The sequence below is a fragment of the Aedes aegypti genome, chromosome 3, assembly GCF_002204515.2.
Source record: "Aedes aegypti strain LVP_AGWG chromosome 3, AaegL5.0 Primary Assembly, whole genome shotgun sequence".
Taxonomy (NCBI): Eukaryota; Metazoa; Arthropoda; class Insecta; order Diptera; family Culicidae; genus Aedes; species Aedes aegypti.
Window position 1 is genome coordinate 314,728,281 of NC_035109.1, and position 576,716 is coordinate 315,304,996.

The window sequence follows — 576,716 nt, forward strand, 5'->3', positions numbered from 1 at the left end:
GAATAAGGAGTGAAGAGTGAAGAAAGTGGAGTAAGGAATAAATAATACGGAATAAGGAATGAAGAAGGAGGAGTGAGGAGTGAAGAACGAAGAATGAGGGATGAAGAGTGAGATGTGAGGAATGAGGTGTGATGTCTATAGATTGAGGAGCTAGGAATGGGGAGTGAAGAATGAGGAGTGAGGAGTAAGTTATAAAAAATGAGGAAGGAGGAGTGAAGAAAGAGGAATAAGAGGTGAAAAATGACGAGTGAGAAGCAGTGTTGCATTTGAACGCATTCAGTTTGCGTTCCAGTTCAAACCTTTGAACGAGGGATCAAGTAGGCTTGAACATTGAGCAGTTCAAAAATTTGAGCTGCAAATTGAACCTGAAATGGAAAATGTCATCATGGCAGATACACGACATATTTCAATGCGGAAGTTTTCCAAAGATGTTAAGAAACATTTAAAGTTCCATATATGTGTAGGGATATGAATTCAATATGACCTGACTGTAGTAACCGAAACCTAACTGATCGGCCAAACTTGAGCCGAACCAACAAATAAACAAACTATTCCAAACACCGTCCGTTCGCTACATAATTTGTCACCAAACTGATCGAGTTGTTTTCAAAACTGGCTTCTTTCCCGCACAATTCTCGTTTCGCCCGTTTCCTAATCTACTTTTCGTTTATTTTCGCTCGTTGTTTGACATCTCTTGTACACACTTAGCATAATACAAGTAGAATCGAGAACAATTAACTTTATTTTTTTATATTTCAATCTATAACAACTCTATTCGCCACATTCGCCCTCTTCTCCACACTAATGATAATAATGTAGTTAAACTTGATAAATTGGTTTCTTGCATCAAATCCAAATCCAATCCTTTTTTAACCAACATTTGAAACTAATCAAATCAAAATTCAATTTAATTTTCTATTTAAATGTATTCAAAATTTCAAACAAAATTCAATTGAAATTGTATTTAAATCCAAATTCATACAATTCTAAACCAGATGAAATCCAAATTTGATTCCACCTTAAAAAAATCCAATCAAAATGAAATACATTCTAAATCACATTCAAATTTAATCTAATTTGAACGAAAATCCAATCCAAATACAATCCAAATCCAAATCCAATCTACTTTTTACATCGCTCGAAAAGCTCTTTCCGGAAATTTGCATTCGCTTTGGAAAAACTTTTTACCCATTTCGGATCGGAATACTCTCTTCTCGGCAATTCGGATTCATTTTGGAAAACTCTCTCCAGAATCCGGCTCGAAAAAACTCTCTTTCCGGCCTTGGAGAACTCTCTCTCCCTAATCCACTTTTCACATTGCTCGGAAAACTCTCTTCCCAGAAATTTGGATTCATTTTGAGAAACTCTATTTCCAGAATCCGGCTCGAAAACTCTCTTTCCGACCTTGGAAAACTCTCTCTCCCTAATCCTCTTTTAATATTGCTCGGAAAACTCTCTTTCCGGCAATTTGGATTCATTTTGAAAAATTTTATTTCCAAAATCCGGCTCGGAAAACTCTTTCCGATCTTCGAGAACTCTCTCTCCATAATCTACTTTTCACATTGCTCGGAAAACTCTCTTCCCGGTAATTTGGATACATTTTGGAAAACACTCTTTCCAAAATCCGGCTCGGAAAACTCTCTTTCAGGCCCTGGAGAACTCTCTCTTCCTAATCCACTTTTCACATTGCTCGGAAAACTCTCTTCCCGGCAATTTGGATACATTTTGGAAAACACTTTTTCCAGAATCCGGCTCGGAAAACTCTCTTTCCGTCCTTGGAGAACTCTCTCTCCAAAATTATTTTTTTACATTGCTCGGAAAACTCTCTTCCCGGCAATTTGGATTCATATAGGAAGACTCGCATTCCAGAATCCGGCCCGGAAAACTCTCTTTGCTTGCGGCCTTGGACAACTCTCTCTCCATAATTAACTTTTCACATTGCTCGGAAAACTCTCTTCCCGGCAAATGAGATTCATTTTGGAAAACTCTCTTTCCAAAATCCGGCTCAGAAAACTCTCTTTCCGGCCCTGGAGAACTCTCTCTCCATAATCAACATTTAATATTGCTCGGAAAACTCTCTTCCCGGCAATGAAAATACATTGGATGTTTATCTCCTGTAGAGATAAACACAACTTACCATTAACCGATTGCGTCATGTAGTAACCGAAACCTAACTGATCGGCCAAACTTGAGCCGAACCAACAAATAAACAAACTATTCCAAACACCGTCCGTTCGCTACAAAATTTGTCACCAAACTGATCGAGTTGTTTTCAAAACTGGCTTCTTTCCCGCACAGTTCTCGTTTCGCCCGTTTGCTAATCTACTTTTCGTTCATTTTCGCTCGTTGTTTGACATCTCTTGTACACACTTAGCATAATACAAGTAGAATCGAGAACAATTAACATTATTTTTTTATATTTCAATCTATAACAACTCTATTCGCCACACTGACGTAGTTTTTTTTTCGGGTTTTTAAGTTCATTGAGCATTTTAAAGTGAGTAGGTGCAGAATCTTGCACGAGCGTTCAATGCTTAGGGGAAGTGGTGGTAAAATGAACAGGGGTGGTAAAATGAACACCGTGACTTTTACCGAGAAAAAACCATTTTCGATTAATTTTTATCACGCACGGGCGATTTAGAGCATAAATCTGAGTGTTCGAGTTGATACGGAGGTCAATTGAAGTGAAATTATCAACAAAAACTAATATTTTAGAAAACCACGTTTGAAAATTAAAACTGATGTAACTTTTAGCGCGGAAGACTTGAGGTTTTTCAGTGAGGTGAATATCGTTATGATATGATGTCAAATCTGATACCCTTAGAATTCTTTTTGAATGGGTTACAATCATTAATGGATGTATTTTCGGTAGGATAATGAAAATTTTCAGAAATATTTATTTCGCTCACATTTTTTGCGTGGTGTTCATTTTACCACCAACCGCTGTTAATTTTACCCACATAGTGCAGGTAAAATGAACATTTGCATCGCTTTTTGATAGCGATAAAAATACGTGAAAATTTAGATATTTTAGTCTGAATCCATGTCGCTGCTATAGATTACATCCCTATTTTTGATGGTGTGCGATAGAACTGTACAAATTCCTCGTTTTTCTATCAGAAACAAGATGATTTCCTTAAGGTGTTCATTTTACCACCCCTTCCCCTACTCGGTTCTCGAGCAATACTAGTTTGAAATGCATCACTGGTGAGAAGTGAGGAATGAAGAGTGAAGAATGAGGAATAAGAAATGAGGAATGAAAGATGAGGGATGATGAGTGAGGACTGAGGAGTGAAAAATGAGGAATGAAGAGTGAGGTGTGAAGAGTGAGGAATGAGGAATAAGGATTGAAGAATTAGGAATGAGAAGCGAGTTATGTGAATTAAGGAATGATAATGTGGAAGATGATGATGAGGACGTTAAAAAAAATGTTCTAACATTTTTTGAAAATATGTCTATTATCTTTACCATGAAAGAAATCAAGGTAAGCAAGTGATGAATGAAAGATAATATGAATTTATTTGTTCGTTGAAAGATAATAGAAGAAACGATTATTATAAGAGTAAATCAGGAGGAAAATGTAGGGATTGAGAGGAGTACTAGAGAAGATATAAACTAAGCAGAAGGGCATATAGTTTGAGTGACAAGGAAAACCTAAGCAAACAAGAAGAGACGAATGACACGTCAAACTTGTAAAGTGTTTCAAGCGATGAAGTTACGCTGGAATTGCTCCTTTTGCAATTCGGCTGATTGAGCCATTAACTTTGCATATGCCGGTTCCTCCCTCAGGACACTACAATAATCAGCTAAAGTTATTCTTTCGTTCTCATTAGGGAACATACATTTATCTCTTTTTAATGTATTCAAATCCTCTAAGCAGAATCTCAATAGAGAAACTTAGAAGTAGATTGGAATACCTCGTCCATCTACCAGTTCCATTTTTATTTGCGATTCTGTATGAGTTACGATTTTTTTAAGACGATTCAACATTTTATAGCAGAGGTGCACAGGCTAGAATATACTGCGAGAATTTTTACAGGATCCTAGGTCTTTCCCGTTGGCTACTGGTAATTTCCAGTAGATTATTGAGGACACTGCGCAGGATCTGGGAATTCTTAAGTAGACATTAGGGGTTTTCTGTGGGATCTTGAGGATGTATAATTAGTTATTGCGAATGCTTCGTAAATTCTGGTGGTTCCTATCAAACTATAGCGAGTTTCCAGGGCGTCCTATAATTTAATAGCGGGATACTGTGGATTTTGAAATTCTAACAGACTTTAGGTACGTATACTACAAATGTGTCATAAGTATTACATAATCCTTAATGAATATCTTTCATAATTCTAAGTAGAATAGACTTCTTTTCATTCTAGAACAGTATTTTGAAGCAACTGTAGAGTGTTGTTCTGACGAAATCAAAAGGACAATTTTCGCAGAATCGCTACACTTGATTATCCAGGACTTTATTTTAGATGAGATTCTCATAGAATCTTATGAAAATTTCTTATACAATTGCTTTATTTACTAAAATTAAATTTTTCATAAATTTTGTTTCATTTTGCAAAAAAAAAATAAACTTGCTGCAATGAAAATAGTTTCGGCCACCGCATAATATTGTTTCTAAAATTTGGCTTGCTATTCAAAAAGGTTGGGCAAGCCTGAATTAGAGCGATAGAAATGTATAATGGGGCTCTGCACTGTTTTGATTTTGTACAGGATTTTGACGTTTACTGGCCTTGTTGTTTACAAATTTCATGTAAGAGTGAAAGAGAGAGGTAGATTTTGGTGCAGTGACCCATAGGGAATCGAATGTTCATTTCGTTCTCGAACGCTAACAGTTGGCGCCAGCGGTAAAAAGTACAGACAACAACCTTTCGATCATTCAGTTTCTCTCACTGGCCGTCGAGCGACAACACTGATAATTGTATTCCACTCACTGATCAAATTTTTGGATGGATTCTCAAATTTCTCAAACTTTCAACACAAGCGCATGGAAGAATGGTAGTCGAAAACTGTCAAAACGTAATGAAAAACGTATATTACTTGCAATTATGAATCTGGATCAAAAAAGTAGTGATTAGAAATCAAGCGTAATGTGAATACATAACTTTTTGTGTTTAGTTCATTTTCCATGGTGCTTTCTTTGCTTTAGGATTTTGTTTTTACTACCACTGAAAAAGAGCCATATATTGCCTTTTCAGCTTTGAATATCGCCCTGTTACGTTGCACGGGAAAACATTATGTGGTAAAAACTACTATTGGGTCCTAAAATGTTTAATGAATTCTCGTTTTTATTCAATAATACGAAAGAGCATGTTCTTGCAACTGCTTTAGCAAGTTTTCCCGCTCAAATAACGGCTATATCATTTTTTAACTTCAATTTTAAAAATGGTTCCAAATATCAACCTTGACACTTGTGATCTTGTTTGACATTCACTTTTTCGACAAAAATGCCACAGGGCATATAGTTTTAACACTGGGGTTGTTCCTATCTGACATTTCGGAAGGGACACGGAAAACAAAATATACCCAAAATTCGAGTTTAAACCAAGGGGTGTGACAAAATCTCAAAAATCATAAAAAAAAATGTTTTTTGTACTTAAACCAATGAAAATCATTTAAAAATTGAGTAAACATGTGTTTCTGCCCTAAACTTAAGCGTTTGGTAATGAAATTGAGACAGGGCTTTAGGACCCTACGCTGACTACGCCCATTCTTGAAACTACCATGAAATTTCAGAACAAATTACTATGTTTATGGTACATCCCGCCGCATTACTGGTACATTTGACAGAAGTTATTTTCATCAATTCGATTTCGACTACAGACATGGTAAAATCTAGTGATCCTTTATAGAGAGATAAGCGGAAGTAAAATGGAATGATTTGGCAACAGACCAGCAGTGCTGATTTTGCTCGGCGTCGAGAATAATATTGTAACACGGACATGACTTCCTCATTAGTAAAAAGTGTATTTTGTTTCGTTATAGATCTTTGAGCTACAAATCAAAACTAATAAACAGCCGAAAATATCAAAAACTAAAAATCGCATTGACAAAAATTCAAAAAAGTGAAACATATCATTTTTTTGCTTCATGCAAAATTACTTTTACCGAAATAATTTCAAGCGGATTACATTACTCCTCAAGAAAAGTTCAAAACAAACATAACGCATGTTCGTTTGGCTCACACTTTGACAGCTCTCGCTGCTCGATTGGCTCACACTTTGACAGAAATGTCAGCTTCCGCGAATCTCTCTTATAAAGGATTACTGGTAAAATCAAGCGCATTTCTGGTCTGCTGAAAATTGCCGGTGCGAGCGCTTAAGTTAACCCCCTAAAATGGTAGTTTTTACCGCACAATTTTTTCGCGTTTGCTGATAGTAAAATCACAGACAAACACACGTAACACTTAGAACAATTTCCTTAAAAAAACATCACCCATTTGTATACATCATCTGTTGGCCATATTGCACGAAAAACGATTATGTGCAACAAGGCCTACAGATGGCGCAAGTGAGAAGCGTTAAACATGAAGGAAAGCGATATGCGCGCTTATGGTTGTGAGACATGAAACTAGAAATTTGAAATGATCGTTTAAAGCGTGATCGATGGAAATTTCGTCAGTGTTACGTCTGTTTGTCTGTTGTACAATTTTCTGTCAAACGTCATCGTAAAAAGCTCTCAATGTCCCTTTAATTTTTCAAACTCACCATAGCATGACTATGTATGTTTGAGCATTTATGCACCCATGTCCACGCTATGTACAAAAAGGTTACGATCTACGAACCTTGAGAGTGCATTAATATTATTTGCATATCTAATATATGGTATCGTAGCCAAACAAACTATTTATATGTAAAACTGTATTTTCTGAGTGCAAATAATGCACTTTTTATTGACACGTCAAAAAGTTGGAATTAGATTATAACAAATAACGAAGGTTTTCTGCTTGGCATTACGACATCATTGGGACAGAGCCTGCTTCTCAGTTTAGTGTTCAATGAGCATTTCCACAGTTACTAACTGAGAGCTTTCTTGGCATTTTCACATTCATATATCGTGTGACAAATACGATGATACTCTATGCCCAGTGAAGGAAGGTCAAGGAAATTTCCATTACGAAAAGATCCTGGACCGACCGGGAATCGAACCCAGCACCTTCAGCATGGCTTTGCTTTGTAGTCACGGACTCTAACCACTCGGCTAAGGAAGGCCGATTGAAATGCATAAATGATACAAAAAATCAGTAAATACTTCCACAAGACAGACTGAGGGCAACTCAACGGTACAGGGTGACATGTGCCTTTACTGGCAACACTTTCGAATAATCCCCCTGTTCGCTTTCCGCTTATGACATTTCATGCTGTCAAAATTTTGCCAAAACAACACGCACGATTGGTTGTGTTTCTGCTCTGTTCTGTTCTGCTTTGATCAGCCGCAGCAGTCTTGTGTTGGAACGAAAAATGACTACATGAGAGTGAGGAAAATCTCGTTTACACACGGTCCCGATCGGGATTATCATTTGGAATAATTGTTTGGATGTAGATAAAAATCAATATAAACTCGTGATTGCAGTGAACCCGTCGAACTGATAAGAAAAATTTGGCGATTGTCGCGCGTCTAGGCTGTGGATAAGTTCCCTGGGGGTGGACCGATGGTAAGTGGGCCCTCCCGAGCACGGACTGAGAACTGATTGAAAACTAATTTTGATGTTGTGGTATCATCGTGATAAAGTTAATTACGGTACTAATTTTGATCTCATGTTTTTGTATTGTCGCAATGTTACAAATAACAAAAGGATAATTAAATTTGATATAGCATTTTTTAAAATTCTGTTCATTTTTGAACAAAATTGTTGATATCACGTTTTGTTATGATTGTTATTAATTCGATGATAATATTTGTATAGGCAAATCATGTATTTTATTAGATTTGATGAAAAAAATAAAATTTCATTTTATTATTAAAATGATATCAAATTTTGAAGCTAGATTGAGATCTAGAGAACTGGGTAACAAAAACTGTTATCAAACAAAAACTGATATCAGATTCTGCTCGGGTTATAGGGATAGAAAAATTATCGATCATATGGGAGGAAATCAGTTGATGGCAACAGAATAAAATAAAAATGATTAACAGGATGCCAGCAGCAAAGAATCCTCGACCGGAAGCGGTCCGGAGAAGGACCGGGGCAAGAGCAACCTCAATCTGACGGCCGACGAGCTGAAGGACGAGGGCAACAAGTGTGTCAAGGCTGGAAATTTCACGGAAGCGATCCTTCACTACACGCATGCCATCAAGCTGAGCCCAAACGATGCCATCCTGTACAGCAATCGGTCCTTGGCCTTCCTAAAGCAGCAGCAGTACTACTACGCCAACGAGGATGCCGATTCGGCCATAGCGCTCAATCCGACCTGGGCCAAGGGCTACTACCGGAAGGCGGAGGTTCACATGGGCGTGGGCCAATACGATACGGCCCTGCTTTCGTACGGGAAGGCTCTGCAGCTGCAACCGCAGGACATGGGCATCATCCAGGCTGCCCGAAAGGCGGCTGAGTTGAGCAATCGGGACATCGAGCAGGAGAAGCGCACTCCGGTGCTGGGCGCCGGAATCGGATGCATAGTGGGACTGTGCATCGTGTTCGCCGATATGCTCCTGACGGAGACTCCGACGATAAAGGTATTGGAATCACCCTGGTCATGGAATCTGTTAGATTTACACATTCTATTTGCTCTTTTTAGTACACTGCGCTTATGGTTTTGGTGGTGCTGGTTGTAGCCGCAATCGGATTCGGCATAGCTAAAATGATTCGGTATTACACCAAGCTGCAACGCAAAGGACTGCTGGATCCGCCTGTAAATCTACTTGAAGGTGAGTAATTCATGTTTCTTATACATAGATTCAGTTCATTGAGTCTGGTGCACAAAAAAAAAACGCCTTAGAAGGGAGTTGCCGTAGCGATAGTTTCGAAACTTTACGTGGAACAATTTGGTTTGCTCAGAAAGAAGCTGGTGAAACTACTAAAAAGATCAGTGGATTCGATTTAGTGAAAGATGAAGCTCGACTTGGAAGAGCTTCCAAAGTGAAATTTGTAGTCCTGATGATCTCGTGAACGAAAAGATTATCTTAGCCATATCGACAGATTCAATATATTATGTACTGCGGAACGAAGTGTTTTGAAAGTGATTCAAGAAGAAATATATATAATATTTACGTTTCTTTGGCGTTGGGAAAGGAATATAAAATATAAAACTGAACCATTCAGAAGGAACCTGAGAACAATTATCTTCTAGAATAAAACGCTAGTCTCAGAAGAGAAATGAAAGCTCAGTAAAGCAAAGTAAAGCAGATTTGTGTCTTCAAAGTTTTGGTACATTATTGAATTTTGATTCCAACTGGTTTGACCTTAAAAGAAATTATGTCCTGTCATATTAACCGGTTCTTCAACTTCAGCATAATAAACGTACACAGACCTTACTCCGGAAGCACTGCTGCTGATGAAGACGCTTTTACGCGCAGCTCAAACACGAGTACGACAGACTATTGGAAAGTACAGCGCTCGACAGCTGACGAATGAAAACGGCTTACTACTAATTGATTTCACCGCCATCAAGAGTATGGCCATTCGTAACACCTACTTCCAGCACAGCCTTCCATACTGATACACCTGGAGACCACCACAGCAGACATAATCACAAATCGACCACGATCTGATTGATGTACGGCACTTCTCCAACATTATCGACGTCAATACCTATCGACGCTGACCACTATCTGGCGATGGTTAAACTGCGCCCAAAACTCTCCGTTGTTAACGATGTACAGTACCGACGGCCGCCACGGTATGACCAGTAGTGGCTTAAGCAACCGTATGTTGCAACTGCGTACGCGCAGCACCTCGAGGCTGCATTACCGGAAGAGCGTGAACTGGATGAAGCCCCTCTTGAGGATTGCTGGAGAACTGTGAAATCAGCCATAAACAATGCAGCTGAGAGCAACGTTGGGTACGTGGGACGGAGTTGAAGAAACGATTGGTTCGATGAGGAATGTAGGTAGATTCTGGATGAGAAGAATGCCGCGCGGGAGGTCATGCAGCAGCAAGGATTCCGGCAGAACGTGGATCGTTATAGACCAAAACGAAAACAGCAGACTCTTTCGGGAGAAAAAACGCTGCCTAGAGGAGATGGAATGCGAGTAGATGGAATAGCTGTGCCGGTCTCGAGAAATGCGGAAGCTCTATCAAATGCTTAACGCATCCCGCAACGGCTTTGTGCCGCAGAAAACGCAGGCAATGATGGAAGGAACAACGAAGGAAACGCCTTCGTCAGTATTGCGGGCGATGGAAACCAACTAGCCCCCAATTTGAGGGAGATTAAGGATGCCATTCACTAGGATGGTGTCAGAGCTGAACTCATAAAGATGGGCCCGGAGAGGCTGGCCATTTGTCTGCACCAGCTGATAGGCAGAATCTTGGAAACAGAACAGCTACCGGAGGAGTAGAAGGATGTGTTGATATGCTTCATCTACAAGAAAGACGACAAGTTTTATAAGACGTTGATGCTTCCTGTGGACAATTTGCCCTTTGAAGAAAGCACCACAATAGACAACGGACTATCACGCAACGCCCAGGAGCACATTCGAAATACATTCCTGACGAAAAGTGCTCCGGGCTGAAGCGGGTATCGAACCCACACTTATTGACTCGATGCGGCTAAATGCTTGGTAACACTAATCGCACGACCACGAAGCCTACTGATTAGACTGTTAGATTGTGAGAACTTCCGAACAACCACCATCCTAAACGCGGCCTACAAAGTGTTATCCCAGATCATCTTCAGTCGTCTGTCACCTGTATCTGTTATCAGTCAGTTATGTTACAGTCATCAAATAAGACAGTCGCAATAAATAGCTTCTAAATCTGAAACAAATAGTTTAATTCTTCCTGACTGTTAGAACGTAACAGATTTTGGCGACGCACGAAGAGTTCCTGTCATTCCCGGAAGCCACGAAGCCCTATTCCACCACTGAAACCCTCAAGTTACCACGAAATGAGGAATGTCCATCGAAGATCTGAAGCAAGCGAATCTTCGGCTGACCGATCCCATCACGATTTAGCAACAGCAGATTGCAGCTCTCCTGGACGGTAACCTTAATCAAGTTGGAAGCGAGAAAATCATCGAGTCACTCTCCACCGGAATCGAAGAGTTTTGGTACGATTTTCGATTCGTGGTACGCCCGGTACGAAGACGTGTTCAAGGAGGACGGCAGGTAATTGGACGACAAGGCGAAGGTCAGGTTGCTTCTGCAGAAAATCGGAACAAATTTTCACGACTGATACGTGAACAGTGTTCTGCCGAATCTCCCACGTGCTATTCGGACGCCAAAAGTCTCTTTTTAACGTTCGCTACCAGTGTCTTCAATTGTCAAGAACGACGCCGATGAATTTTCCTCGTACGCTGCATCGGTCAAAAAGCACTGTGAAGCGTTCCAGATCGGAAAGCTATCCAGCGACCAATTCAAGACGTTCAGATACGTATACGATCTCCAGCCTCCGCGTGATTCGGACATCCGAACCAGGGTCATCGGGAAGCTGGAAGCTGAAGAAAACGTGCCGCCCGCCGACGGTGCCACCTTGAAGTTTGAAAACCTGGTTGAGGAGTGCAACCGCATTATCACCCTCAAGCAAGATACGTAGATGATCGAGAAATGTTTTGGGGACAAGCCCAATGTCAACGCAATCCCTCGCCATCGTACTTCCATCCGGAAGGAGAACAAGCCTGCTGGTTCTGCGGAGATCTACATCTAGAAGCGATCATCGAAGCAGTTCCTCAAACCGAAACGTATATACGCCGTCAAATCTAAGGGTATCACGGTTAAGCGAGTCGACCTCAAGAAGCAACGGAAATAGGCGAAGATCAAGATCAACGGTTCACCAGCAACGTTGCAGCATGATTGTGCTTCCAACATCAGCATTATCTCGGAGCGCATTTGTAAATCCATTGGTAAGCATGCCATTAGACCAACGGAAATCGTCGCCGTGAGCGCATCTGGTGACACCATCGACATCGTAGGTGAGTTCAACGCCGATATCACTATCCAAGAACTGATAAAAGCAGGTCGCATTTTCGTCACAAACAATCCGGATCTCAACGTTCTCGGAATTGAAACAAACGATCAGTTCGATCTCTGGTCAATTCCATTCAGCTCACTAGTCAACTCCGTCCAGCAAAACTCGAACGCAATGATGCAGAAGCTTCAAGCCAAGTTTCCAGCAGCGTTCCAGTCCTTGCTTGGATGCTGCACCAAAGCGAAGGTAACTCTTTTCCCGAGGCCAGATTCACGCCCAGTGTACAGCCCTGAGCAACCGGTGGCCTACGCCGTCCTCCCGAATGTTGACGCTGTGTTGCAACGACTGTAAGATAAAGGCATCATCTCTCCCCAGTCCAATTCTCGGGTTGGGCTGCACCAATAGCCGTGGTTCGCAAATCCGATGTCTCCGTACGCGTATGTGGTGACAACCCTACGGGTCTCAACGACACACTCGAGTCAGATCGCCATTTAGTACCACACCCGGACGACATCTTCACCAAACTGTCCGGCTGCCGCTTCTTCTCCTGCATGAACCTATCGAATGCCTATCTCCAGGTCGAAGTTGAAGAAGCATCTTGGAAACTACTCACCATCGTCATTCACAAGGGTCTGTTCCAGTACAATCGACTGCCGCCCGGCATCAAATCTGCACCTGGAGCGTTCCAGCGGATCATCGACAGCATGTTTTCCGGCATTCCTGGTGTCGAGCCTTATCTGGACGACATCCTTATCGCTGGAAAAACTCAAGAGGAGCACGATCGCAGACTGAACGCTGTGCTCCAGCTCCAGCGGATTCGTGAGTCTGGTTTCTCTCTTCCCCAAATAAAGTTTCTGTGTCATATAATCGACAAAGATGGTCTCCGCCCAGATTCAGCCAAAACTAAAGCTATCTCCGAGATGTCGTATCTTGGTGCCATCAACTACTACGGTCGGTTTGTTGGCCAGATGAAAGAGCTCCGTGCACCACTCGACCGTCTACTGAAGAAGGATGCTGTTTGGAAATGGACTTCCGATTGTCAAAAGTCGTTCAGCAAGGAGATCATCGTGGCCGGAAACGCTTCTAAAAACGAGTCTAGGCTGGTTCAACGAGGAGCAGAATGATCAATTCAACAGGCGATACGGTGCAGTGAAGAGCAACATCGATCCCGAAGACCTGGTCTAAGTTCAGGTCTACAAACGCAACGCAACAGGCTCCGTAAACTACGCCGTTCTACTCGAAACCGGACGCCTCATCCGAGCGCACAGGCCTGCATCAAAGACAAATTAAAGACCTCCATGTCCCTTGCAATTGCCCAAAATTTTATGGCTCATAAGGTAATATTGAATGCCGTGAAAAGTGTACTGCGATCTGTCAAACTTGGGTACCGTTTGCACTACCGAGGGACCAAATGCAGTACTAGAAGTGGTACCAATCTGAGCCCGAGTGGGACGGACCTGCCTGTATCCTTGACGGTCTATCGACAACGAATCAGATCTTTACTGCACGGCAAATCCTCCAAAAATGTCGTGAATACGCATCACCTCTCTAACTATTTCAAGGTGGCATACGATAATAGATACGATCGCATAGAGCTATGGAAAATCATGGACGAAAACAGCTTTCCCGGGAAGCTTACAAGACTAATAAGAGCAACAATGGAAGGCTTGCAAAATTGTGTGAAGGTTTCAGGCGAACATTCCAGTTCGTCCCACCTACGACAAGGTGATGGACTTTTGTGCCCGTTGTTCAATATCGCGCTAGAAGGTGTTATGCGGAGAGCTGGGTCTTACAACCAGGGTACGATTTTTACGAGACCCAGTCAATTTGTTTGCTTCGTGGATGATATGGACATTGTCGGTCGAACATATGGACCTCGCCTGAAACGCGAGGCAGCAAATGCTGGACCAGTGGGCATGCGTCCAACACAAAGTACATGCTAGCTGGTGAGGCCGAGCACGGCTGGGCTCGCCTAGGTAGCAGTGCTACGATAGACGGGGATACGTTCGAGGTGGTCGACGAATTCGTCTACCTTTCCTTGCTGACGGCTGACAATAACGTTAGCCGTGAAATACAAAGGTTCCATCATCAGTGGAAGTCGGGCCTACTATGACCTCCACAAGAAGCTGCGGTCAAAAAAGATTCACCCCGCACCAAATGTACCATGTACGAAAAGCTCATAAGACCGGTAGGCCTCTACGGGCATGAAACGTGGACAATGTTTGAGAAGGACCTGCAAGCACTTCGAGTCTTCGAACATCGGGTGCTTAGGACGATCTTTGGCGGTGTGCAGGAAAGCGGTGTGTGGCGGCGAAGATGAACCGCGAGCTCACCAAAATCTACGGCAAACCCAGTATCCAGAAGGATACGATGGGCAGGGAATGTTGCAAGAATGCTGGACAGCAACCCCGCAAAGATGGTGTTCGCTTCGGATCCGGTTGGTACAAGAAGGGGGGGGGATCAGCACCGAAAATAGAAAGATGCAGCCACGAACCGAGTGTTGTGGCGTGAAATTGTTGATTCAGTGTTATCTACTTAGATGTTAACTAAATAAATAAAAAAGAATATTTGTTTGGAACTGAAAATCGGTTTGAGTTTCACTCAAATAGATTCGTGTTTAATGTAGATTTCTCTGCGTGGCAAGGTATGATTTTTTTTCGATTCTTCTGATCAGGAATCGAACCTAGACATCTTCAGCATGACTTTGCTTTGTAATCGCGTATTTTACCACTAGGGGCCTGTTCTCAAATTTCATAACGCTGAAGGGGGTGGATGGGTGTCCTCGAAATGTTACAGCTCATACAAAATTTGTAGAATATTCATACAAAAACCGTTTCGAGAGGGTGGGTGGGTGTCGAAAATGGTAATTTTTGGCATTATGAAATTTGTGAATGAACCCTAGGCGAAGGCCCCAATCAATACATTCGAAAGTAAATTGAAAGTTATTTGAACTAGGGTGATCAAAGTATTTTGGACAGACCGTTACGCGTATATAATTTGGCCATTTACGGCAAAATCAAAAGAAAGTGGCCAAGTTATAAACGCGTAATGCTCTGTCCAAAATACATTAAACACCCTATTATACATAGATTCAGATACATATAACATAGATTCTACGGTATTTGTAAATAACAAATGTGGTATTTAAACCACTCAATTCATTCTCTATCATTCCACCCATCCAGATTTCCAATCTACCAAAGAGGCCGACGAGATGGAGAACGGCGGCGTGGGAGGTGGCGAAGCAAAACCACCGCGGAATCGCTACTCCAAGGCCCAGGCCAGGCAGCGGTTCAAAAAAGGCAAAACGTAATTCCATTATTCCACGCGACGAACTTCGACACTATTGTCTGGTGTGCGAGAACGGCTAGTCCATCCCTCGTTTTCGGTTTTTGAGTACCGATGCTACAAAAGGTTGCATCTTAGGACGGTAAAATTTCTAATGTTATTTTCCAGTTTTATATTTTTCTGTTTATTTTGGAATATTTATGAAGACACCATACCTATAAGTAGGTCATTTTGTGTAGCATCAGCAATAGAAGCACGATTACACCACATTACTAGAGGGCACATTTTGTACCGACACACTAAACTGAGTGTAGCATTTTGTAGCTAAAAGAATTACGGATATAGGAAAGTCTACCATTTTATTGCAATTTTGAGTAGGATATTCTTAATTCCCTGTTTTAATTTTTAACGATAATTGATAACATATTCGGTTCCATGTTTTTCCACAACCAATTCGATTGTTAGATGTTTTCTGTGTTTTAGTAGGGCATACATTTACGGCAGCAGTTGTAGGTAATGGACAAATGAACGGCATTTTGAATAAAGTGATTTGTGATATGCATCGCAACTACAGTAATCTTGATTGCATACGAGACAAAAATAAATTAAATTTATCTACATAATTTGTTGAAAGTTTTAATTGATCCGAAAGCTCACTGTTTCAAGTGTATTTATAAGACATACAAAGCACTAGAACTACTACAACAAGCTTCGAAAGCATCCATTGTCGGAGTAGCTGAAAAACTAAATTTTGTCGCATGTTTTCATCATTCCTTTCAACTAGTATGGAGAGTTTTGAAACCAATGTATTTAATCAAAATCCAAAAGAGAACATGGCTGGAGGTTGGTAAAGTATACCCAAGTAACCACGAAGCTATATATGAATACTTTATGTCTGCTCTATAGTATGCTATCAGATTTTGTTTTAAAGTGACATAACCTTTAAGAGCTTTATAAAGCATAATTAAAGTGGGAAAGGGCCCCACAACAACCAAATTAATGCAATACTTAGTAAAGCAGTTTTAATGCACAAGCCCTAATAAAGCATTTATGTTTGTATATTTAGGGTTCATGATGTATATTAGCTTAAAATAATGTATGTTTAGGGCTTGCGTTAAAAATAAACAAAACAATGAATCCATTGACTACCTCCTTTCAATGGTTTTCTTTACCAGCTTAATGATTTTTTTTTTGTTGGAATCAGGATTCGAAGCCACAACTAGGTTGATGGTGTGCTGGATGCCTGGCGCGTTGGTGTCCTGTGCTAAAGCTGCTGATGTAATAAGGTAGGAAAAAAGTTCTTTATAAACGAAGCCACCGTGTGTGTTAACATCACTATTCGCCCAGTTATTACGAATAGAAAGAATTCTCTTCGGCGATTGATTTCCTTTCTTCACCAAATGAAACAATAATTTTATCACCATTCTTTCTCGTAGAGGAAATAACAGAACTTAACCAAAGCCCTAGCGCATTAAACAGATTTCGGGGGAGAGAAATTGATCGACATTTCCTCTCGCTCCTTATGAATAAAAGAGTCTCATAGATAAAATACAACAATTTTGAATGAATTCAAATATCCTTAGATCATGAAATGGGGGTTCGAGATGAAAGAAATTCATTTCATTATTCTTCCATATCCCACAAAACGTAATGAGCAAGTGCGAACGTGCTCGATCGTCTTACTTATTTATTACAGATTCGAGTGCGTTTAATGAGGTTATGTAATCTTGTATGACAGCATAACTGTATATTCACCCTAAACGCTTAGCATAATGCTATATTAAAAGAATCCTACAAAGCATTTACAATGTTCATCAAATGCATCATTGCTTGACAGTTATTGAATAAATGCATGATAACATTATTAATGCAAAAAATGTTGACTTTCGACCAAATTAATGCAATGGTATAATGCTTGTGGTTACTTGGGTATTTGATGGGATAATAACACCAATTTTAACTTTGAATATGGGGCGACCAATAAATACCTAAGGGTTTATGGGGGAGAGGGGGGTCTGAGATTTCTTACTTGCCATACAATTTATATTTCATTTTCATACAAAAAAAATCTTACCATGTGGGGAGGGAGGGTTGAAAAACCCCGAAAAATGTCTTACGTAATTAATGGACAGCCCCTATTGTAGAAGCTAGAGTTGGTGTAGAAAAATATTGATTTCTTTTATATGAGCGTGCATGCTTGATATGAGTGGGTATATTTTACTCAATCGTGTATGTTCCATTTGAGCGTGTCAGAATTGACAGCTAGGGATCTCGAAAAAAAAGCGCGCTGGAGACTTTGGATGCGTGTCGAAGGATAGAATCCTCAGTTTAGTGAATATTGTTGTAGCGGATAGTTGTTGCTGCAAACGGCAGTGCAATTTTCAGCCGTAGGTGAATTCGGCTGATGGCAGAATCGGCCGAAAGCAATGTGGATCTAGCGTGGATACTACACCTATGAGAAATCGACACGTCGAGTTGGCTATGAAATCAAACTTATGATATACTAACATACAACTTTGATAATCGATTCAAAAAAAGTTCCACCGAGTTCCACCCTAAATCACCCACAGACATGTTTTTTAGAGTGCCATGTAAAAGGTCTGAAAGATACAGCTGCAACTCCCTGCAACTCTTCGAGATTTTAGACTATTTTTAGGGGTATTCCTTAACCAGCACAAGTATGAAAATGAGTTGTTTGTGATGGAAAATCCGAAAATCTTGCAACACTATGTGGTCTCGGCTCAACCAGACATTACACCAAAGCAAGTTTATGCTTAAAATAATATATTTCAAATGTAGTTTTAATCAAATTTCATATAAAAAACTGAAAAATTTTAAAAAAAATGCGATTTTTTGCATAAAGGCGTATAAGTCACTTTTGCAGCTACCAGTGATAAGAGACATATTTGCAAATAACTTCTTTTCTTACATCATTATGAGCAATAAAAGTACAAATGGCATGGTTTTTCTTGGAAAAAATATGAATTGGCGCTTGGGACAGTTTTGCGATTATGCGTATATTATATGTCATTTATGCAAATTGTAGCTCTTTTGACCAGAATTAACTTTCCCTTCCATACCAAGGTGCTCAAATGGCTTAATCTTCTAGTTTCGATTTTTGTCCCGCAGCTCCATATATTCAACGCACTGTGAGCCGTTCCGATTACTCTTGGGTCTAAAGAGAGCAACTCTTAGCTCTAAAAAGAGCCATTCTTGTCACTGAAGAGAGCTATTCATGGCTGTCTGTCAAAGTTGACAGGTACTGGCACCATTGTCTTCAAGTTGTGTTGAAGAGCAAAAGAGAGATAATTTCACCGTGAAATGCCTAATTGACTCTGAAGAAAGTAATTCTTGGCTCTGAAGAAGCCATTCTTGGCTCTGAAGAAGCCATTCTTGGCTCTGAAGAGAGCCATTCATGATTTTGAAGAGAGACACTTATGGTTCTGATGAGAGCCATTCTTCCCAAGTAACATTAGTAGCTGAGTAACAGCTTAGTCAACTGAAATGAGTATATTTTAGCTGAATAAACTGTTATTCAGCTAAAAATGTTACTTGGGTTGGTTCTGAAGAGAGCCATTATTGGCTCTGAAGAGAGCCATTATTGGCTCTGAAGAGAGCCATTATTGGCTCTGAAGAGAGCCAATCTTGGCTCTGAGGAAAGCCATTCATGGCTTTCAAAAGAGCCATTCCTGGTTCCATTAGAGAGAAGAGGGCCACACAGAAACCATGTAAATTTCAGCGTAAAATAATGCACATAAAGGGAATGCCAGATTTGTCGCAAATTTACATGACACATCATGTAAAATTACATCAACATGTAAATTTTGCGACACTTCTGGCATTCCCTTCATGTGCATGATTTTACGCTGAAATTTACAAGGATTTTGCTTTCTGTGCATTATTGGCTCTGAAGAGAGCCATTCCTGGTTCTGAAGAGAGCCATTCTTGGCGCTGAAGAGAATGTATTCTTTTAAATTTTGAGCAAATAACACATAACAGTTCTTTTTCATTAATATTAATAATGAAGAAATAAGAATCACAATCCAAACCAAAAAATCGGTTGAATAAGCTAGCCTAATTGTTTATGTTGAATTGATTCAAACCATTTTTTCTAGTTAGAAGCAACCTATTTCCTTATTTGTTCCAAAAATTGTCAAATTCAATAACAAAAATTTTGGTTGTTTCAAACTATGTTGAATGTATATGGAAAATCGTCCAATTCTTGACGTTTCAAAACAAACCGGCCAATATGCCCCTCTTGTAGAAAACGTTCCGCAGCGTTGCAGAAATGCTTCCAAGGAGAATTCCATCACTTGCTAAGCTTAAAACGGTCTATTAGCAGTCGTCTTCCGGTAAAAGTTTTTGTTATAAGTACAATAGTAAAGGATGGGCTTCATTTACAACGAAGCTTGCCCATCGGACCTCAGATTTCTCCATTTTGTCGTGTCGTCTCGTGTGCTTGATTTGACATTGACGTTTCGTCATATCTACAAACACTCAGCGCAGGGGTTTTGAAAGTTGTGGGAAAATCTCCACTTTGTTTACCCACAGGGTTGAAACAACTGTGCCGCACTACTCAAAATGTGGTAAATTCTCGAATTTTCAAAAATTTACAATAAAATCAGGAGTGCATATAAATTAGATCTGAAAGCGTCAATAATCATTAAAAATAATCGTCTTTCGAAGAAAAATATAAAAATAGGGGGTAAGGTCTGACGGAAATGGTCTATTGAAGTTAATCCAACTGCCATCATTGATAAAAATTATTAGATTTAATAAGAATTTGAAAATATGGATAAATTATCATAATTTGTGAAAGTATTGCATTTTCTTATAACAAATGACCAAAACATAATAAGAATTTGGACGTCTAACAATATTTTGACCAAATTTCTGATTCTCAGCCAACATGTCAAACCTTTTGGAGAGTCTTTTAGTATATAAAGAAAAAAAATTATAAAATTTTTGTTACAGTGCTTTACTTGGTTTAAGTTATTTTTATAAGTCGGGGCGAGATGAGCACCCTTTATGGAAATAGGAACATTATTGTGAATTTTCTTGGAAGATGGATTTGAAGGGATATTGCTTCAGCTGGTTTGAAATCAGCGGTAAATGTTAAGGGGCACTCCAATACATTCAGGCGGTATGAATATCCTCTAGGTTAGGATTGTGGCTCGCAGTTACTCACAATTCACATAAAACATCTGTGAATAGACGATTCTAGATATATCCATTACATTGAAGTCCAGTTTCGAACACATTTCTGAATATTTGATTAAAAATTAAGTAATTGAAAACTTTACCAAAATAAATTTTTCCAAATATGCATCAAAACGCCCCTCAAAATATGCTTCCCTCTAGCTCGTAGCATAAGCAACATAAAAAAAAATGTCAAAAGGAATCAAAACAAACTACACAAAAATCGTGATAGTGAAAAGGCAATCTCACGTACGTGTTGCACCAACGGCAACGGTGTACACAAAAATGTCAGAGAATCAGTCGATTTCGAATGCATCTCTCTCTTTCATCGACCGACGATTTGGACGGCGATTTGAGGAACGGCGGTTTAGAACCGCCGTGTCCAATCTGGAAATCTCCGTACAATATTTGGAAATCATTCAAATATACTTAGCAATGCTTGGACTAGTTGCCCTAGCTCTATTACATTTGCTGGTTAGCGTGTATTCATAAAATTGAGTCGTTATATAGTCGTTTCTCATCTTTTGCCTCTATTTCTAGTAAAATAAAACAAGTAATGCATTTATATCTTCTAACTGAGAATGGATTCAACAATTTTCTGCACAAACCAAATTTGAAATGCATAGTTTGATGCAAAATATACGATGCGTATCAATGATAACTTATTGATGTTTAAAAAAATGCAATTCAAGAGAGTGCCCTTCTTGCCCCGCAGGGGTGTTCATCTTGCCCCGCAGTGTATTTAAGCCACCTGAAAAACATCTATTTTGTTTAGTCATTTTATTGATTCAAATTTTCATTTTTTTTTTTGAATCCGTTATGTTTATGGGTGATAGAAAACATGTTTATATAAAATGTTCCATGTCATTTGCAATAAAAAATAATGGCCACATTCAGTAAAATAGGTTTATCCTTAAGGTGCTCATCTTGCCCACCCTACCCTATAACCCCTGTGGCATTTTTGTCGACAAAGCGAACGTCAAACATGATCAAAAGTGTCAAGGTTGATATTAGGAACCATTTTTGAAATTTAATTTGAATATGTTATAGCCATTATTTGAGCAGAAAAAATTGCTAAAGTAGTTACCAGAACACGCTCTTTCGTATTGTCAAATAAAAACTAGAAACAATTTAAAGTTTTAGGACCCAAATTGGGTCAAACTCTAACACCAGTGCGGTAGCGATGTTTGATGATAGATAGTTGCTATATCATTGTGAGTATTCAATTACGTTATGGTTTAAACCTCATCGGGCGAGGAGGATTTCAACCAGTGCGTCAAAATGTGTCCGTTTTACTTGAATTCAACAATTTAACAAGCCCTTTTCAGGGCCAACAAATGTGTACTAAAGAGTAATTTGTTTTATCTTAATTCATCTCGTAGCATCATACAATATCTGATTTATCACGAATAATCGACAATACGGTAATTTGACTTCCGAGGACGCTGTTACAGTGCCGTCGGGATGCGTTCAAAAAATCGTTTCAGCTCCACACCGCTCATTTAATTCAAGATCAGATTCTGATTATCCTCCCAAATTTTTTGCTCATTTGGATAAACACTGAGACTGCACAAGCCCTTCAAAGTTTGTATGGGAATTACTATGTGCAAAGCAAACAATTTATTCAATGTGTCATAGTGGTTGCCCATGTGCTCTTGAGGGTTAAAGCTATGCTGAAACAGTTGGATACATTTGTCAGCTACAACTTTGCCGAAGACCCATTTTGAAATCGGACGGCTCAATAATTAGTTACTGATTTTTGTGTGAGTTGAAAATCTTTGGCTATAATTACTGAGCTGCTCTGCAGGCATCACTGGATATACCGTGCACCCCCGCTAATTTGAACGGTACCTCATGCAAACCATCGGAGTTCATTTTTAATTTGAACATCTAGTCACCCTAGAAACGTGTTTCTGGTTACCTCCTTCACTGTTTTGTTTTAATTCTGCGTTCCGTTCCACAGCGTTCCATCTCACTTCACTCCGTTACATGAGCTAAATGACGTTTGAAACATTTTTAACCTGAACGCTGTGCAAATTAGCGGGGTACAGATTAAAAAATGTTCAGATTATATGTTGTCGAACCAACGGGGGTACCCGGTATGCCTGTTGCCTGTTCAGAAGATAAATGAGCACTGTTGAAGAATTTTCGATTGGATATAAATCCAGAACCAATTACTGAGTCGTCCGATTTGAATAAAGTCATCGGCAAAGTTGTAGCTGACGAATATATCTAACAGTATCAATGCTGCTAAAACTCGTTACTCCTACAGCTCCGTTTGGTACATGTCACTTGAGCCTTCATTAAATGCCTCAACATAGTCTTGAGGATAAACTTCATCAATATTTGGTACAAGAAGAAAAAGAGAACGGTCATCTACAGCAGTATGCTTAGCACATAGTCGCTGAAACATAGTCGCCAAAAACGCTCTATTTATAGGCATAGGGTAACCAATATATTTTGGACCTCTTGGGTCATTTTCCTGCAAATTTCCGAGTTTAAATCGATAGACCAACTCAATTCGCATGTCATTTGGAAAGTTAGGACAATTCTGTACTTGCATCAACAGTTTGTACGTGTTTATTTTATCTGAAATTAAGTGTCACTTTTACTTGCGGAATAATTGAGCGGTACATTTTTCGGCAGTGTAACATGCGATGGACTCCCACCCACCTCCTTCAACGTTATGAAATTTGTGAATGAGCCCTTTGGGCTTGTTCATGTATTTCATAATGCTTAAGTTGGTGGTTTTGGGTACCCACCCACCCCCTCGTAACCAAGGTTTTTATAATGACAGGTTTACTGATCTAAGCAGTCAGTGGGTGCGCGGTGTGGTTAGCTGCGGGGAAGGTGGAAGTGACAGCTGGCGAGCTGGTTAGCTGGCAGGTTTGTGTACTCTGTTCTTCAATCTACCGTTTCTATGGAATTGTTAGGGGTTGTTTACTGCTAGTAACAGCAGTTGAGTGAAAATTTTCTCGCGCGTCCATGAGCCTTCTTGTCGCGGCTTGAACTTCAACCAAAACAAAATCGCCAGCTGTCACTTATTGTTTCAAAATGGCGGAATGAAGAATCTGGCAGATTGGATTACCTCCCTTCTAGATACCTTGCTCGTAACGCTTTTTGTATGGGGCTCTGCACTGTTTTGATTTTTCATAGGATTTTGACATTCACTGGCCTTAAGGCCACAACAATTGTTGTTTACTAATTTAATGGCAGAGTGAAAGAGAGAAGTTGATTTTTGTGCAGCGCCCCATTGATACTCTACAATTTTTGTATGAGCCGTAACAACGTTAGGACACCCACCCACCCCCTAAAGCGTTATGAAATTTGTGAATAGGCCTATTCACATGACGTCTCAAATCAGATGATCGGGAAGCACTTTGACAGTTCTTCTATGAAAATGACAGGCCCATGTTAGCAGCACCGGTCCTCCACCGATGTAAAAAATGCATAGACGGGGCCCTTTCTGAACGAAAGCGAATTAAAATAGAGGGCCAACGGAATTTTCAGTGTGCTCGAGTTTAAAAAACGGCACCACTGGCGGCAAGACAAGCCTCTACTGTTACCTGTCACCTGTCAGTTTGATCGCTCGCGAGAATCAGCTGTCACCCACTGTGCACTCCCCCGTCTGCTCATTCGGCACCCGTTCGGCTCCCATTCGGCACCGTCTTCGGCTTTTTTACCTTCCTTCGGCTGGTGGTAGGTTGGTTGCGAACTTCAACCTTCGGGTTTGCCAAATCAGTCGCAGTGTGTGGAGTGCGGGAAAAGGAACTGTGTGTGACTCGCTGCGCGTGCCAAAACGCAACTCACCTCAAGCAAAAGAAGAAGCAGAAGCAAGAAAAAAAGGATTGTGGAAGAAAAGGGAGCCAGATAGAAAAACCGTTTTCCAAGACGACGAATTTGTAAATCGGGAAAAAAGAAGTATAATTCGTTAATAGTGCTGAAATTCACATGCAACGGTAGTTGAAGAGAAGCAATAATTATTAGTTAAAAGAAAAGTGAATTCTGTTGTAAATTTCGGTTCTGCTGCCTCGATTGGGAAACGTCTCTCCCTCTCACTCTCTCTCTTTTCGGTGGATTCCTTCGCGGGGAGGAAAAATCGCTTATCGTTCTCTTTTCTTCGTTTTGTTCGGATTTTTTAAGTTTTTAAGTTACTTTTATTCGCGGCCAAGGAAGGGTTTTGTTTTTAAGAGTAGATTTTAGCCGGCTGTTAAGGGTTTCATTTCCGGTGGTTCGGAAAAGTTGAGAAATTTGTGCAAAATGTGAGTATTTTTTCCTTGTGGGGTTGAAGGAAGAAGAAGAAGAAGACGGAAGGTGGTGAGGAGGAAGAGCAAAGAAGAAGTCGACACGGTGGATGGCGTGCGTGTATGTGTGTGTGTAAGTGCAAAGAAAAAGAAAAACGAGTCCAAGGCTGGGCCCCTTTCTGGAAGAGAGAGCAGGAGAGCGATATACGAAGTGCGCGCGAGAGCGAGACGGGTGACGAAGTTGGACTGCTCTCTCTCTCTGCTCGGTGGAATTTCCCAACAATATTTTCGTGTTGTTTTGGAATGAAAAAAAAAGTGTTTCGAGGGTTTTCCTCCTAGCAATGGGTTACTTCGATGGAAGAAAGCAAAGGTTTTCGGCTGAAATTTAAAATTGTTAAAAATGAGTTTAGATTCTCAAAATTTTGTCAAAGAAAAGCGAGGAGTCATTGCTAGGAAGATTTTCCGCGGAAGAATAATGACAGATTTTAAGGGTTTCTGCTGTGCGAAATTAGGAAGACACTGAATCTGTGAATTTCCCGTGAACGTGTCGCGATTCGTGTGTCTTTCCGTGTGTTCGTGCCCAAGATTAATCAAGATCCAATCAAGATAGGGAACGTGAAAAGCAACTGTCTGAAAAGGGGTTTGAAGTAAAGCTTAAGATTTTTCGCAGAAATTGAATAATGTCCCCCGAGTCTGATCGAATAGGATGGTAGGAAACCATACCATACGGAACCATCGATTGAGAAGCAGACGACGTGTGCCACCTTGGTAGTAGGCCTTGAGAGCTACGTCGTCTCCATGGAGTTTCTCTCGATGTTCCCATTTTGAAGTTGAGCCTACTTCGACCGTGCCACGAATTCAAATCGAGAGGCGAAGCCTGCTCAGTTTACGGATCAAAGATCGATCCATATGTCCAGAATTTCAAAACACGGACCGGGACAAGGACAATTTTTGCCCCTCAGACAAAAGAACCTACTCTGACAGATTGTCGCGAGGAAAATCAGAGAGCTTTTCCTTCCTCATCAACACTCGTTCGGACAGTAGTTTGGGTAACCACTTGTCACGCATACACTAGCGCCACCAAACGGCGCACACCGTCCTCACCGTATAATCTTCTCCTTCGACGAAGAAAGAAAAAAAAATCCTATATCATTGAAACCCGATTTTCGCACAAAAGAGCGCTCAGGTTAAGAAAAAAAATCGCGAGTGTAATCGCCAAATCGATGAGTTTTTTTTCGTCGTCGTCGTCAAAATCGCGTTCGCAAGTGCGAAAGTGTTTGTGCATAAGATAATTATTGGCCATGTAGTATACAATATTTGCCTATTATTGCCCATCACAGAGCAAAACCACCACCACCAGCACCATTACCATCACCGGAGCGAGAAATAAAAGAAAAAAAGAGTGTGTGCAAAGGCACTCTGCGAGAGCAAAATATAAAAATATTTCATTGAATTTTTACGTGGCAAAAAAGGCGACCGACTGTCCGTCCGACCGTCCGTCGAGAACCAGCACCAACACCACCGTCGTCTGTCTGTAACAGTAGCAGCAGCGCCATCTAACCGATTGCCATTTGGTCGGAAAACACGTCCTCATCGAAAGGGAAGTCCTCTGTTCCTTCGTTGAACATCGAGGAACCTCAACCTCCCCCCTCAACATACAAAAAAGATCATCCCAATCATAGCAAGCCATACTACGTTTCACACCCTCGCCTACTAGGATTCGATCTGTCTGTCCATCTCTCTGATTTGAACAACGAAGACCAAGACGAAGCAGGCGACGTCGACGACGACGACGACGAGTGTGTTGTTGAGTTTGTTGTTGTTGCTGTTGTCTGCCGCCGCCGAAGCAACTAGTTAGTAGCTCTAGCTAGTAGCTTAAGAAGCAGCTCAAGATGGCCGCCCTGTGCGCCGGGAGCTACGGATTGTCCCAGCAGCATCAGCCGCAGCATGCCAACGACCACAGCAACAAGGAACTGATCTTCGTCAAGCTGACCGACTCGGCCCTCAAGGCGATCGAGGAGTTCCAGCGGAATCAGGTGAGTGCCTGCGAGATCCCCTTCCCCCCTTACTTAATGAATGTTGCGATGTTGACCTTTTGTTCTGCTGGTTGTGAATCAGCGATGGGTTTCGATGCATTAATCGGGTTTACCTTGATTGACTTTAATTAAGCTTAGATCCTTGATGGGGAACATTGACTTTGCCTTGACCGATCTTTTTAGGTTTCAGTTTCTTTACCTAAGTATTTATCGAATATTAAGCTCATAAGATTGGTAGTAAGCATCCTTTCAGAAACTTTGTTACTATTTTAATGGAAGATATCTGTAGTGTCTTCTTAAATCAAAATTGTCACTTGTTTCCCTTTTCTTTTTGCAATAAATCTCGAAAAGAAAAGCTTCCGGAATTCTCGTAATTTCTCCAAAGAATCCTTTCACAATACTTTCAGAGATACATCCAGAAGTTTCTCTAGAAACTTCTCCGCCAATTTTCCCAGGTTTTCATCCAGAAATAACTTCAGAATATGACCCAAAAAATTCTTCAGAACTTACCCGGTACAACCGCTAGCAATTTCTACAGGGATTACTTTGAAAATATTTGCAGGGAATATCGCAGTATGTTCCTCATATAAGTTTGCAGTAATTCTTCTACCGATTTCTCCAATTTGTTGGAAGATCTTTCAAAGATCACTTCAAGAGTTTTTCCTAACGAATATCTTCAGGGATAATTCCTAATGTTGAATATTATCAAGGTCATTTCAAACTTGAATTTCTTAGTCTATTTTTAGAATATGAAGCTCACAAGATTTGTTCAGTGGTCATCTAATTGTTTCGATAGTGCAGGGATGGTAGCAGGCCTCTAAACAGTTTATATGTTTTATGAAAGGTTTATAAAGTCTAGGACGGGGTTGGTCTTTGCTAGCATTGAATAAATCGATTTAAGCGTTTATCACAGTGGTATACATACGGTCGAATACCTCATTCATCCCTAACAAAACACACCAAATAAAGTAGCTGTGTGAAATGCAGGAGATTCTCCGGTTTCTAGTAACAACGATTATCTCATTAACATTCCTTCCTCTCTCCGATGGACATAAGGAAGTAGCCGGCACCGTTGTTAATCTAGAACTATTAAGGGTAGTGTTATTGTTGTACATTGAGGATGGTAAAAAGCTAAAACCCAAACTCCATTTGAACGGATCTCTACAACTACAACTACAACTACAACGGGTTCTTCGCTACTACAAAGTGTATATTACATCAGTTCTCGCATAACTTGTGATCTCGCCCTAAAAGCCATTGGTAGCCGAGTGTGTAGCTCATTGTTTCTAAGCAAATTAATGAATCAGGATGAAAACTATCACCACTGGGAGATAGAGAAGTATCTTCTCTTCATCGTAGCATTATTGAATACCGTGTAAATCCATTCGTTTGCTCGGTAACAACAAGCTACACGCTCGGTTACCAATGGCTTTTAGGGCGAGATCACAAATTATGTGAGAGTTAATCGTTTTGACGTGTTTATTGATGGAAGGTTTATAAAGTCTCTTCTGTAACTGTCACTTTATTCCCATTTCTGTGAGCGATAGAAAAAACTACCTGTTGAGCCTGTCGAATAGTCGCGTAAGAATTTCAGGAACCTAGAAATCAGCTCCATTTTAGGTTTCAGAAGTTCTTATGCAACAATTCCACAGCTCCTTCAGATATATCTTCTCAGATTTCTCGAGGAAACGCTTAAGGTGTTTTTCTAGTTGATCCCTTCAGGAATTTCTTCTAGAATACTTTCAGAAGCCCTTTGAGAAATTACTCCATCAATTGTCCCAGGAATCGATCAGTCATTTTTCAAAGAATGCTTGGAAAAATTTCTACAGGAAATTCTTTAGCACTCCAAAGCTATCTCCACTTTCCAATAACTGCCACAGACTTTACTCTGAAATTATTCTCAAGGACTCTGCTAAGATTTGCTTCAGAGTTGTATCCAGTATTTATTTCTCCAATTTCTTCATTAGTTACACACTTAGATTTTTTTTTTTCACGAGCTCGGCTGTGCGAATCTCGGTTTCCCGATTTTAACCGAGACTCAGCTAACAAATTGTCCGGTTGCTTAGCAACGAAGCACGATTTACTGATACTCGGCTTTTATTTTCTGAGATCCCAGGAAATATGTTTGACTACTCGGCTGTGCGGATCTCGGTTAAAATAAGCCGAGATTCGGCATTCTAAATTAAGTGTGTACCTTAGGAAATCTTTCAAAGATTCCTGCAGGAATTCTTTCGAGAAAATCCACAAATGATTTTTTTGATGTTTAAAGGTTAAATCCTACAATAATTCCTCCAGGAATTCCAATGTCCATTTCTCAGATATTTTTTCAGCCATTTTTTATAGGGATTCCTTCGAGAATTGAATTCCTGGTGCAAAGTTCCAGAGACTACAGGGATTCTCACACACTATTCCATAGGTTCGTCAGGTATTTTTTCTTAGATTCGAGGAAAACCTTCAGGAGTTGTCTAGTTGTTTGGTACGGAGATTTCTTCTACCATACTTTCAGGGGTCCCTCGAGAAATTCCTCCTGAGATTCGTCCATCAATTGTACGAGGAATTGATTCAGAAATGCTTGAAAAAATGCTTCAGAAATATGCTTGGAAGAATTTCTTCGGAAGTTGCTCTAGAACAGGCATTCCAGAATTTGTTCTCATTAGATATCGAAACGCGATAAAATAAGCGAAGAAAACCATACTGTCTATGTCGGTCCATGATTGACTGTATTTCGCAAGTTGTAGCAAGTTAGATAAATATCAGCAGTGAACGAGAGCCCCAGAGAGAGAGAGAGAGAGAGAGAGAGAGAGAGAGAGAGAGAGAGAGAGAGAGAGAGAGAGAGAGAGAGAGAGAGAGAGAGAGAGAGAGAGAGAGAGAGAGAGAGAGAGAGAGAGAGAGAGAGAGAGAGAGAGAGAGAGAGAGAGAGAGAGAGAGAGAGAGAGAGAGAGAGAGAGAGAGAGAGAGAGAGAGAGAGAGAGAAGAGAGAGAGAGAGAGAGAGAGAGAGAGAGAGAGAGAGAGAGAAAATGATGAACAGGTTCTCATGATGTGCTGCGGATCATGATGGTTAAAGAGAGCGATAAGTGAGAGATATTCTCAGAATTCAACCCTTGCTTCAGGGAATCCTCCAGCACTCCAACGCAACTACCTCCAGCCATTTCCATAGGGATTTCTCTGAAAATGATTCCAGTGAGTATGCCAGGATTAGCTCAAGAGTTGTTTCTAGTATTCAAAATGTCCATCCATCCGGAAAAAGCGGGTGAATCCGAGTATTTGAACAATATACCGGGAAAAATGTATTTCAAACAAAAGAACCGGTTTGTCCAATTTTAAGACCTTGGGCGAAACAAGAAAACTGGCTGTCAACTCGTAACTTTGTTATTTGTTTTATCATAATCCTTTGAAAAAAAAAAACCGTTGGTTTCCTAGGGAATTGTTTGGGAGATTATTCTAACAATTTTTACCGATTTCTTGTGAAATGCTTTGTACATTTATTGCGGAAAGATATTGAACAAATTCAAAGGATTAGGTAATTTTACAGAACATCAACATTCTTAGAAGGGTACAGTCAAACTAGGTAACTTGCAACAATTTTAAACTTCAAAGCTAAAATTTGAGGATTCAGGTGAGACAAAAACTATCTGGTACCCTAATCGCCATGTAAAGAATACCACGTAGTATTAATTTTTATCAATATTTAGTTTTCTGGGTTCAGGAAAGACGAAAAATATGCATTTTTAATGCTACCCCTGATGTGGGGTTACATGCAACAGTAGAAGCATTAACCTAAGAATGCTAATGTCGCTACTGCTCGTGTTACCAACATCTAGTTTGCCACGCGCTGACAGCTTGAGTACCGGTCCTCATAGTGTCAAATAAATTTTAAAATCATCCACTACAACATGGCATCGAACAAACAATGAAAAAATATAGTTAAAGGTGATAAAAAACTAATTCAGTTTTGTGAGAACAGCGCCATTAGCGTTCTACTTCTAATATTTCTATTCATGCAACACACAGTGTTCCCTAAAGTACACTATTAAAAATATATCCTATATCATGTTATTATGGTCATTTAATAATTTTCTGCAGTAAAAGCATGACAATAACCGAAACCAAGCTAGTCTACTCTTAGAAAACTAATAATTATTGCTTGAATAATGAGTATTAAACCAAATCAATTGAAACCTTCTTTGGCATAGCAAAGGGTGTTCACACGAAGAAATTCTAGCATATCATGAGTCTTGGCAGTTATTGGAATGCCATTAAAACGTTTTAATGCAACTTTTTTACAAATACAATGGTATTTTATGTTTTATTTCACATAACTTATTTTTATACATATTCAAATCAATGCGAGGTACAGTTAACTCTCCCTTACTCGATATTCCGTATCTCGATATCGAGTTAGAGAACCATAGTAAAAGTTGGTTTTCATGGCTAACTCGATGGTCCCTTGGAACGCAGTTGCACTGCTTTCGTATTCTGTAACTCGATACCTCCCTAACTCGATGGTCCCTTCAATATCGAGTAAGGGAGAGATGACTGTATCATATATTGAAATGTATGTCTTCAAATGGTCGCTGTGGGTGTTTTAACGTAACTTTCATCATACTTCATGCAGAAAGTTCCCAATGGCAGATCTGCAAGTTAATTCTTATATAGATTTTTAATTTTTTTCTATCTTTATTAACGAGATTTTTAGCCCTGGGCTAGTTCATCTCGGGACCAACGGTTTTACTTCCCTTCCGAAGGAAGTCGTCACTATGGCCTTTACGTCATAAGTGACTATCTCGGGGATGGGATTCGATCCCAGGTCCTCGGCGTGAGAGGCGTGTGTTCTAACCACTACACCAGGCCCGTTCCCTATACATTTTTTCATTATTCTCATGAAGAAAATAAAACTTAATCTTATAATTATTCGATTTATGTAAATTTTCTAATATATAGTACCAAAAGTGTATTGAATTGATTGAGATACAAACATTTGAATGTTCCTGAACAAATATATGTTAAATTTTGCCTCGTCATGTGTTTTCGAAGACAAACTACAAGGATTATCAAACAATTGAGATCTAAATTGCTGTTGCAAATTACCTCACTAGGGTAATCAAAAACGTTTTTGAATTTTTATAGCGTTTAAGCATCAAATTATCAAAACTTTTATAATGACAATTTGTACACTACTTAATACTGTAACTGATAGAAAATGCCTCGAATGACATGTTTCTACCGCTTGTGTGGTACAAGGAACGTTTTTCAACATTAATTTAATACAATCCAATGTGTAATACGATTTTCACCTTTAGCAAACCAATCAAAAAAGAAAAAATACCCAAACCCTCGCCAAAAGCTTCTGTTGTATATCTAAGGTCAATAAACGGCGGAATAAATTATGATAATTTACCTCAATGATAAAACAAACGTAAATTCGATTATATGTCGAAATGTTGCAAGATACCCCGTTTGACGGTACTTAAGGAATCCAGGCAATGTGCTTGTTGAGATGATCGATAGATTTTCATTTAAATTCATTGCAAATTTTTAATAAGATCTTTGCAGGATTCTCCACAGGAATCGAGGCAAAAATGGGCCAGTTTCTCGCAAATTCTTTGAGAGATCAATAAAAAGGTAATTGGTAGATTGCTTATAAGGTTTTTAGTGGACTCTAGAAAAGAACATCAGCTGTTTTTTTTTAATTCTCAGAAGATTCGTACCGGTTGGCGAAAAGCTGAGATTATTGGCAAAAAACTTGGGAGATCTATTGGAATTTTGGGCAAATTTATTAAGTATTCCGTTTGATGGTTTTTGAAGCTACCGATGATACTGATTCGTGATGAAGTCTTGTCTGTATTACTGGTTCGAATAGTCCTTAATCTATGAATGAGTTGCTATGAGTCCCCCAACAAGATTTTGTATGGATTTCCCCAGATTTACAGTGAATTCTTTCAACCATTCCCGACAGATGGACAAACAGGTAGTGAGGTCCTTTAGGTATTCTTGGGCAGATTTTTGTTGAATTTTTGACGAGATGCGTTTCCAAATGTTTGATATAATGTTTGGAAATTTCTTTTCGAATCTATGTCCAGGGTGTCGACTACCTGGAAAAACCTGGAAAGTCAGGGAATGCCAGGGAATTTATTTTTGACCTGGAAAGTCAGGGAAAATCAGGGAATTTCACTTGAGATCAGGGAAAAAATATCAATACTACAACATCAAACGAGTTTATTGTCTGCAAAGTAATTGATTATGCTAAATCAATACACCTTCAGCATGGCTTTGATTTGCAGCCGTGGACTTTAACCACTCGACTAAGGAACCAAGACCCAGAAAATTCTCCAGAAATTCTGAGGATGATTCTCAAAGTTCCTCGATTATTTTTAGTAATCCAGAAAATCATTGAAAAGCAGAAATTTCAGGAATATCATTTTGAAATAATCTTGATAATCTATGGACCAGTGCTGGGAATGGTAATAGTAGTAGGCTTGAATTTCACGAAAATTACGTGGTACAGTATTTCAAAAACGTGAATCTCATCAAGTAGCCTATGTTGGGTGCATGAATTTTCTAAAACGTTAGTGTCATTGAAGGCTCTTAATGCGGGAAATGCAGCGGAAAATAGAACATTTTTCTACTGTTTTTTTTTTTTTTTATTTTTATTTTTTTTTATTTCTTTATTAGTATCATTCCAAACATTACATTCATTTCTTATATCTAGGTGTTCTGTGATATTAGACAACACTATCATCCTAATTTGGTAAAACAAATTTAAGATTTTATTAACATTTTGTTAACAACATATTACATTTCATTTGCCGTAGCAGTTCAGATTTTTTACAGGTGAGTTGATTTCACCTGCTTATAAGAGGAAAAAAAAAAAGTTTTTAATATACTTAACCTAACTTAACCTAAACATATAACGCATTAATCGTGGCAATAGAAGATTGTAACGATTTTTGCCTGAAATTATTAATGATTGTATTTGACATTTGTTCCAATGTTTCAACATTGGATATTCTATGTAACTCATTGGTACTATACCAGGGAGGAAGCCTCAGAATCATTTTCAAAATTTTATTTTGAATTCTCTGCAGAGCTTTCTTCCTGGTATTACAACAGCTAGTCCATATTGGTACAGCATACAACATGGCTGGCCTGAAAATTTGTTTGAATATCAAAAGCTTGTTCTTAAGACAAAGCTTTGATTTTCTATTAATAAGGGGATAGAGACATTTTACATATTTATTACATTTGGCTTGAATGCCCTCAATGTGATTTTTGAAAGTTAAATTCTTATCTAGCATGAGCCCTAGATACTTAACTTCATCTGACCAATTTATTGGAACCCCTCTCATCGTGACAACATGTCTACTTGAAGGTTTCAAATAAAGAGCTTTTGGTTTATGTGGGAATATTATTAGTTGAGTTTTGGAAGCATTAGGAGAAATCTTCCATTTTTGCAAGTATGAAGAAAAAATATCCAAACTTTTTTGCAATCGACTACAGATGACACGCAGGCTTCGTCCTTTGGCGGAGAGGCCTGTGTCATCCGCAAACAAAGATTTTTGACATCCCTGAGGTAACTCAGGTAAGTCAGATGTGAAAATATTGTATAATATTGGTCCCAAAATGCTGCCTTGGGGACCACCAGCTCTTACAGGAAGTCTTTCAGATCTGGAGTTCTGATAATTAACCTGAAGTGTACGATTTGACAGATAACTTTGAATTATTCTAACAATGTATGTTGGAAAATTAAAGTTTTTCAATTTTACAATCAAACCTTCATGCCAAACACTGTCGAATGCTTTTTCTATGTCTAGAAGAGCAAGACCAGTAGAATAGCCTTCAGATTTGTTGGAACGGATCAAATTTGTTACACGTAAAAGTTGATGAGTGGTCGAATGTCCATGGCGGAATCCGAACTGTTCATTGGCAAAAATTGAATTTTCGTTGATGTGGGCCATCATTCTGTTCAAAATAACCTTTTCAAAAAGTTTACTGATGGAGGATAGCAAACTGATTGGACGATAGCTAGAAGCTTCTGCGGGATTTTTTTCTGGTTTTAAAATTGGAACAACCTTAGCATTTTTCCATTTGTCAGGAAAATATGCTAATTGAAAACATTTGTTAAATATATCAACTAAAAATGATAAGCTACTTTCTGGAAGTTTCTTGATGAGGATGTAGAAAATTCCATCATCACCAGGAGCTTTCATATTTTTGAATTTTTTAATAATAGTTCTCACTTCTTCCAAATCAGTCTCCCAGGCATTTTCGAAAACGTTCTCTTGATTGAGAATATTTTCGAACTCCTGAGTAACTTGATTTTCAATTGGACTAGTAAGTCCTAAATTAAAATTGTGCGCACTTTCAAACTGCATAGCAAGTTTTTGAGCTTTTTCACAATTAGTTAGTAATAATTTGTTTTCGTCTTTCAATGCCGGTATTGGCTTCTGAGGTTTTTTCAAAATTTTAGATAATTTCCAAAAGGGCTTAGAGCCAGGGTCCAATTGAGAAATCTTATTTTCAAGTGGATACGAGTAACTGACACTGAAGAAGACTGCAAGTGGTAGTCGAAATACGCGTATCTGTCAAAGATAAGCATTTAGGAGCGGAATTAAAAGGTACACGGTACTCCATCTACTTTAAAGTTTCTCTGAGTAAGAGTTACCTGTGTCGGTAGGGTTTTTTCCATTTGATTTGAAACAAGTAGAATGGGTACTCATGGAACGAACAGGGGAGGAGTTCAAATTTCCTGCTACGATATCGGCAAAGGATTTACCGTGGGTAGATACATTCGAAATAGAAAGATTCGAACGGCTACCCGACGGATTAAAATTAGTTTGTGAATGAGCATGATTATGATCTTCCCGATGGGTATGATTCATGATCAAGCGATCGTTAACTGAAAAATGAGCATTGTTCGATACTCTACCAGGCAAATTCCGGAAACGACCGTTATCGTAACGGATATTATCTTTCATCTGCCTGGCACGAGCTTCAATGACCCTTTTGCGTGAAGGACAATTCCAAAAATTGGACTTATGGTTAGCCCCGCAATTACAGCATATGAACTTAGTGGTATCTTCCTTCACTGGACAGACGTCCTTGGCGTGAGAAGAACCTCCACAAATCATGCATTTAGCATCCATGCGACAATTTTTTGTACCATGACCCCACTTTTGGCACCGACGGCACTGAGTGGGGTTCTGGTAATTTCCTCCAGGTTTCTGGAAATGTTCCCATGTCACACGGACATCAAACAAAAGTTTTGCTTTTTCTAAAGCTTTAATATTATTTAGTTCTTTTTTGTTAAAGTGAACTAAATAAAATTCTTGAGAAAGCCCTTTCCGACCAATGCCAGATTGGGTTCTCTTTTTCATAATGATTACTTGGACTGGGGAAAATCCAAGTAAATCATTTATTCCATTTTTGATCTCTTCAGGTGATTTATAGTCACTTGAGAGACCTTTCAAGACAACTTTGAACAAACGTTCAGTTTTGTCGTCATAAGTAAAAAATTTGTGCTTCTTCTCTTCAAGATGTTTGAGAAGAAGCTCACGATCTTTAAGAGTTTCCGGCAAAACGCGACAGTCTCCTTTCTTTGCGATTTGGAAGGAAATCTTGATTCCCCTAATGGAGTTCAAGATCTCCTGCCTAAATCCCGCAAATTCGGAACAACTGACCACGATAGGCGGCACTCTTTGCTTCCTCACTTGAATCAAAGAGCCTGGGCTAGAGGCTGCTTCGATTTGGTGTTCGGAAAATTTGTCTAGAGCATCGAACTGATTGCTCATTTCGATACAATTATTCATTTCACCCTTGGAAGAAAGTTCGCATTCCGGGGAAGCGTCCTTTCTTCCATTCTTGCCACGTGTAGTGACAGTTTTAAAACCCACTTTTTTGGAAGGAAGTAGTGAATCCAGAGATTCACTCTTCCTTTTGTTAGTTGTTGATACCATGTTTAGTTAATAAACGAGAAAGACGTGACCTTCGAGAGGTTTTTTCCCTAGACGGTGTCCAAGAAGGATTACCACCGCCAACGGGTCCAACGAAAAATCGAAGGCACGGGTCCAAACAAGGATCGTAAAGGGATCAATAGTAGAAAAAATAGTACTGAAAAGTACTGTTTAAGTAGCACTGAAAAGTACCGGTTTTTAATTTTAGCACTGAAAAGTACTGTTTTATTGATTTAGGTAGTTTTTAAGAAAACTTCCAAGAGCAGAGAGAATTCGTGTACGCACAGCACGAAGGTACGATGCGCACTGATTTTTTTTTTCTACAGTAATTTTGGGTTGCCCTTGGCAATGGGTGTTTTGCAATTTTCAAGCTTTTTGCCTACAGCAGCGATGGACGTGAGTTTCACTGGCTTCGCTGACTGTGATTGGCTTTGTTTGGCTACTGTAGAGTGAATTTCAGAATTTTTTCCCAGCCCTGCTATTGACAATTTGTGATATTACTTAGAGATACTCGTAGATGAGTTCTTAGAAGAGTTCCTCGGAGCATTGCTGAAGGTACGACAAGTACAAGAGAAACATTAAAAACCTTCTAATCAGCGCATTGTTCAAGCCCTGAATGCATTCCGTTAAGAATATTTAGATATTTTTTTCGTGGAGAAAAGCTAGGGGTAATTCATATCGAAATCCTAAAATATTAACTGTAACCAGTGAATCAATTGTCATCCAACACGCAGCAACAAAGACATTGTCAAATCCTATTCTTGTTGCAACAATTTTATTCCGCAACATCAGTTTATCACCACTTGAACAGTATATGACAATTATCGATCACCACGCGCGCAGTGATTTTTTGGACTTCGCAATGCAATTTTCGAGCACTTTCTCTGAGTTGGTAAACATTTTCACATTATCGAGCAGCATCCATAATACAAATTTGGTTTTGTGTTTAAAATAACTGACTAATCGCGAGTTGAAAAGGTTGCAACAATAATGTTGCATCCTGCGATTCTCATGACAATTTTGCTTTAGATTGTATCATAACTCGCAAAAGTTGGGATAAACGGTTGTGAGCGAGCGTGCTTTCTTGTCTGTTTTTCGTCTTCTTTGGTGACAATTTGATTCACTGACTGTAACTAATCATCGTGAAGAATTATCAAAGATATTCTAAATTAAAACAATTTGGAAAAAATATGTTATCCTGAAAAATATTTTTATAAGCATTCCTGGAATATTTCTAGGAAATCAAAATGCTATTTTTAGAAATATTTAAGACAGAAAGACATTGTCTAACAATTTTTAGAGAATCTTGGAGCTGAAGAGCTTCTGGAGGAAATCTTTCAAGAGTTCATTGAGAAGTATTGAAGGAATATCTGGAAAAAAAAAATCTTAAGAATTTCAAGAAGAATTTCTAAGCAATCTATGTGGAATTCCTTGAAGCAATTCTCCAAGAAAGTCAATGGCTAGAATTTTGCCTGGAAGAAGCCAAATTTTTGGATAGTTTTCTTCCACTAAAAAAAGTATGGTGGATGATTGTAATAGTGTTGCCTCTTGTATAAAAAAGGAAGGAGGACCAAAATTTTCGTTCATGCCTAAAATTTTAAATTAGGTCTGAGGTAGTTCACTAGCCGAGAACATCTTTGTTCATACGGATCTTCAAGTTTGAAATGTAAATAGATTCTCAATTGTTCAGTTTTATCATATCAACTTGAATAAACGTTCAAGAATGTCAGCAAAAACCTTTGATCAGTTTTTTCATACGACCTATAACATAACGAATATGTATCTTCTTGTAAAAATCTTACTTATTTCGGTTCAAATTAACCAACTCAGTGGTCTCGAACTTTTCTGGAAAATGACTGGAAGGTCAGGGAAAGTCAGGGAATTTTATTTTCAAAATTGAGTCGACACCCTGTATGTCGAAAATTGTATATAACTTCATAGGGGATATACAATTAGGTATAATGCTTTTTAGCGAGATATCGTTTCTGTTAGAAAGATCGCTCATTGGATCTAACATGAGTTTCACGAAAATAATTTCTTCAGGAGCCAGCCATGTTTTTCCAAAGGCATTCTTAGAAGGTAACGGCAACTTTGCCGTTTTGTGAAAATATATTGTAAATTTTGAAAAAAAAAAAACAACAAAAAGTTGTGTATATCTCCATGATCTCCATGATATTTTTTAGCTATTTCTACAAATAGTTCATTTTTGTTCAAATCTCTTTTGAAATTCAATCCGTTCTGAGCTCACAGTATTTTATAAATTTAACCAAAATAATTTACAAATAAGTTAAAAGAAGTCCTCCAACGGCGTTGATGAAGGGTAAGCCTGCTTTTTGATATCTCTAATGTAAGTTCTAAAATGATTTCTAGCAAATTTAGTAATTACATTTGAAATTCTGGACGAGTTTTTAACAAATTCTTTGGTTGTATTCCAAACCGTCTCGGGCTTATTTTCCAGAGGAGTTTTGATAAGGTTTTTTTTCAGAAAGCAGGTTTAAGATTCATTGTATAGCCGCAGATTACTGCAGCAACTTTACAGCAGGTCTATCATATATTGGTCCTGGCTTTCGCCGAAGTTAATATGTTTATATGTAGCCAGAAAATTCAGCTCAAAGTCGCTTTGTAAGTTTAGCCAGAACATCCTACAAAACTATTCTAAGAAAAAAAATTACATGTTCCGTTGAAAATGTCTATTCACCTGAATTCTTCTAAAAAGTTAGCCAGGAATCTCTATCTCTATCTCTAAGTCTTGTTCATTACATAAAATTACGTTGACCGAGGATCTTTTCTTCTTGATTTCTCAGGGCATAGACTATTTCAGTGCCTGTCTCACGATATGCAAATGCGTAACTGGTTGATTGACTAAGAAAGCTCTTAGTTACTAACTGTGAAATTGTTCAGAGGAGCACTAAGCTAAGAAGCAGCTCCTGTCCCAGCTGAGACGTATACCAGATAGAAGAAGAAGAAGAAGCATCGATATGTAGTTAAAATGTTGAAATACTTTTTTGAAAAAGATTGTTTTGAAATACAACTTTGTCCGAGTATCCAAAATCAAATCATCATGCCTGAAAAAAATATACAAGAATTCTACAGCACACCAAAAATCCAATTAACAATCACTATCCATCAAGTGAACCATTTGTTATCCATCGGTGGGATGAGAAATTGCTTTGGATTTATATTCCACATCGAAAACAGAGGAAAAAATCAAATCAATCAACCGTTTGCATAACAACTAGTTAGATAGGTAGCATGAAACCACCTTCCCACAGTGTTCGTCGTTTGCCTCTTCGATTTCCATTCCATCCATCCGTCCATCCTTGCTCTTTTCTTATTAAATTATGAAACTGCCGTCACGCGTGCCCATTTAAAAACCGTTCCCGGGCGATCCGATGGTGTTTCTTTCGGAATCTCCGTGTCCTGTTTTACCCGGGAGGCCACGGTCTTCTTCCTAATCTTGTACCCTCATTCCAACGCGAAGCGGTCACCAATTCCCCTCTTGATTATCGTGCGCCGCCGTGCGTGTGTGAGGAATAAATAATCAATTTCCTACTTTGGGTGTGCATCGGTGGCTCCTTCATTGGTGAAGTTCGAATTTGAACGATCTCTTCCAAAACCCGTGACAAAAAAAATAATTCGAATTTGTTATACCATTTTTTTACACTGGAGAAGATTCTAAAAGCATAAGCATTTAATCGCACATAACCATTGAAAGTTGCAAGAGATGTAGCTTGGGAGTAGCTATCCATCTTAGTGTACATTGAAGAGTACTCCAAAAATTAAAAAGTTAATAACGACGCCGGCCACGTCCTTACGTTCATCGGGGAAGGGAAGGAATGTTATTGTGACAGACATTGTTACTAGAGACCGAGATCTCCTCTACATCTCCATGGTTGTCATGGGAAGGAGTTTTGTTAGTGATGAAGGATCATATCTGCATGATCTGGATGCACTTTGTACTTCACTGAAGGTCTTTCTTTATAACATGAAAGTTTATTTTAACCTCTAAATCTTAATATTTTTGGCTCAAACTTCGAAATTAATCTTTTAATGTGATTTGAATTGGTTTTGAAAACTTCCCAAGAAAAAGTCGCACTCTAGCCAACGCACACCGATGGCCTCGATCTCTACCTGTGTAACGTGGTAGTAAGGTATCGTCGGGCCGCGCGAGTCTAGCTAGGCGATAACAACCGACCGTGTAGTTCGCGCAGTCAGTGGAATCGGGGGTCGATCGGTGCTCCGAATGCGATGCAATGCGCTCCAGACACAAGACACTCGACACGACCACGACACGACGGCTGTTGCGCTGGCTCAGAGCAGGTTCCACACGCAACGCACACTTGCGCACGGTACAGATGTTCACCTCGCACCAAGGGTTGCACCAATACCAAGCGCGGATTGTCAGCCTGTTGGCGATTTTGTTGGGGGGTATGTGTCGGTATGCGTTGATTTTGTGTGGTAGACGGAAAAGTGCGAAAACGACCACGGCAGTGTGACGATAATAAACACAGAAGCAGTAAAAGTAACAACAACGCAAATACTTGGCAGCAGGTCATACTCTTGCTTTTCTTCTACTTGGGTTGATTGATTAGCAAAAATATGATGGTCATTGGTAGTCGGTATTGATTTCAGAACACAATATTTGTATATAAATCTTATCTTTTTGTATCAAAGTTTTTTTTTTGAATTGGTGCAAAATACAGTAGCTTGAATTGAAATATCTAATGTCGTTTTTGTGGAGTATTACTGCCCCTAATATGATTTACACTCTTTTTTTCATTATCATTTTGATGGTATCCTGAAGTTTTATTCACAATCACAGGTTACCTTACGGAACAAAACAAATAAAATCACCACAAATCTACAAAGTTTGTTAATGCCACAATACGCGGATTGCTATTCTGGTTATTGTGGTCTTCGTTTATACAGTAATACCTCGATATAGCGTAACTCGATTTCTATTTTCGTTACGTTGTATCGAGGTTACGTTATATCGAAGCAAAATATTCCAAATTATTTCAAATTTCGTTCAACTTGTATTGTTTGATGAGAAAATGGATCTTTAATTGATATTATTGACCTAGTCGGTATTTTCAGTCTTTGTTACGTACTTTTTCGATATTTTTCCGTGTTTATTTTTTATCTTTCTTTTTATTTTCATTTCGTTTGCAATAATCCGTAAAGAAATGTATTCATGATTTGTTTTTTGGAGGAATCCTTGTACACTCAGAAACTTTAATGCTGACCTATCCATGAACATATCTAGCAGGCAATTATGGAACTACAAAAAATAACAATTTTGAGGAACTCGTGGTAAAACTCTTAAAATAAATAAATGTAATTTCTTGACAAAATGTCAGTATTAATAAATTTTCCAGGAATTCTTCCAAAAATGTATAAGAGATTCGGTGAAGCAATCACTAGAAAACTCCATTAAAACAAGAATTATTTTTGAGGGATTTTTCCGAGGAAAAGTTGGGATTATCGGCAGTATTTTAGGAGAATTTTCTGGGAGTTCTGGTGATACTTATCAGTTTTTGGACGAATCCCCGAATATATTTTTGTAATACTAAAAACCGTAGAAGAATCTCTATCCAAAATCTCTCCAATGCTTTAAGAATTATTTCAAGAATCTACTAAAACAAATCATAGAGAACTCTCTTAAGAAATGCTGGAATCAATGAAAGATGTAGTTCCACATAGAATCCTTAAAGAAACTTAAGTGGTACATAGAATGGTTCTTGCATATATATTTGGAGAAAAATCTGCAGAAACTCATAATGAAATTGCTGGAAATATTCCAAGAATATTGGTTTTCAGGTTTTTGGATGCTTTTTGGAGGGTTTTTATACCTAATAAGATTTTTTTGAGTAACTTCTAGAGCATTCCAAAAATTATGATTGGATTGTTCTTCAAATCGGCCGCTGGAAGGGAATAATATCTAAACTCCGGAAATAAATCAAGGATCGTTAGCGGAATACTTTAAAGGATTTATAGTTAAATCCACTTTATATCTTGAAAAAATTACTTGGTAAAATTCTTGATCAAAGGTACAGTCGATTTAATAAATATATTTTTTAAGCTATTGGATAAATTCTAAATCCTTAAATTAAAATCCCTAGAAACCACAAACAACAATTCCTTGAAAAAGTTCTTGAACATAGTATTGGGAAATTCCTGGAGGAATATTTTAACCATTTTTTGGTGGCATTGAATGAGATTTTTCTGATGTAATTCCTCAAGAAATCCTTAAGATGGGAATCCGTTAAGTCAATGCTGATCAAATGTTCATAAAAGCTCTTGGAGGAATCCCTGAATTCGTTTTGAAATTTAAAAAAAAAATCTGGTGTAATCATTTTTGAAGAAAATCTCGGAAGTTTTTATACATGAATACAGGGTGGCCACCGAACCGGGAAAAACGGGAAAAGCGGGAAAAAGACGGGAATTTGAATCCACCGGGAAAAAGACGGGAAAAACCGGGAATTTGAGAAGATCACCGGGAAATTTGAACGAACATCTTCAAGCTCCAATCTTCAAACAACCAACCTCCAAAATAAGTTATAGAAAGTAGTTATGTTTAATGATATTGCCATGAGGCATCCGCAATTTTAACAAATATCCTTCAAACATTAATGATTTAATGTTATTATCATATTTCTTAAAAATGTTTCATTCAGTTCATAGCAATGTTTCGATTTTTTTTGAATTTTTGTTCTTCCACTGTCAGGGCTAATATGTTTTGCACTTTTCTCTAATTTGCTCGACGTTTTGAATCAAAATATAATTACTTATTGCAGATTGGTTTAGCACTCTTCTGTAATTGCTGAATACCACAACTAATCTTGAAAACAAACCTTTATTTATAGAAACTTTTAATATGTCTATAGTTATCTAAGCGACAAAGTTTTGAATAAGGGCTCATTTAAGATTTTAGCTTAGAGCTCATATAAAATGTGTAGAATATCTATACAGAAAGCATTACGAGAGGGTGAGTGGATGTCAAAAATGATATTTTTTGTTGTTATTAAAATTGTGAGTGAGCCCTTAGTAAGTGCTTCTAAATGTGTGGCCTTATTTCATCCATATCTTAAACTCATTTGCTTTCGAAAACTTTTTATTTTTACGAAAAAAAATCAAAACATAAAGAATTGAAATAAATTTAATTACGGTAAAGAACTACTTGGGCATCTTAATGATTTCCTTAGGCACCTGGGGCTTTTGTCGGCCAAATTATCTGAAATTCAGCATTAAGATTCACTTAAGATAATTATAAATAAAAGCCAAATCTCTACATTTCAAGAGCAGAGAATCAAACAGAGCTCCGAGCTGAAATTTCGATCGTTTTATCATCACCAGTATGCAACCAATCCATTAAATTTTCAACGTGAACGGTTATCAGGTTCTCTAGATCTTAAAATCTGAACTTGAAAATTTGAAGTTTTTGAAGCCAAACTTGGTTGGTAAATTATTGGTAAATATGGTTCAAATAGCATTCAAATTAAATCCCTGCCATGTCAAGAGTAGGAGCTGTTTTATTAGTACAAATAACCATCTCTTTCCCATAATAGATAGCTCCAGTTCCATTGATTTTCGACTATGCCATAGTTTTCAGAATAAGATTCTAAATAGATTAGAACAATCTAATAGTCAACTCATTGCACCAATAGTGAAGATAAACAATCAAATTACTATGGAAAAACAACTAAAAAATTGAACCGATTTAAAAAAAAAATGTTACAATGCTTTTCAAAGAAACGGTTTTTGATATAGAAAAAATCTACTAAAGTCGTTGGAAAGAATGGATTAAAAACCGGGAAAATTATGTAAAATATACCGGGAAAACCGGGAAAAAAGCGGGAATTTCAATATCGAAATTTGGTGGCCACCCTGTGAATATCAGGAGGGTTAACTAGTACAATTTCTGTGAGATCCCTGCCAGATTTATTTGAAAAATATGTTTTAAGTTTTATATATGAATATCAGGAGGCCTTAAGTTGATCCCATGGAGAAATTATTGAAAGAATCTCTGGAGGCATCCTCGGAATGATTCTAGTTAAAACCCGTGACGATATTTCAGGAGAATATCAAATTATTCGAGAAACCATTTGAAGAATATCTGCAGGAGTTCCTAAAACAATAGTTAAATATTTCTTTAAGCATTTTTATGATGGCGATGGCAGCGTGGCAGCGTGGCCCGACGACACACAAATCTAATCCGAATTCGATCTAGTCTTTTTGAATGTATAGTCTAAATCAAAGTCAAAGTTTTCATAGAAAATTGAATTGAATAGCAGTCTTGATTCCAGTGGGAGCGTAAATGCAACAACAGAAATGATATATACAAATGTACAGCAACGACAAAATGTTCATTTTAATGTTGAGCTTATATCTCACGCGATATCGATTCATGACTGTATTCAGTGACAGTAAACACTTACATTGCTCTGATTTAGTATTTGTTGGTGATTGAATAATGAAGAATTCTTATTGTAGTTTATTATTCATGTTTTTAATAAAAATTGGAAAAATTAATGGGAGCCAAAAAAAGTTACGTTATAGCGAGTTACGTTATAAAGAGGTTACGTTATATCGAGGTATGACTGTATTAGAGTCTTTTAGATGAGAGCACGAAACTTATAGTTACGATCTTGTACATTGCTATTGAATATCCACGAAATCTTGTAACTGGCATATGAGTCTCCAGAAATCTTTCGAAATTTCCCTAAAATCGTTCAATTATTACCAGGAAAGATTTACAGGGGTTTCGTTAATACTAAATACTACTAAAGCTTTCGTTGAAGCTCGCTGCTTCTTTCTTCTGATTGTCAGAGCCAGCTAGATGGCCAGTAGATGGCACATCTTTTTTTCTCAAAAGAATCTATCTGAGAGCATCTCTTGGCTTACTTTCGCTTTCAAGAATGACTAAGTCACAATCACGTTTTCCGCCAAACCTGCTTGAGAACAATAGTGTATTTTGATCAAATTGGAGAAGAGAGAACATGAATTCTCATTGATAGAAGAAAGTTTCTGATATTTTTGCCAGGCATTATTTGCTTTTATCAGCGAGTTGATACGTTTTTTTTCTAGCCTCCAAAAACTACGTAATTCCCCTAAGAAGCACTAGGATTCAACAAACAAAGTTTCAGATTGCTGAAAGGTTTCTCACGATTACTGGATAGTCGTGTAGCCCCAAGTTTCCTGAACTCATCAGCCTGAAATCGTCATTTTAAAATGAACGAACATGCGTCCCGGAGATACCGTTTTGATTCATATTACGGACAGCTTCAAATTCCGGACACCCTACTTTGTATGGGGAACATTTCTCACTAAATTTTTCAATTTTTGCCGTCCTAAGTTCATACTTTCGAGGCTAGTTTTAATAAGCTTTTTACATAAATTTATCTGAAATTTTAAAATGCTCAACCGCCTTAGACGTCATTTTAGTGGTTTGACGATTTCAATTGATGATTTGACTTTTCGATCAAAGATTTCTATGAGCTGTCCGGAATTCGAATCAAAGGGTCCGGAATATGAGGCAAAAGTGAGGAAGCGTCCGGAATAAAAATCATGAAAAGGCCATTTCGATTTAATTAAAATTATTCAAATTGCGAAAGCGTTTTCTTTACCCACCATTCAAAAGTTGAAGGTTATCGACGCTCGATAACGCTGAGGAATCATACAGAATAATTTATGTTGAATGCGTTATGTTGAGTTACACTTCCCTATGAGCATCCGTAATATGAATCAAAACGATAGTTCTGCAATCGTATCGAAGCAGAAACGCGACCATAAGACACATTTTCCTAGAGGATTTTGGTTGATTCCCTGAGATTATTCTGCCGGAATCTAAAAAAGGGGTCCGGTAAGCATCACATGGAAGGTTTTTTAGATTGTCGCAAAAAATTCTTTAATATTCAGGACCAAAAATTCCGTGTAAACTCAGCAATATTTCCGACAAAAAAAAAACTTTAAGATTCTAGAAAGAAATTCTGCAACAATGTCAAAAGATTTTGCTGAAATTCTGGATAAGATTCTGCGAGAAACACCGAAAAGGACTCTATATGAGATTAAAATAAGTCCAGGATAATGCAATAATTTTGAATAAAATTGTATAAAATACCTCAACAATTATAAAAAAAGATTCATCCTGTATTCCGAATATTTTGTCAGCATAAGAAGCTGTGTTAGAATTCGGTCCGAAATGCTTATATTCCTGCAGTTATCCCAAGTAGAGGATTTTGCGAGTATTTCGAGAATTGCTGCGAGAGTTCAGTAAAAACGCAGGTGTGTGTAGAATCAGCATGGTAATGGTGTCAAGCATTTTCAGTGATAATCTCGCATAAGATTTTGACAGCATCTCGCAAATCATATTGGTTGCTTTTCTTATATTATTCTGCCGGAATTTAACTACTGATTCTGTAAGCATCGCGTAGAACAGTATACTGTCAGGATCGTACAGAAAATTCCTCGTAACGGATCGCAAGAATTTTGCAGAAATCTTGAAAAAGATTCGGCAATAACTTTTATTGTGTAAAAATGAGATGACAGAATCTTGAAATGAACTTTGCAATAAATCCTTCAGAGAGTTTTGGAAAAATATCTGGAGAAAACTCTTCTATCATACCGTGATAAATTTTGTCTAAAAATTCCGTGAGAAACTTCTGCAATAAGCCTACAAACGATGAATCCATTTGTTCAGGATTCAAATTCTAGAATCTTAAGGTGAATTCTAAGAACATATCCGATACTATTCCGCATGAGTCCTACAAAGCATTTAGCGAGGATCCGGAGAAATATTGTTGTAACGCACAATGGGGCAGATCGCTGTTTTCGACGGCCAAAACCTCTAGTACTCTATTTATGCACCCTAGAGGTTTGGTGTCTTCGACAAAGTGTTTTGGAACAACTTGTACTATATTTTGACACATTCAGATTTGATTCAGATTTTATCTTTTGATAGGAGCGTCCTAGCAAAAAACTTTCTTCTGCAAAGTTGTTCATTGAGGCATTTTTGACATTTCTTCGGAAGACACTTACACTCTATCACTGACGTGGATTACGATATATGACAATTTAGTAAAAACAGTCAAAAAATCGATTTTGACCATTTTTTTCATACAAAAAAATGTTAAAAAATATTTTGTCATCAAGTATCAGAAGCTTAACTATAACAAAGTAAATTTACATCATTTACTAGCAAAATTTTCAGATTTAATTATGTTTTTGATAAAAACAGTCTAAAAATAGTGTTTTACAAAATCCAGGATAACTCATGAAGTGGCGGATGGCGGCAGCTAATTTTTTGTATACGACTAGTCAAGAACATAAGTTTCATTGTCCCGAAGAAAGAAAAGTGGGGCCACGTGGGGCTTTTTTGTTGTGGTGGTTTGAAAACTTGATGAAAATACGTTAAAAAATGCTTATATTTGAGAAACTTTTCATGGATTTATATTTTTCAAATGTATTTCTAAAACATATTGCATGTTGACGATGTGATTTGAAAAAGTCATCACCAAACTGGTATCGTATAATATGGCTTTTATTAAACACAATACTATTACTCTAATAAAAATCAAAGGATAGATAGATAGGTAGATACACATATGGGACAAATTATCTTGAATTTCGTTCAAAAGTTTATTGCAATACCAGTTTAGAGATGACTTCTTCAAAACACTTCGTTAACATGCAATATGTTTCAGAAATACATTAGAAAAATATAAATTCATGAAAAGTTTCACTTATATTGCATTTTTTAACGTATTTGCATCAAATTTTCAAACCACAACAACAAAATTGCCCCACGTGGCCCCACTTTTCTTTCTTCGCGACAATGAAACTTATGTTCTTGGCTAGTCGTATACAAAAAATTAGCTGCCGCCATCTGCCGCTTCATGAGTTATCCTGGATTTTGTAAAACATTATTTTTAGACTGTTTTTACCAAAAATATAATTAAATCTGAAAATGTTGCTAGTGAATGATGTAAATTTACTTTGTTATTGTTAAGCTTCTAAAACTTGATGACAAAAAAATATTTTAATAATTTTTTATGAAAAAATGGTCAAAATCGATTTTTTGACTGTTTTTACTAAATTGTCATACATCGTAATCCACGTCAGTGATAGTGTGTAAGTGTCTTCCGAAGAAATGTCAAAAATGCCTCAAAGAACAACTTTGCAGAAGAAAGTTTTTTGCTAGGACGCTCCTATCAAAAGATAAAACTGATCTAGATCAGTTTTCACTTATCTAGATCAAATCTGAATGTGTCAAAATATAGCACAAGTTATTCCAAAACACTTTGTCGAAGACACCAAACCTCTAGGGTGCATATCTAGAGTACTAGAGGTTTTGGCCGTCGAAAACAGCGATCTGCCCCAGTGTGTAACGAACATTGAGATATTTTGCACAAATCCTGAAGAAGATTTTGGACGAATCCCAGTTTGAATTTATCAACAACTACGTTTGTAATGCAGCAAGAAGCAAGAGTGATATTGCAGAAAGGTATTCTGCAAGGATTTTGACCATGGTAATGAAATTGCCCTGACAAATTATTTGATAAAGTCCCAAACGAGGATCTGCAATCTTACTACAATCATGTTTTTCGAAAAGAATTGGTCGGTGTTCAGACAGACCGGACTAGATGATTTTTTGGCGTTCTGAAGATACGTTGAGAACTCCATCAATTCTGATTTTTCCGATGCTATTTTGATACAGCTGTATCATCAAATAGTTCAGTTCCATTATTATAGCGAATAATTCATATATTGTAATATTTGGAATGCATGGGGCACCTTTTCCTGGAATTAAAAAACACTTGGTCCAGTATGTCTGAACACCAACCAATTCTGCTAAAACTTTAATGCCAGATCCTGAAATAATCAATTTTGTCTGTTTCGTTACTAAAATTAATAATTTTGTCCAGATTCTTTTAGTTTCCGCTTGTCGGCAGAGTCCTGAAGAAGCTCTAGGTTAACCCGAGTTTCGAGTCTTACAAGAGACTGCGTGACTGATGCTCATCGGAATCTTGAAATTTCATCCTGAGTCACCTCATTGCATCTGCAGAAGTCGTGGGCTCTTGTTCAGTCGTTAGTCGCATAGCTGTACTCACTCTTTACTTTCCGTAAGATTAAGTTTCATAGTTCATACATGACAAAACTCAATTGTTACTTGAAAAATTACTGCCACATTTTCATTTTTTTCATCGTAACCTTCAATATTCTGTGAGGTTTAATTGGAAACTTTCTAAACCCAACTTCAAAAGGTCAATTTCGATTCTTGAATTTCTATTTCTGTGATTATAACTTCTAGTTCTAGTTTATTAAATCATATGTTTTTTGTTTAATTTCAGGTACGTTCCAAAAGAAATAGATAGTTTTATCTACATTGAACTTTTTCGTGAGTATACTCTACATCCCTTACAATTAAATGATTGCATCATATTTCGGGGACTATTTCATGTGTTTTGCATCGTAATTTTACAATCAACTCAGTTTGTCAAATGTTTGCCTGATTTTCGCACTTCAATATGTTTTTTCAAAGCTACATTGACTTCCTGACGTTTTCTAGAAGAGGAAGTCCTTCTGCTTCAGTTTTCCAACAAAGGCAATCATAAATGTTTGCCCTTCTATGTTTTGACCTGAAGCAAATCCAAACAGACACACACAGAACTTCTAATGTCGTTTTTCTTTATTTGCACCGCCTGCACCGTTTTCCCACCGGTGTAGCAAAACTTGCACCCAAACCGTTCTTTTATTCGGCAGGTAGCACACCGTTTTTACACTCGATCGCCACCGGTGCAGAAAATCCTACACCCTGATCGAATCGGGTGTAGCAGGTAATGAACTCTTTTTACCAATACATGTATGGTTTTTAACTGTCAGTGGCGTTCTTGTTTTGATTATTTTGGTAGGTTTTGTTGTTTTCGATTAAGAATAAACAAGATTCTTCATTTTTGCTCATTTCTGCGCGGATAAAATGAATTTATTTTAGAATTGAATCTTTTTATTCAGTAAAAGAAAAAAATGTTCTTTACTTTCAGAAATGAACAAAACTACAAAAAATAAAGATCATATAGGTATAAATGGGGATACTACGACGTCTGAGTATGTTCTATCAGTATGTAAGGGGAACTTTTATGGCTTATGACAGAAAAAGGAACTCTTCACTCAGATGTTTGGATTACAGCAGAAGAGAAAATTTGACTGAAAAACTCGGATGCCAACAAAATAGAATGATTTAAACTCGGATTACAATAATCGATTGCATTTCATTGATGCTGTCTTTTCGTTATTACAAAAAGCTGATTCACTTTTCGAAAATATTTATTGTTATACGATAAAAGATCGCCACATTTTGCATCGTGAGCTCGAAACATTTCGGAAGTATGAATTTTGTAGAAGATATTGCGGAGCTCATTTAGAATCCACATTCAGCGGCGGCAATGTAACACAATTCAAATACAACGTCAAAATTCAAGTATGCGGGGATTTTTTCGTTCTTCAAGGACGCGACTGTTTCAAATTTTCTAAATCTGTATTTGATGATTTTTATTAATGCTTTTGCTAATTACTAGATTGTGCTAAAACATTTCATTGAAACATGTCATTATATTTTCAAAAAAGGATTTATTTCAATCTCAAGTCCTATGTCTTTAATGCTAATTTAGACCTAGAAATATCAATAATTTATATTTTTAAGGTTGTAACAATTAGCATATTTGACTTTATTTGCGATAATATTATTACAACTGATAATAATTAGTGCCATTCGGAATTTGAATCAAGGTGCTCGAAATGAGATAAAATGAACACAGTGTTTGGCATTGGAAGCAAAATGTTGTTCCATACTTTTAGGCATATAGTAACGTTTGCAGCCAGTGATATAAACACCGCGAACAAACTATACAAACCCAAACGAATCTGTGTCTGAGTCCCTTACAGCACATCATCAATAACAGAAACAGCTGTTTTGATTGAAGCCTTCACTAACACCATCATACGCTGTCAAAATATTGCACCGAAACCGTTTTATTTTCCGGTGTCAACTGTTACACTCGCGCGGTGCACCGTCGGGAATAATCGAAAACGACATAAGCTGCCGTGTTTGCTTGCTACCGCCGCTTACTGCAAAAATGCACCATATTCCACACCTTATGTGTCTCGTCTCTTCATTAAATGAGAGAGACAGAGACCCCGAACCGGATTGGCTTTCGGTTGTGGTGGAAAATTTCCACTCACTTTTGTTGATGGAATTTATCGGTCCTTCCTTCCCACCGACCCACGTAACAACAACCGGACCGACCATTCCCTGCACTTCATTCACACAGTTTGCTGAAGAGCATCACCAGTACAGACAGGCAGACCCAGTCATCATAATCGTCCGTCAGGGCCAGGGCGCTACATGAAATGTCAAGTTATGTCGGACGGTTTGACAGATGCACAAACGGGGGCGCAGCGGTGGCTACCTGATGGGAAGAAGGGCGGCAAAAGATACACTCCGGCTGGAAACGTGACAGCTCGGGTAGTTTGTTTGTTTGTGGGTTGAAACCATGTTTGATTATCGATCAGCTGGTAGAAGTGTACAGCAGTATTTTCGTTGAGAATTTTAAGAATGAATTGGGGTAGGTAACTTTTTGCAGGGGATAAACAAGAACATGGATAATTTAAAATCAAGGAGGTGTTCTGAAAATGTTTCAGCAACTCATCTTATATGAAACTTTTAGCATTTTTCCTTAAAAATATTAACCCTGAAAAAGTCGGTTATTGCCTGAAAAGAACCAAATTTGTTTATACTGTAGAAGGCTATTTTTTTGTTGTTTACAAAATAATGTCATTAATACCTGGAGTGAGATCTGTAAACAGTTGGGCAAACCCAGGCACAGATACCTGTTAGTCTGAATAGAACCTTTCTTGGATCTAAGGAGAGTAATTCTTGGTTCTGTAGGAAACTATACTTGGCATAGCAGAGAGTGGTTTTTGGCTCTGCAGACCAACCAATGTATGCTCTACAAAGAGCCATTCTTGAGTCTAGAAAAAGCCATTCTTGGTTCTGGAGAGAGTGATTCTTGGCTCTGGAAACAGCATTAGTTGGCTCTGTAAAGAGTAATTATCGGCTCTGAAAAGGGCCAATATAAACTCTATAATGGGCCATTCTCGAATCTAGAATAAGCCATTCCAGAATGTGTAAAGAATAATTCTTGGGTCTGTTTGTAATTAGCTGTTCTTGACCGTGAAATGAGTCAATAATTGGGTCTGGATAGACCCATTATTAGCTCTGGATTAAGTAATTATTGACTCTGCATCGAACCACTTTTGGCTGTGCAACAAGCTATTCTTAGCTCTGGAAACAGTTATCGTTGGCAATGGGAAGTCTGTCTTGGCTCTGAAAAGAACCATTGTTGGCTCTAGAAATCGGATTGCTGGAACGAGCCATTCTTGTCTCTGGAAAGATCAATCCTTGGCTCTGTAAAGTGCCGTTCTTGACAGTGAAAAAAGTTATGCCGGGATTTTTAGTGGGAGCGAGCGTTTAATATTTAGTTCTATCACAAATTTTATGTAAAAACTATAATCTCCATTTTTGCACACTTTTTTCATGAAAATATGAACGAGGATGAACTCTTAAACCATTCACAGTGAGCAAAGTAGAGTCCAAAACATGCCTTGGTTTAATTTAATTCTTGAGCAACAGGTCCACTAACGGTTATTCTTAGCATTTACGTCCCCCCGTGGACAGAACCTGCTTCTCAGCTTAGTGTTCTTATGAACACTTCCACAGTTATTAACTGCGAACATTCTTTGCCAAAGTTGCCATTTTCGTATTCGTATATCGTGTGGCAGGTACGATGATACTCTATGCCCAAGGAAGTCAAGGAAATTTCTATTACGAAAAGATCCTGGACCGACCAGGAATCGAACCTCTCAGATTTTTATTGCTTGAATTGATCACCGTGAACTTCTATTTAATATTATATATTGGCTTTTCTCGGTGACAACAGTTGTCACCGAGAAAAGCCAATATATAATATTAAATAAAAACTCTCAGATTTTTGTTTTGCATACTTTCTAGAATACTTTCTGAATGAACAACACCACCTACTTCAAGAATCAATAATTACTATAATTCCATACAGAGGTTTATAAAAGAACTTCTCTGCGGATTTTTTAGGAATTTTTATATTTTTTTTTCAGGGGCTATTCTTAGCTTTTTTTCAGCATAAGGTACATCAGAATAAGTTGAAACGGCTGGGTTAATATGAAATGACAAAGTATGATAGTATTACGATGATAATTTTAACTGCATATACATGAAGTTAACAAATGAAACTTTAAGTGGTGAACAAACTGCAAACGAAATTTATTTACATCATGTTCAAAACTTTGCATTTCATTTTTCCCCGGCCATTTTAACTTGCCCCGGTCAGGGTGTCCATCCATCCGGGAAATCCGAGAAAAGCCGGAAAAATCCATAACAAATGACCGGGAAATATCCGGGTTTTAGGAGAACACACCGGGAAACCAATCCTCGAGGGATGTCTGGAAGAATTTTAGGGGGATTTCCGGAACGATTCTCGATGAATTACCGGGAGAATCCTAACGAAATTTATGGACGTATCTCAAAGGGATTTCCGGAAGAATTTTAGAAAAAATTCTGGAAGCAGACGAAAGAGACAAAGAGGGATATAAGGAAGCATCTCAGAAAGATTTTCAGAAGAATCCTTGTAGCAGAGAATCACAGGAGGATTTCTGGAAGAATAATCGAAAAATAACCTGAAGAATTCCAGCAGGATTTCTGGGAGAATACCGGACAAATTCCAGCGGGTTGCCTGATAGAATCCTCGAAAGATATTCCGAAGAATTTCAACAGGGCTTTCGGAAGAATTCGAGAAAATTTACGAAAGAATTGCAGATGCACTGCCGAAAAAATCTCCGAAGGTTTTACAGAAGCTGCCCAAGAGGCTTGAAGGATCCCAGATTTTTTTTTAAGAATCCTCGAAAGACGTCTTGAACATTTCCAGCAGGATTTTCGGAAGAGCTCAAGAGAAAAAGTCCTAGAAGGATATCCAGAACAATCTCAAAAGTAATTCCAGAAGAGCCGCATGAACATTTTCGGAAGATTTTTGTGAAGAGTTCGTAATAAACATTCGAAAGTACTCCAACAGAGTTCGTTAGAAAATCTTAGAAACATTTTCGGAAGAATTCCATGTAAGGATTGAGAGAGGTACTATAGAAGATATAAACTAAGGAGAAGGGCATGTAGTTTTAGTAACAAGGAAAAAGTAAGCAAACGAGAAGAGACGAATGACGTCAGTCTTGTAAAGTGTTTCGAGCGATGAAGTTGTGCTGGAATTGCTCATGTTGCAATTCGACTGACATTTGCCGATTCATTCCTCCAGACGCTACACTCCAGAGGAATTTTCAGTAAGATTCTAGATGAACCTGTTTGTTTCAATTTCCAGCACTATGGGTGAGACTAGAACTTTTTCCACATAGTGTACGACTGCTTGTCACTCGAACTTCCTTAACTTTTGGTGAGTTGGTAGACAGATCGATTAAGCTCTTCGAAATATTACAGGAAGGGTATGTAGGGATTCTTGACAAGGTTATTTGCGAAATTCTTGTTAGATTTCCATTTAGATTCATAACCAATTTTAAAAGAGATCTTTGCTAGAATCCTTGCGGATATCGAATCAGTAATTGATCAATTTCCTGAATGTTGTTTCTGAGAGATTAATGAAAAGGTTATCAGTAGATTACTATTATGGTTTTTAGTGAGTATTAGAACATACCCTTGACTGATATTGCTTGAAATTCTTAGCAGAAAGCTCGACCAAAAAAAAATGTTGGCAAATTTCTAGCCAAATATATATTTTTTTTAAATCTTTCTCAGATTACCTGAAAATTCCGTTAGGAAGATTTCTTTGATTATTGGTTATACTGATTCTTGGTGAAGCCTTATCTCGATTACTAATTGGCAAGTCCTTGATCTATAATAAAGATCTTATGAGGTCTCTGAAGAGATCTTGTATCGATTTCTTCATATTTACAGCGATTTCTTCTTATCATACCCAACAAATTTCTTGAATTATTATTTTATGAATTCATGACAAGCTCGCTGATGGATAAACAAATAGCGCGATTCTTTAGGTATTCTTAGTCAGATGTTTGATCCACGCGATTCTTGAAAGATGCAATTTTAAGTTTATGTCAAAAGTGTTAGTCAACTTCATAGGAGATCAAAAAATGTATTAGGGGATATCATTTTTGTTAATCTCTGCTTGGATTAAACATGAGTTCCACCAGATCAAGAATTTCTCAATGAAGCGCTATGTCTTACCCTTTTTATACATGATTTATATCGACACGGATTCTTAAACTAGAATAGTCTTTTGAGAACTTTTAAAAAATGGTGCAAAAATATGGAGAAACAAAAAAGTTATCAAGATTTGAATATTTTATTGCGATAAAAAAATTAAGCTGCCGGTAGAGGGCAGGGATTGAATCCTGAGAAAATTGAGAGAATCTCTCACGCATCGCTCTCTGTAACTATCATAACATGCTGCACATTATGAGAGACTGTTTATCGTATACTGCTACAACTTTGATCAGATTGGGGGGATAGTAGTGCATGATAAAAACCCCTCTAAACATGCTCCAAGCCTGGGGGACACTATTGCTATTGGAAGTTCGTAGATTGTTTATCGTGCCAGTAAAGAAAAACCCCTATCCCCAACGGTAAACAAGCGAGAAAAATGGATTTTATCATCGCTCTCTCTCTCTTTGGGGCTCTCGCTCGCTGCTTCCATTTATCAGACTTGTTACACCTTGCGATACAATAACGATCGTGGACCGCAACAGATGGGACGTTTTTCTTTGCTTGCTTTGATCGTGCTTCATACTCCAATGAGAGCGAATTCTGCCTGGTAGAGGGGTTAAAGAAGCCCAATGAGCATTCCTGGAGAAATTCCTTATAACATATTATAAAAATGCTCAATTTAAACAACTGGAAAAACTGTGGAGTATAATTCTTATGGAGTCCCTGATTAGTTTCCCATCAAGTTCGTGATTTTCTAGAAGAATTCCAATAGTTTCAATCCAAGACTAATACTTGTAAGAAACTATACAAGCTTTCTAGTATTTTTTTGTTTTGTTTTTGCTGGAATGACTTAAGTAATTTAAAATGCAATTCCCTGTATTTTGTAAAAAAAAAATATCAGCATAAATCCTTGGAGAGACATTCTTTGTGAATATTTGTAGATTACATAGAAATTCTCGATATTGATAAGGACTCCATTGATAAATTCGAGTTACTCCCTGGAACGATTTCTGGAATAACTTATTGGAATGGTTATTGGAGAAATGCATTGGGGAATATTAAGAAAAATATATAATGAACCTTAGGCAATTTCTGGCGTTATCTCTTATCTGGCGATATCTTATGAATGAATTTCAAGATAATTGTACAGATGCTTGGCAAAAACCTTTCGAGTTTCATAATTTACGGACTGTTGATAAGACTGCCGATTTTTTTCTGTAGATAACTTAGATAGAAGTCTGATTTTTAGTTGTACTACAAGAATTATTCTAAAGCTTATTATAATGCAATTCCATATAACCATGAAAGTTAAAGACCATTTTTTTTTAAATTCAAACAGAATATGCACCTTTGTAGCACGGCCCTCTCCTGTCCCCCTCTGGCTACACCCATGGAAAGAGCCATTCTCGGCTCTGGAAAGAGTTCTTTTGGACTCCAAGTTTTAGACTACAGAGAACCATTCTAAGGTCGTTTCTCATGTACCATACAATGCTATTTAACAGCTGGCAATACTGCTCAAGTTAAATGAATGAAGTTTACTATTCCAAATTTGGTGCAAATTTTTCAAATTTGATCTTACGCTATGTTCTAGTAAGCGTTAACATATTGTGTTGGAGAAAATGAAACGAAACGATCACTTTTTCAAATCGACGTAATTCAAAAACTGTTTTAAAATGAATCCCATTTTAACATTTTTCTGTTGTGATTCGTGCTTACGTCGCTTTGTCTTTCCATGTGACAGAGTGGTGAAAGTAGTGGTTAAGTTGCGAAATGTGAAAATCTTGCTTACGTCATTCTGTAATTCTCAAAATTGAACGTTATAAATGTGAACATAAAGTTTAATAATTTAATAAAGAATTTCGTCTGCGAAACACGTAGGATTGATAAACTAAGTTTGTTTACTTTTCCGACTTACGCCTGCTTGAATAAGTTTCGAGAATTGTCATTCACTGCTTCGTGTAGAGTACAATTTTGTTAACTAGCAGCACTGTCAATTTATTATCGAACAAGAATTCTTATCTCAAACCAGCTGTGAGATGTACTAAGGAGTGTATCGAAAAGAAGTCGCAAACTTTCAAAACAGTCTCAAAAATAATGGGTTGAACATACAAACAATGTTTTGATCAGAAATGCTTTACAATGTACAGTGGGATTCCGTTTTTGGCAACAAAGTTGAAATTTTCAATTGCCAAAAACGGAACCATGCCAAAATCGGAACCCATATTTCAAATTTTATTTTTCAAGTATTGGTTTTGAAAACATCATTACAATGTTAATACATCATTTTTATGGAATTATAAGGCGTTGAGACTTCGAAAAGGTTCACTGCGAAGCATTTTCCCGAAGGGTTATACTATGCTATGAATCTATAGCCCCGTAATGTTAAATCTGGCAAACATTTTTCTGGTGGCGTTATTACGCCTTAACGTCTTCAATTATTTTTCAGTAGCTTTATGTATATTTTTTGTATAAGAGGGCCTTGTAAAACCAATAATCGCATAAGTGACTTTTATTGAAGAACTGGACATTTTCTTGAAACTATGAGAGAAAACGAAAACAAAAATGTTTTCTTTTAAAGACGTATTTGTGAATCAAAAGCGCTGGGTATTGCAAAACGTTTATGCCGTTTTTTTTTTCTAATTAAATGACCATTTAAAATCAGTTTAACTTTTGGAGCGTAAAATTTGAAAAATGCGATAAGTTTAGAATTGCTCCTTCAATTTATGTTTCTGACAAAGTAAAGCAATTTATAATGCATGGTTGACTGCATCAAAAGGGCAAACGTAAACATGAGATGATGCATAAATGTGACTTGTAATTTTGTAGAATTTAATTTTTACTTGAAATAATTTTTAATTGAGCTTGATATATGTTTTACACCTACCTTATGAATCAACTGAAATTTACAGGATCCTGTTATGAATCCTCAAGAACCTTATAGGAATCTTCAGGTTCTTATAAGAAATCTACAGAAAAAAAACGCTTGAGCTCTGATGCATCTTGCTAAGCATCCGTAGGATCGCATAGAGTTCTTAGGATCTTGTTAAGGAATTTGCTAGGAGTTAACATCTTGGAATTCCGCTGCGATGTTGCTGAACAAGTCTCTCTCAAGTCTCCGATGAAACATTTAAAAGTTTATTATTATTAGGCTACCACTAGCACACCTCAAATTCCTCTAGGAACCTTTTACAAAATCCCCAAGTTTTCGATGGAAATATTAAAAATACTAATAGAAAATCTCATTATCCCGCTTAAAATTTACAGGACGCCTTAGAGTGTATTAGGAATCACCAGATTTTGGATATAATCCTCAATAACCAATTATACACTCTAAGGATCTGCAGATATCCTCATGAATTCGATAAAATTTCTGAAAAGTCCCACAAGAACCAAGAATCCCTTAAGGATTCTCCTGGTTACAGTTAGGATACTCATAGACTCAGCTCGTAAGGAAAATTTGGATGATAATGAGACCCGTATCCTTGATTAACAATCTTGTACAGAATTCTGGATCGTCTCTTAACAAATCTAACGCCTTACAGAGTCTATAGAAAAGAAGGAACGTAGCTTTAAATTGTTGACGCAGAAAGATCAATATACACACCAATACTACAGACAAAAAGTTAAAACACTCTCAGTCATATTTATCGCACGCTTCAATGATATTATTGAGAATAAATTGTAGTTTGGACTGTATTCGCATTTGTCATGTTATTTAATGAAATTTATTAAAAGTTATGATACACGACATTTTGCTCTACATATTTGTATCTATTATTGCGGTGTGTTTTTACATGCGCAATGTATGTAAATGTATGTAAAACCATAATAATAAAGACAGTAAGCCAAAAAGATGAAACAAAATTTATGATTGTAACTCTGTGTGAGTCTTGGATTTGTTGTTTCTCTTATGTCGGTGCTGGTGCTTTGTTCAAACAAGCTGTTCCAAATCTGAAGAACAGAGTTTTTAATTTTAGCACCTACTGGCAGACTCAAGTGGGCTGGTTACTCAATATGAATGCCTAAGAAAAGAGATTGGTCTTAAGTTGAGATACTGGTAGAGATTGTTGGCCTCATGAAACGTTGCCAATGTATGACCAATGAACATTCTGAAATAAAGAAGCGCGTACGCGAGTCCTTAGTAGTTGGTGAGGTTTGAGGAAATATCGACGAAAATGGAGCTCTGGAATGTAATCGGTGTGGAGTTGACATGCTTTTTAAATGACTAAAGCAACAGACACGATAATATTTACAAAAATTTACAAATTTTAATGGTATTGAAAAAATGTTGCCAAAAACGGATCCATTTTGTTGCCAAAATCGGGGGGTGCCAAAATCGGAGCATGCCAAAAACGGAATCTCACTGTATTTAAAAATGATGATGTGGTGATATTGTTTCAATAAAGTGGCATTTTGCATGATAATTTTGCAAATTACTAACAGATGTCGATGAAAATCTTGCACACCTCTGAAAAAATTGATATGTTAATAAATGTGTTAAATTTTAAGAATAAAATGATTTTTGTTTATGCTAATATATTCTGTGCCACAACTCTCATGACATAGTGTAGAAAATATTTTGGAAAATTCATTAACAAGCATTTAAGAGCAAATACAAAAATCGAAAAAAGTCGATTTTCAAGGACCTCGTTTTTTGATTTTTTCTTTCTACACGTTAATATCGAACGATTGTAATGAATAAAAAAATGTTTTTTGATTGGAAAAGTTTCTTTGCATATTTATGAAGTAACGTTAGCAAAAAATGTTACTCTATATAATTACCGCTGTATATGACAGAGCTTCAAAAGTTGATTAAACAAAAGTGACTTTCTAAAACCACCTTGTTCCAATAATTGAGCTTTTTTAGAGCAATAATTTATTTTTTTTGGATTTCTTTTACGTGCTGTGTGAAGTAAACATATTTTCCGATAGAATAAGCTTTTCATCCTATTTTGTTTGATATACATTTTGTTCAATACAAATCATCGAATTTTCAGAAGACACTTCAAAAATGTAATTTTGTGCAAGATTTTATTTTCCATGCTTTATAAACCTTGTTGTATTTATTTTGTGTGCATATTATTCAATATTTTTTAGCTGCTTCAATTTTTGATGACATGATGAAGATCTGAGATATACCGTTTTGAATGTTTGCGACTACTTTTCGATATACTCCTTATACTATATAGGGTGCAGAACCACTTGGGCACCTCCAAGATTCACTTTGGCATGGGGGGTTTTTCTCGGCTGAATGGTCTGAAACTTTGCAGTAAGAAGCGCTCTATTACGGCGCATATTGTGGCCAAATATGAGCTTATAAGCTTTCCAAAAACCCCACTGCCCAAGTGAATCAAAAGTGCCAAGAATAGGATCCGGCTCATTACTAATTAATTTCACTGAACATCCAAGTTCACAAACTTGGAAGCTATAACAAATTTATGGAGAAATGTTTGAATCTGATTCGACATAGATTTTTCATAAGGGCTTATCTGCATTTATCGATTTCTGTTCTCGTTGCTCTCTTTGCATTATTGCATAAAACTTATTCACTTTTCATAATATGTTTTCGTGCTATAAGATATATGATATTAGATTGAAACGGTGATTTCATAAACAGATTCGTCGTTAAAAGAGCTGTCTTAAGGTGAAACACCTCTGAATCCAAAGATGGCCGTCACAATGCCCGACTTGTTGCCCCTACTCACGTTTTCAAAGACACTAAACTGGAAAAAAAAGTTGGCGAACGTTTCTGGTCTTCTTAATTTAAGCTTTCTGCTGTTGGATGCATTCTTCGCGAGATTAGTGCCTATGAAGTTTCAGTGCAATATTATTGGTTTGATTCCAAACTGTTTCACCTTAAGAAAAGGTTGAAATGTAGGCCACATTTATATACTTCAACAATCATATACATAAAATTACAGAGTTATCTGTCTGTCAGTAACGCTCAGAAGTGTTTAACGTGAAATATTTCATAGCAAAAGAAACACTTCAACAGCAGTTGAAGATCGGGAACACTGCAATAGCAACAATAGACAGGCTGCTAAACTAAGTATAGTTTAAGCGATTTTGCAATATTTAGTTCGATAAAAGTTAAGAGTATTACCAGAATGAAAAAAGGGAAATGGAAGTCATTATAAACCTCTAATGGGTATTTCATATTTTTTAGCCTAAAAGTTTGAATATATTTTTGTTTAAAAACGTATTCTCTCCACGTTATGCAAATCATTGTCGATGTAAAACTACTCCCCTTCCTCAGCTTCGAAACAACAGACTTCCTGTTTCGGTTGTAAATCAACATGCCGGCATCGAGAGACATCGACAACGCGCTTCTGCTGGTGGGCAATAAAGACGTGCAGGATGCGTCGTCGCAGAAGCTGCGTTTTGTCACATTTTCTTGAAACGCCTGGAATAAAGGGGACATGTGCCACACGTTCCACGCGACAAGCCCATGTTGTAACAAAGAAAAGACCAACAAGTCACAATCATAACACAAGTCTCGGCGAGGAAACGCCAAGATTTGTGTGACAGTTGTTTAACTAAATTGAGTTGTCAAACTGAAGAATCAGACAGTTCGGATCAGACTTGTACCGCGAGCAACCACTTAATTCCAGCACCGCGAATCCAGCAACCTTGTCCCGCTGGCAGTGTGCATAATTACACGTTCTGCCATGATGGTTTTTTTGAAACAAAAACATCAACTCCCCTTCCCAACGATACAGTCAATACAGTTTTCGCAAACTCAACTCATCGACCTTCGCGACCGCGCTCCAAAGTGCTTAGTCTAAAAGTACGACCAAGTTCAACGCACCGCACCTTCCGTTCACATTCCGCGTCGACACACGCCGACTCTTGCTCGATCGCCATCGTCGTTTAAGGTGACGATGAAACGAAGCTACGACACGAAGTTTCAAGAGCATCCATCTGGGCTGAAAATTTGATCGATAGTGATTTTCCAATCGCTACAATTTTCAGTGTGAAAGGTTCTCAGGTTCACTCGATTTATGCTCTATAAAATTAGAGATTTGGTTTCGACGTTTCTTCACCTTAAGTCGCGATTGACGATTACTAAAGTGGATGAAGGACCGAGGAGTACATGGAGACGGACGGTGCGTCCTGGGGTTGATGCTCGCGAGAGGCTGCGACTTCGACTTCGACTCCGACGACGACGGTTTGGTCTATAACCGCCAGACTAGACGCCGCAAGGAGTTGATCCCCTCTCTACACCACACCGAAATAAATGTTTTTTTTTGTGTGACTTCGGTTTGAGGTACGACGGCAGGCTGCTGCCACCATTACCACACCGGCCGTCGCAGCCGCATTCTTAGCTTGATTTCGGCTGTTGTTCTAGAGCAGTGGTTCCCTAACTTTTTGGGAAGACGCGGCCCCTTCAGAACACATACCCGATTAAAGTCGATTCTAGTAAACGGCACTGAAGACGTCCTTACAGGTCGAAATACGCGTATCTGTCAAAGAATACAAACTCTGGTGGAATTTAATTGTTTAGTACTAAATTCGGTTTTTCATTTACTCCTAAATTACAATTTTTGAGGATTAAGGAATCATTGGATCGATGTAGAAATTAATAAACGGAAATCATGGACGAAATCCTAGCGAAATCAATGGATACATCTAATCCTGTGAAATACACACCGAAACAATTTTTTCAAGATTCTCGCCAACCAGCCGGCATTGATTTAAGACGAGAACTCTCGCGTAACAATTCTAAAGGGCCAATGATCAAATTGTCAACAAATCGGGTTTTGATACCATTCGATAGCATCTCCCAACACTCAAGACGGGGTTGGTGGTCTGATGGCTACCGCTTCTGCTTCATATGCAGAAGGTCATGGGTTCAATCCCAGGCCCGTCCCTTTCCTCGTACTTTGTAGTTGTATATCTCTCACTTGCTTCTATCTTCCATTCTAAATATATCACACTCAAACTATTCGTTCATAGCAAACGCTAGAACCAGAGACGGACAAGAAACCGTTTCCCCTAACGCTTCCTACTTCCACGCGCACGCCTTTCTTACGCCTGATACATAGGCAGTCTGCTAACCACAAAAGCAAACCTCTCTGCCATGCCTTTCCCCCAATCCATACACTCCCGCATGAACTGGCGTGGATGCAGTGGAATATACGGTCTACGTGGGAGCCAGTTCAATGCATCATCAATTCCTCCCCCTTCCCCTCATTGGTCTGCATTCTGACGTGGCAGGTGCCATTGTTGCCTAAAAAAATAGAAGATCACCAGCACTTATACACTGAGGATGGCTGTTAGTCCCAAGCAGTCATTCGGTTGGTTCCTTGTGTAAGTGCAGCTGATCTGGCGATACTGGAGTGCATCCACGGGCGGCCAACCAAGCTCAAGCTCAAGCTCATTCGATAGCATCTCCCAACATCCAAAAACTATTCAAACATTGTCAACATAATCATAAAACTTACCTTTATAAACTCGATTTTCAAAACGGCCAATAACCCCTTTTTTCCAAATCATTCATTGGCCCCCTGCTTGAAACGGCCAATGATCGGTTCTCGCTCTATCAAGAGGACCTACAATCGGAAAATTTCGCAAACTGTCATTGGCCTTAGCATCGTGAGAGGCCAATGACTCTCTCTTCCTCATTCATTGAGAACCGAAAAGGCCTAGCCTTGGGCCAAGCACGCTAATAAAATTCTATTTTGGCCAATAAAAAGGCCCCTGCCTTGTTAAAAATCGAAACTCATAAATTTTTCCATATTTTTGTCAGTTTTCAGAATAAAATCTATTATTAGCGTGTAGTAATAGTAAATCGTCACTCAACTAGCAAGAAATTACATTGATTGATTTGAATACTGAGAAATAGGAATTGAAAATGTGATGAACAATGTTCAAATCGAATTTTCTCAGAGTCAACGATCTGAGGATTGGCCCTTTTGAATTGTTACGCGAGAATTGTCTATAATTTAACCAAGAATATTCCAAGAATTGTATAAGAACAGCTCCAACAACGATCATGGATTATATTTTGGCCTTTTATTAAAAGGTCCGCCGACCCCCGGTTGGGGAACTCTGTTCTAGGAGAGCTTGGCGTAATCAAACCGATTTTTTGCCGTCACCCCTGTCCTGTATGTCCTGCGATTCCGCCACCAAAACGTGAGTCTCGTTTTCTGAGAAGGTTATTGAACGAAGCGAGAACCCCCCTCGAATGTGTACAACAACGCGAGGTGTCATTCTCAGGAGTCGGTGTTTGTGTTCGTGACTCTCTCTCTAGGATCTGATAATCTTTATGCACACGATGGGACGAAACCGTTTCCCTCGCCTTTTTGAGTTTGCTCCTTGGAACAATAGTGCGCAACAAGAAGAAGGACGACGAGACGATTGGACGCTTTTTCGGTAATTGAATTTTCTTCGATGGAAGTCATCATCCTTTGGGTTTGGTTGGAACATTGGAACTTGCTGGTGAAGGATGAAGGAATACTGTTCGAAGGCGAATCGTAACGACGTAAATGCGGATTTCGTTTTCTTCGTGATACGAACGGTTAGTTGAAGCGGTACAAGGAAAATGCTAGCAGGCGTCTATTGTAGTCTGTAATGGAATTTACCTGCACTGCACTGGTGGCAGATGTAGCGCAGAGAGTGCAGCCCTAAGTTCGCTATACCTTCATAAATTAGGAGCCTAGAACAGAAATTTTTTTGACTTCTCATGACTGAATAACATTTGTACAGAGAATGAAACCTTAGGGTCCTGAACAGGGTTTCTAATCGATAAATTATTGTCATCGCCGATAAATTTAACGTCCGTTAAATGTAATCGTCATTAACGATAAAGACATCAAACGTTAGCGTTAATAACGTCTTCCACGCATTTTCTAAGTTCGATTAGAATTCCTGGGTTTTTGGACTACCAAAGAAGTCGGTAAACTAAGGAAAAATTGAAAAAAGGAAAAATATAGTTTTCACTATGAAACTTCACAGAGATGTTTCTTCCACTGGCGTTTTTGCATGAACTTAGTAAAATTATACCGATCTCAGTAATCTAATCTACGTCTTTACCTGGGGTGTCCACTACTGGGGTAAATCTGGAATAGTTAAAAATAGTTTTCTACACAGCTAAGAGTGGATGCTTTTAGAGCCAAGCATGGCTCTCTGTAGAGCTGAACGCCACGAATGGCACTTTGTACATCGAAGAATGGCTCTCTGTAGATCTAACAATATATACGAAGATCTAACACGATATACGAATGCGAAAATGGAAACTTTGGCAAATAAAGCTCTCAGTTAATAACTGTGAAAGTGCTCACAAGAACACTAAGCTGAGAAGCAGGCTCTGTCCCAGTGAGGACGTAAATGCGAAGAAGAAGCAGAAGAAGTAGATCTAACAATGGCTCTCTTTACAGCTAAGAATATCTCTGTAGAGCCATGAATCTCTGTAAGGCCAAGAATGGCTTTCTGTAGCACCAATTAGAGCTAAAAATATATCCCTGTAGAGCCAAGAATATCTCTGTACAGCCAAGAATGGTTCTCTATAGAGCTAAGAATGGCTCTCAGTAGACCCATAAATGGCTCTCTGTAAAGCCAAGAAGCGCTTTCTGTAGAGCTAAGAATGGCTCTCTGTAGAGCCAAGAATGGCTCACTTCAGAATGGCTTAAGAGCCAATGTTAGGTATCTTCGTAGCCAGTGGAATGTACTCTATTTCAAAGGTAAGAACTGCTGAAGGGATCTCAGCAGGAACTCTTAGAGGTATCCTTCAAAAAAGTATTGGAGAAATTTCTTGAAAAACTACTGAGAGGAATTTGTGGCAGATTGATTTGAGGATTTTCTGAATGAATCGCTCACTGGTACACTAGTTTCTACTGGAGTGGCTGTGAAATCTTTGATGAAATTATCGGGAGGATTTCCGGAGGAATCGCTGGTACACTTTTGAAGATGATTTCTCGAGAAATATCACTTGGAGCATAGATAAAGCATTGTCGTAAAGAACTACCGTTCCATTGTCTTTACAATTATTGATATTAACTATGAGCAATAAACTATGAAGAATCCCGGCAAGATGCTCTGAACGGTTTTCTGTGAAAATTCTTAACGAATTTAAGAAAAGATCATGAAGAAATTTCTTAACGACTATCAAGAAGGATTCTCTACAAAATTCCTGTACGAAATATTGGAAAAATCAACACAGGAATTTCTGGATGAATCTTTATTGAAATTCTTGAAAGAGTATCTTTGGTGTTATCCTTGAGAAAGATCTAGAGGAATTGTCATTCACAGAATTATCAAAAATATTACACTAGATGTTTTTGTTATCAATTCAGTCAATATTAATCTTATTACTGCTGATCCTCTTCTCCTATAAAATCTGTCTTTAGCGGATGAAAACCAATTATTGTATAGATTACGGCTTCAAGGGTTCAATTTAACTATCACAAACAATCGAGTCGAAAACGTCGAACAGGTTTCAATGTCGTTACGCTACACGCATAGCGAAGGCCACCCCCACAGAAAGCTTTCAACCCCCTAATACGAATGACAAAGTCGCTGATGGTCAACAATCAATGAAGACCACCACATCCAAAGGGGGTGTAGAGTAGACAGATCTCCCTCGCTATACAGTAGGAAGAGCCCCAGCAGCAGCAGCGAAGAATTTCGCGTGTGCCGTGGCCTAAATATTTGGCACCGTTAACTTTCTTCTTCGTCGAGTGTCGAGGCGAGAGCCAACCAAGCAATCAGCCAGTGGTCCGCACGGAGGTCCAGGCTTCTAAAAATGGTGGCATAAACTGAACTTTGTTTTTAGTTGAAGAATGAAATCAAACGTTCATCTACAATGTCAGATAGTTACGACGAATACGAAACATTTACATACGAAAATGTCAAAAGACTATTGTTTTACTTCGCCCATATGCCCAAAATGAGATCTGCATTTGTCTTTTTAGCAAGCAAAAGCCTGATTGTAAGACTGTTTGTGTTAACTTACTTCTGGAAGCAGATTCTTTTTCCCCTACGGGTTTCGCGTAAGTGTTTCTGCTTACACGGGTACGCCATTCGTTTTTGGCCCTTGAGACAGGAGTATGATTGAACGTAAAGAGTTATACAGTCTTGAACAAATTGTTATGTTAGAATAGACCACTGGTACTACCGGTGGATACCTTGCTACAACAGATGGCAGTTCATATCATCATAATATGCCCAAAATGAGGTCTGCAACCATAAATCATGTTTCAGAACAAAATCTCGATTACTTTTCTAAATCGACGTAAGTAAGTTATGCACGGTTTGGAGAAAAAAAGTTTTTTTTTCTAAATGTATTCCTAAATAAATCTACATTTTGACATTTTTTGTTCACGTGTATCCTCAAAAATTCACATGCAAGCAGCACGCATCCAAAAATTCTGATTTTGTATCACTTTCCCACAAAAACTTAATGATAAAATAATATACCGTTTTGTTCAATTACTTGACATGTTTTGTACCAGTATAAGATTGACTCAATTAGTGTTTTGCTTTGATTCGTTGTTAACTCATTTTGTCTCTCCATAAAACAGAGAGGTGATATTTGAAAGTTGTGAAAGTTGCAAATCTCACTTACGTCGTTTTGTAATTCCGAAAATTGAACGTTAAAAAAGTGACAATTGAGTTGGTCGTAGTATTGATAAACTAAGTTTGTTTAGTCTTTTGCCTTTCGGCTGTTTAAATAAGTTTTCGAGAAATATTCAGTAAATATTTATCTTATTCAAAATCTAGACCACTACGCGTCGATGGCCGCTGCCGGTCAGTCAGCCTTCCCCCATAAGTCCGTCGGGCGGGGGACCTCGCAAGGTGCCCGCGAGGAGGGAGCGGAGGAAAAGTGTGAGTTTGATGCGCAAGCCGTTTGCGAAGAGAATCACTGCCTGCGCGTTCGAGACTTGGGCCGTTTGCCAGCCAGCTAGCCAGTCAGGCAGCCGAGCCAACAATTCAATTCAATTGAACACCATCAAAGCCGCATAAACGCGATACACAGTCGCAACGAACAACTCTTGTGTAATATTTGGATAGGGCCTATGTGCGAATTGTAAACAAATAAAATCACTTTTTTGCGGGGTTCATACTTTTCGACGCTCATAGTACTTCAAAGATTGACTCTTTTACGAACATTCAAATCAGTTAGGCCCTTCGATTGAACATGATTTCAGTTTGGCTTTTTGATTAAACATGGTTCAGTTAGGCCCTTTGGCAACTGTATTTATTATGTGATTTGCATAATTCTTGAACAATACTAAACGATTATGTGAGAAAAATGCACAAAAGGGCCAATCTGACTAATGTAAATTTCAGGGCGGGTCTCTTTTTAAAGACACTCTCTCTCTCTTCGTTCAATGGAAAATCTTAAGTCATTTTCATAACCAAAATGGTCTAGAAGTGCAATGCCTTCAGTGAACCTGGTACAAAATTCGAAAGGCTCCAGAGAAGCTTTCAGATACTCTTACGCGACTGTTCCACAAGTTCTTCAGAATTTACTTAATGAACCTTTTGTAATTATTCTATTGATTTCTTCATAGATTTCTTCTCGAATACTTTTCGAAGCTACTCCAAGGATCCCTCCGAATACTTCTCCACTAATTCACCCACGAATTCATCTAGAAATTCCTGTAGTGATTTTTCAAGATAAATTTCTCAAGAGATCCTTGAGCACTTCAATGCTCTAGATGATAAATTACTCCAGGAGATCCAAAGATTCCCACAGGAGTGCCCAGAATAGTTACAAATGTTTATTTATGAGTTTTTAAAGATATTCGTTAAATATTTTCTCCAGGAAACCTGAAAAGAATGCCTTCAGGAGTTCCCAGGTTGATTGTTTCACATTTTTTTCCTTCCATATTCATATGAATTACATCGAAAAATCATCCAAGATTTTCCTCAGGAACTGCTTCAGGATATTTTTCAAAGCAAAGCTATCAAGAACTCTTCCGGGAATTTGTCAAGTCCTCACAAAGTTCTTCCTTTTTCATCTAGGAATTACTCCTGCAGTTCTTTAAAACATGCTCAAGTAGAACTATAGAATTTACTCTTAAAATACTGTTTGAATTCTTGGATATCTCCCACTCTGAAATATTGAAGGAAATCCTAAGGAAGTTAGATAAAGTACCACTGGAGATGAATGGATCATTTGGGTTTGAAATATTCAGTTAAGCCCTTTAATATCTAGTTTGGCTCTCTCATGTATCCAATCATTAGATAGGACTTTTTAAAATTTATCTGAAATCACCGTAAAAATAGTTATGCGTGTTTTTGATAATACGTAGAGGTAATTTACGCACATATTGATACGAGTAATCAAAAATCGAGTTTGATTACATTTCGTATTCAGGCCCTTTCCAGAAGTTACGCTAGAACAGGCCTCTTCGCCACCCGGTCCCAAGCCAATTCGTTTTCGCTTGATGTGTGTTTTTTAGAAACCTAATCATATCGCTTTATCGGACTACCAGTGGTGGTGCAAGAGGGGAGAGGAGCAGGAAAAGAAACAAACAGCTGCGAACGGTGGCAGCAAGAGTGTTGTGTAGTGGCGGCGGAAGTTGAGGTCGCCGCGGTTTCAAACTCAATGTGCCTGATTAGGAGAGAAGCGGAGGATGCGTTGGCCAGCAAAGCGCAAGCGAAATGGGCGAACAAACACCGCGAGAGGCGCAGTGCAATTCGGAAGCCAATTATTACGGAGGCCGGCGCGCAGTAAAAATCATAGAGCGAAAAGAAGGTTGAATTGGAGCCATCGCCGCCGCAGATTTGGAGCGATCGGACGAAGGCAACATGTTGCGTTGTACTTATCTGCTATTCTATACCGGCAAGTGGTTTTTGGGCTGCGGTCTTTCGAATCGGAGTGATTTTTGGCGTTTGGACCGTTGATAGATGTGATTTTTTGTCAATTAGGGTGCCGGGTTGTAACGGGAATGATGGAACTGTGCTTCCGAATTGGGCAAGTTGGTTGGATTGGTGATTCAGCGTTCGACTTTCCCTTGGTTATGAATCATCGAGTATTTCGTATCAGTTCGAAAACATACTTTGAATCCATGCTTCAAAAGATTAACAAACAAGATAAGCCAAGATGGTTTGGATCATTCACACTGACTTGGAGTAAGGATCAACGACTGAAATAGTAGCTTTATTGCTTAACAAAGTCTTTTTGAAATTCAACGTACAGTATGAAATAATTGGGCATATTCTAGACTCACGTTTCCCAACTTGGGGTCCGCAAACTCGTTGAAAGCAAGCACAAAAACGCATATATTATAAGCTAGTTTTTTTTTTCAATAGTATTCAAGGCGGGAAAACAGTGCAGGACTCAAGTTTCACTTTTCTATCGCTATTTTAGCATCACTAATTTTCAATGTTCAGAAACACTTCTAAAACTTCTCTAGAAATTCCAAAAAGATTTCTAATTTTACTATCAGATTCAATATTAACTACAAAAATTATTCGAAAATATTACTAAGTGTTCTTTTAGAGCATTCTTCAGAAACATTCTAAAGAATCTATTGTCTCCAGCATTTTATTTTGTAACTCTTTTAAGATATTTTCATAAAAAATCATGATCACACAGATTTTTACAAAATTAATTGTTGGGAAGTCACCTCCATCAATAATTAGTTTCTCGATCTCGAGTCGTCTGCGAGGTAGACATTTCAAGCGACGGTCTTCTTCGTCCCAATGACCGTCGTCGAAGAGTAATTACACGCCCAAGATGACCTCTCTCTTTTTTTTCTGCGATCGATTACGAGGTGCGACGTACAGCTGCCAAGATGCTAGAGAGGAGGCCGCTCCTCTGACATTTGTTGGAATGACGACAGCGTCGAGGAACGAATCACGTTTCAATCAAGTCTGGCTCTGCTGTTGCTCTACTCTTGGCGGACGGTGCGTGCAAATGTTGTTGTTGTTGTTGTTGTTGTTGGAACGGGCACTAAATGGCACTGAATTTGCATAGCTTGGCAATGGGCTTGGATTTGAACGGCCGAAAACCTGTCTCCGGGGTTTGATATTTGTGTCGAGCTCCGCTCACTGGACTTTTTGAGATCGAGACTCGACGAAGCATTGGCGTACCGTCCGTGAATGTGGTTGAAAGCCTGTCATAATTCGATAGATGATTGTAGTTGAATCATTTGATCGTTTTAGAAACATTTTTGAATTATCACTAAAAAAAAGATGAAAAAACTATAAAATCCAGGTAACTATTTTGATGCAAGTCTCTAAAAAGGCACCATTTTCTCATTTGTTCTACATAAAATTGTGTGTAAAGTCACTTCTTCCCTTTTCCTGCTTACAGTGAAACCTGGGGCAAAGTTCTAGAACCTCTAGAGATACGCTTAGAGAATCTTAAGCGACTGTTTCACAGGTTCTTCCGAAATATACTTAAAAAGATTTCTCCAAAAATCTCTATCTCACGAATTCCTCCAGATATTTTTCCATTAATTCTTCCACTGATTGCTCCAGTTGTTATTTTTTATTCTTCCATTACCATATGATTTCGTTCAAGAATTCATCCAAAATTTCTCCCAGGTTTGAATTAAAAAATCTTTCTGGGATTGTTTGAGAAAATATCGAATATTGAATTTCAAATTCACTTTTTGATTAGAATCTTTCGAATGAAGATAGAGGAGTTTTACTTTGAATTAAATGTTCATCATGTTTTCACCACAATTGTGAATTTGGAATAGATTAGCCCTAAAAAGCAAATTTTCGTTGTCTCGGTTTCGTCAGCTTATCTAAAATATTCACAGAAGATTGTCCATTCGACTATGACCTTTTGCATGTTGTCTATGAAACCATTTGTGGGTTAAAATTCTTCTGTTTTTATTCAACAGATTTTTTATTACCTGAAAAAACCTGGAATTATCAAGGAATTTTATTCAACCTGAAAAAAAAAACCTGTAATTCTCTGGGAATTTTGGCTGCACTCAGGGGAAATATTTCCAACCAGTATGATAGAGTATGTCCTTTTTGTAACACAATATCTCAATCAGCAAAATTTTCGGCTGCGCCGCTATTGCAACGTTGTAATTTCTGTCAGTTATTTCTGTTTATTCCGAATAAAACTGGTCTAAACAAGGAGACAGGACTTATGATTGCGAAAATGGTAAAAGCAAGTACGATTCCCAGTTCCAGTGGGATAGCTTTCATGAGCGTATGAAATAATTAATGTTGTAGAAAAAGATTAAGGACATATAGGAAGGAATCCCTGTCATGGTAGTGAAAATGGCTTCCTCACATATACAAACACATATCTGGAAAGTCCACATTATTTCTCAAAATATTTCACTTACCTACACTAAGTTCACACCCAAATTGCTAACAAGACATCAGAAGACTATTACCTTACGATTTCCGAAGTTTTAACACTACTAGCTGGTGGAAATTTCAAAAACCGTGCTAATTTTCAACACGGACGTTTAACTTTGCTACATTGTTTACACTTATCCGCTTGCGAACGTAGAACACTTTTCGCCAAACTTTACCACTTTCGCTAACCGTAGAACCTCCAAAACAGTTTACTTTCACTACTTGTTAATAAAAGAACGATAACTGGTTGATTTCTGATGAAAACAACTTAAAATTTCACCAAATCGTGCTAAAAACAATCACTTGATCACAGCATTTCGCTTTTTTTATTTTTCTAATTTTACGCCTGCTGCTCGCTTGCAGGGCTGTCAGATACGTTGATGGTTTCGTACGACATCAAGCAATCTGATTTAGTCGAAGGGGGAAAGACTAAAATTGAAGTAGCGATTACTGGCAACAACGTCTTATCAATTATAATTTCACTATTACCAACAAATAAGAGAATATTTTTTGTGTACAACTACTTTTATATAGTTATTAGTGGATTCAAAGGAGTTTCACCTTAAATATTACAAACAGGTACGAAAAATGGTATACTTTCAGGTTAGCAGGTCCCTTTTTGAAGGCTTGGTTAATATTTTAAATCATGTCTATAAATAGTGTCTAATATTGGTTAAGGTCTCTAACGAAATTTTATTCAATATGGTCTCTAAAGTAACTTTTTTTTGCCTCAACCCTTTTTTCCCATGGTAGCTCCATAGCTCAATTAATTTACGACGAACTTGAGACAAACCAAACCAGATGAACACTAAATTATGATTCTATACTCATCAGATTGATCCAAAACTAGCTATTTGAATACAGTCGACTCTCCACATCTCGATGTTCTACATCTCGATATCTCTCCGTATGTCGATGATTCCGTCGGTCCTTTCATTCTGCATACATTTTCACTCTCCATATCTCGATATCTCGATATTCTCCTTACCTCGATATCTCCCTATCTCGATGTGATTTTCATTCCCGATTTTCTCTCAATAGGTCGATATGCTCATTATCGAAGGTTACTAGACTAAATTTTAGTGATCCAAAACAATTTTCAAAGACCGCATGACGTCTGTTTGTTTTGGATTTTCCTGGTAACGTAGTGATTTTGATTAAAATTTGGTTCTATGCCGCGATCTCTCCCTATCCGGATGGTCCCTTCGATATCGAGATGTGGAGTCGACTGTAGTAGACTATTGCTAAACAATCAATTTCCTATTGTAAAACAACCAAAAGTGTTTGGACTGGTTTTTCAAAAATAAACATATTTGAATGAAAAATTTTTTGTTCAACTACTTTTTATAAAACGCTTTTTTCTAAAAAAAATAGTCGATCAAAGTCGTGGGAAAGTTAGGGTTAATCTGCTTGCAGTGAGTTCTGGTGCAACATTCCAAAGGCTCCAGATAAACCTCCAGAGACTACTACGTAATTATTTCTCCAGTGATTACTTTTAGAATACTTTCAAAAACTCCAGTCGAGCACTCGACACTGAAGAAGTCTGTAAGTCGCAGACGAAATGGGCCTGTCAAGATAAGCAACATATTACAGTTAAAAGCTATTTGCTCGTCTTACTAGTGATTTTAGTATTTTATTTTTTTTTGCAAAAGTGAAGTGTTAAAGTTTAATTAGTAGTTTTTTTTTCTCTCTCCACCGGGAATGCCATCAGCAATTTTTCAACGGATGCTTAGAGGAATTTCTTCGGAATTTGGTCCAGAATATTCTAGAGCCCTCTTGCGCTATTACCTCCAGTAATTTTCACAGAGATTCACAGAGATTTTTCCAAGTATTATTTCTAGGATTCTTTCCACAGGTCGTACAGAAGTTCTTCCTCAAAAATTTCTTCCAGAGTTTTCGAAAAAAAAACATTAGATTGAGGCATTTTTAAGAGAATTCTTTCAAAAATTGATCCACAATAACTCTCCAAAATTGCTCAAAACTTCTTTAAATCATTATTCGATGAAATCTATTATAAATTTTACCAAGGACTCCTCGATAAATTGCACCTGGGATTCCTATTTAGGTTCCTCTAGAACTTTTTCCAGCATTTCTTCAAAATATGATTGCTGCGGTTCAAACACTTCAATAATATTCAAATACAATTTCCAAATCTCCAGGGATTCTTCCAATCTTCTTTCAAAGTTCTACATCAGGTAATACTCCAGCAATTATTACAGTTATTGCTCCGATCATTTATAGATATATTTTTTCATGGATTCCTTCCGATTTATTTTTAAGAAGCCTTGTAGGACATTATTCAGAGCTACGAATTTTATTTATTATATTAATCTTAGAAAGAAATTCATCAAGAATCCAGGAGTTCTTCCAGGGATCTCAAAAGAATTCTTCATTATAACTCACACAAATTTCATCGGAAATTCTACTAGGATGTTCATTAGGCAACCCAGGATGAATAACTGGAAAAATTCTTTCAATACTTCCTTGGATTTTTTTTTTCTCAAACAAATTTGGAGTGCTAAGGAAAATAATGAAAGAATCATTAGATAATTTTTCGGAGAACTTGGGAAAAATGTTTAAAACAATCTTTGGAGCAGTAATTTCTTCGCCATGATAAAGCACCCACCAATATAATGATCTTTTGAGTTATAACCATTGCTCGTATAAAGAAAACTGTAGAAAACCATCTGTGGAAGATGTAGGAGAGTAGTTTTAATGAAATAGCTTGGCTTTTCTTAAGAAAAAAAAAAACATCGGATTGAATTTTTGAAGGTGTCTAAACGATTCTTCGAAGAATATATAAGAAGTTCGTAAAAATCACAAAACAAAAACTTCGTAGTAATATGTGAAAGAAATTCACAGTAAAACGAGCAGTAGACTTGCCGTAATTTCACGATAAAGTCTTTGAAATATATTGAGGATGATTGTTCAAATGAGGAGTCAAACTCTCACGTTGTGGTTCATGTAAGGTTTATTTTTATATGCATAATTCATAGATGGTTTATTGTTGATTCATGTTTGTTCATTTTTTGGGCAAGAGTTCTCTAAAGTTCTTATTTCTAAGTCTATCAGCCGCTACAAGCTCTGATTTCCCCATGTTATCATTTAGGAAAAAAAAAACAAAACGGCCTCCAGAGAAATACGTCGATGAATGTCCATGAATCTCAATCCCATTTTTAGGTATAGGTTATTTTTTTCTTTAAGATCAAAAAGAATATTTTTTCATATCTCATTTTGATGATTAAAGACAATTTCAGATGATCTTATTCGTGGAAATTAAATAATAAACACTACATTTTCTGTATGTTATTTACGCATTTAGAACAAACAGAACTTTTTTAATTTAATCGAAAACAACTTTAAAATTTATCTCTTTTTTTGTTTAAGTGTTTTGAAGCCTACCTTTGAATCTAAATTTTAAGCCATCTAAATTTAATCATTTCTCAATCATTTATGTAGTTTGGAGAATTTGCTAAACTTGAAAAAAAAACCTGGAAATATCAGGTAATTTCATTTTGAGTAGACGACCTCAAGTAAGTTTTCCTTCAACTTTGGTTTTAGTTTGATTAGTACAGTAATATTTTTTTTGCTCCCTTAAAACTTTCCTGACAGACTTGTGCAATTTTCTCAACTAATGCTTAAATCAGTTTTTCCACAGAATTAAAAAAAATGTTCTTTTGTGTCTAAGCTTTGCAATGTCCTCCTTTCTGAAATATTCTTCTGATATAGGCTTATGTGACATAGTTTGATTGAAATTGTCCGATTTAGTACAGATTTAACCGAAATTTTAAACATGCGTGCACTGTCCATACAAAATTTGTTGTTTCTTTTATATGGACAGATAAATACTTTTCTTAATCATCAAAAAGAAGCTTTTTAGTAACAAAATTATTACTAAATGTGTGATATCGTATTCTTTACCACCTAAAAACTGATTACTGTAGTAAATTAAGCTAGTACATCACAGGACAGGGTGTCCATTCTTCCGGGAAATCCGGGAAAAGCGTGAAAACCCCGGGAATTCCAAATGGCCGGAAGAAATACGAGAAATTAGAGAACATACCGGGAAAATATGTATTTCAAACATAAGAATACCGGTTTGTTTCAATTTTAAGCACTATAGGCGGCACTAGAAAATTGTGGCAGAAAGTGAACCCTGACAACATGGACTTCATATCATGACTAACTTGTGGTGAGTTGCTCAAGAGGTAGTTAACGGTTTCAGTAATGTTTCTGTAGCAAAATTCCCTGAAAAAAAAATCTGTTTTCTGAGGCGAAGTATTTTAAGTATTCTCAGGCAGATTTTTGTTTAATTTTTAACGGGGTTCATAGCTAAATCTTCGAGGTTTCCTGGTAAGATGCATATTTTGGATTGATATAAATTTTCACCAGAACAAGAACTTCTCCAGGATACAGACATGAACAATGTCTAACGCATAACTTCGAAGACATTCTTAGAAAGCTTTTAAACTTATACCTTTTGCAGAAGTATGATCTAAATTTAAATAAATAGAGCAGAATTTGTTTTTCATATAATTCCATTTTTTTCTGATTTTTCTATCAAGTTTAGGGAATGCATTACACCTTTCGTAGTTTCGTCTATTTGACTGAAAATAGATATCCTGGGAAGTTGTCTTCAAGCAAAATATTTTCTTCAACGGATCCGACCGACGGTTATAAGCTAATTTCTTATGAGATTGCTTTGGCATTTTTTTTAAATAACTCCCGGAAATTTTCCTTATAATTTCTTAAATATTTTATTGGCAGACATTCTCTTGCAGAAGCCTGGATAAAATCTTAAAATAATTACTTGGGAGATTTCTCAAATACTTTGTGAAGAAATCTCTGAAGCAGTTTCTGAAGCTACAGAAAATCTTGATTAGAAGTTAAACGAATTCCCTGTATTCTTAGGAGGCATGTATGGAGAATTCTTGAAGATGTCCTATACAAAAATCGTGGAGGAAGTCCTAGGAATATTGAATGAGCTCATGGAGAATAATGAACTTTATCAGGATATTTCTAAAGGAATCTATGGAAGAATCCCTTGTGAAATATTTGGAATAGTTTCTGAGTTTGTCCTTACAAAAACTTCAGGTTGAATTCTGGAAAGTATTTTGAACGAAATTGTTGGAGGGATTCCTTAGGAAATCAGTAAAATAATCTTTAAATAATCCACAAGAGAAATCTTCCAAAGTGTGTCTAAACGAAACTTTGGACGCATACATGAGTAAATTTCTGATGAATTTCTTCTCCTGATAGGTTTCTTTTTTAATTTCTGTCAAGTCTTTTATTGGTTACTGTTTGATATGTTTTTGGTCTCTTTATACAGGCATGAGATTCCTATTTTAGCTTTAAGACATTCTGTGGCTACAAACTCTGCTACGGAGATTTTAACTATGGTAAAGTTGTCACAATAAACCATTCGAAATTTGCTGATGCAAACATTCGTCAAGCCATCGAAAACACAAGTTGATTTTTTTTTTTCACAAATGCATAATCATTACGTCGTCGTTGTTGTTTCTGTCTTCGTTGTCTACCTTCATGCAGCAGCGACAGCACTAGGGTGGTCCATAATTACCAAGCTGCAAATGTCTTTAGCTACACCCCCACATTAAATCATTCGGACTCCCAAAAGCTGCTGTGAAAGCTTCTAGCCAAATAAGGGGCTCAACGAGATTGAAGTTAGTGTGTTTCAATTACATTTTTGAACATTTCGCAAACTGTCATTGACCTTAGCGTAGCGAGAGGCCAATGGCTCTCTCTTGATCGTTCGTTGAAAACTAAAAGGGCCTAGCCTTGGACCAATACACGCTAACAAAATTCAAATTGGCCAATAAAAAAGCCAATGAATGGTTGAAAATCGAGAATGGGCAAAACATTTGAACTAATCATTTTTTTTTTTTTTCACATTTTTGGCAGTTTTTAGAATAAAATCGATTTTCTAACGTGTAGTAATAGGAAATCGTCACTCAACTAGTAAGAAATCACAGTATACAATGTGAAATAGCAATTGAAAATGTGGTGAACAATATTAACATCGAATTTTCAAAAAATCAACGTTCTGAAGATTGGCCCTTTTGAATTGTTGCGCGGGATTAGACTTGATGGAATTCGCTCAATCTTTCTCAGTAGCATTTGTGAGTCCAAATGCAGCACTTTGGAAGATGTAACATAAAATTTTCACATTTCGATAATTTCCATATAAAAATGGGCCACCTTGAGCAGCACCATCGCCAGTAATCCCTGGTTTGCAATTGTAATTAAAATACCACGACAATCGCGACAACAACAACGACCTAACTTCTTCGTCTTCAACCGCACGGAACCACACGTACTTCGGTGGCGTTTTGTTGAATCGAAATGTAAAATAACATACGGTTTGGTGATGTGAGGTGATATTAAGACAAAAACACACGCAAACCACCAATGAATGCAGCATTACGTGTGTGATAGAGCACCTCAGCTCTGGGACCAACACTAGGTAGAGAGCTCTACACCGCAGCAACCTCCATCCATCCAACCTGTGGCGAAGTGTGCGCAAATGAAGGTGATCATTATTGGTGCCCGGTGAACGTATCGGCAAATCGCAGAAAAATCCCCTTTCTGGTTGCTGTTGATTCAATTACTCTGTCCACCGAGGTCGCCACCAAGAACGAAAACGATTCGACTGCAAATCAAGAGATGTGGGCCGCCCGTTTGACACGGAATCCCCTATGCGCGTGATTGGCGCAGCAGCACACGTCAATCTAGAAAGTCTCGATGCGAAGAAAAGTGACAGTGGTTGAGTGGAAAAATCTCCCACGCCTTTGAACGAGATTCAGCGCTATAAACAATCGACACTTCTCGCGACGTTGTTTTTGCTTCCAATGACAGAATGAACATCGCGAGAAACACAAATGAATGTCTTACACGATGACATTTTAATATATCATAAATTTTGCATGGATTTCAGAAATAAACAAAAATAATAGTTCAAACTTCATATTAATATTGAAAGCAGCTCTTAGTACGGGGCCCAGATAGCCGTAGCGGTAAACGCGCAGCTATTCAGCATGACCAAGCTGAGGGTCGTGGGTTCGAATCCCACCGGTCGAGGATCATTTCAGGTTGGAAATTATCTCGACTTCCCAGGGCATAGCGTATTTTCGTAGCTGCCACACGATATACACACATGCAAAAATGGTCATTGGCATAGTAAGTTCTCAGTGAATAACTGTGAAAGTGCTCATAAGAACACTAAGCTGAGAAGCAGGCTTTGCCCCAGTGGGGTTGTAACGCCAGAAAGAAGAAGAAGCTCTTAGTACGATAAAACAAAACCATTTCGTTTTCTGTCGACGCCATCTTGGTTAGCTGCATTCTATTAAAAATCTTGAGAGGATTTCGGAAGTAAGCTTTAAACAATTTCGTTGAAATCTTAACAAGATTTCAAGAGAAATGTTAACAGGATTTCGAGGATAAGCTCAAGAATATTTTGAAAAATTAATGTAATTTGAAATGAAATACTAGGAAGATTTAGAGACAAATCTTAATATAATTTTTAGTGAAATCTTAAAATTATTTTGAAGAAAAAATAAAAATATTTATTTCGAGAAATCTTATGAAAATTTCAAAAGAATTATCAGCAAGATTTTGAAATAAATCACGAGAAATTATAAAAAAGAGTCCAAATAATTTCATAAGAAGGATTTGGACAAATTATTAATAAGATTTTGAAAGAAGTATTAACAAGATTTCGAAAGAAGAATTAAGAAATCTGAAAAAGATGTGTAAATAAATCTTTTGAAGACTTTGAAAGGAAGATCAAGATGGTTTCAAAATAAATTCAAAGAAAATTTGAGAAAATTTTACTAACTAAAATTTATTTTAGAATTGGTGGCTTCAAAAAGAAATTTCTAAGTCAAATTTCTATGGAAATCCATTTCTCTTTCCGCTAAATAAATAGTATTATCGACATTCGCACCCCCGCAACCCATTGGGAATCGCTGCTCAACCACCTGAGCGAACTTACCTTCCCGGTTACCTGTATTGGTACTACCATAGAAGCGAACATGATTCGATTTGCAATTCAAGCCTTCACTTCGCCAACCACGCGAACACCTTTTGGGTGGTGAAGCTGCGACACCGTCACCCGTCGTTGTTATCAAGTTAGGCCTCACTTCTCCTGCATACGTAGCTAATTCTGTCTCTTGAGCAGGGACCTGGCAGCGATCGGGCGCGGTAGTTAACCAACCAACGTGTACCAACTCTCAACACTGGATTGCGGCGGCGGTAGAGGGAAACGTGACTGATTAAAAATTCAACTTTCAACGATACAGAAAAATAAAACACATTTTCGTTTCACAACCAACTGCTGCGACCAAGCCGACGACGACGACAGAGGCGCAACCCCTAGCCTAGCCACAAACCGTGGTGGCAGATCTAGGTCATCAAGGTCGTTTCAAGGGAGCTTAAGCCACCAGTGCAGTGTGCGCGGAACCCTTCATCGATGTGGCAAAGGCATGAATGACGAAGGGGAAGCTGAAGCGCGGAATGGCGGCGTTCCAATCGATTTGAAAGTTTTTTTTTTCCGTCGAAAAAAGAAGGTTGAAAGGCACAGAGTCGGGGCCATAATTGCTGTAGGATTGGTGTATGCGCGAGCCACCTTTCCAGCCGACTTGACTTGAGCCGAACGCAGAAGACCTGAGAGTGTATCGGTGCTGCGAAGAGAGTATTTGGACAATGGCCACGGATAAGCGAAAATCGTTTGAGTCTGCTTTTTTGTATGTAATCAGTGGCAGCAAATGGATCGGATAGCTCGCATTTAGACCAAAACTGCGTAATGGCCAAAAGATGAAAGTTCACGGAAACTTTTGGCTAGACTTTGGGGATAATAGGGCTGGTGAAGCAGGTTTCTTTTTAGAGACTTGGTTTGTATTTTAATGCAAATCTCTTAAAAATGACTTCATTTTTAATTGAAGGTCTTCCAAGTATTTCTTCTTCTTCTTCTTCTTGGCATTATATCCTCACTGGGACAGAGCCTGCTTTCTGTACCAATTGACCATTTTTGCATGTGTATATCGTGTGGCAGGTACGAAGATACTCTATGCCCTGGGAAGTCGAGAAAATTTCCTTTACGAAAAGATCCTCGACCGGTGGGAATCGAACCCACGACCCTCAGCTTGGTCATGCTGAATAGCAGCGCGTTTACCGCTACGGCTATCTGAAATTTTTTGGAGAGATTTCTCGTACCTTTTAAGTTTAAGTTTTTTTTTAATGAAAATTCTACGTTTCTGTGATGGAATAATATAACAAACAAATGTAAGAGGATAGACAAATAATGTTTAGAATGGTTGTAAGACATTTCCCAGAAAGTCAAACTCTAGAACGACATTCCCCAGAATGACGTTCCGCAGAAATCCATTCCCCAGAATGGGACATTCCCCAGAATAGGATATTCCCCAGAATCGTTTTTATACGTTTTTAAAGAGTGGAAAAAATCAATTTGGTTATTTAGATGTTTTTTTTCTCGTTAAAAAATGTACCCTCTGAATTGATTAGAATTTCAAGAAGCTTCGAATTCCGGACACAGAGTTCAATTCAGCCAAAATAAAATTTTGTCAATATAATTATTATGGATCTCCAGCGAATAAAATCGGAATTGAGTTTAAAAAAACCTTCAAAACGGCGAGTGTTTGCTTCCCTTGTCTTAGGCAAACCATCTAAGGGGCCGTCCATAAACCACTTGGTCATCTATGGGAGGGCATGTTTGGTCAAAGACCACGTCCCATACAAATTTTAAAACGTTTATACGGATATAAGATCATGTAGGGGAGGATTGTACGACATTTCCCAGAATGACGTTCCCCAGAACGACATTCCCCAGAACGCCATTCCCCAGAATTGGACATTCCCCAGAAATTCATTCCCCAGAATGGGACATTCCCCAGAAAACCATTCCCCAGAATGGGACATTCCCCAGAAAAAAAATAACAAGAGATCTTTGAGGTGTTGAAATCCAGGAAAATGGTAAATAGTAAATAGTGAATGCATCTAACTGGAAAATTCGAGGAAAACCATAATTTTCATAGGTTAAACATTATCGTATTGTTTTTTTTTTAATTTTTAACGGTAGAACTTTCGGTTTGTTGCAGTCTTTCTTTTATTGAATGGAGAATCTTTAAATCAAAATAATCTTTAAAATTAACCACCTATGGTCGGAAATGTAATTCGAACCATTTGGACGATTTTTATATTTTTTGACGATTTTTTCGTCGAAAAAGTTAAAATTTAGCGTGACATAATATGTGTACCATCCCTAATTATTTAGACAATAAACCTAGGAAGAATAGCATATGTTCAAAAGAAGGGAGAATATGCCATGAAAGCTGAAAAACAAATTCCATTGATTTACTTTGTGACATATTACACTACACCAATCTCCCTTTGAAAGTACAATTAGAAAGAACAGCCAATTTTAAAAGAAGGAAGAATAACTATGAAAACAAAAAAAACAATAGCTTGGATCAAGTTTGATCATAAAACACAGTATGGCATATGTAGGAACAGCTTATGTTAAACGGTTGAGCTACTTTTCCTCGAATGTCGGTTTCCCAAATGTCGTTTCCCCGAATAGCCTAGTTTCCGAAAAGTTTTTTGCTCTTATAATTATCTTAACTTTTGTGTTTTGAGGTGGTAACGAACCGGTCATCTAATATGCACCCTTCTTCAGTTTATTGGCGGTTCTTTCGAGTTTCACCATCATTGGAATTTTTGGCAAGATATATTTAGTCGAGGATGACGTTCAAATCTATATTATCTTCTTCTTTTAATTGCTAATCATTCATTCTAGTTCAGCACCCAGTCCTTAAAGACTATTCTTGCACCTGTTTGAACAGCATCACTATTCGGGGAAACGGGTCATTCGGAGAGGTGGCATTCAGGGAAATGGTATTCAGGGAAACGACAGTAGCACAATTATGAAATTTATTAAGACACAATTAAGAAATTTTTTAAACAGCATTTCCTCCTAAGATTATGGTTGGGTCTGCCGATAAACCACTTAGCCACAAAACCACCTCTTTCCCCCTTCGTGATTTTTTGACCGCACAAACTTTTTGAAATTTGTATACCACCCCCCTTCCATAGAAGACCAAGTGATTTATGGACGGCAGCTTAGATGGTTTGGCTGAGAAAAAGGAAGCAAACACTCGCCGTTCAAAAGATTTTTTAACTCAGTTCCGATTTTATTCGCTTGAGATCCATAACAATGAATTTGACAAAATAATATTTTAGATGAATTGACGTCTGTGTCCAGAATTCGAAGCTTCTGGGAATTCGAATCAATTCAGTAGGTACATTTCTTAACGACAAAAAAACTAAACTACCAATTTTTTTCCACTCTTTACAAACGTATAAAACCCATTCTGGGGAATGTCCTATTCTGGGGAATGGTTTTCTGGGGAATGTCCCATTCTGGGGAATGGATTTCTGGGAAATGTCCCATTCTGGGGAATGGGTTTCTGGGGAACGTCATTCTGGGGAATGTCGTTCTGGGGTTTGACTTTCTGGGAAATGTCCTACAACCGTAGGGGAGAGGAGGTGGTTCTGAAAATCCAAAATAAATGACAACGTGGTTCACCGGTATACCGAACCAAAATCTTAATGGGAAAATGTTGTTTAACAGTTTTACATCAACTTAAAATAATTGTGCTACTGACGTTTCCCTGAATATCATTTCCCTGAATGTCACCTCTCCGAATGACCCGTTTCCCCAAAACACATTTTTCCGAATAACTCGTTTCCCCGAAAAGTGATGCAGTTCAAACAGGTGCAAAAATAGTCTTTAAGGACTGGGTGCTGAACTACATGATAATCAATTAGGCAGCATCCACAAATTACGCAACGCTCTAGGGGGAGGGGAGGGAGTAGGCTTAAGCGTTACGGCCCATACAAAAATATCAAATTTTCCATACAAAAAGCGTTACAGAGGGGGGGAGGAGGTCGAAGATTTCCAATTTTAGCGTTACATAATGAATGGACGCTGCCTTAAAATGAGAAGATAATACAGTCAACTCTCCCTTACTCGATATTGAAGGGACCATCGAGTTAGGGAGGTATCGAGTTACAGAACACAAAACCAGTGTAACTGCGATCCAAGGGACCATCGAGGTAGCCATGAAAACCAACTTTTACTATGGTTCTCTAACTCGATATCGAGATACGGAATATCGAGTAAGGGAGAGTTAGCTGTATATATTATAACATCTTTCCAAAAATGTCGATGATGGTGAAACAAGATAGAATCGCCAATCAAGTGAAGAAGGGTGCATATCAGATGACCGGTTCGTTCACCACTGGGAACACAAATAGATATGACAATTATAAGAGCTAATACTTTTCGGGAACTGGGCTATTCGGGGAAACGGGTTGTTCGGGGTACTGGCATTCTGGGAACTGGCGTTCGGGGAAACGACTTTTAGGGAACCGATTATGATCAACCTTGACCCAAGCTATTGGATTTTTTTTCATAGTTATTCTGCCTTCTTTTAAAATTGGCTGTTCTTTCTAATTGTATTTTCAAAGGGTGATTCATATAGTGTAATATTCCTTATATGTACAAAAGAAATTGATGGACTTTGTTTTTCTGCCTTCATAGCATATTCTCTCTTCTTTTGAACATATGCTGTTCATCCTAAGTTTATTGTCTTCGTAATTATGTAGATTAATGTAACACAATTACACTAGAATTCTTCTGTCTTTGAAAATTTCTTTAAACTTAATAACTACAAAATATCGTAGTCTGTGTGCACTAGGGTGGCTCATAATAGACTGCAATAAAATACTGTAAACATTTGAACAGAATCCATCAACTCTAAGGAGTTTGAAGTTTGTAAGGAGAAAAACGGCAAAATATATGAAAATCATCCAAACGGTTCGAATTACATTTCCGACCATAGATGATGCTGTATTTGATGAATTTCTAGAAATTTTGATTTAAAGATTCTCCAGTCAATAAATGAAAGACTGCAACAAACCGAAAGCTCAGAAGCAGGCTCTGTCCCAGTTGGGACGTAACGCCAGAAAGAAGAAGATAACGCATCGTTTCGAAGAAGAGAAAAGATTATCTTTCAAACTTTGCCCTTTTGTGGAACTATGGGTTGAATACACAAGATACACAAGAGGATTATTTTTCAGTTAGTTCCAAAATCTCTCCGAATTTCCTATTCAATAAGGTGCCCGGCACCAGTGAATAAATTGTCACCCAACACGCGGCAACAAAGACATTGCACATTGGTCCAGGAAGCTAATTTAGGCGGACATGAGGTTTTCGTTAAGATTTATTGATTTTAGAGCCATAGTTTATTCTGAGAATATGTTTAGAATTTTCAGTACTACAAAATGTACGGAACAAAAATTTTTTTACGGTGATCGCAAGAGTGACGCATACGCCAACTTTTTTATTTTAACGAATCGTAAGTTGGTATGTTCAGCAAAGTTGTAGCAAATGATCATAGAAACAACTTTGCCGAACAAACTTTTTCTCGGTTTTGCTTCAAAGCCGAGATAATTAAGTATTTTTAATAAAAAATCGTTTTTTGCTCTTAAGTGTTTTATTTTTTAGTTTTATTGGCCTACTATGTTCTACAAAGTTTTTATACTTATCATTTGCTACAACTTTGCTGAACATACCAAAGTTGTATTTCTTATGGTTTTCATGTTATTTGAGTTTTTCATCTTAAAATTAGCTATTTTGTATGCCTTGTATCTCAACTATGAGCACCTCAAAAAAATATATCTTTCCACCAAATGATTTTGCAGTTTTTCAAGTACCTGTGAGCAAAATTTGGAGACGATGATATTTTTCTATCTCGTTTAAAATCGATTTTACTAATAGACGATATGAGATAAATCCATATTTATTGAATATTCATACATGTTCAACTCACAAAAGTCATGGCTACCTAAGCATATCAAACCAAAAGTAACACGTGTATTTATATAGAAATATAAATTACATCATTTTTCAGTTGTTTTCGATTAACTTGGAAGCTTCTGCAAGAAATTCATCTTCTTTTCCTCTACCTGTATTTAATCTATTCCTAAGCAAGATCACCGGGTTGGAAGTCAACATAAGCCGTATAAAATACACATACAAAATTTACAGTTCGATTGAATTCTGTGGCATGATTTTCCCAGAATCTTCTGATTGATTCCACGTTTCATGTTTTTCTTTGGTAATGCGGCATGCCGGACAACACCACTTCCGTGCAATAGTTGTAGACGTATCAGTAAGTGTGACAGCATTCTAAAGGATCGCCACGAAAAGCCCTCGAAGGAAGGTTAGGGCTGAGACTGTACGAACCTCTTCCAGCTGGTAGGAACTCAAATGGTCGTAACACGGCATGCCGCTTTTTACGGGAAGTAGATATTGTGTATTTCTTTCACTACTGAACTGCAAAGTGCGGCGTCATAAGTCCGAAATTGTGAATAAAAGTGAGGGATTGCATTGAATCCTGTTGGTGTCTTTAAAGAACTTATTCTTCGATTTACGAAGAATAAGTCCCCCGAAGACACCTACCCGATTTGATTCAATTGCGCACTTTTGTTAGCGTTTCCGCACTTGTAATAACTTCTTTTCACGGATCTCAATCATTTTAAAAGTGGTCAACTTTAATCGGAAGATTAACGAGGAGGCATTTGAACAGTTTTTGTCAGAAACGTACTGTTAGTATCGCCAGTTCTACGATTGGTATGTACTCTCTTCAACGGTGCAAAAACTACTTTCGCATGGACTGATGTTGTCCGGCATGCCGCCGAAGAAACATAAAAAATGCGGAATAAATCCATCAGAAGATTCTGGGAAAATCATGCCACAGAATTCAATCGGACTGTAAATTTTGTATAAGTATTTTATACCGCTTATGTTGACTTCCAACCCGGTGATCTTGCTTAGGAATTGATTAAATACAGGTAGAGAAAAATACGATGAATTTCTTGCAGAAGCTTCCAAGTTAATCGAAAACAACTGAAAAACGATGTGCTTTATATTCTTATATAAATACACGTGTTACTTTTGGTTTGATATGCTTAGTTAGCCATGACTTTTGTGAGTTGAACATGTATGAATATTCAATAAATATGGATTTATCTCATATCGTCTATTAGTAAAATCGATTTTAAACGAGATTGAAAAATATCATCGTCTCCAAATTTTGCTCACAGGTACTTGAAAGACTGCAAAATCATTTATATTTTATATTTTATATATTTTATATATTTTTTTGAGGTGCTCATAGTTGAGATACAAGGCATACAAAATAGCTAATTTTAAGATGAAAAACTCAAATAACATGAAAACCATAAGAAATACAACTTTGGTATGTTCAGCAAAGTTGTAACAAATGATAAGTATAAAAATTTTGTAGAACATAGTAGGCCAATAAAACTAAAAAATAAAACACTTAAGAGCAAAAAACGATTTTTTATTAAAAATACTTAATTATCTCGGCTCTGAAGCAAAACTGAGAAAAAGTTTGTTCGGCAAAGTTGTTTCTATGGTCATTTGCTACAACTTTGCTGAACATACCAACTTACGATTCGTTAAAATAAAAAAGTTGGCGTATGCGTCACTCTTGCGATCACCGTAAAAAAAATTTTGTTCCGTACATTTTGTAGTACTGAAAATTCTGAACATATTCTCAGAATAAACTATGGCTCTAAAATCAATAAATCTTGACGAAAACCTCATGTCCGCCTAAATTAGCTTCCTGGACCAGTGTGCATTGTCATCTCCTATTCTTGTTGCAACAATTTTATTCCGCAACATCAGTTTATCATCACTTGAACAGAATATGACAAAGATCGATCACCACGTGCGCAGCGATTTTCTGGGCTTCGCATTGCAATTTTCGAGAACTTTCTCCGTGTTGGTAAACATTGATACATTATCAAACAGCATCGATAAAACAAATTTGGTTTTGTGTTTAAAATTACTGACTATTCGCGAGTTGAAAAGGTTGCAACAATATTGCGCTCTGTCATTGTCATGACAATTCTGCTTTTAATTGTGTCCTTATCCGCAACAGTTGTGACAAACGGTTGTGAGCGAGCTTGCTTTGTTGTTTGTTTTTCGTCTATTTTGATGATAATTTGATTCACTGCCTAAAAATTTCAGTGACGACTTCCTTCGGAAGGGAAGTAAAGCCGTTGGTCCCGAGATGAACTAGCCCAGGGCTAAAAATCTCGTTAATAAAGATAGAAAAAAAAAATGATTCACTGCCCGGCACTGTTAGTTTCGCTAAGTCAGCTGAAAACAAGAACTGGATGGTTATTTTCTTCATGTCAAATAATTTCTTAGACGAATTCGAAAGTTATGAGCTTTTTTTAACAAAAAAGTAAAGGGTTTAACTAAAAAATCGAATATCTGGACTAAATTTAACTTTAGAAAACTTGACAACTTTCAAAAGTTTACTAAAAAAGTTTTGACACATAGAAGTTTGCTAGATCTTAAGCGTTGATCTTTCAGATCAATATCTGTTAGTCTAAAACTTTTTCGAAATACTAAATAACCTAATTTGATGACCATTTTACATGAGAATAAAATTAACTGTTCATTTTATTTATCCTGTATACTTGATTCTTAACATTCAAGAGCTGCATACAAAACCCTGCTGAGAGTTGGTGTTCCAATTCAAACACCTGTTAAATCCTCTAGTTTATTTTAACCAATATTTATGCAAGTTCAATTATAATGCTAATATTCTTCTCTAATAGTTGACAAACTATGGTAATGAAACTAATTGATTTTTGGATGTCGGATAGACTTTTTAAATTATGAAAAAATCCTATATGTTTGAGAAAATAGTGTTTCAAAAACAACTATTCTGAAATGCAGATCAAATAACAACTTAAAAAAAAAACTGGAGAATATTGTATCACAGGAAAATGATGTCAACCGGTTTAAAACTTTTGGCCATCCGGGAATGGGAAAACTGGTTAAAGGCGAAACACAATCTCACTGAATATTAAGGTGGATTCTCACAAACAATGCTGTTAACAATCACGGTGGTCGACACTTTCTCGTTGACATTCGACAGCCTCTGCCTCCAGCGTTCACAACACGAGCGATCAAACGAACGTAGAAAGAAAAATGTCAATTGAGTGCAGCTGACCACGATGATGTCTCCAGAAAACGTTACGGTTTTGTTTGTTTGTATCATTTTTCGTGATAAGAGCTGCTTTCATTGCACGTGTATCAGATTCGACATTACAATCAAGATTACATTATTCTTGTTGTTTATAATCGGACATTTCTGAAAGCTACGAAAAATGTATGATTTTTGAAAATGTAATTGTGTCAGACGACATTCATTCCACAGTTTTTGTGCTTCTCGATGTTCATTGTACGCTCGCTCCGTGTGTGAGAGGTGACAGTAGGGAATGAGTGTAGAGTAATTATTTGACTGCTGATCGTGGAAGCGAAACGAACGTCGCTAAAATGTCGAATGTTTACAACACTGCTCACAGACTATTGAGCGTGAGCATGAAGGTAAATGTAGATGTCAATTAAAAGCTTATATAATTTTAGGCAGAATTCTCACATAACATAATCCTGGAAAAGGTTCTCCAGCAATCTTCAATAAATCTCTTACAATATTTTGAACAAAACAGACTTCTCTAGATTCCAGAACAGGACTTTTAAGTTAGTTTTGGAGGGGTTTTGAGGAAACCTGCTCAGGATTCTCGCGAAATTCGCGTCTTTGTTCTAGAAAAAGCCCGAGCCGGGTTCTCAAATAATACTAGATAATATTGTGACAGAATGCTGAGAGAGATTTTGATAAAATCCTGGGCAACATGCCCACAGGTTTCATGGCAGACTTTTTATAAGAATTTTTGGCTGGATTCTGATGAAATCCTGAAAACGATTCTAACAGAATTTCTGACAAGATTAGCAGAGAAGGAAATACGTATTGTTGATTGTCTTCAAAAGAAATGTATTATCACTTCAATTTGTTCTACCAAAAATGTTGAACATTAGACCCGCGCTGGATAGAGGTTGATCAGGCCTGCTCTAGACATTTCATCTGGAATACCTTCAGGTGGCGGTACAGCAATATCTTCAGAAATTCTTTTGATATTCTTCTATTAATTCTCCCAGAGAAGGTTTCAGTAAATCCTTCAGTACTCCAACGTTACAATCTGAAATATTTGAAGATTACTTTGAAAATGTTTCCAATGACTATCCTAGCATATTCTCCACACTTTTTTTTCCATAAATTCTTCAACTTATTTCTCCAGTTGCTACTCTAGGGCATCTTCGAGCAATTCCTGCAGAAAGTTTCACACAACAGTTTTTAAAGAAATTCGTTTAGGGATCTTATTCTAGAAGACTCGATAAGAATACCTCATGTTGATTCATTCAAAAAAATATTCACGGTTACTCCCAGCAATTGCTTCAAAAAATCTAAGAGAGGTTTTCGAGAACATCTATTAAGAACTTTTCCAATATTCGACCTCGATTCAAATTCGACCTTGGACTCATCATAAACTTCCTTGGCATTTTTTTGTTTCTAGGAATATCAATTCTTCAGCAGTTGATCTAATGATTACTTCCGCAGTTTTGCCAAACACATCTCAAAGGATTTCTTAAAGAAAAATCCCCATGGAATCTTCAAAAGTTTATTCGAAGTTCACACCAGTTGATACTTCAGCAATTTTTCCAGCAATTCCTACACAAATTTGCTTAGGGATTCCGTCTGATGTTTCTTTCAGAAAATCCTGGATGATCTTATCAAGAGATTCGATTAATTATCGTAGCAAATTATCTAGGAAATTCTCTAAAATTTCCTGAAGAGGCTAGGAGTTCCTTCAAAGACTCTAGTTCATTCTTCATGAAGGTTTTTTTTTAGAATTTACATTTTTTTAGTTGCTTCCAGCAATTGCTCTAAAAATTCTTCTCGAGAAAATCTATTAACAACTTTTCCAGAATTAACCTTGGGTTCATCAATGTTCCTTTAGATTATTTTTATGAACTTCTCCTGCGTTTCATCCAATGATTACTCTTGCAGTTTTACCTAACAATTTTCAAGAAATTCCTTCAAAAATCCCCATGGAATCTTCAATTGTATATTTAAGTTTCACACTTAAGCAAATTTTGAAGTAATTCCTACACAAATTTCCCTAGGGATTACGTCTGATGTTTTCAAGGAATTCTTTCAGAAAATCAAATAGCAAATTATCTAAAACTTCCTGACTTCACAGACTCTAGTTCATTCTTCATCAAGTTTTCACCCAAATTTAGGATTTTCTTTAGAAATACCCCTCTCTCACCCTTTTTCAAAAATATATGTTCTGGAAATTTTATTTCCATGGAGACAATATTAGGAAAAATGGTAGGACATTTGAAAGAATGCCTGGATAAAAATCTTTAGGAAATTCCTTGTGAAAAAATTATTGGAAGAATTCTTAAAGGAACCTTTGGGGTATCTTTGGTGTAATTTCTGAAAGTATCCTCAGAGAACTTTTGAAGAAATCCTGAGAGACAATGTTGTGAAGAGAATCCTAAGAAATCCATGGAGGCATCTCTGGAGAGTAACTCCTGGTTGAAGATGTTTCATACGGGAATCTCGGAGAAAGTCATAGGGAAATCGATGGAAGAATTACTGGATATAATCCTAGAGGACTTAGGATTTTCTTGAAAAATTTCTCAATGAAGCTTTAGAGGAATTCCTCATGGAATCCCTGAGGTAATTTCTTTGGTTTTGCTACGAAAAATGGGACCCAGACAACCTTAGTTATAAACTGCGCAGCTTTTCAGCAAGACCAAGCTGAGAGTCGTGGGGTCGATTCTCACCGATTGACGATCTTTTAAGAATCATGGAAATTTAGCGATTTCCCAGGGCTTAAAGTATCTTCGTATCTACTATACGGTATACTTATGTAAAAGTGGTGAATCGGCATGGAAAGTTCTCTGTTAATAATTGTAAAAGTACTCATTTAGCACTATCCTGAGAAGCGTACTTTGTTCCGATTGAGGCATAGCGCCTGAGAGATAAATAAGATTCTTGGACACAATAAAACCAAAAATTTTACTATCTCTGTGTTGCCAATGAATGACGCTTTGTAATTCTGCCTTTATTTAGTTGTAGAATCCTGAACGCAAGTTTTATCGTGGCCCTGAAGATAGTTACAAAACGGTCTTAAAACCTCTTTAGGGTTATAATCCATTTCAAAGCTCGTTTCGGTTCATTTTTTTGACTTCCTCCAGAATTAGATTCAACTTTGGTTGGACATCACAATCGAATCCACAATAAGCCTCCTGTAACTGGACCCCCGGGTCATCCTCGCCGTCGTCTTCCATCGATTCCGTACTAAAATCCCACAAGACAAAGATGTTGTGGAACGGGAGGATAAACTGGTTTTGTGTGTCGTTTTCTGGTGGCTCGTCTATCTGTGTTAAGCCAACCTGGCTCAAAGACATCGCCGTATGGAGCAGCAGCAGCAGCACATAGATCTCTTTCGTTATTCGTTTCGACTTTTTCGTCGGTGGTTTCTTCGAGATTGTGTGGAGATTTATAATGGATTTCCAGTTATAGTCGTTCATTGGCCACAAGGTATTTGCTCTCCTCCAGTCGGTCGGCCCTGCTCCTTGGTGTGGATTATCGAAAAATTGAAGCACATGCATGCAATGTGTAGGCAGAGCCGAGGCACAGCAAACGAATACGTAACCGAGTTGAGTCAAAAGGGAAAACATACACCTACCTATCCTATACCTATAGTGAGCTATTACACACATGAGCTTGTGCTCGGTAAAATGCCCAGCAGGATATTGTCCCTACTTGATGAAACTTGCAGCAGGTAGATATTTATCAATAGAGGAAGACGATGAACTTCTTGATACAGAAGGAATGACTCTCTAGTCTGTTCTCGGAGTTTGAATGTATGTGGCTTCCACTGTTTATTCGCTTCAATTGCAGTGTCTATGTTGAATCTTTGAAAGGTCAAATTTTCTGGAAAATGTAACAATTTGTGCATGAGCATTTTTGTTTTGATCAATTTCACTCGTATATAAATCGCTAATAAATTGTTTCATTTTTCTCTCTTTTTAGGTGAGCTTCAAGTTTCTGTTTTGTCAAGCTATCTATGCAAATAGACTTCTATATGGACTAAAATAAGCAACATCCCGTTCTTTGATCTACTGGCGAAATTAGAGTGCAAAAGAGGCAAACGTCGGATCAGATCCAAAAACAGATACAGTCGATAAAGTTGTAGGTATACAGAATCTATAATACGGGATACGCGTTGACAGCTGTCAATTTGAATTCGTTCTCGTGATGACTGAAAAAAAATAAGATGTAACTTCTCTCACTACGGTTTCTGTTACGAACAAATTCACAAATTCCTTCCAAGCAAGAGAGTTTCCCAACTGTCGCTAACTTAAGATTTTTACAGTGTGATTTTTTTCATATAAAAATCAACCATCATAATCTGCATGATGAAAAACTTCCGTAAAATTCTTATCGACACATCGATAATAAGCATTCAATGCCATTAATTGGACCAACCGAACCGAAGTTACCATCATGCTACCAAAGAGACCTTCTGCAGTCGCATTCAACAACGCGAATTCGTCCTCCTCCTCTTCTGGTACGGAATTATGTCTCGCTGCTTGTTGCTATGCGGCACAACCGGAGAGCCGGTCGTCTTTACCAGCACCAGCAGCTACCCTCTCCTCCTTACTCCTTCCAGTAGCGACGACGACGACGACGACGGTAATGGTAGCCATTGTTCGCTTTCAATGTTGTATGCAGAGTGCAACTGTGGCGAATAAAAAAAAATTAGCTTCGCAAAAAATGTGTAGACCAACTTTTAAAAATAAGACAACCTCTCTGGAGGAAGAGATGGAGGAGGTGCAGGAGACGGGAAAACGAGGACGCAATCGCGCAATTTTCTGCTTCACTTTGGTCCAACCCGTTGTCGCTGCTCTCTTATACTCCCATCATCCATCGTTTTGGTTGCACTGTGTCATGTGCGTTGTGTTGTGTCTAGTGCAGGGTTTCCCAATCAGCGGAGCATTTTCTTAGATACCTGGTCAATGTTTTAATGCAAGTCTCTAAGAAAGTCTATTTTTAATAGAAGGTCTCTCAAGTCTATCCAAAATGATCTCCAAAGTCCCTTTTTGTCTTATTATGCTTGCAAGATTCTCTCCAAAGGTTTAGAAGCTCCGGGGATACCTTCAGAGGCTGTTACTCGACAGTTCCAGAGGTTTGTCACTAATTTATTCGCAGATTGACTCCTTGAAGAAAAAAATCAGGAGTTTTTCTACTGATTTCTCCAGAAACAGCTTTTGTACTTTCAGGGACTCGAGCACAAACATTTTAACTAGGGATTCCTTTCCAATTCTGTCACTTGTATACACTGGACACAGTTTAAATACGACTAAATTTGCTTCAAAAGCATGTACAAAGATTTGGAATCGATTAATTATTCATGAAGTTTTGGTCAAAGAAATGTGATTTTTTTTGTAAGAAGAAGAAAAATTTGAAGAAAACTATTTTAACTAAGACTAGTTTTGATTTTAGTCTAATTTGATGCTCTACAAACTTTTCATAATATTTATTTTAAAGAGAATTATGCTAAAAGCTCTAAAATTGGTTGGCAAATAACAAAGTTATGAAGACTTTACTGATGCCCTTAAAACTAAAAAAAAACACCTTCAAATCGCTTACGCCACCTCAAAATCTCAATATTGTTGTCTCAAATTTTGAGGTTTTAGGTGATTTGAATTCAGAAGAGTATAAAGGGTTTTTTGTTTTTGAGAACTTTTGAAAAATAGGGTGCATTAATTACCTGAGGAGATTTTCTGGTTATATATTTGATAGATATCTCTTCTAAGAATTTATGCTACAATTATTGGAGAATAATTTTTGAGATTTTAGAAGATATTTTACAGAACTCGAGCTTGATACTCCAGAATCCCATGAGCAAGTTGTATTTTAGGCAGATTTCAGAGTGGCATTGTTGTAAATATCTCTGAAAGTTTTTGACGAATTCTTTACAGATTTCTGGTGAAATCCAGTTAAAATGCCTGTGGTTTCCATATCATGTTTATGCGGAGATTTCAAAGGAAAGCTTCATAGAATTAAAAAAAATCTGTTGGATGAGTTGCTTGAAATACCTTTGTTGTGCTAGAAACTCAAGACGTTATTCTACAACATTCTTGTCTCTAGAAAGTCTCTATTTTAATGAATGGTCTCTAAAGACTCTTTTAAAACCAAAATGATTTCATTGGTCTTTTTTCCTTGCTGTGAATTCTGGTGCAACATTCTAAAGGCTCCAGAGAGACTCCAATTACTTTTAGGCAAATTTCTACAAGAAACTATTCTTGAAGAAAAGCTTCGGAAATGTTACTAGTGATTTCTCAACAAATTTACTCTAGCATACTTTCTGGGAGTCTTCCAGGCTTCCATTCAGAAGTTCATCTTGAAATTTCCCACTCTTTTTCTCAGGAATCCGTCAGGAAAATCCTTCATAAATTCCAGTTCAGGAGAATTTATCTAAGAGATTCTAACGTAATTACCTCCAGTGATCTGTACAGGAATTACTCTGATTTTTTTCTGAGTATTCAGAATAGACCTGTTCACTTTTCACCTGTACCGTTTCTCCGTGCCATAAAAAAATTCTAAACTTATTTATCATAAGTTATCTATCCAGAGTGAGAAAAACTCATTTGAGTTTTAGAGATGTATCAAATCAATTGTGTTTTTATTTTGACTTTTCTACCGAAATGTCTACATGGGGCCTCAACATTATTTTGAAAATACCACTAGCCTTTTGCTTAAATAATAATCATCACTTGGGAATTAGGAAGGCATTTTTGTGGAAAAGCTCCAAGAAACACAAAATCGTTTTGATACATGTCTAAAACTATACCAAATTGGCTCATTTTTGGACAGATAACTTGTGTTGATAAATAAATTCGGAGCTTGCTACATAGGGAATGTCAATAAAATGAACAGTTATAATCCAGAAGAATTTTTCACTTAATCTTACACCGACTTTTCCAGTAGTTAACCGAGCTGTTTAAAAAAAAAACTGCTGGAGCTAATAAAAAAATCCTCAAAAGTGCATTTGAGAGTTTTTGAAAAAAAAACATCGTTTAGGGAGATCCTATAAGAATTCCCCCAGGGGCTCTTACGACTACGATTTTCAAGTTATACTTGCAGCCAATTTTATATGGACCGTTGCAATATTTCATCCACCTTTTCTAAAAGTAATTAAAACAAATTCTGCAGGGATAATTCTAGGGATTTATTTTTTGTCAATCTTCCAGAAATTCCTCAACAAATTCAACTATATTGATAATAAATCTTCGAGCTGTTTAGTAGAATACCTATAAGTAGATGAAAAAACCGAATTTAGTACTATACCATTTAATTCCACTAGAGTTTGTATCCTTTGACAGATACGCGTATTTCGACCTCAACTGTAAGGCCGTCTTCAGTGTCGTGTAGTACACGACACTTATGAAATCCCACATATATCTTAAACAAGAAGCACTTTCTTGCTCTTACCGTTTATGGGTACTGGATCTACTGGAGAAAAATCCAGTGAATCATAGATCTACACACACTTCGTTGTTTCCACTTTTGGTGAATTGGGACAAAATTGTCCTTGCTCCAAGTGATCTCACAATTGCTTGTCACTTTCCTTACAGGACATTTACCACACAATTCCCTTCACGGGAAGAGTGGACGTCTGGCTATTTGGAAAGAAGTATATCAAACAATATAGTATGTTACACTGATGGCTCCCTTCTTGAAGGTAGAGCTGGTGCAGGAGTATATTCTCGTGAGCTAAGGCTGAATCAGTTTTACTCACTTGGTAGAAACTGCACCGTTTCAGGCGGAAATATTTGCTCTTATGTGTGGAGTACAATCAGCACTTCAACAGCGCGTAATGGGTAAAGTCATATACTTCTGTTCAGATAGTCAAGCTGCTATAAAAGCTCTCGCTTCGGCCAACTCAAGGTCGAAGCTTGTTATCGCATGTCAAACTCAAATTGAGGAACTGAATTCAGTCAACTCTGTAAACCTTGTATGGGTACCTGGCCATTCTTCCATCGTTAGAAATGAATTGGCTGATTAGCTAGCTCGCGATGGAGCATCGCATGACTTCGTTGGCCCTGAGCCGGCTATTCCAATTTCGAAGTGCTGGGTGAAGCTTCAGATAAATTCTTGGGCGGCAACTCAGCACAAGCAATATTGGAATAGTTTGGAGTCATGTCGTCAAACAAAATTGTACGTTACTGAGCCATCTCCAAGGGTGGCGAAGTATTTAACAAATCTGTCAAAGCAGAATTGCAGTCTCTTGGTCAGAGCGTTGACAGGCCACTGCCGACTCAACTATCACATGGCAAATATTCAGCGTGCTGACTCATTTGTGTGTGATAGTTGTGACTCCGATTATGGAACTTCGTATCACCTGATATGTAACTGTCCAGTTTTTGCGCAAATGCGATTCCAATTACTTGTTAAACACTTATTAAGTGAAACTGAATACAGAAGCCTGAATCTTCAGGACATTCTGTTATTCTTAACCCGCTGTGGTAATGAGCTATAGGCTCCCTTTGCGCTCATGCGTTTTGCAGTGCCCTTTTTAGGGCGCTGTTCGAACCCATTGTGGTATGGAGCTACATGCTCTCATTTCGCTTATGCGATCTTCCCTCTTCAAGGGACCCCACTCCTATTTCCTCCCATCTTTCCCTTCCCTTTCCTCTCCCATCGGGTAGATGATGAAATAGGCTCAAATATGGCGATGGCACAAATCTCCCAACTGGTGGGGAACGTGCCTTTGGAGCCGGCCTTCTGATACCTGATACCTGATATTGTGCAAATCTGGGACTTAGGACGATTTTGAGAAATTGTGAAAGAATCTTTGAAAGAATCCCTGTTGGCTACTCTGGAGTAATTGTTGCAGTGTTCTAATAGCTCTAAGTTCATGCAAGGCTAACTTAAATGAAATTCTTGAAGGAATTTTTGTTAAAAGTCCGTAAAAATCACTTATGAAATCCTGAAAAAATATACTTGGAGGAAACTTTTGGAAGCACCAGAATTAGTTTCTGATAAAATTCCTAAAAAAATATGAAAATTCCATGCATAACAATACATTCGCTGAAAATTCTTATAAAAACTGGTGTATCCTGGTTCCTTTCAAATTATTTTTGCATTGTAGGTTTCAACAACTCTAATTTTTAGAGATTGAGATTTTTGATTATAAAATGATTACACTGCGGAACACACCAAAGCTGAATCCATTGCCGTATTCAAAAATATCATAGCACGTCTAATTTTTGAGATATTGACTGTTGAAAATGCAAATTTTGACTATTTCAGTCAACTTGCATGCAAGTTTGCCTGCTTGTACGGCAATTTATTTTCTTAATTTGCAACAAAATTCAAACTATATGTGTACAACATTCAGGGTAGCCACCGAACCGGGAAAAACGAGAAAAGCGGGAAAAAGGCGGGAATTTGAATCCACCGAGAAAAAGACGGTAAAACCCGGGAATTTGAGAAGATCACCGGGAAAATCGTTTTGAACGAACATCTTCAAGCTGTAATCTACAAATCAAGCTCCAAAATAAGTTATAAAAAGTAGTTACGTTTAATGACATTGCCTTGAGACATCAGCAATTTTGAACAAGTATCTTTCAAACATCAATGATTTAATTTATACTATGCTACACCATATTTCTTAAAAAGGTTTCACTATTTTCTTAGCAATGTTTCGAAATATTTTTTTGAATTTTTGTTCTCGAACTACAAGGGCTAATATTTTTTGAACTTTTCTCTAACTTGTTTTACTCGACGTTTTGAATCAAAGTTTAATTACTTATTGCAGATTGGCTTAGCACTCTTCTGTAATTGCTGAATACCACAACTAATCTTGATAATAAGTCTTTATTTATGAAAGCTTTTAGTATGTCACTAGTTATCTAATCGACGAAGTTTAATAATAATAATGGCTCATTTACGATCTTAATAACGATCAAACCATTACAGCTCATATACAATTTGTAAAATATCCATACAAAAAGCATTACGAGAGTGTGGGTGGATGTCAAAAATGATAATTTTCGGTGTTATTGAAGTTGTGAGCACTTACTTAGCTTCTACGTGTGTGGCCTTGTTTCATCCATACCTTGAACTTTAGGGTGCTTTATGGAATAAAATTCAAAGGATTAATAGGGTGATCAAAGTATTTTGGACAGACCGTTACGCGTATATAATTTGGCTATTTACGGCAAAATCAAATGGAGGTGGCCAAATTATATACGCGTAACGCTCTGTCCAAAATACATAAAACACCCTAATTCAAATAATTTAAATTACGGTTAAGAACTACTTGGGCATCTTGATGATTTACTTAGGCACCTAGAGCTTTTGTTGGCCAAATTATCTGAAATTCAGCTTTAAGATGCATTATAAGATGATTATAAACCAAAGCCAAAACTCGAAATTTCAAGAGCACGAGTCTAGAGAGGCAAACAGAGTTTTGAGCTAAAAATTTTTATCGCTTTATCATCCCCAGAATGCAACCAATCCATCAAATTTTCAACGCGAACGGTTGTCAGGTTCTCTAGATCTTAAAATTTGAACTTGAAATTTCGAAGTTTGGCTTAAAGGGCATATTGTTGGTAAATATGGTTCAGATAGTATTCAAATTAAACCCCTGTCGTGTCAAGAGTAAGATCTGTTTTATTAGCACAATTATTAATCATCTCTTTCCCATGATAGATAGCTCCAGAGCTCCATTGATTCTCGATGAACGCGAGACAAATTTATTCAGGTACTATACTGCCCATACTCGCATAACAGTCCCATTTATATAGGAAATCCCATATAATATGGGACTGTTATGCGAGGCTGTTATGAAGGCATAACTGTCCCATATGGAAAAAGTAGGCATTGGAACGCCCAAAGTTTGAAGTTTGCCATCTCATACAAATCTTTAAAATTTCCCTGGAAATTTTCGCGTGCCATATTCATTTAGCATCAACGCACAGATTACTCATTTTGCTTCTATTGATCAGCAAAAATTGTAAACTTGAACATAAATAAAGTTTTGTAGTTATTATTGAGGTTGAAAGTTCATATAGAGACTGTTATGCCTTTATTTTTCAATATGGAACTACACTAACTTCATATTTTTCCACAACATTTTCAAACAAAGTGTGGTAATTTTTATATGTATAGTAAAGTATATATCAAGAAATGAATGTTACGAGGGAAAAAGGTGTTGGTTCGAAAATCAATATGGGACAGTTATGCTTTTATGGGCAGTATACTAAGCCATAGTTTTCAGAATAAGATTCTATAAAGACTCTAAAAGTCAACATATTTCTTCAATAGTGAAACTATCAAATTACTATGGAAAAACAACTGAAAAAATTAAAAAAAAACATTTGCGGTTTTTTTTTTCATTGAAAAGATTTTTGATATAGAAAAAGTCAATTAAATTTGTTGGAAAGAATGGATTTAAAACCGGGAAAATTATGTAAAATATACCGGGAAACCGGGAAAAAATCGGGAATTTCAAAACCGAAATTTGGTGGCCACCCTGAACATTACTTATCAACAAAGTTCGTAATACTTTCGATGCTCAAAATGTATTTTTAATGGTTTAGAAAAATATTGTATCTTGCCATACGAGAAAATCAAAGATTTATATAAAGACTGCAATCATATTGAAAAATCGATTTGACCTAAATTTAATCGTGCAATTTTAACCAAATTATGTCTGTTATATTATATTGAAGTCCTATTTTGCATGATTGATGGATTAGATCACAAAAAAGTTTGATGAATCATCTTTTATGTAAACATCAATAAAACTAGTGTTTTATACAACTTTGGCGACCTGTAGCTAAAAATTCCGACGTGCTGGAACATTTTTGAGAGCGGCATCATATTCAGCAACCCCAAATCTACTAGAGAATTTGATCCTTGAGACATGCAAAAATGGAATTTTTTTACGCTATGTTATAAGTCGGGAACCACTGATCCACCGCAAAAAAAAAATCCTCCAACCCAAACCGACAAAAAAAAGCTGCATTTGACTGTTATGTGGTGCTCGAGCCCGACAGCAGAGCTCCGTCTCGAGTCGAAACTTGGTCTTGTGAGAGAGTGACTGGAGCTGCACTTACTGCTGTTGGCTGCTGAATCGAGTGCCCGAACTTCATTGTGTGTAGAGCGCAGTTGTAGAGCATAAACCAATCTACCAAACCAATCTCGAAACCCATCCACTCGGCCTATCCCGAATTGAAATTTATATCATAAATTGGGATAGAATTATCTATAGTTGTTTTATTATAGATTTGACAAAATATATTTCAAATGTTACATAACATGATTATATCAGAATATGTTACAATAAATGTTATAACCCATTATGTATCAACAAGTTCTAACTAATCTTGTTACAATTCGATTATATTTGAATGAAAATATAAGCTTCGTTTATCATCACAACAAAATTCTTTTTATAGATTGTTATGATAACAAACGAGCAAGTTTGGCATTTAATTATACCACGAGCTGCTCACCTTTCTAAAAAAAAAAAACTTGACTTTACATGTTTTTCCGCTCAAATGGGTGAGCAGTTTAACGAAAACAAAGTCTATGTTCAGCTGAGCTGAGAAGACATAGAACCAGTTGATCTTATTTCACCTTTCACTACAAGTGTACCATTAGCCTCAATGGCAGGGGCGTCCGGTTGGATCCTGTACATGCCGTGGTTCGAATCCCGATGATATCTCGTTTTTTTAACGATACTGAAACTTTTTTTTAATTTCTATCTTCTTCATCTTCTTAGTGGCATTAACGTCCCCACTGGAATAGAGCCTGCTTCTCAGCTTAGTGTTCTTATGAGCACTTCCACAGTTATTAACTGAGAGCTTTCTTTGCCGAAGTTGTCATTTTCTCATCTTGTGGCACGTACGATTATACTTTATGTCCAGGGAAGTCCAGGGAATTTCCATTACGAAAAAATCCTGGATCGAACGGGAATCGATCCCAGACACCTTCAGCATGGTTTTGCTTTGTTGCTACGGAATATCGTAACTAAACTACCTATCAAGTTATAAATCTATTAGTTCCAACTAGTCGGGACACCCAATACCCACCTGATATTATTCGGGTTTAGTGGAGAGACCGCGACCAAGTGCTAGGGGGAGGGGCTCCAGTGGTGGTTAGTTACGATGATTTTGGTTGCTTTGGGGTCTCTCTCGCTATGGGGGGGTTGGTTGGGCATTATAAAGTGTTATGTAATGAATATTCAATTTAGGTACACCCTCCAAGAAAGGGAGCGAGAAACAGAGGCTACACGGACGTCATCATCGGCGTCGCGGCTGTCGTTTTGTGATGTTGTCGCTTTTGTGAAATGGTTTTAATTTCCTTTTGTCTGAAGCGCGAACGGCGGCGGCGGCGGGTTGTAATTGAATCATTGAATTTTTGAGGCATGTTGTAGCGAAAATTTGTTTGGGAAAACTTTGGACAAAAAAGTTGCGGCTGATTATGCTATTATCGATGTTCTGTTTCCTAGTACCGTTTCTTATGTCTCTGCTTTATGAGTCATTATAATTCTATTTAAATTGAGTTGTTTAGCATTCTGAAATTTGATCTTGTATCTTAAAAAACAGTTTTTTAATAAAAAAAAAGTATTTTACTTACCTAGTTTTTTTTTGTTAATTATAAAAGAATTCCAGCGGGAACTTAAACAGGGATTTTTAGAGGAATTCGATGTAAAAATTGTGTAAGATTTTTTAAAGAAATTTTTACTGTAATTTAGGTGGATATCATTAATAATTCTCCGGTAGAATACTAAAAGCAGAATATTCTCAATCATCCCGAAGAGTAAAATCACTTCAATGCCGAAAGCTTAAAACTTGATCCAAAACAGGTAATTGAAGAAAAAATCTACGTCAAACCGCTCGGAACCGAAAATATCGAAGAAAATCGCCAGCAGCAATCATTGCGCTAATTGGATTAGGGCTTTCGTCCCGTTACTTGCCTTTCAGCTGGTGCCGATCGGCGAAATTTCGCCGAATCATCCATTCTCAAATAACGACTTAAGCCCAACTCCAATCAAATTTTCTCTTTCCATCCCTGCAAAGTCTTCTCTCTATCAGTGAACGGGAAGCTTCTTATCTCCTCTACCGCACATTCATTGGGCGCCACCTTCCATCACCACAGTACCGTTCTACGTCCGAGACAAGGTCGCCCTTGGTCTTCTTCGCCTTCCTTGTGGTCGCGCTGTCTTAGTCTTCGTCTTCGTCGTCTTCACAGTACGCAAAGCAGAAGGATGGAAAAAGGGAATCTTCCTCATTCCTGAAGTTATGCGGCGGAAACCGCTAACCTCGCTCGCAGTCAGTGACAGTGAATGAAAACAGGTACCGTGGAACGGGGTGTCTTTGATAATGCAGGTAGCTTTGATAGTGCGGGTCACATAATTTACTCAATGAAATGACAACATTTTGATTTATCAGTTAGGCAAAATAAGTACAAAACTGGAGAGCAGGGGTTGAATTCTGAGAAAATCGAGAGTATCTCTCACTTATCGCTCTTCGTAACAATCATGATGCGCAAAACATCATGAGAGCCTGTTTGTCGTATACTGCTACAACTCTGATTGTATCGGAGGGTTGCATGATAAAATTCAATTAAACACAAACCCGCAATTATAAATAAGCGAGAAAAATGGGGGTTATCTTCGCTCTCTCTTTGAGGCTCTCTTTCGCAGCTGCTATTTATCAAGCATGTTACAACTTGCGAAACATTGCCGACCATGAACCGATACAGATGCGATCTTTTTTTTTCGTTTGCTTTGATCGTGCTAAGAAATCAATTGAGAACGAATTCTGCAATGCCTGTTCAATGTAGTTAATTCAATACTGTTATATATAAATTCTCTTTTTTTACAATTGAAAAATGGCATGTGCAATCTCCTATGCAAAATAATAGATTAGTTTTCTCAAGTTTTCAGATTATTCCGAAGACTTTCCTAAACTTTTTCTGCGCAAGAACTCGTCGGAGTCCTAGAGAGTAGTGTTTCATCCTTTAATAGCAGCAAACATTTATTATTCGTCGTACGACGCGTTTATCAAGTAACATCGTGAGCCCGATAAGGCGTGATCCCTAAGTGACTCTCACCCGACCAACCAGTTTTCCGATTTCTTTATAGATCTTTGTAAAACGATGGCGATCGCCAACGATTCAAAACGAATCGGTATCGATCGCTATCGAAACTCGATGACTAGTTGACCGGGCAGATTCTTACCTTATGCAACTAACCCAATATTGACGGATTTCACGCCAACTCGACAAAGGGATTGGCAGCACCCCTTCAGAATTCAATGAAACTTTCTGGGTGTGAAGACTATGTGAAACTAAGATACTTTACATACTTTGTTTTTTCAAAATCGATCTAGACTTACATTTGGAAAGGGTCAAAGTTTATTTTTACTTTTTTATAAACCCGTATAACTCGAAAACGGTAAGACCTACAAAAAAGTGTTGTATGGGGGACTATCGTGAAATTTCCTGAAGTTTTAGAAAGAAATATTTACATAATAAAAACACATTTTCTACACTGAAAAAAAAATTATAAAACATATCTTAGTTTTACATATTTTTGACATCCAGAAAGTTTCATTGAATTCTGAAGGGGTGCTGCCAATCGCGTGTCGAGTTGGCGTGAAATCCGTCTATTCTTTCCATTACAACTGTGGAGATGCAGAGGTATATTCGGTCTCTAGCAACAATGATTGTCAGACTAGCAATCCTTCCCTTCCCCGATTAATGTGAGGACGTGGCCGACGCCGTTATTGACTTTTAAATTTTGAGTTCTCGATTTGTACACATTGAGAATGGTAAGCTCACGCGCCCATCCATACAATCTCTGTGCATATTTGATTGTTCTGGTCAATGCAACAGTAAAAGAATAATGCAAATCCGTTGACCCGTTCTCAAGCCAATTCGTGACATACAAACACCATTCCATTTTTATTCAGATAGATGTTAGGTCAATTCAGAATTAGTTGTTGAGCAATATTTTAACTGCAATCGATAAATTAGATAATATTATATGTTTTCAAAATATAAAATGTAAATCTATAAGACAGCGTACGGAAACAAACGGATTTTCTCCCCAATAAATTTCAAAGTTACCACGTTTTACGGTACCGACTAGCCATACCCCGGTCCGGTCAAACGACCGACAGTCGTTATCCACCGACGACGACGAGTGATAAGTAGTACTCTTCATCGTCGCAGTCGGTCCTCTTCAGGTGTCAATTCTCCTATGTAATTTATGCGTGAAAACCATTTTGCGGTTATTCGCGGTTATCGGCTAGTAGTTTTCTCAGCAAGCTAACGGAAAGCCAAACGCAAGAAGAGGCGACACTCGCGCTTTCCTGTTTGTGACCTACGACGACGATGGTGAAGGCGATGGCAACGGCAATTTATTTCAAGTATGTAAACAGGTGACCACTAGGGTGGTTCAAATGACAAAAGAAGATTGATAATCACATCTCTCATATTTTTTTTAAAATATTAATAATGAAAATAAACTTTCGCCAAATTTTCAGCCATTTTAGCAATGATTTATAAATTGCCTAACAACTTTGGAAGGTTTCCTGTTACAAATGTATTCCCTAACCTTAAAACTTCCCCAAATTAACATAGTTTTCGAAATAAGTACAAATTTCAAAATGTAAATAATGTAAAAAGAAAAGATTTCGGCTCTGTTAATTTAAATGATACTTCCAACATTAGTAAACCTTAGTGGACATTATACACTTTGATGCCAAAATACACCAAAAACCTTATTACTCAAGCTATTCGATGAAAATTGATGAACAAACAAGTAAATTTAGAACTAATTTTGATTGGAGTTTTTGTAGAAGTTTACTGAACTGAACCTCCATATGTAGCTATACATAGTGTGTATTACACACTAAGCTCATTTTACCGGAAATCGATGAATTTCACCGTAATCTCAACAGCTGAACAGTTCGGTGAAATAAAACACCGTATTTCGTCGGAATTTAACGGATTACGGTGATTTTTTACCGAATACTGTAAAAATTTACCGTACTCCGTTAATTTATTTCACCGAACTGTTCAGCTATTGAGATTTGACAGGAATCCGTAAAATAATTTAAGTGTGTAAAGTTGCACATAAATCTATGGACATCTCCTATCCATCAGATTGATTGATATTCTTCAGTAACTTTCTTCTCTATCGTTTAATGAAGAAGTTTAGACCAACAGATGATAAGTTTGTACCTAAGTTTTGCCACATTCAGAACTTTATCTATACATTTATCTACCTTTAAATCACCACCGAAAAGACCGAAAATTTTAGAGTTCTGTTTCATTCAAAAATATTGTAAGCAATGACGGATAGAATTTTCAATCTTTTCAGTAATCTGAATCGCCCTAGTGACTACCTCGCCTTACATGTTAGGAAGAGGGAGAAAAGGCCGTAGTCATTTGTGTGTGACAAAAATAGGTTATGGGTTCCTTACGCGAACCGAACCAAACGTTCAAGACGCCCATATTTTCGCTTTGTGTGTTTCACTTTTCTTTTTCTTCAGCACACAAGGCGACGACTATAGAGCAAGGCAAGGTGTTGCTGCCGAGCTAAGGTGGCCTGCTTCGTCTTCTTGATTGAGGTGCTGTCCGTTTGGGGTGGCGCGGTGGTGGTCTACTTGAGGTGATCTAAATTACGTTTGCGCGAAGCTCGGTTGTTTTGTTCGGAATTGCTCGAGGTGCTGTCGCGTGTCTTGGCGGCCGCAAATGGGTCACATCTGACGCATCGAGAATCGAGAAAATTGGGCCTTTGTGTGTGACTCGATGGTCGATTTGGAAGGAAGCTTGAAATGATGAATGCTTGTGGATGATTGGCTCCAAATCAAGAAGTTCTCTTTTAAGACTCCTCAATTTTAAACTAATCAGTCCATGATGACATTTTAGACTTCGAAATGTATTTGCTAAGGAATTCGAAGAATTGTTAAAGGAGCCACAATTTCAGTAATCACCTTTGGACTTGTAGTAACACATCTTCATGACTAAAGAGTGTTCCGTTTGCAAGTTGCGGGACGTAAGCTGGTTAAGTAAACCGTAAAAAGCCGTATTCGCAGCCGTAATTCATCTTTTAATTTCACGGGACACGTCATTGTTACATGTCACAAGTGTTCCAAGATAAACAAAAAACTTCAAACTCATCTCCATTGAAGATAACCTGCACCAACCAAGATGGTGCACCAACACCACGTTTTTGGTAGAATCAATGTCAGCCCTATCCTCGCTGTCTCCCTCTTCAGTGGCACGAAGGCCTCCTCCACTAACCTGCGAACGATTCCAATAAGGTCGATATCGTCGGCAAAGCCAAACGGGGTTGACACCTCGTTTGCAATCAGAACACATGATTTCAAACCATCAAGCGTAGCACGCGTCGGCCTAATTAGTTTCGCTGGAAAACCATGTTCAGACATCATCTGCCACAGCTCATTTCTTTTCACTGAATCCTATGCTGCCATATCAATAAATAGATGGTGAGTCTACAAGTTACACTCCCAGAATTTATCTAAAATCATTCGCTAGGTAAACATATGGTTCGTTGTTGATCGGCCCTCGCGAAAACCAGGTTGGTATTCGCCGACGAAGGACTCCTTGAGGTCTCAGTCTGCCAAACAAGCTGCGTGACAGTATTTTGTTTTCTTGTAGATTGAGCGTCGAGCGACGAAAACTTGTCTACCGGTTGGTTGGATTGCCTCATTCCAACCAACCGGTAGCCATTTTTTTGTCCTCCCATACCTTCAGAAGTACTCGGTAGATCGACTGGTAGAGCTGCTCACTTCCGTACTTGAGAAGCTCGACCGGGATATCGTCCTTCCCAGCAGTCTTACAGTTCTTCAGCTCGCTGACTGCCTTTTAACCTCTCCTATGGTCGGTGGGTCCACAGCTTGACCGTCTTCATCAACATTCATCATGCTTCTCGCTACATTTCCATCTTCGTCGTTCAACTACTGCTGAAAGTGTTCCTTCCACCTGGTAGCCACCACCGTCTATTCTTCAGCTCTTGCTGCCCTCTACCGCTCTCTGCTCTGTCGGGTATCGGCCAAAAGCATACGGCTTCTGGGACATTCTTCACCTCTGTCACTCTCTGGCACTCTTCATCGAACCAGTGGCTTCGTCTTTGTCGTTAACCAGTGCCAATCTCTTCCCGCACCGATGTGGTCACAGCTTCATGGATAGGCTGTTGACATCGTTGATTCTTTCCAATAGCTTGTATAGCTGCTGACGGTACTGTGCAGCTACCCTATCCGTCGACCTCGACAAGTGCTGGATATTGAAGCGCCGCGTTCTGTTATTTCTGGAACCCGTCACGCTGGACACCCGCGCCAGAATTTTAGCAGCGTAACGGAATGACGCCAGCAGTCGCACAACCATGGGTTGACCCAGACGTCGATTACCTCCATTTCGTCCCATCGGGCCAGCAGCTGCGAGTCCAACATACTCAAATTGTTGTTATGCAGATAAAGCTGCTTCACCCGGGGCCACTCCATTCGAACAGGCTCGTCCGCATTGGCCCGGCTGAACGCTTCTCCGTGCAGATGCGTCAGCTCCGGATTGTTGCAAATGTGTATCTAGATACTCTCTATCGGATTCTCATCCAAACTGAGCCACTTCAGGCGGATTGCGTAATCCAACGCCTCCGGAACAGTCGTCAGTACATTTGCCGTCAGGTTCAAATACTCCAGCCCTTGCGGGGAGTAGAAGATCCGTTTCGGAATCTCCAACAGCTCCATGTAGCTCAAATCCAACACTATGTCATAATGTTCCCGATGGCGATTTCCGTCGACTGATCGATGATCTTGAACACATTCTCCTTCAGGCTCAACTCCTCCAGGACGGGTAATAGTTCGATCGGATCCGGATCCAGCGAGTGGAGTTCGTTGTTGTCCAACGGTAACACCCGCAGCTTTTCGGTCGGTAGGTACTCGTCCGGATTGTAGCTTCCCTCGAAGATCTTTAGAATGAGCGCTTTACGGGTTAGCATGTTGTGCGATAGGTCCAGCACCTTCAGATCGTTCTTTAGATAATAGAAGGTCTTCTTGGTTATGACGCTCATGTTGTTGAAGCTAAGATCCAACCTTTTACGTCAAATTTGGGAAACTGAGGTACTTCTGGGATGCCGTTCCGGCTGAGGACCATTGTTTTCGGTTATTGACCACCGTATTTCCTGGGTAGCTGCCACGTGCATGGGGACATTCACGTGCCAATCCGATTGCTTTACTTTTGCCTTTCTTGGTCGGTGAAGAGTATTCGATAGGTCATATAACCCCAAGGCTGCTTCCTCTGTGCTGGCATTGTCCGTTTGTTCTTTACATGATGACCACGGTCATAGCCATCACAAACATCGAACTCTATCAGGGCTTCGAATCTGTAGCTCTGGTTCTCAATAGTTTCAAGTTCTTTCTGTTATGGTGAGCCGTCAAGCGCTAGCTACAAAACAACAAAGCTATCCGTTCCAATCGCAGGCTACTGACTGATATTGCTACCATGTCAGCACCTCTCCTTTATTCAATGCCTGGGTATATATCACAATTTTATACTCTCCCTCTATCTTACAACATGTTAACCTCCATCTCGGCTGTAAGGTGCATTATGTACCTGCTCTCCAACACTACAACAACCTCCGAGCTGCACATATGTCACCGAGTTCTTTCTGTCCTCTGAACTATTTCTGGCACCGAACTCCTCCTAGCTGCCGAGTTCCTTCTGGTCAGCTGCACCATCCTCGTCTGGGTCAACTGCACCTTAATCCAAGCTCCTCCTTGCTATCGAGTTCCTTCAGCTTTTCCGACCTCGTCCTCCGATCAATCCTGTCCAGCCTCGTTCTCAGTATTCTCTCCTTTATTCAATGGCCACCGACTCTTGGTTCTGGTTCCGCCACCTCCCGTCCAGGCTCTACCTCCTCAGCGAGATTCCGCCTCCTCGTCCAGGTGTTTCCTCGTGGTCCCTCGTCGAAGTCGCCTCAGCGTCCTCTGGCGTTCCTGGGCCCATAACCTGTAACTAAAACTACAAGAACAACGTGGCTATTCGTTCCAACCACTAGCTACTGGCTGATAACGCTACCATGTCAGCAACTCTCCTTTATTCAATGGCTGGGTATATTTTACAATTGTATTATCTTACAGTATGTTTAACTCCAGACATCTCCGCTCCAGACATCCTCCGAACCGCACATCTGCCACCTAGCTCTTTCTGTCCTCTGAAATCCTTCTGGCGCCGAGGACCTCCTAGTTGCCGAACTCCTGCTAGCCTCGAGCTGCTCCTGGTCAGATGAACCATCCTCTCCTCGTCTTGATCAACTGCACCTTAATTCAAGCTCCTCCTTGCTATCGAGTTCCTTCAGCTTTTCCGACCTCGTCCTCCGATCAATCAGTATCTTGTCCAGCCTCGTTCTCAGTATCATGGCCTCCGACTTTAGGTTCCGGTTCAGGCACCTCCCGTCCAGGTTCTACCTCCTCAGCGAGATTCTTCCTCCTCGTCCAGGTGCTTCCTCGTGGTTTCTCATCGAAGTCGCCTCAGCGTTCTCAATGTGTTCTTGGGCCCATAACCCATAATGCTTAAAATTAAAACTACAAGAACAACAACGCTATCCGTTCCAACCGCAGGCTACTAACTGATAACGCTACCTTGTTAGCACCTCTCCTTGATTCAATGTCTGGGTATACATTGTGATTTTATTCTCTTACCTCTATCTTACAATATGTTTAACTTCAGACATCACCGCTGCATTATGTGTACTCTACGACCTATACCTATACTAATCATGTTTTGTTTTTTTTTTTCTACTTTCAGGTACGTTTGATGCAGTACGGCTTCACTAGATGTAGCATTTGCAAACCAAGTAAATTATAAAACTTCAAAGCCTTCTATTGATTAGCTATATATCTCGCTAGATACGTAACATCAATATGTGCCGTATGTGCGGTAAAACTTATACATAACAAAAATTCTCGCAATTCTCGAACTTAAAAAAGCCGGATTATGCTTAATTTTTACACAATGAGTTTCACCACAGTGTATTCTGTGCACTGTCATGATCAGAGTCTTTCAATCGATTATAACTCCATTGCTGGAAATGAATTGACTGGATGACTTGCAATGGAACATTGCTTGTCTTGATTGTTTATGGGCCAGCAATTTCTAAAGTTACTACTTTGTTTCAATTGTATAGTAGTACAGTCAACTCTCCCTTAGTCGATATTCCGTATCTCGATATCGAGTTACAGAACCACAGATAAAGTAGGTTTTCATGGCTACCTCGATGCTTCCTTGGACCACAGTTGCACTGGTTTATGTTCTGTAACTTGATGGTCCCTTCAATATCGACTATCGAGTCACGGAGAGTTGACTGTAATTCAAAATTTGATCAAACAATCTAGGGAGCAACTATAAGCCACTTTCAGCAAGATTTTGACAAGACATGTTGAGCAATGAAGGCTCCACGTGTTGCGTTCATCATAACATGTTATTAAAACAACCAATCAATGTTGCATAAGTGTTATTTAAACGTTTTCGAATGATTACGAAAACCGAACATTGAAAGGCTAAATTCACCGCTCAAGGTATGAGATTAAAGTCCTAACTTTCTACAAATCGTTCAATTCAAAGGCAGGATTTTCCATTAGTTGCCAACATTGACTTTATCGCTTACCTTCCTTGTTCGGAATTAGGTTGAATAATGGTGGGTGTTAATGTCACGCAACCGTCAAGGATGTTGACCACCACCTTTCGTGGTGACATATTTAGGCCGTACAAATTTCGATTCATAACTAGGCTAGATTTTATGATTAATTTAACATGGTCGCACTACTTAGCGTGGTTGCGACTTTGTGTCCGAGTGGGACGAAGAGATTAAGATCTACTAATCACACGATCGTGACGCAGTGACACTTTCCATTTTCTGCCTTTCGTCGCGTTGTCCATTGCAGTAGCGGAGCTGGTCAGTACCTATTAGCTAGTTGGATATAGCACGCGTCACTAAAGCTGGAGGTGTGAAGCGAAAGGGAAAGTTATGCAGGTCGTGTAAATTGGGTTGTTGATTTGGAAAATTTGATATCTAAGCGAGATTAGCAATTGATTGATTTGAAATAAGATACGAAACCATGCTCGATGTTACATAAAATTTCAGTTTTGAACAACGATAACTAATTTTGCCCAAAAATTGAGGTTTTATTTCTGAAGTTACGTCCCTACCTACCTTATGCCTAAATGCTGTTGTAGTGTTCTATACTCAGGACTTAAAAAACGTTGTACTGTTTTAAAAGGCTCTTGTAGTGCTACCGAATTCAATTAGCTGTTGTGATGCTTTTTGTCTACAGTGAAATTTCACGTGAAACATTCAAAGCGTTTCTGACAGACTGACAGATTCGAAATCAGGATATAGAATATCGAGTTATGAAATGTTGACTATATTACCATTTATCTTTATTAGAGAGACTTCTGCAAAATTTCACATTTCTCTTCAGAACTTGCAGGTGAACAAAACATGTAACATATGTTTAAACAATCACTTTGACAGAATTGACAGTTGACAGCTAATTAATTTGACAGACATTACTTACCATTCTGTGCTTTCAATATCCGTAGGCATCCTATCTAACATTGACAAATCCTCGCACTGCAAATCCTGGAACATGTTGATTCATGCTGGTGAAAAATCCCGGAACCTGCAAGTCCATATTGCAGGAGGGAAAACCCACATCCTAAAACTTCTGCAGCGCGCACCCGAACGGATTCTCTTCCGGTCGTCGTCTCCCATCTCTGTCCCAATCCTCGCTCTCCATCGTCTCCGAACCCGAACCGCAATCAATCGGTATCCTCCACATGATGCAGGCGATTGGTGCGAGCGATGGCATTGTTATTATTACACTGCAGCATTGCACCGTGTGCACGAATCGGTCCTGTGTGTGGTGCTGCATTCCATACGTTGCTCCTTCCGACACCACCCGATCCGGGCCCATAACCTGTCATCCGCGTCAAACAAAAGAATGAATAAGCAAAAAACAGCGCTCGTAAAACCAGAGTGCACTCTTCGGCAGTGTTGCACACGATGGCAATAACAAAAAAGCAACAAACACACGATTACAGCAAGAACAACAACAACGAGCGGGTACAGAGAGCGCAACACCTTGAAGGAGATCACGGACGATGGCAGCAACGGTGCGGCATAGCGGAGGTTGGAGTCCTGGGGTTGTCGGGTGCGACGCAATGACGGCCGTCGACAACCGAAAACCCAGCTGGTGAAGGCCTCGCGCAACGTTGCATATTATTATCGGTCTCACCAATACCTACAAGGGGACTGGTTGACACCAACACAGTGTTAAACTCGGTGTACGTCATTAGCACTCACACACATGTTTGACCACATCTTCCTACGCACGCAAATCGTGTTTGCTTGTGGTGGTGCAGTGTTGCCAAAAAGCAACACGTGTGATTGCGCCCGTAGTGGTGGAATTCTGCAGTCAGCAGCGATTATTGTCTGTTGCGCACTGGGTTCGTGTGAGTGCCCGTCGTCGTGCCGATATGACTGTCGATTGGATTGGATTTACTGGTGCTGTTGATGTTGCTGTTCTTGTTGTTTGTTATTACCTTTCGGTGCAGCACTGCACAGTGGTTCGGTCTAGGACGAATGTCGGACGGAATCTCAAACTTTCATTGAAAAGAAATTATTGTTGTATTTATGCCTAACTTAAAATAATTTTGGCACATTCAAACAATATGGAATTTTATTTGCAAATGTATTTTGTTTTAAACTGATCATTAGGGTAGTCTCAATCCCTAAATTTGACACGAATGCTTGCTGAAGTTTTCTAAACGATTTATCTAACATTGAAAGCCTCTCTTTGTCCACTTTCCCGTTCATTAATATCTAAGCAGCATTTACGTTTTCCGATCTGCCTCTGTACGAATTGCTATTGTTTTTCGATCTATAATGAAAAATTTATCAAATGCTTTAGTACTGAAATGTCATATTCAAAAGAGATCGAGAGAAGAGAATCTCTCATTGTTGCTTAGGCCGTTCAGAAAAGTTCAGTGAGAATTTTTATTCTATGATAACAGCAATTAGATTTTTACTTCTTAACATACGTTGAAGCACTGACTCATAACCTCACTTTTTACCTGTTCTACGACACTAAAAATTGATATTTTAGCAAATTTAAAATCTAATGGACAGGATAACTGACTGACATCAACTATTTAAACCATTTACAAATCAGTAGATGCACATTTGTTGTGAACAATTATGAACTTTTATTCATAGAACAGGTAGATTTGAGGTTGGGGAATCGCCTCTGCGTTGAAAGTAAAAGTACTAATGATGTCTTTCAAAGTTTTCTCCATAATTCGCTTCAATCCAAGCATCATTCATTTCGTAGGGCTAGTAGCAGGTCTCATTTTAGAGACTCGGTCACTATTTTAATGCAAGATTATTTTGTACGGAAGACCTCTAATGTCTATTTTGAATCCAAATGATCTCAAAAGGCACAATTTTCACAATCAATCTTGGTGTAAAATTCTAGAGGCTTCAAAGAAACCTTCAAAGACCATTGCGCGACGATTCCACATGTTCTTCATAAAGCTCTTTTCAGATTCGAAGAAAAGCTTCATGAATTCTTCCAGAGATTTCTACTGGAAAACTTGAAAAATTCCTCTAGAGATTCTCCCTCCAATTCTCTCCCAGGAATTAGTTCAGAAAGTACTTCTGTGATTTTTCATCGGATATTCAGAGAAATTTCTGTAGCATTTTCTACAGAAAATCCATCAGCATCTCTACACTTCTACCTAAAGCAATTACAGCATTTCTTCATAGATTTTCCAACTGATTCTTCGTTGATTTCTTCAGTTGCTACTCTAGTAGATCTTCCAAAAAATCCTACAAAAGTTCGTCCAAGAAAATCATCAAAGGCTTACATTCCTCAATTTTTTTAAAGAAATTTGTTTGTTTCTTCAGTTGCTACTCTAGCAGATCTTCCAAAAAATCCTACAAAAGTTCGTCCTATAAAATCATCAAAGGCCTACATTCCTCAATTATTTTTGAAGAAATTTGTTTATGGTTTTATTGGGGAAACATATTTTTTTCTTAAGGAGTTCCTACATCGTTTTTAAGTAATTCTTCCAGCCATTTTTCTATGGATTACTCAAGAGTTCATCCACGGTTTATCTCAGGCATTACTTAAACAAATTCTCTAGAGTTTATTTCAGAAAATATGTATAAAACTTTCTCTGGGAATTTTACTGCCGTTATACGCATAATTGTCCCATGTTACTTTTTGTGCATTTTGACTTTTTGTCATCAAACAGTTTATTTTTACGTATAGTTTTAGAAAACACTCTCCAAAAATTAACTTTGTTCGGAAACTCAATGAAAAGCAAGCCTAGTCAATTTGTCCCATTGTTTAATTTCCACGCATAACTGTCCCACTACTGTATTTCTACGCATAACTGTCACACTATACAATTCGCTGCGCTGATCTCGAACAAAATATTCAGTAGGCAGTTTTGAATTAGCTGGTGTTTGGGAAAATCGTTTTGAATATCTTCTTACGTTGGATTTACACCCCGTATGGAACAGAACCTGTTTTTTGTGTTTGTATTATCGGGATGCATTCATCATTCATGCGAGCCTGATGGCAAATTTGATTGAAATTTTCAATATCAAAATATTATTTCCCATCCGTTTTTCAATAAATTTCAGTTGAATTTTCAGGGTTGATCACAAAATTCCTCTAGTTTTTGGAACCACGGTCATCGATTAAAAATTTACCGTTATTTTGGATTCATCACGGGGAGTACTGAAATAATCCCACTTGAAGAATCAGTAATCACTTTAATTTCGAGTCCATGGCTTGCGACAAATCAACTTCATGATTTAGTAAACCAAGTCTAAATAAAAATAGTTTGACCGTTTTTAGATGACTTGGCCACTTGCTGGGTTGTTCCGAATACCGGTTCACTGGCGGCCATTATATTGTCGAATCTGAAACCGGGCTTGCGACATATCAATGTTCATGAATTTGCGAATCAAGTCTAAAGGTGGTTTAAATGTATTTGAATGACTTGTCCACATGTCGGATTGTTCCAAACTCCAGGTTCCCTGAGGGAAATGGCCTCTAAACTGTCGGTCCTGAAACCTAGCTGACAACATCAAACTTCATAAATTCCCAAATCAAGGCTTAAGAGGTTCTTGGATGACCTGATAACACGCCAGGTTGTTTTGAATACCCTGTTTCCCGAAGGAAGTGGCCATTATGTTGGCGGTTCTAAGACCTATCTTGCGCCATATCAAACTTGATGAAGTCAAGAAGAAGTCGAAGTCAAGTCAAAAGAAGAATAGTTCAAGAGGTTTTGGTTGACCTGGCCACATACTGGGTTATTCCGGATAATTAGTTCTTCGGTGCAAGTGATAAATATGTTTATGGTTCTAAAACTTATTTTGCGATGTGTCAAATATAATGATTTTACAAATCAAGTCCAAAGAATAGTCAAATCGTTTGAAGATTTGTGTCGTGAATTTTGAGTTAAATATTTACTCCGCAGAATAACCTTGAATTCGCAGACGAATTTCTGTCAAGCCTGCAGCTGGAAGATTAATCTAATCGAATATGAATTTATTACATCTTATAAACTATCTTACTTATTCATCCACTCTTTCTTTCATTAACTCATACATTTTCTCACTATCACACATACAGAAAGCTTTGCTTTCCATCCCAAACTATAAAATCGTATTTTTTCACTTCCCCACACGTGGCTCCGTTTGGCACATGTCACTTGAGCCTTCATTAGATGTCTTAACATAGTCTTGAGGATATACGTCCTCTACATTCGGTACAATCTTTACGTAAGAACGGTCATCTACAGCAGTATGCTTAGCACATAATTTGTCATTACTATCAGTGGGACTGTTATGCGTAGAAATTTACCAAAAACCACGTATTTCTAGGCATAACAGTCCCACTTTGCATTTCATAGCTAAATTTACTTTTTTCCCAAACTCTTGACTCAAATGAACACGCTATTCTTTATACTATTGTAAAGATTTTAATTTGATTTACCACACACCTGGTCAATACGAGGCCTAAATGTGTTAAAATCTTTAAACGCGTTTTTCTCGATTGCGTATTTTGGAACATGGGACAATTATGCGTATGACGGCAGTTAAGTGACGATTCCTTAACCTCAAATCTACCTGTTGAACGAATAGAAATTCATGAATTTCAGCTTTACCTTTGCCCAGATAGCCGTAGCGGTAAACGCGCAGCTATTCAGCATGACCATGCTGAGGGTCGTGGGTTCGAATCCCACCGGTCGAGGATCTTTTCGTAAAAGGAAATTTTCTCGATTCCCAGGGCATAGAGTATCTTCGTGCCTGCCACACTCATACAAAAATGGCCATTTGACAAAGAAAGCTCTCAGTTAATAACTGTGGAAGTGCTCATAAGAACACTAAGCTGAGAAGCCGGCTCTGTCCCAGTTGGGACGTAATTACAGGAAGAAGAAGAAGCTTTACCTTTGCCTCTAACAAGTAAAAAAAAGTGCTAGAAGTAACGATTCGAATAATTTACAGCATTGCTTTTGGAGGCTGTTTCTTCAGTATTTCATCCAGCGGTTAAACCTGTAGTTATTCCAAACATTTTCCGAGTAATTTTTGAAGTGTGTTCTCCATGAGTTTTAAAGCTTCATTCAGCGATCATTCCTGCACCTGTTTCCGATGTTTTTCAAGCAATTCGTTCAGAACATCTGCGATTATTTCTGAAAAAATTTCTTGGAGAAATCCCTTGAAGAATTCCTGGATTACCACAGAATTGCAAGAAGCATTCCTGAAGAAATCTTAGGAAGAATTTCTGGAGTTATTCGTGAGTGAAATTCTTGGTTGAAATCTTAAACGAAACAATATTGGAGGAAATCCTAAGAAATCAGTGGAGGCATCTGTGGAGAAATTACTGGTTACCTAGAGCAATATCTAAAATAACCTTGGAAAATGGGCAGAGCATATTCTGGAAGGTATCTTAGTCGAATATGTTGGATGAATTCCTGATGACATTGTTTCTCAAACATGGCTTTCGTGACCCCCGGCCTGTCAGCACCTCACTTTGACTGCACTATAGAAAGCGAACTCGCAAAAACAAATCGGGGATCGTAAAAACCATGTTTGGGAAACGATACTACAGGAAGTCCGTAAAACAATCACTAAATGAACTCCCGAAGATTCCGGAGCAATACCTGAAGGAAAGGCAAATACCTAAATAAATTTCCTAAGCTGATGGTGTTTAGAAAAAAAAAACCTGAAGTTCGTAGACACAAGAGTCAATTTGAACGAATTGAGATGTAAAATTGTGAAAAATATGGAATCGTTCTTGTGAGCTTCGATCTCACGATTTCCCAGTACGCTAAACAAGGTTAAGGATTTTTTTTTTTAAGAACATCATGAACAGTACATGTAACAATACAAGCATCAATATTTATCGCTATGTTACGAGAAATTCACAGAAAGCTCTTTGAAATATCCTTAGGGGAATCTCTGGTCGGATTTTTTGATGAATTCTTACAAAATATTTTATCTCTTGATTCCTGTTTGGTTTCTTTTAGTTTTATTGATTCTTATTCGCTCTCTTTTGGGTCCTGTTCGATCTCTTTTTCAGGTCTCACTCTATAGTTCCGATTTTTAAGGCCCTCAGTCGCTACCAGTCATGATTTGGATAGTTTCATCCGCATTATTGTGGTTATGGCTTTAGTCTAAAATTACGAATACGTAGGGGATGATTCTTGCACATTTTCCGTTTCGTTTGAATGCTGTATCCCAAAGAAGAAAATTCCGTTCGGTCTTCTTAATAAATCGACATGGTCCAATAATGTTAATTTATCTAATTCCAATTTTATCTCATTTGACATGTGAAGAACTTAGTAAAGAAACTTTTCTGAATACCCAAAATGCTGCATTAGAACGGTACAAATTGCGAAAAAAAAGTTTGAACATACCATATCTGGTAGAGTTCCGCCAAACTTTCAATAATTTTGGTGGTGTTTTAAAGGTGTTCCAAAAACGGTGTAGATTAATATGGAAATTTCTATGGAGAAATTTAGAAAAATATTCTGAACACGATTGAACTTCTCATAGTCTAAATTTATTCATCAAATAGAGAAGATTTCTGAAGTGAGTAAATCAATCTGACGGATAGGAGAGACATATTCATGAATTTGTGCGCTATTTTTCAGTGCCATCCATTTAACTTCTGTAGAAGCCCCTAATCTATACAAATAAAAATGGAATGGTGTTTTTATGTCACGAGTTGGCTTAAGAACCGGTTATCGGATTTTGAAAAGTACAACTATTCGTTCATAAACATCTCTAGACCGTTTCCCTATGCTTCATTCTGTCATCATTATAGCACGCATTTTTTTACGGCAGTCTGCTAACCAAAAGCTGCCATAAAATTGCATTATCCCTACACCTTCCCGCATAAACTTGGCGTAGATGCAGAGGTAAAATCGATTTACTATGGGTAAATTTGATATGCAACAAGAATACCTCTCCCTTCACCACATTGCATTCTGGCCATTTTCGCCTTAAAATAGTTGTTGTGATAGTTGTTAGTCCCAAGCAGTCATCTAGTTGATTCGTTGTGTAAGGTCTGGCGATACTATAGTAGCAAACGCGGGCTGCCAATCAAGCTCACCCTGACGAATCTCGAATGTATCAGCAGGATGATGAGATTTTTGTGTTAATTATTCTCGACAGATTTCTGAAAAGATTCTCAAGGAATATCTGACAAGATTTTCAAAGAACTCTTTATGATATTTTGAAATACTTCTTACACAAGTGATTAGTTGACTCCTTTCACAAAATATTGAAAACAGCTTGCGGAGACGATGCTTAGTAGATACAAAATCTTTCTTTGGAAAATTTATTAACGAGAACTGAAGGAACTGTGGAGATTTGACGGAATCTTTCACATCTTATTTAAATCTTTTAGGATGCTTATCAAAGAAATTTTCATTGTTCTCCTGAAAACATCTTTGACACAAACGCGGGCTTCTCAACAACCTGATTTTTGTTAAATTTTGGTAACTTCCTTTTTAAAAGTACCTTATCGAGCTCTTGCCAAGATTCTTAATGGATCTGTGGTGATTTACAGACGTAACTTTTGAGTGGAAGAACTTTCAATTTTAAAACCCTCATTTTGGGCGGTCCTCGGAGGAATTCTTATAAAAACTGGATGGTTCCTTTTGGTTGTTATTCCCTATTTTCAGACATGAAGTCTTTAAAGTTCCCATTTTCGAAACCCGCAGTAGTTATCGGCACAGGTTTCGTCAGTTAAGGCCACATTTTAATGTTTATGATTTGAATCTATGACAAAATGTCGAAAGGACAAAAGGTCGAAGAACAAAAAGAAGGGACAAAAGGTCGAGCATATTTTTTTCAAAGAAGGGAAAATTTCCCACCAAGCAAATAATTTTCGACCTTTTGTCCATAAACCTTCGTTTTATTAGTTTGTTATTCCGAAGAAGATATTTACGTTCGGCCACCTCAATAAGCCGAAATGGTTTCTGTTATGGTAGCATATTTATTCAACTAAAACTAAAATTTTACCCGAAGTACTTTTACAAACCACTTCTCTGAAGAAACCGTTACGTTTTGAACTCTTTTTCAAATCATAAATAAGGGAATATACGTATTCTCGGCATACTAAGCCGATTGCGCGTTTCTTTTGTAGTTTTCTCGTAAACAAGCAAACAAATAACGTGTATGTTTCCTTACATTTATGCGCTACCTAGTCCTCTACCGATTCACACCGACAGAGCTGTCAAAAACATTTCGGGAACGTTTTTAAAACGCTTCAAATTTTCCATGTCAGTATGCCTATTATCGGCAGCCCCATTTCCTTCGGCAGTCTTTCCCATCGGAACAGCGGGTTAATTTGTTGTTCTATTATCGGCAACTTGAAATCAACCACGTTTTCAGTCATATTCATTTCAATTATATCACATTGTAACTAACGAAACAAAGAATCATGTGAATATATTCGGAGTTTTTTGACAGAAAAATATGTTGTTTTCTACAGTTATGGCTGCATTCGAACCACTGTGGCACCGAGTCGCACTGAAACGCAGCCGAATAATGTAGCCCGAGCGCATTTGATGTTCATTAACAACGTTCGGTTCGGTTGAGGAAAAAAAATGATAACTGTTGCGTCATAATCTCGGTAATCAGGTTTCTACGAGGGACTGCAGCAGCAGCAGCAGTACAACTTTCAAATGTCTACACGCGCCTCTAGCACTGCCGAGTCGAGTAGTGTCAAACGGCGATGGAAAGCAATTCACGGTGCGTTGATAATCGTGTGACATTCAAACCTAGATCGATGATTGTCCAAAAAATGGCGAATGACTTTCGAAGATATTCGCCGAACTGCAATTCTACAACGTGTACGGTTCAGGGTCAGAAATCCGTCGGTACGTCTGGGTAGACTCGTAGACTGGCGGCGGCGGTGAACCCCCGTTTCCAATATTGACGTTCGATGAGTTAATTGATGGAGGGTTTGTGGATGATGGGTGCCAGAGTGGGGAAAGTGGTTGTTGATTCAATGCCTGCTCTCGGATGAATCCAATGAAACACTTGAACTGATTGCGAAGGTGATCAAGTTAATGGAGCGAGATACGCTACTGGCAGGATTGCTTTTATTTCTTCGATGATTCTCCTTTTGCTGAATGATATATGGTCGGAAGTTCGAAGGCAGTTCGGATGCTGATTTGCATACGGATTTGATGGATTGCTTTTGCAGTCATTTCAATGCCTCCAGGTGTGCTCACAAATTCGTACCTAACTAGTTTTGAGTTTGTGGCAATCTGAATTTCGTAACGCAGACATTCTACATACGAGAAGTGTTCTCGTGTAATCTGATTGTCTGAACCTCATGGATTTCTTCCCCCGATGCTCGAACACAGATGCACCATGATTTATCCTGTAAATTTTGACGGCCTGAAGCCAAGAATTAGACCAGAAATCCTTGAGTACTCCAACACTACTAGTTCCAGTAATAAAGAGATGTTTCCACTGATTATTCCATCGATTTCCTCGAAGGTTGGTAGTCGAATAGCTACCGCTTCTGCTTCATAAGCATAAGGTCATGAGTTCAATCCCAGGCCCGACCCTTTCTCGAAATTTATAGTTGTGTCTTTCACTTGTTTCTATCTACACTCTTAATCTATCACGTCACTGCCCTTGAACAATTACTTATATCCGTTAACCCGTTCTCGATCCATTTTGTGACATACAAACACCATAGGGGCGGTCCATCAATTACGTAAGGGTTTATAGGGGGAGGGGGGTCTGAGATTTCTTACGTGCCATACAAATTATTTTTAATTTTCATACAAAAAATCTTACCATGGAGGGAGGGGGGGTTGAAAAACCCCGAAAAATTTCTTACGTAATAAATGGACAGCCCCATATCAGTTTTAGTAGGCTTAGAAAAACGCCATGAAACGTCCCGTTTAAAATTACAGTTCCGTTCACTCCCGTTTTTCCGATTTTCCCAATCAATCTTCCTGTGCTTTTTATGTAAACAAGCACGTCAGAACACTTAAGTAACATAACTATCAGAGGCGCGTCCACGTTCGAATCCATGGGTAGGACAAACGGTAGCAAATAATTTGTGCACAATGAAGCTAAGTATAATTTCAACTCTGGACTGTAAATTCAAAGTTTCTACACGCTCAAAAAAGAATTCTGAAAAACGTGAACTGTCAAAAATACACCATGAACTACCACAAATGGTCACATAAACATGATCTAGTTCACGGTGTATTTTTGTTGTTGACGAGTTCACGTCTGCTGTTCACGGATTTTTTTCTGTGTATGTTTGAGGAGCTCAAACGCAAGAGGGTGTAAGTGACATTTTGGTCGATTTTGAGTTGAGTTGATGAAATTCTACTGTTACTGTACAAAAAAATTGTTCAAGATCCCACAAGAATTCAATCCTGATTTTCCCAATGAGAACCACAGAAATGGAATTTTCCAACGATTATTTCAGAAATCATATGAAGAGTGTTGTTGAAAGGCTTCAGAAATCATTCCTCCAAAAATTATTTGATAATTTTTTCAAGGAAGTCCCAACTGCTCCAACATTTTAGCTAGTGATTCATCCATAGATTTCTATGGGACATCCTACAAGATTCCTAGTCAAAACATCTTCTAAACTTCAATCAATAACTTCTCCAGAAATTTCTACCAATTTGCTTTAAAGTTGTCTCTTACAATTTTTATAAGACTGCAAGTAGGGATTTCCCTTAAGATACCTTCAGCAATTGTTCCAGATATTCCTTCTTAGATTTCTACAGAAATTCTTCCAGTAATTCTTTGAGTTTTTCTCAAGTAAGTCTTGAACGATTTTTGTCACGAATTCTTCTAGAAATGTCTCCAGGAAAATGCCAAGGAAATTTTCCAAAAATTTAAATCCGTGGGATATTTCTAAATAAAATCCTAGAGTAATCTCTGATAAAACTTGGGTAAGTTTCAAAGTCACCATTAATGAGCAAGGATCATGAAATAACTTCCTAGATAATCTAAAAAAAAAATCAATCGAATCTCGGGATAGTATTCCGCAGGATTTTCTAAAGAAATTTCTTGAAAACCAATGGACAAGAATGTCTTAGAAATTTGTGTAGGAATGATCGAAGGAATAATTGGAAAAATTTTCTGTAGTATAAACTGGTGTGAAAGCTTAAATAATTTTAAAGAGTGCATGAGAATGTTTCGTATTGAAGGAATGTTTGCTAAAACTGCAGGAGTACTACCTTAGATAAAAGCTGGAAAAAATATGTTGGAACCCCTCAAGGAATTACAGATTTCTGGGTGGAAACGTAGATGAAATTTTGAAGGAATCCACATGAATAGACAGAGGAATTCTTGTAGGGTTTCTTTAAAAAACCCTTTTCCTCGGAAGAAATTCTGAAGAAATCTTTGAACGATCTCCTTGAGAATTCGGTAGAAGGATTAGCGAAAAAATATCTTCCCCCAGATAATTCTATAATAGTTTTGGGAAAACAATCAAAGTAATACCTGAGGAAGTTACTGGAGGTACTAGCTTTAGAGTGCTCAAGGATTCCCCAAAGCAAATTCTGAAGAAATTCTTCCAAGCATCCTTTTGACAAACCGCTTGAAGAATTTCTGGTAGAATTGGTAAAGAAAACTCTAGAAAAATTTCTATAGAAATCCCCGTGGGAGACCCTGAAAGTGTTCTAAATTAAATCACTATGATAATTCATGAAGTTTTTCCTCTGGGAATCTGAGACGAAATTCGTCAAGAGCTTGTTGGACCAGTTATAGTCAAGCAGGATAAGTAAATAAGAGACTTTAGAGACCATTTTGGTTACAATATATACTTTAGAGACTTTCCACTAAAAATTGGAAATTGCATTAAAATAGAGAACAAGCCTCCATAAAGAATCCTACTTCCAGTCCTGTCTTTAGGATTCATTGGATCAACTTTCGTTATCCTTCATAATAAAAAATATTTAAATCCCTTTAAATCAATTTTATTAAACAAATTTGACAAAAACAGACCAAACTGCTTTTATTTAACAATTAGTGAGGTTGTTCTAATTTCCTCATCTATTTCCAACATGGATAAACAGCAAATATTCTGTGAATTTGTATAGTTTTTTTTTCTTGGCACAGAAATAACTCGTCTAATCGCAAAAGTATTCAGGAGAAACTAAAGATGTTTGGAAAATGTTTCATCGAGTCATATATTACGCAGGAATTTCTTCAACAATACTCAAAACAAAATTTCAAAAAAATCGTCATAATCTGCTCTAAATATGTTAAGAGCAAAAATAATCAAATCATTTTTCATGAATTTACTACGAACTACTTCCATGAATTTCTATGGAATAAGCCAAGAACTTGTAGAGAGTTAGAAACTGTTATGCCTTCAATTTTTCAATATGGGACTACACTAATTTCATATTTTCTACAACTTTTTCAAACAAGGTGTGGTAATTTTTATGTGCATACCATAAGGACGCCATTCACCGCTCATTTAACAAGATTTCAACATGTTAAAAACTGTAAAAAATCGGATGTTCGATATTTTTCACAACTTTTTGCGCTAGACGCAAGATAAAACATTTGTTTTTGTAGTAAAAATGTTAAAAAGTGAAAAATGTATAATGGTACCGAATAACATGTATGTCAATGATACATGTCTAGGGCGCCTTTCACCGCTCATCATGAGTATGAGGTCCTATATACAGCACTAGTTGGAATTAATTCATTTTGATTAACTGGTTGTTATCTTTGTACTATAGTACGACAACATATTAAACCATGGCAGCTAAGAAGCATTTTTCGAACTGCCATAATAAAATCATTGTTAAACTCATATTTACCGCCTTAAACAGCCTAAACGTATTTTTTTAAATAATATATAAAATGAAATCAGATGAATTTCATTCTAATACAATCCATTTTGGTATACTACTACATGCTGACAACTTTTATTGTGAAATTTTGTTCAGATTTTTCAAAATAATTCAATGAGCGGTGAATGGAGCATGAGCGGTGAATGGCGTCCTTACAGTAGTAAAATATTTATCAAAACATGAATGTTTCAATAAAAAAGAGGTGGCACGAAAATCAATATGGAATAGTTGTACTCTTGTGCTGATCTTGTTTTTTTTGTTGAATCGTGGGTATGACATTCCTTTGACTGTCCTACCCAGACATTTTTGTGCGTAGTACATGTCCTACCTGTCCTACCCACTTCCCGCGCCACTGATAACTATGAAAGAATTTTGAAAATCCCGTACCCTGTTCTCAAGCCATTTCGTGGCATACAAACACCTTTTCATTTTTATTAATATTGATAGATGATAGAAGATGATAAAGGTTTACATTTCGAATTTTAAAGCATTTATATCAAAGCTTTTTTTCGTCTAGTAGAATCTGGACACAACTGATATCACTATTGAGCTTCGTGTCGTAGTTTTGGGCAGTGGCGATTCCCTAACCTCAAATCTACCTGTTCCATGCATAGAAATTTTTGAATTTCAGCAACAAATTTGCATGTAATAAATAGAGATTTGTTAGAAAGGACTATTTCAAAAATTAACTGTTTAATTTATAATCTAATTTTGACGAATTAGTCATTTTTAGGGTTGTAGAACAGGTAGAAAGTGAGGTTACGAGTCGCCACTGGTTTTGGGACTTATAGGACATAAGAACTGAGCTTCGTTATGCGCAGTAGATTACATCCGATTTTTTTGATTGCATGTTCTCGTCGTAACTCGTTATGAGAGGCAGAATGCACTTCAATGACACCAAAAAACATTTCTCAGCATAAATTCTGCACGAACAGCTATGTCCTCTCAAGTCTCGCGATTCCCCCCACCCCCGTATAATCATATAATTACCCAACGATCATCATTGTTTCGGTTTTCTATTTTTATGCAGAATTTCAATTGTTCACGCTTCAAGAAGTCGTTGGCGACTTCCGATGCCCATATTAGTCCGGGCGGGTATGTTCACATTCTTCAACAAATGGCAGTTTCCGTTCCGCAAGGCTGAACCCGCCCCGCCGCGCTAAAGGTTGCTCCAACCGAACAAGACAGTTTCCAAAGAGAGCAGCGCGTTGCATAAATTGTGTTTGCTATTCCTCTAACCGGCCGACGACATATGTGTTTAGTCGAGGGGTTCAGAGCTCGCGGTTGACGACGTTTGTTTTCCTCGGGAACAGGCTTCTGCTCTTTGTTTTTTTTTTTGAAATTCATAGACTTTGGAGAAGAGCCGAAGAAGCGTTCCGAGAGCAATTAAAACATAGATTGCGGTTTGTCGGTTTTTTTTTGCAGTCCAAGTCATTGACAGCTCCATCATTAGTAGCTACGTTTGCTGAAAACTTCTTGTTGGGTGTTCTGGACGTTCTGGTCTGATGCAGATAAATTATTCCGATGGACTCGGGTGCTAATTGCCAAATGCATGGTGAGACCGGAAGATTTGAGTTGTGTAGATGAAAGGCTACTGATGTTTGATAAATAATAAAAAAAAATCGTTTGTGCAAATTGCGGAGGAAACCATAAGTCAAACTTTTGGGATTTCCCTTCACGCAAACGTATTGTGGAGGCTCGTACCAGGCTATAATCTACAAGTATTGTCATTCTTCAATTAACAATTGCTTGATTTACAATCATGCCAATTAACGAGTAATTTTTTATCATGATCATCAACAACCACATTTTATTCCTGCTAGTTAATGCAATGCTCGAATGGGAAGTCAGAAGTGGGATAAGAATAGATGGTGAGAAAACTCTATCAATCACTTATTACATATGTTTTGAAAATATACACACTCAGGTTTCGATCTTCATTGACTGAAATTTCATTTTTTAACTTCAATTTTATTTCTCTGATATTGTTTAAACCTACAATCTACATTCTTCAGAAATCCTCAAGATACTCTTGATATTTCTGAAACCTCACATCCTTGACATTCTTCCTCAACGTTCATCAACGCTCTAGAACACCCCTCACTCAGAGCAGTCCTACAATTCAGCGCAATTGCCCACCAGCAAAACTAATAAATTCCAACCGGCGCGGCTAACCATGATCGCGACAATCAAAACCAGAAAAACTTGCTGGAGATCTCAACATCAGCACCATCACCACTGAGCAGCAAATAATATCCTCTCACATTCACGTATTTCGCATGGGGAGTTCCGTGATCGGCCGAGTTCGATCAAACCGCCAGCAGAACGATCCCCTTTTTAGTAGGAGGGGGCTCGCTCACCCCAAAGGCTAAACCAGTTTCCCCTTCTCTGGAGATTATCGCGTGATTGGGCTGTGGACGACAAGTGATTGATGTCGTGCGAAATAGCCTTTATGTCGGCGAAACTAGATTTCGCAACTGGATTGGGGTTTGGGCGCGACCTTGGCGTTGGATTTTGGGTAGTTTTTGCGAAGTCGTGGAGGACTTTCTGAGATCTAGGCCCAACAGGTTATTCGGGATACAGAAGCGTAAAGTCCCAACGTCGATACGGGAAGTTAGAATTTCGCAAAACGCCGGTTCGCTAGAGAACCAAAGATAATAATGCTGTAGGTAATAAATTTGAAGCTGATGCCATAATAACGTTTCTGGCGACGTTGACCGGGAAACAAGTAGCTAGCGACAACGACTGCTGAAGCCCCCCGTGTGGACTCGAATCTACGAACGGACCCAGACTATAGTGGGTGAATGTACTCCATACAACGAAGCAAAAAGTCAGAAGCAGGAGGTTAATTATTAGCTGCAGGAAATAATGGCAAACAACACACAAAAGCCAAATTGCCGCCGTCCGCCTTCGGCTTCATCTGCACTACGTGTTTACCTGGACAGAGGAGATGCAACCCGGCTGCCTAACAATTCCAGTGAATTGAGCGAAAAATAACCGGGCGTAATCCACCTATTTTACCGAGTCGTTACTGAGGTACTCAGATGACTGTTTTTTGAAGTCATACTAATAGCTAAATGTAAGATTTCTTACTTTAGAATAATACTCACCGAACCAGGAATTCGAGGCGTTGTCTCCCCGAATCAGAACTCCGACGCCTTGCCCACTTCAAACGTCAGCTCTAAAAGTGATTCATATACCTTTCTGTGGGGCCCAGATAGCCGTAGCGGTAAACGCGCAGCTATTCAGCAAGACCAAGCTGAGGGTCGTGGGTTCGAATCCCACCGGTCGAGGATCTTTTCGGGTTGGAAATTTTCTCGACTTCCCAGGGCATAGAGTATCTTCGTACCTGCCACACGATATACGCATGCAAAAATGGTCATTGGCATAGTAAGCTCTCAATTAATAACTGTGGAAGTGCACATAAGAACACTAAGCTGAGAAGCAGGCTCTGTCCCAGTGGGGACGTAACGCCAGAAAGAAGAAGATACCTTTCTAATGACGCAAAGAAACTATCAAATTGGCTAAGCGAACAATGTGCGCACAAATCGATGCCCGTTATTGTTCACGTAAGTTGCGAAGGCCTTCACCGCCTCCACCACTGCCACTTCTTCCAGGTGCATTTGGACTTACGAGACGAAGGCTGATGGATACGCTAAAAGCTCTAATCGCAATCATCTTCGTGTTCTACGGCAGTGGTTCGATTTTACCTCACCTTCCTCTTTGGAGGAAGATTGGTCCGCCACGGCTAACGGAGATCGTGGGCCCCCGATTCATTAGGATTGTGTTTGCCGTTTTCGGATGCTGCTCATTTGCGCGTTAGTTGGGCTGTGCGAATTTTTCGTTAGTTAGCAAAAAGATTGCTGACGGTTTCCCACAGGAAGGAGAAGTATGTTTACAGTTGTCTATTTGGTAACATTTGTGGACCTAGAGTTCTGAACTTCGACTGAATCCTCGAGATTTAAGTGGGTCCCTTCGAAGGGATTCAACTGAATCCCCTAAAACTGAATCCTCTCAAAAAGGTTCAACTGAATTTCCTCAAAGGAAATCAAAGGGATTCAACTGAGTCCCCTAAAAGGGATTAAACTGAATCCCCTTAAAGGGATTCACCTAAAAACCCCCAAAGGTATTTAACTGGGTCCCAAAGGGATTCAATTGAATTCCACTCAAAAGGATTCAACTTAATCCTCCTCAAAGGGATCCAACTGAATCCCATCAAATATCAAAAGGATTCAATTAAACCCCCCTTAAAGGGATTAAAATAAATCTCCTAACAGGGATTCCACTGTGTCCCCTAAAAGAGATTCAACTGAAATCCCCCCAAAGGGATTTAACTGAGTTCCTCAAAAGGAATTCCACTGGATTCCCTCAAAGCGATTCACCTGAATCCCCCCAAAGGGATTCACCTCTCAAAGGGATTCAGCTGCATCCCCCAAAGGGATTCAACAGAATCCCCTCAAAAGGATTCAACGGAATCCCCTCAAAGGGATCCAACTGAATCCCATCAAAGGCATTCAATTAAATCCCACTCAAAGGGATTAAACTGTATCTCCTTAAAGAGATTCACCTGAATTCTCTCAAAGGGATTCACCTGAAATCCCCCCAAAGGGACTGACCTGGATCCCTCAAAAAGGATTCAACTGGATAACCTCGAAAGGGATTTCCCTGAATCATACAAAAGGATTCAACTGAGTCCCCTAAAAGGGATTCACCTGAATTCTCTCGAATGGATTCACCTGAATCCCCCAAAGGGATTTAACTGAGTCACAGGGATCCCCTTAAAGGGATTTAACTGGATCCCTTAAAAGGGATTCAACTGGAACCCCTCAAAGGGATCCACCTGAATTCTCTCGAAGGGTTTCTTCTGAATCCCCCAAACTGAGTTTCCTAAAAGGGGTTCAACTGATTCCCCTCGAAGAGATTCAACTGAATCCCCTTAAAGGAATTCAACTGAATCCCCTAAAATGGATTCAACAGAACCCTCTGAATACCCTCAAGAGATTCAACTGAATACCCTCAAAGAGCTTCAACTGTATACCCTAAAAGGAATTCAACTGATTCCCCTCGAAGAGATTCAACTGAATCCCCTTAAAGGAATTCAACTGAATCTTCTCAAAGGAATTTATTGAAGGTGAAGATGAATCAAAGCCAAATCTAAAATTTTCAAGAGCACAAATTTAGTGAACCAGACATCTATTCCAGCTGAAAACCTAATCGATTGGTCACATGCTTGTGGTGACCAATCGATTATGTTTTCAGCTCAAACCGATGTTCGGTTCTTCAGATTTGTGCTCTTGAACATATGAGTTTTCGCTTCGATACATCTTCACCTTAATTCCCTTCAAAGGGATTTAACTGAATTCCCTCAAAGGGATTACACTAAATCCCCTCGAAGGGATTCAACTGAATGCCCTCGAAGTCGTCTGGATCCCCATCTCAAGACTTGGTTGAACTGAAGTCCGTCTCTGGATCTTACTGAATCCCCTCAGAGGGATTCGACAGAATCCCCGTCTCGAGACTCGATTGAGTCCTCGTATCGAGATTTAACTGAATCCCAAAGGGATTTAACTGAATATCTTCAACGGGCTTTGACTTTCAACAGGCTTCGACTGAATCACCGTATCGAGATTATAATGAATCCGTGTGAAGGGATTCGATTGGATCGTAGTTTCAGGATTTAACTGAATCCCCTCGAAGGAATTCTATATTTTGAGTACCTTTAAAGGGCTTTGTCTGGATCACTGTCTCGAGCTGCGACCGAATTCTCGCCTCGGAATTCAATTAGATCTCTGTCTTGAGATTCAACTCAATCCCAGTCTTGGAATTCTACTGGTTTTTGAACTTAGAAATCTCAAGACTGAACTGAATGGTTTTTGACTGAATCTCCGACTCAAGATGCAACTAAATCCCTTAGAAAAAAATCGACTGGATCGCAGTCTCGAGGTTCGATTGAATCCCCGTCTCGGGAGTTAACAGAACCGCTCAATCCTAAGCTTCTATAGAATCCCTGTCTCGAGATTTGACTGAAAGAGCACTGTCTGGATACACGTTTCGAAATTCTACTGAATCCTGTTCGAAGGCTAGTCTCGGGAATCGACTGAATCTCTATCCTGGGATTCGACTGAATCTACGTCTCGAGATTCAACTGAATCTCCGTCTCGGCTTTCGAGTGGAATTCCGTCTCGGAATTTGACTGAATTTCTGTCTTGGCATTCCACTAAATCTACGTCTCTGGAATCCCCGTCTTGTTGTTTTATTAAAACTCCAGCTCAATATTCGACTGACTGGGCAATTCGCCAGGGCATTCGACTGAATCCTTAAGATTCGACTTATTCCCCGTCTGGGGATTCGACTGAATCTCTGTCCAGGGTTTTCACTGAATTCCCGTTTTATGAGATTCAAAAGAATGTTCGAAGCAACTCCGGATGTTCTTCATAAACGAGGGTGAGTTCTACGATACGGGGTATCACATTTCGAAGTACAGACCAATAACGAGAGAATACGGACCGGAACAATCGGCAAAGACCACAGCGACGAAAATGGACTAGCGATTGGAAACTCGGTACGTGGAACTGCAAATCTATCAACTTCATTGGAAGTACTCGCATACTCTCCGATGTACTGAAGACCCGCGGTTTCGACATCGTAGCGCTGCAGGAGGTGTGCTGGACAGGAGCATTGGTGCGAACGTTTAGAGGTAATCATACCATCTACCAGAGCTGCGGCAACACACGCGAGCTGGGAACAGCTTTCATAGTGATGGGTGATATGCAAAGGCGCGTGATCGGGTGGTGGCCGATCAATGAACGAATGTGCAAGTTAAGAATCAAAGGCCGATTCTTTAACTTCAGCATAATCAACGTGCATAGCCCACACTCCGGAAGCACTGATGATGACAAGGACGCATTTTACGCGCAGCTCGAACGCGAGTACGACCGCTGCCCAAGCCACGACGTCAAGATCATCATAGGAGATTTGAACGCTCAGGTTGGCCAGGAGGAGGAGTTCAGACCGACGATTGGAAAGTTCAGCGCCCACCGGCTGACGAACGAGAACGGCCTACGACTGATAGATTTTGCCGCCTCCAAGAACATGGCCATTCGTAGCACCTATTTCCAGCACAGCCTCCCGTATCGGTACACCTGGAGATCACCTCAGCAGACAGAATCGCAAATCGACCACGTTTTGATCGATGGACGGCACTTCTCCGACATAACCGACGTCAGAACCTATCGTGGCGCCAACATTGACTCCGACCACTACCTGGCGATGGTGAAACTGCGCCCAAAACTATCCGTCATCAACAATGTACGGTACCGACGCCCGCCCCGGTACAATCTCGAGCGGCTGAAACAACCGGATGTCGCCAATGCGTACGCGCAGCATCTTGAGGCAGCGTTGCCGGATGAGGGCGAGCTCGATAGGGCCCCTCTTGAGGACTGCTGGAGGACAGTCAAAGCAGCCATTAACGACGCTGCCGAAAGCGTTGTCGGATATGTGGAACGGAGCTCAAGAAACGATTGGTTCGACGAGGAGTGCCAAGAGGTTTTAGAGGAGAAGAATGCAGCGCGGGCTGCAATGCTGCAGCATGGTACGCGGCAAAACGTGGAACGATACAGACTGAAGCGGAAACAGCAAACCCGCCTATTCCAGGACAAAAAGCGCCGCCTGGAAGAGGTGGAATGCCAAGAGATGGAGTTGCTGTACCGTTCTCGAGAAACGCGGAAGTTCTATCAGAAGCTCAACACATCCCGCAAAGGCTTCGTGCCGCGAGCTGAGATGTGCCGGGATAAGGATGGGAGCATCTTGACGGACGGACGCGAGGTGATCGAAAGGTGGAAGCAGCACTACGATGAACACCTGAATGGCGCAGAGAACACAGGCACAGAAGGTCAGGACAGCGAAGGCGATGGCTACGTCAGCACAGCGGACAGCGGAAATCAACCAGCTCCCACGATGGGGGAAGTTAAGGATGCCATTCAACAGCTCAAGAACAACAAAGCCGCTGGCAAGGATGGTATCGGAGCCGAACTCATCAAGATGGGCCCGGACAGGTTGGCCGCTTGTCTGCATCGGCTGATAGTCAGAATCTGGGAAACGGAACAGCTACCGGAGGAGTGGAAGCAAGGCGTTATATGCCCTATCTACAAAAAGGGAGACAAACCATCCTAAACGCCGCCTATAAAGTGCTATCCCAGATTCTCTTCCGTCGTCTATCACCTATAGCAAACGAGTTCGTGGGAAGTTATCAAGCAGGTTTCATCGACGGCCGCTCGACAACGGACCAGATCTTTTCCGTGCGGCAAATCCTCCAGAAATGCCGTGAGTACCAGGTCCCTACGCACCATTTGTTCATCGATTTCAAGGCGGCATACGATAGTATCGACCGCATAGAGCTATGGAAAATCATGGACGAGAACAGCTTTCCCGGGAAGCTCACAAGATTGATCAGAGCAACGATGGACGGTGTGCAAAACTGCGTGAAGATCTCGGGCGAACACTCCAGTTCGTTCGAGTCTCGGCGGGAACTACGACAGGGCGACGGACTTTCGTGCCTGTTGTTCAATATTGCGCTTGAAGGTGTTATGCGGAGAGCCAGACTTAACAGTCGAGGCACGATTTTCACGAGATCCGGACAATTAGTTTGCTTCGCGGACGACATGGATATTATTGGGAGAAAATTTGAAACGGTGGCAGATTTGTTCACCCGCCTGAAACGCGAAGCAACAAGAGTCGGGCTAATGGTGAATGCGTCGAAAACAAAGTACATGCTGGTTGGCGGAACTGAGCGCGACAGGGCCCGCCTAGGAAGCAGTGTGACGATAGACGGGGATACCTTCGAGGTGGTGGACGAGTTCGTCTACCTCGGATCCTTGTTGACGGCTGACAACAATGTTAGTCGGGAAATACGAAGGCTCATCATCAGCGGAAGTCGTGCCTACTATGGGCTCCAGAAGAAACTGCGTTCAAGAAAGATTCACACCCGCACCAAATGCACGATGTACAAAACGCTCATAAGACCGGTAGTCCTCTATGGGCATGAGGCGTGGACTATGCTCGAGGAGGACTTGCAAGCTCTTGGGGTTTTCGAACGCCGAGTGCTAAGGACGATCTTCGGCGGCGTGCAGGAGAACGGCGTGTGGCGGCGAAGGATGAACCACGAGCTCGCTCAACTCTACGGCGAACCCAGTATCGTGAAGGTAGCTAAAGCTGGAAGGATACGCTGGGCAGGGCATGTTGCAAGAATGCCGGACAACAACCCTGTAAAGATGGTGTTCGCCACGAATCCGGTCGGAACAAGAAGGCGTGGGGCGCAGCGAGCTAGGTGGATTGACCAGGTACACCAGGACCTGGAGAGCGTGGGTCACAGTCGAGGATGGAGAGAAGCGGCCATGAACCGAGGGAATTGGCGAAATATTGTTGGCGAGGCTTTATCAAGATAATTGATGTAAAGCCAAATAAGTAAGTAAGTAACCAATAACGTACCTTTCAAGTCTGCACGAAGTGCTATCGTCGGTAATAGTAAGGAAGGTGCAAGACCATTGCAAAGCCAACAACGTGATGACCGAGGAACAGAAAGGGTGTCGCAGAAACACGCAAGGCTGCAAAGATCAGGTCATTGTAGATACAGTCATTGTAGAACAAGCTACCCAAAAGCAAAGGAACCTGAGTACGGTGTACATCGACTACAAAAAGGCATACGACTCAGTACCGCACTCGTGCCTGCTCAAAGTACTTCAGTTGTATAAGGTAGACATGAACGCCATCAGGCTAATGTAACACGCGATGGGGATGTGTAGCACATCTCTACACATTACCGACGGTACAGCTGTGTTACAGCCCAGGACTCTCAGCATCAGGAGGGGGATTTTTCAAGGCGATACCTCTAGTCCGCTGTGGATTTTCTTGGCCATGAACCCCCTTAGTAAAGCACTTAACCAATGCAACTATGGCAACCAATTGAGCAGTGGGGAAAGGCTTACAAACGTTACCCACACCGTCTATATGGACGACCTGAAGCTATTTGCGGAATCAGTGCAGAGGCTGTATGAGCTGTTGCAGCTAGTTACGACATTCAATAACGACATCCGGATGGAGTTTGGGATTGACAAATGCCGGTCAATTCATCTACGTCGGATCAAGTTATGGAAGCCAGCTATATCCGCGTCAACGAGCAGGAGGAGGTTCGGAATACTGGTGAAGGCGAAACGTATGAATACCTTGGATTCTTGCAACTTAGAAGTATTGGCCGCACGATGATCAAGAAGGAATGTGTCTCCCAGATCCAGCAGCTGAACTGCGACATCAAAACCGTTGATGAGATGATCGCAACGTGGAAGCAGAAGGATGCAATCCCTCCATCAACTGGAGCTCGACCACATCGATAAGGTGGCTTCAAACACGTGGCTGGTGCGGGGTAACCTCTTCTCAGAAACAGAAGGTTACAGCCATCCAGGACCGGGTAATTGCGACGAAAAACTATGGGTACCGCTGTGCAATTCAGTAGGCGAGCATATCGTTGCCAGCTACTTCGATCGTCACAACGAAGTTGCCAAGATTGTGCACAACATGGTGGACCGATTTGTGCCCTACTACAAATACCTGCCTGACCCGGTACTGGAAAATAGTTGCATAAAACTGTACTGGGATCGCGAGATCATAACGGACGTCCACATCCGTGCCAACCGCCCCGACATTATAGTCTACGACAAAACGATGAAACGAGTTACACTCATCTACATCGCTGTACCGCTGGACCACAATGTTCAGTCAACGTTCTCCAAGATAGCGAAGTAAGTACCATGACTTGGCGGAGAAGTTGCTGCAGATGTGGCACCTAGAGGGCGTCCTTATAGTTCCGATAGTCCTCTCAGCGACCGGAATTGACCTGAAATCTCTTCTAACGTCCCTAGACGAGCGAATAACATAGCATCCCTAAGGCGGTGATTCTTGGATCCTATAGTATGGTGAGACGGTTCCTGAATCATCACTTCTCATGGAGCAGACTCTTTAGGAAAATAAAAACTTACGAATGAGATTCACAGAGTCCAATTCCCTTTAGTATACAGATTGCCCGGGGTGAGTGAAAGCTTCTAGCATTTTTTGCTGAGAAGTGCCGAAACTCTAGAATAGTGATGATCCCTCCTAGGGCTTCAATGAAATCCCTCCTGGGGATTCAAAGGAACTCTTTCGGGGAGATTCGTACAAATTCCTTCTGCGATATTCGAAGGAATCACTCCAGGGGATTCAAAGGAGCCCCTCCGTAAGATTTAAAGGAATTCTTACGGGAAGATTCGAATAAATGCTTACGGGGAAATACGAACCAACCCCTTCTGGGAGATTTGAAGGAATTCCTTCAGGGGATTCGAAGGAATCTCTCCGAGGGATTCGAAAGAATCGGAGCAATTCCTCCGATGAATTGGTAGGAATACCTCAGGAGGACTTGAAGGAATTTCTTCCAGGGAATTCGAAGGAATCTCTCCAAGGGATACGAAGGTATCCCTTCAGGGGATTCGAAGAAATCCCTCCAGGGGATTCGAAGGAATCCCTCCAGGGGATTCGAAGAATTCCTCCCAGGGATTCGAAGAATTCGCTCCAGGGGGTTCGAAGGAATCCCTCCAGGGGATTCGGAGCCTTCCCTCCAGGGGATTCGAAGAATTCCTCCCAGGGATTCGAAGAATTCGCTCCAGGGGGTTCGAAGGAATCCCTCCAGGGGATTCGAAGCCTTCGCTCCAGGGGATTCGAAGGAATCCCTCAAGGGGATTCGAAGAAATCCCTCCAAGGGATTCGAAGGAATCCCTCCAAGGGATTCGAAGGAATCCCTCCAGGGGATTCGAAGGAATCCCTCCAGGGGATTCGAAGGAATCCCTCCAGGGGATTCGAAGGAATCCCTCCAGGGGATTCGAAGGAATCCCTCCAGGGGATTCGAAGGAATCCCTCCAGGGGATTCGAAGGAATCCCTCCAGGGGATTCGAAGGAATCCCTCCAGGGGATTCGAAGGAATCCCTCCAGGGGATTCGAAGGAATCCCTCCAGGGGATTCGAAGGAATCCCTCCAGGGGATTCGAAGGAATCCCTCCAGGGGATTCGAAGGAATCCCTCCAGGGGATTCGAAGGAATCCCTCCAGGGGATTCGAAGGAATCCTTCCAGGGGATTCGAAGGAATCCCTCCAGGGGATTCGAAGGAATACCTCCAGGGGATTCGAAGGAATACCTCCAGGGGATTCGAAGGAATCCCTCCAGGGGATTCGGAGGAATCCCTCCAGGGGATTCGGAAGAATCGCTCCAGGGGATTCGAAGAAATCGCTCCAGGGGATTCGAAGGAATCCCTTCTGGGGACTCGAAGGAATCCCTCCAAGGGATATGAAGGAATGCCTCCAAGGTATATGAAGGAATCCCTCCAGGGGATTCTGAGGAATCTTTCCAGGGGATTCAAAGAAATCCTCCGGGGGGATTCGTAGGAATACCATCCTCCGGAAAATTGTAGGAATCTCTCCGGGGGATTCGAAGGAATCTCTCCGGAGGATTCGAAGGAATCTATTCGGAGGATTCGGAGGAATCCCTCCAGGAGATTCAAAGGAATCTCTCCGGGAGAATCGAAGAAATTGCTCTGGGGTATTCGAAGGAATCCTTATAGGGGATGCGAAGGAATCCTCCCTGGGATTCTGAGGAATCTCTCTGGATGATTTGAAGGAATCCCTCCGGGAGAATCTAAGAAATCCCTCTTGGTGTATTCGAAGGAATCCTTAAAGGGGATTCGAAGGACTCTTTGGGGATTTGAAGGAATCTCATCGGGGGATTCGAAGGAATCCCTCTGTAAGATTGGGAGGAATCCCTTTATAAGATTCGAAGCAATCGTTCTGTGGAATTCTAAGGAATTCTGAAGGAATCCTTCCCGAGGTGATTCGAAGGACTCTGGGGGATTTCAAGGAATCCTTGGAGATTCGGTATTCCTCAGGGGGGTTTGAAGGGATTCCTCCGGAGTCTAAATTTCCTCTGGTTTGTACATTAAAAATTGATGTCTTAATTTTATTAGTTAGTTTTTAAAAACGGTAAATTACATCCCAATCCGTCATCGATCCATCATCATTTGACTACCGTCAACTGCAAGCCGCCTAACTGAGAACAATAATTGAGTTAGCCTCTAGTAGGTATCACTCGACCTGCATTCGCGTGGAAAACATTTAATTTGTTTGCCCTTTGACGGATTCACCCATGCAATCAGCTAGCTAGCGCTGGGGGTAATTCAATTAGCACCTTCCCTTGTTCGCGGATTGTTCGGATGCAATTTTGGCATCGAGGCAACTCAACAACCAATGCTCCCCCCTCCCACATCTCTTCATTTGGTTTCATTCTTCGAAAGGATGCGCAATTTCAACGACTAATTTAGCCTAACCTAGTTCACACAACCACCGAATTCGCTGTATTGCACATTGTAGTGTGTAGGCCACAATGTGAAATTCATATGGTGATGAGTAATTCTCGCGTACGTTTTCAAAAGGGCCTATACGACATTTGAAGGCTAACTTTGTTTACTTTCACTTTAATCAATAGCTGAGCCACATTAAACTCAAAAACTTTACTTATTGCACTGTAATAATCCAAAGAAAGCGAGAGCGGACAGAATCTCTGATTGTTACATAGGTCCTTTAGTAAAGTTCAGCGAGAATCGCTACTATCGCACAGCGTTCTCTCGCGGATACAGAGATTTAATTCAATAAAAGGTCTCCCCAATACACATGGCGACAACGCGTCACATGTTATCGCGCAAAACTCACGCTTTCATATGGCGGGGGGCAACTGGTTCCGATTGAGTTACGGCCGGCCTATAAATAGAGTACATCATCGGATTCATTTGTAAGCTATTATAATCACTGACATTGTCAAATCAGGTCCGGATCCAAATTGCTCCGAATTCGACGCACATAATTTCCAATCATTCGACGCTGAACGTGAGCAGTAATTTTCGCTTTTTGTTTCGAGGTTATGTCACTACAGTTCGGCGACGACGACACTTCTCGGACGCGCGGAGTCCAGCCAAACCGGAAGTGAACAGCAAGTGACTTTCAAAATTCGTCTCCGGTGTTCGCGAAAAGCTCATGGAGAAGTCCCCGTCAGTCATTAGTACAGAGTACGGAGAGCGATTTTTTCCGCAAACTTACCCTTTCTCGGTCGCGTAGTATGCTAATTGATTACTCATGTTTTCGCGCAACCGTACGAAAGTACGCCACGATGCCAGGCCAAAGCCGTTGTCGTAGGTTTACTATTTGCTTTCAAAACGCATGGGTTTGCGTGTGTGTGTCCGGAAAGAGACAGGGATGGTGACGAATTATGACGCTTTTTGCCGTGGAACCCTCTCCCTTCGCCTTTTGCCATGAAGTTTTGGTCGGGTGTGTTATGAAATTCCGCCCCGTACCAAACGGTTAATGGAGACATAACCGAGGAGAGTTGATGGAGGCTGTCCGTTGGTGGTTTACCTACTTACGAGTCAACAAAAGTGAAACTTTTTTCCTACGTTGCACGGTGTGTTGGCGATCGTGTACAGGAAGTTTGTTTGATGGGTACAAGGAATTGGCGATTTCGAATGGAACTGGGTCAGATATAACTGAAGCCAGTTACCCTTGAGCTGAACTGTATCGTTCTAGAAGTTAGAGAATATTTAAAGGGATTTCTTGCAAAAAAAACTGATGGGCTTGCAAAATCAGTTCATGTTAAACGTAGTTTATGAACCGACATCTTAGAATGCTTTTAGAATCTTGAAAATTGAGGGAATCTTCTAGAACCTTCCAATGCTTTGGTAAACTCTTATAATTTTCATTGGAATTTTTGTGATTCCGACGGAATAAATTACTTTATAGTTCCTAAAAGGCAATTTCCAAGATCCCTCCAAATAGTTTAGAAAATTGCCTCTTCTTTTCAAGGCGTTTGTAAAGTAATCGCAATCTTTAAGGCAGTCGCGGCAGTCCGCGATTTAGGATGAAACCTTGATGTCCTAGTGGAGCTTAAGATCTAGTTAGTGTTTAAATCCAGCGAATTCGAAAATGCTGCCTACGATTGGCGACACCCTTTACTTCTTCACTTGAATCAAAATGCCAGGGGGCTAAAAGCTGTGCCCGATTTATACATTGAAAGATCTTTTACAAAACTGTTCCTATCTCTGCTCCCGGATCTGGTTAACAAACTACTTAATCATCAAATCAACAACCAATAATAATTACAGTCCACAAAACTAACCAACGCATCCCTGGATCTCTTTCAACCGAACCGGCACTTGAACTAAATGTGGCGCCGCGCTAAACTACTTCAACCGCGACGATTCAGTAACCCCATTCATTTATTGCCCGAACCGCGTGAAACGTGGAGCCGACTACGTTATCGTCGCCCCCAATCAGCGAGCGAGCATCATTATGATAGCATCAATTAACACATTGGTCGAATCAACCGTTTCTTCCTTGAGCCGATTTGTCTGCGGCTGCGGCCCTGATGGGCCAAAGTCAAGATCCCGAAAGGCAACGGTTTCCCTGCATCGGTCCGGAATCCAGCGGACCGGAACGATCTTTTGCGCCGGTTGGTTCCTGCCGCAACTAGATGTATGTGGCGTAACATTTGAAAAGGTCCTAACTGCAAAACTTGGACAAAGGCCCTTTCCGATTAATTAATTTTTATTTATAATTGAGCTGAATCGAAAAAAAAATCTTGTATAATATTTGACGATTATGCAAAAAATAACCGTAAAATATTGAAAAAAAAAGAAAGAATAAAAATCTATAAAAGGGCCAGCCTTGTTGAATGAACATTTTTAGTTGAGCCCTTTCAGGTATTCAAACATCGGATAGGCCTTTATAGAACTTACACGAAATCACCCATACAAATGGGTTTTAGGCGTTTTTGAGAGTATTAAGATATAATTTACGTAGGTAGTATTAAGAATAGTTAGCAATCGATTTTGTTTACATTTTGCAGCTAGGTCCTTTTCAAATGTTGCCCCATAAATCGAGGAACACTTCCGAGGCATCCCATGTGTGCCACAAGTGATCACGTGCATCACGCAACCTGTTCCACCACTCTCCACGTGGGTGTGCGTCCAACGATCACCATATTAACGGCGGTCACTACACAGCTGGGTGCGTGCTCTCAACGTGGTTCAGTATCGGTATTGTTTTTCGGTCAATATTATGTGTTATACGATCGGGTTCCTTTACTCAGTGTGTTTAACGATCCCCAGAAGCAGCGGCACCGAAAACGTGCGAAAGAGATAGTTCTGTTCCTCAACCTAACAACATGCTTATTCAATAGGTGGCAAAACGAAACCCAACAGTCGGTGCACTGAGGGGTAATGGGCGAATCTGGCTGGTCAAAAGTCATTTTAGAAATTCGCTCGGATTTTGAATAGATGTTCTGCATATGACAAATGAGCAGTTGTGGAACATTGCCTCATAATCAGCTCTCGATTACTTTTCAAAATTTAATTTAAAGTAACATCCACACGGTTTGTAGGAAAAAAAAGTTTTCTATCATTTTCCCACAAAAACTTAATGACAAAATTATTCATCTTTTATTTTCAATTACTTACGTCGTCTATTTACTGTGTTTTGTTTTGATCAGTGTTTAAGAGACAAAGTTCTCCATATAACAGAGCGGTAAAAGCAGTGGTTAGGTTGCGTAAGTTGAAAGTCCTACTTATGTTGTTTTGTGATTCTAAAAAATCATAGTTATAAAATGAAAATATAGTTAGTTCAGATTGAAACGTGTCGAATTTTCGTCTGCGAAACCCGCAGGATCGATACATCTGTTTACTCTTCTGACTTACGGCTGTTTGAATAAATCTTCAATTCTATGAAAGAACTGCATCACCTCAAAATCAGGTTACAAATCATTGAGAATTCAAGCTAGTTGTTTTAGGGATCGGGTCTGGAGCGGTGGTTAGAACACATACTTTTCACCATGGGCGTAGCCAGGAATTTCGTCAGAGAGAGGCAAGCGACCTCAAAAGAGCATTTACTTATTTTACGCGACTCATTAAATTACACCTCTGAACCCTTTTTGTATGAAACCTTGAATTACACTGCGGAACACGTTTTTGTCTCAAGCACCAAAATACAGCTATTCACTCAAATAAGGGTTGCTGAATCCATTGCCGTTCAAAAAAAAAAATATCATAGCACATCTGGTTTTTGAGACATTGTGTGTTAAAAGGGCAAAAATTGACTATTTCAGTCAACTTGCATGCAAGTTTACCAGCTTGTAAGGCAATTGATTTGCCTTATTTGTCACAGAATTCAAACTTTATGTGTATAACAATATTTATCGGCAAAGTTTATAATACTTTCGATGCGGAAAAGTTATTTTTTGATGGTTTGAAAAAGTATTGTATTTCAAACATGTCAAAAAAAAACGGTTTAATCTAAATTTAATCGCGCAATTTTAACCAAATTTAATCCAAAATGAAAGTTTAAGTGCAAAATAACATGCTTAGTGCATTAGATCACAAAAAAGTTTGATAAATTATACTTTGAATTTTATGTATACATCAATTAAATCCGTGTTTTATAAAACTTTGGCGACCTGTAGCTAAAAACTGTGACGTGCTGGAACATTTCTGAAAACGGCATCAGATTCAGCAACCCCAAATCTACTCGAGACACATAATTTGATCCTTGAGACACACAAAAATGTCATTTTTGCAGTTTCTCATCGTAATAGGCTGATTTTTATCACGCCAATCTGTCAATCATAATAATAATCGGCCTACTTTCCTGCACTGAAGGATGCAGTGCGGGAATAGTAATAACGCAACTGAAACCAGTGCTGTAATGATTCATTACGCAAAGCTTTCTCATTACGCAACTGTTTTGAGTTGCGTAATGAATCATTACAAAACCATTTTTTTTTTTCAGAAATTGTTGTAAAATGATGGTGAATGCATTCCGATATAATTTCTGATACTCTCGAAATTGCAAAAAAATGTTGTACGTAACTCGTTGCAAAACTCGATTTTTACAGCACTCGTCCTAATTCTAATTAACTACTATTTTGTTACGCTGTGCTATGAAGGACTTTGACGGGGTTGGTGGTCTAATGGCTATCGCTTCTGCTTTGCAAGCAGAAGGTCGTGGGTTCAATCCCAGGCCCGTCCCTTTCACATATTTGTAACACTCTTTCTAATAGCTGTCGTTCTCTATCTCTCTGCGTCATTATGGCGCAAACATCATCAGTTCTATCTATCGCTAGAATTGAATATTTCATATCGAATTAACCGCTTACCACAGTGGTATCCATACGGTCGAATACCTCATCCATCACTAACAAAGCACTCCTACCTCCAAGGTAGCTGTGGGAAATGCAGGAGATTCTCCGGTTTTCTAGTAACAACAGCTAACTAATTAACTTCCTTCCTCTCCCCGGTGGATTGTACATTGAAGATGGAAAAAAGCTAAAACCCAAGCTTCACCCGAGTGGTTCTCTGTGCAATATCACTATCCTGATTGATCACGGAGTAGCAACTACGAAGTGTATGTTCCATCAGTTGATCGTTTTTTGATCGATCGCTGTGTTATGAAGGACTTCCATCCTGCTTTTTGTTTCACTGTGAGCGAATTGGGATCCAAAACGCATTTTGGTTCCATTTGTTCGCTGAGTAACGGGTCCATCTACGAGTAAAGCATTGGAAGATGACAGATTGGATATGAACATTTCATAGAGGATTACTCCAAGAATTCCCTTACAGAGATTCCACTATCATTTCATACAGGAATAACTCACGAATTTCTCCAGGTATTTCGCGATTATTCCTCCAATGACTCGATAAAAGAAAAAGTGGCATGAATGTCCTTCGTAGTTTAATGTTTTAAACTAAAATGTGTTGGAAAGATTTCTCCGGAAACTACTCCAACTATTTATTTAATTCTGGATTCCACTATGAATTTTTCAGATATTACTCCTGATATTTTTTTGTGGAACTCGGTCATAATCTTCTCATGAGTTTCATCAAAGATTTTAGCAAGTTTTTTTTTTTAAGAAATTTCTCTGAGAAAAACTCTGATTATTCTTTAGTATTCCCATTAGAACTTCTTGTTGAAATCTTTTTAAGCATGATTTGAAAAAAATCCTTCAGAAATTCGTCAACTTAATTCTACATGAATTCCCTAAAAAGCTTCAAAAATTTATCCAGATGTTACTAAAAAAAATCTTTCAGAAACGCTTTAAGAAGAACGCCTCTAAGAATTCCTATTTTTTTTTCTTATGTCTTTTATAGAAGCTTGTGAAATCCAAGAAGCAATACGTTAAGGGATATGCTTTGAATTACACACATATTTTTTTAATGTTATCAGAGGTATTCAGCCATTCCATGAAAAACCGATCTAGCGGGTCACCGAATTCCGTGAAAATTTGCTATTTTGTTCCGTATCCGAAATAAGGATACACGTGTTTTTTTAATTTTTAATTAGGTTGGTTGGTTTGACTTTATTAACGAGATTTTTAGCCCTGGGCTAGTTCATCTCGGGACCAACGGCTTTACTTCCCTTCCGAAGGAAGTCGTCACAGATTTTTTTTGTGACTATTTCGGGGATGGGATTCGATCCCATGTAATAAAACATTTTTTGTGAAATTTTATATTTTTCTTGAAAAGTCAAAATCTTTAGCTTTCATTTCGTCCAAGAAAATTGAAAATCGGTCAAGTGGTTCAAAAGGATTTTTTTTTTTAATAAAAATGTGGCAAAGTTGCGATTTTTCTGGTCACATGTATTCTTATTTTGGATAATGAACAAAATAGCAAATTTTCACGGAAAGTAATGTTTTGGGGACAATTTCTTGAGGCATCCCTACCCAAGGTAATGCTTGGAGATGTTACTAGTGGAGTCAGTGATCGAATCTTTGAAAACTTCGTCGAATAATTATTGATGGAATGCTCAGATAATCTTAGCAGTTTGTAGTGGATAAATTTCCCTTGGGAAAATATTTCGATCGGCAGGGAGTGGCCAGGCAACGCCAAATTTTCTGGGAAGATTTTGGGTTCATGTTCGATTGTAAATTGAACTCCACGAATTGTCCAATAAGTTTATCATGGCTATAAAGGTGGTAGGTCATTTGGCATAAAGTCGTTTGGCATAAAGTCGTTTGGCATAAAGCCGTTTGGCATAAAGTCGTTTGGCATAATGGTCATTTGGCATAAAGTCGTTTGCAATAACGGTCGTTTGGTATAATGGTCGTTTGGCATAATAAGTCTGAAACCAAGAATTTCTTAAGATGAGATTCGTTTTTATGTTTCATTTGAATCTTTCTGATGACATTAGGCTTGTTGCGGAGTCAATAATTGACAATAATTGATACAAAATGTCACTTTATTCTACAATCATATGCTCTTGAATAAACTAAAGCATACAGTGATACATCCATGAGTCGATGTTCCATAACTCGATATCGACTCATGGAACCATACTAAAACCAAAATTTCATGGTTACTACGATAGTCCCTTCAAACAGCTTTCCAAAGCATTTGTTTCCACGACTCTATATTTCCATGAGTCGATGGTCCCTTCAGATATCGACTCATGGAGGTTTGACTGTATAAGAAAAGTTATTGTCAATAATATTTTATAATTTATGCAGAAATTACCTTTCTTTAAAATATTAATTTTTCTTTTGAGTTCCGCTATTGGAATATTTTTTTGCACTGAAGATTTTGATAGATTTAGCACTAATTTACCCTTCTTTCAAAAATTGGATTTCTTTTAAATGTGATGTAACCAAATTATAGGCATAAAAACTGTTGATTTGAAATTGAAACAAATTTTACCTTCTTTTATACATAGGCTGTTCTTTTAAGAGCGGGGATGAACTAGCCTCGGGCTGAATTTCCCCTTAATAAAAAGTCAATCAATCTTTAAGATTTCGTTGTTCCCAACTGACAAAATGGCAGCAATTGATAACATTGATCTGCTCAAGTTATCAGCGAAAAGAGAAATCGATTACTGGAGTTACTTTGATGGGTTGTGCTACTTTTCCCGTAATGTCGGTTCCCCGAATGTCGTTACCCTGAACGCCAGTATCCCGAATACCAGTTCCCAGAATATCCCGCTTCACAAAAAGTCCACTTCCCCGAAAAGTTTGTGTCACTCATACTTGTCGTAACTTTAAACATTTCAGGGTGGTGAACGAACGATATGCACCCTTCTTTATTTAATTGGTGGTTCTTTCGAGTTCTACCGTCCTCAATATTTTTGCCAACATGTGTATAGCCAAGAATGACAGAATACCTACTTCTTTTGATTGCTTATCGTTCTTGCTCGTTCACCTTCCAGCCACTAAAGACTATTCAAACCACCTATTCAAACTGCATCACTTTTCGGGGAAACGAGTCATTCTAGGAACTGGCATTCGGGGAACCGACATTCAGAGAAACGACATTGGGGGAAAAGTAGGACAAGAGCTATGATTCTGAACGCAATTTTTGATGTCTTTTCGTTTTATTATGCCGCAATAGTTTTTGGCGTCCAATCTTCTATTGATTTAATCATATATTTTGCCTTCTTCTAAAAATAGACTGTTCTTTATATTTATCCTGTTTTAAATTTTATTATTCAGTCAAGCTAAATGTTTACCATTTATATATTTCGCAATTCTTGAAAGATGTGCTGTTAGAATAATAATTACTTTAAAACCTGTAAATATTCAACATATTTTTTTGCAAACACAAGATCTACTTTCAAGATATGCTGGAAAAATATTGTTTCAATCACACATTTTCCCTCCTTTCGATAATAGCCAGTGTTTTTGATGTACACTTTCAAAATTAAAATTTATATTGAATGTGTTGTTCATTTGAGTTATGTTGTGAGAAGATATTTAGTGTTACAGCCTTAAACATTTTAAACGAAAAAAAAATCTGCTCTTTTATATAGGCTATATTTGCATTATGCTGCAATAATAGATCTCTGGATAAGAGTTTTTAATATTTTGCAAATAAATGTTTCCTTCTTCTACCAAGTAATTTTCATCTAGTATTATGTACAAACTGGAACAGAGCTTGATCTGCAGCAAAATATGTGCATTCCCATTATTAATAACTGCGAACTTTCTTTGCCAATTTACTATTTTCAATTATCTATATCGCAACAATTCAACAATACTTTATGTTCTGGGATGTGAAGAAAATTATTGTTCCGAAAAGATCTTCCACCAGACCCGTCACGAGTTTTATTTAGTTATGCTCTCTAATGTCACTACAATTTATGACATTCATAGCTTGAATTATCTCTGAACGACCACCACGCTCATTGAGAAACTACAAAATAAATTGCTATGGGCTCAGTGGTGTTGATCTCGGTGAAAGATTCGTGAATGCCGATATTCATTCTTACTCAATCATTATGCCAAACGACTATTATGCCAAACGACTTTATGCCAAACGACTTTATGCCAAACGGGGTGCAATCGGCTATAAATATTAATACTGAAAACAATCTTTGGAAATTTCATACAATATTAACGACACCTCCCTGCACCTCCTCTGGTTACACTCATGCCTGTCACGCTAATGACCTGGGATCAAATCCCATTCCCGAGATTGTCACTTTTAATCTGAAGTTTTTAGTGACGACTTCCTTCGGAAGGGAAAAAAAGCCGTTGATTCCAAGCTGAGTATAATTTCAGCTTGAAATGACAAAACATTATGCAGAATATGCAGAGAAACGACTAAACAATTTAATCATTGAACATTTAGTACAATTTTATGTAATGTGATCAAAAATCAACACAAGGAATGATCATTTCAAAAATTGTACACATTATTTATGATATATTTTCCTTATTTATTGATAAAATCGCTATCAATTTTCTAGACATCGCTTAACTACTAGGACAACAAATATTTTATGAAATGGATAGTCCTTACAAACATCAACGGTTTTGAATTGCCAAACAATGTCTGGTTCTGGAGCTGTTTTAAACTTTTGTATTTACTTTAGTCGATTTTTTTGAAAACCTACAAATGCCATTCTTTAGTTTATTGTTTAGTTCGAGTAAACCAATTTGGATTGCGTTTTTTCACTTCCAAAGTCCACATTATTTTGACCAGCTAGATTGTCCAATTATCCCTCAGTGCGCCGCGCTCTCCATCCGCAGTGGTTAGGGTTATACAGTTGTACAGCGCCGAGGAGAGTGTAATTACTTCCGCGTTTGAACGCAGAGAAAAAAAAACGTAATGTAACACGTTATATGTAGGTATGTACCTACCAGGGGGGATCCGATCCGGAGAAAAGGAAAACAACAGAGACAGACGATCGATCGATGGATCGGTGGTCTTTTTCGGAAACCGAAGACGAGTCTGCATCTCTCTAATCGAAAGCGTTTATTGCGGCGATGAGAAACCGGTTCTGCGCCAAGCTGTTCGCGACGCTCGGTAGATGATTATGGGGTTACGACGATGATGGTGACAATGTTGCACAAATGAAATCAAGTTGGAGCAGGTGTTGCGGTGGCTATGCCACGCAGCAGGTTTTTATCAAGGTCTGCTCGGTAAATAGAGTAATGGATAGGATGAAATTGAAATCATAACAGCGATACAATTATTAGAAAAAATGGGGCTTAGATTCGAACTTGTGACCACCGAAGTGTCAAGCGTTACCAACGTAACGTGTCTTGCCAAAATCGACAAACGAATCAATGAAAATCACATCATTCAGACTAGAATCGGTCGAACGTGCGGAAGTACAAGTGTGAACTAGAAAAAACGACCGAAATAAAATCCCGATAATGTGTGCTAAAGCGACAGTTTTTAATTCAAGGTCATTCCGGCACAACTACCGAAACTGTCACAATCAGCGCGACGATGGCGCCCAACGCACACTCACCAACAAACTCTCACAAATTTATCTCCATTTAGTGTGTCTGGCTGGGCCTAGGCCGTTACGTCACATCAAGAATGCTGGCACTGGTTTGCTGTGCCGGCGACAATGTGATGATTTTTACAGCTTTTCGGACCTAATTTTATGCTTGTTGTTATGACGGTCAAATTGCTCTTGATCCAAAGAATATTAATATATTAATATATACGGTTGAATAAATTGTACTTATTTTCAGATTTAGTAGTTTAAGCGACTCTACGAAGTCACTGAGTGGTATTTTGATGAAATATCGAAGTTCAGATACCTGGGTTAATTAGGCTCCTAAAATTTCACACATCTTTTTATAATATGTCAGATGGAATTGCAGTCAATTGCTTCGCTCCTTTTCTTTATTTTAATTCGTTCTTCGAGTACAATCACTTTCTAAACTCTTAGAATAGATATGATTAATTGTTAATATTGTTAATAGTCCGGAATTCGAAGCTGTCAGGAATTTGAATCCGAACGATATCTGATCTTGTTTTATTCTGATTTTGTTGAACAGTTCTTAGGGACTAAAAAACGGTAGTTTTTTTTTTTTTAATTTATCCCGACGTTTCGGTCCGTTTGCTATATTTTTCAAGGGTTCCTTTTTTGAGGAAGGCTTGTGAGATAAAAAAATATTGATGAAGGCTTGTGAGATTAACAAAAACATTACAAAAAGTGATATGAATTCGATACTCAGACGAATCGTTTTTTTTTTTGAAAGATCAGATTTTTTAAAAGGCGATTAACAAAAAGATTTGAGAAGGCATTTCCAAATCTTCTCTATAAATTGGAAGCCTGCAGAAAAAAAAAAGATAAAAATTGAAAAATACTAACCAGATACGTATAACAATTATTAACAAAATTCAAAGTAGAACTAATACTTGAATTCCATTTGAATTTGCACATAGATTCATTGATTCATTAAAATACTGGTTTCTCGGAATCGTTTTTAGTATTTTTACCAACAATACCAACTCTGCTGGTCATCAGAAGTCCGGCAAGAAAAGCGATGGAGGGTCCGATCAAGAAGTTGGTTCCGACGTTGATCCAGTCGAGAAGCAGTTAGAAGAGAAACAACTAGCCAAGGAAAAGGCCTTCGCGAAGCAGATGGCGGCGCAGAAGAAGTTACTCGCTCGGCAGAATGCGTGGAAGGAAGAGCAGTTGAAGCAAGAACGGGAGATGCGTAAGCTAGAACTCCAAATTCAACGCGAGAGTGAGGAGCAGCAGTTACAGCAACTGGCTGCTGAGAGGGATTTTTTGAAGAAGCGTAATGCGACCCGGAAGCAGTTTGCTAGCAGCGTCAGTAGGGTCAACGCTTTGAACGACCAAGAAGGCGCTGTTGGTGGAGCTTCGGCAGACAATCCGAAGCAGAAAGTGTACGATTGGTTGGACGAGCAGGAGAAAGTTGCCAAAATGCCGTCGGCCGTCGACTTCCGTGGAGCTAAATCCGTTGCGAACGGATATAAAGTCAAAGAGAGTTGACAAGCCGAAGAAAGTGCGAGAAGTGGTCGACACCGAGTCGGAATCAAGCGAAGAAGACGAAAGCAGCGATTCGTCGGAGGATCGAGTCCGAGCCGAAGCTTCTCGTAGCGAGGTGGCCATCCGGCCTTGCCATATTTGCAAGTGCACCGAGCATCTGATTCGAAACTGCGAGGAATTCAGGTAAATGAACACCGCAGAGCGGCTACGAGACATCGAGAGGCTGAAAATCTGTGAAGTCTGCCTGAACAAGCACAATGGAAGTCGATGTCTTTCCTTTCCAAAATCCGGTGCGTGATATGGGAACGGTAGATAAAAGAGTACGTATCATCGTTGAACCATAGACAATGGTAACCATGCGCCGGATGTGGCTACCGGGTTACGAGGCCGGGGAATGTTCTGGAAGCCCTGCCGCCCCGGTGAAACGTGAGCGTGAGCGACAGATGACAGCGAGAGGGGAGATGGAAAGAGAAAGAGGAATGATAGGTGTCGTAGAACTGTCATCGGTGAAGATAGATGTAAATAAAAACATAAAAATAGTTAGAAGTAGTGACAGCAAAAAAGGTGCGAAAAATTTTGATTAGAATGATTGAAATTTGTGTGAAATTCATATCAGGAAGACTATTTGAACTTAATAAGTGAATAGATAGATTTCTTAGAGGATTCCTACAATTATTTCAACGGAAAGATTCAATCACACCTTGAGACGTATTTGAGGATTAAAGTTTCGGACGTTAAGAAGACACAACGATAGGAGATAACCTATATATCACGGAACGAACAGTGACAGACAACGGACGCACGATGATTCAGAACCAGAGCTGATTAGCGCAGTTTGACATACCATTGGAAGAATTGAATCAGTGCAAATGAGCTTTTAATCGCTTGGAAGAAAAGGAGAGCCAATAGTAACGAAGGCAAACTACCCTATGTATACCTCATGGACCGCGGGACAAATATGTATAAAGACAATTTACACACAGAGCATTTCTTTTAGCATTCTACTTTTTTATAAAAAAAAATGTGGGAAGTTTTTGGAGAATTCTATCAAACCGAGATACTAAGAGATTTTTCTTCCAAAATAACCATAAAATATTTCAATTAGAATTTTACTAGCATTTCCTACAGAATCTTTATAGTAATTATTAAAATTTTCACAGAAATTCCAACCATAATCGTTGCAACTTTAGAATAATTTCTACCGGGGTCCTACCAAAAGTTTTACTTTTCCTATCATAAAAAAATCTATAATTTCGGGTTTGTACCAGAACTCCTTCCCCCTTAATATCTGAGGGATACATATTCTATTATGAATACTACCAGAATTTCAGAGGCCGTCAATTAATTACATAAGAGGTTATCAAGGAGGAATGCATTCATATTTCTTACACACCATATGATTCATTTTAAAATTCCATACAAAAAATGTTACCATGCGAAGCTCCTCTTAGCTTCTTAAAGCTTTTGAATAGAATTTCCAATGAAATCTCATCCGATTTCTCTTTTAAATTCAGCAAAATTTCCACCCTAAATTTTATCGCAATCAAATTGGTGTGCATTTAGAATTTCCATCAGAGTTATCACCTATAATTTGACCAGAATTTCTTTTCAAGTTACCCCAAATTTGCACTATACTTAATTCTCATCGAATTTTGTAGACACCATGACTGCAAGCTACTAATTACGTAAAAGGTTATGAGGGAAGAGGGGTCTTGCTCTTCTATATACAAAACCTTACCAATGCTCATTTTCCTCTGAAATCAAATGGTAGCAAACTAGAATGGTCTTAGAATTCCCATCAGAATTAATCCTTTCACCAGCATTATTTCCTCCAAAACTTCCACCAGAGTTCTCTCCTAAAACATCATTAACATTCTTATTCAAGTTTCCATAAATCTGCAAAAGCAATCTTTTCTTCCAATTTTGATATTTGATATTTCCATCAGAATCCCCTCATGAATGCTTCGCCTCTCAGTCTTCATTTCATAACTGTTAATAGCAATCGTTAGAACCAACTAACAAGGTACTGTTTAACTCCTCAAGAGTCTTGCGGGTTCCAAGACTTTTAATGGGCGAGTGAATGCAACGTCATTTTGTCCCTATTGCCCTCATTGACCTGCATTCAGACCGGCTCAAGGCGCTATTCTGCCTGAACAGAGAAGACCTCTGTTTGGTCCTTTGTGCGCTTGAAAATTTGATGTTCGACCTCGATGAAGCCGAATGTATCTTGACTTCAGATCAGCGGTTGAATTCTGAGAACATTGAGAATATCTCTCTCTTATCGCTCTCTGTAACAATTATGATCCGGTACACATCATGAGAGTCTGTTTATCGTCTACTGTTACAGCTCTGAATAAATCGGGGGGATAACAGTGGATGATAAAACCCGTCTAAACAAGCTCCAAACCAGGGGGATACTATTAGTATCAGATGTTCGGGGATTGTATATCATGCCTGAAGAGTAAAACAGCTACCCTCAATGGTAAATGAGCGAGAAAAATGGGCTTTATCGTAGCTCTCTCTCTCTTTTGGGCTCTCTTTCGTTGCTGTTATTTATCAAGCTTGTTACAACTTGCCAAACGTTGCCGATCATGGACCACAGATGCGATGTTTTTCTTCGGTTGATTTGATCGTGCTTCGAAATCAATTGAGAACGAATTCTGTTCAGATTCACATCATGTTATTTATTTTTAGGTTTTCATGAGGTCTTGTACGTAAGTCTATGTCCCAAAAAACATGTAGAGTACCAAGATCTGAACTCTATGATTATTCGAAAAACTTTGAGTGATTCACTAGTTCTAAGAAATTAATAGATTTCTTGTTTGTTAACATACATATTAAAGAATGTTCTATTCTTAGTCCTGTCAAGAATCTACGTAGAAATGTAATCCACACCACTTGGACTAATCGCACTTTTTGTTAAAACTCGGTTCTCATCGAATCCAATCAACTCTTATCGACGGCGATATTCTTGTTCCAAGTTCCAAACCAGCAAGTCAACCCAACCGGCAAATCTCATCCATTTCATTCCAATCAAATGAAACGAGATCGGCGCGGTGGTAACCTTTTGCCAACTTGGTTCTTACCATTTTGCACCACCGACGACAACGACACGAGCAGCAACAACTCAACTCTCGCCGACCACCCGCTGACATTTTCAGAACTCGTTCCTCAACCAGATGCGTCTTTCTTCATACAAATAATGTCGGTGTATGCGTGCAGCAGCCTCGTCAACTTCTTGCCATTTTTCTGCACACCGGGCTGCTCTTCGTGCAAAGTGCAAAACTTGCCTCCCGTCGTCTGCTCGTTCTCGCTTCCTGCTCTCGCCTTATTTTTTTGTCCACCCGGCTCGGTTCCCAATAAATATCACAAATGGATGCAAATCAAAAAGGCAAAATAATAATAAAAAACAATCCCTCAAGACCGGCCGTAGTCGTCGTGAGCTTTTGTTCTGGGTTTGCCGGCTGCCGCTGGTGTTTTTTTTTCGTCTCCGTTTCGCACAAACAGCACTCCGAGACCAGAACTGGATCCATTTTTGTTTATTTTTAACTTTGAATCGTAAACCTGCTTGTTGGGGAATCGTTGCCTTGTTATCCTTCTTGGGCGAGTTTTATGCGGGACAATTCCGATTCGGTGATATTTTAAAAAAATGTGTGATTGGTGGTAGTAACTATATCAGATATAGTTGGCAACTGGTTGTATGATTTGATGAATTGTTCAGAACTATATAATTGTCTTACAACGTTATCTCGATAAAACAACAGTAACCATACATAATCATTAAGTTTATCATTAACTCAAATTGATGTTTGGATTGATGATCTTTCTAGTTGTCACGATACACATTATGGTTAACAAATAGTAACGATTCATCATGGGCTATTCAATTGTATTATGCAACAGTAGAAATTATTGCATGTATCGTAACCATGAGTAAGTACCATTACAGTGCTGGTAATGTAAATCATGTGAAGTAGCTCAACTTTGATCGCACAATTTGCTGTATCATAATATCAGAGGTGTCTAAAGTTTTTTTTAAGCAAAATGGTCTCGAAGTTTATTTTTTATACGGTTTCTAAAGTTACCAGTAGACTATTCCTTCGCATATTTCTATTCTCGAGGAAAATCCAGAAGTTCTTCCAATGATTCCAATAGCAGTTCTCCCCGAATTACGTCCTGAAAATTATCCAATAATTACCTACTCAAATTGCTCCAAAAATATACAATCCTAACGACATAGTATTGACCAACTGCAAATTAGCATAACAAGTTCAACCATGTTCGTTCAGACTACTTAGTACTTATCCTCGCATCCTGGTTTCCCTCACACCTTGTGCACGATGAACCATATCCACCTAAATTTGTGATAAAAAAGTGCTGTCATTACGTTATCCGTTATAGTATACTGTTGTGATCAGAAAGCATTCAGCTACCTTGTAGAAACAAAATTTGACTACTTTTGAAAGCATCAAGATATGAATTTTTACAGGAATTACTCCAAAGCTTTCCCAGGATGACCTTCAGCAGTTACTTTAAATTTTCTAAAAGATATTTCTAAAGAATTCATACCTACAAAATCTGCAAAATTTTAAATATCATTCCCACAAAAATCCCTCGAGGTCTACGATCGAATTTTAAGAAAATTGATAGTATCGCTCTCTCTAACAATCATGATCCGCAGCACATCATGAAAGTGGGTTTATCATCTTCTGCTAGCTCTGATTAGACCGTGGGGATAACAGTGCATGATAAAACCCAGCTAATCAAGCTCCAAACCTGCAGGACAGTATCGCTATCGTATGATTCGGATTGTGTATCAGGCTTGTAAAAAACGCGAGAGAAATGGGTTTTATTATCGCTCTCTCCTTCTCTTTGGGCTCTCGTTCGCTGCTACTATTCATCAAGCTGGCTAAAACTAGCGAAACATTGCTGGTGAAGGGCCGATACAGAGGCGTTGTTTTTCTATCTTGCTTCGAAACCAAATAAGAACGTATTCTGTAATGCTTGCTCGAGGATTTCCTTTTGCATAATTCTCCCATCAATTTTCATAGGAATACCTACATGAATTCTCTCAGAGATTGCTCCATGAATTCTACCAGGGTTTATTCCACAAAATCTCAAGGGAACTCTTCCCTTCCCTTAATATCCCAATAATTTACAGCAGATATTTCTCTAGGGATTTCTGCAGAATTTCATCCAGGGATTACTTCTGCATTCATTTTCGAAGATTTCATGAGTAGTTTTCCAAGTAATTTGTCCATAGACTCTTTGAAATTGGAGTTCCAAAATCGCTATACCTAAATACCATCTAAACTAAGACCTCGTCAAAAGTGTTAGGAGACTTACACTCAAATCTCAATCAATGAACTCTCCCGTGAGAGGAAACTCACGAAAGATCGGGTTCGCAAATCCCATGCTTAAGATTTTCATGCAAAATTACTCAATCATCTCATTTGTTCACGTTAGAAAGAATTGCTATGATTCTACCAAACTAACAAGAGATCTGATGCGAGATGCGAGAAAACTTTGGAAGGTGAGCCAACTTGTGAATGAGTTTTTGATTGCTGAATTGCGTGATTGACATCTCACGCATGAAAAATCTCATTCGTGAGTTATGAATATGTGAGTTTTTTCACAACACTCAGTAAAGGGTTTTGTTGAGTCAATCTCGGTAAAAAGCTACGAAAAATGCTTGGATTCGGTGAAAAGTAATAAGATTGTACACTCAAGAAATTATTCATGTAATTTCTCCTATTGTTCTTACTTGAATTTCTTGAAGAGCAGTATTGAGGGTTTTAGGGATTCATTCACGAAATCATTTAGGGTTCAACATTTTCTTACAATGAATATTTTAGCAGTAGTTTATTGTGTACTAACAGTGGTTTCATTGATGTCTACTTTAAGATTTTCTACTGAAAATCCGTACGGATTACGGACCTCCAATAATTTCTAAAAAATTTCATTGAAATCTGGCTGCAAACAAAAATAAATGTTTGGATAAATGAGAACAGTTTTTAAATAAATTTGAAAGAAACGGTTGAAGTGATTCCCAAAGATATTCTTGGATAATTTTCTGGATATATTTCCTAAGGAATCCCTCTAGAACAATCTCCGAAGTAATTTCTGAAGATATCCTTAAACAAATTAATGTTTAAATTTTTGAAGACATCTTAAACGAAAATCTTGGGAAACCCCTAGCATGAATTTCGAACCCGGGAGTTTTTAAGCACCTTATTTCTGAAGAAATCTGTATAGTAGTTTTAGAAGATATCTTTCTCAGGGATACGACTGTGATGATTATGTTGTAGGTTATGGCCTTCAGTCTATTATGCTCAAAAACGGATTTTAAGTTTTCATCCGACGTTTCGGACACATTTATTGTGCCTTAAAATCCGTTTTTGAGCATAATAGACTAAAGGCCATAACCTACAACATTTGAAGATATCTTCAGTATCTATTTGAGTTCTAGAAAGTTTCAACATGAAATTGAGCGAAAATCCTTGGGAAGTGATACTTAGCCAAACGTTACAAAGGAATCCCAAAAAGTTTCTTAGAAATAACCGTCGCATTTTCTGGAGATTCTTTAATAGTTGTAGTCCTACTTCATGGTCCCTGTTTTGTTCTGGCTTCTTGGTTTCTGTTTTCAAACATGGAGTTTCTAATGTTCCTATTTTTTAAACGCTTCGATCGCTAGTGCCTTGTAATATGATACAATAAAACTGTTTCGATTTAAATTATCTTGCAGGCTTTAGTTTTCGAGACTATCATCGAATTTGTCGAAATGTGGAGAGACCGTTCCATTTTTCACTTAATTGTTCTTGATCTCCCGAGAAAGATTCCCTCTACCCTACAAGTGAATCAATCCATAAATGTTCCTTTTTTCTGTGCCATTTTTATGCTTCCAAGCCCACAAAAGAACTGACTTTTCCTGCTTATCAACGCTCTTTAACAGACAAATGAGAGAAAAAAAAAACAAGAAATCCAATGCCCCGAACTCTATTGTTGCGTAACAGGACTGTTGTTTTTGCAATCACAGCCGGAGGGATGGGGAAGCAAGCTTATGAATTGCTTTTTTTTCTACTATTTTCGGTTCGCCATCATACTTCTTAGTTACCTGATTCTCGGAATGCCGATAAAGTCCCTCCGAGCACACGCTCTAGCGATCCAAAAGACGCTAATTAGCGTCATTTGTCCGAGGAGTCGAGGACGATCCGATTTTTGGTGTTTATCAAAGTTATAACAGCTTGAGATATACTATATTTATATATATTTATATTTCGAAGCTTTTTATGACAAAAAATATAATAAAATCTGGTCCACTGATATCACAATTATTGCAGACAGAAACTCCTTTATAGCAAATTTTTAATAAAATGTAATACAACCATTATAGTTTTACAGAGAAATTTTAACAAAATTTGTTATAAATTAGTTTTAAAATATCTAATAACAAACTTTGTTGCTATTTTGATATAAAATGACAAACTGACTGTAATAATTATAACTATTACGCGAGATGTAACAATTCAAAAAGGCCTATCCTCAGATCGTTGATTCTGAGAAAAGTCGATGTGAATATTGTTCACCACCTTTTCAATTCATATTTCTCAGAATTCAAACCAATAAATGGGATTTCTTGCTCGTGGAGTGACGAGTTATTATTACTACACGTCAATAATAGATTTGATTCTGAAAACTGCCAAATTGTGGGCTTTTTCGATTTTCAAGCTGATAGGCCAACTTGAATTTAGTTAGCGTGCATTGGCCCAAGGCTAAGCCCTTTTGGTTTTCAACGAACGGGAGCAAGAGAAAACCACTGGCCTATCACAATGCTAAGGCCAATGACAGTTTGCGAAATTTTCCGATTATAGGCCCTTTTGATGAAGAGAGATCCGATCATTGGTCGTTTTTAGCAGGGGGCCAATGAATGTTTTGGAAAAAAAGCGATTATTGGTCGCTTTTATAACGATAAGTTTCATGATTATGTTTTTGCATAGGGTGCTATCGAATGGTATCAAAACCCAATTTTGATTTGAGCATTGGCCCTTTTGAATTGTTACGCGAGTTTGACGTTTCCAGACACAACTGTGTTATAATTATGTTATGCATTTATGATCGGGAACATCGGAGGAGATGAAGACGGCGACAAAGACCGGGGAACTCATCATCACGTGGCCTTTGCAGGGGAGAAGGATAATTTTATTCCGCGCCGTTCTCCTCGAGCAGAGATCAGCGACAACCACTTAAGATAAAAATAGCCCTATCCACCTATCCATCCGTGTGTTGCTCAAGATAATAATTGCCATGATTGGGTGCTTGTTCCGCCCGGCAGGGCTGGTAGCAGGTCTCTTTCTGAAGACTTGGTCACTATTTTAGTGTAAGTCTCTAAAAACTTTTTTTTTAATGGAAGCTCTCTTAAATATATTTTTTAACCAAATGTTCTCTAATGTCGCTTTTTTCACAGTCAATCCTGATGACTAGAACTTCTAGAAGCTCTGGAGAAACATTAAGACACTCTTACCAGACTATTTCACAGGTCCTCCATAAGTTTTTATCAGATTTCTCAAGGAAAAATATAGAGATTCTTTTAGTTATTTACCCAGAGATTTCTACTGGAATACTTTGAAGTTAATCCTTCAAAAATCCTCAAAAAAATCTTTTAGACATTCAACCAACGATTGTTCGATGAATTTCTGCAGAATTTACTTCAAGGTATGCTTTTTCACATCAACGCTCCAGTAAATTCCCCAGGGATTACATTGAAAATTGCCACTAACTCTTTTATCGATTTATCTAGTCGCTCCTCCAGGAGATCTTCCAAAAATTTCTACGAAACTTCTTCCAAAAATTCTCAAAGGTTTGTTCCACGGTTTTTGAATAAATGTTTCTAGGAAACCATACAAGAACTTCTACACAGGTTTCCCAGTAATTATTTCGAACATCGATATTTTTCAAAAGACTTCTTCAGAAAATCGTGCAGGATGTTATCCTGGTATTGGATTGAATATTTTTTCAATAACTATCTTAGAAATGTATCCGTGAAATCCTTCTTGAGTCCAGGATTTCGTTTAGAAATACTTGCAGGAGTTTATCAGATTCATTGTTTTAGAATTGCCTATATTTTTTTTTTTTTAATTACTCCTATAATTTCTGAAAAATTTATTTGGCAGTTTCTTGGGAAATTTTGCAAGAAGAATTTTCAGAAATATTGAAGAAATCCTGCGCAACAATTTTGAAGAAAAATACTAGGTAATAAGTCGAGGCAAAACACTGCTTAATGTATCTAGTGCTAGATCATCCATAGACTTCCTGATACGTTTCGTTTTCTACACTCAAAGATTAGACATTTTTCTTACCTTTATTATGTTCCGTTTTCCGTCGTATTCTGAGGAGACATCTGTGGAGACTTAGTGGAAAATTCTTCAAAGACCATTTCGGATGCTTCTGTGGCGAGTATTGCGGAGACTCCTGTAATTCTTTAACATTTTTGGAGACCTTTGTGGAGACTTTGATAGAGACTGCTGTAGAGATTTCTATGGAGATTTTTATGAGGACTTTCGTGGAGATTTTATAGTGACTCTTGTGGAGACGTCAAATGAAATCCGCACAAGAGTCTTCACAGTACTACATAGCAGATTCCACATATTTCTGACCACTGTGATGACTTCTGTATGGACTTTGACTGCTGTGGATAGTACTTTTAGCCGTTACTGCAATGTTTCCAAAACTAGAGATGGGTCGAAAATTGGTGCTCTTCCCCTACTTGAAGAAAAATTGCTCGAAATATTTCTGAAGTAGGTAATATTAAAAAGAATTCAATATAATCATCGTCGTTTTCTACTGGAACTGTTCTCCATTGCGTAAAATCGAGATTTTTCAAGATTCCTCAGTTACACTCAAGATATCACTAATTCCGCCCTCCCACCTTAACCCTTTGTTTGTTCTTTGTTCTTTCTCTCATTCTTCTTTGCTCTTTGTTCCATTCTACTAGCATTCCTATGCTCCCAGCTATTCATATGCTTATTCGGGTTTATAGTAATCAGTCAGCGTAGCCTATTCAAGGGCCAAAAATCGCATACATAAATATATTTCGTCAAATATCATCTAAAGGAGCGGAGATATCGCAATTTTGAGGTGAATCACCAAAAAAAAAATCACCAAAACAAGCATACCAACATTTTTCAGAGTTCACTAAAATGAGAAAACTGCACTTACGCCTATTGCGCCACCTCTAAACCTTCACCAAAAATTCTCATTTTTTCAACGTGCTGTGATTTTGTTTTTGGGACCGACGATCATTTTCCACTTTGTAAATCCTGACTACGGATGATTTTTGGAAATAAGCCCCACCCTAATGGTAGAAACTTTAGGAGAGATTTATATAGAAATCATTGCATAGACTGATGTGGAGACTTCAGTGCATTCTACTATTGAAAATTTTATTGATTTTTTTATGCGTACTTTCTTGCGTGTGAGTTCCTTTATTTCTCTACGAGTCATCTGTATAGATCCCATAAGACTCATGTGGAGACTTTTAACTAAAACTCTGAGAAGCCCTTTGTTGAAAACTGTAGTGAGTCCCCAGTAGAAACCTCTTTGAAAACCCCTGTAGTTACATCTGGGCCTTCTTTAATGTGACTCAGTTATTGATTAAAGAGAAAGTAAGAAAGAAAGCATCTCAATGTTAGTCCTTTCGGAAAGTTACACGAGAATTCCTTTCTGAATTTCTGGAGTCATTGCTGGGGTTATCCTTAAAAAAAAATCCAGGTAATTTCTTGAAGTTGATATACATAAATATTTTGGAGTAGTTCTTTAGGATATCCAGAATTATCTTCTGATGAAATCTCCGGAAAAAATCATGAAAAAATACTTATCACGATCAGTAATACTTCTCGCAATGTTACGAGGAGTTAAAAAAAAACTCTTAGCAACTTCCTCAGAAAAATGCGTATTCGGATTATCTGTGGAATTGTTTTACAAACACTCTCTCTTAATTTATTGTTTCTTTTTGTTTCCACAACATTGGTATCTTTGATTCCTTTTGGTTTCCTCTTTTTGTTTCTTTTTGTTTTTTTTTTGTTCCATTTTTGATATCTTTTTTGTTTCTCACTTCTTCGTATCTTATTCCAGTCATAGAGTTCATAGTATTAAAACACTCAACCGCTACCAGTCCCGTGTCTGAGATTCCATAACACTAACGACATTCCGTTTTGCTCTTGTTGTCTCGTTTTAGGTAAGAGTTTGTTCGATGCACATCTGGGGATTCTGAAGTTGCCAACTGAGGGCAGAACTAGACGGGAGGAGAAGGCTACAGAGGAGAAGCATGACGTAAACAACAGGTAACCGTAGTAGTTTTCACAGTTGTTGATTCCATCCGGTCACGTGGGAAGCTCGGATCTCTCTAGCAGCACAACACGCCGCCGTGGTGACGTGAAAGACGTTTAGTGGACGACGGATGTCCGATTGACGCTCAAGGGGTGGGGTGTCGAGCGATTGAGCACACAAATGCAAGGGCATTATTTTGCATAATAATCGCATGAAAGTAGTGACCGGTGCCTTTGTTTCATGACTGAGCTTACCTGCAGACGTTGCAGGTAGGTTGCAGACTGGAAAAGTTGAAGAGCATATAATTTTCGATAAGAATGCATTTTTTTTTGTAATTTTTAGACAAATAAAATGCCATCTAACGATGGAAGTTTAAATTTCTAGACTAACATGCAAAAAGAGTGGAATTACATTCACAAAAAGAGCTTCTTTCGTACACTCTAGAAGCATTATTACTCATACTAGAATACATTAGTCGTTAACAAGTAGTGCAAATATCCCTTTTTGCATTGTCTATTAAAATTTACAGCAATTATTAACGCGTTGAAATGTTTCAACCAGCTCTACGGCGTGCAAATAGAGCACTACAAAAGTTTATTCAAATGCTAGAACATTACAACTGTAGTTTCGAAAGGCTACGATAAATTATAGAATACATTCGGTACAATATTCGTGGATTTTTGGTAACATTCTTCTCTCTAATTCTTAGAATGTCCCAAAACTAGAATGTTTCATATCAGAAGAAACACTACAACAGCATTTAGTCAACGAGCTCAATGGATTTATTGGCGATTTTGCAGTTTTTAGATGCACCATATTTTTTCTCGGGAATTGATTGACAAAGCTAAACATCAAAATTTCCCAGTACTATTGAATTAGAAGATTTGCCCGGTTTGGATAACTAAAAGTTCAGGCACAGAGACATAACCTAATCCAACAAGTTGCACCATCATTCTGCTCCGAAACTCGCTTCCGACGAGCGTTACACACATTCGAGAAACGTCGTCCAAATTTTTCCATTCCTCCAGTGCCTAATTTTCCATTTCGTTTTGGAATTCCATCACCTCGCCATATCAACATCAGTAGCAGGTCGGATTCCGAAGGGAATCACAAATCTCGAACCATCTACCAGAAGAACCGCCATCGGTATCGTTGTGTAACGATCTTTGGGTTCACCATATACCTGCTGATCGAACTCGAACAAAACAACATCGACCCAGACCAAAACACCATCGAACGACAACCTGGCAGAAGTTTTTGTGCTTAGAAGAAGCAAGGATCCGACACCAGCACCGCCGTCACAGACAAACAGACGTAACACTTAGAACGAAAATCGCTGAATTCTCTCATCTTTCGCTCTCTCACGATTATAACAGTGCAATACTAAATCTTTTGCGAAGTTTTTCACTCTAGATCGAAATACAATGTCCTTGGCTAGCGTTTCATACAGAAAATTATAATGTGGCTCAATTGTTGATTAAAGAGATTGTAAACAAAGAGTGCCTCTCAATGTTAGATAGGTCCTTTTGAAACGTCAAACACGCTCTCTCTAGCTGGGAGGTTTGAAACAAAGCGAATTTGATATGTTTATCCAACTACTAGTGATCGATAGAAATTTCGTCAGTGCTACGTCTTTTTGTCCATGCCCCCATCATTAGTCAGAGGTAAATATGCCGAGACAGATGTCCGCATTACTCATCGCTCAGAAGTCTACTGCCGGCCGCCATCCGGCTCTAATGAACCGGTCTCGCTCGGTGTCGGCTGTTAAAATCGTGTTGTTGTTACTTTTTTCTACTACTCCTACTGCAATTCATGAAAACAGCAACTGCGAAAGCCGCCACGATACTACCTCAAATTTCCGATGAGTAATCTGCATCATGCATTTTTTGTTTATTTGCTTGAATGCGGAGGATTTTAAGTCGATTGCAAACAAATAATGTTTGGAAAGGATTAAGTTAGTAGTTGACCTTAGTGAGAACCTTGGGTCTGTTTCGACCCATTTCAAAATTCAAATGAATGTAACTTTTGATTGAAATAAGCTAGCAATTTGAAACTTTCTGACAATTATATTTTTCGACCCATTTCAAAATTCAAATGAATGTAACTTTTGATTGAAATGACTTAGCAATTTGAAACTTTCTGACAATTATATTTTCGAGGAAAATTTTGTTTTTGTGGAAACAAAAGTTTTGAATGACCTTAATGGCTTAATCTTCATGATTTTGAATCCCTGTGACTCTGCTAGTTCAATTATTGATGAATGACCACTTTGGTTCTTCTGGCCTACCGAAATAACCCAGGAATGGCCACCGGAGTATTGTGGGTTACTTCTGTTTTTGTACCAAAACTAGGCATGCGACGGCTCAATCTTCATGATTTTGAATACCTGTGCTAGGTCATTTATTGAAGAATGACCACTTTGGTTCTTCTAAGCCCAACAGAACTAAATTCGATCAACACACTGATTTTTGCGAGCTGTTTGAATTTTCGGGTCGAAAAGGACCCTAAGTCACAATTTGTAACTTTTAGTTAGGGTCTAAGGAAGGTTAATTAATAGACCCTTATTAACCTTCCTTAGACCCTAACACTGGGAAGTGTCATTTAGATTGGATTTATGTATTATCATTGACATGTCCATATCTTTGGCGTAAAGTCGAAAACTCACGTTACATTTCAAATGGTCCAATCTAAATAACGTTCAATTTGAGTAAAATACATGCGAATATTTTTCAGTTTAAGAATTTGGGTTAACCAATATTTAAATCATTCAATCTGATTTCTTCATCGTTGAGCGACGATTTTATGTAACTACTCATTGAGTAATATCCATTGGCCGTTTTTATGAGTCAAAGGTTGGCCCTTTTGTTTGTATCAAAGAAAAGGAGTCACTTAGATATAATCTTACACTCCATGCTTAGACCAACAGTAGTCAAGAAACTGTTAGATTTTAGGCTTTTTTTGAATTGTTACGCGAGTAAACACCCAAAAAAGAAGAACTAAACTATAAAAAGGCTAAAAGGTATTGTCTCTGTTCAACCTTTGCTCTTTTGAACATTTTCCGTTGAGTATCATATCATATCTGCAGTGATCGATTTCTCTTCGTCAATTTTCTTTTGGTTTAGTACACGAAACTTGATAATTTCGGACATTTTACTGTCGCCTATCCAGCTAGTTTGTAAAAAAGGAAATCGACGAAGAGAAATCGATCATTGCAGATACGCAATCATGTTTTTGTGGGAGAATAACAGAAAATTTCTAATTTTTGAACGTGAGCTGATTACATGCAAAATTTAAACGATGTACTCGACAAAAAACAGTTTCAGAAGAAAGGTTTTGATTCTTCTCAATAAATTTTCTCAAAATCGTATGAAAATTACATGCGTCCATTTGAAAAAGTAATCGTGATTTGAGTTTGACTGGGTGTTACCACCATTAGCAGCTTATTCGTTTGTGACCACGTTATGACATTGGATCCGGAGGAAGATCTAATTCTTCGATTCGGCGATTAGAGATCGTGTGGCTGGTATTAGTAGAATAGACTCTCACATAATGAGAACACATGGGGATGACGTGACGACGATCGAAGGACTGTACAGTAGACCGCTCCAAGCAAAAGAGTATCGGTAATAGCAGCAATAGCAAGAATTACGATCGAACGGATAAACAAAAACAAAATGCGTCACCGCTCGGACCGGCGCACGATTGCTGTTTACGTTATATATTCTGTTCTGGTCCGATCAATGTAAATAGACTCTTGAAGTCAATTTGGTAATCACAGGTCTGTGGTGTTCATTCGAGCTTTTACTTATCAAATGGTAATAATCAGTGAGTCACAACTAAGAAAGAGCGGATTTGCTTCGTCAGCTTCGCCACTCGAATTCAATCAATAGAGGTTGAACACGTTTTATCCGTTGCTGGAATTATATTACTTGAAAACTTGATATTGGTTTGATAATTTTGGGGAAAACAATCACAGCATCATTTGCCGAAAACCTTTGAAGGATCTCTAGAAGTTAATTTGAGGCTGCTCGTCATACCGAATTCATGCTAACCATAGGCCAGGGGAAGTGGTTCACCTAGAGTGAATTTCTGTCAAAGAAAAAGTAGATTTTGTATGAGATTTGACAGAAAAATGAATGACAAGTTCATCCACTTCTCCTGGCCTATTGTTTTGAATCCAATTCTCGAAAATGTATTCAAACAGTCGTAAGTCAGAAGAGTAAACAAACTTAGTTTATCGATCCTAAGCGTTTTCAAGACTAAATTCTATACGTTCCACTTTCTACCAACTGGATTTTCCTTTTTTGTAACGTTTAATTTTCGGAATTGTAAAACGACGTACGTTAGATTTTCAACTTTCACAACCTAACCACTATTTTGACCGCTCTGCTATATGGAGAGACGAAGTGGCCAGTGTTGTGAAAAACTCAATTTCTCACAACTCACGCTTGAAATTTCTCATGCGTGAGTTATCAATCATGCAACTCAGCAGTCAAAACATCATGGATGAGCTGGCTCACCTTTTCGACTCATTGTCTCGTATTTCCACAGTTTACTCACATACGGCAATAATTTCTTGTTAGTCTGGTAAAATTATAGTAATCCTTTCTAACGTAAACAACAACATTCGGATTTCACGAGCTTTTGCCTGGTTTTGCGACTGAATCATTTTTTACGGTTTGAGTTGATTGAGTTGATCAAGCGTGAGATTTACGAAGCAGATCTCTAATGAGTTTGCTCTCACGGGAGAGCGTATTGATTGAGATTTTGAGTGTGAGTCTATCAACACTGGAAGTGGCTTAACCACAAATCAAAACAAAACACTTCTTGAGTCAATCTTACACTGGTACAAAAATGTTGTAAATAATAGAACAAAATGGAGTATCATTTTGTCATAAAATTTTTGTGGGAAAATGATAGAAATTCAGAATTTTCGGAGGGATGCTGCTTGCATGTAAAGTTTTGGGGATAAACGCGAAGAAAAAATGTCAAATCGTAGATTCATTTAAATTCTTCTCAACTATTTTTCTCCCTACAGTGTGAAAGTTACTTACCTTGATTTGAAAAAGTAATCGAGAAATCTGTCCCATTCGAAACTTGGATTGAGATAAAATAATTGTATATTACAAAAGGTCGAAAGACAAAACGATGGAAGGACATTAGGTCAATAGATAAAAAAGATAAAGCTGAAAGTTCATAAAAACATCTGTCACACAATATGTGTGTGCAAAAATGGCAACATTGTAACAAAAAACTCTTAGTTAATAACTGTGGAAGTGCTAATATAAAGAAACTCCTTCATTCAAAATCCGTTGAAATCATGTTGGGCGTCACAAGCAGCATTATACTACTCTTGTAAAAGAAGACACGTGCCACTTCGGCGCAAAGCCGAACTATCCGGCCCAACATAAACATGGTGATACACTCTTAGTCTAGTGCTAGAGCTATGAGCATGAACAATCCAAACGAATCGTATATCAATAAATGGCAACCCAATCGCTTTTGTAAAAAGCGAGAGCGTGTTCGATGGGTTTTATCGAATGGTGTCATGTTTCATTGACGTCTTAGTAGCCGGTTTAAGTGGTAGGTTATGTTTGTTTCGTTTAGTTTGACGGCTTTTGACACATTGTGAAAGGTCCGACAAATTAAACGGACTAAATAGTTAATTCTGAAGACAGCTTTGTGAAAAATGCTAGCAGTTGCTCATTCCACTTAAATCATTATAGTTATTCTGTGGATGTTTTACTAGACATTTTGGACATATTCGATGATAATGATGATACATATTATTTGCTTTGTACTGATATTTTACTTGAAATCATTTTCCTTCAACGTAAAACATCCTTGAAATAAAAAAAGATAACCATCAATGGCCGATTGTACCCCCTCTCATAATGTCAAAGGTACTAATCTACAGAATTAACCTCTACAAGCAACTTCATATTCTTACCACGAAAAAATATTCAAATCGCGATAATTTTTTTGTTTATTGATACTTTTGCACCATTTTTTACAACTTCTCAAAAAAATATTCTATTTCCGGAATCTCATCTGATTTTGAAATTATAACAATGTTCCTTAGGGGACCGACAATCCCCATATATTATTTTTTGGTCACTATTTTGTTTTTTATAAGAAAAAAAATAAAATATGGGCTTTAATTCATAAGAAGCTTTCCTGAAAAAAATCATACAAATCGGTTGAGAGGTCTTCAAGAAATTACAATATGATGTATTTTGAAGTTATCAAGATCGAAATACAGCCAGAGTCGTACCACAAACATAAATTCTAATATCTCAAAAACAGTTGCACCACATTGCTTCATTTTTTTACAACCGACTCTACTCAAAGTATTGTTTCGTAGAGCGATTGACCGAACATGAGAAAAAATCTGTAGCCTGAGATATTTACGTAAGTTATGGGTACACGTCGGTCCCCCAAGGAATTTCGCAATACCTTCGGATCCAGATGAACAATGATCAAAATCGACACAGATTCCACAGACAAACAGTCGTTACACTTAGAACAAATCACGATCAAAATATAGTCACGAGGACATAATATATACGCCCAATGCTAAAATCACGGTATTTGGCCGATTGGCCAACAGGGGGCGGTAATGTAGGGGGAGATCCCCCAGTGCCGGACAGCACCCAATACCGGACAAAGTCGAAAAAATGAGAAATCATGGTCCAATCAAGATGGTGTATTAGTAGAAAAGGAAGCTATTATGGAAACTAATGTTTGCGTAGAATAACACATCCTTGAAATTTGCACGCCTTTTCAAAAAAGTTCAAAAGTTTGAAAATTTAAAAAAAATTGACGTATCACCTTAATTTTGAGCCTATTTAGTTATTATTTCGAATATGGAAAAATAATTTGGATCACGCAAGCATGTTCAAACATAATCCTTCTTTGATAGTATGAATGTATTTTGTATCATAATTGAACTAAACATGGACAAATTACAATTTTGGTTGAGCAACTCCTGTCCCCCAGGTTTGGACAGCTTGATTTGTTATATGATATCTTTGTAATTATTGCACCATTGTCTCAAAATACATTCATTTTCATGGATTCCGTCGATCATGGTATCAAACATGCAATAAAATTAAGAAGAATGAACATTCAGAACTACATCGTAAAATGTGCTATTTTTCATCATATATGTTTTCGATGGACATCTTGCAAACTAAGAAAAACTCAAATTGTTCTTGTAAATGTTTCAAATGCATTAAATTGGCAATTGTATACTATTCCTATAGTAACACATTCAATGATGTTCAAATTCACATAATTCGAGGCATTTCCAGATCGTGTCCGGTACTGGGTGTCATCTTTCAAGATCGATCAATTTGGTACTAAAATACATCATCAAAATGCAATGTCAAAACTCATATTTATATTTTCAAATTTATTTTTGTACACCATAAAATGATAATATTGATCATAAATGGGTAACACGAGCACATGAAACTAATATTTTTCGGATTATGAATTTAGTGGCTTAACTGTCCGGTACTGGGGGATCTCCCCCTATAAACGTTAAACACAAACAATAACGATGCGAGCGCTGCGGGTGGTGGATTGGTCACCTACCATATATTTGAATTGGCCGTTAAAAATGTGGTCTATGGACATCGTTGAGAGTGCAACGTCTGTTTGTCTATGCAGATTCTAAAAGTAGAAGGGTTTTTCGAGAACTTGTGAAAAGTAATGCAAAGATATCGGAAAACAAAAAAGTTATCGTGATTTAAATATTTTTTGTTGTGAAAAAATGATGAAGTTAGTAGACGGGTTAAGCCTCATTTTTTTAACTTTCGGCAAGTGAACAAAGCCTACATAAAATTTCTGCTTTTGTCAGATTTGCGCCTCCAAAATATCGTACTACTGTTTTGGATGGTAGTGATTTGTTTTGTTTAGCGTAATCTACTCATACACAGCCCGTTCTTAAAAGAAAAAAACATGGAAAAGGGTGGAATCGACAACTACAACCCAAATTTACAGCCTATCCGTATCATATGACTCAGGCCAGGTCTATTGTGCCGAGATCCTACCCTACCCTATCACTTCATTGGTGCTAACGTCTCTGGTATGGAACTGAGGTACTTCCACCTTTTAGCTGGGTTGATTAGCCTAGGCTTAAGTGACATTACTCGCTCGTCTTTGGAGTGCAGTGTTGCTAAATATGCTGTTTCTGTCTAAGAAAATTGAAAATGAAGCATATTCAATTTCAAACAAATGGTATAGTAGGCTGTCCAAATCAGCTGCGGTGTGTATCTAAAGCATGTAGTGTCGGGAAAATGGCGTGTAAGATGAACATACATGAATCCTACATAGAAGAAATAAACCAAACTGATGTTTACATTGTACACCTGACCACTTTCTTACAATTGTTAAGAGATTGAAGAAATGTGTTCAACGTCTAGTTTATGTCAACAACGAAAGAAGGTCAGCAACTAAAGCGCCTCCTATGACCAAAAATGTAATTGAAACATATATATCTCGCATAACAATTCAAAAGGGCCAATTCCCAGACCGTTGGTTCAGAGAAAATTCAATGTGAATGTTGTACACTCCATTTTCAATTCCTAATTATTAGGATTCAAATCAATTAATGTGATTTAATTGTCGTAGACCTACGATTTACTATAACGAACTATAACGAAAAAATATGAATTTTGCTATGAAATTAAAAGTGAGACTGTTATGCTTAGAGATACAGAGTTTTGGGGGAATTTCGCATAAGAGTCCCACTAACTGTAGCAGACCGATTTTGACCACGCACACTGCTCTTGATAGTAGGTTTGACGTGAATGTTATACCAAAAGTGTAAGATGTGTATTGTAAAGCCTATTCTGAGGGTCCGTACGAAGGCTCATGTGGCATTGAGCAACGTGGAGCCGTATGAGGGTATGTATATGAATTTTACGAGCGGTGCCAAATTCGCTCGAGAGAAAAAAGTCTGAGGCCAAGGTATGTGCATTCTGTGCACTAGTTACAGTGCATGGACTGGTTTTAGTGTGTCGTCCGTGGTGCGGCATCCTCAGCCAGCACACCTGGAACCCACTATAGAATAAAGTGCATGTAATGGTTCTCCAGGAAGCTTCTTCTTGAAGTATGATGCCCGTTTAATATGATTCCGGGTAACATATACATGATTCAATGTTGCCAGTCATGTCCATATTTTCCAGAATCTGTTTTACGTCCGGTAGCCAAGTAATCCACTAAAACTATATAAAATTTGCCATCGAATGCTTTCAGCTACATCCAATTTCATCAATTTTAACCTTTCAGTCGTCGCGCGGTTTGCCACCGTCAGAACCATCACGCTGATGCTGTGTACAAGAGGCGAGGTTTTCTCACCACTGTTGTAGAAAATACAACAGCGCGACGACTGAAGTGTTAAAAAAAGGCAAAATTTTTCCTGACAAAAGTTAGTAACCAAATGCTGTTTTTCCATACAAAATGCCCAAGTTTGTATCTGTATCTCAGCTTCTTGAAGGCCGAATTTGGACGACGAACTTGAAATAACCTGAAGTTTTGTGTATACTGAGCTCATTAAATTTCAATCATTTTCCGAGTTTCAGAGGGTTGATCAAAGAGAAAAGTAAGTACCCGAGAGATTTTTGGATTTAATTAAAAAAACGGTGAGTTGTAAATGGTTGCTGTGTTTTGCAAGTTTGTGTAACTTCCAATAGTGAACAACTTTGCCGAAGAAACCAACCAATCGAAATTTGCCGTTTTTTAATTAAATCGAAACCCTCTGAAATTTCTCGGAAAATGACTGAAACTCAGTAAGCTCAGTATACACAAAACTTAAGGTTATTTGTAGTTCGTCATCCAAATTTCAGCCATTTCGGCCTACGAAATGAATCAGATCCCTAAACTTGGGCATTTTGTATGGAAAAACAGTATTTGGTTACTAATTTTTGTCACAATCAATTTACCTATCTCCTGAACAGTACCATAGTGTTCTTTATGGTTCAAAACAAGTAATGTTCTACATAGGATGTTAAGCCAAAGTACAAAAGTTATATGAAAACAATAGTGCTCAGCATAATAAAACCTCTTCTAAATTAAGCACTTTATTTGAAATTGATGCAGAGGAATACATAGTGGGGCAGATACACTCCCGTGCATAAGTTTGGGTTCATCCCCTAAAAAACATGCAAAAGTATTCTGTCCATATCTCTGTGATTACACGTCCACTTTGTATGTATTTTTCCAAAAACATTTTTTGAACTTTGTATACTAAATTTTTACTTAAAGTTGTGACATTTTTCAAAAAACACACTGAAAAATCATATCTAATTTCCTTAGCATTGGGTCGACCAAAATTTTAAATCTAATTGTCATTAGAATCGTAATCTTATATTCATTGAAGAGACTCCACGAAATTTTTGCGGAAAAATCTGAAAAGTATTCAAAATTAATGAAACATTCAGTCAAGTCATCATGCAAAAGTTTGGGTTCACTCATCAGTATGGTGTATCGTGCAAAAGTTTGGGTTCACTTGAACTTACTTAAATAAAAATTTAGTATACAAAGTTAAAGGATGTTTTTTGGAAAAATACATACGAAGTAAGAATAACTCTTTGCCATTCGAATGCGACTAAGAGAGTTTCAATTGGACGTGTAGTCACAGAGATATGGACAGAACCAGTGAATCAAATTGTCATCAAAATAGACGAAAAACAAACAACAAAGCAAGCTCGCTCACAATCGTTTGTCGCAACTGTTGCGGATAAGGACACAATCAAAAGCAAAATTGTCATGACAATCACAGAGCGCAACATTGTTGCAACCTTTTCAACTCGCGTTTAATCAGTTATTTTAAACACAAAACCAATTTTCTTTTGTGGATGCTGTTTGATAATATGACAATGTTTACCAACACGGAGAAAGTTCTCGAAAATTGCAATGCGACGCCCAGAAAATCGCTGCGCACGAGGTGATCGATCTTTGTCATATTTTGTTCAAATGATGATAAACTTATGTTGCGGAATAAAATTGTTGCAACAAGAATAAGAGGTGACAATGTCTTTGTTGCTGCGTGTTGCGTGACAATTGATTCACTGGACAGAACACTTTTGTATGTTTTTGAGGGGGTGAACCCAAACTTTTGCACGGGAGTGTATGCGTAGAAATTCAGTAGCGACACAGTTATGCGAAATTAAATAATGGGACAAATTGAATTGGTATGCTTTTCATAAGCTGTTCGAATAAAGTATATTTTTTGAAATTGTTTTCTAATAATATAAGTTAAAATAGAATATTTGGCTACAAAAACTTAAAAATGACGAAAAGTAACATGGGACAATTATGCGTATAACGACTGTAGATAATACTATGCGTTTGAATGCTTTAACCATTTAAGATTTTCTACCAGCCATTGACTTTTTTATAGGCCAACTTGATTTTTCTAAGCGTGCATTGGCCCAAAGCTTAGCCCTTCTCAATTTCGAATGAATAAAAGTAAGTCATTGGCCTCTCACCATAGGCTAAGACCAATGACGATTGTAGACCTTCGTGATGGAGGGAGATCCATCCATTGACTGTTTTGAGCAAGGGGGGCTAAGAATGATTTGGAAAAAAGCAATTATTGAGCATTTTGAAAAAAAGGGTTTAAAAACGGTAAGCTTTATGATTATGTTGATAATTTTTGCATAGTTGGTGGGTGTTGGGAGATGCTATCAAATGGTATCAAAAAAATTGTTTGATAATTGGCCCTTTAGAATTGTAATGCGATATTTGGACGATTTTCTCCACACATACTTCAAGCTTGTTAAGCTAAGCCTTTCTCAGACTTGAGCGGAATCCTAACTTTGACTGTAGTTAGAGGGGGTCTCAATGGTCATATGTGAAGGAACAACTAAAGATTCATGCAATAATAACAATTACGGGCAACCCTAATATTCGACTTTATTACATGGGAGTCGGTTTCTAAAATGATCAATTTTAGCGTTATTGATTTGTGAATGAACCCCAATGTTTTGAAGTTAATGGCAAAACACCGAAAGACTATTTTGGATTGACTCGTCAAACTTGTCTACCACAGAGAAAAACTCATATCAATCTACGCTCGTTCAGCACGTTCCGTGTGTGTGACCTTCGCTTTCGCGTGGCGGATTGGTTACACCAAAGAACACAACACTCCATTTGTCTACTTTGGGATGTTTGCTCAAATATGTCATGCAGTCACAAACAGTTTTTTTCAGGACGTGTGCTAAGCCCACACACAAAAACATTACCTAGTGCTATTTGATATAACTTCCAATTTGGTTTCCATTTGCATGGACGCCACCGCCGGAACCGGAATTAGCCTCGATTCAGAGGATTTAATTATAGGACAAAACTCAAACGAAACACCCACTGCATTGCATACAAATGTAGTCCACAACCCGAGAAGCGTAGCGTGTGACACCTTTCAAATTTCGGACCTCCTAAACGAGTTGAGGCGGAAAAAAATCGCACTCCTCGTCAAACCATTGCCATGATTGTCGATTTCGAATCGATAGGAAACGCTAATCACGTGCCCCCGAAGTTGTTGGTGGATTAGTTGAGTGGAGAGCGGAAAAAATAGCACCGGAATCGTATGTAAAGTACGTAAACGCTGACGATGACCGACCGGCTCTTGACTACTACACGGGGTACGGATACATAACTAAAAACTATGCCAGTCCGCAGAAAGTGAAAGCCTGAGCTACCGTAAGCCGCCGTAGACGGTACTTAAAATGATGATCTTTCTCTCCGGCCAGTCAAGCCATATCATCGTCGTCGATGGATCGGATGGACTGACTAATAGGGTGCGGCTTACTTTTCTAAAGTTCTCAAAGTTCGTGTCCTCTTCTAAACTCAAATCACATAAAAAATTGAGCCAAAATTATTTTCAAACTCAATTTTGTACTATAATTATTATTATTATCTTTATTAGAGAGATTTTCAGCCCGGGGCGTACTATAATTCTTAATTTCCAACCAATGTTTATTTTTTTACTTTATTTATAATATGAAGTTTGTCTAAAACTAAAAATAGTAATAGTTATAGTTTTATCCAATTTTTTCCTCATTTCACGAAAAAATAAACTCTTTTTGTCCATAACATCAGAAATATTCTAACAATTTTTAATCTTTTTCTTGCTTTTGAAGAAAATTAAGACTGGGTTGATAGTCTAATGGCTATCGCTTCTGCTTCCCAAGCAGGAGGTCGTGGGTTCAATCTCCGGTCCGTCTCTTTCACATTTTTGTAACTTTCTTCCTAACAGATATTTTTCTCTATCTTTCTGCGTCATTGTTGAAAATGTCATCAAACATCATCAGTTCTATTACGACTAGGAGATTTCAAATCGGTTGAGTATTCATGAAGTTATGGTCAAACAAACTTCTTTTGACTAATTCTAGTTTTAGTTCTAGACAAATTTGATTTTCTGTAAACATTTCATAAATTTAATTTTGAAGAGAATGTTGTTGGTAGATTAAAAATTAATTAAAAAAAAAGATGTAAAATTCATTTAAGTTCATATTTGAAACTTTTCACAAGTTCACCTTCAAGTCGCTTTCGTTATCTGAATCTTAATGTTTTTAACTAAAATTTTGAAGTTAAACTTTTGGAAAATAAGCCGCACCCTATTTCATGTGGCGGCATTCGTTGTTGGAGACAATAATTTGAGGAATCTCAAGTTTCTCACTCATCTTTTTTTTTCTCTATCATGGTGACTGTCCGTTGCGAACTATGCCGTCAGGAATGTGTGTTGGTTGATTGTCACCACACTGACTGTTGGGATTTGCTGCGATCGGTGTGAAGCTCGCCGGCAATGAAAGCTGCTCAGATGACATCGTGTGTGATATGGATACAAATGGGAGATTCAAAAAAGCACGGCGAACGAACACCATAAACTGGTTGTGGCGAGGTGATGTTAATAACTCAGGCGATTAGCAACAAATTATCGGCTATTAGAGAGCGAACAGTTGTCGATTTGAGGTTTGATTCAGTTGTTTTATCTACGATACGGTTTGGTCCTTCTGATAGATGTCAGTCGATGTTTGAAGACGTTTTCATCTATGAAAACATCAGAACTTCCCTTAGGGAATAATTGAATGATGTCTGGAGTATTTCCCGACGAAATCCCTGTAGGACCCCTCTTGGAAGGAGTTCCTGTAGAAATTCGTGAAGGAATTCCTGAAAACAATTCTGGAAGAATTCATGCAAGCATATCTGGGTGAATTCTTGAAGATGTTCCTGGAAGATCTCTGGAAGTAGTTTTGATGTGATTCCTTGAGGAATTCCCGAAGGAATCCTTGGAGTTATTGCTGAAATAATCCTTGAAGCCATTCTTGAAGAAATCCTTGTAGAAATCACTGATTCTTTCTTGCAGGATTTACTGAAATAATCCCTTGAAGAAATCCTGATCCTGAAATCTGCAGATCCTCTGCAGAAATTCCTAAACGAATCGCTAGAGAAATTGCTAGCGGGATCCCTGGAGGTGTTCCTGAAGGTATCGCAGAAGTAATTAATGAAGAAATCACCAGCAAAATTCCTTGAGGAATTTCTAAAGCAAACTTTAGAGGAATATTAGAAAAAATACTGAAAGAATCCCTGGTGGAATACCTGAAGGAATCCCTGGTAAAATTTGCGAGGGGGACCCCTGGAGGAGTTCATGACGAAATCCATGCAAGTATTCTGAAAGAATTTCTGGAAGAATTCCTAAAGGAAACCTTGGAGGATTTCCTGAAGGAATCCTTGGAGGTGTACCTGGAGAAAGTTCTAATGTGATTCCTGGAGGAATTGAAAGAGTTTTTTGCTGAAAGAATCACTTAAAGAAATCCTGACCCTGAAATCTGCAGATCCTCTGCAGAAATTCCAAAAAATCCCTAGAAAAATTTATAGCGGGATCCCAGGAACAGTTTTTGAAGGTATCTCCGGAAGAGTCCCTGAAGGTATCCCAGGAGGAATAAATGAAGGAACCACCAGCAAAATTCCTTAAGGAATTTCTAAAGCAAACTTTGAGCAATATTAGAAAAAATACTCAAAGAATCCCTGGTGGGATACCTGAAGGAATCCCTGGTAAAATTTGCGAGGGGGACCCCTGGTGGAGTTCATGAAGAAATCCATGCAAGTAACCTGAAAGAATTTCTGGAAAAATTCCTAAAGGAAACCTTGGAGGATTTTCTGAAGGAATCCTTGGAGGTGTACCTGGAGAAAGTTCTAATGTGATTCCTGGAGGAATTGAAAGAGTTTTTGCAGGATTTACTGAAGGAATCACTTAAAGAAATCCTGATCCTGAAATCTGCAGATCCTCTGCAGAAATTCCTAAAATATCCCTAGAATAATTTATAGCGGGATCCCAGGAACAGTTTTTGAAGGTATCCCTATAAGAGTCCCTGAAGGTATCCCAGGAGGAATAAATGAAGGAACCACCAGCAAAATTCCTTAATGAATTTCTAAAGCAATCTTTGGAGGAATATTAGAAAGAATAGCGGGAAAAAATCTTGAAGGAATTTCTGGTGGAATATCTGAAGGAATCCCTGGTGGAATTTCTGTAGTTATGAAGAAATCCTTGGAAGAATTTCTGGAGGAATTCGTAAAGGAAACCTTGGAAGATTTTCTGAAGGAATGCTTGGAGGTATCCCTGGAGGAAGTTGTAATGTGATTCCTGGAGGAATTCCCGAAGGAATCTTTGGAGTAACTGCTGAAAGAATTCTTGGAGAAATCACTGAAATAATCTCTTTAAGAAATCCTGATGGATCCTCTGTAGGAATTCTTAAACAAATCTCTAGAGGAATGCATGTAGATCCTTCAGAAGTTAGCATTGCTGTCAATACTGAAAGAATCCTTGGAGCATCACTGGAGTAATTTCTGATGGAATCTTAAAGGAATTCCAGGAAAAAAATAGCTAGAGAAATTCCTCAATATACTCTTGAAGTAATTTATGAACTAAATTGTGTAAGATATCCTGGAAGTGATTCCTGACGGAATTTATGGTGGAAGAAAACATTAGAATCCTTAATATCCTAGATATGTTTGCAAGGAAAGGGTATCGGAATCCTTTGACAAACTTCTAGCAAATAGTAATTTCTGGAAACATCCCAGCAGCAGCTTTTAATGTTTTGAAGCTGATTTTTCGTTTGTGGCTGACACCCTTATTTCCTACTGAATTTCATCTCATTCAACAGGACGATAGCTGAGAAATTGTGGTGGTCGTAAAGTGTGTGGTAGCGTCTCGTGGGAGACCTATTTCTAATCTAGAGGAAGCGTTTCTGCAAAATCAAAAGAATTCTTGAAAAATCTGTGGTGACATTTCATCCAAAACAAGTTATTGAGGCAAAAAACGTCTAAAATAGTTCTCGTTATTCCATTAGAAGAGCATCCAGCTTTAGAAAATGAACCACGATTTCTTCCAAAAACTCTGGCGCTAATACGTTCTGTAACGTGCCAGTCAGTCTTTGAAGAATCCTGAAAATACATCTACGAATTCTGCCAGAATTTTTTAAAGAAACTTCGTTAGAATCTTTACCCTCTGTGCGGTGATCCATAGTTGAAAGTAGTGTTTCGATGAACACCTGAATGGCCCTGAAAACGCAGACAATGAGAGCCGGATGATGTAAGCCAATATCGTTAAAGCTTCAAAGCTTCCACTTTGAGTTAAGGACAGTTCAACAAGTTAAGGACGCTATTCAACTACCCAAGAACAATGAAGCAACTGGTAAAGATGGTATCTGAACTGAACTTAGCAAGATATGCCTGGACAAGCTATCTGCACCGGATTAAAGGCACAAACACTGGGAAACATAACTATCGGAGGAGTGGAAGCGCCTGTTACCTGTACAAGCTCGTGGGATGTTATCAAACCTTCGATGGCGGTCGATCGACAACGGACCCAGATTTTCAGGCAAATCCGTGAATACGATGTCCCAACATATCATCTTTCCATCGATACTACTAGTCGTAGACTCAAATTTGTTTGAATCCCGCCGAGGGCTACGACAAAATGATGGACAAAAATGGCGACTAGATAGAACCGCGAAGCAGGGATAGGGATAAGAGCAACTTGCGGACAAAGTGAGGTGATTGAAAGGTGGAAGCAGCACTTCGTTGAATACCTGAATGATGACAATGGAAACTAACTAGCTCCCACCTTGAGGGAAATTAAAGATGCCATTCCATAGAAAAGTTTTCCAAAAATGTGATCAAAAACGCCTTATCAAAATTGTTTTAAAAATTCTCTAAAATTTCTTAAAGGGGGTTTTAAAAGAAATCCTTTAAAAATCTCTTATGATCTCTGCTAAAAAAATTCCTACTGCTACTGCTCGAAAATTAAGGGGAAAAGTGATAAACACATCAAATAGATATGATTTTGTATCGTTTGAGACATCACCCGAGAACAAGAGTCATCAATATATGTAAGAGACCCAATTCAATTTACTTTTTGCTTCCCGAAAGCTTAGTCTCGTGGGATATATCGTTTTTCCCATCCCACATGAACAATGCAGAACATCGTACGATTCTGGTCACACATTTGGTTCACCACGTCCCACATCTCAAGAACTTCAACCACTCTGTTCACCATTGCCCGAATAACTGTCCATACCAAACACCATCCTTACAGAGTCGATAACCAGTGTCCCCCCAGTAACGAGAAACCCACCCTGCTTGGTATGCGCGAAAGTGGCGGGAACCCACCGGAAGCGGAAAAGCAATTTTCGGAAAGTGCGCACCGACCGAAACAACACAAGAAAACAGTACAAAGAACGCTCCTCGATGTCGCCCACGATGACGACGACGACCACATCTCTGCTCCCACTTAAAGGAAGATGCTTATTCCTAGCAAGGCTTTCGCCGCCGCAGCAGCGAATCGGGGCTCTCTGAGGAGAAAATCAATATTCACGTCTAGCCCGATTAAAAAAGACAAGTCGTAACGACGAACCACGCGAGGGATAGAACAAGTGCAGGGATGGGATCCTTAAAGGGGTGGAGAGCAGGGGAGGTTAGGGTTGAAAAGTTCACAACACCCTCGGCCCACTCGAAACAAGCAGGAGCTACGACACTACAGGGCTGGTAGCAGGTCGCGATTGTTCTCCAGGGTTTTGTTCTCAGATGCATCGAAGAAAATATTCAGGAAGTCTTCTAGTGGTTCCTACAGAGATTTCTTCTGGAATATTTTCAGACTCCTCCAGGCATCCATAAAGAAATTCCACTCGAAATTTCTCACTATTTTTTTCCAGGATTACGTCCAGAAATTCATCTGAAGATTTTTCAAGTGATGTTTCAATTTCTCTAGCATTTTCTCCAGGAAATCCACGTTACTACCTCCAGTAATTTCCACTGGATTTTATCTGAAAATTATCCCAGATCCGGTGAGGCGTGAATATATCATGGATCGCATAACCAACCATCGGTGACTCCCAGATCCTTATCCCACTAACTCAATATGCTTTCCATAACCACTCTGGAGATGCAGAGGTATACTGGATTTCTAGTAACAATGGTTGTCTAACAAACACTCCTATCTAATATATGGAGAGGCTCATTAATAGAATTACTGTGCAACTTCGATTGTTTTTAATTATCAACTATGAATTGTACGATCATCTATGCTCATTCTCAAAAGACATTCTTTAAGGGATTTTCCAGGAAAACCTACAAAAATTGCTCAAAGAGTTCCTACGTCGATTTTTCCTGTTATTCCTCCAAATCTATTTAGAACTCTTTCAGGAGTTAATCAATAATTTCAACCGAATCCCTCATGACATTTTTCAAGGAATTTCTCCAATATTTCATTCAAGAACTACTAAATTTTAGAAGACTTGCTGAAGGAATTTTTTCTCTTTTGAATCCTTAGGCAGGTGTTTCTATCAAAGACTTTGTCACTATTTCAATATAAGTCTCTTAACAGCCTCTATTTTAAAATGTAGGCTTCTCAAGTCTTTTTACAAGAAAAATGGTCTTAAAAGACACTTTTTTTCGTGAGGCTTCGGAGATTCACACAAAACTATTTCAAAGGGTTCTTCATGAATCCCTTCACAGATTTCTCGAGGAAAAAGTTGAGGAGTTCTCCAAGATTTGTTTCTGAATACGTTCAGAGACTTCTACAAATTCCTCTGAAGTTTTCCTCAGCAATTCATCCAGAAATTTGCTCCGCAGATTTATTAACACTTCAGTCGTCGCGCTGTTGTATTTTGTACAACACTGCTGAAAAAACTCGCTTTTTGTTCGCAACAGCAGCGTGGTGGTTCTGACGGTGGCAAAATATAATAATAATAATATATCAATAAATTCATGCAGGGTTTTTTTTTCTCAAAATCTTAGAAACTTTTATAAGAAAATCTACGGATTCGAACAAAGATTTGTTATAAAATGTCTTCTTCAGAGATTTCTCTAGGGATTTCTCAAGCGTTTCATCCAGGAATTACTTCGGCAGTTTCTTCCAAAGATTTCTCGAGTATTCCATTAAATGAACTATTCATTGATTCTTTCAATATTCATTTAGGATTTCTTACAAGAGAATGCGACAGCTTACCAATAATTCCTCACTTTATTCCTTCATCAATTTTTCTAAGGATTATGCTCAAGATTTTTCATGAATTTTGTTGTGAAACACTGTACTGTAGCATATCATCCAAGGTTTCTTTTGGTACTTTTTATCAATTTTTCGGGAGAATGATCCAAAACTTCCTGAAAAGTCTTGAGATCTTTTTAAAGATCGTTGCAGGAGTTCATTCCGGTAAAAGTTAGTCATGTAGGGGGGCTAGGGGCAAGAAAGACACCTTAAGATATATAGGTTCAAATCATGGTTGATTAGCACAATTTTTGAAGATTTTTCCAGTGTAGGGGCAAGCTCATCTCTTGTTCTAAATGATGTTATCAATAGATTTCAAAAATATAAGAAACACATGATGATTTGAAATTTTTGAAATTGTCCCTCCTTATGAGGTTTTTAAACGAGGCACGGGGCAAGAGTGCCACTCGTATGGGGCAAGAAGACCACCAGAGCAAAATGCCACAAATTTTGTATATTATTATATCCCCGCCTAAACGATAAATTCTAGAGTAAGTTAAGATAAAAACTGAGCGATAAAAGTTGACTTATAGTTAAAAAGTAATTTTACGAATTTAATTTAGTTCTCATCTTATTTGACTGTAACAATAATAGTAAAAATTGTCAGAAACCATTTTGAATGTCCAAGATGGATTATTTTGATTTCATTTAGTAGGAAACATTGACTTAATTCAACATTAAACAAGAAAAATAAAATTTTATATGAGAAAATTGCGGTGTCCCTCTTGCCCCATAAGACATACTGTTTTTATATATGTAAAACTAAATGTCAAAAGGACTTTTTCGAAAAAAAAATCCTCACATCTCTATTAAACAATTTAAAATCACCAATACTGTGCGGAAAAATCAATATGTTTTGTATTTATTGGGAATCAAACCTTGTTTTCCAGTCTTACATTCTTATAATATTTCGCATTTTTCGCGTTGGTAAGTTAAAGACATTTTTCTAATTTTTTATACTAAACATTTTTAACTGTAATATTTACACAACCCTCAAGTAGTACTCAGTTTATTCTTATCCTGAGTTAAACATAAAAAAATGATTTGAACTACGTGAAATTAGAGGTGGCACTTTTGCCCCGGGTGTCCTTCTTGCTCCATGTCCCCCTATCTTCTGAAGTTAGGAAAACCCTCCCGGACCGCATCTCAGACTTTACAAATCTTGAATGTGTCCTAAATCATCATAAATTCTTTGAGAAATTTCTGAACAAATTAAATAAAATCTCCAGAGTAATTCTTTAAAAAAAAATCAGGATGGATTTTTTTAAAAGAAATCCTAAGCAATCACCGGAGGAACCTCTGGACTAGTTTCTGATGATATCTTTAGAAAAAAGACATATTATAACAAACAATAACAGTGCCGGCTGCTTCTGAATTTGTCCATCTAATCCAATTGCAAATTATATGTAATGTTTAGCTTTTCGGTAGTTGTTAAACTTCCACTCGGCTGGTTGGCCGTAAACCACGATTCATAATTAAAAACAAGTAAGAAAATGTTGACGTGTTACTTGCTTTAAGGAAGCCGCTGAGTCCTCTGCACTTCCACAAGAAAACACAGAGAGTTTGGATATGGGAAAGGGTTGTTTAAGGGATTTGTTTTGGTAAACGATAAAAATATAATTTGAACAGATGCCGGATTCAATTAATCTAAATTTCGTTGCTCGCCCATAAACAAGCATCCAAGAGATTCAACGGATCAATCACTACTCTTAGAGATTCATTGAATTGATTGAATTCTTGAAGAAGTGCTCATCGAAAGTTTTGGAGGAAATCCTAGGAAAAATTCCGCTTGAGCTGAAAGTTTCCTTAAGAAATTTCTGGAAAATTCATTAGATCAGAGGTTCCCAAACTTTTTATGTTCGTGGCGCCCTTGACAATTTTCTGGGAATGGCGCGGCGCACCAGTATGAAAAAAGCGGAAGTTAAACATTTTAATTATTTATAAATTTAAGCTATTTTGAATTCTTTTTTTTTTTTCTTTATTATTGAGATTTTCAGCCCTGGTTTGAATTCTTTTGAATTTCATTGTTTTAAGTATTATTACAAGAACAACATCACAATAACTTTAAGGTAAGAAGTATCACTGAAAACAGAATTTCTATATGATGGCTAGCTTGCTTTCTCAGGCTGATTTGACAGAATTTGAGTGATATTTTAAATCACAGAACAAATTAAAATTTTAATATTGAGCTTTGAATAATATCTTGATATTAAGCCTAGAATTTAGTCTCACATATAAAGGATAAAATGCAAAAAATATATAAACGTAAAACTTCTGTGTTTTATAGGGGAATATTCCACTTTTAAGGTGAAGATGCATCGAAGTAAAGCTAGAAATTTTCCGGAAAAATCAGACATAAATTGAATTTGAATATTTGATCGATTGGTTCCACCAGCGAGTGATCAATCGAATATGTTTTCAGCTTAAACGGATATATTGATGTCCAGTTTTGTGCTCCTGGAAATTAGAAGTATGGCTTCGATTGATCCTCACTTTAAACATTATTAACAAAATTAAATTTAGTTTGAATTTATGTTTCAATAAACTAAACGTCGTTTTCATACCCACTTTTCATATTTTTTTAAAGAAGAAATCATTTTTATTTATTTTTTGTACAACTTTTTAACATGCAGTTCAATTTTTATTTGGATTATTGAAAATTGAAAAGGTGAAATAACATTTGATTTAACCCTCTAATACCTAAATTTTTATTTTCGATCTAAATATCATTTTTAGTTACCTAAAATCGTTTTAAACACGTTTTGGGCAATGATATATTTTTATTCAAAAATCTATGAATTTTGGGTTTTGATTTTTATCATTTTTATTTTTGAACATCCCTATCCTTTTTCATTTTTTCTTGAAGCCTCTTCTAGTTACTGATTTTCAGCAATAATAAAAATTCAAGTTTTTACGGTACTTTAAAAAATAATAAATTTTTATTTTTTTCTGGCATTTTTTTATTTTCCGTGTAATTAATGAAAAAACAGGTTTGAAATTATTTTAATACGATCGAGTTCTTCTTATGTGATAGTTTTGATTTAAACATTATTAACAACATTAAATTTAGTTTCATTTTTATGTTTCAATAAACTAAACGTCGTTTTCATACCCACATTTCATATTTTTTTAAGAAGAAATCATTTTTTTTTTGTACAACTTTTTAACATGCAGTTCAGTTTTTATTTCCCTGGGCTTGGGATTATATTTTCCAGGGAGCGATGAATTTTGATAATTGATCGCTGTTGTTAGTAGTTTTGATTAGATGTTGGGTGAATTTCAAAGCAATGGCAACCTTTTTATTACAAAATTTAGATTTTATCTTCTGACCTAAAATTCTGGTTAAACTACTGTACTATGCAGTTGGGCTGCACTAGGCTATCACTCATCAAAATTACTTTCACTTCGGGAAAATATAATTTCAAACTGGCGAGAAGATTACGAACTGAGGGTGGGTTAGGAGCACAATTAGACCCTTGAATGTGCAATGTGGGGTAGTAATTGGGAATGCCATTGACGGTTTGTAATCTTCTACGAGGTTTTCGAAAACCAACAGGGCGCGTGCACCGGGTTGCGGATAGGAGCAAAGGGAGATCAATAGCATCTACCTAAAATAATAGAACAAAAAGCCGTTCGATGATTAGGTAATGTTTAGCGATCTTCTATGGTGTTCTAGTACTATAAAATTCTTCACTCACTGGGAATTTTGGCCTTGATAATAACAATAGTGATAAAAACATAAAATAATACCTAATACTTGATAAGTACAATGTAGCTTCAATATAGTAATAAATGAAATAAAATCAATTTTCTATACTTGACAAGGTTTTGAAGACAATCAATGAGTGAAAGAACTACCTATTAGAAAAGCCACATCAGCTAAGGCTATACATATACAAATGTTGGTCATAGGGTCATGGCGAGCATTCGGTATGTACGTCTATGATTGATTCTTATCTAATAGGGGCACTAGAAGACCACGCGGACAATTTCGAAACAAATTATTTTTATACATCGGTCTTACGATCCGAAAGGCTCAGCTATGCTGCAAAGTCATTTTAAAAGCTATTCATTACTACTGTTTAATTGTTTATAATTCTAACAAAACTACATAATTAACTCATTACTAATCACTGTTTCTATATTCTCTTTTTCTCTCCTTCTTATCTGTTGCATGATTATGAGCATCACTAATATAACGCATGAGCATGCACAATAAGAATAATTTCAGGATTGAAAGCAGTACATGGATACCTGGATAGAATAGCTTCGAAAAGGGCGCTCAAAATATAATATTTCTGATCAGGGAAGTATTATTATTAAGGGTATGTATGTTTTTCCATTATTAACACTTAGATCACACAAACAAATGAACTAATAATATCAAATATTTTTAAAATATTTTTATTTGAATCAGTATCGTCAATCAGTGCAAAAACAGATAAAGTTTGTAAAGTTATCACCATCGATTGAATTGCGCTCTGTATAGTAATGTTCAATCAGTATCAAAATCTCCTAAAGCGTCGCATTGTGCCATCAGCAGCCCTCATATTGTTATTATTTTGTTGTTTATAAAATTTCTGGAAAGCGATCAGCATATTCTTTCTTACTTGTACAATGGCCGATCTATTTGGAATTTTAATAAGTCAAATCTAACTTCAAAACTCAAATTTAATTGCTCTCAGCACATTTACATTTTGCAGCATTAATCGCATTACTGTGTCAAGTCTTCTCCATTCCCTATACCCTACCCCAACCCTTCTTATCCTTTCCGATGGTGTTCAAGTGGTCCGCATAGACTATTACGGCCATTACCTATCCCTTCCCCCGGCTTTGGACTGACTTGCGCTCTCATTGCCCCACCAAACGCTGCAAAATGAAATGAAAATGAAACTTTTTAACATGCAGTTCAGTTTTTATTTGTATTATTGAAAATCGAAAAGGTGAAATATCATTTGATTTAACCCTCTAATACCCAAATTTTTGTTTTTGATCTAAATATCATTTTTAGTTACCTAAAATCGTTTTAAACACGTTTTGGGCAATTATTTATTTTTATTCAAAAATCTATGAATTTTGGGTTTTGATTTTTATCATTTTTATTTTTGAACATCCCTATCCTTTTTCAGAGGCTTCAATCTTCTAGTTACTGATTTTCAGCAATAATGAAAATTCAAGTTTTAACGGTACTTTTAAAAATATTATTTTTTTTATTTTTTTCTGGCATTTTTTTTATTATCCGTGTAATTAACGAAAAAACAGTTTTGAAATTATTTCAATACGATCAAGCTTTTCTTCTGTGATAGGTTTGTCGTAGAAAAATAAAAAAGGTACGATTTTTTTATATAACACGTTAAATGCACCTCAGGCATTTATAGGTTACTAGTGGTCCCGGCAAACTTCGTCTTGCCATCAAGTACGCTGTTAAAAAACTTCATGGCACGTCTCATACAAAATGACAATCCCGTCCACTCTCACTGTTTCGACTATCATGGTGAATATCCTGAGCATTTTATACACACAAACACGTCGGAGCACTTCAGGAACATAACTACGGAAGAATTTTTGAAATCCGATAATCCGTTCTCCAGCCAATTCGTGACATACAAACACCATTCCATTTTTATTTATATAGATAGATATACGAAAACAGTTTCAAACAATTTAAAAAAAATACAAAACAGTTTCAAAAGTCATAAAAATCTTTTCTTATATGCGTGTTATGAGTTTAAGGCAAGGTTTAAGCCAAAAATAAAATCATTTTGATTTCCGAGCTACGAAAAAATACACAAAATTTCAAAAAGTACCCCGTCTAAGAGTATCAATCAAAATGATAGACTTTCGTAAGAAAAATATAAAATGTGGTCCTCCGACCTGACGGAAATGCATTGTTCTAGAAACCAACTTGAGGAAGAAAAATAATATGTCGTCGACAATTGTACAATTGTTTTAACAATTTTTGTTATCTAAAATATTGAGCACGTATTAGCTTATGAGCTTATTTCAAGTTTGGTAGGGATCAACTCGCGGCGCCCCTGGAAAAGTTCCACGGCGCACCAGGGCGCCGCGGCGCACAGTTTGGGAAGTACTGCATTAGATGAATTCCTGAAAGAACCTCTGAAGAAATATCTTCAATCTTTTAAGTTTTTTGTAGGTAAAATACTGTTTGAATGCTTAAAATTATCCTGAGCAAAAATCTCGGACCAATCCCGTGAAAGAATCATTAGACTTCTAAAGAATTCAATTTTACTCTGATGAAATGTTAGGAGAAAAATCACGAAAAGTTCCATCAAGTATTTCTTAGCTCGCAGGGAGAGTTTTGGGAAAAGCTAACATAGTTATTTCCGGAAGTTATTAGTTGACCGAGAGTGAAGCTCATCTGCTTTTCTGAAAGCAATTGCTCGTTGTCCGCAAAGACTAGTTGAATAACGGATTAAAGCAACGTTAGACAATCCCATGACAAATACATTTGTTTCTTTTCCCTTTACAAAATTAAATTCAGTATTGAAAAGCACATTGTTTCATCCAGTCGAAATGGGATTTTTTTTTTACAATAAAGGAAGGAAATCAGGCAATTTCAACACAATAAAACAAAATAGTTAATCGATTTGCTTATGGCTTCAATGACGACTGTTTTTCAACTTCATTAAATGGAAATATCTGCAGTAAAATTAAAAAAAGTCTCTAGGCTTGATTTCAACTTGAATATTTTTAACTTTTGACTTCATTGAGAAAAACTCAGTCAAAATACAATCTCATCATCTATTGTTCACAACTTTTCAAGTATTTTATACAGATTTTTTATTTACGTAACATTCATAAAGTAATGAGGGTATAGTCAAATTCGAGTAATATTACATTTTTAGGAGTTTCCGAATATTTTATTTTTATAATACTAAACTTTCATAGTAGGAATCCGGATTTTATTCTCGGCACTTTTGATTCACTTTGGCAGTGTTTTTTTTTAAAGCTATAAAGAGCTCAAATTTGGCTACAACATGCGTCGTACTAAAGCGCTTCTTCTTCCAAAGTGTCAGACAATTCGGTCGCGAAAAAAACCCCTATGCCAAAGTGAATCATGGAAGTGCCCAAGTGGGTCTGCACCCTACTAAACATTCCTATGCTTAGCGTTTCCTGCTTATTTTGTCAAGAGATCTGACCCGGGCCCCCTGAAGCCCAAATCCGGCGCTGGGTAACTAAAGTTCCTATTTTTCAGACAGTTGATAGCTACCTGCTCTGAACTTTGAATCCTGCAAGTTAGTACATATGAGAGAGAATCCTATGAAATCATAGAGGCATCTCTGGATAAATTTCTTCTCGAATTCTAAAAGATGTCCTAAACCGGAATCATGAAAGAAAATGCTGAAAGATGCATAAGATGCACTCTTGAAGGACTTTACTTGATTTACTTGAGAAATTTGTCAAATGGAAGCATTTCTGCCGGAATATCTGAAGTAAGTTCTACGGTTATCCGATTGAATTATTGAAGGGAGGAATTTCTTGAGAAGGCCTTTATATAGAATTAATAAGGAACGAAATTTTTGGCGAATACCTAAATTTGTTTGCTATGAATCAACTGGAAAAAATACTTGTCGTAAACTTGTGAAATTATGGATATCCATAGAGAAACGCCTTGCCGGATTTTTAGACAGTCAGTCGCTACCAGCCCTGGTGACACACAACAAGCTCGTTGCGCTTCTTGGAACGGAGTACACAGAGCGGACGAAGAAGAAGCGTGTGCTCTCATCGCGCGACATCGTCCTGCCATTAGGAAAAGGATACTCACTATAGCTACACATGTTCTGGCATCTTGGGGGCGAATGGCCTCATCATAAAAACATGTAACATGCAGTAACTTGTTTTATGTGCACGAACGTGTTGGTATATGTGTGAGTGTAAGTGTATCTCTCTGCGGACCGGCTTCAAAGGGAAAGGCCATAATCTTGTAATCAGAATCTCTTAGATCTTCGGGGAATCAACCGAACCTCGGTGATGGGATATTGGGAAACGGCGACGGAGCTTCTTGGCGAGACATCAACCGAGAAACGAACGATAAACAGGATATATACACATTATTGCACTACGGTGGATACCTACCAAAGTAAGTACCCCGATTACCGTGCCGTTGATTTAATGTGGGAGATTAGAGGGATGGCTTTTGTGTGCTTGCCGGTTATTTGTGTGGTCTGTCTCGGTGCTCGGTCGTTGGATTGGGAATGTTTTTATGACAATTTGGGCACCGACCGATTACATTCACGCAGAGGTAATTTGCTAAATTGATTTAGAGTTTTCTGTCTATGAACTGAGAAATCCTTCAAAGATAATCTGAAATATCTTATTTTGATATCACAGCTAGAAAGGTTGTTTGAAGTCGAAATTATCTCTTACTGTTTGCGATGTTTAAATTTGAATGAATCTTCTGTAAAGAATTCAATGATTTTGGATGGAATATATTTCAAAAAGTGTAGCGAGTGAGTTTTTATCCGTTCATTACTGTATGAGAACTAGTACTCTTCTTGCACGAACAGTTACGAAGTTCGAGCCATTGAATTAAATTAAATCTCCAGCTTTTAAATTTCTTCCGGCGATTAGTATTGGAATCTCAAGAAGTCACAAAGTTTTTGAGAAAAATTACAGACGAAGAAAAACTGGAAGATTGAGCCATCAGCTATTTTGCTTCCTCTGATGAAGACACCAACTCCGTTACGGGTGGTCTAATGGCTATTGCTTCTGCTTTACAAACAGAAGGTCATGGGTTCAATCCCAGGCCCGTCTCTTTTCTCGTACTTTGTAATTGTATCTATTATCACTCTTCTATCTTTCACTCTTAATCTATTCTAGCAATTGCTAGAACTACATACGGACAAATAAAAAAAATGATCTATAATATTGTAATAAAACCAGATTTGTTGGTAGGAAATGGCATACATTTATTTAAAAATCGTTTCTGGCTTGCAGTTTTATAAAGGGCTCACGAATTTATTTTCTTGGCTCCAACGTTTCGATCCCAATGTGGATCTTCTTCAGGGATACGGAACAGTCGCGAATAATGATTTATCCCTGAAGAAGATCCACATTGGGATCGAAACGTTGGAGCCAAGAAAATAAATTCGTGAGCCCTTTATAAGACTGCAAGTTAGAAACGATTTTCAAAATCATAAAACCAGTCGAATATCATTAAGCATACATTTATTCTTTTTCTACGATACTTTTATCAAGCATCACCGCATTTCATTGAAAGTGTCCTCTCTACCCTGCATAATAACGGCTCCGGTGGATCAAAAATCAATATCTTATCTCGGAAGAAAATCACCGAACCGCACAAAAGTCGCCGAACCGGAAACCCTCTTGTGAACCCCAGAATAACAACGGCGAACGGTCTCAAATTGTGTCCTTTTCCGCCTTCTGCTACGCATTATGTGCTATCACTGCGAAAAAGTCCAAAAGCCATGGTCCTATCGTGCTCCCTTGGGGCGTTTGCCTATCAGACTCTAATAATTGAGCCAATTAAGAAATCCAATAAAGATTTTACTTTTGGGCGTAGCACGCGCCAGTCGAACTCCGCTTTTTGATCGGGGATTTTTCCAGATACTGGGAAGAAAAGTCTAGGTATGCCCGGAAACCGAGAGGACGACAACAGTAAATCGATCAACAATTATTGACGACGATGGCCGGGCTCCTCCTACTCGGGCAAATCGATCCCATTAGCAACAATCGACACCACCACCGGTGGACAAACTGCCGCCGGCAATGATGGTGCGTCGTACACTCACTCACAGTTTTATCAAAAGCCGCCTAGATGGCGCCACCAGCGATTCGATTCCGCAGAATCGAAGTATCGCCGCTCCACAGGCCGTCGTCGGTTTTATGACTCCCGTGCTCCTCAAATTCGAAAGCCCGGTACAATCATGTATTTTGAGGGTAAGCGATATGAAAAACCCTGTTAAAAGGTTATTATGGGCTTCGAAAAGATTACCAAGGGCAAGGGTAGTATACCCGATGATTCCAACAGGATTTAGAAAATTTCTAAGTAATTCCTATAAGTTCTCAAGTATTCTCAATGCAGTAAACTGTCACAGTATTTGAGCACTATTGAACAATAACGTGTACCGGACAAGTCCTTACAGTCAGTTAAGATGTGTCATGTTAGCGCGTAAAGATTGTTGTTTCTGAAGACCGAGAATACCTCTGCATTTCCGCAATCTCCTCGGGAAGGGTGTTTAGTGAGGGATCAGGAAGTCGCCTTTGGTCAGTGATTTCGTCTCATTTAATTCGGTGAAACTCCGAATTGACGAAATCATTCGAATCATCGCATACCCTCAATATATTTATCGTCGACGGGTCTTGCGAAGGGGCCCAGATAGCCGTAGCGGTAAACGCGCAGCTATTCAGCAAGACCAAGCTGAGGGTCGTGGGTTCGAATCCCACTGGTCGAGGATCTTTTCGGGTTGGAAATTTTCTCGACTTCCCAGGGCATAGAATATCTTCGTACCTGCCACACGATATACACATGCAAAAATGGTCATTGGCATAGTAAGCTCTCAGTTAATAACTGTGGAAGTGCTCATAAGAACACTAAGCTGAGAAGCAGGCTCTGTCCCAGTGGGGACGTAACGCCAGAAAGAAGAAGAAGGGTCTTGCGAAGGGTGTGAGTCTGAGGATGATGCCCTTATTCTACATGATGGCGCTCCCCTCCGCATATGTGCCTTCATCGGCACGGCGTTTCCTTTCTTGAACCGTCGCGAACGACGACCGACTTCACACACGTGTAACGCAAGGGGGGTGATCCTGCTCTGGCGTTTATTAGTAGATGGTATCCGAACGGTCGTTTGGCCTTTTATTGTTTTACGAGTGTTAATCAAGCAGTCCTCGTCGATACCCGCGCCGTAAAATGAAGAAGCAAGGCGGCTCCGCTGCCGCAAGCTTTTTTCCCAGAGTCCAGATGTTCAACAGCCGTGACTGAACCCCACCTTCGTGTCGGCAACAGAACGAAAACGTCTGCGGAATAACTGATTAGTATGGAGTAGAACGACGTCCACGCGAGCATGTGTGTCTCTGTGGGTGCAATGCTACTCGCAGCAAAAAATAAACTGTAATATGTTCCAATAAACTGATGTAATGAAGCTAAGTATAAGAATTTAACTTAACATTGAGGGCATTCAAGCAAAATGTAACAAATTTGTAAAATGTCTTTACTGCCCATACTCGCAATACAGTCCCATTAGGAAAATCATCATGTCGAGAAAAACGCAGCTGAACATTATTGCAACAATTTTCACAACGCCGCTGCAGGCAGCAAAAAATTCTAGTGGCACTACTCAACACATCATCACAAGAGTTTAAGAAAATGATCAACTACTGAAATATTGTTAATGCGATTGTTTTTTGTGTACAAATCAATGATACTTGCAGGTGGGACTCGTTATCCGAGTACTTTTCTCATCACATTTAAATATACTCGCATACCAGTCCCATTACTTGGGACTCGCTTACTTTGTTATTGCGCACCATGACACATTAGTTGCCAAGTTTTCTATAGATTCCAAAGCACTTTTCCTTTTCCTATTAGTGCTTTCATCTATATAATAATAATATAATAAAATACTACTTATAAAATATAAAACAATATGGTGGTGATAGTGACAGCCCTGAGGACATACCTAGGTTCGATGGAAGCGTTGCGGCTGGTCAATAGGAAAAGTACTTTGGATTCAACTGCAGCACGTTTGTGTTGGATCTGAAACACATGTACTCAGGCTGGTAAGTTGTGGTTAGTTTCGGCAAAGCTGTTGGACATTTCTTAGATATCTATAATGTTGCCTTCTTATTTCTCAGCATTTGAAGATACCAGTGAAGGTTTGCCTTTTCTCATGTTGGCCCAAAAACTTACCTCTCCATGTCTTTGGAAGCTAAACCTACCGGAGTTTTAATTTGAAATTGGCCAGAAGTCGAAACTTATGACAGTTATATGTTTGACTTGGAGGGGAGCTGTTTACATTATTTTAAATTTAGACTCTTATAAGGATTAGACATGTTTCTACCATTTTTCTCACCAGAAGCATTGTGAAAAAAAAATCAAGTTATGTCAAGCAGAACATATTTTTTTTATGAAATAAAAATGGTTTAAAACATTGTAATTTGTAGTATTTTCTTTTCTTATGGGATGAACACTACGATGCAAGATTAAATAAATCATAACAGGAATAGGTTTGCTTTAATTTCGTTGTAATCTTCTGGTGGGACTCTTATGCGAGTACTTTCAATATGGGACGCACATGATTTGGTATTTTTTTCGCATTTTGTCCATACAAAGATACAACTTTAAGTGTGATACCATGAAGTACACTAATAATAAACATGATTCATGAAGAAAACTCAAAAGTGATGAAAATTCAAATGGGACTGTTTTGCGAGTATGGGCAGTTTACTGCCCATACTCGCATAACAGTCCCATTTGTGATATAACTCAGGATTCGAAATAAGGTTTCGAAAATGATTCTGAAGCTCCCTCCCTGGTATAGTACTAATTTGAAACATTGGAACAAATGTCGAGTAAAATTATTGATAATTTTGAACAAAATCGTTGCAATCTTTTATTGCCACATTGAATGATTTATATATTTAGGTTAAGTTCATTGAAAAGCGAACTCAATTCACCTGTGAAAATTTTGAACTGCTACAGCAAATGAAATGTAATATGTTGTTAACAAAATGTTAGTAAACGCTTAATTTAGTTTTAACCAAATTAGGATGATAGTGTTGTCTAACACAGAATACCTAGACGTTCGAGACCACGTTCGATTATATTTTTTACTGTGCTTCCGTCATTTCGCCCATCCAATGCTTCTGCCTTTGCTTTTTTTTATCTATCTACCGTCGACCGCCAACTGACTGGCTGCCACTTAATTACATGATAATTAATTCTCCGCTTTCTTTGCTTTCATTCTAGGTAAGCGAATTGCGCCAGGGAAAGAGTCCTCCAATTCTGCCCCTCTCTACGCTTGTTAGCGGAGATACCTACTTGACGATATCGAAAAAGGTTGGTTTACCTCTACATATGGACTACACCATCGAAGGGTTTTGAATCAATTAAGATTCAGAACGTTCCGTATTGACCCCCCATCGTAGAAGTGGGCTCTGGTGGTGCGATACCATCATGCGAGGAAACCTCTACTCGGCGGAGTCCTACGCACAGGAAGTATTTGACACTAATTGAACCCAGGGCGGAGGGGAACTGGAAATAGTTTTGTTTGTTCTTTCGCGATGATAGTTTACCATCTGGATCTGATGTGGAAAACTTGTTTTACGATTTGTCCCTCACTTAGATGTTGAGGTTAGGGCTTAAACCTCAAATTTGCTTTAGTTTGGTGTTACAAATCCTAAATACTTATGTACAAATTGATAATCTTGCTTTTGCGATTTCACGGAAACTCCAACACTATGATTAAAACAGTTTCATAGATGACTCAAAGTGAATTATAGATGCCCAGAGGTTAGTAATGTGCCATAACCATGAAAAGAAAAAAACAAGATTGAAGCACCAACGATGGCAGAATTCAATTTACCACTCAGGAAGCAAACTTGTGTTAAATCCCAAATTACATTAGACTCAACATCCTTGGATGAATTTTGCGTTGGTTGGGACATGTTTCAGGGCATGCTTCACAGAACATCTATGTAGTATTCTTTTGGAGGTTCAACGAGGCTTCCATGAATTGAATCAAAAATTCACTAAAGTCACTATTTTCGTGATCTGATGGTCATTCAATTGGGTTGAGTCAGCTTTCAAAATAAAAAAGAGACAGTTGTTTCTTATAAACACAAATATAGTGTGATTTTGGAAACCACAGTGTCAAGAAAGATAGGGAACCCTGGCTAACTTTCAGGAAGGATTCAGGTGAATATTCTTAGACATTCCAATGAAACGTGTAAAAAATGCTTGGAAATGTTTTGGAGAAGATTCCGACAAAATTTAGGAAGCGACTTTCGGCTGAATTTTCTGGTCGAGATATTTGGATTTATTTTGCTGAAAACCAGGATCAATATCTGACAGACCTACTAGTGAACTATCTGCAGTAATCTACGGCTATGTAAGGAATCGTAAACCTACCTTCTGAAAGAACCTCATCAAAACTCCTCCGGAAAATATAAAAAAATGTAAAATTCAAAGAGTAGGTCAGACCCTCGTCTAGTACTTCAAAAGTGAATACAAATTTTGTTAGAAATCGTTTCAGAAATTGCATTAAAGTTTCCAGCAAATGAGCTACACATTTTTCCATTAACCCTTGGTACTGTTTTTTTACGGCTTAAATCAACTAGGGTGCCGGTGCCACTAGTGGACTACCTAAAACTCATAACATAATAACGAAAGTCTTAACAGAGATCTTTTGGCGTCAACAGAAAGATTTCAACCTTTTCTGTATGGGAAAAATATAAAAAAATGATAAAATTATGTTTTGAGCATAAAACCGCTTGAGCCACTATTGGTACACGTGTTCCAGTATTTGAGCTATTGCTTCACTAGTACACGTTCGAGAATGATACAGGGAATTTTGAACAAAATTGATGATTTTTACATAGATTTAATATTTTTCCCTCGCTGCAGCAATTTAAATCTTTCGAATGAAGCATAAAGATTATCTATGGGATATTTCTTAATTTTAGTATATCTATTTAAAAAAACTGATTCCGTCTGTTGATCTACTACTGGAACACGACGGCAACTACTGGTGCAAGGAAGCAATTTTTATGCGTAAACTTAATTATTTATATAACTTTTTGATAAAATAAGCAGCTAAAATTAGGCAAATCGATCAAACTTGAGGCGATCTATCCACCAAAAATAGCGCAGGTCGTTTTTATCGAAAAATGTACGTTTTATTCCATAGTCTAATCTACTGATACATTACAACCATTGGTATCGGCACCCTACTTCATAACAAAACATGTTTCTATAATGAAAGCTTGAACATTGTTGGACAATAAAATTTAATCAATGGTGATATCAGTTGTCCCTTACGCCAACTGTTCATGAACTTCATCAGCAACCAATATGCATCTTAAAAATTACGATTTTAACCGTTTACTGTTTGCTTTACAATCTAAGTACCTATGCACAATTATCGTAAATCTCAAATTTTGATAAAAATGACAAAATTTTAAAGTAAAAATAATTTTTAAGGACATTATAAAGCAAAGCCAAATATGGCGCCTGATATGGCACCTACCGCACTTCTTCCCACTTTCACCCCCTTTGCCATGCAACTGGCTCGGGCGATCGAATGCAAACATAGTATGCGAATTAAATTCCCCTTACCTGCCTGGTTGAGGCATAAAATTACTATAGCTGGTTCGTGCATACATATGTTGTATCTGCTGAAGCTCCGTTTCTCACTTTATTTCATTAGAAATGCTAAATTCGTGCATTTTTATCACTTTCCTAAAATATGTTTCTTCCAACTTCTGGTTTTATTCTTCTTTGCCTCACTAACGTAACATATTTTTATACGGCAATTCTACACCTCATAACGAAAGATTCACCGGTAAAAATATAATCACTCGACTCGGTAATTTATTCATTCTCCATAACTACAGTTAAACTCAATGTTTAAAGCTTAAAATCGTGAGGAAGTGCTTAAACATTTTCACTTTCAATTTCACTCTTGCAAAATGTAAACATTCACGACGTCGACGTGTTGTTGTGTTATCACTGTTTGAAAAAAGTGGTTGCTTAACAGATATATATGCAGTACTCTATATGGCTTCCTTTTATAATGTCCTTAAATGAAAATATTTAGAGCAATATGTCCTTCTGCAAAAATGTACAATTTGATAAGACACATAAATTTGCAGAACATCATTTTTCGGTAAAACTGATTGTTTTCAAAATATTTTCAAAATTAAATTTTGCAAATTTAGAGATTTTCAATAATTTAAAAGATTGTGTTTCAAATGCAGTGATATTTTAATCAATTGGAACACTAAAAGCTGAGATGCAGATCTCCAAACTTGACCATTTTGTATGGGAAAACGGCCAATACGTACTTTATTCTGTCCAGTACTGTAACTGCTGATATTCAACCGCTTTGTGATAATCGGAAACAAAAAATGAGGTTCATTCGAACCAGCTTGACTTTTTTACATTCCGCTTCAGGAAGTTGTAATTTTCGCACGATGCACACTTAAGATACATCAATATAATCGATTCCATGCATCATGTTTATTTCCTGTATCACAGCATTTTTTTTTAATTAATATGAACCTCAATTTTCTAAAACTAACACTCTTCTTCTTCTGATGATCAAAAACACCAACGACAATCGGGCATCGTTGTTTGTTTTCTTCATCTACTTTTGTGCCGTCTTCATTGGTACAATCATATTAGTGGTGGTGCGATTACTTTTATGGTGGCATGAATGTCAGTGAATTGAGTATAGTGAGCATGATTTTTTCGTGCCTGGCTAAAGTCACTATTATTTTGTTGTCTGACCGCTACCAGCCCTGCTGATATATTCGAATATTCGAAATCCGGAAACTAGAGCGCATTTTAAAGTACCTTTTCACCTAACCCTGAACTCAGCAGCTCAAACGAGCATATGCACGACACCCTCTATGCATTTTTTTTGAAATTCTTACAACAATCCTTTCAAGAATTTCACCTGGAAGCACTCCAGGGATTCGTCCAGGAATTTTTCCAGCCATCCTCATATATATATATATATATATATATATATATATATATATATATATATATATATATATATATATATATATATATATGTGTGTGTGTGTATATACTTATAGAAATATCTTCTAAAATTCTTTCAAAAATTCTCCTATATATATATATATATATATATATATATATATATATATATATATATATATATATATATATATATATATATATATATATATATATATATATATATATATGTATATATATATATATATATATATATATATATATATATATATATATATATATATATATATATATATATATATATATATATATATATATATATGTGTATATATATATTTATATATATATATGTATATACTTATAGAAATATCTTCTAAAATTCTTTCAAAAATTCTCCTAGGGTTTTCTCTAACAGCACATCCAGAAATTTCTGAAATAGTTGGTTCACAAATTTATAAGTGTATTCCAGCAAATTTAAAACAATTCCTTCGGGATTATTACTTGTTTAGGGATTCTTTCAGAAATTGTTCCGTGAATCTTAAAGGGCTTCTCAGAAAATTCAACCATAAATTAATATAGAGATACTTCTATAGTGTTCTCATGAAAATTCTCGAACGGCTCCTTTCTTGGCTTCCTCCAGTAATTGAACTGGCAATTAATCTAGAGTTTTGAGGATTTCGCTAGTAAATCAAGTATTTGCTTTGAAGTACCATGGATTATTTCCATAATTTCCAGGAGTTGTAGGAATTCTGCTAAGGGCAGGGCAGGTTTTTAAAGAAGGTGTTACATGGATTTTTCGCAAGAATTCCTCAAAAGAATTTGAAAGCGAATACTATTCCCAGCACCTTCGATTCACTTCGCCTTCGAGGTTTTTCAAAAGTTATTGGACACATATTTGGCTACAAAAGGCATCAATAATTCGATTAAGCAACACCCCCATGCCAAAATGGATCATAGAGGTGATCAAGTAGTCCTTTACCCTACCTTCTTGTAATGCACCAGGAACGACTTGTAATGCACCATTAATCCTTCGCGAGTTTATCCACTGATTTCTGCAAGAACATTTTAGATGATTCTCCAATTAAATGCACCCAGGAATTTCACCAGGACTGCTTCAAGGGCTGGTAGTCTCAAGAATAACCAGGAATTCTGCTAAGGTCAGACTAGGTTTCTGAAGCAGATGTTACATAGATTTCGTCAAAGAGAAGAATGTCTCTTGGAGCATCCCCAGGAAATCCTCTAGGGACTTCTCCAATTTGAAAATGGATTCTATTCCCAGCACTTTTAATTCAATTCGTTTTTGAGATTTTTCAAAAGTTATTGGGTACATTTTTGGCTACAAGGTGCATTAACAATTCCCTTAAGCATGAGAACTCAACTATGTATTCTAGGAACTATTCATTTAGCAATTCTCAATTAATTCTAATATAAAAGGACTTCTCCGTTAATTTGTAAGGGCTTCTCAAGTGCTTCTATCAGAATTATTTCTAAGAACCAGAACTCATCTTAAATTGATTATTTTAGAGATTTCTCCAGAAAACAAGTTTTGAATTTGTCCAGGAAGTTCTTCAGGACACCTGCATTTTTTTCAATTCAGTCAGGAATGTTGTAATATACTGCTAATTTCTTCCAAAAAAAATTGTTTAAAAGTTCGTTGACATGTTATTTTAGTGTTCTCTCCACAAATGGGATCCCTTAGTAGTTCCTTCTAGGAATTCTCCAAGAACATTCCGAAAATTTCTTTCAGAATATACTCTAGGGATTTTTCCCGATTTCCTTTAAACATCAAAAATTCATAGAGATCTCTCATTGGAAAGGGGAATGTTCTCAGAAATTTTCCAAATATTCTCCTCATAATTCTTATTAAGAAACTATTCAGGATCCCATGCTGAAATGTCTTCAGAAAACCCTTCTTTCGCACCTCTAGAAGTTACAATCGGATCTACATCAGGAGTATATCGAATCTTGAAGTTATGTGAGATATTCAATCATGAACCACGCTATTTATTTTCCCAGTAATCCTTGAAATATTCCACAAAAATGCATTCAGAGATTTCTCCTACTCTCAAAATAATTTGCTTCAAGAATTTCTTCAAGTGTCCTTCTGAAATACTGACAGTGATTGCCCACGAATACCACATAGCATTACTTCAAGGATAACTTTGTGGATTGTTACGAAAGTATCTCTAGAATTCTGCATGAACTTTTCTAATGATTTCTCAAATGATTTATCCAGAAACGTCTTAAGAAAAAAAATATGAACTCTTAAAAAAACGTATTACAGACCATCTCCAAGAAATTCTTCTGAAAATTCTGATTTCTGGAATTATGTTTGTTTAAATTATTTTTCAAATTATTAGGTAAACTCAAAAGATATTTTTTCAAGCGTTTTCGTATTTAGCCAAGAATTATCAGGCACTATTCCGGGGAATTCCTCAGAGACTTCTATATGATACCAATTGCTGTTAGAATTCATGTATGTCCTATAAACCATATGGAGAGCATTTCCGATTAACTGACGATTTCTCCTAGCTCCGCCTGAACCATTTTTCTCTCCTCATCCATTAGGAAACATTCCCATAGCCACGAAATATTTTCATTGTTTTAACCATTCGATTTTTTTTGGCACAAACACCGGACATTTCAGAGCGATCCAATCCTCTTTCGCTGTGAAGCGTGTGCTGAGATCGACTCCCACGCCAAAATTTTTCACGGAAGAATTCCAACGACTGACAGATTATTCAACTTGGGAAGAACACCTATCACTGCACTCGGTGGGCCTTCGGCCAACAAGCACCCGATGATTCTCTATTCAAATTCAAATTCGAAAATACCTGGTGGGAACGCTTTCCCACCTACTATTTGAAATGATGATCCACATATGCTCGCTGCACCCGCTGCTGTTTGCGCGGATGACAATAAATTCTAAACTTGACTTTTTGTGCGAAATTGGGACGCCACCGCTGGTTCTCCTCCTTCCATTCTCTGCCTCTTTTCAAAGTTCAGTTTGGGTAGCTGTGCCAGTATTCGCCACCCTAAGGAAAAATATGTTATATAAATTAATCCAACGACTTTAGAATCCATGTAAAATGGCGAACATGTTTGTTGCACCGAAACAAATACAAAACAAAACAAAATGCTCGCGAGCATCAGACTGCTGATATACTCGCATCTGTCGTGCTCGCGAGTAAACGAAACTATAATTACTCGTGGCGTGTGCTGAGAAAAACTCTGTTTCCTCTCAGAGATTTCTGATTTTCGGGATTTTGACTACAAACTGGTAGTTTATTGTCAATTTAATGTATATACAAATGAGTTGTCTGTCAAAACCTTAATAAGTCACGCCTTGTTCGATTACTCGCGAATAAATGTTCGCGAACTTATTGCTGTTTCTTTTGGTATGTTCTCCCGAGCAAGCGAAAGCGAACGTACTCACACCAAGCTACTATTACTACTGCTACTATAGATACTATGACGAAAACCGGTACATCTACCCTAGTTCAGCTTGATTCAATCGAACACTGCACGTGCTCTCTTTAGCAGCGAGAAGAACGTTCGATACATTGTTGCAATAAAACTTCGAGCATCGCGCCATCCATCGCCTCGCCGGGCAATGAGTGAACTTTGAATTTATAGTCTTATTGTGAGTGAGCTCGATCACGGCTTATGGCAACGTCGACGACGACGTCCGCCCGAGGAAGGTGCTTATCTGTGTGAAGTGATCAACGTTTTTGCTTTTACTTGGTTTTACATGGAGTATAGTATGACGACGACGAGTAAACAGCAGCACAATCTGGTTCTGGTTTTAATTTTTGCATCATTACTACACCACCTACTAGCTGGCTGTACGCCACACTAATAGCAAGGAACGAGCATCCATCAGGTAAAACGTTTTGGCTTGGGCTTTAGGGTGACCAGATTATGATAGCTTAATTTAGCTTCCGTGTACCAAATTTGCCTACTGCAAGATAAATTATTATTATTATTATTGTCGTTATTAAAGAGGTTTTTAGCCCTTGGATGGCTCGTCTCTGAAAGCAATAAAAATTCGAGAACATAGTGTAAGAAGGCTTACGAACTTCTAATAAGAATTCTGTAAGAAATTGAAGCAGAAGCAGATCTTGGATGCTCAATGCGACGTAACCTCAACAAAGGAAACATGGCCTTAACAACAAAAGCAATCGATGAAGAGAAACAGAATTCGACATTTGCATGATCTAGCCCTATGCAAAAATCGATCTGTCTATGATTCAGGCAAGATTGGAAACCGCCTCTTTGGGCTAATGCTTTTCTAGATTCATCCACTAACTGTATGAATGGCCAAAAAGGATGGGCGAATTCCAAAATCTGGAATATGAAAGATAATTTTATTCGGAAATAAAAATCTCATTAACAAGTGGACATTCGCCTCCATGTTTGTAAAAAAATCTTCAGAATTTAACTCGAATCCCGTTATCGCTTATAACCTCCACACCTCTGGTAACCCTCTCGCAAGGCTATAAACCCTTTCATCCGTGATCATTGACTCACAACTGGCTGGCAGGTTCGAACAAATCTGGTGTGCGCGTGCGAACGCCGCCATACATTTCGCTCGTCGTCGCCTGGTAACGGTAGGTGTGACTTAGTTGAGCTCCACCTAAATACGAATGGAATTCCTTGGGCAGGCTCCTGTATTAATTGCTGCTGACGGTGACGTTGTCGACTGTGAATCCACATTCTAGCCGTTGTTCAGTACTGATGGTTGTGGATTGGATACAAATTAGAAAAAAAAACTTTCAATCTTCTCAGCTTGGTGTCCATGCCCAAAGTACTGCTTCTACATTAAAGTCAGGGTTTATAATGCCCAGCGAATTCATATAGGTTTTAAATGTTTTCGATAAATCTATAATTTATAAATTCTCATTCACAATCATGTTTGAAAAACAAATATCATCCACTAATCCCGGAATTCAACTTTCCCTTTAATCCCTTAACGAATCGTTTCATAAATTACTTTATGAATTTGTTCTATAACTCTTCCTCGAATTCATACCCAAAAAAAAACCCAAGAGCTACTCCAGTATTGCTGAAATCACAACCTTTGTCCTATATTCAAAAACAAATTCACTTCAAAGCATCCTTACGATAGGTCTAGTTACGCCCTTATATAAATAACGATAGGTCTAGTTACGCCCTTATATGTTTCATTTTCATTTCGCGTCATACAATGGAAGTTGCACCGAAAATTACAATTTTCGGGTCAAAAAACAACACATCAGTGATAGAAAGTATCGGAATAAAAACAAAACCAAATGCTCGCGAGCATCACAGTGCCGATTTAATCGCATCTGTCGTGCTTGCGAGTAAACGAGCTTAAAGTGATTCGTGAACGTGTTCGCAGGTGTTCAGAGTCAGTCGTTCTTGGGAAGAAAATTATGTCTCCTTCGAGATTTTTGATTTTCAAATGTTTTTGACCACAAAATGGTAGTTTACTGACGATTTGTTGTGTATACAATTGACTTGTCTGTCAAAACCGTAACGAATCACATCTTTTTTTATTACTCGCGAGTAGATTTTTGCGAACATTTTGCTTTTTCTCTTGGTATTTTCTCACGAGCGGACGGGTGTGAACTTACTCACATCAAGCCTGTTCGCGAGTCTGTCATGTTTGTTTTGCGTTGGTCTACACACGTGAGGTGCTCCGTGATGCGAATATTTCCACCACTGCAACACATAGCCATTACTTTTCCAAATCGCAATTGAATTCTTTATTTTTTTGGAGTGAAAGTTGTTTGCCTGAATAGTATTTGAACCACAATGACGTTGATAACCGCTGTTAGTTACCCATCCGAACTTACAGTTCATTAGAATTATCAGCCATTTTCGGCCTAATTACCCTTTGAGCCTAACGGCATTCGGCCTAACGGGGTAGAACCATTTATAAAATTTGTTTCGAACTGAGCTAGAAACTTCTTAAGGAACTTCTGCCAAACCTTACTCTAATGTTTTTCCTCTATAAGACGTATGTTCATTTTTAGATTCTCTCCTCTCTCGCTCTCTATCAATTATAAAAGTACAATACTAATATTTTTGGGAAGTTTTTCACTATAGCTTGAAAGACAATGTCCTTGTCTAGCTAGGAAGAGAAAGTAAACAAAGAGAGCCTCTCAATGTTAGATAGGTCCATTTGAAAAGTCACGCGAGAATCCGCCTCTGCGCTTAGAACTGCCCTAAGCTGTAGTTTACCGGGAAGCTATTAAACTTAAGTGTTGCATTTCTCGTTGAACTGAGAGCAACACCCAACTCTAGATCACTGTGCAAGCTGCCTCAATACCTCTGCCCCTGGAGGTTAATGCATGCGGATTTGCGTCTAGCATCGGTCGAACTAGACAGAGAGAGAGAGAGGTAACCTTTCAACAAGCACACGATTCGTTGGGCAACTCCGGCGCCGCCGCCGCCGCCTGTTGCTTCACTAGCTACCCGAAGAAACGATATGCTGCGGTAACAGGTCTCCTGGAAATGGAAAGTCTCACCGCTATAACAAGATCGACCCGGCATTGCCATTTTCGTTGCAGAGAAGCATTGCATAACCGGGGTCTCCACGTCGCGGTCGGGAACATTCCCAAGAACTCGCTCCAAACGCGGATCTGGATTGATATTATCGGAGCGTCGTCGTTGCCGGTTCACGTTTAGTCTCAGTCATTATTTAACCTGGCGCGTAGAGGCACTGTTTTATCACACATGTTGAAAAGCGCTGTAGCTAGTCTCCCAAGTCCCAACCGACAACGAACGACATCATCAGTCAAGGCGTGCGCTGCCCGCTATCGCTGCTAATCACCTTGACGTGGGTGTAACTGTTTTCAATTTGCTACTATCGCACACGAGACATCTCTCAGAGTCAGACCTACAGTGGGACGGATCTAGAAATAGATGGTTAAAACCTTTTAGGGGCATTTTTGTTTATAAGTGTCTACATGACAGTTTTTGAAATAGTATCCGTAGTAATAAAAATACAAATAAAAAAAAACAGGTTAAATTAAACAAAACACCGGAGAGAAAAATCCTTTCTGAGGGTTGATTTTCCTTCTATTGTGATTTTTTAATTTAGCTGATATGGGGTAACATTGATCACCCATGTAAACGACGTACGGGTATATTGAAACTGTCGTTACTTACTTAAATCATGGCCCCTAAAGCCGAATATAAAAACCAAAATCTTACAAGTCATTTACTTTTTAGTTATTTCAAAAATAAAACACCTCGAACCGCGGAATACGCCTAAAGGTAGGCAATTTCCTAAGGAAATTCTACATTCCTAACAGTAATTCGTTAATGTTGCCTAATTGAACATTTTTATGAATATTTTGACAACGGAATCGTTTTTAGCGATGCCATTTTCAGTAAGAATCACATTTTCCTTGCTCATATCGCTTGCACAACTTATGTGAGACATGAATCTTCGATAGTGTCATCATTAACCAATTAAATCGTTGTTTCAAAAAGTTGTTTAATTTACACATGAAGTAAATGCAATTTGCGAAAACATCTTAATTTTCATTAGCTCATGAATATAAGAAGGAGAGGCGCAATTCATGCTTTGGAAATATTCCATCAATAAATGATGATACGAACGTTTTACGAGATGAGTCATTCCGATCAATGTTATCCCGCTGATCAGTGATACCCCGGATTACGGTACTTACATAAAAATGAACGGTGAAAACTTGACCGCGCATAACTTTAGAACGGACATCCTTTTTGTATTGGTTCTGTTTCGTATGTTTAGTTTTCACTAAAGAGAGGTTTATGGGGCAAAAAAAAAACTGATCAATTTTATGCGCTTTTTGTAGTTAAGGTATTTTCGATTTCCCATACATTCGGTTTTTGGTCAATAAATACAATACAGTAAGCATTACAAAGTTTGCCGAGCGACAGCTAGTTTCATATAAAATTGTGGGCCTCGCGGCCTTGCGGTTAGCGGCGTCAGTCGTTTAGGCGTATTGTGTCACGAGGTGTGGGTTCGATTCCCGCTCAAGCCGATAGAAACTATTCGTCAAACGAAAAATTCATCATTGGGCTACTGGGTGTATTATCCGTTGCCTAATGTTAGTGATCGTTCAGTCTGTGCAGTCTTTGGCTGAAGACGTTGTAAATTGTCTTTTAAATAATCCAAGTTTATAAATTGCACGATAAGCATACAAAGTCCAGTTGGGAAGTGTGCAACATCAACCAATGTCTATCACATCTCAATTGTGCACGGATATGTTATAAACACAGAATAAAATATGGGTCATACCATAATATTCCTAAATAATGGAAGCAGCACTTAAAAGGCTTTAAGTATTTCCCACAACTGTAACTGGTACAGTTCTTGGGCTGTATGAGAGCTGTCTCCTAGTCTACTGATACCAAAACCAGGGTTCAGGGACGAAACGTCGAAAGACAACAGATCAAAAGATAAAACATCGAATCCAAAACCCAAAATCTAAAACGTCGAAAGAATAAAACGTCGAATAATTTATTCTTTCGAAAGAGAATAATTCTTCCAACAAATTTTCGTTGCTCTCCGAATCTCTTCGTTCGATGTTTCGACATTCTGTCCCCTCGACGTTTTGTCTTTTAGTCATTTTGGCATTCGACGTTTTGTCTTCCAACGTTCTGTTACCCACACGAAGAAAAAAGAATTGTCCAGTCAATCATATTTGCTGCTAGATCAATCATATTTTTAATTGAATTTCAGTTAATCATACATTAAAATTGATTTAACAATATCTTTGGTTGGTTTAACTATTTAGTATGATTGATTCAACTACACAAAATAATTGAATCAACCATAGATATGATTGACTCAATATCAATACACAATCATGACAATGGTATTATTGTTGATGTTGTGTTGTCAAAACCGGCACGATTTTTCTTTATCAACATTGCAAAAATGCGATAAAATGTAAACAAATATGACTACAAACCACTATCTTGTGTGTGAGAGCTCATCAACTTACATCTACCCCAACACTGCATGTTGGTAAACAGGGTTTTTTTTGCGGTACTGCTCATAACGTTTCAAGGTAATAATATGCGGAAAGCTGATTCAACAATAATATAATTGAAATATTCATGTGATGGAAGACAGAAACAAAAGCAAAAGCGATTAGTCAGTTTAGAAGTACCGACAATATGCTTGTAACGATTGTATCCAGGCATGTTAAAACAATCATCGAAAAAGTTACATCAATCATTCGAGACTTTTCTACGTGCAACCCAAAACCAAAGATTTGGGATTAATCCCTGGCCTTTAGACAAGATTGACGCATCTTCCAAAATCTAAAGCTATCCTGGCCACGTCCTTGCGAATGCTGAGGGATGAACGAGAATGATTGTTTGATCACCTACTTATATAGGATACAGATACCGTGTGGGACCGAAATCCGTACACCTAAGCACGAAGCCAAATAAAAGCCTATGATTAAAATTTGTGGGTTTGTATAGAGAATCGATCAGCCTTGTTTCTGTTACCTTAACATTTTTTTAGATGTAAATAATCACATCAAGATCTAAAAGTTGAGTAGAAATCATTAAAAAATAGGAATTAAAATGACTTCCCTTGAATCGAAATCCGTACACCTGAAAAAGGTTGAATCAAAATCCGTACACCTGTGATTCGAAATCCGTACAGCTACTTAAAATTCAAAACCTGGATGCTTAAAATGGCATTTTTATCCATTTCTCTCTATTACTGGCATTACGTATCAAATTGGACAACGCCTCATTTTCAGCTTTGTGTTCTAAGAGCACTTTAATAGTTCGTAATTCTTCGCCAAATAGCATATTTTGCATTAGTATATCGTATACCGTCGATGGGGGCGACAATGGGTCTAGGGGGTGAGACTGGGTCAAAACGGAAAAATATGTTTTATGAAATATTTCATCTAATAACGTTGATATTACTCAAATTAATAATTCACATGTTAGGAAATATATTATTACACATAATTCATCACAATATACATTCTTAGAAATAGTAGTTTTTGTTTACTATATCAATAAACTTGTATGTTGAAACTAGATAAAATTTACAACATTTAATTTCTCCTGTGCAAAGTACCACGTATGAACTTTAACCTCTATCGTTATATTAGTAGAAGGTTGGAAGTCTTTTCATTGCACTTCACACGTATTTTCCGGAATCTAATTGATTTTTCCACAAAAATTTCATTTTTTTCGGTACGGTGTCCAAAACATTAGAAATGGGGGTGAGATTGGGTCAAGCAAGAACGATAGTAAATGAAATTGCAAGCCCACTTTTTCGACATTACGGTGCCGGGTGTTCTCTTTTTTCATTAACCCTTCAGTCGTCGCGCGGTTTGCCACCGTCAGAACCACCACGCTGATGCTGTGTACGATTAGCGAGGTTTTTTCACCACTGTTGTACAAAATACAACAGCGCGACGACTGAAGTGTTAAGATGTGTTTATTCTTTTTAAATACAGCATATCTGTAATATTAAACAAGTCTACTTGAGGATTCCTTGCATTGAATAACAATGCAACGTATTTTGACAACTTCCCAAACCAGCAAATGTGTTTCGTGCGCAGCAACATCGTAAAATTTTATCAAATGAATTGTTTTTTTTTTTAATTCAATTATTTATCAGTGTTTTCATATTACAGAAACTTCTCACAGAAGTACAAATGAGTTGGATCGCTGAAATACCGGGATAATGACGTCAACATTTGCCAAACATGTATCGATCGTGGAATGACGCACCGAAATTTCAATATTTTCGAAGATTTAAAATAATCGCTGTTCCAGTACGCCTTTGGGGAAACTGAATAGGCTTTATGGTAATGGGGATGATACTTTGAAGACAATTTTAGGGAAATAAGAAGAAAATTATTGTAAACTCTACGATAAATTCTGGGTTTACATATTTTTCTCATAGCTCTTCAATTTTTTGGTATAATCGTTCTTTTAAGTGGGTTTATCATACTTGTGAAAAATCTTAGATATTTTTTCGTCTTGTTTGCATCGTATTCCATCAATATTTTTCAGCTGTGAATGGTTTTGCAATCATATTCTCAAAAACAAGTTTTTTTCAATTACAGTGACCCAATGTCACCCCCTCTATGGGGTGAGATTGGGTCATTTTTCATTCACTTGTGGTGCCGCTGTGAATAAATATTTTTCTTTAATTTTCGGGACAGTTGTTAATGTAACATCAAAGTACATACACACCAATTTTTGATGTTTATTGGAGTTAATTTGCGATAGTTATTCCATAAATAAATCGTACGTATCCCTTTTTGACCCATTGTCACCCCCAACGACGGTACTGTGAATTGTATGTGAATAACAGCAGTGAATATAGAATATTTTGAAAATAATAATTACCAGAGCAAGTTAAAGTAGAGGATCTATGTGTATACATCTAAGCAAGGAGATTTCGACTGATGTGGGAGAATAGGAGCTACTAGTTTCGTTTTTTTTTACTTATGAACATACACACTAAACCCATTAAACAATATTTTGATTACCTGAAGTGTTCAGTATACCAAAATACTGAATATCGATTGCAAGTTCAAGAAATTCAGGAAATCAATATTGATAATCAGCATATTTTGCTCAAAAAATTAAGCAAGGCAAAATTACAAAAATAAAACTGCAGAATTCAAGGTGAATATTGTGTATTATATCATGGGAGTGTAATTGAAGCGATTTTATTATTGAGTCATTATGAAAAATGCAAATGGTTTTCGTTTATTATCGAATGAATAATCCTATAATCTACCAATGTTAGATATGTTCACTTGACTAGTTGGAATTAAATTAAAGATAGTTTCTCCTGCTGCATCATCTTCTTCTTCCCACGTTCCGTTAATTTTCTTTTCTTTTCTTCCTCACGGATTGCCTTTTTCTCTTCTCTTTCGGATATTCTCCTTTGCTCTTCTTGCTCCCGCATTTCTTTTTTCTTTTGAAGTTCTGCTGATTTCCTACGATCTTCATCCATCTTTCTCTTTTCTCGATCCGCTAATTTGTTCTGCTTCTCTTCCTCACGTTCCATCCGTTTTCTTTCGCGTTCCGCTTGTTTCCTTAGCTCTTCTTCTTTTCGCATCAACTTTTGCATTTCACGTTCCGCTAATTTTATTTTCTCTTCTTTCTCGCGCATCAATCGTTTTTCTTCACGTTCTTCAATTCTTCGCCTTTTTGCTTCTTCTTTCTCAATTTTGTCTTGCTCTGCCTTTCTGAAAATTTCACCCCACTCTTCACTTGTTGCTACGGATGGATAGGCTCGTTTCGTTCGTTTGATGGCGTCTTTCGAAATGTTGCTCAAATTCTTCAGTACAGATTTTGTTACCTCGAACTGTCTTACAGTCAGTGCTACATATATAATTAGTTCAAATTATACAGTATACACATTAAAAATAAAAATACAATGATTGTTACCTTCTTCCACAATTTCATTTGCATTGGATGCCTCTGGTGTAGCGCACCGTGTATGCGAATTTGAATCGTTTTGAAGGCCAATCTTACACGCTAAGCCTGTGAATAACAAAAACAGTTAAATGTTACAAACCGTATATTCTGTAAAACTTTCTACTTACTGTCATGGTAATTCGTTGCATCTTCAGGTATAACAACAGAATCGCTGTTGAACTGATTTCCTGCGTCAGAAATTGTTACAAATGGAGAATCAATAAACATAAATTCCGGCGGTCCATCGATTTCATCCATTGTATTACGCCAAAGATAAAACAAATTAGTGTCTTCAGCAGGTCCTGACCAAAGCAGTTTATTACGATGCTCTTGAAATTGGGCAAGTTGACTAGGTAACAATTTTTCGTTCAGAATGCGTAACCATTTTGAGGGATAATGCATAAATGAACAGACGTCACCAAAATCGATAGAGAACATACCTGCTTTTCACCCACCGGCAATCCTGCTGCGGCCGTTGAAAGGATCCAGTTCACTATTCCGGCTTCCTCATCGGTTGTGAAAACTGTGGGAGCTCCTTTTTTTTTGGGCGTACCGATTTATAACAGCATCTCTTCGGTATACCAAAAGCATCCGCAGCTTTCCGGAATGATTGGCCATTGCGCACTGCTTCAACGGCTTTTTCCAAATCTCCAGCGGTATATTTGGGCTTCATTGTATCGTGTGTTTTGGCTAGAACATGATGAAATATGTTAAACTTTTCCTGTGTACGGATTTAGATTCAAATTGAAAATATGAATCAAAATCCGTACAGTACAATAAACCTCAAAAATAGTTATTGTACTGGTCAGAAACAGCATATACTGCATTGGAATAACAAATACTTACTATTCGAAGACATCGTGATAAGCAGCGGCCTCGGAAAATTTGGAATTTCACTATTAACCTGTTGAAAACTATATCCTCTCCTGTTAGCAAATCGCTAAGAAGGCAAACAAACCACACAGCACAATGGCAAGCGATCACGTTTTGATTTATATAATTTTAAAATCATGGCCTACTCATATACAGTTGGCATTACCAGCAACTTATAATTTATTGTGATTAGATGTGTCCATTTAATACTGCATATTTAGCTATTTAAATAGCAAAATAATGATAATTAGGTCAAGTGTACGGATTTCGGTGCTGTACGGATTTCGGTCCCTCACGGTAACTCTACGACCTCTCATAGGTTTTACGGGATATTGTGGAATGTTAATGGAAAGGGTAAAACCATAATCTGATCAGATTGTGATACTTTTCCTTGAACGCCAGTTCCCCGAATCACATTTTTTCCTGAATGTCATTTCCCCGAATGACGCGTTTCTCCGAAAAGTGATACAGTTCAAAAAAGGCTTTGGGACACTTGGTTGAAACACATTTGGTCGAATGACATTTAGTCGAAAGTACATTTAGTTGTCCCTTCGACTAAATGTACTTTCGACTAAATGGTCAAAAATCCTTAAAACATTTCGTCAAATGGGCTTTAGGACATTTGGTCGAATGACGGTTGGTTGAAAATACACTTGATCGATGGGATATTTGGTCGAATTGATGTTCGGTCGAATGACTACAACATTTCGTCGGAAGATTATTGGTGATGGTTGATCGAAAAATCGTTCCTTTCAACCGAACTAGATTTTTACCCAATAATCTTAAGTTTATTTTGGACAGACATAATTTTTACCAGAAGTCAAATTTGCATCTATCTATATTATTACCTACGCTTCACAACTTTCTTTAGTATATGTACTAGTGTCTATATAGGATAAATTACACTGCGGAACACGTTTTTGTCCCCAGTACCAAAATACCGCTGTTCACTTAATTAAGCGTTGCTGAATCCATTGCCGTTTTCAGAAATATCATAGCACGTCTAGTTTCTGAGATATTGGCTGTTGAAAATGCAAAAAATGACTATTTCAGCCAACTTGCATGCAAATTTGTCAGCTTGTAGGGCAATTTATTTGCTTAATTTGCCACAGAATTCAAACTTTATGTGTATAACAATACTTATCATCAAATTTTGCAATACTTTCGAGGGGGAATGTTATTTTTTGATGGTTTAGAGAATTGTTGTATATCGCCACATAGAAGAAAAGAAAAAATTTGTATGGAGACTGCAAGCATGTTGAAAAAATCGGTTTTATCGAAATTTAATTGATCCTTGAGACACGCAAAAATGTCTTTTTTGTTACGCTGTGTTATTCTTGAATGTGTTCTTATTCTTCAGCCATTTTTGAAATGGAAAAGAAATTGTGTCTATTAATTGCTCAGGGGCCCAGATAGCCGTAGCGGTAAACGCGCAGCTATTCAGCAAGGCCAAGCTGAGGGTCGTGGGTTCGAATCCCATCGATCGAGGATCTTTTCGGGTTGGAAATTTTCTCGACTTCCTAGGGCATAGAGTATCTTCGTATCTGCCACACGATATACACATGCAAAAATGGTCAATTGGCAAAGAAAGCTCTCAGTTAATAACTGTGGAAGTGCTCATAAAAACACTAAGCTGAGAAGCAGGCTTTGTCCCAGTTGGGACGTAACGCCAGAAAGAAGAAGAATTGCTCAATGTTGGAAACACAATATCTGTTGAATTTATTATTCTTTCAAAACATAATTCTTTGGAAAAAAAAATCCTAAATATTCTCGTCACTTAGTTAATGGAATATTAAACATTATACAGTTCAGCTTAGAAATTCATTACAAATGCATGCTAGTTGTATTTCACAATATAATTTTCAATTTCGGCCAAATGACCCGGAAACACCGCCACGTAGCGGCAAAATTGCCAACTAAACAGTGCTGCTTCAAATTGCTTTCAAGCTTCTGAACAACTTTGCTGCAGACAAGACCTTTCTAAATAGTCGGGATCATGAGCTAGAGCCAACAAATAACATGCACGCTATCGACATGTATCTGCAAAGTTACTAACTAAACAGTGCTCTCTCAAATTGCTTTCAAGCTTCTTAACAACTTTGCTGAAGACACGAACTTTCTAGGTGGTCATGATCATGAGCTAGAGTATAATGAATTTGACCAAGTTACATGCACACTAGTGCCACGTAGCGACAAACACATTAAAAATTTCGCCGAATAAACGCTATAAGCCTGCTGAACAACTTTGCTGAAGACCGCAACTTTGTAGACAGTAAGGATTCCGAGATATCATAATCAATATTATTGTTTTTAGGTGATGCTTTTAGGTGATGCTAAACATCTTGGGGGGGTGCTGAAATATTCAACTGGGGTGTTGCAATAGGTGATGCGATTCCATACTTATGGCGGGTAGTGTATATTATTCTTTCAAAATGTCATCGTTCTTTATACATAACTTCTGATCTTCCGAAGGGTGTGCCCGAAACCTTCATTATCTATCAAGCGTAACCGTGGGTAGGAATTTGGGATGCAGGGATCAGACCTGATACAGTTGGCCATAAAACAATTTGGTCACCATTTCGACTAAAAATAGAACCTTGATCATGGCTTTCGGGAAACGATTTTGATGAAGTGCACCAAACATCTGTAAATAGGATACGTTTTCCTACTCATGGTGAATTACTGTGATTGTGACTTCCACCTGAATTACTTTCCTCGGGGAAACATGAGATAACAAAGTCGATGACTTCGATTGATAATAAGTTTATAATTAATTCAATCGAAAATAATCACACAGGAGACTAGTGTTCATCCTGTGTATCGCGTGAGTTTACTCTGGTGAAAAATGTTGTCTTGCTTCCATTTGAAATCACCTCGTCGTGATTAATCCGACTCGCAGAAGTAGCCTGAATGATAAAAATGCACCACGTAACTTCAAGAACGCAAGGGGTCAATCGGTTATGTGGGGAAGTCTGGGCGATCAACTAGAATCCCAAAATATCAGTCGTCGCATTTTGAAGGCTTGGAGGATTGTTCAAGAAAAAACAGTACACCAATGCAGATTTCTTGCCTTCTAACATGTGCATATACAACCTCCAGCCATTGCACCTACCATACATGCTTTCCCCTTTTTCAATGACTAGTAAAAATGACATTCTGTAAAATAATCTGAAAAATCCCTATTCGAATAAATTTTAAGGACTGTTCATTTAAGAAAGTGGACACGTGTTTTTTACAGTAAACTGTTTATTTTCGAACAAATTCATGAGTTTACCTAAAATACATGGAAATCAACAGAATTTCGATCAAATTCACATAAATTTGAACATTTATTGAGCAAAGCTGGAGAATGCTCTTACTTTTCTTTTGATACCTCCCATAAAATTCTGCACAACTTTTTTCGGAACTTTTCGAACTGCTTTTTGAACTGCTGACCACATTTTCTTGAAAAAATCGATGGAGCTTGCTTCTCTTCCATCCTTCTTAAGATGCCGTTTGATTATTGCCCAATATGTTTCAATGAGGCGTAGTTCTGAGCAATTTGATGGATTCGATCATTTTTCTACAAATTCGACTTATTCCTTCTTGAGCATCTCCAAAGTAGCTGAAGCATAGTGAGCCGATGCTAGGTCTGGCAAAAACAATGGAGGCATGGTATGCTTTCAGTAGATGGGCAGAAGCCATTTTTTAATGCATTCAGTTCTGTAATTTTCGCCGTTGATTGAACCCGTCGTGAAATATGTAGTACTTTCATACCGCAGGAGCAAATTGCTTGCCATACCAAATAATTTTTCCCAAATTTTTCTGTTGGGATGTATCGTACGTCGTCAGGAATATCTGTTTTGGCCACAGCGTTGAAAAAAATCAATTTGGACACTTCGCGATTTAAGCCAAATCTCGGAACGGCAGTTTTTCTGTACACCATTTGTGCAGAAAAAAATTGAGAGTCGCCATGTCAATTCGGCCCATCGTTTAGAATTTATCATTTTTTTATGTCAACTTTTGTCTGCTGTCAAAATAAACACTTGAGATCAAACTGAAACAAAATTTTATTTGTTTTTATGGAATTTTTACACCAAAATGCTAATATTTAGGTGTCCACTTTCTTAAATGAACAGTCCTTAGACCACAAATCTTTTCCACCAAATTTCATATGCTTCCTAAAGCAATCAAATTATATTCGACCAAATGTTCATTCGACGAAATGTCCATTCAACCAAATGTACTACCAAACGTCTTTCGACTAAATGTCATAGATTCGTCTAAAAGGTACAGGAATAATCTGCAGTTACAGGGTAGTGAATTAGATATAAAAAAGGAGATATTTGATCATTCTCGGCTAAACTCATATTGCCAAAAATGTCGAGGACGGTGTAACTCAAAGGAATCACCCCGCATAAAGAATGGTGTATATCAGAAAACCGGTTCGTGTACTATCTTGAAATGTTGAAATCTATGACAATTACGAGTGCCAAAAACTTTTCGGGGAAATGGACAATTGGGGAAAACGGGATATCAAGATTCATCTGAACCTTCAAGACAATGTTCTTCTGTCAGAAAACTACTTTAGAAGAGACGGCATGGAATTTTAAACAACTTTGCCGATGACACGATTTTTCTATCCCTTATACTATTTGAGATATATGCCTTTGTATGTGGATGATCAAACATTCTCTATATTAGCTGTATTACAGCCCTATAAGCCCAAAAAGGTGAATTAGCGGGCTAGTGGTTACTTGGGATGTGCTCAAAACTATATGAAAAAAACTTGTTTAGAAGAATTTTTGTTCATAACTGTTTACTTATATTTTTAATATTTTGCATGTCTTCTACAAAATTGTTAAATACTTTAAAACGCGTATTTTTTCTGAACATCGCAACTCTATATCTCTTAAAACAAAGAAGTTATCGATCGATTTCGGTTTCATAAGGCTTATTTGTTTAATATTAAAAACGCATAAAAAAATCCTTATAGAAAAAAGTTTTTATCACCTGCCGCACGAAAATACATGCTTTTTTCATGATTTGTATGAGTTGTCTGTGCCATTTTGCGCCGAACGCAGGTATTGGGGCCTAAACACGGGTTTTTTCATGATAAACAACTTTGAAGAAGACTCAAAAAAATTTGAAAATCTTGGAAAAAAGTTTTGATAATAAATATGATTTATAGGGGTCAATCACATACAAAGGCATAAACCTCAAATAGTATAAGGGATAGAAAAATCGTGTCTTCGACAAAGTTGTTTCAAAGTGCCACTTCTATAGCTTTGCCGAAGACACCAGTTTTTTTTATCACACTGCTATGTGATCACAAATTTGTATCAACAGATGCGCAGTAATATACCGAGAAACTTCTCCGAACAAACTATATCGCTTAAATCAACGGGTTAGGCGCTATTCGAAAAGCTCTTGAAATCGATAAAATAAAACAGAGGGGAAAAAAACAAAACTTCTCCGAAATGCGCCTGCATTGGATGTCGACCAAACAACCAATAATTTTGCGAATGGTGAAAATTGAATAAACGTGTGTTATTTCTTAAATATTTTTTTGAAATGTTTTTCGTGAATGAGAATTTCCTTTAAGCTCAGCGTCCATTATTATTAGCAATTGGTCTGAGGCAAATCATTATGCAGTGCTTTAGTTTAATTCAACTTAAAGAATTACTTCGTCTGAATTTCATGCGCTCCGTAGGTTGTAAAATTTACCTAAGTTCTTAACCCTCTAATACCCAAATTTTTATTTTCGATCTAAATATCATTTTTCGTTATCTAAAATCGTTCTAAACACGTTTTGGGCAATGATTTATTGTTATTCGCAAATCTATGAATTTTGGTTTTTGATTTTTATAATTTTTATTTTTGAACATCCCTATTCTTTTTTATTTTTTCTTCAAGCCTCTCCTGAGCACTGATTTTTGGCAATAAAAAAAAATAACACTTTTACGGTAGTTTTGAAAAAAATAATTTTTATTTTTTTTTTTTCAAAGCATGTTTTATTTTCCGTGTAACTAACGGAAAAACAGATTTGAAATTATTTTAATACCATCAGGCTCTTCTTCTGTGATAGGTTGATTGTAGGAAAATATTAGAGATACTATTTTTTATATTACACGTTAAATTTACCCCAGGCATTTGTAAGTTATACAAGAATACAATTTTTCAAACATTTTTCAAAAATACAAAAAAGTTTCAAAAGTCATAAAGAACTACCCTAATATGCGTGTTATGAGCCAAGGTTTAAGCCAAAAAAAAATCTTTTTTATTTTCGAGCTACAAAAAAATACACAAATTTGCAAAGTGTACCCCGTCTAAAGGCGGGGTTGGGTATTAGAGGGTTAACCCTACGCAGCTACGAACTAAAATGTCTCTAAAGATTTTGACCGCCTATTTCTAGTTTTGCCTCACTGTGCGACGCGCAATGACAAGCTACCTTGATGAACTTGTTCGGCGCCCGCTGCTGTAGCATCGCTCCAGCGGGCTATTGTTGCAGGTATGCTATGATGTGTTGCGGCCGGTTGATTCTCGGATTTCCCACCAGCGAGCGCGGATTGGGCGACCCGGCAGACACTTCCCCCTTCCTTGCTGAGCAAGGGCATTGAGGGCGCCTCCGCTGATGGAGGCTGTCTTCCCTCTTTCGTCATATGGCCTTAGGGCTGGGTGTGCTGTATGCGCACCATGATAATAATAATGAATGCGTTAACTGTAAGCACTTTCAAAGGGCGTAGGATTTACATTAGGATTATTACCCTACCTGACACTAGCGGGTCGGCGAGATTTGTAATGTTAATCATGCCGATCTGCGGGGCTAATTGAGAGTTTACACGTCCGGATCGGTACGGTTTTGATATGAGGATTGTTCCTTGTTTGTGCGAAGCCGGTTATGAATTTATGGAAATTTCAAAGCTTTTGCTTGAGGAAGTAAGGGAGACTAAACTTAATCTCTTCTTCCCAATGAAGCTCTGATTCGGCTCTGATTGCAATATGGATAAGGTTATCAAAAAAAAAACTCCAATTTTGCTAGCATTCAATCTACTGCGTATTCCGTACCGGACGGTAACAATAATCAGATGAAGTCGAGTCAGAGTTGCAATATATAATTTCATTCATCTATCCATACATGACACATTTTTCAAACTAGTTATTAATTGTTTTTCATTTGTTTCCTTACAGGTACGTTTCAAACACACATAGGTTTATACTGGTTATTCTGTGAACTCCTATTAGTTAGTAAGTAACTCAATATTATTAATAATATACCATAGTAATATATCAATATAGTAGTAATATATTACTTGTTTGTCCAATTTCAAGTATTTCTCCTATAAGTTCAATCTATGTTTACAGGCATTTATTTGACTATACTTTACTTTCAGTATTGTACCTTTTAATCCGCCCTAATTGCTTATCTTTTGGCGCGTATTTCGACTACCACTTGTAGCCTTCTTCAATGTCAGTTACTCGTATCCACTGGATTCTCTTTATCACTAATTTAACTCCTGTAAATTCGGAAATTCAAGTTGCGCTTGTCATCTATATGTCCCACTTTTCCATGTATATTATCCACCTGAGAACTCGCTTATCTCCGCCGATGGTTTGCTGCCAGCCAAGCCATCGTAGTTGTCGCCGGGCTTTGTTCCGAACGAACCTGACATAAATTCAACGCGGAAAACACCTTACAAGACGCTGCCGGCGGCGTAATTGCAAACCAACTGAAAAAAGGAACCCGAGTAGAGGGAAGTTGTAAATTTTACCACTAAAATAGAACGTTTGATGGACAAAGTTTGTTGTTTGATGGTTGGAAATAAGATAAAAATAACAAAAAAATAAATTTCGAATTCGTATATCGTGTTGCAGATACGATGTTACGCTATACCCAGGGAAGTCAAGAAAATTTCCATTACGAAAAGATCCTGGACTGACCGGGAATCGAACCCAGACACCTTCAGCATGGCTTTGCTTTGAAGTTGCGGACCCTAACCACAAGGCTAAGGATGGCTAGGATTAAACAAGATATGATTACGAAATTTGTTCTTATTTCATAATTACTTGGTTATTCACCTCTACCCGGGAAACACGTCTCAGGAAAGCTCTAGTCTAGCCAAGGAAAACATGCCAGAACAATGTGTAAGCTTTAATTTAAATGCAAATTACTGGATGTTGATGGCTTGGTTGCGCTGGGTGGTGTGGACCTGTAGCATAAATAAATGCTCCACAACAGGCGTTCCCGCCTTCTCGTGATTCAATTTGTCCGTTGTTTTGTTTTATGACTCCCTCCTCGGGTCCGTTTGTTAACTCCGCACTTCGCCACCAGCCGGAAGGAGAACTTTTTGTTTTGCTTAATTTGTTTTGAATGAAGGCAAAACCCGCGCTGACAGTCGCAAAAGTCACTCAACTTAATGGCGGTTGCTTTTTGCGCATAATTATCATCGATGCTTGTCTCAGTGAATTAAACGAAAGTAATTAATCACTTGAAATGGAATCCCTTCGCGGTCGCGCGCCATTGTCAATGAGAACTTCAAGAGGGAAAAACGTAGGATAGATTCTCCAAAGGAGGAAAAAATGAATGGACAAGAAGTTGTTACCGCAATCTCTTCCCTGACTTGGCGACCCTTGCAGATGATGCATTTCCGTCAACGGAGTCCAAGAGCTGTGATTAAAAGCCTCCTTTTTCATGCACTTAACGCACCGCAACCACAATCAAGTGGCAGCGCACAGTGGCCGCACTCCATACAAAAATTGTCCAAATATATAAATTTCGCTAAAGTCGAAGTAGCAACTTCGAATTGGACGGTCATCAATGCTTTATTCTTATGATCATCCTTTGGGCCAGTTTTGGGCCACTGTGTGGCGGCGGCAATCCATCAAGCATCATCAGACACTTGAATCGCGGTTCTGCGTATCTGATCTGTTCGCCACTCTTGGGAGTAAGCGTCCGTCAACAATAGCCAAGAACTGGAGGAGAATGATGAGAGCAAAAAAAAAAAACGACTAAACCGCGAAACGATTTGTTTTCAGGCCCAAAGAGCTCATCACAGCAAAACGAATCGATTCGATGGTTAAGACAGGTTTGGATTTTTCGATAACAAGGATAATTTTTGTCTCCCACTTAGAAATGTTTAGCCTTTAGGAAAACTTTAGCAGTGAATCAATTTTGATTCTAATCAATCTTGTCAAGATATTCTTAGATATTCTCATAGAGATCATCGAGCGATTTCTCGAAGCAAGCGTAATGGAATCTCTTCAAAATGTCCTCCAGAAAATTTTCAGCAATCGAATGCTGGTTGTTCCAGAAAACTCAACAGGGATTGTTCCGAAAATTTTCCAAGCGATTATCCCGGAATTTAATACAGGAATGTCTCGTTTCCTTCTTCCGGTAATTCTTCCGCGGTTTTTCTAGTTATTACTACGGGAGATATTTCAAAAGTTCATGCAGAAGTTCTTCCATGAGGCCCACAAAGCCACAGTATAAGCTGAAACTCTTGGAAAAAATGGTTGGGGAATTTTTTCCAGGGTTTTTAAACTTAAGGAATCATTCCAAAAAACGCTTCAGGAGCCCTGGCTATTTTTTACCGATTTATCAAATAATTACTACAATAAGTTCTTCTATTTTAGAGATTCCCTCAGCATTTCATCCATGGAAGTAATCACTGAGAAAACTCTTTCGAATATTTCTCGAGTATTGATTGTTCAAACCGTTCGTCTTTGGTTTCTACAAGGAAATGTCAGAGGATTTCTAAAATCTCTACGATTATTATACAAACTTCTCAATGAACTCAATCCGAAGTTTCTTAAGGATTCCTCCAGAAAATTTATCTAGTTACCAAGTCCAAGTACTGAACGTTCCAAAAGTTCATTCAAAAATCGTTGCTCTATGGGAGTTCTTAGAAGATGCATCACAGATTATCTTATTTTTTTTTTTTTTGGAAAAAAAATCCTTAATTTTTTTTCTTGATTTATAAACAAAAGTCTTAAAAAAATCCTAGGAAAATCAATAAAACAATCAATGGATTACTCCTTGAAGAAACTAATGAAGGACTTCCTAGAAGAAAAAAAAATGTGTCCTGGTAGAAATCCCTGAGACATCAAGTAGGAATCATAAGAGATATTTTTGGTTTATTTTTTATTTCTTCAATTGAACAAAAATGTTGGAGGAAATCTTAAGAGAACCCCGACTCAGGCGTTTGTGGTTTATTAAACAATCCAAGTTTTTGAACATGTTTCACAAAAAAAAGTTTGTAAAAACATTCCTATTAGACGTGTTAAACAAAAAAGAAAGCTAAAAAACAAAAAGCTAATAGTTTCTAAGTTGTTTAAACCAGTGATTCCCAATCTTTTTGAAACTGCGACCCTCCTGGGAAGTTCCACAAACAACCCACGGACCCCTGAAAACCGATGTGTATAAAATCATAGTTTTAGAAAACTTTCGTAAATTTAAGAATGCATCAACAGATAGGTAAAGTGTACCAGTTATGGTGGTGAATGGTTCGCTATTATGACACAGGTCTAAATTCAAACGCTTTAATGTTTTGAATGATTTCTAATGTGAAAGTAACGAGATGTACTTGACATTTTTCAATTAAATTACATATAACTGTTGGAAAACTAATACACTTACCTTATTCTTGGAAGGCACACTAAAAAATCACGTAGGTTATGCTCCGTAAATGATGTAAAGATTCAGCTATCATACTCTGAAGAATACCTTCAAAATTCTAGCTAAGTATTTCCGACGAGATCCTTCCTAAGGGATCTTTTCAAATCCCTATAGAAAATCGTGCAGAGCAAGTACTTGGGAGATTTTCTCAAATAGATTCCAAAAATAACACAAGAAATATGGTCAAAATATTTCCATCAGTTTATAGTAAATTTACTTGGCAAACATATCGAAAAATTTTAAAGATTTCCTTGGTACCTCCAAAAATTCCCTTATCAATCTGGAAGGATCGTATAAAGAAGTATTCCATTAATACTGTTAGGTATCTACCCTAGGTACTGCTATGAGTATTTTACGAAAATTTCCAAAGAGTTACCTACTAGTTATTGAAGACAAAAATCTTTGAAAACTTCGCCAACTCCGTAGCACTTATGAGGGCGTCGCTGAGTCGGTGGCCTCTCATTAAGTAAGTGCTATATCAACACTTCCTTCCCCAATCCCAGGTTACGATAAAAATGGGCGTGGCCGGGAATAGCGATATTTATGATTTTGGTATTCTTGTTTAAGATTGGATCAAGTCTCACTCCCTAGCCTTGTTCCTGAAGGCAATTTGGATGAGATTATCAAAAGAATAACAGGGTCCCAAGGTGTTTCTCTAGGATCTTGCCAAGAAATTGGTTAAATCCGCAAAAAGCTGAACACATGCAAATTTCCTCTGCACTCTCATTGAATCGATATGATCTCCATTTCCGAACTCCCACTTGAATACATAGCTAAACCTATTTTTACGCCCCTAACTGGGGGAGCGTTAAAAGAATTGGAGTGCAAAAAGAGGAAGCGTATGTTCGAATTTTGAGTGGGGGAGCGCAAGTTGAAAAGAATTAGAAGCGAAATAAAGCTTATCGTTTGTTCTTGAAGAGTTTTGCGAAGAGGTGGTGTTAATCCGTGGTTCTTCTCAAGGGCATCAATAGGAATGACGGAAGCCACAGTCTGACGCCATTTTGGTATCCAAGATGACGTCTACCGGTTTGTGAAAATCATTTGAGACCCATGCAATATGTGTATTTTTGGAACAGTGAGTAGATTATGGAAATCGATGTCTGACGCCTTGAAATCCAAGATGGCGACTTCCGATTTGTAAAAACCACTTGAAACCTAAGCTACATGGAAATTTTTAGAAAGGGGATCGATGAGTAACAGGCCCTTCGTTAGTATCCATATTTCAGGGGTTTCAAGTGATTTCCACAAACCGAAGATCGCCATTTTGGATTTTAAAATGGCGTCGGACGTCGATTTTCTTTCATCTACTCATCGGCCTCGTTCAAAAAATGCCCATATTACATTGGTTCTCGTGGATATTCATCAGGCTAGAGCGTTAGTTTGAATTTTTAGAGCGTAATAAAATGGAAAAAAGCGTAAAAAGAGGCATAAAAAAGTGAGCGCAAAAAGAGATTTGGCTGTATAGGGAAAATCTTGTGAGAAAAAATAAAACGAATGTAATCTATTGTTGACAAAATTACGTTCTAGGTATTTCATCAGTGTAGCAAAAAAAATTACCACTTGAAAAATAAATTCAAAAACATTAATAAAAATGCAACTCAGTTGTAATGCGTACATGCAGTTACACTTCTTCACAATGGCTTCGCGGACCCCCCTTTAATTTAAAAATTGGGTCTATAAATGAACCTTGACACTTTTGATCATGTTTGACGTTTGCTTAGTCGACAAAAACACCACAAGGGTTTTAGTTTTAACACTGGGGTTGTTCCTATCTGACATTTTGGAAGGGACACGAACAAAATGCACCCAAAATTTGAGTTTAAGCCAAAGGATGTGACAAAATCTAAAAAAAACATAAAAAATGTTTTTTGGACTTAAACCAACGGAAAACATAATAACTAAACTTGAGCGTTTGGCACTAAAATTGGGACAGGGCTTTAGGACCCTATTCAACTGTTCGTCATAATAGTAGTTCCGCCTTTCGATTATCATACGTACGTTCTTCAGAATATTTATAACCCATGATATCGCTGCAAGGACTGTTAATTTTTAAATTGTTTTCATCGAAAAATGTTTTCTCGGCTTATGAGTTCTCAATTCTGAGAAAGTCCTCTTCAAAGTGTTAATATTCTTGATTATCATTCGAGGCTTGCCAAATGTAGGATAGATATGGGGATTTTTTTTATTTCCGTACAAAGTGGGCCGAAGGGTCTCAGATTTTCATGAAACTTTTTCCACAGGCAGGGCTTATCAATATATGAATAAAAAAAATCAGGGTCGCTTATTTTCCAGGAAAACTCAGTTGTATTTTTTTTTGTTTTCCTCTAACACTACTTACTTTGAAAAATCATAACTCAAGAATGAAGCATCGTAGAAACAAAGTTTTTTTTATGAAAATGAAAGCAAAAATATTAATTGGAAACAGTTTTCCACAAAATTTTCCACCGTTGAGAAAATTCGTAAAGAAAAGCTTGAAAAACTATGCTCCAACTCGTCGAAAATTATAAAAAAAATATTTTTGAGAAGATAATTTCATAAGCTTTAATCGCTGAAATTTTTGAAATGTACTTTTTTTTCGTTTTTGAGTTATGGCCAATTTAGTAAAAAATGTTCAAATGTGCCATTTTGAGCCTTTTCTTTGAAAAATCAAAACTCAAGAAAGAAGCATCGTAGAAACAAAGTGAAAATGAAAGCAAATTTTCTCAGGAATAAAAAAAATATTCATCCCCGCCCTCCTGGCTAATTTTTTGGAAGAATTCAAGTGAATATTCCGTAGACGTTTCCGATGGAAAATTTAAAAATTTCCTGGGAAAAGCTTTGGAGAACATTTTGGCAAAACTTAGAAAGCAACATTGGGATGAATTTGTTGTCTGGAATATTTTATTATATTAAATTTTGGCAAAACCCAGGACCAATATCTAATCTGAGTAATCTACAAATATAAAAGAACCCCAAAACTAGACTCTGATAAAACATCATCAAAACTTCTCAGGAGGATAAGCCATAGATGGCTAGGAATAACATCCAAAATAAATTCAAGGAGTTTGTCTGCAACTGACTTCAAAAGAAAGTGCTATTTTTGCTGGAAATCATTCCAGACATCACATAAGAAATTCCAACAAATAAAAAATATACGTTTCTATTGATTAAGCCTTGACACTGTTTTTTTACACGACTTTGGTCAACTATTACTAAACAAAAAAAAAGTTTCTATAATGAAAGACAGAACATTGTTGGACGATAATAATTATTCAGTAGTGTAATCAGTGGCTATTCTCTAACGTCAAATATGTGCTTTCTATCGTTTACTGTTTACTTGTTTTACGTGTCGCCACTGAGTGATGTAATTATTTTCAATGCTTCATTTATTGAAATGTTCAGTTAAAATTCTTATGAAATTATAATTATTTATGGACGACATTCATCTAATTTGTTTTTCTCGATTTTGTTAAAAATCCATTGTGTTCTGCAGTTATTGTTTGTTTGGATTCTTTATTTTACAGAAATTCTGCCACAAATTTAGCATGAGTTTCTGTTTTTCGTTTGTTTTTGAACTTTGGATTCTGTCAGGATTATTTTCAAAATGTTCTAAAATTTATTTTCGATTTTCGCCATAATTTTGTGTACATCCAAACATTTCCCCTCGATTTATTCCACATCTTTGCTAAGAAATGCTTCAAGTAATTCATTTTGCATCCCTACTTCAAAATCTTGCCAGTAAGTTTCTCGTGTACAGGAATTTTGCTAAGAATTCTAACACGAGTTTGTTTACCAACGTTCATGTATTTTTTTGTTTTTTTTTACTGAAATCAGAAATCTAACATAGTAACCTTATTTTAAATTAATGTTCGTCGTGTAAAAAAAGATAATGAAATCTCGAAAATGCTATTTTTTACCATTGTCATAATCAAGTCTTATCTCGGACAGATAACTGTTAGGAAAGATTTGAAATTACTGCAGTCCTCTACATTCTAAATTCGCCTAATATGTAGAATGGTTAATATACACACAGAACGTATTTTCATTTCTAGTCATTTTAATGAATAATACTTGTAGTTTTCAAGTCACGTTTTGGTCACTTTTTTGATCATTTTGGTCACTAAAGTCACTATTATTTTGCTGTCTGACTGCTACCAGCCCTGTTATAGGCACTCCGTGCTCGTGGCCACTACTGTGCCGGAATCAGTTGATCTGTAGCTTCTTTATCGATACAGATCTATTTTCAACTTATCTATATTTACATCTAGGTTCACTCTCTCCTACTCTTTTACTCTCACACCGAGTAGGTAGGAGAGAGCTCTGCTATTAGTGAGCCTAGCTGCCTGCGAAGAGGATCAGTTTGTCTCAGTCACCATCTGATACTGATGGAGGATGGATGTGCTCCCCAAAGCACGGTCCTCCATGAGGCGTCTTCTGGTGGCTGGACGTTTTTTTTGTGGAGGGGCTGGGAATCGAACCCATGATCTTCCGCTTATGAAGCGAAAGCGTAACCTCAAGGCTACAGACCCCCCTACACAAATTTTTTACCGTTGAGAAAATTCGTAAAGAAAAGCCTGAAAAACTATGTTCCAATCAGTGGAAAACTTTCAAAAATATATTTTTGAGAAGGTAATTTCATAAGCTTTAATCGCTGAATTTTTTGAAATGTACTTTTTTTTCGTTTTTGAGTTATGGCCAATTTTGTGGAAAATGATCATAAAAGCCTTTTCTTTGAAAACCCATATTTCAATCGAAGCATCGGAAAAACAAAGATTTTTTATCAAATTTTCTAAAACATCTGAAAAAAGATATGGGATTGGTTTTAACGAAGTATAAGTCGGAATGGATGATATTTTTCACATTTTTTTTTATTTTATTTATTCAATTATTCAGTATATAACTTAAATTTTCATCTTAATACTATCTATTTTTTCAACCGGGAAGATTGTCTTTGGTTGCTAACACCAGAAGATTTTCGTTTCTTTGTATTATTAAGAACAAAGCATGCTGTATTTTCTTGGTTTTCATGTGCATCTGAGAATTCACTAGCAAAAATGCTTCGTTCGTCTTTTGGTATGCTGAATGATATTTTTCTGTTCCAGGAATTGGAACCAGGTTAGAAAATCTTTCCTGAAGAAATTTTTCAGCCTCTAAATAGTAATTTTCAGTTGCATAGATAAATTCCCAATCTTTTTTAAATTGGTCTTTCACCTTTTGCGACACAGCCCAGTCGAAAAATTCTTTGGCGTTATTAATTTCTGCTGACTTTCTAATACTAGCATCTCTAGCCATTCGCTTAATGTCAAATTTCAAAAATGTATGCAACCATGAAAATGATTTTAAAATTAAAGCAAAATGGCACTTTTTCCCAAGCTCACATGGAAAAGGTCCTTGTGATGGTATCGGTGGAAACAAGGTTGCTTTTATTTTCATAAAAAAACTTTGTTTCTATGATTCTTCGTTCTTAAGTTATGATTTTTCAAAGTAAGTAGTGTCAGGGGAAAACAAAAAATTTCCAACTGAGTTTTCCGGGAAAATAGACGACCTTGAATTTTTCTCAATTTATATTGATGAGCCCTGTCTGTGGAAAAAGTTTCATGAAAATCTGAGACCTTTCGGCCCGAACCCGTACGGAAATTAAAAAAAAAACACCATAGGGGGGTTGGGGGCAAGAAGGACATATATAGGTTCAAATCGTGGTTGATAAGCACAATTTTTGAAGATTATTCCAGTGTAGGGGCAAGCTCAGCTCTTGTTCTAAATGATGTTATCGATAGATTTCAAAAATATAAGAAACACATGATGATTTGAGATTTTTTAAAATGTCCCTTCTTATGAGGTTTTTAAACGAGGCACGGGGCAAGAGTGCCACTCGTATGGGGCAAGAAGACCACCAGAGCAAAATGCCACAAATTTTGTATATTATTATTTCCCCGCCTAAAGGATAAATTGTAGAGTAAGTAAAGATAGAAACTGAGGGATAAAAGTTGACTTATAGTTAAAAGGTAATTTTACGAAATTAATTTAGTTCTCATCTTATTTGACTGTAACAATAATAGTAAACATTTTCAAAAACCATTTTGAATGTCCAAAATGGTTTATTTTGATTTTATTTAGTAGGAAACATTGATTTAATGCAATATTAAACAAGAAAAATAAAAGGTAATTTGACTTTTTATGAGAAAATTTCGGTGTCCCTCTTGCCCCATAAGACATACTGTTATTATATATGTAAAATTTAATGTCAAAAGGACTTTTTCGAAAAAAAATCTGCACAGTCATATAAAACAATTGAAAATCATCAATACTGTGCGGAAAAATCAATATGTTTTGTTTTTATTGGGAGTCAAACCTTGTTTTCCAGTCTTACATTCTTATAATATTTCACATTTTTTTGCGTTGGTGAGTTAAAGACATTTTTCTAATTTTTTGTACTAAACATTTTTAACTGTAATATTTACACAACCCTCAATTAGTACTCAATTTATACTTATCCTGCGTTAAACATCAAAAAATTGATTTGAACTACGTGAAATTAGAGGTGGCACTCTTGCCCCGGGTGTCCTTCTTGCCCCATGTCCCCCTATATCAGTTATAGCCATAAGACCTCCCTATTTCGTCATACGTGATAATTTAATTGTTATCAAACTTTTAATCATTTTGTGTCTTTAAGTTGTTTCATATCAAACATTTCTTGATTTTATAACAAACATAAGTATTCTGAATGTAAAAGTTTTCGAGAATTCACATATGGTCATAAAGGAGACCACCATAGCCATAACTGGTACAATTTCTCTATTAAGCAAAAACGTAGTATAAAACGAGCTCACCAATTTGTTTGATAATAGTTTTTAGTGGCAAACCACCAAACCATAGCGGCAGGGTAGACCAATAAAACTTAACTATCAAATTCATACAGATATTTCTCTTAAGTTCAGAAACATGTTTGGTATATTTTTAACTGCTTTGTGTTATTGTTCTATTCGATACTAAACACTATACCTTCAGACACCAACTGCATGCCACTTGAGCTGCAAGTTACTCTCAAATGAGAGTTCAATTACTATGGGTACTCCTCCGGCAAAATGATAGGCTCATACGCAGCAGCGACACAAAACACAGAAGAATGTCGCTTTAAAGAAGCGAAAGTTGTTTTGATTGCTATTTAAAGGCAACCAACCAACCAACCAACTGACGATGACGACAAACCAACGCAATGCAATTGCTAGGCTGCTTTTAAACAGAAGCTATCGGATGACAGAAAGGGGGGCTCGTGCAATTTCTGCGGGTAATTCAGTAAGTCTCGGTTAACAGCAATTGTCCAACAATGCCAGTTTAATTGGAACTTCGAGAAAACAATGAACTTTATGAATCTCAATGAAATTTGATGTAAAATTTAGTTCTAATAACTTGGAAACAACGATTTTGTATGACATAATGGTCTCGATTGGGACTTTCCTTAACTTTGTTTTATCGTTCGAAATATGGCAATGCTAAAGGTTTCTAGGTTCAAATCCCGGTAAATCTAGATTCTTAATTCTGGATTTTTTTTTTTAAATCGGAACTTTGACAGATAGAGCTCTCGGTACATTACTGTTGAAGTACTCTTAGCTTAGAAGAGACTATATAACACTCGGAACATAATCAGATAGTCTAATGATAACCTCTTCAAGATACTAGACATGCTCGGGAATCATTCTCTTTGGTGAATTACCTCATTACAGGGCGTTGATATACCAACCCTTGTTGACACTTGAAACGTGAACCGGAGAACCACTTGAGAGAGTTGTTTGGTCTTTCCGAGAACGTGTGGTAACTCCAATCCACCACTTAGCCACCTCAAGAGTGCTTGTGATTATCTGCACGACTTCAGTCGTAATCCGCCGATCGATTAACTCGCACGTCACCAAACAAGATCATCGTCTTCGGACTTCGGGATGATTAATAGGCAGTCCCGTGTATCTCTCCGGTCTACGCCTTGTTGCCAAACCTGGGAATTACCCCCATTAACGAGCATCATGAATGCAAATCAGACCTCGGCGGAATGTGCTCTCCTCCAACGTGCTTCGTGACACGTAGCCATCCTTGTAAGATGATGAAGAGGGGTAAGCATTCGGATCATAAAGTGAACGATTTGAATGCTAATCTGTGCATGTTGGTTGACTCTGCCATAGTAGTCAGATGGCTTTCCGATGTTTGACCCCAACCGGTTTCACTTCCTTTCCTGGTTTTGTGCATCGTTCTCGGATGCACAAGACGCCAGGTATAAGTGAGTGCTTGTCCGATGCATGTGAGTTGTCTTTTACACGGGTTGGTTGTCTGTCTACTGTGCTTATAGTACCGGTCATGGTTGTGCAATAGGGTGACCTAAAATGACCAAATTACAATCATCTTGACTTACATCTCTCAAATTTGTTTTTTTGGACCCCCAGAATCTAATGTGAAAATTCGAGTGGAATCCGGCTACTTGAAGCTGGGTCAAACAAACTTGAAGTATTTATGGAGAAAATGTATCAAATAGTTGGGAAAAACTGTCTCAACTTCATTTTTGAGCATAGGAAGCGCTGTGGTCGGTGATTTTTTTCGTTAGTGTCTTTAAGATACGCTTATCAATAGAGAAGAGACTGCATCGTTTGTTGCAGTCTCTTCTCTATTGATAGAAGAATCTACAAGTTACATACTAAAGAATTTGAAATCATCGCACTAGATGATCATAAATGCGATTAGAACAATTTTAGTTAGAGTTGACGGATTCCGCTGAAATTCAGTGATGGAAATGTTCGCATCCCGAAGCACGAGTGTAAACCAACAAAAAACAAACATGTCAGACTCGTGAAGGGGTTTGGTGTGAGTTAACTCGCACCCGCCTGCTCAGGAGAACATACCAAAAGAAATAGCAAAAAGTTCGCGAACATTTACTCACGAGTAACCGAGCAAGGTGTGATTTATGGTTTTGATAGGCAAATCAATTTTATATCCATCAAATCGATAGTAAACTGCCAGTTTGTAGTCAAAAACCCTTGAGACCAGAAATATCGAAGGGGAAGAAGCTATTTTTCCCAAAAGCGTAATTGGCTCTGAACAGCTCCGAACACGTTCACGAATCACTTAAGCTTCATTCACTCGCGAGCGCGAGAGATGCGAGTAAATCAGCACTCTGATGCTCGCGAGCATTCTGTTTTGTTTTCGTCCCGTTCAGTAAACATGTTCGTCACTTTCTATCACTGCTCAAACTTTCACATTAGTTTCTGGGTCGTGTAACTTAAGTTTGTTGTAGTTTGATCATTGTGGGTCACCCTATTGTACAAGTAGTGTGCCCTAAAGAGTACGAGAGCCGGTCGATGTGGTCATCTCCGTCTCCGCGTTTACTTCGTAGTCGTGTACGTGTCCATCCAGTGCAACTCAGCGACCGACGACCCTTGGAAGATGCTTACACTCATTGAGGAATCAGTTGATGTGGCACCTTGACAAATTTTGACAGGGCAGCGGGAAGATTGATGCGTGCCGAAGATGCGGATGAATCGCGTAACCGAGCTGCGGAGGGAAAGGATTGCGAATCGGCTTGTGGGAAAGTGTGATTACGTGACTTATTATTGGCAATTGGCGTGAAGAGCATACATGCGGTTTTGTATTAGGTGAACGTGTTGAACTATGGATTATAATCGAATTGTTGAATTGGCTTTTGAGTGATATTGAATTTTTAACAAAACATCTGCGTTTAACTTTTTCAAACTCTCTTGTCGAATTTTCAATACTCTGGCAGGTAAAGAGACGTAAATCCATCAAAGAATTTGATACTAAAGGTGTTGAATCTGAAATCCAAAAGATCTTCGCCATATCTGCTATATAATGTAAGAATTCCGCTTTCTATCTTATGTACCCCTTGGAATGCCAATGACGAAGCGCTTCTCGCTAGGTCAGCAAAAACAACTGCTCTAATTCAATAATAACCGTTCCGAAAACAAGCTAACAACAACAGGTCGTCGCTAATTTGCATAACCAGCCATTCCTCTGGACCTGCTGCTGCACCGGCTTGCTGCGGCGGTGTGACGTCGAAAAAGACGTCATAGCTCCCGGGTTTAGGTCCGGGGCACCGCAAGCAATTATATCAATTCCCTATTATCGTGGCACTGCTTCGCTCTCGACGCCCACGGCCACGGGGCTCTCCGGCTCGGAAACTGTCGTGTGGCTATTTTTATCCCATTAGGCAGTCAGCAGCATGGTCGTCTGGTCGCTATTATAGCGGGACGAATCCGGAAAGATGAGGCGCATCTTTTTTCCAGCTATCATCACCAGTCATAGTGGGGTGGTAGCACTGGTTTTAGGCATAGCAAAAATATGTATTTTCTTAGGCTGACCAAACCGGTGCCACAGACCTTGTGCCATGGGATGCAGCAGGATTGGAAGGTAGTAAGGAGTTTTGGTTGGTTGGGCGCCATCATAGAAGATTGTTGTTTCGTTAATGACGGGGATTGGCTTTCACAGATATCTACAGAGATTGGGGGCCCAGATAGCCGTAGCGGTAAACGCGCAGCTATTCAGCATGACCATGCTGAGGGTCGTGGGTTCGAATCCCACTGGTCGAGGATCTTTTCGTAAAGGAAATTTTCTCGACTCCCAGGGCATAGAGTATCATCGTACCTGCCATACGATATACACATGCAAAAATGGTCAATCGGCAAAGAAAGCTCTCAGTTAATAACTGTGGAAGTGCTCATAAGAACACTAATCTGAGAAGCAGGCTTTGTCCCAGTTGGGACGTAACGCCAGAAAGAAGAAGAAGATCTACAGAGATTACGCTTTGACGTCATGTCAGCAGGGTTGACCTATAGAGGGGACGTTGCCGTCATATGTGGGGTGTAGGTTATCCGGATCGAGACACACCGGAAAGACGGGGATTTCCTTACTTGTTCATTCATGATGAACGATATATTTGCAAGCGTAAAAGAAACGGCACGTTCGGGATGTGATTTACTATCTAGAAATCTATACCAATAGAACAGGGAGGGGGAAATAATGAGTAGGCGTAACGATAGTTCAGCAGGTAGTTTGAAGATGATTCACGTTTAGATTATATCTCGCAAAAGAAGTTCTGCAATTCATCACATGAACGTTCTGTTTAGCTGAGGTCCATATGGTAAAACAATTTGAAAGTGGTGGACAAAACTATAAGACCGCCAGTTCAGAAACAAATCATCAGCTTAAAGTTATAATTGTTATTTAAGGCTAAGTAGCCCGTCATTCGTTTTTGCAACAATGATGACTTTTCAGCTTGCATTTCAAAGTGATAAAACTCAGTCTTGATAGTTTATATTGAATTGAAAAATATCACTGTACCTGCTAACATGCATAAAGTATGCTTATACTTTTTCAGCTGTGTCAGTGCAAAACCAACTGATTTTCTTCGATTCGAAATCGTTAGATGAGTTAGCAACAATCATCAACGACGCGTACACATCTCAATAACGGCCTACTTCGCCTTAAGGACATATAGGAAGGAATCCCTGTCATGGCAGTGAAAATGGCTTCCTCACATGTACGAACACATTTCTGGAAGTCCACATTATTTCTCAAAATATTTGACTTACCTACACTAAGTTCACTCCCAAATTGCTAACGAGACATCAGAACACTATTACCTTACGATTTCCGTAGTTTTGACACTAGTAGCTGGTGGAAATTCCATGAACCGCGCTAATTTTCAACACGGACGTTTAACTTTGCTACAATTGTTTACACTTATCCGCCTGCGAACGAAGAACACTTTCCGCCGAGATTTACCACTTTCGCTAAAAGTAGAAGCTCCAACACAGTTTACTGTCACTACTTGTTAATTAAAGAACAATTACTGGTGGATTTCCTATGAAAACAACTTAAAATTTCACCAAACCGTGCTAAAAACAATCACTTGATCACAGCAATTCGCTTTTTTTATTTTTCTAATTTTACGCCGGCTGTTCGCTTGCAGGGCTGTCAGAAACGTTGATGGTTATGTACGACATTAAGCAATCTTATTTAATCTAAGGAGAAAAGACTTAAATTGAAGTAGCGATTACTGGCAACAACGTCTTATCAATTATAATTTCACTATTACCAACAAATAGGAGAATATTTGTTGTGTACTACTACTTTTATACAGTTATTAGTGAATTCAAAGGAGTTTCACCTTAAACGTCTTTTTCGTCCCTACATGAAAAGGTTTTTTAGCTGAAAGAATTGTGAAAATCCGTTGATAAGCCATTTGGTGACATACAAACACCATTCCATTTTTATTTATATAGATAGACATTCCAAGACTACATTATTGAATTAATTGATTGGTAGCTAAAATTTCAGATTATAATTTTCAATTCCTTCAATTTTACTGGAGAATAATTCAAAATAATTAAATATATTCATTCTTAGCACTCTTTTTTTTGTAATTTGATAAACCATACTCATATATCTAACTTGAAATGGTCGGGTTGAGGATCATCGGTGCCCCGACAGACCGTTATTATGTAGAAAAAATTGTCCATGAAATCTGATTACAGGGATCTATTCCTGAGGTCATTCTGCAACTCTGGGCCAATTTTAAAAAAAACCCTAGGAAGAATCTCAAGAAATCTTGATTTAAAGTTTTTGACTTAAAAATTCAATATAATCCATATTAAAATAACATAAAAGCACTGAAAAAACCTACAAAAACGCTCAAAAAAGTTGGCCAAACTGTTCTCAACTAGTAAATAATTGTAACCGTTGCTATAATTAAGAATATTTACAACTGACTTACCAGAGTGGCTTAAGGTGATTATAAAACGAAGCCAAACTTCGAATTTTCAAATGCACAAGACTGGAGAATCTGACGTTGGTTCGCGTTGAAAATCAATCAAATTACTTGCTTGCTTGACCGATGCGATAAATTTTCAACGTGGAACGCTGTTTGGTTCTCAAGTTTTATGCTCTTGAAAATTTGAGATGTGGCTTCGTTCTATAATCACCTTAAGTATGTTTTTACGAGTCTTTTTTTAAGCTTAGTTTAATAGAATAAAATCTAAGAAATATAATTCAACATTATATTGATGTTATATTCAGTGAATCAAATTATCATTAAAATAGACGAAAAACAAACAACAAAGCAAGCTCACTCACAACCATTTGTCGCAACTGTTGCGGATAAGGACACAATTAAAAGCAAAATTGTCATGACAATCAGTGAGCGCAACATAGTTGCAACCTTCTCAACTCACGATTAATCAGTTATTTTACACACAAAACCAAATTTGTTTTATGGATGCTGTTTGATAATGTGTCAATGTTTACCACCACGGAGAAAGCTCTCGAAAATTGCGATGCGAACACATAAAACCAATGCGCACGTGGTGATCGATCTTTGTCATATTCTGTTCAAGTGATGATCATGTTGCGGACTAAAACTGTTGCAACAAGAACAGGAGGTGACAATGTCTTTGTTGCTGCGTATTGGGTGACAATTGATTCACTGGTTATATTCGATTAACGAGAATCACTCAATGATGAATATTATTTATTTACGACTTATTTTCAGACTTTCACACTATGTGACCAGCCCACTGAAGTCTGTCGTATTTTGTTGCCTAATAAAATTTGCTTTGTGCATCTGGTACTACTCTTTATGTTTACGTCTAGTTTTCCACCGAGTATTGCCCTCAGCATTTTACGTAAACATTATCCTGTTCTACATTCTCAGCCACAACACGATTTTAACTACATGGAAAACATGATTATCATACGTCACAAGTATTCGAAGATTAACAAAGTATTTAACAACTTCAAACAAATCCCCGGTAACTACTATTTAACTATCAACTCCACTAGGATTTCCATTCTCTATAGCTGCAACCATTTACTTCGTTTTAGTACAACTCATCGCCAATCTGTTTAATGATTTTTAGGTCACGTTCGACTAAGTAACGAAAAGCTAGCTGAAGAAGATGGTAATATCTTAACATAAACAGGGAAAGCTGATTAAGCTAATAAATACAATCAAGTATTAGAATTGTAGACGAGAAAAAGTGGGCACTTCTTATAAAATTATATATAATGAAATGGAGATGAGTTTCCGAATTTACTTTTCAAAATTGCGTTTTGTCGCATATGCTCCTTGATTTTGTAGACGATGACTTTATTGGAATCGATCAAAATGCAGTAGAGTGGAGTACCACCATTTCAAAGAGGGGCAACTAAGATAAGCTTCGCCTTTGTTGTAATGTACTCTACTTAAACGTCTATGATTGCATGTAGAAAAATGAGCAGGTGCAGTTGTGTTGGTGCTGAGGCAGTGCTTGATGGGGATGTAGTTGAAGTTGTTGAAGAGCCATAGAACACTTGTGACGTGTGATAATGATATTTCCCGTGTTATAAAAACATGTGTTCTGGCTGCGAACATCTTTTTTTCTTGGATTACGTAACCAACCGAGGGACCCGCAACTGGCAAAGGGAAACGACATTACTACACTGTTGCTTGATAAAGGCTTATTTGACTTCATAGATCCATTCTTTCGTTAATAACTTCGTTAATAAACTCCTTAGGACCCTTTATCGTACAACACTTGAAAGTGTTTCGAAAAGTAAATCAGTTTTCAATATAAATGCGAAGAGAGCAACGGTGAATGCAAGCATGCCCAAATGAAATATCATTGTTAATTTGCCCTGTATAGAACGCTGATTCTTGGCACTTTAACCACATTTATTTAAGAATAGGAGCGAAGCCTGTTAAGTGAATAAAATACGGTAAACTTCAGTGGGCTGGTCATTTAGTGCAAATGATGGAAAAAAGGTTGCATCAATCAGGTGAAGGTCAGTGGCCCCGTGGAAGACATCTGCGTAAGTTTATTCTGATGTTGACTTGAGCGTGCCAGAGCAACCAAATCATTCCAGATTTGAAACAAACGTTTGATATTTGCTCTAAATAGTCGATTAATCAGGAATGGCTTATCTTCTGACTATTATTATGCTAGATTTATTCTAAGATTCTTGTTTTTCGAAATACAAACATTGGTAATTGTAATTTTATTTGTTTTTTTCCTTTCAATCGATTTTACATAGGAAACAACAATCAATTGAACCAAAAATTATGAAAAAAAAACAAAACATACTTAAGCCATTCCGTTAATAATTTAGTTGTAAATATTTCTAATTATAACAACGGTAACAATTGTATGCTGATTAAAAACAGTTTTGCCATTTTTGAGCGATTTTGTAGTTTTTTCAGTGTTATTGCGTAATTGTAATATGGTTTACATCGAAATTTTTAGTCAAAAACTTCCAACCAAGATTTCTTGAGTTTTCTCCTAAAGATTGTTTTTTTTAAATTGGCCCAGAGTTGCAGAATGACCTCAGGAATCGATCCCTGTACTCAGATTTGATGGACATTTTTTTACATAATAACTGTCTGCCGGGGCACCGTGCGTTTTGATTCATATTACGAACAGCTTCGAATTTCTGACATTCTACTTTCTTTGGGAAACATTTTAAACGAAATGTTTCAATTTTTGCTTTTCACTTTCAAGACTCGTTTTGATAAGCATTTTTCATTTGTAATGCGCAACTGTCTTAGACGTACCATAAGTGGTTTGACGATTTCAATTGATGATTTGACTCTGCTATCTATGATTTTCAATTTAAGATTTGACTTTGCTACCTATGATCGGAATATTAGGCGAAACTAAGGAAGCATCTGGCATAAAAATCATTAAAAGTCCACTCATTTCTATTTATTCAAAATTATGCATGTTGCGGAATCAAAATCTTCATCCACCTTTTGAAACGTAAGTAGGCTATTTCGAAGGCTCAATAACGTGGTGGAATTATACATAATGATTTATTTTATAATTTTTTTAATGAATTATAATTCACTGAGGTCTTAAGTGTTCATGATATGAATCTGAACGGTACGAGTAAATATTTCAATAATAACATTGAATTTATTAGGAGTACTATAACAATTTCTTTCCTATAACTCTTCAATATTTTATGGATAAATCTGGATTGCTATCAAAGTTGGAGAAGTGTTTTTTGCGGAAAGGCCAAATCAAATTCAAATTCATAGAATTTGAATATCAGATTTCTGGTTATGAAATTTTTACAATCCTGTGGAAGATTTTTACAGAATCCTGGCCAGAATTTTTACAATTTTTGTTGGGATTTATGTTTAAAAAGGATGGACATGATTCATGATTACCACTGAGTTCGTGACACAATTTTCGGTTCTCAAACATTGCACAACAAGATTTTTAAACTTTTGAGCAAGATTTTGACGGAAACCTAGGCACAATTCTTATTCTTAATCCCGTGGAAGATTTTTACAGAATCCTGGCCAGAATTTTTACAATTTTTGTTGGGATTTATGTTTAAAAAGGATGGACATGATTCATGATTACCACTGAGTTCGTGACACAATTTTCGGTTCTCAAACATTGCACAACAAGATTTTTAAATTTTTGAGCTAGATTTTGACGGAAACCTAGGCACAATTCTTACAGAGCCTTGAGCAGCAGTCTAGAAAAGTCTTGAGCAGGACTCTCATATGTTTCTGAACTTTGGGCAGCATTTTAGATACTATTAGATGATGAAATGGGCAAAACGACTCATTTCAGTGAACGGATCCGATGCGAATTACTTATTTCAGTGAGCCGGATCTTTGAAACGGTTCAGTGGCTCGCAAAAGAAGAGCGAACTGAACCGAGCGGACCGAAAAAGAGTGGTTCACTCTTTGTTCCGCGACATGCGTCGTTCCTTTCGTATCTTTTTCTCTCTCATTCTTCGTACATTCTTCCCCAGAAAATCACGATACACTCCGTCGATTTCCCCTACCCGAACCAAAAGAAAGAAGCATAAAATGTGCTTGCCACTCGAGTGGGCACTTTTTCTCTCTATCTTACATCTTCCTGTATGCAAATGGGCGGGGAAAATGTGTCTGCCTTTGCTGAGAGCGCAGAGAGCACGCTCTGGAGAAAACTTTGCTTGCATGTATGGCGTAGCGCGCAAAGCAAGGCACGTGTCAAGCGTTATAATAAAGCCGAGAAACGAACGAAGGAGAATAGGGAAAAAAAACGGTTCGTTCGTTTTAAATACAAATGTAATCATAAGTATACAATTCTCATAGAGTCCTGGGTAAGATTATAACAAAATACTTTCATGATTTTCGTGGTTCTTTCATGGTTGAAATCATGATGAGATGCGAATTGCTCGTGTGGAAAAGAAATAAGTGAAAACCCGTTGAGGAAGTAGGAATAAATAGTAAATAGAAACCTGACATTTCGAAAAGGGGGTTTCATATAGCCTACTACAGAGCCTATCACATGGCAACACAACGTTTAGCGACTTACATATACACTGAAAAAAACGAGGTACAAAACACAGCAAATGCATCATGATTTTTACAGAGAGCGATAAGTGAGAGATTCTCTCAATTTTCTCATAATTAAAACCCTGCTCACATGCATGCTAATCTCATTTTAAGAGATGATTTTATTAAAATGTTTAAAGGAACTATCTGAGATAAAAAAGCTAGACTAAAAATTTCTATCAAAATCAGATGGGTTTCTTTCGAACATTTGTCATTTTTTCTATTTTGCCATTATATTATGTTTTTTTACAGAATCGTTTGATTTGTACACCAACTTAAAATTGGATTGCGCAACTTTGTACACCAATTTAAAATCAAGGGCCTAGTTTAATACTGGTGTTCGACAGTCATTATTGCCTATTACGTGACCTATAACATTCAAAATTTCAAATAACATAACAACTCGTGAAAATTGGTGAATTCAAACTTCTTCACGTCACGTAATAGGCAATAATGACTGTCAAACACCAGTATTAAACTAGGCCCTTGATTTTAAATTGGTGTACAAAGTTACGCAATCCAATTTTAAATTGGTGTACAAAGTTACGCAGCCCAAGCAAGACAGTTTGTTTTCGGGACGCCGGGAGTTTGTGTTTCGTTTTCGCGCGTTTTGCTGGGCAGTGCTTCGAAAAGCCCAAGCAAGACGGTTTGTTTTCGGGACGCCGAGTAGTATTACGGTTCGCGTTGTGTGAGTGCGAAAAGATATACGTGTTCAGTCGAGGATGGATTACCAACTGGTGAGCTCGTTTCATGCTTATAATGACACATTTTTTCATGACAGCGTTAATTTTATGTAATATTCAACTTTGTATGGTTCGTCACTACAAGTGTCGGCATCATTCCTGTTTCATATTATTTATAACATATACATATATTTTTCTCTTTTCGTCATTACTAAAAACATCTTTTGAATGATTCGACATAATGGATGTTGACGTATTTTTTAAATCTTCTACCACAAACTTCTTGAGACAAAATGCAAAACTAGCTTTAAGTTTAAGTCGTATTTTTCTTCATTATCCATGGATCGCATCACTGACTAATGGTGACTCCCAGATCTTTTCCTCTCTTTCCCCCATCCCAACTGACAGTAAGGACTTGGCCGGCGCCGTTATTGATCAAAGATATTAGATCTGCTTAAATTGTACTTCGAGAATAAGCGGAAACTCCCATCCCTTATTCATTTGGATCGTAGAGCAATTCTTACCAGCTCCGATCAATCACGGAGTAGCAACCATTGACATGTACAGTCCGTCTATGCTATGCTATGCTATGCTAATATAGTTTTTGGGTAAATAGCTGTTTCCTCTTGGAGATTTCTGGTTTTCAAGGGTTTTTTACCGCAAACTGGTAGATTAGTGTCGATTTGATGGATATACAATTGATTTGTCTGTCTAAACCGTAATAAATCACACCTTATTCGGTTACTCGTGAGTAAATGTTCGCGAACTTTTTGCTATTTCTTTTGGCATGTTCTCACGAGCTGAAGGATGCGAACTTACTCACACCAAACCTGTTCGCGAGTTGTCATGTTTGTTTTGCGTTGGTTTACACTCGTGAGGTTGTTTGCGATGCAAACATTTCTGTTTCCAAATTTTTAATGAAGTAGTCTCGTAGTTTTGTCAATCACTGTATGTTAAATGATGATTTTATTTGATCATCAAAAATTACGACCGAGATGTGTTGTGGTGACTCCCAATGCGTAAAATTCCCAGAAAATCATGCCTCTGTAATTGATGCGGAAAATTTTCACTTGTCACACTCGGTCAGCAGCGTCGCGTCGCCCGCCGATGGGTTGTTACGATGACCACCTGTGTACTCGCGGGCACCCCATACCAGGGTGTCTACTACCTGGAAAAACCTGGAAAACCTGGAATTATCAGGGAATTTTTTTCAACCTGGAAAAACCTGGAATTCTCAGGGAATTTCGGCCATAATCAGGGAAATTTTGTTGAAAAAGTGATAGAAGGTAGAATATATCTTTTCTGTGACAGAAAATCTTTTCAATCATAAAATTTTTCGGCTGCGCCGCTGCCAAGAAGCTACTAGATATATTCAGTCCTCAATTTGTTTAACGATTTTTATTCATCCGACAAAAAAACATGTGTAGATAATAGCGTCCTTATCTTAACTTCTTACCTAACTCTAATCCTAACTTAAGATTAGAAAGTTGGGAAAGGCAAGTACAGTTCCCATTTACAGTTGGGTGTCGTTCATAAGCATATGAAACTTATTTGAAAACAATCTAAATTTGTTCACAAAAATGTTTTTCGACTATTCCACAAGTTCTGAAGGAAATTTCCAGGAATGCTTCAGGTATTCTAGTGATTATTTCTGGAACATCTTTATAAACTTCTCGAGGGATGCTATCAGCAAATTTTCAAGGGATGCTCAAATGAATTCCTTCAAAAATTTTGTCAAGAAAATCGTAGAGCTTTGCAACATTATTACCTCCAGTAATTTTCACATAGATCACTCTGAAAACAAATTACAGTGATTATCCCAGGATTTCTTTCAAATGTTTTTTCACTGATTCATTCAGCGATTTTTTCAGTTCTTACTTCTATGAGATTTATCACATATCCTAATGAAGTTCTTCCACAAAGGTTTTTTCCATAGTTTCGATAACGCCGATTTTTTCATTTTTCATATGTATTCTATAAAACATTCAGCCACGATTACTTACATTATTCGATGAAATATTTTATGAATTTTTCCAAAAATCCCTTGAAAAATTGGACTTGGAAATCCTCATTGATTTCCTCCAGAACTTTCTCTCAGCATTTCAACAAACTATTATTGCTGTGGTTCAAACAATTTTTCAAATAATATTTCTAATATCCATGGATTCTTCATAACTTCATTCAAGGTTTCGCATCAAAAAATCCTAAGAATAATTTTATTAAGAATACAGTAGTATTTTCGGAGATACTCGTAAAAAATCATCAAGGCATACTTAGAACACAAACCAAGATTTTCTTTAGAAATTACACGCGGAATTTTTCTCAAAATTTCTGCCAAACAAATTTGAATCAAACCCTTGACATTTCCCTAGTGAAATTTCTGCAAGACAGACTAGATTTTTTTTTTTCTTTGGGGAATAAAAAAATAACAGGAATTACTGTATGAATTTTGAAGATGCTCTATTCCTAGGGAAATCAATGGATATATTTCTTGAGAACCTGAGACTTCCTTTGAAAATTTCTCCTCGGTCTTAGTAGGGATTCCTGATGGAATCTCCGAAGTAGTTTCTATGGTTATCCCCAGATAAGCTGCAGATTGAGTTCTTGAAGTTATCCAAAACTAACTTCTTGGAAGAGTTTCTTAGAAAATTCTTGAAAAACCACAAAAAAAACTCGGGAGATTGTTGGAGTGAGATGTGGATGAAATCCACAGTAAAACAAGCAGGATAACTTGTCGTAACCTCAAGGGACTCCAAAAAAGTCTTAAAATCATTCTTAGATGACTGTCCGTTCAAATGAGGAACCAAAATCTCATGACGTGGTTTCATGTTGGGTATCTTTTCATATTCATGATTCATGTCTGTTTTGTATTCTTTCTCGTTCATGTCGGTTCTGCATTGTTCAAGACAAAATCTAAAAAAAAAAAAACAAAACGCACTCTAGAGAAATTTTGTGGATGTATCGCTGATGTCCATAATTCAAAATCCCATTTCAAGGGAAATGGGATAAAAACGCAAAATTTTTATAAAAATAATTGTTTTTGTGGAAATAAAAAATAAATCACCGAATTTCAATTTTGTTTTTCTGATGCTGTTTATACGTTTAGAACAAACCGAAAATAAAAATTTTGTTTATTAAAATGAAAAATATTAATGAAATGAACTATTCGTTAATCATTTATGCATTTTGAAGAATTTATACAACCTTGATTTTTTTGATCTGGAAAACCTGGAAATCTCAGGGAATTTCATTTCTGTAAATGAGTAGACACCCTGCATACGGTACAATTGTGGCTATTATTGCGGCTTTGGCTGGTGCAACTACGAGTAGAGTAGGGCGGGGTAAAACTTCGAGTGAAACAAAAATTTATTTTCAAGATTTCTAGTTCAATTCAAAACAAATGTTATAAATATCATGGTGGTTTAAATGCTGTTCAAGTTATAGATATTCAGTCCAAGTATTATATAAATCTATTGTGATTTGGAAATATAACAAATAGGGTAGGTGTACCAGTTATGGACATAGTGGTTCCCTATTTCGCCATACGTGATTACTTTATTATTTTCTAATTATAAAAATTTTTGTATGTCGTAGTAGTTAGATTTAAGATATGTCTTGATGCTAAAACATTGAAAAAGATTGAAAACGTGAAAGTTATCAAAATTTAACATATGTCCAAATAGGGAACCACTACGGCCATAACTGGTACACTTTCCCTATACATGTTGATTTAAGACGAAAAAAATACGGTCGAACTTTCAAACATTAAATCTTATAGTATTTTTTATGTAAGGGCGTTCTATAGACTTAGAAGGATTCTATGAGATGTATTAGTTTCTGCATAAATGTTTGGAAACCATTTTTGGCCCATAGTTGGGCAAAAGTTTGAATCAGCGGGGCCAAAGTTTGAGCCATTATCTTGCAAAGAAAAACTTGCAAAATTACATATTATCATTTGGCGAAATATGTCTGATTGTGTGAAAAAAGGATCTAAATTTTTACATTTCATCTTAGTTCACCGCTATTTTTTTAGTTTATTACAATACCCTAATTTAGGCAAAATTTCAATAAAAGTTTAGTATGTATTTTTTTCTGAATTTTGCGTTTCATATTTTTGCCCCAAAAAATCGAACTCTTTAATGTTTCGTCGTTTGAGACAATCAATTTGACATAAGTTTGTTCAGCAAAATTGTAGCCAATATGTTGAAGGTGTTATTTATTTATTTAGTGTTCCTGGAAATATTTATGTAAAGTCGAACTTTTTCCTCACCTTACTCTATTGATGTTTGTGTGTTGTTCCCTTGCAACAATAACAGGGGTCGTTACGGCTCCGGTCCGGATACGTTTTTAAGTATCATCAAAAGGTTGCAACTGCACTATAAAGTGTAAACAAGCTCGCAAGTTGAATTATGGTTCAGTGGGCAGACGGGCCGCGGCCGCCGCCTGAGTTTGACGAGTGCTAAAAACTATACGGCTGCCTGCCTGCAAGCGAACACAATATGAAATATGGATATGGGAAAGGCAGCAGCGATGATGATTATGATCGCGATGATGATGATGATGATGATGGATAGTTAAAGAGTGCAGTTATAACGGGGTGATCATGACGTTTACGAATAGTGATTAGTTTCTATTTGTGTGGATTTCGCCGGTTGATATAAGTTGTTCATCTTGAAGCCATATAATACGAGCTTTGAATTGTTTTCAGCTGCTCGGTTTATATTGACAACTAGCGATGGATAATATTTTGATAGAACTAAATTGATATTCATAGCTTTATTCTTGGTAGTATGCGATCGTTTCTGGATGGTATTTGTGTGTTCTAGGAATTTCAAATTGTGAGATTTAGAGTCACAAACAAACGCCTGACTTCATATAAGATATCCTAGAAAAAGAAACTGTGCTCGTCTTCGATCATTCATATTCTAGATTTTGCAATACCCATCAGCTTTGAACTAGCTCAAATTCGAAGGATTACTAAATCAAGTCCTTACTTTAGGATAGGGCTACTTGTTGTTCTTGTATACTGTAAGCTTTATGTCAAACATTAGACTTCCAAATTTAGATAAACTTACAAACTATGGAAGAATCCTGGTCAGGTTTCAACAATGTTTTAATGGAAACGTGCTGTAGATGTAACGCACTTTATTATAACCTCACGTACACTATAACCTAGACCAAAACTCAGCCGATCTACGCAGATCTGTCCCGCAGTCCATAAAGTTTACATAGGAGATGGGACAAGTGGGCAGCCGTAATCAGAGGTCTTCTGCATCTCCTAGCACTGAAATGGACCGCTGGCAAAGTCAACCGACCTCTCCTGTCCTTTCTATCACTGAATACGGGGAACTAACAAATCGTTTTCTTTATCTGCGTGATCTTTCTCTGGAATTATAAAAACTTGTTCAACCTAAGTTGTTAGTAGGGCCGATGGATCCTAGAGAAATGTAGAGGGTAGAGCCTCTACGGATGGGTACCTGGTTATTGTACTCAAATTGTTAGCTCTCTTGGAGCTGTATGAACAGTTTAGTGACTACTTCATGCAGTCGTGGATACTACTTCCTCTTGGGACTGCAGATTGGGATAGAACGCGTTAATCATCTGCTGAGGGATCCAACACATCGCATTCCCTCTGAATCTGGATATAAAACTCGATTGCAGGAGGGAACAGAGAGTTCTCCCGATCGAGATAGTAGAGTACTAGCTGATCTAGATTGTCTCGAAGAAACTTAAACCTCTCTTTGTTGTTCCGAAATTTTCTAGATCCTCACCAAGGTTTACACCGACAAGAACACTCGTTTCAACCAACTTAACCAGTACAGTGCTACTGTGATCAAGAAAAGCGTAGATGATGAACGTCATCGTGAGGGAGACGACAGGCAACTGGACTCCAAAACTTCCTTCGTCATCTAGGTCTTGTTTATGCAAATGGATTATCCAACATACCGAACTATTTTTTTATTGGGATGTATGAATTTATTGTAGCTTGAAGCTAACACAACAAGTAATACTGAGTTTGCAGTCGAGAGTTGATGTACCTTGACCCCACTCTTGAATATAGTTGAGCTTGAGCTTGATTGGCCGCCGGTGGTTGCTACTCCAGTACCAGATCAGCTGTACTTACACAAGGAACCAACCAGATGACTGCTTGGGAGACTAACAGACACCCTCAGTGTATAAGTGCTGATGATATTCTTATTTTGGCGATAATGACGCCTGCCACGTCAGAATTCTGACCAATGAGGGGAAGTGGGAGGAAATGAAGGTGCATTAAACTGGCTTCCACTGTAAACCGTATATACCACTGTGTCTACGACAGTTCATATGGGAAGAGTGTAGGGCTGGTATATTTTTTATGGCAGAGAGGCTTGCTGTTTGATTTGCAGACTGCCTATGTATCAGGCGTAAGGAAAGGCGTGCTATAATGATGGAAGAATGGAAGCGTAAGGACACGGGTTTTTGTTGCCGTCTCTGATTCTAACAAATGCTATGAACTGTGATAGATCAACTGTGACATATTGAGAGTGGAAGACAGAAGCAAGTGAAAGATACAACTACAAAGTATGAGGAAGGAGACGGGCCTGGGATTGAATCCATAACCTTCTGCTTATGAAGCAGAAGCGGTAGTCATTGGACCTTTGAATATAGTTGTTCTAAAAGAAACAATGGTCAGATCGAATACTGTGGCAATGATACAAGCTTCAGTAGCGTTGATTTAACCTAACTTAGACTCCGTGTATATTTCATGTATATAGACAAAATTAAAATTCACCTTTTTACCCATTCCTCTTACATTTGGTCAACGTTTTACTTAATTATTTCATTTCTTTTGTCGTTGCAGGTACGTTTCAAGCATAAACTGGATTGTTTCAATTATTTTCATTTCATTTGTAAGTATTTTCATACTGTTACTACGAGGCTTTAAACTATTCTTTAAATTCGAACAACAACGCGGGGAAACGGAGATGGCTAAAAATTGATCTTTTTTTAGTCGTTAACGCGTACTCTTGAAAGGTTGTTTACCAGGAATGATTCCTCAGATGATTCTACTAGCAAATATATTTAGGATCTCACCTGAAATCATTATAGTCATCCCTTTTCGTATTTTCCTAGGATTAGTTTCAGATTTTTTTTACAGGATTTCTTTGTCGAGGGTTCTTCAGCGGTTCAAGATTTCTTCCAGGTATTTTCCACCATTACTCAAAATTATTTTGTGGTCTTCGTCAGTTTTCTATTTCTGATCTTCTCCAGGATATTTTTAAGAATTGCTCCAAGAAAAGCCCTGAGATTTACCAAATGAGTCTGACCATATGTTTCTCTAAAGAGACCTCTAAGATTTCTTATGGGATTTCTAATGAAGTTACTCTAAGTCACAGTGCTTTGTTTAGTTATTTCGAGTTTTGAATCAAAAGCTCCAAAAAATTTAGAATTTTGCCCTTTTTGAGGCGTAGAGTAAAGTGTGGCAAAAGTTCGAGTGGGGTAAGAGTTTCTTTTTAAGATTTCTAGCTCAATTCAAAACAAATCTTATAAATGTCATGGTGCTATTCAAGTAAGAGACTTTTACTCCAAACATCATTAAAGTCGATTGAGATTTGGAAAAGTTATGGCTTTTTGTTGTTTTTTGACGTGAATGTTGTAATTTTTGGTCAAACTTTCGTTGCATGGAACCAATTGTAGATAAAATCTTTTTCAATATTTTATGTAAGGGCGTTTCTAGGCCTATCATAAGGTTGCTTTGAGGTGTATTAGTTTTTGCATAAATGCTTGAAAACAATTGTTGGCCCATAGTGGGGCAAAAGTTCGAATCAGCGGGGCAAAAGTTCGACCCATGTATAAAATCACGGAAAAATTTTCAAATTACCTGAAATCCACATATTATCTTGAAATTTATTTAAATTTGTCTGATCGTGTGAAAACTGCCACCAAAATTTTACATTTCCACTTAGTTTTGCGAAAAACTGCTATTTTTGAGTATATTACAATTAACCCAGTTTTAGGCAATTTGTTGATGAAAATTTAGTGTGTATTTTTCGGCAAACTTAAGTTTACGGCTGGTGTAAAGTATTCCTGTCATAAAAAGATTGATATTTTGTGTTTTAGTCAACGAATTTTTGCCCCACACTAGATTCGAACTCTTGCCCCACCGGTGGGGCAAAAGTTCGAATAAGACAATCAATTTTGAAACTGTTATAACTAAAAATGAGTAAAAATTTTGACACAAGTTTGTTCAGCAAAGTTATAGCCAATATGTTTAAGGTTCACTGTATGGTATTTGTTCTGTTTTAACTGCTATTGTTTTTCTGGTAACTTTGATTATACCACTAAGGTCGAACTTTTGCCCCACCTTACTCTAACCATTAGAAGCACTGATTTCAAATAGATGAAAGAGGCGTTCTATTGTCATTAATCATGTTCAATATTGTTAACGACAAACTGCAATAACATTCTGCAGAAATTTTCACAATCACCTCATTTTTCATGAGCTCAAACGCTTAAAGGCATTACGGGGCTAATTTTAAATTATTGTTATTCATGAAATATTTTTTATAACATAATAATATTAATAACTAGGTGAGCATGAGCTCTCGCATTTAATATTTTTAACTTCACTTTATTTTAAAGATTACTTGAGAAATTTCAACCTTCGATTGTGTGCTGCTAAGTCTTTCTTTCCAATATCGATCTTTTTGATCGAGTCAAACTCTATTGAACAGTACAATCAAAATCAATGTAATTTCAGTTAAGGCGTCTGTAAAAGAAAATTAAATGAAGACACGGTAGCATTACTTGGAAGATGCTTGTGAAAAGTATGCGTTATACAATATTGTATTGTTATATTGAATTTTTTGCTCTTGCAGAGATTGATTTTTCATGCCTTATTGGTTTAACTCATTCAAGAATTTTCAAGCTCATCATAAATCATAGCTATAAAGTGTGCAAGTTTCCAGAAAAAATTGAATTGCTCGGTTGCATTATCGGTTATTATGCTGGTCTATCATAAACAGGTTTGAATCCAACACAAACTGAACATTTATTTGTAAGCTTTCATTTCAATCGTCCACAAGTAATTTACCTCAGGAATAGACATGAGCTTTGTTCCAAGATTTTTTAAAGGAATTATTGCAGGACGATCTCCTGAGATTATTTCTGAGAGAACTCCTTAAGAAATACTTTGAGAATTCCTGCAAGGACTCTTGAGGAAATTTTCGTTAAAATATTTAGCGGCATTCATGAACTCTTGAGGAAGTATTGGTGGGTTGCCTAGAGAAAAAAATACTGGAAAAATTCTTGAAAAAATGGAAGGTTTGGGGAAACTCCTGATAAAATCCCTGCAAAGAAAAAACTGTCAGAAGAAAATCAATACGGAATAATTGAAAGAATACCTTGTGAAATCCTTGTAATATATGTTAGCAATCCCAAATGATTTCCCGAAGAATTCATGGAGAAAATAATAGAAAAATTCCAGGATATAGATTCTCGTGCTATATTTGGAAAAGTTCTTGGGAAGATGCTTGGAGAATTTTTTGTTTGAATTCCTGCAAGAACATCAGAAGTTAAAAATTATAATGAAATATCTAAATATCTAGAAATCTCCAAGGCAGATATTTTATAAAAAGTTGAGGTGACCGGTGTGGGTTTTGCTTTAGCAAGAAGTTCGCCAGTGAAACCCCAGAAAGAAAGATTCTCTGAAAGTATCACTGTAATAATTTCAGACGAAATCAATGGAAGAATTCCTGGGACATCCTTCGGAAAAATTTCTACAAGAATCCCTTTCTGAAGTAATGCTTTGAAATTCCCATTGTTGTATGATACACACCTTTATGGCTGATATTGGACCTTAACCAGTATGTTTTTGTAAAAAAATACGTCAATAAGCCCTAAATGAAAAGAGATAGAAATTTGCTCTACTTTGATTAGGTATGTTTGAGGTTGAGGTTTGCAGTCTTCAATAAAACTCAAAAACGGATTTTTGCTTACATCCGACGTTTCGGAGACATGCATTGTGCCTTTCTCAAGGAATTATTGCTTGAAAAAGGCACAATACATGTGTCCAAAACGTCGGATGTAAGCAAAAATTCGTTTTTGATTTTTATTGAAGACTGAAAGCCAATCAGTACTGGAAAGCATGTTAATAGAATGTGTCGTTCGACCTTTACATAGATGCTTTTCTCAGTGTCATTGGACGGTGAGACGATGGCAGAGTTTTTTTTTTTCAAAATTATCTTTCATTTTTCCGTCGCTTCTTCTAGTGACGGAATCGTAAACTCGGCAATTTTTTATTAACTATCTGGAACGATTGTTATCTATATCTCTGGAATCATGGAAGAATGTCCACTTAACATATCAAACGCATTTACTTCCGATTTTTTTTTTTCAAAATGAGATAGAAAATTAAATCCGAAACAATATCAAAATTGCTCTCGTGAGTGCTTCGTCATTGCGACATAACGAGCAAATGAAATATAGCTTCGTCTAGTGACCGTGGAAAGACTCGTTTTGTCACTGTCGCAATTCGGTCACGATACTGAGCAGCCCTGGCCATAACCTCAAACCTCAACATAACAATAGTACCTCCTAGAAAGTTTGATGAGGTATTATAATTTTAAGAGCTGGAGTTTGAAAACCAATTCTTTTCTGAGTTACTCTGTATTAATTCAAATTGGTCACTGTAAGAACTAGAGAAAAACTTCGTTTGGCAAAGTTGCTTGATATTGAATGTCCTGCAAGTTTGCTAAAGTATGTTTATCATGATTTCAACAAATAAAAATATGAGAAAAATTCACTGACCATCCGATTTGTTTGTATCGGAGATGGAGTAAAAATCAAGGCTTCTATAAGTCTAATTATTACAAAGTTTCGCTGTAATTAGTTCAGGAGAAACAGCGATTTAGTTCGGTCGGTGTGCAAACTAATTTCATGAATATTTGACTCATTCATTCCCACCAGTATTGAACTACATTGTTGCAAAGTGGTGCTCATGCTTCTCTATTCACAACGTTATCGAACTGCACGTTGTTAGGTTATATAGCAACGTACCTACAACCTTTTCCTAATCAGTGTTTCGTTAACTTCCATGCCCAAATGCGTCGTTAGAATCGTCGTCGCCGCCATTCACCTATTCGATGGGGAGCTATTCTGCCCATTTTCGCATAAAGGACGTAAGCGTCACATTGACATTTTCAGTATGCTTACTACGTTTTTCAGCACATACTTAATACCCGGATAGAGGTGAATCACAAATCAAAAACAGAATGAACACTTATTTTGCAATCAGAACTAATTTAGTTATTTTTAAGACTAAAATCTGACGATAATTTGAAAATGTCCCTCCCCATAAAAAGCTACGTCATCTATAAACAGTGTTTTTTTTCTATGTTAACAAAATTATTGATTTTTTATTCTATCTATCCTCAATAACTCAGTAATGGTTTGTTTTGCCATTCTTATTTTACCGAAGTTTTGTCATTGATTTGTTCTTATAATATCAAATGTAAATATTACTAAGTTTGTTCTGATTTACGGCTTGAATATGTTTTTCTAATTATTATTTTTACTCACTTGGCACTTATTTCAAACAAACCTCTGTTAATTTTATTTAAATGGCAAAATTTGTTATCCTTTTTTTCTGCATATATGTTTCGAATTCGATAAGTTCTAACACTCATCTAGATGCCTGCTTGGAAAAATCCTATTGTATTCGTTCAAATAATAAAAATATGCCGAAAACTTCAGTGGCGTTTACGTTGACTATGCAAACTTGAGCAGTAGGGGAATGTGGGGCAAGATGAGCACCCCTAGTTGGTGTCGTTCCTACCGATTTTTTTCAATAAATTATTTGGGGTTCTGATGAATATCATCAAATTGATATGACGGCCACAAAATTCAACTAAAAAATCAACAGCACAACGTAAATATTGTCAAAAATACATAGTAGTCCAAAAGTTTACCTTTTCATATAAGATTTGATCATCTAAAAGTGATATTTTTGTTGCGTAAACAAATTAATTCATAATTTTTTGGCCGTATAGTTATAGTATAATCTTCTGTAGATAATCAGGAGCAAAATTTTCATCAAATTTAAAAAATATTTCAATTATTTTGATTATAACAATAAGTTTTCACCCTTGGGGCAAGATGAGCACCATGTTCAAAATTAAGTAAAACTGTGTAATTATAGAACCACATTTAGCTGTGGGCTTGACTTACGGTATCCCCTTTGCACAAAACTATTTTTTCTAAAAAATATATAAACAAACAACAAATTTTATCATTTTTTAAGTGAAATCTTAAGTAGTTTATGAAAAGTTATTAATTTTTTAATTAAAGTTTTAAAAACTAAGCTAGTTGAACATTAATGCAATCAGAAATTAAAGATAAAATCTTCGGATATTACAAGCATTGCAAAATAATAGTTTTCTTTAGTAAATTGCCTGTTTTTATGGGGGTGCCCATCTTGCCCCGCAGTATTTTTGACCGATGATAAAAAAGCTATTTTTTAACGTGATATTTGGAAAACTATTTATCACTTTTTAAAACTTTTAATGGTTGGAGGTCAAAGTAATAATGTAAAAGATAAGGATGATTACCAATTTTACCAAAATAAGAACGTTTAAGTAGGCTTAAATCGCGCTTATCCTTAGGGTGCTCATCTTGCCCCGCCTGACCCTATTGTGGTGGGCCTTATCGCGCTTGAACCAACCAAAATTTCTGAACAAAACTCTACGAACGGCGATCCAATGCATCGCTACTCCCATACCAGGGCACGCACGCTCACTCGCTCACACACAAACGCCTAATTCCAGTTCAGTCTCTACTGTACAGTCCATAAAGGCTAATAAGCCATTGGTCTGAAAATAAAAACAAACAAACATTAGCAAATCTGACACTTGTAGCCACGGCACGGCACTGCCAGTCAGCTTGCCTCGTCTCATCCGTCAGCTCGCTGCTATAGTGCTGTGGTAGCGCAACCTGCTTCTTGCTCGCGTGTTGCTCCCATCCCTGTGCGCCGGTATTGGTGCAATCGAACCAAATCGCGACTAGACGCACGCAGACGACGACGACCCTTGTTGACTGTAGGCGGCCGTTCCTCGCGCTTTGGTAATGGTGTTGGTCGAAAGTAAAAGGTCTCTCCTCGTCGTCGATTCGATTCATTGTGGTATATTATAAGCTAAAGTCTATCAGCTAGAGAGGTGTGTGAATAATAACAACCGACCGACGAACAGCGAAAGGTCGCACTCGCGCGATATAGTGCGCCGCACACATAGAAGAGATATGGCGAGAACTGGCAGACCCGTCGACACGACGAAGAACGGAATGGACGGACGAAGCAAAATCCGAAATCAGCTGATTGTCGGTTTTAATGGATCGGCTGGCTCTGGCTCCTAACTATAAGCTGGGCTTGAGCTTGAGTACCTATGCCTTTGGCAAGCACAGCTATGAGTTCAGCTTTCGGTAAACAACCGTTTCATTCCATAGGTACTGTTGTTTCCTTCTTTTCGCTTTCGTCCCTCGGATCGTGTCTTCTGATGGTTTCGTTTCGATTTCTTTCGATAGGGTTTTCTTGGGCAGAATCGTTACTTGTGTTCTCCCCTCTCGTTTCGTTTCGGGAGATAACTCAATCTCCGGGTGACGAAGATGAGGGAAGCGACTTTCACGGAACTTCTTGTGGTGAACGGCAAACCCGACCGAGTTGGTGAATGGATGGGTGGATCAAGCATTGAGAGTTTGAATGTTGGATGAACCTTGCTGCATGCAAAAGTTACGTAAGAGTTTTATGCGTACCTAGGGTGCAATTGCAGTCATTGTTCGTCGTGATTACAAATTCGAAGGCCGAAATTGAAAGGCGCAGGGAAGTTACAGCTAGCAAGGTGGTTAGTGAATTCATAAACTTAGTTCCTGGTTGTCAATGTAAGGGTGTTACATGTTAAAAACTTCTCATGTGACCTTATGTAGGATAGATAAGTTAAGTGTTACGTATGTTTGTCTGTGCTTGTGCATTTTAAATGATATACAATTTGAACAAACACACGGCGAATTGGAATAGAATTCTTAGATAAAAACTGTTGAACTGTTTGAATAGTATCTAAGCTACGTAAGACGTTACGAGAGAAAATTATTCCCAGCAAGAGATTTTGAAGAACTTTTGTCTTAATGGACACTCATATATTTTCGTTTCTGTGAGAACTTTCGACTGAAATTAATTCTTCAATGATTCCTGATAATTGATATCCCTCGATTTCTTTCACAAAATATGTACTACTTTTCTCATTCTTGCTATCATCACATTTTTTTTATCTTTTTTTTTATCTTTATTAACGAGATTTTTAGCCCTAGGCTAGTTCATCTCGGGACCAACGGCTTTACTTCCCTTCCGAAGGAAGTCGTCACTATAACTTTTTTGTCAGTGACTATCTCGGGGATGGGATTCGATCCCAGGTCCTCGGCGTGAGAGGCGTGTATTCTAACCACTACACCAGGTCCGTCCCCATTATCATCACATTCACATATAACACGTCACCGTTACTGAATCGTCGTATCGCTTTGGTTAGCGTGGTCAGTTTTTGTCCGGAAAGATTACACCTCAACGATAACAACAACCCATAAAACCAGCCAGACTCTATTCAAAATCTACCAACCACACAAAAAATGAAGCAATGAAATGCAGAAAATAAACTGTATTTACAGCCCTGTAGAGATGCGAAACAAGTGCGGTCTTGTAAATGCACGTTATGGGCCATAAAAAAGCGACTGAAAATTAGAACCTATTATACCTTGCACCAGTTTCAGCTTGGCGTGGGGTTACACTAATTACCTCTACGCCACAGGGGTGGTACCCCTTCCCACTTGATCATCATTATTCGCGTCATTTCTTCGTACTCTCGGAGCGATTTTTTACGACTGTCTGTCCCCCCTCGTAGTCGTCGTCGGTGACATTTCCGGTCAAGGTTTGAACGACCTATAAATCACACAAACCGCACTCTGTCACCTCTCTGCTCTGTGACGCAGCGCTCCGGACAAGCGGAATGACAAATGCGCTGTGCAATCTTTCCAACGTGGGCGGATACAAATCCGCCGATGTAAATTGCTTCTATGCTAATTGCTCTGCATGTTGAGCGAATCATCGGATTACCGGCGGAACAATCAAAGCGAGCGCAATTCTTCCGGGTGTTGAACGAACAATTCGGCATTTTAATGCTCTGGCTATGATGGAGGCTAGCTGCTTGCTGTATGAAATCGAAAGTGAATGTGTGCGAAATAGCGAAGTGACCTTCGTGCCAAATTCCCCAAACTGGGCGACATTGAGCAAGCAGCATGGGAAATGTTGTTGTGGTGCAACAATCGCGGTTTTAGCCACGGCTTGGATCTACGGTTTGAGCTGTTAACCTCACGAAGTCATAACGTTAATCTGGGAATTCCGAAGCACTCACGATTTGCAAAACAAATTTTGGATTTTTTTATGGATGGTCGTTTCGCATACTGAAATGAATGATATACCTTCTTCGAAATGAAACTGCTTCAAGCGATAAGTCCTTATGCAAAATGTCTTCATGTAAAAAGTAACAATATTGTTTTTAACATTGTCGGAAACTTTGAAGCCATCAACACGGTCCCTGACTGATAGGTAGGCTACCCTACCTGCCTTGTGCATAGATAGATACAGCGTATTGTAGAGTTCCATCTTCGTCGGTCTTGGGCGATATTGCTCCAGTTGCCCCGAACGTTTAGGGTCACCGGGTCCTCTTCCACTACGTACAGCTAGCGCATTCGTGGTCTTCCACGAAGTCGCCTACCTCTATCTGATTCCCTGACCAAAGCTGTCCGTAAAAAGCCCAATTCGCAGCCGCAACACGTCTTTCCACCTTACGAGAAATGCCGTTGTCATTAGTCCACATACGTCACAAGAGTTCCAAGGTCAACGAATTCTTCAGCAACTTCAAGCACATCCCCATCAAACACTACCTCAGTACCTACACCATCAAGCCAACCTCTATATCTATCTGCAACCATGTATTTCGTTTTGTTAGAATTGATGATCAGGCCTATCCTCGCTGTCTCCCTCTTCAGAGCCACGAAGACCCCATCTACTGACCTGCGATCGATTCCAATAAGGTCGATATCGTCCGCAAAGCCAAGGACCGTGTGTGACCATGTGATGATAGTGCCGTTTCTTTGCACGCCAGATCTTCTAATCTGCTTCCCTCGAATACTATGTTAAACTGTAAATTCGAAAGTACGTCACCCTGCTTCAATTTGTCTAACGTCACAAACGAGGTTGACACCTTGTCTGCAATCCGAGCAGTTGATTTCGAACCATCCAGCGTAGCACGCATCAGCCTAATTAGTTTCGCCGGAAAACCATGTTCCTGCATTATCTGCCACAGCTCATTTCTTTTCACTGAATCGTACGCCGCCTTGATTTCAATAAACAGATGGTGAGTCCGCTAGTATAGTCCCGGAATTTCTCGCAAAAATTTGCAAGAATACCTGACAATATTTTGTACGCCATGTGTTTTTTCTTCGTCCCCCCATACCTTCAAAAGTACTCGGTGGATCGACTAGTAAAGTTGCTCACTTCCGTGCTTGAGAAGCTCTTCCGGGATCTCGTAAGGACATACCTATACAACCAAAATCTACGTATAATGAAATTATCCTTTGCGTTATGCGATGCTTATATTTGCAAAAGTTTTACGTATAAGATGTCGCGAAAAGGCCTTATATTTACAAAAATGGATGCTGTGCAGTGCATATTTTATATAATAAAAAATAGCATCTAATGCCATTGTAAGAATTTTGTTGCGAATTAATCTGTTATTGTGTACGACTCATTTATACTATCACTTTCGTTTTGACAACTGCTACGGATTGATGCGACTATACGGATCGAAACAACTCGAGACAGACCAACTCAGAACTTAGCGTGTTATGCGAGGAAACTCGTCAATCAAACGATTTTATTCGGGGTGAGATGGAATTGGAATAAATAAACGATTTTTACATTAATTCTTTGATTATCTTTTCTGTGAGGTTTGCAGAAGTTATTCCAAATTATTTTAAATAGATGAAAAACCGAATTTAGTACTATACCATTTAATTCCACTAGAATTTGTATCTTTTGACATATACGCGTATTTTGATCTCAACTCAATTCTTGTGGATTTAAATGGTATAGTACTAAATTCGGTTTTTCAACTATTTATAGGTATTCCACTAAACAGCCCGAAGATTTATTATCAAATTATTTTATGTATCTAAAATTTTCTGTGGATTTCTTCGAAGTTTCGGATTTTTGTGGCTTAATTGAGTTGAATAAATTTAGATCATCGAAAACGTTTCGGTCCGACTATTGGACCATCTTCAGGGATACATAAATCAAAATTAAGGGGTAAGCACTTCCTAACAAAACTTTTGCGATAGGATGTCTACTACCTGGAAAAATCTGGAAAGCCTGGTATTATCAGGGATTTTTTTTTCAACCTAGAAAAAACCTGGAACTCTCAGGGAATTTCGATCACAACCAAGGAAATTATTTTTAGGCAGTAATTCATGGTAGAATATGTTCAAGTCAAAACCCAGATCAACCATTATTTGCAAGAAAATTCTTCTCAATTGTAAAAAAATCGGCTGCGTCGCTATTTGAGCTGTTGAGTGAGAATCCTTTCGAGTATGAACATTTATAGACTTACCCAAATATGATTGATGTTTTTAATATATCGATATTTAATCAGTAAAGGATTAACATGTCTAGGGCTAGTAGCAGGTTTCTTTTTAGAGACTATTTTCATGCAGGTCTTTAAAAAGTCTCTGTTTATGCTAAAAGGTCTATGAATTCTCTATTTAAATCTAAATGGTCTCCAAAGTCTTTTTTTTATCTTGCTTGCAGATAATTATTATGCAAAATGTCTTCTCACATTTCTCGTGAACAGCTTCAGGAATTATCCTAGTGGTTTCTCCAGAGGTTTCGTCTGGAACAATATCAGGCACTAATACAGGCTTCTCTCCAGAAATTCTTCAAGAAATTCATCTACCAATTCTTTCAGAAATTTTTCATAGGATGCTCACAGAAATTTCTCCAGAATTTGCTTCAGGAAACCCTTGAGCACTTCAACGTTACTGTCTCCAGTAATTTTATCAGAGATTATTTTAAACAATTTTCCAAAGACTATCCTAGGACTTCCTCCTGATATTTTTTCACATACTTTTCAATCGGATTCTCCGGTTGTGAATCTAAGAGATCTTCCAAGAGTTTCTTTCAAGAAACCCCGCCAAGGGCAATTCCAGAGTTTTTGGCAAACATTCGTTCAAGAATTTTTTGTTTCAAGAAACCCTCGATTTCCAGGAGATATTATTCAAAAAATCACCTGTGTGAGTTAGTCCTTCTAGAAATCCTTAAGAACATACACAAGTTTTAACAAAAGTTACCTTAAGATTTGCTTTAAGAATACGTCACAAATTTTTTTCCAACAATTTCTCTGTTTTCTAGAAAATTTCATTCACATTTCATTGGAGAAATGCATGGAAAACTTCTGGAAAAATGCTTAATAAAAAATTGAAACCTTCCTTGAGAAATTTCTTAGAACTATATGAGGAATTCCCAAAGAATTCTTAGGAGCAATCTCTGGAGTACTTCCTGGAGGCATCCTTAGAGAAATCTCTTATTAAAATCTTCAAGAAATTCTGAACAACAGTCTTGTAGAAAGTCCTAAGAAATCTGGAGAAGTTTCTGGATGAATATTCCAACATATTTTAAACGGGAGTCTTGGAGGATGTCCTAGAAAAACCGATTGAATCACTGAATGAAATTCTGGAGAACTAAGGGACTTAGTAGTATTTCTGAAATAATATATGAAGGAATTCCTGATGGAAGCCTTGAGGTATTTTTTGAAATTTTTTTAAATAAACACGGTTTTTTTAGATGCCCAAAACAAAATTTTTGGAGAAATTCCTTAGGAAAGTTCTTGGAGAGTTTTCATGGGAAATAATCACTAAATGAACACCTGAAGAAAAATGAAAATCCCTCATGTAAGGATGCATCTAACAAGAAGAAATTATTGGTCGTAATACCACGAGAAATTAAAAAAAAGTTTAAGAAATATTCTTAGAGAAATATCTGGTTTGATCATTCTTTTTCTTCCTGGTTCCTATTAGGTTTCGTTTTGTTTTTATTACAGTCTGTTTCGAATTTCATTTTTCATCTGGATCCGGAGATAATCCAAAATGCCTTGAGGACCGACGCGTAGCCATAACCCACGTTAATATCCCGGCCTATAGAATTTTTCTCTTGTTCGGATATTCGCTTTTCGAAACAATACTTTGATCAGGGTCTGCTTTGGAAATATGAATGAAATAGATGCAATCGTTTTCGAGTAATGAGAATTTTCGATTTTGGTACCATTCTGTCCAAAAATGATCTTGAAAACCTTAAAAAACATCGCATATCAATTTTAAGATTTCTTGGAGACAACTTTGCCAATTTGTATGATTTTTTCAATGAAGCTCGTCATTACTTTTCACTATATGGTCCATATTTTTTTTTTTTTTTTGATAAATTGGCTAAAACAAAATGGCGTCTTAAGAAATTTTATATGGAAGTGTCGGTCCCCCAAGAAATATCGCAATATCTTTAAAACCAGATAACCGTTGATCAATATCGATTCTTAAAATAGAAAGGTTTTTGAAAATTCGTGAAAAACTGGTGCAACTATATTAGGAAACAAAAAAAACTATCGCGCTTTGAATATTTTTTCTGGTGATAAAATGAGTTATAATAGAAGGGTTCATTTTTGCTAGTGAACAAATTAACCCTTCTATTAAAATTGAAATAACTAATAGGGTGCAGAGCTACACTTCCATGATTCACTTTGGCATGGCACTTTATCGGCCGAATTGTCTGAAACTTTGCAAAAAGAAGCTCTTCAATAGGACGCATATTGTGGCCAAGTGTGAGCCCAGTAGCTATTAAAAAGATCTACTGCCAAAGTGAATCAAAAGTGCCAAGAATAGGATACGGCTCCCTATGTTTGGATTTTCTCAGATCCAAGTATGTAATGAAAATGTAGTAAAGAATTCAATCAGGCAATCTCTGGAGATTATTTAAAAAACTGAGTTCTCTTCAATTAAAGTGTAGATAAACTGAAAGCTTACGAGAAGGCAAAATTCATGTAAATCGGTTATAAGACGGTTATAAAAAGAAAATTTGTTTCAATTTGTAGAAGAAGAAACCTGACAGGATTATTCCAAGAAATCCCCCATGACTGTTCCCTCGGTTCTTTAAGTAATTACTTTTCAGATTCTTTCAAAACATTATCTAGAGATTTATATACAGCTGAAATATACCAGAGATTTAAGTTGGAGAAAATCTTAAGAAATGTCTAAACAAAAATATATCGAAAAATTTTCAAGAGGAATCTTTAGGGAAATTCTCCAACTGATTTCTGCATACATCATACGGATTAAATTCCTGAAAAAGGCCCAGAACGACTGTCTTGGAGGATAATTCACTGACTGATTTCTTGGTGAAATTCATTGAGGTTTTCTTTGAGAAATCTCTGGATAATGTAACAATGAGAGATTCTCTCCTCTCTCGCTCTGTTTCGTTTATAACAGTTCAACTATAAAGCTTTTGGGAAGTTTTTCACTATGAATCGAAAGACAATGTCCTTTGATGTCGTGATCCTTCCTACAATTTAAAAACTGTCGTCTATCATGTTATCTATAAGTGAATTATCTAGGGACGGATCTGATGTAGTGGTTAGAACACACGCCTCTCACGCCGAGGACCTGGATTCGAATCAGTGTTTGGATTCTGATCCGAATAAGCCGATCGAGCCATATTCGGAGAGTGTAACAACTCGTGAACCGTAACAGTTCGTAGCACATCGCAATCGGAAAGCCATATGATTGTAAACATTCACTCTCTCGTTTGGTACGTGGCACTAGAGCGTTCAAGAGTAGTAACTCTCACAGACTGCAACAGTATCCAGCCATTCGGGTGATTCATGTTATGCATGAAATTCTTGAAAAAAAAAAAAACACTAGATGAAACTTGCACAGAAATAAAACATTGGGTAATGCCTGAAGTGATGAAATCATAGAAAAAAAATCATGTATAAATTTATATCGTAATACCTGACGAAATGTCCCGAGAAATCTTCAATGAAATTTTTAGAAGTATCCTAGGTGGATTGTTTGTTTCAATTATCCGAGGAATTCCTAAAAAAACTAAAAAAAATCCATGGTCTCCGGTTTCGGTTACGTGCTTCTTCAGATATAGGGTTTCTAAAGTTTCTTTATTTTTTTAGACACTCAGTTTCCTGATGATAGCCGATAGTCGCAACGCAAGATAGATACTAAAAATCTGAACTGCAATAAAAGATCATCCCAGTTTCATTCAGCGTTCCGTTGATTTATATTTTCAATGCCACTAACTACCGTGGTCGTTGCCCCCGTGGTTCTTCCTGCAAGTGCTACCGTGGTGAACAGTAAACCCGTATAGTGAGTTATTGGAACTTCATCGCCTGGACACTGCCCTAGTAAATCACACCTAATGGGGTGCAATTCATTGGGAATCACAAGCAATATCATTATCCTTCTACCTCCTTGACTTCCAAGCTGCACACAGCCAATCCGATTGATTGTTGCCATTCCGTGCCCTGCCGCCGTGTTTTTTTTCCTAGGAGGAAAAACAACCCCATAATCGTTACCCATTCACACTTAATGGCCCCCGTTTAGCATTCCCGGAGCTCCCCTGATTAAATGACCACCTGTTGCTCTGGCGGATTGAATTGCATCGTTCTTTGTTTCCTTGCACTAGTTTCGCACGACGCCGCCGTGCCACTGGGACCCATTTCCAATGCACGGTGGTTCGATCTGGAACAAATTTCGGTCAAAACCACAAACTATCATTTATATGATAAATATTGTTGCATTTCTGATTAACTTTTATATTTCTCGCGTAACAATTCAAAAGGGCCAATGATAAAATTTTAAACAAATCGGAGTTTGAAATCATTCGATAGCATCTCCCAACACACACAATCTATGTAAATATTGTCAACGTAATCATAAAACTTACCGTTATAAACCCGATTTTCAAAAGTGCCAATAATCGCTTTTTTCCATATCATTCATTGGCCCTCTGCTTAAAATGGCCAATGATTGGATCTTTCTTTATCAAGAGGGCCTACAATCGGAACATTTCGCAAACTGTAATTGGCCATTGAATGATGACCAATGACTCTTTCTCGCTCATTCGTAGTAAACCAAAAGGGCCATATCATGGGCCAATGCACACTAACAAAATTCAAGTTGGCCTATAAAAAAGGTTGAAAATCCAAACTCAACATTTTTCTACCTCTTTGGCAGTTTTGAGAATAAAATTGATTATTAACGTGCATTTCGTCACTCAGCGTACAAGATATCACATTGATTGATTTGAATACTGAGAAATTGGAATTGAAAATGTGGTGAACAATATTCACGTCGAATTCAACGATCTGAGGATTGGCCCTTTTGAATTGTTTCGCGAAATTTGACATACTTTTGTGACATTGTGGATTTCCATTTTTTAAATGTTTTAGGCAAGCCAGGATAAATATTACCATTCCGAGAAAACAATTTTGATTTTCAAGATTTTGGTCGCCCCCGAACCATTGTGCATTGCATCGCAATGGCTCTTTTAGAAGCAGAAGGTGCCGTCCCCAGAATAAGGAGAAAAAGTGCAACAAGACACCAAGCCAGCTATCTAGAATTGCTTGAGATTGCCTTATTGCCGATTGGTGCGATGATTGCGAAGCCCCTCTTATACACGCAAAAGTCGCTCGCAAGGTGTTTATTTTAATGGCTTCGATCACTACCGGGGGGGTTAACCAACTCGTTTGTTCCGTCCATTCCGGCCAATAAACATTATCAGCTTGGATTGCATTTGCGTTGTGGTTGTCGATTAGGGTGGCCCATGATCATCAAAGCGCTAGGTTATATCCCCCAAATTTGATCATTCTGGTTGAATCTAATACAATGGATTCAATCCATCAAATCTAAACGGGGGTTTAACAAGCTTGAAGTTTGTTACAGAAATTCGAGAAAATGTACGTTACAATTAAATTCAGTTAGTGAGATGAAGATTCCTCTATCACAGTAGATAAGATTGTGATAAACAAGAAGTTTGAAAACAACTTTTTTTTCTTACTAATCGCTCTCTGTAACAATCATGATCCGCTGCACATCACGAGAGTCTGTTTATCGTCTATCGCTACAGCTCTGATTATATCGTGGGGATAACAGTGCATGATTAAACCCATCTAAACAAGTCCCAAACCTAGGGGGGCACCATTGCTATCAGATGCTCGTGGATTGTTTGTCACACAAGTAAAATATCCCCCGTAGTAAATAAGCGAGAAAAATGAAAGAGGCTAATCTGCAAATCGTAGACATTTAGACATTCTTGATCGAAGATTCAGTACCAATGAATCAAATTGTCATCAAAATCGACGGAAAACAAACAACAAAGCAGACGTGCTCACAACCGTTTATCCCAACTTTTGCGAATTATGATACAATCAAAAGAAAAATCGTCATGACAATCACATGAGGCAACATTGTTGCGGAATAGCATTGTTGCAACAAGAATAGAAGAGGACAATGTCTTTGTTGCTGCGTGTTGGTGGATAATTGATTCACTCAGTACTATATTATTAATCGTATTTCAAACCCATTCTCATTTTGCTAGCTTCAAACTTGTGTTCGACACTCATTATAATCTATAACGTGGCCCATAATATTTAAAATTTCAAATAGCACGACTCGTTAACATGACTGGATTTAAACATCATCTGCAGACTGACCTCTTACGAGTCTACAAACCTATTAGGCCCCAGAAGTTATGCCCTGAACAATTCAGCATAGTTCTAGTTAGGCCACTACAGCTAGGCACTTTTAATCAACATGGATTCAGTTAGGCCCTCTTGTCAATAGTCATCTTTATCGATAACTGAGCTCATTTGCACAATTTACAAATAATATTAAACGATTATGTGAGAAAAACACAATATAGCGGTAAAATGTCGTGGAAAATGAGAAAAAAATGTATAAAATAATCAATCTGGTTTTGATTTCACATTTCAGTTGGGCCCTTTTATGGCCAGTTAGGCCCTTTCAAGTTTTTAATGAACAGATAGGCCCTTTCAAAAGCTAACAGAAATCGGTCATAAAAATGCGTTTTGTGTGTTCGTGAGAATATGTAGAGATAATTTGCGTAGATATTGATAAGAATAGTGAACAATCGGGGGCCTTCCTTAGCCGAGTGGTAGGAGTGCGCGGCTACAAAGCAAAGCAATGTTGAAGGTTTCTAGGTTCGATTCCCGGTCGGTCAAAGATCTTTTCATAATGAAAATTTCCTTGACTTCCCTGGGCATAGAGTATCATCGTACTTGCCACACGATATACTAATGCAAAAAAAGCTACTTCGGCAAAGAAAGCTCTCAGTTGAAAACTGGAAGTGCTCATTGAACACTAAGCTGAGAACATTTGTTCTTGGCTGTGTGGTTATTGGTACACCGACTGTACACAGCGAATAATCTTTCTATTGCTCTGACAAATTCTCCTGCTGAAAACCCGTTATTTCATATCATATCGTTCATATCATATTTAAACTTTTATTTTGATCATAGATCCAAATTTGAACCTTGACACTTTTGATCATTTTTGACGTTCACTTAGTCGATTTTACTTTTACTAGGGGTTTTACTTTTTAACATTGGGGTTGTTCCTGTCTGCTTTTTTTTGACGAGACACGAAAAACAAAATACACCCAATATTAAAGTTAAAACCAAAAGGTGTTAAACATTTCAAAACCAATAAAAAAAATTGTTATTTTTTCAACTCAAACAAAGCTTTAAAAATGTAGAAAATGTAGGACAGAGCTTAAGAACCCTATTAGGGCATCGATTCGTCTGATATGAATTTCTGTCATAAGCACAGGGCTGGTAGCGAGTCACTTTTTAGTGACAGCCACTATTTTTGACCTTGGCAAGAAAAAGTCATTACAGTCAACTCTCCCTTACTCCCTTCTGTGTCACGTAGATAAATATGTCAAAATTTTATTATTTTCACAACAAAATTGCTATTTTGAAAGCACATAAATTGAAAAATATGTGTTCTGTGTCTCGATACCTCCTAGTTACTATATTTGGTTTAAAAGTCAATTTTTCAGTAAATTCAGGATTTTAAATAAAGTTTTATAAAATGAAGAAAATCTGAAGCAGTTTCTTGAACTTGAAATTATTCTAAATCATAGTGATTGTTGTGATGACTTCTCTAGAAGTAGCCATTTTCGAGTTATTTCAAGTTTAATGCAAAAATCTATGGATTAAATAATAAAATGGGCCATTTTCATTAGCCAATCGCGATTTTTCATCAAGAAAAATAAGTCAGTACGAGAGAAATATGGCCCATTCTCTTGAAAACCTATTGTTCTTGATAAAGAATTGTGAATAATAAACATAAATGGCCTATTTTATTATTTAATTACATTATCAATTAAATGCATTAAACTTAAAATAACTCGGTAATTGTTATTTCAAGATTCTTATTTTATCATCAAAACTTGTTTTTTCATGATAAAAAATAAAATATATTTTCAGTGTATATTTTTTTATTGTAGTCCAAACGGTTCACTATAACTTCTCCATAAAACATTTTTCTCTAAAATCAACAGTTTCGGAATCAGCATTTTTTAAATAAATTGCATGCAAAAACTCATAGGCCATTTTAAAAACTTATTCGTGAGTCAAAATGATCGATTTATATATGGAAAACACTTATTCTACCGTTTTTTACTGTTTGATTTTTTCCAAACAAAAAAGGACCACCTTCTAGTTCATTGTGTTGATTGGTTCCGCTGCTGGTCGTTGTAAGGGGTTATCCCAAGTCAACATGACTGCTGTGTGGCAAGGCGACCACCTAGTGTTCCCGCTCTACCTACTAGTGAGGTCGTTATCAGCGAGCGATAAGATAACAATCATCCACAGCACCAACCGGTGTGGTGGAGCTGCTGGATGAAAAGCAAAATGTACAAATTGCTTTATCTTAAAGTTGTTTCCCGTGCTTGTTTGGCTGGGCTTCACGTTACTGAAACAATGATGGACTATTTTATGGCACGATCGCAAAGTCTGGTTCCCCAACAGGGAAAATTCCATATCGTACTTACAAAATGTTACGCAATCAACCAAAGTCGGAGCCTCTCGGTGATGGTTATGTCATAAGAAGGGAATCACTACAAGATTCGAGATAGTCGTTTCAAATCGACTCGTTAGGGGGCGTTATTCAACCTCAGCTCTCGAGTGTGTTAACAAAGGTGTAGAATGTAGATCCTGTCGGCAAGAGCAGGACCAACTTTAATTAAAAATTTCTCCCATAACGACTGACGTTGATGACGACTAAAAGGACGACGACGTCGTTGTCGGCAACATTGTGGATCAGGCACAGGGCAAAAAAGTGGTATTGAATCTACTTCGGCTTACGACCAACCACCGTACGTATTGATGGCTGAAGTGGCGACAGGATGACAGCGCACAATGGTCCAGATCTGCAAAACCATAGCAAATTTGCGCATTCATATCTACTGTCTACATATCTAAATTTCTGTTTTTCATCTATTTAGAGGCTCTCAACTTAAAAAAAGTTTATTTAAACTTAGGCAAAATATTCAGCTGTAATCGATTTCTTCGAAGATTAACTCTTGCTGAACTTTTCTAAACGACCTAACATTGAAAGCCTCTCATTTTTTACTGTCTCTTTCATCGATTTCTAAACCGCATTCACATCTTCCGATGCACTTCTTGTACGAATCGATGATATTATCTAGCGATATATAGTAAAAAACTTTTCAAAAGCTTCGGTATTGGACTAAGAGATTGTACTGGAGAAGATAACATTGTTACTTAGGTCATTTGGAAAAATTCAGTAAGAAATAATTGAATTTGAAAGCAAAAAATAAGATTTGTTTGGACATATGCACCTAGGGTTTAGGGTCCAAACATAAAGAAAAACTGATGTTATAGATGATTTTGTTTTTCTATTTGCTGTGTTATTCAGCGTTTTAGAAAACTAGACCTCCGTGCAACGCCAACCGCAGAGCAGACTAACGAGCAACCGACATCACTATCTGCTCTGGTTTGCTGGCCAGATCAGGATTTGTAGGAAAAAAAGTGCGAGCCAGAAAAAAAAACCTAGTCCGAGTTTGATAATGGCTCTAATCGGATTTGCATTTCCACACCAAACCGGATGATATGAGATCGCCGGAACCTGTTTCGAGAGGCTTGCGCTGCTGGTAACAAAGTGGTATTGAACTAATTTTTACACTTTTGAATGTTGGAAACGGTTTTAAATAGAATCACGGTTATGTCACTGCAAGCACTATGCGAAAAATCCATTTCCGTTTTCCATTTAAATTAGCGAAAATTCGCATGAATGATGAACGATGGTACTCCACACGTGTTAGGGGATTCAAAGACTTCTGCTTCTGTTAACTAAGTAGAAGGTCTCTACTCATCCACTAATGAATCAGTAGCATTGATAAATATCATATCTCCATAACTGTCAGTTTACGTAAGGAAAATTACTAATCTTCACAAATTTCACATCTTTGTGATGATCATGATCTTCTCAATCATCAGTTGCTGCAAGAACGTGACCAGGACAGTTTTAGATTTATATCTATAGCACAAACAAACAGACGTAACACTTAGAACAAATTTCGTTAAAATCCATCGCCTAGTTCACACCTCATCATCTGGTGAGCATGTTGCACGTTTGAAATGAGCATTAAATGAGTGGTCAATGGAAATTTCGTCAGTGTTACGTCTGTTTGTCTGTGTCTATAGCTTCGTATTGGCTAGAAAATTATTCGTACTTAACTCGCCTTATTTCTGTTTTTAATATAGGCACAGATAACAGATGTTTATGCTAGAGCAAAAATCTTCTGAAAACTTGTGTAAATATTCAAACTAAAACACGTTGAAAACACTAGCGCCGCCACACAACGTATTGCTGCAATCAGTGGTGAATATAAGTATCTTGAAATGTTTCATATTCATCACAGACATTACCATGGGAACTTAGCGATAACAGCGCCACCACGATATTGCTACTTGTGTTGCCACTTAAAATCGCCATTAATTGTCTTACACAGTTTTACAATCGGACATAAACATCTGTTATCTGTGATATAGGATTTCCTTTAGCACGGTTCAAGCGATGGCATATTTTATTATTGTTAATTATTTGCCATTTTGACTTTTGGCCATTGATATGCTTTCTGATTACCGATTTTAAACATTTCAAGCTAGAATTAGGGCGAATTACATTCGATTTCTCTTTATCGATCTTCTCTTCTATGAACAAATGTAACAATATGCAAGTTTGTTGGCATGTTCCCAGCTCAGGTTGCAATCTTGTCACATTTTTTCATAAAAGAGAGGATCGATGAAGAGGGTTCGAATGTAATTCGCTCTAAATTTAGTTCACGCTTGATTTAGAAAATCTGAATTAAAAAAAGACACGGACTGCAAAAGCTACTCAGACTGTAACTTAACACTGAAGAAGCCCTTAAATTTTGAGCGTGAGACATTTCGCATGTCCATTCGACCAAAGTCCCTTCGGCAAAATGTACATTCGACCAAATGTCCTAAAGCCGAGGGGCGTCTATGACATTTGGTCAAAAGACATTTGGTCGAATGACGTTTAGTCAAAAGAATGTATGGTCGAGCGGACATTTCGTCGAATGGAAATTTTATCGAAAAATTTAAAATTGAACATCTGACATCTGGTCGAAGGGGAATTTAGCCAAAAGGACATTTATATTATTATTATTATTTCTGATATTTACTCTGACTATCGGTGATAGTGGGACCTCTATAACAGTGGTTCCCAACCTTATTGAGGCTGCGACCCCTTTTGAAGCTCTTCAAATATCTCGCGGACCCCTTACAATACCATCAGATTTTATGGAATGATCTCATAATACATCAACGGATATCCATCACAGATAATGTAAGAATTCTGCTATAATTCCCTGGAGTCCAATAAGCTCCCTAAGAAACTACCAAATAAATATTTCTATGGAGCTGATAAGGAACTCAAAAAATGATCTCACCAAAATCCAATAATAAATCTTGTAGGTCGGGTAGTTGGGAAGATTCCAACACTTACGAATAGTTTGTCAAAGTTTTACAATAATGTAGTGTAGTTTTTTTTGACAATCATCACAATAGGTTTTCACCAGATTCGGAAAATTATGGTGACAGATTCAATAGTATACTATTGGAGGAAACAATTAAGAACTTGTCTCAAGCACCAAAATACAGCTGTTCACTTAATTTAAGGTCGCTGAATGTATTGCCGTTTTCCAAAACGTCATAAAACGTCTTGTTTTTGAGATATTAATGGGTAAAAATACATTATTTATCGAGTTTATCGAACAAAGTTTGTAATACTTTCGTGATTAAAAAGGTACTTTTTGATTATTTGGAAAAGTATTAAATTTAAGTAAAAAGTTATAAACGAAAATGATTTTAAACGATTTTTTTCATACAAATTTGTGTACTTTGTGTTAAAAAATTCGTAACTCTTTTACAAGATTTTTAACATTTTTCATGTCTTCTACAAAGTTGTTAAACATCTTAAAACGCGTGTTTTTGCTGAACATTGCACCTCTCTATCTCTTAAAGTAAAAGAATTATCAGTCGAATTCGTTTTAATAAGGCTTATTTGTTTGATAGTTAAAATCCATGCAAAGACGCTTATAGACAAAAGTTTTTATCAACTGCCGAAAGGGGAGATATGGTACTTTCATGATTTGTAAGAGTTGTCTGCGCCATTTTGCGCCAAAACCAGTTATAGAGGCCTAAACTACCCCTTGAAAAAAGAGTAATTCATGAATAACTTTGTTACTTCAAAAGATAGGGTGATGATATGTTCAGCAAAAACACGCGTTTTTCTATGACAAACAACTTTGTAGAAAACACAAAAAATGTTAAAAATCTTGGAAAAAAGTTATGATAAAAAATATGATTTTTAGGGGTCATTCACATACAACGGCATATATCTCAAAAAGTATAAGAGATAGAAAAATTGTGTCTTCGACAAAGTTGTTTCAAATTGCCAATTCTACAACTTTGCCGAAGACACCATATGTCTATCTAAATGTTTTGAAAAAATAGTTTTTCTATCTCACTGCTAGGTGGATTGATCACAAAACTTTTTTCGTCAAAAGTTGCGCTTTAATATACCAAGAAACTTCTCCGAACAAACTATATCGCTAAAATCAACGGTTTGGGCGCTATTCAAAAAGCGCATGAAAACGAGAAAATAAAACACAGTGTGTTGCAATAAAACTGTGTTCCATTAGTGAGTGAATTACGAAGAATATTAACAAATCACAGTTGAAATTGATGCAACTTTGACAACCTGTAGCACAAAATTGTGACGTGCTGGAACATTTCAGAGCGCGGTAAAGGATTCAGCCACATCAAATTTACTGAGTTGATCTTTAAGACATGCGTTTTTTTAGTTCCGCTGTGTAGTTCAACAAAAAAACTTACAAGTAACTTTTAAAGGAATCTTGCAAAATTTGTCAAATATTGGACTTAGAGCTAGGAATTGTCTATGGATACCTTTAGAAATGATGTTAGTTTGATTTTCAAATTCGCGCTGGAAAAAATATTGGAGGCAAATCAATGAAATTTAATAAAACTTACAATTTCTATTTTATCAATATTTACGTATTTTAAACAAAAAACAAGTTACATTCGAATACTACACTACTGATTCGATTTTGTCAGCCCCTATTTGCGAAATAATCTTTGTTCTCACCTTTCATAGACAATTTTTTTCCAAATATTTTTAATTTTATTAAAGTTATTAAAGTTTGATGAGGAGTGCCAGAATGTGACGGATGAGAAGAATGTTGCCAGAAGTCGGATGTTAGTGTCTGGTACCCGGCAGAATAGAGAGCGGTACAAGGAAGCTAGAGCAGCCGAGAAACGAATTCACCGCAGAAAGAAAAGGCAGTATGAAGAAGACATTATTACTGAGGCGCAAAACAGCATCGAACAAAACGATATGCGGAGATTTTACGAAACTGTCAATGGCGTACGGAGAAAAACTGCGCCGTCTCCCGTCATGTGCAATGACCGCGAAGGTAACTTGCTGACAGACAAAATCTTGGTGGCTGCCAGGTGGAAAGAACACTTCGAGCAATTGTTGAATGGAGAGAACACGAGCGCGTCTGAGAACAGATTAATCATCAGCAACGATGGACAAGCTGTGGAGCCCCCGACGCTAGATGAGGTTAGAAGAGCGATTAAGGAGTTGAAGAACTGTAAGGCTGCTGGAAAAGACGAGCTCCCGGCCGAACTTTTCAAGCACGGTAGTGAGCAGCTGTACGAAATGCTGCACCGTACTCTGTTAAGGATATGGGAGGAAGAAGAATTGCCTACTAGCTGGCTGGAGGGCCTCATCTGCCCTCTGTATAAGAAGGGCCACAGATTGGAGTGCGCCAATTACCGAGGAATAACGCTCCTCAATTCGGCGTACAAAATAATGTCACGTGTTCTGTTCAACAGATTGAGACCGCTGGAGGAGTCCTTCGTCGGCGAATACCAAGCTGGTTTTCGTGAGGGCCGATCAACGACGGATCAAATGTTTACCTTGCGACAAATCCTTGATAAGTTCCGGGAATACAACTTGCAGACACATCATCTGTTCATTGATTTCAAGGCGGCGTACGATTCAGTAAAGAGAAATGAGTTATGGCAGATAATGGTAGAACACGGTTTTCCGGCGAAACTGATTAGACTGATTCGTGCAACGTTGGATGGATCGAAATCAAGTGTGCGGGTTGCGGATGAGACTTCAACCTCCTTCGTAACCTTAGATGGATTGAAGCAAGGAGATGCGCTTTCGAATCTTTTGTTCAACATTGCTCTCGAAGGAGCTATAAGGAGAGCGGGCGTGCAAAGAAGCGGTACCATCGTCACCCGGTCGCATTTGCTCCTGGGTTTTGCGGACGATATCGATATAATCGGAATTGATCGTCGAGCCGTAGAAGAGGCATTCGTGCCTTTTCAAAGGGAGACAGCGAGGATTGGACTTACCGTCAACACCAGCAAAACTAAGTACATGATCGCTGGTAGACAGCGTGGTTCCAATCGTGACGTTGGTAGTGAAGTGGTGCTAGATGGTGAAAAATTTGAAGTAGTGGAAGAATTTGTGTATCTTGGTACTTTAGTGACTTGCGATAATGATGTTACCCGCGAGGTGAAAAGGCGTCTTTCAGCTGCGAATAGGGCTTTTTACGGGCTCCGTAACCAGCTTAAGTCCCGTAGCCTGCAGACGAAAACAAAATTCGCGCTATATAAGACTCTTATCCTTCCGGTTGCTCTATACGGCCATGAATCCTGGACGTTAAAAGAGGTCGACCGGAAAGCATTTGGAGTTTTTGAGCGTAAAGTGCTGCGAACAATACTCGGCGGTAAACAAGAAAATGGCATCTGGCGGCGTCGCATGAATCATGAGTTGTACCAAGTATATAAAGAAGTGGATATTATCAAGCTCATAAAACACGGCAGGCTGCGTTGGGCTGGTCACGTGGTACGAATGCCGGAAGAACGACAAGCAAAAATAATATTCAGTAGAGAACCCGGACGAGGCCGTCGGCTTCGTGGTAGGCCGCGCACACGTTGGCTTTTTGCAGTTGAAGAGGACTTAAGGGCACTTAACGTTCAGGGCGACTGGAAGCGATTGGCTCAGGACCGAGCCCAGTGGAGAAGAATTATCCATTCGGCGTAGATTCAACGTAGCGGATTGTAGCCCATCAAGTATCAAGTAAGTAAAGTTCTTATGAATATGCATAGCATACAAAATTAATTTAATAAATTGTTTACTTTTAGCTGAAAACCGATTTGAAAAAGGGGCTGACCCAATCGAGTCCTACAAAATTGTCAACTTTAGATCTCAGTTATTAATGGACCGGTTTGAATGAAAATTTCCGAAGCTTTTGATACTGAACGAATACATAACGAATTTCAACATATATTTTTCAGTAAACAAGTTTGCCAAATAATATTTCGGTGTAGGGCTTCCATATTTTCAGATAAATCATTTATAATATTTCGTCAAAAATTTCACTATAGTCAAATCGTTATTGCTGTTGAGCTCGTAATAAGAAAAAAATAGTCAAAAATGTACACATTTAATTTAGAATACCGAATCTCTGCTAATTTTAATCGAGTAGTTGGCAAACAAATTTCCTGGGATCTTAGCAAATAAAAGCTGAGTATCAGTAAATCGTGCTTCGTTGCTAAGCAACCGGACAATTTGTTAGCTGAGTCTCGGTTAAAATCGGGAAACCGAAATTCGCACAGCCGAGCTTGTGAAAAAAATCTAAGCGTGTATGTTAAAATTCAAGTTCTGTCTGAAAAGCTGTGAAAATATTATTCAAATCGGTTCATAAATAGCTGAGCCTTCCAAAGTTGACAATTTTGTATGGAAAACCGAATAAGTTGTAATTGTATTGTCTAATCCATAGGTTCCCAAACTTTTCGAATGCGTGACCCACCTTGGCGTTAAGCGTCTTTCTCGCGATCCACTAAGAGGGAATAAATGAAAAATTAATTTTTAGGTCATTAGTTACTTCGTCGCACATTTACCTAAGTAATCAAATAGCTTTTTCATCTAGCCTGCTTCCTAAAACTGACGATGTGATAGTCTTTACATTAAAAGATATAATAGCCCTATAAGGCCAAGAAAGGAATTAGCGGGTAAGTGGTTACTTTGGTAGATTATTTCCAAGATTTCCAGTGAAATTACACCGAAACCTCAGTAGTTGAACGTTTTGTGAGAAATCACCGAATGATCTGTACAATTATCGAACAAAATCATTAAAAAAAACTAGCAAATAACCATACCAGGGAATGAACTCTCGTCATTTTGATCAGGAAGCTGGGATGTTACCCCTAACCTAGCATCCAATTCTACACAGTTCGAACGAAACGTGTAAATTTCTGAGACATATAATGCACACAATTGGAGCGTGGCAAATCATGGATACTTACATGTTATGTCATGTAAACTTCAATTATATGTCATGTAATCCAGCAGGATCCTCTGTGATTACGTGACATATGACACATATTTACATTATTTCAGACTTAAATTTACATGACGTAATGTTTACATTGCATAAATCAAGTTTACATGTCGTGTAATCTTCATTATTTTTAACTGTGTAAGTTCCAGAATCTTTACCTTTTTATTCAGAATTACCTCATAATTCGGGCCATAAACCTATAAGTCCATTCATATTCTTATAAGTAAAATCCTGAACAGCATTTTCATAGATTCCAGAAAGAAATTTTGAATCGATCGTAAAGGTTTTATCGAAGAAGTCAAGCTACTTCTGAGGAGCAAGCATGGGATAATTCACTCACTCACCCGAACGTAACCGATAAAATATAGCAAAGTATCTGCTGCCACCGAATGTTCAGTGACAGCCGAACGCTACTAGAGTGACCGCGATCCTGACGAATCGCAAACGAGTTAAACCGAAAATCAAAAGATTCGCGGAGCGGCGAGAGGACCAATCCGCTCTTAACTGGGAGGTATGAATGAACGCGTTCACCATTCAATCACTGAATGCATTCAGGGGAATGTACGGATTTTGCGCTTACTGAATCATTCCGCTGGGTACATTTCCAGTCAGTGAGTGCTCATCAGCACTCAAACACGAATGCCACTCGGGCGGAATCGGAATGTGAATAATCATTCGCATTTGCGAATCATTCTGCTACCGTTTTTGTCTAACTTGTCGCTCAGCGAAGAAATAGAAAGCGCATTGGAAATTGAAACACTCAGCTTGGTTCGAGAAACGGCAACCTCGCTCTTGAGTGCATGTGAAAGTGAGAGAGGGAAACGCAATAATCGAGTGAGTGTTTCCCATGCTTGCTGAGGACAAGAAAACACTTGGTGAAGTGTTAATAAAAAAAGACCTATTGAAGTTTCTTCAGTTTAATTTCAGACAATCTAGAGCTTTGACCGGCCAGACCTCTAAAATTGATCATTTTGTATGGAAAACAGAAATGATTCCTGGCTTCAGCGATAATAATAATGTAAATGAAATGTCGATTGAAAGAAACAAGCAAGGAAGGGCAACCGTCAAATAAGATGGAGAGAACCTGCCTAGCATCCTACTCATGAAACGATAACCATCATACTATTAAACCCTTCTTGCCTATAAAAACCCATAATATATACTACCAATTAACTAAAACTAGGGATTAAATTCTGATCAAATTTAGAGTCAATATCTTGGCTCTGTGCAAATCATGATCCGGAGGGATAATGATAAAACCCATCTAAACAAGCCCCAAACCACTATTGCTATCATATGTCTGGGAATTTTTTATCACACCAGTAAAATAAAATACCTATCTCCAATGGTGAATAAACGAGAGAAATGGGTTTTATCACTGCTCTCTCTTTGGGGCTATGGTTCACTGCTGTTATTGATCAAGCTTGTTACAACTTGCTTAACATTGCAGATCATGGACCGATACGGATGTAATATTTTTTTCTTTGTTTACTTTGATCTTGCTTCGAAATCACATAAGAACGAATTCGGCAATGCCTGACTATAATCTTGGCTGTCAAATAGTTTGACTATCATCAGTGCTCAACAGCAATCTTGACATTCGATTGATTCGAAGAATAATCAGTTATTTTTAATGACTTTCGTACTGTAGAAGTCCAATGCTTTGTGATGGTTTTGCAGTTATCTTACCGTTGTTTTGTAGAATATGTCATAAATTTATCTGACTATACTTGAGAAACTCTCCTTGTTTTATCATTTCTATGTGTCAACCAGGAATAGTCCTTACCAGCTAAGTTTGCTCTATTAGTAATACAGTGGACTCTCCACATCTCGATGTTCTACATCTCGATATCTCTCCCTATGTCGATGATTTTTTCGGTCCCTTCATTCTGCATACATTCATTTTTACTATTCATATCTCGATATCCTCCTTATCTCGATATCTCCCTATTTCGATGTGATTTTAATTCTCGATTTTTCTCCGTATGTCGATATTGCCATTATCAAAGGTTACTAGACTAGATTTTAGGGATTGAAATCAATTTGCGAAGACGAAATAACGTCTGTTTGTTTTTAATTTTCCTGGTAACGGAGTGATTTTTAATCTAGTATTCATTAACAATTTGTCTCGATCTCTCCCTATCTCGATGGTGCCTTCGATATCGATATGTGGAGAGTCGACTATATGAGAAGAAACGAAGACATTGATGAAACTCGAATCGGGATAATAACTAGTGTGATTTGAACCCGACTAGCTTGCTTCTTAGCCTAAACTAAATTAAGCAGCTATGAAGTAAGACCAGGTCTTCGTACAGATGGGATTATTTTTCTTTCCAGAGTAAGAAGATCTTTTTGTCTGCCACAATTAATAAACACATCCTATGTATTAACTGTGGAACATTAAGCAAAGAAGCTTTATACCAATTCATATGTTATATAAATAAAAAAATAAAAAAGGAATCAACGGCCTTACGGTTACGGCTCTTTGGCCTACTCTTACTAAACCAACAAATTTCATATCTATGACCTTCACCAAAACCGGATAGCTTCGCTTATCTTAATGAAGTCAAGATCTGCATCACAGGCAAGTAAACACTTTCGATTGCTTAGCACAACTGCGGCACCATCGCCAAATCAAAAACAAAAGCAGTCCTAATTATTTAAACATTGTTCCAACTAAGTAGTAATTTCGCAAACTACCACCGCATTGTACTAATATCTCCGTCCAACTTTCTTCTCCTCTCTCTCCCGCAGCTCAAATTCGGCACCGCACTCAATCCCTCCATCCAGTTCGCCAACGGGCAGGGCTACCTGTCGTTTCCCTCCGGCAACGGTAACAATGTCCAAAAGTTCAGCTTCTCGATCTCGGACATCGAGGGCGGCGGCTCGATGGAGTGCATCCAGCAGAACCAGGGCCAACAGCTGCAGAACATGGGCCACATCCAGCACAAGATGCGGATACACGCCAACGACGACGTGTACGAGAAGACGCGGGAGCGGATGGCTGCCGTCGAGGAGAACCAGAAGAACAAATGGTGAGTGTTTGTAGCATTTGCGGTGTCATCCTCTGGGAAGTGTAGTTGTTGACTTCTTATCCATGGGTCGCATCACCAACCAAAGGGAACTCCCAGATTTTTTTTTTCTCTCTCACTAATAAGCACCCTTCTCGTGGTGATTGTGGAGATGCAGAGGTATTTTCGGTCTCTAGATTTGTTAAAATGTGCGAGCATATGCGAAAGGTCAGAGTATGCTATGCTATTTTATGCTATTCGATTATCTTCTGGGAATTGTGCACCTGTTTCCGATTAGCAGGATCCCTGAACCGCACCGGAGTCCTTCAACTGGCTTTCAGTGTTAATGATATGCGAATCCGTCGAGTCTCGGTCCCCGTGTGCCTCGTTATAGCTCAAAAACCAGCTTGACGGAAGGAAATCGTTTACATGGGGCTCCATTTTTCTAGGTCAGTCGGTCTTGAAGTCTGGTTTCGTAGCCATCGTGGCTGGTTGCTGGTTGCTATGCATATCTACAGCTTTTTACGCATACTGTGAGTGCGAACAGCAGTGAAGATCTCGAACTGCAAATCCGGCTGAACGCCTGAAGTCTCGCTGCGCCCAGCTGTGCCAACCGAGCAATTTTCCCACTCACTTCCAAACACTCCGAATTACTTAACGGATGGATTGAGCTTCGGGGGGGTTTACGTCATCGCGGTGAGCTTTTTTTTTCGCTCGCGGAGCTTGTCTGCATACCGAAATCAAGCGAACCGCGTTTGTCTCCCGTAAGGGCTGTATCGAAATATAATTATCAACATATTTAACTGTCTCAGAAAAGTTGGGTCGATCTTACCAACTTTTTATGGTTCACGGTGTAGTGTTGTAAGATGATTGTTCAGTTAGAAAATCAAAATCAGAGAGAGACATGTTACTGGAAATAGGTAATTTTTTTATGATTTTCTGTTGGGATTTTCCGTTGATCTTCTTCTTCTTTCTGGCGTTACGTCCCAACTGGGACAAAGCCTGCTTCTCAGCTTAGTGTTCTTATGAGCACTTCCACAGTTATTAACTGAGAGCTTTCTATGCCAATGACCATTTTTGCATGTGTATATCGTGTGGCAGGTACGAAGATACTCTATGCCCTGGGAAGTCGAGAAAATTTCCAACCCGAAAAGATCCTCGACCGGTGGGATTCGAACCCACGACCCTCAGCTTGGTCTTGCTGAATAGCTGCGCGTTTACCGCTACGGCTATCTGGGCCCCTTCCGTTGATAAAGAGACGGAATAAAAGTTACCTGCGGTGGCATAAACAAGGGTATTTTCATTCGATTTGAAGGCTATTTTCCTTCAAATTGAAAAGATTTGATAATTGATAATTTACCTGATGGGTATGTTAATTCTCATCGTTAGCTCAAAAATGAGATTTTTTGTAGATTCTGCCTGGGGAATTCCAACTACGAAATATGTTGCCGTCCATATGTCTAGTACGAGCCTCAACGATTCGTTTACGCGAAGGGCAATCCCAAAAGTTAGACTTAGGATTGCCCCTGCAATCTTCGCATGCAGTGATCAATTTGTTTCCGATTTACGGTACTTTTTTCAAATCATACGTTTTTAATTTAAAAAAATGACTTTTAAAGTTAATATTGAACATACCTAATTGATGTTTTTCCATTTTTTTGTCTAGTGTGAACAAAATAAGGAAATCGATCTTTTTTTTTCGAAAAGAAAAATCCCAAACTTTAGAAAATTATGAAGATTTGCTGGAAAAAATCAGTACATAAAATCATTAGATAAGCTTGGAAGACAAACATCTTGAATGTTGCGAATTACTTTTCGATACAGTCCTGATGCAAACACAGCATCAGCTCGGCGTGCTGATGCTGTGTTCCACTTGCTGTCGTGTTGGTTGTTGGACACCCGGCCCGTCTCCGGGACTCTGATCATCGATGGATGGCCGCCGGTTGGACTTTCGATCAATCGACCCGGAGCGGTCGGTGCTGGAAGATTCACAAGTGAGAGCGCGCAACACGGCACGGTTCCCATTCGGAAAGTGCGCTTCTTCTTATGTGCAGCAAACTAATGATCCAAGATGTGAAAGTAAAATCAATCGTTACCCCACTGCTGTTGTTGGGCGGCGCTAATTGGATATGTGTGAGCTCCTATTGTGGGAACAGACAGACGAGGTAGATTTTCATTTCCAAAAAAATGGCTCTCGAGTTTCTTCGATTTCATAATTGCATACCGGCTCTTCTGCGCCAATCCGCAAACAGACATACATGCTGCGTCTTGGTCTTCGAATGGTCGACTCTCACGATGTGTGATCGATTCAAGAAATTGGCAAAGGTGCCATCAAACTTGACCTAGACGTTTTTTTTATTGTCTCGTGCTTGATTGATTGGCTTGGCTGAATGTACACAGTTGATTTGAAGATTGGTGTGAGTTGTAGATCACTTCACGTTCTCTACTCTGCTGCATTGACCAAAGTCAAACTTGATTGAAAAGGTAACAAATCCAATTTTTTAATAGAAGCTATCCCGGCATTTAAAATTTCCTAGGATTTTAGCAGAACACTGGTCATGATTCTAGTCGTATCCTAGTTAAAAATCTTTTCTTGCTGAATCTAGGTTAGTATTCTAGCAAAATCTTACAAAGGATCCTAGCAGAATCTTAATTAGGATTCTAGTAGAATCATGCAAAGTATTCTTGCAGAATCTTGCATAGCAGAATTCTGCAAAGAATTCTACATAGCAATAATCTACAAATGATTCTAGTAGAATCATTCTACGTAGCAGAATGCTGCAAAGCATTCCTGAATAGCAATCCAATACAATCCTGAGGAGGATTCTAGCAGAATTCTGAAGAGGATTATGGAAGAATCATGAAAAGGCTTGTAGCAGAATCCTGAAAGACGTTTTGGCAGATTCTTGAGGAGCTCTAAAGCTGGAATCTGAATGGGATTTTAGCAGAATCTTGAAGATTATTCCAGCAGAATCCTGGAGAGGATTTCCAGCGGAATTCTTTAGTGGAATACTAAAAACAGATTCCAGCAGAATCCTGAAATTAATTCTAACAGAATCCTGAAGAGGATTTCGGAAGAATCCTGAAGAAGATCCCAGCAGATTCTGGAGAGGATTCCTGCACAATCTTAAAGAGGATTCCAGCAGAATCCTGAAGAGCACTGAAGCGGAACTTTGAAGGGTATTCCAGCAGAATCCTTAAAAGGATTCCAGCAGAATGGGAACTTCCGCAAAATCCTGAAGAGGATTTCGAGCGAAACCCTCAAGAGGATTTTCAGCAGAATTCTAAAGAGGGTTACCAGTGAAATCCTGAACAGGATTTCAGCAGAACCCTTAAAAGAATTCCACAAGAATCCTGAAATGGATTTTAACAGAATACTGAAGAAAATTTCAGACGAATCTTGAAGAAGATTCCAGCAGATCCTGGAGAGGCTTCCACCAGAATCCTAAACAGAATTCCAGCAAAATCCTAAAGAGGATTCTACCAGAATCCTGAAGAGGATTCCACCAGAATCCTAAAGCAGGATTGCAGCAGAATCCTAAATATGATCCCAGCAGAATCCTAAACAAGATTTTAGTGGAATGCGTAAGATGTTTCCAACTAAACTCTGAAGAGGATTCTGAAGCTTACTTTTAACTTGCATTTAAAGCATGCATTTTGATGTTGTTTTTATTTTTCAACTACATAAATACTGATACCACACTTTCAATGATAATCTGTTTATAAGAAAATGCATGCTAGGTAAGTTTATCTCACTGGCGTTGCTTAAGTATTTTCTCAGTTAAAACTTTAAAATGCAATAAGGATCGTTCTTGTAGGCGACTAGCAAAATCCTAGCATATTTTCGGCTAGAATCTGGGTAGATTTCTTTAGGAAGTTTTGTGTCAACTTCCAAGCGAGACTCTTATGATGACAGGATAAAACTAACTCGAAATTTCGACTGTGCTAACTCAAATCATTGGCAGAGTCTATCTGCAGGATTTTTGCAGAGATTTGACTGATATTTGTAGAAGTGACACTAGGTAGATTTTATTGAAGATTTTGGACGGGTGTTTCTGCCGATTCAATAATTAACTTTCAAGAAGCCCATGAAGAATCTTCTTAAAATATTTATAGCAGATTCCAAGTGTTGATTTTCAGTTAATACCTAATAATATTTTCAATAATGTTCAAGCCTTGAATCAACAAGACGTGTTTTTTCAACGTCTGGCATTTTACTCTCTCTTTTTCAGGAGGAGAAATTTTCCCAAACTGTTCAAGAATTTGATTTATCCAGTTCACGTGAGCGCTGGAATTGAGGAAGGACATTCCGTCTAGGATCGTTCTAAACATTTGGAGGGTGATCATGTTTCGTGTTCCGTACATTGGTTGGACGTTGGACTGAAGAGGAACTTTTTCAAGGGATCGTTCATTCCTGTATTTTGAAGAGCACTCGAATTTTACGAAGTTTCCAATTCTTTGGTTTTATCAAGTGTCCAATAGTGAAGTTGCTTTGAAATTTATCAAGATTTTAATTGGATTTTGTTAAGTATATTTTTTCTTGTTATTTCCTTTTATTCTTTATTATTAGTTTTAGCTTTGATTATTTTTATTTTTTTTGTTATTTTTTATGAAAGCATGCATATATATTTTACCTTTTATCGATTTTTGATATGCAATGCTTGTGAATTAAGTATATAAATCACCCCGTGTGTCGGCATAGTTTATGAACACTCATCAAATGAAAATAAATAATTTTTTTAATTGACAATTGTTTTTGAATAGTTCGTCAGCACAGGTGACGACATACATTTGTCATCGTTTATAATGAAGCCATACAAAATAGTGATATTTAAAATCAAAGTTTCATGAGTCGCATCACTTACCAAGGTGAACCCTGATCATGTAACTTTTTAACCCTTCCCACTAACAAAAATCCTTCCTGCGACTACCGAGGAGATGCAGAGATGATCACGGTATCTAGTAACAACGGTAGTCACACTAACATTATTTGTATAATTTTACGGTAAGATACTTTATTAACACTATGTATGATATATTACTATATATTGGGTATTGGGGAGGGGTAGCCTAAGGGAGTTAATTGAACTGTTGACTGGATGAAAGTGCGTGGGGTCGCCAGCCTTTTGTCATGAGAAAACAGCCTTAGTGTTGTCTTCCAAAGGTCTTCAAAGATATTAACTAGCCCTGCTACAACAAACCATCAGGTAGATCATACCATCCCGGTATGATTCTGCAGCCATAGGTAATCCTTGCGCTGATGGTGGCTAAATAATCATCATCATCATCATCATCAATAATATTTTCAATAATGTTCTGCAAGATTTTCGTGGATTTCTGATAAAAAAAAACATTTGAAGAAAAGCTTTCGATTCTTATGGAAATTCTTCATAGAACTGCTGACGAGATTTTTTTGTTGAAATCTGCCCTACATGATTTTTGTTGGATTTTGGCCTGATTCTTGGACTTTCTTGGACTTTCTTGGTTCATAGCAAAATTCTTGCATCGTTTATGGTGAATTATGAACATAAATATTGGGTGTGCGTGCCAAGTATATCTATTGATTAGTTCTGAAATTTTTGACAGATTTTTTGCAGAGGGAGATTTGAGTTCAAAATTCTTAGTCATCCAGTAGCTTAGTTAGTGCTTCACCTAACCACTTCGTCTAGTATACAAAAGTTGTGGTTTCAAATCCCACTTGAGAACGTAGATTTTTTTTTCATACTTTCACTAATAAATTGTTCATCTTTACGCACGCGATTTGTTGTAATCTGTTGAAATGGATCAGTGCTAAATCTTTTTGAGTGCTGGTTGAGATCTTCGGTGAGTCATTCCTTGCTTAGCGCTTGAACGAGTCGGTCGACAGGATCCCGGTCTCATCGTACGGCACTTTTTGCAGAGTTCATTTAGGCCTTTTTCCCCACCGCCCGCGTGGGTTTTTGGTTTAATTAGTGAGTTAAACAAGTTTCAGTTTTGTGCAAAGTGAGTGCTTAGACGATTGCGCTTTGCGAAGGAAGCGAACTAGTGAAACTAGTATCGTTCCACCGCAATAAAATCATCGCCCATCATCAATTATCGGTGATTGATTTTTCTCCCGCACCGAGAACAACAACAAGGCAGAAGGCCGACCCGGTCGGTCTACTACCTACGGCGCGTGGACGTTCTCCTGCTGTAGAACGGATAAGTATACATTATCTATTGAATTGCTTTCGCATCTCCGAACAACAGTGTTGAGTTCAAGGTTGTTTTTCGCTCCTCCTCTGTCTCTCTCCCGGTGCAATTTTGCCCATATAGGGGAGTTGGGTACAAAATAGCCCACTGATTGGTTAATTTTTTTTTCTTTTTTTTTTTGTGAATTTGATTTACCCATTTAGGGGAGGTGTGTACAATATAGTCCACTGATTAATAATTTTTTTTTTACACATATTTTTTCTGTTTTTGTTTTTTTTTTTTATTATTATTTTTTTTCTTCATTTGGTTGCGGTTAAGCTTTTTTCCGCATGGATGAATCGGATGGAGGCGATACGCCTCCTAGAGATCTCGTTGCTCGAACGCGGTTCTATCAACCGTCTTCGGCTGGGCCTTGGGTTGTCTATTTCCGGCGCAAAAAGAAGATTTTGAACGTGCTCTCGATTTCTCGGGAGCTGACGCGTAAATATCCTGGGACCGTTATTCACCAAGTGAAAGAATCCAAGCTGCGTGTAACTGCACCTAGTTACAAAGCAGCGAATGAAATTGCTCAGCATGAGGCTTTTACTGTGGAATATTGCGTCTATGTGCCGGCACGAGAAGTCGAGGTGGAAGGGAAAATTATCGACGCGAGTCTAACATGCGAAGACATTAAGACTGGCAAAGGCGTCTTTGAGAACCGGTCCATTCCTGATGTGGCTATACTGGATTGTAAACAATTACAATCAGTTTCCATGGAAGGAAATAAGAAAGTGTTTTCGCCGTCAGCCTCGTTTCGAGTGACTTTCCCCGGTTCCGTCCTCCCGAAATTTGTTTGTATTGACAGTGCTTTTTACCCAGTGCGTCTTTACGTGCCGAAGGTATTCAATTGTACCAACTGCAAGCAGCTTGGCCACAGTGCTAGCTATTGCGACAACAAGCCCCGTTGTGGCAAATGCAACCAAGCTCACTTGGAAGATGCTTGCACACAGGAAGCCGAAAAATGTAGCTACTGTCGCGAGGAACTTCATGACCTGCAGAAATGCCCGGCTTATAAAAGACGCATTCGAAATGAGAGTCGCTCAATTGTGAAGCGCTCCAAGAAGACATACGCGGAAATGGTAAAATCTTTAAATCCGTCCGCAAAAGAGTCTTCATCAGCCATCCCAGTTGGTAACTCTTTTCAAGAGTTGTCTTCCGACGAAGCGAACGACGACGAAACCGATGGGGGAGATTCTTCGGAGGTACACGCACCCGGTAAACGAAAGTCTCAATCTTCTCCGGGACTGCGCCGAAAGGTAATGAAATCTTCCCTCAAAAGTTTGCCTAATTCAAAAGGAGGTGGGGCAAATTTGAAATTGCCGAAGAAACAGGTCTTTGATGCTTCCGTTCCGTGTTGCAGCAAAGATCTGCCGCCCCCGCCTCCACCGATTAAATATACTTCAAAAAGAAGCTCTAGACAAGATAGCAAGAAAAAAGCTACTGAAGTCCCTCGCTCTTCCTCGAAAACCCCCGGGGCCAAGCGAGGACTGATAACTTTTACGGCCCTTGTGGATCGCATATGCAATGCCCTCGGAGTTTCAGACTCATTCAGAGGCATACTCGACCTTTTTCTCCCCGCAATAGAAGAGTATCTCAGGGAATTGACTATTTCGTGGCCCCTCCTTGCTTCGATCATATCTTTCGATGGATAATTCATCGAGTGAGGTACAAGATATGATCACTGTGCTACAGTGGAACTGTCATAGTCTAAAACCTAAATTAGACACATTTAAGTTTTTGCTTCACAACTCCGATTGTGATATATTTGCACTCTGTGAAACATGGCTTTCTTCTGAAGATGATCTTAACTTCTACGATTTTAACATTATACGCCAGGATCGAGATGATAATTACGGGGGAGTGCTTTTAGGGATCAAAAAGTGCCATTCATTCTACAGAATCCCCATCCCGACTCATCCAGGCATAGAAATCGTTGCTTGCCAAATAAGCGTAAAGGGTAAAGACCTTTGCGTAGCTTCTGTTTATATTCCTCCAAGAGTTTCAATAAACCGCCGTCATCTCTGGAATGCAGTCTCCATGCTCTCATCTCCAGTTTTAATACTGGGTGATATGAACTCACATGGTACTGGATGGGGCGAATCTTATGACGATTATAGAGCGGCTATTTTCTATGACTTATGCGACGATTTCAACTTGAACATTTTGAACACAGGTGAAGTGACACGTATTTCATCCGACGGCAAAGAAAGCCGCCTTGACCTGTCTTTGGGATCAAGTTCACTATCATTCGATTGCATGTGGAAGGTGATCGATGACCCCCATGGTAGTGATCACTTGCCCATAATAACTTCTATCAGAAATAATTTTGAAAGGTCAGAACAGTCAATTCAGGTTCCTTTTGACCTCACTAGGAATATCGATTGGCAAAAATTTGCATCAGCGGTAACCTTTGGTATCGAATCATTCAACACTCTCCCACCGTTGGATGAGTATCGATTCCTAACAGAATTGATTTATAAAAGTGCATTAGAATCCCAAAAGCAACGAGTTCCAAGTGCATCCTTCAAAAGACGACCAGCCACACCTGGTTGGGATGATGAATGCACTCAGTTGTATCGAGAAAAATCCAATGCCTTTAAAGCTTTTCGTAGATATGGTACCTCAGAACTTTATTTAGAGTACTCGAAGCTCGAAAAAAGACTGAAGAATCTTATTAAAGCGAAGAAGCGTAGCTATTGGCGACGTTTCATCGATGGCCTCTCACGAGAAACTTCAATGACGACGCTTTGGAGAGTGGCTCGCAACATGCGAAACCGCTCATCCTCAAATGAGAGTGACGAATACTCCAATCGTTGGATATTCAACTTCGCGAAAAAGGTCTGTCCAGACTCAGTTCCAGCTCAACCGCCATCCTGGGAAACCCAGAGAGACGATGCGTTGGACAGACCATTCACTATGCTGGAATTTTCTATGGCTCTTCTTTCATCAAACAACTCCTCTCCGGGACGCGATATGATTAAGTTCAATCTTCTTAAAAATCTCCCTGATATCGCTAAAAGACGGTTGCTTGACCTGTTCAACTTATTCATGGAGCACAACATTGTTCCACCTGAATGGAGACAGGTCAAAGTAATAGCTATTCAAAAGCCTGGGAAACCAGCGTCTGATCATAATTCGTACCGCCCGATCGCTATGTTATCATGTTTAAGGAAATTGTTAGAAAAAATGATCCTATCCCGACTTGATCACTGGGTCGAATCAAACAACATGCTTTCCAGTACACAATTTGGCTTTCGCAAGGGCAAAGGAACAAACGATTGTCTAGCGTTGCTTTCATCAGATATTCAACTAGCCTTTGCGGACAAGGAGCAATTGGCTTCGGTTTTCTTGGATATTAAGGGCGCTTTTGATTCAGTTTCCATAGAAATATTGTCAGAAAGCCTGCACAATAGTGGATTACCTGGAATATTGAATAATTTCTTGTACAATCTGTTGTCAGAAAAACACATGAGCTTCACTCTCGGTCAACTGACAACTTCCAGAATTAGCTATATGGGCCTTCCCCAAGGCTCATGTCTGAGTCCCTTGCTTTATAATTTTTATGTTAAAGATATTGACAACTGTTTGGAAGAACCATGCACGCTAAGACAACTTGCAGATGATGCTGTGGTTTCTATGAAGGGCCCACGAGCGGAAATCTTGCAAAGACCATTGCAAAATTCCCTTGATAATCTATCCACTTGGGCTAGAAATTTAGGGATCGAGTTTGCTCCGCAAAAAACTCAACTGGTCGTATTTTCAAGGAAGCGGAATCCTGCCCAACTAAAGCTTAAGCTTTTGGGAACAGACATCGACCAGTCTTTGACTTCAAAATACCTTGGGGTCTGGTTTGATTCAAAAGGCACTTGGCGAACTCATATTAGGTATTTAACGGAAAAATGCCAACAAAGGATCAATTTTCTACGAACAATTACCGGAACATGGTGGGGTGCTCACCCGGAAGACCTCATAAAACTCTATAAAACAACCATTCTCTCTGTTCTAGAGTATGGCTCTTTCTGTTTTCTCTCAGCAGCAAACTGCCACTTGATTAAATTGGAACGAATTCAATATCGTTGTTTGCGTATCGCCTTAGGGTGTATGCACTCGACACATAATGCGAGCCTAGAGGTTCTGGCAGGGGTTTTACCGCTACAAAACCGATTCTGGGAGCTCTCGCTAAGAATACTTATTAAGTGTGGAGTGAGCAACACACTCGTCATCGAAAACTTCGAAGAATTGCTCAAACTGAACACTCAGTCAAAATTCATGAGAGTTTATCTCTACTACATGTCATCTGATATTAGCCTTCCATGTTATAACCCTCCACGTGTACGCTTCACCAATGACAGTTCCTCTGTTGAATATGATCTGTCCATGAAACAAGCTATTCATGGAATTCCAGATCAACTTCGATGTATTACTATCCCACGTATTTTTAACGCAAAGTACCAGAATGTCGATTCCTACAGGAGATATTTCACTGACGGGTCCCGTATAAATGGATCCACTGGCTTCGGTGTCTTCAATGAAAACTCTTCCGCCTTCCGAAAACTTCAGGATCCTTGCACGGTTTATGTTGCTGAGCTGGCAGCAATCAACTTCGCTTTGGGGATGATCTCTAACATGCCCGCAGACCACTTCTTCATCTTCTCGGATAGTCTCAGTTCTATTGAGGCACTCCGATCGATGAAACCTGTAAAGCATGCATCTTACTTTCTTACAAAAATAAGAGAGCAGATGTGTGCACTGGTCGAAAGATCATATAAGATTACCTTTGTATGGGTCCCCTCACATTGCTTAATTTATGGCAATGAGAAGGCGGACTCTCTCGCAAAGGTGGGCGCTGAGGAAGGTGAGATATATGATAGAAGAATTTCACACGATGAATTGTTTCATTTAGTACGTCAAAGTTCTCTTCACGGTTGGCAAAGCGACTGGCTAAATGACCAACTGGGACGGTGGTTACATTCCATAATCCCTAGAGTTTCCTTGCGAGCGTGGTGGAAAGGTTGGGATGTAAGTCGAGATTTCATTCGCGTGATGTCAAGACTTATGTCCAACCATTACTCGCTAGACGCACATTTGCACAGGATCAACCTCGCGCTGAGCAATATATGTAATAGGTGTGGTTCCGGTTATGATGACATCGATCACGTAGTTTGGCAGTGCCCGGATATGGACGCCTCCAGAGCACAACTTATGGATACCCTTGCGGCCCGAGGTAGACAACCCTATGTTTCAGTTAGAGATGTGCTGGGCTCCCGCGATCTCGTCTACATGTTGTCGATTTACGATTATCTTCGCTTGTGTTGTATAAAAGTTTAATTCTCTTGTGTTCTCTTCCCCAGTTTTTTTTTTTTTTTTCTCTCTGTGTTATGTCCCATTTGTGTTGGATTGATGTTCCTGGCCATCCGGCAATCGAAAACCCACATGAAGTTGGTATACGCCATGATACGACAAACGAGCAACCATGAAATACCTCCCGGATGAGCTGCAAAGAACCCTGTAACCCAATCCCAACCTAGCCCTTCCTAAAAATATTTGTGACCACTAACCTCGAGTTGCCACGAGTACCCTGGCTCCAACCCGGACTAAACTTGGTACTTAAGAAGTTAAACAATTGTAAAAAAGTACAAAAATGAATCTCGGCTCCGTAAAGCGTTAAACGCGATAGAGCCTTAAATAAATGAATTGGTAAAAAAAAAAAAGAGATCTTCGGTGAGTGACTGGCAGAATGATATACAGTGCTGTTAATAATAGCAGCGCATGTTGATTTTCATACAAAATGCTCATCTTTGACATGCTGTACTTTTGTTCCCTTTCAAGCAATCGAGCTAAAATTTTCTTCACAGAACTACAAATATGATCAATTTCGTAACTAGAAAATATCAATTTTTTCTGAGTCCCTGCCGGAAAGTGGACACTAGGTAAAATTTTTCGAAAAAATTGCAGTTTTTCATTTTAAAATTTTTCTTCTACAAATATTTAAAAAAATTTCGGTTTAGGTGTACGTTTGATAAGTAGGTGAAGATTGTTTAAATGGTAAGTGGTATAAAATTTAAATATTGAATTTCAATTAGAAATTCCAATTTTCAAAACTGCTATTTTTTCGTACAATTTCACCTAATATCTCACTTTCCGGCAGGGGCTCAGAAAATTCTGAAATTTTGTGTTTACAAAGTTGAACATATTTGTAATTCTATGGGGAAAATTTCAATTCGATTGCTTGAAAGGGAAAAAAAACTAGAGCATACCAAAGTTGAGCATTTTGTATGAAAATCGACATGCGCTGCTATTGTTCAGAACAGCACTGTAGACAGATTCTTCATTTTCATAAAATTTGATTCCAAGAATATAAATTTTAAGAGCTCCGCGAGATGTTTCTGAACTTAGAAGGAGTCCGTTGCAATAAAAAGGTTAGGAACCACTGTTATGCAGCATTAAAAACAAAATCTTGCACAAAATGTAATTTTTAAAGTGTCTTCTGAAGATGCGATTACTTGTATTCAATGAAATTCATATCATACCAAATCATTTGGCTTGTTTCGTTCATCCCAGGCAAACTTTTTTATGTAAACTTACAACGTTGCCTACATTTAGGCGTTTTATGCGGTATTTTTATATTTTATTTTTAATCATTTCCATTAATATTGCTTGTTGAGAATTTTGCAAGCATATTTGAATTCAGGGAGCCCAAATTTAGTGTGTAGAGTTGTTTTAAAACCTAAAAATAATCGTTTTGTCAAACGATCTATTTCACCCCGAAATGAGATCCTCTGATTTTCTATATTAGAGCTGCTGAAAATCATCACTAAAATCACATCTGTATGGAAATTTCGATACATGATCCAAGGAGGCTCACCGTTGTACTTATTTTCCTGCATTTTTTTGATAAATGATCTATTTTACCCTAAATTACGGTGCCATTCAATCACTAGTTACCCATTTTTTTTCATTAAGTAGTTCTTTAAGTTTTTCAAGGATAAAAATAATCTTTCAGCGAATTGAGTTGCAGTATGCAATGTTGCGATTATTTTAAGCAGTTGGTCAAAGGGAAATCAGCATTGTAGGTTCTTAAACATACCCTGCATTCGACCTTAAGAATATATGTGGCTTAGAAAGATTGTACCCCGTTTGGCATAAAGTCGTTTGGCATAAAGTCGTTTGGCATAAAGCCGTTTGGCATAAAGTCGTTTGGCATAATGGTCATTTGGCATAATGGTCGTTTGGCATAATGATTGGCTTAGAATTAATATCGGCATTTTTGAAGCTTTTACCGAGAGCAACACCACCGAGCCCATTGCAATAAATGTTGCTAGGTTTGCAATAAGCGTGGTGTTTGTTCAGAGATTTTCCAAGCTATGAATGTCAAAAATTGTTGTGACATTTGAGAGCATAGGTAAATTAAACTCGTAACTGGTCTGGTGAAAGATCTTTTCGGAATGATATTTTTTCTACATCTCAGAACATAGAATATCTTTAAGCTTAATGCGATCTACATATTTGAAAATATTAAATTGGTAAATAAAGTTCGCAGTAGAATATTTCGCTCATAGAATATTGCGCTGCAAATCAAGCTTTGTCCTAGTTTGGACATGGACACTTGATGAAAATTACTTGATAAAAGAAGGGAAAATTTATTTGCAAAATATTTAAAGCTCTAATCCAAATACCTATTATTACAGCATAATGCAAAAAAAGCCTATATACGAGAGCAGATAATTTTTCGTTTAAAATGTTTGAGGCTCTAACGCAAAAAAAATGTTCCCACACCATAACTCAAATGAACAACACATTTTTTAAAAAAATAGGTGTGACAAAACTTTTGAATGATTGAATATAAATTTTAATTTTGGAAGTGTACGTCAAAAACACCGTCTATTATCGAAAGAAGGGAAAAGAGATCATGTATACGCAAGAAAAAAAAATTATGTTGAATATTGGCAGGTTCTAAAGTAATTATCCTTCTTACAGCACGTCTTGCAAGAATTGATAATACAGCTAAATATAATAATGATCGGTTTCCTCGTAAAGTTTGTGCAGTTTAGATAGGTGCTATGATAGTCTTCAGTGGCTGGATAGTGAACGAGAAAGAACGATAAGCAATCAAAAGAAGGAGGTATTATGTCATTATCGGCTATACACATGTTGGCATAAATGCTGAGGACGGTAAAACTTGAATGAATCGTCAATTAAATAAAGAAGGGTGAATATTTGATGGCCACTTCGTTCACCACCCTGAAATGTACAAAGTTACGACAATTATCAGTGCTAAAAACTTTTTAGAGAAATGGGGTAATCGGGGAAATGGGATATTAGGGGAACTGGCGTTCGAGGAACTGGCGTTCAGAGAAACGACATTCGGGGAAAAGTAACACAACCCGTCGAAGTAACTGCAGTAATCGATTTCTCTTTTTGTCAATAACTTGAGCAGATCAATGTTATCGATTGCCACCCTTCTGTCAGCTGGAAACACAAAATATCTACAATATAGCTTCAAAGAACAGCCTGTATATAAAAGAAAGTGAAATTTATTTAATTTTTGGATCAACACTTTTTATACCTATAATTATGGTTACATCATGTTTAGAAAAAAAATAGAACATTTGAAAGAAGGGAAAATTTGTGCTAAATATATCAAAATCTTCAGTGCAAAAAAATATTCCACTAGCAAAACTCAAAGTAAGCATTAATATTTGAAAGAAGGGTTATTTCTGGAAAAAATACTATTAGCAATAACTTTCCTAGTAGTTTATTTAAGAGCATATGATTGTTGAATAAAGTGTCTTTTTGTTTCAATTGATTCCAAAACAAGCCTGATGCCATCAGAAAGATTCAATAGAAACGTAAAAACGAATGTCATCTTAAGAAATTTTTGTTTTCAGACTCATTATGCCAAACGACTATTATGCCAAACGACCATTACGCCAAACGACCATTATGCCAAACAACTTTATGCCAAATGACCATTATGCCAAACGACTTTATGCCACCGCTTAGAAACGGCAGCGTTGAGAATGGTAATAGTAGTAGGCTTGAATTTCGCGAAAATCACGTGGCTTCTCTCACTACAGTAGTTCAAAATCGTGAATGTCATCAAGTAGCCTATGTTGGGGACATGAATATTCCAAATTACTACAGTCGACTCTCCACATCTCGATGTTCTACATCCAGTGCTGTAAACATTCGACACTTTTCGCGACGTTCGTATCGTTGCCATAGTTAGCAGTCACAGCACGAGCTTTAGAATGAACGTCGGCAAACACAAAAAAGTGTCAATTGAATGTCGTCTTGCACAATAAAATTTACATAAATCATAAGTTTTGCATTGAATCCCGACATCGGATCTTAAATAACGTGATTACTTTGATCTTGCTTGTTATGTCGAATGTGACACACATACAGAAAAAGCAGAACAGAAACAAACCTAACCGTAACGTTTCCTAGCGAAGCTATCGTGGTCAGTGGCATTCAATTGACATTTTTCTTTTCGACATTCGTTTGATCGCTCGTGTTGAGAATGTTTAGGGGAAGCTCTGCCGAATATCAGCGAAAACGTGTCGATTACCATGCTTGCTTACAACACTGTCTACATCTCGATATCTCTCCCTATGTCGATAATTTCATAAGTCCCTTCAGTCTGCATACATTTTCACTCTCCATATCTCGATATCTCCATATCTCGATGTGTTTCTGTTGATTTTTTGTTCTCAATTTTCTCTCTGAATGTCGATATGACCGATATCGAAGGTTACTAGACCATATTTTTTTGGATTCAAAACAAATTAGGAGCGCAAAATGTTTGACCCCCAAAATCCCCCCTTGGTTGCGCCACTGAGCAGAACAATTACGACCAGTCGTTCGTAGATAATAACAAACAACGAGCACACTAACAAAACATGTCAACAAAGGTTTTTATTAGGGATTACTGAAGTAGAGAGGATTAAAATAATAAATAATGATCTCAAAACTACTCTGTCAAACATCTTTCGGAAAAGCCCTCAAAAATCTTGAAAGATATCAAAGATCATGAAGAGAAGTTCTCCAAGAGTCTCAATGTTTTCCAAGCATCATGGAAAGAACCTGCTTAGTATTTGAGAATTCGTCAAAGATGTCGTGTATGTCCACAGTAATCCACCAAAAAATCGCAAAGGTTATCTATTTAAGAAAGTGCGTGTAGAGTCACTTTAAAAATCAGTTAATGAATTAGGTTATTGGAAGCAATTATCCAAGATGAATCATGCTGGTGATCAGATAAGGACCTCGAAAAGAAGCGATTAAGAATTTCTGCAAGAATCCTGAAGAACTTGCAAGAGTTCCTACATTTCGACCGTCAAATCTAACGCCAGAAATCTTGATGCAAGTGATCCGCTAAGAATTTTGGAAGGTATTCGATAAAAATACCTTCAGGAATCTGTTATTCACCAGAGATTTCCCAAAGCGTATCTAATTATTTTTGTAGAACTCCAATAGAGACCTGCCATAAAACTGTTGAGTGATAGTTCAAAGATCTTCGACGAAGTGACTAATCGATGATCTCATCGTTGTAAACAATCTACACTTAACAGTACAACAAGTGTAAATCTGATGATCTGATCTAGTTGTGCTCATTTCCATTGACACACCCTGTAAATGTGTTGCCGCCTCCAACAAATTTCGCACTTACTATTTGTGTCTGTATTACTTTCAGGAATTTGTTCAGGAGTCCCCTCCATCACATCGCGGAGGGGACGTACGTATTTTTTTCTATTAGAAATGCACAAGTGCCGCACCATCACTGCGCACAAAAAAACCGCGATTTGAGCAGAGAGCTTGCTAGTCAGTGCAGTTACTCCAAATACTAAGAGCCGCAGCTGCTACCGGTGCCGAAGGGGATAAATTGTTGTCCATTTCGTTGAGTTTCTCCCCGCTCCCGTTTCGCGTTCGCGACTTTCTCGCGTGATTAGCTCCGAATTGGACGGAGCTCCGAGCTGGATTCATACTCAGCAGCAAGCCCCTCAGTGCCATGCTGGTGACGACGATGTGCCATGATTTGATAATCGGACCGAATTGAACGGTGCGCGGCGGCATAAAGTGAACCAATTCGACACAGTCTCAGATTAGATGGGAGCCGCATTAGGGTGGTTCAAATTACGCAAATAAAGTATGGAAATCTCATTTCTCTTATCTTTTTTACAATTTGTATGATGAAAGCAAAGTGCTGTTAAATTTTCATCATCGGTGGTGATTTATATGGAAATTACTATGAGGAAATTTGAAAAACTGTTCAAAACACTGGCGTACTTTTGTACAACTACAACGTTTTTCCAACATTCCTGTTGAATATTCTGTGCTTTTTAAATACACAAACACATCGAAACACTTGAGGAACATTACTATGGGAGGATTTTCAAAGTCCGATAGCCCGTTCTCAAGCTATTTTGTGACATACAAACACCATTCCATTTTTATTTATATATATATTTGAACCACCCTAGTGCCGCATCTGCACCGACCGACCACTATGGGGCTTCCAAAAGTGGGGATACAACACAGTAGTTGACCTATTAATGGTTCGCTTGCAAAAATTGGCGACCTCAATTTGAACGACCATCGACTCCATGATGCGATGCTAGGTGCTTAGGGGAGACCTTCCAATCCAACTCAACGTGTTCGATGGCCGAGTAGACTGATGTTTAGAGTGCTGTTTGGATTTTTGTGTGTGTGTGCACCTTATGAGGAGCTGTTGGGTCCAGTTTTTATTGCTTCCGAATCTGTCAGCGTTCGCAATACTTCGACGCGACTTGATGTTTGAGACTGCGAAACCCGATTCCGTCAAAGTTGATCAGCCGAAGGTTACCTCTTCACGATGACGAACCAACCGAACGTGCAATTTTTCAAGGGTAGTTGGTCTTGTACAGATCGTTTAGTACCAATTTACACAGAATTCCACAAACCGATACGCGAACGGCAACAGCAATTAGTTGGCTACCCGCGAAGAGGAGACCTCGGTGCACGCGTACAACATAGTAGATGTAGGTCAATGACATAATTACAGAGTAGATGCATACTGTACTGACGACTGTCTGACTGAGACAGCAACGACGGCAAACGGTCCTATACGATTGACTGACAACCGTCACTTGGTTCGATTCGGTGCCGGGGTATTATTATGTCTTCATACTTAATTGAAGAAGAAAGCTAATCCATAACGCTATTGGGATCTTGACGGTGGAGGGAACGCGATAATGGGTTTCTTTGGAAACTGAAAGACGTGAGGCAACCCGGAAGATTTTAAGCAGAACATGACGCATGTTAAAGTACATCTTTATAAATATTACTCAGTATCGTTTGAATTATACAAATGTTCTCAAAATTAGCTATTTGTTAATAATTTCGGCGAATGACATTCCTTTACTCAAACTATAGTTTGATAAGTTTGATTGAAGTTCATGAGATAATGAAACTCTTGATTCTGGATAGAATAACTCTAAATCTAGATCAAAACCACCTTTACTTGCACGAAAACTCATAAAGTTGAAGACTGAAATACAATACTGCGAGGTTCATACAGTGTATCAGAGAATCCATCAAGAATCATACCATTCCGAAGTATACAACTGACGCCGAGACCTCACCACTGGCAAATCCCGTTTGGATATTCAATTTCGGAGGAATCATCATAAAACTTGATCCACCGTGGATGGATTTTTGCGACCAGAGTCGCTCGTAAACAAATAGCTGATTCGTTTTGGTTACGTTGTCAAATTGTGCAGTGTGGTGCTAATGTTAAAATAGCGAAAGTCGATCCCTTCGAAAGGGGGATTTAGTTTATTTTTGTTGTAATTTAAGAGTTGGCACGGGGCCGGAAATATGGAACGATGAACTCTTTTGGTCTGGAATTGGTTACAATTTATTTTATGATCAAAGAGCGAAAGTTAGATTTGAAATATTTTCTAAATTTGCATTAACTTTTTGCAATGATTTGCAAGGAGCCAAATTGACAAATCACACAATGAAATAAGAATAACCTTTTCGTGTACTTCATAGTCCAAATCATGTGTCTCCAGTGAATTTGGGAGTGCTGAATCCCTTACCGTTCTCAAAAATATTCCAGCACGTCACAATTTTGTGCTACAGGTCGACAAAATTGTATAGAATACTGGTTGTATTGGTACATAAATGAAATTTCATACATATTTTTTTGTTTTATACACCGAGCATGTAAAATAGGACTTAAACATTTGTATAAGACATAGTTTTAACGTATTTTTTTTTTTTCCTCATCTGTAGAGCCTTTTAACCACTGCTTCCATTATTTAGGAATATTGTGGTATGACCCATATTTTATTTGGTGCTCATCAAATATCCTTTCACAATTGAGATGTGATAGACATTGGTTGATGTGTCACACTGTCCCAACTGGGCACAACTCGTTTTATAAAGTCTATTACCCTATTAGGACTACCTTGCCAAATTTCCAAGGGCTCTAATAACCCTTTTCCAAATGTTAACGTTCTTTGATTAAGCAATGCTCCGCAGTTGCAGAGTAAATGCTCAGCAGTTTCGTCTTCAGCTTGACAAAAACGACACTCAGAGGATTGTATTTTTCCTATATTTTTAAGATGATACCTACTTGGGCAGTGACCGGTCATCAGGCCAGTTATTACCCTAAGATTTCCTTTATTAAGATTCAGTATAGCCCGGGCTTTAGCTAGACTGGGTTTTATGAATCTTTTCGCTTGCTTGGATGTATCCGTGGCGTTCCAATTGGATTCTACCATGGACATTTCCCAATTTTTCAGTTTCATCCTGAGAGTGCACTCAGGAATACCACAGAACGGTTCAGGGCCGACAAAGCTCGAAGCTGCACCCTGTCTTGCTAGATTGTCGGCGATTTCATTCCCCTCAATTCCACAATGGCCGGGCACCCAGTACAATGTAACTTCGTTCCTACTGGCCAATTGCTTCAAAGAAAGAATGCATTCCCACACTAACTTTGATCTACATGTGAATGCCTTTAGAGCATTCAAAGCTGCTTGACTGTCTGAGAAAATACAGATCTTTGCAAACCTATAGTTTCTTTTGAGACAAACATTTGTACAGTCAATGATGGCTTGTATTTCAACTTGGAACACGGTGGGACTGCGCCCCATAGCGATTACCTTGCTGATACCAGGACCGAAAACTCCAGCTCCGGTATTGTCGCCCATCTTTGACCCGTCGGTATAAAACACAATAGAACCTGCACGTAAACTTGGCCCACCAGAATCCCAAGTATAGCGGCTTGGTTTAACCACTTTAAAGGGAACATCATAGTTGGTCTTCGTTGTCATCCAATCTTCTATTGTTTTGTTATCTGAATTCAAATTGAATTCCTTGATGATTTTCATGTGACCAATCAAATCACCATCTAGTATTTTATTATAACGAATAAACTGCAAGGCATTTTTTGCAGCTTGCAGTTTAATGAATTGATGCAAAGGCAGTATATTAAGAAGGGCATCCAAGGCAACCGATGGTGTACTTTTCATTGCCCCTGTCATTGATATACAAGCAAGTCTCTGCAACTTAGACAGCTTCTTCTGAGCGGTTACCTCATTTGTCTTGGGCCACCATACCAGTGAAGCATAACTAATTTTTGGTCGGACTATTGCTGAATAAATCCAGTTTACCATATTAGGTCGCAGTCCCCAAGTTTTTCCTAGGGCTTTATTGCAGACCCATAGGGCATTAGTACCCTTACTTATGACCTTGCTCAGATGAGAGTTCCAGTTCAATTTCTTATCCAAAGTAACACCAAGGTGTTTAACTTCTTCCGAAAATTGAATTTGAACTCCATTCAAAGAAGGCTGTATAAGCTTTACCTTTTTCCTTCTGGTAAAAGGCACGATAGTAGTTTTTGAAGGGTTTACGTTTAACCCCTCTTTCCTACACCATTTGAGAGTAATGTTTAACGCAGTTTGCAACCGATCGGAAATCGTGTTATCAAACTTTCCACGAACTAAGATGGCCACATCGTCGGCATATCCAATTACCTCAAAACCTTGATCTATTAAATTTCTCAGGAGTTCGTCTACTACAAGAGACCACAGTAAGGGCGATAACACTCCTCCTTGAGGACATCCCTTCGTAGATCTTATAGATATTTGCGCACCTCCTAGATCAGCAGAAATTGTGCGACCCTTGAGCATGGTCATAACCCATTCGATAACACTTTTATCCAAGCCCCTTGCTTCCATGGCTGAACTCATAGAGCTATAGGATGCATTATCGAATGCTCCTTCAATATCGAGAAAAGCAACCACGGCTATTTCTTTGACTTCAAGAGATTTCTCGATTTTATTTACCAGCGACTGCAGCGCCGTAATGGTAGATTTACCTGATTGATACGCAAATTGGTATTTACAAAGAGGCATTTCTATTAAACTTGTTGACTTGATGAAGTCATCAATTATTTTTTCCATTGTCTTTAAAAGAACAGAGGAAAGGCTTATAGGTCTAAAGGCTTTGGGAGTTGTTTTATCCTTTCTTCCAGCTTTTGGAATGAAGACAACTCGAACCTTTTGCCACGCTTTTGGAATATATGAAAGCGCAACACTTGCTTTGAATATTTCGGTTAAGAGCGGACAAAGCGTCTCTTTTCCTTGTTGCAGTAAGGCTGGGAAAATATCATCTTTCCCGGCAGATTTGAAAGGCTGAAAAGAACTCAATGCCCATTCGACCCTCGAAGGCGTGAAGATTTCACAAGCTTTCTGATAGGCATTTATCGACCATACATGGCTTGCCTCATCTGAGACCTGTTCTTCATCCGAATATGGGATCGATTCAGGGAAATGAGTTCTCATCATTACTTCCAGTGTTTCAGAAGAGTCAACAGTATAACTGCCGTCTTCTTTTTTAAGGCAACCTAGACCATTTGAATGGTCTTTTGAAAGGACTTTGTGCAGCCTTGCAGCTGCAGGAGCGTTGTTGATGGTTTCACATACCCGTCTCCAGTCCTTACGTTTGGCGTGCCTTAGTTCTCTGTTGTATTCTGTTAGGGCTTTTTTGTATTCAACCCAATCTAAAGTGATCTTTGCTCTATTGAACAACCGCCTGGATTTCTTCCTCAATCCTGCCAGCTTGTCATTCCACCAAGGCACATCCCTGTTAGATGACCTTTGTTGAATAGGACAGCTAGCATGATAAGATGAGACCATTTGGTCAATGATCCCATCAGAGGCATTTTCCAGTTGTGAAACAGTCGTGAACTGTTCACCGTTATACGAATTCTTATTCGTTAAATGAAAACGATAGAGATCCCAATTGGTTTTCTTCGGGTTTCTATAGCTTTCTGTTATTTCTGATCCAGCTTTAAAATCGAACCGGATTTGTTTATGATCTGACAATGATTCTTCATCAGAAACATGCCAGTTCACAATCTTCTCCGATAACAAGTCGCTACAGATCGTGAGATCAAGAACCTCTTGTCGGATAGAGTTTACAAAAGTAGGAGAATCACCTCTATTACATATGTCTATGTTGTTAGACGACATGTAGTTTAAAAGATCTTCTCCTCTTTTATTAATATCGGTGCTGCTCCAAATTGTATGATGGGCATTTGCATCGCACCCTATTATAAATTGGGCATTAATTTTCTTACAGTAGTTGACAAAATGAACGACAGAGCATGGAGGCACATCTTCAACATCTCCAGGAAAGTAAGCAGAAGCAATACATACCTCCGTTTTCCCACGGATAGTTGGCACCTCTACTTTGATCGCAACAATGTCTCTACGGATAAATTCTGTGATTGGGACAAATTTTGTGTCCCTATTTACAAGAATAGCCGTCCGTGGTTTGGACTGAGTTTCGTCGTACAAAACTCTACAACTGCTCGAAGGGCAACCAAGTACCCTTCCATTATTTACCCAGGGCTCTTGAATTAGTCCCACATTGATATTTTCCTTGGTGAACCTTCTGCTGAGCACTGCTGATGCGCCCTTTGCATGATGAAGGTTCACCTGGATAATTTTGATTCGATTCATATTACATTAACATGCTCCCACTCGTATCAAGCCTCTGATTTGAGGCTAAATAGGAGTAGCCGATTATTTCGGAGAAGTACAAGGTCAACTGCGCCATTGCTCCGGGTAGCACAGTAAGGGCATAATCCTGTGGAGGGTGCCCTGGTACTCCACAGGCACCGTTCACGGTTAGGTTTCTTTTGACCCCCCTAACCATTCATTCCTAGGCACGGTATGCTTTTAGCCGCATGACACCATGAATTAGGGGCCACCTGTATGATGGACTTATACCACCGGAACAGGCAATCCGTAGTGTTATTTCTAGCCTTGTTGCAATCGGCTACCGACACTACACGGCTATCTAGGCTATTCGAATTTAGAAGCTGATATTGAGGATCAACTTCCATTGAGGCCGAATAGCCGCAGTTTTAACGTAATTCTCCAGATTAAATTTTTGTTTCTTCAATATGGCCAGTTACAATATTATCTCTAATCATCAAAACTTTTTAAATACGCAAGTGGAATTTATGATTGAATCCTTAAAAATTCCTCGAACGAACCATGTACAAATTCTCGAAGAATTGATGCGAAGAAATCCATAGAGAATTGCTCAGGAAACTGTATAGAAATTATTCAAGGAATTCCTGAATAGTGGCTAGTGTTTGTTCCGGTTTAGTTCTAGTAGGAATACCTGCATGTATTTCTTGGAGAATCCCTAAAAGAATTCTTGGTGACGTTCGAAGTTGTATGTTTCGAGGGATTTTTGGGGTAATTCCTGGATATATTTCACAAAGTATCATTTATTCAAAAAAATCTTGAAAAAATCCTTGACATAATCCTTAAATATATCCTGGCTGAACCCCGAGTGTTATTCATGTAGGAATTCAAGTGGAAATAGCAGTAGCATCCTCAATTTGTAAATACTGGTGCTCTCATTATTATAACAAACAATACCGGCGCCGACTGCGTCCGAATGCAGGTCAATTCGGGATCGGAGGGAAATGTTGACGTGTTACTGAAAGCCGAGGAGTCCTCTGCACGTCCACAAGAAAACACTGGAAGTTTGGATATGGGAAAGGATTCGTTTTGGTGAACGATAATAGTAGTTTACGGAACGAGTTGCAGAATGATTATTTTTACAGCACGAGTCGTAACGAGTTCCGCAACGAGTTACGTACAACATTTTTTGCAATTTCGTGGAAAACCACTTGAGGGTATCAGAAATTATAGCGGAATGCATTCACCATCATTTTACAATTTCTGAAAAATTGTTGTGTAATGATTCATTACACAACTCAAAACAGTTGCGTAATGGGGAATCATTGCAGCACTGGTTTCAGTTGCATAATGACTATTCCCGCACTGCATACTTCAGTGCAGGAAAGTAGGCCGTTTCATGACAGATTGGCGTGATGAAAAACAGCCTATTACGATGAGAAATTGCAAAAATAGTATTTCTGCACCGACAAAATCTTGTTGGCGGGCAAGTCCGGCGGACGGATATATAAATACAACAAAATAGATTTTTTGAGCTGTGGTTAAACTGGAAATTGTTTTAATAAGTTCATTTTTAGGTTTTTCTTTTTGCATTAAAAGTGTATTCTTGGATGAGGATCTTTTATTTTGTTGACTGAATAGACTTGTTTTTCATTCGAGCCTCAAACATTGTTACATTTTAACGTTTTTTGAAAAGATGAAAATGAGGTCCCTGAGAAAGATTTCCATAAAAAATCATTTAAAAGATTTTATTCCTCTTCCAATGTTTCAATGCCTTAATTTCTAATTCATTTTATTGGTGATAAATTTGTCTTATTTTAATCCTAATATATGGAATATGCATTATATTCTTAATCGAAGTGCAAAAATATTTATTGAAAAACCAAAAAAAAAAAACATTTCAAACAGAACTGAACATATACAGCTAGGTAACGAATAAGTTATAAATAAGTTCATGAAGGTATCCTTTTTAAAGCTATTCAAACATTATCTCGCAAGAGAACCAAAAATATTGCATCATATTCGAATCTAAAATTGTATAAAATGTTCTAATCTGGTTGTGAAAAGACCCGCAAGTTCTCTCAGAAGCATGTTGACCAACGAACATGAGACGATTGAAATATGGAAATAGCAATTCGATGAACAATTGAATAGTGCAGAAAACAAAGACCAAGATAGTGGAGGAAATTTCTATCCGGGGAATCAGTCCCCGCTTCGAGGAAAATTTCGGATGTCATTCTAAACCCTGGTAAGGACAGTATCGCGAAGGAAATCAAAATCTCATCCGCATTCCATAAACTGATTACGATCTATCTAACGTTACAGTCTTTGGCGGTTCAAATAGCCGTATCGGTAAACGCGCCCACACGATATATAGATGTAAAAATGGTCAACTGTCAAAGAACGCTCTCTGTTAATAACTGTGGAAGTGCTCATAAGAATAATACGCTGAGAAGCAGGCTCTGTCCTAGTTGGAATGTAACGCTAAAAAAAGAAGAATCTGGCAGTCGGAATCACTTTGGTCGGAAAACCATGTTTTGTCATTATCTGACAGAACTTTTATCTCCCCGCTGACAAGTACGCCACCTAGAAATCAATTAACCCTCTAATACTCAAATTTTTGTTTTCGATCTAAATATGATTTTTCAATATCTAAAATCATTCTAAATACGGTTTGGGCAATGAATTATTTTTCTTCGCAAATTTATGAATTTTGATTTTTATTATTTTTATTTTTGAACATCCCTATCCTTTTAAATTTTTTCTTGAAGCCTCTTTTGGTTACTGATTTTTGACAATAATAAAAATTTGAGTTTTGACTATACTTTTTAAAATATTTTTTTTTTATTTTTTTCTGGAACATTTTTTATTTTCCGTGTAACTAACGGAAAAACAGATTTGAAATTATTTCAATACCATCAGGCTCTTCTTCTGTGATAGGTTGATCGTAGAAAAATATAAAAGTTCCGATTTTTTTTAAATACACGTTAAATTAATCCCAGGCATTTGTAGGTTATATAAGAATACAATTTTTCAAACAATTTTCAATAATACAAATAAGTTTCAAAAATCATAAAAACCTTTTCCTATATGCGTGTTATGAGTCAAGGTTTAAGCCAAAAATAAAATCATTTTAATTTCCGAGCTACGAAAAAATACACAAAATTCCAAAGTGTACCCCGTCTAAAGGCGGGGTTGGGTATTAGAGGGTTAACAGATTATGTATCTGCATGTTGCATTCTTGGAGCTTATAGAGGATTTAAGGATCAGCTATTGATTGGCCATTTTGAAAATCACCACGCCGACGAAGGACTCTACCAGCGGCCGCAATGTGTTGAACAGAATACGCGAATATCTTAAAGATACCTAAAGTACTTTAAAGGGGTAAGTCGTAAAATAATACTTGAGGAAAATAACAGTAGGACTCTCTTAGGGATGACTTAGATGTTTTCTAACTAGAATTTACTTTTAATCACACTAGAGTTTATCGAAGATGTATTATTATAGAATGTCCTTGTGAATTCCTAAAAATTCCTAGAATGAATTCTTACCAATTCTCGAATAATTTAAGGGAGAAATCTCTCAGTAATCCACGAAAAATTGCCCAGAAAACTCTGGAATTCGTGAAATAGTGTCTTGTGTCGGTTCCGGTATATCCAGTAGGAATGCGTGCAAGAATTCATGGGAGAATCCCTGAAAGAATTTTTGGTGGTGTTCGAAATGGTATGTTTGGATGGGCTTTCGAGGTGATCCATGGATATCTTTCACCATTAATTGAGAAAAAGTGATTCCTGAAAAATCCTTGGCAGCATTCCTTGAATAAATCCTGGGAGAACTCTGAGTGTTCATCTAAGAATTCAAGAGTAAACAACAAAAAATACTTCGGACCGATTTTCATGACAATACTGAGAAAATATGCGGTGAAATCACTGAAGAATACCCAATGAAACTCGTCGAGGAATCATTATGATACTACAATTACAAAAACAATTTTCAGGGAAATTCCAGAAGGAAACATTGATGTAATTGTTAGAAGCAACCTTGGAATTCATCACATATTTCTTATAGAATCCGTGGAAGAACGTGCGTTCTTCGACTGAAGCCTTCACTGTCCTGAAGTCCGGGGTTATACACTCGGTTACCAATGGCTTTTAGGGCGAGATCATAAGTTATGCGAGAAATGTATGTTCTATCAGATGATCTGCTTCACCGTTTTGGAACGAACGTGAAGGAATTTCGTTGAATATTTCCGGATTCGTCTACCAAATCCGCAAATAAATGCATATTTCTCTGAATAAGTTTTGGCCAAACTTCATTTTTTTCCGACCATTGTTCAGAATTGTTTATAAGCAAATGAATGGACCAAGATAAAAACTGAGAGATAGAGCAGGATTAGGGCTGATCAAAATTTAAAATAAAAATATTTGATTGTCCGAACTCCCATACCTTCTTTACCATATGAATAGTGTTCTGTGAAATTTTCAGCTTTTTCGGTGGTGATTTAAAGGTGGCATAAAGACAATGTAGGTTTATATGGAAATTACTATGGAGAAATTTTGAAAAATGTTCAAAACATATTAGTACTGTAATGTAAATACAAAATTATTATCACATAGTGAAAACTCATTCTTCAAACCTTAATGGAGGATGATGGATGATTTTCAAATTTAGAACCACCCTAAGGAGGATCTTCTCTTCATCGTAGCATTGTCAAATAACATGTTAATCCAATCGTTTGCTCAGTAACAACTAGCTACACACGCGATTACCGGCTTTTAGGGTGAGATTATAAATTAAGCTAGATGTTTTCAGTATCTATGTTCAAAGGAAGGCGAAAGGATAAAATAAGAGAAAAAAAGGGAGAAAACGTTGTTTCAATGAATGAAAAAATATCTCACCATCTTTTCGACCATTTGCCTTTCTATCATTTGTCCTTTCGGCCTTTCGTCTTTCGATATTTCATAGTTGCTACTTCACGATCATTCAAAGATGCACGGCGCCGGCCACGTCCTTAGTACTAGAGACACGGTAAACCTCTGCATTTTTACAGTTATCCTGCACAAATGAAATGTTTATTACAAATTGATAAGTGATTAGCTCATGGGAGACTGACTACTGTAGTAAGCGGCCTGGACAGCAGAAGCAATAGTCACTAGCCTATCTATTTCATTAATCAATTTTTCTGTTTGAACAAATAGTGATAAAACAGAGATAATTAGAATATTTTTTATACTCATCTCTGCGAACATTCAATTAGTAGCAATCCAAATTTGTCGTATATTTGTTGAGGTAAACTGTAGACAGCTTAGCTTAGCTTAGCTTAGACTGACTACACATATCAATGGTTGCTATTCCGTGATTGACCGGAGTCAGTGAAAATGCACAAAGAATCAACTAGAAGATCGGCTGGGATTGGCCATAATCTTCTTCAGTGTGCATAATTCAGTGCCTCTATTTATACATGGTCAATAACGGCGCCGGCCACGTCCTTGCAGTCAGGTGGGATTGGGGGAAGGAATGTTAGTGTGTAACCTTTGCTATTTGGAGACCGTGTTTGCCTCTGCATCTCCACAAAGGCTACTGGGAGGGATGTTTGTTAATGGGGAGGATCGTTGGGTCACAGGATTCACTTTGATAAGCGATTAGACCATGATAAATAATTATTGGTGAGATATAAACATGCTTATATGTAAATATTATTTTTTCATTTGATATGAACAATATCTATGTAGAGAAAAATTATGCCGACACTTGACGTGACGAACCTTTCAAAGTTTGTTGAATAAAGTGAACCTTTCGCAAGTCTACACTCGTAGTGTCGAACCATTCAAAGTTGTTTTTTAATTACAAAAATAAAGGTAAAAGGAAAAAGGTGTTTTGAAAAAAAAAATTAGACATTAATAATTTATGAATCAGAGTTTATGTCGACACTCACAGTGACGAACCTTTCATAGTTTGTTGAAAAATCATATTTACGTCTCACCGTTGTAACGATTAAAGGTGCAGTCATACATATTTTATAGATTAGAAAAAGTAGCATGAAACGAGCTCACCAATTGATCCGTCATCCTTGAGCAGCAACAATCCACTTTCAGCTTCACTCATTTGATCGGCTATATAAAAGCACTCAGAGAAAATAGGCGCACGACCCGAGAGGGAAAACAACTGACGACTGCTCGGGCTTTCTTGCTGCACTGCCCAGGAGCAAGTGTCAACTTCGAAAGATCAAAAAGAACTAATCGAACGCGCCACTTTTTCACTTTACCCGACCGATCGCGCGACATGTTTGATCCTGCCCTCATCGCCGGCTCCCGTAGGAGCAAGCGTCAAGGTCGAAGGATCAAACACAACTCTCAATATTTACAAAATATTCTGTAAAGGCAGAAAAAGTACAAAATTCTGTAAAATTGTAATTTTCACATGCTGTTCGGTGAAGATGAAATATTTCATTGTTTGCACCGAAAATCTGTGAAACCAATTGTCAATTGCCAATCGCGGCTTGATCCAAAATTGGTGCTGTTTCAAGTGAAAAAGTTGAATAGAATAAGAACCAAGTGACTATTTTGAAAAAGAAAATGGGAATCCAAAATAAGTGGGGCTGATTGATATTTGTATAATAATTGTAAGGAATTCTCTGTTTTACAATCCCAATAAAATTAAGGTGCACAGGGAATAACAATGTTTTATTTCGCAATCCCCGTAAGTGTTTTGTTTCAATCAATTCGTTTAACCCGTTCGCGTCATTCATTTTGTAGGTATATTTAGAATGCAGCAAGCGCTTCGAAATTAATGCAATAATAGCATGTCATCAAAAATCCGAAAGGAAAATTTTTCCCTTTTCACAGAAGCTCTGTGAAACTACACAGATTCAATCGGTAAAATGCCAATAGAATAACAAAAAAATCACAGCAAATCTGTAAAAAATCCTCAAACAGGTCAGCAAAACCTTCAAAAACAATCAACAATTCCACAAAAACTATTCGGTGCTTTTGACAGATGAAATTTTCAAGATTTACAGATCGTTCGGTGAAGCAAAAAATCACCGAACGGATTACCAAAAAATCTGCTGTTGAGAATTCGGTGAAATTTCACAGATATCTGTGATTAATTCTAAGTGTGAACACATACTAAAAAGACTGTAAAAAATAATAATTTTTAAAGTGGAATTCCGAGTTTATCTCCTGACCAAGTTCAATAGGAAACGCATGAAAAATGCCTAAAAAAACTGCAAAACAATTTCTGGTTAAGGTTAATAAGGCGATATATTGGAGAATTTGTTAAGGTGAACGATTGGAGGAATCCATGTAACAAATTTCTGTGAGTCTTGTTAGAACCAATTCATGAATTTTCGTGTTTTAATGAAAAAAAAAACATTCCTAAGCCAAAGCCTTGAGGTATTGCCGACGATTCGTCAATGACATTAAAGATATTCCAAGGAACGGTTTCTGGAATAAACCCTGGAGTAATTGTTGATGAAACCCTTGAGCAATGTAAAGGTATCCCAGAATAAATTCCTGAAGAATATGAGCAGTTATTCATTTCATTTTTTGACGTATACTTTGATGAATTAATTTAGGGAAACTTGGCAACTTATTTTGACTTTCTTAAAATAATTTTGACATATAACTCATAAAACATATTGCAGACTGTTGATAAAATCGTTGAATGATTTCTGGTGAGATCTTGGGCAGAAGCCTAACTGTTTGGAGAAGTCAAAGAATTCGTCAAAAAGTATACAAGTATGCATTTTTTCAACATGAATGCAGAAGAAATTTAGCCAGAAATCCAAACACAAGTGCAGTATCCATGACGCAAATAATTTCCATTGACCAGGAAGGGGCCAGGCAATGCCAAATTCTTTGAATGTCCTCCTGGGAAGATCATTGACAGTCTTTTTTGGAGTAGTTCTCTTAGATTTATTCAAAAAGTCACGATTTAAAAAAATTAATGATTTGAACAATCTAAGGAATTTATACAATACTAGTGGTCCCGGCAAACTTCGTCTTGCCATCAAGTAGGCTGTTGAAAACGTTATTGATCGTCCCATACAAAATGACAGTTTCGTTCGCGCTCGTTTTTTCAACTTTCCCGGAGAATATCCTGGGATTATTATACGCACAAACACGTTGGAACCCTTGACAAACTAAATAGAGAAATAATCATTTAAATCCATTGACCCGTTCGTAAGCCATTTCGTGACATACAAACAACATTCCATTTTTATTTATATAGATATTAGCCTTACAATACCTTCGTAGCCAAAAAGTTGATTGCTACACACTTAGAATTAATTACAGATATCTGTGAAATTTCACCGAATTCTCAACAGCAGATTTTTCGGTAATCCGTTCGGTGATTTCCCACTTCACCGAACGATCTGTAAATCTTGAAAAATTTCATCTGTCAAAAGCACCGAATAGTTCGGTGATTTTTTACAGATTTTTTGTGGAATTGTTGACTGTTCCTGAAGCCTCCACTGACCTGTTTGAGGACCTTTTTACAGATTTACTGTGATTTTTCTGTTATTCTATTGGCACTTTACCGACCGAATCTGTGCAATTTCACAGAACTTCTGTGAAAAGGGAAAAATTTTCCGAATTCTGTGTTTTATTCTAAGTGTGATACCGTGGTGAATCAAAATCCGGACGGGACCAATATCCAGACACCCAATCGGTACATATTGATTAAACGAATAAACTAAATAAAAATCTAGCTATATTTGCTTGTATCTTTACATTTAAACTTATTTCATCATTTTACAATAATTTGCCATCTAGTAAGCTTTGAAAAGAAAAGAATGAAAATGAAAACAAATTCGCAACTTCAGTTTTGCATTTTTCCTGCATTGTTCAAGTTCTTGTTGTGAAGTTTCCGATAAACTTTTCAAAATTTGTTCATTCGCGAATGTGTGAATAAATATAAGTTTTACTGCTTGGGTGGTTCAAAACAGTGAATGTGATGATAGATTTTGAACTATATTGCGAGAGAAAAGTGATTTGGTGTAATCATTCACTAATTCAAAAGCAAAAAGACGCTGTCCGGGTTTGTGAGCCAGTGGTTCTCTAGCCGGACACACATTGATATCGCAATATATTTGCTGTATATAGTACTATTTGTGAAGCATATTTGAGGAAAACTGAAAGCTATGGTGGCTATCAATACAACCGAAGATAAGGTAATTAATTTGCGCAGAAAAACTGCTTAAATTCACGACTCTTTTAGAGACGCTGCAGCATAGTCTTAGCTTCGAACCACAAACAAGAAATGGAGGTAAAAAATGTTCTAATTAGCTTAGCTTAGCTTAGACTGACTACACATATCAATGGTTGCTATTCCGTGATTGACCGAAGTCAGTGAAAATGCACAAAGAATCAACTAGAAGTTCGGCTGGGATTGGCCATAATCTTCTCCAGTGTGCATAATTCAGTGCCTCTATTTATACAGGGTCAATAACGGCGCCGGCCACGTCCTTGCAGTCAGGTGGGATTGGGGGAAGGAATGTTAGTGTGTAACCTTTGCTATTTGGAGACCGTGTTTGCCTCTGCATCTCCGCAAAGGTTACTGGGAGGGATGTTTGTTAATGGGGAGGATCGTTGGGTCACAGGATTCACTTTGATAAGCGATTAGACCATGATAAACGATTATTTGTGAGATATAAACAAACTTAGAAATATGAAATTTTCGATTGACATGAAAAATTTTCAAGTATGAGAAAATAATGCCGTTACTTGAAGTGACGAACCATTTGAAGTTTTAGCTAAAAGCAACATTCCTGCAGGATATTTGACTCAAATTGAAAAAAAATATCGATTGGCTAGACCATTACATAATATTCTGATGCCGACACTTACAGTGGCGAACCATTCAAAGTTTTTTGAATAAAATGAACGTTTTGCAAGTCTACACTTCTAGCACAGACCAAACCATTCAAAGCATTTTTTTATGTATAAAAATAAAGGTAAGTGATTTAATACAAAAAATATAATACAATAAAGTTATGAATAAGAGTTTATGCCGACACTTACAGTGACGAACCATTCATAGTTTGTTGAAAAATCATATTTATGTAACGATTAAATGTGCGGTCATACATATTTTATAGACTTGAAAAAAAGCATGAAACGAGCTCACCGATTGATCCTTCATCCTTGATTGAGCAGCCACAATCCACTTTCAGCTTCACTCGTATGCTCGGCCATATAAAAGCACTCAGAAAAAAACGCGTCACCTGAGAGGAAAAAAAAAAAACTGACGACTTCTCGGACTTTCTCGACGCACCTTTGTTGAGGTAAACTGTAGACAGGAGCAAAACATGCACCGCCAGACTTATTCAAACCGAGAAACAGATCAAATTATGCAACACAACAAAACGTCGTACCAAACGACAAATCCAATCCAAACCTAAGTGGCTGCCGCTATTAGTACACTAAGGACAGGGACGGCCCCAAAACGAAAGAAACGACCGAGATACTGCCGGCACACTTTAACCGACTCGATGGCACGCTCCAATTTTCGCGCGTTTCGTTGGTTTTATTCTATTTGATTTTATTTCACTCACTCACGACAACATAGGGCCCTTCCTTAGCCTAGTAGTTAAGTACGCGGCTACAAAACAAAGCCATTGCTGAAGGTGTCTGGGTTCGATTCCCGAGTTGGTACAGGATCTTTTCGCCACAAAATATAAGAATGCGAAATTGGCAACTAAGGCAAAGAAAGCTATCAGTTAATTATTGTGGAAATGTACTTAGAACACTAAGCTGAGAAGCTGGGTATTCTGTCCCAGTAGGCACGTAATTCCAACAATAAGAATAAAACGACGTTATAGACGTCGGTTGGCTAAAGCCCGAGAATGTCATCGCCTTACTCCCCTCGCAATCCCAGCTCCCCTCCGACCGAGGTATTTAGGTGATGCATGGTGCTTGTGTACTAAATAGATTATAATGGGTCGTGAATGATCAGCTCGCTTGGAATGGAACACACGGCGGATCCAAATGCAGTTCGCTGAATCTTCGAATTTTATGCGGCAATAAATACCTACTCCACCAGAAGTGAAATGAATCACGCTCCTCTCGCGCTTCGATATGGTAATTTGGCGCATAAATACATCAGCAGACGACCCCGAAACCAATCGTCGCACGTCAAATCGAATCGAATGGCCTTATTTGAATGCGGTATCGAAATAACCCCGCATCGCCATATAACGCATAATCTCTGGAAATGGAAGCTCATAACTCGCCCGAACTCGACATAATCTACCGCCGCCCACCCGCGCTAGTCGGCGCTCCACAAATATACTTTACGATTATTGTAGCACTTTCGATTACACTTAACAACCCGCCGCTACCACCATTCACTATATCGCTGGCTGCCGCCGTGCCACCTTCTTTCGTATGGCAGCTCCCTAATGCCACCGAACGGATAGCAGCGATGCTGAATTCTCCACTCATCTCGTGTTGATATCTTATATTGTATTCATCGATTCTTGAGTGGATGATTGAATTTTTCAAGAAACAGGAGTTCGTTTCATTCACGGTGGGTTCGTGGTTTAACCCTTTCCGAACGGATGGGTAATATTGATTGTTATTTATTTTGTTTTACATCAATTATTTCGATAAAACCTCGCCAACAACATTTCGACAATTTACTCGGTTCACAGCCGCTTCTCTCCATCCTCGATTGCGACCCACGCTCTCCAGGTCATGGTGCACCTGGTCAATCCACCTAGCTCGCTGCGCCCCACGCCTTCTTGTTCCGACCGGATTCGTAGCGAACACCATCTTTACAGGGTTGTTGTCCGGCATTCTTGCCCAGCGTATCCTTCCAGCTTTAGCTACCTTCACGATACTGAATTCGCCGTAGAGTTGAGCGAGCTCGTGGTTCATCCTTCGCCGCCACACGCCGTTCTCCTGTACGCCGCCGAAGATCGTCTTTAGCACTCGGCGTTCGAAAACCCCAAGAGCTTGCAAGTCCTCCTCGAGCATCGTCCACGCCTCATGCCCATAGAGGACTACCGGTCTTATGAGCGTTTTGTACATGGTACATTTGGTGCGGGGGTGAATCTTTCTTGACCGCAGTTTCTTCTGGAGCCCATAGTAGGCACGACTTCCGCTGATGATGCGCCTTCGTATTTCCTGAGTCCCGACTAACATTGTTGTCAGCCGTCAACAAGGATCCGAGGTAGACGAACTCGTCCACCACCTCGAAGGTATCTCCGTCTATCGTAACACTGCTTCCTAGGCGGGTCCTGTCGCGCTCAGTTCGGCCAACCAGCATGTACTTTGTTTTCGACGCATTCACCATTAGCCCGACTCTTGTTGCTTCGCGTTTTAGGCGGGTGAACAAATCTGCCACCGTTTCAAATTTTCTCCCAATAATATCCATGTCGTCCGCGAAGCAAACAAATTGTCCGGATCTCGTGAAAATCGTGCCTCGACTGTTAATTCCGGCTCTCCGCATAACACCTTCAAGCGCAATATTGAACAACAGGCACGAAAGTCTGTCGCTCTGTCGTAGTCCCCGCCGAGACTCTAACGAACTGGAGTGTTCGCCCGAGATCTTCACGCAGTTTTGCACACCGTCCATCGTTGCTCTGATCAATCTTGTGAGCTTCCCGGGAAAGCTGTTCTCGTCCATGATTTTCCATAGCTCTCCGCGGTCGATACTATCGTATGCCGCATTGAAATCGATGAATAAATGGTGCGTAGGGACCTGGTACTCACGGCATTTCTGGAGGATTTGCCGCACGGAAAAGATCTGGTCCGTTGTCGAGCGGCCGTCGATGAAACCTGCTTGATAACTTCCCACGAACTCGTTTGCTATGGGTGATAGACGACGAAAGAGAATCTGGGATAGCACTTTGTAGGCGGCGTTTAGGATGGTGATTGCACGATAATTTTCACACTCCAGTTTGTCGCCCTTTTTGTAGATAGGGCATATAACGCCTTGCTTTTACTCCTCCGGTAGTTGTTCCGTTTCCCAGATTCTGACTATCAGCCGATGCAGACAAGCGGCCAACCTGTCCGGGCCCATCTTGATGAGTTCGGCTCCGATACCATCCTTGCCAGCGGCCTTGTTGTTCTTGAGCTGTTGAATGGCATCCTTAACTTCCCCCATCGTGGGAGCTGGTTGGTTTCCGCTTTCCGCTCTGCTGACGTAGCCATCGCCTTCGTTGTCCTGACCTTCTGTGCTTGTGCTCTCTGCGCCATTCAGGTGTTCATCGTAGTGCTGCTTCCACCTTTCGATCACCTCGCGTCCGTCCGTCAAGATGCTCCCATCCTTATCCCGGCACTTCTCAGCTCGCGGCACGAAGCCTTTGCGGGATGTGTTGAGCTTCTGATAGAACTTCCGCGTTTCTTGAGAACGGTACAGCAACTCCATCTCTTGGCATTCCACCTCTTCCAGGCGGCGCTTTTTGTCCCGGAATAGGCGGGTTTGCTGTTTTTGCTTCAGTCTGTATCGTTCCACGTTTTGCCGCGTACCATGCTGCAGCATTGCAGTCCGCGCTGCATTTTTCTCCTCTAAAACCAATCGTTTCTTGAGCTCCGTTCCACATATCCGACAATGCTTTCGGCAGCGTCGTTAATGGCTGCTTTGACTGTCCTCCAGCAGTCCTCAAGACGGGCCCTGAGCTCGCCCTCATCCGGCAACGCTGCATCAAGGTGCTGCGCGTACGCATTGGCGACATCCGGTTGTTTCAGCCGCTCGAGATTGTACCGGGGCGGGCGTCGGTACCGTACATCATTGATGACGGATAGTTTTGGGCGCAGTTTCACCATCACCAGCTAGTGGTCGGAGTCAATGTTAGCGCCACGATAGGTTCTGACGTCGGTTATGTCGGAGAAGTGCCGTCCATCGATCAAAACGTGGTCGATTTGCGATCCTGTCTGCTGAGGTGATCTCCAGGTGTACCGTTACGGGAGGCTGTGCTGGAAATAGGTGCTACGAATGGCCATATTCTTGGAGGCGGCAAAATCTATCAGTCGTAGGCCGTTCTCGTTCGTCAGCCGGTGGGCGCTGAACTTTCCAATCGTCGGTCTGAACTCCTCCTCCTGGCCAACCTGAGCGTTTAAGTCTCCTATGATGATCTTGACGTCGTAGCTTGGACAGCGGTCGTACTCGCGTTCGAGCTGCGCGTAAAATGCGTCCTTGTCATCATCAGTGCTTCCGGAGTGTGGGCTATGCACGTTGATTATGCTGAAGTTAAAGAATCGGCCTTTGATTCTTAACTTGCACATTCGTTCATTGATCGGCCACCATCCGATCACGCGCCTTTGCATATCACCCATCACTATGAAAGCTATTCCCAGCTCGCGTGTGTTGCCGCAGCTCTGGTAGATGGTGTGATTACCTCTAAACGTTCGCACCAATGCTCCTATCCAGCACACCTCCTGCAGCGCTACGATGTCGAAACCGCGGGTCTTCAGTACATCGGAGAGTATGCGAGTACTTCCAATGAAGTTCAGAGATTTGCAGTTCCACGTACCGAGTTTCCAATAGCTAGTCCTTTTTCGTCGATGTGGTCTTTGCCGATTGTTCCTGTCCGTATTCTCTCGTTGACGTTCCTGTGCTGATGTGTTTTTACGGTTGGCTTGCAGGGCCTGACACCAACCCACAGTGGTTCCATTTGTTCTACGAAGCGGTCATAAATCATTTTACTCGATATCCGGTGGAAAATACCATGAGAAATCGCCAAATTAATAATTTTTGACAGTTAAAACTCCGTCGAGGTTGATGTCGTAATTCATATCACTTCAAAAATTCTGATTAGGCGACATCCACAAATTACGTAACGCTCTATGGAGAGGGGGGAGTAGGTTCAAGCGTTACGGCTCATACAAAAATATAAAAATTTCCATACAAAAAGCTGTTCCCAGCTCGCGTGTGTTGCCGCAGCTCTGGTAGATGGTATGATTACCTCTAAACGTTCGCACCAATGCTCCTGTCCAGCACACCTCCTGCAGCGCTACGATGTCGAAACCGCGGGTCTTCAGTACATCGGAGAGTATGCGAGTACTTCCAATGAAGTTCAGAGATTTGCAGTTCCACGTACCGAGTTTCCAATAGCTAGTCCTTTTTCGTCGATGTGGTCTTTGCCGATTGTTCCTGTCCGTATTCTCTCGTTGACGTTCCTGTGCTGATGTGTTTTTACGGTTGGCTTGCAGGGCCTGACACCAACCCACAGTGGTTCCATTTGTTCTACGAAGCGGTCATAAATCATTTTACTCGATATCCGGTGGAAAATACCATGAGAAATCGCCAAATTAATAATTTTTGACAGTTAAAACTCCGTCGAGGTTGATGTCGTAATTCATATCACTTCAAAAATTCTGATTAGGCGGCATCCACAAATTACGTAACGCTCTATGGAGAGGGGGGAGTAGGTTCAAGCGTTACGGCTCATACAAAAATATAAAAATTTCCATACAAAAAGCGTTACGTAATAAATGGATGCTGCCTTAGGATGCGGAGAACATTATGCGAAGGCTCTGTTATATGAATGATTATATGTGCATAAAACCGATTTTGCAATTATATCTCCATCCGTGTCCAAAATTAACTAAAGTATTTAATATCTTGAAGAGGACCATGAAATCTATACATTGAAAGCAATATATCAGGACAATTTTTTTCCAACTTGAGAAGATTCCCTGCTCAGAGTTGCTTCACATGCTCAAAAGCCTAGTTTTTAGTATGTGGATATAAAGAGCTATTGAACAGTTTTCTAAGTGCCGGGATGTATATACCAAATAAATACTTGAAAAATATTTATTGATTGATAAAGCCAATTTCACATCAAATCTCTACCAAAACCAAAAAACGAGCATGGCACCTAATGTAATTAACCTTATGTTTCAAATACTTCAAACTAAGAAATAACTAATGAATTACAGTTAAACCTCCATGAGTCGATGTTCCATGACTCGATATCGACTCATGGAACCATACTAAAAACAAAATTACATGGTCCCTTCAAACGACTTTCCAAGGCATTCGTTTCCACGACTCGATATTCCCATTAGTCGATGGTCCCTTCAGATATCGACTCATGGAGGTTTTACTGTATTTGTTAATATATTGTTGCTTCTTATTATACTTTTTATTCTCACAGTTTTATTTTTTTAGCGCTGGATCTATAAATACTGGAATTTCGTTGAAGATCTTGTTTTGATGTACAAAATAAATAACATTTTCATTTTGTTCCTCCCACACTTTGGGAAATCATGTCATATATATATTAGAATGACTGTTGTACCATTACTAATATATTAGGATTTTATTGTCTCAGCGCTCTCACTAAAGCTACTCATTAAATCAAATTACAATATTGCAAATGTATTCATAGTGAATTCAAGTTTTAGTAGTGAAAATTTTATTATTTTGTGCATTCATTCCAGTTAGCTACAGCTATACTGGTATGTAATAAATTCTTTGAATATTTTTATCACTGCCATTTTTGGTAAAACTAACAACTTTGAAGGCACGCTGCTAACTTATTTGCAAATATTTGCAGCTAGAACCTTCACAGGTTCATTTTCCTACTCAAACATGATCATGTGATGGCAGAAGTTTGATTAAATGTTATTAAGAACATATTCAAAAGCGTACTTCAAAAAAAGTGATGTAGTTACCAAGTGAGTATATTTCTATCCACCTTACTCACATCAATACTGACTCCTAGATGTCACATAACATTCTAAAATATATTGGAAGTGATAGATATACATCTGTACTAAGATTCTGTAATCTAAACTGATTGAAAAATCAATTGATTTTGGTTTGCGAAGACAATGAACAAAGTGCTGAAATCGCTCAATTTTCAACGTATTTTTAACACATAAAAAATACACTCCATCATTCATAGCCCTACTATAAAAATTATACAGGAACGCCATTAATGTTTATGTTTTTACAATCTTGAGATCATAAATGATCCATGAAAAGGTAAAGGAGTGCCAAACAAGACATTTTGTTTTTTGATTTATGACCTATGGGCGGTACCACTGTGCAACCCCCTAGATTTCCGGAGGACCATTCTCCCTAAATGTTCGGAGGGCCATAGTGCGCAGTTTAGCTTAGAGTCCTTCTCTGGCACTCGGACGATGATCAGCCGCCCCTGACATGGGGAACTGACGCTGTTGTGAGCCGCTCCTAACATGGAGTACAGACGCTCCAGGTTTGCAAAAACAAACCCCCCCTTCCCTGTCAGCATACGACCAAAGTTCCCACCGGGGGTTGGTTACCCGATCTTCTCCGAGGTTACTCGTACCCCCCGGCCAGTACCACGAGGAGGTAGGGATAGGAGTTGCTGGGCAAGAGGCTAAGGACCGCACAAAGGGGTCTATTTTATTCCTGCAGGTACGCGAGGTACCAATGGTACGCCATGCCCAGCCATTTACCGCGCCATGCGCGTGTAAGCTTCTAGAAGGCTATTTTGATGGTAGGATTGTACAGGAAGGGACAGAAAAGCGTTCGAATCACCGCACTGCCCATAACTGCATATTTGTAACATTCGACAAAAGTAGGCATTGAGTAAACGGAATACCAAGTTTGCATTTTATGGCAGTATGGGAGGAAACTAAAATTTCTAAAAATTACCAGGAACTCAAAAGTGCTTAATTGAGGCTGATATTTTGTACAACTCATATCACATACTAGGTGAATTGTCAAAAAATAATTCTGATAGAAATTTCATTTCTATCACATTACGAGGCTCATTTATAATCTCAATGTGACTGTTATGCGGTTATAATTACCAATGTGACAAAACAACTTGGTATTTTTTTCGAATTTTCTAGAACAATCTCAAAGATTTCAGTAAGTTTATCGAAAGTATTTATCATTTGATGACTCTCCATGGTATTAACTCCATTTTGTCAAAAATGTCGAATGTGACTGTTTTGTAGTTATGGGCAGCGCAGGAGTACCTCAAAGTTCAATCCTGGGCCCGCTGTTATGGAATGCGATGTACGATGACGTGATGACGTACTGAGGCTGCTCCTTCCGACGGGTATTAAGATTGTTGGCTCCGCCGACGATATCACCCTAGTGGTCTATGATGAATCGATGGAAGAAGTAGAGTTGACAGCAGCGCACTCTATTTCCATAGTTGAGGAATGGATGAAGTCTAGGAAACTAGGACTGGCCCGTCACAAGACTTAGGTGGTGGTGGTCAACAACCGCAAGTCCGAGCAACGGGTGCTTATCTCGGTAGCTGATTGCACCATAGAGTCCAAGCGATCTCTTAGGCTTCTTGGGGTAATGATCGATGACAAGCTCAGCATCGCTAGTCACGTTGAATATGCCTGTAAAAGGGCATCTACGGCTATAGCGGCGCTGCCGAGGATGATGTCTAACAGCTCTGCTGTAATTGCCAGCAAACGCAAGCGGTTGGAAAGCACGTACAGGATAATGTGCTTAAGAGTAGCAAGTGCATAACGAACGGTATCTAAAGAGGCCGTGTGCATCATAGCCGGGATGACGCCCATCGGGCTCATCATCGAGGAAGATGTTCAATGCTTCAACCAAAGAGGTACCAGAGGAGTCCGCGACACGTGTAAAGAGGAAACGCTCAGAAGCTGGCAGCAGGAATGGGATAACTCCACTAAGGGTAGATGGACCCATCGGCTAATACCAAATGTGTCAGATTGGTATAGTAGAAACCATGGGGAAGTGAACTTCCACCTGACGCAGTTTCTGTCAGGACATGGTTGTTATAGGGATGCGTGCCCCAATTCTGCTGGTGTGGAGGAAACAGCGGAGCATGTCGTATTCGATTGCCCCCGTTTCATTGTTGTGAGAGGTCGCATGCTCACTACATGCGGAGGGGACACGTCCTCCGACAATATAATCCAGAGAATGTGTGCGGATACCGAGTGCTGGAATGCAGTCACTAACATTATACTAGAATTGTAGCGCTTATGGCGCGCCGATCAAGAGTTGGCTCCAGAGGATTAGCCCTGCCGAGGCTGGTCCCTTGTAACATTGTTTAAGTCGGCTAGGAGAAGCGGCTTGTCTAGGCTACTTCTGCTACATGTGTTAAGTGCTATATGCACTGGCCCCTCCACGAAGAAATACCGTAATAAAATAAGACGTCCTGAAAGGGTTAAGCTTGTTTTCAAGTGCCATTCGGTTCACTCCAGACCAAGTGGAAGCTCTCGTCGTGGTGGTCTGTTAACATAATTTTGATTTACATCCTCTTCTCTCTGGGCGTTTGTCTTATTGGGCTGAATACTTTGTTCAATTGATTATTAAGTTGTGACTGACAATGCGATCATTTTAACTAATTTCCTACTCTTTTTTCATTCCAGTACAAGAGAAATCAAGCCGAACCAAACCGACATAGGGCGGAAGGTGAAGTTAAAAAACCCAACCACTCGTATCAGCAACATTCCTAGCAGTAACTCGCTCCTAAGTAAACGTGATTCGCTGCACAGTTCCAGCAACAACTACAGCAGCAGCACCACCAACAACAACAACAACAGCAACCATAACAACAACATAAACCACCACAACGGCAGCAGCAATGCCATCGCCGCCGCCGCCAACAACCATAGTAGTAGTCTAATGAATCCCGCGCTCGCGAACAACCACCAGCACCACAACGGTAATCTGCTATCGTCGTCCGCGGCGACGGCGAACAGCACCAACAGCTACAGCAACCACCTTTCGACATCACCAAAACTCCCGAAAAGCAATGGCTTTGTGCAGCAGCAGCACAACAATCACCACTACAGCAATGGCAGTAGTAACAATGGTAACCTACCCACGGCGGCGGCGCAACTCAAGCCCGGCTACCAGCACACGGTGCACGATCCTCCGCAGCAGCAGCAGTCCCAGCAAAAGTCTGAAAGCAACGGTGTCGTGTCCAGTCGGACGGCCAACGGGCGGACGTCCCACAAGGGCAGCAGTGGCAATCCGGACATCATGAAGCGGAATATCAGGTCAGTAAGGGGTGGGAATTTCGCACGGGATGTTACAAAAGCTCAGACATGTTGAAAATTTAACGTGATTCCGTTGGATATCCAAAGAGAATATAGTTGAGATTTGGAAGTGGGTCCAATGAATTCTTCGAACGAATTCAGGAGCATCTTGACATCGAATTGATCGATGTCACATGCATAGAAATTATGATGAGAAATCCTCTTTTGTTCAAACTACGTGGGTTCCATTGATCCTCAATAACACAACGCATGCATTATCGTTTGTGATTGCGTCAACCTACCACCTCAATATCTATGTGTCTACAAACAATAACCAAGTCTTCCGTTCTTCTTCCATCATTCCAACTTCCGAAAACCAGGGAAAGGTTGATCCACATGCTAGCACTAAGGCCATACAAAAGACCAGAAATCATCCTCAAATTGCAACAAGGTAATGTTCAAGCAATTCCCTAATCATTCTTTCCCAGCCTCTAATCTAAAAAGTGTACCGTGTCCGACCATTGATGCTAATTTGTCTTCTCTCACCTTCACTCAACGTTATCGCGCGCCCAACTCACGAAACGATTCCACTACGGCAGACGGTGTTCGTAAGGAGGAGCGTAAATGCATATCTCAGATACTGACAAACATATCCAGTATGCGGGATAATGTCTACTCATTGCATCGGCACGTCTGGAACGATGTGCAGGAGGACTGGCCGTTCTATACCGAACAGGAGCGGCAGATACTCAAAAGGTCCTGATTCCGATCGGTGCAAAGAGATCATTACTAACCGCTCGTCTCGACCTTCTCGGTGCCTTTTTTTCTCCCTTCCAGGCGGAAACCTCAAAATCTAACACCTCCAGGGTCGGACGGTGGTTCGTCGACGTCGGGACAGAGTCCGTCCAGTGCGCACAACGGCAGCAGTCCACCGTCCGGCGGGAAAAGGCCTTCAATTGCCAGCAACGACGACCTCGGTAGCATGCCAACGTCCAAGAAGCCTCGGATTAGTCACTACAAGAAGGACATCCTGCCAGACACGAACCGGTAAGTGTCGCTTGGTGTTGCATTGACGAAACGTTGTTTGTGTGGTACTAGAGTACCTGACATAAGGCGTTCTGGCTACTGATCATTTGTGACTTATACGAAGAAGCATCTTAGCGGTGGTACTTTGAAAATATGTTGAATCGTCCAAGTGTCCTGCAAGGTGATTGACTTTAGGAAGACGCAGTACTAGACTTCTACGCTTTACGGACTTGAGATCCCTATAGGAATCATCTATAAATGACGTAGCATTTTTCCCACTGACTTTTTATAACCCCCTTGCCCCTCGTAGAAGAAGCGGACTATTTGGCATAAGATCGTTGGATATGAGGTCATCCCTCCCTCCCTTTCGTCTCAAATTCGTGACCCCAAACTCTCCGCCAAAATACTGCGTAATTTATGGACGACCCCTTACTCTACTTCAACAAACAACCTAAATTCCCTTTACAACATTTCCACCTGTTTTATCATCTCAACTGAAAACTCTTTTCCGAACTGGAACCATTCCTACCAACAAAAAAAAATGGTTCTCCCTCTCCAGGCGGGGTGTAACTGATTCTAGGGACTCCAGTAATATGAATCCTCGCTCAAGGCCGTACGATGATAGTATGCGTTCCTCCAAATATTACAACAGCTACAGCAATCATCAGAACAACCACAACAACCACCACCACCACAACAACCACAGCAACAACCATCACGGGTAATTACCACCTTCCAATTCCCTCCCGGTGAATCTAGTACTACGCGCGTACGCAATTCTTCACAACCATTCGACCATCCATCCGGGCTAACAACCTAAACCAGTCAGTCAGCATACATTATCGTCAAGAGTTATTCCAAAAACATAGGTGATGGTAGCTTATCGCTTCTCATAAAAACCAAAATCTCAAGGCGCGGAATTCCGCGCCGCTACTCTTCGGGACGACGGTGTTTTCCGAAGCACAAGAACGACTTCCTGCTGTGCAGTACTAGAAGTGCTCATTCCCTGTTTGCTCTTACCCATTTCCTTTCCGCAGATCAAGCGTGACACCGAACGCGCAGGAATCGGAGGACAGTGGCGTCAGTTTGAGCTACTCGCTCGTGTCCAACGATGTGGCCCGGCGGATTCAGGCACCCTCGAGTGACAAGGAATCCCGCAGCGAACGGGATCGGGAACGGGAGCGGGACCGGGACCGGGACCGGGTGGAAGATGTGATATCGGAACGGGACAACTACGACGACCAGATCAATGCGTACCGGGCCAACACGAACAAGGTTAAGTCGCTGAAGGATGACTTTAGGTAGGTGGTAAAATGCAAAATGCAGAGTTTTTTTCATTTCTCACTAACAAACACCCTTCTCTTGGTGATTGTGGAGATGCAGAGGTATTCTCGATCTCTAGAAGCAATAATCATTACACACTAACATTCCTTCCCCATCCCAACTGACTGTAAGGACTTGGTTGGCGTCCGTTAGTGATCGATAATATGAGGTCTGCTAAAACGGAAAGTCCCATCCCCTATTCATTTAGAACGAAGTGCCATTTTTACCGGTTTTGATCAACCACGGAGTAGCAACCATGTAAAGTCAGTCTTTGCTATGCTATTCAATGCCCCCCTGAGACCACTAAAGATGTGAGAGAATTTCAATATTGTATACCTTTTTTTCTAGTGACCAATTTACTAGGATAACCTCGGTGGAACAACGGCGTAAATATAAGACTGAATTTGACAACGATTTTCAAGAGTACCGGCGGCTGCACGAAATCGTTGAACGAGTATCGAGAAAGTTTGCTCAGCTGGAGGAGAACTTGCAACACGAGCGGCATAACGAGAGGCGGTATAAGGTAAGATTGCAGCTGAAGGGGGTGGTAAACGATTCGGACTAATGCTGGTTTTGTGCTTTTTTTGCAACAGGAGATTCAGCGGCAAATCATCAAGGAGTACGATGAGAGTATAAAGGATAACAAATTTCAGGAGACTAAGCAGAGGTAAGTGTCAATGATAAACTAATTACCTATGTATGTACTGAAGTATTTTATTCTGCCCCGTCTTACCTTATATTTATAATCGATTGATAGCAATTTCGAAATAATTCGTAAATGAAAGTTTAACATTAGAACTTATTCTAAGAGTGGCGTTAGAATTGTCGGTCTCGTATTATAATAATAGCGAGGTGGCAATTCTCGACTAGAGTGAAGTGACTCGCCGTGTAAATCAAATTGAGAGTTACTTCACTCGAGTCGAGTTTTGTCACCTCGCTATTATTATAGCACGAGACCGACAATTCTCACTTCACGCCACTCGTAGAATAAACCTAAGCTGTGTTTGCTGCCAAACTCTCTATATATGGCTATAATGGGACCACTTAACGGCTTTAAAGCTTTCCATCTACTGTATATCAATAAATTGCCCATAAACGTATGTCAATCCCATGTTTGCTGAATTTCCTATTCACATGGAGCAACAATTTCAAAAATGATTTTAAGACCTACTGAAACATCATGGACATAAACAATCCATAGAACATTCAAAAATGTATAACATCACGATTTGAGGAAATATCAGAAATTTATTAAACATGGAGAAATATTCTATTTTAATTCGCTTTGAAGTTTGAGGTCAGTCCGCTAAGATGAATCCTAAAAAACTGTGATGTCTTTGCATTTACAAAGCTGAAATTACTTTTTTTCGGTAACTTCGGTAAGTATAAGAATTGGCAAAAGTTAAATGATTTAACTTAAATTCAATCGCATATGGCTTGTATCTAAACCAGTACAGTGGTTTATTGGAGAAAAAATCTTAATCAACGAAAATTTTTGACCTGGCCTAGTACATCTAGGGACCAACGGCTTTACTGCCCTTCCGAAAGATGTCGTCACTATAACTTCTACGTCGTAAGTGATCGGAATTAATCACATTAAACTTAACATTGCTTCTGGATTTCGTTTTTACTACCACTGAAAAAGAGCCATTGCCTTTTCAGTTTTAAATATCACCATATTGCTGTCGAATCGCACATTTGATTTCAAACAATCGTGGGAAGGCAAGCAAATACATTTCTTCAACCTTTTTTCGAGAAGATAGTTATCAGCAATTGACGTTTGCTTTCAGTATTGTTTCGCCTTCCCTGAGTGGAAGCTTTGGGTTGAGCGCTCGTATTGCTCGGAAGTGTTTCATTGTGACCGAAACAAACGAGCTCGATGGTAATAAATCAAGCAGACCCAGCGTATCGTGAAAGCGTCAATCGAAAATCGATTATCAATTGGTGAGCTCGTTCCATGCTTGTGTTTCAAATCAATTGAATATGATGGTTTTCTGAATCATTCACACATAATGAATGTTTAGTAACCTTAGTTCATATTTTGCATCTTGAAAAATGTTTGAATGGTTCATTACCAAGTCAAGTATTGTACAGATAGATGGATTATTTTTAAAATAGAGGCGCCATTTTTGACTTTATTGTGTTAAGAGTTATTCTTCTATCGAGTCGTTCAACAAGATAAATCCTATATTTCAACCCTTTCATATTTTCCAATCTACCATTGTTTTCACGTGAGTGTACAGAGAACCTAACGGCTTTTGTAAAGCGAGTCACACTTCAAAATTTCCATCCCATCCCAAATTGACCTGTATTCTAACACTGCAGGAGAAAGCATTGCTTAGCACCTAAATATGGGAACTCTAATACGTGCACTCTAGGAATGGGAGGCTCAACTAAACCCAAGTTGTATCCGTTGTTCCTTTTGGAAGTATAGTTGCATTTTCAATAACGAAGTTGTAACTGCAGGTGGTCAACCATGCCAATGTATATGTCCAAAGATTATTAATAGCATTTTCAAACTGTTCTTGTGCAACTACTAACTATTCTTCAACTCAATCTTTCGCCCACAGGTTCAACTACCTTCACAACAAGCTATCTCATATCAAGCATCTCGTGCACGATTACGACGTAGCCATCACCAACGGACATTGTCGACCGCAGGAGAATTACTGACGATTATTGAAGCCTGTAAAACAGCACTCGTCGCAATTCGTATGTTGACGACACTAAACCATTACACATACAAACACCCACGCAGACACACGCATACAGCCTGAGATATATATAAATGTAGGAGAACCTTAAGTGCGCAGAGAGGAAACCCAATGCTCTTTCCTGCGTTTTCTCGCTCTCCGAACGTTATACTACTAGAATGGAAAAAATAACCAATAGCAGTAGCAGCGCAAGAGCAGCAGCCGCAGCAGCACGCAAGCCGCTGCAAGCAATCCTTTGTTACCTTTTTTAATTAATGGAAAATAATTTGTTTAGAAGTTAGAACCAGCCAAGGAGAACCTAGCCGAAAAAAAAGTATGTTGAACTAATTTCACGCCCCGGGAGGCCCGTGATCAGCCGGAATCGTGCCACTTTCTCGTCCGCGGGATCCGCCTCCCTCAAAATGCCTGCGTGGCAGAAGCAGGCCCACGCCTCATCTCAATGTAAAGCCAACTTCTCGCGACGATGGTGCTCTCGTTCGTTGTCACATGAATGCCTTGACCCGCCCCGCTCCCACATTCGCCGCAGCCAACAACACTCCTCTTGGAACCGAGCCCCTTGGACCGTTGGAGTCGCAGCAGCCCCATCATCCGCCGCAGCACACATCCCAGTAGCATCTCGTAATTACTAGTAGTAGTAGCAGAAGTAGGAGTAGTAGTACTAACAGCCCCGCAGCACGCGGAAGCAGCAGCAGTAGTAGTCATCGTCGCCGTCGTACTCGCGGTTTCTCGCCAACTCATCTCTCGATCGATACACAAGCACCTCCCTCACACCCACACATACACGCAACAGTGTGTACACCGACACACAATAGTCTATTGCTCAAGGCAACTGCGGCGCAGTAGACGACAAAGCCAATAATCAAAAGTGGAACCACACAACCAGCACACTCACACCGACGAGAGAGAAAAAGAACCCACACTTAAAGGAAAAAAAACATACGAAAAGAGAGTGAGAAACATCAACACAAACAAACAAACAAAAAAAACACATGAATTGATTTCTAAGGATTTTTCGTTTAAACTAATTTTAGGGAGTTTATGAAACTTAACTAGTTAATTGAGCGTTTAGCAACAGAAGCATCAGCAGCAGAAGAGAGAAAAAGATAGAAAAGCGAGAAAGAGAGAGAGAACAGGAGAATGAGTAACAAGCTCGAAGTCACCACACAAGAGTAGTAGATTTTTTGAATTAATTCCTTAGTTTCTCGTTTTTTTTTTTAATTTTCTTTTGTTTCGTTTGAAACGAGAGCAAACGCCAATGTTGTTCCCCTTTTTCCAATCGGAAAAGAGATCTATGTATAGGAAGAGTGAGAGAAGAGCAGAGAGGGAATCGGTTGTTTTTTAGGGAAAGAAAGGGATGGAGAAGAAGTTAGCAAGTGAAACCAATTTCGTGATATTCTTTTTGTTTTCTTCCAACGCACTCACGCGCGTCGTGTGATGAGAGCGAGCGCTCACCCAGAACTCATCCAATCGTCGTCGTACACGTGTATGAGTGACGCCAATGTAAAGCCAATAATACTAAAAACAAATGCAGCAGTAGCAGGAGAGAAATGGGAGCAAGTGAAACAGACAGGAGGGGAAGAGGATTTAAGGAAATTATGGGTATTTAATTAATTTATTAGTTGTTTAATTTAGGCAATTTTGAAAAATATGTAAATGAAACAGGAAGAAAAGAAAGGAAATGAAGAAAATGCGCGAGAGTGAGAATCACTCTCGCGGAAACAGTCAACAGATTCGTACACACTCACACAATCAGACGCATTTAATCGCGTTAGAATGTTAGCAAAAACTGGGAGAAAGAAGAGAGAATAACCTGGGGATCGTCAAATGCGCCGGTGCATTCGCGTAAATGCGCCCGCACGCTGCGGAACTCGCAACCAACTGAAACCCCCCCCCTAGTGCCACAGAGAATTAGCGAAAACGAAGGAAGTGAAGGACGAGAGAGAGAGAATTTATTGAAACATAGCGAAACTAATCAAAGGGTTCCGCAGACGCGTGTGCCAAGTGCGTGTTTTGGCGATCCACCGGAAGCACAGTGAATCATCAATGAAGAAGGAGTCAGAGATGTTGTTGATGAGGCAACATACGCAAACACAAGTCAAGTCAGTGCGGACAGCGCAGGAGTAGGAGAGAATTTCTTCATTTCTGGTTTTGTTGTTCGGAGCGAAGGAATGTTGCAAGTTATAGGATTACGCAGGGAGGGAGTGTAAATAGCGGAATATTTGCCAGTGGAAGAATGAGTTTCCCAAACGAAAGAATTGGGGAAAAGCGCAACGGACAAACTGTGAACGATACGGAAAACGGGAACGGCCGTTCTGTTTCTTTGTTTTCTACTATTTTTTTTTTTTTTTGATAATTTGAATGGTTTACGTTTATGAAATTATTGTTTTTTGGTTTCCGTACTAAGGAATGTGGTGAAATGCGCCCGTAAAGCGAAGGAAAAACGAACGATATGGGGTTAGGTTGATTTTATGGTTATTATTTGATTTTTCCGTTTCGATTTGTGTCCTAAGTTCCTGTTTTAGGTTTCGATTATTTTTCTGCTCAGTTGTTACTTTGTTTTAGGAGTGAAGCAAAATCAAAACCGTAATCGAAGAATACGTGAAGAATTCTCTGATTTTCAACGTTGAAAAGTATCGGCTTACGTAGGCAAATAATTCCACAAGAAATTATAGTATAATTTGTAAATAATTCACTTTAAACGTGCGAATTGAGCGTTTGGTTGCAGTTTGGTTTGGAAGAAGGAAAGTAAAAGTACTGCTATAAAAACTTTAAAAAAAAGTTAAGGTTCAACTATGGATGATTCTTGATGAATTTTATAACTTTATCATAAAATGTATTGAACGTCACATGGATTTGATGAACGTCACATAAATGTGATGAACGTCATATCAATGTGATGAACGTCATACTAAGTAATGAAATCATTATGCTGAATTTGTGAAAATTATTGCAGTTCCTCTTGAAATACTTGTAGGCAACATAAGGTTAAACATTTATTGGTGTGTTCCTTATGCATGTACCTTATGTGACGTTCAATAAAATGAACGTCACGCTAGAATGAGTTGCTCATCAGCACTCGATTGCTATCCAATAACAAAATTTGTTTGCTGTTTATCGGTAAAACTTTCAGAGAGGATTATCTCTTTCATGGTAGCTCCAGAGCTCCAATGGTTTTCGACGAACTCGAGATAAACCAAATTAGATGAATATGAAGTAATTGTTACTAGAATATGATTATATACTCATCAGATTAATCCAAAAGTCAAATAACTGTTTCAATATTAAAAATATTGATAAACATTCAATTTACTATTGAATAACAACTAACATTTTTTAACCCGATTTCGAAAAATGTAGACTATTTGCAACTTTGTTTGATCAAGCACTTTTTATAAAAACGCTTTTTTCGTAATCGACTATTTCGATCGAAGTCGTGGGAAAGAGAGGGTTAAAGTAAAGAAAATTATGAAATGCAAACAGGCTGGGCTTACTCTACGAGTGAAGCGAAGTGAGAAATCTCGGTCTAGTATAGCAAGGCGAGAATACTCGGCTCGAATGAAGTGTCTCGTCCTGTAAATCAAATGGAGGCTCACCTTATTCGAGTCGAGCAGGGAGATCTCTCACCTCACTCGAATCGTAGAGTAAATACGAGCTTTTTCAAAGCATTTATTTTTAATTGATTCGATGTTTTCTTGAGTCGATGGTCCCTTCAGTATCGACTTAAAAGGAGCTGACTGTATTTTTTCAGATTTTTTCCTGAAAAATCGATTAAGATTTATTATGGAGGTGAAGAAATTCGTTGCCAAAACGGCCGTTATGGAAAGCATAGATAGCGCCACCGTAGCCTTGTGTGTTTGACAGAACAGCAATGCTGTCACAATGTTAAATCCCATATACAGTGGCGCCTTTGTTTTGATGCGGTGATCCATTGAAATGCATTTAGGAGAATTTCTCCAAGAAGTAATCCAAAAACGAGAGGCCAGAGCTTCCTTCTAAGAACGTTGCCGGAGTTTTCTCCTACAGGATTTTATCATGTATTTCACCAGGAGTTTCATCAGTAATTACTTCAGGCTAACCTTTAGAAAAACCTCCTTGACAAAAAATCCTTAAAATTCCTTAGGGAAATTCCTATTACTGGATAAATTTCTTTAATAATCCTTTAATAATGTGGGAAATTTCTGAAGGAATCGGTTAAGAAGTTCCTGAAGGAATATTAGGAAACATGTATAGAGTATTTCTTGAGGGCATTCTTCTAGATCAGATTGAATTCTCAAAGAAACTATGAACGATAGTTTGAGATGAAAACCTAAAAAACACTCCCTGGAATAACTTCTGCAGATATCCATCGAGAAATTACAGGTTGAACTATTTAAAAGAAAATCTTACAGGAAATCTTAACATACATTCCGGGACGGCTGATGACTTCCTTGAGAAATTTCTGAAATAATCTTTAGAGGAACTCCTGCACAGCTCTTTGGAAAACTCTCTGTAGTAATTTCTGGAGGTGTTTCTGTTACCTCTGTAGTAATTTTTGGAGGTATTCAAAATGTTTTTGGTGGTCAGGCTTTAAAAATGGATTAACTTAAGATTTTATTAACCCATTTTTTTCAAAACTCTGCTCAGCGGTTAAGATTACCTATACAAACCAACTTTGAACCAATTTGTGATGGTATATTTTTTATATTGAAGGTGTATGGAAAATTGTTCGATTTTCTTTGAATTTGTAGACTTGTACCACAGACAAACAGACGTAACACTTAGAACAAATTTCGATGAAAATTATAGTCGCGAGAACATATACGCCCAATGCTAAAATCGGTGTGTTTGGCCGATCGGCCAATAGGTGGCGGTAGTGTGTAAACGTCAAACACGAACAAAAACGACGCGAGCGCTGCGGGTGGTGAGTTGGCCACCTACCATTTATTCAAATCGACCGTTAAAAAGGTGGTCGATGGACATCGATGAGAGTGTGACGTCTGCTTGTACTATCAAAAAGGCGTAACACCGAAACGGAATCAACGATTTTTTTTTATGTTGACCAGACATACAACTTAGCTGTTGAAAACGACTGATGAATATAGATTTGATTAAGATTTTTTCCGGATGATAAAGGACTGACTTACGAGCACCGTGTTGTAAGGAACTCTTCCTTGAATTTCTTAATTCTACTAGGGATTCCTCATTAAGCTTCTCTAGTAATTTCATTCAAAGATTTCACTAAGCTTTTCTAAAGCACTACATTCAAGGAACATTCCTGCAATTACTTCCAAATATTTCACAGATAGTTCCTCTTGTAAATTTTGGGTTCCTCTAGCTTATTTGGTAATACTTCTAGAAAATAGTGCAGTGGTAATGTTGGTGGGGATTGCTCATCAAACCTTCCGGTCCGCCTCATAGTTACGTACTATTTGGTGCTGGGTGTAGTTCTTGTTTTTCCAGCTGTATTGAAAAGCATGAGCCATAGTCTTTGGCATACAATTGGATCTTTCTTTAGCAGAAAAGAACCGAAATCTCGAAAACTTATTCAAACAGACTCAAGTCAAAAACGTATACAAGCTTACTTTATCGATTCTACGTGTTTCGCAGACGAAATTCTACGCATTTTGCTCTAAACCAACTCGATTTTTCACTTTTAGAACTTTTACTTTCCGGAATTACAAAACGACGAAAGTAAGATTTTCAACTTTCGCTACCTAACCACTACTTTCGCCGCTCCGCTGTATGGAGAGACAGAGTGACTTAACCACGAATCAAAACAAAACACTACTTGAGCCGATTTTACACTGGTACAAAAACGTCGAAAGTAACTGAATAAATCGGCTTATCATTTTGTAATATTTTTTTTGTGGGAAATAACAGAAACTCCCTAGTTTTTGAATGCGAGCTTATTGTATGCAAAATTTAAGCAATGTACACGGCGAAAAAATGTGAAAAAGGTGATTCATTTTAAAACAGTTTTAGAAGACAGGTTGTGATTCTTCTGAATTAATTTTCTCAAAACTGCATGGAAGTTACTTACGTCGATTTGAAAAAGTAATCGAGAAATGTCTATCGACGACCGGTAATTGCTAGCAGATATAGTGGAGAGCTTGTCTTGATACGTTCATCGCTTCAAGCTAGTTGAAAAACTGAATACACTGATTGCCTGTCGATCAGAGCCGAACTAGGCATAGATCGTATACATACATCTGAATCTACATGTCTCCGATGTATTACATCGTTCCAGGTGGGAGTTATCTGATATGTGAATATGGTACCATAACAGAATTTTCCATCTGAATGAAGTAATAAATCATAATATTCCGCAAACTGTATCACACATCTACAGAATGTATTGCGTGAAGTTAAGACACAGCAGAGTATTGGGTACACAGGACCAAGTCCCTGCCGGGTAGCGCGAAACTGATGAGCGATAGACAATAGAATCAACAACACTGCCATAAGGGATAGTAAGCATGTGACTATTGTCGAAACTATGATTAGGAGGCAAATCAACATCCCAAGATCAATTTTTTGTTACAACCCAATGTAGGTATTATTAAATTAGGCTGTAGAAAATGATAAATATCTGATCACTTAGGAATGTGTTGCAAGGTAATAAATGCTCGTAGTCTGTTTTCTTCGAATACATATGTATAAATTGTTAAAATTGCCGAAGCATACGCGGAATTTATTAAACGGATTATGAAATTAGGACTGAAATCATAATGATGATAGGTTATCAACTTTCCTTTCGTAGTGCTATTTGTTACCGTTAGAATCACCAAACTGATTGGTTTCCCACTACATACACCAATACAACAGCACGAAAACTGAAGTATTATAATCGCGCGTTGAAACTTATCCAATATCCATATATTACATTAATAAATTCTTGTATACAGCTGGTATAAATAACAGAATCATCAACAGGAAAACAGGATGCTTGTTTTATTAAACATACTCAATCTGCACCTAAAATCTCGGATCCAAATAGTTTTCTAAATAAAAATTGTGTCTAAATAAAACGTGTAGGCCAACAAAACATAATTGAGTAGGAGTTTACAAGTTACTTAGGGACTTGAAAGCACATGAAAAGCAGTTTAAATTAATCTATTAGTAGATCAACACTAATGCTCACATTTTTATATTCTCATTTCATCATGGTCCTCATTGCTCGAGCGGAGATGAACACCCTGGAGATGGAAAAAATCGACAGCGCTACGATAAGGAAACGTAACAGATGAGAAACTATCGATACATTTATCAATTATAAAACCCCGTTTTAATGTTAACACTTTGTTTCTGTTTTTTTCGTTTCAGCAATCAAACAACCGAACCAACTCTACTATCTTTTCATTTCTTCTTCGTTATACTTATAGTCCCTCTGGCACTGAACCGAGTGGTGCGCCTTCCGCTTTTATTAGCGCTGTCTTTGCTGTACGTTGAGCATGGTGTCGGAGGTGGTGTGCTCTGTAGAACATCTGATGTGCTACACGGCACGCCACTTCCGGCATTTTGTTTGGCGTGCGGGATGGGCAGTGCTGGTGATGAGGTGGAGGGCGCTATTCGGTTCAGTGCCAGAGGGACTATATCTATTTAATGTATCTGAAACTCGTGGGACCGCTTTAATTCCGGCGCCTGCTTGTGGAAGAACCCGGTGTGCTAAACGGTATAGGACATGTTAACGGGGGAGGCTTGGTAGGTCCTCACCCAGCCCGTGTCTAGATTGGCGGACAATTGTCTGCCAGGGTGTGGATTGAGCAATTACAATTACAAAATAGTGCAGTGGTAATGTTGTCAGTTGTTTCCTAAATGAATTTCTGAGAAGATAAATCATAACAAAAAGTCCAGACCTTCCTTTGGAGAGCCTTTTCTCTGCATGGATCTATAATATATATAACCAGGTGTTCCATTAGCAATTACCTTAGGATTTCCTATAGAAAAACTTCCTGGGCCTCCACCAATCTTTTCACCAACCGTGCGAAAAAATCCTATTTCTGGACAATTTTTTTTAAGCTAGTTTTGGAAATTTCTGGAAGTATTTTTCGAGAAGTTCCTGAAGGAATATTGAGAAACATCTCTATAGTAATTCTTAAAGGTATTCTTATGGAAATTTCTGGTTGAAATCTCAAAGAAATTTTGAACGATAGTTTGAGAGGAAGTCCTAAAAAACACTCTCTGGAATAACTTCTGTAGATATCCTTCGAGAAATTACTTGTTGATTTTTTTAAGAAGCCCTAAAAGAAAATCTTGCAGGAAATCTTAAGATACATTCCGCGATGGCTGAGGACTTCCTTAAGATATTTCTGAAACAACTTTCAGAGGAATTCCTGCACAACTCTTTGGAGAAATCTCTGTAGTAATTTTTGGAGATGTTTCTGAAAATTCTGTGGTAATTTCTGAAGATATTTTTTTTTTAATTTCTGGTCTAATCTAAGCTGCACGAAAATGTGGGACAATTTGCTTGGGAATAGCAATAAAAGAAACTTCAAACAAATACCTGAATTACATACATTCTCAAGAAGTGTCCGGAGAAAATGATAAAAAATTGTGGACGCCATTTTTTAATGTTCCACTTTAAGCTTTCAACTAACCTACTGCAACCAAATCGCAACGTGAATCAATCAAACTAGTATATAAAAAACAGCTTACACAGAATTACAAGAAAATCGATGAACAACATCAACTTACAAAATTATAACGCAACTCCAACGAGACACGGTGGTACTTTTCGTTCAGTGTCATTAGGTTATGCCACCCCAAAAACAAAACTAGGTTCTAAGTCAAGAAGAAGTCATAAATTCTCGCGAACAAGGAAGTGAAACAACGCATCAAACGAAGATGAGAAACGAATTATCGGAATTCCACATTCGAATTGCCTAGTTAGTTTTTTCCAGTTAAGTTCAAGTTGAGTAACTGAAGAAATAGGACGAATTGTGAGGTTAGGGTCATTATGTTCTAAGTCGTTTTTAGGTGACCGGATTCGAAAAGGTGAGCGCAACGATATGACAATACTGTTTTCCGTTTCCACAATCAGTAGCAGCCCAATTATTGATTTGATATTTTTATAAAAAAGCACATTCTTACACCTGACACAGACACACACACTGACACAAATGTTAGCGTCCAAAACGGAAGAATACGTGTTTGAAAAACACTTACCAACACTTCCGATAAAACCAGTCCAGAGACCAGACGATCAGTTTGTTGAGTCATTCATTCGATGCCAACGCGGGGAAACATAATTTTTCAATTCCATCCAAATCGATCGATCGTTTTTCGATTAGTAGAGCAAAAACTTTCGTCCCAACTTTGAGTAGGAAAATAATTTTGGACAAACACAATCACACACAGTTACATAAAAAAAACACACGATAGGTAGAGTTACGTGGAAATCCGTCTCACGCAAATAGGTTTTTATTCGGAAACTTTCTATTTAATCTTTTTAAACGATTGTCGATGTGTTTCTATGAGTTTCTACTTTTCTACTTTTATGGGAAAAGACAGGCAACAGTAACATCAATTTAATTGAAGTCTAAAACACGAAAGCAAACTCCAAATCATCCAGTACACATGTGCAAACACAAAAATAGCTGTTTAATTCTAATGGGAAACGAGTGAACACGAAACAACCAAGCCAATTTAGCCATCCAAATTGCGTAGGTAATGTAAAGATATTACGTGTCCCCTCTCTTCCTTCAATGGGTAGTCAATCTACGAAGTCGAACTTGTACATGTAAACTTCTTTCCACGTGTCAATGTGAGTAAATTATTAGTCTTAAAAGAAGCAATCAAATATCAACTGAAAAAAAGTTTGTTGTGTTTTTAGGTTATGTTTGCAGTACTAGATTAAGCGCTAACTGTATTCTAAAAAAGTATAACGACAAAAGGAAATGTCTTGCAAACGGAATCTTTCCACCAAATCTTGAATGCTTCTCTTTTATTAGGATCAACACAGACACACATACAAACACGTAGTAGCCGTCGAAAAATTACCTTCCAGCAAGAATTGAAGTACTAGATTTTAGAAGAACGAATAATTGAGTCCATCAAACGTGAATCATCCAGTAAAAGATTCACGATTAAATTGAAATACTTATATCGGTTTTCCGTTAGGGACTACACTTTCCACACTGAAAAATCTTCGCCGTCGCCAAATTCCATCGAGCAAAAAAAGAACGAAAATCTGTCCTCCAGCGAATTTGAACTTTCCATTATTGTAGTAGTATTAAATTGTCAAAAATTTGGCCGCCCTATACACAAATTTACGAATTCCTTCAACGTTTTCCTTCAATCTAGGCGTTTAGGTTTTCCACCGGCATCCAGAATGGATGTCGTCACTCATCCGCCCCCTTCCTTCCGTTATTGTTGTTGTTAATGTAGTAGTAGATCAGTGGACCTAGAACCGGTCCACACCTGCACCGAGAAAAAAAATGCACTTCCAAGCTGAGAGGAATTTTGACTAAATTTTGAGTTTCATCCACTGAAAAAAGCGTCCAGAGAAGATCAATCAAATGCATGACCATTATTAAGAAGTTAAAACAACTGGATTGGACAGAAAACCAAAATCTAAATTTGCAAAGAGACTGAATATCAAAACTAAACAAATATGTGAAACACATTAGGGAGAAAAAATGAGAGAGAAAATGTTTTAGTTCCCCAAAAAAAACGTCGACTAAATTCGCGAAATTCAACCTTCCCGGAAGTTCTTCTCCTGTTTTCGATGCGAATTTTAGGCTTTATCAATTGACCGTTAGTTTTTTCCAATTGTTTAAGCATAAAGCATAAGCATAGATGACCGTACAATTCGTAGTTGCTACTCCGTGATTGATCAGAACAATCGAAGTTGCACAGGGAATTAATGAATGGGGCTTGGGATTAGCTTACCATTCTTCAATGTGCACAAATCGAGAGCTCAAATTTAAAAGTCAATAACGGCGCCGGCCACGTCCTTACGGTCATCGGGGAAGGGAAGGAATGTTAGTGTGACTACCGTTGTTACTAGAGACCGAGATCACCTCTGCATCTCCACGGTTGTCATGGAGAGGATATTGGGTTAGTGGGATAAGGTAAAGATCTGGGAGTCACCAATGTTTGGTGATGCGATCCATGACATAATCACGCCTAACCGGATTCGCGAAATAATTTGATAATCGCATTAAACGCCGAACAAGTGTTCGTCACTCGCCCACGCAAGAGCAAGCGACGCGATCAATAGATCAAACACTACTAGCGATCCGCGGCGCTTTTTCATTTCTCTGAGCGAACGACGCGCGACAAGTTTGATCCTGCCCCCATCGCCCGCCCCCGCAGGAGCAAACGTCAAGGTCGAAGGATCAAACACTACTAACGAACCGATCACTTTTTCACCGCTTCACTACCGACGCTCGACATGTTTGATCCTGCCCTCATCACCCGCTCCCGCAGGAGCAAGTGTCAAGGTCGAACGATCAAACACTACTCTCCATGATGATTTGAAGCACAAATCATATAAACTGTGCAAACACCACTAGAGCAAACGCTCCCTTAGTGGAGGTAGCTCCAATAGTAAAGGTAATGAGTTTTGACATGTTTCGCATCAATGAAAGGCAATGTGATATTTTTCTATGATGCACGACGCGGAAATGATACCAGCAATCGAATAATATTCATGAAATTTAATCGTAAAACTGTTTAAAACAAATGTTTTGCTTGAAATGTTTGCTTTTTTGCATTTATAGTGGTGCATCTGGTTTATGGACAAATGGTCGAAAGACAAAAGGTCGAAAGGACACAAGGTCGAAAGACAAAAGATCGAAAGGACAAAAGGTCGAAAACGATTTGCATGGTGGGAAATTTTTCCTTCTTTGAAAAAGGATTTTCGACCTTTTGTCCCATCTTTTTTGTTCTTCGACCTCTTGTCCTTTCGACCTTTTGTCTTTCGACATTATGTCCTTTCGACCTTTTGTCATAGATTCTTATTGGTTCAAGGCTTTTTACAGGAAAATTTCTAATAAATCGTGATTTGAATGAATTTTAATGAAATCTATGAAGTCCCAGTTCATTTACGAAACAGGAATGGCCCTCCAATGCTCCGGATTTGAGCCCGTTGGACTACTTAGTATACTGTCGTGAATCGCAAGACAATCCCATCTGTAAAAAGAAGGCATTGAGAAAATCGGCTGTGAAGTTTCCAAACTCGTTTTCCATACGAATATTCATAAAATTCCAGAGAATTGGAACATGTTCCAGTCTTAATAAAACTTTCACAATTTGCTTTCCACTACGAGGACTTTCAGAGAAAAATATAACGATAATTAAAACACGGTTCATTTTTGTGTTACACGATGCGGAAATTTTTAGTGGGACTGATAGGCGGTTACTTTTCATTATGGGACAATTTGACTTGCTGTTTTTTTTCAGAACAAATCATATTATCTTATTAATTCACTGAAAGAGCATTGGAAGATATGTTGAAAACTGAACTCAACTCAAGTTTGACGAAATTGCAGATGGGACTGACTTGCGATTCATGGCAGTATAGTCCATCCTAAAGTCAAGAGCCTGCAGAACACCGCATAAATCCATAGAGCACTTGAAATCATCTCTTTGGAAGGTTTGGGATGACATTTCTGTGGATCAACTTGCGGCTATCGTGGATGACTTTCCAAAACGTTTGAAGGCGTACCGTTTGTCTCAAATTCCGAACAGACTCATATTCCGAACACTCGGTTTTTGGATGACGATTTGGTTGAAATGTTTCGCTGAAATATGTCACCAAATAACAAGGAAATGGAAGTCAATTGAAATTCAATTTTGACGTCTCCAATATTATTAATACCGCGGGAGTAGTGATGATTCTCTAGTTTCAGACCAAAAGAATAAGCTTAAATAAATTTATTTGCGAAATTATTCATTTGAATACGATTTATTCGTGCTGTTCGGAATTTGAAGCAAGGTGTTCGGAATATGAGACAGAATGAACACAATGTTCGGCATTTGAATCAAAATGTTGTTCCATACTTTAACGCAAAAACAATACTAAAACTATTTAAATCAACATTATTATCGGTGCACCCAACAGCTAACAGTTAGGCTTTGCGAGGAAACTAAAATTTACACAAATATCTGCCAATTTATGCCAATCAGATGCATTTGAAGTCACTGTTGGCCTTAAGTGTTCGGAATATGAGTCAAAACGGTATATCTCAGCTCAGGGTGGCCATTTCGAAATGAACAAAGAAGATATATTTCCTTGAAACACATAATTATATACGGGGCCCAGATAGCCGTAGCGGTAAACGCGCAGCTATTCAGCATGACCAAGCTTGAGGGTCGTGGGTTCGAATCCCACCGATCGAGGATCTTTTCGGGTTGGAAATTTTCTCGACTTCCCAGGGCATAGAGTATCTTCGTACCTGCCACACAATTACACATGCCAAAAGTCATTCGAGTTGTTTTGATCGACAATCTCTTCCTACAACCCACAGCTTCCGACGCCGTATGCTTCAGACCTAGAAGGCGAAGTAGTAAGCGTGATACACAAAGAGCTAGCAGATTTTACGTTTAAAAATGCATTTTTTTTTGGCACGGATATCGTCATACGTCAACAACACTCAAATAAAGCCGTGTGACATTATTTTCTTTGGTTAAAATAATTCTCAGAGTTTTGTGTCTCCCTGTGAGCATCTATTGGATCAGTAGGTTTTAGACTGGCACCAAAATAATAAAGTTGGAAAACTCACTGGGGCGCCCCCTAGATATGTGCCGTAAAGTAAGAGAAAAGCTCTCTCAAAATTTCAATGCGATTGGTTGCTCTACCAGCTGGCGCATTGAATTCGAAGATTGTATAGGATATTCGTTTCAAATATATTGAAAATTGACCCAGCGTCACTCGTAGCATACTCGTTGATCTCGTTCAATTGAGCCCATAATGACAAATTGTTGAGGCTGGGGACGATTTTGTTGGTCTGCTTGAAAGTTGGCGGCGCCTTTTGTTGACTATGAAACAGACAATGAAATTCCCAGACCAAAGAGATATTAGAGAAGGCCATAAGTCGTGTAAAGTGATAACGCTTAAAGATTAGCAGCATTAAAGGAATAACTCTACCAAGGATGGATCCATTGCCTACTACCGATTGTGTCAAATTGGAATAACAGAGACCACTGGGAAGTGAATTTCCGCACAGTGATGTGAAAAACTCAATTTCTCACAACTCACGCTTGAGATTTTTCATGCGTGAGTTGTCAATCATGCAACTCAGCAGTCAAAAAATCATGGATGAATTGGCTCACCTTTTTAACTCATTGTCTCGTATTTCGACAGTTTACTCACACACGGCAATAATTTCTTGTTAGTCTGGTAAAATTATGTTAATCCTTTCTAACGTTAACAACAACATTCGGGTTTCACGAGTTTTTCGTTAGTTTTTTCCAATTGTTTCGACAAAAACTATATCAATCCAAACATCACAACCATCGAGACCCCTCTTTGTGCATCCAAACTCTAAATGAATCAAATGATAGCGAACTCTGAAAATGCTGAAAATAAACGTAAACATTTCTAATCTCAACAGTTATAGTCGAATAAACAAAGCAGCAGTAAATGAATCAAGTTAAACCAAACACTCAGCTAGTAGTGCAGAGCTAAGTTCTAATCAAACGGACGGACTAGAAGAAGAGGAAGAAGGAATCCAGAATATAAATGTGTCATTTAACCCTAGGGAAGTTCATCAACTACTTGAGAATAACTATTATCAGATTTAAACAACAAGTAATATCAGATAAGTGATGGGAAACATTCAAACTCACATACACACACAAACAAACTTTTAACAAACGCTGAAGTGAATTTTAAATACACGGAATCTTATTTAGTAAGCGAAAGATAAACTCAACCAATATAACAAAGCAACAAACTAAATTCCCCACCAAAAAAGAAGAATGTGAAGAAAAAAACACAAAACTACAAACAATATAGTTAAAAAAGTGAAAATTAAAAACTAGAACGTACTAGGTGTTGTTTTGACTAGTTCACTCTCTCAAATCCCTTAATGGAACTTAATGAATTAAAAAACACACAGACTCAAAATATGAAACCAAAACCAAGCTTTGAAATGAATGAGATACCATTTTTTTACATACTCTTTCCCACGCAGCGACTGTAAATACTGCTTTTGTGATCCCTCGATAGAAACAAAAAAAAAACTAGTTACGGTAACAAACAACATACAAAACAAAGGAAACCTAAGTAGCTTATTACAACTCTTGACACGTAGACACAAATGGAACAAAGAAGAAAAAAAACCGTAGTAGAAGGAGAAGTTAAACCACGCGTATACAATAATGCTAACGAAAGAAATGCTAAACATAGAACGGAAACTTTGAATCTATATATTTGAATCCTACGTAGAATTTGATGAAAGAGAGAGCAAACCAAACCCACACAATCCCAACATAAACAAAATGGAACAATTTAATAACAATGACAAAGAAAATCTAGTGATTATCGTATTATCTTCTACTACCTACCAAAAATAGGAAAAACAATATGCAAAACGTAGCACCACTATTAGTAAATCTCTGAAAAGTGTCAACCAAAACTAAGTAAAAGAAGGATTGACGAGAAGAACACACAAAAAACATATAGAACTATCGCTCTTAAAGTGGACCATTTCCCCGTATCACACAAACACTATTGGAATCTAGATCTCAATAATGCGTTCGCAGAACGCGACGATGCGAGTTTATGGTGGCAGTAGTACTAGTTGCTTGACACCGATAGAAGTGCTTTTAAGGTCCTGAATTTTCGGTTTGAAAGTTAAACTTTGGTTTGAGATGGCGATGTACTAGATTTGGTCTTGAAAACGTTTTACCATGCCCAATATTTGGAATAAGTTTGAATGCAGTACTAGATCGAGCGTTCAATGGACGCAAAAACTAAACTAAGGCCATAGTCTCTATTTTTTTACAGTTTGTGAAACTCAGTGTGAGCTCGAATACTTACGTCTTGGTTTGGTCTTGGTTCACATGACGTTGTGAAATAATAGAGTAAAATTCAAAAATGTTGATCTGTATAATTTAGGTATTTTGAGATCGAATAATAGTACTAGAAGTTGAACTCAGTGGAAGTTTGAATATTTACGTCTTGGTTTCGTCTTTGTTTGAATTAAAAATATGCCAGTGAATGGTACTAGTAGCAGTACTAGTTGCTTGATGCAGGTAAAAGTGCTTTCAAGGTCCTGAATTTTTGGCTCAAAACTAAAACTTTGGTCTGAGATGATGGTGCACTAGAAGTGTTCCTGAAAACGGAGTTTTGCGGTAGGTTGTATCATGTTTAATGCCACATTTGAAATTAGTTTGAAAGCATTATTAGACCAAACGTTCAATAAATGGGATACTTGATTCAATGGCTAAACGAAGGCCATCAAAATTTGTGAAGTAATAGAGCAAAATTCAAAAATTTTGACGATCTGTCATATTTGGGTGCTTTGAGATCGAATAATAGTACTAGAAGTGAAACTCAGCGTGAGCTCGAATACTTACGTCTTTGGTTGAATCAAAGGCGAAATAAGGACTTAGTAGTCGGGTTCAGATTGAGTATCATTTCTAGTACTACATTCAGTCCCTCGGTATCCAAGATTGACAAATTGGAGTACACAATTTTCAACATTCTAGATTTTGCTCGTGAGTCATATTTTTTTTTTACAGAAAGAGACCTGAAACTGAGATTAAGGACGTCAACTCTCTATTTTTTATACAGAGGTTGTGAAGTTACAAAGCAAAATTCAAAAAAATGTTGAGGATCAGATTGGGTATCACTTCTAGTACTACATTCAGTCTCTCGGTACCCAAGATTGACAGTTTGCAGCACACTTCAACATTCTAAATTTTGTTCGTGAGCCATGACTTTTTTACAAAAAGGGATCGGGATCTGAAACTGAGATCAAGGCCGTCAAGTCTCTATTTTTTACGCAGATTGGGAAGTAATAGAGCAAAATAAAAAAATGTTGACGATCTGTAAAATTTAGGTATCGTGAGATCGAATAATAGTACTAGAAGTGGATCCCTTTTTCTTCTTCTTAACTCTGGTCGCGACTGACAAACTGTCTGTCGCGCTGTGAAGGGCTAGTATCATTGACTATATGACCTAGAAGTGGATCTCAGTGAGATCTCGAATACTTACGTCTTGGCTTCGACTTTGGTTTAATCAAAGGCGAAATAAAGACGTAGTAATCGGGATCAGATTGGGTCCCTCCCCTTGGTTATGCGACCTTGCCGCGATGGGAGGGCATAATCCATTAGCCCATATGATGGAAACCAAAGGCGTAACCTGTAGTGGTGGTATCACATTTTGGCATTTTTTGCTTAAAGCCGTGTCATAATTCATATGGCATAGACGCAATAATATCTCGGATGTGATCCAACGGACATTCTGCGTCATTGATAGCATTGATGCCCATTTCAAATAATTAATCTATTCGAAGTGGACATTAATACTATTGGTGACGTTCAGTTTGCCTTTTGCTAACCAGAATGATCCGTAGCCACTCTTACTATTAGCTAGCTAGATATATCGTTATCATATACGACGTAGGGAATACTTAGGAACTCTTAGGAAAATGACTAGTAGATTCACTGAGTAGAAATAAGTGGCGACAATCTTATTTTAATATGGTTTTTACATTGCCATAATAAGAAATACCTCTTTTGTAACAGCGGTATAAATAATCTAATTCCAGCTTCATTTTCGCAAAATTTACAAGTAGAAAGTAGGCGTTGTGAAGCATTGCATTTGCCACCGAAAAGTGAATCTTGTAGGAGACTGTAATAGAAGCCTAAGGTAACTTTACTCATCAATATTCACTATAAAAATAACTATGGAAAGTAAGACGCTGAGATCGATCATTAGGGTACACTTGCTAGTTTCGAGAAATTGTTGAACAGACAAGGAAAGCGACTTTTTTCTTTAAGGATATATGAACGTAATGACCAATAAATACTTTTAACAACAAAAAATGAAATTAACTAGAACTCTTACTAAACAGCCTAATTTTGTTAAGACTTGACGACAAGACTCTAATCTTACGTAAAAGACAGGAGTTATCAGAATAGCACTTGAATGACAAATTATTCAAAACCATTTCGACTAGACAGTATTACTTCAGACACTACTATTTCAAACAAATTCTGATGGAGCTGCTGATTTTCACAATGCTTCCTTTTCTCAGAAGCAAGGGAATGTGGGTACTTTTCAAAAACTACCACGTCACAATACTAATAAAAAAACAGTGTTCATGTGGGCGCCATTGCCTAGTCCGTCTGAGTATTGGTCCTGGTAGAGGGAAAACTTGGCAAAAGCCAGACCGAGGGTTCAGCCTTGACAAGTTAAGCTGTCAGGCAGCTCCAACTGAATACCATGCAAAAAAAAAAAAAAAAAAAGTAATCGGGATCAGATTGGGTATCGCTTCTAGTACTACATTCAGTCTCTCGGTACCCAAGATTGACAGTTTGTTGTACTGCTGTACTTCTCTCAACATTCTAGATTTTATTCTTAAGCCATGAAATTTTTCACAGAAAAAAAAGACCTGAAACTGAGACTCGTCATTCGGATGAAGTTTGAGTGCAGTACTAGATTAATAGTTGAAAGACGTGGCAGTTGAATCAGAGACGAATTGAGACATAGTAGCCGGTTTCATAATGGGTTCTACTTGTAGTACTGTGTTTCTTTCCTTGGTACTGCAAAAGGTACCCAACTTTGACAGATCGCAGTACAATTTTTACGGCATTTTAGATTTTGCTCTATGATCTTATGTGCCATAATGAGCAATATTCGAAAATTTTGGCGATCCGCCAATTTAATGTGCCTTGAGATCGAATAATAGTACTTGAAGTGTAACTCAGTGTGAGCTCGACTACTTACGTCTTGATTTCGTCTTTGCTTGAATCAAAAGCGAAATAAGGACGTAGTAGTCGGGCTCAAATGTATTATTTCTAGTACTACATTCAGTCCCTCGGTACCCAAGAATGACAGGTTGCAGAACACTTCTCTCAGCAACGAGAACAAATTTTGTTCTCGAGCCATGAATTTTTGTACAGAAAAGTTTGAGTGCTGTACTAGATTAATTGTTCAGGGTGTCTGCAACCTGAAAAAAAAAAAAACTGGAAAACCTGGAATTATCAGGGAATTTTATTTAACCTGGAAAAAAAAACTGGAATTCTTAGGGAATTTCGATCACAATTAGGGAAATTTTTTTGCGGCAGTTCACGAACGACAAAGGATTTTTGTGCCAAAACACTTTTAATTCTACCAATTCTTCCAGTAATTTTTCAAACGATGCTTAAGGGAATTTCTCCAGAATTTGCTTCAGGAAATCTTTGAGCACTTCAACGTTACCACCCCCAGTAATTTTCTAAGGGATTTAAATAATTTTCCAAAGACTATCCTAGGACTTCCTCCAGTTATTTTTTTTCACTAACTTTTCAACTGAATTCTCCATTTGTTACTTTAAGAGATCTTTCAAAGATTTTCACTGTTTTTTTTTTTTTTTTGAATGTCGATTCCAGAGCTTTTGTAAAATTCATTCAAGGTTTTTTTTGTTTCAAGACACCCGACAAGAACTTCTGAGCTATTTCATCAAGGAATTATTCGAAAGAATCTATTTAGAACATTCCATATAATTCCTAAATTTCGACGTGTGTTTCATTATTGAGCTTCCTTAGATTATTTTTTTAAGAATTTTTCCAGCATTAGTAAGGATTACTGGATTTCTTCCAAACATTTTTCAATGAATTACTCAATAAATATCCATGGAATATTGAAAAGTTCATTTAAAGTTCCACACCAGATAACACTACAGCATATTTTTTTTAATCCTACGATCATTTCTACACATTTTTTTAGGGATTTCGTCCTATGTTTTCCAGGAGTTCCTTCACAAAATCTTTCAGGATATTACCCAGAGATTCAATAGATTTTTTTCTTTTCTTTTCTTAACTATCTATGCAAAATTCCAGCGAATTTTGTAACATTGCCTCAGGAATGAGTTCTTCTATAAATCCTTATTCACCAGCTTTCTGAAAAATTGTATTCACATTTCCTTGGAATATGGATTCCTTATGCAGATTTGCATAGCATTTCTGTTTACAACAATATTTCAGTGAGGTTTCTTTAATATCGTTAAATGTAAGTTTGATCAAAGACGAGATAGAGACCTCCATGTTCATTGCAGTTGCCAAAAACTCTATGACAAATAAGGTAATAGAGCAAAATCAATAATGCCGTAAAAAGTGTAATGTGATATGTCAAATTTGGGTACCTTTTCTAGTACCAAGAGACCAAATGCAGTACTAGAAGTGTTACCCATTCTGAACCCGATTACTATGTCTATTCGTCTCTTGTTTAACTATATTTGAAGCTTTCTATCATCTGATGTTCATCTGGATTACTCTTCAAATGATCCATTTGTGATTCATCTTCAAAATTGTAAAATTTAAGAGCATTCATTACCAAACTACAAGTTGAATGGCCAGGGTATTTACCAATCTTCAGAACAATGCAGTCCTGTCCTAGAAGTCTAAATCTGGTACATCATCGAATCAAATTGCTATGATAGCGGAAAGCTATTTAAAAAAATGAATAATCATTCCTTAATCTTTATGTTTCTTACGCATCCACCGAATGTTCAAAAATTCAAACATTTCAAGCATTTTTTGTTTGATTTGGTGTGCCTTACTTACGGAAAGAAAGCAGTACTAGTTTAGCATTTGTTTCCATTCACCCACTTGTTTAACCCTCACGGAACACTAGGAAAAAGCAACAAAAATGAGAGAAAGTGAAACACCGACTACATAATACAGGTCGGACTCGATTATCCGGAGTATCGATTTTTTTTTCACTCCGGATAATCGAATCCTCCGGATAATCGAATCACTAAGAAAAATAAATTATCTTTGATAAAAAAAAAAATAAAAATATTATCATTTTTCGTTATTTTATTTATATGATGCTGTGGTGTAGCCAAAAATGTTTTCTAGGAACAGTAGTGGTCTCTAAAAGAAAAATCTTTTTTTTTGACCAGCATACACAAAAAACCCTTTTTTCTTCCTAAATACGTTCTAAACTACAAAACCATTCATATTGCATATTGCAATACCAAATTATCTCAGATTTATGCATAAAAATTGAAAAACAAGAACATCAAAAAATAAATTCCGGATAATCGAGTCTAAAATTAAGTGTAGAACTAGCCCTCGTGTGTTAAAATACACTCAAATAAAGATTTAAAAAAAAAAAAAAGAGTCTAAAATTCCGGATAATCGAATCCCCGGATAATCGAGTCTCCGGATAATCGAGTCCGACCTGTATAACAGAAACAACAAAACAGTTCTGTTTGTGATCGAAAAAAAAATCAACCCAACACAAAAACTAAATTAGAAAAAAAAGATTGCCTTGCGAAAAATAACACAACAAACAAGACGAAGAAGACGGCGCGAAAAAAGAACAACACAAACATACAAGAACATAGCATGAACAAAAAATATCCACAAATACATATATTTAAACAGAGTAATCAAAAAAGTAAGAAACAATTGTAAATAAAGATAAATGCAAACAAATACACAAAGGAAAAAGATAGCGTGTTAAAAGGAATCAATCCTAAATTGGAGGTCACACCCGAATGGCGATGCTAGCAATACTTACAATGGGTTCCGTTCCCATTCTTCGAGGCGGAACCCAGGGACCAACACAATTGGCGAACTACTAAACCCCTTTTGTTACAAACCACAAATTTAGCTTTGTTTGGAGCAGGCTCCGTTTTTTAGTCGTAAAATTTAATCGAAAAGCAAAAAAAAAAACAAAACTGATGGCATTCGCTTTTGAGTTTTGTCCACGTCACTCGGGTGGCCCCCAAGTGGATTGAGGTGATCGAAATTCAAATCTACAACGTTTATTCTCCATTGACAGAAGTGTACTTGTTACGATCGATCACGCTGTTTGAAAAGAGTAAAAGAGAATGATCAAAAAAATCAGAGTAATCGGCTATTTTTAAGGGAAAGAAATGGAAAGCTAAGCAAAAAGGCTATATTTTGGAACAGTGAATCGAAATTTTAGGCTACAGTTCCTACAAGCGGAAAAAACAAGTAAAAAGTTTTAAGCCCAGATCAAACTCGAACGTTGTTTGACAGCAAAACGTCAAAAGGTTGTGTTTATTTTTCAAACTGAGCTAAACAAAACAATAGACGAAATTCAGTGACTCGTTTTGGCCACATGTGCTAGGCAGCGTGGCGGTTTTACTGCGAGTCACTTTTTAGGTAAAGAATTTTTTAAACCACACTTGTTTCAACGTGTGTTTGTTTTTCTCAAGTCAAGACCGACGTCTGAAACACAAAACTCAAAAACAACAAGTAAAGGGAGTGAGATTTTAATAGCCCGCGACTCCCCATCGAAAGTAGAAAATTCTGTAGAATTCGGTTTAGCGCTCCGGCGAACCTAGGAAGAGGAAAAATCAAATAACAACCATCAAAATCAACCAAAACGCGAAGGACGAACGTAAAAATCAAATCGGAAGGGGAAGAAGGGAGACAAAAAGAAACTCAAAATCAGCAGAAAATTGGAAACGAAAGAGGAAAAAACGAGAAATCACACACACATACGCAGATCCATGCATATTTATAAATATATGTTTGTTAAGATTTTTTTCACTGTACATATGTTTATATCGATTGATTATTAATTAATGATTAATTACCGACAGGAAGAAAAAAAGAAAACAGTTGATATCAAGTAAACAAACATCCAAACAAAGCTAAAACTGAAAAAAGAGTATATCTCGGTTCGATACCGAATAAATGAACAATTTAAAAACAAAAGCAGAACAGTAACATAAAATCAAATAACCCAAACCGCGAAGAGCCGCGCCGAATCGCAGAAGGCTCTGCCAGAAAGACGGAGCAAAAGAAAGAGAGAGATTGAAAGAATGCAAACGTGAAAAAATAGCACCCACAGCAATGAATGTGCTGTGGGTGCAAGATAAAAAACAAAACTAAGAAAACCCTCGAGAATACTTGGTGACGACTCTGCAATGAATTTTGAAAAATAAACCGACTCGCAGCAAAATGAACACGTCTAAGCGCGTGCGCACGATTCGCAATTTCACGCGGTGCGTAAGCTTCGTCGTGTGTGTGTGAGATCATATCCGAAGAGTTCAGTATGGCGACCCTGATACAGTGCGGAAGGTGGTCGGCGACCGAATTGACCAAAAGACTCGTTTCAGGGCAGCATTTAACAATCGGAGAGAAATGATAAATCGGGTACGCATGCGCGCCATTTTGTTGATTGTTCCTATTGATGGTGAAAATGTGGCCCGCGTGCATCTCCTAAGTTTGCAAAATGGCGACCTTTATTTTGTCAGTGTACACCACATGGCGACCGTGACTCGTTTGAAAGGGCAGAAGACAGACGCGTTGAGTTTGGTGCGAAACGTGCAATATCGGCGATCGAGCTTCTGGTAGTAGAAAGAGATTTGCAATAATATTAACGAGTCAAACCGCAGCAACGGGGGTTTAAAAGGGACAAAAACAAAATAATTGTCCAACAAGTGTGCCAAGGGAAACGAATTTTTCTAAGCAAAGTCTATCTTTTGATTTCGTGCGGGATGAAGCCAAGCGAAGCATTCCCATGTGTTAGTGAACAGTAGTTTTACGTTTGTTTACCGTTTGTTCTCTAGAACAGGACCAAGTGTTGTAGTAAGCGTTTGTGGAAATCGTTTTTCGTGTGTAGATAGCATAAGGCGGTTGATTCTTTTCGCGTAATGTACATATAAATAAGATCCGATGACGAATGGAGACAGCGACAGGTCAAACGTCACGGTCGCCATGTTGGGATATCCGATTTGCAAACGAATCTTAATTACCTTGATGTACTTAGCTGGGATAGAACCGATTGCACCTACCAACGATAGTATTCCAAACCAAATAGCGATAGAGTTGAGCAATTTTCCAGCGATTGAGATCATTTGAAGTTATACGTTTACTTAAAACTCGACGTGCTAGCAATTTAGTGATGCTTCACGCACACCAAATGCATAATTTTCTTGCTCTAGAGCAATGAAAATAGCACCAAAATATTTTGAGCAGCTATCAGCCCATGTTCCGACTAGAGAAAAGCAGCATTTTGATCTAAATCAACTTGTAACTCTTATTTTTGAAAGAGTTTTTTGAACATAGAAATATCCAAGAGTGCCGTGACTTGCCCACAGATTGGGGAAAGCCTTATTTTATCGAAGCAAACCACGTTTTTTTCAGATCATACGATCTGTGGAAGTTCTAAAAGCATAAACCTAGCCACAAATACAAACTCAACCGAAACCTAACACAGGCAGAGATAGTCGACGACTGTTTTTTTGTCAGGTTCCTATCGAAAAATGAGACAAAACTAATGATAACACGTGTTAAAAGACTGATATAAAAACGTAGAAATAAATGTGAAACAAAGTCACAAGGACTAAAACTTATAACTACTACCGAAAAAAAAAACGCAAGATAGAAACGAAGAAATGACGAACGAGCGAAAGCGAAGGAAGGGCCTCAATTAGTAAACTCAAAAGCCAGCCAGATCAAGCCGACCACCGCTCTTCCACCAAAAACCCGCATAGCGCCATCTTGCCGAACTCAATCGCAAACACACACACACACACAACGATAGCAAAAGCCCTTTTAAAACCGTGCGCGCCTACTGTTCATGCGAGCATTATCCCCCAATTATTCTGCCATTTATTCGTATCTGTCGCTGCATCCGATCGAAACCGAACTGCCTTGTGAAAATCGGAGGAAATCGCTTCCTTTGCCACCACTATATCAATCGGAAACCACACCAACAACGTTACGAAATTATGCAAGGGGATTGGGAATAAGGGGCGGGGCACCAAACCACTGAAATCCCAGTCACAGCCACACACACACACCAACAACATCTTGAATGACTCCTTCGATGACTACCACCACCATTTTGTGTTTTTTTTAAGAACAGAGTAGTAGTGAGCATGCGAAGTAACAAAAAAAAAACAAAAAGCGACTCACTCAGGAAAAATGAGTTTGGATTTTTGTTTGCGCAGTGGTATGCCCCCTCCCCCAAAATTTCGCAATCAAACCCCCTCGTTACAGCTATGTTTCTATTTTTTATTTCGTGGTTTGATTTTTTTTCTGTGGGTGCCTCCGAAAGCGATCGTCTCCAATCGCTGCAGTTTCGCGACGCGTTGTGCCGACAGGGCGGACGAATAGATGTTTGGATATTTAAATACTTTAATTTAGCGTAAAGTAATCAAGCAAGCAAGCAAGAAAATGATGCATAATTTAACGAAGATGAAAAAATAATTACAAAAAAAAATGAAACTAAGAAATAAACCCTACATATTACGATGAAAGGACAATGTGGACGCAAAGAAAAGACGCCACAAGAAAAATGAAATAAAAAAATGATGATGATGAAAAAGTAATTAAATGAATAAGAGTAAAAAAAGAATTGTGAATATTTTTGGTGTAATTGATATTATAAAAATATTATATATACATATTATACATACACATGTAAAATTTGAAAAATAATAAAAAAAACTTTTTGTTATATATCATGCAGCATAAAAAATATAAAAAAATCATGCGCTGTTTCCGCTCAGGATAGAACACAAAAGAACACCTGACACTTTAGCATTGTTAAGTTTTAAAAGACCTCTCTCTCCGGATTTAGTTTCACCTTCCCGGTCAACCAGTCAGTGATTTTCGATAGCGATCGATATAGATTCGTTTTGAACCGTTAGCGATCGCCATCGTTGGTCAAAGATCTATAAAGAATTATGAAGACTGGTTGGTCGGGTTACTTCCAACATGATCTCGACTCACTTCTTCTTCTTCGATTCAGGGGCCTATTTTGTAAATCGAGCAGATTCATGTGACTCGTCTGAAGTCATTGTCGATCAAAGCAAGCATGCATATTTCAGATGTCACCCGTCGACTCCCATAGTAATCCAGTCACATAGAGTGACAACTGTCGAAAAACTCGAGTGACAGAGCTGAGTCGAGCGAATTTTTCGGTCGACAGTGACTCCAGTCGAGTCATTTTGATCGACTCAACTTATAAAATAGACCCCTCAATCTGAATAATTGAGATTCAGAATTATTCCCTCTAAACTCACCACGAATGTACGGCACGGCACGAGTGACGTCTATTCGTTTCATATCTGAAACGATTCCCTCTCATCAAATTTCCGACGCTAATTTCAATAATTCTTGTGCTATTTATTTATCGTATCGATCAATATCACTCGACTGGAGTCACTGTCGACCGGTAAATTCAGTCGACTCGGCTCTGTCACTTGCATTTTTCCACATTTGTCACTCTATGTGACTGGGTTACTATAGATCGTTGCACGCCTGACATAACCTCGAAACACCATATACAAATGTCAAAAAAAAAATCTATACTATTCCAGCAGTGATAGTCAAAGAGCAAGACAGTTAATAGACCATTTCCATGAAAAAAATATTATTTGCTCATAAGCTTTCTATTAATTTACTTGACAAACTTTCCCAAGGAACCTGTTAGCTGCCCCTATTGGACAGCACGCGCCCTTTAGAAAATCTGCGATGCCAATCAACTGGAGCCTGCGACGATGACGTATGGAAGTGACAGCTACCGCTGTCACTGATCGTGAGTAGCAAAAATTGAAGGAGGACTGATATTTTGATATTGACTAGCTATACTAAGTACATTGAAAACGTAAAATTAATTGATTATTCTATCTAAACCTATTATTTACAAATTGTGAACTACATGCACTAGGTAATTTGAAAGCTATCAAATATTTGCTGTGAATTAATTGAAATTTGTTTATTAGTATCCTCAACTAAGGCTAGAAAAGCTTCTATAGAGAGCCCGTGATTATCCTGAATTTGATTATTGATCATCGGTAAGACTTGTGGGATTAAATTAAAACTAGTAGAGTTTCTTCCTAAGCTTATATAAAAACCTTTCAGCCTCCAAAGTTCATCTTTATCATCCGTTTACCGGAGAGCATATACTGGGGAAAGTAAACGTAAGTTTATCATGCACACAATTGTATATTTATGACATTGAACTTATAACCCATTCATATTAGTAACAAGAAATCTAAAACTTAAGTCATGAGAAGAAACCTAAAATGTTTCCTTACAAAATTGTAAATGTATTCCTCAGGAATTTTGTAATCTCCCAATATAGAGCCCAACAGAATCTTGCTCTGGAGGTTATTCAATCGAAAGAACTCCCCCGCGATCCGGTTAACAAGTAACAACTTACAAAATTCGTTTATCGTGAGCAATGTCTAGTCGTAGCAATCTCAGACCGGAGCTAAGAACCGGCGCAACGAAAACGCGGTCGATCGCAAAACTCGGTGGTAGTGATGGTCAAAGTGAGAACCAAGAAGACGATGGTGCTTATGGTGGTATTGTGCCAGTGGTGGTCACAGGGGTGTCGTCGCCAGAGCAACAAGTGGACAAAACTCTACCGGGACGAGCGTGTAAAGTGTGCGGTGGACCAGACACTGATGACATGGTTCAGTGCGACGTATGCCACAAGTGGCATCATTTCGCTTGTGTGGGAGTTGACAAGGAGATCGAAGACAAGAGTTGGAGCTGTGCTGTTTGTGATACGGTAACCAGGGCTCTACAAATCCTTTCGTTCTCCAACAAGACTTCGAATCAAGTGGAGGATGCTGTCGAAAGCAAGTCGTCCAAGCCAATCATCCAGTCAGAGAAACAGCACACCCTGCAGCCACCGAATGGATCAACCAATAAAAAAATCGTGAAGAAAGCTCCGCAGTCAAGTTCCTTGCCTGAACGTCCTTCCAAGGGAACTTACTCTGTAGCCTCACGCGGTTCTTCTAAAAGCTCCTTGTTGAAACTGGAACTCCAAAAATTGGAGGAGGAACGGGCTCTGGAGCAGAAAGAAGCCGAAAAGCAGCGTAGTTATCTGACTCGAAAGTACGACATCCTGAAGCAGCTTACTAATCAGTCAGATGCTTCCTCAGTTGCCGAGAGCTTGAGTCGAGTGAATGCGTGGGTCGACGATGTAAATGGACGTGAACGCTGTAGATCGGTTGCTGAACCAGCACACGATAATTTCTCTCCTCGCGGATGCTCAACGCTGAATCGCTCGAACTTTGACAGAGGTTCCCAAACTGCAAGCGGGCATTCTGTATTGGCTGACCCTGTCAACTATCTAGTCAGAAATGCTAGACGTTCGATTCCCTTGCCAAAACCCGCCGATGCGTCACTACGGCCGTCTAGATTACACACAATCCCGCAAAGCTGCTACGTAGCATCTTCAGTAAGTCAGACTTCTTCTTTGCGCCATGGCATCACTCGATTAAATCTGAATAACGATGTGCCCACCCGTGCGCAACTGGCTGCGCGTCAAGCTATCTCAAAAGATCTGCCAATCTTTTCCGGAGATCCGGAAGATTGGCCAATTTTCCTATCGTCGTTCAACACTACTACATCTATGTGCGGATTTACGAACGCTGAAAATATCGTTAGATTGCAGAGGAGTTTGAAAGGTCGTGCATATGAAGCGGTGAAAAGTCAACTAATGCATCCAGAGAACGTGTCAGGCGTGATGGGTATTCTGAAGATGATGTTCGGGCAGCCCGAAGCCATTGTGCACTCGCTCGTTACCAAAATTAACGCTTTACCAGCTCTGAGGGAAGACAAATTAGAGACACTGGTAGATTTTGCGGTGAACGTTAAGAACTTCTGCGCAACGGTAGACGCGTGTGGTTTGGAGGATCATCTATATAATGTATCGCTCTTACAACAACTAGTGGCCAAGCTTCCGCCAACATTGAAGTTGGATTGGGCGTGTTATCGTTTATCTGTGCCTCGAGTCAACCTGGCGACTCTCGCAAATTTCCTTTATTCTCTCGCTGAGGCTGCCTGCACAGTTGTAATTCCTACGACTGCTAAGGACCATAAAGAAGCTCGGAGTGATACTCGGCCATTGAAAAAGGGAAATGCCTTCGTAAATGCTCACTTAGAGTCTTCGACCGAGATCACTTCACCGAAGTCCGACGTGTCAAGCCTTAATGGTGGATCGACCACGGGCGTAACTGCGTCAAAGGTACGTGTAAATACAGAGTGTCCGATATGTAAAGGAAATTGCAGAGCGATCGATAGGTGTCAACAGTTTTTCGAGCTCTCTCGTGATGCACGCTGGGCTGCCGTGCGGGAATTCGGATTTTGTCGTAGATGTCTCCGACGTCACAATGGAAACTGCAACACAAAAGAATGTGGTAAAGACGGGTGTACGTTCAAGCATCACGTATTGCTACACAACGATCAACAGAAGGTTCAACAACCCACCTCAACCACTGTACCATCAAATTCGCCTTCTGAGTCTCAGTCTGAGAATAATCGAGGCCACGGATGTAACATTCACCGTACGAAAACTTCTGCTGTGCTTTTTCGATATCTTCCTGTGGTTCTTAAATGTCGAAGCAAAACAGTCCAAACATATGCATTTTTTGATGAAGGCTCCGAACTCAGTCTACTCGATGAAGGTTTGGCGAAGGTTCTAGAGCTGGAGGGTGATGTTAGCCCATTATGCCTAAGATGGACCGGGGGCAAAGAGCGCAACGAAGAGAACTCCCGCGTTGTTAATCTCGAAATTGGAGGTTCACGTAACGAAACGAAGATGTTCAGTTTAAACAACGTGAGGACGGTCCAAGAACTGCTGTTACCTCATCAAACAGTCGATATGAAAGAATTATCGCAGCTATACCCGCATCTTCGTGGACTTCCAATAGATTCATATCAGTCAGCTCAACCACGAATCCTCATAGGGTTGAAACACGCTTACGTTGGCATGGTACTTCAAAGCAGAGAAGGAGAGATGAATCATCCAATCGCATCGAAAACTCGGTTAGGATGGACTGTGTATGGAGGATATACGGAGGATGTTCCTAACGTAGTCCAATGTGCGTTCCATGAACAACACCGGAGCGACAATATGGATGAAGCCTTACACCAAGCTATGAAAGAATATTTCTCTTTAGATAGCATGGGCGTGATGAAACCAAAGAATTTACTTCTGTCAGCTGAAGACCAGCGGGCCGAGAATCTTTTACGATCTCTTACGAAACTTAAAGACGATCGTTATGAAACTGGTCTACTTTGGCGCTACGATGATATGCACCTTCCAGATAATCGTAATATGGCTCTTCGACGCCATCGTTCCCTTGAAAACCGTATGCGAAAAGACCCAATGTTGGCAGCTACGCTAAATCAGAAAATTATGGACTATGTGGAAAAGGGCTATATTCGTCAGCTCACCGACGACGAGCTGAGCCAGACAACACCACGTATTTGGTATCTCCCAATCTTTCCGGTCACGAATCCAAATAAACCCGGAAAGATAAGAATTGTTTGGGACGCCGCTGCTTCAGCCTTTGGGAAATCACTGAACTCTGCACTTCTGAAAGGACCAGACCAGTTAAGCTCGTTATTTTCCATCCTTCTTCAGTTTCGAGAACATCGGATTGGATTAACAGGTGACATCCGTGAAATGTTCCACCAGGTGGACATACGTGAGGAAGATCAACACAGCCAACGCTTCTTTTGGACGGACGAAAATGGTGAAATTCGGACTTACGTAATGCGTGTGATGACCTTCGGAGCCTGCTGTTCTCCTAGCTGTGCTCAGTACGTTAAAAACGTCAATGCTGAGCGTCACTCACAGCAGTACCCTAAAGCAGCAGAAGCAATTACTAAAAGGCACTACGTAGACGATATGCTCGTAAGTGTCGAGAATGAGAAAGAGGCCATACAACTGGCAAATGAAGTTAAATTGGTGCATGGCAACGGCGGATTTGAGATCCGCAACTGGATCAGTAACTCCAGTCAAGTTTTGGAGGCTCTGCAAGAGGGGAATATTCCAGAGAAAAATCTGGATTTATCGTCAGAGCTAGCCACTGAAAAGGTCCTTGGAATGTGGTGGTGCATTTCAAACGACACCTTCAGTTTCAAAGTTGGTTGGAACCGCCACGACAAGGATATATTAGCAGGCCAACGTTGCCCGACTAAAAGAGAAATCCTTCGGGTACTAATGACGATCTTTGACCCCCTAGGATTGATTGCCCACTTCCTCATGTTCTTGAAGATTCTACTACAGGAAATTTGGCGTTCTGGGGTTCAATGGGATGATCCAATTCAAGATTCGTCCTTTGAAAAATGGAAGCAATGGCTTAAAGTTCTTCCGCAAGTGGAACAGACGAGTATTCCGCGTTGTTTCCGGACTCTGACGTCTCTAGATGTTGCTTATGATGTTCAATTGCATGTGTTTGTCGACGCGAGTGAAAATGGGTTCTCTGCTGCCGCATATCTTCGCTTTCATCAAGCTGACGTCGTTGAATGCACACTAGTTGCGGCTAAGACACGAGTTGCCCCGCTGAAGTTTATCTCTATCCCGAAACTTGAACTCCAAGCAGCAGTGGTCGGGTCTAGACTGGCGAAAACTATTTCTGAGTCACTGTCAGTTCCAGTCTCTAAACGGCTGTTCTGGTCAGATTCCAGAGATGTAATATGTTGGATCAACTCTGATCATAGACGATACAGCCAATTTGTGGCATTTCGAGTGAGTGAGATCCTCGAATCCTCCGAGATTAGTGATTGGCGGTGGGTCCCCACCAAGCATAACGTAGCAGACGACGCCACTAAATGGGTTGGTTGGCCAGACCTAAGTCCTGACAGCAGATGGTTCAAGGGGCCCGGCTTCTTGTGGCGTAGTGAATGTGAATGGCCACATGCTACTACCAAGGTTCCTCGAACGACTACGGAACTTCGTCCAAATCTGCTCCTACACATTATGGTTCCAGATCCAATTGTAAACGTATCAGATTTCTCAAGTTGGAAGCGACTACTTCATGTGACGGCCTTTGTATTTCGGTTTCCAGAAAACTGCCAACGCAAGCTGCAGAAATTGCCAACTGCTACTGGACACCTAGCTACCGAAGAACTGGCGAAGGCCGAAATCTACATGCTAAAATTAGCGCAGGCTGAGTCTTTTCGTGATGAAATCGCCATTCTACGCAAAACAAACGACTCTTCGAATGAATCTTGGACGCCACTACCCAAGAGAAGCCCTCTGTATCAGCTTTCTCCTTTCCTGGATAACCAAGGCATCCTTAGAATGCGGGGTAGAACACGACTTTGTCAATATGCTACCGAGGACTCGAAAAACCCCGTAGTTCTACCACGTGACCACCATCTAACCACTCTAATCATTGCACACTACCACGAAAAATACCACCACTGTAACCACGAAACCGTCATCAACGAGCTGCGCCAAAAATATAACATATCGCGACTTCGTGTTTGCTATGGAAAAATCAGAAGGCGCTGCCAGAGATGTAATAATGCAAGTGCCATTCCACGTCCACCTATAATGGCCGATCTGCCGCCGGCACGTCTAGCAGCATTTCAACGTCCTTTCACACATGTGGGTGTTGATTATTTTGGTCCAATTAATGTATTAGTTGGACGCAGGATCGAAAAACGCTGGGGAATGCTAGCTACGTGTTTAACTGTCCGAGCGGTTCACATCGAAACCGTCCACACTCTCAATACAGCCTCGTGTATCATGGCCTTAAAAAACTTCATCGCTCGCCGTGGCATACCAAGAGTTATATATAGCGACCGTGGCACAAACTTCGTTGGAGCGAGTCGTGAGCTACGCGAAGTAGAGGCAGCTTTAAACGAAGCGGAGATCATGAAAGAGTTTGTTAGCACTGAGACGAAATGGGTGTTTAACCCGCCTGCGGCCCCGCATATGGGGGGAAGTTGGGAGAGGTTGATTCGTACGGTAAAAAATAATCTGATGTCGATCAGCCCGTCCAGAACCCTACGAGAAGAAGAACTCAAGAACTTCTTAATCGAGGTCGAGAACACTCTCAATTCTCGCCCGCTTACTCACGTACCAATCGATAGCGATTCCGAACCAGCTCTCACTCCGAACCACTTCCTGCTGGGCTCCTCAAATGGTACGAAACCTCTAACTCTTATCGACGACAGTGGAATAGTTCTGAAGCAAGCATATACCACATCACAGATCCTAGCAAACCAGTTTTGGAGGCGATGGGTAACGGAATATTTACCAGAGATTACCAGAAGAACCAAATGGTTCACCTATACAAAGCCAATAGCCATCGATGATGTTGTGGTTGTCGTTGATCCTCAACTACCAAGGAATTGCTGGCCGAAAGGGAAGATCATCGGAGTGAAGACAGGAAAGGACGGCCAAATTCGCTCCGCAACAGTGCGAACAGCATGCGGTGTGTACGAGCGTCCGGCAACCAAACTGGCAGTCCTGGATGTTAGGCGCGATACAAAGTAAGCCAACGACGACGTCGGCGTACCTGGGGGGAGTGTTAGCTGCCCCTATTGGACAGCACGCGCCCTTTAGAAAATCTGCGATGCCAATCAACTGGAGCCTGCGACGATGACGTATGGAAGTGACAGCTACCGCTGTCACTGATCGTGAGTAGCAAAAATTGAAGGAGGACTGATATTTTGATATTGACTAGCTATACTAAGTACATTGAAAACGTAAAATTAATTGATTATTCTATCTAAACCTATTATTTACAAATTGTGAACTACATGCACTAGGTAATTTGAAAGCTATCAAATATTTGCTGTGAATTAATTGAAATTTGTTTATTAGTATCCTCAACTAAGGCTAGAAAAGCTTCTATAGAGAGCCCGTGATTATCCTGAATTTGATTATTGATCATCGGTAAGACTTGTGGGATTAAATTAAAACTAGTAGAGTTTCTTCCTAAGCTTATATAAAAACCTTTCAGCCTCCAAAGTTCATCTTTATCATCCGTTTACCGGAGAGCATATACTGGGGAAAGTAAACGTAAGTTTATCATGCACACAATTGTATATTTATGACATTGAACTTATAACCCATTCATATTAGTAACAAGAAATCTAAAACTTAAGTCATGAGAAGAAACCTAAAATGTTTCCTTACAAAATTGTAAATGTATTCCTCAGGAATTTTGTAATCTCCCAATATAGAGCCCAACAGAATCTTGCTCTGGAGGTTATTCAATCGAAAGAACTCCCCCGCGATCCGGTTAACAAGTAACAGAACCCATATGTTTTAAAGCATCTAACTATTGAAAAATAATAAAAAAAACTGGCGGCACAGTAGTTTACCCCATGGTTCTCTACAATTTATATCTCTCTGATGTTTTTGGGAACCTCTTTTTCTCCTATGAATTTTGGGCCTATTATGTAAATCGAGCAGATTCATGTGACTCGTCTGTATTCATTGTCGATCAAAGTAAGCATGCATATTTCAGATGTCACCCGTCGACTCCCATGGACCTATGCACGGGTTCACTATTTGACGTTTTAGCGGTGCCGTGTTATTTACGTGACCATGGCAACGAGTGAATTCGGCACCGCTCAAACGTCAAATTCGTGAACTCGTGCATGGACCGATAGTACTCCAGTCACATAGAGTGACAACTGTCGAAAAACTCGAATGACAGAGCTGAATCGAGCAAATTTTTCGGTCGACAGTGACTCCAGTCGAGTCATTTTGATCGACTCGACTTATAAAATAGACCCCTTTATCTCCGCGTTGTGGAGCGTGATGAAAGAGGGTCAGAGAAGGAGATTTTTTGTGATCGCATCATACACTCTAGGGGTCTTAGTTGTGACAGGTCTAATTCAGGTTTAATTTACTTAAAATAGGGTAATCCAGTGATTCAGGACTGGTTCAGTTCATATTTAAGTAATTTAAGACTGATTATCTTCAAATTAAAGTGTTTCAGGATTTACTAACTTCAGCAGAAAGCTTAAAATTACCCATAACGCGGGTAGATCACCTTTTCGTGGTGCGTTATGGTGTAAAGATCTACCAGCGAACCCTAGTCCAGACTGCTTCAAACGAAGAGGACAGTAATCAAAGGAACACTATTAGTCCTTATTACATTTTAAACTTCGTTGAAAGTGGCAAGTCTTGGTTTTCCAGTTGCCGAGAATGATCGAGATAAGGAAAAAATGAGTCGAAATCAACAATTTGTTTTCTTACCTTTTATTTATTTGGTTCTCTAGTTTGAAGAAGTAAGGACTAGGATTCTGATGCATGGACAATATATGTGTGTTTCTTGACTTTATCTAGGGTTCCGATATTCACTGATAAAGGGGAGCACCTACGGAGAGTGTTGCCACCACACTCTTCAAAGGGTATAAAAAGCGGAACCTTTCAATTAGAATTCTTTCCTGTGATCAAGTTAGTTATCGAAACCGAATACTTTATCACTTCTCGATAGTGACAAAGTAACACGGCATGCACTGAACAAAGGATACACTGTAATGAATTTTACTGTAGAAACTACTGAATCTATGGTAAAATTAAGAACTGCACCAACGATTTTCAACCGACTACATTAGTCTGTTAACTCTACCAAAACATACACACCAAATTTTCACACCAAATTTTCGATTTGTCTTCCAGCAATTTCGTTTGCTGAAACCAATTCAGCAATAAATCATTTTACTGATGTACAGCACTTCTGAAATTGTTTGCTGAAATTCAGCAATCTGACTTGCTGGATAGTTGTCAACACAATCAGATTTACTGATTTTCAGTAACTTGTATGACAAGTGACAGATAACCAGCAGTCGATTTGAAATTTTGCTGCAAACCAGTAAACATAATTACCGAACTCCAGCAAAAGTTGTACCTGTCAACCGAGAAACTTAAAACGAGAAAATTTTTCTCCTACTGTTACCATTTGCCAGCTTGGAGTTTAATGGGAAATGTAACCCAGCTAGTCATACTTTTTTATCCCTCGGAATATCTGAGTAAGTACTGTATTGAGTGGAATACCTAATATTTAAAAATAACTCAAGTATTTATTTCTAGGACGGTAACAAAACCGGAACGGAAAATAGTGCTTAGCCTTTTCCTTTCCCCACCAAGTACAGAAAAACATTGCTTGACTTTTTATTATGAAAATAAATATTTATGTCATGAAACTGAGTAGCATTTTTATAATTCAAGACTTTTACCTAAACTTTTCATCAACCAGGACCTGGTGACCCAAAATTGCTGAAAAGTAGCAAAAAGTCCCACTAGAGGAACAAATAACCAAGTACTGATTATTCAGCAAGTGGAAATGTACTTTGCTGGATGGTCAGTAAATCAGCTGTCATTTTTATGCGAATTTGCTTTGCTGAATGATCCAGCAAATTTCATGTTGCTGGATCGATTGCTGAATTTACAGCACAAAAAAAATCAGCAAAAATTTGCTGGTTTACAGCAATAAAATTTTGGTGTGTAGTCAACATCACTACATAATAAAATTTCTTCTGTTGATTTAACCAGAGTTGTAGTATTTATGACTAGAAACATTCTCGATTCGAGAAGTTTAGCATCATACTTTTGACCACACTGTGTTGTACGGTGGGTGTCACGGATTGAAATACCATGCTTTGTAGGGGATGCTACTATGGACATAGTCAAATTTTACTGCACTACTTAGTGATTTTCACCAGATTATAGTAAACCTAACAGATTTTTGTAGTTGGTTGAAAATCGTTAGTGCAGTTCTTAATTCTACCATGGATTCGGTAAATTATACAACAAAATTTGTTTGCGTGTATGGGACATACTACAATGTATCAAATATTGGTCGCAGTGGTTTATGTTCCGAACAGATAAAAAAAACTTCCCTTTTTTGTGATTGTGATTTGATTCCGTTCAGTTTTTACGGATTGTAGATCTGATTCACCTTACATTTAAGCAACTCAAATTCGTTTTGCTTCATATTCCAGTGATGCAGGTGTGATTCTCTTCATGTCAAATACTTCAGGACTGATTCACTTAATTTTCGTGTTTGTGCATTTCATAGCAGCTTATAATTCAGTGTGGAAAAGCGAGTTCTGACAAACTACATATGTCCGAACATGGCTTTCCGGCGAAGCTTATTAGACTTATCCGTGCAATGTTTGAAGGGTCGAAATCGTGTGTACGGGTGAATTGATGGATCGAGGCTCATATTGAAACGCCTCGTAGCCTCGTGCTGTGCGTACACATACTCTTTCTGCTCTCGGAAGTTTTTAAAACCACCTAATGCAATAACACAGTACTTCTTAGTGCATCGTTTTCTACCTATTGATTCTTGTTTGGACCCGTGCCTTCGATTTTTTCGTTAGACCCGTTAGCGAAAACTAGTGAGTGTTTTAAATTTTCTATCGCGTGATTTCCGCGTTTCGTTGGCCTGATAACGTAAAGACATTGAAATCGCCAGTAGTGCTATCAAAAATTTTACGAATCTTTGGTGTGAGAGTGTGATTGCATCAAGAATTGCATGCGTTTTCCTGGTTAAGCGGTGGCGGTGGCTACCAACACAGCTCTGGTAATCACAAGTTCCTACCTCGTGCTTCCACGGGTCAAATGATGATAAAGACCTAAAGATTGCGTACTTAGCTGGTAGTGCAGCCTGGGTGCTGTTGTCCTTCTGACATCAGCGAGAGTGAGGAGGTACGTTCTGAGCGTCTGTACACCAGGAGGTGCGGCTCAAACAGCGTCTGTTCTGGCATCCAGCGGCTGAGTATGAACCACGTCAGACACACCTAAGATGGCAGCTCCATCAACGTGATGTAGGTAGTGCGGCCCCGGTAAGGTAGCATACCGAATTCATTATCCACCACGAAAAATGGAGAAAGAAGAAGAAACGAACGTTATTTTTGGCAACCGACCTGACAACGAAATAAGGACTATGATTGGAAACTCGGTACCTGGAGCGTCAGGACCTTAAATGAACCTTGACGAGTGGCTGCTATTCAGGAAGGTCTGGAGAACGTGAATTCAGAGCGGTAGACCCCGTCGCTAACACCGCATTCCAATACAACATTTACCACAGCGGTGGCGATAAAGCTAAACACGGAGTCGATTCCATAGTGATCAGGAAGCAGATGAAGTACTTTATTAGGTGGAAGCCGATCAACGAGTGGAAATGCGTATTGACGATTCAGGTAGTAGTTGAAGAACTTGTACAGCCTGATCAACGTCTATGCACCGACTAACGACAAACCCAATGACGTGAAGGACGCGTTTTACGAATGTCTCGACAAGATCTATAGAGAATGCCCAGAACACGACGTGAAAATTGTCATCGGCGACGCTAATGCCCAGGTCGGAATGGGCGGAAAATGCTAAAACGGTCGAGCTCTTAGAATATCAACCGCCATCGAAAAACTCATTAAGACTGCAGCATTCAGAAGAATACGACGCTAGTTGCTAAAAGCTAAAGTTGTTAAAAGTTAAAGTTAAAACAAGTTGTGGGAAGTGGAAAAAGCGACATTGGAATTACATCCAGGTAATCCGTTAACCATTACAATCCAGGCAGTGCTCATATTAATCGCCAAGAATCCATCACACTGAGAATAATCCACACGCTCGATCCACATTCTTTTCAACATTAATCTGTCGTGTCGATTGGAAAATTGAAATAACATGTAAATCCTTTGATTCTATTAAGGATTGACTCTGATTAGACAGCAAAGCCTTTTACACATGATTTGAACGTGTTTTACAATGGCGATATCCATCACTAGTAGAACAAGTTTACGCTTCATGACAATGACCCATTTTCCTCCACACGTGTGACATGGGAGATTTTTTTTTTCCTGTTTAGGAGCGTCTTGCTGGGTAGTGCTTCGTGAAGCCCAAGTAGGACAGTTCGGTTTTGCGTCGTCCGATAGATTTTGCTCATGGTTTCGCGCGTGTTTTCGGCGCTGGAGATTTTTTTCCCTGTTTTGGAGCATCTTGTTGGGTAATGCTTCGTGAAGCCCAAGCAGGACGGTTCGGTTTTGCGTCGTCTGATATATTTTGCTAACGGTTTCGCGCGTGTTTTCGTTGCCGGAGAATCTTTTTTTTCTGTTTTGGAGCGTTTTGCTAGGTTAAGTAGTTCTTCGTGAAGCCCAAGCAGGACGGTTCGATTTTGCGTCGTCAGATAGGTTTTGCTCACGGTTTCGCGCGTGGTTTCGTCGCCAAAGAATTATTTTTTTTTGTTTTGAAGCGTCTTGCCGGGTAGGTATTTGGGAAGGCACAAGCAAGACCAAGGAGTGGATCACTTCTGATGCATCTGATAAATTTCATATATTCAAATGCATTTAAATGCACACTCAGCAAATTTGCAGTTCATGGCTTGCTCCAATGTTTATTTGCTACCCTTGACTTGACAGTTTGACGTAAATAAAATCATTCTTATAAACGCTCAAGAAAAAAGCTGCGGCGCTCCCTAAACAAATCACTGCCAGCGATACCTCGTGTTGTAACCGGTCTTGATAATCTTTCATCCGGACTGATAGAGGGTGGTACCACACACTTATTCGGAGCCAGTGCAAAAGTGCTATTTTCTGATGCTGGTTGTAGTAAAGGAACTCTAAAAAATCTTACTACCGACCGGCAGCTGTGCTCCAACTGATTCCTTTGCCGTATCTGGATGTGAATGCACCTGGGAGGGAGGCACCGATACTACACACGAAATATAGAACAATGTTTGTTTGAACTGCAAGATAACTCCAGCTTGCCAACAACAATCAAGGCAGGCTTGGGGAAAATCGCTAGTTTTCTTTTTTTGTGTACTTTCGATTTTTCCAGACAAACATGGAAAAAGGGCCACAGTATTCTATGCAAGCCTACGGAGTAGGCGTTGCCCGCGAACGGTCGTGTTTTGTTTTGCTCCACGCATTTTTTTCGTGCTCTCGTTTTTCCGCGATGTTGTCGGTGAATTGGCTGGAGCTACGCCATCCAGATTTCAATTCGGAAGTGAAATTTGGAAAAAAAGCCGATATTAAACAGTGAATAAACTTTCAGAAGTGTTTAGTGTGATATTCTTTGGCTGGTTCTAATTGGTTTTATTGAGATTTGTGCGCCCACGTGATTTTTTTTGAGGCTACGCTTGTTTTCCGGCCGACACTACTACGACACCCGGACGAATGGCTCCGAGAAAATAAAAAAGTGGTTACGTTATACAAAAGATTTTAAAGTAAGAATGAGAAATGATAGTGATAAAACATGCACGCAATGTGGTCTAGCAATGACAAATGGCATGCGTCACATGGAGAAGCAATTGGATGCCACTCAGATGAGAAAAATAAGAAGAATGAAATCGATTGCTGATTGGATTGGATAACAACGCCGCCTTAGATGGATTTTGGTGAGATTGTTCTGATTACCTATTTATTTGTACCTAAACATTAAATACGCGCCAGTTTCAAAGTAAACATCTTTGAAACAGGAAGTGTGTATGTATTATCATTATCCATTTGATAACGGTAATGCATACATGCGGGGCTTGTTGTTAGTGAAAGTGACTTCTGAATGGACGTGTCTCTCCAGCCATTCTGAAATGGGTCACCGGATCTGCAATAGAGCTATTACCTTCTAGCTCCCGGACTGAAGCTTTTTGCAAAAATGTACTACATTTTTGCTGAAAACTTTTTTCCATAATACCACTGCCGGACAGTGGGGGTTAGATGGATCACACACACACACACACAGTATTCTATGCACTAAATATTTATTTTTATTGGAAAATGTAAAACGATGCGTTTTTCAATGCTTTATATTCAATCCGATTGAAAGGTGCTCACGTGACATTACTTGCACTGTGTGCATGAATTGATTTTCATTCAATTTTTGTCACTTTTGATGAAATGCGAAAATGTGTTTTAATCAGTTACGCGCTTTTTCCATGTTAGTCCAATGTTTGAGATCTGGGCTCACAGTGACAGTTCGTGACAGCGGAATCCCGGCTCACTATGACGTACAGAAATTTTGTATTGGTTTCTCCCTCCCAGGAATGCACCATTTCTGAAACTGGATATTTAGCACAGATTTTCAGGAAGATCGATACACAGTTTCTAATGCTTTTCCTTGACGACAATGGTTTTGTTATTCGGAAATGATATTTGCAAAGTGGCAGATCATTATCGAAAACCGTTATCTGTTCAGTAAGAGAGTAGATCCGATGAGGGTTTTAAAATAATGCACACTGTTGAGATGAAGCAAGGTATCTAATTTATCAAATTTATGCTACGGTAAACTCCCTTGTCGCGCTTCTTGAATGTGATCTTCAAATATTTCGAAGAGTTGGCCAGAATGAGCCTATTCCCCCTCCCATGGAGCGTGACATTATTTATACATGACCCTTTTTTCGGATTTCGATGGTAGAGCTCGATACAGAATTTTATGTTCTTCTTCTTCTTCTTCTTTCTGGCATTACGTCCCCACTGGGACAAAGCCTGCTTCTCAGCTGTTCTTATAAGCACTTCCACAGTTATTAACTGAGAGCTTACTGTGCCAATGACCATTTTTGCATGCGTATATCGTGTGGCAGGTACGAAGATACTCTATGCCCTGGGAAGTCGAGAAAATTTCCAACCCGGAAAGATCCTCGACCGGTGGGATTCGAACCCACGACCCTCAGCTTGGTCTTGCTGAATAGCTGCGCGTTTACCGCTACGGCTATCTGGGCCCCTTACAAAATTTTATGTATCAAACCAATTATGTTTCCGTTATCAAAGTGTGGCTTATTTAGACTGACGAATGCATATCAAAGGCTTCAGGATCCCCAAGAAAAAGTTTTTCGACTATTTATTTCTGCCAAGCCATCATTCAATTCGGTTGGTGCTTCTCAAAGCCACGAAAGGACCGCTCAGTGGCATCGATTAGAACTCTAATTATTAAATATACATTTTCTCGTAAATGATCATCTTGATATGCTGAAAGAAAGAAGGTTGATTAGTACAAAATTATTGGAATTGATTTATAGGAAACAAAGCACTTGAGATATGCACAACAAACAAGGTCTTGTTGCTATAGTACTGTACGACTAGATAGAAAACCAGGGCTAAGTTGATCTGAATGTTGAAAAAATGCATTTAATGCAAATAAATGTACATTTGATGTGCACTGAACAAGTGATCCACCCCTTGAGCAAGACGGTTTGTTTTCGGGACGCCAAGAAGTTTTGCTGTCAGTGTCAGTTTTGTGTTCAGTCGAGGATGGATTACCAACTGGTGAGTTCGTTTCATGCTTGTGATAAAACATTTTTTTTCTTGAAAGCGTAACTTTTAAGTAAAATTAAAACAAATTTTGTATGGTTCGTCACTGTAAGTGTCGGCATTATTCTTTTTTCTTATACAATTTCATATACTATACATATATTTTTCTCTTTTTGACATTATTAAAAATTATTTTTTGTGAATGTTGACGTATTTTCAAAAACTTCTACCATCTCGAGACAAAAATGCACAGTAATACTCATATGTAATTTTCAAACAAACTATGTATGGTTCGTCACTACAAGTGTCGGCATTATTCCTGTTTCATATGATTTAAAATATATACATGTAATTCTCAGTTTTCGCTATTAATAGAATTTATTTTGAATTGTTCGACATTATAGATGTTGACGTATTTTTTTAATCTTCTACCAAAAACTTCTCGAGACAAGAATACAAAACTAGCTTTAAATATAAGTCGTATATTTCCCCCTTGTCCATGGATCGCATCATCGACCAGAGGTGACTCCCAGATCTTTTCCTCCCTCACTAATAAACACCCTTCCCGTGGTGATTGTGGAGATGCAGAGGTATTCTCGGTTTCTAGAAGCAACAATCCTTACACCCTAACATTCCTTCCCCATCCCAACTGACTGTAACGACTTGGCCGGCGCCGTTATTGATCAATAATATTAGATTATGTCAGATATATTAGAGATCGCTTACAAATTCAACAGCACCACCAGGACCCCGTAGTTCACCGGTAGTTTACCCATTGTACTACGTCGGAGTTTTCCTAGTAGTAACCGAGCACTACATCCTGTGCCTGAGCCCGTGTTGGCCGAAGTATCGCCGGAAGTACGCCGTGGCCATTGCCATACCTCGGAGTTGGCCCAGAGTCCACTAACGTGTCACTCCGAAGGCTACTATCGCGATACGTCACCTAGTTGGTGTATAGCGGCCATTTTGTGAACGGCCTGAAGAAGAAGCTAAAAGAAAGCGTGGGATGTGAAGTGACAGCCGGCCGTCCACCATGAACGAGGAAGAGGACACAAAAGTGCTGTGCGGGTGAGTAAAGGTTCCATCGGCCGTGTCTTGCCGGAACGAAAGCGAAATCCAGGAAGGAGAGACGATGGAGTAGCGGAGCGTGAAGAAGGGGCCTCACCAATAGTGAAGAAGAAGAAGGGATCTGAGGTAAGAGATAGCCTTTAAGAAAGTGGGAGAATTAAAGGTACCTGATTGAGCAAAATTGAAAATAAAGTGGGTTAGTGTTTAGCAAAGGTAGTTTAGTGTGTTCTTGGTCGCGGTAGTCAAGCGCGTACGCCGACCCTGAGGCAATTGTAGAGAGGGGAGTCTCACCAGTGCTGGGCAGGGATCGCCACATTAGTTACAAGTGCCAGAGAATGACGGAGGGGGTAATCCTTTTTGACCACCGTCTTGCAAAAAAAAAACTAGTAGGTCACGTCTTCTTTCGTTTATTCACTAAACATGGTTACAACTACAAACAAAAGGAAGGGTGAATCTTTGAGTTCACAACTTCCTTCCAAAAAAGTGGGGTTTAAAACGGTCACTAAACGTGGCAAGAATGGAAGAAAGGACGCTTCTCCGGAATGCGAACTTTCTTTCAAGGGTGAAATGGATCATGTTGATAATTGCATCGAAATGAGCAATCAGTTCGATGCTCTAGACAAATTTTCCGAATACCCTCTAGCCCTCTAGCCCAGCCTCTTTGATTCAAGTGAGGAAGTATCTAAATTATGCATCTCCCATCGTACCTGAAGTATTCTCGGATTTCAGTAATGCTAACTGTGAAAGAGCCTATTTCGGTGGCCAACCTGTTCTTGGAAACCTGATGGTCGCTTCCACCGTTCTTATTTGGGCCCCCCGACGTGCACTACATCATGATCCACCGTTCTTCAATCAACATTCGCCGGGATGCACCTGCGAAAGCTTCATGGAAGACTCCAACCCACCCGAAACAGTCGAGCCAATCAACGAATATTCGCCTTATTTGCATCACCCGATCAGTTCCTGCCAACATAGACATCCCGGTCCTGTTTTCGTGGAAAAGGGAAGGGTCTTCCAAACTCCAACCGCAGGCAAGTATTCTAATTGCTCATCCCTTCATCTGCTTGAAGTGCTTTTGGATACCCACAGAACACATTTCGATGCTGCTGATGCAAATGACGGAACACCTGAAGGCACGCAGCATTCCGTGGAAATCCACCATTCTGACGTACAGTGCGCAACACAGCAACATTCTGGTCATCAGCGGGGATTAGCTACTATTCCCGTAAACAGACAATCAACGCCAATCGATCGCTTTCTGAGCGTATACTACCAAAACGTTAGGGGAATTCGTACTAAAACCAATACGCTTCGCCTTATGCTAAGCAGCTGTGACTACGATGTCATCGTCTTTACCGAAACATGGCTTCGGCAGGATATCGCCGATAGCGAAATCTCCTCTGAATATAATATCTTCAGATGCGATCGTAACAACAAGCGAATTTTCGAAGGGGTGGCGGTGTACTAATCGCTGTCAAGACTGCTCTTCAATGTAGTGCACTTGAACTAAGTGACTGCGGTCAACTCGAACAGATGGTAGTTCGCATCAAGCTTGCCAATCGATCACTCATCATCGTCGCTATATACCTTCGACCAAACTCCATTCCAGCTAGTTACATCGCTTACACCAACGCCATCCAAACTCTTTGCGATATGATTTCAGACACCGACATCATACTAGCTCTAGGCGATTACAATCTTCCTAACCTTCAGTGGCAGTTTGACGAAGATATCAATGGCTATTTACCGACGAATGCTTCTAGCGAACAGGATGTTATTTTGACCGAATCTTTTTCCACTAGTGGCCTCATTCAGTTGAACTCTATAAGCAACTCTAATGGTAGAATCCTAGTCTTGGCATACACAAACACTCCTGACTACATCGAACTCATCGACCCACCTTTGCCCCTGATAGAAATGGACGATCATCACAAACCGTTCATTTTACGACTTGACACACGGTACACTTCACCATGTTTTGACAACGTCCCAGTGGATGCCACGGCTCTCGACTTCAAGCGATGTGATATTGATGTGCTTCGCTATAAACTCTCCTCAATCGGTTGGATCCATCAACTCAGCTGTTCTTCTGTGGACGAAACGGTGTCTGCTTTCTACAATATATTGCATATGCCGATGAATGCGTGCCTCATCGTCGGCTTGCTCCAGCTATCGTCAATCGTAAACCTTTTTTTTTTTTTTTTTTTTTTTTTTTTTTTTTTTTTTTTTTTTATTAGTATCATTCCAAACATTACATTCATTTCTTATATCTAGGTGTTCTGTGTTATTTGACAACACTATCATCCTAATTTGGTAAAACAAATTTAAGATTTAATCAACATTTTGTTAACAACATATTACATTTCATTTGCCGTAGCAGTTCAGTTTTTTTACAGGTGAGTTGATTTCACCTGCTTATAAGAGAAAAAAAATGTTTTTAATATACTTAACCTAACTTAACCTAAACATATAACGCATTAATCGTGGCAATAGAAGATTGTAACGATTTTTGCCTGAAATTATTAATTATTTTATTTGACATTTGTTCCAATGTTTCAACATTGGATATTCTATGTAACTCATTGGTACTATACCAGGGAGGAAGCCTCAGAATCATTTTCAAAATTTTATTTTGAATTCTCTGCAGAGCTTTCTTCCTGGTATTACAACAGCTAGTCCATATTGGTACAGCATACAACATGGCTGGCCTGAAAATTTGTTTGAATATCAACAGCTTGTTCTTAAGACAAAGTTTTGATTTTCTATTAATAAGGGGATAGAGACATTTTACATATTTATTACATTTGGCTTGAATGCCCTCAATGTGATTTTTGAAAGTTAAATTCTTATCTAGCATGAGCCCTAGATACTTAACTTCATCTGACCAATTTATTGGAACCCCTCTCATCGTGACAACATGTCTACTTGAAGGTTTCAAATAAAGAGCTTTTGGTTTATGTGGGAATATTATTAGTTGAGTTTTGGAAGCATTAGGAGAAATCTTCCATTTTTGCAAGTATGAAGAAAAAATATCCAAACTTTTTTGCAATCGACTACAGATGACACGCAGGCTTCGTCCTTTGGCGGAGAGGCCTGTGTCATCCGCAAATAAAGATTTTTGACATCCCTGAGGTAGCTCAGGTAAGTCAGATGTGAAAATATTGTATAATATTGGTCCCAAAATGCTGCCTTGAGGAACACCAGCTCTTACAGGAAGTCTTTCAGATCTGGAGTTCTGATAATTAACCTGAAGTGTACGATTTGACAGATAACTTTGAATTATTCTAACAATGTATGTTGGAAAATTAAAGTTTTTTAATTTTACAATCAAACCTTCATGCCAAACACTGTCGAATGCTTTTTCTATGTCTAGAAGAGCAAGACCAGTAGAATAGCCTTCAGATTTGTTGGAACGGATCAAATTTGTTACACGTAAAAGTTGATGAGTGGTCGAATGTCCATGGCGGAATCCGAACTGTTCATTGGCAAAAATTGAATTTTCGTTGATGTGGGCCATCATTCTGTTCAAAATAACCTTTTCAAAAAGTTTACTGATGGAGGAAAGCAAACTGATTGGACGATAGCTAGAAGCTTCTGCAGGATTTTTGTCTGGTTTTAAAATTGGAACAACCTTAGCATTTTTCCATTTGTCAGGAAAATATGCTAATTGAAAACATTTGTTAAATATATCAACTAAAAATGATAAGCTACTTTCTGGAAGTTTCTTGATGAGGATGTAGAAAATTCCATCATCGCCAGGAGCTTTCATGTTTTTGAATTTTTTAATAATAGCTCTCACTTCTTCCAAATCAGTCTCCCAGGCATTTTCGAAAACGTTCTCTTGATTGAGAATATTTTCGAACTCCTGAGTAACTTCATTTTCAATTGGACTAGTAAGCCCTAAATTAAAATTGTGCGCACTTTCAAACTGCATAGCAAGTTTTTGAGCTTTTTCGCAATTAGTTAGTAATAATTTGTTTTCCTCTTTCAATGCCGGTATTGGCTTCTGAGGTTTTTTCAAGATTTTAGATAATTTCCAAAAGGGCTTAGAGCCAGGGTCCAATTGAGAAATTTTATTTTCAAAATTTTTGTTTCTTAATTGAGCAAAACGTTTCTTGATTTCTTTCTGCAAATCCTGCCATATAATTTTCATAGCAGGATCACGAGTGCGTTGAAATTGCCTTCTCCTCACGTTTTTAAGACGGATCAAGAGTTTAAGATCATCGTCTATAATCACGGATTCAAATTTTACTTCACATTTTGGAATTGCTATGCTCCGGGCTTCAACAATGGAATTTGTTAATGTTTCAAGAGCATTGTCAATATCAAGTTTAGTTTCTAAAGAAATGTTAACATCAAGATTGGAGTCAACATACGTTTTATATATATTCCAGTCGGCTCGTAAATAATTGAAAGTGGAGCTGATAGGATTGAGAATCGCTTCTTGGGATATTTGAAATGTAACAGGGACATGATCAGAATCAAAATCAGCATGAGTAATCAGTTGGCTACAAAGATGACTAGAGTCGGTTAAGACCAGATCAATCGTAGATGGATTTCTTGAAGAGGAAAAACATGTGGGGCTATCAGGGTATTGAATTGAGAAATATCCTGAAGAGCACTCATCAAATAAAATTCTGCCGTTGGAATTACTTTGAGAATTATTCCATGACCGATGTTTGGCATTAAAGTCACCAATGACAAAAAATTTTGACTTATTGCGAGTCAATTTACGCAAGTCAGTTTGGAGCAAATTAACTTGCTGCCCAGAGCATTGAAAAGGCAAATAGGCAGCTATGAAAGTATATTTACCAAACTGTGTTTCAACAGAAACACCTAAAGTTTCAAAAACTTTAGTTTCAAATGATGAAAACAGTTGATGTTTTATACGCCTATGAATGATGATTGCAACTCCCCCACATGCCCCATCAAGTCGATCATTACGATAAACAAAAAAGTTAGGATCTCTTTTGAGTTTAGATCCAGGTTTTAAATACGTTTCGGTAATAACTGCTATATGCACGTTATTAACCGTAAGAAAATTAAACAGCTCGTCCTCTTTACCATTCAGAGAACGAGCATTCCAATTTAAAATATTTAAATTATTATTTGGATCCATTAGAAAAACGTAATCCAATAACAATTTGATTTGTAAATTTTACACCTACTTGGACTGCTTCAGTCATAGTGGTGGCTTTGAACATTGCATCAATCATTAGATTCAATTGTTCAGTTAGAAAATTAAAATCAGAGGCAGACATGTCATGTGATTTCCCATTGGAATTTCCGGTAGACGAAGAAGCGGAGTTACCTGTGGCGGTAGGGTTTTTTCCATTTGATTTGAAACAAGTAGAATCGGTACCCATGGATCGAACAGGGGAGGAGTTCGAATTTCCTGCTACGATATCGGCAAAGGATTTACCGTGGGTAGATACATTCGAAATTGAAAGATTCGAACGGCTACCCGACGGATTAAAATTAGTTTGTGAATAAGCATGATTATGATCTTCCTGATGGGTATGATTCATGATCAAGCGATCGTTAACTGAAAAATGAGCATTGTTCGATACTCTACCAGGCAAATTGCGGAAACGACCGTTATCGTAACGGATATTATCTTTCATCTGCCTGGCACGAGCCTCAATGACCTTTTTGCGTGAAGGACAATTCCAAAAATTGGACTTATGGTTAGCCCCGCAATTACAACATATGAATTTGGTGGTATCTTCCTTCACTGGACAGACGTCTTTGGCGTGAGAAGAACCTCCGCAAATCATGCATTTAGCATCCATGCGACAATTTTTTGTACCATGACCCCACTTTTGGCACCGACGGCACTGAGTGGGGTTCTGGTAATTTCCTCCAGGTTTCTGGAAATGTTCCCACGTCACACGAACATCGAACATAAGTTTAGCTTTTTCTAAAGCTTTAATATTATTTAGTTCTTTTTTGTTAAAGTGAACTAAATAAAATTCTTGAGAAAGCCCTTTCCGAACAATGCCAGATTGGGTTCTCTTTTTCATAATGATTACTTGGACTGGGGAAAATCCAAGTAAATCATTTATTCCATTTTTGATCTCTTCAGGTGATTTATAGTCACTTGAGAGACCTTTCAAGACAACTTTGAACAAACGTTCAGTTTTGTCGTCATAAGTAAAAAATTTGTGCTTCTTCTCTTCAAGATGTTTGAGAAGAAGCTCACGATCTTTAAGAGTTTCCGGCAAAACGCGACAGTCTCCTTTCTTTGCGATTTGGAAGGAAACCTTGATTCCCCTAATGGAGTTCAAGATCTCCTGCCTAAATCCCCCAAATTCGGAACAACTGACCACGATAGGCGGCACTCTTTGCTTCCTCACTTGAATCAAAGAGCCTGGGCTAGAGGCTGCTTCGATTTGGTGTTCGGAAAATTTGTCTAGAGCATCGAACTGATTGCTCATTTCGATACAATTATTCATTTCACCCTTGGAAGAAAGTTCGCATTCCGGGGAAGCGTCCTTTCTTCCATTCTTGCCACGTGTAGTGACAGTTTTAAAACCCACTTTTTTGGAAGGAAGTAGTGAATTCAGAGATTCACCCTTCCTTTTGTTTGTTGTTGATACCATGTTTAATTAATAAACGAAAGAAGACGTGACCTTCGAAAGGTTTTTTCCCAAGACGGTGTCCAAGTAGGATTACCACCGCTAGCTTTCGCCAACGGGTCCAACGAAAAATCGAAGGCACGGGTCCAAACAAGGATCGTAAAGGGATCAATAGTAGAAAAAATAGTACTGAAAAGTACTGTTTTAGTAGCACTGAAAAGTACCGTTTTTAATTTTAGCACTGAAAAGTACTGTTTTTGTAGCACTGAAAAGTACTGTTTTATTGCTTTAGGTAGTTTTTAAGAAAACTTCCAAGAGCAGAGAGAATTCGTGTACGCACAGCACGAAGGTACGATGCGCACTGAAATCGTAAACCTTGGTGGACAGCTGCGCTCCGTCATATGCGTAACAAGTTACGAAAAACTCGGAATCGATTCTTCGGCGATCGAACTGATGCAAATCGAATTGCACTTCATCAGCTGGAAACTGACTACAACGACTTGCTTTCATCGACCTATGCAGAATATGTAAACAACATCCAATCCAACTTGAAGCAGAATCCATCCTCGTTTTGGTCATTCGTCGGAGCACAGAAGTCATCTAAACGCACTCCATGCAACGTCGAATACAACGGACAAACAGCAAGCTCAGCAGCCAGATTCCACCATCTTCCATCATATGACGTCAACTTGCCGGATTTCCGGTTCTCCGCCGGGGAAGTCTTAGAACTGCTCCACTGTCTCGATGCATCCAAGGGACCAGGGGTAGACGGACTACCACCATCGTTTATCAAGAGTTGTGCACACGAGCTGGTCACTTCAGTAGCGCTGATCTTCAATCGCTCTTTGACAGAGGGTACATTCCCGGCTATGTGGAAAACTGCAAGAATGATAGCAATCTACAAAGGAGGATCCATCAATCAAGTCGAGAACTACAGGGGCATTTCGATACTTTGCTGCCTTGGTAAAGTGTTCGAGACTAGTGTTCGTAGATATTTATACAATGCCGCAAAACCCTTCATCAGCGAATTCCAGCATGGCTTCGTCGAAAATCGGTCAACAACGACAAATTTGATGGAATATGTCAACACTCTGTTTCCTGCAGTGGAATCACGATGCCAAGTTGACTCTGTTTACGTGGACTTTTCTAAGGCCTTTGACCTGGTTTCGCATAACCTGCTTATTGAAAAACTGCGTCATTTGGGCTTTCCGAATTGGATCACTGACTGGCTTAATTCTTATCTCACAGACCGCAAAGCGTTTGTCCAAGTTAACCAGCAAGTTTCGAATCATTTCTCCATCCCTTCCGGAGTTCCACAAGGGAGTGTGCTTGGTCCTCTAATATTCGTCCTGTTTATCAACGATCTAGCGGACCGAGTGTCTTCAGGAAAATTATTCTTTGCCGATGACCTCAAAATGTTCCGGATTATCGCTTCCGCCTTAGACTGTACAGCCTTGCAAAATGATATCGATCAACTTCTGGACTGGTGCCAAGAAAATGGAATGTTCGTCAACATAAAAAAGTGCAAAGTTATCACTTTCACTCGATGTCATACTCCTATTTGTTTTTCCTACAAAATTGGTTTAGCCTCACTTGACCGGGTTGAGTCTATTCGTGACCTGGGAGTGATAATGGATAGCAGATTGAATTTCAACGAAGATATCTCATTGGCGGTATCCAAAGCGTTTTCTGTACTTGGTTTCGTTCGCCGTCATTCAACGTTCATCACCGATATCTACGCTCTAAAAGCCCTGTACTGTTCTTTAGTTAGAAGTATACTGGAATATGCCGCCCCAGTGTGGGCCCCGCACCAAGTAACACAGATTTTGAAAATCGAGCGTGTTCAAAAGTATTTCATTAGGTTTGCTCTTCGTCAACTCCCCTGGGAAAACTCTTCAGAACTGCCCCCATACAACTCGCGCTGCCTGTTAATCGACCTGGAGACGCTTTCCGCCAGGCGCACAAAGCTGCAACGCATTTTCATATTTGATTTGCTCACAAATCGCATTGACTGTTCTGCTCTGCTTAATAGTCTCAATATAAATGTCCCTTCTCGCATCCTTCGAAGCCATAATGCATTGGTTCTCCCTGTTAGTAGGACGAATTACGGGTTCAATAATCCATTTTATGTTTGTATTCGTGCTTTCAACACTATATTTCATCTGTTTGACTTTGATATAAGTAAAAATGTATTTGTTAGTAGGATTAAGAATATAGCCTATAATAGCGTACAGTCTGTACGGCTAAGGCCGAAGACGAAGAATAAATACAAATACCCAACCCCGCCTTTATACGGGGTACACTTTGGAATTGTGTGTATTTTTTCGTAGCTCTGAAATCAAAATGATTTTATTTTTGGCTTAAACCTTGACTCATAACACGCATATAAGAAAAGTTTTTTATGACTTTTGAAACTTTTTTGTATTTTTGAAAATTATTTGAAAAATTGTATTCTTATATAACCTACCAATGCCCGGGGTACATTTAACGAATAATATAAAAAATCGTACCTTTTATATTTTTCTACGATCAACCTATCACAAAAGAAGAGCTTGGTGGTATTAAAATAATTTCAAACCTGTTTTTCCGTTAATTGCACGAAAAATAAAAATATTTCCAGAAAAATATTAAAAATTTAATATTGTTAAAAGTACCGTAAAAAGTTGAATTTTTATTATTGCCTAAAATCAGTAACTATAAGTGGCTTCAAGAAAAAATGAAAAAGTGTAGGGATGTTCAAAAATAAAAATTATAAAAATCAAAAACCAAAATTTATAGATTTGCGAATAAAAATAAATAATTGCCTAAAACGTGTTTAGAACGATTTTAGATAAGGCTGATACAAATATTAAATTTCTTTTATATCCGAGACCACTTGGAAGGTACGAGGGGGGGGATAAAAATAAATAAGGAACAAAAAAATAAAAATGAAAAAAAAGTATTTTTTTTTTTTTCGAATTTTTATTTTTAACGATAATTGTTGAACTTTTTTCAAACGTTCTCTGGATCATTATTTTTCTTGTTTTTTACTTTAAAAATTGAAAAAACCTAACTGATGTCAAAAAAATTATGAATCTTTTTTTTTCTCCCCTTCAAAATTTTCGGATTTTTGAAGGGGGGGGGGGTGACATAAAAGAAAATTAATATTTGTATCAGCCTAACTGAAAATGACATTTAGAGCGAAAATTAGAGGGTTAAGAATCATACCCATCAGGAAGATTATAATCATGTTCATTCACAAATTAATTTTAATCCTTCGGGTAGCCGTTCGAATCTTTTAATTTCGAATGTATCTACCCAAGGAAAATCCTTTGTCGATATTGTAGCAGGTAATTTGAACTCCTCCCGTTTTCATACTATAAGTTCCCGTTCTAATTGTTTCAAATCAAATGGAAAAATCAGATAATATACCCACTTCAAGTGATATGTCTCCCTCTGATTTTATTTTTCTAACTGAACAATTGAATCAAATGATTGATGCAATGTTCAAAACCACCACTATGACTGAAGCAGTCCAAGTTGGTGTAAAATTTACTAATCAAATTGTTATTGGATTACGTTTTTCTAATGGATCCAAATAATAATTGAAATATTTTAAATTGGAACGCTCGTTCTTTGAAAATAAAATTTCTCAATTGGACCCTGGATCCTTTGAAAATTATCTAAAATTCTGAAAAAAAAAACTCAGAAGCCAATACCAGCATTGAAAGAGGAAAACAAATTATTACTAACTAATTGCGAAAAAGCTCAAAAACTTGCTATGCAGTTTGAAAGCGCGCACAATTTTAATTTAGGACTTAGTAGTCTTATAGAAAATCAAGTTACTCAGAACTTCGAAAATAGTCCCAATCAAGAGAACGTTTTTGAAAACTCCTGGTGACTGATTTGTAAGAAGTTCAAATTCAAAAATATGAAAGCTCCTGGCGATGATGGAATTTTCTTCATCCTCATCAAGGAATTTCCAGAAACTAGCTTATCATTCTTAGTTGATATATATAACAAATGTTTTCAGTTGGCATATTTTCCTGACAAATTGAAAAATGCTAAGGTTGTACCAATTTTGAAACCAGACAAAAATCCTGCAAGAGCTTCTAGTTATCGTCCAATCAGTTTGCTTTCCTCCATCAGTAAACTTTTTGAAAAGATCATTTTGAACAGAATGATAGTCCACATTAACGAACATTCAACTCTTGCTAATGAGTTACGTCAGGGATGCCAAAATCTTCGTTTGTGGATGTCACAGGCCTCTGCGCCAATGGACGAAGCCTGCGTGTCATCTGCGTAGTAGATTGCAAAAAAGTTTCGATAATTTTTCTTCATACTTAAGAAAATGTAAGATTTCTCCTATTGCTTCCAAAACTCAACTTAAAATACTCCCACATAAACCAAAAGCACTTTTTAAGAAATGAATGTAATGATTAGAATGATACTAATAAAGAAAAAAAATAACAATAAATTCCAGTGGGCGTTGGTGGTGGTTGGTCCCTACTGATAAATCCTACCTCCGTTCTGGTCACGATCTTCAGATTATCGTGATTCGTCAACATTCTTATTGATAAAGTGGGGGGACAGGCTTGAAGTGGTGTTTGAAAGAAAAGAATGTCAGAACAGGTATCCACCGGCGACGCCAAACGGACCAACGTAATGTGGTGTAATTTGGGATTTGTGGATTGAATACTGATATATTTTGCCAAGCATCAATATGGGTGACTTCCGAGGATAGCGAAACGTAAGAGGGGTTATGACAAGGTTGTGGGTAAATCCATCACATTGGGGTTGTGACTCTGTGTCTTGTCAGGAATGGGGTCTGATTGGTATTGTAGTATGCAATAGAGTTCGGAATTGATAGACAGACTTTGAGGAAAGAAGTTTTGAACGTAAGGCAGCAGCACCTTGGATCTTGGAGGGCGCAGGTCTGGAGAGTTAGGCACCTGTTTATGCTGGGTTACATTACGTTACATTACGTAGAAAGTGGAATCTGTTTTGCCTCGCATAAATTATGGGAGGTATTTGAAAATGGTTTCTGGTCCAGATTGTGTATTGTTCGTTTTGTTGAGGAATAGATTCTCATGCACATTTTGAACGTGGAAAAATAAATACTCACACGTCAGTTTCTACGGCACTTTCATAGAAGCACGCAAATTGCATTCAATGTACAATTCAACATAATGCGTTACATGTGCGTTATGTGTTAGTTTTGTTAGCTACGACGCCATCCAATATATGACAAACATGGTGGGAGAATATTTTGGTGTGACAAAATTATTTCGGTGTGAGTCTATTAGAGGGCAAAATCCTCAATAACGCAAGAAAGAATCTTTAGCTCTGCGTTATATTAGAAGGTTATTATAGTGCAGGGTCGAAGAGAGGATGAATATTTGATCACTTAAATTTTACGCTGCAAGATATTCGTAGTCGTTTTTCGTTTTTTTTCTGATGTACAGATATAAACAGGTATATTTAGCCTAAATAATGAACAATCATACGCGTAGAGCCTACGGGTCATGAAGTTAGGATTGAAATCAAAATAATATTGCGCATTCCTTTCACACCACAGGATTATCGCAGAAGTTTTTACATGTGCGGAGGTGCCGGTAGAGGTGCGCGATTGCGTCGAGTCGGGTCGGTGTTTTCAGTGACTCATATTTCGCAAATCGAAGAATGAATGCTCTGAGGGCATCAACATGATTCGATGCGGTTCACACTTTTATCTGTGCTTTTGCACTTGTCTTATTAAATAGGAATACTTTGTGTTAGGAAAAGTGTAGGAGAATAAATTATGATTTATTAGAATTTTCTGATAGAGGCATAGTATTGAAAGCTAATGGGGATTTTGACGGTTCGATTGGCGGCTTACCGCCTACTCGCATTTCTCCCTTTAGGATCTCTACTCACAACAATAATTATTTAACACAAAACTAATATCAGATGGGCCGCCATTCTGTGGAGTGGTGTGGCCCCTTCCTTTCCTTGTTTTCTTATCTTTCCAGAACAACCGAAATGAAGAAGGAAACCTCCAAGCCATTGTGGAGAAGTGATGTCACAACAGGAAGATGTGCAAACCCGGCACGCAAATATTCCCACCTTAAGGACGTTAACACGTAGAAGGTCGTAAATCGGTGCATTACAATTTGATTAGGGGAATGTGGGGCAAGATGAGCACCCGGGGCAAGATGGGCACCCCTAGTTTGTGTCGTTCCTACCGATTTTTTTCAATAAATTATTTGGGGTTCTGATGAATACTATTAAATTGATATGATGGCCATAAATTTCAGCTGAAAAATCAACAGCACAATATAAATATTGTCAAAAATACATAGAAGTCCAAAAATTTACCTTTTCATATAAGATTTGTTCATTTAAAAGTAATATTTTTGTTGGGTAAATAAATTAACTCATACGTTTTTGGCCGTATAGTTATAGAATAATCTTCTGTGGATAATCAGGAGCAAAACTTTTATCAAATTTAAAAAAAATATTTCAATTGTTTTGATTATATTAATAAATTTACACCCTTGGGGCAAGATGAGCACCATGTTCAAAATTAAGTAAAAGTGTGAAATTATAGAACCACATTTAGCTGTGGGCTTGACTTACGGTATCCTCTTTGCACAAAACAATTTTTCTAAAAAATATATAAACAAACAACAAATTTAATCTTGTTTTAAGTAAAATCGTAGCAATTTATGAAAAGTTATTTATTTTTTGATAAAAGTTTTAAAAACTAAGCTAGTTGAAGATAAATACCATCAGATATTCAAGATAATGTCTTGGGATATTCCCAGCATTGAAAAATAATGGTTTTCTTTAGTAAATTGCATCTTTTTATGGGGGCGCCCATCTTGCCCCGCAGTTTTTTTGATCGATGATAAAAAAGCTATTTTTTAACGTGTTATTTGGAAAACTATTTATCACTTTTTAAAACTTTTAATGTTTGGAGATTAAAGTAATAATGTAAAAGATAAGGATGGTTACCAATTTTACCAAAATAAGAACGTTTAAGTAGGCTTAAATCGTGCTTATCCTTAGGGTGCTCATCTTGCCCCGCCTGACCCTACATGGATAATAATAACTATTTACACCCTGACAGAACTTCCTATCTCAAAAATAGGTAGAAGGGCGGGACGATGGTGCGAGCCTACCCACTCTGTCATCGGTGGGCGTCGGGCGTGCTAACTGGTATAGCATAGCCTATGGGGCTCTGCCTGCACAAATCATGTTTTCTTTCTCTTTCACTTTTTGTGAATTGCTAACAACAATGCCATTAAAGAGTGTTTCGGAGGGCCCAAGCAAGGCGCTTTGTTTTCGGGACGCCGGGAGTTGTTTTTCGTTTCGCGAGTTTTGCTGGGCAGTGTTTCGGAGGGCCCAAGCAAGACGGTTTGTTTTCAAGACGCCGGGAGTTGTTTTTCGTTTCGCGAGTTTTGCTGGGCAGTGTTTCGGAGGGCCCAAGCAAGGCGCTTTGTTTTCGGGACGCTGGGAGTTGTTTTTCGTTTCGCGAGTTTTGCTGGGCAGTGTTTCGGAGAGCCCAAGCAAGACGCTTTGTTTTCAAGACGCCGGGAGTTGTTTTTCGTTTCGCGAGTTTTGCTGGGCAGTGTTTCGGAGGGCCCAAGCAAGGCGCTTTGTTTTCGGGACGCCGGGAGTTGTTTTTCGTTTCGCGAGTTTTGCTGGGCAGTGTTTCGGAGGGCCCAAGCAAGGCGCTTTGTTTTCGGGACGCCGGGAGTTGTTTTTCGTTTCGCGAGTTTTGCTGGGCAGTGTTTCGGAGGGCCCAAGCAAGGCGCTTTGTTTTCGGGACGCCGGGAGTTGTTTTTCGTTTCGCGAGTTTTGCTGGGCAGTGTTTCGGAGGGCCCAAGCAAGGCGCTTTGTTTTTGGGACGCCGGGAGTTGTTTTTCGTTTCGCGAGTTTTGCTGGGCAGTGTTTCGGAGAGCCCAAGCAAGGCGCTTTGTTTTCGGGACGCCGGGAGTTGTTTTTCGTTTCGCGAGTTTTGCTGGGCAGTGTTTCGGAGGGCCCAAGCAAGGCGCTTTGTTTTTGGGACGCCGGGAGTTGTTTTTCGTTCCGCGAGTTTTGCTGAGCAGTGTTTCGGAGAGCCCAACAAAGACGGTTTATTTTCGGGACGCCAGGAGATTGTTTTTCGTTTCGCGAGTTTTGCTGGGCAGTGTTTCGGAGAGCCCAAACAAGACGGTTCGTTTTCGGGACGCCGAGAAGTTTTACGGTTCGCGTTGTGTGAGTGTTCAGTCGAGGATGGATTACTTACTGGTGAGCTCGTTCCATGCTTATAAAGACACATATTTTCATGAAAACGTTATTTTATTTAATGTTCAAATAAACTTTGAATGGTTCGTCACTACAAGTGTCGACATTATGCCTGTTTTATATAATTTCAATATACATATATTTTCTCTCTTAAACATTACTAAAAACATCTTTTGAATAGTTCGACATTATAGATGTTGACGTATATTTTAAAACTCCTATCAAAAACTTTTCATCTCGAGACAATAATGTACAGCTTTACTCTTCTGTAATTTTCAAACAAACTTTGTTTGGTTCGTCACTAAAAGTGTCGGCATCGTTCCTTTTTTATATTATTTAAAATATATACATATATATTTTTCTTTTTGCCATTACTAAAAACATCTTTTGAATGGTTCGACATAATGGATGTTGACGTATATTTTATATCTTCTACCGAAAACTTCTCGAGACAAAATGCAAAGCTAGCTTTAAGTTTAAGTTGTATTTTCCCACCTTATCCATGGATCGCATCACTGACCAATGGTGACTCCCAGATCTTTTCCTCCCTCACTAATAAACACCCTCCCCGTGGTGATTGTGGAGATGCAGAGGTATTCTCGGTCTCTAGAAGCAACAATCATTACACCCTAACATTCCTTTCCCATCCCAACTGACTGTAAGGACTTGGCCGGCGCCGTTATTGATCAATAATATTAGATCTGCTAAAATTGTACTTCGAAAATAAGCGGAAACTCCCATCCCTTATTTATTTGGATCGTAGTGCAATTCTTACCAGTTCCGATCCATCACGGAGTAGCAACCATTGACATGTACAGTCAGTCTATGCTATGCTATGCTATGCTATTGCTAACAACAATGCCATTAAAGTAAATCCAATACAAGAATGCAGTGCAAAACCTCATAACGCCTTTTTCGGTAAACGTATTTCCCAGCGTGGGGTTTATAGGGATGTTTGTGTAAACAACGCAGATTGGCCATGGCTAGGGGGTGCGTTGATATTAGCAGATTAGCAGATTAGCAGAATAAATTCCAATGGGCGTTGACCATGCTAAGCAAGGTTTTTTAAACTTTTTGGTAAACGACAACACAGGCTACGGCCAGGTGATTCGTTGACATTAGCAGATAGATACAACCCGTATAATTAAAAAGTATAATGATCAACAGGGAATAACCGGAAATCCTGAACCCTAAAGTAAGAGGCCCGGCATACATTGCAACAATACCTACCTACTGATTGGTCTATCCCATCTGCACATGTTGCAATAAAAACGACACTCAAGATTACAACAAGCGTGAACGATCACGAGGAGCCGCTGCACATAATGATCCCTGACGAGATTACGGGCGGGATTTTCAAAGCCTCTGGTGAACCTGAATCTGATGGATTTCCCCTCGAGCAGCAGTAATTTGCTTTTCGTGCCGCAGCCGATTTTGAATTCCTCCTGATGGATGGATTGAATTACTATCTCCGTAGCACACTGATAGTCACGACATTACGATCATGCCCCCCGTTGAAAGTCTCCCAGATGCAGATAGATGTAAGCGACATTTGGTCTAATTTGAACTAAGAATTGTTAAAAAGTTGATAGAATTCAAATACTAAATTTTAGTTATACACATAATTAAGTGTAAAGGGGCTTCTATTAAAGAAAAAAAAAACGATTTGATTTTTGATTTTTATAGATGTTTCTTTCATTTACACCATGGAGCTAAAACTGAATCACAATGTATGTAAAGAGATATTGGACAGAAGATTAATTTATGGAGGTAAGGTTGAAAATTATTTATTTTGGGTATATATACAGAATCTCAAATAAGAGCTATGTAACAGTAGAATTTGCACAAATAGTTCAAATCACAATTCAATACCTACCATCTATAAATATGCATTATTTTAAAAAACGAATCAATGAATCTAAATGGGTACATTAAAAGGAGTTCACCACAGTTACAGTTATCACATTCTAGTTACAAATAAACCGGTTCATAGATCAGCCTCGACGCATCAAGATTAAGTTTCTGGCGATAGGTATTATTCTCTTATAATTACCACAACTAATCAGTTACACAACAAATGTTTGTATACATTCATCTCAATCGGAATACCAACCTAGAAATACGTAGGTACTGAAGTCCCTGAGAAATAACCGTTGCAAAGAAATAAATACATGTGAGATTGTAGGCAGTCATCATCGGGTACAAACCGCGATCCTAGTGTCTTTATTCGCTCAGAAGTCAATCAACGATCGTCGGGCGCAGTCGTTACAAGAAGATCTCCTTCATTTCTAACCGGATTTTGAATTTTGTGAATAGTGAAACGGCGCAATAGTCGAACTGCGGAAATGGTGCGAAATGCTGTGCTGATCTGCATATTGCTGAGGATAGCGAACTTCGTGATTGCAGGTGAGTTTCATATCTGCAGTATCTATACACGTGAAGATACTTTTTTGTGGCTCAGGGAAATGTTACTTCCAGTTTTTGATAACGTTTCCATAAGTGTTTTTTGTGTACAAATTGCTATGTAAAATTTTAACTAGATCAGTGAAACTAACCTACGAACAGTGGCTGCACTCTACACAAATTTTTCCAAATTACAAATCTCACTCAATAGTTTCATCAATTATAATTTAAACAACATAACTTTTGAATGCATTTTGATAGAAATGATCGCTGAAGCAAATCATGACTCAGAACATGACAGAATCGGTAAAAATAAGCATATTTCGTTATGTTAACCAAAAGTGATTCGTATAAACATCAAGGGTTCTGATTTTTTGGCAGCTGATGACGACCAATAATGCGATCTTTAAAACAAGTATGATGATCTGATGGTCTGATATCTGTGTAACAAAAACAAACTATAATTTGGCGCAAATAAAGTACACCGAATACTGTGGAAAACTTTTGACACATTGAGGGCCAAATGATCATTTAAAAGCATTTCTTAGATATCTTACACAAGCTATGAAAAATTGTAATGCTTTTGAAGAGTACAGTCAACTCCCCCTTACTCTACTTGTAAAATTATTGATAAATTCACAAAACCAGAGCTGGTAGCGGGCGGACAGCAACATGATTGTGACTTGTGACTAAAATGATAAAAAGAGTGACTAAAAATGACTGCAAAACTTTGAACTTTGAATGTAATGAACTACAGTAATTTGGGATATTCTTAAAAGTTATCTGTCTGGTATAAGACTTGACTGCCATTTTTGGTCGGTGTTCTGACAGACTGGACAAGCCAAGCCTTCGAAAAATTAAAATATTTGCATTATTTGCTGTGATAATGATACTTATCTATTTGATGATACATCTGTATAGAAATAGTATCGGAAAAATGAATTGAAGGAGTCCTTCACGTATTTTTAGAGCGCCAAAATATCATCTAGTCCGGTCTGTATGAACACCAACTAATTGGGGAGCGGGCCATTTGGCATACGGTCATTTAGCATAAAGGACATTTGGCATAACGGACATTTGGCATAATTTCAATATATTTTCTGTACATACTTAAATTAAAGATTTTAGCATTCTATTACCGTTTTATTTTAGTAATCTGAATCTGTTTGTAATAATTTATTTATACTTTTCTTCGGCAAGTCGCCGTAGAAGCACAATAAATGCGGTATGAATCCATCAGAAGATTCCGGTTAAATTATGCCACCGAATTCAATCGTAAACTGTAAACTTTGTAGATGTATATTGTATTTTATACGACTTTTGTTGACTTCCAACCCGATGATCTCGCTTACGAATATGCGAAATACCGGTAAAGGAAAATAGGATGAATTTATTTCAGAAGCTTCCAAGTTGATCGAAAACAACTGAAAAACGATGTAGTTTTTCTTTATATATAAATACACGTTTTACCTTTGATTTGATGTGCTCCGGTAGCCATGATTTTTGTGAGTTGAGCATGTGGGGATTTTTTTTATTTCCGTACGGGTTTGGGCCGAAAGGTCTCAGATTTTCATGAAACTTTTTCCACAAGCAGGGCTCATCAATATATGAATAAAAAAAATTGAGAAAAATTCAGGGTCGCCTATTTTTCCGGAAAACTCAGTTGGAATTTTTTTGTTTTCCCCTGACACTACTTACTTTGAAAAATCATAACTCAAGAACGAAGCATCGTAGAAACAAAGTTTTTTTTTATGAAAATGAAAGCAAATTTTCTCAGGAATAAAAAAATATTAACTGGAAAAGGTTTTCCACAAAATTTTCCACCGTTGAGAAAATTCGTAAAGAAAAGCCGGAAAAACTATGGGGTCTATTTTGTAAATCGAGCAGATTCATGTGACTCGTCTGTAATCACGGTCGATCAAAGTGAGCATGCATAATTCAGATGTCACCCGTCGACTGCCATAGTAATCCAGTCACATAGAGTGACAACTGTCGATAAACTCGAGTGACAGGGCCGTGTCGAGTGAAAGTTCTAGTCGACAGTGTTTCCAGTCGAGTCATTTTGTTCGACTCGACTTATAAAATAGACCCCTATGCTTCAACTCGTGTAAAATTTTCAAAAAAATATTTTTGAGAAGATATTTTCATAAGCTTTAATCGCTGAAATTTTTGAAATGTAAATGTTTTTTACGTTTTTGAGTTATGGCCAATTTTGTAAAAAATGTGCAAATGTGCCATTTTGAGCCTTTTCTTTGAAAAATCATAACTCAAGAAAGAAGCGTCGCAGAAACAACGTTTTTTATGAAAATGAAAGCAAATTTTCTAAGGAATAGAAAAAAAATTTTAAATGGAAAAAGTTTTCCACAAAATTTTCCACCGTTGAGAAAATTCGTAAAGAAAAGCCGGGAAAACTATGTTCCAACTCGTGTAAGATTTTCAAAGAAATATTTTTTAGAACAGAATTTTATAAATTTCAATCACTGAAATTTTTAAGATGTACTACTTTTTAATTCTTGCGTTTAGTCATAGTTTTGTGAAAAATGCCCAGATTTCTCGTACAAGTCTTTTCGTTTGAAAATCATAACTGAAGATTAAAGCGTCACAGAAACATTTTTTTTTGTCAAATCGGAATCAAATTTTCTCAAAACTTCGAGATTTTTTGAAATGGAACAAGTTTCCCATGACATTTTTCACCATTAAGGAAAATAAACAATGATAACCCGATTAGCTTTTACAGCTTACAAACAAAGTATATTTGAAAAGAGCGATCAATAAGATCCAATCCTAAACATTTTTTAAATACGCTCATTTTTCGTTCCTAAAACACGATCAAATATTGCCAAGATGAGCTGTTTACAAATGTTTACATTTATAAGTTTATAAAGCTTATTTTCAAATTTATAAGTTTATAAACAAAACTACTTAAGAACGAAACAGCATAGAAACGAAGATTTCTTCAATCATAATGTAGGCATTTTTTTCAGCTACCTGTTAGGTAACTACAAAATTGACAGTTAAATCAATGGGTAGACAATATGGCAATTAGGTATTTACCAATTCTGGTTTAAAGCGTTGAAATGGCTTGAGAATCATAAGTTTACCAAAAAACTAACAAAGAGTTACTTTGATAATGGAGTGTAAATCGAACAAAATTGAATGAATTACGTAAAATAGGGCATTGTATACCTTTAGGCGTTTAACGTTATATGTAAATTGACTTAGATTACAAAAATAGTACCAGTTTGTGAAAATGCTTTTCATTGAGAGATTTGAGACCATATTCAAGTTCTATGATAATTCCCTCCCCTTGGTTATGCGACCTTGCCGCGATGGGAGGGCACAATCCATTAGCCCATATGATGGAAACCAAAGGCGTAACCTGTAGTGGTGGTATCACATTTTGGCATTTTTTGCTTAAAGCCGCGTCATAATTCATATGGCATAGACGCAATAATATTTCGGATGTGATCCAACGGACATTCTGCGTCATTGATAGAATTGATGCCCATTTCAAATAATTAATCTATTCGAAGTGGACATTAATACTATTGGTGACGTTCAGTTTGCCTTTTGCTAACCAGAATGATCCGTAGCCACTCTTACTATTAGCTAGCTAGATACATCGTTATCATATACGACGTAGGGAATACTTAGGAACTCTTAGGAAAATGACTAGTAGATTCACTGAGTAGAAATAAGTGGCGACAATCTTATTTTAATATGGTTTTTACATTGCCATAATAAGAAATGCCTCTTTTGTAACAGCGGTATAAATAATCTAATTCCAGCTTCATTTTCGCAAAATTTACAAGTAGAAAGTAGGCGTTGTGAAGCATTGCATTTGCCACCGAAAAGTGAATCTTGTAGGAGACTATAATAGAAGCCTAAGGTAACTTTACTCTTCAATATTCACTATAAAAATGACTATGGAAAGTAAGACGCTGAGATCGATCATAAGGGTACACTTGCTAGTTTCGAGAAATTGTTGAACACACAAGGAAAGCGACTTTTTTCTTTAAGGATATATGAACGTAATGACCAATAAATACTTTAAACAACAAAAAATGAAATTAACTAGAACTACTACTAAACAGCCTAATTTTGTTAAGACTTGACGACACTTGACATTTAAGACTCTAATCTTACGTAAAAGACAATAGTAATCAGAATAGCACTTGTATGACAAATTATTCAAAACCATTTCGACTAGACAGTATTAGTAATGCACTACTATTTCAAACAAATTCTAATGGAGCTGCTGATTTTCATAATGCTTCCTTTTCTCAGAAGCAAGGGAATATGGGTACTTTTCAAAAACTACCACGTCACAATACTAATAAAAAACAGTGTTCATGTGGGCGCCATTGCCTAGTCCGTCTGAGTATTGGTCCTGGTAGAGGGGAAACTTGGCAAAAGCCAGACCGAGGGTTCAGCCTTGACAAGTTAAGCTGTCAGGCAGCTCCAACTGAATACCATACAAAAAAAAAAAAAAAAATAATTAGGCTGTCAAAGATAAGTGAACAACTATTTAAAACTACATCAAATAATGAACAGATTGTTTGTAAGCGTTTCGAACGTGCTAAAATCGTATCCATTTTTAACCCATATCCGCCCAGCGTCCTAAAAATAGGACAGAAGCTCCGAACGCCCAGCGTCCTATAAATAGGACAGTACTTGTAGAGCAAATATCTTGAAAATAAAGAGGTTTAGGAGAAAACTGTCTTCTGCATAGTTGATCACAGGACTGCTGACTTTCACTTGGTATCTATTTTAATTCAGAATTAACTCACCAGGTGGCGCACAGACGCCAACAAATGTCGCATATATAAGCAACATATGAAACAACTTTCCAGCGTACAAATATTTGCTTCGTTTATATCTCAGTCCAGCGATGAGATACAAAATTGGTGTCTTCGACAAAGTTGAACAACTAAATATCACCAAGTCGCATAGAACCTTATAAATTCAGAAAACACTCCCAAGATGGCGCTAGTGAGCCAAAACTTTATTTGCTTATATCTTAGTCCAGCTATGAGATACAAAAATGGTGTCTTCGACAAAGTTGAACAACTAAATAATACCTATTCGCATAGAACCTTATAAATTCGGAAAACACTCTCAAGATGGCGCTAGTGAGCCAAAACTTTATTTGCTTATATCTTAGTCCAGTTATAAGATACAAAATTGGTGTCTTGGATAAAGTTGATCAACTAAATTAGATCTATTCACCTAAAACCTTATTTGTTCGGAAAACACTCAAAAGATGGCGCTAATGGTCGAACATTTTGATTGTTTATATCTCAGTTCAGTGATGATATACAACGTTGGTGTCTTCGACAAATGTGTTTAACTGAATGAGATCTAGTCACCCGAAAACTTATTAGTTGGGAAAACTCTCACTATATGGCGCTAGTGAGCAGAGATTTTATTTGCTTGTATCTCAGTCCAGTTATTAGATACAAAATTGATGTCTTCGACAAAGTTGATCAACTAAGTGAGACATATTCGCCTAAAACGTTTTTAGTTCGGAATACACTCAAAAGATGGCGCTAGCGATCGAACATTTTGATTGTTTATATCTTAGTTCAGTGATGAGATACAACATTGGTGTCTTCGACAAATGTGTTCAACTGAATGAGATCTATTCGCCCGAAAACTTATTAGTTTGGAAAACATTCACTAGATTGCGCTAGTCGGCAAATATTGTATTTGCTTGCATCTCAGTTCTGTTATGAGATACAAATTTGTTGTCTTCGACAATGTTGAACAACTAAATGATACTTAGTCACATAAAACCTTCTAACACTCACAAAATGGCGCTAGTGGGCAAAGATTTTATTTGGTAATATCTCAGTCAAGTGATTAGATACAAAGTTTATGTCATGGACAATGTTGAACAACTAAATGAATCCTATTCGCCTAAAACCATATTAGTTCGGAAAACACTCAAAAGGTGGCGCTAGTGGTCAAATATTTTATTTTTTTTATATCAGATGGGACTGAAAAAATCGAACTCTCGAATTTGGTATCTTCGCCAAAAGTGTTCAGCGGAATGGGATCTATTCGCCCAGAAACATAGTAGTTTGGAAAATTCTCCCAAGATGGTGCTAGTAGACAAACACATTATTTGATTCTAGAGATTGGATACAAAGTTAGTGTTTTTGGCACAGTTGGAGAACTGAATGAGACCTATTTGCCTGGAAAGTTATTACTTTGGAAATCACCTAAATGTCACTATTGGGCACACATTTTTTTCGCTTATATATCAGTCCACTGATTAAATCCAAAGTAAGCTATTCGCCTAAAACCTTCTTAGTTCGGAATTCATTCTCATGAAATTTGGTATCTTCGAAAACGATGATCAACTAAAGGTGATATTTTCGCAAAAAAAAAAAACATATTAGCTGGGAATTACTTTTATGTGCGAAACATCAAGGAAACAACCTATAAGAAATTGGTCTGCCTAGATCAAAACAATGGATACTTACTATCAATTCGAGCAACAATCGCTTATTTCGGATGCAATGCTCCTTACATTTTTAGATGAACCTAAAAGGATCTAAATGGTGTCACATTTAGATCCTTTGATCTTTTGAAGGGAGTGAAGAACGAAAAAACCGACAAATTGACTTATCCATCCATGAGCTGAACTCCAATGGTGAAGGGCGGCTGTCAAATGAGAGTAAAATTGAATAGCCGCCAACCTAAGTCCAGAACCAGTTTTATGACTTAAAAGTGGAAAAGTAAAAATTATTATTCGCAAAATTACAGGTAATAAATGCGATTGAAAGATATTGTTTGCAAGCAGTTATTTACTATGCGCTACTGCAGTGCGTTGTTGCCAATTTAATCAGAAAATTCTACTTAATTCCCAAAATGAATGTTTTCGAGAAAATTGATTACGCCTTCGCCATTGTTTGGTCGTTGTTTTGTATGGCTGTTTACCTTTTAGAACCAGCGACGCGTTGAGGTAGCAGTAAAGAGCCTTCCTTGCTGAACTCACTCGGGTCAAGAATTGCGACATTTGAGCGGACGCGCTTCCGTATGCTTCCCAGGTATTCTGGCCAGCTCTAGTGTCAAAAGCTTGGACCGCGTGGATTCGATTCTATCGATGAATAAGACTATATGCATCAGTGATGCAATAACTTAAACGTTGTAACGTTGTAATGTTGGCTTCAAATATTCACATCTGTAAAGCATGTAATAGTTGGCGTCCAATATTTGACTGTCATTGGACTGAAGGACTAACTTTTGATCAGCACTAACGAAATTATGATATTGCCAAATATAAATTTCGATCACTGTCAGATCAGAGTCACATTGTATTCTAATAACTTGAACCAGAAAAAATATTTGATAGTTATGTTTCCATTATCAGCTGGCAAGTTTTATATAATCTTTTAAAGACTATTCTGAAACATCTGTAGGTTTTTTTTCTAAATCAAAATATTTGATGTAAGATTTTATTTTGTTTTTGGTATAAATGGCTTAAGTGTGCATTATTGTACATGTACAGTACATGTATGGAAATGTATGTATGTCTGTATCTTACTTATGTGGTAGAGCAGAAAATTGAATTGAAGTCACTAAATGATTTAGTTCTGGCATGCACCTTTCGCCTCTGAAATTTTTATTCTGTATGTTGCAATTTTTTTATCAGGGTTTTGCCATATTCATCCTCCTCAATTTTCCTCTGTATCACACTTTTTGTATGGATTCCAATTTTTATATGAGTAGTCACGTTTCATTGTAACCCCCTTCTTCCTCTTTTGTACATGACGTAATTTATGAATTATCCCTCACCAGCAGTTTTTTTTTCCAACTTGTTTACATTGTAATGGGTCGAACTGCATGAAAATATATTTGATTAATCTCGAAAATAAACTTATAGAACAGCTAGATATGGACGACAAACTTTCAATATTTTTTTTGGATCCCCACCATAGACTTGAATTTTTTTGGTGAAATAAGGTTTAATTTATGGGAATACGACTATGAGTAACAAAAACGGAGCTGAATTCCAATTGTGAGATACCTTGGGCGTTAACGGGTTAATATTCGTATATAAAGCGTCATATGTTCTCGATTCAAATGAAAATAGCTCTTACATAAAGTGTCATACACTCAACATAATCCAAACATCATTGTTACGTGAAAAATCACGTAAATTAATCCGAATTCATTTTACCACGATGTTACCTGACTAAGGTAATGATTAGACTGGCCCACCTTAGTATGGGAGAAAAATAAAGTTGTATAGTTCCACGGGGCACCCGCCAGGATTATTCTTTAGAATTAGAGGAAGACTTCCTGAAAGTTTCAGCTCATTTGGTCGTTCCATGAGCTGGCGCAATTGAATTGAAGTTAATATGGGATTTTCAGCTCCATCATATAGGAAACAGCACATCATCTCCTGTTTGAGTCAGGAAAATTGTTGATCGCGTTTACTTGAACCCAGAATGTCAAAAACACTACTTAATACTATAGCAAACAATATTGCAGAAGGTTGTATGATGATTAAAATTGATTAAGTTGGTGTTTTAACTATCTGAAGTAGATTTGCAATATTACTTAGTATTCCTTCAACTTAGCTGGGTGGTAGCCACTGAGCGCATCATAGCCACCTATGACGCTGGGCGAGCTGCGGCACAAGGTGCATGCACATGTGTGATTGTACGGGAGTGCTGATCTAAGCCTAACTTTCAGCAACTGAAAGCTTAATGAAAATGAGCTTAAATCCAGATACAACCTTCGGCAACTATGTTCATTAGCGTATCAACTAGTGAATTTGTCATTCTGGGCTCAATTGAACGCGATTAACTAGTGTACGAGACGAAACAGTTACATAGGGTCAATTTTCAATATATTTGAGACGAATATTCCATACAAACTTTGAATTGAATGCGCCAGCTGGGGGAGCAACCAAATGAGTTGAAATTTTGAGAGAGCTTTTTTCTTACCCTAAGGCACATATCTAGGGGGTGCCCCGTTGAATTTTACAACTTTTTTGTTTAAGGGCCAGTCTAGTAATGATGATCACCTGACCACCCGGTAATTCTCACTGTGGAAGCCTATCACAGTTTCTCCAGGAGCTAAATCTTATTTAGATCTGACTTTACCATATTTCATATTGATCAAGGTAATGTTTTACGTAAAGTTAAGCAGCAAGAGCGACTCGCAAACATCTGGAACGAATCAGCTTTGGATAAATCTGGTACCGGACAATTTTTTTAGGGAACGGGCGTATGTTAGTATTTTTTTTAATTCAGATGGAGCGGATGAAGTTCAATAGTTCATGCGTTCATTCTGGGCTACCTATGATCCACGTAAGTGCTACGTGAAAAGTGCCATGGAAAAAAACTACGTATGTTTTCACGTAGCAATGACGTGTGGATTATTTTGAGTGTAATACTATTCTTCGCTTTTCCATTTGTTTTGCTTATCCGGTTAACATAAATTATTTAGTTTTGTATGTGGTGGGTAACGTACTATCAAAGTAACCCGCATTATCAAAGATACCCCTTTTTACGGTACTCGCTATTGAAGTCCTGGACGAGTTTCTAACAAACTCTTTGAACTTTTGTTGTTATTTCTAACCGTTTCTGGCTTATTCTCCGGTGAAGTTTTGATGATGTTCTTTCAGGAGGCAGATTTACAGTGAGAGGCAAAATAAAGTGCCCACCTTACCAGTTTTCGAATTTCTCTCATTGATTTGGTTCAAATTAAAGTTAACACACCTAAATCTTTTGTGATATTTTATTTTTGATGTTCTTTTAAAGTTGCACTTACGAAATTTTGATAAAAAAAAGAATTTTACTTAAAGAAAAAGAAAATCAATTTGTATTGAAAAAAAAGTAGTGACAAAAATAAGTGCCCACTTCCTTCTTGGCCCCAGAAAAGATGATTTAAGAAAAATAAAAAGCAATTTAATAGTTAATGTGTCCTCCTTTGGCCTTAAGGACTTGCTGGAGGCTCTTCGGCATGCTTTTCACCAGGTTTTGTAGGTGTTGTGGATCTAGTTCTTCCCAGGCGCGCTCCAAGGCTTTAAAATAATTATTTTTGTTGGTAACACCAGTTTTTTCAACCCTGGCATCGAGAATCGCCCACAAATTCTCGATGGGGTTGAGGTCTGGGCTTTGTGGAGGCCATTCCAGCGGTTTAATCCGACAAGACCGGAAAAAAGACTTGGTCTTCTTTCCAGTATGCTTCGGGTCGTTGTTCTAGAGAAATATGAATTTCTCTTCAAGGCCCGTCTGGATCAGCGAAACCTCCAGATTTTCCAGCAAGATGTTAATGTAGGAATCTGCCATCATTATTCCGTCGATTTTCACGAGGTTTTCTACTCCACTCCATGAAAAACACCCCCAGACCATCACATTTCCTCCTCCATGCTTCACCGTTCCTTGGATGTGGTGCTCTGCATCACACACGAGCCCGCCGCTCTCGGTTAGACAGCTCGAGCTTCAGGAGCGCCACATCCAAGGAACGGTGACGCATGGAAGTGTGATGTGATGAAATGTGATGGTCTGGGGGTGTTTTTCATGGAGTGGAGTAGGAAGCGTCGTGAAAATCGACGGAATAATGACGGCAGATTCCTACATTAACATCTTGCTGGAAAATCTGGAGGTTTCGCTGATCCAGACGGGCCTTGAAGAGAAATTCATATTTCTCTAGAACAACGACCCGAAGCATACTGGAAAGAAGACCAAGTCTTTCTTCCGGTCTTGTCGGATTAAACCGAGAGAATGGCCTCCACAAAGCCCAGACCTCAACCCCATCGAGAATTTGTGGGCGATTCTCGATGCTAGGGTTGAAAAAACTGGTGTTACCAACAAAAATAATTATTTTGAAGCCTTGGAGCGCGCCTGGGAAGAACTAGATCCACAACACCTACAAAACCTGGTGAAAAGCATGCCGAAGAGCCTCCAGCAAGTCCTTAAGGCCAAAGGAGGACACATTAACTATTAAATTGCTTTTTATTTTTCTTAAATCATCTTTTCTGGGGCCAAGAAGGAAGTGGGCACTTATTTTTGTCACTACTTTTTTTTCAATACAAATTGATTTTCTTTTTCTTTAAGTAAAATTCTTTTTTTAATCAAAATTTCGTAAGTGCAACTTTAAAAGAACATCAAAAATAAAATATCACAAAAGATTTAGGTGTGTTAACTTTAATTTGAACCAAATCAATGAGAGAAATTCGAAAACTGGTAAGGTGGGCACTTTATTTTGCCTCTCACTGTAGGATTCCTTCTATAGCCGTAGATCACTGCAGAAAGTTCACTAATAATTTATTCAGCACGTCTGTTAGATATTCATGCTGATTTGTGTCAAATTATATCGGACAAAAATTTCTTCCCGAAGTCGCTTTCTAAGTTTAGACAGAATCTTCTCCAAAACTTTTCCCAGAAAATTTTTACATTTTCCTTTGGAAATGTCTAGGGAATATTCACCTGAATTCTTCCAGAAAACTAGCCGGGAGTCTATTTTACTTGAGTCAAGAATCTTGACACTTTGATTTCAAAATCACACTATTGTTGCCTTTATAATGGTAAATAACTATTCCTTTTTGATTATGTTTGAAGAACTATCCCTGCCTTAATCCTCTAATACCCAACCCCGCCTTTAGACGGGGTACACTTTGGAATTTTGTGTATTTTTTCGTAGCTCGTAAATCAAAATGATTTTATTTTTGGTTTATACCTTGACTCATAACACGCATATAAGAAAAGTTTTTTATGACTTTTGAAACTTTTTTGTATTTTTAGAAATTGTTTGAAAAATTGCATTCTTATATAACCTACAAATGCCTGGGCTTCATTTAACGTGTAATATAAAAAATCATTTTTCATTTCATTTTCATTTTGCAGCGTTTGGTGGGGCAATGAGAGCGCAAGTCAGTCCAAAGCCGGGGTAAGGGATAGGTAATGGCCGTAATAGTCTATGCGGACCACTTGAACACCATCGGAAAGGATAAGAAGGGTTGGGGTAGGGTATAGGGAATGGAGAAGACTTGACACAATAATGCTATTAATGCTGCAAAATGTAAATGTGCTGAAAGCAATTTAATTTGAGTTTTGAAGTTTGATTTGACTTATTAAAATTCCAAATAGATCGGCCATTGTACAAGTAAGAAAGAATATGCTGATCGCTTTCTAGAAATTTTATAAACAACAAAATAATAACAATATGAGAGTGATGCTAAGGGCTGCTGATGGCACAATGCGACGCTTTAGGAGATTTTGATACTGAATGAACATTACTATACAGAGCGCAATTTAATCGATGGTGATAACTTTACAAACTTTATCTGTTTTTACACTGATTGACGATGCTGATTTATATAAAAATACAGTCGCCTCTCCACATCTCGATATCGAAGGGACCATCGAGATAGGGAGAGATCGAGACAAAGAACACATTTTTGATGAATACTAGATTGAAAAACACTCCGTTGCCAAGAAAGTAATAAACAAACAAACTTCATTTCGCGCTCCTAATTTGTTTTGAATCCCAAAACATTGGTCTAGTAACCTTCGATATTGGTCATATCGACATACGGAGAGAAAATTGAGAACGAAAAATGAACAGAAACACATCGAGATATGGAGATATCGAGATAGGGAGGATATCGAGATATGGAGAGTGAAAATGTATGCAGACTGAAGGGACTTATGAAATCATCGACATAGGGAGAGATATCGAGATGTAGAACATCGAGATGTGGAGAGTCGACTGTATTTAAAAAATATTTGATATTAGTTCATTTGTTTGTGTGATCTAGGTGTTAATAATGGAAAAATTTTACATACCCTTGATGAAATACTTCCCTGACCAGAAATATTATATTTTGAGCGCCCTTTTCGAAGCTATTCTATCCAGGTATCCATGTACTGCTTTCAATCCTGAAATTATTCTTATTGTGCATGCTCATGCATTATATTAGTGATGCTCATAATCATGCAACAGATAAGAAGGAGAGAAAAAGAGAATATAGGAACAGTGATTAGTAATGAGTTAATTATGTAGTTTTGTTAGAATTATAAACAATTAAACAGCAGTAATGAAAATAAAAAATAACTTATAAAATTACTTTGCAGCATAGCTGAGCCTTTCGGAACGTAAGACCGATGTATAAAAATAATTTGTTTCGAAATTGTCCGCGTGGTCTTCTAGTGCCCCTATTAGATCAGAATCAGTCATAGACATACATATCGAATGCTCGCCATGACCCTATGACCAACATTTTTATATGTATAGACTTAGCTGATGTGGCTTTTCTAATAGGTAGTTCTTTCACTCATTGATTGTCTTCAAAACCTTGTCAAGTATAGAAAATTGATTTTATTTCATTTATTACTACATTAAAGCTACATTGTACTTATTAAGTATTAGGTATTATTTTATGTTTTTATCACTATAGATATTATCAAGGCCAGAATTCCCAGTGAGTGAAGAATTTTATAGTACTAGAACACCATAGAAGATCGCTTAACATTACCTAATCATGGAACGGCTTTTTGCTCTATTATTTTAGGTAGATGCTGTTGATCTCCCTTTGCTCCTATCCGCAACCCGGTGCACGCGCCCTGTTGGTTTTCGAAAACCTCGTAGAAGATTACAAACCGTCAATGGCATTCCCAATTACTACCCCACATTGCACATTCAAGGGTCTGATTGTGCTCCTAACCCACCCTCAGTCTGTAATCTTCTCGCCAGTTTGAAATTATATTTTCCCGAAGTGAAAGTAATTTTGATGAGTGATAGCGTAGCAGCCCAACTGCATAGTACAGTAGTTTAACCAGAATCTTTAGGTCAGAAGATAAAATCTAAATTTTGTAATAAAAAGGTTGCCATTGCTTTGAAATTTACCCAACATCTAATCAAAACTACTAACAACAGCGATCAATTATCAAAATTCATCGCTCCCTGGAAAATATAATCCCAAGCCCAGGGATTTAACGTGTAATATAAAAAATCGTACCTTTTATATTTTTCTACGATTAACCTATCACAAACGAAGAGCCTGGTGGTATTAAAATCATTTCAAACCTGTTTTTTCCGTTAGTTACACGGAAAAAAAATACGCTCCGAAAAAAAATTAAAAATTTAATATTTTTAAAAATACCGTAACAATTTAAATTTTTATTATTGCCAAAAATCAACAACTAGAAAAGGCTTCAAGAAAAAATGAAAAAAGCTAGGGATGTTCAAAAATAAAATTTATAAATATCAAAAACCAAAATTTAAAAATTTGCGAATAAAAATAAATAAATGCTCAAAACGTGTTTAGAACGATTTTAGATAACGAAAAATAATACTAAAATCGAAAATAAAAATTTGGGTATTAGAGGGTTAAATTTCATTATCATTAGATCACGAAAAAAGTGACTTAAGTAACCATTTTCCTGACAAAAGTGACTTTAGTGACCAGGTCGAAAATAGTGACCAAGTCACTAAAAAGTGACTTACTACCAGCCCTGTATATTCCAGTTCCTTAGTGTTGCCGTCTTCGCTGCGGGGTAGTGCAAGCTTCCTATAGATTTCGAAGTTGAACAATGAATTGTCTTCCATGATCTAAAAACTTAAGGAACGGAAACTTTCCTTTCCATGCTGTATCCGTTCTATTAGGTACTAACCAATCTTCGAGAAGATTTGGGGAATCCTTCACTGGAACGCTAGGGAAAAAACCGCAACGTCGAAAGACATCATTACCTGGTGGTTTTTGAACTGTATACCAGGCTGAAACGCGAAGCGAACTGGGTTGGATTGAAGGTAAATACGTCGAAGAGGAAATATCTGCTGGCTGGAGGAACCGAGCGCGATAGAGCGCGCATAGGCAGACGCGTGATTATCGACGGAGATGAGTTCGAGGTGGTTGATGAATTTGTCTACCTCGGATCATTGGTTACGTCGGATAACAACTGCAGCAGAGGAATTCGAAGACGTATCATTTCCGGAAGTCGTGCTTACTACGGACTCCACAAGACCTTGCGGTCCGGTAAACTTCACTTCCGTACTAAGTGTACCATGTACAAGACGCTGATAATGCTCAAAGAGGACCTGCATGCGCTAGGAGTTTTTGAACGACGTGTGCATATGACGATCTTTGGCGGAGTATGTCAGAACGGTGTATGGAGGAGACAAACAAACCACGAGCTTGCGCAACTCTACGGTGAACTCAGTATCCAGAAAGTCGCTAAAGCTGGAAGGGTACGATGGGCGGGACACGTTGTAAGAATGCCGGATAACAATCCCGCAAAAATGATGTTCACCTTGAATCCGGTCGGTACATGAAGAGGAGCGCAACGAGCTAGGTGGTTTGTCCAAGTGGAGCAGGATCTTTAAAGTATGGGGCGATCGAGAAACTGGAAGCGAGTAGCCATGGACCGAGTTTGTTGGCGTAACATTGTGGCGCAGGTCATGTCTTGAAGGACGTAGCGCCATCAAAAGTAAGTAAGTAAATACTAAATTCGACTGATAACTACCGGAGAAATAAAAACTAGGCTTTACAAATAAACGACAAGTTGGAGCACGAGAACTCTAATGTACAAAGTGTTATCCCACATCATCTTTCGTCAGTATTATTGGCAAGTAAATTCATAGGATGTTATCAGGTCGAAGTGTATTCAAGTTAACGAACCAGATCGTTACAGTCAGATACATCCGTTAAAAACATGGGGAATATCAGGTCCCCAGCTTGACGGGTTCACCGATTTAGGAATGGCATGCGCCAATTTCATATAAGGTCTTTTTAGTCTTAATAGGTATAAAGCATTGCCATGTTGCAGGTTTTTGGGTCCGATTACCGGTCGGTCCTGGATCTTTCAGTAAAGGACATTTCATTGATTTCCTCAGGCATAAAGTATCATCGTGTCTGTCACATGAAATACGGTAGGTGACGCAACTCGAAGGTATCTGGGAGATTCTACCCCATTACCCCGAATGCCATTAACCCGAACGCCATTACCCCGAATTCCAAAACCCCGAATGATCCATCACCCCGAATGACATTACCCCGAATTCCAATATCATGGGGAAATGTCATCAATATCATCATGTGAAGATAATTGTAAATTCGGGGAAAAAGCATTCGGGGTAATGGTACATTGGGGGTAATGGAATTCGGGGTGGTGGCATTCTGGGAAATGGCATTCGGGGTAATGGGGTAGAATCATCTGGGATGTTGCCTTAAAAGCGGCAATCAACGTGGATCCGGACATGTTCAGAACCGCGATGTAACGCTGCATAGTTTAGGGAATCTTCCCAGATGTATGGGTGCGACTAGAATTTGTGCTATTATTAAAGGCGGGGAAACCTCAAGGTGACTGCTAGCTACGACGGGCAAGTTTGGAGAGGTTAATCCTTTACAGGATAGATCCATATACGAAAGGTGCGTCTAACAAGCAGTCTGATTTCAAGGAAGGGTAATCTACGCTGAATGCAAACCAGTCGGTCGCCCACATGCGACGAATCAGTTTCACCATATCAATAGATCCAGTCAATTTGTTTTCTTCGATAGTGTTACATACGATAGGCAAAGATACAGTGGAAATGGACTTACATTGGATTTGACTAATTTGTCCAAGTCCGCCGGATACGGTAAGACGTTTATGAATATTTCTGCAATGATGTAGTAATTTTCAAAATTATGCATGATTCATTCTTCTATCTCGAACAATAGGAAGCAGAATGTCTCGTTTTCAAAGTTCAATTCGTAATGTTATCCCTCAATTCATTTCCATTCCAGACCGTTCCAGCATCATATTCCTCGAGGATGACGACGATGATTCGAATTCATTCGCCGCCCGGTTCAACCTGGACATGGACGACATGGAGTACGACCAGGACAATGGCAATGATTCGTTGATTCCGAAACTGGTTCTAGACCGCGACGAAGAGCAAAACTACATTGCCCTCCCGGACAAGGAGGGACAATTTCAAGTCGTGCCCCGATTGGCAGTGATTGAGAGCCGCAAGAACAGCACCCGATTTGAAGCGGCCGATTTTGTCAAGTTCCATTTCTATGCCAGATCGAACAACTACCAACCCGTTGAACTGCGGTACGATCAGATACGGTTCCTTCCGGATCACCATGGGTTCAACGTGAAACTGCCGACGAAGATTTTGGTGCACGGTTGGCTCGGCGGGTCCGATTCGGATGTGATTGAACCACTGGCTATGGACTTTCTTGAACAGGGTAACTTCAACGTCATTGCCGTAGATTGGGAGAAGGGAGCGCGGACGCTGTTGTATCCTGTAGCTAGATATAGGGTCGAGAAAGTGGCCGAGTTGGTCGCCGCCGTCATAAACCAGCTACTCGAGTTTGGCCAAACTCCGGATCAGATTGGAATCATTGGCCACAGTTTGGGAGCGCACATTGCTGGATTGGCTGGGAAAAAGGCAAATAAGAAGGTTGGTTTTATAGTGGGGCTTGATCCGGCTGCTCCCTTGTTCCGATTGAAGAAGCCGAATGAACGCCTGTCGAACAGTGATGCCCAATATGTGGAAGTTATCCATACGAATGGGAAGGCGTTAGGGATGTTTGGAAACATTGGAAAGGCCGACTTCTATCCGAATGGAGGATCGAGTCAGCCTGGCTGCGGATGGAATCTTAGCTGTAGCCATCAGCGAGCAGTTGATTATTTCAAGGAGTCACTCAAGAGCAAGAATTATTTCGCCAACCGATGTACTGATGTTACAGATCTAAATCCTAAGTGTGCTTTGGGCAGGGCAACTATGGGAGGTCTGGAAGCACTTAAGACCCGTGGCAAACCGGGTGGCGTATATTATGCCTCAACCGCGCCAGATAAGCCGTTCTTGCGAAGTCTCGATGTATGAAAAGTGTTACGTTAAGCAATAATGTTAAGATGGAATTAAAGTATTCAGTGAACCTTAGTTATTATTTCCTTTTTATTGCAATTCCAAGATTGGTGGGGACTGAGTGTCTTCTAAATATGAAACTTAAGAGACCATAAAGAAACCAAAAGCACAAAAATAACTCAAACAGAAAGGACATAAAAACATTTATCAGAAACTAATTCAGGAATTTGCCAAAAGCTTTATTCGGATGTTACTCTGAAGATATCTTCACGAACAGTAGAAGCATTAACCTAAGAATGCTAATGTCGCTACTGTTCGTGTTACCAACATCTAGTTTGCCACGCGCTGACAGCCTGAGTACCGGGCCTCAAAGTGTCAAATCAATTTAAAGACCAAAACAAATCATTGGCATTAAAAAAACAACGAAAACTCATAGGGTCAGTGTTCCCTTAGTGGACAGTCCCCTATAGTCGCACTAGTGGCTTTTTACGGCCGTTTTGCTATGAATCTTTTCAAAATATTTTTTGACATGAAGATCAGGAGCTATTTATCTGAATACCACTGATACACAGCTTGATTTTGTTCAAAAAATGATCGAAATAATTAGTATTGCTTAAAATTTGAGCTCCCTTGCGCCTACAGTCAACCTATTGTTCCTATAGTAGCACTACTGAGAGAAACTATTTTTTATTATACGAAATAATTAATGAATTAAGTACTTTTTTTACATCAAACGAAAGCTTTTGATCCACACTTTTAAGGAAAAATATAAAAGCTTTGTAAAAATACTGTTTTGATTAGTATTTTGCCAACGCCGTGATGCTAGTGCTACTATAGGAACAGAAATTAGAAATAGCTACTATAGGCACATGTATTCCTATAGTGGCACAAGCGATAATAAATGCAAACATATGAATTTTCGCAGTTTTCATATTTTTCTTACAAAACCAAGATAAAAAGCTTTCAGATGATGTAAAAAAATGACGCTAGCGTTATTTTTCGATTTTGTACGAATATTTGTTCTTAGCTATGCGGCTATTGGTACATCGACCCTAACTGAAGGTAAAAATAATTAAAATCAGTTTTGTGGTAACAGCGCCACTAGCGTTCTACTACTAATATTTCTATTTCACGAACAGACTTATTGACTTTAAAAACGATAAATCAAATTTCAATGAAGTTTTATCACGTACGGACGATTTAGAGCATTCGGAGGGTTAATACGGAGGTCAATTAAAGTAAAAATATATTCGAAAACTAAGATTTAAGAAAACCACGTTTGGAAATTAGAATTGACAACTGACGTAACTTTTAGCTTGTAGGTCTTGAGGTTTTTCAGTGAGGTGAATATCGTTATGATATGATGTCAAATTTAATACCGTCAAACGGGGTGACTTGCAACACTTTTCAACTTCAATCAACCAAAACCATGATCTAAACGTAATCTAAAAATCTAAATTCCTTGTATAACTTTGAATGGCCGGCTCGCCTACAGAATGAGATGATAGAAAATTGAATCGAATTATTTTGTCATATCAAAATTCATCAAAAAGGTGAAATTTTTTAAATGTCCCTGTGCGGGGTGACTTGCAACACTCACTGCTAATTTAGTTTTTTCCAACAAAATGTTGATATTTTTCATTAGTCCCACTTGTTAACTATTGTTATTCATGTATTTAAAGCATTCGAAGTAGTACAAGGACATTTAGAATACATTTTTGTAAGAAAAAAATTGAGCTATTTTTGTATGGAAAAAAGAGGCGTTAAATCATCAAGGTCCAATATATTAACTGAACAATATTTTTAACGAGTGTTTGTAGTTGATTGATGAATTATTACTCTTTTGATTTTAAAGTAGACCTAACACAAAAGTTTTTAACTTTTATAAAACTCTAAATTGCTTAGAAAAAAGTGTTGCAAGTCACCCCGCATAGGTACATGTGTATAAAAATTATTTTTATTAAAAAGTTGTTGCTACAATTTCGTACAATAAAGTTCGTCATATTATCACTTATTAGTTATAGAAACAACATGTAAAATATTACTTTTGTACATTAAATCTATCTCATGTTTTCAGGTCACGATTTCGAACCTCCATCAAGTATCAGTTTTCTAGACATTTAAAAGAATTATGTTTATTGTATGAATATATTTATAATAACAGTTTAAATCGTGGCTCCTACTTGAATTGTGAGTCACACGTATTGAAGCACCGTTTTAAAACGAATTTTCTATTGAAAATTGTGTTTTATAGTGAAATTTAGTTTTAAATTACAATGTGTTGCAAGTCACCCCGCCGTTGCAAGTCACCCCGTTTGACGGTACTTTTAGATTTCATTTTGAATGGGTTACAATCAGGTCCGTCACACTCGGGCTCAGATTGGGTACCACTTCTAGTACTGCATTTGGTCCCTCGGTAGTGCAAAAGGTACCCAAGTTTGACAGATCGCAGTACACTTTGAACGGCATTCTAGATTACCTTATGAGCCATAAAATTTTGAGCAACTGCAAGGGACATGGAGGTCTTTAATTTGTTTTTGTTACAATCTTTAATGGATATATTTTCGGAGAAACAATGAAAATTTTCAAAAATATTTGTTCTGCTCACGTCTTTTTGCATGATGTTCATTTTACCATTAACAGCTGTTCATTTTACCCACATAGTGCTGGTAAAATGAACATTTGCATCGTTTTTGCTAGCGATAAAAATATGTGAAAATTAAGCTATTTCAGTCTAAATTTGTGTTGCTGCTATAGATAACATCCCTATTTTTGATGTTGTGCGATAGAGCTAAACAAATTGCTTGTTTTTTTCTATCAGAAACAAGATGATATTCTTAAGGTGTTCATTCTACCACCCCTTCCCCTACTTTTAAGAGGTAAGTATTCAGTATTGGTAGATATAGATATGTAACTTTTTCGCAAAACTTCACATCAATTTGTCCATTTAATCCAATTGCAAATTGTCTTTGTTTTGTAGGATAATCCGAAAATTGGAACAGAATTCTTGTATGTAGGTCGAAAATTGATGCTTTTCCCATACAGCCAGTGCTGGGAATGGTAATAATAGTAGGCATGAATTTCGAAAAACTCACGTGGCACTCACTACAGTAGTTTAAAAAAGGGAATTTCATCAAGTATCCTATTTTGGGTGCGTGAGTTTTCTAAATCAGTACACGGAAAAAAATTCTGTGGTAAAAATTACTATTTTAGCTAACTACGGCCATTCTTGAAACTACCATGAAATTTCAGACCAATTTACTATGTTTACGGTACATCCCACCACATTACTGGTACATTTGACAGAAATAATTTACAACAATCTGATTTCGACAACAGACATGGTAAAATCAAGCGTATTTCTGGTCTGCTGAATATTGCCGGTGCGAGCGCTTAAGTTAACCCCCTAAAATGGTAGTTTTTACCGCACAATTTTTTTGCGTGTAGTGTCATCACCGGCTGTAAATGCGGGAAACGCAGCGGGAAATAGAACATTTTCTAAAGTAAATTTGGGTTGTCCTTAGCAACGGATGTTTTCTCTACTTTCAAGGCTTTTTGCCTACAGCAGCCATAGGCGTGAGTTTCACTGGCTTCGCTGACTGTAATTTGCTTTGCTTTGCTACTGTAGTGTGAATCTCAGAACTTTTCCCAGCTCTGCATACAGCTATGCTCTACGGTAGACTGAATTAATGGCTAATGATTGTTGTACTACCCCCAAGCTTCACGATCAGTTTAGCCCAATATATCACACTCACCATGTCTCTATCTGCCGGCTTTAAATATAGTCGAAATAACCCCAAAAACATTACTCAAGAGATACCACAATTAATTTTTCTTAGGAATTTCCCCAAGGATTCTTTTACAAATTTCTCAAGAAAATCCTAGAACTATCAGAAGTTTCTCAAGTGGTTTTCTGTCTAGGATTTCGTAACTGATTTCGTAGGATTTCCTCCATGGTATCACATGTTATCCACTGATTTTCAACGAACGTTAGTTAAATCGAATTGATGCAATTAGCTCAATAATGATTGGAATAAATCAGTGAATCAACCCAACACGCAGCAACAAAAACATTGTCATCTCCTCCTCATATTGCAACAATTTTATTTCTCAACATCAGTTGATTTATGAATTTTATTTCTTAACATCGGTTGATTACGTAGATTGCTGTCGATGCCACTTCAGCCCAAAATCGCTTGTCCAATAGTTTGAAGCTCATCATTCTCTTCAAAATTAAATTTATAAAAAAATGTAGAGCAACAAATTTGTCTAAAATGAAAACTATTCTCAGTTATAAGTAGTATTCTCCAAATGTTTCCTCTTCTTACTAAAAAAAAATCATCTTTGTTTGACCATAACTTCATAAATACCCATCCAATTTCAGCTCTTTTTGCATGTTTTTGAAGCAAATTCAGTTGATTGCAAACTGTGTATACAACACATTTATTCAAAAATTGTTTTGACTTAGTAACTTAGTAAACTTTCGAAAAATAAGCCCTATTGTCCAACTTATCGTCGAACAACAAACATCTTGCTCACTCCTGAATCGTCTGGTTCATGTGCTCAGCCTACCAGTTTTGCTCCGAATTGTGAGGCACTGTTGTCTCGTGACGGATTCTTTAGAAACTCCTAGAAATGCTTACCGATATATTCCCAGCCATTATGCAGGCACTTCAACTTCTTTCCGGTCTGGGTTTCGGAATGCACCTTAAACTTCAAAAAACGCTTCAAACACATATTGCTTCGATTTCAGGAAATAGATGAACGTATCATCGATCAAAGTAAAATACTTGTTCCCACCGATTGATGGTTTTTCCATCGCACACAATGGACTACTTTGAGAATGTCATTTGCTTTTTTGGCACCGCACTTAAACGGCAATCTCCGATGCTTCGCTTCGATACAGGGGACACAAGGCAACATCGTTCCGTTTGAAACTTCCATGACAATGGCCATGTCAGGTAGCCGCCTAACGGTGTCCACGTTTAAATGTCCCAATCGCCGATGCCAGATTTCCAAATGGGAAGCTGGACGTGTCACGCACGCGCTCGATAGATCAACCTAGTTCAGCCGGTAAAGGCAGTCCTTTTCACGACCAATGGCAATGACTTTTCCCTTTGACGCTTGTTTCATCACGCATGTTAGACACATCTAGGCTACTGCACTCATCATCCACATCAGCGTCAATCTCAACGTTTCCGGTCACAACCGATGTCTAGTATCTATCCTGCCGCAAAGATGATTTGCGACACTACTGAGCACCAACTAGCATACTCTTATCCTTGTACATATGATCTCCAGCTCAAGAATTCAGTACCCATTCTTCTAGTGATCCGTTCTGCTTCTACATGCCAGTAGTGCCTTCTTCCGAGAACTCTTCTTGTTCTTGTTCGTCGATTTCTGTGGACATTCCGAAGCGTAGCGTCCAAGTTTCTCGCACTTGAAACGCCTCATGGCCGATTTATCCTACTTGCTCGCTTTTCCCGGACGTGTTCCTAGCGCACCGCTTTATCCGCCAGGCCTGGTGCTGAACTCGGTCGTCACATCCCGAAGAAGTTTTGATTCACCCAATCTGCCGTCCACTTGATACCTGATGCGTTCATTCTCATGATCATCGGTTCGTATCTCTTCGGCAACCCCACTATGAGGATCAACGACATCCACTCGTCGTTAAGCGGGAATCTAAGCTCCTGCAGCTTCTGGCTTGTAGTCAAAATTTCGTCCACGTACTTTTTGACGGATGAACAGTCTTCTAGTTCCAGTCTCATTAGCTTCCGCAACAGACTAATCGTGCGATACTTTCCGCTGTCCTGGAAGGCCGTTCGAAGACTGTGCCAAGCTTCTTCGGCCGTTCGTGCGTTCTCACTAAGCTATACCTAATTGTACCTCTCGATACTGAGGTAAATCGTCGCCAAAGCACGGTCCGGCAAGTCCTCGCTGATCTGCTCATCGTTCGGTGACTTTACGGCACGCCAAGTTCCCTCCTTGGTCATCACTATCGGCATTCTGAACGCCCATGCTGCGTAATCCTCTCGACCTTTCTGTTTCTTCAGGATTGATGGGAAGCACAACTGAACGAAATCTGCAAATCACACGCTCTTACTTCTTGGTTTAACCCGGGGGCTTCTTCCCTTTGACCAGGTGCGTCCCACTCGGGTTCAGACTAGGGACCACTTCTAGTGCTGCATTTGGTACCCAAGCTTGACAGATCGCAGTACACTTTTCACGGCATTCTAGATTTTGCTCTATTACCTTATGTGTCATACAATTGTGGACAACTGCAAGGGACATTGAGGTCTTCATTTTGTCTTTGCTATGACCGCTGGAACCGACGACTTGAGCTGGATCGCTTGTTCGTTCTCCATTGCCATCCGAAACACCATCTTCTATTGGTGATCTTCCGTTCTTCTCATGGACATGCTTTAGAATTGCTTTAGAATTCACTTTTCGGCTGATTGTTTGGCCGGTTGCTAGCTTACCAGTTGCACACAACTATACTGGGCCAATAGAGAGTAGGGACGTTCCGATATTGCGAAGTATCGATATTTGATTCGATACGTTTATCGAATCGAAGTATCGATACCACCGATATATTGAATCAAAGTATCGATATATCGCAATATCATTTGATACATTTGGAGGGTGCAAAATTCTTGTATCGCTTAGTTACGTAACGATAAGTTTCCTACGGTTCGCAAACAATTCCATGAATATAATTTACATTTTGATAGATTTGGACATTAATAAAGTTTTTTATATGAATCATATAACAATTGGTATGTGAACTGCTTTCAATTATTTAAAACTCAATTGTATTACGCGAAAACCCTACAATTGTTCTTTAAATATTGGTTTACGATATATCGGAAAGAAATATCGATACCACCGATATATTGAATAGGAAATATCGATACCAGAATATCGAATATCGAAAGCAAAGTATCGATATTCCAATATATCGGAAGTATCGGAACGTCTCTAATAGAGAGTAAAAGCGTCTGATCAGATAAACAGTCTAGCAACGAAAGATTTATTGGCTCAATAATAAATGCAACGCTTACTACGCTAACAGTTATTCTGGAGGTTCCACCTGATAATAGTTCCGGAAGCTCTGCAGAAATAATCGAAGGAACTTCCCAAAGAAGCTCTCAACAAATTTAGCCAGGAGTTTTCCAAGGAGTTGTCCAGGATAATTTTAAATTATTTTATTATTTAAGAGAAATTAAAAAAAAATCTGGAGATATTTCTGAAACAAATTCTGTAGCAACCATGGCATTTCTGTATTTTTTTTTGGCATTGATCTTCAACTAATCTCCCTTATTACTGAGGAAGTCTTGGAGGCATTCATAGATTAAATGTTAGGGTATTTATTAAAATAGTAATCAATCTAATCCCTGCCTAATTGAATTTCTAGAAAAAACATCAAAGAGAAACCTTGAAGAAATTTGTGTAGGAATAATCGGAATTATTGCAGTAGTATTTGCTGATGTTAAACCCTACCTAAATGGTGGTTTTATTGAAAAAAAATAAACGCGTTCTAAAGAACTAATTCGTGGATAAGATGTTAAAGACAATTCTAGAACAAGTTCTGGTGGAAGTTAATGAAGAATCTGTAGTCGAATTTATTGAGGAATTCTCGGAAGTTTTTTTTTTTTCTTATTAATTGAATGTTTGAAGGAATGCTTAATCATTAATTTAATGATTGAAGGAATCTTTGAAGAATTCTTGTAGGGTTTACTAGATAAATCCCTGAACAAATTCCTACAAAAACTTTGAAGTAATCCTTTGAAAAATTTCTTGAAAGAACTGCAGTATTAACAGGCCCGTACTCGGGGAGGAGGTGCCAAGAGGGATTTGGAGTTTCCCTCGAGAAAGGGACCCTCCCCGAGAAGTAAAAAAAAGTTAATTACTTGTTTACATTAATGATTTTTGATTTAAAATACAAATCCGATAAGATTTCTAGCAGAGACATTATGACATGAGACTATGTTTTTTAAAGTTAGTAGTAACTTCCATCGATATGAATTTGAATTTTTCAGTTTCAATGAAAATCCTTCTATTGGTTAATACAAACACAGCAAATTATCACAGCTTTCTGGAAACATGCTGTCAAAATTACTTTATGTCCTGGAATGATCTTGAAAAGACGAAGATAATCGGTAATTCATACATTTGCTTGATTTTAGTATCAGGATACTTCTCTTTCTTATGTTCATTGAAATTGATCACTAGAAGCATTACTGAAAGTTTTTCTCGTGGAATCTGAAAAGAAATTCCTCGAGAATATTCACGTAAGGAGTCTTTGATGGTTTCTCTGATTTTTTTCCGCAGGATTTACTGCAATGAGAACGAGATAAAATAGTGTTCTAGAGACCTGCTCTTGAGAGTCTATAGAAAGAGGCCTGCTACCAGCCTTATAATCCGAAAGCCCTAATTCTGATAAATGACACGGTGTTTTAACATGATTTCCCACTTTCAGATGAAACCCGTATCACATTTGTCGAGGATGACGAAGACGAAGCCTCCAACGGGACTCAACCCTTGGATCAGGACGACATGGAGTACGAACAGGATAACGAAGGAGATACGTTGATTCCCCAGCTGAGGATGTCCCATGAGTTGCAGGAGAATTACATCACCCTACCGGACAAGGACGGAGATTTCCAAATTGTCCCGCGGTTTTCCGTTCGCGAGGGTCGTCGGAACAGTAGCCATTTTGACGCGGCCAAGTACGTCCGGTTTCGTTTCTATACCAGCTCAAGTCGTAATCAGTCGGCAGAGTTGGGCTTCGATCAGATCCATACGTTGCCGTACGACTACGGATTCAACGTGTTGCTCCCGACGATGGTCCTGATTCATGGTTGGCTAGGGAGTTCAGAATCGGAAGTGATTGAACCGCTGGCGCAGGAGTTGCTGGAGCACACCAATATGAATGTCCTGGCCGTGGATTGGGAGAAGGGAGCCAGCACGTTGCTCTATCCCGTTGCAAGGTACCGGGTACCCAAGGTTGGGAAACTGGTAGCGGCCGTGATCGACAGATTCTTGGACTTTGGTCAAACGCCGGAGCAGATCGGAATCATTGGACACAGCCTCGGGGCACATATTGCCGGCATAGCGGGAAAGAATACCCGGCGGAAGATTGCGTGCATCGTTGGGCTTGATCCAGCATCGCCACTGTTCCGTTTGAAAAAGCCGTCGAAACGCCTATCAGACACAGATGCCCAATACGTGGAGGTAATTCATACGAACGGAAAAGCGCTGGGGATTTTTGCGAGAATCGGAGTGACCGATTTCTATCCGAACGGTGGAGCGAAACAACCGGGCTGCGGATGGAATATTAGCTGTAGTCACCAGAGAGCGGTGGACTATTTTAAGGAATCGTTGAAGACTCGCAACTATTTCGCCAATCGATGTAACGATGAGAAGGGACTGGATTCAAATTGCTCGTTGGGCGTGGCTTCTTTAGGGGGATTTAGAGCACTTGGCAGTAGGGGTAAGCCACGAGGAGTTTATTACGCGCAAACTGCTAAAAGTAAACCGTTTTTGAGGAGTTGAGGACAAGCCAGGAGATTCCAGCGACTCTATTAGGTTTATTTAGGATTGATGGGGATTTTAATGGAGATTTTAAAGACAAGCTATAAGTAAAAGTAATTTAGATAGTGGCATAATGCCAGACACAAGTTTATAAAAATTGACGTTCAATCATTTAGACAGGGATAAATTCCATAATGAATAAACTGAAAACTGAGGTTTTTTTCCATAAGCAAATTGGGTTTTTTTTTAATATATAGTATATTGGGTAACCAATATATTTTGAGCCCCTATATATTTTGGACCCCCCTGGTCCATTTCCTGCAAATTTCCCAGCTTAAATCGAATAACCAACTCAATTCTCATGCCATTTGGAAAAATAGGACTATTCCGCACTTACATCAATCATTTTAACATAGAAAATGTGTTTATTTTATCTGAAATTAATTGAATTTAATCGGTTCATCCATACAACAGTTACAACACGTTATACACAGAATTTGAAGCCATCAGAATTTTTCAAATGCAAACAAAAACTTTTTCCAAATTTCTAAACTAAAAACGTAGAAACGATAAATAATGCCAGGTGTTCAAACGTATACTTCGAGCGTCCAAAATGTATTGGTGTGTCCAAAACAATGAAAAACAGCTTCAATTCAATTCAATTATTTTCGACGTTTTTCGGTTCCTACATGACCGTTTGGGCATTTCTATCTCGTAGAGGAAGTTTTTCTCCAAATTTTTGGCATGTTCTTTGACCTGGTTACGCTATGCAATTAATTAATTGGGACAAAAAACTAAAATCACTTCCTTAGGGGGTCCAAAATACGACCGTTACCCTATAACGAATAACCATGTAAACCGATACATTTCACATGCTTATATACTGTGCTAAAATTTTATTGTGTACACATGTGCGGTATCCATTTCTTTTGTCAAAAATACGGAGTAAGCCACAGCATTGTGCAAGAGTTTGTTTCAAATGAGTGTCGCTTCTGATTTTATATCTGCCTCGTAGTTCGTCACTAGCGAAAGCTTTAAATATCACGTAAGTAAATTCCGTATCCGTAATATTTCAATTGATAAACTGTATTATCAATGCAGTCAAGAGAACTGCGATTTCTCCTGCTGCTAATGAAGGTGGAAGTCCTAAGCTGAACGCCGTCGATTCATTGAAATCGATGGTTAAACGCCCAGATAGCGATGTCGATCAACATTTTTTGAACAATTGGGTCCTAAAATTTTTAATGAAATCTTGTTTTTATTTAATAACACGAAAAAGCATGTTACTGTAACTACCTTAGCAATTTTTTCCGCTCAAATAATGGCTATATCATGTTTAAACTTTAATTTAAAAATTTGGTCCATAAATGAACCTTGACACTTTTGATCATGTTTGACGTTCGCTTAGTCGACAAAAACACCACAGGGGTTTTGGATCGACCACTGGGGTTGTTCCTATCTGACATTTCGTAAGGGACACGGAAAACAAAATACGCCCAAAATTTGAGTTTAGGCCAAAGGATGTGACAAAATCTAAAAAAATGTTTTTTGAGTAAACATGTGTTTTTGGCCTAAATTTAAGCGTTTGGCACTAAAATCGGGACAGGGCTTTAGGACCCTATTGTCTATCGAACTGGTATCCATGCAGCAGCAAATCCCACAGGATGAAGACCAACCAGTATTCTCTGGTTCAGGCTTTGTTCAAGGCATTGGCTGGTTCGCTGCCGTTAATGTTTTTAGTATGAGATGGTTAAGATCGTCTATTAGCTCAATCAAGGCAAAACAAGCTGTTCCATTATTTGAAATCTTTCCATTCACGTCGTTTCCCACTTTACGCAGGGCTATAGTTTCCCTTCCCTTAGTGCCTAGCTTGAATAAGAATGCACATGCAACAATTATGAATATGGTATTGAAACTGAACACAAATTATAACACTAAATACTGGAAAGTTTCCCGCGTTCTTCCACCGGAAAACGGGAAACAATCCGTTAATCTTTCTATCGACGAAAATTCAGTGGAAACAATTGAAAATAAAAAATAAAAAATACACTACTCATTGACAAAGGTATACGTTAAAATTTATCCAGCGCAATGCAATGTAGACTAATAATCTAGCAGTTTGCATATTGTTAACTCTTTTTGATATTTAAATGAATAAAATCACATGATGAATTGAAAAAGCATTTTTGTTTTATTCTTTACACCTGACAATTCTTTTAGAACCTATATGGAACTGATTCTGGAATATATACGTAGATGATAAAAATGTTTTTCAACTTTGGAGTATTGTATTATACATTTAGTGTTTATTTTTCTGTGTTAAAACTAATACAATAAATTCTTGAAAATCCGTCCCTTGGGCAAATTATGTGCAGATTTGAAGATCGTAAAAATTCAAATTACCGTGCCGGCACCATATTCTGAACGCTTAAGAAAATCTGAAGATAATGGCTTAATTAAAAGGAGAGGCTTTCTTTTTAATCGTCGGTATTTACTACCTTCGCATGTGCTAAATATAAGGTACCGCGGGGCAAGTGGGTAAATGGGGTAAGTGAAAACAATTGATATATTTTACTGAATATGTGAATTAACGTTTTAAACTCATGCGTAAAGCTTCGAGGCAATTGAGAACATTACGATAGGTAAGAGATTTCTGAGATTTTTCAGGCATTATTGCATAATAGAGCGAAAAATTGTTAACCTGTCAACTGTTACTCCGTAACAAGTTGGCGGCGTACAATCTTATTTTAATATTTTCAGTGGAAAAAAGTTGCGGAAAATAATTTCCTGTATCACTTCTTAGTTGTCCTCTGTGACAGTTTCAAACTGCAATAGAACAAGTTTTAGAATTAATTCGACGTAGACCTAAAAATAACTAATTTTAAACACCGTCAATTTTCTTATCAGGTGGGGCAAGTGAAAAGTTTATCATTAGAGATTGAATTTCCGTTTTCTCTTTAAGTAGCCATAAGTAAACATGGTTCGCAATTATCATAGAAAAACATAACGTGCTGATAATTCAAGAAACACTATACTCAAGCGTTAAAAGCTATTAGAAATCATGAAACTTTTCTAAAATATGTTGCCAAACATTACAATATTAATATGTCTACTTCGGGCAGCCAATTAAAAAGAAGACTTTGACTGAAAAGTTGCAATATTAGAGAACACACGGAAATCTCGTGGAATGTCTATGTAAAGCTAGTTCAAAACATAAAAATGGGGTATAGGTCTATCCACATAAAAAAGATCATAAATCCGTTATTGAAGGATTCCGTTTGATTTCTCCCGAAGAGTTATCCGACGTCATATCCGACTTTCTCAAAAACAAATAACGAGCGGTGGAAATTCTACAGAGAAGAAATGCAATTGCTGTCATATGATGTAAGAACAAACATTGGAAATGTTGCAGTTATAATGTTGTCGAATCATTTCAACTAACATAACTGCACATAAGAAAATTCAAGTGAAAAGAGTAACATTTTCTTTGTTTACATGTTACTTATGTTATTGTTCAATGGGAAGCCTTAACAAATGTTAAAGCTAATAGAAATCGTGAATATAACTGTTTATTTTTGAATTTATTGTTCAAAACGGTAAACTTTTCACTTGCCCCACTTTTGGGGCAAGTGAAAAGTAAAGTGACATTTTTCAAAAACTTTTTCTGTATTTTTTTCTTCAATTTTTCATAAAAATCAATTTCAGCATGCTGCTTATATTTGGTGGGAGTCAAACTAAAAAATATACACAACCTCATTTGTTTCAATTTAAAGTCTCTAGAATTTGAAGAATCTCAACTATGCGAATTCCATTACCCACTTGCCCCACGGTACCTTATATTTTAACTTATGGCTCGATATTGATTGTATAGTCATAAGGGATCAGTCAGACGACTTATTTTTGAAAACCGTGTCCATGTTCCTTATTCTGAACAGTCAACAAGAAAGTGTTCCTAATTATAGACAGCAATAAATCCATATGTAACAAACAAAAACAATGATATTAATTAATGGTTTATAACAGCAGTTCAAAGAGGCAATCTATTACCAAATCTCCAGGGCTTTTAGTGGACCTGATCGCTTTTTTACTGTTTAGATTGGGATACGTCTCGTAATCCGGATGTCGGTGCAAAAACAACTGAATTCTTTTTTTTACGGAATGTTATTTCGAAAGTCAACTGATTTTCCGGAAAGAACTGACCTACCGATATTCTTAAGCGGTTTATGTCGATATAGAAGCCAGATTTAGCTGACCGGACTATATAATCCGATATGCGATCCACATCTTCTTCCGACAATATGGTTGGTTTTCCTGGGAGGTTATGTATAGTAGATTTTTCACCTAGGAGTATAGAATACTGACAGCAATTCCATATATAGCTGCCCTACTTCTAGTCGAAAAAAACTTCCCGACAATAGTAATAGTCCTCTCCAGCTCCCACGGGTCGTGTACGGCGATTCTTTTTTGCAGCGGCATATCTTCATAATAAGGATCAATCAACAACAATTGGTGCCGATCTTTGAACACTTGATTAATTAGAGATTGAACGCAGTAGCTCCAAATATTTGTAAATATAAATATATATTCTCACCGATCAGTTTCCTGCAGCTACGATTGGAATTTGATTATATTGTCAAACCAAAATGAAGCAAATGTTTTGAACGGCGTCTTGGTGCACAGGCTTAGCGGCCATGTTTTTTCCACGTTTGGCAAAGTGGGAACTTTATTTTTCGTAAATTTGCGTGAAATATTGCCAAAATAAATCTGTGTCTCGGATATATGATAAGAAAATATGTAGCTGATGAAAGTTATTAAAGTTTTTGTGCAAAAATTTTGATTAGAAGATTGAAATCATTAAGTTTATCGTAAACTGTTTAGAATATGGAACTGTCTATAATATGGAGCTCGCACGGTAATGATTGAATTGTTTTTATAATTGTTTGAAAGTATCAGAACCATGAGTGCAATCCATGATTTCATTCAGGTAAATGATGTCATAAGGCTGTATAAATGCGAGACACAAATCTCCCATTTGGCAGGGGAACGTGTTACCTGAGCCGAATCTCTGATACCTGGTAAGTAATTAAAAGATATTCAATTTAACTTTTTTATTATTTTTGTTGCTGTAGAGTCATTACTATTCAAACTACGATTTTGCACTACGATCAAGAAAGTTACAGTACTTCGATCCATTCCTCTGCACTCGCTGTCATTATAAACATTTTTATCATGTATATGTGAAGAACTAGGCCATAGTGTTTATCTTCAGAGAAATGATTGCAAAATGTATTATGACCATTATTAAACAAGTAGTGTTCATTCATTTCATTTTTTTTTAGTTAACATCTAAACAGATAACACTGAATCAACAATTTCACGCCACAATACTTGATTCGTGGCCGCATTTCTCCATCCTCAGTTCTGCCCCACGCTCGCCAAATCGATACGCACTTGATCCGCCTACCTAGCTCGCTGCGCTCCACGCCTTCTTGTACCAACCGGACCCGACGCGAACACCATCGTTGCATGGTTGCTGTCCGGCATTCTTGCAACATGCCCTGCCCATCGTATCCTTCCAGCTTTGGCCACCTTCTGGATACTGGGTTCGCCGTAGAGTTGGGCGAGCTCGTGGTTCATCCTTCGCCGCCACACACCGTTTTCCTGCACACCACCGAAGATCGTCCTAAGCACCCGACGTTCGAAGACTCCAAGTGCTTGCAGGTCCTCCTCGAGCATCGTCCACGTTTCATGCACATAGAGGACTACCGGCCTTATGAGCGTTTTGTACATGGTACATTTGGTGCGGGCGTGAATCTTTTTTGACCGCAGCTTCTTGTGGAGGCCATAGTAGGCCCGACTTCCGCTGATGATGCGCCTCCGTATTTCACGGCTAACGTTATTGTCAGCCGTCAGCAAGGATCCAAGGTAGACGAACTCGTCGACCACCTCGAACGTATCCCCGTCTATCGCAACACTGCTACCTAGGCGAGCCCTGTCGCGCTCCGACCCACCAGCTAACATGTACTTTGTCTTGGCCGCATTCACCACCAGTCCAACCTTTGCTGCCTCGCGTTTCAGGCGGGTGTACAGCCCGGCCGGCAATGTCCATATCATCCGCGAAGCAAACAAATTGACTGGAACTCGTAAAAATCGTACCCCGGCTGTTGAGCCCGCCTCTCTGTATAACACCTTCTAGCGCAATATTGAACATCAGGCACGAAAGTCCATCACCTTGTCGTAGTCGCCGGCGGGATCTAAACGAACTAGAATGTTCGCCTGAAACCTTCACACAATTTTGCACTCCTTCCATCGTTGCTCTTATCAGTCTCGTGAGCTTCCCGGGAAAGCTGTTCTCGTTCATGATTTTCCATAGCTCTACGCGGTCGATACTATCGTATGCGCAGTAAAGATCTGGTCCGTTGTCGATCGGCAGTCAACGAAGCCGGCTTGATAACTTCCCACGAACTCATTTGCTATTGGTGATAGACGGCGGAAGATGATCTGGAATAATACTTTGTTGGCGGCATTTAGAATAGTGATCACTAGATAGATCTCACGTTCTAGCTTGTCGCCCTTTTTGTAGATATGGCTTATAACTCCTTGCTTCCACTCCTCCAGTAGCTGTTCTGTCTTCTAGATTCTGACTATTAGTCGCTGCAGACAAGCGACCGACTTCTCCGGACCCATCTATTTTCGTTCCGATACCATCCTTCCCAGCTGCCTTGTTATTCTTGACCTGTTGAACGGCATCCTTAACTTCCCTCAAAGTGGAGCTGGTTGGTTGCCTAACATTTCGACGTAGTCATATCTCCCGCTGCCTTGAACTTCCGTGGCTGTGCTCTTAGCACCATTCAAATGTTCGTCACAGTGCTACTTCCACCTTCCGATCACCTAGCGTCCGTCCGACAATATGTTCCCATCCTATAGCTGAAATATGTAGGGATATTTCAGCTCGCGGCACAAAGCCTCTGCGGCATGCGTTGAGTTTTTGATAGAACTTTCGCGTTTCTTGGATGCGGTGCAACAGCTCCATTTCTTCTCATTCCGTCTCCTCCAGGCGGCGCTTTTTCTCCTTAAACAGACGGGTCTGCTGCTTCCGCTTCTGTCTATACACGGAGAAATCAGACTACCCAAAAAATAAGTTCTTTTTACTCAAATTTGGGTAAACTGCAATTAGTTTTTACCCACGGTTGGGTTGTTTTGCCTCTCTCGCAACTGCAATGTTGTCAAAAACAGAGAGAGACGCACCGACCCAGTGTTGAAGTTCAATGGAATAAGCCAAATTTGGGTTCTTTCGAGTTTACCTAACGTTAAGTTGTTTTAACCCATCACGGAGACTTCGAAAGCTAACGCTGAGTAGATTTTTTTTTTTGCACTGAGTTGTTTGTTTTGCCGCTAGCAAATGGTAACAACCTAATGATAGGTATTTATCAGTTACCCCAATTTTGGGTTATCCCATGGAAGAGCCGAATTGCGTCAAAAGAAGTCAAAGTTGGGTTGATTTGCGGCTCCGTGTAACGTTCCACGTTTTGTCGAGAACCTTGCTGCCCACGCTGCGTTCTTCTCCTCCAGAATCATTCTACACTCCTCGTCGAATCAATCATTCCGTTCAACGTACCCAACAATGTTCTCGCTTGCGACGTTGATTGCTGCTTTTATTGTACTCCAGCAGTCCTCGAGAGGGGTTTCGGCGAGTGAATCTTCTTCCGCCAACGTTTGTTCGATATGCTGGGCGTATGCAGTGGTGAAATTCGGCTGCTTCAGTCGCTCAAGGTCATACCAAGGCGGGCGTCGGTACTGTACGTTGTTAACGACGGAGAATTTTGGGCGCATTCTCACCATTACCGGGTAGTGGTCGGAGTCGATATTACCGCCAGCCGATTGGTCCTGATGTCGAAAATTTCGGAGAAGTGCCGTCCACCAAAACGTGGTCGATTTGCGATTCTTTTTGATGTAATGATCTCCAGGTATATTGGTACGGAGGGCTATATTGGAAATAGGTTCTACGAATGGCCATATTCTTGGAGGCGACGAAATCAATCAGTAGTAGGCCGTTCCCGGTGCGCACTGAGCTTCCCAATCGTTGGTCTGAACTCCTCCTACTGGCCAACCTGAGCGATTAAATCTCTTATGATGATCTTGATGTCGTAGCTTGGGCAGCGGTCGTATTCACGTTCAAGAGGCGCGTAAAATACATCAGTGTGGGTTGTGCACGTTTATTATGCTAATGTTGAAGAATCGGCTCTTGATCCATAACCTGCACATGTTTTCATTGATCGGCTACCACCCGATCACGCGCTTTTGCATGTTGCCCTTCACGATGAAAGCTGTTCCCAGCTGGTAGATGGTATGATAACCTCTAAACGTTCGCACCATTTATCCCTTTCAACAAACCTTCTACAGCGCGACGATTTCGAACTTGAGATCCTACAATGCATCGGAGAGTATGCGGGTACTTCTGATAAAGTAGAGGAATTTACAGTTCCACGTACCGAGTTTTCAATTGTTAGTCCTTTTTTGTCGCATTGGTCTATGCCAATTGTTTCGGTCCGTATTATTCTGTTGACGTTCCTGTGCTTGTTATTTTTTATTATTAGCTTGCATTGGCTGACACCAACCCCCTACATTTCCGGAGGACCACTCCCCCTAAATGTTCGGAGAACCATAGTGCACAGTTTAGCTTAGAGTCCTTCTCTGGCATTCGTACAATGATCAGTCGCCCCTGACATAAGAAACATACGCCGTTTCTAACATATAGTACAGACGCTCCAGGCTTGCAGAATCAAACCCCTCCTTACCGGTTAGCATACGATCAAAGTTCTAACCTGAATTGATTACCCGATCTTTCCTTAGGAAGCTCGTACCCCGGCCAGTACCGCGAGGAGAATGAGATAGAAGTTGCTGGGTAAGAAGCTAAGGGCCACATAAAGGCGTCTATTTCACGGAAAAGATCTGGTCCGTTGTCAGTGGCCGTCGATGAACCGCTTCGGCATAATAGGCTTTGGGACTGTTTTAGCGAGAAGACTAATGAAATCTATGATTTCTCATTTATTTCAGAACAATTTTGCGCTAAATTGATCAATTTACGATCAATCGCACGCTTCATACTTCATATTCTCTTAGAATACATTATTCACACATTAACATAAATCTCCTATATAAATTAGACACAAACGCTTCTACTCAATTTAAGCTGTTTAAAAATCAATCGCGCTAACTTAATTATTCAAGGCAATAAAATATCCCTAAAATAACTTACCAAATTGTAATCCATGTTGCAGTGTACTTCTTGTACTTACTCTTGGGAAGCCGGCGGATCCTTGGCAGGTTCCGCTCTTCCCTTGGCCTCCTCTCAGAGATTGATGCTCGCGTAATCGGGTTCGTTGTCGCCTCGCACATATATCGTCCCGTGTTTGGCCATGTACTTTTTGATGAACTCCCGGGCCTTGGTGCGCACCGAATCCGTCACTTCCAGCTCGTTGATGGTGTTGTCGCAGTGCTTCAGTTCTTTTACAAGGACAAAATGGGTGAGCTGTCGGGAGGAAGAGAATTATAAGGTTTTGTTCTTACAATCCGGACATCCCCAAAGAAGAATCGCTTACCTTTCGTGCCAAATGCTTGAAATCCTCAGTATTGGTGATGCGACCCGTCTGACAGGAATCCTTCCGATACGCGCCCAAATGCTGTACAATTACCCCGGCTATTTCGCCGCGGAACTTTTCCTTGATTTTGCGAGCTTCGTCGCTGTTGAGATCTAACCGGTCGGACTTCTTCCGCTTGCCAATTTTCGACGAGCTCAGCGACGAGGAAGACGCCACGGAAGATGATCCACCGAATGAGGAACTTTCGCCCAGCTTCGCGGCGCGCTTCTTGCCCAACCGTTGCTTGACCTTTTGCCACTCCTCGTAGGGGGAGATCTTCTTCTTCTTGGTCAGAATGTCCAACTCGTCGACGATGCACTTGTCGTCGACGATTTTGTGTGAAACGACAAGATCGTCGTCGATGAGCGAACTTTCCGTGGCGCTTCGGTCCAACGCCTCCCCGGAATATGACCCACTGAAGGGACTATCGGAAAGTGACTTGTCCAGCATGCTTCGCGCTCGCAGCCTCTTGGCTTCCTCCTTCCGTCGCCGGAGCTTTTCTTTGGTTTCCTTGTATCGTTTCATCTCCATCTGGCCGTACAGTTTGTCCTCCTCCGTTCGGGGCTGCAAAATAGTTGGAAAGCTGTTAGTTTTAGTCGTAGTATATAATATGTACAGTATATAAAACATGGCCGAAGATCAAAACCTCTAAGGAGCATAAAGAATTTCTCAAGATACTCCTTCAATATTTTCTCCGAAAATTTTTATCCTGATTGCTTCAAGAAATCTTTCAATGATGGCTCCATGAATTCTTGCAGTAATTGTTCTACGAGTCCTTTCTAGAATTTCTTCATGGTTTCCGCCAATAAATTCTACACAGATTCAGCCAGGGAACTATCAAAGGAGGTAGACTCACACTTATATCTCAATCATTGGGTTCTCCCGCAAGAGCAAACACATTTGAGATCTGTTTCGCCAAACTTACGCATAATATATCGCTCTCACTCATGCCATCAAAAAATTATTGAATCATAAAACCTTGAGCATAAAGCATGAATTCCTCGTGCAAGATTTTTTCCAATGTCCATAAAATCCTCTATGATGCCCTGCTAATATTACTAGAGAAATATCTGAAGTAATTTTGGATGACTCGTAGGACGAAATCTTGGAATAATCCCAGGAAGAATTCCTGAAGAAATATCGGGAGAATATTCTGGCGGACTCAAGGAGCATAACTGAGAAAAAAAATCTTGGTAGAATCCTTTGAAGAATCATTGGAAGAAATCCTAGGATAATGTCTGGAGGAACCTCTGGAATTATTTTTCGGCAATGCTTTGGAGAAATACACGAAGTCTTGGGGTAGAGAACTACTTGGGCATTTCTGTGATTAATTTTATCACAAGGGGTTTTCGTCGGCCGAACTGTCTGAAACCAGAGTTGCTCAATATCTGTCATATCAGCTGATTGCTGATGTACTGAAACTATCAATATCACTCTAGATCATAATCACTGCTGAATGAGTGATCAGGTGGTATTTATCCAAGATTAATGTTCTTCAGTGACCAACACATAGTTTCAACCCAGTCGACAGCTTGCTCTCGCAGCAAACAGAAGCCTTTTGTTTCGCTCCGCGCGCGTCTGTCTGCGTCTCCAAAGATATTTTTTCGGGTATCTCGCCAGTATCTCTGGTGCCTATCGGTACATTACGTGTCCCGGACGTCTATTGGCACGGTTTTTGCATTCTTACAAACCCCGGCGGGAACTTTTCAGGAGCTGACGTCGAAAAAAGTGCATCTAACCTCAATTAGCAGCAGCAACGGGCTGCAGCACATTGGCCCAGAAGAGACACTATTGTGATCGTGGAAGTGTGAACCGAAAAAGCTTTTATTTACCGTTCATGTGAATCCGAATCAGCATTTCTTCTTCTCGTTTCGTTTCGTGTGCAAGTGTGTGTACTTAAACCAGCGTTTCTGAAGCGGTTTTATCTGGTTCGCCCACATGGAGTGGGCCCCGGACCCTTTTCCCCCTATTGGGGATCAAGGAGGCGGCTGTTGCCAGGATACCTTGACATGGAAGGAACAAGAGGGTCTATTCAAGTGCTCCGAATGCAAGCAGTCGTAGGAGTACTGCCATGCAACCCTTTCGTTATGCGGAAAACAATCGAAAAATGCGTAGGCACGAAATCGACGGCGCTTTTCCCGAAGGCAAGGAAGGAATAAGTTACGTTCTGAAGGTCTGCAGCACAACCCAGGCCACCAAACTAATGAAGCTGACCACGCTTATTGATGGAACAGGAGTTAAGGTCACCGAGCATCCAACCTTGAATATCAGTCGCTGTGTCGTGAATTGCAGAGCCGTGATGGATCTCGCCGACAAGATTCTTGAGGAGGAACTATTCGATCAAGGGGTACGAGGATTCCGACGCATAACCAAGCGCGTAGGAAAAGATAACGTTAATACGTCTACTCTGATCCTAACAATCGCAGGAACCGTCATCCCGGCGCACATAGACTTCGGCTACATCCGGTGTAAGACACGCCCTTATTTTCCTGCACCAATGCAATGCTACAATTGCTGGGGGTTTGGACATACCAGTAAGCGTTGCCAACAATCACATGCAACCTGTGGCACTTGCTCAAAAGACCACACGATTGATAAGGAGAATCCCTGTCAAGCGGAGGTATATTGCAAGCGGTGCGACAGACATACCCACTCTCTGGCCAGCCGAAAATGCCCTGTCTACGGCAATGAAAACGAAATCCAAAAGATTCGTGTTAATCAAGGCATTTCGTACCCAGCAGCCCGAAGGCTATTTGAACAAGCCAATAACCAGCACACATTCTCCAGCGTCACAGTAGCTAGCAAGGATCAGCAAATCGCCGACCTGTCCTCTAAAGTTGACAAACTCCTTCAGGAAATGGAAGCGAAGAATAAGCGAATCGAATCTCTTGAAGTAACCCTAAATGGCAACATCCACCCGGGCAACAACGGCATGATTGCGGAGCTTCTGCAAAAAGTAGATCTCCTGACCAGTGAAATGAGAAAGAAGGATGAAAGAATACAGATCCTGGAAGCAGCCCTGCAGAGCGGTTCCCGCATGGAAATTTTCCGGAAACACAGCACAATTGAGGACCTAGTAACTAAGGTCAACGACCTTGAACTCCAACTGAAACAGAAAGAAAGAGAGGTCTACACCTTCCAAAGTCTCTTCCAAAAACGCTCCCAATCCCACGTCCAACACTCAAACGTTGCTCAACAATCTACCGACAACCCTGCAGCTCATTCGCAAGCCCAAAACCAGATCGATACAGCGCCTACAAACTCGAAAAAGAAAAAGAATAGGAAACAGAAGGTGAAAGAATCCCAGTTGACTCCCATATATGAAAGCGACACCAGCCCAATTCCCTCAGAGCCAACTTCGGTAGAGCGAACCCCCAAAAGAGATCGTGCAGTCACAGACTCTGATGAATCATCCGGCCAGCCAAAAAATAAGGTCTATACTCCTAACTGTAACCTCATTCCCAACGTTAACATCTCCACTTCAAGTGAAGACGATGACATGTCAGATTCCTAGAAATTCATCCAGTACTCCTCGCTAAAGCACTCTACAACAGGGAAATTACATGTGCTATACCAGTCATGGGCCCTAAACCCATAGAAAGTGGTCAGTCCACCAAGAAAGAGGAGACTACTGGAGTGTCTATCACAAATTCAACCACTTCCATCAACGATACAACAGAAGAAGACGATGTTTCCAAAATCCCACGTCCAAATGCCACCTTTTTTCAAGCAGTTCCAACATCTTTGCTGTGGGAGGGCCCATCAACGATGCCTTCCCCCAGTGAAGCTCTGTTGGGATCTGCAACCAGCGAGTCGGGAAAAACACCATAGAAACCAAGACTTCCCAACCAAGACGCTCTGCACGGATCAAAGCAAGATATCTAAACGAGACTTCGAAGAGCAATGCGGATGCTCAGCTAGGTCATGCAAACAGCTGCAGCGCGGCAGATTATGATCGCGTCCAGGCTCTCCGGTACGGCCCTGCTGCGGTACTCATTGCATCCAGTTCCTCTGCCTCAGCACCACCAACTTTCTCTAGATCGTTTACCAACCCTGGTACGTCTACGGCCGTCATCGATACGATAAAGCAAACCAATTTCGTGCTGCAGTGGAATATAAACGGATTTCACAACAACATAAGTGACCTAGAATGCCTGATCCACGACAACCTGCCTGTCGTAATAGCCTTACAAGAAGCTCATCGCACCACTGTGAACAGAATGAATCAAATGTTGAGAGGAAGGTACAAATGGATATACAAAAGCAATGCAAATGAATACCATTCTGTAGCGATCGGGGTACTAGAATCGGTCACTTTCTCCCAGTTACAACTAGATACCGACCTACCCATTGTCGCTGTTAAACTCGATTATCCATTCCCTGTATCGATAGTCAGTATGTATCTGCCATGGGGTAAAATACAGGACCTCAAAAACCGACTACTCCGTGCACTAGAACCCATACAAGGTGCAAAATTGATCCTTGGCGACGTTAACGGGCACCATACCACATGGGGAAGTGCCAGGGTTAATGCTCGAGGTTCCATCTTGATGGAACTTGCAGAGGTAATGGACTTGATTTCACTTAACGATGGGTCCATTACTTTCACCAGCGGTCAACGTGAATCAACCGTCGACGTATCCTTTGCTAGCTCCAGCATCGTCAACAGATTGCTCTGGAGTGTCGGTGCAGACCCCCTTGGAAGCGACCATCACCCCATCTCGATATCTATCAACCAACGACCTCCAGAAACATCGCGCCGCCCTCGATGGATTTACAATCAAGCAGACTGGGCATCCTTACAAGCAATGATCGACGAGTCACTGGGTTCATCCGAACCCGACAACCTTTCTACCTTTCTGAGTACCATCCACCAGGCAGCCGCTGCATCTATACCGAAAACCAGTCCCAAACCTGGCCGTAAGGCTCTCCCATGGTGGTCACCAGAAACGAAAAAAGCAATAAAGCCAGGAGAATGGCCCTACGATTGATAAAGCGACTCCCTGATTGTCACCCAGACAAAGATGCGGCCATGGCCCTCTACAGAGCAAAACGGAATGAATGCCGACAAATCATACGTGACGCAAAAAATCAATGCTTGGAAAGCTTACTGGACAGTATAGACTCCAGCCAATCCTCGACCGAGCTATGGAGTAAAGTAAATTCTCTTAGCGGAAAACGGAAGGCTCATTGTATCGCCATTCACCAAGACGGCGCCCTTACCAGGGATCCAAGTACAATCGCTCAGGCCCTGGAAGAATATTTCTCCTCTCTTTCGGCATTTGAGAAATACAGCAACACCTCAAGCGACGAAACGAAGCCTCGAAAAAATGATCATTCCAGAAGACAAAACTCACCAACCAATCAACGAACTCTTCCGTCTTATCGAACTAGAACTGGCCTTAGCCAAGTGTAACGGTAAATCTGCCGGAGTCGATGAGATAGGTTACCCAATATTGAAGCATCTCCCTCCCGTTGGCAAAGCAGCCCTGTTATGACTGCTAAACAAGGAATGGACTGGAAACACCTTACCGAAAGAGTGGAATCATAGCCTCGTTATTCCTATTCCTAAACACGGTTCCACAGACAAACAGACGTCACACTCTCACTGCTGTCCATAGATCAAATTTTTAACGTTCGATTCAAATATATGGTAGGTGGTCAATCGACCACCCGCAGCGCTTGCGTCGTTTTTGTGCCGTGTAAACGTCAAACACACTACCGCCACCTGTTGGTCCATCGGCCACCTACAGTATTTTTAGCATTGGGCGTACATGTTTTCGCGACTATGATTTTGATCGCGATTTGTTCTAAGTGTTACGTCTGTTTCTCTGTGACGGTTCTGTTAACAAAGCACCTACAGATTTTCGTCCGATTTCGCTAACATGTTGCATCAGCAAGGTGATGGAAAGAATGGTTAACCGCCGCCTGGTTCACTTTCTTGAGTCTAATGGTCATCTCGACCACCGACAGCACGCGTTTCGTTCCGGTCACGGAACGGGGACATACTTTGCAACTCTTGGACAAGTACTCCACGATGCTAAAGCACAGGAGCAACACGTTGAACTGGCTACACTAGACTTGGCGAAAGCCTACAATCGGGCCTGGACACCAGGCGTCATTAACCAGCTTTCCAAATGGGGTCTGACAGGACATGTCCTTCACTTCCTGAGAAATTTTCTGCGTAACAGAACTTTCCAAGTTTGCATTGGGAATCACCGCTCAAATACTTTTTCAGAAGAGACCGGCATACCGCAAGGCTCGGTTATTGCCGTCACTATCTTCCTAATTGCCATGAACGGGGTCTTCAGTAGTCTTCCGAAAGAGATCTTTATTTTCGTTTATGCGGACGACATAATGCTTGTGGTTATTGGGTCCACCGAAAAAGCGCTCCGCCGGTAACTCCAGGCATCAGTGAACGCCGTCGCAAAGTGGGGCAATGAAGTAGGATTCGAGTTATCAGCTGAGAAAAGTGCCATAATGCACCTATGTACATCCCGTCATCGTCCCATTCGTTCTCTAGTCACTGCCAACGGTCAACCAATACCATTAAAAAAATCCGTTCGAGTACTTGGTATTCACTTGGACAGGCATCTGACCTTCGTTGAACACTTCAAAGAACACGTGACGGACTTTGGTTTCAGGTTGGCCGATTGCGCTGCAGAATCGTTACCCGTTCTGTGGCGTAGTTGGTTAACGCGCCCAGTCTAGCGTATTGGGAGTCGTGGGATCGAAGCCCACCAGAACGATTCTATTATTTTTCACAATCCTACATCTCAATTTGTCCAAATTGACTTTTGTGTCTACGACCTTCAGGTATTTTCACTTCAAAGAAGTTAAACAGAATTGTCAAACTCTCCTAAACCTTCTTCGTACATTATCCAAACGCCATAACAGCAGCAACCGTGACGTCCGCCTCCGTGTAGCATCAGCAATCATTGATAGCAGACTACTCTATGGTATAGAACTTAGCTGTACAACAACCGACACAATGGTCACATCACTCGCTCCTGTTTATCATCAATCGATACGAATCGCTTCCGGTCTACTGCCATCCACGCCATCAGACGCTGTCTGTGCAGAAACCGGTAGATTGCCGTTCACGTATCTCATCACAGAGACTGTATGCAAAAGAGCAATCAGTTTCCTATAGAGAAGACAACACCTTGTACCGGCGGAGTCCTTTTCCTTGATGAGGCGAATCGGCTCCTGCGTGGACACGTCAGCCAAGTGCTCCTCCCTGTGGCCGAGGTCCACTGGAATGGAGCCAGGAGCCCCGTATGAACATTGAAACAGCGATAAAGAATGCCTTCCGGGCGGGAGACAACTCCCCTGCGTTGACTAGATCTGTCGCCGAGCTACTTCGAACGAAATATCCCGACTATACACATCGGTATACAGATGGCTCCAAGGCCCAGGACGGAGTTGGTATCGGCGTTACCGACCCTGAAATCAGCCGTTTTCTCCGCCTTCCAGATCCCTGCTTAGTATTTTCTGCAGAAGCAGCAGCCATCCTTATCGCCTCTACAATGCCGTCACCGAAGCCAGTCCTGATACTGACAGACTCAGTCAGTGTTCTCGCAGCGTTATCATCGGAAATGACTCGCCATCCATGGATCCAAGCAATCCAGCTTAAGGCGCATCCGGGTACAGTATTTGCTTGGATACCTTGACACTGCGGGATCCGTGGCAACGAAGAGGCTGACCGTTTAGCAGCTCACGGTAGACATTCAACTTTCTACACAAAGGAAATTCCTGGCCAAGATTTGAAACGCTGGATCACTACGACCATTAGGGACTCCTGGGCGCTTAAGTGGCTGAACACACGTAACCTCTTCTTACGAAAAATTAAATATGATATTACACGATGGGTTGACCCCAAAAACCATCTCGAGCAAAAAATTATGTCCAGACTTCGCACGGGTCACACAAAGGCTTCTCACAAAATGGGAGGTGAGGGACCTTTCCGAAGAATCTGTCCCGCTTTCAATGTATTATACTCGGTGGAGCACTTCATCATTAATTGTCCTCAACATCAGGCTGCTCGCATGCTGCATGACATTCCTGACAGTATCCGCTGTGCTGTCAACAACGACCCTTACAACATCACACGACTTATGAATTATTTAAAAGACATCGAACTATACCACAACATCTAGCCATCCTCCTAGACAGAATAAATCAACTTGAACACGCTTCGAAACTTGACAACGAATTCGTTTAATGGAACCACCCTAGAATACAGCCTGGAACAGATCACGCACCCGCACCTGGACTATCCAACGGAAATAGCTTTTATATTACGAATGATTGTCTTTCCTTAACCAAAAATGTTAACTTAACACATTACTCTGTATAAGTATTACTGCCCAGGAGGGCCAATGTAACGCCCTCTTTTTTCACGGAGACGAATCAGCCACTGGCTGAAAGCCTCCTTAATAAAGATAAAATAAATAAATAGTTTCAACCCATCTGCAGCACTACTCTACTGACATGATAAACAATCCCCGGTGTGGAGTTTGTTTAGATGGGTTAGGGTAATTCGCTAATTGTTGAACGCAATTAATTATTTTTTTTTAAGTAGCCTACAATATTCAAACCGTAAAAATTTTCTAAGGGTATCATCATAAATTACTTTATACATTCCTCTTGGGATTTCTTTTAGCATACCTCCAAAAATTCTTCTAGAACTCAAGAAAGTGCCCAATTTATTCATCCAGAAATTCATACTTTGACTCATTCATAGGGAACCTAATCCTATTCTTGGCACTTTTGATTCACATTGCTTTTTGAAAGCTAATGGGCTCACATTTGGCCACAATAGGCGTCGTACTAATGCGCTTTTAGATCCAAAGTTTTAGACAATCCGGTCGAGAAAAATCCCTCATGTCAAAGTGAATCATGGAAGTGCACCCAAGATGTTCTTTAAAATTTTTGTTTAAAAGTCAAGAATAACTGCAGAGATAGCTTTAGGAATATTTCTAAGGATTCTTCAAGGAATGTATGATGAAATGTTTTGATTATTTTATCCAAGAACTCTGGGATCCATTGCTAAAATATCAACCAAAAATTACTTCAAACATTTTTTCAAAAATTCTTCCAGAGATTCTTCTAGAAATTTCCAAAGAAAGCTTTCAAGGAATATATCCACGAATTCTTCTGTATAATTTCGCCAGGAGTAATTCCCGAAAAAAAATCGAGGTGAAAACACCGATGACATTTCGGTTAAACTACCCGACGCAATCCAGCAATTTATTTCTTAAAATGATTCATTGTCACTCGATCTGAGAGACTTTTCAAGAAAACCTTGTCGTCGTTAGTTTTGTCGTCGTTAGTGAAAATTGGATGCATATTCTCTTCAAGAGGTTTGAGAAGTAGTTCATGATCTCTAAGGCGACATCCACAAATCACGTAACACTCTAGGGGAGGGGGGAGTAGGCTCATACAATTTTTTTAAATTTTTCATGGAAAAAGCGTAACAGAGGGGGGGGGGGGTGTAAAATTTCAAATTTTTGCGTTACGCCGCCTAAGGGTTTCCGGCAAAACGCGACAGTTTCCGTTCTTTGCGAATTGGGCAAGAAAACATCGATTCATCTAGCAGAGTTCAAGATCTACTGCCGAAAACCAGCTAATTCGGAAATACTGACCACGATTAGTGCAACACTTTGCTTCCTCGCTTAAATCGAAGAGCCTGGGCTGAAGACTGCTTGTCTGATGCATCGAAAAGATAGCTCTTTTTGATTCTATTTACAACATTTACCAGTCTTAGGGATCGTACACAAATTATGTCACGCTAAATTTCAACTTTTTTGACCACATACCCCCCGTTTGTCACGTTTTTTGTATGAGTCCTCTGAAATTTTTGTAAGGCTTGTCACGCTTGGCTTGACCCCTCTCCCCCTCGGAGCGTGACGTTATTTGTACATGACCCCTTAGTCGTGTATTGAGACTAAAGAGACTACTTACGCTGATGATCTTCTCCTGGACGAGCCTGTTGCTGTGCTTGCGCTTGCGGTGCTGCATCAGCTCTTCGGCCGTCTTCTCGAACGATTCACTGCCGAACAGTTTTTCGCCACTGCTGCTGGCCTGGGGAGACGAATCTCCCGCCTCCAGATCCCTGATCGTTTTCGACAGATCGTCATTCATGTCGTCCGGCTTAGCGAGAACGTCGTCTGGAAAGAGAAATCGGAATAGTGAGGACGTAATCTTGCGAAAACAGTATCGATAGGTTACTTACCCAAATTGAAGCTAGATTGTTGTTTCTTCTTCTTCTTGAGCAACTGATCCAGCTGTGTGTTCAGATATTCCTCCTCCGAGTCCTCGGTGTCGGTTGTGCTCGAGTCGGAGCTCATGGAGATATCCTCGTCGCGCAGACCCTGCCCGGGTCCGTTGGGGTTGTTCTTCTTCGGTGGTTCCCACTGAGGAACACGATCCTTAACGTGGAAGTAGTACAGGCGACCTCGTTCGTCGATCGCGAACTTCCATAGCGGAGGTAGATCCATTGGGGGCAGTTCGTAGTCTTCGGGATTGGTTGGCATGGGTGGCGGTTGCACCTTCAAGTACATGTGACTGGGGGGTCTGGGAAGGGGCCGATCGTCGGCCGAGTAATACTCTCCGGTGGCAGGATTCATTTTGGCAGGCACATCCATCGGGTTGGTGTGGTGCGGATTGAGACCGAACTTGAGGCAGTTGCTTTCGTGTTGCATCCAGAGTTCTTTGTTGCGCCGTTCGGCTTCTTCGTGGGCGACCTTCATTTCGAACAGCTGGCGCCGCTGTTGCTTCGAGAGGTGGTCCATTTTGGGCATTGGACTGGCAGTGTTGAGCGGGCGCTTCATCTTGGGGAAGTTTAGGAGTTCTCGATCGTCCATCGATTTGCGCCGTTTGAGTTCACGGGAGCGATCGAAGAACCGGCTGGAAGCGTGCCGCAGTGAAGATGAATCATCGTCACCGAGGCCGAGCGCTTTGTAGCGCAAATCGGCTTCACGTTCGTGCTCCTTCATCTGTTCGATTCGTTCTTTCTTCGGGATCCGGAATACCTCTTTCAGATTGATCCAACTGATGAGTAGTTTACAGGAAAGGATGCGGATTTGCGTTCCCAGCCGTTTCTCTTCGGGGGCGTTTTCGTCTTCCGGTTCCGGAATTTCGATGGAATCGATCAAGCTGACTGTCGACGCGATGGTGGTCTCCGGGGCTGGTGGTGCAGAAAGTTTCTCCTTGTCCGTCGTCCCTTCCTTCTCCGAGCAGGTGCTGCTGATGATCTCCTTCAGTTTTCCTAAGTCAGCAATCTTCAACAGTTCCGGCATGTTCTTCAAGACTTCTGCGCTGCCGACGACTTCCTGCTTCTTGGCATCGGAGCTGGTGTTGCTATCGCTGCCTCCTCCGTTGCTATCACTCGGAGAACTGCTGCTCGATTCCTTCTCCTTCTCTGGTTCCTTTTCCTTTTCCTTGAGCTTCTCGATTTTGGCCCACTTCTCGATCGTTTGCATGATCTTGCTGTCCTTCAGCATGGTTTTGTTTGGAATGGGTAAGCGATCGAGAGTGTCCAGAATCTGGATGCGGAATTTGAGATCTTCAATGGATTCAGTGGACTCGCAGATCCATCCGTAGAGCAGCCGCAAACCGTGGTAGTCCAGGAATAGCCGTCGACAGGGCAGCTCTCCACTTTGGAGGATCGTCAGCAGTCTGCTTCGGGATTTGATATCCTTGGCGCGGACCATCAGACGGGACAGTTTCAGTGTTTGAGCTTGGTTCTTGAGACCGGTCTTGAGCAGATGATTGATCTCCTGCTCCAGATCCGGATCTTCGTGAATTTGCGGACGACGTTTTTTGGGGCGTTCGATGCGTTTTCGCACCTTCTTGGGTTTCGGCTCGGGTGGTTTGTCAACGGTCGGTTCTACGGCGATCGGCTTTGTGGCGTCCGGTTCCCCTTCAACCTGTGGCTTCGCTTCACCCTCAAGTGGTATCGATTCTTCACTTTTAACCGCTTCCACCGGCGATTCAACCACTGCCGGAACAATTGGCGGAACTTCCGGCTTGACCTCCTCCTCCTCTTCTTCGCTCTCCTCAACCTCTTCTTCATCCTCGTATTCCGACTCGCCGTCGCTGCCAGGATCTCCACCGATCCAGCCGGTGCAGTTCTCCGCTTCACAATAGCACTTCTGAGCCCTCCGACCGTAGCGTTGGAACTGATAGTCGAAGGTGATTTCTTCTCCTGGCATTATGTACTTGGTACAGAAGAACCCAATTCTGAGTTCTCCGTTGACGGTCCACTTCTGAGTCTCCGCATTAGGGTCGCACGAGTGGTTTATGAATCGGGATATGTTTCCCTTCGTGGTGGCATCAATTATGGCATCACTCCTCAGCGCCATGAAGTAATAGTGCTGGTTCTTCTCCTTGGAGTACAACTCAGCCCGTTCGTCAAACTGCTCGCTGTTCAGAACCTCCCCAACGTACTCCATGATGAAATCGCCTGGGACGATCTCCGTACTGGCCTGGATGCCGAAGCCTTTCTTCTCCGTCCGGAATACTTGGCAGTTTGCATATTCCAACTTCTGGAAGCGCTTGTTCGTGCACCGTTCCCCAATTGTACAACGCGATCCACACTCGATCATCAGCAATCGGTTCAGACAATCCTCGCCGCAGCCCAGCTCTCCTCGATCGATTTCCTCCGTTGTGAGGAAACAGTCGCAATTCATCTTCTTCGCCTCCTTGCTGATGACCTTATCGCAGTGATACATGTTCTCCCGAATCGTCTCAAACCGGCTCAGCTTATCTTCCATATCTCGCAGATATTCCTCCGAGAGTTCGATGTTCGTCACATAGGCGTCCTGTTCGTTGGGTACCGTCATTTCCATTCCCGAAATATCGCCCGCCGAAATGACGTTGAAATTCCCAGTCAAGGCATCCTTAACGACCTTCGAATCGATGCCCAGCGAAATATTGGTCTTCTTGAACAACTTATCCCTATCCTTGACCAACCCGTGGCCGCTGGTTCGTTGCTTCTGCGAACTGATAGTCTTGATGCGGGACGATCTCCGGATGTTGGCATCGTCCTGCGGTTCCGTCTTTGCATCTTTTGCAGCTCCTTCCGTGTTGGAGCTGTTGTTGGAATTGGAATCGTCATTGGACTCCTGCGACGCAGGAGGAGGCGAGCTCGGTTCCGTCTCAAGTACCAATGGATCTTCCTCTACCTTGACGGCCTCTTCCGAGGGTTTTTCGTCGGAGAGCGTAATGTTTTCGAACTCTTTGAGGGCAACTTCCGGGCGGGGACCGGAAATGTTCACGCTGGCCTCGAACGCTTCGGAGATTTCCTGAACATCGGGAGTTTCCAAAACTGTTGGTTCTTCCTTTGGAACAATGACCGGCGATTCGGCGACTAGGGATTCCTGAGAAGATGTGATGATCTTAAGCTCCTCGTCATTTTGGTACATCTTCCGCGACGCCTTGGTCACAATCCGAGGCGGTTCCGGCGGTGGAAGTTCTTCTTTCACTACGGGCTGGACTTCCGGTTCTTCCTTAACTGGAACTTCTTCCGGTTGGGGTGGTTCAGGTTGCACCGTTTTCACCTCGACCGGCGGCGGAAGCTCTACCGGTTTATCCTTAGGCTTCTCCTTTTCCTTCGGCTTATCGTCCTTCAAACTCTTGCGCGACTTTGAGCTGCTAGAAGATTCTCGCTTACCGCTGGAGGAGGACTCTTTAGAGGACTTCTTCGAGGATCCAACCTTGCTCGGAACCGGTGAGCAATCCGTCGAACGACTCTTCTCCTTCGATTCCTTCGCTTTCTGTTCACTGCTGCTATGCTTCTTCTTCGTCTCCGACTCGCTGCGACGTTTACTATGCTTGTCCGATTTGCGTGATGGCTTTTCCATTTCTTTCGACGATCGCTTCACGTCCTCCGCTGATTTCGGCTGCTTCGAAGTCGAATCCAGAGCTTGCAGCTCGCTATCGAAGCACTTTTTCGGCTTATCGGACTGCTTCGGTACGGGCGTTGGAGGCTTCATTATCTCTTCCTTCTTTTCCAGTTCGGTCGGTTTCTTCTCAACGACCACCTCTGCTGGACGTTTCTTCTCCACGTCTGGCTTCTTATCTGTTTCGGATCGGCGCTCTTTTTTGTCAGACGATCGCTTGCGATCTTTGTCCTTATCCCGATCTTTGTCCTTGTCGCGATCTTTATCCTTACTGCGATCCTTGTTACTGCTACTGCTGGAGCGGCTCTTCGATGGTTCTCTTTCTCGCTTATCTTTGGAGGAGTGTTCCCTTTCGCGATTCTTGGACTTCCTCGAATCTTTGCGAGATTCACGACCTTCTTTTGATGATTTCTTCTGCTCTTTCGGTGTTATTGAGGAGGCATCTGCTTTGGGCACTGTTTGAACTTCCAATGGTGGTTCTTCTTTTATCTTGACGCGTACTTCTTCTTTGGTTTGCTCCTTTTCTGGTTCACATGGCGTCGCTTCTTTCTGTTCCGTCACAATCGGTTCAACCTGTTCAACCTTCACTGGTTCGATTACTTCCCTGCACGTTTCTGGTTCCTTTGTAGCCTGTTCAACAGGCTCTACCTTCAATCTCCTAGGACTGTGCGTGGATTTCCTACGCTCCGAGGTAGACTTCCGTCGCGATTCTTTCGTTGGTGTCTTTTTTGACGTCTTTTCCGCTTCTTGTACCACTGCTGGAGTCGGAGTTACTGTTTCCGGTTCTACCTTCACTTCAGCTGGTGTCTGCTCAATAGCAACTTCGGGTTCGACTTCCATTGGAGCAGTAGATTCCTCCACAACAGGTTTAACCGAAGCATCGACCTCCATCGCAACCTCTGAAGCTTCTTCTGGCACTGACATCTGCACCTTCAACTCCTCAGATTCCTCATCTTCGTCGACGGGCTTTATCACTTCAACGGTGTCTTCTTCCGCACTCGGAGCCGTATCCCTCCGACTTCGTCCTCTACGTGGCCCATCCGCCGGTGTAGGTCGAGTGCCTCCGCGAATGCGCCGTTTCCTGAATGGTTTTGGAGCAATAGGAACCACCGGAGTCATTGCTTCCTCCTGATCATCCATTATGATCTCATCGGCTTGGAGGACAATTTCCATGGCATCATCCAGAACATCCTCGCTTTCAGCGGTCGTATTGACTGTTGTTTCCGCAGGCTCCTCCCGTTCTTCAATCATTATTGGAGGTTCCTCTTTTGGTTGAATCTTCTCCTCGACTGCTTCCGGTGCTTTCACTTCCGGGGATACGTCGACTGTCTTGACCGAAGCCGCTGCTGCGCTGCTTCTTGTCGTTTTGTATGATCTTTTGATGAACATAGATCCCGCCGGACGCTCTCGGTCATCCTGCACCGGAATAATCGGCTGCGGTGTGGTCGCCGTTTTTGCTGGCCGTCCCCTTCGCTTCTTCGTTACGACTTCCACCTCGGATTTGTCTTCAATTCCGGAGGTGTCTTCCTCTGACGGTTGAATCGTTAATGATCTGAATGACATCATCGACGACAGCGAAGAGCCCGAAGGACCCGCTTCAACGTTGGTGAACTCCTCTTCCGGCCAGCCGCAGAACTCCTCCGGTGAAGGACTATCGAATCCATACAGATCGTCATCCGAAAAATAGCTGCTATCAAAGTTACAAGTTAACGTTGAATCGTTTGGATCTTCAAATGAAGATAGCGTAATGCTATCAATCGCCCAATCCAAGGAGCTTCCTTCCCCAACGATTGACTTGGTTCGTTTCTTGCGAAATCTTTCACGTGGAATCGGGGTGCATGCACGCGTGGGTCTTCGTCTGGTTCCGTCCACCTCTTCCTCCTTGTCTTTCTTCTTACTTCCGTAGGTTCGCAACGGAGGAAAAAGCATTGTTGGTGGCGAATCCGGAGACAAATCTTCGCTCGAGGACATCACTTCCGGCTCCTTAGTGGGTAGACTCTTCCGACCACCTCCGTTACTGCGGGCCAGCTTTACATCGGCGTACGGCACCTGAGACGATGGCAGAGGGGCGTCCACCACAAAATCTCGAAACTTATTCGTCACTTTGACTTGCCGTTTGGATTTGCGGGTGCCGATCAATTCAGTTTTCGAACTACTTTCTCCTTCGTTTTCCGGTGGAACTGAAGGTCCGCTGCCACTACCGGTATTGGATGCTTCATCCTCATCAGATTTCTTATCAATCTATAATATCAAAAACTACGTTATCCTTCAATGATTCCTAATATACTCAGTGGCGTAGCTGTTTTTTTAGGGGCCCGGCGCGGAGTCGAATTTGGGGGCCCCAAAATGCACCGTTATACCAACATACGATCAACAGAAAAATTGGCGTGTCCAAAGTCCATGTGCCATATCGGTCACCACAGACTGAAGAATCTTGTTTACCGGGATCCAAGGTTTTTATTTTCCAAATCCCGAAAATGTTAGGGATTATTCCAGAGTAGAGTTTCTTTTGAGAACTGCTCCTGGGAACCCTTCATGTTTTAAATCATTCCTTTTTAATTTTAATTCAATACATCTGAAACTGAAGTATGTATTGACTTGGAATTGATATTAATGTTAAAATAATTAAATTTGATATCTTTTTAAATCAAGTTGGTAGTGTAGTTAGAGGACAAGATGTAAAACAAATCTTCAAACACTTCGTAAGCCTTCTATTTATCTTCCTTTAGAGTCTTCATGATTCTTTCAACATTCGGACTGTTGTTAGGTTTGACCTAGCGAGACTGAAGCTTGGTCGGTCGAACGCTACACTGTGTCCCTGAAGATACTATTAGCCAGCAATTATTCCAGGTATTTCTCCAGCAATACCTTCAGGGAATTGCCAAACAAATAAGAACCTCTTACCATAATTTCAAGACCTCCAGATACTCGGGACCCCATGCGAACCACACTCCCCTAGCTACGCCACTACAAACACTCCCAATCACACCTACCTGAACCGTCAGCTCTTCTGATTCCTTATCAATCTCCATTTTCGCTTCCTTCGGCTCTTCCAGTTCCTTCTCCACCGCCATGGACGTCGATTCAGACACCTCCGATGGCGTCATATTACTTCCCTCGTGCGACTTTGAATCTTCATCCACAATCTCGATCAACTCAACCAGTCCATCATCATTGGAGTCTTCCTTCTCCTCCATCGCCGAAGTTAGGCGCACTCTCTGTTGGCTCCGGGTAGCCCTTGGCGGTCCGATCGATTTCTGGAAACCGTAACAAATTATTTGTAGAAGTGATAGCGAATGAGTTTCTTTAAAATAGGAACTAAAGAGACCTTATGGCTGAGAAGAGAGACTAAAGAGGGATGACGAAATACTAAATTATAGTTTCAAATAGGTTTCCACAGAGGGTTTGACCAGAAATCTCTCAGAGGTTGTTTCTAAAAATTTCTTTGGGGAATTTGCGTGATACCTATTACGTAAAGCAGCAACATACACAGTTTTCATGATTTTCTCTACAAATTTCATCAGATGTGTTTCAGGTATTTCCTCAACGTTTACGCCAGGTATACTATGTATTGTACCTGCAGAAATTACTCAGAGATTCGTTCAGGAATTCCTCTGAAGAATCTTCCAGAAATTTTTCAAGAAAGTCCTCAACCCTCTCAGAATTTATCCTTTCTTTTAGTTTAGCAGTCTGCGAGAACTCAATCACTTTTTTTTACAAAGATCACCTCCTTTTTTTGGCGTTATATTCACACGAGATTATTAAATGTGAGCTTTCTATGTCATTAATATTCTCCAAGGATATCTTCAGAAATTATCCATGAGTGTTTCCACGATATACGAATGCGAGAATGGCAAATTTGACAAGGAAAGTTCTCAGTAATGAGTTTTTAAAATTTTGATCTGTGTAAAAGCTTCTATACCTTTGAAATTGCTAGATTATTGGAAAACATACTAAACAAAACCCTGGATATCGAAATTACCAAACAAATGTCTCACTGAACATTGAGACAAAATTAGGGAGTATGTTTAGAGTAGTTTCTGGCTAAATCTTTGAATAATTTTGGTTGGAGTTTCAAGAAGCTTCTGCTTACCTAATGAAGGAGTTTTGTTGATAATTCTTTAAAGGTAGGTCGAAAATTGCTGATGGGTCTCTGCTTAAGATTACTCTAGAACTTCTGCTAGCAATTATTTCAGTTTGTCTCTAAGAATTGCGTCCTCAGGACTGGTAGCGACTAAGTGCCTTCAAAATAGGAATTTTTGCGTGAAACAAGTGACAAAACAAAAAAGAGACTGTACGGGACCCAAGAACACAAAAATAATCAAAACAGGAATCAGGAGATTAAAGTTGTATGAAATTTTTTTTCTCAGAAGATTCGACCAGGCATTTTTTTTGTGAATTTTGAATTACAAGTGTTCGTATTACTGAATGTATTTTTTCAACATTTTTACAAGAATTTAACTAGAAACTATTCGAGGTATTTTCCCAAAGAATACAATTATTGATTTAAACGACCTTCTCAAGGAATTCGCCATGGAATTAGTTCAATATACCTCCAAGAATTCAACCTGGATATTTTTAGGGATATCTCCAGTAAATACTCCAGCGGTGCTAACATGATTTTCTCCAGGCCTTGAAGGTATCAGGTGTAGATAATTCCCGTGTGCAAATCAAGCTCGCTGCTCTAGTGCACGCAACATGAGTATGAAAAGCCACTAGTAACAATTTGTCCTGCGCGCGTTTATAGTCAACATGAAGGTTTTTTTTTTGTAGTCATGTTGCGTCCACTAGAGTAGCGAGCTCGATTTTGCACACTTGGGTCATTTACAGCTGATACCTTCAAGGCCGTTGGAGGATCACAGGACCACTTAGCGTCCACGTACGGACTTCAAATTTTCACCTGATTTTTTTTCTTACCAAAACGAGCACTTTACAATAACGAACTTGTAACATTTCTCATTTTCGAAAAACAATGGACGGCGTAGTGTCTACTCATTTACAGAAATGAACGAATAGTTAATTCTAAATGACTAAATTTGGAAATACTTTTCACTTCAATAAAAAAAATCTGTAAAAACATAGGTAGGAAAAATTCAAAAGTATGTAATTGGTTATTTTTTTATTTATCTGAAAAAAAAACTCAGATGATCTAGAAGTGTCTTTAATTATCAAAGTTAGATACCTTAAGGATCTTAACGAAAAAATAGCCTTTCCAGGGTTACTCGTTTGCCAAAATCAAATTCCCTGATATTTCCAGGTTTTCCAGGATTCACAAAATAATTCCAGGTGCTAGAAATACTCTAACTTTGTATGGCAAAAACAGAATAATGACAAATTTTAAAGTGTTTTTGCATTAATAGCAATTTATACGCTTCTAGAATTTTTTAACGCATGCTGAAGCTATTCCAATATCCAATATTTCAATATGAGGTGCTAACAAAAACAACGTTTGAGTTTTATTCAAATGAATTGTATTTGCCAATGATGGAGTCTTTTATTTCGTTTGTAAGAGCTCTGACAGGGTGGCTACTCATTCATAGATTATTTTTTTGCGTTTATTAGAGAGGTTTTAAGCCAGAAGGGTTCATTCGCCTCTTAGAAAAAAATCAATACTACAAATCTGTACAGAGTTTACAGCATTTCAAATAGATTACATTTCTTCAGAAATTTTAAAAAATTAGCTTCTTCCGTTTTGTTGTTACCTAAAGCTATTTGAATATTGCTATTAATGCCAGTTTTGTTGCGAATGTATTTTATGCAGGTAACGATTATGTGTTCAACGGTCAGCTCCATTTGGCAAACCTCACATGTTGCTGATTGATTTCGGTCGAATAAATGCTTTTTAGTGAGCTTGGTGTGCCCAATTCTGCATCGATTTAGAGCTCTTTGCTCTTGGCGGTCTTGATGATCTATCCACTTTCCAACAGTTGGTTTGATCTTTTGAAGAAAAGTTGCTCGATGATCGTTCCACATGCGTTGAAATTTATCGTGTAATCGTTTGTTGATCCATTTGATAACATCACTAGCAGGTACAACATTATGTAGTGGAGGGGCGGTTCTGCCCCTTTCAGCTGCTTGGTCAGCTGCTTCGTTTCCGGGTATGTTCGAGTGACCTGGAATACAGCAGAGGGTGATATCCTTAAGGCTCGCTTCTTTTAAGATTGATTGGATGGACGGGTGTTTCGAATCTCCTTTCTTTATTGCATCCATACAGCTCGCTGAGTCACGGAAAATCACAGCGGCCCTGTTATCCGCAGTTTGGACAGCCACAGCGAGTGCAGGAGCTTCAGCAGAATAAACACTGCTTTGAGCAAGAAGGCCCGTTTCTATTTGGAGTTCTTGACAAACAACGCCTAGCCCTACTTCAGTTCCCGACTTCGATCCATCAGTGAACATTTGACAATATTCCTCATATTTTTTGTTCTGAAGTTCTTTAACACAGGCCCTGGCAATATTCTTGTTATTCCCTTTCTTGAAAACTGATCTCACGGACCAGTCAATTTTGACTTGATGCATGTCCCAGGGGATTTTCCCTATCCACAGGAGCTTTGCGATCTCTGGAATGTCGTGTCCTGTCTCATCGGGGAATGCTTCAATTGCACATTTACGAAGATGCTGATGATTGAAAAATGGTTTTTCTGCTAGTCGAATATATCTTCTGGCGAGAGTATCCACTAGCCTGAGATGCAATGGTAGCTGGCCGGCTTCGACTGCTAAACTAAGCGTGGGCGACGATCTTACTGCTCCCGATGTAATTCGAAGAATTTCATTGTAGGTTGATTGGAACGGTTGAGGCCGAACAGTTCAATACCATACATAAGTTTGGAAACGCAAATGGCATTCCCAATTCTCCATAGAATGTTTCGATCCGCTTTAAAAGCCAAAGCTTTCAGACAGTTGATTCGGCTGAAGAGAGCTTCTTTAATTTTTGCCCCGTGCACAAGAAAACTGTCTTTCCTGTTGATTCATATCCCGAGAAATCGTTCAGCTTTGACTTCAGGAACGATTTCGTTATCGATCTTCACATTTCGAGCACAGCGCCACTTGTGCCTTGATCTTTGACACATATGAAGGATACAGGATTTTGGGGCAGACAGGCGGAATTCGACGCTTTTTGCCCACGTATTGACAGCATCCACTGCTTCAAGTAGTCTGTTTCTCACTTTTGGAAGGTGCTTAGAAATAGCGACAAGGACTATGCCGTCCGCATATACTAGCACTCGTATATTTTTCGGAATGACGTCAAATACTGGGTTGATAGCTATCAGAAACAAGGTGACAGCTAACACAGATCCTTGGGGGACGCCATTTTCTTGGATCCGATCTTTCGACAAAGAGCCACCGTAGGAAACCCTGAAACGTCGATCCAAGAGAAAGTTGCTGATGCAGCTCGGAATGCGTTTTCCAGTGTTCAAACTATCTATTTGTCTCATTATATGAGTTCGCCAAACTTGATCATAGGCCTTATTGATATCGAGCAATGCAAACTCTGCGTGCGCGTTGGATTGTTCGATTTCTGCTAGAATTTCGGTCAAATCAGCGAAGTAGGATGATGTGCCACGTCCGGTTCGAAATGCATGTTGGTGTTCATTGAGTAAGTTGTTTTCTTCGAGGAAGGTCATTAGACGACGATTAACCATACGCTCGTATATTTTACCGATACAACTCAGAAGCGTAATTGGCCGGTACCCTTCCGCATGCTGAGCCTGTGTATTGGATTTTGGGATTGGTATAACCAGTCCTTGTTTCCAGCTGTTCGGAAATTCACCCTTTTCCCAAACTTTATTGAAACTCTTCAGCATTGCGAGCTTTCCTGCATATGGCAGATGTTTGATCATTAGATATCCGACTTGATCTTCGCCGGTAGAGTGTCCATTAGTGACATCAATGGCTCGTAACAACTCGTAGATTGTGAAATCTGTATCGAGTCGAGTGTTTTCAGAAACCTGAATATTTTGATCCCATCCTGTTTCTTCAGATTCCTGATCTGTACTAGAGTTTCCTGATGATGCTTGGTAAAAATAATTTGAAAAGTGCTCTGTGATTACACTGGTATCTTGGGTAAACGAGTTGTCGATTTGGAGTCCTCGCTGTCCGTTTCGTCTTTTTCCCATCAATCGGTTAAAATTAATCCAAAGCACATCGGATGAAGTGTTAGGATTGAACATCTGGCAAAAAATATTCCACGAATCACGTTTGGTAGATTCGATTGTTTTCCTTGCAATCGCCCGAGCTTGCTGGAAAGCTTTTTTAGCGTCATCGTGAAGAGGGTCTGAAGGATTCAGACGTTTCAGTTTGCGAAGAGCCTTACGTCGTGCATTAACTTTTTCTTTGACTTCGTTTGTCCACCAAATTTCAGATCTTTCTTTTGATACTCCGGAAGATTTTGGGATGGACTTTTCTGCCGCTCCAATGATGAAATTTCTTAGCTGCTCGACATCGATATCTGAATGCGACGAAAGCGATTCAAGGATAATATTTTCAAAAGAGATCCAGTTAGCATCTTTATGGATCCACCGTTTACGTGAACGTTGAGACGGTGTATTTTGATCCGAGGTGACTCTGATGGGGAAATGGTCGCTTCCGAAGGTATCCTTGTAGATTGACCATCGAATTTTTGCTGCAAGGCTACATGACACGACAGTGAGATCGATTGCCGAAGTTGTTCCATGAGCAGAGCTGATGAAAGTTGGTTCTCCATTATTTATTACGATAAGTTGATGTTCGACAAACCATTCGAGTAGAAGACATCCTCGTTTAGTAGTTTTCATACTACCCCAAGCTTCGTGGGCGGCGTTAAAGTCCCCGCCGATGACGAAAGGTGGATCTACATTTTCAATTATGCTGTCAAGCGTCGTAATAAGATCTTGATCACATGTGTTTGGAGGCACATAGATACTGACAATCGATATGTTCAACGGGGATTGTATTCGGGCGGCACATACAGGGATGCGCGTAACAAAGTGATAGAATTGGTGAGGGAATTCTTTGAGAACCCCCAATCCAGCTGCTCCACCACCCTGAGAATAGTGACGGCTAGATAATTCCCAGTCGTAGCGGGAACTGAGTGCTGTGCTAACCTTCTTTGTCATCATTTCCTGAAGGCCGATGCAGATTGGCGCATTTTGGTTGACGATATGAGAGAGTTCTGGGTGATTTTTCCAAAGGCCTCTAATGTTCCATGATGATCTTGTTGCCCAAGGAACACACATGTTATAATTGATGCATATTAACTCTTATATTACTAGATTTTGTCATATAAGAGTTAATATGCATCAATTATAACATGTGTGTTACTCGGGTGTTCACTTCAGTTTCGGAGGTCGAAGAGCAGTTGCTTGTAAGGGAGCTTTCGCGAACAGGCGAGGTTTCTGAAACATGGTGAGAAGTATCGTGGGATTCATGTCTAGCTAATGATAATACAGGAATACTTGCCCGAGATGAAGGGCGAGCCACGTCGACTGCCGCCAGAGGCTCATTGAGCAAGCTCGGAACATCTCTGGTCAGGGTCGACGTGGTGCGCCTCGCACTTGGCGAATCAATGTTTTGGGTGACGAAATTGTTGGACGTAGATGGCTGGGGGTAGAAGTTGTAGAGCTGATCGTATGCGCTGGAATCGGACGGTATTTTCGGCAGCGTTGAGTTGTTCGAGCTGGCGGCCGAGCTGGGGGTTTGGTGGTCAACAGGTAGAAGGATGGCGTCCTGGATCACCTCTCCACCCAGGCTCGCTCCCTTTATCAGGAGTGGAGGGGGTACTACACATTCCCCACCTCCAAACCGCGATGTTGTATCCACAGGTTAAGATGGAGAGTTGAGTATTTTTCTAGATGGAATGATGGAGTCGTGTGAGTTAGTATCCAAATCGTAGTCCGAAGGGTCGCAGGGTCGTTCAGAGGTAGCGTCGGTTGCATGTCGTAGGTCATCCGATATCGAGTCATTATGCATAGCTGGGTCAGTCATTTTGTGATGTGTTTTTGGAGGGAACATCTTGGTCATGTTGTATACAACATCTTGGTCATTTTTCAGAGGTGCCTCCAGAGTCGGCGATCAAGGATGCCCTTGTGCCTGATTTATGAGTGACATCAGTTGGTGATATTTCCATTACGTGTTTTCTGCTCCTACTGCGTGTTCGTATCGCTTCGTCCATTGCATGATCCGCGGTCCTTCTAATATCGCTGTGGAGAGACGGAGGAGATACGAACGTTTTGTCTTTACGTGACTTTCGCTGAGTGTTCTGGTTGGAACATAATAAGTTTGCTTGGAGGAACACCGATTTTTTTTTTTCTATTTGGGAGCTGTCGCGTGATTTTAGACGTTGATCGTTGATGATGGCTACAAGTTTTCGCTTCAATGTTTCGACTTCAGCCCGCAGTTCCGCAATAATTTTATCTTTGTTCGATTCCTCTTCTCTTAGCCGTTTTTGCACCTCGCTGGCGATCGTTTCCTTCTGTGTTTCACTAGCGTAGATTTTTCTAGCTTCAGTAGTCGACACATTCCTATCGATTCGAATTCGGATCACGTTAGATTCATCCTTGTATTTTGGACATGTACGTGATGTTGGTGAGTGAGTGCCTGTACAATGCATACAATACGGAGCGTTGCTGCATTGCTCCCCTTCTGATGTGTGTGGTGCTTGGGAGCATTGCAGGCAAATTTTAGGCTGTTGACAGAATTTGCGAGGATGTCCATAGGTGCCACACTGGAAACAAACAGTCGGAGCGGGATAGTAGGTGCGAACGGGGACGCGGAGTCCGCCAAAGTAGATGAATTCCAGCAGGAGAGTACCTTGGAATGACAATACGACTAGAGGAGTATTTTGAACCGACCCGTTGACTTTTTTCGTTATTCTGCGTACAGCTTGTACTCGTTGCGGCTTCAGATAGTTGAGAAGTGCTACCTCGTCGACATCAGTAGAATCAGATTCGTAAACGACACCCTGCACCTTGTTCATCGTAGGATGGGAAATAACTTCGACGACGGTTCCGTCAGTGAGCTGGGTCATGTTAGTCAGCTTACCATAGACTGATTTCAAATTGGTACGAAGTACGTACCTAGTTCCGCGGCCCTCCTTGGTCATTCCTATCTTCGCTGCATCTTGCACTCCGACCGCTAGTTCAATGGATGCGTAAATGATGAAAGGGTTTGGTAGTGGCGATTGTTGGCTATTTTGCGTATTTGCTTCGTTTGGTTTTCTGCGTAGAAGCAACACCATCGTTTGCCCCATTTCGTCCTCACTGAGCATCCAGTCTGGTTGGCGTTTTCCCCTCAACGACCCACCTGGATCGCCAGGATCACCCCTAGTTGGGGCATGATTTGCCCCGGCAATCAAAACACTTTATTGGCTGCTGTCGAGTATCTCCACTTAATCGGGTTATCGCTATTGCTATAGGTAGCACTGGCTGGTACGACAAAACAATGGAGCGGTGATGCTATAACACTTGTTGTTATCTTTAGCAGCCGAAAGCAGATATATCGGCGGCAATTTCAGCTATTTTAATAACTTCACTAGATTTCTTGTACTCCCGGCTAAATCAGCACTAATAACTTGCTATGTTAGCAAATTTCCGGATATTGATTCGGCTTATTTCACTGGGAAATATCACCGCAATTTAGAGTAACACGGACGCGTGGTAATGACGACTGTGTCCCGAACTCAAGTGATTCATAGAAATGAAATTCCCTGATGTTTCCAGGTTTCTTCAGGTCCATTTTTTTATTTTTTTCAGGTTCAAGAAATTTTCCAAAATATATAACTTATTGACGATTTTTTTTTATTGTAGAATACTAAAAATTTATTTGCAACGGTTTCTGCTTTGAAGCACTTAGACAAATAACCCAATGATAAATTTCAAAGTATTTTTCACTTCATTAAAAAAAACTATCTGTTTGTTCTAAACGTGTAAACAACTTAAGAAAAAAAAATGTCGATTTGTTTTAATTTTTTTGAAAACTGTAAAAGCGTATCAAAGTGCCTCTAATCATCAAAGTCAGATATGGAGTAAATAGTCTATTCGAACTTTAGAAAATAAATTTTAAAGGAAAAAATGGGATTCAGATTTATGGACATCAGCGACGCACCCAGAACATTTCTCTGAAATCAGGGCTGGTAATGACTGATCATTTTGGAAATAACTTTTGATACCTCTAAGCTAAAATATAAAACAAACTTGTTTGAAGAAAACCTAACATGAGTGTTTGAACAGACATTTCTTTGAAAACATGTCTAAGACTTTTTTTTAATTATTCGAGAAATGTTTGAACCGCAGCAATAATATTTTGATGGAATTTTGTAAAAAACGCCGATTTTTGTAGCAATACCTGAGGGTAATCAATTTTTAGAATAATTCTCATGAAAATACCTGGCGTAAAGCCTTTTTTCAACGCTATTTTATTCTTTCAAAAACTAAAATAAATCTTTATGAAAGAATTTCTATAGGATCTATGAGAAACATGTGGTGGAAATCCTGTGATAATCGCTAGAACTTTTTCAGAGTAATCTCTGTGAAAATTACTAGAGATCGTAGCGTTGGAAGGATTGTCTGCAACCAACGCTAAAGAAATTCCTCAAGCATCCCTTCAAAAATCGCTGGTAGCATCCCTGGAGAAAATCCTGAAAGTATTCGAGAAAGAATCTCTGGAGAAATCACTAAAACTCCTGATGCGTTTTTTTGGGACCTAAGAAAAATATCTTTAATGGAATGGAATTATCGTGTAACAGTCTCTGAAGGTTCCTCAGAGTCTCTAGAATTTGGAATATGATTAACTCTAAAATGAGACCTGTTGCCAGAGAGATGAAGAATTTTACGTAACTGTACAACTCGGCGATTTAAAGTTATACAACATGTTTCATGTTGAATAAATAAAAATGACTATAAAATCAAAGTACAGAACATCGTTTCGATAGCTGAGCAGCCGAAATTTTTTTAGATTGAATAGATTTTGTGTCATGTATTACTAATTCAAAATAATTTCCCTGATTGTGGCCAAAATTCCCTGAGAATTCCAGGTTTTTTCAGGTAGTAGACACCCCGCTTTCCCTAAGAAATGGAATTCAGATTTATGAACATCAACGACGGAGAGCATTTTGTATTTTATCATAGATAATATCTTGTGGAAAGATGGAAAGAATTTTTTGTGGGGAATTGCTGTAATATTTGTTAGTGTGAAATCTCAAATAAAATTATGAACAAACCTTGAACATATTGCTTGGAATATTACTCGAGTATTGTCTGGAAAAAAAACTACTCATGAGTAATCGTGGATGAAATATTAGAGAAATTTCTGGGGGAACTTAAAAATGAATCACTGGTAGAATTTTTTGTGGAGGTCCTGGGATAGTTTTTATTAGATTTTTAGGTCTAATTTATTAGATTTCTTGGTCTAATCACTTGAATAATTTTGGAGCAATTCCTGAGCTTATCCATATATAGATTCACAAAAGTGTTTGTATGCAAAGGCTGAAGGAATCACTGTAAAAATCGACGTAGGAACTCTTTGAGGAAATCTTGTAAGTGTTCCGGGAAAACTGGCATTGGTAGAAAAATATCTGAAGGAAATCCTGGAATAATATTTTCGACAATTTTTGGAGTAATCCCTGTGGAAACTCTTGGTTCGGTATTTCAATTCAAAATTCGCAAGGAGAAGGAAGCCCTGTAAATACCATCTTCCCAGGAAACATAAAACTCATACTCACTTTTCGTCCCCGCGCACCCTTGCGAGCACTTCCGGACCCCGCCGAAGGCCCGGAAGGACTAATCTGCTCCATCGGTAACTTCTCCAGCACCACAGACGCTCTCATCTTGGAAGACAAGGCCGCTTCATCCACTGCTCCAGCGCTCATCTCATCCGTCCCCGCAACATTTCCGCTGTCTTCCGGAGGCGGAGCCTCACCCTTATCACTATCAGTACTGCTAGCGCTACTGCTGCCTCCACTTGCCAGGGTGGAGTTTTTCACCGCTGCCGATGTGCGTGTAGTTCGAACCATTTTCAGCGATAATTATCACCCATCGGACAACGGCCCACTGTACTTACGTTCGGCGACGGAAACAGTTCAAATTTAACGCGATTTCGGGCTGAAAAATCCAATTATAAATCCCAAAATTGGCAGGAGGTGCTTCCAGGCAAACACAAATGGCGGACGACGTGTAGGGTTGTCGCAAATTAATCGATTATTTCGATTAATCGATTAATCGACTCACTAATCGATTAATTTTTCATCGATAGCTGACTCACTTAATAATCGAGATAATCGATTAATTGACTTCGATTATTTAACGATTTTTCCAAAATAAAATGACCAGTTCTAACTACGATTATGTTTTCCTGTAAAACCCTGTGTTGTGTAAAGCTAAGTATGCTGTTTCACTCAAGAGAAGTAAAGAAGTTTCTTTACAGAATGGGTCAAGCAATTTCCTACAGAGAGTCCCATTTGAAATGACATTTCTCACCAACTGCGTACTGCGATCAGAGAAATGTAATTTCCTGGTCATTTCTGGGAAGAAATTCTCCTCGCATCGAGATAGGCGATTTATTCAGGAAGTTGGTAGAGATTGTCTCGAAATTCATTTCAAGACTCCTTCAGGCATTATTTTCAAGGCTATTACTCCAGGCACTTAAAAAAAAATAAATAAAAAAAAAACTGTCGAAATGATCTCTAGCGTTTCCCACAAACATTCCAAAATATTTCTCTATCACTTCCATCTAGGATTCCTATGCAAGACACTACAAGAAAACCCTCATGAGACCGTACACAACGTCCTCTATATGCACCTGCAGTATTTGCCCTAAGCATCCTTACAGAAAATGTTCCAAGAATTTTACCAGGAGTCGTCCACAGATTCCTCCTGATTTTTCTAGGAATTGTTCATGGGATTCCCCCAAAAAAATCCTATTAGGATTCCAGCGAGAATTCCTTCATAAATTCCTCCAGACGTTACTAAGAGATTTCTTCAGCGATTTCAACGAGGGCATTTAAAAAAAACTTTTCCTCGGATTTCTTGGAGAAATTCTTGGAGTATTTTCTGAAAGAATTCCAAGAAACAATCTGGAGGAAATTTTTGAAGAAAACCCAGGAGAAATAACTGGAGAAATTCCGAAAGAAAAAAGAATGTCAATTCCAGGAGGAGTTTTCAGATGTACATACATCCTAATTGATGAGTTTTTACAGGTATTCTTCAAAGATTTTCAGGAATAATACTTGTTGTCGTGGGGCCCAAATAGCCGTAGCGGTAAACGCGCAGCTATTCAGCATGACCAAGCTGAGGGTCGTGGGTTCGAATCCCACCGGTCGAGGATCTTTTCGGGTTGAAAATTTTCTCGACTTCCCAGGGCATAGAGTATCTTCGTACCTGCCACACGATATACACATGCAAAAATGGTCATTGGCATAGTAAGCTCTCAGTGAATAACTGTGGAAGTGCTCATAAGAACACTAAGCTGAGAAGCAGGCTCTGTCCCAGTGGGGACGTAACGCCAGAAAGAAGAAGAACTTGTTGTTTTTACTAAAGAAACCCTGGAAGGAATTTCAGGATGAATTTGTTGAGAAATTATCGGTAGACTTCATGGAAATCTTGTAAGAACAAATAAGGGATTACTGAAATACAAAACATGAGGAAATTCTGGCCGATTTTAGAAGAAATGACTGTAAAAAAAGGTAGAATCCCTTGAAAAAAATCTGGAACAATTCCTAGAATAAGTCGTAGAGGAATCACCGGATAAATTTATAAAGGAAAATTCTAGGATTTTTTTGGAGGAATTCTTCAAGAACCTCAAAGAGATTTTTTTTGAAACTCTGAAGAAATTCCTGGAGGAACTCTTGATAGAACCACAGGAAAATGTTTTGGAGAAGCCAAGTGATGTTTTTGAAGCAATGGTTGGAGAAATCCTTAAACAAATTTCTAAAAAAATTCTTGAAGGAATCCCTAGAGGAATTTCAAACAAAATACTTGCAGCCATCTCTTAAGAAATTTCAGAAGGAGACCCATAAGCAATCCCTAAAAGTTGTACTAGAGCCATTTATAAAGGAATCCATGGATGAAATTCATAGTAAAATCCGAAGAAGAAAAACTGTAGATGCAAAACAGAAACGACTCGTATAATTCTAAGTATAATTCTTAATTTCTCTACCGGCAGCTTTATCTTATCACCAAAAAACAATATTCAAATTGCGATAACTTCTTTGGTTCTCGATATTTTTGCACCTTTTTTCACAAATTCTCAACAAACTTTTCTATTTTTGGATTTTGTGTCGGTATTGACCATTGGTCATCTAGTTTTGAATATAATCCGGTATTCCTTGGGGGAATTTCTTAGGCCGCTATTTTGTTTTAGGCCGCTAGTCGATTTATAAAAATAAATGCGGGCTATACTTCTTCTTCTTCTATCTGGCGTTACGTCCCCACTGGGACAAAGCCTGCTTCTCAGATTAGTATTCTTATGAGCACTTCCACAGTTATTAACTGAGAGCTTTCTATGCCAATTGACCATTTTTGCATGTGTATATCGTGTGGCAGGTACGAAGATACTCTATGCCCTGGGAATCGAGAAAATTTCCTTTATGAAAAGATCCTCGACCAGCGGGATTCAAACCCACGACCCTCAGCTTGGTCATGCTGAATAGCTGCGCGTTTACCGCTACGGCTATCTGGGCGGGCTATACAGTGTCAGGTAATAAAGAGCTTCACTGAAAAAATCATTCTAATAGGTTGAGTTCCCTTCGAGAAATCCAAAACTACAATATGATGTATTTTAAGTTTTCAAGATCTTGTTACGGCCGCAGTTGTACCAAAAACATAAAAGCTTATTACTCAAAAAACGGTTGCACCGTTTTGTTTCATTTTTTCACAACAGGCTCTCGTCAAAGTATAGTTTTGAAAAGCCAATAATAGAACATGAGAAAAATCTGTAACTTGAGATATAACGTGGGTCATTGGCTACGCGCCGGTCCCCTAAAGAATTTTGGAATATCTCCGGATCCAGATGACCAATGATCAAAACAAATACAGATTATTAAAATAGAAGAGATTTTGAGAACTTGTGGTGGTGCAAATATAGGGGAAGTGTACCAGTTTTTGCCACCCTAAGGAAAAATATTGTTTATAAATAAATCAAACGACCTTTGGTTATTGTCAATACATCAAACGAAAGATTTCAATCCATGCTCAGCAGGGAAAATATAAAAACTTATCAGAAACTTTGTTTTTGTATTAAAAATGAGGGTGGCGAATACTGGACCACTTGCACCAGTATTCGCCACGATTTTAATTTTGGTTCCTGAATTCGCCACCTACGTTGATTTCTTATGGATGGTGGCGAATCAGGAACACCATGGCGAAAAATAGGTGCAAAGGAGCAAAAATTTTAAGGAAAATGATTTTTTTCTATTATTTTCTGAGAAAATTTTGCGGATTCCAAGAATGTTTCCGTATCATATTAAAGCAATTTAGCGAGCACTATACAATTGGCAACCATATATATCATAAAACAGTATATAATCCGGGGTGGCGAATAACTGGTACATGGCAAATACCGGTACACCTTCCCTATTGAGGAACAAAAAAGTTATAGCGATTTCAATATTTCTTCATGGCAAAATATTGAAGCTGCTCGTATAGGGGTTAAGAAACCTCTGACACAAAATGCCTAGGGGAATCTTTGGCAGACTTTTTGAAAAAAAAAAAATCGCGAAGGAAAAAACTGAAAAAAATCTACTGAGAATTTCTGAAGCAAAATTTTTTGAAGTATTCATGGAGGCATCTCTGGAGGGGTTTCATGTGCACTCTTTGGTAGTTTTGCTGGAAGAATCTCATGAAATTTTCTAGAGAACTCCCTGAAAGAATTCTTGTGAGAATTTTTTCAAGGGAATTCCGTGAGGAATCTTGAGAAAAATTTTGGGAGAAATTATCGTAAAAAATCCTGGAGGAGCCTGAGGGAAATATCTGGGACAAATGCATGGAGGAATCTTTGGAAGCATGAATGATGGTGAAATTACGGGAAAAATCCCTAAAAAATCCTGTCGGTAGCATCCCTGGTGGAATTCCAAAAAGAATCTCTGGTAGAATTCCTGCTGCAATTGTTTCAAAGCCAATGGCTATTTTCGCCCTTAATGCATGATGTGAAATTTTTGTTTAATACATAACCTTTTGTTTAATACATAACCTTACCAAAAAACCAACAAAAAAAATATCCAGGTTTCCTGAGGAAAAGGGGAAATATCCAGGTCTTACTCCAAGAATTCTGCCTCATTTTTATTAAAATTTTTAAATGAATTCTTAAAGGATTAAATTCTAGAAATTTATCCAACATTTCCTCAGGAATTTTCCTTGAAGATTTCTCCAGCAGTTTTGCCTGAACATTTTCACGGGTCAAAAGTATCAAGAAATTTATTTTTAAACTACCGTCTAGCTACGATTTCCTGTTAATTAAGAAAAAAAATCTGCACATCAAAAAATTGTATATTTTTTCCAAATAATTTAAAGCGAACTAGTATACCAATACGAAGCGTCGCACACAGGAAAACAATTAAAATTTGTTATGCATAACAAAAAAATTCTCAAAGCAGTGTTTACATATGTCATGTTAAGGTCGCCTCGTACCATTCAATGTGACTACTTTTCGTGTGTCTAGCTTTCGTCATTAAAATTCTCTTTAGAATTTACCCCCATATTTATTTCGAGAAATAATCCAACGATTTCCAAGTCGAGTCTAGTACATGACACTGAAGACAGCCTTACAGTTGAGGTCGAAATACGCGTATCTGTCAAAGGGTACAAACGCTAGTGGAATTAAATGGTATAGTACTAAATTCAGTTTTTCATATACTAATAATTTCTGAAAAACATCCTTGACGTTTCTCTGGTGACATACTTAGAAAATAGACTGGAAATTTTTTATTTATATTCAGATGAAATTCCAAGTGAAAATCATGACATAATGCATACAGTAATACGAAAAGTAACACTTATGGTAATGTCGCGAGAAAATAATAAAAAAATAATCTAAAAAAAAAACTTTATAGAAATTTCTGGTCAGATTTTATGGTTAATCGATCTTTTCTTCTTCTTCTTATTTTTCTTCTTCTTCTTATTCTCATACATCGATCTTATATCCACTATTTCCTGCTAAGTTTCTCTTTGTTTTATTAACTTTTGTTTGTTTTCTCATTTTTTTTTCCTGGTTCCAGTTTGGTGTCTTTTTTCAGGAAAGAACTTGAAAGTTCCAGTCCTAACTGCCCATAACCGCATATTTGTAACATTCGACAAAAGTAGGCATTAAATAAATGGAACACCAAGTGTGGATTTTATGGTAGTATGGGAAGAAAGTAAAATGTTTTAAAATTACCATGAACTCAAAAGTGCTTACTTGAGATTGACATTTTGTATAGACAATATTGCATATTGGGAGAATAGTCAGAAAATAATTCTGATAGAAATTTCATTGCTACAACATAACGAGGCTCATGAATAATCTCAAAGTGACTGTTATGCGATTACAACAGGCAAACAAATTGGTATTTTTTATCGAATTTTCTAGAACAATCTCACAGATTTCAGTAAGTTGATCGTAAGTGTTTATCGTTTGATGACTCTCCACGGTATTAACTCGAAATTGTCAAAAATGTCGAAAGTGACAAATATGCAGTTCTGGGCAGTATACCAGTCCTAGTCAAGAGTTGACATGAGAGCGGGTCAACGGATTTGTATTTTTTTTTTTTCACTGATGCATTTGTCCAGAACTCAGACGCATGCGAGGGGAAATTTCATAAACTTTATAGATAACGTTAGGAAATTGTGTGTTATAATTTGTAGAATAAACGCCCATAAACGTGCAGTATGCCGGGATAGCTAGGTTATAATGTAAAAAACCTGACTTAATCCACCGATGGTGAGACTGAACCCTTCTTACATTTCCATACAGGTATGAGATAATTATTATTCATCATTCATTTGGAACCTTGTACCAGTACTAAACTTTAGGATGTTGTGACTATGTTCTATCTGCCCTAATAGTTTAATGGTTTGCGAAAAAGTCCAGGAAACTGCACGTCAAAAGGCGGATATCGAACTTTATTAGTTTTCATACGCTTATTATCATAGTTTAAGAGGGTCTATAAACCCATGTTGCCATCCTGTAAAATAATATCGCAAAATGAAAAATTGATGTCCTAAAATGATTTTGCCAGCGATTTTTTTAAGATTTATGTGCAGGTTTAAATTAAAAAAAAGGGAATTTTAGAGATTTTTGAAAATAATGATTTTTATCTCTGTAATTTATAATTCGATTGCAATATGGTTGTGAATGATATCCGAGCTTTCAATCGACGAAAGAAGAGCTTAAATTGGATTAAAAAGAGCTGAGAAATTGATCAAAATGTAAAAAAATGAATATTTGAGAGAATTTTTTTTTTCAGTACGTTAGAAAATTCTTCCAATGATATCTCTGAAACTAGTAATCCGATTTCAATGAAAATTTGAAGGCTTATGATTGAATGTCGGAGCTTTCATTAGCCGATAAAAGAACTTAAATCGGTTCAAAAATGGCTGAGATATCGATCAAAATGCAGACAGTTGAAAATATTAGAATATGCTTTTTCTAGTACTTCACGATACTGTTTGAATCATAACTCTGTAACGAAATGTCCGATCGTAATGAAATTCAATAGCGTTCTATGGGAATGTTGTAGCTTTCTTTTAGAGCTAAAAGTGTTAAAATCGGTTGACAAACGGCTGAGATAATTGAGTGACATTTTTTGTAACACACACACACACATACACACACACATACGCACACACATACACACACACATACACACACACATACACACACATACACACACACATACACACACACATACACACAGGGTTGCAAAATGGTGAGTCGACAACCAGGAAGGAGCGTCCAACATAGCTCTGGTCCTCACAAGCCCCTACCTCACGCTTCCACGGGTCTAACGATGACAAAGACCGCCAGCAAAGGGTTGCGTACTTAGCTGGTAGTGCAACCTGGGCACTGTTGTCCTTCTGACATCAGCTAGAGTGAGGAGGTGCCAGGTGGGAGCTTGGGATTTTTACCCTTCCCAAGCGAAACTTGTACATACAGCCGTATGGAATACCACCTTTAGTACTTCCTTCGGGAGGTAGCCGAGCGTCTGGTCCATCTGACCGGGGGCTCAAGCACGGTCTACCTAGGATGTGGCGGGGGTTCATCAGTGGGCTCTGGTGAATCTCTACAAAAAACCACATATCTGCAAGTAACCCTGAACAAGCGACCTGGTACCGCTTTCAAAGTGCCTTAGCCCAACCATTGGAGTGCCAACCGGCACATTAGGATCGATGCCAGTAAGATCCTAATTACGGCATACTGGCTGCAAGGACAAGGACAAGGTCAAGGACTGTATCAACACGACGCTATAGAGCTGACAATCGCTCTATTCCACTTCCTTAGTAAGAATGGGTGACACTATTCTGAAACGGCAGGTGGGCTAATGGAACGGTTGTCCCCGTCCCGTTAAAACCGTGGCAGGCCTCCTAGTACGTTCAAAGCTCGCCACCTTAGCTGGTGGAAGTAGGCTCAGATGGATATTCCTGACTAGCGTCGATCTGGCTCTGAACCCGGTACCCCATGAAGGACCGTGTCAGCCCTCGCGTGGACCTCACTGCAAGCAAAGATACCCACGGGATCACAAGGACGACTACTTACGACGGGTGGAGATAGCGGCTTGGAGGGGGGACCCTTAAGCATGGAAGTGAATAACATCAACGTAGGTGAAGCAGCGAATCCGTTCGCAAAAAGTGGCTTGCCGAGGTCGCCACCGAAGCAAGGCCAACAGCAGGAGCTGGAACAGCAGCAGCTGGAACACCAGCATGGCGAAGATGAGCTGCACGAGCAGCGAACACGTGAACAGGAGCGGCGGGATAAGTCGCAAAGTGAGCAGGAGCAGCGTGAGAGACAGCAGCAACATCAGCTGCAAAGTGCGTGGAAGTTACCCCCGAGCCAATCGAAGGTGGAAGCGGCGAAAACCGTCGTAGATGAGCTTCGGGAATTCGTCGATAAGAGGCACAACGTGCACAAAGACATCAAGGACCTCGTGGCAAGGATTCAAGGAACCCTCAGATCCGCCGTGAAGGACTGGAGGAAAGTGATGCAGAGGATTGATGCTGTTGAAACCGAGTTAGCGGCGACCAAAAAGGCCCTGGCAGCTGCGGTAGTGCAGCCGGCAAAAACCGGCATAGCCCCTCGGAAAGATAGCAAGGGGAAAGAAAGGTCAGCGGGAATAGGAACTACGCCAAGTTTCACCCCTAAAAGACATAGGTCGTCACCAGGAGACGAAAGACAGGCTGTACCCAAGAAGCCGAAAAATGCAAATCCAAAACCGGCGGATGAAGTGCTCAGTGGGGGACCCGGCGATATCCCATGGCAAGAGGTCCGGAACAAGAAGAAGAGAGGCAAACAGGAGAATGCCAGAAAGCAAAGGCCAATCAGGAAGAAGGCAAAATGCGAAGCTGTTGTCGTCAAAACTAGCGAGGACACTTATGCTGAAGTCTTGCGGGCCATGAGGACGGACCCTCAACTAAAGGAGTTTGGTGCCGACGTTCAGAAGATCAGACGCACCCAGACGGGAGACATGCTCATCGAGCTAAAAAAAGACTCGGTGAACAAAAGCTCAACATACAAAGAGCTAACCGAGAGAGTCATGGGCGAAAAGGTGCAGGTGAAAGCCATGTGCCCTGAAGTGACACTCCAATTGCGGGATCTGGATTGGATCACCACCGAAGAGGAAGTGAGGACCGCCATAAAGGAACAGTGCGATCTGGAAACGGTGCAGATGACAGTACGGCTAAGAAGAGCACCGCTTGGTACACAGGCGGCGTCGATAAAGCTCCCAGTAGACGCAGCCAACAAAGCGCTGGAAGTCGGGAAAATTCGGGTCGGTTGTTCAGTATGTCCACTGAAGATCTCCCAGAGACCGGAGGGATGCTACAGGTGCCTGGAATACGGCCACCTGGCACGAAACTGCGAAGGACCAGACAGAAGTAAGCTCTGTAGATGGTGTGGCGACGAAGGTCACAAGGCGCAGGATTGCAACAATAAGCAAAGGTGCCTGATTTGCAAGGACAAAAGTCGCAACAGACACGCGACGGGAGGCCCTAAGTGCCCGGCCTTCAAGCAAGCGAGAAATTCTAAACCGCAGTGGAGGTAACTCAGCTAAACCTCAACCACTGTGACACAGCGCAACAGCTGCTGTGGAAGTCCGTATCGGAATCGAAGTGCGACGTAGCTATCCTTGCCGAGCCGTATCGAGTACCAGCTGGAAACGGTAACTGGATCGCTGATAAGGCGAAGACAGCGGCAATCTGGACGATGGGGAGGTATCCTATCCAGGAAATAGTGTTCCAGGCGGACGAAGGCTTCGTTATTGCAAAGGTTAACGATGTGTACGTGTGCAGCTGCTACGCACCCCCCCGCTGGACATTGGACCAGTTCAACGAGATGCTGGACGAGCTAACCGATAAGCTAGCCGACCGGAGACCAGTCGTCATCGCTGGCGACTTCAATGCTTGGGCAGTTGAGTGGGGCAGCCGTCTCACCAACCCAAGAGGGCGTAGTCTACTAGAAGCGCTGGCAAGGCTGGACGTAGACTTGGGTAACGAAGGAACAACCAGCACCTACCGTAGAGATGGCCGGGAATCAATAATCGACATCACTTTCTGTAGTCCTGTGTTGTCGGGAAGCCTGAACTGGAGAGTCTGCGATGGGTACACCCATAGCGATCATCAGGAGGTCCGGTATAGAATTGGTGGAAGAACACAATGCTCACAGAGAGCGAGTACACCTCATGAGCAGATGTGGAAAACGAAACGTTTTAACGAAGAGCTTTTCGTGGAAGCCCTCAGAAGAGAAGAGCAGGTTCTGAACTTGAGATCGGAGGAGTTAACGGCTGCGATGGTACGAGCATGCGACATTGCCATGCCACGGAAGGTCGAGCCGAAATACAGACGTCGTCCGGTATACTGGTGGAATGAGACACTTGGCAACCTCCGCAAAAGATGTCTCCAAGCCAGGAGACGGATGCAAAGAGCCAAAACCGATGGTGAGAGGGAAGAGCGAAGAGTAACATTGAGGGCGGCGAAAGCCGATCTGAAAAGAGAAATTTCGCTGAGCAAGAGAACGTGCTTCAAGGAGTTGTGTCGCGATGCCAATGCAAATCCGTGGGGAGATGCATACAGGGTGGCGATGGCCAAGATCAGTGGTCCAGCCGTACCCGCTGAAACATGCCCAGAGAAGTTGCAGATTATCGTCGACGGGTTGTTCCCACAACACGCGCCAACGGTCTGGCCACCGACACCGTATGGCCAGGAAGGTGAAGAAAGAGCAATCATTACCAATGAGGAGCTCATAGAGGCGGCCAAGAAAATGAAGCCGAAGAAAGCGCCTGGCCCAGATGGTATTCCCAACGTAGCGTTGAAAGCAGCTATCACGGCCAACCCAGATATGTTCCGGACATCACTCCAGATCTGCTTAGATGAGGGACATTTCCCAGCACAGTGGAAAAGGCAAAAACTGGTTCTGTTACCGAAACCGGGTAAGCCCCCCGGTGATCCAGGCTCGTTTCGGCCGATATGTTTGCTCGACACACTCGGAAAGCTGTTGGAGAGGATCATCCTCAATAGACTGATGGCGTTCACTGAGGGAGAGCGTGGACTGTCGGAGTGGCAGTTTGGATTCCGGAAAGGAAGGTCAACGGTAGATGCCATCAAAACAGTGATTGACACAGCCGACAAAGCAAGGACAAAAAAAAGAAGAGGTAACCGTTACTGTGCTGTCGTGACGATAGATGTGAGAAACGCCTTTAACAGTGCAAGCTGGGAAGCCATTGCTGTGGCGTTACATAAAATGAAGGTTCCGGATTATCTGTGCAAGATACTAGGAAGCTACTTTGAAAACCGGGTCTTGAGCTACAGCACTAGCGAAGGACAGAAGACGAGGTCGGTAAATGCGGGAGTTCCACAGGGCTCTATCCTGGGTCCAACGTTGTGGAATGCTATGTACGACGGAGTGCTGACGCTTAGGCTGCCAACAGGCGTCAAAATCGTTGGATTTGCAGACGACATCACGCTTGTGGTCATTGGTGACTCACTGGAAAGGGTGGAGGTTCTCGCTACAGAAGCAGTGGACGCAGTCGAAAACTGGATGTACGAGAAGAAACTGGTGATAGCCCACCAAAAAACGGAGCTGTTGCTTATCAGCAACCGAAAAGTGGTGCAAAAGGCTGAGATTACAGTGGGAGAACACACCATAGCCTCAAAGCGGGAGCTAAAACACCTCGGCGTAATGATCGACGATCGGCTGAACTTCAACTGCCATGTCGATTACGCGTGCGAGAAAGCAGCAAGGGCAGTCACGGCGCTGTCCAGGATCATGCCGAATAACTCGGCGATTTGCAGCAGTAAGCGGAGGCTATTGTCTAGCGTGGCTACGTCAATCCTGAGGTACGCTAGCCCGGCGTGGGGAACCGCAATGAAGACGAAGAGAAACCGAGTCAAGCTTAGCAGCACGTATAGGCTGATGGCCATGCGGGTAGCGAGTGCCTACCGAACCATATCTTCGGAGGCAGTATGCGTGATTGCCGGAATGGTCCCTATCGGCTACGTTTTGGAAGAGGATAAGGAGTGCTACGAAGCTAGTAGTACTAGAGGAGCCCGGAAGATTGCCCGAGCCGACACGATGGTGAAATGGCAACGCGAGTGGGATACCGCTGAGAAGGGAAGGTGGACTTATCGCCTTATTCCAAATCTGGCGAAATGGGTGAGCAGATCCCATGGAGAAGTCAACTTCCACTTGACGCAGTTCTTGTCAGGTCACGGCTGCTTCAAGAAATATCTGCACAGGTTCGGCCACGCAGAGTCGCCGCTCTGCGCTGAGTGCCCAGTCGTAGAGGAGTCGCCGGAACACGTCATTTTCGAGTGTCCACGTTTTGCTGCGGAACGTAGCGAGATGATAGCGGTCTGCGGTGCTGACGTAACCGTAGACAACGTAGTGGATAGAATGTGTAGCGATGAGGTGATGTGGAACGCGGTGAACATGGCGGTGACGAAAATAATGTCATTGCTTCAGCGGAAGTGGAGGGAGGAACAAGCCGGTGAACCGGAAGTCAGTCTCCAACCGGAATCGCCGAACCGACCTCGGCACCCAACCGGTAGGTAAGCTTGATCCACCGTCGGGGACAAGACCGAGTAGATCGTGGAAAAGCCCCGGAAATTGTAGGCTTCGTGGCCGTGCGGTTAGCGGCGTCAGTCGTTTAGGCATATTGTGCCATGAAGTGTGGGTTCGATTCCCACTCCAGTCGGTGGAAACTTTTCGTCAAACGAAAAATTCATCATTGGGCTACTGGGTGTTTCGTGTTGTCCGTTGCCTAATGTTTGTGATTGTTCAGTCTGTGCAGCCTTGAGCTAAAGACGGTGTAAATTGTCTTGCCAAATTGGTCGTCAGGGCACCTGTGAACCGGAAGTCATCCACCAACCGGAATCGCAGGATCGACCTTGGCACCTATCCGGGCAGCATCGGTACCGGAAGAACTTCCACCTCCGGGGAAGTCTTCGTCGGGGTAGGGTAGATTCACCGCCGGGGACTATCCGAATAATGCGCGAGAACCTGGAGTGCTAAATGGCATGCGTCCAGCACCGAGAGAACTTCCTTCGTCAGGGAGTTTCTGGCACCCATGGTATCGTGAGCCGAATGGCTGAATATGGCATGAATATGGCATGTTTAGATCACAAACTAGGAATACTAACAAATTATTAATGGGAGCCGAAGGGCTCAGCATGGCATGGATTAGGAACTAACAAATTAATGATGGAGCCGAAGGGCTTAATGAAGGGTGCGCGTAGCATGTGTCGCCTCTTCTTCGAAGTAATACCGCAAGGTGGTGCCGGAGAAGAATTTTTTACGGTGACGGTGTACCTAGGAGACTGTTTTTTAGTGGGTAGGCGCCCCATTGCGAATCCCACACAGTGCCAAACCATACACTGTGGCATGAGCATGAACAAATACAGGCCAGTCTTGAGAAGATTTTTTTAACTCCTAGAGATGCATGAAAAAAAAAAAAAAAAAAAAAACACACATACACACACACGGACATGTGCTCAGTTCGTCGAGCTCTATCGATTGGTATATGAGACTTGGCCCTCCGGGCCTCGGATCAAAAGTCGGTTTTTCAAGCGATCTTTATACCCTTCTTATGGTTGTAAGAAGGGTAAAAAGGGGAATTTTAGAGATTTTTGAAAATAATGATTTTTATCTCTGTAATTTATAATTCGATTGCAATATGGTTGTGAATGATATCCGAGCTTTCAATCGACGAAAGAAGAGCTTAAATTGGATTAAAAAGAGCTGAGAAATTGATCAAAATGTAAAAAAATGAATATTTGAGAGAATTTTTTTTTTTCAGTACGTTAGAAAATTCTTCCAATGATATCTCTGAAACTAGTAATCCGATTTCAATGAAAATTTGAAGGCTTATGATTGAATGTCGGAGCTTTCATTAGCCGATAAAAGAACTTAAATGGCTGAGATATCGATCAAAATGCAGACAGTTGAAAATATTAGAATATGCTTTTTCTAGTACTTCACGATACTGTTTGAATCATAACTCTGTAACGAAATGTCCGATCGTAATGAAATTCAATAGCGTTCTATGGGAATCTTGTAGCTTTCTTTTAGAGCTAAAAGTGTTAAAATCGGTTGACAAACGGCTGAGATAATTGAGTGACATTTTTTGTAACACACACACACACATACACACACACATACACACACACATACACACACACATACGCACACACATACACACACACATACACACACACATACACACACACGGACATGTGCTCAGTTCGTCGAGCTCTATCGATTGGTATATGAGACTTGGCCCTCCGGGCCTCGGATCAAAAGTCGGTTTTTCAAGCGATCTTTATACCCTTCTTATGGTTGTAAGAAGGGTAAAAAGGGGAATTTTAGAGATTTTTGAAAATAATGATTTTTATCTCTGTAATTTATAATTCGATTGCAATATGGTTGTGAATGATATCCGAGCTTTCAATCGACGAAAGAAGAGCTTAAATTGGATTAAAAAGAGCTGAGAAATTGATCAAAGAGTGCTTCGTGAGGCCCAAGCAGGACAGTTCGGTTTTGCGTCGTCCGATATATTTTGCTCACGATTTCGCGCGTTTTCGTCGCCGGAGAATTTTTTTTCCCCTGTTTTGGAGCGTCTTGCTGGGTAGTGCTTCGTGAGGCCCAAGCAGTACAGTTCGGTTTTGCGTCGTCCGTTAGATTTTGCTCACAATTTCACGCGTTTTCGTCGCCGGAGAATTTTTTTTCCTGTTTGGAGCGTCTTGCTGGGTAGTGCTTCGTGAGGCCCAAGCAGGACGGTTCGGTTTTACGTCGCCCGATCGATTTTGCTCACGATTTCGCGCGTTTTCGTCGCCGGAGAATTTTTTTTCCAGTTTTGGAGCGTCTTGCTGGGTAGTGCTTCGTGAGGCCCAAGCAGGACAGTTCGGTTTTGCGTCGTCCGATAGATTTTGCTCACGGTTTCGCGCGTGTTTTCGTCGCCGGAGAATTTTTTTTCCCTGTTCTGGAGCGTCTTGCTGGGTAGGTATTTGGGAAGGCCCAAGCAAGACGGTTTGTTTTCGGAACGCCAAGAAGTTTTGCTGTCAGTGTCAGTTCTGTGTTCAGTCGAGAATGGATTACTAACTGGTGAGTTCGTTTCATGCTTATGATAACACATTTTTTCTTGAAAGCGTAACTTTTATGTAATATTAAAACAAACTTTGTATGGTTCGTCACTATAAGTGTCGGCATTATGCTATTTTCTTATACAATTTCAATATACATATATTTTTCTCTTTTTGACATTATTAAAAATTGTCTTTTGAATTGTTCGACATTATAGATGTTGACCTATTTTTTAAAGCTTCTACCAAAAACTTCTCGAGACAAAAATACAAAACTAGCTTTAAATATAAGTCGTATATTTCCCCCTTGTCCATGGATCGCATCACCGACCAGAGGTGACTCCCAGATCTTTTCCTCCCTCACTAATAAACACCCTTCCCGTGGTGATTGTGGAGATGCAGAGGTATTCTCGGTCTCTAGAAGCAACAATCATTACACCCTAACATTCCTTCCCCATCCCAACTGACGGTAAGGACTTGGCCGGCGCCGTTATTGATCAATAATATTAGATCTGCTAAAATTGCACTTCGAGAGTAAGCGGAAACTCCCATCCCTTATTCATTTGGATCGTAGTGCAATTCTTACCAGTTCTGATCAATCACGGAGTAGCAACCATTGACATGTACAGTCAGTCTATGCTATGCTATGCTATGCTTAAAAAGAGCTGAGAAATTGATCAAAATGTAAAAAAATGAATATTTGAGAGAATTTTTTTTTTCAGTACGTTAGAAAATTCTTCCAATGATATCTCTGAAACTAGTAATCCGATTTCAATGAAAATTTGAAGGCTTATGATTGAATGTCGGAGCTTTCATTAGCCGATAAAAGAACTTAAATGGCTGAGATATCGATCAAAATGCAGACAGTTGAAAATATTAGAATATGCTTTTTCTAGTACTTCACGATACTGTTTGAATCATAACTCTGTAACGAAATGTCCGATCGTAATGAAATTCAATAGCGTTCTATGGGAATGTTGTAGCTTTCTTTTAGAGCTAAAAGTGTTAAAATCGGTTGACAAACGGCTGAGATAATTGAGTGACATTTTTTGTAACACACACACACACATACACACACACATACGCACACACATACACACACACATACACACACACACACGGACATGTGCTCAGTTCGTCGAGCTCTATCGATTGGTATATGAGACTTGGCCCTCCGGGCCTCGGATCACAAGTCGGTTTTTCAAGCGATCTTTATACCCTTCTTATGGTTGTAAGAAGGGTAAAAAAGCAAATGCATAGATTAATAGTAAAAATTCTATGTATATTTACTGTTCTCCTCCTTGCAGAATTTTGAAACAAATATTCAGAAGGTAGAAAACTCTTAAGTAACCTAAACAGAGCTTACCTGAGAAAACTGAATATCAGTATTAAGATATTAGATATTAACATTTCTTGAAGAACGAATTAAAAGTTCATTCGAAAATCGTGTAGAAACTCATTTCAAAATATCCTTAGAATTTTGTAACAATTGGGTCCTAAAATGTTTAATGAATTCTCGTTTTTATTCAATAATACGAAAGAGCATGTTCTTGCAACTACTTTAGCAAGTTTTCCCGCTCAAATAACGGCTATATCATTTTTAACTTCAATTTTAAAAATGGTTCTAAATATCAACCTTGACACTTGTGATCTTGATTGACATTCACTTTTTCGACAAAAATGCCACAGGGCATATAGTTTTAACACTGGGGTTGTTCCTATCTGACATTTCGGAAGGGACACGGAAAACAAAATATACCCAAAATTCGAGTTTAAACCAAGGGGTGTGACAAAATCTCAAAAATCATAAAAAAAATGTTTTTTGTACTTAAACCAATGAAAATCATTTAAAAATTGAGTAAACATGTGTTTCTGCCCTAAAATTAAGCGTTTGGTAATAAAATTGAGACAGGGCTTTAGGACCCCATTCCGTAAACATTTTTAGTGGTTCCGATAAATACGAATTGTTTTACAAATTCTTTAAGTTATTCCCTACAATTTACCATGAATAAAAATATCACAAATTTCAATGGAAGTTCGATCTAATTATTCTTGTTCATGTAAGTTCTGCATAAATGGGTCAGTTCTATGTTTTTTTTTTTCATTTCCATAATGGAAATCATGAATAATGGGAAAGGAAAGGATAAGCTTCAGAATTATAAGTGTAGGCCATTGGTTCAACGAAATACTAATATACTAAATAGTATACTAATAACATACGTAAATTCATCTTGATTTAAAAAAAAAAATAACTTGAAGATACAATTTACTAAGCCATTAACCTCAGCTTCATGTTTCAAAAATTGGATAAATTCTATTAAATTTTAAAAGAATTTTATCGTGCATGTCCATCCGAATTCACAAAAAGTTATCTATTAGGAGCTATTTTTAAAACTGTTTTTCAATTAAATTTCTGGCAAGTTGAAACGGCTGGGGTTACATGAAATGTAAAATTTCGTAATAATTTAAAATTTTACCACAGAAACATTGTGCTAACAAATGAAACCAACTTTAAGGAACGAAAAACCTGCTAACACTCATTGTCATCATGTTTAAAACTTAGTATTTCATTTTGCCCCACCCTTTTTAGCCTACTCCGGTGTACCTTACAGCAGTAAGAACTCATATTTACAGAAAAAATGTCGATTAATTCGATTAATCGAAAAATACTAGTCGATTAATCGTTATCGATAATCGATATTCTTGGACTGTAATCGATTACCAACTAATCGATTAATTGAGATTTTGCGACAACCCTAACGACGTGTTTCACTTGCTGATTGCGAGTTTTCTCGGTCCGTCATTTTCGCGTGCACCAACACCAACGGACCGGCAAACGATGCGAATCGTGTGGATGGACAGAAAATCGGAACGAAAACAATTACCCGGTACTGAAGGAGCGATGACACGATGGGAAAAATTCAGGAAGCTTGGACAAAAACTAAATTCTAGAGGGATTCCCGATAAGGGCCTATATCTGACAAATTAATAACAATGAGAAAATAGGCTAATATTTTCAAAGCTAAACGACCACTTTGACATCTGGTGACTAGTATGAGAACTGTCAAAAAAGAGGTTGGGTTGATAACGCACCGTGTGCAGCATAGGAAGGAGCACACCATTTATAAATTTTCTCGAAAAAGTTATTTTGTAGACGATCAGAGAGCATTGCAAAACATGATAAACTTTTATTCCTTCGAAAATGTACAGATCCGGTCAGTGTTCATGTACGTTTAGTGGTGTTTGGCAACATAAGTTATAAACTTCCGGATTCTTTGTTAGTGGTTAAATTTGTTGTGAAATCACGTGTATCGCAAGAATAAAGGGTCGAAATGATTATGCCTAGGGAAAATAGTTCAAAAATTAATTGATTATGACCTAATTTTTAGGTTGAAAAATTGAATTTTGGACGTAAACAAACATTTTCAGTGACATTTAATCCGCAGACTGTCCAACAAGTTGCACGCCGGTGACCCATGCGCCAAAAAGTAAATAAAGAAATGTCAAAATATCTCCCCGAGGAAGTGAATCACTTTTAGGGCTTCAGTCGTAAACTGGACAGCGAGCATAATTGTTTATTCGACAAAAAATATATGGAATAAAAATGTTAGGACCTTCTTGTTTTCAAGTAGCAAGCGTTTTAAATCGTTTTGACTGGTCATAGTTCGGCGCATAAACGATCGGTGCGCAACTTTTTCGAGGGTTTGCGGTTTTCAGAAAAAAATGCAAAATGCCCAATAAGTACAAGACCCTAGCGCGTAACACAAGAAGTAAAGAGAAAGTGATCAAAATGTTAAAAATTCTCGAGAAGTATAATATTTGCCTATAATCAATGAAGTTCTCATCCCAACTAACAATTCAGAGCCACAAACAAGCATGCATGTTTAATTATTGTTCAATAATGGTAATGGCAGCTGAATAAAAAAATTGCTCTATAAAGAGTTGAGAAGGTGCTTTTTTAACATTAGAACATTTTTTGCATTAGAATGAACAAAAGTTGAATCGCCACTTATTAAACGTTTCCAAAGATTCTCATTCGACTAGTCAAGATTGTTCTACAAATGAGTTGAACAAGACATGTTTCCCCCAATTAAAAAGCCAATATTCCACTAAACAAATGTATATGTATAAAAGGATATTCAGAAGACGAACTAACGTTTAACTTGCGTCGTACTTCAGCTATTCCCACATGTTTAACATAAGCATGAATAAGAGCTGAATAAGTATCTTATAAAATCCTAATTCAGCTTCAGTATATTATAAGAACAGTTGATCCAATAGAGGCCAAAATGACGATTAACAAACACATTGTTCAGCAATAAATAAGCCTTGTAGAAGCGATCACACTATAGCTAAATTTCATAAAATGGACAAAATATCCGAAATTCGTGTTGAGTTCCGAATGCATTTCAAAGCTCATAAATTATGCTTTCTTAAAACTTTTGAAATTGCTGTTCAGAAAATAAACATGGCCAGTCTCTATAAATGCAGAATTATTGTGAAAAACAAAAATAAACATTTAAGCTAAGTATTCCGAGTAGGAGCTAAGTACTGAGTAACAAAGCGTGATATTGACTTGATTGGCATAAGAGATAAAATATCTGAAGACAATATCAAAATTTTGTTCCTGGAACTTCTAAACCTATGAAAAATTTGATGTACGCAGATCTAATGAATAGTTCGCAGCTATTGGTAAAATCTTGCAGAATCTAAATATGACATGCCAATTTTGTTCTAGTAGTTTATTTTAGATATCATTTCCAGATATTTTATATCATATATCTATCAAGTTAATATCACTTTTAGCTTCTTCTTTCTGGCGTTACGTCCCCACTGGGACAGAGCCTGCTTCTCAGCTTAGTGTTCTAATGAGCACTTCCACAGTTAACTGAGAGCTTACTATGCCAATGACCATTTTTGCATGTGTATATCGTGTGGCAGGTACGAAGATACTCTATGCCCTGGGAAGTCGAGAAAATTTCCAACCCGAAAAGTTCCTCGACCGGTGGGATTCGAACCCACGACCCTCAGCATGGTTTTGCTGAATAGCTGCACGTTTACCGCTACGGCTATCTGGGCCCCGTAGCTTTTAGCTATCCATATTATATTTTCTATTGCTAAGCTTTTTTCGCCTGCTCGGGATGTTTTTCCGTACAAGAAAAATGGAAATTTCTTTGACAGAATTGATTAAATAAATTTCTATAGCCAGCTACATTTGAAATGACATTTCTTCACAACTGAATAAATACTGCGCTCTAAGAAAAATGATTTACTTGGCCATTTCCGAAAATAAAAATCGCATCAAAATATTCCAATATTTTTCTATTCAGGTGGGTTCTGAGGACTAACCCTTCAAATGATTCAAATATATTCATACAGAGAACTTTTACTTCAATGCATGTGTAATAGGTTTATGAAAAATACAAATAAAAAAATAATCAAACTATAATTTAAAAAATTATTTAAGTTAATTAATCAGTTTTGAACAAACTAAAACTTATTATGAAATTAAATTAATCATTTCAGACTGTTTTTACTTTGTGTAAACAAACATTATTTTGATCAACAATCGACATAAATTTTCTCACCGTGCGCTAAAAATAGCCGACTGAACTCAGCTTGGATCAGCACTAAACAGCAGCTGAATAATATGCTTGTTCAGTTGTTGATTAGCGTACCATGTGTTGATTAGACGATGTCGAATAGAAGCTCAAACAAGATCAATATTCAGCTATGAGAGGTTTATATTTTGCACTGGACGATTCATTCATCAATTCTAGGATGGCGCAGATGGCAAAGCATACCGCTGAGGATTGGAAGGTCTCGAGTTCAAATCCAGTATCCAGGCGATTTTTAAATATGGTTGTCATATCATGATAATTGTGAACATTACATTTTAATTGAAGCGCCTGAAAAATATTTTTTTTTGTTTTTTATTTGTTTTTAATTATTTTTGGACCAGTCATATAAAAGCTGAACTAAATGCTTGTAAAACGTTTTAAAAGCTGAAAAATAAAGTTGGAATTCGACGACATGCTTTAAAGTTTCTCCAAATTTGTGTGAACAACGCCTGAACAAAGGTTGGCCATGAAAATTATTAAAATGTCATTAAACATGATGCTGAATAAAACTGCCATAATGGTGTTTCTTAAATGAGTGAATGTTAGTTGGGTTGTACCCCGCTAATTTGCACATCGTTCAGATTAAAAATGGTTCTAACGTCATTTAGCACATGGAACGGAGTACAATGGAATGGAACGCTGTGGAACGAAATGCAGAATTAAAACAAAATAGTGAAAGAGGTAACCAGAAACACGTTTCTAGAGTGACTAGATGTTCAAATTAAAAATGAACCTCGATGGTTTGCATCAGGTACCGTTCAAATTAACGGGGGTGTACGGTATGACAATCGATCGATCACCACATGCGCAGTGATTTTCTGGGCTTCGCATTGCAATTTTCAGGAACTTTCTCTGTATTGGTAAACATTGGCACAATATCGAACAGCATGCATAAAACAAATTTTGTTTTGTGGTCAAACTAACTGATTAATCGCGAGTTGAAAAGTTTGCAACAATGTTGTGCCCAGTGATTATCATGACAATTTTTTTTCTGGTTGTATCCCTATCCGCAAAAGTATGGACAAACGGGTTGTGAGCGACTTGCTTAGTTGTTTGTTTTTCGTCTCCTTTGATGATAATTTGATTCACTGTTATTTACAGGAAAGAGGACCGATGAAAAGAAATCGATCATGTGACTACACCCAAGGTATCTAAAAGGGAGGTAGTCCAATGTGTCAGATTTTTCATTCCGCCATTTTGAAATGTCAAGTGACAGCTGGCGAGTTTGTTCTGGTTGTTTGGATATCAGGTGTCGTGACGAAGTAGGTATAGAATGTTTCTTTTACACTCATATCTGTGGGGTATCCGCGGCAAAGTATATGAATTTCCTTTACTATGTAATGCACTGATAGTAGAGTGACTATGAACATGAGTTAAAGTTACATGAATACAAGCGTCAGCCGGCAATACCGCGTCACATCCTCTCTTTCATCGGTGGACCGTCGGTTGTGGATGGCTCTCACCCGCAAAACTATTCGAAATTTCCACATTTGTTAACTAACTTGCAATTGCCAATCAACTTTGCAAGTTGGTAATCAACTTTTCTGCGACTCAAAACACCGGAATACTACTTAATGACGAGAATTTGATTCGCAACAAAACAGCTCATCAATGCTGGAGAAACTTTTCACTTCGCTGTATTTATGTTTGTTGGAGTAAACATTCCCTAACAACTCCATAGAAACGGTAGAGTACACAAACCCGCCAGCTAGCCAACTCGCCAACTGTCACTTCCACTTTCCCCACACCGCGCACCCACTGACTGCTTAGATCGGTGAACCTGTCATTATAATAATCTTAACTACGCCCTTATTCTAGCACACGCTTGAAATATGCATGATTCGCGTTTCCGTGCTCTGGATTTTTCACTGCCGGGATCGCTTCTCCTGAAAACGTCAAACAACGCGCACGTGATCGATGAACCGTCCCCGCGTGCAGATAACCGCATAACGAAAATCAAACCCAAAGCAGAAACCAAACAAAACAACTGCATTTTCCCCCTCCTCACATTTTCCCCTCGCCCAACATTTTTCATTCATCGTCTTCACCTGAGACGAGACTCGCGAAGACGGTCTTCTTTTTCTGTGATTGCTGAGTTTTTTTCTTATTCCACTTTGCGCATACCAATTATGCGCATGCGCATACCAATTATGCGCATGCTGCTCAAATCCTCACATGAACCTCTCAGCAAAAAATGATTAAGTTTGCATCACATCGAATCATAAATAGCCATTTGAGTGAAATTTCATGCCAGCAAACGTAGCAGACATTAGAAATAATTAATCTTCTGCTTAGATTTATCAGCAACTTTGGAAAAAACTGCTCCACCGACTGAGGTTTTTAATAACAGTTTACTTTGAACACAATACTTTTCACTTTTTCAGCCATAAAAACGGTGGGCTGCATTTGACGTTTCGTGAGAGGGGAATCTGGGCTGCATATGACGTTGATATTTTTCCTCTTCGCGAGTCTCTCTCAGGTCTTCACACGTTCCTTCGCGATTCTCGCGTAACAATTCTAAAGGGCCAATGATCAAATTGTAAACAAATCGGGTTTTGATACCATTCGATAGTATCTCCCAACACCCACAAACTATGCAAACATTGTCAACAAAATCATAAAACTTACCGTTATAAACTCGAATTTTCAAAACGGCCAATAACCGCTTTTTTCCAAATCATTCATAGGCCCCCGCTCGAAAAGGTCAATGATCGGTTCTCGCTCCATCAAGAGGGCCTACAATCGGAAAATTTCGCAAACTGTCATTGGCCTTAGCATGGTGAGAGGCCAATGACTCTCTCTTGCTCATTCATTGAAAACCGAAAAGGCCTAGCCTTGGGCCAAGCACGCTAATAAAATTCTATTTTGGCCAATAAAAAAGGCCCATGCCTTGTTGAAAATCGAAAATGGGCCAAGCATTTAAACTCATCATTTTTTCCACATTTTTGTCAGTTTTCAGAATAAAATCGATTATTAGCGTGTAGTAATAGTAAATCGTCACTCAACTAGCAAGAAATCACATTGATTGATTTGAATACTGAGAAATAGGAATTGAAAATGTGGTGAATAATTTTCAAATCGAATTTTCTCAGAGTCAACGATCTGAGGATTGGCCCTTTTGAATTGTTACGCGAGGATTCATGTTTTTCTTTCTGGCTGCCTGCTTTCGTAAGCGGCGATCGAACTTTGCTGCGTGCGTGACATCCAAAGAAGAGACGATTACGCTTCTGACGTAAAAGTGGGACAAATTTGAAGCTCCAAAATCCACTTTGGTGGCCTTTGTGAGCGATTATTTTTGCTGAAAAGTGAAAGTTTCCAAGTGCTTCGGAGAGCGGAAGTGGAAGGTCAAGTTTTAAGATTAGAAAAAAGCGATTCCAAAGATTGCGAGATCCACAACTCGGATGGTGTTTGATAACCTCGAAAAGTGCGTCTGTTCCGTCGACGGGATATCGGATCCGGAGGAATGGACCGGATCAAATAGTCTCTCGATTTGAAGTGCGACGTTTGTTAAGTGTTTGTGTTGGATGTGTTCAAAAGTTTGTTTTGTGAGCAGACGGCGCAAAGTGTGAGAAAAATAAGAATATCTGGGTCAGACTTGAAGATGAGCGTTTCAAGGTTGCTTCCGTTCAATTTGACGACGTCACAAAAGGTAAGATTGCAGAACAGGAAATTCGAGAAATGAACTAAATAGGGCTGTTAGAGCCTACAAGTGTCTAAAAATAGGAACAGGGCTTAAACATAGAGACTGAAGAAGAGCCACACAGCGACCAAACAGGAACTAAGTTTTTGTTTTTATAAGGAGTTCTCAGGGAACCACTGACCAGACATCTCTTAGAGGATATTTCCCAAAATGTCTTTGAGAATTCCTCGCGATATTCCGCTAAGTATTACTATATGTATTTCGAAATTTTATCAATCTGATGTCATGTGTTTGCACAAAATCCAGATATAATTGCAAAGATTTCCTCAGAAGTTCAACCAGTAATTCCTTTACAAACTTTTCAATACATTTTTCGTTCGATTTTAACTTGAAGAATTCAACCAGATTTTTTTCTAAGAAATTTTCAAGAGATTCATTGAAATATTCTGTCAGAAATTGGAATTTCTGCAGGAAATTGCTGAATTGATTTTTCAGCAATTATTGGAGGAAATTTCTCAAAAAATCCGGGAGGTATTACTAAACAAAATCCTGAAGTTATCACTGATGGTGAAATACATGATGCTCAAGAAGCAACAGTGTATGTTTATGAAGCTAGCATTACTGTATATTTACAGTTAGAGTTGATTTAAAGTGGGATAAGGCCTCACAAATGTTAATGTTAATATTATAAATTATAAATTCAATATGGTTCTAGTGGCGCCCTTTCTTACTTCAAAGACTGGTAGCGTGTCACTTTTTTAAAGCATGTCACTAAAAAGTCTCTTATTTTGTGACATTTTTTCAAAAGTCACACAAAAACTCCGAGTTAAATTACGATCAATTTTTCTCGATCTCAGTTTAAATTTCTCAAGAGTTTTTGAAAAAAAAAACTAATCTTTCACAGAATTTTGTATAAGTTCATTGTTACAAAATACTTCTTTAATAGGAATGTGGATTTCTCGTGGTGGATGATAGAACATTATTCAACATGCCGTTTCAAATATTCATGTCCAGCACATGATTATTGGTAAATGGTATTAAAAGGAGCCTTCCTTAGCCGAGTGGTTAGAGTCCGCGGCTACAAAGCAATGCCATGCTGAAGGTGTCTGGGTTCGATTCCCGGTCGGTCCAGGATCTTTTCGTAATGGAAATTTCCTTGACTTCCCTGGGCATAGAGTATCATCGTACCTGCCACATGATATACGAATGCGAAAATGGCAATGTTGGCAAAGAACGCTCTCAGTTAATAACTGTGGAAGTGCTCATAAGAATACTAAGCTGAGTAGCCGGCTCTGTCCCAGTGGGGACGTTAATGCCAAGAAGAAGAAGGTACTAAAAGATAATTGTCTGCAAAATTTCAAATAAAAGTATGTGTTTGTATTTTCTACAATTTTTCTTAGTTTACTGATTTTTTAGGTAGTCCTAGTCGAAATATCAATCGAATTCATACCGAAAGGCCCTTTTGAAAAGTAGATCTCAGTAATTCAATGTGACAGAGCCACACAGTTTTTAACATACTTTGTCTTTAAGACTAAGTAGCCCAAGATTATTATAATGGTGTCGCCGTCTGACGATGATGGTTGTATTCTTGTAACTTTATCTCGTAAGTTAAGTCATTCTACTATCAGTGCATTACACAGTGAAGTAAATTCAGATACTTTGCCGCGTATACCACACAGATGTGGGTGTAAAAGAAACATTCTATACCTACTTTGTCACGCCATGCATCTGATATCCAAACAAACAAAACAAACTCACCAGCTGTCACTTGGCATTTCAAAATGGCGGAATGGGAAATCTGACACATTGGGCTACTTCCCTTCTAGATACCTTGAAGTAGCCCGTCATTCGTTTTGGCAGCCATGTTGACATTGCTACTCGGAATTTCAAAGTGATAAACTCAGTTCTCTTACTTATTTATTTGGCTTTACATCAATTATCTTGATAAAGCCTCGCCAACAATATTTCGCCAATTCACTCGGTTCATGGCCGCTTCTCTTCATCCTCGACTGTGACCCACGCTCTCCAAGTCCTGGTGCACCTGTCCACCACCTGTCCGCTCGCTGCGCCCCACGCCTTCTTGTTCCGACCGGATTCGTAGCGAACACCATCTTTTGAACACACTCAGCTCAAATCACCGAAGTCGGTAATTCGTTTACCGAAATCTCAACAGCTGAACGGTCGGTAATTCATTCGGTAAACGAACTGGTACTGAACGGTCGGTAATTCGAAAATTGCAGCTCAGCTGTCAAAAACAACTGAATGTTCGGTGATCGTTTACCGAAGAACGGTAGTCTCGGTGCTCACGTTTTCTCTCGGAATCTCACATTCTCACTAAGAAAAAGAACCAAACTATGCACAATATATCATCTTTATTTTATCAAACAAATCATACATTTGCGTGCATCCTGCTCCGTCGAATACAAAAAAAAGTGAAGGTAGATTCCATTTAAGGTGATTATAGAAGGAAGCCACACCTCAAATTTTCAAGAGCACAAAACTTGAGAACCAAACAGCCCTTCGCGTTGAAAATTTATCCCATTGGTCACCACCAGCAAGCAAGTAATTTGATTGATTTTCAACGCGAACTGTTGCCAGATTCTCCAGTCTTGTGCACTTGAAAATTCAAAGTTTGGCTTCGTTCTATAATCACCTTAAATGAGGGGAGAGGAGCACCCGATGATCCCTAAGATTTTCACTTGAAGCGATACCGGTGGAAGCACGATCCGATACATTGGCTTCAGATGCATACAAGAACTACCGTCGCTGATATCTGGCCTCGATCTGGACTGCGAATAATGTTGATGGTTAATACGTTATACATGCATATAGACGGGTCTGGGTCATTTGGCATAAAGCCATTTGGCATAAGGTCATTTGGCATAACGCCATTTGGCATAAAGGACATTTGGCATAACAGCCATTTGGCATAACGGTCATTTGGCATAATTTTGAACAATGTGAAAATAAAGGGTCATTTGGCATAACGGACATTTGGCATAATATCAAGCCATATGTAAAGTAAGAATCAATTGGCATAATATCAAACCATATGTGAAGTAAAGGTCATTTGGCATGTCGGACATTTGGCATAATATCAAACCATCTGAAAAGTAAGGGTTATTTAGTATTTATGATTTATTGGTATTTTATATTTTATTCAGATACTCCTTCTTCTATGTGAAAAAACTGTTGTAATAAATATTACGCAAAAGAAAAAGTCATGTTAGAAAGAAGGGCAAATTCCTATATAATAAAATAACGCGTCGAATCGCTATAGCAATAACCCTCGAAAGAATACCTTATGTTTAAAAGAAGGGTAAATCTCTAGATAAATATCATGACTAAACAGGATAACAGAAGATGAACTAGGGTGTCAATCAGTGACGCAATATTTCTTAATTTGAAATTAAAAACGAACCCGATCAAGCACTGCACACAGGTTCAGGAAGCTAGTTTAGGCGGACATGAGGTTTTCGTCTCGATTTATTGATTTTAGAGCCATAGTTGCTTCTGATAATATGTTCAGCATTTTCGGTTCCGGGTCATTTGGCCGAATGCCGTTCGGCCGAAATTGAAAACAAAAGTGAACTACTGTTAGCATGGATTTATAATGAATTTCAAAGAACTTATTCAGCTTATTCATGAAGAAAGTTACACCATCATTGATATACACATAATTAGCTTTTGAGTAGTAGCTCAAGAAACAGTTCGTGCTGAAAAAAGTACATCCTAAATGTAAGCACTTATTCACTTCTCTGCTAGCGGTGATAGCCACCTACAGATGTTTGTAGTTAGATTTTGACAGTAACCAAAAAGGTTTAACACTTTTTCGTCCTTCTGCTAGATCGGGTTGCTTTGATCCCTCGGATCGTACTAAGTAATATATGTCATAGCTCTAGCAACCACAAGTCTTGGTTTCTTTGACTTAAATATTCCCCGAGTAGTTTATTGCTATACGCAAGCAACGATGCAGAGTTCAGTTCACAAGTTGCAATCTTAAACTTGGAGGAGAATGACATCTCACCCAAGTTGAGGAAAAAAAATTGAATAAGACGTAAGGCATTCTGGGGTAATATGCACTCTTGAGGCAAAACAACCCCACGGTGCCTTTTATGAATATTTGTAAAACAATTGGAAAAGATTCGTCAAGGGCGGATAGGAGTGACCCACAACCAGTGCCGTAGCGTGCGGTTGGCCAGGTTGGCACCCGCCAAGGGCGCCAGCCTTAAGGGGGCGCCAACACACGTGACACAAATGGTAAAGTTTGAAAATACATATTGAATTCAAACACAATCTCTATGAATCACAATATGGATCCTGAAAGAAATTTTCATGAAATACTGAGCATGAATCTAACATAGTATTTGACTGGATTCAACCAAAAAATTGTCGAGATTCTCAAATAATCAAGGTCTTCTATATAAACTATGTGTGGTTATGATAGAACGCTTTGCGGTTCACCGACACTTTTGAACTTTTTAAACCATCTTGATGACATATTCAATCCAGGGTGTGGTTTTCTAAGAATTTAACTCCGGCCAAATCCGCACAGCATTCTGCGAATTATTCTTCCCAAATCAGTGGTACATTTTTAATAACACTTAAAAATATTGTACGCTAGCTGATAGCCATTTGATTTTACAAAAAAAATGGAATCAGTAGGATTGATATACTCATTTTTGGTTTTCAGAAAGCTATAGATGACGTAACCCATCGTACCTTTCCTTAAAAATTCATTTAAAATTACTTTTTTAAATGATACTTTATGAAAATGTCTTGGCCAAGACAACGTGAATTGAAAAAAAATCTTTTTAGCACTATTTTTTTTTATGAAAAATGATTTTTTTTATTTACGTTTTTAACACTTCAGTAGTCGTGCTGTTCTATTTTGTACAACACTGTTAAGAAAAGCTCGCAAGCCTTATACGGCAGCAGTGTGGTGAAAAGTGTAACACATAAGCGTATGGTTTTGGTTTTTTTTCTAGGTTGTACTATTAGTGTCATATGATATAAATATCGGATAAAGAAGCTTTTATTTTTTTTAATCAATATTTTTAAAATGTTTAGAAGAATTTTTCTTCAAATAAACATTTTACTAAAATTGGCACCAAAAAATTGTTAGAACACCGATTTTCCATATTTGTTTCTTATTATATAAATTGTAATATTCTTGGGAATTTTTCAAATAACATTTAGGATAAATAGCAAAATATAGCATAGACTAAAAACACTCCAATTATTGCACATCCATAAGGAATACACGGGTTGTTCAATAATTGGCACGTTTTTAGTCTGCGTTTAGGCTCTGCCCACAACATGCGATTTTACAAATTCAACTTCCAGGAAAACGTCTAAATTTTTCTAAAATTTTCATAGAATCCCCAAAAAGTAGTTTTACTCCTGGGGTGCATATTACCCCTGATGCCCTTATTATAAGCTTTAACATCAATAACTATGAGAAATACTTCACTCTTGAAAGAACAGCCTATGATCAAAAGAAGGAAAAATCTCTTATGAAAATTTAGGCAAGTTTAATGCATATAATAGTTTTATCAGGACAACTACAAAGAACTTCCGATTATTTAAAGAAGGTAAAATTCCCAATTAAAATATAAGCTGAACTATTTTCAATAGTAATGAAACAAGTATAACTCGAATGAATAGTCTATGTGCAAAAGAAGGAAAAAATCTGATGAGATCAATAAAACACTTGAAACCTTATTATACCTTTGGTAATCCAGAGGCGAATTAACCGTCACCTCAGAGTCTTGACGCGATGTAAAGAGTTCACAACTTCGTCCTGAATTAACGGGTTGATTTTATCATTCTCTTAGAGCTCTTACAGAGCATATAAAATCAAATATAAAACGTGTATTTATATAGAAAGAAAAAGTGCATCGTTTTTTAGTTGTTTTTGATTAACTTGGAAGCTTCTGAAAGAAATTCACCATCTTTTTCTTTATCGGTATTTCGTCTATTAGTAAGCGATATCACCGGATTGGAAGTCAACATAAGTCGTATAAAATACATCTACAAAGTTTACAGTCCGATTGAATTCGGTGGTATGATTTAACCGGATTCTTCTGATGGATTCATATCGCACTTATTGGCTTCTTCGGCGGCTTGCCAGAGAAGAGAATAAATAAATTATTATAGAACAGATTCAGCTGTTACTAACATAAAACAGTAATAAAATGCTAAAATCTTCAATTTAAGTATGTACAGAAAATATATTGAAATTATGCCAAATGTCCGTTATGCCAAATGACCCTCATCTTTCACTTAGTTAAAAATTATGCCAAATGTCCGTTATGCCAAATGACCGTTATGCCAAATGTCCTTTATGCCAAATGGCGTTATGCCAAATGACCTTATGCCAAATGGCTTTATGCCAAATGGCCCGCTCCCCATATAGACTAGTTGACTTACCTCCATCGTTATAACATTTGGACTACTTTTCAATTTAACAGGACAAAACAGGAAAAAAAAAACGATTCAACGCTGTCAACAAGCCATCTACCGAAGTCGGTGATCTATGAGCACGATTATCGAAATTTCAGTACAATGTTTTCAGGTTTCGGTAATACTGAAGATTTACAGATCCTTCGGTAAAATATTTGACAGATTGGCCATGGTTCACCGAAATTCAGTAATTTCGATGAAGGTAATCTGTCAAAAAGTGGTCGTTTACCGAAATATCGGTAATTTGACGAATTACCGACCAGATTCAGTAAATTTATTTACCGAACACTCACAGTCTGTTTAAGTGTGTACATCGTGCATTTGGTGTGGGGGTGAATCTTTCTTCTGGAGTTCATAGTAGGCACGACTTCCGCTGATGATGCGCCTTCGCATTTCCCGACTAACATTGTTGTCAGCCGTCAACAAGGATCCGAAATAGGCGAACTCGTCCACCACCTCGAAGGTATCCCCGACTATCGTAACACTGCTTCCTAGGCGGGCCCTGTTGCGCTCAGTTCCGTCAACCAGCATGTACTTTGTTTTCGACGCATTCACCATTAGCCCGACTCTTGTTGCTTCGCGTTTTGGGCGGGTGAACAAATTTGCCACCGTTTCAAATTTTCTCCCAATAATATCCATGTCGTCCGCGAAGCAAACAAATTGTCTGGATCTCGTGAAAATCGTGCCTCGACTGTTAAGTCCGGCTCTCCGCATGACACCTTCAACCGCAATATTGAACAACAGGCACGAAAGTCCGTCGCCCTTACGTAGTCCCCGTCGAGACTCGAACGAACTGGAGTGTTCGCCCGAGATCTTCACACAGTTTTGCACACCGTCCATCGTTGCTCTGATCAATCTTGTGAGCTTCCCGGGAAAGCTGTTCTCGTCCATGATTTTCCATAGCTCTACGCGTCGATACTATCGTATGCCGCCTTGAAATCGATGAACAAATGGTGCGTAGGGACCTGGTACTCACGGCATTTCTGGAGGATTTGTCGCACGGAAAATATCTGGTCCGTTGTCGAGCGGCCGTCGATGAAACCTGCTTGATAACTTCTCACGAACTCGTTTGCAATAGGTGATAGACGACGGAAGAGAATCTGGGACAGCACTTTGTAAGCGGCGTTTAGGATGGTGATTGCACGATAATTTTCACACTCCAGTTTGTCGCCCTTTTTGTAAATAGGGCATATAACGCATTGCTTCAACTCCTCCGGTAGCTGTTCCGTTTCCCAGATTCTAACTATCAGCCGATGCAAACAAGCGGCCAACCTGTCCGGGCCCATCTTGATGAGTTCGGCTCCGATACCATCCTGCCAGCGGCCTTGTTGTTCTTGAGCTGTTGAATGGCATCCTTAACTTCCCTCATCGTGGGAGCTAGTTGGTTTCCGCTGTCCGCTGTGCTGACGTAGCAGCCATCACCTTCGCTGTCCTGACCTTCTGTGCCTGTGTTCTCTGCGCCATTCAGGTGTTCATCGTAGTGCTGCTTCCACCTTTCGATCACCTTGCGTCCGTCCGTCAAGATGCTCCCATCCTTATCCCGGCACATCTCAGCTCGCGGCACGAAGTCTTTGCGGGATGTGTTGAGCTTCTGATAGAACTTCCGCGTTTCTTGAGAACGGTACAGCAACTCCATCTCTTGGCATTCCACCTCTTCCAGGCGGCGCTTTTTGTCCCGAAATAGGCGGGTTTGCTGTTTCCGCTTCAGTCTGTATCGTTCCACGTTTTGCCGCGTACCATGCTGCAGCATTGCAGCCCGCACTGCATTCTTCTCCTCTAAAACCTCCTGGCACTCCTCGTCGAACCAATCGTTTCTTGAGCTCCGTTCCACATATCCGATAACGCTTTCGGCAGCGTCGTTAATGGCTGCTTTGACTGTCCTCCAGCAGTCCTCAAGAGGGGCCCTGTCGAGCTCACCCTCATCCGGCAACGCTGCCTCAAGATGCTGCGCGTACGCATTGGCGACATCCGGTTGTTTCAGCCGCTCGAGATTGTACCGGGCCGGGCGTCGGTACCGTACATCATTGATGACGGATAGTTTTGAGCGCAGTTTCACTATCACCAGGTAGTGGTCGGAGTCAATGGTAGCGCCACGATAGGTTCTGACGTCGGTTATGTCGGAGAAGTGCCGTCCATCGATCAAAACGTGGGCGATTTGCGATGCTGTCTGCTGAGGTGATCTCCAGGTGTACCGATACGGGAGGCTGTGCTGGAAATAGGTGCTACGAATGGCCATGTTTTTGGCAGCTCTGGTAGATGGTATGGTTACCTCTAAACGTTCGCACCAATGCTCCTGTCCAGCACACCTCCTGCAGCGCTACGATGTCGAAACCGCGGGTCTTCAGTACATCGGAGAGTAGGGTAACGGTTGTATTTTGGACCCCATAAGGAAGTGATTTTAGTTTTTTGTCCCAATTAATTAATTGCACAGCGTAACCAAGTCAGAGAACATGTCAAAATGTAAAGAAAAACTTCCTCTACGAGATAAAAATTCCCAAACGGTCATGTAAGATCCAAAATCGTCGAAAATAATTGAATTGTGAAGCACTGTTTTTCATTATTTTGGACACACCAATACATTTTGGACCCTCAAAGTATATATTTTGGACCCTCGGCATTTTTTATCATTTGGGGACAAAGTCCACGACACTAGTTATATAATATGCTTGCCCATAGTCTAATCAATCGATTGACAATGGAAAACCGAAGAAATTCTACGCTTTTAGTCCAGAAATTTAAAAAAAGTTTTTGTTTACATTTGAAAAATTTCTGACGGCTTCAATTTCTGTGTGTAACGTGTTGGAACGGATACATGGAAGAACGGATTAAACTAAATTGATTTCAGATAAAATCAACACAATTCCTTTGTACAAACGGTTGATGTAAGTGCGGAATATTCCTATCTTTCCAAATGGCATGCGAATTGAGTTGGTCTTTCGATTTAAACTGGGAAATTTGCGAAAAAATGGCCCAGGGGGTCCAAAATATATTGGTTACCCTATGTGAGTACTTCCAATGAAGTTGAGAGATTTGCAGTTCTACCAAAGACAAATTAAAGACCTCCATGTCCCTTGCAGTTGTCCAAAATTTTATGGCTCATAAGGTAATCTAGAATGCCGTGAAAAGTGTACTGCGATCTGTCAAACTTGGGTACCTTTTGCTCTACCGAGGGACCAAATGCAGTACTAGAAGTGGTACCCAATCTGAGCCCGAGTGTGACGGACCTGGTTCTACCAAAGAAAAATTTAAGACCTCCATGTCTCTTGCAATTGCCCAACATTTTATGGCTCAGAAGGTAATCTAGAATGCCGTGAAAAGTGTACTGCGATATGTCAAACTTGGGTACCTTTTGCACTACCGAGGGGCCGAATGCAGTACTAGAAGTGGTACCCAATCTGAGCTCGAGTGTGACGGACCTGGTTCTACGTACCGAGTTTCCAATTGCTAGTCCTTTTTCGTCGCTCTGGTCTTTGCCGATTGTTCCGGTCCGTATTCTCTCGTTGACGTTCCTGTGCTGATGTGTTTTTACGGTTGGCTTGCAGGGCCTGACCAAAGACAAATTAAAGACCCCCATGTCTTTTGCAGTTGCCCAAAATTTTATGGCTCATAAGGTAATCTAATAGAAATATTAGTAGGTTAATGCTTCTACTGGTAATCTCGAATGCCGTTCAAAGTGTACTGCGATCAGTCAAACTTGGGTACCTTTTGCACTACCGTGGGACCAAATGCAGTACTAGAAGTGGTACCCAATATGAGCCCGAGTAGGACGGACCTGGCCTGACACCAACCCCCTAGATTTCCGGAGGACCATTCCCCCTAAATGTTCGGAGGGCCATAGTGCGCAGTTTAGCTTAGACTCCTTCTCTGGCACTCGGACGATGATCAGCCGCCCCTGACATGGGGAACAGACGCTGTTGTGAGCCGCTCCTAACATGGAGTACAGAAGGTCAAGGTTCGCAAAATTTAACCCCTCCCCCTTCCCTGTCAGCATACGACCAAAGTTCCCACCGGGGGTTGGTTACCCGATCTTCCCCAAGGTTACTCGTACCCCGGCCAGTACCACGAGGAGGTAGGGATAGGAGTTGTTGGGCAAGAGGCTAAGGACCACAAAGGGGTCTATTTTATTCCTGCAGGCACGCGAGGTAGCAATGGTACGCCATGTCCAGCCATTTACCATGCCTCAATTTGCAACATATTGGCAATTATAATAAAATTTATAGTAATTTTGTAAAATGGGATTATATAAGCTAATAATCAGAGGCGTCCCGTGAGGAATTTGATTACCTGTGCACTGACTCGCACAAACCGTTTATTTTGAATTATGAATACGAATTTTTCAATTGATTTTTTAAAATGTATTTCAGCTTAAAATGTAATTTCTTATTATTAACACCTTAAAATGTAATTTCCAATACTGTATGAAATCTTGAAGTGTCTGGAAGCTATTATATTTGTTGCTTATTGGACGTGTTTTTGTTTGTTTTCTTCTTTTCAATCACTAGTTGTAAGTTTTAAGAATTTTGAATGAAATTTGGATTTACGCGTTATTTTCCAAGTTTCGCGATGAAGGATAAGTTCCGTGAATTTCGTGGCTTTCGCGAAATTCCGAATCTCCATTATTCCTAACGTTGTTATTCTATATAATAATTCTTATTATTTACAGCTTGTCAATTGTATCACGATATCTTAGCTTTTTTAAGATGTCCAGCGCTGGTACATCTCTTTGTATACTTTTGTGGATACATCAAAGCTTTCAAGTGAAATGATGACTGACTGTTGAACGCTGAAACCCAATTTACGCCCACCGCAATTTATCAGTTGTCGGTCTGTTGAGCAAGAAAAACTATATTCACACATAGTTTATAAATCAATTCAAAGCCACATGAATTTTGTGTATTTAATAAGATACAACATAATCAATTTGGCCAATATGTTTATAGCATCTAGTATTGGTTCAAACCAATATTGCGCCTGCTATCGCGCAACACCTGGAAGCTCCATGCAACATACACACAAAGCATGTATGGCGTTGACGCTTTCTCTTCCAACAGCAGACGTCGTGACGCCAGTTGCGCGCGCTTTCTCAATTCTTGCAAACCAATGCGAGCGTCATGGGCAATTTCTCTCTCGGGTGCACAAATTGGAGTGAACCAGATTTTACATATACAACGCCACTGTTGCTCTAGAAATGTCAATACAAATGCACATTCCTGCTGTGTCCATACACGCTATTTTCGTGTACAAGAAAGAGTGCACGGCTGAAATGAACATTCTCTGCAATACGATGGAGACGCATGGCAGCTTGTCTTGTTTGCTTCGCTGTTTTCGCTTGCTGGTTGAGCAAGACCATGGGGGGGAGAATCAAACGGTTTGTTCACTGAGGGCGATGGACCAGTTGAAGGTGAAGAAATCAAACAACATTCTCAAGCAACTACACATTATGAATGTTGGAAGTATTGAGAATTATAATATATATATTTAATTTGTTAGTTTGAAATCTTTGACTGTGCAGTGCACCAAGTGCACCTTAGGACGAGACGCCACTGCTAATAATCATAATTCATTCTGGTGAATTTTCAAAACTGCTCAAACCTTTGGTATTGTCGTGAAGTAGGTAATCTCTGGACCCTCAAGAATTTAGATTAGCGCAGAGGCCTTGAACTACTATCCAATACATCATTGATTTTAGGTGATCATCGTTTCTGTAACTGCCGGTGTTGCCGTCCTCGGTGCGATTGCCAGCTATTTAGGACGCCGGAGAACTCCGAGGCCACAGCAGCGGAGACTACGGAAACCGGGTGGCAGAAAGACTCGAAACAGCGTGCGAAGTCCCAACGACATTATCTCCCTAGCGGGATCGAAAGCTTCGGGTCGTTCCTACAGTCCTGGTGGTTCCATTCATGGCGTTTCGGATCGAATGTCGATGGCTTCCGGCTCGCTGGCAGGAGGAGGTGCCGGAGCTAATGCGGGATCGATCATTGGGGCAACGACACCACTCACTCCGCAACAACTTGGAGTGATGGGAATGGAAGCGCTGGAAACGGTGATCAGCTACTGGGAAGATGCGTTAACAGATCAGAACAACGTTGATATACCCTCGCGGATCACTGCCGACCAGGAGGAATTCTGCAGAGAACTGCAGAACTTGTTGGATGCCGCGTACAATCTGCAGGAGCAAGGCGAGCTGCTATTCCTGGACGAACGATCAGTGCTGTTTAGAGATGACGAGAACAAAGCAGCAAAGGCTGGTGGAAGTCTCTCCAACGGCCACCGATCCAGCTCGGATCCTAACTTCGATTCTGCCGAAAGCTTTGCGTCTGCGTTGGATCAGGTAATTTGAACACGACCTGCTATATGACTGATATGACGTAACGAATTTGCAATCGCAGGTTGCCGATCTTCGAGAGTTCGAAGACTACGGTGAAGTCTTCTCCGACGTGGAGAACTATCCCCTCTATCAGAGTGCTCTGGAACTGTTGGACGATCAACCCATTCCCTGCCGAACTATTCGAACCGAAATGGTCGGCTGCAATTCGGACGCGGAATACTACGCCAAGCTCCATTGCATACGACTTGCCTTCCAGTTATTATTTAAGGTAAATTCCGATAAACGGTTCTCATAACAATTTCACGAAAGTTCTCTTCTCGTCAACAGGATCCAAAGAACTGCCGCTGGGTCGCGGATACCGGCCGACAAGTGCTCACCGACCTGCTTTGCCTGGGCGATAAGGACCCCAAGGACTTCCTCGTAGCCTACGAATCCATGCTGGAGTTCCTCCAGAACTCGGACAATTGGCAGGACATCGAGCTGGAACTGGAGTCCCGTAACGTCAAGGCCATGACCTTCTACGACATTGTGCTCGATTTCATCATTCTGGATGCATTCCGCGATCTGGACTCTCCGCCGAACAGTGTTCTCGCGGTCATCCAGAACCGGTTCCTATCGAATAGCTTCAAGGAGACGGCTCTGACCACGGCAGTCTGGTCCGTGCTGAAAGCCAAGAAGCGTATGCTGAAGTTCCCCAATGGGTTCATGTCGCACTTTTACAGTGTCACCGAGCAGCTATCGCCGCTGATGGTGTGGGGATTCTTCGGACCGGACGAGGATCTGAAGGAGGTTTGCAAATACTTCAAAGATCAGATGATCAGCTTCATGGTGGACATTTACAACTTCCAAAAGTGTCGCTACACCACTGTGGAAGAACTGGCCGAGGACATTCTGACCATCATGAAGCTCAGGGTGAACAACATAGGCGTCAAGTTCAATCAGTAAGAATTGATAAAGCTAGGTACTGTAAAGATCGGCTGAATTGTGCTATAGTTGCTATCCGAGTGGTTCCGTTTTTTAATCAAGTGTTTTGTTTGATTCGTTTAGTCAACGAAATCTTAAATTTTGGTAAATAGGTAGATATTTTACGATAAAAACCAATACGGCTTCACAAAGACATAATTGAGGATTAAATTTATCTACTGGGTAGGGCGTTTGTAATTTTTGTTGCTGTTCAGCTGCTTCGCAGTCTGTAGATAACACTTAGTAATAGAAACCTAGAGAGTATATAGGATTTTTTGTTTAAATCATACTATATAGAAGTTTTATTCAATATCACCATCCGCTGCCATAATCAGGTTTATCGGTCTGGCCGAAAACGCCTCGAATCGAGTTCTTTGCAAGGGACCAAGCTGTTGGGTTCGTTTTTGCGAGCCTTCTGAATGATTTATTTTTCACGCTTGATACACATACCTAGATGAACGATTTTCAACAGATCCAGTCAATTTGTTTCCTTCGCGTGGAAATTTTCTGACGAATATTTGCAATAAAGGACTGGTAGTGATTGCTTCAAAGACAAAGTACCAGTATCGTTCCAGTACCCCATATTTTTTGAGTTATTTGTAAAAATCTATAAATGATTGCCCAAAGTTTGCTTTTTTTTGTTTTTTTTGTTTTTTACAAGGGGGAAATCTGCAAACAGATCCCCTGAGAAGATAACTCAGGGAATGCGGGGATGACGCACCAACGACGACCCGCTAAAACCAGCCTATGCACTGTGCATGAGCAATTCATTTAGAATTGCTCAAGTGGTGAACAGTGCATCGACATGACCCTTGGACTCAGACCCTCATCTCCCCGGAACCACCTTACGGTATTTCTTCGGGAAGGGACCAGTGCATATAGCACAACACGTGTAGCAGAAGTAGCCTAGGCAAACTGCTTCTCCTAGCCGACTTAAACAATGTTACAAGGGACCAGCCTCGGCAGGGCTAATCCTCTGCAGCCAACTCTTGGTCGGCGCGCCATAGACGCTGCAATTCTAACATAATGTGAGTGACAGCCGTAGTTACTGCATTCCAGCACTCGGCATCCGCACACATTCTCTCTATAATATTGTCGGGGGACGTGTCCCCTCCGCATGTAGTGAGCATGCGACCTCTCACAACAGTGAAACGGGGGCAATCGAACACGACATGCTCCGCTGTTTCCTCTACACCAGCACAATTGGGGCACGCAGGAGATTCTGAGTGCCCGAACCTATGCAGGTACTGTCTATAGCAACCATGTCCTGACAGAAACTGCGTCAGGTGGAAGTTCACTTCCCCATGCCTTCTACCATACCAATCTGACACATTTGGTATTAGCCGATGGGTCCATCTACCCTTAGTGGAGTGATCCCATTCCTGCTGCCAGCTTCTGAGCGTTTCCTCTTTACACGTGTCGCGGACTCCTCTGGTACCCCTTTGGTTGAAGCATTGAACATCTTCCTTGATGATGAGCCCGATGGGCGTCATCCCGGCTATGATGCACACGGCCTCTTTAGATACCGTCCGGTATGCACTTGCTACTCTTAAGCACATTATCCTGTACGTGCTTTCCAACCGCTTTAGGTTTCTTCTTGTTCTAAGCGCTTTTGACCAGATTGGTCCTCCATACCTTAGTATGGATAGCGCCACGCTTGCCAGCAGCTTGCGTTTGCTGGCAATTACAGCAGAGCTGTTAGACATCATCCTCGAAAGCGCCGCTATAGCCGTAGATGCCCTTTTACAGGCATATTCAACGTGGCTAGCGAAGCTCAGCTTGTCATCGATCATTACCCCAAGATGCCTAAGGGATCGTTTGGACTCTATGGTGCAATCACCTACCGAGATAAGCGCCCGTTGCTCGGACTTGCGGTTGTTGACCACCACCACCTCAGTCTTGTGACGGGCCAGTCCTAGTTTCCTAGATTTCATCCATTCCTCAACCAGGGAAATAGAGTGCGCTGCTGTCAACTCTACTTCCTCCATCGATTCACCATAGACCACTAGGGTGATATCGTCGGCGAAGCCAACAATCTTAACACCCGTCGGGAGGGGCAGCCTCAGTACGTCATCGTACATCGCATTCCATAACAGCGGGCCCAAGATTGAACCTTGAGGTACTCCCGCGGTAATTCGAACGCTTTTCTGCCCCTCCTCTGTGTCATACAGTAGAATCCTACCATCAAAATAGCTTTCTAGAAGCTTACACAACTGCACCGGTACCTTGAGGCGGTGAAGCGCGTGTGCTATTGCTTCCCAGCTTGCGCTGTTGAACGCATTCTTCACATCCAGAGTGACAACCGCGCAGTAACGGATGCCGCTCCTTTTATGCTCGATTGCCACCTCAGCTGTCTGAACGACCGACTGGATGGCGTCCAGAGTAGATTTACCTTTTCTGAATCCAAACTGGTTGTTGGACAGGCCGTCCGCACTCTCCGTATACGGTACTAGTCTGTTGAGAATCAACCTCTCCAATAACTTGCCCGTCGTATCTAGTAGACAGATAGGTCTATACGCCGACGGATCACCTGGTGGTTTCCCCGCCTTTGGTAGTAGCACCAATTTCTGTCGCTTCCATACATCCGGGAAGATTCCTTGATCAATGCAGCGTTGCATCGTGGTTCTGAACATGTCCGGATCCGTGTTCACTGCCGCTTTTAAGGCAACATTCGGGATACCATCGGGTCCCGGTGCCTTGTTTGACGCGAATGATTTCACGACTTCTGCCAGTTCTTCGTTCGTCACTCTCGCCACTTCTTCTTCTTCATCTGCCGCATACGGCGCTGGGGGCCATGGGCTTATGGGATGGTGCGGGAAGAGTACATCGATTATCGATCGCAGCAACTCGGGCGATTTCTCTTGGGGCGCTATGGCTCCTTTGGTCTTAGCCATTACCACTCTGTAGGCGTCACCCCATGGACTAGAATTGGCACTCTCGCATAGGCTTTCAAAGCATGCCCGTTTTCGACTCTTGATTTCCTTTTTGAGAGCCAACTTTGCCTCTCTGAATGCTGCACCGCGTTCCTCTCTTTGTGCTTCTGTGCGTGCGCGTTGCATTCTTCGTCTAGCCCGAAGGCAGATTGCTCGAAGATTTGCAATTGATTCGCACCACCAATACACCGGCGGCCTGTTCTCTCTAGGAGGTGCTTTTCTCGGCATGGAAGCATCACACGCTCGTGATATCACAGCAACTAGCTCTTCACCGTTTAGGTCCAGAGTGTTCCGTTCGCGCCTCAGGGCTTCAGTGAATACTTCGCCGTCGAAGCGCGCTGTTTTCCATCCTCGGGTTTGGGTCGAGTTACATCGCGCCGCCTTCCGCCCGCCTGGTATTATACTATAGCGAATCGATTGATGATCGCTATGAGTATAACCGTCATCAACGCGCCAGTTCATGGTACCTAAAAGGTTAGGACTACAAAACGTCACGTCGATAATCGATTCTGCACCATTTCTGCGGAAGGTACTCACTGTACCCACATTTGCCCAAAGTTTGCTTAAATTTGCTGATTTGAAAAGGCTAGCTGCGCACACTGGGGCAGATCGCTATTTTCGACGGCCACAACCTCTAGTCCTCTGGATATTTATCTTAGAGGTTTGGTGTCTTCGACAAAGCATTTTGGAATAATTTGTGGTACATTTTGACTCAAGGAACTGAGAAAATCACTGGAGGTAGTAACGTTGAAGTGCTCAAAGATTTCCTGAAGCAAGTTCTGGAGACATTACTTTATGCATTTCTGGAGAGAATCCTGTATAAGTCCCTGGAAATATCTGGGAGTAACCACTAGGATAATACTTTAAACTTTTTTCCTAGAAATATGTGAAGAAATTCTTGAAGATCTAGTTAAATAGTCTCGTAACAGTTTCTGAATGCTTCTCGAGACCTTCTAGAATTTTGCATCAGAATTCACTTCAAGCTTCTATTTCTGGCGTTACGTCCCCACTGGGACAGCGCCTGCTTCTCACAGTAGTGAGCACTTCCACAGTTATTAACTGAGAGCTTACTATGCCAAAGACCATTTTTGCATGTGTATATCGTGTGGCAGGTACGAAGATACTCTATGCCCTGGGAAGTCGAGAAAATTTCCAGCCCGAAAAGATCCTCGACCGGTGGGATTCGAACCCATGATCCTCAGCTTGGTCTTACTGAATAGCTGCGCGTTTACCGCTACGGCTATCTGGGCCCCCAAGCTGCAAGCTAGATAAGGAAAAGAGATCCTTTAGAGACCATTTTGGCTAAAAAAGAGACCGTTTATCAAAAATGAGACTTTCAAGAGATTTGCATAAAAGTATAGACCAAGTCTCTAAAGTCTCATGCGACCTGCCTTAGATATGTGAATCCCTTACTGATCAAATATTCCTAAAGATATTTGACATTTTGAAAAGTCGATGGAATTTTCCCAAAAAGATACTAATTGAATAGCTCAAGAAGCGTTTTGATAGCAGCGCAGCAGAATTTTTCCTTTTTTTTATCGAAGAGAGTTTTCTGGCAAATAATGGTTATCTTTGGAATTTTTTGGCAAATAATGGTTATCTTTGGAATTTGACGCAAATATCCTTTGTAGTGAACATATTCTACCATGAAATTACCGCCTCAAAATATTTTCCCTGATTGTAATCGCAATTCCCTGAGAATTCTAGGGTTTTTTTTTGCAGGTTGAATTCAATTCCCTAATAAGGCAGCATCCATTTATTAAGCATCGCTGAAATTGGAAATTTTTAATATAAATAAATATATTTCTCAGCTTTTCAGTCCAGTTTTCATCTTTTTTGCCAAAATCCACGCACACATTCTTGAACAGTTCCATTGACTTGTTTCTTTGATTTACGCCTAATTATTGCCCCAATATTTTTCAGTCTGTTTGATATATGAACAATTTGGTGGACTGATACATTGTCACTAAAATCGACTTGATTATGCTTATATCATAAATAATACCATTCTATGACGGCACCCAGACAACCAGAAATCGCATAAAAGTTCACGTTATAACTCGTTTATTCATACTAATTATATCAAAACATCGTGGATGAACTCGTCAAATTGATCAGTTTCCTCGCATAAAACACTTTTTTTCTGAGTTCATTTGCACATTTTGTTTCGTCACGTACACTCGTACAAAGTAAGTCGAATAAATCCGTAGCAGCTGTCAAATCAACATTTGTTATCATAAGTTAAGTCGCATAAAATCACAGGTTAGTTCGGTGGAATATTTATACACTCGCATTGTATGTTATTATTCATCACATAATATATGCACGCATATCGCCTCCACTTTTGTACGTAGAAAGCCTTTTCGCGACATCTTTTATGTGAAATTTTGCACATACAAAGCCTCCAGGTGATTTCGTTATGCGTACATTTTGGTTGTCTGGGCAGGTATGTAATGGCACCGGGCTAAGTCGGGTTAGAACCGCACGGGACCTTAACGATTAAATCAATCGGAAAATTCTATTCTAAAGACACTTATATTTGTGAATTTGACCATTAGCTTTTTTTACATATCTAGCCAATTCATCAACTTGCAAGTGAATTTATCTAACATTTATGAACTTAACATGGTACCCTGCAGGTACCCTACATTCTATACGATAAAATTATTGATAGGGAATTTGAAAATTTAAGAATTTCCGTAACTATTTCTCTTGACTTGGTATTTCTCTTGGTAGGTTTAGATGTCGTAGATCGAATTGAAATAACTTGTTAACTGTTCAATAGTCAAACAACGAATGAATAACTTTATTGAGCTCTCCTCTATTTATACTCATACATGACATTGTTTGTGTTAACTTGATCAACAAGACTTGGTTGCTCCCGAAATTTTGAGAGCTTAATTCCATATAATGGTTTTGTCATCATGTCGGCTATCATGTCTTCGGTTGGCAAGTATTTAGGATTGATGATTCCGTCTTGTTTGAGTTGTTGGATGAAATGATATTTTGTTTCAATGTGCTTGGATCTTCGGTTGATGTTCGGTGTGCTTAATTGCTTGATACAGCTTTGATTATCCTCATTGATTTTCACCGGCAATGTTGTAACGATCTTCAAATCATTGAACAAACGAAGTATCCAGGTGAGTTCTTTACAGCAATCTGCCATGGCTACGTATTCGGCTTCCGTACTACTGAGTGTCACATTATCTTGCTTTCTTGCATTCCATCCAATAATTCCTCCAGCATAACGAAATAGGAAACCAGATGTTGACTTGCGATTCTTGGAATCTCCTGCCCAATCAGCATCAACAAATACTTCTAGTTGTGATGAATCGATGCCCAATACTAGGCTATGATCGATGGTTCCTTTGAGATAGCGAAGTACTCGTTTTGCTTCATTCCAGTCGTCTTGACTAGAATTACTAGTTTTTCGTCCAAGGATAGACACTGCCACAGCTATATCTGGTCTGGTATTCTGGTACAGCAATCCTCCGATCAGGCTGGCGAACTGATGATTGTTTGGTAATCTTTCTGTTTAAAAAAAAAGACACTGACACGTTAATGCTTCCAGTGGGCATTTATGCCCTTTGAAGGAAGCACCACACTAGACAACGGACTAGCATGCAACGCCCAGTGGCACAGTCGAAAAACAGTCCTCACGAAAAGTTTACCGGCCTGAGGCGGGAATCGAACCCACACTTCCTAGCACGATGCGACTAAATGCCTGGTGACACTAACCGCACGGCTACGAAGCCGTGCGGTTAGTGTCACCGTCAGTTTTATTGTTTCCTCCTCCTTTGACTGTATATAGTCGGGATCAAGTGGAATCTTCGAAGATTTTGCATCTTGTAGTCCAAATCTTGTCAAAAGTTTTTGGATGTATGCCTTCTGATTCAATGAGACACCATCTTGCGAACGTATTACATGGATGCCAAGAAAATGTGTTATGTGTTTATGGGTAAAGTGGACTCTACCCATAAATTGGTAAACTCCCAAAATCCATAAATGGGTATATGATTATTAGCAAAATTATAGGAAAAGTACCCATATATGAGTACTTTATTTTTCTTTATTTTGTTGATTTTCAATGATAATACTAAAATAAAAGTTCTAATTATAAATACAAACAACATGATTTTATTGAAAATTATGAATAGTGGGGTCAAAAGGATAGTCAAATATAAGATGAGGTGTTATTATTCTGCACATAAACCAACATGCGCGAACACTGCTTCTTCCAAGTATTTATACGAGCCGCTGCACATTGGGGAAATCCGAACCCAAAGGTGGAAAAAATTGATAACTTTCACAATAGAAAGATAAAAAATAAGTTTTATAGCTCATTCGAAAGGAAATTTTCTCAGGAATCGATTGGTGATGGTTTCATGAATGTGGGGCCACTCTGGGATAAGCTATGGTGCCCGTTTTGCCCCAATTCCTTGAAAATTTTAGATTTTGATGTTGTTTTGAGTAAAACTGTTTTATTGTGGAGATTATTTCCCATGAAATTCATCATTTCTAGTCCATTCAACAATGTTTCACAGAGAACGTTATAAAAAGATGGAAATTTAGGGGATTATGGGGCCAAATTTGCAATAAAATATTTTTTAAGAGGAATTTTCGTTTTAAATTTTTTCAACGTGTTTTTATATTGAAATAAATTTTAAAATAGTCTAATAATCATGAATATAGGTTGCAGAAATAAGTTGTATTAAAATTTTTAGAATATGTATAATCATTATTTATGCTCTATGCAAAATATTGTGAATAATTTACCTTCTTATATCACAAATTCCAAACATTTCCAAACGATGTGCGATAGTTTGGGTAAACGATATTGATCTAAATGATCGATTGCCGTTAGCCTCATTGATAGGAGATAGTGGGAGCATAAAGTTTTTTGGCTATGTTTGCCCCAATTCCCCTAAAAACGATTTCTTTCATAATTATTGGACAGATATCTCCGAATTAAATTTATTATGTACTAAATTGTTTATTCAGTAGTTAATACAGTATTCAAATCCTAAAACATAGAAGATTATGGGGATCTTTTACACATAAATAAAAACAAACAAATAAAAACACTCAAAAATGGATCCATTCAGTAACCAGCAGCAGTTTTTTTTTCTGATTGAAACAAATCACTCAGAATTAAATTAGTTACACAATCATACCTGAAGAAATTTCATGAGAATAAAATTGCGTGGAAGTGCCCAAGTAGCTCTGCCTGCACCCTACTACTGAAAAAAGATCATAAACAAACAAAGTCTTCCATATAATTTCAATATGGCACATTTTGATTGAAGATGTAGTAGTTAATAATGCTTAATTCAAAATAAATTGACGCTTGAGCTGTTCGGTAATCCAATCCGCATGGTTATGAAATTAATTAACTCAATACGCGTGGTAAAGATGGAAAAATCATGGGTGAAATTATGAAAAAAATCCACGTGCTCGGCTGGGATTTGAACCCAGGACTCTTGTATGCTAGACGAGCGCTTTACCAACTAAGCTACCGAGCCCGTAAATCGCTCGTCCAGCATACAAGAGTCCTGGGTTCAAATCCCAACCGTGCTCGTGGATTTTTTTTTTCATATTTTCACCCATAATTTGTCCATCTTTACCACGCGTAATGAGTTAATTAATTTAAATTTCTTCATGTTATACATTTTAGAAGGCTCTTGAACATGCTTGAAATTCAGTCAAACAGATGTAACCATATTTAGTGTTTACAATATTAACAAAGTGTGGTTCACCATGAGCAACATTGATGTCAACCAACAAGCAATCTGTCAACAGCAAATATAGAGGCAACATAACAAACATAGTAACTATAAATTATAATAATGAAATGAATGATCGATTTTGGAAAAATCTAGAATTGAGCATTTTTAACAACTGCATTATTACTTTTATGATAACTTTTTCTGTAGTGTATGATGGCAATTGGAATATCAATATTGCAAATATCCATAAAAAGACAAAATTATTTCCCGAATAATTTCTTGTAAAATGCAATTTGACTCTCACGAAATTGCTACAGTAATGATTGAGTAACTAACCTGATCCTGAGTAATTTGTTGCAATCAGGAAAAAACGGCAAATGATTTCTTGATAGATTCATTTTTGATTATTTGGTTATTTTTTTGTTTATGTGTAAAAGATCCCCAAAATCACCTATGTTTTATGATTTAAATATTGTATCAGATACAGAATAAACAATTTAGTACACAATAAATTTGATTTGGGAAAAAAGTTGAATTAATTACGAAAGAAATCGTGCTTAGGGCAATTGGGGCAAACATAGCCAAAAACTATATGCTCCCACTATCTCCTATCAATGCGGCTAACGGCAATCGATCATTTAGATCAATATCGTTTACCCAAACTATCGCACATCGTTTGGAAATGTTTGGAATTTGTGATATAAGAAGGTAAATTATTCACAATATTTTGCATAGAGCATAAATAATGATTATACATATTCTAAAAAATTTAATACAACTTATTTCTGCAACCTATATTCATGATTATTAGACTATTTTAAAATTTATTTCAATATAAAAACACGTTGAAAAAAATTAAAACAAAAATTCCTCCTCAAAAATATTTCATTGCACATTTGGCCCCATAATCCCCTAAATTTCCATTTTTTTATAACGTTCTCTGTAAAACATTGTTGAATGGACTAGAAATGATGGATTTCATGGGAAATAATCTCCATAATAAAACAATTTTACAAAAAAAAATTTCCTTTCGAATGAGCTATAAAAATTATTTTTTATCTTTCTATTGTGAAAGTTATCAATTTTTTCCACCTTTGGGTTCGGAATTCCCCAATGTGCGCTGTATTGAACATGATGCTGCTGTTGATCGGAAAAATCTGATACCAGTGGAGCGATTTAAAAATCACCTTCAACCACATTTGCACATGTTGAAGAGTTTTGATTCCGCAATAAATGTAATCTGAAACAAAGAATAGCTCAAGTAGTAATCATTGTTGCTATTTTTCTGTTTTTGCATTATGAATAATAATATTTACTTACCTTAAAATTATTAATTTCAATAGTTTTTGTACAATGCTGTTTAAAGACAGCAACGTCGCGCGATTATTGTTGATGTTTTATTTTTCATCCAAATATGGGTAAACGATAATACCCATATTTGAGTAAAGCAACTTTACTCATAATATGAGTAAACTTTACCAATTTTTATTAGTAAATTCTACCCATTAAACCTATAATTAATATGAAAAACTCAAAAATGGGTGAATAAACTACCTATTTATGAGTAAACTGATCTTAGCGTGTACACGCTTTTTTTGCCAAAGTTGCCATTTTCGCATTCGTATCTCGTTTGGCAAGTACGATGATACTCTATGCCCAGGGAAGTCAAGGAAATTTCCACTATGAAAAGATCCTGGACCGACCGGGAATCGAACCCAGACACCTTCAGCATGGCTTTGCTTTGTAGCCGCGGACTCTAACCACTCGGCTAAGGAGTTCCTAAAGTGTTCTGTACGAATTTGTCCAGGGTTCCTTCAGAGTTCCTCCGAGAATTCCTTCGTAGCTTCAACGGTAATTCCTCCGGAGTTGCTCAAGAAATTCTTCTAAAATTGTTGCAGTAATTCTTCTGAATTCCATCCAGCATATCCTCCGGAGTTCCTCTACAGGGAATTTCATTGGATTTTCTTCATAGCGACTTCTTACGAACTCAGGAATTTTAGGATGAGGTCTCAAGGGATTCTTGAAGGAACTCCATATGAAAATTTTGAAAAAAACTCCCGGGAAAGGAATCCTCAGAAATTCTTGGAGGACGTCTCAAAGGAATTTGTGGAAGAATTCCTGAAGGATTTTTTGGAGGAACTCCCGGAGGACTTCCAAGAAAATTCTCGGGTAGATTCCTGGAAAATTCTCGGAGGAACAACCGGCAGGATTCCTGGAGAAACTGCGGTAGAATTTCTGGTGAAGCTGCCAGATTCTTGAAGCAACTTGCGTGTAAATTCCTAAAGGAACTACAGTACAGTTCCTGGAGGAGCTCCGGAGAAATTGTGGGAGGGATTCCAGAGGAATTTAGGAAGCAACGTTTGAAAAAAAAAATCAGTGGAGCTTTGAAGGAATTCCAGAAGAAACTCCGGAAGAGTACCCGGATGAAGTCCCAAGGAATTTCCGAAGAACAAATTCTCGGTGGAGCTCTGGAGACTTTTACGGAAGAACTGTTGAGAAACTACCGGTGGAGCTCCAAAGGAACTTCGGAAGAATAACTAGCAGAACTCCGAAAGAATGTATAGGAAAATTCCTGGAGAAACTCTGGATGAAATTCCAGATCAATTCTGGAACAGTGGATCTTTAAAATAAACACAATTAACCAAACTTCGAGTGGTTCTTCAAGGAATATTATCAGACATTTTTCCATCGAGTCTAGTGAAGATTTTTTCAAGGATTCCTGGAATTCAATTTTTCCATCAACTCATTCTTCGATATCCTCATGAGATTTCTTGTTTCAAACATTTTTCAGCACCTCTCTGAAGAATTTGTTGAATATTTTGAGAAGAATTGAATTGAAAATTACATGTATTCCTCAAAAAAATATCTGGAGAAAATCCAGTTTGAATTTGTTGACGATTATCCTGGTTTTATAAGAGAACCTGAGAGATTCCTGGTGTAATCCCTAGATAAATTTCAACACGAATACCTCAGTAAATATCAGGATGAATTTTGTAAGCACTTTTAAACGAATTCCACTACAAATTTGGTGAGGGTTACCATGAACAATTTCTTAAAGGAGCTGAAAAATTCATAGAAGAGTTTATTTGACAATTCCTCGGTGTAGACACTTTTTTTTTAAATGTTTGGATGCATCCCTGAATTAATTTCTAGAAAATTCTTGAATAGTTAATAGGGCTGTGGAAACTTCCAAGTGATCAAGTGTGCTATGCGCGGATGCAAACAATGCGTCAACTTTTGCAACACAGTGGGGTGAAATGAACTGTTACCTGTTGCGTTTACGGACCAAAATTTATGACCCAAAGTTGCGTGTTCAAATCAAAATTGCAAGAGAACGCGTAGAGATAGCAGTTTGGTGTCAAAGAACGAATTGTAGAGCAGCTTGAAGCACACATTTTTGCTTAAGACAAGCATGAAATTTATTACGCATTTTTTAAAGTAAACTGACAAAAACAAGAGAGAAATCACTACCTTTGAACTTATTTGCTCTTAAAAATGAATTTATTTGCAAAACCCATTAGATGTAAAGTTGTTAGTAGATTGGAAATTTAATTAGCTTTCAAATGGAAGTAAGAGAAATCAGATGCGTTGAACTATAAGTTATAACCACTTAAAGACAAACATATCCTAAAACATTAAATGTTTAATAACTCGGTAACAGTTAAGAATTGACCATATCCGTAGAACGATTTTTTTCATCTAACATGGTCCTCTATCACCCCTTAACCCTCTAATACCCAAATTTTTGTTTTCGATCTAAATATTATTTTTCGTTATCTAAAATCATTCTAAACACGGTTTGGGCAATGATTTATTTTTCTTCGCAAATTTATGGATTTTGGTTTTTGATTTTTATTATTTTTATTTTTGAACATCCCTATCCTTTTAATTTTTTTCTTGAAGCCTCTTCTGGATACTGATTTTTGACAATAATAAAAAATTGAGTTTTTACTATACTTTTGAAAATATGATTTTTTTAATTTTTATTTGGAACATTTTTTATGTTCCGTGTAACTAACGAAAAAACAGATTTGAAATCATTTCAATACCATCAGGCTCTTCTTCTGTGATAGGTTGATCGTAAAAAAATATAAAATGTACGATTTTTTATAATACACGTTAAATGAATCCCAGGCATTTGTAGGTTATATAAGATTACAATTTTTCAATCAATTTTTAATAATACAAATAAGTTTCATAAATCATAAAAAACTTTTCTTATATGCGTGTTATGAGTTAAGGTTTAAACCAAAAATAAAATCATTTTAATTTCCGAGCTATGAAAAAATACACAAAATTCCAAAGTGTACCCCGTCTAAAGGCGGGGTTGGGTATTAGAGGGTTAAAATGTCTGCACTCACGAACCTAACACCCTGTTCTTCTTCTTTCTGGCGTTACGTCCCAACTGGGACAAAGCCTGCTTCTCAGATTAGTGTTCTTATGAGCACTTCCACAGTTATTAACTGAGAGCTTTCTTTGCCGATTGACCATTTTTGCATGTGTATATCGTGTGGCAGGTACGAAGATACTCTATGCCCTGGAAATCGAGAAAATTTCCTTTACGAAAAGATCCTCGACCAGCGGGATTCGAACCCACAACCCTCAGCATGGTCATGCTGAATAGCTGCGCGTTTACCGCTACGGCTATCTGGGCTCCTAACACCCTGTATGAATCCCAAAAGACAATTCTAAAGAAAATGCCCAGAAATTTCTGGGGAAGTTATTGGTTGAATTTTAGGAGACGTTTTGACCGGGAATCATGAAAGATGTTTCAATGAAATCGGTGGATAAAATCGTGAAGAAATGTTGACGTTCTTGAAAAATTTCCTAAAGAATTTTTGGATGAATTCATAAGCTTTTTGAAATAATCTTTGGAGAAATCTCATTTCTATGGTTCTCCTTGAGAAAATCAAGGTTTTATATTTGAAACATCTTAAATAAAATTCTTGGAGAAATCCTTTAGGAAAATTCGTGCAGAAATTCCTTTAAAAATAATCCCTAAATGACCTTTTTTAATAATTTTCCGGAGTAACATATGAACATTTGTTCTGAACATCTGAATAAAATTCAGATAAAATCTCTAGAGAAAATCATGAAAATAAAAAACACGTACAGTAATACTTGTCGTAATGTCACGAAGAATTTCCAAAAAAAAAATTACATCTTAGAAAATATCTGCTCTGATGCTATGAAGAACCAAACTTTTATCTCCTGGCTCCTATTAGGTTTCGTTTTGAGTTGGTCTCTTCTCGGCCTCTTTTTTCCGTCAAGAGGTTTTCAATTTCCTATATTTTAAAGGCACTCAGTCGCTAAGCTCTTTAAACACGAAATGCTTTCCTAGTAATGGCTGGCATAAACATAAAGGGATTGGAAGCAAGCCAATCTTCTAAGAATTATGTTATTTTTTCTGTTGAGCGGATACATCTCCTGAAAAAAATCGTTAGCACGCTTGGAAACAGTAGAATTTGCTAAGCTCCACTCAACTCAAAAACGACCAAATTGTCACTTACACCCCTTTGCGTTTGAGCACCTCAAATATGGTTACTTTCATTGTACAGTCTAGGGTTAAATTTAAATCATCGGAGATTTTCTATTAGATATGGAGACTTTTGTAGATACTATACCTGTATTTGGTTTAATCCACGAACAAAAAAAAATGAAAAATACTAGGAGAAACTTTTGAGTTAAATTCTTGGCAAGAGTTTCTTTTTGAGATTTAAAGCTCAATTTAAAACAATTGTTATTAATGTTACGATAGTTCGGGGTCTGGGTCATTTGGCATAAAGGACGTTTGACATAACGGTCATTTGACATAATTTGACATAATGGTCATTTTCTCGTCAAGAATAGCCATCTTTTGAAAGAATCCCTCTGGCGAAATTCTCGTCCTTTGTCCTTGTCATTCATCATCGGAAAATGTTCCCAAAATTGATTAAAGTGTATACTAAGCCAAAAAGATAATATCGACGAAGAGAAATCGACCAATGCAGATATGCCTGTATGAATACTCAACGCGAGAATTCTTGATTTTTCGTCATATGGATCTAGGTCGTATAGATATGGACTGGTCATCGCATTAACTGTTCTCAAACATTTGGCACGCTTGATAAATGATATCACTCATCTTTGAGCGAAAGCAGTGATTACACCATATAATTTTGAAAAATAAATAAGCGAATATGTTATAACCTACTTCTAAAAGCAAAACTGAATTATAATGATCGCACTAGTACATATATTATCGATCGATCAGAGCCGCTTCCTGTCTTGGGGGAATGATTGCTTACTACACCGAGTGACGACCCTACTTTACCTTCTCCTGAAGCGTCTTCATGCGTTCGTCCAGCTTCTTGACCTCCTTATTAACGTTCTCGAGATTTTGCGCAAACGCTTCCTGAACACCCGTTAGCAGCGTCTTGTTCGAGGCGATTCCCTTCAAAATGCTTGCCTGAGTTGTTTCCAATTCGGCAAACAGTTTGCTGAAGTTGGTAGCTGTGGGGAGAACAAAATAATTTTTAGTGAAAATTCATTCTCAACTCATTTGAAGGACTGGTAGCAATTCTTTCTAGTAATTTTTCTACAAATTCCTCCAGTGATACATCCAAAACCTTCCCAAAGATTTTCTCCAGTGATTCATCCAATGCTTCCTTCAAGATTCTTCTAGTGATTTCCCTAGGAATTCCTCCACAAATTCCTTCAGTGATTAATTCAAACATTCTTCTAGGGAGTGCTTCAGGGACTCTTACACGATTTTCACTAAAAATTTCTTCAAAAACTCCTACAGAAATGAGGAATGAAAAACTTCTTTGGAAATATATGCATATATTTACTTACAGTGATTCTACTCAGAATTTCTCCAAGGATTCACCAAGGAGTTCCTCCAGGGATTCCACCAAGAATTCCTCAGAGGATTCCACCAGGAAGCTTTCAGGGATTCCACAGGAAATACTGCAAAAGAATTCACCTAAACTTCCTACGCGGGATTCCACTAGGAATTCTTTTAGATATACCGCAATTGCAATTTTTTGAGAGGTTTCCCCAAGGAATCTCCAATAAATTCTTTTATAAATCCCTCCAGTGTTCCCTTCAAAAAATTTCCTTGTATCGCTGAAGGGACGATAAAAGGCATTAGTTCTAGGATTTCTGCAGGAATTACTTCAAGAATCTACCAAAAAATTCTCCGAGGATTCCTAAAGAAAATTTTCCATTAATTCCTTCCGGTATTCTTAAAGAATTTTTACAAGAAATCCACCAGGAATTACCTTAGAGAATCATTTAGGAAATTCTTCAAGGATTGCTATAAAAGTTGTTCCAGAGATATATTAAGGAATATCTCCAGGGAACTCTCTGGGAATTTTGTCATCGATTTGTCCTGAAATTTTCCAAAAAAAATCTTCCAGGTCTTACTTTAGAGGTTCAACCTGAAGAAATTCAGAGAAATGGTTTGTTTAATCCTCTGAGTAAATATCAGTGGAATCCCTGGAGGAATAATCTTTTGGAATTTTGAAGAAGCTTCCAGATGGAATACGTAGAGAAGAGAAATGAAGAATTTCAAGTTCTATCCTTCGCGGAAATCCTGTTCAATTTTCTCGCGGAAATATTGGTAATTTAAAAAAAATCTTTTTGAATTTTTTTTGGTTAGTTCCCTAGAGGAATCTTGAATAAATTCTAAGAAGGAAAATTTTAGTAAAACCACTGAAGTATTATCTGGTAGAACTTTTGGCGAAAGTCTGGTAGATTTTTCTTGGGGCAAGCAAAACTTCTGATGTGAACCCTGGAAGAAATCCTGGTGAAATTGTTTAAAAATTCCTCTTTCGAAAAATTACTGGTGAAATAATTAGAGAAAATACTGGTCAAGTCTCTGAAAGAAAATACTGGTGGAATCTTTACACGAAATTGTGGTCAAATCCCAATTCGTTGTGGGATCCTTGGAGGTCATCTTGGCGGAATCCTTGGAGGATTTTTTTTCCAAAATGTTTGGGAAGAACCTCTAAAGGATTTTTTTCTCCATTGGTTCATCAATTGGTTTTCGCAACCACCAATGGAGAATCAAGTTCACGGCGATTGAGCCATAGACATCACTAAGGGATTTTTTTGAATTTCCATTAAAATCACCGGAAAAATATTGGTGGATTTCTGAAAGAAGTTCTAGTGGAATCCCTATGAGCATTCAGCTGAAATCTTTGGAGGTTTGTCTGAAGGATCCTTGAGAAATACCTAGGTGAATTCTAGATAAAATCCAGCTAGGAACCTCTGATCCTTGGAGGATTTAAGTGAGAGATTTTTAGTTGAAATCCTTGGAGGAAATCCTAGCGGATTTTTCGAAGGAACTCTCAGAGAAATCTCTGAAGGAATTCCCTTTTTGAATCCCAGGAGCAACTTTTGATAAGTCACTGGAGGATATACTTGTGGATTCCAAAATTACTGTTATAATTGTTGGAGGAATTTCTGAGAACCCCCAAGAGTCCCAAGGAATATTCCGCGACAAACTGCTTGAAAAAATCCGGGGGAAGTCCCTTGTGGATTTCCGTGATACATTCCTTAAGGATCTTCTTGATGAATTCCACGAGGAGTTCCTTGAGAAATTCCTGAAGGAATCTCTTGAGTAATTCTGATAATGAAATCATTATAAGAAATGTCTGGTAAAATTCCGGGAGGATTTCAGATATATTTCTGGAGGAATTCCTAGATATATTCTTCGAGGAATTTCGGGAGGCATCCCTTGAATTCCGGGAGGACTCCCTTGAAGAATTCCTGGAGGAATTCTGGAGGAACCCAGAATAACTCTAGAGGAATATCTGAAGGAGCCTTTAGAAGAATTCCTGATAGAATTTCTGAGAGGACTTCTGATGGAATCCCAGAAGGTGTTCATAATGTAATCTCAGGAGGATTTTATAGTGAAATCTAGAAGTATTTCTAATGGATATTCCTGGAGGAACTTCTGATTGTTGATTCTGATTGTTGATATAATCCCTGGAGGAATTCCAGGTGGAATATCATTTTTTAAATTTATGGAGGGATTATCAGAGTACGTTTAAGAAAACCACTAATTGAACTTTAACACTGCACTTAACTTTTGCAAGAGAAAGTGCTAATGAAATCCTTGAAGGAACTTCTGATGTAATCCCCAGAAGAACTCCTGATGTAATCTCTATAAATACTTCTGATGTTATCTCTGGAGGAGTTCCAGTTTAAATCTCTATGGGAACTTCTGTTGAAATTTTTTAAGAGATTACCAGTAAATCTTACCAGTGGTTCCTGAAGGAATTCCTGATGCAAACCTTGGAGGAACTCCTCATGCAATCCCTAAAAGAAAAAAATATGCATTTTCTTGCAGGAATTCCTAAAGATATTCTTGAAGGAACTGCTGATGGCATCATTGGAGGAATTCCTGGAGTTTCTTCTTAAAGAAATTGTAATTGCTCAATCCACACCCTGGCAGACAATTATCCGCCCATCTAGACACGGGCTGGGTGAGGACCTACCAAGCCTCCCCCGTTAACATGTCCTATACCGTTTAGCACACCGGGATCTTCCACAAGCAGGCGCCGGAATTAAAGCGGTCCCACAAGCTTCAGATACATTAAATAGATATAGTCCTTCTGGCACTAAACTGAATTGCGCCCTCCGCTTCACCACTAGTACTGCTTCCCCACACGCCAAGCACAATATCGAAAGTAGCGCGTTGTATAGCAAATACAGTACACCACCTCCGACACTATGCCAAATGTACAGGAAAAACAGCACCAGTAAGAAAGCGGAAGGCGCACCACTCGGTTCAGTGCCAGAAGGACTATAAGTATAACGAAGAAGAAATGAAAAGATAGTAGAGTTGGTTCGGTTATTTGATTGCTGAAACGAAAAAAACAGAAAAAACAGAAACAAAGTGTTAACATTAAAACGGGGTTTTATAATTGATAAATGTATCGATAGTTTCTCATCTGTTACGTTTCCTTATCGTAGCGCTGTCGATTTTTCCATCTCCAGGGTGTTCGTCTCCGCTCGAGCAATGAGGACCATGATGAAATGAGAATATAAAAATGTGAGCATTAGTGTTGATCTAGTAATAGATTAATTTAAACTGCTTTTCATGTGCTAAGTAACTTGTAAACTCCTACTCAATTATGTTTTGTAGGCCTACACGTTTTATTTAGACACAATTTTTATTTAGAAAACTATTTGGATCCGAGATTTTAGGTGCAGATTGAGCATGTTTGATAAAACAAGCATCCTGTTTTCAGTTAAAGAATGTTCAAGAAGTTGATGATTCTGTTATTTATACTGGCTACTTACAAGAATTCACTATTGATGTAATATATGGATATTGAAAGTTCCAACGCGCGATTATAATACTTCAGTTTTCGTGCTGTTGTATTGGTGTAAGTAAACCAATCAGTTTGGTGATTCTAACGGTAACAAATAGCAAGACGAAAGGAAAGTTGATAATCTATCATCATTATGATTTCAGTCCTAATTTCATGATCCGTTTAATAAATTCCGCGTATGATTCGGCAATTTTAACAATTTATACATGTGTATTCGAAGAAAACATACTACGAGCATTTATTACCTGTTGCAAGGTTCCTAAGTGATCAGATATTTATCATTTTCTACAGCCTAATTTAATAATACCTACATTGGGTTGTAACAAAAATTTGATCTTGGGATGTTGATTTGCCTCCTAATCATAGTTTCGACAATAGTCACATGCTTACTATCCCTTATGGCAGTGTTGTTGATTCTATTGTCTATCGCTCATCAGTTTCGCGCCACCCGGCAGGGACTTGGTCCTATGTACCCAATACTCTGCTGTGTCTTAACTTCACGCAATACATTCTGTAGATGTGTGATACAGTTTGCGGAATATTATGATTTATCACTTCGTTCAGATGGAAAATTCTGTTATGGTACCATATTCACATATCAGATAACTCCCACCTGGAACGATGTAATACATCGGAGACATGTAGATTCAGATGTATGTTTACGATCTATGCCTAGTTCGGCTCTGATCGACAGGCAATCAGTGTATTCAGTTTTTCAACTAGCTTGAAGCGACGAACGTTTCAAGACAAGCTCTCCACTATATCTGCTAGCAATCACCGGTCGTCGATAGACATTTCGGTTCTTTTCTGCTAAAGATAGATCCGATTGTATGCCAAAGACTATGGCTCATGCTTTTCAATACAGCTGGAAAAACAAGAACTACACCCAGCACCAAATAGTACGTAACTATGAGGCGGACCGGAAGGTTTGATGAGCAATCCCCACCCTGGAGTTTCTTCTTAAAGAAATTCCTGATAAAATCCCCAGAAGAAATCCTGATTCAATTTTTCAAGGAACTCCCGATATAATGTCTGGAGGAACTCCTGATAGAATCTCTGGAGGAATTCCAGGTCGAATCTCTGAAGAAACTCTTGATGGAATCCCAGATGAAATCCTCAGAAGAACTCAGCTGGAAGCTTATAGAATCCCTATAGGAACTTCTGATAGAATCCTTGGAGAAATTTTTAGAGATATACTTGAAGGAACTCCTTAAGAAATCCCTTGAAGAAATCCTGATGCAATTTTTCGTACTACTCCTGTTATAATCTCTCTAGAGGAACTCCTGATAGAATCTCTTGAGGAATTCCAGGTGAAGTCTCAAGAGGAAGTCTTGATGGAATCCTTGGAAGAACACCTGATGAAATCCTCAAAAGAACTCTGGAAGCCCTAAATGTACTCCTAATAGAATCCATGTAAGAACTCCTGATGGAATCCTTGGAGGAATTCTCAGGGGTATTCTTGAAGGAACTTCTGATGGAATCATTGGGGGAACTCCTGGTGAAATCCCTAGAAGAACTCCTGATGGAATCCCTATAGGAACTCCTAGTAGAATCTCTGGATCCACCTGCAGGTGGATGGTATGGAGGAGCTACTGATGGAATCCCTGGAGAAACTTCTGATGGAATTGCTAGAGGAACTCTTGGAGAATCCATGAAAGAATTGCTAAAGATATTCTTGAAGGAACTCCGCATGAAATCCCTAGAGAAAATCCTGATACAATTTCTCGAGAAACTCCTGATATAATCTCTTGAGGAATTCTAGGTGAATTCTCAGGAGGAACTCTTGATGCAATCCCTGGAGGAACCCCTGATGACACCTCCAGAAGAGCTCCCTAAAGGTACTCCTGATAGAATCCATATAGGAACTTCTGATGGAATCATTAGGGGAACTCCTGACAGAATCCCTGGAGGAATTCCAGGTGGAAGGTCTGAAGGAGCTACCGATGGAATCCCTGGAGATACGTCTGATGGGAACCCTGAAGAAACTCCTGATGGAATCCTTCGTGGAATTCATGATTGAATCTTTAGAAGTACTCCTGATGGAATTCCTGGACGAACTCGTGCTTAAATCCCTAGAATAACTCCTAATCCCTAGAGGAACAGCTTTGCTAGCTAAAGAAGTAATCACAAAGCATATTGTTAACCAAAAATGGTTTCCTACTGTATATCAATTTGTAGCGCACAGTTTGGGAAATACTGCTCTAGAGGAATTTTTGGGAAGAATTCCCAAGCTAGAAGAATTCCTTAGGCTTTTCCCTAAAAGAATCCTAAAGTACTGAAAAGAACTCATAAAAGACCCCCTACCAGCCCTGCAGTATTTCATTATTTGTAATCTGTCCCTTCTTACCATATTTGTGCAAGGATTCCAGCGTTTGCATCCGGTTCAACATATCCGGCAGAATCTGCACGATCGGCTCCGTAGTCTTGGCGATCTCGTACAGCTCCAAGATCTTCTGCTCCCGGTTGGCATCCTGACCGGTAGCGGCAGATTTCTCATCTATAGCGGCCATCTTCAACAGCAAATTCCCTAATCGGGTTTCGATCAGATCCAACTGTTGGGGCTGCAAGAGAGCTGCCTTTGCCGAAATTGATTGCACGGCTTCGATTAGATTTCCGGCTCCTGCCGAACCTGCGAGGCGACTGATCTTTTCCGGCTTTGCTCCCACGGCCACTTCCAGCTCGTGAAGGCGATGCTCCAACTCGGCAATCCGAGAACTGTACACCAGCTCGGTAGCGGTCTTGGCCGGATCAGCTCCACCGGATTTTTTGTATTCCTCAATCTTGGTTAGCAGTTTCTTCGCTTCGGTTTCCGCTCCCATGGCCACCGTTTCGCTACCAATCGCCTGCTCCAGCTTCAGACTTTCCAGCACCTTCTTTGCGGTTCCGACCACGTCAAAAACCGCTTCATATGATGCCTTTTCCTCCTTGGTCTTGGTGGCATCGGCTTGCGAAGCCGTAATCTCTTCCATCAGCTCGTTCATTTCGCACTGCAGCCGCAGACACTTCTGAATAGGCGTTTCCTTTTCACCCTCACCCGCCAAGTCCCACTCTCCACTAACGGCATCGTATCCGTTACGAATCTTCTTTCCAATCCGGTCGCTGAAATCCACATTCCCCGTTAGGTACTTTCCCTTGAACTTGTTGTACGAATCCTTGGTGGAGATGTGCAGCCGCTCGATGCTTTCGTTGGCAGGCTCTTCGTCGTAGAAATCGGACGTTTCAGATTCCGGGGCGTCCGGGGTTTCGTACACATCCGGCTGGTCGTGAGCCTAGAACCGAAATAAGAATCCGTAAGTCCCGTTGTTTTCCTTTCCATCTGCGAACGAAATACTTACGATATAAGGTAAACATTGGAACTTCGGATCGGCCATTGCTTTGATAAACGGTTTAGTGTTTATAATAAACCTAATTGTAAACTAATTGAGGGTAAAATTTTAGTTTTTCTTCAGAATTTTTGAAAAGTTTGATGACATCACCTAGAAGAAGCAAAATTTTTCGAATCAAAACATTGAGCTTTCAAATACGTTTACACTGTTAATTTATTTCCCAAAAAAATTAAAATAAATAAATAAAAAGTGGTATAAAACCCAGGGGTCCACCATAGGTTACAAACGCTACCGGAAGTAATGGTCCGAATGAATTCTGCCGCTGGGGCTCACGATGTTAGGGTGATGTTTTTACAAAATATATTTCTCCAGCTTTTTAAAAGAGTTTTCCATCGATCTGAGATTGTTTCTGGTTCATTCGACCTAATCGATACGACCTGACGCTAGTCACCGCTGCACATAGAACCGGCATGTTCAGACGTTTGACATCTTTTATTTTTGTTTTTTACAAGGGGGAAATGGAAATCTGCAAACAGATCCTCTGAGAAGGTAATTCAGGGAATGCGGGGATGACGCACCAACAACGACTCGCTAAAATCAGCCTATGCACTGTACTTGAGCAATTCTTTTAGAATGCCAGCTTCTGAGCGTTTCCTCTTTACACGTGTCGTGGACTCCTCTGGTACCCCTTTGGTTGAAACATTGAACATCTTCCTTGATGATGAGCCCGATGGGCTTCATCTCGGCTATGATGCACACGGCCTAGGAGCACGACACTGGCAGGCTATCTTCATTTTAGGCCAAAAGGGAAGGCTTAAACGCAATGATAGCGGAACGGCAACGGAAAACGGAACCGGTTCACCAGCGTGAACTATAACATGCTTGTCGACTCAGTATTGGTTCACTTCCGTACGTTGACAGCTCAGTTGAGATGGTGTGATTTATGCTGGCGAACCGGTACCGCTTTCCGTCGCCGTTCCTCTATCATTGCGTTTGGGCCTTGAGCCGAACTGCACAAAATTTTCATATGAGTCAAATTTCCAACAAAATAAATAAAGGGTTAATAAATCATAAAAAATCGATGAAATCCGAAAAAATCGGATAAAATCTGAGATAATTCATCGAATCGACAAAAATCGATGGGCACCCCTAAAGCTCCAAACGCAATGACAGCGGAACGGCAACGGAAAGCGGAACGGGTTCACCAGCATGAATCACACCAACTCGATTGAGCTGTCAATGAAGGAAAGTGAACCAGCACTGAATCGACAAGCATGTTATAGTTCATACTGGCAAACCGGTTCCGCTTTCCGTTGCCGTTTCGCTAGCATTACGTTTGGGCCTTAACATTGGGCCCGACATTCGAGTTGTCAAATTTTAGTGTTAATTTTGTTTCGGTTTCATTTTATTTCGCGATTACGAAGCAAAAAGAGATTCTACAAAGCACTCGCACCAACGGAAACCTCGTAAGGAACTGTCATCGTGTGCGTGAAAAAAAAAGCAAAATATATCTTTCTCCTTGTTTTTTTTTTCTCGCAGAAAACCGAAGAAAACATCAGTGACTACAAATTACTTAAATTGATGTGTCCAACTGATTGTGTGAAGTGAGTTTTTTTTTAGAAACGAAATAGAAGAACCATGTCTGCTAAAGTGCAGGGTTCTCTGCTCGACCAGAGACGATCAGTCGAGCCTGTTGCCTCATCTGGAATCGTGGGACCGTATGCTCAAACTGCCCGCTGTGGACGTTACTTGGCAGCAAACACAAAATTTCTATGGACGCGTGAAAGACAACAATCCCCTTCTGAGCTGAGCCTTTGAAACGGCCGAGGATGTGGTCAGCATCTCCGCCCCGCTGGTGCACAAGTTTGACCGCCCGCTCTAGCTGGTCGACCAAACCCTGGCCAAGGGCATCGACCGCCTCGACGTGAGCGCACCGATCATCAAGGAACATCCGTAGGAGACCTACAACCATTCAAAGTCCAAGGTCCTCGGCATGGTCAAACGCTACATCGAGAAGGTGTGCGAACTGCGACAGGCCTCCCAGCAGAAGGCCGTCGCACTGAAAGAACTCTTCTGGAAGAAATCCAACTAAGTACTGGCCTCCCAGAACGGAAGCATCGCCGTGAACGGCGTTGACACCGCCGCTTAGCTGGCCGAGCGTCTACTGGACTACTACTTCCCGAAGTGCGAAGGTGACGATGAAGATGATAACGCTCTCATTTCGGTTAAGGAAGATCCAGCTCTGCACACCGTAGGAAGCCTCTCCAATAAAGTTGCCCACAGTCTCTACCACACCGTGTCCAAGCAGGTGAAATCACTCCACAAGGGAGATGTCAAGGAGTACGTCGTCACGTTAATTGCCGTCCTTCGCCTGACCCAGTACATCAGCATCCTGAACGACAAACGGCAACAGCAGGCCGTGGAAGATCATTCTGCCCTGCTAGCACCAGCAACAGCACCGCTCCCGCCCCCGCTTAAGCTAACGGAATAGATGTGCCATCGAAAAAATAGCTTTTAAACCAGAGTCTCAAGCATACTCCGAATGTGTTTCCTTATCAATGATGATTTTTTGAGAGTTGTTCTGGACGTTCGCCACTGAGGTTAGCGGAATAAGTTGCCAGTAATGGTAGAAACAATCCTGATTGATGCGAATACACCAAGGGGGTGGTCACTCTACACAATGTGCCAGGCGCTGTTTAGGCACACTCAGGCGCACTTCCATAAAAAAATAGTTTTCCATAACAGGTCGCTATAAAAATCACAGTGAATTGAAATTTTGTTCTTAGCAACCATTGATATTTCTTTGTTGTTTGCTTCCCGTCAAATAATGGAAAACATACTGGTTTGCGCAGGAAAATCTTACTTATCCTAATTGTGTTATATTTCCCATTTATCATTTTTTCGTTATTTCAGATCCTGTAACGTCGATCCAATAGATTAAGTAAACTATAGAAGAAGAATACTGCAGGCGACGCAATTGAAACATCTTTTGCTGACAGAGATAGGCGGGCTAAAACGTGAAAAAATTGTTTTAGGACGAGAACAAAAGATAAACCAGTTGCACTTTTCCACTATAGTCTTTATCTCTCTTTTAGTAAAACTCATTGAAACCCTAAGTTGGAGTAAAAAATGTTTTGGGAATGACTGAAGTAGAATGAGTAAAAACTCAAAATAGTTTGGCGAACGTCCAAATATAACCATCAATCTACGGGAATGTCCTCGTTTGCCTCTCTGAGAATTTTAACTCAACGTCGCCATGTATCCAGCGGTTTTCAGTGGTCCAACAGAACTTATGTCTCATTGCGTTCATCAAGGAGATATTATTCAATTATTTACTCACAGCTCCCCATACACTCCTTCCTTTCCACCACACCTCCCGTACATATATTTATCTAAACCCGTATATAACCGTTAATGCTCCATATTTCATTATCGGCCCAAAACAACAGGGCCTTTCCCAAACCTTCCCATTAAAGTAACATATGTGTCACACAAGTGATTTGGCCTTCCCGTAATATTCTACATAAAACGTATCCCGGAATGCCGTCGCCTAATAAAAAGTATTTCCTTGTGAAGCGAAAACGGATGATACTCCGAAGTAATACCGTGCAATCCTACCCAAGGGATCTTGACTCTACCTAAGACTTCTGAAATTTGCGGAATGAGATGCAAACAAAAAGAAAATTGCTGATGTCAATGTTTGCTGAGAATGTTTTCCTGTAATTTCAGTTCATAGGATTGTTATAGCATTTGGAATAACAGCAAGCTTGGCACGCTTGGCGCACTTTGGCGCTTTAAAGGCACAGCATGAAAAAAATATGCGCCGACGAAGTGTGTAGAGTAGAGTGATGCAAATTTCGAAATGTTTGCTCCCCTATGCTTAAATCATTTAAATTATGGTAAAAAGCATCCTCCCAAAATTTGAAATGGTTTGAAAGAAATTTGACTGTGCACACGCCATTTGAAGTTTATATGGAGATTACTATGGAAAACGCCAACCTTTTGTGTTCAGCCCTATATCTCTTCGTCATAATATTTTATGGAAAACTGAACAAACTCTTCTCATGTGAAATTCTTCCAGCTACAACTTTGGTTGGTTGGTTTGACTTTATTAACGAGATTTTTAGCCCTAGGCTAGTTCATCTCGGGGCTACAACTTTGCCGAACACCACTTTTTGATTGGACCTCAGGATAAATTGTTATTCATCATCATAAAGTTGGTTTGCATGTAGCATGCTTCACCAACTGTTCGACAGGCAACAGTGGTGCTCCTGGCGGGAAGTATAGATCAAAGTAATCCAGGCTACTATGTTCTACAGCAAAAAAGCAGTGTTGCTCTGAAAGAAGTTGAATGATCATCTCAGCATGGTTTAGACTTTGGAATCAAGAATAACAAATTATCCTTACGTCCCAACAAAATATGGTCTTCGGCAAAGTTGTAGCTGGGAAGATTTCACATGGGAAGAGTGTGTTCGCTGTTTCGTATATTATTATGACGAGCGGATAGAGGACTGAACGCAAAAGTTTTGGCTTTTCCATAGTAATTTCAATATAAACTTCAAATGGCGTGTGCACAACCAAATTTCTTCCAAATCACTTCAAATTTTGGGAGAATGATTTTCATCATAATTGACACCGTTTTAGCATAGGGGAGCAAAAACTTCAAAATTTGCATCAGTCTATGTAGAGTGACCAACCCCTTGGAATACACCGACACAGACAAAGCAAAAATTTCGATATTGGGCGATTTTCAATCGGATAAAGCTCATTAAATGAGATTTTTGGGATAATTTATGATTTTGTCGATTATAATCATTTTACTGTGAAAATTGCTCTGCAGAAAATACAAAATTAGTAAAAACTATTAAAAACCTTCACAATTGATAGAATGTGTAAAATCCGATAAAATGGATTTAATCTGGAGATAACTTGGAAAATCAAAAGAAATAGGTTCGTATCGCACGAAAATTAAAACGAAATTGATTAGTGTCGTTCGCCTAGGAGCGGAACAGCATACATACCGATAATAGCAAATTTGGAACATTCGCCTCCATGAAAAAGTAAAAATCCAAGCTTTTTTAAATTCTGACCTTGCGTTAAATAATGCTACACACTTGGGCGTAATTATAAATTAAGTGAAAAATTATCAAATTTCGTCCTTTGCATTTCAGCCTTTTTTCCTACGCCAACCATTCATAAACCACCACGTGGGTTGGCGTTCTCGAAAATTTCGAGCTCACCTCGTTTTATACCAGTTGTCACGTTTGACACATCTTTTCGAAACGTCAACTCGCTCCGTCCCGTTTCAGTTCTTTTTCCGGTCGGCCATTGGGATCGAAAGTGAACACATTTCACTGAGTGAGTAAATTTTCGTCGAAATTCTGTTTCGATTGTGTGATTGACGGCCGGAAAATGTACGAAATTGAGCTGCGGTGATTGGGTTGTGAACTGGGAGTGGATTCAAGAGCGAAACGGTGTCCATTCGGTGGAAAAAGTGTTGTTTCTGGGGCGATGTTTGAAGCAAAAGTTGTGGTCGTTGGATCTGACGTTTTGACAACTCAAACAAACATTGCCGCGGAACTTTCGGATTACGGTGTGCAATCTGGATGCCCTTCCCGTGGGAGTTCCGTGCATTTCCGGGCCGTTCGGTGTGATTCCTTAGTTGAGAATCGTGAAACTAACGTTTTTTTTGTGTTATTTTCCAGATCATGGGCAAGATTATGAAAACAGGAAAGGTCGTGCTCGTCCTCGGTGGACGGTACGCTGGCCGCAAGGCCATCATCCTCAAGACGTTCGACGATGGAACCTCCGATAAGCAGTTCGGACATGCTCTCGTTGCCGGCATCGATCGCTACCCCCGGCGAGTGACGCGTCGCATGAACAAGACCCGCCTGCACAAGCGCTCCAAGATAAAGCCGTTCATCAAGGTGAGTTCCGGTGCCATAGTTCCCTAGGGAGTTTTCTGCTTCAATGCCACGGTTTCAGTCTTCTTAGGACAGTTACAGAATGCCTTTTTCCTTGATGCCTGATTTATGTTTATGTTAGCCCCGTATATACAGGGCTGGTAGCGACCAAGTGTTGAAAATAGAAACTAGAGATCTCAGGGAGAAAACACGAAAAAGTGACCAAAATCAAGGAACAAAATCTAATCCGACCAGACGTTTCCTACGTTTCTTGTGTATTACTGGTAATACCACCAGGGCTGGTAGCGTGTCATTTTTTGGTCTCTATTTTCTGAATTTATTTACTATTCATTTAATGTTGATCGCTATCCAAACGCTCCTTGAGTTGAACAGTGAAGATCTGAAATTGTATCGACTTTACAAGACATGATTGAATTTCATGAATAATATTTGATCACTCATGGATTTACATATCTTCATGAGCGATTTTTAAAATTAGTCGAAATTAACAGGATGACTGATTTTGGGAAAGTAATCTGGAATCAGGTCTCTTTTTAGAGACTTGGTTTCTATTTTAATGCAAATCTCAAGAAAGTATATTTTTGATTTTCCATACCTCGCTTGCAATGAATCCTGACGTAAAATTATGCAGGCTCCATAGAAATCTTCAGAGATTGTTACGGAACTTTCCAAATAATTCTTCAAACATTTCTTCAGTAATTTTCCTAGTAGTTTCTCCAGAGATTTCATCTGGAACACTTTTAGTGATTCCTGTAGGGATCTCCAGAAATTCTTTTAGAGATATTGCAATTTTAGAGATAACTTTCCGTTCTACGGTTGAACAGAAAGCTACCGCAGCAGTCGTATTACTGATTTGCACAAAGCATCATCGATCGGCTGCGATGATACCTTGGAAACCACGCTTATGACTGTTGTTTTCTGCTGTTTTCCTAAGCTTTGCACTCTACTAGCACACTTCGATTAGATGGCTTCGTTCAATGATAGAATGATTTTCAAGCCTGCGGTAGAACTTTGACAGCTGCGGTAGAACTTGGCGGCTACCGCAGAACGGAAAATTTTCGAAAGAACCGTAATATCTATACCAATTCTCCCAGATATTTTTCCAGCGGGTTTTCAAAAAATATCTTGAGAAGTTTCACCAGAATTTGCTCCAGGAAATTCTCGAGCACTCCTTTAGTAATTTACTCATGGATTGCTTCGATTTTTTCCAAATGGTATCTCAGGACTTCCTCAAGATATTTTTCCACTAATCCTTCAACCGAATTTTCCAGTTTTTACTCTAGGACATCGATTCCCAAACTTAGCTTTCGCGACGCAGGGGTCAGATAGCCCTAGCGGTGAACGCGCAGCTATTCAGCATGACCATGCTGAGGGTTGTGGGTTCGAATCCCGCTGGTCGAGGATCTTTTCGTAAAAGGAAATTTTCTCGATTCCCAGGGCATAGAGTATCTTCGTACCTGCCACACGATATACACATGCAAAACTGGTCATTCGGCAAAGAAAGCTCTCAGTTAATAACTGTGGAAGTGCTCATAAGAACACTAAGCTGAGAAGCAGGCTTTGTCCTAGTCGGGACGTAACGCCAAAAAGAAGAAGCTTTCGCGACCCCCTAGCCTGTCAGCGCCTCGTGACGAGGACGTTGGAGGGTCGCGCAAACCCAAGTTTGGGAAACGATGCTCTAGGAGATCATGCAAAGAATTTCACATTTTTTTTCAATAAAATCCGCAACTCTGGAAATAGAGTTTTTGAAAAAATGTTGGTGGATTTTATTCCAAGAAACCCGATAATTTCTACGTCTTTCTTTCACGGTAACTCCAAAGAGTTTGTTCAAAAAATCCTGGAAGGGTTACTCGAAAAAATCTATTAGGAACTCTTCGAAAAATTCTTAAAATTCGACCCAGTGTTACATTGAGTTGCTCTAGTTTTGTTTTTAGAAATTTCTCCAGAATTACATCAGAGAATTACAACTACAGTTCTTCCGAATATCTCTAAAAAAAGTAACATGGAATCTATAAAGGTTTATTAAAGGTTCCATACTAATTAACACTGCAGCATTTTTCCAGAAAATCCTGCTACACATTTTTTTTTTTTTTTTTATGGTGTACTCAGCTGGAGCTGTATGACAGCTTCGTTGTCTGTGCTGGACCCCGTAGTGCAAATTTTTACCTCTTTTTTGCCAATATTTAGACGGCGCTTTAACACTATTTTGGATGAATATTGTGCAGAAGTAGTTTTAATAAATTGGTTTTGCTTCAGTTTCCCTCCCGTAGTCATGTTTGTATAGTCATCCTTTAGTTCTGAGCAATCGGATTCTTGTTTACGCATGGAGAAGCGACATGAAAATATATGTTATTAATTAATGCATTTCTTGGAAATAACATACAGAGCTATGTTGTAGTAGTCTATGTTGACAAATTGTAGCACAGATGTCATCTCCAAGCATCTTTTGACAATGATAGACAGAAAATGTTAATTATACAGAATGCGGTCGTATATCAAACGATAGCGATAGGGAGATCTTTTTTTCCCGAATGGAATGAAGGTTATTGATTCCGATTGGATAGCTATTCCATCCAAAATAGTTCTCCATGAGCAATTGGAATAAGAGTGGTAAAGTAACTAACATGACAGTTTTCAGTATGCAATCTACGAAATACTCCGTTACCACGCAACGCAACGCAACGCAACGAATGGAATGAAGGTTATTGAAGTGAAAAACATGAAATGTACTTCCATCTATACGCGAACATGAACTATCTGAAGTGCCTCGTCATTGTACGTCATGTATTCTCTAGTATTTTAGTCGTTTATGCTACTAGTCTGAAACGTGATGTGTTATACTATATGAATAAATTTCAAAATATGAATCAAGTGTTTGGTTTTAAATAGTCTTTATCTTCCGAAGGTCGTACTGGAATGCTAATCAATACAATACTTTTCTATGAGAGATGACTGTCTATGTTGCCATCTTGTAGTACCGAATCCAAGTTGTACACTCAGGCAAATTAATTAACGAATTTCATAAATTTTCCCTTATGAAGCATTGAAAAATCTATAAAAACCTATTTCAGAAGGCTAATATGGATTTTATACCGTTGAAATGATAGCCATAATTGGAAAAATTATTAAATATATTGAACATTTACAAATTTCATTGCATGCCTTATGATTTCCATTGCCGTCATGAATCATTTTCTTAGTGATACCTTATTTCATAAGGCTATTATGGATTTCATATTAGTTCGATGAAAACCGTAAGTGCGAAGTATGTTTCACATCATTACCATATATCAATTTCATTAGGCCGCCTTACGATTCACATAGCTGTCACTAATGTGAAAAACTCATAAGGTTGTTAATATGAAAATTTGTAGCACGAAATCACCGCCATCGTTGAGATCCAACATATTGCGTCAAATTTTTCAGAAGTCCAGAAAGGAAGTTCGGCAATATACAATCGCGGGGATCCAAATAATTGGAAAAAGAAAATGGAAATGTAGATTTTAATAAACGGAGAGTAATGGTCGAGTTGACGTCATCAAAATATTGTAATGCCATTGCCAATTTGTTCAATATCTTTTTGGCATTAGGCTTGACCAACGTAAAATAGGAGCTCGATGTGCAATACTACTTTGCTGCGTTTTATTGTGATGCTCGCAACACGGTAAAATAGTTGGAAATTTAATTTCCACACGTTTGCTCAACATCAAAATAAATTTCACCTAATAATGAGTAGGTGAAAGCATTGCTATTTCTGTAAATACTCTGAATGAAATTTATTGTCAACTGAAAATAAAAACTAATAATGAAATAATAATTTGTGTCATAAAAAGCAATGTAGTTTATATTGCTGATATAAGAAATTCATTATTTTTATTTCAATGTTCATAATGCTGTTTTATGAAATCAGCAAGACACCACACTGGCGTTATTCAGATTAATTCATAAGGTGAATCAATGAAATACTTACCGATTTCTTGTGGCAAATAAACATAAGGGGAAATGATGAATATTCATAGTATTTTTGCCTGAGTGTAGATAATTAAGAAAATCCTGCTACACATTTTTAAGGGATAATAAATAGGAAATGAACACCGAGAAACACATTTTTAATTACATTTTGCATGGGGTAAAAGATATTAGCAATATTCAATTATTATTAATTATTATTGTGAAATTCACATGACATGTAACAGCACTGGCTACCAGCCCTGTGTATAGCTTCGATATTCCTTGGGCTGGTAGCAGATCACTATTTTATGGTAAGTCTCTTAGAATGTCTCTATTTTTAATAAAAGTCCTCTAATAGAAAAACAAAACAGGTATGAATAGTGATTTTTTTCCGATGATCTGTGATATCTTCCGGAATAGTTTCAGAGCCCCCTCCAGGCAGAAGTTCCCTCTTTCAGAAGTTCTCTACCAAATATTCCAGGAAATTCCTCTGCAGATTTTCAAAGAGATGCTTACAAGGCTTTTTCAGAATTTTCTCCACGAAACCAACGCAACTACCTCCGTTTGCAGAAGGATTGCTCTGAAAATGCTTTCAGAGGCTATTCCAGGATTGCTCCTGAAATTTTTCCACTAATTGTGTCACAGATTTCTTCAGTAGTTGCTCCAGCAGAACATCCCACAAGAGTTTTTCCAAGAAAATCCTAATAGGTGTATACCACATTCATTGAGAAAATTCATTTGAAAATTTTAGAAATTCCTGTCCTGCAGGAATTTTTACGCCGATTTTTCCAGCTATTTTCATATACATTCCGTATGGTTAATTCTGAGAATTATTCCACACCTTCTTCCAGGAATCCTCTAGGGCTTATTCCAGAAAATCTTCCAGGAAGCCCTCAATAAATTCGACCAGAGATTCCTTCAGAGATCACCCTATGCATTTATACAACATTTCATCCAGGTCTTACAGTTCTTCTAAATAATTCCCAAAATCTTCATAGATTCTCCATAAATTTATGGTTTCACTCCAGCAAGTACTCCAAAAATTGTTCCTGTGATACTTACGATCATTCCTACACTTTTTTTTTCAATAACGGATGCCGTTATCTATTCCAGAAAATCCTGCTGAATATTTTTCAGTGATTCGAATTATTATAATGTCATTGATTATCTTAGTGATATATCTGGAAGATCCACCAAAGCTTTCCCAGGAGTCCAGGAGTTCTCACAGTGATCCTTTCAAGGAATCACTCTAATATATTCTAAAAAACTATCGTTGTGGAAAATTCCGTGAGGACTTCCTGATGGAATCTTCTCTAGAATAATTCCTAAAGGTATCCTCTAAGAAACTTCAAATTAAAATCTTAGACATTTTTTAAGTCTACCCTAATGGCATTGGAGCCCAAGGTGGAGCCATTTCTCTAGAAATTACTACTGGAATTCTTGAAGACGTTTTCCTTCCTATTGAAAGAAAAAAAAAAATTTGAAATATCTCTATGAAGAAATGTCGGATTCTCTGAAACATTCTTATGGGAGCTTTTATTTTCTGATTCCTGCGTGGTCTCTTTTTAGGCATAATGTTTCCTTCTTTTTAAGACAGTCGCTTCTAGTCCCGAATTGTCCAACACAGAACTACTTTCTAATCGCAAATTTATCCTATCTTCTCTTCCCGCGGCAGATGCTGAACTACAACCACCTGATGCCCACTCGGTACAGCGTTCCGGACGTCAGCCTGGACACGAAATATTCCGCCAAGGACCTGAAGGATCCAGTCAAGCGCAAGAAGGCCCGCTTCCAGGTCCGCGTCAAGTTCGAGGAACGTCACAAGTCCGGCAAGAACAAGTGGTTCTTCCAGAAGCTGCGATTCTAAGGAGAATGTTACCACTTGGTTTCCTTTTTAATCGTTAAGAAAGAGTGAGTTTCTGAAGAGGAGGGAGAGTGCTGTGTAATAAAAAAAAAAACGAAAATGAGAATGGAAATGCCTGAAGTTGGACTAGTGTCTGAATTCTGTGTCGAAAGAAAAATTCCGCAATTCGTTGGAGAACGAGGATATGGAGGAGCTGGTGGATTCGACAGAGAACGCTAAGGGGAAGTTCCAGGGTATTTGTCTGGGGCTTATTCTGAGACTCGAATAATTCTTCTTCTTCTTGGAATTTCGTCCTCACTGGGACAGAACCTGCTTCTCAGCAGTTTTCAATGAGTACTTTCACATTTATTAACTGAGAGCTTTCTTTGCCAAAGATGCCATTTTTGCATTCGTATAGGTATCGTGTGGCAGGTACGATGATACTCTATGCCCAGGGAAGTCGAGGAAATTTCCATTATGAAAAGATCCTGTACCGACCGGGAATCGAACCCAGACACCTTCATCATGGCTTTGCTTTGTAGCCGTGAACTCTAACCACTCGGCTAAGGAAAGCCCCTAGAAAAACGGCGAAAGCGCCTCATCTTTGCACGCAGATGAGTTTCTATCAAGCCTGTCTGGAGCTAATGTGAAAGAGAGGGGTAAAAGGATCAATCTACAAAAAGGAGTAGGGTAAGATAGCTCGGTCTCGTCTTATCTCTCTATCGTTTATAAAATTGATTTTTATGTGAAATTCAAGAAAAAATACAGAAAAAGTTTTTGAAAAATGCCTCCTTACTTTTGTTTATTGTTTGTTTATTATTTTGAACAATAAATTCAAAAACTAACAGTTATATTTACGATTATCATTAACTCAAAGGCTTTCCAATGAACAATAACACACAGACAAACAGACGTCACACTCTCACCGATGTCCATCGACCACCTTTTTAACGGCCGATTCAAATATATGGTAGGTGGCCAATCCACCACCCGCAGCGCTCGCATCGTTTTTGTTCGCGTTTGACGTTTACACACTACCGCCATCTGTTGGTCCATCGGCCAAACACACCGATTTTAGCATTGGGCGTACATGTCATCGTGACTATGATTTTGATCAGGATTTGTTCTAAGTGTTACGTCTGTTTGTCTGTGAATAACATAAGTAACATGTAAACAAAGAAAACTTTATTCTTGTCACTTGAATTTTCTTCTGTTCAGTTATGTTTGTTGAAATGATTCGACAACATTATAACCACAGACAAACAGACGTAACACTTAGAACAAACCGCGATCAAAATCATAGTCACGAAGACATGTGCGCCCAATGCTAAAATCGGTGTATTTGGCCGATGGACCGACAGATGGCGGTAGTGTGTAAACGTCAAACGCGAACATAAATGATGTGAGCGCTGCGGGTGGTGGATTGGCCATCTACCATATATTTGAATTGGCCGTTTAAAAGGTGGTCGATGGACATCGGTGAGAGTGTGACGTCTGTTTGTCTGTGTTATAACTATACACTGAGAAAAATCTACACGCCAAGGTCGTGTGTTTTACTTATAGATTTGCGCAATGAGGAAAACCACATGACTTGAGTGTGGTAGTCATATGGATTTCGTCATTGACTTCACGGTATAATAACATGTGTATCAACATTACACTGAAAAAAATCCACACGCTTGATCCGTGTGTTTAAAATTATGGATCGATTCATGAACGTCTATGTCGATTTGTTGTGATTTTCTTACAAACTTCGTGTGTATTACACATTAAATTCTTTAGTTTTGCTTCATGGACTGATTCATCAACCGATAACATGAATTCCAAAGTTTTCCACATAAATTCCTAACGCTTTCCATTTCAAATTCGTATGCGTCAACCTATGGCTGCTATGGATCATCACCCAACACGGATTCAGTATGTTTAACTTATGATTATCTTGTGTCATGATCATCATGTTCAAGTTGGTCGATTTGAAATCGATGAGCTTGCTGTCGATTTCCGTGTTCCAAATTTCTAAATTATTAGTGATCAACCCATAGCGAACTAAATTGCGGATGAACCTCGTATCGAACGACAGTCATCATCATGTTCCAAAGAGAAGAGGCAAATTCGGAAGCTGAAAGTGTTAGAGGAAAATTTGCGGATTCTTTTTTCTTTCTATTAGTGAAGATGTCCGAGTGAATATGAGGAGTTCATTCTAATTCTCTATAAACAAAATGCATTACTTCCAGCGTTGGATATAATGTATGGTGTTAGAGAAAAATCGGATTCCACTAACAGATTTTCTCAGCTTTCAGCTTCGAATAAAATGATATATGCTAATCCCGGGCTTCCCAAATTATGGATTTGCGGCGCCCCGCTTGTTGCTGACTCACTTGTTTGAAAAAAAAAACATTCAAGTGAGCTTGCGTCAAGCAGAGCAGCCTCGAATCCATATTTTGGGGAGCAAGATTTCTTCTATCAAATTTCTTTTTTCAGTCTCATGACATTCATGTTCTATCACACATGACTATCTAAAGCCACTACATTTCGAATTCAATAAGCAAATCAGTTGGTTTTCATGATTTAATATAGGCCAGGGGAAGTGGTTCACCTAGAGTGAATTTCTGTCAAAGAAAAAGTAGATTTTGTATGAGATTTGACAGAAAAATGAATGACAAGTTCATCCACTTCTCCTGGCCTATTTAGACATTCATGTTTGTTTCTCATGACAACCTACACTGAGAAAAATCTACACGCCAAGGTCGTGTGTTTTACTTATAGATGTCAGTAACAATGTCAGTTCTAACATCATGGGACAGCAATTGCATTTCTGCTCTGTAGAATTTCCACTGCTCGTTAGTTCTCGAAAACTTATTCTAACAGACTCAAGTCAAAAAAGTATACAAACTTACGTTATCGATTCTACGTGTTTCGCAGACGAAATTCTACACGTTGCGCTCTGAACCAACTCGATTTTTCACTTTTAAAACGTTTAATTTCCGGATTTACAGAACGACGAAAGTAAGATTCTCAACTTTCGCAACCTAACTACTACTTTCGCCGCCCCGCTGTATGGAGAGACAAAGTGACTTAACCACGAATCAAAACAAAACACTACTTGAGCCGATTTTACACTGGTAGAAAAACGTCGAAAGTAACTGAATAAATCGGCTTATCATTTTGTAATATTTTTTTTGTGGGAAATAACAGGAACTCCCTAGTTTTTGAACGCGAGCTTAATGTATGCAAAATTTAAGCGATGTACACGGCGAAAAAAATTCAAAAAGTTGATTAATTTTAAAACAGTTTTATAAGACAGGATGTGATTCTTCTGAATTAATTTTCTCAAAACCATATGAAAGTTACTTACGTCGATTTGAAAAAGTAATCGAGAGTTGTTTTTAAGAAAGTCGGATATGACGTCGGATAACTTCGGGATAAATCAAACGGAATCCTTCAATAACACAGCGTAACAAAAATGACATTTTTGCGTGTCTCAAGGATCAAATTATGTGTCTCTAGTAAATTTGGGGTTGCTGAATCTGGTGCCATTCTCAGAAATCAAGACTAACAATTCAAAAGGCCTCATCTCCAAAAAGTAAACAATGAGAAAAATGCAATCTTGTTTTGTCAAACAATAAATCAAATTTAAATTATGAATTTAAGCATTGTATGTTATTTTATCGTCCCGAAAGTCGATGGATAAACTGATTTATAGCTATGAATATTCATTACTATCATTTTAGCAAAAAAACCTGCTAAAAAAACGAGTCAAAGGAAATGAGGCTTTTATTTCACCAAAAGCTGTGCAGCCCTTTTCATTTGTGCCCATAGACGCCGGCCGACGCTGATGAGGCCTGTGAGTTGACGCCTTTGTTTACTCTAAAATGTGTTGAGGCCTTCTAGTTGTGGCTTGTTTTTTCATCATCTTCTGATGTGGCCTTTTGAAAATCATTCGAAATTGATGATGAAATAAGAAATTTGAAGTGTAGAAGAGTGTTAAGTGGTGAAGTAAAGTACATGGAGATCCCTACAGCAAGAGAAGATTCGTGCGGTCGTATAAATGTGTGATTGATTAAACCCTTCGTCATCCATGAACATTATGTATGTGGTACGCGAGTTCGTCGTCGAGAAAATGTATGGAAATATTGGTTCAATTGAAATAATATTGCAATTGAACGTTATTTTTCATGCAATTGAAACCAAATAGTGTTTTTGTTGATAAGTTGTGAAGTACAGACAGGCTGACACAGGTATTATTTGGTAGTATGATACAAAATACATCAGTCTACCGGAACCCGACGGAAAACTTGATAATGTTCGCCGTTTAGACAACCACTGTGTAAAATAATACAAGGAGCAGTCGTTCCGTAGTATAACCTGCATCTACTTAGTGAATTTGGAACGTTTTTCGCAATCTACATTGCAATTTTGATGTTTGTTTAACAGGCCTCAACTCGGTTTCCGTCAGATATAGAAATGAGGCCTTTTTTAGAAAAGGCCGCATTTGCGATGAATATCCTGGTTAGCGGAAAATGAGATGGAGCCTTTTAGAAAAATGTTATTTTTTCAACTTTTATGCATATTTTTAAATGACTATTTTTTAGTAGGAATAGGCTCTTATACACTGAAATCAGCAGAAAACCGATTTGTTTACATTTTGGACTTGAGGCCTTTTCAATTGTTGGTCTTGAAATGTTCCAGCACGTCAAAATTTTTAGCTACAGGTCGCCAAAGTTGTATAACACTTTCATTAATGTTTACCTGAAATTTAAAGTAAAATTTATCAAACTTTTTTGTAATCTAATCCAACAAACATGCAAAATAGAACTTTCATTTCAGACATAATTTGATTGAAATTGCACGACTAAATTTCGATTAAACCGATTTTTTTAACATGCTTGCAGTCTTCATACAAAATTCTTCGTTTCTTCTATATGGCAAAATACAACAATTCTCGCGTAACTTTTCAAAACAACCTATCTAACAATTCACACATTTCGAGTAAATCGAGCTTGAAGGTTGTGAAAATATATTTTGAAACTGTATCAAAATGAAACAGTTTTTCCCCACTGTGTTGCTTGTAGAGGGAAGCAGTGTAATAGAGTTCAACGTATGAAATGAAATTTTGTCAATTTATTTGGAAATTACACTGAAATCTATAAAAACATCAGATAGGACGTTTTGACCAAAAATATGTACATAGGATAAATCACATAGGTCGTTCTGTTTCAACAATTGTTACATTGGACATTCATTTCGGTCATTTGGTTTCAGTTATAGTAACATCGGACATTTTGATTTGAGCACACAATAAGCATGTTTTATTTCATTTTGTATCCACGTGCGTTGAACTGCTTCAACATTCAAGTTGAACTGCTCATTTTGTTGCGGTGTGATAATCGCAGGCACCAGCTGTGCTTCGTTTTGATTCATTTGAAGAAGGGACGAATGACCTTCGGGTTAAAGTCTCTCGCGAACAACAACAATTTGATTCATTCAATGCCACGCCGTCACTTTTTCCCTTCCGTCTATGTGTCCTATGTAACAACAGAAGGAGGGGAAACGTTGAGCTGTATTTGGGACTTTTTGCTTTCTCGCTGTTTCTCTCTCAATATTCCCCCGTTTCAATGCTGGTTTCGCCCACACTTGTTCGTGTGTGAGTTACTCACTGCACGACGGGTGGTGACGACTGTGTTGCATTCGGCACCAGCCGTCGGCGCAAACAAGAAATAGCGGTGGGAAATGATGACGATGACGGCGCCGTCGATTGTGTTGTAGGAAACCAATGCCAAACAAATACATACAGCTTCTCCGCTCTTCGGTGAATGATTGCTTCATCGACCATGGATCTGAATCGGATTGATACAATAAGATCATGATGCTGAATTATTCTCTAAACCATCAAAAAATAACTTTTCCGCATCGAAAGTATTACAAACTTTGATGATAAGTATTGTTATACACATAAAGTTTGAATTCTGTGGCAAATTGATCCAATTTATTACCTTACAAGCTGGCAAACTTGCATGCAAGTTGGCTGAAATAGTAATTTTTCGCATTTTAAACAGCCAATATCTCAAAAACTAGACGTGCTATGATATTTCTGAAAACGGCAATGAATTCAGCAACCCTTAAATAAGTGAATAGCGGTATTTTGGTGCTGGAGACAAAAACGTGTTCCGCAGTGTAATGTATTTAGAATCGTTTTATGTGGATAGACCTATACCCCATGGGGATAGATACTAGTATCTTAAAAGCTACCAATTGTTCCTTGTTCATTGCATTGTTATGTTTTGAACTAGCTTCACATAGAAATTCCACAGAATTACCGTATGTTCTCTTATATTGGAACTTTTCAATCAACGTCTTTCTATTAATCGACTGTCCGAAGTAGACATATTAATATCGTAATGTTTGGCAACCTCTTTTAGAGAAGTTGCATGATTTCTTATAGCTTTTAACGCTTTGAGTATAGTGTTTCTTGAATTATCAGCACGTTCTGTTTTTCTATGATAATTGCGAACCCTGTTTACTTATAGCTATTTGAAGAAAAAACACAATTTCAATCTCTAATAACAAACTTTTCACTTGCCCCACGTGATTAGAAAATTGACAGTGTTTTAAATTAGTTATTTTTAGAGCTTCGTCGAAGGATTAAACTTTTTTTATTGCAGTTTAAAACTGTCAGAGGGGACAACTTAAAAATTGACAGTTTAACAATATTTCGCTCTATTATACCTTAATGGCTGAAAAATCTCAGGAATATCTTACCTATCATAATGTTCTGAATGGCCTCAAAGGTTTACGCATAAGTTTAAACCGTTAATTCTCATATCCAGTAAAATATACCAATTATTTTCACTTACCCCATTTGCCCCGCGGTACCTTATTTAAAGCAAAGTAGCGAAGACTTGAGTTCGTGGTCAAATATCTTAGATCGTTAGGTTCTCGGTTATACAAAGATTGTGAAATTGCACTTTCTAAAAAGCAAAGTTTTAAAACCATAGGAAAATAAACTTTACAGTCTTCCCAGCAAAGCCATATGGGAGCATTTGCTGTGGAGCGTATTCTTTAGTCAGATTCAAACAAAGAAGTATTTCAGCGTTCAGTTAAGGTGAAGCGGCGTGTAACTCAAAGAATCATTAGAATCATCATTGATGTAACAGTAGTAGTGTCGCCTTTCCATGTATATTTTCAAAACAAACAAACAAAAAATATAACATTTGTGTTAAGCATATTTTTATGTAAACACATGGGAAATTTAGTAGATTGACGAGTATTGGAAATCAAAATCAACTGTTCAATCGTACATATCAAAAGAAAACATTACAATTAAATGAAGGGCAACGGAATTCCTCTGTTTTTTATTGGATTTATCGCATATTTTTGTTATGCATCGGTACGGGTTATGTTTGCAAGAGATGACGGTGTTGCCAGGTGATTGGTGACAGATTTTTCTAGCAATTGTTATATGCTTGTTTTCGGAACATTTGCTGCATATTATAAAAACTTATCATTTTGCAAATAGTTTTCCATCATAAGATCACTGATTTAATAAAATTTTAATGATTTTTGTGATCAATCCACATTAAATGCTATGATTTTACCGATAGCAACTCTGACATCACTGCGCTCAACGATCGCGATGATTGTGCACACACGATAGACGCGTCCCGACGCATCCCGACGCATCGCACTGTGGAGCTTTTCAATTATTTTGGGTGGTCCAAATTGATAAACACTTGGTATGATTTCATGCTTTGTAGAGATGGTTTCTGTAATTTGAGAGAATCGAAAAACAAACAACGTATGAGTTTCAAGTTTCTATGCTTTGCCCAACCTTTCCGCACTGAAAATTAATACAACAGAAAAAATGTTGGATATTTTAGACTATAAACACAGGGATGTCTCAGTGTGCGGTGGCGGCGTCGATTCGCAACAAGTGAAAACCATCGCCATAATAGTTTTGAGTGATGCGGTTGATAAAACTTTATAAATATTGAAATCCCGGTGGAAATGTGTTCTTTTAAGGAAGGTGAATAAAAGATTTGTTTAGTGGAAGTGTAGTGAACGAAATATGGGATCCAAACCACAAATGCTTGCCGCTGAATTACAGTCGAAAAGGTAAGCACCTTCTATTTACAAGTGCAGTTGTGTGAGGCAATGAAATGCGGCATGAAATCGGAGATTTTTTTTGAGAATATAAATCTCATGTATATTGTCGCTAAATTGATAATGCTGTATCTGAAAGTGTTGATTAAATATTGAAATACCACCTGAAGCATTTTTCTTCGCATAAATTATCCATTAAATCAGGTGATAAGCAGTTATATTTCATCGATGTTGCAAATACCAATACTATCATAACAATATGTTAATGATTTTGGAAGAAGCCATTTTGTGATGACGCACCAAAAGGCCTTAACAACTGTGGAAGTACTCATTGAACACTAAGCTGAGAAGAAGGCTTTGTCCCAGTGAGGACGTAATGCCAAGAAGAAGAAGAAGTATTACAGCGTAAGAAGCATCGAGCTATTAACCTGTCAAATGAAACATTTCCACATAAGCTATAAGAGGTCTATCAAATCGATACCAATAAAAAATATTTTGAGTACATATAATATTTGTCTTGTCACTATTATTACGTTTATAATAGTGTTTTTTTTCTCGGCGAGTTCAGCACTGAATATATGACTTAATTAAATATATAAAGTGATAATGACCCATGAAAAGAGAAGTTGAATAAATCTTCAAAATTTAATGACTTGTTTCTGTATATAATTTTGAACAAATATTGAAAGACTTGTTAAATCAATAGAAAATACCTAGAACCTATAATATTGAAATATTTTTTTTGAGTAACTAATAAAATGGGAGCCCCCTCCCCCAAATGATAAGGTTTTTTGTACGAAAATAAAAAAAATAAATTGTATGGCGAGTAAGAAATTTCAAACCCCCAATCCCTCCATAAACGAAAAACTTGAAGAAAACCCTATAAAGAAATCAAAAGTTTTTTTTTGAGAAATTTCTGATTTTTTGTGGAATTTCTGAAATGATTTCAAGGTTAATCATTGAAAAATCTGAAATTCGATTTATTGATGACATTGAGGTACGGCATTCTCGGTAAATTTTGTTTTATTCATTTCGTAGTCCTTAAATAAGCTCTTGAAGAAATCTCGCATAACCTGTGATCTCACCCCGCCCTAAAAGCCTTTGGTAACCGAGTGTGTAGCTTGTTGTTACCGAGCAAACTAATAGATTTAAACGTTAACGTATATTGAGCTTCTCGATAATTTTTAGCATTTCGATCACTTCCTCTTTACTTCGAATGTTACGCGCCATGGTCTGGTACTAGTTGGGCACTTTGCGAATTTTTTCTCAAAACCGCAGACCACCAAAGAAGTAGCGCGCCGATCGATTATGCGCCGAGTTGTGGGTCGGTCAATACGATTTCAATCGCTTGCAATTCGAACACGAACAATTTTATTCCATATGTTTTGTATCGATAAAACAATTATGATCGCTCTCCAGTTTAGGACTCGAGCCTTAAAAGTGATTCACTTCCTCGGCGAGGTATTTTGACATTTCTTTATTTACTTTTTGGCTGGCGCACAACTCGGCGCATGGGCCACCGGCGCGCAACTTGTTGGACAGTCTGCGCATTTAAGTAAAGATTCGCAATACTCAACAATGCTACGATGAAGAGAAGATCCTACTCTATCTCCCAGTGGTGATAGTTTTCATCCTGGGCCATTCAGAAACAAGGAGCTACAAACTCGGTGGCTTTTAGGGCGTGATCATAAGTTATGCAAGAAGTCTGTGGAGAAAACAATAAAAATTAAGATAAGTGCCTGTTCACAAATTTCATAACGCTGAAGGGGGTGGGTGGTGTCCTCAAAATTTCTACGGTAAATCCTGGAGAAAATCAAGATGAATGTATAAATAATTTATACATTCATCTTGATATTCTCCAGGATTTACCGCATTGTAATATATAATTTCCTATATGTGTCTCGACCTTGGAATTGAATCATAAAATTCAAGCCGGATGATTTCATTCAGTGTGTGAAGCGCGGGCTCAAAATTGAATACGACCTTTCGATTTTTTTTCTCGAAAGTCGAATAAAAAGTGAGCATCCCCACTTCTAATCACGCAAAAGCAAACAAAAGATCTGTCAAACAAAGACGTTTTTTATCCGCACCGCAAACTGTTTACGGCTTTGTTATCTGGAAACGTGTGTGAAATTCAGTGAATTTTTAAACTTATTACTCTATGGGAAAATTGGAAAAATAGCATTATTCTTGTTAGGGCAAGTGCGAAGGATACCCACCTCAATTCCCTCCTAAATCGGAACCGTTATGACCAGCTAGTAGTGTTAAAAGTGACTTGAAAGTAATTCACTTGGGAGCCGATTTGAATCCGGGGGCTCGGGAGCAATGGAAAACCTCAACTTTCCCCCGGTGGAATTCAGCCGACCGGATTACAGTGAGCCGACGACGACCATCTTCCAGGAGTTTGCGATTGTGGTGCGTAATTTTCACCACTTCGAGCAGATTCCAACGGCTCGGTGGCTTTCGTTGCTGCAGGAAAAGGCCCTCATTCGCCGGAAGCAGAACCGAAGAGAGGCGGACAGGTTGCACAACTTGACGGCACAGCTGGCCGCAAATGACGAGCTGGACAAGGCAATGAACCACATCACGCAGGCCTTGTACCGATGTCCGGCGGATGACACCCTGGCCAAGGCCATTCTCTGCCAGAAGGGGGAACTGTTGAGGCGGAAGGAGCGAATGCAGGACGCGATCCGGCATCTGGAGATCTGTCTGAGAATCGAAGGGGAACGGTTCTCGTATGGGACGTATCTGTGTTTATTGAGGTGCTACAAGGCGACGGGAAATGGTCGGAAGGTGCGCCAGATTATGGAGCGGTGTTCGGAGTTTGTGGACCGGTGGAAGGACGAATTTCGGCGGTATGATTCGCAGCTGAAGAGTGAACCCGATAGGCACATGGAGGACATGAAAAGGGAGTTTGGTGAGTGTTGGTGGGAATGGGATGCATGCATACTGGGAATTACATTATTGGACTACCGTGAAGGCACCGTCTTCTGAACGGTTATCAAAATCCAATTTGAATGTAAAAAACAATGAATGTTCAGTATATGGAACCAGTGCTGTAAACATTCGACATTTTTGATGATGCTCGTTTCCATGAGGGCTGTTAAGGGGATATGCACTTTTTTTTACTAAGGATGTGCTACAATTCATCTGAATAATTTCAATTGATTCAAATCATAATATTTTTAGGAATATTGTAGAAAACTATCCTAACTATGATAAATTTCTGGAAGAATAATTCCAGAAATTTATCAAGGATTCTTCCAAACCACTCTGGGATTGTTCTGGAAACTTGGGATTATTTCTAATACCTCTCTAAGTTCTCGTGGAAACCCCAGAATTCTGCTTGAACAATTTTACGGAACCCTTCCGGTATTACTTCTGCGAATTATCTAGACATTCTTATGTGATTCTTCTGGACATCTTTTGCAGAAATCCCCCCTGAGATTTTTTTCTTTTAAAATCCTGGAAATTGAAAATCGAACATTTCTTTACTGCGGAAGATTCTAACGAAAATCCTGATGCATTTTTTTTTTTGGATATTTAAGAATCCTCCAAAAATTCTACTAGCTTTACTACAAATTTATCTGGAAATAACTCTGGGTTCTTCCCAGTAGTTTCAGGAAATTTCCAGGAATTTTTGTAAATTTCGCGGAATAGCTCCGGAGTGATGTTCGAAAGAATTCCAGAAAGATTTACGAAAGAATTTCAATAGGAATTTGCGGAATTATAAAAGAGTAACTTTCTTGAGGAGAGTCAAAGAAAGATTTCCGAAAGAATCTTAGAGGTATCTTTTAAGAGTCCCAGAGGGCTGCCCGGAAGTTTTCTTAAAGAATTTTCATTAAAATTTAAAGGGGAATTTTTGAAAATTCTGAAAAATTTTAGAAGATTTTCGAAGAAATTGATAGGCACAAAAAAACAAGATCACTTCCCGATAAATTTTCGCAAGAATTGAAGAGGGATTTCAGGAGAAATTTCAAACGGATATTCGAAATGATCCCAGGGAGATTTTTGAAAAAAAAAAATGAAGCAGGATTTTCGTAAGAATTGAATAAGGGTTTGGGGAAGAGTTCCAGGAGGATTCCCCAACAATTTCAGAGGAATTATCTGAAGAATCCCCGAGAGATATCTGTAAGCATTTCAACAGGAATTTCGGAAGTATTCCATAGAGATTTCCGGAAGAATTCCAGAAGGTATTACGAATGAGAAATTTCCGGAAGAACCCCAAGAATTTGAACGAAAGAATAGTTTTCTTTAATTATAGTTTCAGACGGATTTCTGGGAGAATTCCAGATGTCTCGGAGTAATCCAAGGGATGTTTCTGGAACAATCTGAGAGTAATATTCGAAAAATTCCCAGGGAGATTCAGGGAAGAATTACTAATGGATTCCTGAAAAAATATCAAAGGGATTAATATAATAATTTTGGATGGATCTGCATAAGAAATTTCGAGGGATTTTTGTAAGAATCCCCAAAAAATTTTTGGAGGAAACATCTAAAGATATGCAGAAGAATCCCAGATTTTTAAACGGAACAGCTACAGACAGATTCATTAAAGAAGTATAGTCGGATTTCCTGATAAATTTCATAAGAATTTGTTGTAAAGGATCTAATGACAATTACCGGAAGAATTTCAGAGATTTTTGGAATAATCCTAGATGAATTACACAGCGTAACAAAAATGACATTTTTGCGTGTCTCAAGGATCAAATTATGTGTCTCTAGTAGTTTTGAGGTTGCTGAATCTGATGCCATTCTAAGAAATGCTCCAGCACGTCGCAATTTTTAGCTACAGGTCGCCAAAGTACACTGGTTGTACTGATGTTTACATAAAATATGACGTGATTCGCTCAATTCGCTGGTCGCAGCTATTGCTGGTGCTTTTATTTTGTTCGAAATATTTGTTGTTGTTTGATTGTGAAAAGTGCTCAGTCCGTTCTAAGTTTCGTAAGATTATCCGTTCTTTTCGTTGCACATTGTGAACTCCGTATAAGTGTCACGAAAAAACAGTAAATTGAATTTAATTACGACTCGGTGATTTTTTGGCAATGGCGAAGGACAGAAAATGCTAGCAATGTTCTGAGGGTATTGATAGTCACGCTGATTTCTTCACTGTATGCGAAGGTGACTGCGCTTGCTTCTTCCATGCTGATTGCGTTGGTTTGAAGGAAGGAGATTTCGATACACTCGCACGAACGCAAAATATTATCTGGATGTGTGACGCGTGCATGAGTGTTTTCCGTAAAAAGCGAGATGATGCTCAATCCAATCCAGCTGACGAGAGCGCAAACACGGAGATTACAAAAACGGTAGAGCAAGAAGTGAAACAGCTGAAGCTTGCAGTAAGCGAAATTTTGGACTCTCTTTCGAAAATGGCACCCGTTGTCCCCCCTATTCCACCGAAGATAGTGCACTCAACACCGATTTCGTCATACATGCTGTCGGACGGAATGAATGGAAGTAACGTTGATGTGAGCGACGGTAATTTTGCGATCTACCTCTCGAACATCGATCCAAGTGTTACGGAGCGGGATATTCATCGCATGGTATGCAGCGCACTAAACGTTCCTGAAAATGAACCTGTAACTGTGATAGAGTTAACCAAAAAATGGAAAAACCGAAGTATGTTAGATTTCATATCATTCAAAGTGGTTGTTCAAAGAAAATGGAAAAATCGAGCGCTTACTGCTTCGACGTGGCCGGTCAATGTTAGGTTCAGAGAATTTATCAATAGGCAAAACGAAACTTGGCGACCTTGAACATAAAAGTTAATATGTTTTGATGATTCTTGTTTACATGTTGTAATGCTTTTGTTTATATGCTATATTGTTCCTGTTGTCGATAAATATTATGTATTATGTAATTGTGACTAAGGAGGTTTTATAAAACGTTATGTTGTTTTGATTGTAATTTCGATGCTCGGTGGAGATTAATGTGATAAATTTGATGTTCACATAGTTTTAGAATATTCAATAAGACAAAGAATGTCAGTTGAATTATATAATAAACAAACAAACAAACAAACAAATCTGCATTTTCGCCAAAATTGAGTTGAGTTCACCAGTGTTGTTCAGACTCATTTCCTCGAAAATAACATTTTCCGAACTATGAAGCCACGAACTACTACAACCATGCTCTATCCTCCAAAGATAGAAAAGCAGATGGTTAAGCTTGAGTACTGCACACAAAATCGATCAATTTTGATCCCAGAGAGCCACAATACAAGTTTCGGTGAAATGAAATGAGTGAGTGAGTGAGTGAGTGAGTGCGAATCATTTCACCGAAACTTGAATTGCGGCCCACCGAGATCGAAACTGTCGGATCCCATGTGCAACACTCAAGCCCAACCACCTCCCCCTCCATCTCAGGAATACAACGCACAGTTATAACAGTTCATGGCTTCACAATTCGAATTTCGGGGAAATGAGTCTAATCAACACTGGAGTTAACTTTTCAACATATCTTCCAATGCTCTTTCAGCTGCACTAATGAGATAATATAATTTGTTCGGAAAAATTAGGAAAAAACAGCAAGTTAAATTGTCCCATAATGAAAAGTAATCGCATAACAGTCTCACTACAGATTTTCGCACCGTGTAACACAAAAATTATTCGTGTTTTAATCATCTTTATATTTTTCTTGGAGAGATATCGTAGTGAAAAGCAAATTGTGAAAGTTTTAATAAGATTTGAACTTGTTCCAATCCTGTGGAATTTTTAGAATATTCGTATGAAAAACGCGTTTGGAAACTTCAAAGCCCATTTTTTCAATGTCTACTTTTTACAGATGGGACTGACTTGCGATTCACGGCAGAGTAGCGCTCAAAAGTAATTTGGAAAATAGTTTTGAATAAACTTTTCCTGATTAAGTTGTTGGCAAAATTGTATTACTTTTGCTATTGTTACCATGAAAAACAAGTTTACAGCTGAAATTGCAGAAAAAAAGTGAAAATCTTTAATTGAATTGAAAAGAAATTTCGTTATATTAGAGGATTATTTTATAATTATTTGTTGTTAGGTAACAGATTTCAATGAAAATGATCAACATCTGGATTTGAAATGCATATTCGTCATTATTATCCAAATTCAAATCCATTTAGAAATCAGTGGCCAGATATAGAAAAGATTACACTTATAATATTTGGAATGTTTATAAAATCTTAGCGGTTATTGTACACATTATTCATCTTTATTAATATTTCAGCAAAACTTCATTATCGTTCCCCATACTGAAATAATCTTACACAACCTATAATGAAAATATTAAATAATAACAATGATCTTTCTTCAAATAACCGAGTTATTAAGAAAATTGAATGAGAGAACAATTTCGATAACACTACGATGAGTTGATTGGGTGTAGATCTTCTGCAACATTGAAAGCATAATTCACGGAATAAATATCTTGTGTAATGTAATATCTGCTGGAACGAACATATGTTTTTTTTTAGAAATGAAGCTGTTACAGAATATATGAATATTACTCAAACAAAGTTTGCCATGTTGTTAAAGCATTGATTTGTAATAAATTTATTTAACTTTTAATTTGTTAATTTATAAATTAATTTATTCAGACATGAATACAATATAATGTTCACATAATTATTTAAAGCTTCAAAAAAAATCTGTTTGATTGCATGTATCCAAAAAATCTAAAATTTCTTGGAATTTTTCCAATCTTGTCATATGAATGTTTTGAAGTTGAATCATCATTCCATTACACAACTTTATAAGTCAAAAAAAAAAAACAAGTTTGATAAAAATACAGTAAGGACCCGATTTTGTCAGCCCCTCGATGAATTTTAGGCTGACAAAATGGGGAACCTGACAAAATCGGGTCATTTTATTTTGTTCCTGTTTTTCAAATTTTGACGTGTTACGTGGTTACATGGACTTTTAAGAGGGCAATGGACATGGGCGTAGTTAGTTTTTATTTATCAGGGGCTCCCCGTCCCTTATATTGGTAATATCGATTTTTAACACTTAATAAAAGGCATTGCCATTGCCCCTCTGGCTACGCCCATGCGTGCATGACATCAAACATCATCATCAATTTTAATATAAGCGTGGTAAAACATGACGATAACAATTTTTTGACAAATTTCAAATAGGCTGACAAAATCGGGTCAAAAAGCTGACAAAATCGGGGGTTCTTAATAAAGCTATAATAATAATAATAAAAATCGGGAGCTGACAAGATCGGGTCAGTACTGTAATTGTATGTCATTTTTTCAGTGGCTCTCATTTTACCGAAATGATTCAATATGCTACGTCCACTAGCTAAGACCCCTCCCTCCCCCTCGTCACACTTCGTCACAAAATCGTGAAGCCCCCTCCTCCCCCCTAAAAAGCTACGTCATTTATGGACGACCCCATACATAATTCTTCGTTTCTCTTATATGGGAAAATACAATACTTCTTTAAATCATCAAAATAGTTATTTATGCAACAAGTTGCAAAATGATGATTTTTTCAGCACGAGTTGTACATTTATCCAACGAGGCTCGCCGAGTTGGATAAATACAACGAGTGCTGAAAAAATCGAGTTTTGCAACGAGTTGCATACAACATTTTTTGCTATTTCGAAAAATGCCGTTTCAACTCGATGAACTCTAAAAGCACAAACAAACATTGCAAGAGAACCCACATGGGCATACAGCCATGCGTAGTTTCAATTCAGTATTTTTCAATCACTTAAGCGGTGGCACAGTAGTACTCATGAATGTCACAATTCTTCTCGTTCCCATCGGTATCATGCAGATCTATATTCCCTATTAGAGGAATGAACAGGTAAGAAAGCACAGTGACTACAAATGCTGGACGATCCGACCCCTCATCAGTATCGCCAACCTGTGTCGGAGCCTGATCGCACAACGAATGTAGACTCTAGTGAAGTGACTCGCCGTGTAAATCAAATGGAAAGTCACTTCGCTCGAGTCGAGAATTGTCACCTCGCTATAGGACACCGACAATTCTCACCTGACGCCAGACATAGAACAAACTCAAGAATCAGATGCAATTGTGCTTTTTCTGTGCGGCATTAAGGCAAGATGAGTCGGTGAGGTGTCGACTCGTTTCCATTTGATTAACATTAGTCGCATCACGTCACCCGAGGTGAGAACGACTCGTCTCGACTCACACGCCGCGCACAATAAGCATGACATGAAGAGACTAGGGCACTGGGTTGTTCGGTTGACGCCTACCAAAACAGTACTGAAAAGTGCTACTTTTCATCACCGAAAAGAGTGCTGAAAAGTAGCACTTTTCAGCACTGTTTTATTTGATAGGAAAAGTAGGCCGTTATGTTGATCAACTTCTCAATGAAAAGTTGATTGATTTGCAACGGAATTGCAAAAAATAACTTTTCCGCATCGAAAGTATTAAAAACTTTATTGATTGTATTGTTATACACATGAAGTTGAAACGCTGTGGTAAATTAGGCAAATAAATTGCTTTACAAGCCGGCAAACTTGCATGCAAGTTGGCTAAAAAAAAAGTCATTTTTTGTATTTACAATAGCCAATATCTCAAAAACTAGACATGCTATGATATTTTTCAAAACGGCAATGGATTCAGCAACCTTTAATTAAATAGCGGTATTTTGGTGCTTGAGACAAAAACGTGTTCCGCAGTGTTCCCGGTTGAATTATTGAAAGATTCTAGGAAGAATCTCAGTGAGATTTACCGAAGAATCCCAGGAGGATTTCCAGAAGAATCCCAGAGAGCTGTCCGAGAGAACAGCAGAGAAGAAGCGCGGAGGGATTTTATGATGAATTCCTGGAAGGTATCCGGAAGAATCCCAGTGGAGTTTCTTTAGGAATTCTAGAGTGATTCAATTTATAATCCAAGAACTTCCTGAAGAATCCCAGAGAAAATGTTGGAAGAATCCCAGAGGAATTTCCGGGAGTCCCCTAGCACCGCACCACATATATTAGTAACATATAACATTTACACGCTACGTACATGGAGATTACATGAATGATTACATGAATGGTTCCATGTCATTTGAATTAAAAAATTATGATCAAATTAGGCAAAAATCGGTTTATCCTAAAGGTGTTCATCTTGCCCTGCCCTACCCTATCTCACATTTACTATGTTGTTGACATTTACTATACTACTTGCTTTCATATTACCGCAATTTGGTGGTTTGTGCGCACCATTGAAAATCTGACAATGCTACTATGTTTTTGGCATTATTATTGCTAACATTCTCATATGTGATTTTTCCTTCTTTTGACCATAGGCTGCTCTTTCTAATTAGGTTGTTAAACTACACGCTGTGAACTAGACTACCGAAATGCATACATTTTGCCTTATGCAAGATGGAACGGTTATTGCAATACGAACGCTTTATGTATCGTTTTAGCATCAACTCACATCAAGTCGTCGATAGGCGCGTGGTGTACTCACGGGCCTAACGATCGCAAGGTCCTTGGTTCGATTCCAGGTTGCCGCGAGAACATTTTCTTGTTTTCAAAGATTGGTCTCATAAGGCAAAGCTATGAACTACAACCCGATTTATTGTGGCGAATTTTCATAAGTAGTTCCTATGTATTTCGATAGCCCATTTGGCTGCAGCACGGTACGCAACAAAACGTGGAACGATATAGACTGAAGCGGAAACAGCAAACCCGCCTATTCCGGGACAAAAAGCGCCGCCTGGAAGAGGTGGAATGCCAAGACATGGAGTTGCTGTACCGTTCTCAAGAAACGCGGAAGTTCTATCAGAAGCTCAACACATCCCGCAAAGGTTTCGTGCCGCGAGCTGAAATGTGCCGGCATAAGGATACAAGCATCTTCACAAACGGACGCGAGGTGATCGAAAGGTAGAAGCAGCACTACGATGAGCACCTGAATGGCGCTGAGAACATAGGCACAGAAGGTCAGGACAGCGAAGGCGATGGCTACGTCAGCACAGCGGACAGTGGAAACCAACCAGCTCCAACGATGAGGGAAGTTAAGGATGCCGTTCAACAGCTCAAGAACAACAAGGCCGCTGGCAAGGATGGTATCGGAAACGATCTCATCCAAATGGGCCCGGACAGGTTGGCCGCTTGTCTGCATCGGCTGATAGTCAGAATCTGGGAAACGGAACAGCTACCGGAGGAGTGGAAGCAAGGCGTTATATGCCCTATCTACAAAAAGGGCGACAAACTGGAGTGTAAAAATTATCGTACAATCACTATCCTAAACGCCGCCTACAAAGTGCTATCCCAGATTCTCCACCATCGTCTATCACCTATAGCAAACGAGTTCGTGGGAAGTTATCAATCAGGTTTCATCGACGGCCGCTCGACAACGGACCAGATCTTTTCCGTGCGGCAAATCCTCCAGAAATGCCGTGAGTACCAGGACCGTACGTACCATTTGTTCATCGATTTCAAGGCGGCATACGATAGTATCGCCCGCGTAGAGCTATGGAAAATCATGGACGAGAATAGCTTTCCCGGGAATCTCACAAGATTGATCAGAGCAACGATGCAAAACTGCGTGAAGATCTCGGGCGAACACTCCAGTTCGTTCGAGTCTCGGCGGGGACTACGACAGGGCGACGGACTTTTGTGCCTGTTGTTCTCTATTGCGCTTGAAGGTGTCATGCGGAGAGCCGGACTTAACAGTCGAGGCACGATTTTCACGAGATCCGGACAATTTGTTTGCTTCGCGGACGACATGGATATTATTGAGAGAAAATTTGAAGCGGTGGTAGATTTATTCACCCGCCTTAAACGCGAAGTCGGGCTAATGGTGAATGCGTCGAATGCCTAAGTACATGCTGGTTGGCGGAACTGAGCGCGACAGGGCCCGTCAAGGAAGCAGTGTTACGATAGACGGTGATACCGACGGACGAGTTCGTCTACCTCGGATCCTTGTTGACGGCTGATAACAACGTTAGTCGGGAAATACGAAGGCGCATCATCAACGGAAGTCGTGCCTACTATGGGCTCCAGAAGAAACTGCGGTCAAGAAAGATTCACCCCTGCACCAAATGCACGATGTGCAAAACGCTCATAAGACCGGTAGTTCTCTACGGGCATGAGACGAGGACTATGCTCGAGGAGGACTTGCAAGCTCTTGGGGTTTTCGAACGCCGAGTGTTCCACGGAACCCTAATTACGTCTTCTTGTTCCAAGAACCCTACATACTTATATTATTTTACGGATTCCTGTGAAATTTCAACAGCTGAACAGTTCGGGAAAATAAATTAACGGAGTATGGTAAATTTTTACAGTGTTCGGTATAAAATCACCGGAATCCGTTAAACTCCGACGAAGTTACGGTGTTTTATTTCACCGAACTGTTCAGCTGTTGAGATTACGGTGAAATTCACCGTAAGAGCTTAGTGTGTACAAAAATGTTATTACAGTCATCTCTCCCTTACTCGATATTTCGTATCTCGATATCGAGTTAGAGAACCATAGTAAAAGTTGGTTTTCATGGCTATCTCGATGGTCCCTTGGATCGCAGTTGCATTGATTTTGTGTTCTGTAACTCGATACCTCCCTAACTCGATGGTCCCTTCAATATCGAGTATGGGAGAGATGACTGTATTATTACTGTCTTCGTTATAGTACCTCATCGCTTTTGGCGAGTTTGCCATTCGTTTATGTAGCTCTCAACTCCGACACATCAACAAGAAACAAACATTGTTAAGTTACAAAGAAATCATAAATGTTAAATAAATTCAGAACACAATCGACCAAGTGGCTCATGAGCCCTATATACATAAAATGCAACAACATTATTGTTATTATTTTTACTGATATCGCATTATTAAAACGCTTCTTGCTTAGTTGTTTCACATGTTTTGGAAGGTAAAGTCAATCATTGTAGTAGATCCCTTCCTCAGCACGTTTTCTTTTGAAATACTTAAACAGGATTTTCTCAAGTTTCAACCGATATAGTATTTTGAACAAAGGATTTTCTGATAGGTTAGACCATAAGCTAGAATTCTGTGAAGAAAAATTCCAGGTATGCGATGGAATTTAATTCGATTCTTTTCACTTTTTCAGATCTTCACGCCAACTGCATTCCACAGGAGTCATACAACGATAAAGCTGCCCAAAACGAACCTGTCGTGCAGGACGAATACTTCGAGGAGATTGACTTCGAACCGTTCATGGGGTTCACTACGGATAAGGAAATTTACGGTGCCTCCATGGCGTGCAGTTTGGATTTGTAAGTATAAATTTAACAAACATCTGAACTGATTGCAGGTCGCTTTTCAGAGACTATTTCATACAAGTCTTTCATTTTTAATGGATGGTCTCTATTTCTAAATTTCTTTTAAGTATTAGGGTTCCTAAGTCGCCCTTCTTCTTGCAGTGAATTTTGGTGGGAATTGAAGATAGGGAAAAAAGGAAAGGATCCTCAAAAGTGTTTCTTAAAGTATTCCAAAAGAAATCTCTGGAGAAATCACAAAAAAAGAAAAGAACAATACAATTTTGATAAAAAAAGAGAATTTGGAGACCTTCAATCGATAATTTAATATTTTAGAGACTTTCATTAAAATGTCGACCAAGTTTCTAAAAAAAACCTGCCATCAGCTTGAACAAAATTTTATTTTGATTTTGCTTTCTGCAGCGAGGACTCCTCACCCAAACTGGTCGCCAACACGTTCATACCGGAAGGGTCGATCGTGCTAATAGAACGACCCTTGGCTTCCCACCTGGAGTTTTCCAAGGTGCAATGCTACACCTGCCATGTCGTCCAACCACACCTGATTCCCTGCTTCCACTGCCAAGCAGTGTTCTACTGTTCCTATCAGTGCCAACGGCGAGATGTCGGCTACCATCGGTTCGAATGCCGCGGCTATCAGCTGCTGTTCTTTCCTCTAGTCAATGGCATCCTGGAGATCCGGATGCTCATCCGCACCCTCAATACTTTGAAACGAATACTGGCTGTGAAGTCGTCCGCGAGTTATAAAGGCCCAAGGTCAGCGGACGAACTGTTCAAGGTTCTGCTGGAAGGTCGGGAGGCGTTCGCGGATCTGTTCAATGCGTTGCTCGTCCCACTGGACTATTGTGATTTTCGACCAGAGGACTTCGACGCACTCATGATCAAGACGGAGAAATTGCTCAGCTACGTTAAGTTCGATCGGAAAGTGAGATCGCAGTTTTTCGATCAGTGGAAGCAGTTCGACGACTTCCAGTTTGATATATTCATTGGAGGTCTCCTGCTTCACTTTTGTACCCTTACCATGACCAAGGTGCATCGGTTGACCTTCAATATCCCTGCCACTGAAGATTTCGTAGGTCGAATAGAAGACTTCGTTACGATCGGAGATGATAATCGGGAAGAATCGCTGCGGAAAACAATCCTAGAGACGCTCGAGCGATACGGGAGGGAACCTTCCAGTATTCTACGGGCATCTATGGACACCGATCCTCTGCGAGAAGGCATTCTCAAACACCTGGAAGTTCTCAGGAGTGACTTGGAAGATAGTCGCGAGTCCAATGACGAATCGGCCGCCACCGCCGATGAAGATTCCTCGACCCGATTGTGGACCAGAGCGAACGTCGTACGCCTGTGGCAATCGTGTCTGGACGGGGCAGGAATGGCCAACGTTCAGCGCACCTCATTCCTCAATCATCAACGGGAGCGGGCGGAAGACGTTGTGGACAAAGCTCTGCTGCGATTCTTCGACAGTTACTTCGACTACTTTGGCGAAATTCCGATGTGCAGCAAAGATCGATTCTTCCCCAACACGCTGCGGGCGTTCTATCCGACGGCCATGAACATCAAGCATTCCTGCGGGCCGAACCTGTTCTTTGCGTAAGTTGCACAGTGGGTCTGGATGGTTTGGAATAAAAACATTAGGCATAACAGCGGTATAATTGGCATAATGGTTATTTGGTATACAGGAATACCTCGATATAACGTAAGGGACCATCCATAAATGACGTAGTGTTTTAGGGGAAAGGGGGCAGTCTACGACACTGCTACGAAGCATGTATTAGGTATGGGAAAATAGACTACGATGGGGGGCGGGGGTGTAGAAAAAAGGCCAAAAATGCTACGTCATTTATGGACAGTCCCTAACTCGGTTTTTATTTTCATGACGTTATATCGAGAAAATGGCTCTTACACTCAAAATAATCCAAACGTCATTGTTACGTGAAAACATACGTGATTTTTTTCCATCGCACAATTTTCAATTTATCTTACATATTTTTTCAATGTTTTTCAGTATCTAAATTGTTTATGTTTTTCTTTTTATTTTCCCAATATCTTTAGTATTCCACTGTTATAATCGAAAAAGAACGAGAGAGGAGAGAATCTCTCATCTGTACACAGGTCCTTTAGTAATGTTCAGCGAGAAATGTATTCAGGAAAAATCTCGGAGAAAGTATAAAATGAATTCATAAATGAGATCTTTTAGAAATCTTTAAAAAAGTTAATGTTGAGCAGTCCATGAATATTTCTTCTTCTCCTTGGGGATGGTACACAAATTATGTCACGCTAAATTTCAACTTTTTGGACCACCCCCCCCCCCTTGTTCACGTTTTTTGTATGAGTGATTCAAAATTTTCGTAAGGCTTGTCACGCTTGGCTTGACCCCCTCAGAGCGTGACGTAATTTGTGCCTGACCCCTTGGCATTAACGTCCCCACTGGGACAGAGCCAGCTACTCAGCGTAGTGTTCTAAGAGCACTTTCACAGTTATTAACTGAGAGCTTTCTTTGCCTATGTTGCCATTTACGCATTCGTAAATCGTGTGGCAGGTGCGATGATACTCTATGCCCAGAGAAGTCAAGGAAATTTCCATTACGAAAAGATCCTGGACCGACCGGGAATCGAACCCAGACACTTTCAGCATGGCTTTGCTTTGTAGCCGCGGACTCGAACCACTCGGCTAAGGAAAGCCCCTCCATGAATATTTCTAGCAGACAATTATGGAACTTCAAGAATTTTGTTATCAGGAACTCGTGGTAAAACTCTTAATCCGAATCTTTTTTAGTTATTTTTTGACAGAATTTTAAAATGAATGTCCATTAGACAGTTTCACAAAAATCAAAATTTCTGGGATTCAACCAGTCACCCCCTAGTACTAGTTGCAATACTAAAACAAACTACCAGACAAATGTTCATCCAATATGGAGAAGATTAGGAGGTGCCTCAAGTCGAATTTGTGTTTTTTGGCTATTTTTTACATTCCAAAAATTCTAACGAGAATTTGGAAAAAGGAAAATCAAAATAAATACCACTAGTTGAACGTATTATTAGTACTCTACAACTTTTGAGAACACTGTATGCCGATTAGAGATGGTTTTCACCTCATAAAATTGATTTCTGTTCATTAAAGTACCTGTAAAACATACATTTCTCTACAGTTTTTGTTCTACAAGATTCTTAACCGCATGCCTAATCATAAAAGTTCAACCGTAGTATCATTCCTTTGTTATTTCTGAACATTATTGTAGTACATCATTTTTGTATCCGAATTACAGATAAATTGTAAAAAATCGTCGGAAATACGACATTCCTTATTCCCCTGCATTTAGAGCTGCTGCCAAATGGCGCAATTGCTGACATGTTACAAAATTGAACATAATAGCTTTGCTTTTTCAATGATGGATGATGATTGAAGAAAACAGCTATCAAATGTCATCAACGCAGTCGTGTTTCAAACAACATTCGCATTTGATGCCAAGCAATTACATAGGTATGTGATATAGCCCCGAGGTTAAGCTTCTCGACTATCGATCTTGAGGATCGGAGTTCAATTATGATTCTTTTTTTCGAGTGAAACCAATGTTTATTATATGCAGCATAGAAAAAGGGCTAAAGGCGAAATCACTACTTGAGCATTTCTCTTCATTCACTTAGGAGTGGGAGATTTTTGTGAGTCCTGTTATCTGAGTCACAGGATCATTTGGTCCATGGCAAAAACCAACACTCTAAATGAACTCCCGTAATCAAACTCCGATCCCCAAGATCAGTAGTCGAGAAGCTTGACCTCGGGGCTATATCACATACCTATGTAATTGCTTGGCATCAAATGCGAATGTTGTTTGAAACACGACTGCGTTGATGACATTTGATAGCTGTTTTCTTCAATCATCATCCATCATTGAAAAAGCAAAGCTATTATGTTCAATTTTGTAACATGTCAGCAATTGCGCCATTTGGCAGCAGCTCTAAATGCAGGGGAATAAGGAATGTCGTATTTCCGACGATTTTTTACAATTTATCTGTAATTCGGATACAAAAATGATGTACTACAATAATGTTCAGAAATAACAAAGGAATGATACTACGGTTGAACTTTTATGATTAGGCATGCGGTTAAGAATCTTGTAGAACAAAAACTGTAGAGAAATGTATGTTTTACAGGTACTTTAATGAACAGAAATCAATTTTATGAGGTGAAAACCATCTCTAATCGGCATACAGTGTTCTCAAAAGTTGTAGAGTACTAATAATACGTTCAACTAGTGGTATTTATTTTGATTTTCCTTTTTCCAAATTCTCGTTAGAATTTTTGGAATGTAAAAAATAGCCAAAAAACACAAATTCGACTTGAGGCACCTCCTAATCTTCTCCATATTGGATGAAAATTTGTCTGGTAGTTTGTTTTAGTATTGCAACTAGTACTAGGGGGTGACTGGTTGAATCCCAGAAATTTTGATTTTTGTGAAACTGTCTAATGTCCATAGAATTCTTTAAAATAATGTTTTTTCAGAATTCATGAAGAAATTACTAGAAAACTCCATTGAAAACAAGAACTATCGTTGAGGAATTTTCCATACAAAAGTTTCTGAACAAATATGTGGTCCAGTTTCGATCTGTCAACCGGAGAGTGTGGAGGTAAGAGCTAAAATTAATTTCGGTTCAATCAATTATTTTTGCACGATAAAATCTCGAAAGCTATCGAAGTGGCTAGCGGCAGTCGTCTGCGGCCCAAAGATGTTCCCAGTAGTGGATCAAACATAATTATTCGCCGTAATTACGTTATATCATCTAACCCTTCGTCGTTTCCAACCTCATCGATGGATGACTGTGATCATGACCAAGCAAATAAAAGGCGACGATTCTCCGCATGGAGGAGACGGAGTGCGAGGAGATGGAAAAGCTGTGGCGGTCTCAAGAAACACGCAAGTTCTATCAGAAACTCAACGCATCCCGCAACGGCTTCGTGCCGCGAGCCGAGATGTGCAGGGATAAGGGTGGGAGCATTTTGACGAGCGTGAGATGATCGAAAGGTGGAAGCAGCACTTCGACGAGCACCTGAATGGCGTTGAGAGCACAGGCAATGAAGGACGGGACAACGGAGGAAATGCCTTCGTCAGTACTGCGGGTGATGGAAACCAACCAGCCCCCACTTTGAGGGAGGTTAAGGATGCCATTCACCAGCTCAAGAACAATAAAGCTGCTGGTAAAGATGGTATCTGAGCTGCACTCATCCAGATGGGCTTGGAGAGGCTGGCCATTTGTTTGCACCGGCTGATAGGCACAATCTGGGAAACAGAACAGCTACCGGAGGAGTGGAAGGAAGGGATAATATGCCCCAATAATAATATGGCGACAAATTAGATTGTGAGAACTTTCGAGCAATCACCATTCTAAATGGGGCCTACAAAGTATTATCCCAGATCACCTTCCGTCGTCTGTCACCTTTAGTATACGAGTTTGTGGGAAGTTATCAAGCCAGCTTCGTTGACGATAGTACCGACCGCGTAGAGCTATGGAAAATTATGGACGAGAACAGCTTTCCCGCTAAGCTCACGAGACTTATAAGAGCGACGATGGAAGGTGTGCAAAATTGTGTGAAGGTTTTAGGCGAACACTCCAGTTCGTTTGGATCACGCCGGGGACTACGACAAGGTGATGGACTTTCGTGCCTGTTGTTCAATATTGTGCTAGAAGATGTTATGCGGAGAGCCGCTTAACAGCTGGGGTACGATTTTTACGAGATCCAGTCAATTTGTATGCTTCGCGGATGATGTGGACATTGTCGGCCGAACATTTGAAAAGGTGGCAGACCTGAAACACAGTGCATTGCATCCGTCTCGATCGCCCTTCGAATGATGAGGTTGACAGAGGTGGAGGGGTCCTAACAGCAACCCAAAAGCTTGAGCCTACTCCCCCCTCCCCCTAGAGCGCTACGTAATTTGTGGATGACGCCTAAGGCAGGCAACTTGTTATGGCAGGAAGCGCTTCGTCTCGGTCTCTATGTCAGCTATCCAGACTCTCCGACGTTCATTCCTTCTGGACATGACAAAGCCAGTAATTCAGAACGAGTTGTCGTCCGATCATCTTCCTGTAACATTCGAAATCAAGCCATCTAGTGGTCCCGAGCAACTCGTGCATACTGTGCGATGCTATCCACGAGCCAACTGGATTACGTTCCAAGGAATAGTGAACTCCATACTCAATATAACCGATCCACTGATAATCGACATTCGTGATGAAGTAGGGGTCGATTATGCCATCGATTATTCCAAAAACAGCGTGTTAGAAGCATAAGGTATTGCAGTTCCGACAATCGTCCCAAGGCCTTACGAAGTCGCCTGTATCCCGAATGAAACTAAACTCCTAATTCAGCTGCGACACAGATACCGTTTGCTGAAGGAAATGGTTTGGTCTGCTGAGGGTTTGCAGTATTTCCAAAGGGTTAAGGAACAAATGCAAATACAGTTTACCACTGCGAAGTGGAAACACGCTTTTTGCTACACCAACAGAGAAGCCTAAATTACATGCAGAGAGCTTTGCCCAATCGCACAATAACACCATAGATGACCACAGTGAAACCGTTGAAGCCGTGAGAAGATTTGTCGATCAAATCAACCAACTATTGCTAGCAGCAGACTATTCTTGGTTAGTTAAGTTAAACCTAAAGAAGTCAGCAAAGCAATACGTAATCTGAAAAAAAAACTCCAGGCCACGATGGGATAAGGAACTGTCTTCTGAAACACCGTCCAAGGAAAGATTCTGTGTTTTTAGCAAAAATTTTCTCAGCTTGTCTCAAACTATGCTATTTTCCATCCAGTTGGAAACAAGCTATAGTTGTTGCCATTCTTAAACCATAGATTCCACATTGCAATCAAACTACAGGCCAATTAGCTTATTACCAACGGTAAGTGAACTCTTTGAGCGCATAATAGTAGCCCGCATTGGAAAAACACCAGGAAACAACTAGTATCATCCCACATGATCAGTTTGGTTTCTGCAAAAGGCCATTTCACAAGTCACCAGATTGTCCGTTTGGTAAATGAAGTGGGGCAAAATTTCCAGCAAGGAAAATCTTTGGGGTTGGTTCTCCTGGACGCTCCAAGTCATAGTGAACGGCAGTACATCAGATCGTATGGGAGTACTTTTTGATGTTCCCCAAGGCTCGGTATTGAGCCCAACGCTATACAACATTCTTTGTACTGACTTCGCCAAAATCGATGGAGTTAATTACCACTGCTTCGCCGATGATAACGGATTTCTAACTTCCGATCGAGACGCACAAGTTATCCTGGAAAATCTACATCGAGCTCAAGAGACTATCCAGCAATACCACAAACAATGGAAGGTGAAGGTGAATGCGCTAAAATCCCAAGCAATATTCTTCACTCGTCGAAGAAGTCCGAGACATATGCCTCAAAATCATGTGATCTGCGGGGGCATAGATATCCCGTGGTCAGAAATCGTAGGGTATTTGGGAGTAACCTTAGACAAAAATCTTAATTTTGGAACTCACGTTAGCTCTCGTCTTTGAAAATGTGATTTGCTCATCAAAACATTGTACCAGGTGCGATTCCCTAACCTCAAATCTACCTGTTCTACGTATAAAAATGTTTGAATTTTCACAACGAATGCGTATCTACTTAGTAGAGAATAGTTTAAATAGTCGATTTAAATCATTTATCTATTGAAATAGATTGTAAATTTGTCAAAATATCAATTTTTAGTAAGGGACTGTCCATTAATTACGTAAGACAATTTTTGGGGGTTTTCAACCCCCCCATCACCCCATGGTGAGATTTTTTGTATGAAAATGAAAAATAAATTGTATGGCAAGTAAGAAATTTCAGACCCCCCCTCCCCCCATAAACCCTTACGTAATTAATGGATCGCCCCTAACGTAGAACAGGTAGAAAGTGAGGTTACGAGTCGCCCCTGCATTGTACCCTCTTATAAACCGACGATCTCGCTTGGACCCCAACATCAAGCTGCTATAGTGCAAAACCGTGTTTCGGCCTACAGTTACGTACGGTTTTCCTGCGTGGTCCAACTGTGCCCGAAGTCAGCGGAAGAAAATTCAGGTGAAACAAAATTGCCTACTGAAGATTATGCTGAATCTACACCCGTCTCATCCCACCGATGAAGTTCATCAACTCGTCAAAATTGAGCTGTTAGACGATTGGTTCCTAAGACTGATGCCAAAATTTCGCCTTAATTTTTTCGCCTCTGCCAATCCCCTAATACAAGAATTGGCCATCTAGAACTGTGATACTATATTATTAAGTTTTTTTTTTCTCCGTCCTTTTCCTTCATGTAATTTCTAAGTTTTTTCCTGTATATTTTTCCTGATTCGTCAGTTTTTGTTGCTTGGCCTAATTGTTAATGTTTAAACATGTTCAATATCACTGCTGTAAGGTAATCCACATCTCAGTAACAGCTCTTACCATCAAATTGCATAAGTTAAGGATAAATATGAAATAATAATAATAATAATATTAATAATAAATATGTGGTGGAATTATCGGCCGTATTCTAGGAGAACTTGCTCAGTTTTTTGGACGAATCCCATAATATATTTTTGTAATAAAAACAATTCATAGGAAAATATAATTACTTGAAGAACCCAATGATAAAGAATCATTGAAAACTTTCTTAAGAAACTCCTGATAAAATCAACGATTTCATTTCACATAGGATCCTTGAAGAAACTTAAGTAGTACATTGAATGGGTTTTGCATAAATATTTGGAGAAAGTTCTGCAGAAAGCATAATGAAATTGCTGGAAAAAAGCCGAGAAAATTGATTTTCGGGTTTTTCGACAAATGCCTGTACGATTTTTTGGAATAATTTTCAGAGCATTCCAAGAATTATAACTGTATTGTTCTCAGAAAGGGCTGCTGGATGAATTAATTAAAAATTGCTGAAATAATTTATGAATCTCTAGACATGGGAAAAATATAAGGAATGGTTTGAAGAATTCATAGTTGTATCTACTTTATATCCAAAGGTACAGTAGAATGCAAATTCTTCAGCAGTGCTCATTTAACTTCTGAACAGGCAACATTGCTGCACCTGGCGCGAAAGATAGCACGCACAAATCATGGCTACTATGTTTTACTGCACATATGCGGTGATGCCCGCAGAACAGCCCGATAATTATAGACAAAGTTTTACAACTCATTCAAAAATCAATAATTAATTACTGGGGCGTCCGATTTAAAAACGATCTTCGGCAAATTTGTAGCTGACTATTGTATCTCACAGTATCAACGTAGTTCTAATCCCCAAGAGCACATGGGCAAACATTATGACCGATTGAATGAACTGCTTGCTTTTCCCATAGTAATTCGCATATAAACTTCAAAGGGCTTGTGCAGTCTCAGTTTTCATCCGAATGAGCTCAAATTTTGGGAGGACACACGATTTTTTGAACCACTCTAATATATATATATATATAAATATATACATATATATATATATATATATATATATATATATATATATATATATATATATATATATATATATATATATATATATATATATATATATATATATATATATATATATATATATATATATATTGGATAAATTCAAAACAGGTAGTTGAATTTAAAATTCCTAGAATCCGGAATTTCATGGAAACAGTTCTTGAACCTATTCTGGAGAAATTCCTAAAGAAATATTTGAACCATTTCTTGGTGGAATTGAATGTGAACTTTCTGATGAAATTCCTCAAGGAATTTTCAAGACGTTAAGTCAATATTGATGAAATGTTCCTAGAAACTCTTGGAGGAATCTCTGAATTCGTTAAAAAAAATCTAGTGGAATCCCTGGCATCATTTCTTAAGAAAATCTTAGAAGTTTTTAACATGAATATCAGGAGGGCTAACTAGTGAAATTTCTGGAATATGCCTTTCGGAATTATTTTAAGAATATGATTTAAGTTTTATACATGACCAGAAGACCAGAAGAGTTTGAGATGAGTCCATGGAGAAATTATTAGAGGAATCTCTGGAAGCATCCTCAGAATGATTCTAGTTGAAATCTGTGGAGAAATTTCAGGAGAAACATCAATTTCTTGGAGAAACCATTTGAAGGATATCTGTGAGAATTCCTAAAGCAATAGCTTAATATTTCTGTTGTGTAGTAAGAACAACTGCTTAGTTTGGAGGTTGAACAAAGAATGAATATATTTTCTAGTTGTCATTATTAGTATAATAATCATGGCTAGCTTGGCAGTTCAAGGGTTACTGTTCTAACATCTCCCTTCTCAGAAAAGCTCATAATAGGGTAGGTGTACCAGTTATGGCCATAGTGGTTCCCTATTTTGCCATACGTAATAACTTGTGTGTTTTAACATTTTGAAAAGTTTTTTTTGTGTTTTAGCAGTAAGATATAGCTTATATCTTGATGTTAAAACATTCAAAATAATTAAAAATGTAGAAGCTATCAAAATATTGCATATGGCCAAATAGGGAACCACTATGGCCATAACTGGTACACTTTCCCTATTCAAAATGAGAAGGAAGCCAACGTTTCCTGCCTGAAGGTCCTCGGAAGGGTAGTGAACGTTTTCTGGACGGAACTGGATCTGTGGTGGTTTGATTTATCTGCGATGGTCCAGGTACAGCATCTTCCATTGGATTCTGCATTACGTCTTCAGGAAACGTACCAGCTCTTGGGGATCCGGGATCAGGAACGGGGTTGTCCACAAGAATAGGGAGATTTTCGATGTTTTCGACTTGATTAAGTTGACCTGGACAGTTGAACACCACGCTACCCTTCTTTTCGATAACGGTTCCTTGCGCCCAATATCGTTCGTTTCGAATATGAATTTCAGCGATTACTGCGTCTCCAGCTTCGAAAGACCGGTGTTTAGCGCCGTGCTTCTTATTGAATTTCATGTTCTGTACTTCATTGATGTGAGATGGCTCTGGAACCGATGGCTTCATCAAATCTAGAACGGAGCGGGGTTTCCTTCCCAGTAAAACTTCAGCTGGCGATTTGTTGTGCGGCAAAGACGGATTCGGGGTGCAACGATAGGTTTGAAGGAAAATCTGCAAAGTGTCTTCAACATCTTCTCCGCCTATCTTCAAAAGAGCTCTCTTCAACGTATCCACAAACCTTTCGGCTTGACCATTAGACTGTGGATGAAAGGGAGAAGTCTTCACATGATCGATTCCGAAATCTTGACAAAACTTTTCAAAGGCTTCCGAACATCGGGCATCCGTCTGCTTCACAGAATGATTCACGTCTTTTGTAGAACGATGATACTGCATCCGGAAGTTTCACAGAAGGCCAGTTTTCACGTACTTGTTTGAGAATCGTCTGGAGAGTTTTGTCTTTTCTTGTTTCTTGCACGATCATTTGATTTGTCACCGGAAGAGCTGATAAAACTTCGGATTGAATGTTACGGATATCTTCCTCGATTTGTAGACTTGCGATCACGTAATCTTCATCGGGCTTGGAATGTACTCCAATCAAACGAGAAAGGACATCGGCATATCCAAAACTTTCAGTCTTCTTGAATTCGATCTTGAAATCGTATTGTAGCAGTGTGAGCGCCCACCGCTGCAATCTGTTTGCTGTATGAACAGGAATCCCTTTCTTCGAACCAAATATACCAAGGAGTGGTTTGTGATCGGTCTGCAGGGTGAAACGTCTTCCAAATATCATACGGTGGAAATTGGTACAGGTAAAAATCAGAGCTAGTCCTTCTTTTTCTCCTTGAGCGTAATTCCGTTCAGCATCCGTCAACGTGCGAGAAGCGTGACAAACAGCTTTCATAGAACCATCCGGGAAACGGTGAAGTAGGACTGCTCCTATGCCATGCTGTGATGCATTCGCTGCTACTATCATCTCCAAATTCGGATTGTAATGGGTCAACAGCAGGTCCGATTGCAAAACGTTCTTGAATTGCTCAAAAGACTTCTGGCAGGCTGGACTCCAGTTCCACTTCACGTCCTTTTTCAGACGAATCCCTTCTTCATCTACTATCAACCCGAGGTACTTGATCTGTTGCATGAAGAAATTGCTTTTTTCGATTTTCAGATGGAACCCATGTTCTTCAATGCGCGCCAACAGGCGGTCGAGTTGCTCAAGATGTTCTTCTAAGGAATCACTGGCTACAATGATGTCGTCCAAATAACCGCTGATGTCTTCCAGATCGGCGATCATGCTGTCCACGATCTGTTGAAATTCGCCTGGTTCTGTTTTCACTCCTGGAGAAAGTCGATTGAAATGATTTAGCCCTTTGTGCGTGTTGATGGTCAGTAATTTTCTGCTTTCTTCGGAGACTTCGACTTGCAAATAAGCATCCGAAAGATCGATTTGCGAAAATATCTTCTTTCCAGTCAATTTTGCGAATATGTCTTGAGGCGGATGGTGATTCGACTCCAATCTCTCGTTCAATCCGGTCGAATAATCGGCACAGATCCTCACTTTACCGTTTGGTTTCCGAACTGCTACAATAGGGGCGGCCCACTCGGAGTATGTCACAGGAGATATGATTCCCAGTGCTTGAAGTCGATTCAGTTCATCTTCAATCTTCTCAGTGGATGCATATGGAACTGGGCGTTTTTTTACGATAGACTGGTCTGTTTCCTGGCTTGACCGTCAGCGATACTTGTTTCTTCGTGCACAGTCCGAGACTTTCGTTGAACACGTTGCTGTACTTCGCTTTCAAACTATCGACCAGACCAACAGCGTTTGGATGAAGCTTCATGGATACTTGGTTGCACACTGCGTTGAACGATACATCCCATAGTCCAAAAAGTTCGATCCACTCAGCTCCAAATAGATTGAGATCGTCTGCCTTCGATACGAAGCATCTTCCCTGCTTGGACATGCCATTCAATGTAATTGAACACGTTAACTCCAAAATGAGACCCATATCGTCACCGGAAGCATTCACCACGTTGATAGACTGTTGTTTTCCGGTCGGGCAGCCCAATTGCTGGTAGACTTCATGGGAAATTACGCTGATGTCCGCTGCACTATCCGGCTTATACTAATAATGACTTATACTTACTACGCATTCTGACTGGGCTTCCGTTGAGTTCGACCGTAGTGAATTTCCGATTAGCTTCAATACTGACCTGATTTATGGAATAAATTCCTTGGGCTTTTGCTGATTGATTCTTCGAACCTCGATTCTTCTTCTTCGGTTTCGCCTGGAAGCAGGCACAGTATCCCTCTTTATGTCCGACTTTCTTGCATGACTTGCACTGATGTTGAATGAAGTTGCAGTTCTTGGAGTAGTGCATTTCTCCGCAACGCCAGCAAGGGGTGTTCGGGACATCGGAGAACTGCTGCTGCTGCTGATATTGACCAGTTGTCTTGACTTTCGTTGGTTGCTTGATGGCGCAAACTGTGGATTTGTTACCTGACTTCTCGATCATTGCCGTATCCTTTTTGAGATTCAGGAGCCGCTGACAATCCTCGGCCAACGAATGTAGTGCCATCGGCGTCGCTGGATTAGCGTTCTCGATCTTGGACAGCAGGGAAGTTCGGATATCCGCGTCTTTGCTTGAATTCAGGCCGCAAACGAAGAGTAGACATTTGAACTGGTCAGTCGTGATTTCCGGTAGTTTGAATTCTTCACACTTCTCGTTCACGATGCCAGCGTACGTGTAGAAATCATCCGACGGACTCTTCTGCTGCTGTAGACACTGGTACCGCAAGTTGAACAATGATGTGTTCCGACCGAAAATTGACTTCAAGGTGTTGATGGTGTCTTCGAATGAAACGTCTTTCGGTTTCTTCGGTAGGATGTAGTTCACATATTTCTTGTGCGCTACAGTGCTGATGTTCCGGAGCAAGAGTCTGATCTTGGCCGGTCCATCCAATTTCCGGGCGTCTTCTTCAAACAGATCCTCGTATTTTGCAAACCAGGTTTCAAACGTAACTCCCGCTTCAGCGTCGTAATGGAATTCACTGATGCTGCTTGACAAAGACTCGATCAGGAACTCAGTCTGGTTTTGTCGGCGTGAATCCTGCTGATTGGGCTGCAGATTACCGTCACCACTTCCAACTTGTTGACTTGCTGCGGCTCTTGAAGCGGAAAGTTCTTGAAGGATTCGTCCTTGGTTCTCCAGAATCCGCAAGAGATTTGCCTCGAACTCGGGACTCATTTCGCTGCCGTAACTGTGCGTGACTTCGTAAAAATTCTCGTCGTCAAAATATGTTGTGTAGTAAGAACAACTGCTTAGTTTGGAGGTTGAACAAAGAATGAATATATTTTCTAGTTGTCATTATTAGTATAAGAATCATGGCTTGCTTGGCAGTTCAAGGGTTACTGCTCTAACAGTTTCCTTAAGCATTTTAAAGAAAAACATGTTTATCAAAGATACGCTAAATGGATCGGCAATGCTAGCGTGGCTCCATGACACACAAGTCTAATCTGAGCTTGATCTAGTCTTTTTGAATAAAAAGTCTAAATCAATAATTATTAGAGTTTTTATAGAAAATTGAAGTGAGAAGTAGGCTTGGTTCCAGAAGGTGCGTAAATGCAACAAAAATACAGAAGAATTATGTATACAAATGTACAGTAATGGCAAAAGGTTGGTTTTAACATTAGCTTATAGCTCACTCGATATCGATTTATGGCTGTATTCAGTGATAGTAAACGCTTGCATTGCTTTGATTTAGTTTTGGTTGGTGTTTCAATCTTCAATAATGTTTATTGCAGTTCATAAAACATATTTTCAATTTTTGGAAGCATAAATGGGAGCCAAAAAAAGTCACGTTATATCGATGTAGAAATTCGTTACATCGAGTTACGTTATAAAGAGGTTACGTTATATGGAGGTATGGCTGTGTTTTTTTTATCAAGAACAGGTATATTTTGGAAGAGAGTATATAATTCTGTTATACCAAATGTCCATTATGTGAAATGGCGTTGAATCAAATAACTCAATAATGAAATACCAAATTTCTCAAAACCAAAACTGTTGGTTTTGAGAACTTTTGAGTCGTAAGCCGTACCCCATTGCACAGTCATTCGTTTACACCTTTGAATGGTACTTTAAAAGTTTTGCATCCCCTCAGCATGATCTCCAACGGGCTGTTTGTGGCTCGGGCCCGTCGCAACATCAGCGAAGGCGAAGAACTCACGATCAACCACGGTCCGTACTACAAAAACGCTCCCGGGGAGAAGCGCCGTGAATATCTGCGGAAGATCTACATCAACTGTGATTGCTACGAATGTGGCCAAATTGAAGACCATTGGGTTCGTACTAATCTCCCCCTTAAGCGATCTTTACAAACGTAACATTCTTCTATCCCCCTCAGACTCGTTACCAACGCGTCAAATGTGAGGACTGCATGTTCAACGGCGACGCACCGCACACCTGTCCGCAGTGTCTCCAGGTGCGGGAACAAACGCCGGAAATGGAACTCCTGATCCACCAGTTGCAGAGCATCGAGTCCAGCCTGTCGCGGAACCATTTGCCGCAGTTGATCCCACTGTCGATGCTGGGCCGAACGGCTGGGGGCCTACAGACGGCCACCGCTTCCGGCAAGCGCAAAGTGGAGTTGCTCATGTTCTTCGAGCGGATCTGGCTGATGGTGTTTGTCGACGCGACCAACATCCCGCTGTACAACAATCTCAAGGAGCAGCTGTCGTGTTTTGCGGATGAAGGTAAGTGTTATAGGAATTTTAATGTTGTGTACTATATTGTAAATTTTGCACCTTATGATTTGTAATCGTCGACAGCCAAACAAGCCGCTGCGAATTACACGTTTTGCCAGTCTTACCAACATAACGGCAAATCACCGCCTTTGATTTGTTTGTTGGCGACGATTTTTTCGGTCTGTTTGAAAGTTGGCGGCGCGTTTCGTTGTCAATGAAACAGACAATAACTTAGAAAGTTGGTGTAAAATTAAGTGGTGAGCTCGTTTTAATGCTTTTGAATCAAATGAGTAAAATCCATTGCGTCTTCATTTCCTCCACTAGATTCTGCATCCAAATCGTTTGCGACATTTTTCCCCTTCTTCTCTCCCCATACAGTAATCCGGGACTCCATCGACGGAGTGTTCATCCTGGAGAAACGCTGCAAAGCCATCATCGACACGCTGTTCCCGGAAATGAGCGTCTTGGTGGCAAACGAGTATGAGCTGATCGTGCGCCGGGTCGTCAAGTACATGCTCCCGGCCAAGTATGTCCCGTCGGTCCAATATCACAAGCCCAAGCGAAGCTATTGATCGTTCTCCACAGTATTCATTTTTTCAGGTTTCTCGGGGTGGACATGCGGCAGGTGCACCGAACGATCGATCTAACCCGATCGATGATCAAGCACGCCTTTGTGATACTGGAGAGCCACTTCCTGTACGACGACGACAGCTATCGGAAGCTGTTGGCAGTGGAGTACTGGCTAAGGACGTTCGAGAACAACATTCGATCGACGGAAGCCAACGACGAGAGCGAACTGTTCCTGTCGTTGATCGGAGCGTTGAACGGTACGAGTGATTCAAACGATCACAAGAAAACGACACGCGCGAAGCGATCGTCACAGAAGAAGCAATTGGATGACACCAATCAGAAGAGGACTGATGAAAGCGGAAATGTGAGTATAGAAGATAGTGGTAACAGTACCGGCACGAACACCAGTAGCGATAGTATCAAAACGGTGCTGGTGATCAATGGTCACGATCGGGATGATGCGGAGAAAGTGACCGCGGACGAATCGCCGAAACGCAAGGACACCGGAACCGTTCCGAAGCCCAGCCGCACACCCAAACACCATCGAAAGGTATGAGTGGTGCCTTTCAGTTTTGTAGGTATGTCTAAAAGATCTACCTTAGTTGAATAGGGTATTTTAAGTTTCGTATGTAGATAGATCGAGAACCGATCGAGAGTTCATTTTAAGGGCTGTTTTATGCGCTCGAATTTTAGCAAAATTGTTTAACAGCGTATCGAAAGCATTACGCCTGCCAAGTCAAAGACAACGCATTCTCACTCTAACCAGTAGGGTAATTAGTAGTTTAAATATTAACAATACGAAGAAGAGCAGAAGCCGCTGAACAAATCGAATAAGATACGCTTGAGAAAAAAAAATACGAGACGGAACTGTCGAGAAACGTTTTAGGGAAACAAAAGACTTAGATGTACGCGGTATGTTACGAGGTTCAAGTTAATCATTGAAAAGCTGTCAATGATAAGATCCAATTGGACGAATGACCCCAAAAAATGCTATTTTGAAAAGAGGAAAAGCGAAACGACAGTGATTGCTACGCATTGTTGCAATTATATTGTAGCAATTTGTTCAGTCATAATATTCTCATTTAGGACGGTTTAATTAAATCCATGGAAGAAGTTTTAATTTTGTTACACGCGAAGCAATCGGAAACTCACACGACTGTCCCACCGAAATTGCTTTCGGTGAAGAGCAATTATTTTACTTTTCAATAGTACCTAAATAAATGATAATTAACATTAATCTCTATTTGAGTTATACTTCGGCGACAAGTGCTATTTACTGCCTTAAATTCTGAATGCTGTTTATATGATTACAGATTTCAATATCTATTCTAGTCAATTATTTGCTAAAGTGTGTACTTATGTGTTCAACAACTATGTTAAAGCATCTTAGTATAGAAATGTGCATATGGGATATTCAATGTCTTGCTTTAAATTTGAGAGACGGATCCTACAGTTCGATACTCGCTATAGTTTTCTGTGGTTGAAAAATTCAGCAAATTTTTGCTAAACATTTCAGCCATGCAAATCTTAGTAAAATTATGCGAAATTCAACGGAAAAAATGGGTGTGGCAAAAGAGTATAGATAGGAACCATATTCGGAGATCATTCTTTGATTTGACCACCGGACAATATTGTGGCACCACTAGGTGGCAAATATTATTTCATATAACCAAAGCCATCTCTGACGAATTCTCTACGAAAATTCAAAAAGTTTGATGTGTCGCATGATATGGCTCTATCAAATGTATGAATTAACCACTCTCACGGGACTCCCGGACTCTACGGGATTGATTCCTCTTAAGGTTCCACCAGGGCTATCACCAGGACTTCTTTCAGGGTTTCCTCCAAAGATTAGCCAAGGATTTTCCAGGAATCAGAAATTTCTCTAGGGTTTTCTCCAAAGGTTTCAAGGATTATTCTAACAGGAATACCTCGTAGAATCCTTTGAGGAATGGAATGGAGAAATGGAAAGAGAAATTACTGAAGGAATTATTAAATAATACTATTAAATTCTACGAGGAATTCTTTAAAGAATCTCTGAAGGTTTTTCTAGAAAACTTCCACGTTTATGATGGAAAAATTTCTGTGGGAATGTCTGAAGAAGTCTTTGAAGAAATCCCGGAAGATATCCTTGAAATTCATGAAGAAATCCTTTTACTTCGACGCGGAATCTCTGGAAGAATTACTCGTGGAATCCCTAGAAAATCAACTGGAAGAAACTCCTGGAGCGATCTCTGGAGGAATCCCTGGACAAATCTGCAGATATTCCTGGAGGAATCAATAGACATTTCTGGATAAATTACTGCAATAATTGTTAAAGGGATTTTTTCCTGAAATTTGGAGAGGAATCAGTCGCGGAATCTGGTCTGGTGGAATCCCTAGAAAAAAATACTGGGTATTTTCCCTGGAAGAATGCCTTATGAACTACTTCTAAACGAATCTCTGGAGAAATCTGGAGGAATTTGTGAAGAAATACCTTTAGGAATTTCTTGAGAAATTACTGCACCAATTCGTAAAAGGATTTTCACTGCAATTTCTAGAGGAATTAGTCGCGGAATCTATGGAGTATTCACTCGGGGAATTCCTAGAGAAAACTATAGAGAAATTCTTGGAAGAAACTCCTGAATGAATCTCTGGAGGAACCGTTGGAAAAACTGCTAAGGAAATCCTTAAACCAATCTTTAAAGAAATCTCTTGAAAAATTTCCAAGAATATTCCCATAGGAATGTTCAGAGGAATTCCTAAAGACAAGCGTGTGCTAGAATAAGGGCGTAAGTCTTCATCGATCCTCTCTTCTGTCAATAAAGGTGACAAGATGCGGGTTTGTTAGCATTTTTTCACTTCAGAACGCTAGGCAACGATGCAACCTTGCGTCCTGAAATCAAAAAATGGTGACAAACTTGTGTCTTGTCACCTTTATTAACGGAAGAGAGTATCGATGAAGAGAAATCGATGATGCGACTTACGCCCTTATTCTAGCAAACGCTTGAAGAACTCTTTGTGAGGGCAGGATCAAACATGTCGCGCTTCGGTGGAGTAGTGAATTGAAAAAGCGCCGCGGATCACGGAGTAGCAACTACGAATTATTTCAGAAGAAATCCTTTGATGAATTCCTTGAAAAATACTTGGGGAATCAATTAATCTTTTTTTGAGGGAATCATGGAGAAATCGCAGGAAGCTTTCCTTAGAGAAACTTCTGAAGAAATCTATAGGAGTTCCAGGATGAATCTCTGTCTATAGGAATTGATGAAGAATTTCTAAAGAACTAATTCATCTTTTAATTCATCTTAGAATTCTTTTACTTCCAGACGAATCTATCGAGAAATTCCTGGACCAATCTATGAAAAAAAATCCAGGAGATATCTCTAGAAATTCTAAAGGAATCTATGGAAGAATTCCATAAAACATGTGAATGAATTCTTGCAGAAATCTTTTAAAAAATTCCTGGAGGAGTGTCCTGATAAAATTGCGGTGACATTATAAAAGGGATTTCTGGAGGAATTTCAGAAGAAATCCTTGAAAATTACTGGACGAAATCAATTGAGAAATTCCTCAAGTTCTATTGGATATACTGGATCTTAATGATATCCTTGGAGGAATTCATAGAGAAATCCCAGGAGGAATCCTTTGAAGAAACATCTGAACAAAATTTATAGCATTTCGTGGAGGAATCTCTATAGGAATTATTGAAAAAAAATTCTTGTAAGCAATATTTTAGGATTTTTTTCCAGCATTTTCTGGGAAAAAATCTGGTGGAATCTCCGGAGAAATCTCCAAAGAAATTTCTGGAGAAATCCTTGGAAGCATCCAAGAAGAAACTCCTAGAGGAACTTATAGCGAATTTCCTGGAGAAACTGCTAACCAATTTTCGAAGAAATTGCTTTGATGAAACTTCTGAAGGAATCTCTGGAGAAATTCCAGAAGAAATTGTGTATCAGTTCTTGTAGGAATCGTTAAGAAAACTCCTGGAGGTGTGTCTTTATATAATCACGGTGAAGTTGCTGGAGGAATTCCAGTGGAAATCCTTTGAAGTATTCCTTGAAAAATATTTGAAGAAATCAGTCGAGGAATTCCTAAAGCTCTATTCGATATTTGAATCGTAATGATATCCTTGCAGGAATTCCAGGAGGCTTCCCTTAGAGAATCTTCTGAAGGAATCTTTATGATTTTCTGGAGGGATCTCTATCTATAGGAATTAATGAAGAATATACTGTAAGATTTTTTTTCTGGAAAATAATCTTTGTAGAATCTCTGGAGGAGTCTGTAGAATCTCTGGAGAAATTCTGGATGAGTTCTTGGAGAAATCCTTGAAAAAACTTCTGGAAAGTATCTTGATAAAATCCCTTTGAAATAGCTGAAGGAATTTCTGGAGAAATTGTAGGAGAAAACCTTAAAAGTATTCTTTGAAAACGTTTGGAGAAATCAATTGAGGTATTCTTTAAGTTCTATTCGATATTCTAAATCTTAACGATGGTAAGACGGCCAAGAAACATCAATCTTATAAGTCTTTAAAGTCAGAACAGGCTGAATTCTGAATCCACACTGGAATCCCAGGATCGACACTGACATTCTGCGATCCTTATTACAATCCCAGAGTTCACACTGAAATCCTGCGATCCACACTACAATCCTTGGAACCCCACTAGCGTGGTGATGCCGACAAGAGCTGCTGACAAAACAGCTAAAAAATTGAAATATTTTATCTAGTGGAAATCTGAATTTGAAAATTCTGTCATCAGACTGCTCTTTCACAACTTTTCCGAAGATATCATTCATCCATTTTGTCTTTGTGTATTCAACTGATTAAAAGTAGATCATTAGGCGTTAATGAGTTTGTAGAAATTTCTAAAGAAATTACTGTAGGAATTGTTGAAGTTATTCTTTGAGAAATCTTCTTTGAGAAAGTTATTCTTTGAGAAATTGAGTTATTCTTTGAGAAGTATATCTTTGAGAAATCTCAAAAGGCATCCCTTGAAAAAAAAAATGTTGAAATTATGTAATATAATTCCTGGAAGAACCTATAGGAATTTATGAAAAAAAAAATCCTGTTAGTTTTCTCCAGCAATTTCAAGAAAATAAAAATGTGGTGGAATCCCAGAAGAAACTACTAAACCAAGGGGGTGACCTATTTCGCATAAAGACGTTTCGCATTAACCAGTTTTATACAAGAATAGGTAGCATCAGGGAATGTCTGAAAACACAGTGCTGTGTCAAGAATCTGCAAGTCGCTCAGAAATGTATTGTGCGTCTCCCATTATTTGCGAGTGAACTCAAAGCAAGGTGCAGGAGGCAATTCGGTTTTGTGCGAGACGAAGCAAAACACAATCTCTACTCCTTCAATCTATTTCGGGAAAGCAAAAAAAAAAATCACTCTAGGAAAATTTTCAACAACAAAGCGGACAAGCTTAATAAGTGCTTTTCAAAAACTTTAGTTGTGGATCTTAATATATTTGGTAAAGTCAGAAACATAAGGCGGTGATGAATAATGTGCATCGTGTTTAAGAGTTTTGAGTCACATATATATATATATATATATATATATATATATATATATATATATATATATATATATATATATATATATATATATATATATATATATATATATATATATATATATATATATATATATATATATATATATATATATATATATATATATATATATATATATATATATATATATATATATATATATATATATATATATATATATATATATATATATATATATATATATATATATATTTACATATCTATTAATGAAATGAATTCAAGTGGAATTTTTTACGCGTATACGAAATGCAACGAGTGGAAATGAGACAACCCGATACCACGCAGCCCAAAGCACATTGCGAGTCAGCACTGCCAGGGTGCAGCACAGAAAAAAATACTCGTGCACGTCTCCTTCTAATTTAGGGTGCTATTTCGCAGCAGCCCGTGTAGCACCGAAAGAGATTTGAGTCGGACCCCATCCCTGGGTAGCATTTCAAAGATTTCATATAATTCTAATTATGCCAAATGTTCATTATGCCAAACGTCCGCATGCGAAACACCTTTATGCGAAATGTCTCACCCCCCTAGAGGAATTTCTAGAGGAACTGCTATCCTGGAGATATCCCTAAAGGAGTTCCTGTAGTAATTCCTTAAGGAATTCTTGATGAAACTTCAGAAGGAATCTCTGGAGAAATTCCAGAAGAATTTGTGGATGAATTCTTAGAGAAATTCTTGAGAAAATCTTTTGGAGAAGTGTCTTGTTAAAATCACAGTGAAATTGCTCAAGGAATTCATGGAGTGTTCCTAAAGTTCTATTCAATATCAAAAATCTTAACGATATCCTTGGAGAAATTGATGTAGAAATCCCAGGAGGCATCCCTTGAAGAAACTTTTGAAGAAATCTATAGGATTTTCAGGAGGAATCTCTATAGGAATTTTTGAAAAAAATCATTGAAGAATTCTTTAAAAGACTTCTCCACCAATTTCTGGAAAGAAAATCCTGGTGGAATCTCAGGAGGAATCCCTTGAGAAATTTCTGGAGAAAAACCTGAACGACTTCTTGAAGAAACTTCTAGAGGACCAATCTTTGAAGAAATTCCTGGAGATATTCCTAAAAGCATTCCTGTAGAAATTCCAGAAGGAATCTTTGATGACACTCCTGAAGAAATCTTTGGAGAAATTCCAGAAGAAAATGTTGGTGTGTTCTTGGAGGAGTCTTAAAAACTCCTGGAGGAATGTCTTGGAAAAATCATGGTTAAATTGATGAAGGAATTCCTGGAGGGTTCCAGGAGATATTCTTTGAAGAATTCCTTGAAAAATACTTGGAGAAAGCAATTAAGGAATTCCTAAATAAGTTCTACTCGATATTCTGAATCATAATGATATCCTTGGAGCAATTCGTGGAGAAATCCCAGGAGGCATCCCTGGAAGAAGCTTTTGAAGAAATCTATAAGGTTCCCTGGAGATATCTCTATCCATAGGAATTAATGAAGAATTTCCTGTAAGAATTCTATGAAGGATTTCTCCAGCAATCTCTGGAAAAATTCCAGCTGGAATATCTGAAGGAACATCTAGAGACATTTTTGGAGAAATCCCTGGAGGACTTCTTGCAGAAATTTCTAAAGGAATCTATGTAGAAATTCCTGAAGAAACTGCTAACTAATGTTTGAAGAGATTCTTGAAGATATCCCTGTGGGAATTACCGGAAAATTCCTTAAGGAATCTTTTATAGAACTCCTGAAGAAATTTCAGAAGAAATTGTGGATAGATTCTTGGAGGAATCCTTGAAAAACGAAAAAAAAACTCCTGACAGAGTGTCTTGATACGATTCCGGTGAAAATGCTGAAGAAATTTTTGGAGAAATCATTTGAAGAATTCCTTGAAAAATACTTATAGAAACCAGTTGAGGAATTTCTTGATAAGTTCCATTCGATATTCTGAATCTTAATTGGGAAATCCCAGGAGGTTTGAAAAAACTTCTGAAAAAATCTATAAAATTTCCTGGAGGAATCTATATCTACAATGTAGAATGTATTAATGTAGAAACTCCTGTAAGAATTCTCTAAGGGATTTTTTCAGCAATTCCAGGTGAGAAAGTAGCAATCCTTGAAGAAATTTCTAGAGGAATCTAAGGAGAAATTCCTGGAGAAGCTGCTAACTAACCTTGAAGACATTACTGGAGATATCCCTAGGGGAATTTCTGCTGAAATTCCTGGATGAATCTTTTATGGGACTCCTGGAGAAATTCTTGAAGAAATCTTCGGTAACACTTTTGAAGGAATTTCAGCAGAAAGTGTGGATGAGTTCTTGGAGGAATCCTTCAAAAAAAAAAATCCTGGAGGAGTCAATCGAGAAATCAATTGAGGATTTCCTTAAGTTCGATATTCTGAATGTTAATGATATCCTTGGAAGAATTCATGGAGGAATCCCAGGAGGCATACCTTTAAGAAACTTCTCAGCAAATTTATAGAATTTCCTGGAGCAATCTTTATTTATATGAATTAATGACGAAATTCGTAAAAGAATTCTTAGACGGATTTCCTTGTGGAATCTCTGGAGGAATTGCTTGAAATATTTCTGGAGAGATATCTGGAGGACTCATTGATGAAACTTCTAGAGGAGATTTATAGAGAAATTCCTAGAGAAACTGATAACCAATCTTTGAAGAAATTCCAAAGATATCCCTAGTGTAATTTCTGGAGAAATTCCTGGAGCAATCTTTTATGAAACTCCTGAGAAATTGGATGAGTTCCTGGAGGAATCCTTGAAAATAAAAAAAAACTCCTAGAGGAGTGTATTGATAAAATCACGGTGAAATTGCTGAAGGAATTCCTGGAGAAATCCTATGAAGAATTCCTTGAACAATACTTGGAGAAATCAATTGAGGAATTCTTTAAGTTCTATTCGATTTTCTGAATCTTAATGATTCCAGTAAGCATTCCTTTGACGAAACTTCTGATGAAATCTATAGGGATTCTTGGAGGAATCTCCATCTATATGAATTAATAAAAATAATTCTGTAAGAATTCTTTAATGGTTTCCTCCAGTAATATCTGGAAAAAATCCTTGTGGAATCTCTGGAGGAATCCCTATAAAAATACCTGGAGGTCTTCTTGAAGAAATTCCTAGAGAAATCTAATGAGAAATTTCTGGAAAAACTGCTAACCAAACATTGAAAAAATCCTCGAGATAGCCTTAGAGGAATTCTTGGAGAAATTCCTAAAGGAATCTCTGGAAGAATTCCAGAAGAAATTGTGGATGAGTTCTTGGAAGAATCAAAGAAAAAACTCCTGTAGGAGTGTCTTGATAAAATCACGGTGCAATTGCTGAAGGAACTCCTGGAAGGATTTCAGGAGAAATCATTAGAAGAATGTATTGAAAAATATTTGCAGAAAGCAATTAGGCTATTCCTTAAGTTCTATTCGATATCCTGAATCTTAATTTGCTCTTTCCCATGCACTATGGGCCAGGGACGCAATCTGACGGGACAAAATTAATAACTCGGTAACGAAGCGTTTCCGGTATTTGGTGTCTTCGGCAAAGTTTTTTGTAACAACGAGGACCATCTACTGACATAAACGGATAGTTCGTAAATCGTCCGCATAGGTGGCGCCACCATCTAACTTTTCACTTTGACGTTCTAGAGACTTGGCATGTTCGGCAAAGTTGTTCATTTTGATAAAATAAACAACTCTCTCGAAGACGTCAAAATTCCACAGCCTACTGTTTTCGAGTTATTGGCAAAATTGGAGAAAATTAGTGAAAAAACGATTTTTTTCACCGAATTTGATATTTTTCTTAAGAACCATGTCATATAATATTTTTTGCTGATAAACATACAACGAACGCAAGCTCTGGTGGAAAAAAAATAATAATACGACGCATAAAACCTAAGAAATAGTGAAAAAACTTAAAAAATAGAGCAATTTTTAAACCTTAATATCTCCAAAAGCGCAAAAAATCGCAAGCTCAGATTTTCAGGCAACATAGAGCAATACTTGATGAAACGGATGTCAAAATTCCAGAGAGGTATATTTTGGTGTTTTTTTAGATTTTTCAATTTTTTTACGGTTTCTTTTCCATTACGCGATTAATATTGTCATGGCAAATATTTAAGTGTATGTTTAAATTATCGGAAAAATATATTTTATTATTTCATGAAATTATCATATCTGCTCACAGTACAAGCTGGCTTTGGATTTCATCTCGAATTCGTTGTCACAGTTTTCCGGAATCTCAAAATTTAAGCAAATCCGGTCATTAAACACATATTTAAGGTTAAACAACCAAACGGTTCTCAAAATCGAAGGAATCTCTAAATTGATACCTTTGATCTGCATCCTCTGTTTCGAAACATCCAAGAATCAACGCTCTTTCCGCTTTAAAACAAATCTACAAGCTCCGGACAAGAGATCGTGCGCTCTGAAATTTTAGTATTTAGAGATAATGACATGAATATGCTTTAAAATTTGATTTTCCGTGTTAAAAGTAACACATTCACAAAATAAATTGCTCACCTCGAACCATGATGACAACAATTAACTGACACATGATCAAGTCTTTCATGGCATACTATATCATTTGAATTATTGAAGAAAAACAATTATGTACCCAGTTTTAATCTACACTTTCATCTACATTACTCGATATCAACTCAAGGAACTGCTCTTAAACTGAATTTCATGGCTACTATGATGGCTTTTTTAAACAGTTTTCTGAAAGTTTTTGTTCCACGACTCGTAATTTCTTGAAGGCGATCGTCCCTTCAGATTCCTCATGGAAATTAACTGTATTGGAGAAAAACATTGTAAAAAAATGATAGATCTCAAAAACACCAAAATATACCTCTCTGGAATTTTGACATCCGTTTCATCAAGTATTGCTCTATGTTGCCTGAAAATTTGAGCTTGCGATTTTTTGCGCTTTTAGAGATATTAAGGTTCAAAAAATGCTCTATTTTTCAGGTTTTTTCATAACTTCTTAATTTTTATGCGTCATATTATTAAAATTTTTCCACCAGAGCTTGCGTTTGTTTTATTTTTATCAGCAAAAAAATATTATATGACATGGTTCTTAGGAAAATGTTGAATTCGGTGAAAAAAATAGTTTTTTCACTAATTTTCTCTAATTTCGCCAATAACTTGAAAACAGTAGGCTGTGGAATTTTGACGTCTTCGAGAGAGTTGTTTATTTTATCAAAATGAACAACTTTGCCGAACATGCCAAGTCTCTAGAACGTCACAGTAAAAAGTTAGATTGTGGCGCCACTTATGCGGACGATTTACGAACTATCCGTTTATTTCAGTAGATGGTCCTCGTTGTAACAAAAAACTTTGCCGAAGACACCAAATACCGGAAACGCTTCGTTACCGAGTTATTAATTTTGTCCCGCCAGATTGCGTCCCTGTCCCATAGTGCCATGGTAGCTTCAGAATTTCATTGATTGTCGACGAACTCGAGACAAACTAAATCATATGAATACTATGCAATAGTTACTGGAATATGATTCTATCTTCTTCTTTCTGGCGTTACGTCCCAACTGGGACAAAGCCTGCTTCTCAGATTAGTGTTCTTATGAGCACTTCCACAGTTATTAACTGAGAGCTTTCTTTGCCGATTGACCATTTTTGCATGTGTATATCGCGTGGCAGGTACGAAGATACTCTATGCCCTGGGAATCGAGAAAATTTCCTTTACGAAAAGTCCCTCGACCAGCGGGATTCGAACCCACGACCCTCAGCATGCTGAATAGCTGCGCGTTTACCGCTACGGCTATCTGGGCCCCTTCATTCTATACTCATCAGAATAATCCAAAAGTCAAGTAACTGTTTCAATAATTGAACTATTGATACACAATCAATTCATTATTGTAAAATAACTAAAAATTCAGCTGATTTGCAACATTGTTTGTTAAAGCCTTTTTTTATAAAAACGATTTTTGCGTAAAGAGACAGTTGTGGAAAAAAGGGTTGAGGTCATAAAAATTTGAAAAAAAAATCCTAAAAAAGCTTTCTCGATGTCTTTATTTATTTTTAACTTCGTCTTGCCATCAAGTAGGCTGTTGAAAAATGTCATGAAACCTCTCATACAAAATGACATATTAGTACTCTCCTGTTTTACCAAATTTTCCGAAAACTTTCCCAAACTTTTTCGTCACACGAACACGTCGGAACCCTTCAAGAAAATAACAGTGAAAGAATTGTGTAAATCGGTTGTCCCGTTCTCAAGCCATTTCGTGACATACAAACACCACTACATTTTTATTTATATAGATTTTCTTAATTACTGAATATCTTTCCCGAAGTTCTAAGATGACACATTTTTATAGGAATTCAGCTAATGAAAGAAATACGAAAAAAATAATTAGCAAACTTATACAAGAGAGTGTAGAACTAGCCCTCGTGCGTTAAAATACACTCAAATAAAGATTTAAAAAAAAAAAAAAAAAAAAAAAAACTTATACAAGAGATTGCTTATTCATTTCGGTACTCTATACTTTACATTTAGTCAGTTCACCAGTAAACTTAATCTTCTCATTTTACCAATAGTACATTTAGCACTTGTCTCTATTCTCCCAGCTATCATCTCGATTCATAAGGATTGACACCAAATAATTTATGCAATAACAGTTAAACATGACTCAGTATTGTTATAAAATAAGGAAGTGCTTACTTTTATGGTCATTGTGGCCTATATTATGTTTAGAAATGAAGAACGTTTATGAAGTTTGAGTGTTTGGTAAAAATAAGTTGTAATCTAAGAGAAGTTTGTATAACAACGACTTCGAAACAGTTTCTAAAAGTGTGAATGAGCAAAAAACAATGACAGCACCCTCGATTTCTTCGAAAATACTGAAAAACTAAATTCAAGATACTTATATTTGTGAGGAAGCCCCTTTTATTTAACTTACCAGTTTTATTAAGGTTTTGGAACTGTTACTAACAGTTGTTGCCTTGATTCGTGCTTCACATTCAACAAAAATTCTACTTAAAAAAGTAAAACCCAAAGGAAAAACTTGTTATTTTGAGGTGTGCAACACAGCAAATAAGTTTTATAGCTTCGTTTCCCGACACTGACTATGGTCATTAATATAGCTCGAAACAGTCAGAAACACTATATTCGCTTTCGCACGTTTTGTGAACAGTTCCTCGTTATGCACTTAAGGTGATTATAAAACGAAGCCAAACTTTGAATTTTCAAGTGCACAAGACGAGAGTATCTGACAACAGATCGCGTAGAAAACCAATCAACTTGCTTGTTTGCTGGTGGTGACCAATGGGATAGATTTTTAACGCGGAGCGCTGTTTGGTTCTCAAGTCTTGTGCTCTTGAAAATTTGAGGTTTGGCTTCGTTTTATAATCACCTTACCAACAAGAAACCAACAGAAGCTAGCCATATACTTAAAGGTCTACCCACCCAAACTCAGTCGATTTCACCTGCAAAGGTTACCAGGAGATGCTCTACTATACAATCTGTTAAATGTTGTCCATATAGCATTGTTCATAAAACGATCAATCATCTTTAAAGATTTCTTGATAACGGAACCACAGATAAAAAGACGCAACACTTACTTCACAATACATCGATCACATTTTCTATAACTGATTTGAATATTCGGTAGGTGTTTTTCAGTCCCTTAAAGCGCTCACGTCATTTTGTTCGGTTTGACGTTTTCATACTATCGCCTCCTTGTTAATCATTGCGTCTTCTTATCTATATCGGAACTGAGATGTGGCTTCCCGAATGTTTGACCACGTTTACTTTAATATTGATGTACGTGTTTTCCACTACTGCCTATTGCTTCTAATCCAGTATTGACTCTAACAATACGAAAAAAAAAGTTACATTATAAACTACATCTTTTAATCGAAGCGCATTACTATAGCCTATACCTCTATCAAATTCTAAGCTTTTAGTGTCCCTAAAAGAAAAAAAAAACTGAAGAAACGCACATTACCCAATAATCAGTCACATATTAAACGAAAGCAAATAAAAAAGAGTAAAAGGTAAAGAGAAACCCACTGATATCATTTGTAACAGATTGTGTGATATATTCTCGTAATAGTAGTGGAATAGAATACCTACGTAAGCATTCGCGCTGAAACGAAAAACAAAAGACATTCACCATCGTTAGGGACCTTAGGGAATATCTGTATAAACCAATGAATCAAAGATTATGACGAGACGCTTCGTTACGCATCCCAACTACTAGTCAAACTGCCCTAGCGTCCTTGGAGCTACCAAGAACTCGAATTAGATACACTCAGTGTTGTAGTTAGCTAGTGAGATTATCGAATTCTCAACGCAAAGACAAACATGTACGATGCCTGAATTATATACGCTTATATGGAAACTCTGAATTTTGTTGGCGTTGCTTTAAGTTCCACTTCCTGCGGTGAAGTTTTGTTGTCTATGTACTAAGTAATTTATGCTAGGTAGGTTAAGTCATCGTTCCTGAATTAGCTAGAGTGTGGTATTTATTCAGTTATGTTAAGGAATTTTGCTCATTGTGAAAGTCCGGTGTGTTAACAAACAGAAGAAAATATAAAAAAATAAACGAGCAGAAAATGTTGAATAACAGTAATGAATTTATGAATTATACAGTTTGTGACTTTTCTTCGAAAAATCCTTTGTATTTAACGTTTCTAATCCAGTCTTTCCATGAATAGAACTGTTAGCCACTACGTAGCTAGCGCACCTTACTCACTTCCTAGCTACGCCGCTGTTACTGGTGAGTGGTAATGATCCATCTCTTATCAACGATCCGGTGAGTACCGATAAGAATAGAAGGGAAGAACCAAAACAAAACAGGTAGGCGGAAAACTAATCAGAATTCGTCATCAGTGATAGAATATAATTGCATTGCCCAAGTTTCTTAGCTAGTGTTAATCTAATCCCAGTTGTACTGAACTTAAATACAATAATTAGTTAAGTGCTGTAGGAGCTGAATTTGATCTACTAAAATAGGTGAGCGAATGAAGCAATTGTATGCCACAAATAAGTGATTCACACTGAACTATTTTACATAGGTTACGAATAGAGTTAAAGCATCAGCGGGATAGCCTGATGATCCCTAAGTTTAATAGCCGGTAAGAAATTATGATTTACTGCAATACTTTTCTTATGGTTTCGCATTACGATACAACTAAATCTTCCAGAGAATAAGCAAACATACATTACGATAGCAAGATAATTACTGCAGAACTGCTTACAAATATCCTTCTGTGGTAAGCAAATGACCCCTACTCCATCCAAATGCTCAACTAAATCTTAACATTTATTTAAATTAGAACCTCCTGTCGCGCCAACCAAGCCTGATTGTCAGCACATGTTGTATGAAAACCTAGTGAAGGGACTAAACGTAAGTCGCAACAGTTTTCTAACCATAAAAGTAAAACCTATAGCATACAAATGGGAAACCAGGGGTTCCCATAACAATACATACGTAGCATCATAGTAGTAAATCTAAATGAAAATG

At 38.9% G+C, this 576,716-nt stretch overlaps 8 protein-coding genes, 1 long non-coding RNA gene and 1 pseudogene across 23 annotated transcripts in view; 8 read left to right on the top strand and 2 right to left on the bottom strand.

Annotated features, from left to right (window-relative positions):
- Positions 1–7,372: 7,372 nt before the first annotated feature.
- LOC5567367 (heat shock protein STI1) lies at positions 7,373–15,978 on the top strand. The gene is made up of 4 exons (XM_001657332.2): positions 7,373–7,657; positions 8,140–8,679; positions 8,742–8,871; positions 15,253–15,978. Exons 1-4 carry the CDS (start codon positions 7,655–7,657, stop codon positions 15,378–15,380), a joined length of 801 nt encoding a protein of 266 aa, XP_001657382.2. The 5' UTR covers positions 7,373–7,654; the 3' UTR covers positions 15,381–15,978.
- Positions 15,979–24,275: 8,297 nt separating this feature from the next.
- Positions 24,276–331,501, top strand: LOC5567364 (RNA polymerase II elongation factor Ell). 12 transcript variants are annotated; one of them, XM_021852075.1, is made up of 13 exons: positions 24,277–24,513; positions 24,698–24,816; positions 26,139–26,834; positions 278,771–279,051; positions 321,533–322,165; positions 322,525–322,595; positions 322,744–322,900; positions 322,982–323,191; positions 323,730–323,891; positions 324,208–324,471; positions 324,842–325,016; positions 325,087–325,160; positions 327,064–331,501. In XM_021852075.1, the coding sequence occupies exons 3-13, from the start codon at positions 26,691–26,693 to the stop codon at positions 327,164–327,166; spliced, it is 2,274 nt and encodes a 757-aa protein (XP_021707767.1). In that variant the 5' UTR covers positions 24,277–24,513; positions 24,698–24,816; positions 26,139–26,690; the 3' UTR covers positions 327,167–331,501. The 12 variants fall into 12 exon arrangements, with proteins under 12 accessions (XP_021707775.1, XP_021707767.1, XP_021707768.1 ...); XM_021852076.1 differs by having other exon boundaries at positions 24,706–24,816; XM_021852077.1 differs by having other exon boundaries at positions 24,277–24,475.
- A 55,827-nt stretch (positions 331,502–387,328) lies between these two features.
- On the top strand, positions 387,329–415,181 carry LOC5567363 (lipase member H-A). Of its 2 annotated transcripts, none has more exons than XM_021851203.1 (2): positions 387,329–387,596; positions 413,893–415,181. In XM_021851203.1, the coding sequence occupies exons 1-2, from the start codon at positions 387,536–387,538 to the stop codon at positions 414,966–414,968; spliced, it is 1,137 nt and encodes a 378-aa protein (XP_021706895.1). In that variant the 5' UTR covers positions 387,329–387,535; the 3' UTR covers positions 414,969–415,181. The 2 variants fall into 2 exon arrangements, with proteins under 2 accessions (XP_021706895.1, XP_021706894.1); XM_021851202.1 differs by lacking the exon at positions 413,893–415,181 and adding an exon at positions 404,341–405,488 and having other exon boundaries at positions 387,369–387,596.
- An 8,803-nt stretch (positions 415,182–423,984) lies between these two features.
- LOC5567362 (probable histone-lysine N-methyltransferase CG1716) lies at positions 423,985–452,761 on the bottom strand. The gene is made up of 6 exons (XM_021851204.1): positions 452,189–452,761; positions 441,489–441,752; positions 434,826–440,736; positions 434,555–434,760; positions 424,550–425,152; positions 423,985–424,479 (listed from the first exon to the last, which is right to left on the bottom strand). The coding sequence occupies exons 1-6, from the start codon at positions 452,477–452,479 to the stop codon at positions 424,300–424,302; spliced, it is 7,455 nt and encodes a 2,484-aa protein (XP_021706896.1). The 5' UTR covers positions 452,480–452,761; the 3' UTR covers positions 423,985–424,299.
- Positions 452,762–475,978: 23,217 nt separating this feature from the next.
- LOC5567361 (mitoguardin) lies at positions 475,979–490,528 on the top strand. The gene is made up of 4 exons (XM_001657326.2): positions 475,979–476,492; positions 488,638–489,279; positions 489,338–489,544; positions 489,604–490,528. Exons 1-4 carry the CDS (start codon positions 476,445–476,447, stop codon positions 490,219–490,221), a joined length of 1,515 nt encoding a protein of 504 aa, XP_001657376.2. The 5' UTR covers positions 475,979–476,444; the 3' UTR covers positions 490,222–490,528.
- Positions 490,529–505,001: 14,473 nt separating this feature from the next.
- Positions 505,002–512,755, bottom strand: LOC5567360 (dynactin subunit 2). Its single transcript, XM_021850471.1, has 4 exons — positions 512,700–512,755; positions 512,559–512,639; positions 511,571–512,492; positions 505,002–505,390 (listed from the first exon to the last, which is right to left on the bottom strand). The coding sequence occupies exons 2-4, from the start codon at positions 512,592–512,594 to the stop codon at positions 505,203–505,205; spliced, it is 1,146 nt and encodes a 381-aa protein (XP_021706163.1). The 5' UTR covers positions 512,595–512,639; positions 512,700–512,755; the 3' UTR covers positions 505,002–505,202.
- Positions 512,756–514,130: 1,375 nt separating this feature from the next.
- Positions 514,131–515,040, top strand: LOC110678187 (annotated as a pseudogene).
- Positions 515,041–517,781: 2,741 nt separating this feature from the next.
- LOC5575037 (60S ribosomal protein L27) lies at positions 517,782–524,408 on the top strand. Its single transcript, XM_001661718.2, has 3 exons — positions 517,782–517,907; positions 518,255–518,476; positions 524,100–524,408. The coding sequence occupies exons 2-3, from the start codon at positions 518,258–518,260 to the stop codon at positions 524,289–524,291; spliced, it is 411 nt and encodes a 136-aa protein (XP_001661768.1). The 5' UTR covers positions 517,782–517,907; positions 518,255–518,257; the 3' UTR covers positions 524,292–524,408.
- A 10,005-nt stretch (positions 524,409–534,413) lies between these two features.
- On the top strand, positions 534,414–562,979 carry LOC5567359. 2 transcript variants are annotated; one of them, XM_021851574.1, is made up of 7 exons: positions 534,414–535,284; positions 545,380–545,545; positions 545,951–547,141; positions 560,590–560,770; positions 560,833–561,181; positions 561,551–561,698; positions 561,758–562,979. In XM_021851574.1, exons 1-7 carry the CDS (start codon positions 534,693–534,695, stop codon positions 562,296–562,298), a joined length of 3,168 nt encoding a protein of 1,055 aa, XP_021707266.1. In that variant the 5' UTR covers positions 534,414–534,692; the 3' UTR covers positions 562,299–562,979. The 2 variants fall into 2 exon arrangements, with proteins under 2 accessions (XP_021707266.1, XP_001657374.2); XM_001657324.2 differs by having other exon boundaries at positions 561,773–562,979.
- A 12,927-nt stretch (positions 562,980–575,906) lies between these two features.
- The window catches only part of LOC110677812, a 2,194-nt gene continuing 1,384 nt past the window's right edge, over positions 575,907–576,716 (top strand). For both annotated transcript variants that reach the window (XR_002501208.1, XR_002501207.1), the window contains exons 1-4: positions 575,907–576,205; positions 576,268–576,327; positions 576,397–576,465; positions 576,529–576,599. This is a non-coding gene — a long non-coding RNA (uncharacterized LOC110677812). The remainder of the gene's footprint in view (positions 576,206–576,267; positions 576,328–576,396; positions 576,466–576,528; positions 576,600–576,716) is intronic.

Bases quoted from the DNA above. Each gene is read 5' to 3' on its own strand.
- LOC5567367 (XM_001657332.2), top strand. The intron at 8,680-8,741 runs GTATTGGAATCA...TGCTCTTTTTAG, and splicing joins CGGAGACTCCGACGATAAAG to TACACTGCGCTTATGGTTTT. The intron at 8,872-15,252 runs GTGAGTAATTCA...CCACCCATCCAG, and splicing joins GCCTGTAAATCTACTTGAAG to ATTTCCAATCTACCAAAGAG.
- LOC5567360 (XM_021850471.1), bottom strand. From the start codon at position 512,594: ATGGCCGATCCGAAGTTCCAATGTTTACCTTATATC. The intron at 512,493-512,558 runs GTAAGTATTTCG...TTTCGGTTCTAG, and splicing joins TCCAATGTTTACCTTATATC to GCTCACGACCAGCCGGATGT. The intron at 505,391-511,570 runs GTAAGAAGGGAC...TTCTCCCCACAG, and splicing joins GGAATCCTTGCACAAATATG to CTACCAACTTCAGCAAACTG.
- LOC5567362 (XM_021851204.1), bottom strand. From the start codon at position 452,479: ATGGTTCGAACTACACGCACATCGGCAGCGGTGAAAAACTCCACCCTG. The intron at 440,737-441,488 runs GTAGGTGTGATT...TTGATATTATAG, and splicing joins CAGAAGAGCTGACGGTTCAG to ATTGATAAGAAATCTGATGA. The intron at 434,761-434,825 runs GTAAGTAACCTA...TTCTCTTTCCAG, and splicing joins ACAATCTAGCTTCAATTTGG to ACGACGTTCTCGCTAAGCCG.
- LOC5567359 (XM_021851574.1), top strand. From the start codon at position 534,693: ATGGAAAACCTCAACTTTCCCCCGGTGGAATTCAGCCGACCGGATTAC. The intron at 545,546-545,950 runs GTAAGTATAAAT...TGCTTTCTGCAG, and splicing joins ATGGCGTGCAGTTTGGATTT to CGAGGACTCCTCACCCAAAC. The intron at 561,699-561,757 runs GTATGTCCCGTC...CGTTCTCCACAG, and splicing joins AAGTACATGCTCCCGGCCAA to TATTCATTTTTTCAGGTTTC.
- LOC5567364 (XM_021852072.1), top strand. From the start codon at position 26,691: ATGGCCGCCCTGTGCGCCGGGAGCTACGGATTGTCCCAGCAGCATCAG. The intron at 279,052-321,532 runs GTGAGTGTTTGT...TTTTCATTCCAG, and splicing joins GAGAACCAGAAGAACAAATG to TACAAGAGAAATCAAGCCGA. The intron at 323,192-323,729 runs GTAAGTGTCGCT...CTCCCTCTCCAG, and splicing joins ATCCTGCCAGACACGAACCG to GCGGGGTGTAACTGATTCTA.
- LOC5567363 (XM_021851202.1), top strand. From the start codon at position 387,536: ATGGTGCGAAATGCTGTGCTGATCTGCATATTGCTGAGGATAGCGAAC. The intron at 387,597-404,340 runs GTGAGTTTCATA...TTTCCATTCCAG, and splicing joins AGCGAACTTCGTGATTGCAG to ACCGTTCCAGCATCATATTC.
- LOC5575037 (XM_001661718.2), top strand. From the start codon at position 518,258: ATGGGCAAGATTATGAAAACAGGAAAGGTCGTGCTCGTCCTCGGTGGA. The intron at 518,477-524,099 runs GTGAGTTCCGGT...TTCCCGCGGCAG, and splicing joins AGATAAAGCCGTTCATCAAG to ATGCTGAACTACAACCACCT.
- LOC5567361 (XM_001657326.2), top strand. From the start codon at position 476,445: ATGAGCGTTTCAAGGTTGCTTCCGTTCAATTTGACGACGTCACAAAAG. The intron at 489,280-489,337 runs GTAATTTGAACA...TTGCAATCGCAG, and splicing joins TTGCGTCTGCGTTGGATCAG to GTTGCCGATCTTCGAGAGTT. The intron at 489,545-489,603 runs GTAAATTCCGAT...TCTCGTCAACAG, and splicing joins CCTTCCAGTTATTATTTAAG to GATCCAAAGAACTGCCGCTG.